This window comes from Engystomops pustulosus, chromosome 1 (genome assembly GCF_040894005.1).
Source record: "Engystomops pustulosus chromosome 1, aEngPut4.maternal, whole genome shotgun sequence".
NCBI lineage: Eukaryota > Metazoa > Chordata > Amphibia > Anura > Leptodactylidae > Engystomops > Engystomops pustulosus.
Window position 1 is genome coordinate 120,535,350 of NC_092411.1, and position 576,716 is coordinate 121,112,065.

Sequence of the window (576,716 nt, forward strand, 5' to 3'; positions counted from 1 at the left end):
GTTCCATTTTGGCAGGTATCCGTTAATCCATGCATTTTTTGGGCAGAAAAAAGTAACAGTGGCTGCAGTACTTTTACTCCGTTTACCCCCATCCCCTCCAAGCCACTTAACAGGAGGATCTGATCCTGCCCTGCCCCATTGTCCCATATGTATTCGGGTCTGCCTGATGCTCTGCAGGGCCTGAATGTAACTAAGCATGCTTTGGTATGATACAATTTTTTAATTATTTTTTTTTTTTAATTTTTGCATTTTATACAAACATTCACTGTACATAGATACGGCTTGCAGGCCATTGGTTACATATAACACAAATGATCCATCCGGTAGGTATCTGACTTGCAGATCTTAAAACAAACAGGTATAATTTCCATAGACACACAGAAAATTCGTACACAGTATTCCTTCTTTGGTCTGGGATCTTCCCAGAGCCCCCTCTGGCCACGTATTTGGCTCGCGGATTTCCTATCTAATCAGTTGGCTCTTCCTACTTCCTTAGCCAAGTCTTCACCCCTAGAGTTGGGCCTACCTATTGCCTTTGCCCTATGTTGAATATATCTGTACTGATCTCCTATGTCTAGACCCCCAGACTCCTCTCTTCCTTTCCACAGCATTGTCTGCTCTTACTTCCTCCGGCTCTCTAAACCAGTAGGCCCCAGTTACCAAGTGTACCCTTAAGCTGTTCCATCAAGTACCGGTATGATACAATTTTAAATGTTCACCCAGCAATAGGACAGTCAGTCTTATGACCAAATATGCTTTTACAGCATGTAATACTGTCAAATGGTTGGCTATAAAACTTTTATTTTGTCGCTTACAAATTGGGATCCTATGTATCTATATACAATGTTTGTGAGTTTAAAAACATAGCTGCTCATTCTCAGTCAATCTGAGTCTCTCAATCCCTATGTATACACTGCTCAAATGAAGGGAACACTTAAACAACACAACATAACTCTGCAACACCCCTGCCAACGTGTAGGCAAGGGGGTAGTTGTGAATATCTGTCTAGTGAGTGTAGAATATTATCCAATCATGTGGCTGTATTGTAAACTGGAGTGTGATTGTAGAGGTGCTACCACCTGACCAGGGGGAGAATAAAAACCCTGGGCATTGGGAGCACAGGCCTCTTGGACCTCATGCTCCTTCTCAGGAGCCTGTGCTTTAGAATCTACCAGCAGTTCAGACCACATGGTCTGAGTGAGGAGACTCCAATCCAGAGCTGCAACTTCAACAGTTTGGACACAGCTTAATCCAAATTCTACCTGTCTGTATCTACTACCAGGCTGGTGCACCTGAGGACCCTCTCCACGACCACTCCGATACCAGAATATGCTGTTAACAATTTAGGCCTGTTGCCTGCGACCTGTTGTTCAATAAAAAGCAATGAGTTAATTTGCACATCGTTGCCTCCATCTGATCCCTGGATGCGGCTCTCTACCACCACGGGCTTCCCCATCCATTACCCACGGATCTATCTTACAGACACTCAGGGGTTGCCCCAGGGAGAACCAGTACATCAACCTCTCCCTCCATATTTCTTGCACACACTACTTGCTGGAGACCTGCCAGGCTGTAGGACAGTCCTCTGGTCCACATACCAAGCACCATGATATCAGCGTGCCCTAGGCCGCAATCGCCAGCCACTCCGGTATTCTGGCCCCCAGGCCCCAAGGAAAGGCTAGGCCCCAGTGGGGATGTTGCAACTCCAAGTAAATCGACCTTCTGTGAAATCACACTGTTCACGTTTGAGGACAACAACCCAACATCAGGACTGCAACCTCTGCCTTTCTGCAAAATGACCTCAAGCAGGCCACAAATGTGCATGTGTCTGCACAAACTGTTAGAAACTGACTCCATGAGGATGGAATGAAGGCCCAATGTCCAAAGATTGGGATTGTGCTCACAGCCCAACACTATGCAGGACGCTTGGCATTTGCCAGAGAACACCAAGATTGGCAAATTAGCCCCTGTCTCACTGTGCTTTTCACAGATGAAAGCAGGTTCACACTGAGCACATGTGACAGATGGCACAGAGTTTGAAGACTCCATGAAGTCTGCAATATCCTTCAAGATTAACGGTTTGGAAGTGGGTCAATAATGGTGTGGGGTGGCATTTCTTTGGTGGGCCGCACGGCACTCCATGTGCTCACCAGAGGTAGCCTGACTGCCATTAGGTAACAAGATGAGATCCTCAGACCCCTTGTGAGATCATATGCTGGTGCGTTTGGCCCTGGGTTCCACCTAATGCAAGACAATGCTAAACCTTGTGCAGTTCCTGCAAGATGAAGTCATAGAAGCTATGGACTGGCCTGCTCGTTCCCCAGACCTTAATCCGATTGAGCACATCTGTAGAGTTGTACCACAGACTGTCCAGGAGTTGGCAGATGCTTTAATCCAAGCCTGGGAGAAGATCCCTCAGGAGACCATCCACAACCTCATCAGGAGCATGTGCAGGCGTTGTAGGGAGGTCACACAGTCACGTGGAGTCTAATTTTGACTTGCTTTAAGGATATTACATCAAAGTTGGATCAGCCTGCAGTGCCTTTTTCCACTTGACTACAAATACAGGCCTCCATTGGTTAATACATTTGATTTCCATGGATGATTTTTTTTGTGATTTTGTTGTCCGCTCATACAACTTTGTACATAACAAAGTATTCAATGAGGATATTTCACTTATTCAGATCTCGGATGTGTCATTTAAGTATTCCCTTTATTTTTTTGAGCAGTGTATATATATATATATATATATATTACAAGAGGGCAATTAATATGTTAATAAATGATAGTTATCTAGACACTTACTTTTATACCACTATCTCCCCTCAAATGACAACAAATCTTATTTCATACAGATTCTCTCTAAACACTGAGTAGACTCTTTTCCTGGTTAAAATATATAGGTGTAGATGAGGTCTAGATCAGCATCCTACAAAAATGTAAGAATGCGTAGAAAACCATACCAACATAATGACAGCATTTGGGAAATGTTGTTTATCAAGTTATTTTGTGGATATAACTATTTGTCTTAAAAGCAGAAATCAGCTTCCCAGGGGCTCATACCTGGGCCCTATATGAAGATCTCCAGGTTAAGAAAAACAAAACTCTATACTCACTTTTGGGTCGGAAGAGGAAAAGATGGACCCTGTGAAGAAGAAGTCAGAGGTGTGTTTTTTCAAGGGGACTCTATACAAACATTTCTGTTAAGGGAGGGGCCCTGCTGTGGACATTTCATTTATGGGGGGGGCCTGCAGTGGACCTTTCATTAAAGGGGGGGGGGAGGGCTCAGAAGTGCACATTTAATTAAAGGGGGTCTCTACAGTGGACATTTAATTAAAGGGGGGCTCTGCTGTGGCTATATCATTAAATGAGGGTCATCTGTGGCCGTTTTTTTTTAAAAGGGGCGCTCTGTTGTGGACATTTTTTTAAAGGGGGGCTCAGCAGTGGACATTTAATGAAAGGGGGGCTCTGATATGGCCATATTATTAAAGGTCGGTCTGCTGTGGACATTTCTTTAAAGGGGGCTCTGTTGTGGACATTTCTTTTAGGGGGGGGTTCTGCAGTGGCCTTTTTTTTTATTAAAGTGGGGCTCTACTGTGGACATTTAATTAAAAGGGGGCTCTGCTGTGGCTATTTCTTTAAAGGGGTGTTCTGTTGTGGACATTTTTAAAAGGGGGGGCTCTGCAGTGTATGTTTCATTAAAGGGGGGCTCTACTGTGGACATTTAATTAAAAGGGGGCTCTGTTGTGGACATTTTTTAAAGGGGGGCTCTGCAGTGAATGTTTCATTAAAGGGGGGCTGTGTTGTGGACATTTCTATAAGGGGAGATTCTGCAGTGGCCGGAGCAATGAGAACTTCTCAGCTGCACTCATCGCTACCCAGCTTCCTGCACCAATAAACACTTCCATCAGCTATTCCTCTAATCTACAGCAGATAGGAGCTTTATTCTTGAGCATGTACATGAACTGTAGCCACATTCATCTCAACTAAAAGGGGGATCAGGGATGCACAAGCCACACCACATGCAGTCTGGCATTGAGACAGGCAGGAGAGCCTGGGGGCTCTGAGCAGCCAGCAAAGTGCAGTGCAATTGAGGAGCATGTTGAGGATAGCTCACTGAGGTGGCCGGTATCCCTACAGTTAACTTTCAAGTGCAATTGTGGAGTAGTTTCTTTGGGCGCCGCTATCACCACATGGCGAGCGACTCCCTCCTTCATTCACCCTCTAGGAGCTAGCCCTGGTTGGCAAGGGTTAAACAGCACTTTATGTACATGCTCCTCTCTGCTATACATTAGAGGAATAGGGCACTAGAGTGTAATGCCTGCATATGTATATCTCAGGATCAGGGCCGGATCATAGGGGGGCTCCTGGGGCGCAAGCCCCGGGGCCCCCACCACTTTGCCTTTAAAGGGGCCCCCACCAAGTGCAGGTGATTCGGGCCGACGCATGGCCGCATCACCCACTATATGTTTTGGTCAGAGGCGTGCGTACCTACCATACCGCAAGTTCCCCAAGCCAACCACTTCGGACTTTTTGAAACAGTGCTGAAGCAGCCAGCACGCAACAGTATGATCGCGGAACTTCCTGGCTGCAGGAGGAGAGCTCCGCAGGGCAGCGCTTCTTGGAGCTGCTGCCAGGTAACTGTTTACTTTCTGGCAGCAGCTGAAAATGAGAGGAGCTGGGATTCTGCAGACTGCAGGGTGGAACTGCAAGGCCTGGCTCTGAAATGACTGTCTCTTCTTCAGTCAAAGTTAACCCCCCTGTCCGGGAGCTGTCGGAGGAGGGGGAGGGGTACATCACGGAGCTAGAAGAGCACATGGTAAGGAGAGCTGTGAGCTCCTGCCTGTGCTTTTATCCCCTACTACCCCCCTGTAGTGGATGCACATGGCTGCCCTGGGTGCTGGGGGTGAAGACTTCTCTTCCAGCACATAGGTGAGTTTATGTATATATTGTACTGTGTGTTTATGTGGATGTATACAGTGCATATATAGAGTGTGCATGGTTTCAGTGTGTATATAGCATATATGTAGTGTGTGCATGGTGTCAGTGTGTGTACCCAGTATATATGTAGTGTGTGCATGGTGTCAGTGTGTGTATACAGTATATATGTAGTGTGTGCATGGTGTCAGTGTGTATACAGTATATATGTAGTGTGTGCATGGTGTCAGTGTGTATACAGTATATATGTAGTGTGTGCATGGTGTCAGATTGTGTACAGTATATATGTAGTGTGTGTATGGTGTCAGTGTGTATACAGTATATATGTAGTGTGTGTATGGTGTCAGTGTGTGTACAGTATATATGTAGTGTGTGCATGGTGTTAGTGTGTATACAGTATATATGTAGTGTGTGCATGGTGTCAGATTGTGTACAGTATATATGTAGTGTGTGCATGGTGTCAGTGTGTATACAGTATATATGTAGTGTGTGCATGGTGTCAGTGTGTGTATACAGTATATATGTAGTGTGTGCATGGTGTCAGATTGTGTACAGTATATATGTAGTGTGTGCATGGTGTCAGTGTGTATACAGTATATATGTAGGAGTGCATGGTGTCAGTGTGTATACAGTATATATGTAGTGTGTGCATGGTGTCAGTGTGTGTATACAGTATATATGTAGTGTGTGCATGGTGTCAGTGTGTGTATACAGTATATATATAGTGTGTGCATGGTGTCAGTGTGTGTATACAGTATATATGTAGTGTGTGCATGGTGTCAGATTGTGTACAGTATATATGTAGTGTGTGCATGGTGTCAGTGTGTATACAGTATATATGTAGGAGTGCATGGTGTCAGAGTGTGTATACAGTATATATGTAGGAGTGCATGGTGTCAGTGTGTGTATACAGTATATATGTAGGAGTGCATGGTGTCAGTGTGTGTATACAGTATATATGTAGGAGTGCATGGTGTCAGAGTGTGTATACAGTATATATGTAGGAGTGCATGGTGTCAGTGTGTGTATACAGTATATATGTAGGAGTGCATGGTGTCAGTGTGTGTATACAGTATATATGTAGGAGTGCATGGTGTCAGTGTGTATACAGTATATATGTAGTGTGTGCATGGTGTCAGATTGTGTACAGTATATATGTAGGAGTGCATGGTGTCAGTGTATACAGTATATATGTAGGAGTGCATGGTGTCAGATTGTGTACAGTATATATGTAGGAGTGCATGGTGTCAGATTGTGTACAGTATATATGTAGTGTGTGCATGGTGTCAGAGTGTGTATACAGTATATATGTAGTGTGTGCATGGTGTCAGTGTGTGTATACAGTATATATGTAGTGTGTGCATGGTGTCAGATTGTGTACAGTATATATGTAGTGTGTGCATGGTGTCAGTGTGTGTATACAGTATATATGTAGTGTGTGCCTGGTGTCAGTGTGTGTATACAGTATATATGTAGTGTGTGCATGGTGTCAGATTGTGTACAGTATATATGTAGTGTGTGCATGGTGTCAGTGTGTGTATACAGTATATATGTAGTGTGTGCATGGTGTCAGTGTGTGTATACAGTATATATGTAGTGTGTGCATGGTGTCAGATTGTGTACAGTATATATGTAGGAGTGCATGGTGTCAGTGTGTATACAGTATATATGTAGTGTGTGTATGGTGTCAGTGTGTGTACAGTATATATGTAGTGTGTGCATGGTGTCAGTGTGTATACAGTATATATGTAGTGTGTGTATGGTGTCAGTGTGTGTACAGTATATATGTAGTGTGTGCATGGTGTCAGTGTGTGTATACAGTATATATGTAGGAGTGCATGGTGTCAGATTGTGTACAGTATATATGTAGTGTGTGTATGGTGTCAGTGTGTATACAGTATATATGTAGTGTGTGCATGGTGTCAGTGTGTATACAGTATATATGTAGTGTGTGTATGGTGTCAGTGTGTGTACAGTATATATGTAGTGTGTGCATGGTGTCAGTGTGTGTATACAGTATATATGTAGGAGTGCATGGTGTCAGATTGTGTACAGTATATATGTAGTGTGTGTATGGTGTCAGTGTGTGTATACAGTATATATGTAGGAGTGCATGGTGTCAGATTGTGTACAGTATATATGTAGGAGTGCATGGTGTTAGTGTGTATACAGTATATATGTAGGAGTGCATGGTGTCAGATTGTGTACAGTATATATGTAGGAGTGCATGGTGTTAGTGTGTATACAGTATATATGTAGGATTGCATGGTGTCAGGGTGTGTATACTGTATATATGTAGTGTGTGCATGGTGTCAGTGTGTGTATACAGTATATATGTAGGAGTGCATGGTGTCAGTGTGTGTATACAGTATATATGTAGGAGTGCATGGTGTCAGTGTGTGCTGTGTAGTGGAAAGCTGTATATATTCATTACGGTGGTCCATATATTACTGGCAACGTATACAAAAATTGTGGGGCGGGCCCCCACCAGTTTGCGCCCAGGGGCCCCCACCACCCTTAATCCAGCCCTGCTCAGGATTGATGGAGTTACAAGGAAAACAGGACTGCGGAGTCAGAGGTTTGGCTTACCGACTCCACAGCCCTGGCCACTGGGGCTCTTCTACGCCAGGTCTGACCTGGTGTAGAATTGCGCCATAGCCTGTGCCACTGCAAAGATAAGCACGGCCCCTCCCTGCCCATTCAGCGTAGAGGGTACAGAAGTTGCAATTTCTAGCAAGCTATTGCTTGTTTTCAGGCATACAAATCATGATAACCCCCCACCCCTCTAATCTATATGGGTTTAGTACAATGCTCAGCTATCTTGGTCAGTACCATACATGTCAATTGGATTTGCACTGTGCATGAAAACTGCCTTTTCCATAGGAACCATGTTATCAGATTCTACCCCATTATAATAATAATACATTTTAATAGAGTTCCATCATATTCAGCAGAACTATACATACATTTACATATACATTAAACTACTCGCATCCTCAGGTAGTGTATGAAATGTCATTTCTAGAATTCTTGAGATGTCTGAGATAAGTCACTTTTAGAGACTGATGGGGGAGCAGACTTGTGATCTATAGGGCATAAGACATAGGAGGGCATTTGCCATGGCTTGTATGTCTTGTTTTGTGGCATACAAGCCATGAAACTGTCACAAATCCAAGAACACGGCCAGGAATTGCGACTTTATGTAACCTCTATGTCAAGTAAACGGGGAGGGGTGCAGAGTGGGCCTGCGCAGTGATCCCCCAGGCCACCAGATTTAATACAGCCGTTGCTAGTTACTGGCGCATGTTAGAACGCAAATCTAGAATACAAGGACATTGCAGATAAAGGTCCAATCCTTGCCTACTTTTTAAATAAAGGGGTTTTCTAGGAATATTATTTTAAATTTAGATTTTTTTTATATATGGCTGGGGGTGTTCAAAAGTAACAAAGACGTTATACATACCTGTCTTGTCTCTCCTCTTAAGCCGCACTGCCACATGTTACTTCTGCATCAAAAGTGACACTCCCCTTGCAGCCTCTAAACTGGAATCATCTCAGACAAAATGGCTCATATTTACTGTGCAAGTAGTTTGCAATGAAAAGTACATGTAAAGTCAGGCAGATAACTGGCGCAGGGGCTTTAGTAAATCTAGCCAATTATGTTTTACAATGTGCTTCATAATATGCATACAATGGTGCACATCCTGAATTTTTTAGCATGCCAGGTCGGGTGGTCAGGCCCACTGACACTGCTGACCCTGTAGCAGCTGTTATGACCGCTGTCCCTGTAGTTATTACCTAATTTATCTTTAAAAAACTATGGTGGGGCAACTATGCACTGGTTCCAAACATTGATGGAGAATAGGTTCCAATGGTCCTTTTATCTGGTGGACCCAAGGAACACCAGTCATCCCTCTACCTGTCTTATTTTGAAACAAATAAACTTATAATAAGTAGCAAAGATCATGTTGAAAGGTCCAATGTTCTGATAAACTATACTGTAGGAAACACTGTGAAAATATAAAAAAATGGTTTACTACAGCATAATTAAAATTACTCCAATACCTGAAGATATCCATAATCGATTTGAAACCTTATGTAGACGTGAGGTCTATTGGAGGTATGGATTAAAAACATTAGCTCTGAATGGGTTAAATAAGATATATGAAACATATGCATGTACTCTGATAATAATATTAATTTGAATATATATACACATTGGTTCTGCTTTCCCAGTTATATCAATAGTGCCCAGATATCTTAGTCCAGAAAAGTGACTGTAGCACGCCGCAACACTCCATTCCATTGGAATGGAATAGGTGTCGTCTAGGCAACCCCAAAACATTAATAACAATGTTTTACTTCATTACGTTTTAAGAGAGTGGTCATATGGTGTGGACCAACTAGGTTTATCCAGGTATTTTACTAGCAGTCTGTTTACCTGTAATGATGTTATGTATAAAAATAAGGTAATACTATATCACTATATTTTGAATATAAGCATTTACATAAAACTCGGGGCAATTCAGGGCAAAACGGAAAAGAATTGCGAAACCCGACGAAAATGTAGCGTTCGGACAGTTAGTAAATGTGCCCCGATGTGTGTAGCTGCCATCACCGCAAATTACCCCACTGAGATGGTGTCTCACCACAACACTGCCCATACTGGATGTGTCACATACTTTACTAGCATACCATGCATCAGCACTTAATACCTCCCCCAGTAGCATTTTAGTTCTACTAAGTGGAACACATTTCTAAATAACCAATTACATAATGGGGCACATTTACTTACCCGGTCCTGTTGCTATCCCCGCTGTGCGCTCTCCGACGATCTTGGACTTGGGAGCGATTCACTAAGATCGTGCGCCCAATATCCTGCATGTGTAGCTTCCCCGCTTCTTCTTCCTGGTGGATGTAAGTGCATTGTCTTGCGACACAATTTAAATGTTAAATCCCGCACTCGTCCCACGATTTTTGTCGCATGGAGGCAGCCGTGATTGCGGCAAAATCCAATTGCGTGCGCAACAATAGCCTTTTAAATGCTGTGCAAATCGGTAATCGTCGGAATATCCGACGTTTGTGTGGTCCACGGACCCTTAGTAAATGAGCCGCATTAGGTTATATTTTAATGACCCAATTTGAATATTAATTCTGCTTATTCCTGGAATTCTCCTTTAATTTATTTTAAAACCAAAGCTTAACCCTTTAAGAACCAGATCTTTTTCTGCTCAGTATGTTGCATTTTTAATGGGATTATCAGATTTGGATACTTATACCTTATTCATCAGTTTTAGAAACTTATCATGAAGGGAGATGTGGGAAAAATAGTCATCCCACCATTGGTTTTGTGCTTTAGCCCCTTAACGACTAATCGTGAAAAGGCTTTATTGACCAGACACTTATAAACTTTTTTGCTGATGCTACCCAAAAAATGTTTGCTTTTTTCACAACATAAAGAGCTATATTATTTTCTTTTTTTTTTTTTTTATAATTATCATAAATACATATACATATTACATTTCATAAATGATAGAAAATTGTGATAGAAAGAAAAAAAGAGCAGGGAAAAAATAATATTTATAGAGTATATTATTTTCAATTTTATGTTTTATTTGTTTTCTATTTTACAAAAGATACATAGAATGCTAAGAAAATATTTTTTGATGTATTCTACTTACATTTTTATTATTTGAATTATATTTTTATTAACACAAAAATAATGATAAAAATGGTTGTGTGAAGCAACGTTCTTTGATTTAGGTCCTCAAGCACACGACCATGTGCTTTGGCTATAAGGTTGGCACTGTTTGTGCCTCACGCATTTCTATTCATGAGGCACCATGTATCAACACAACATGAATGTGCTGACTGCCTGTACCGCAAAAGATAGGGCAGGTCCTATTAATGTTGTTCTTTTTCAATTGTCTGTGTAATGGGATGACTAGATAACCAGGATCATTAGTCTAGTAAACCTGGAGAAATAACAATTACTCCTATTCTCACCGTGGTTCAAAAACTAATTTCACAACACTGGCTAAATGAAAAGAACCCCACTCGATCAGAATAATCTTCAAAATAAACCAGATGGTGATCCTAGAGAATGGAAAAAAATGAATAGGAAAAGAGGGGCATTCTCAGAATCTAAGAAGCTGAAGCCACTGTGTCTTGATTTCTCTGGGCTTGCATCCAGGTTGTTGATACATTATTGTTTAGGGCTCATCTGAAACATATACAGTTGGCGGCCATGACTGCTGAAATTCTGATGGTATATGTCCTTTAAGTATCAGTGGGTTTTGCAACCCCTACGGCTACACTTCTCTCTAAGAAACAGAAGATTTCTTTATAGCATCAACCTAGTATCAATTACCCATCTTCAGTAACCAAGTAACCATACACATTATTTACGAAAAATACATTCCATTTTCCTGCCAAACATTAATCCATGTGCATAGATGTGTTACTTCTCTCGGTTATTTTGATTCCAAGAGGGAAAGAATAAAATATCAGTTTTTCTAGTTTATTTCTGGTTTTGACTTAAAAATGACATCAAACACCTGATCTAAATATGTATATTTGTGATCAGCCTAAGGTCAGGAAGTAAGAGTTCTCCTTACTGAGACTGCCAATTAAGGTTGCCATGGATGCTCCACTAGGGGATTCTGGGAAAATATGCTAAGTTTTCCAGGATGGGATAAGAAAAACCACGACTCTTTTAGCTACTTTGTAAGGCAGCTCCCTTGACATCAAGCATGACCTTCAGGAAGCCTTATGACATGGTACGGGATTTAAACCAAACCAGTATATATATTCCAGAAGGCACATGCTCACAACTGTAGAAAGTGCTGTTTCGACCTGGTTGGGTCTCTTCAGTACAGCATAGGGAACTAGTTTGTCTGAGTGAGACTAGGGTCAGGAAGTATGGACACTGGCAATTAAGGTCTGTCGTGATCAGCCTAAGGGCCTTTGTGATGTACAGAATGGAACGCTGCAAATTACTACCTGGTACGGCCTCATGCAGGTGAACGTATTCTTTGCCTGGGTCGCAATGGCAAGAAGTAAAGCATGCATGTGTGCTCACCATACCATGCCATGCACAATGCACTTCACTTTTTAAAAATGCTTTTATTAGAACTTTACAAATGATCAAAATCAATGATGAAAAAAGGGTAATTACCCTATAACAATTAAAGGTCAAACAAGGGAAGGGCGGAAAGGAAAAGGGGAGGTGAAGTAAGTGGGAGGGGGTATGGGAAGGGTGGGGGTATATCACATGGTGAGTTGATGAAGCAGTACTTTGTATGGAGTATACAAACATATATTACATATATGACATTAATCTAACTCAGGGCTGGAGTTCATACTGCTAAACAATAGCAAAGGGAGGGAAGGATGGAAAGGCAGGGACAGCATATCTAGCAGTGAGAGCATAGACCCCTGAACTCCGGGGTATTGACTACTATCAGTAGGTGAGGTGTTTATAAATAAATGTACTCAAGAAAGGGCAAATGGTTTTAACCTCAAAACTATAGTAAAAAACTTATCATAATCTAGTACCTTGCATGATCTTGCAACTCTAAACACACTTGGGTTTTAGCACATGATTATTTGTTACACAACAAAAAAATGTACTCTGTTCAGCAGGTAATAAAGCAACTTTAGAGTGATGCTCACCTTCACGCTACTGAAAAAGGAATAAAAACAAGCGAATAGAAACTCCCATGTGAAAATGAGAAAATTGGTCACTGCACTTAACTAGTATTAGACTTCCCGGACCCAGAAGACTCTTTAAAAAAAACACAGAAGATAATTAGGGAGAAAAGGCCCAGCACTGGTGATCAGCTGTACTGTTACTATTAATGAGAATTACATGCTCATTATACTGAAGTGGCACCTGGGAGTAAATTTCCTATTATTGCTGCATTGCAAGAGAAGACAGGTTACAAATAGTTAAGTACACTTTATAAATACGGCTTCCTTTAACATTTATGTTATCTAATACAATGACTGTAGAAAGTAGAAAGAGATTTTACAAAAAGCTTCCATTATTTTGTCAACTATGATGTTTAGGGAGGTAAAAAGAAACACAAATTTCTTACTATGGACGTGTTGCTCATAGCTTAATGTAATTGTGAAATCAGATATTATATTTTATGTCATATTGTAATAATTGTTGTTGGTACAGCCAGTTTAAAGGGGTTGCCCACTTTCAGCAAATAATTGATATGGTTTGTGTAAGGAAAAGTTATACAATTTTCCAATATACTTTCTGTATCAATCCCTCATGGTTTTCTAGATCTCTGCTTGTTCTCCTTCTATAGAAAGCTTCTATGTTTACTTCCAGTGGATAGAAATCTGTTCATGTGATGTCATGTGGGTGCATGTGCACAAGCTGTTATTACCACACAACTCCTATTACGTTCTGTGATAATAACGGTTTGTGCACATGAATGTCCATCATATCACATGGACAGATTTCTTTCCACTGGATGTAAATAGAGAAGCTTTGTATAGTGTGACAGCAAGCAGAGATCTAGAAAACCGAAAGGAATTGATACAAAAGTATATTGAAAAATTGTATAACTTTTCCTTACACGCACCATATCAAATATTTGCTGAAATTGAACAACCCCTTTAATAGTGGTTACCAGTGGTAAAGGTTGAAGTGGTTGCAGTTCCATTTGGGTCCATAAACCCAGTGGGACAAAAGCCACTGTACAAACCCATGAAATCCTTTCAACCTTTCTGTAAATTAAGATTTATAACTGGAAATGTGCCCCCTTTAGGAGGTCATTAAATGGGGTTTTCCACTAAAGAAAATTCTCACAATTCAATCCCCTAGTGATGTTAACAAAATAAAGATCATTTTAACCCAGGGTGTGGGCGTGGCATCTCTAAACAGACACACTATAATGCATCTAGTTATGTGGTTATATTATCAGGGTGCAGGTGTATATACACTTTCATCTAGCTTCTGGCACTGTACTAGTATCTGACACATAGAAAGAGATGAGACAGATCAGACATATGCAAGATTAAACAGAAGCTGACAGACTTTTACACTGTCAGCACTGCTATATCTCACAGCTATGTGCCTGCCTCCCCCTTCCCCCGGATCACTTATCTCCTTGTAGTTTGTAGTTTGCAGGTTCTCTCACTGCTCACGATGTCCTGGCAGGATGTAATCAGCGAGTGTCTCTGAGCTCCGTGCAGGGGGCGTGACTACAGACACACAGCAGAGAGCAAAATAAATCTCAGCTCCAGGCTGCCACCAGAAATCCAAGATGACAGCCACTGGCAAATTGTGTACACCAGGACTGGTGGACAGACAGGTTGGACTTATATCTGTGAAATGCTGCATTTTTGTTAATGACAGTAAATTAGAGAATGTGATATTTTGTTATCCTGAGTATATTTAAGAATCTTGTCTTCGTGGTAATACCACGATAACCTTTTAATGTTGGAAGAAGTATAGTGTTGGTTGACTTTGCTTTTTTCCCTCTATAGCTTTATTGAGCTCTAGTGTTTTGGCTTCTAAACCATTACTTGTTTGGTCCGTGTTAACACCACTGGCCCCTGGTTTCAAATCAGCTTTTTTTTAGTCATATAGCGGTGTCTACTTACAGTTGAGCCGCTGTTACCTGCAATGAGATAGGCATTCAACTTTCAGAGAACTAAAATTCTCTATTCATGCTGAAATTAAGTGACATCATTGTGTGGACAGGATTTGGAACAGAAAAAAAGAGCCAGCTGAGGATAGGTGAGTATTTGCCGTTGTTTATGGCTACTTTAGGGTCCTGTGACTATTACTGATCATCCCTTCTATTACTGATCTCTGAGTACTGTACAAGTGACAGCTGAGCTTTGTGAACAGCGTGTTTAAAGCAAATCTACCATTTCCAAGAAGAAAAAAAACTACAGATACTCACCTATCCTCCTCTTCATCTCGATCCCGGCATCTCTAATCTTGACACGCCACGATTACCTTAAAAAAACACTTTCTGGATTTGTTTTCTTATTTTGTCTGTAATAGTTGAGGTCTACCCATGATGTTAATTACAAGCCTCTCTCTTCTTTTTAAGTGGGAGAACTTTCACACTTAGTGACTGAACATATACTTGTTTTCCTCACTGTATGTAATATTATATGCAATACTTGTCATTGTTATTTTTGTATATACTGCTGTTGTATGAAATAGTTGGGATGATGTCTCCAATTGGTATTCACAATTTGTAGTATGTCTTATGCACTGCTCGTGATGTGTGACTAGGGGAATAGAGCTTAGTATCCCGAGCTGGAGAACACACTTGGGGAAAGTCTGCTATGTCTCTCTCCATTTTACATCCTCTCAACTGTAATGGTATATAAGTAAAAGATGGTTAGCGATGAGTAAACCCGAACCACAAACTTTAGAGCCAGTGAAACTTGAAATGGAAAATAGCTCCTCACCTCATTGTGAAACAGAGTGTATGCCAGCTTTTTGGTGTAGAAGCGCTGAAATAATCCCTTTATACCAGTAGGTATAAAATAACCGAGGCCCTATCACTTCACTGGTTTTCTTGCCTTTATAAGTTGAAGTTTCAAAAAGTTTTCTGGTTAAAGCAATACCAGTCTATTGTGGGCTTTTGTCATGGCTTCTATGCAATGAAAATTTTGCAATTCCTTGCTGTTTATTTCCACCTGCACCAAGTAGGTGGGGAGTGGGCTGTGGCAGCACTTTTTCTATAACCTGTACCAGGATCTACGCACAACTTATAGCAGAATTCTATGCCAGGCAAGATCTGGCGTACAGTTTAGTCAAGCTGGAGCCTCTTAGTTTAGTGGGATATTGTGCGCCAGCATTAGGAACATCATAGCTGGTACACAATATGCTCAGTCATAATTCCCTTTGATTAGGTGTTTGGAGTTTTGTCAAGACTAGCGAAGGACAGTGCCAGGATCAACATCAAGAGGAGCAGAGATGAGTATTTCTAGATTTTTTTGTTTTTTTTCAAAAGGTTGAATTTCATAATATGTGCAAGTGGTGCATAGCCTTTATATTTATACAGTATTGGGGTTGGATCCCAAGACTGTTGTACATCAGCAGTACCTACTGTTTACCTAAAAACCTGTTATTATTTTAAGTACTTTCCCTTAAGTACTTTACCTTGTTATTAACCCCAATTTGAAGCCTTCTACCCCTTACCACGTCCATTTTGCAGCCATTTATGGGTGTTAAACTTTGAGTCTCCCTTGATTTCAATGGGGTTTGGATTTGAGGTCAAGTTCGGGGTCAAGTTCAGGTCCACATACCAAATTTCAAGTTTGGCTGCACTCACCGAACCTGAACTTTAACGGATTCGCTCATCTCTAATGATGGTACAATGTCAGAAATCTTGGACTGTTAGTATAGCTTTTGTTCTTTATCTGTAGTTGCCTGGATATATACTAATAAGTTGTTTGGTTATATATTGCCCCCTGTGTGTTTGACAAGTTTCTGAACTCTCTTTATCTTTCCTCTTCATAATATTGGTATTCATGATAGAATATGTATTCATAAACTACTTGTTATAGTAAGCAGCTATTGGTGTTTCCTTGATCTACTAACAAATCAGTACACACTTATGTTTGGTGTTTGAGGATTTCCAAGTTTTGTAAGGGTTAACAATGCTTAGATGATAAATCTTTGTTGAAGGGATATATTCTCACTAATGAAGATGAATAAACCAGGATTTGCTTGGTCTTTGTTGTCTTGCTATTCAGTCTGTGCTATCATTTTTAAATATTTCTCGTTATTAAGTAAAAAAATGTTCTGCAAAAAGAAAAATCTTTTGTGTTTTTCTTATTACAAAAAAATCTTATAATTGCAAGAACACTGTGTACTATGCTTCGTTCGAGAATATTTTTCCAAGAATTTTGCATCTATTAGTGATGAAGGACAGGCAATGCTTAAGGATATTAGCATCTCATTCAGACCTCTCCAAGCTGCTCTTGTCTCGTAGACATTATTCACTGCCTGCTTATGGTCATTAAAATCTACAGCCCTCAATAGCTAAACACATTTTCTTTAGAACATAGCAAAATACACTATATATACAGGCGGACCCCTACTTAAGAACACCCGACTTACAGACGACCCCTAGTTACAAATGGACCTCTGGATTTTACTGAAGTGTACTTTAGTCGTAGGCTACAATAAACAGCTGTAACAGTTATTAAAAGTGTCTGCAATTAAGATTTATTGTTAATCCTGGTTCTTATAACAACCCAACATTTTAAAATCCAGTAGTCATACAGACCCCAAAAATTTTGCCTGGAACTTAAGTTATAAAGTATACAGTTCCAACTTACATACAAATTCAACTTAAGAACAAACCTGCAGAATCTTGTATATAACCCGGGGACCACCTCTATTAGAACATGGTATTGGTTATTTCAAACAGTGAGCACTGTAACTGAAAAAAACTCTGAGTTGGATTTTTTTTGCCAACCATAACATTTTTTCCCAAAAAATAATCAAAAGGTTTTACAATTCTTTATAATGTAGAAATATCAGCAGCACTCCAGAATGAAGTATTAAATCAAAAGTCTTTGTCATCAGAGGTAAGGTGCAACGTTTCGACTTTATAGGTCTTTATCAAACATAGTGTATACTTACAGAGTGGACATATATATATATACGGGTGAGGAGAATTGTGGATGGTGATTAACAGTTACAGACAGGATTAGACATTATGGAGGGCCAATTCCTACAAAGGGGTTATCCCCCTTATATTTTGGCGAAACACAGGGCAAAGGTACTATCAAAGGATAGAAGTAAAATCCTTAACAAGAAACCTTGAAAGGCATCTGAGGATAGGCTTACGTATGTTTCTAGTTTTACTGAATCCAGTCATTCTGTTTCTAATATAATTAGAAAACACTGGTCTATTTTGAAAAATGGACTGAGGCAATCAACCATGTTCCGTAATCCCCCATTTTTCTCATACAGGCGGGTGAGGAATTTCAAAGATGATCTAGTTAGGTCAGACATTGGTCCGTCTAAAAAAGTTTCCCCTGTCTCAACTGTGTCAACTGCAAAATGATTGTTAAAGGCAACACATTCATTGATACACGCACGGGCAAAAATGACTTTATTAGACATTACCTTACATGTAATTCTTCTTATGTGATTTATTTAGACAATCAATAAAATATAAGAGAATTGATCTGCCAGTCTGTAAACATTTTGTGGAAGCAAAACATAAAGAATTCCAACTAAAAGTATGCATAATTGATCATGTCTCACCACACAGACTGGGGGTTGATAGATCTTCCAGTTTACGTAAGAAAGAACTGGAATGGATACCTAGATTAGACACACTGAAGCCAAAGCGACTGAATATTGAATTCAGAACCTGGGATATTGCTTAGAAATGGGTATCTTCCCTTGATGGATGGAATCAAAGAATTATTGGTCTATTATAATATTGTTAAGATAATTAATGTTATATATGATTCAAGCCGATTAATTTTTCCTTTTCCTTTTTTATAGATCTCATTTCACTTCACCACCGAGCACTTTACAATTATTTCACGTTGAAGATACGTTTATCACTATATCACCATAACAGGATCATGTTCTAAATTTATGCCTTTTGGGTATGGGAGTATACAATAAGATTATTGGGGAACTGTGATTACGTATTTTTTTTGTTGCAAATTGGCTCCTTTATAGGACCGTTTTAAGAGTATCTTTCTAATCCTGGATACACACCTGCTGGACTGTTGTCCCGAATGGGTTGCAAAGGGTTGGTCTGAAGCCACATACACAGCTGTTTTATTCTGGCTGTTGTTAAGGTGTTTACACCTATTGTACCTATGGAACCGCACACCTATTTATTTATTGCTATATGTGGTAGAGATTTATTGTCACATACTCGCGATCATCAGTCTATCCTTATCCAATAATGTTATGTATGAGCATGCGCACCCGCTGTCATCATATGATCTCCCTTTACACATCATTCTTTTTGAGTGATAGTCATGTGACCATGGTCATGTGCAGTAAGCAATACAGAACGCCGATGTACCCTGTCTAATTAGATCCCGTGGGTGGTGAGCGATCGATGAATACTGTATATACAGGCGGTCCCCTACTTAAGAACACTCGACTTACATACGACCCCTAGTTACAAACGGACCTCTGGATATTGGTAATTTATTGTACTGTAGTCCTAGGCTACAATGATCAGCTGTAACAATTATCACATGTGTCTGTAATGAAGCTTTAGTGTTAATATTGATTCTTATGACAACTCAACATTTTTAAAATCCAATTGTCACAGAGACCAAAAAAGTTCTGGCTGGGATTACAATGATAAAATATACAGTTCTGACTTACCTACAAATTCAACTTAAGAACAAACCTACAGACCCTATCTCGTATGTAACACAAGGCTGTCTGTACTTGTACTTTTGGACTTTATAGCACTATTATGAAGTAGATTTGTAAATGAATACTTCTTAATATGCATATGAATTCTTAACACTGTATATGAATTGAAGTTGTCACTTCCTTAATACTTTGCATAAATTGTATCACAGTTGTATATACCTTTGCTTGAGAAAGGCTCCAGGCTTTAGGGGCCAAAACGTAGCTTGGCACCTGTTGGAATAAATCAGTACATTTTTTCACATTGAATCTCGGAGTGCTGCCATTATTATCTATTTATACTTTGGAGGAACTTTGGTCCGGGTTCTGGGAAGTGCACCTGAGTGGTATTTATGTCTGTGAGTGCTGCTATAAACTTTTTTGTGTTTATGTACATATATATATATATATATATATATATATATACATTGACAAAGCAAATATTCATCTTTGTAATATTGAAATAGCAAAGAGACAGATTTACATGCGTGTCAGATGATCGCCCAGTCAGCTGATCTATCTGAACAGGATAACAAAGAGTTTTCTATTTTTTAAAATTTTTTAATAAAAGCAGCTTGCTATAACACATCAAACCATAATGGTTCAGAACCATAGTTTAGGACATTATGAAGGACTGAAGAATGGGACTCTAATCAAAATCAAATCACATCATATTGTTAAATACAGGGTAAGGCAGATTTGAGGTCAGGGCTCTTCTTCATCTGTGAAGGGGAGACATTTTATCAACTTTCTGCAGGATAATTTTATGGTACAACTTGTAGAAGATCCCACAAAAGGTGATGCATTGTTGGACCTTGTGATTTCTAACAATGCAGAGATTGTCCAAAATGTCAGTGTCCAGGAAACCCTTGGGAACAGCGATCATAACATAATTATTTTCCTCTTCAACTGTAAAAAGCAAAAACAGGTGGGAAAATTAAAAACATTGAATTTTAAGAGGGCTAATTTCCAGAAATTCAGGGCTTCACTACAGGATATAGACTGGGATCAGATACTGTCACGTGATAATACTAATGTTAAATGGGAGAAATTCAAATCTTTCCTGGGTCATTATACTTCAAAATTTATTCCAATAGGTAACAATTATAGACGGGCTAGATTACACCCCACGTGGCTTACAGCTACGGTTAAATGTTTTTTTAGCTCCATTTATACAATAAAAGAAAGAACTTCTGATGTGGGTGGTGCCAGTGCAGGTCAGGCATCCTGTAATATACTAAACTGGCTGAATGTAGGTATGATCCAATCTAAGCTCAATAAAATCAATGTGTACAAGGCTCCTGGACCAGATGGGTTGCACCCCAGAATTATTAAAGAACTCAGTTCTGTTATTGCTGTACCACTGTCTAAAATCTTCAGGGATTCCGTCTGCTGTGGTGCCAAGTGACTGGTGCAAGGCAAATGTAGTGCCAATATTTAAAAAAGGCTCTGGTACTTCGCCAGGCAATTACAGGCCTGTGTGCTTAACTTCCATTGTGGGGAAAATATTGGAAGGGTTAGTAAAAGACTACATACTGGAGTATGTGACATCAAATAGTACAATAAGTGACAGCCAGCATGGGTTTACTAAGGATAGAAGTTGTCAGACTAATCTGATCTGCTTCTATGAAGAGGTGAGCAGATGCCTGGATGGAGGAGCTGCTGTGGATATTGTGTTCATGGACTCTGCATTTAACACTGTCCCTCATAGACACCTGATGGGTAAAATAAGGTCTATTGGTTTGGCAGGAATCATTTGCAATTGGATTTAAAACTGACTGAAGGATCGTATCCAGAGAGTTGTGATCAGGGGCGTAACTTTAGGAGGTGCAGAGGTTGCGATCGCACCTGGGCCAAGAGGTTTAGGGGGCCCTAATAGTGTCACTTTCCCACATGAGGAGACTATTACTATAAACTATACATTATAGTCGGGGCCTGGCATAGGTTTTGCACTGGGGCCCATCACTTTCTAGTTGTGCCACTGGTTGTGGTCAATGATTCCTACTCAGAATGGTCACCAGTTATAAGTGGTGTACCCCAGGGTTCTGTGTTTGGCCCACTACTATTTATTAATAATATAGAGGTAGGAATTAATAGCACTGTGTCTATTTTCACAGTTGACACCAAGCTGTGTAATGTAATACAGTCTGGCGCTGGGTACAACAGGGACAGCAGAGAGCTTCGAGAAGTGTATAGAAGCCTTTTAACACCTAAATAACATTGATAGTTACGTATTATAGAATTTTTCCCATTAATCTCTTCCTCATCCAATCCCTTCCCTTCATTGGTTGAACTTGATGGACATGTGTCTTTTTTCCACCGTATAAACGATGAGCCTCACTTTTTGCAATGAGTAGGGTACACCCAGTATCACAATGATTAGGGGGGAGGATGACTGAGTTTGACGGAGCACAGACCCTCATGACTGACTTTTAGGTATGAAGAAAATAGTTCAATAACGTTGTGAGACTCAGATGTCAACCATGTATGAAAGGGTGATAAATATTGTGACACCTAGTATACGGGCTATAAGGGAATCACACCCACCCGATAGTCCAGGTAATCTATAAGAGGTATATACAGACCGAGAGATGTACACTCACTGTTAACTCGATTGCCAGCGGCATTAACAAGCCATGTTGGCTTGGATAGTCGCTCCCTGGGATGTCGTTGGGGAGAGGGGATCTGTTGTCATGACAGCCTTGGGTCACACAAAGACCGGAGGCTGTTTTGTTTAACCCAATGTATTACAATATGCGATTTGAACATTGTAATAGATGATGTGGAAAATCCCAATATATTGCCATACTGTAGTATGGCAGTATATGGTAGGATCAATTAGGGTTAGAGTACCTTAAAGGGGTCTGAAAAATAGTAAAAAAAAATGTAATAAAAAAACCCATCAAAATTCAAATCACCCCCCTTTTCCTAGAATTGATATAAATATAAATAAATAGTATTTTTAATAAAAATTACATTAAAAAGTAATAAAAAAGTGGTCCTCCAAATGGTAGCATTGAAAATGCCATCAAAAGTCGCAAACAATGGCACCACACACAGCTCTGTACGCTGAAGTATGAAAAAGTTATTAGCACCAGAATATGGCAAAGTGAAGAATTTTTATCTTGTACAGGAGGTTTTAATTTTTGTAAATGTATGAAAACATTATAAAACCTATACAAATTTGTTATCCCATCCCATGATTGTACCGACCCAAAGAATAAAGCAGACCTGTCATTTGGGGCGCACAGTGAAAGCCGTAAAATCCAAGCCCACAAGAAAATGGGAATTTTCTTCCCGCTTCCAATTACACAGCATGGAATCTTAAATACAGTGACTTTGAAGTACAAATTGGTACACAGAAAACAAGCCCTCACACAGCACTTTACATGGAAAAATAAAAAAAGTGATGGATTTTTGAAGGTGGGGAGCGAAAAAAATTAAAATGCAAAAACAAAAAAGGGTCTGGTTATTAAGAGTTTAGGTGAATTTAGATCTAGGACATTTTAAGGCCACACCACATCATTCCTCAGATTATTCCTAACCATGTTGGATGAGTGATAAGCACTTTTTAAAGTATCATATATGCTTTCTATGTATTGTACTCTGAACATCATTTGCTATAAAATTATTGCGGGAAGTGTCTTTATACAAAACAACCTGTGTTACTAGAGCCAAAACGTGGAATAGGCTATGAAATCGTTTCAAAATGCAATGCATGAATATCTCATGGAGAATCAATACAAATATAAATACATTATGTAAACCACAGGATACATATAAAAGCTCTATTAAATTATCCCACATGGACAAATGCACTCAAGTGTAATAATAGTAATAAATAAGTTGTTTGCTTAGAAAGTGTTCTTACCTTCAAGAAAACAAATGAAAATTCTCAAAAGGTGTGTATTTAATGACAATAAGTTGCAGTAAAATAGTGGAAAAAGGAATGTACCTATGTATTACTTTCTGTGATCATGTCAATAAACAAGTCGAAGGGGGACTTTACCCTTACAGCACTCAAGTCACCAAAAACTTGATCCAAAGAAAGAATGTAAATGATCAGATCAACCAATATCAATCTTTATTAGTGTATGGGTAAAAAATTACAAGTTAGCAAATAATGAACCACAACAAGTTAACAAGTGTATGACCAAATATACTGGAAGTGAATGCCTTAGGGCAGTGATGGCTAACCTATGGAACTGGTGCCAGAGGTGGCACTCAGAGCCCTTTCTGTGGGCACTCAGGCCATCACCAGAGATGACTCCAGGTATATTCCTGCAGTCCCAGACAGCCCAGGACTTGCTGTGCACAGAGCTATTTTAAAGTGACAGCTCTGCCTGGGACTATTTTCTGCTTTATTGGTGTCCTCAGGGGCTGGTATCAATGAAAACTGTGAGGGAGTATAAATCACAAATTAAATTTCTGTGTTGGCACTTTGCGATAAATAAGCGGGTCTTTGTTGTAGTTTGGGCACTCGGTCTCTAAAAGGTTTGCCATCACTCCCTTAGGGTATATATATAAATTCTATATAAAATTGCAATATTACATGTAAATAACGAACATTTCCATCTATATATACCTATATGATTGTTTGGAAAAATGGCAAAAAAAAGGCGATTCTGACATTTGGCTGCTATTTTCCGTTACTTTGTTCACAGCTGGTAATAATCTTTTTTATATTTTATAGAATGGGCATTTTGAGATGTGTGGATACCTAAAGGAGATCTACAATTTCTAGACCCAAACATACCTTTACACAGGGGTTGGTAAGCTGATGCTGAAGGTGGTCTTAATAAGGCACAGATATCTGCAGTTTCGTAAAAAAACAAGATTTGTACACTAGGCATATGACCCATTTGGCATTCCTGGGCCCCTGACACAGGGAGCTTGGTCACTAGTATAACAATGCATGCGCCCTTCCTCGCTCCCAAGAGCCGGAGACGTCACAAGCTCTCAAAAGCACTGGCGCATGCGCACAGTGGGCCTCAAAACTGCCTGAGAGCAGAACTGTTCTAGTTACTCATGGCAAAGAATCAGAGTTCAGCTTTTATTTTATAAACAGTTGTGGGGAAAGAAAAGCTGAACTCTGATTAGTTGCCATGTTCAACTAGAACAGTTCTGCTCTCAGACACTACTGATAAATCTCCCAATGTATCTTCATTTCGCACGCCTGCACTGCAAAGCGGATGGCCGTGTGTGATGAAGATACAGTGCACATGCTTCCAAGAGTTCAGTGACTTCACCGGCTCTCGGGAGCGAGGATGGGAGGGAAGTTTCAAGCATGAAATACAATACTACTATATTGCAGTATATAGTAATTTTACTGCTGATTTTTAATAGCCTGCCACTGGGAAGGTATTAGAGATCACTTTCCATGGCAGGCCTATGAGTCTCTATGAGACTATAGGCTCATAGAGCATGTTAGGTGCATGTTAACTGCCGCGACTGGTGCTAGCCCTGACCGCTGCAGTTACAGGAAGGTATATACAGCCAACACCCATTGTGTATGGAGAGAGCTCAGCCCATAAAAAATAAGCAACCATAAAAAATAAATTAGTTTTCTACAAAAACAAATTTGTGGTATGACTTTTTGTCTAAACAATAGAACATTAGAGAGTTAGAAAATTGAATTTTTTTTCAATTTTTCCCTAAATTGTTGAATTTTTACCCCACAAAAATATAAAAAAGATTATTCATAGACATGAAAACCATAACCGAAAATAGCGCCCCAAGTTCTGAATCGCCTCCTTTTCCCAATTTTTCTATTCTTAAATATAAATTAATACACCAGCAAATACCGCAAAAAATTACACCTTAGTTCTATACACCAAAGTGTGAAAAAGTTATTGGCCTCAGAATTTGAAAATGGAAAATATTTTTTTGTGTAAAAGATTTTAATTTTTAAAAATATATTATAACCTAATAAAACATATATAAATTTGATATCGCTGTGAACAAACCGACCAAAAGAATAAAGGGAAAGTGTCATTTGAAATGGAGGATAAAACCCCTAAAACAGAGCCCACAAGAAAATCCATACCGCACTTGGAATTTCATCCCATCACATAACCATAATATATGGTTCCCTTATTATTTATGTTTTACATGGCCCTTTTTAATTTGCTGAGCCTGACTTTGGTGTTCAGCTCCTGCCTCCCTGACTATGTGATGCTCCTTTAAACAAGCATTAAACGACCATTTTTTCCATGCTGCAACAGGACTTAAATGGATTGACATGCTTTACAAGGCACTTGTTTACTGGTTGGAAACTCCCTGCTGACAAGTTACCTCTGTATATAAATGGTTTTATTTCTGTATATTGCCTCCAAACATCTTATACTGTGTTACCTCTATGACTTTCCGAAACTAGGTTTCCTCATGAATTTCAGTACTGAGCCCCCTAGAATTATACATGCTGATCCCCCTTACTAATTATATACACTGAACCCCTTATAAGTTTTACACACTGAGCCCCCTCATGAATTATATACACTTGGTCCCTCATGAATTGTATACACTGAACCCCTTATGAGTCTTACACAATTAGCCCCCTCATGAATTATATATACTGACCCCCTCATTAATTATACACACTGCTTCCCTCTGAATTTTACATAATGGGCCCCCTCATTATAAAAAAAGCCCCCCATCATTTTATATTGGCCCCCTCAATTATACACACTGCCCCCCATTATTTAGTATATTGGGCCCCCTCATTATTCACACTGCCTCCACATGAATTGTACACAATGGGCTCCTCATTATACACACTTCTACCATATGAATTGTGCACACTGGCCCCCATGAATTTTACAAAGGGCCCCTCATTATACACACTGCCCCGCCATGTATTTTACATAGGATCCTCTCATTATACACACTGCTCCCCCATGAATTTAGCAGTGTCCCATCTCATTATACACACGGCCCACCTCATGAATTTTACACTGGGCTCCCTCATACATACTATAAACATTTACACACTGCAAAGCTCTATAAATTTCACAAAGGGCCTCTTGAACGTTGTTTAAATCATGGCAATGTGAATGCAATGTTAATGTTTATATTTGTTTATATTTCACATGACCAGGCGAAGTTTCTGGCGTGGTGGAGATGAAAAGGGGTGAGTACTCCTCAACCCTTCCACCTTCATAATGAGACCATCATGGCTCAGTCATGGTGACAGTTGTGCTCACCACACTGTGGCTTTGCATAATGCTAGTCAATGGCAGCCACGAGCAGTTTGTGTGGCCAATTAATTTCCGCCCAAAACGGTAGTGTGCACGAGTTGAGAAGTGATTCACTAGTATTTTCCTCCCCTAGTACTTTATATGGGACCTGTATACCCCCATTATAGCCTGCATCATGATGAAGAGGGACTAGGTTATTTTATGCCTCCTGGTATAAAATTTATCCTCAGGGGTCCATATTCAGGCCTGGGTGGGGGTATTCCACTACAGCACAGGCAGCACATACTCACAGCTGCAATAAATCGGGGGATGGGGAGAACCAATGGAGTCTGTAGGTAGGTTTTAAGTGACTTTCGGGGGGTGGGGTGTAACGTCCTGAGAAGCACTTCTACGTCATTAACAAAATGTTAATGTTCTTTTAGCACTAAAATAAATGCAGAACAAAAACCTCTAATAAACATGTGAATGTAATAGCGCTGCATTAATGGTTAATAAAGTTGTAATTTGATGGTAGATTTCCCAAATGATCTGGGGCCTCTGTACCAGAGTGGTCAATACTGAAAATTAATACATATGCATTGGGGCCTGTGCCCCGGATCTTTTTTACGACCCATCAATGCCCCTGTACTGCATTATTCACAGTGTTTTTTAACCCTGTCCTACCTCATCACTTTATTTATAGTCCCAATGTGGAAGCACATTGCTACATTTCATCTGTAGTGTGTTCACCACTGGGTTTATTGCTATTGTATTATAGTGTGATATGTATTAATTCTGTGCTGTGATACCAGAATGACCATTTATTGTTAAATAGTGACTATGTTTATTGTCCTTTTTCTGTATCAATTTCCATATTCTGAGACATCGCTACACACATCATTACAATACTTCCCCTATGGGCAATAACCTCAGGACTATCAAAATGTTTATTATTAGAATACTGTGACATTTATTAATATTTTGTTGTGTGAAGCATTTGGGGGCGATGGATTAAAACTGATGGGAAAAGAAGGAGGCTGCTTTTATATTATAGACCATAAATACACAACATGCACCCAATAAGATCTGGTGGGATTTCTACCAGTCAGACATTTATGATATTACATTCAGATACTACTGTTTGCATCAATAATTTAAACCAAGTGCTTCCTGTTTTCTTTACACACACCCACCACCAGTTGATTATGTAATAAATGTTATTTTTTTCAAGAAAACAATTTCAATTTGCATACATTAAATTTCCTCACTCTTCTATAAAATATTTTAATATATAAAATATTTTTTCTTAAAAGTAACATATCACCAGGGTTGTTATTTTTTAGCTTGTGAAAGGTTCCAGTAGCCTTTGCAATGATGAGTTCAAAAATGTCTTTGTCAGCATTCTGAATGTTTTCAATACTTTGTAGAAGTATATTAGACATTTTTTGGCTCCCTGCCAGCACAGTCCAGTGAGTCACAGGGGAAGGCAGCTCCAATGACCCAAGTCACCCTCTTCTCAATTCAACCTCCTCCACACACATCCCCCTCCCCCTCCCCTGCTCACTCCACCCACCTATGTCAGCTAAAGTCATCATCAGAATAGAGGAGATGGGGAGCTCGGGCTGTTGGAGGTCCCCTCCTTGTGACTCACTGGACAGTGCTAGTATACAGTACTGAAACAATACGGAATGCTGACAAAGGCATTTTTGAAGTCATCATTGCAGAGGCTAATAGAACCTGTCACCAGCTAAAAATGACATTCCTGGTAACAGGTGCCCTTTAATAAATTGAATGACTAGTTTTTATAATTCATTATCTGTGATAAACCAAATGACTAATGATGTTCGGGGTTATATAATCTGTGGGGTTTTGATGTTGCATTCTCTTTAATCACCTTCTTTAGATCCCAGTTTTTATATAGTCTTCTGAACCTACCTCTGATATCATTTTAACAAGTATTTTAAATTTCATTTTGCACATTAGCAGCTTAATGAATATGGGCCGCAATGAATCTATCTGAAGATCCTAATTTGGTCATTTACTAGAAAACAATGGATATCAGCAGGGGTTTAGAAAGATGTTAGTAGCAATTTCTATTTTAAACCCTTAGTTATTGTATAATGAATGTGGATTAACCCCTTAAGGACCAGGCCCTTTTTCGTTTTTGCGTCTTTATTTTTCACACCCCACCTTCAAAAATCTATAACTTTTTTATTTTTCCATGTAGAGAGCTGTGTGATGGCTTGTTTTCTGCGTAACAAATTGCACTTCATAGTGATGGCATTTAATTGTCTATGCCATATACTGGGAAGCTGGAAAAAAATTCTGAATGCAGTGAAAATGGTGAAAAAACGCATTTGCGCCGTTTTCTTGCGGGCGTAGATGTTACGTCTTTCACTGTGCGCTCCAAATGACATGTCTAATTTATTCATTGGGTCAATACGATCACATGGATACCAAATTTGTATAGGTTGTATAATGTTTTCATACATTTACAAAAATTAAAACCTCCTGTACAAAAAAAAAATTCTTCATTTTGCCGTCTTCTTGCGCTAATAACTTTTTCATACTTTGGTGTATGGAGCTGTGGGTGGTGTCATTTTTTGCGACTTTTGATGACGTTTTTAATGCTTTTATATTTAGAATTGTACGACCTTTTGATCACTTTTTATTGATTTTTTTATATTTTTCAAAATGGCAAAAAAATGTCATTTGCGACTTTGGGCACTATTTTCCGTTACGGGGTTAAACGCAGTAAAAAAACATTCTTATATTTTGATAGATCGGGCATTTTCGGACACGCTGATACCTAATGTGTTTATGATTTTTACTGTTTACTTATATTTATATCAGTTCTAGGGAAAGGGGGGGTGATTTGAATTTTTAGGTTTTTTTAATATAATTTTTTATTTTTAATTTTTTTTTATAAAAATGTTTTACTATTTTTCAGACTCCCTAGGGTACTTTAACCCTAGGTTGTCTGATTGATCCTACCATATACTGCCATACTACAGTATGGCAGTATATAGGGATTTTGCACACCATCTATTACAATGTGCAGATCGCACATTGTAATAGATGGCCTAAAACATGATAGCCTCGGATCACTGTGTGATCCGAGGCTGTCATGGCAACGGATCGCCGCTCCCCGATGACGTCACGGGGAGCGGCGATCGGAGCCAAGATGGCGGCGCCCACGCGCCGCCGGCTCGTTAATGCCGCCGGCAGCTTTGCCGGCGGCAATGAAAGGGTTAACACCCGCGATCGGTACAAGCACCGATCGCGGGTGTTAGCGACGGGTGCTTGCTTCATTGTGAAGCAAGCACCCGGCGTGTATGAAGAGGGCTCAGCCCGTGAACCCTCTTCATACTACCCCATGCGCAATAAAACGTACAGGTACGTCTTATTGCGCTATGGGGTTAAAGAGGAATATTGTATAATTTTATGAACTTTTTTTGAAAGAGAAAGATTGTGGGACATTCACAAGATTGATTTAACAATTATCTTCATTGCAATGAGATCTTTCATACATTATTTTTAAAGAGATTTGGCTGTGCCAATTTTTTGTTCTGCTAATTATACTTGTCTTCAAGGGTTTTAATGATAAGGAGCTTTTGTTGAAAAAGATCTACACAAATCAAACATCAGTTTTATATTTTATTTAATGGATTAAAAACAAGGTAATATTGTTCATGATAAACATATAAATGTGCCATTTGCAAACAGCAAAGGAGAGAATTATAGTTTTTTTTTAACTGGTTGATTTCCTTTAAAAGGGAGGGCAAATCATCCTATTGTAATGGGAATTATATCTTCTCAGTCCCCCACTCATTTAATTACCCGGTCCTGTTGTGATCCAGTGGCGCGTTCTCCGACGAGGACTCGGGTCTTCCGGCGAGTCACTAAGGTCGTGCGACCGATGTCCACCAGGTGTCGCTGCTGCGCTGAAGTCTGCCGAGGTCCGCTTGAGTTCACCAACCTATTCCCGGTGCATGTGAGTGATTGATTTTGCGACACAATTAATTTTTTAAATTCCGCTGTTTTTCCGAATCCGTTGGATTTTCCGACAGCCACGCCCCCGTGTGAAAGCCGGTGCCGATGTGCCACAATCCGATCACGTGCGCCAAAATCCCGGGGCAATTCAGCGCAAATCGGAAAAATTCAGGAAACCCAGTGGAAAAACGCGATTCGGACCCTTAGAAAATGTGCCCCAGTGTCTTTACCATGTCTTGAAGTCTTCTCCACTGTTGTCCTGCAGAGGAAACCAAACCTTTAGGTCAGACTGCCAGCATCTATCTTTCTACAAAAGGTATCTGCTCTATCTATCTATCTAAGAATCTATCAATGGGGGTCATTTACTAAGGGCCTGATTCGCGTTTCCCGACGTGTTACCCGAATATTTCCGATTTGCGCCGATTTTCCCTGTATTGCCTCGGGATTTTGGCGCACGCAATCGAATTGTGGCGCATCAGCGCTGGCATGCACACGACGGAAATCGGGGGGTGTGGCCGAACGAAAACCCGACGGATTCGGAAAAACCGCCGCATTTGAAAAAAAAAAGTGTTGCGGGACTCGTGCTTACCTTCACCAGGAATAGGCCGCTGAACTTCAGTGCATTCTGGCGGGCCTCGGCGGACTTCAGCGCAGCAGCGACACCTGGTGGACGTCGGAGGAACTACCTTAGTGGATCCCAGCCGGACCCGAATCCACCGCAGAGAAATCTAAAACTGTTTGCTAGCAGTGGGTGAAAACAGAGAAGTGCACCTAAAAGTAACTGAAACCGTAAATTTATCTATCTATAACAAGGAAATCCAAGGCAGCACAACCTTTATAGATGGGTGCAATATCTGTAGACCCGTGGCAAGGGACTCAATAATATTTGAGGAACAGCAGCAGAACTCCAATGTGGTGTATCAAAGCAGGGTGTTCTTTATTCCAATGGTGCGACGTTTCACTCCACCTTTTTCAAGCATACAAAAGTAGTGACCAGCATTTGCATATCTAAAGCCCAACCCACATGTTTATTGGTCAGTAACAAGATTGTGCAATCAACATAAATATATAATATAATATACAACAAACTTCAGTTATACATGCCTGATTTTTATATAAAGAGAAAAGTGCATGTGCAAAAATATAAAGTGCAGTGCATTTAAAATCGATACATACTGGGGCACATTAACTTACCCGGCCGCTGGAGTTCCCCGAAAGTGCATTGTCCGAAGATCATGCACTCTGCTGCAATTCACTAAGATCGTGCGGCCGATATCCTGCATGTGTCGCTTCCCTGCTCAGGTCTGCCGGAGTTCACCTTTTTCTTCCTGGTGCATGTAAGTGCTTGATATTGCGACACAATTTGAAAGTTAAATCCCGCGCTCAGTCTGAATTAGTCGGATCGTCCAACAGCACATCCCCCGATTTCTGTCACATGAAAGCTGGTGCAGCTACGACAAAATCTGATCGAGTAAGCCACTACCCCCTGTTAAATACCTGTCCCAGCCGCGCAATCCCTGAAATGTCGGAAAATCCGAAGTAAGTGCAATCCGCGGACCCTTAGTAAATAAGCCCCACTATCTCTTGGTTAAGGACTGCCCCATCATCTCAGGATTTCATTCATAGAAAGTACGCAAATTAAATATCGGCTACAAAATAACATACCACATGTGAGATTGCTCCCAGAAATGTAACACTTGTTATTCTCTGAAAATACCGGAAGTGGAAAAACTGGCGCAGAGTGAATAGAGAGATGCCATATTGGAAAAGGGTATGCATAGGTGGCGATGGAAAGTGGAAGAGTAAGTATAATTGGTCTTTTTCCTAGCCGAACGTCGTGTACACACCATACTAGCCTAATCTAGGCTAGTGTGATATACTGGGACCCGGGAACACTGTACATGTACCATGTATATGATGAAAAAGAGACCCTGGATCTCATGAGCAGTGGGGGTTCCAGTATGTTTGAAAAGAATTGGCTACACCTTCCTAGGTTTTATATGATATTCATTTAGTCTTTTTCTGGCTATTCACTGTGAATGTTATCTAAGCATCTTTTAAAATTATCATATTTTAATGATTTTTATTATCACTGTTAATCAGCCAAGGAATATTCATTGTGGCTGAGCCATGGTGTGCAGAAACAAAACCTTCCTTAAATGTCCTTTATTACAATAGATGAGAAAAGAAGCATATTATTCCAAACCATTAATATTGCAAGATGTGATTCAGTCTAAATCATATTGATTATTTCTTCATCACAAACCCCACGTCTTGAAACCCATGAACTTGTGGTTTGGTTTTACGTGCGGATTGCCACATCCTGCTATGAATTAGATTGTATAATCTTGTGGAAACGTGAAGAGTGAAGATGAATTGCTAAAGGTCATATAACATATTGATTTTAAATGGTGTTTACACAGAATTAGAGGCAATTGTGGTTTCCTTTAAATCTTCTAACATTTATCTTATTTTCTTACAATCTATCTAATCGGTCCAGTTTCTTTAGTGCAAGTGGATGGATAACAAAAGTAAATGAATAGAGAGATGTACAAGGTGAGCCATTTTGCATGCATTGCTACTTCCTTGTATATAATATTTTTTTCTTAATATACTTACTACATAGCAATTGCATAGTCTCATTGAATATATTTGACTTTTTTTACACATTCGTGCATTTTTTTTGTTATTGAATTTTATTGTTGCTTTAAAGGTTCAGAAGATAAATGTCTGTGATTCTTGTTTAAGTTTAGTAGCTATGGGAAATCTGTCATTTCAATTATTTAATACTATTTAATTCAGAAGCATTTTACCTCATGTTAATTCAAGATCACAATATCACATTGAAATAACATTGAGCAGAACATATACGGGGTAAAATAAGTATTAAATATGTCACAGAAATTAATATATTTCTGATGGTGCCGGAATGTATGTGGTTTTGTTATTTTATGTTGGGCTCAATTAATAAAAAAATAAAGGTATTGTCACAGGTGCTCGCGCGATCTATGTTGCGGATCGGGGGTACACCCGTGCTCCGCTGGGTGCCTGTCTCCCCCCCTCCGATTTAAAGGGCCAGCGTCCTCCTGATTGGCACTGGCTAATCCGGCTCAGCTTTTATAATCTGGCACCTCCCTTCTTTGGCCAGATCTTCATCATTCTAATGGAACTTTCAAGGTTTCCACACCTCACTTCCCACAGCAGTTCCTGTTGAAGTGATTGCCCATCATCTTTTCCAGATGCTCCAGGGTTGTCTTGTCTTCCAGCTTTTCCAAACGCTTCAGTGTCTCCTGTCTCCAGCATTCCCTTACGCTTCCTGTTGTGCCTTCCAAGGTTCCAGTCCAGCGGTATCTTCAGTCCGTGCCAGCATTACCAGTGTTCCTCCATCTTCCTGCTGTCATGCCAGTCTTGGACTGTTTCCTGCACATCCCTGTACCTTGGCTGCCACCGTGGGCCTTATATCATCTCCTGCGGTGATCCAGGGGGTCCACTCAGACTCCTCCCTCCAGACTCTTCCCATAGAGACTTTCCTCCCGGTACTCCCAGGTACCTTCCTGTTGTCTGTGGGACCCGTTACAGGTATATATCAGCATATATTGGTACGCAATACAGGCAGTCCCTGGGTTACATACGGCAGTCCCTGGGAAACTTTTGTTTTTTTTAAATGTAACCCCAGCCAAATTTTTTTGGTCTCTGTGACAACTGAATTTTTGAAAATGTTGGGTTGTCATAAGAAGCAGGATTAACAATAAAGCTTAATTTCAGCCACATTTGATAACTGTTACAGCTGTTTATTGTAGTCTAAGGATAAAGTACAGTAAATTACCAGCATCCAGAGGTCTGTTTGTAACTAGGGTTCGTCTGTAAATCAGGTGTACTGAAGTTGGGGACCACCTGTAGTTGGAATTAGCAGTATAAATTTATATAGGGAATAATTGATAAAAATATAATAATTTCCCCCTAATGGAGAGCCAGGATTCTGTATCAGGTGTCACGGGTGCCCCTGCGATCCCCATGTCTGATCGCAGGTGCACCCGTGCCCCTCTCCGTGGCACCAGCATATCTCACTTACCTCCCTATGTTCCTGTTTCCATCATGGCTGCTCGATGCATGCATCCAAGCTCCTTAGGACGTGCACTCGCAGATTTGAAGGGCCAGCACACCACTGCTGTTCCCGGTGCCACGTGCTTGTGTTTTGATTTCCTGTTGTGACCCTAGACCTGCATTTAACTTTGCTCCTCCGCTGCCAGCCCTGACCTCTTGCTTCTCCCTGACCTTGCATCATTGCCACCTGCCTTGACCATCTGCCTGTCCCCGACTATGAGGTTGCCTGCTGATTCTGCTCCGATGCTTTATCCAGTCCGGACAGCAATAACAACTCCTTGTGCTCTAGCCGACCTCATATTCTGTGCACAGCTGGCGCACAGAGCAGTCACTACCGTCCGGACATGTTAAAGTAGCGGAGCTTCGGGGGAGTGTCGGAATGGTGAGTAAAGTAAAAAATTATTTTCAGACCGGCCCCACCGACCCCAGACCGGCCCAACAGCAGCCCCAGAGCAACCGGCCCACCGGATTTTCCCCAGTGGGCTCAATAGCCAGTCCGCCCCTGCCCGTGCCCCTCTTATCTGCCCCGGCCCTGCTCCCACGCTCCCGCTCTCGTCTGGACTAGGCCCCGTGAGCGGGCGCGTGCGGCGGTACTGCCACTTTCAGGGCTGCATTTAATCCGGCGGCTCCCATCATTCCCTGCTGGATCAAGCCATTTCCCTGAAGAGAAAACCCTCCTGTGTATCCTGGGTTCCTGGTATCCTGCGTTCCTGTGTTCCTGTCCTGTGTGCCAGTCCATTCCTGTGTTCCTGATCCTGGTCACAGGTGTCGGCTAGTACCATCTCCCGCAGTGGTCCAGAGGGTCCATATACTCATTGCCCTGACAGGTAGCTTTTCACACATGCAAGTCTATTGTAAATAGTGGGGGCCCCCTAAGAAATATTGCCCCTGGGCCCAGTGTTATGCCACTGGTCTGAAATGCTGTAATCGCAGCAAAGGGATATTCTTTGATGAAAGCAAAGTTTGAAGGAGAAAATTATTATTATAGTAAAGTGAAAAAAAATATTTCAAACCTTGTCAAAGTCTGGAGTATATTTCTTATTCAATTTGCAACTAATTTGAAAAATAAAATTATGTAAAACACAAAATTGTCTGGGTGACCCCAAACTTTGAGTGGTAGTGTATATGTGGTGTGTGTATACTGTATGTATGTTTATGCTGTATATATAAGTATATTAACATGTGTTTAATATAAGTATAATTAAAAGTGTGTAATATGTATATTTTTTTAAGGGAGAAGGGGGCCCAATTCAGAATAATTACACCCTTGATGGGTGAATAAAACAGCATCAAACTACATAGGAGTGCTTCAGAGGAGTGTGCTTCTTTTTCAGAGATCATCTATTTTATTCCTGTGAAATGGGTTTGTTGGAGGCTTGCACCAAAACTGGGACTTGATCCATGATACTTAAAGTGCTACTCTACATTTGTACAATCAAATTACTGCATGGATGCAATATTTTACTCCAAGCACACTTAAACGCTGGTGTGTGCTCCCTGAGAAAATAGACTTTTAAATGTATGCAAATGAGCCTCAGGGTCTCCTGACTTCATCACAGAAGCCCCTTTTGGCTCCCTCTTCTGCTAACATTCTTCCTAACTTAAATACATATTCATTTATTCAACAAACATCCCTAATTAATTACAGTAAAGGATAAAGTGCCTCCTTATTATAGTATAGATTTACTGTAAACCGAAAATGTACTTTTATTTAGTATAAAGCAACCCCTATCTATCCAGCACCTCACCAACAATAAATCTATATCCAGTGCCACCTCCGGCATTATTTTATATGCTGGACCCCCTCATGAATGATTTATGTCCCGCTTCAATATCTGAAAGCACTCCCTCATGCAATTATATATATTAAGCCACCACTATTTAATATCTGCAGCACCCCCATTATGTACCACCCCTCAATGTATTCAGCACCTTCAGTATATGTATCTCTTTCAGATCTTGAGAATGTATCAGAGTCCTGTGGACACAGATATAGTTTAAAGCGCTCAGGAGAATCCTGGTCTACCTCAGACTGACCCCAGGTTCCTGAACTGGCTGTTTTTTTAATAACTGGCTCAGAAGAACCAGGGAGAATGGGCTGATCCCTACTTCTGGTGGACGTTTCGAGCCCACATTATAATCAGCTATTATCTAGGTCATTCTAGAAGTATTGCCACTAAGTTCCATTGTTCTTTTTACAGCTGAGCTGCAATACCTGCACAAATCATGGTAATCAACTCCTTTAATTCTCTTTCTCTGAAACTAATTGAGAGCTTCCTTATATTATTGTGTCTGTGCCAGTTTTTTGTCCACGTTTTCATGAAAAAAGTGTCTTTGGTGCTTGCACATGTTTTATTATGTCAGTGCGCCACATCTTGTAACATCTGCATTTTTTCTGACTGTGCACCTAAAGGGTAGTATGTGTTTCGCACCACATTTATTACTGAGATGCGACACAATTCTGTTGCAATATCATGCAACCAAGTGCACCAAGGCAATATAGGTGCAACTGTTTGCACACCCTGAAAACTGACCAGATTAATTAGGAGCATGTGGCCCAATTAAATAATGTGGCGTAACCTGTCATCAGCAATTGGCCTAATAAACCGATAACAGAAAACCGTCAAGCTCCGTAACACCTTCTAGTTTTTGCATCTTTCATGGCCCATGGTGATGGCATCATCTAGAAATCAACCTTGAAGTGAGCTGGTTGAAGTCAAGGAGGAGGAGAGTTTATCACTGAAGTCAAGGTGAGGAGCTCTAAATGCTTCCTCCTTTGTGATTGACATCATGTATCAGACTTCAGGAGATCTGGTCAACTTGACTTCATTGTTAAAATCTCCCCCCCGCTTGACTTTATACAATGACTTTTCATGTCATTTCAATGTAGATTTTCTTGATTATGCCACCATACTGGGTCATGAAAGAAACATGATCTGGAAGCCGTCCAGCTGCTTGACAACGTACTGGTAGTGGATTATTGGGTCAATTAAAGGGGTTGTCCAAGTTCTTAAAAAAAAAACTAAGGGAGGCCGGGAGGGCGCTGCTTAAAAAAATAAAGTCCTACTTCCGGTGCCCTTCGGTATCCAGCGCTGCTGTCGCTCTGGTCCGTGCGCCATGTAAACAAACATGGCCGCCGGAGCAGCGCTGGATTCAGCTTCCGGCCGGCCGTGCCCGGGCACGCCTATCCGTCCCTATTCACAGCATTGTGAATGCGGGCCGGAGCGTTGTCGGGTCCGGCCGGAAGCTGAGTACCGGAGGGCACCGGAAGGTAAGTAGGACTTTATTTTTTTTAAGCAGCGCCCTCCCGGCCTCCCTTAGTTTTTTTTAAGAACTCGGACAACCTCTTTAAAGTTCCCTTTAAACGTCTGCATTGTCTTATTGAAATATCTACCCCTTCCATTATGTATATTTGTGTCTGTAATCCATAGAAGTTTCTCAGGTAGTGCAGCTCATTCAGGATGCCACATCAATGCCAGCTAAGACAAAAGATTAATAGTGTCCAGAGCATGGAGCAGATACCAGGAGACAGGCCAGTACACCAAAAGTTGTGGAGGGGGTTGTAGGAGGGCAACAATGCCTACTGGGACAACTTAATTTTCTGTGTAGTGTACTGAGAAGATGGAAACAAATTCCAAATGTGGTGAAATTGAAAAAAACTGTCTTTGAAACATTGCAGGGGAATGTATTAACCCCTTCCCGCCGGGTCCCGGTGCATGGAGAGGGCTCGCGGGCCGAGCCCTCTCCATAGCCGGTAATTCTTTGCTGCATATTGCAGCAAAGGCTTACCGGTAACACCCGCGATCGGTGCTAGCACCGATCGCGGGTGTTTTCACCTCGATCATCGCCGGCATGCTGCCGGCGGCTTCAAAGAGATGGCGCCGCATGGGCGCCGCCATCTTGTCGTGGATAGCTGTGTTCCGAATACCCGAGGCTACTTCGTTTTAACCCATGCATTACAATGTGCTAATTGCACATTGTAATGCATGGGGAGTAAAATCCACATATACTGCCATACTGTAGTATGGCAGTATATGATAGGATCGATCAGACTACCTAGGGTTAGAGTACCCTAGGGAGTCTGAAAAATAGTAAAAGTAAAAATAAAAAAAAGTTTAAAAAAAAAAAATTTATAATAAAAAAAACTAAAAATTCTAATCACCCCCCTTTCCCTAGAACTGATATAAAAATAAATAAACAGTAAAAACCCTAAACACATTAGGTATCCCCACGTCCAAAAATGCCCGATCTATCAAAATATGATAATGTTTTTTCACTACGTTTAACCCCGTAACGGAAAATACCGTCCAAAGTCGAAAATGGCATTTTTTTGCCATTTTGAAAAATATAAAAAAATTAATAAAAAGTGATCAAAAGGTCGCACAGTCCCAAAATTTATAGTAATGAAAACGCCATCAAAATTCGCAAAAAATGACACTATCCACAACTCCGTACACCAAAGTATGAAAAAGTTATTGGCCCCAGAAGATGGCAAAATAAAAAAAATATATTTTGTACAGGAGGTTTTAATTTTTTTAAATGTATGAAAACATTATAAAACCTATATAAATTTGGTATCCACATGATCGTACCAACCCAAAGAATAAAGTAGACCTGTCATTTGGGACGCAGAGTGAAAGCTGTAAAATCCAAGCCCACAAGAAAACGTCACAAATGTGGTTTTTCACCATTTTCACTGCATTTGGAATTTTTTTCCCGCTTCCCAGTACAAGCCATAGAATATTAAATACCGCCACTATGAATTGCAATTTGTTACGCAGAAAATAAGCCATAACACAGCTCTTTATGTGGAAAAATAAAAAAGTTATAGATTTTTGAAGTTGGTGAGTGAAAAATGGAAGTGAAAAAACTAAAAAAGGCCAAGTCGTTAAGGGGTTAAGACTGACTCTTAGCACGCCAGTGGCTCCAGCCTTTTAGTATACCCGGAGTAGGAGAGCCGAAAAACAGTATCAGCTATATTTCAGTTATAGTACCGTCTGAGGCTATACCCTCCCCTCTCTCAGTCATGCCCACTTTCACAAAATGTGACAAGTAGGGGTACGGAAATGTATTATGGAAATTACTGGCATGTAAAATTTTCCCCATTATTTTTTCTCCTCAGGTCAATATAATCACAAAGATAACATATTTATGTTGCTTTTGCTTTTCCCTTTATCATATTCTAACACTTTTGTATACGTCCATGTAATGCAGTGGTTCTCAACCTTTCTAATGCTGTGACCCCACAATACAGTTCCTCATGTTGCAGTGACCCCAAACCATGTACAAGAATAAAACTGCTATAACACTGCCCCTATACAGGAATATACAGTAACCACTATAATACTGCCCCAATGTACAAGAATATAACTACTATAATAGATGAGCAGGTGAGATCCATCGGCAACAGGCTAAAAAGTAGTAGCTGGTAAAAAAAGACTTTATTCACACATGATTAAAACAGGGATATCACGATACCTGCCACCATGGTATCTCTGTTTTAATCGTGTGTGAATAAAGTCTTTTTTACCAGCCAGTACTTTTATTTCCTGTTGCCGATGGATTCCCCCCCCCCCCCATTCACAGAACAAACCCCTCCAAAATCTGACCCTCCCCCATCCACAAAAAAGAATCCCCACCCCAGATCTTACCTAGGATCACTACAGGTCTAGTCCTCCATCCCTGTGTCCCTCTTCACTGTCAGCAGCCCTTCTGTATGTGATTGAGAAGCCAGACGGTCATGTGAGACTACATCATCACAGGAAATACAGCTGCTATAGCGACCCCTGCAGCAAGACCTTGAATGATGTCCTGCAGCAAATAGTGTATGTAGACTTGTTTTATCACATTTTTTGCCACGATTCATGGCAAAAACACAATAAAATTGTGGATCCAATGGCTTTAAGCGACCCCTGTGATCTGGTCGATCGACCCCCGCCGAGACCCACAGGTTAAAAGCCACTTATGTAAGTTATTAGTTTTTATTGATACCATTTTTAAAAATCAATTTCGATTCAAGCATTTTGATGCTTATTTCTGGTATGGCATTCAAAATATGGGATGAATATCTTTGTATTTTAAAAGATCAGATATTTTCAGACTCTATTGGTTTCTTTTAAATTTTTATAATGTTCACATTTTTTAGGAACTTGAATATTTATAAGTTTGAATGTGCAATAATTACACTTTTTTATAGCATAGACTGTGATGCAATATTAAGTTCGAGGGGAAACATGAAAAGAAAGTAAAAGAAATATAGTAACCATAACCATTAAAAATACAAAAATACCGTATATTCCGGCGTATAAGACGACCTGGTGTATAAGACGACCCCCCTACTTTCCTGTTTAAAATATAGAGTTTAAGATATATTCGCCGTATAAGACTACCCCTTTTCCAACGCATACAAAACACCGGTAAAAATTAAAAAAAAAAAAACAGATTTGAATTTAACATGGTCCTTTTTTTAATTTAAATTCTTATGACATGCAGGTATACAGCAGGAAAACTGTCGCTCATAAACATAAGGCATACAACAACAACATTACCATTACAGCACAGCCCCCAGTAGTATACAGCACAGCCCCCAGTAGTATACAGCACAGCCCCCAGTAGTATACAACACTGCCCCCAGTAGTATACAGCACAGCCCCCAGTAGTATACAGCACAGCCCCCAGTAGTATACAGCACTGCCCCCAGTAGTATACAGCACAGCCCCCAGTAGTATACAGCACAGCCCAGCCCAGCATTAAAAAAAAAATAAACTTACATACTCACCCTCCGGTGGCCCCGATGTGCTGCGCTGCTCCCCCGATGTCCGCGCCGTCTTCTTTCTTCTGCTGGGCGCCGCCATTGATCTTCCCCGGCAGGCGCCTTGTATGACGCGCCACTGCTGACGTCATACTAGGCGCCGCCCTGGGGAAAGACATGGCGGCGCCCAGCAGAAGAAAGAAGACGGCGCGGAAGACTGAAGACGAGCCGCGCAGACATCGGGGCCAGAATCGAGGGTGAGTAGACATCGAGGGTGAGAATGCGCCGCTATCGCTGTGAAAACACCCGCGATCGGTGCTATCGCGGGTGTTACCGGTAAGCCTTTGTCGCAATATGCAGCAAAGACTTACCGGCTATGGAGAGGGCTCAGCCCGTGAGCCCTCTCCATGCACCGGGACCCGACCGCCGCCGTGAATACACGGCGGGCGGTCAGGATTACCGGCGTATAAGACTAAACCAGAAAAAACAGAAGATTTTTCTGTCTTCAAAAGTCGTCTTATACGCCGGTATATACGGTAAATTATCTGCCTTTTACATTTTGTATATTAAAATTCTATCACTTTAGTCTATATATGCTTCTATACTTCTTGCACAAGTCAATTTGTAAAGGAGATGACCCATAGGCTTCATTGTTTCCCTCTATTTTTCCAGCCAAATTTAAACGTTAAAATATAATTTAGGAGATTTTTCTGGTGTAGCTTTCAATTGTGGATAGTTGATTCACAAATATATTTCAGGTAGAAATGGATTTTATTACATTGTCATATTACACCAGCATTTCCACAGGTCTAAGGTTAGCTGCATTTTAAAGAATAGAGAATTTATTATGGCTGATTGCAAATTGAGTGGATTTGATATGTAATGATATTATAGCTCTTCCAGCATAATTGTTATTAGCAGCCTATAAGGATCTTGTGATGTAATGATGTGTAAAAATTGAACCATTAAATGCTTGAATACATTCTGCAGATTACTTACGAGCAAATTATACATTACTATGTGCAGAGATGCAAGTGAATTATTTTTATGGGAACTGACACTATTGACATATAAAATAGTGTAATGTAGAATATGGGACTACTTACCATCATGTGCCATATAAGCCAATATCATGATTGTTTAGGGCAGTGTTAGCAGCCAAGATGGTTTGTAAAAAAATTCCATGCTCCCCTGCAATTCTATTGTAAATCTTTTTGAAATAACTTTTTGAGGTTACATTTTACTGGTTCTGTACATGAATTGGTGCTGTAGCATTCCAGTTTAGAAATTGATATTCTTTGTAATATATAAATATATAAACCCATTACACATATATTTATTTACACGGGTGAACCCAGCCCCTATACTGCTTGAGGCATATTGTCGTTTTCCTAAGGTTGTGCTAAAACTGGTGGTACAGGGGCTGCTTTTACTGGATGAGGTGCCAGGAGAAAAGGAAGTGGAGGAGGAAGAAGAAATTGGAGGCCAGGAGTAATTTCTGGAAATCTTGGGCCCAGGCAAAACTACACTTATACCTAGTGGGCAGTTATGGAGTTGAGGGTTCCTTGCCCATGCTTACTTGTCCACATGTTAATTGTGATGTGCTTCTTGTCCCTAATGCACAAAGGGAAAGAGAAACCCTGCACAACCAATATGTTACTGCTCTATGGGTAATGCCGACACACCATTAATGAATATTAAAGGCAAGTTCTTTGCCTTTATTACACCTTGTCACTGATGGCATTGGGCAGTGCACACCTTATTTTCTCCACAGAACAGGGATGGCCTGTAGAGAAGTAGAGTAGTGTCAGCTATTATGCCACCGCCATAATATCTTTAAATGTCCATCTGCACCAACCTGAATGGTAGAATTTAAAAGGACAACTATTGTGAAATGCTCCTATACAGGACCAGAGCTTATGGGTGACATGGGCCAAACTTCTGCTTTCTCTCCAGTATTTGGGGGGATAGAAAGTCTGCACATCGCAGAAAACCACAGCAGTTGGCAATTGGGTCTCATTATCACTGCAGATCTCCTCTGATGATCTGCTGTCCAGACCCTCATCCTCAACACAAGTTCTTGGGAATTTGACAGCTCTTTGTCTGCAGCTGGAATAGGGGCAGGTGAATATTTCGCAGAATCCCAGCTATGAGAGACATCATAGATAACATTAGTTACTGCTCCTAGACTTGTGGCTGAGGTGGCTTTGCTGTTTTTAAGGGCATGAGTCGAACTTTGTGTGGCCTCTCCGTTCTGACAGTGCTATTGTGGCTTACATTGCAAACCTTGGCATCTACTTGCACCAAAGAAAGTTGTAGCTGACAGTATCGTTGGCCCTACACCATGGCAGCCTATCGGTATTCACAAGTGGTTCCTCAGACCGTCCTGAAAAAGGCAATTATTTTCCAAGTCCCTGCTTGTCTGTGTGATCCTATATCGAGCACCGGCCGCAGTTTAAAAAAGTGGTTTAAAAAAAAATCTGCCGTATTTTTCAGGCATAACCTAAGCCATTTATAGGAGGCACAATAACAGACAAGGCAGTCTTAAACTATCCTGGATTTCTCATATACCAGTGGACTGTGATAAATCTGTCTCAGCCACATTTATCACAGTTTAATGTTAAATGATAAATCTGACATAGTTTAAGGCATACTCGGAGTAATGCATACATTTTTGGGGCAAGTTCTGCTTTATTTATGTACGACTTTTGTTTGTTTCTTCAGTGTAATTCTATATAATGGCACATAAACCTGTTATAATTTGGCACACCACTAACAATAAAAATATGTAATTCAGGAAGGGATTTAGAAGATTACAAACTTCCTTATGCTGGTCTAAATGAGCGCCAAAACATGTTAATATAAATAAATGCAGTGAAGCAGTCTGATTTGGTGCAAAAAAAAACAGTCATGTGGACTGGTAAAACCAAGCTTATTGTGGCACTGGCACTAGATCAGGTGGCGCTGACACTAGATCAGGTGAAACAGGTGCAAAACAAAAAAACATGATAGGTTTTATGTACAGGTTCAGAGGGTTTAGATCGTCGGCACTTTTTCCACATACAAAATTTGCAAACAGAAAATGCACAGAATAAGGTTACCTGTGTAATGCACTACATACACTCACCGGCCACTTTATTAGGTACACCATGCTAGTAACGGGTTGGACCCCCTTTTGCCTTCAAAACTGCCTCAATTCTTCATGGCATAGATTCAACAAGGTGCTGGAAGCATTCCTCAGAGATTTTGGTCCATATTGACAGGATGGCATTACACAGTTGCCACAGATTTGTCAGCTGCACATCCATGATGAGAATCTCCCGTTCCACCACATCCCAAAGATGCTTTATTGGATTGAGATCTGGTGACTGTGGAGGCCATTTGAGTACAGTGAACGCATTGTCATGTTCAGGAAACCAGTCTGAGATGATTCCAGCTTTATGACATGGCGCATTATCCTGCTGAAAGTAGCCATCAGATGTTGGGTACATTGTGGTCATAAAGGGATGGACATGGTCAGCAACAATACTCAGGTAGGCTGTGGCGTTGCAACGATGCTCAATTGGTACCAAGGGGCCCAAAGAGTGCCAAGAAAATATTCCCCACACCATGACACCACCACCACCAGCCTGAACCGTTGATACAAGGCAGGATGGATCCATGCTTTCATGTTGTTGACGCCAAATTCTGACCCTACCATCCGAATGTCACAGCAGAAATCGAGACTCATCAGACCAGGCAACATTTTTCCAATCTTCTGCTGTCCAATTTCGATGAGCTTGTGCAAATTGTAGCCTCAGTTTCCTGTTCTTAGCTGAAAGGAGTGGCACCCGGTGTGGTCTTCTGCTGCTGTAGCCCATCTGCCTCAAAGTTCGACGTACTGTGCGTTCAGAGATGCTCTTCTGCCTACCTTGGTTGTAACAGGTGGCGATTTGAGTAACTGTTGCCTTTCTATCAGCTCGAACCAGTCTGCCCATTCTCCTCTGACCTCTGGCATCAACAAGGCATTTCCACCCACAGAACTGCCGCTCACTGGATGTTTTTTCTTTTTCATACCATTCTCTGTAAACCCTAGAGATGGTTGTGCGTGAAAATCCCAGTAGATAAGCAGTTTCTGAAATACTCAGACCAGCCCTTCTGGCACCAACAACCATGCCACGTTCAAAGGCACTCAAATCACCTTTCTTCCCCATACTAATACTCGGTTTGAACTGCAGGAGATTGTCTTGACCATGTCTACATGCCTAAATGAACTGAGTTGCCGCAATGTGATTGGCTGATTAGAAATTAAGTGCTAACGAGCAGTTGGACAGGTGTACCTAATAAAGTGGCCGGTGAGTGTACATGTCATTATTAAATCCCGTATCTAGTTATCTCTTCCACGCCATCTTTATAATCCTCTGATCGCTTGTTCAAGCTCTTATAAACTTAAGACAGTGCAACACAGATGTAGGCTGCGCATGCTGTCTTACAGCCGGGGCTGCCATCGGAGGATCGGGACCCCGTGGTAAAAACCAAGGGGGAGGGTCCAATCACTTCACAACTCCCTTACACGCCACTGTTGTGTGTTAGAGGCAGGTGTCAGCTGTATTTTACAGCTGTCACCCGCAGCTTCTGGAGCTGGTGCCAGAAGCTTGACGTAATAGTATGCTCAGTGCAGGAAAGGGCCTGCTGCCCGAGATGTACAATTATGTCAAGGTTATAGCCAGTGGGAAATTAAGACTGCTATTCAAAACACCATTAACAAATTCCCCCATAGTGTCTGTTGCTGGATGATAAGTCTGCTGTAGTGTAGGACTGGTTAGTAATACATTTCCCCCTCCTATTACTTGGTGCAGAAAAATTTGTATATTTGTCATAATTTTTCTGGAGCAACTTAGGTCATGCTTTTTTTTTAGCAATGATCATATTCCTTTTACCAAGGACATGCCTTTTTTGGTGCATGATTAACAATAGTCTCTAAAAAGGGGCGCAAATTACGACACAATTGTCATAAACAGATAAATCTGCCATCTTGATGCTCAGGTTTGCAGGGCACTGATATCTTAAAATAATCTTTTGATTTGATTCTAGATGCTGTTTTTTTCAGCTAATTTGAATAAGCTGTCAGGTGTCCCCCTGACAAATCACAGCTATGGCTCGTATCTAGGGCATCAATTTGCAGGAATGGCTTTACAGCCACCTATCCAGCAATACGTCCTGAGCGAGCGGGACTTATCCAAACCTCAAACTTAAAGGGGTCTTGTCACCCATAAAAAAACCCCTAAAGTAAGCAGCTCCTCTCAGATGCAGCATTGTTACACTGCTAGCTTTATTGGAACCCTCCGATAAAGCTAGCAGACAGTGCTGCGAAGTACAATAGGAAGCTGGACCGCGCTCACAGTGGTCCATGATATTCACCCACTCCATAGGTCTGCGGTGACTGCCTCCTATCCCCGCTCAAAGAAGTCCGGCGTTCCTATGTACTTCGTAGAAGTGTTTGCTAGCGTTATCAGAGGGTTCCGATAAAGCTAGCAGTGTAGCACTGCTGCATCTGAGATAGCGCTAGGAGCTGCTTACTTTAGTCCAGTGCTTTTTTTTAATGGGTGACAGGTCCTCTTTAGCCAACAGCTATTTAATATGTATGGAGACACTAATCATAACTGTCTACCGGTAACTATTGATATCAAGGGTTGTAAACCAATAAACTGTTGCTTCTTTACTTTAAAAAGGTAAGGTAAGTTTTGGGCAGGTAAGTTTAAAAAAGAATGCTGTTCTCACCTCCTCCGTCACTCACAGAGTCCTTCACCGCTGTCTTGCTGGCCCGTGCCCCTGTTTGTTTACATGGGCACGGAAGCTCTGATGAGTTCGGCTTCCGGCCAGCCGATTTGGCAGCCCAAGCCCACGGGACAGGTGGGCTTGGCCGGCCACCTTATATATATGTACTGTATATAAATATCTAAAGTATACTATATATATATATATATATATATACTACATATAACTATTTAAAGTGACATTTTTGGGGAGCAGAGAGTTTTGTTTTGGCTTTACAAATTGCATTAAAAAATCTGAGCATGTGTCCTTACCGTTGTAATATTATTGCATTGTCCTGCCCTGTGATATAAGAAAAGATAATCTGTAAAATCACTAATACACTGCATTTAACAAAGCAATACAATTTTAAAATGCATCCAAATATCTGGACATAAGACCCTGCAAATAGATTAGATTGTCATTAACTTTTCTGCCACATTTATTTAGGGGATTCAAAACCATTCAGGTTGGCAGTGTATCCTAAGGCAAACTCTGGATCACCAAAGCCACTCTTCTCAAACTGTCAGTTTTCAGGGATCTAGTTATTCTAAATTGTAAGGTTTCTGCTATAGTACCCCAGGTAGAGAATTCACATTTAAAGAACCAGTGTTATAATAGGGCAATGAACAATGTCACTTTCTATGAGCTTGGATATGGAAGTAAAACCCAAATATTGCATGCACTACGTGCACTGCTATTACATAGTGATGAGTATTACGGTAATCAAGTTTTTAATACATCAAATTCTACAGACCTTATATATTTTTAGAAAGAATCTTTATAATATACTACTAATCTTTTATATGCAGTTTTGTTATGTCATACTTTCGCAAATGGAAATATGTACAGAAGTTGCAACATGCACAGCTCACCCTGGAAAATTTTAAGGCCCTATGCCCAGGGCCGGTTCTAGACAAAGTGGGGCCCTGGGCAAAACTAAAAGTGGGGCCCCAAAATAAAACTATTTTATGACCAGTCACAGTCAGCAAGAGGCTCCTTTAGTATGGTAAAACAAACTGTAATATGGGAGAATTTTATGGGAGATAGATAGATAGATGATAGGGAGATTTATGGGCAGCATGGTGGCTCCGTGATTAGCACTAGAGCCTTGCAGCGCTGGTCAACATCTGCAAAGATTTTGTATGTTCTCTCTGTGTCTGCGTGGGTTTCCTCCGGGTCCTCCGGTTTCCTCCCACACTTCAAAAAATTACTGGTAGGTTGATTAGACTGTGAGGCCCATTGGGGAGGGGGACCGATATTTTCTGAAAGCAGACACTTGCCCCATTTTCAAAATTGCATCAAAGATTTTATAGACATAGGCGCCTTCATGCAATTTTGGTTCAAATTGAAACATTTTATTAAAAATACTTAAAATTTGACTTTGATGGCAAAAAATTTGATCCAAACAGAAAATGTTTACCTTCACATCTCCTAAATGTAATACATGGACATTTGTAGAGTTCACAAATGTGCCCTATTGATATGTTCACATGAATAAATCCACATAATATCACTAAAACTGTAATAACTAGATATCTGCTTTTCAGCTAGACATTTTTAGACAGTCACAACCTGCAAAATATATCAATAAAACAGAATAAAAACCTATAGAATTTTGAAAGCAGACAACCAGGCGATGCATTTGGCAATTAACATTCAAAATTTCCTCTTAAATATGTACAAATCCAGAATACTTATATAAAGAAAATATACTTTCCTAAAACAGTAAGATGAGAGGAGATGATACAGACCCCACATGTGTATAGTCACCAAAATATGCAGCGAAGGGAACTGCAGAAAATTCACACAGATGTATCATTGTCTGTTCCTTACACAATGGTCACCCAAATAAATAATTATATATCCATAAACCCCTCTAATGAGATAATAAAAGTCACTATTAGATGTGTGCCAATGTATTATCCACACAATAACAGATCCCTCTGCGCTTCATAAGAATGAGAGTGAGAACGTCATAACATAGGTGTAAATAATGGAGGATGGTGGGAAATAAAAACTTTATTCCAGGACATGTGTGTGTTTTTGGTGTTACATATAACTTTATGGAAATGTTCTGGTCGCGGTGTAGTCACATTAGGCGAAGAGGATTGAATGTTCATCGTATCAGTCAATTTTCCCAACAAAAAATAACTATCACAAAATAAAAGGGAATAAGAGAGAAGAAGCCACATTTATCACTTTTGTGCGCCTAAGTGTAGTAGTTGCGCCTAAATTCTGGTGCACTGTTTTCCAGAATTATCACAAGCTACAACCATCTGTGATAAGGTAATTTCCTGCCTCTTATTAATCGCTTTACTTTAACACAGTTTAGGCACAATTTTGGCGCAGTTAAGGCGTAATGTTAGATTCAGGCACTTATATGTCATCCTGCTACAAGCTCCTCTCTGCTTCTCCCACAGCCCAGAATGAAGATAACACTCACAGCAGCACCCAGGTGTGTGACACCCTGCACCCAGTGACCTCCTCAGCAGGGGCTTCTCCTGGAGGGGATCCCCCAGTGCTGGTCTCCTGCTGCACCCCTGTAATTCTGCACAGTATCCCCCTCAGATACACTGGTGATACTGTGCAGAATTACATGGGGGACACTTGTCTGTCGTATCTGCAACATTCTGCAAACTTGTGCAAACTTCTCTTCTCTCTTGCTGTGAGCTCAGCGTTTTGCAGAATGTTTTGTAAATAGAAGGCGATGAACTGTAAATAGAGTCTGCAGCTCCTGTCTGCAGAGTATCTAATGACTGTATTATCTGTACTAGTGTCTGCAGAGTATCTCATGTCTGTATGATCTGTTCTGGTGTCTGCAGTGTCTGGATGAGCTTTTCTGCTAGAAATTAGCTGTTCTGCAAAGGGGCTCAGTGCTTTCTTCTCAGTTAACGGCAGCTCCGGGCTGTAGTGTTTTTGCGCCTAAATGAAAAGTTGCAAGTGATGAATATCATTAGCCGCATCAAAACATCTGGATTGCTAGGATAAATGAGGAAAAGCTGGTTATTTTTGCTGCGCAGCTAGCATTTAGCCGCATTTAGTCACAAAAATGGCACAAAAATGGTGCGCCTGAATGAAAAGGCGCAAAAACAACAGAAAAAAACGATTGATACATGTGGCCCAAAGTGTGTTCTTAGATTTGCATAGAGAAGGGTTAAAAACATGAATATTAGTTGATATTATCCCTTCTCAAAATGTAGTACTAGTAACATATAAAGTGAATATTTCCATTATCTGTGAGGTGCAGCAGCTCCTGTGTGCAGCAAATGCTCCCGCAGCCTGATGGCTAAGAATCTGGAGATGGGGGAGACAATTCAGGGGGCTGTATCTCTGGTTCTGTGACTCACAGAACCTCACTTCTTTTTTCCTATGAAAGAAGAGAGTCTCCTCTTTTATATGAATCTAAATTTGTGTTTCTAAAATGTAGAAAAACGGAGATATTAACTGTTAAACTGCCGTCGGAAGTGATATTTATATATAAAAATGGCACCTGATATTCTCACTTTAAACCTGAATATCTCTGGATCCATAGCACCTAGAAACAAAATTCAAGATTCATTTGAAAGAAGAGATTCTCCTTTCTCCCTGGGGGCCCTGGGCAATTGCCACCTTTGCCTACCCATAGCGCCGGCCCTGCCTATGCCACACCCCTTACCCAGTCCTGAAATACTACTATTTACCCCTATGCTAGCTTTAGAAGCAGGAGCTTAACTACACGGGTAACCGCCATTGCAGCTGCTACCGGGTCTGCAATATCAGGGGGCCCAGCCACCTAAAGAATGTAGGATGTGCACCATTATATACATATTATGATGCACATTGTACAGCATTGTTGAGGAGATTTGTTAGAAGTGTCTGAGAGCTGAATGGTTCTAGTTGCCCATAGCAACCAATCAGAGCTCAGCTTTACTTTTCTAAACAGCTGTGGGGAAAACTCTGATTGGTTGCCATGGGCAAATAGAACAGTTCTGCTTTTATAAATATCCCCCTATATGTATATACTGTGTCTGTTTATATAATGTGTATATAATGTATGAGCATGTATATTATGTGTATGCTGTATGTAAGAGTGTATAAATGTGTATATGAGTGCATGAATGTGTGTCTATAAGTGCATATATGCCTGTGTCTAAAAAATTTATAAACATTAGTGTATAAATGTGCGTGGTTGTACAAACCATATATCAAATGTTCTTGTATGTACTCCTTATTATCGGTCCTAGCCCATTACATGTATAAAGAATATCCAGGCACACAAAGTTTAAGTTGAAGTTAATGAACAAAATTTAATTGCAATAAAACTTTATTCATTAACTTCAACTTAAACTTTGTGTGTCTGGATATTCTTTACACATGTGATTCATGTTATTCAGATATTCAGATATATCATTTTTTTAAAGGGTCAATGTAGTTGTTTGCTGTGGGGTCCAACCTCTCCTGGTTACGCCCTTTTAAAGAAGACCTGCCGCCTAATCATTAGTTACCTAGAAAGAAAGATTCAAAATACGGTAGATAACTCCACTAAGTGAAAGACCAACAATGCAACCTTTAATAATTCTATTGACCCAAATAAACATGAACAGATCAAAACATCTGATGCTGCATGTTGGAACAACCAAGAAGGGTTTACTTCTTTGTGTACTGAACAGCTGCAGATAAATTTCCTGTTTCATTGTTCAAGATCTCATCTTGCTGTCTTTTCAGATGTATTGCAAGCATGGCTATACTTTATTTAGCCTCTAGAGTGCAGGAATGACCCACAACACATTGCTTTGTAACGGTGCCAACTATGTATGCCACAGTGCTCAGAGAGCTGAGCTGCCATAATAAATCAGGTCCTTAGTGTGAGTGTTTAAATAGCCAGGAGCATGTTTCAGCGTCACTGTCAGTAATGAGCAGCCTTTACTGTGAGCAGCACAATATCTGTATGTGAAACAGCATGTACATGCAGAGACACTATTAGATCTGTTCTGCACTGTCACAAGGAAATGTAACAACATGAAAGACCATCTATTTCTAAAAACTGAATAGACAGCAAAAACACAGGGTGTGTTAAATTATTTCTATTCATGGGTTCAAAAGAAAAAGGGAAACAGTCTTACAAATAAGGATGGGAGAGCAGTGTCTGCAGGGAAGTATAGTGCTTAGTATTGATGCCTCCATGGACACTGAGGTCCTGGACTGGGATTCCTCTAAATGTTCGAATTAATTGAGATTAAATTGTCTGATATCAGAGAGTAAATGTTATATAATATTGATTTTTAATAGAAGTGTTGCTATCCCTGATGATCTGTATTGACTCCATCACACATACCGAAGTACATGAGTAGACAGTATACAACAGTCTACTCCTAATTTGTCCTTGATCGTGTGAGCACAACTGTCATGCCTGCGCTATTAGCACATCGAAAACACAAAAAATACAAAGACCGATTTTTATTTAGAAAATCCATTTTATTTGATTAACGTCCCAAAAACGTATACACAGTACACCCTCTTTGAATTCTGGTTTCATATATCGTATGCAAAAATCACCTTAAAAATGAGGTATGAGAGTATGTAGGAGCCATATGCTGCTAAACAAATGCCCTTGATTCTTTGATTAACAGCAAGTGTGACAACCTTTATAAATGCAGCCATAACCTCTATTTAGGCCCAACTTACACTTGGCTTTAGTTCTCAAACGACATGGCTGTATACATGTGGTGCATGGCCTGAATAATTTTTTAGAAATGCGCTGAGTGCCATTGTCTTATATTGGACTGCTTGCTACATGTCTTTAAAAATGCATTTATATTTCAGGATTGAAGCACAACGTGTTGTGTCCTTTGATCTTTGCATTCAAATGTCTACCCACCCCATTCTGCTTTAAAATCCAACGAGAAGTCCGCTACTGTTAAAAAGTAAGTTGAAAGGAGGGAATTATGTGGTCAGGCTGGAGCCCACCAAATTGCAGCTACAATCCTGGAAAATAAGTGGAATTTTTCACAAGCTTGCTACTAACAACATGAACAAAAGGTATGACTCCACAGCTTTCCACAGCTTGTATGGTCAAAACTGCAGCTAAAGTCCCTTTTAAGTAAAACTCCCTCCTTGACTTTGTGGGATTTACAGAACTGAACCTAGAATCAGTGAATTGAACTATGTCTGTTCAGTTCAGGGATTCAAAGTTCAGTCCTTTAAAGGGAACGTGTTGCCAGGAATTCTTTGCTGGTGACAAGTTCCAGTAGCCTATTCTATGCTGATTTAAAAAATGTGTTTGTCAGCATTCAGAATCTTTTCAGTACTTTATAATTGTTTATTTTACATGACCTGGCTCTCTGCTAGCAGCATGTGCATGAGAAGACACAGGCACACAAACACAGATTGCTACAGCTGCCTCCCTCTGTGCCTGTATCTCCTCATGCATTCTTCCTCTTCTCCCCACCGTCCCCCTCTCCTGCCTGCTTAGTGTACATGACAGAAAGTTGGGAAGGAGCTGTTTGAGCGTTTAGAAGACTAAAATAGGCAACCACAGGCTGCAGCTGCCCTCTGCCTAGACAGGGAGCCAGGTGATGTAAAATAAACTTATATAAACTACTGAAATGATTCATAATGCTGACAAAGGCATTTTTAAAATCAGTATAGCTTAGGCTATTGGAACCTATCACTAGCTAAAACTTACCTTCCTAGTGACGGGTTCACTTTAAATCCTTCTAGGGTCAGACCAAACTCACTCGTGTCTAAAACCCTATAAAAATTTCTTTATGTCTTGATATGTAAAACCAAGGTTTAACTTTCTTTTTCCCATTACTGTATGGATTACATATTCACACACATCTTTTGACCCGTATAATAAATTGATGCCCCTTCTAAATTTAGAATTTTAGTGGTTTTAACAATATTATGTGTATTATATACTATACCTATCCTAATACATTTAAAGGGATATTCCCATTTCAGCAAATTAATGTTATTGCTTGGATGAAAATAATTATACAATTCTCCAATATGTTTTCTGAAGCAATTCTTCACAGTTTTCTGAATCTCTCCTTGCTGTCATTATAAAGAAAACTTCTATTTTTACTTCTAGTGAACAGAAATCTGTCCATGGTCACACAGGTGTACAACTTGTTAGTCTCACAGAAAGTAATCAGAGCTGTGATTTATAACAAGCTATGCTCCTGTCTTAAACCAAGCAATGTGAAGCGTAATCTCATACACAGAGATAAATATCACAGTAGCCAACACACTTATAAACAATATTAAACCAAAACAGAGAAGAGAAAGCAAGTGTGTAAAGGCTAGAAGGTCAAACTTTATTACAATTCATGAGCAAAAAAGATCCTACATACATGGTTAAAAACATTTAAAAGTGTACAAAAACACATAAACACAACAAGGTGGGTCAGGATAAGGTTAGCGAGACCCACACACGGCCACAGGTCAACACAAAAAATAAGTGGATGCAATACCCTCACAATGATAAGATGCGGCTAAAGCCCTGTAAACTATACCTGATCACTGTCCTGAGAAGATATAAAGATAAGTCAGATCCAAATGCCCAGAATGAGCAAGATAAAAGTATTGCACAAAATCCGGGACAGAACTGAAATGGGTCAGTCAAAAAAAAGCAGTGAAAAACCAGTAACAAGGGTGGTCCCATGGGGTAAGAACAGAATCTCATTTCTTTATTTGTCAACCTGACCCGTGGAGCCATCTTTTTACCTTATGTTGCTGCACAATAGGAGCCCCAGCTGATCTCTACTTGCTACTCCTCACATTAGAGCGCCTTGCTTAAAATGATCTATATGGCTTGTGTGGCTGATGCTCAGGGTACTACTAGCTAGGACCTCTACTTTGTCTCGAACGTACAAAGCTGACCTTTTTTTTAATATGGAGCACCTGTCTAGATGCACACTTCCTAATTCTTCATATGTTTTTTATGTATTTATTTTTTTAGGTCTGATTTAGTATAGGTGTAGTGTATAATTTATATTTTTTTATTATATCATGGTGTGTTCGGTATGTTTTTGCACTTTGTTGACCCCGTATAATCACGTTTCTGTGTTGGATACGTGCGCAGAAATTCACCGTCTTTACCCAGCTGCGATGCTTGCAGATTGGGGCACGCTAGCGCTTTATAATCCTTTCCAATAACTTCTATACTCATTGCACGCATGCGCATATTTTGTCGTTTAATATAGCTTTTTGCACGCGTGCGCATAATCTGTCGCTTGATATAGTCGCATTAGCGCATAATCTAGTACGCAGGCGCATATAATACCAGGCCACACTGTTACCATCGCCGTTAGCGATAGTGATTGATGCGCATGCGCGAGATTTGACTGATCTCGCGATAACTTCGCCATGTTTGGAATTTCACACACAGGTGCTCACATGTAATATATGTCAGCGATTGGAGGCTGGAGATCTCCTTGGGACATATAAGGTAGGCTCCACGGGTCAGAAGGCACTTACCCCTGAGGAAGTCGCAATCTAGCGACGGAACGCGTGGGGTGCCTTCGGCCTCGGGTCTTTTGACCTAGCTCTCCCTCCTCCCACTTGGGTTTGTTTGACTAGCAACTTTGATGATTTAGGCTCTGCTCTGTTCTTACCCCATGGGACCAACCTTGTTACTGGTTTTTCACTGCTTTTTGTTTGACTGACCCATTTCAGTTCTGTCCCGGATTTTGTGCAATACTTTTATCTTGCTCATTCTGGGCATTTGGATCTGACTTATCTTTATATCTTCTCAGGACAGTGATCAGGTATAGTTTACAGGGCTTTAGCCGCATCTTATCATTGTGAGGGTATTGCATCCACTTATTTTTTGTGTTGATCTGTGGCCGTGTGTGGGTCTCACTTACCTTATCTTGACCCACCTTGTTGTGTTTATGTGTTTTTGTACACTTTTAAATGTTTTTAGCCATGTATGTAGGATCTTTTTTGCTCATGAATTGTAATAAAGTTTGACCTTCTAGCCTTTACACACTTGCTTTCTCTTCTCTGTTTTGGTTTAAAGCTATGCTCCCGTGTGAATGTGGTCACATTAATGTCCACTACAAGTAAACGATGAAGCTTTCTATAGAAGGACAGCAAGCAGGGATCTAGAGAAACATGAGGAATTGATACAGAAAGTATATTGGAAAATTGTCTAACTTTTTTATTATTCAAACAAAAATATTTACTTGCTAAAATGGGAATAGCCCTTTAAGTACTTTAAATTATAGAGGTTTTTCCATAATTGACATTTATCCCATATTCTGTGGATAGCGAATAGATGTCTTGTCGTAGAGATCATACTGCTGAGAAAAACATTGCCTCCCATGCCTGATGTCAGCATCATAGGCAGTTAGGGAGAAACTGGGTTATGTTGCAGGCAGTCAGACCCCCGCTACCAGACATTTAGCCTTTATCATGTAAATAGGAATGAGTGTCTTAAAACACTTAGAGTACCCAATGATCATCGGTGTAGATGCGTATTTTACACACCAAAACAAATATGGATTAAATATATACAGTACTTTGATAATATAACATGTATGTCACTATAAAAGTTTAATTCACCGGTACAGTCCCACATACTTTTATATATTCAGTGTGTTTCTCCATGCTCTATGGTTTGACAGAATGATAGATAAGTATGAACTTACTTTAATAACATTTTTGTAGTTAAACAAATTTGACATGTTAGTTGTATTTTGTTTTGCGTACATTCTACCCTTAGTATGAAAGGTAAATTACAGTTTTTAGACCTAAATAATCGTTCTGCTCTCATTCCCTTCTACTCTCTTGCAGTGCTTCTTTTATTCACCAGGGGTCATCAAAGGTCTGATTTTCTTTGTAGATTCAGACAGTAAAATTGAGCCTTGTTTAAATGTTACTGAAGTGAAAGTTCATGTTATTTGTCTTATTGTTACATAAACACATATGAAAAAAATTATGCTATTTCTACATTGCACACACAATAATCTTTCATCTGTAATAGTTGTTATCTGGCCCTATATCAACAGTTAGTTTATGCACTTTCCTAAAAATGGTGTTGAAATAATAAACTAAGGTCTATGGTGAAATAAAAATGTGTTAAAGTGACATTATGTTGTTTGCAAACAACTATTGAAGGGGTTTGCCCAAGAAAGAAAGTTCTCAAATTTTTAATACCTTAGTCACAATAAAGATAATTTGGACCCCAAATTTTGGAATTTGACTCAAATTTATAGAAGTTTTAGCTTCTTTAACACTGTGATAGTCAGTCTAAAAATCCAGAGTGTGGGCGGGGACTCTCTAAGCAGAAACTTAGATTATCAGGGTACAGGGTTTATTTACGCTTCTGAACAGTCTACTAGTATCTGACACATAGAAAAAGTCTACTAGTATCTGACACATAGAAATAGAGATGAAAAATCAGAATCATATAATACACAATAACATTCTAAGATCTGCTGCCTAATCTAATTGGAGGGATAAGAAGGAATAGTCTTGTGAATGGGGTACTGGGAGTGCTCAATTACTTAGTGATTGACAGGCTGGTCATTCCTGATTCTGTAGATGATTTTTGTAGTTATACACCCTATCAGCTTCTGCTGGGTTGTCTGCCCGGTATCTGGTGAATTTCCTACATCTGGGAACTGACTCAACTATTGTGGTCATCTTCCCCGTTAGGCAGATAATGCAGTGTACTTACAAGGTGCAATTGGTCTTTGGGAAGGTGACCCTAAAATAATATTATATTATTTCTTTAGTTAGTGAGAAATACACTACACTATATGCCTGGTTGCAGTTGCCTGTGGAATCATATTATATGGGGGTAACATTCCCTTTTAGTTAATGTAACATCTACTGCATTATATGCTCAATACAGTTGTTCTTTGAACAATATTATATTGGGGTCATCCTCCCCTTTAGTTAGTATAAAATACACTTCATTTTCTGCCTGATTACAGTGAAATTGGTCATGGAAATAGCACCTTCCCCCTTTAGTTAGTGTGAAATACATTGTATTATTTGTCTAGTTGCATTTGCTTGTGGAATATTATTATATTGGAGTCACTTTCTATTTAGGTTGGGTTGAAATACATCATCTACCTAATTACACTTAATTCCTAATTCTGTAATCATAGTATATTGATGTCACCTTCCCCTTTAATTAGTTCCCTAGCAGTCCGGGCCCCTCCACCTCAGCAAGTGAAAGCTGTCCTTCCAACCTTTTATCTTCCTCCTCCTGCTTCTCCCTCTTTGTACAGTCACCAGCAATCAATCACTGAAGCAGAACATAGAGCAGAACCTGAGCCTGTAGTTGACGGCCAATTTGCAAGGGCATAACTATCATGGCCATAGGGGAAGCGACCTGCAGATTGCAGACTAAGGGTCATTCAGAGGGAAAGTACATCAAATGTATGCATGTAAGACACACATGCAATTGATTCTGAGTGTACACACATTCTATGATGTCATCATGTGGTGCCACTGCCGCCTCATTCAGTGTGCATAGGCAGAAAGTATGAATTTGTATCTGCCTTCACTGCTACTCTGCTGAGGGAGGAGAGAGAACGTACTGGAGTGTCGGAGGCAAGTACAGAGTTTTGTTTTTAATATGACAACAGGCTCTGCTGGACATTTATTTAGTGAGAAGAGGTTGCTGCATATTTCATGAATGAGGAGACGCTGCTAAACATTTAATAAGTGAGTGGAGGCTGCTGGACATTTAATCATTGAGGGGAGGCTGCAGCATATTTCCAGAATAAGGAGAGATTGCTGTACATTTCATTACTAAGAAGAAGCCGCTGCACATTTCATTACTGTGGGAGAGCTTTTGAACGTTTCACTACTGAGGGGATGCTGCTGCATATTTCATGCATGAGAAGAGGCTGCTGAACAGTTAAATAGTGAAAGGAGGCTGCTGGACATTTAATTACTGAGTGGAGACTGCTGCAGATTTATTAACTGAGGGGATTCTGTGGACATTTTATAAAGAGGAGGCTGCTGGACATTTCATGAATAGGAGGGCTGCTGCACAAATCATGATGAGGGGAGGCTTCTGCACATTTCATGAATGTCATGAATGAGGGGAGGCTGTTGGACCGCTGGACATTTCATGAATGAGTGGAGACTGTTGGACTGATGGACATTTCATTATAAAGAGTAGGCTGCTGACATTTCATGAATGAGGGGAGGAGTATGGTTCTGTGTGTATATGTCTGTGTAGCATATACCGTATATACTCGTGTATAAGCCGAGTTTTTCAGCACAAAAAATGTGCTGAAAAACCTAATCTCGGCTTATACACGAGTTAATAAAAAAAAAAACATGAGTTAATAAAAAAAAAAAAAAATTAATACTCACCCTCCGGCTCCCGGCCCTCGGCGGCGGCTCCTGGTCCTCGGCGGCAGCTCCCGATCCTCTGCGGCGACTTCTCCCTTCGATCTTCACGTGCCGGCAGTCGCGTCTATGCGACTTGCCGGCGGGCGCATAATATGATGTAGCGGTGTCGCCGCTGACGACGTCATCAGCGGCGACACCGCCGCATCGCACTGTGCGCCCGCCGGCAAGTCGCATGGACGCGACTGCCGGCACGTGAAGATCGAAGAGAGAAGCCGCCACAATGGACCGGGAGCCGCCGCCGAGGACCGGGAGCCGCCGCCCAGGACCAGGAGCCGCCGCCGAGGACCGGGAGCCGCCGCCGAGGACCGGGAGCCGCCACTTCAAATCAAAGGTGAGTATCGTCGGAGGGTGAGTATTAAGTTTATTTTTTTTTATTATACTGAGGGCAGGCTGTATACTTTTTGGGGGCAGGCTGTATACTTTTTGGGGGCAGGCTGTATACTTCATGGGGGCAGGCTGTATACTTCATGGGGGCAGGCTGTATACTTCATTGGGGCAGGCTGTATACTTCATTGGGGCAGGCTGTATACTTCATTGGGGCAGGCTGTATACTTCATTGGGACAGGCTGTATACTTCATTGGGGCAGGCTGTATACTTCATGGGGGCAGGCTGTATACTTCATTGGGGCAGGCTGTATACTTCATTGGGGCAGGCTGTATACTTCATGGGGGCAGGCTGTATACTTCATGGGGGCAGGCTGTATACTTCATGGGGGCAGGCTGTATACTTCATGGGGGCAGGCTGTATACTTCATGGGGGCAGGCTGATTGTATACTACTTGGGACAGGCTGTATACTACACCCTCGGCTTATACTCGAGTCAATAGGTTTTCCCATTTTTTTGTGGTAAAATTAGGGGTCTCGGCTTATACTCGGGTCGGCTTATACTCGAGTATATACGGTATGTGTATTATTGAGAGTAATGGGTGGGGCATGGGTGGCAGCAGGAGGTAGCTTGCACTGGGGCTCACTGGTGTCAAGTTACACCACTGCTACTTGCAGTGCTCCATTTCTTCCCACATCCAAGATGCATTTGACTTCTGGACAGCCTGGACTCAACTGGCCTAGTTTGTACTGTGCAAGCTGTCCTGCCCAGGTAGTAGTGTGGCATCAGAGTGGGTGAGTAGTGCAGTGGGGGCTATTGCTATCCCAAGAAACGCATGTTCCACACTAATTGTGAACACTAAATGACTTGCATTTGTCAAGATAAGTCAAGTCTGGATTCAGCAGGATTTCAACACACCTGTGATCCTGCAGTCTCTTAAAGTTCATACAAGTGCCGATGCCTGGACCTGTGATTATGACCAAAGGCAATATATGTCCTTTATTACCCACTGGGCAAATGTGGTTGAGAAGTAGGGATAACAGTAATCTGGCCAGTTAATGGCAATGCCTCCTGTATGTTCTCACTCTCTCATCCTTTTTTGGCATTCATGTACTCCACTGCATTCTTATCCTGCATTGTGTCCTAAAGCCCCACAATAGGAATCATTGGGAGTGGTCCTCTGACATAACAACAATGTACAGAAATGTAGTGTCACACTATTCTACACCTGGCAAGCAGTCACACAGACGAGTCACTGCACCATGTGCTTCCCAGAGAAATGGAAACCTGGCTGACAACGCAAGATCAAAACTTTGTTGACTTATATCATAAGGAACATTCTGGAGAGAGGTGAGGAATGGAATCAAGGTCACAACAGGAAATCAGGATAATCGCACAAGGCATCAGGAAAGCTTTCTAAGGCTATGAGGCACAAAAATCCGGCAGGGGACACAGGAACGGGCTGGAATTTAAATAAAATGGCCAGCCAGCTCCAATTATTGGCGGGCTGGCCCTTTAAATATTTTGGAAGCCATTGCACATGCACCCCAGGAGGTGGGGACGCGCGTCCTGCACTGCCGGAGTCAGCGCTTGATCGCAGCGAGGTAAGTTAATCAGGGGAACGGAGGAGAGGGGCATGGGTACGCCTGCGCCGCAAAAGATGGGTCGCAGGAGTACCCGTGACACGGGGGTATCTGTAAGGTCACGTTCCTCTGCCATGATGGATGAGGGAGAGATACAAAAAAACAGAGAAGCATGTGTCAAGTAGCAAAAAGCCAAAATTTATTTTTGTTAACAGAATAGACATATCACAAACATCAATAGGGCAAAAGATAAAAACATTTAAAAAGGATGGAAGGCAATGCACCCATTGGACCCCTGAGGAAGCTGTGGTTGGCGGCGGAACGCGTGGAGCGACCTCTCCTGAGCCCTCATCCCCATCCCACATACATCCGGTAATCTATAGGCATGGGTCCATGTGGGTAGTATTTGCCATAAGGGCATTATTATTACTTCTCGGCATAGAAGGATATTTTGCACAAGTTGTGCACATATCTTCACATTTTCTCGTGCCCAGCTTGCTGATTGTGGACACACCACTTCAGTTTATATATACACGCACCCAGCCGTCATATACTTGCACTTTGTAGTCTGTGTTGTGGGATTGGTCTGTGGGTGGCTCAGGTCTGGATGACCTGACAGTATCAGGTGTCATGCTCTAGTTGGCTTTCCATTAATGGGTGCATTGCCTTGTTTTTATCTTTTGCCCTATTGATGTTTGTGATATGTCTATTCTGTTAACAAAAATAAATTTTGGCTTTTTGCTACTTGACACATGCTTCTCTGTTTTTTTGTATAGTTTGTTTTTGCATGTGTGTAGCCCTTCATAGGGTTTTATTATTGTGTTCAGATCCCAAATCTGCTTACATAGGGTGAGGGAGAGATGTCTGCTTTACTGTCAGGAACACAGCTTCCTTTTTATTGGTCTGTATCATATAGCCCTAACATTTGCATGATGGCAGATTTGCAGATTTAAAAAATCGTTCTTGGTCCTAAAGCCCTAAAATTGTTTAGTCCTGAAGGGGTTAAAGTACATTTTGGTAATTTTTTGTAAAAACAATGTTAGACTGTGTTCACACCTTTTACTTTCATAGATTTAACATTGTGTTTATGTAAACCATGTTTCTGTCAATGTAATGTGAATTAATTGTTAGGCTGTGTTAATTTTGTACATTTTGTACTTCGATAGTGGGAAATTCTGGTTGATATATTTAACATTTATTTATGAAAAAAGGTGAATTTGGCAAACATTTTTTAAAAATTTGCTATTTTCAAACTTCAAAATGTTCTATTTTTCAAACTAATATATAGGGGCAGATTTACTTACCCGGTCCATTCGCGATCCAGCGGCGCGTTCTCTGCGCTGGATTCGGGTCTGGCCGGGATTCATTAAGGTAGTTCCTCCTGCTGCGCTGAAAAGCATCGGAACGCGCTGGAGTTCGCCGGGCTGAGTGAAGGTAAGTGCAAGCTCCGCGACAGATTTTTTTTAAAAAATGCAGCGGTTTTTCCGAATCCACTGGGTTTTCATTCGGCCACGCCCCCCAATTTCCGTGCATGCCAGCGCCGATGCGCCAAAATCCGATTGCGGGCGCCAAAATCCCTGGGCAATTCAGGGGAAATCGGCGCAAATCGGAAATATTCGGGTAACACGTCGGGAAAACGCGCCCTTAGTAAATGACCCCCATAGTCTTACTACCCAAATTATTTGCTAACTTACTTTTACCATATCTCAGCTATGTGTTGGCCTCATTTTATAAGTGTCTTTTAAGTATTTTATTATGACAATAGAAAGATCACAAATCGAACAGCATTCTCTAAAATTTTCAAGAAATTTTTAGAATCAATTATTTTAGGGACCATTTCATTTCTATAGGGCTTTTGGAAGTTCTGTTAATAGAAAGCCCCCACATATCACCCCATTCTAGTAACTTTACCCTTCAAACTATTCAAAACAGCAGGTAGGAAGCTTGTTATTCCTTTATGTATTTTACAGAAATTCAAACACAATGAAGGTTTTATTTGGAATTCACTAATATTTATCATTAATACATTTATTTAGCTGCAAAATTTACCCACATTAACTGAATAAAAGTAGAAATGCATCTAGGAATATATTGTGCAGAGTAAGAGGACAGCCCGCATGTGCATGTAACCCACTGTCTGGGCACATGACGGTGCGTGGAAGGGAAGGAGCTATTAAGCTTTTATAGGGAAGAATAGTTTTCAGGTGCCAGGACGTGTTTGTAGAGCCCCTGGTGCCATGTCACACGTGGCATTTTGGTTACGTTTTGAAACAAAATCCAAAGGCTTCACCTGCGATCGCCTGTTTAGTTAACGTGTTGGAAACATAGGTGCTTATTTACTAAGGGTCCGCGTGCACACTTACTTCGGACTTTCTGACGTTTTCAGGTTTTGCATGCTTGTTACAAGTATTTAACATTGATCTGCACTGCCATTGTGTTGCACGCAATCAGATTTTGGCGCAGCTGCGCTGGCTTTCGTGCTACAGAAATTGGGGGGCATGCCGTCGGATGATCCGACTGATTCGGACTGAGCGTGGGATTTAACTTTCAAATTGTGTCGCACGGCAATGCACTTACATGCACCATAAAGAAGGCACTTTTTGTCATGTGGTATAGGGGGCATATTAACCCCTTGCCACTGATAGGCTTTTTCAATTTTACTTTCTGTTTTTCGCTCCCTACTTTCCAAAATCAATAACTTTTTTTTATTTTTTATTTACAAAGCTGTATGAGGACTTATTTTCTGTGTAACAAATTTTACTTCCTAGTGGTGGTATTTTATATTTCATTACTTGTACTGGGAAGTGGAAATACAATACAAAATGCAATAAAATTGACAAGAAAAGCATTTGCCCATTTTCTTCTGGGCTCTGTTTTTACGTCTTTCACTGTACATTCCAATTGGCATCGCTGGTATATTTTTTGGTTTTGTACGATCACAGGGATACCAAATTTGTATAAGTTTTGTTAGATGTGTTAATAGATTTTAACAAAAATTTTAAACTTATGTACCAAATAAATGATTACCTTTACCAAATTCTGACTCCAATAACTTTTTCATACTTAGAAGTACAGAGTTTACTAAGTTGTCATTTTTTCCAGGACGAGCTGATGTCTTCATGGGGACTGTATGACCTTTAGATTATATTTTTATGTGTTGCGAAATGGCAAAAAAGTGTTGATTCAGACATTTGAGTACATTTTTATGTTACAGGGTTCACCGCCGGGAATAACCGTTTTTATATCTTTAGAGTTTGGACATTTTGGGACGCGGTGATACCTAACAATTTTGTGTTCTTTTTACTTTTTTTCCACTTTTTAAAAAAAAATATTTATTGTTTTATATGTGTTAAGGACTTTTGGGACATTTTTATGAATTTTATTTTTCATTTTTATAAATGTTTTATTTATTTATTTATTTTAAACTTTTTTGTATATTCACATTACAATAATAATAAAATTAACAATAATAATAATAACAATTCCTTCATTTACTATCATATGAACTAATGAACTTGTGATCACTAGTTCATACTAATGCACTGCAATAACCATGTATTGCAGTGCACTAGAAGTGTCAGCCTATGCATCTGCATCTCAGTCCAGCCCAGGCAGATTCCGATTGCAGACCCGGTGACCTTCATTAGGTCTTCGGTTGCCCAGCAGTGATGAGGAAGGAGAGGAAGGTACACTGATCCCGCGGTCACAGCATTGAACGCGGGATCGAACGGGTTAACAGTCGCATCGGAACTGAGTTTTTGTCCGGACTGTTAGAGCAGGTTCCCGGCTTTCATATGACAGTCGGGACGCTGCTCTTCCTCTGCAGACCTTAGTTTAGGGCCTAGTTACCAACAGAGAAATCCATATGGGTGGTCACTAAGGGGTTAAACTGCAGTTATGTCTACAGATTGTGTTCACATGTTGCATTTACATTCCTCTAACATTCAGTTAACATTACACCCTAAGACTTTGTTCACACGTTCAGATTTTCAGATGCAGTTTTTGATGTCCAATCCAGGAGTGGGATAAAAATAAGAGGATTGTCGTCAATATATCTTCTCACCTATTAGGATCAAGACCTGCTTTCAAAACTGCAACAGAAAACTTCATTATGTGAAAGTAGTCTAACTGTGTAATCAGAACCGAATTTTTAATAAAATGTAGAAATATAGTCAAAAATATACTGAGGTATAATCTAGCCTTGGCCACTTCAATCTAGGGCAGTGATGGCGAACGTTTTAGAGGCCGAGTGCCCAAACTACAACCGCAAACCTGCTTACATATTGAACAGTGCCAATACGGAAATTTAACCCTGAAAGGTCCTAAACTCATACATTAGGGAATAAGCGCAACTTGTTTAGCATTGTTTGCATACAGAACATGTGGTTTTTGTTTACGATTGGGTGCAGTTCCTCCCCGTTGCGTTTGAATTCTGTTTAGACGCAACATCTAAACGCGGCCTAATATTGCCATTGTGGATAACTAGAAAACCTGCAGTAGTCCTGTGTTATTAAAAAATAAATAGGGAGCTACTAAGTTGAGCAGTCCTGTTTGAGTTTACACAGGACTGCTGCAGGTACTATATAACAAAAGAAAGGTTTCTAGCTGTAGCAGCCCTGTGTAAAATACAGTGCAATAGGATGTTTGTTAGTTACTCACAGGGGTTTCCCCACCATGGGACCCTATATTATACACAAGGTTGATGCAGCTTTCTTGCTTCCTTTCTTACTGCTGTTGTGTTTCCCTCCATGTAAAGCAGACAGTCCTGTGTAACCTATATGTGACAGGATTGCTGTGTTTTACACAGGACTGTCTGCTATGGCTTGGATTGCAGCAGTCTTGTACAGATTGAGTGACTAATGACCAGGGATGTTCAGGAGAGACCAAAAGGCATGGGGATGAGCAGCAGATAAAGCTCACCCGTTCACTTCCTCTGACGTCCAGCTTCATCTCTGTCTGCAGTTCGTTCCTACAACATGTGGGAAGGAATCAGGGGCTGAATGAGCAGACGCTGTGATTGCATCATGCAACAGAGATTCCACCCACACTTAACATTTGACCTGTGGCTGGACGCTGTTCCTTGCTGAAGTTCTTGTGATTGTAAAGCTGGCAGCAGCCAGGTAGAACAAGAGCAGTAGGCTCTGCTAGCTCCATGCTCCAGGATCAGGAGTGGGACACATCGCAATGCTGAAGGTGGCTGGGGCCATTGAGTGCGTGCCGACAGAGAAGGCTCTGCGTGCCCTCCCTGGCACGCGTGCCATAGGTTCGCCACTGCTGATCTAGGGTATAGTTTGGACTGGGGTTATACTACAGGACCTGATACACTGATGTTGCCCCCTCTTCCCCTTCCAATTTTTCTAATTCTTCTGAATGTACTTGCCTAGTCTTTAAGTTATACCACTGTATTTTATTGGGTGAAATTACCTGTTGCATAATATATTTTGGGTAGACTATTAGATAAAGAAGAAACCATCTAAATGAAGAAAAGTAAATGCAAAAAACATCATATGGCTGAGTTCACACTACCGTTTAAACCTCGTTTCCTTGCCTAAAATAAGTTAAAAAAAAAGTTAAGAATAGTGTGAAGTCTATGTGCTAGTTTTCTGTCTGACTTTGTACATTCTTTTCAGTGCAAACTGCTTGCACATGTGTCCGAGACACATTTTTAGCGCATGCGACACAAATTCTGCACAGAAATGGTCTTTTCCGTGCTTAGTCAGACCATACGCCACAATTATCACACAAAGTCTGACAGAAATGCCTGTGCACACTACACAGGCAAATTCCTCTGGAAGTGGATCGACAGGAGGGCCTCTTGCTTGCTGACCTCCACACGAGAAGATGGATGCTGCCGTATTTTGGACAGTCTCCTTTGGTAGTGGCTACGCCCACTGCTTGATGAAGATAAAGAGTGTCAAGAATGGGTGCAACCCCTGTTGGCCAGTCTGGAACTTCTACTGAGACCGCCCATGAGAACAACCTCAAGTGGAAGCATGTGCTGCCTGAACCACGGGAAACTGGCCCAGCGGTGGTCACTATCGGCCCACCTCGTGAAGCCATGGAGCCTGAAATGGCATAGCAGTGCTCCATGGCACTATGTTTGTGGGTGTCAGGTGGTGTGTAATCGTTGGTGCAGAGAGGGGAATGTGGGTGACCCCATCCCAAACCACCTCCAGTCATGCCTCTTGGTTTGGGACAGCCTCCAGTGGTTGGGGACCTGCTCTGTGTGCCGTGACACAGCCAGGTTGTCAATGAGAGTGGTGGGGGAAGCTACCATATACTCCATCCCCTCACCTTGCTGAGGCACTATACACGTACCATATTGAATGCACAGATACAGGACACTAGGAATTATCTGTCTGAATATACATAACACCCTAGATTTAGAGTATCACTGGATAACATACAAACCACCCTTAATCAATTGGAGGAGGATATATTGCAAATAAAAAAAAACAAAGTTCAACAGGGACACAGGACTATAAAAATGCTGAAGTATAAAAATGGAGACAAAAGAAATGCAGCCATCCAAATGTATACTAAAATAACATAATTATAAGATCAAACCAAAAGTTACGTTTTCTTCATTGGAGTTGTATTCGTCAGATGGTATGAAAATTGTTTTAGACAATGAAAACTTTGTGCCTCATTAAGTAATACAAAAACAAATCAGTTCAAAAAACGGGAAAACCAACAACAACAAATAAAAAGGAAAAAAAAGGAAGGGCCAGAAAAGAGCATATAGGTTATAAGAATTTTTAATACCTGACAGGGACAGAAAAATTAAGTGAAAATACAAATTACCAACAATGCTGGAGAGGGAAGTGATGTCACAAATAATTAACAGCCTGGAGTACCGGATATTGCGTCCCTGTGCTCCTGACTGCTGTTTAAACTTTTTTTTTCAGGCAATCTCGGCATGTCAAGATTAAAGAAGACCAGCATCGCGATCAAGGTGCAGAGGCTGTCAGGTGAATATCTGTAGTTTAATTTAGCTTAACTTTAGTGGTAGATTTCCTTCATGATTAAATAATTCAAATAATTGTAATCTCTAAATTTCACTCCCATCATGCCTCAGGATGCACCCGGAGATTTTTTTAAAGGATTTTCTAAGGTACATTTTGTTACCTTCTGCTGATGAATGCAGTTTGCTTGACTTGTGCAGAGTAGTGAATACAGTAAGTTCATACAGTCAATTTCCTTTACTTACATACCAGAGATTATGGACACGTGTATGATCCTGGCAGATGAGACAATTATTTGACTAAAACTAATCTTCAAAGAGCAAATACCAAAATTCTCCATTATATATTTCACTCAAAGGCTTATTAAATTGAAGCATCATATTGGTGCTAATGCATTTACTTACCTTAAGGCAATATGAAGATAAGTCAATATAAGTCAATATCGGAAGAATCTAAGAGATAAAACACATTAAAAAATCATTTTAAGATGACACTAATCACAATAAGAATTTAAATAGTATATAAAGAATATTTAGCCTCAAAGGCTCATCAAAATACATTCTTCACCACTACTTTAATAGAAAGTAAACATTTTCAGGCAAGGTTCCTTAGGCCATTCAGCCAAACTCAATTCTCTCATAGAAATTAATGTTCTCATTTTGTTTTCAAATATAGGGACTTTTTACATCTTGTATTTCATGGACAATCATAAAGCTGCATTTTCAATGCGTTACAATTTTGTACCTTATCGACATGTGATGGAATAGTATGTCTTGGTAGTGTCGGACTGGAGTACCTTGGGCCCACCAGAGGAAAACGTTTTGGGGCCAACCTTCTGGTCATTAGAAAGAATACTAGACTGGTCCTAATTGAAGTGTAAAATATGCAAATAATATTGCATAATATTCAACACATTGGGGCAGATTTGCTTACAAGCGCACTAGATTTCACAGAAAGTGCATTGTCTATAATGCAGCGTGCGGCAATTCACTACGATCGTGCGCCTGAAATCATGAATGTGTCGTTTCCCTGCTCAGGTCTGACATAGTTCACTATCTTTTTTGTGGTGCATCTTTAACATAGGGCATGTGACAGATTTTGAAAGTTAAATACCGTGCTCTGTCTGAATCAGTTGGACTTGCCTGACGGCATGTCCCCTAAAATGGAAGATAGTGCAATTGTGCCACAAAAAAGTGTCACATGTGCCACAATCCCAGAGCACACACTAATTAATTTTGAAAAAATTTGGTGGTCCAGCCAACATCGATGAGTTTTCAAACTTTTATTGCGTCATATAAATTTATCCACAGTGTTAATCCATAGTTCCTACGCGTTTCGAACGGTCTAGCCGTTCTTAATCATGGAATGTCTATCCATGTCTTTGTTTGTCCTTTTATACATTTCCTGGTGGAAACACTTGAAAGGTGGGCGGATTCAAATTAAGATACCGTGCGTCTCCATATGTTACGGGCATCAACAGGAAGATGTAAAAGAGGGCAAAAAACACAAGTATTCGACTATCATAATATACAATACATATAAATAAATGCAACTGAATACAAAAACATTAATTAAAAACATTTATATTAATTTGGGAGAGAAAACCTCTATCGATGCTTCCGGTTTCCAGGGCAAAACTAGCTCCAGACAAATAAGTCATGTGACGGAGTCACGTGATCCGTTTCACGTGAACTGATGATCGGGAATCAGAGTGCGCTAGGTAAGTATAAGAAAAGAATCTAGGAGTTACTAGTTTTGACAATGGCTAGCACATAGATATTCCCAATAAAAGATGAAAGAATATATTTTGATGGGTAACATAATTATTTGAAAAAACTCGAAACTCGAAAAAACTCGAAAAAAACTCTTTTTCGGAGCAGCTGCGTTGCCGTGACCATCCGTGCCCTCTTTTACATCTTCCTGTTGATGCCCGTAATATATGGAGACGCACGGTATCTTAATTTGAATCCACCCACCTTTCAGGTGTTTCCACCAGGAAATGTATAAGGACAAACATAGACATGAATAGACATTCCATGATTAAGAACGGCTAGACCATTCGAAACGCGTAGGAACTATGGATTAACACTGTGGATAAATTTATATGACGCAATAAAAGTTTGAAAACTCATCGATGTTGGCTGGACCACCAAATTTTTTCTAATTTGTATCATGCCTGTGCAAACAAGGCGGGTGCCGTGCCGACCCCGATGTGATCTTGAAGGTGAGCTGGGATACCTTTTCTTTTTCTTACTAATTAAATACCTGTGCAAGCCGTTTTAGCCCCAGAAAAGGTGCACATTCTGGCAAAAGTGTGCAGCACGACCCTTACAAATGAGCCCCATTGGTGTAAATTAACGATAAGCATCTAACAGTAGACAGTTAGACTAGAAAGTCTTATACACAGTATAAGACTAATCTAGTTAGACTACTTTAAACCAACTATAAAGATGTGCAAAGTTAGTTTGTGCCAGAAAATATTCCAGATTTTGGGCAAAAGAGTACTGTCAAATTCAGTACATAACCGTAGCAGCCAAAAATAATACCACAAAATAGTACCAGAACCAAGTTGACTATAAAAATAGAGAACAAGAACCAAGCTCCATACAATATTAGACAATAGTTGACAATATAAATACATTTCCAGAAAAAAAACTTAGTTGGAATAGCACATGATACATCAATGCAAGCCCTAGGCAGGTACCATTGACTTTGTGTATCCAAATGATAGGTCTAAACAGGAATATTATAACCCTGCAGACTTGCATGAGGAAGCAGCCCTGACCAGATGTATATACAGATCTGAGATCAATATGTGTCCGTCTTAGTAAATATTTGTATTCTCCATAAAGCAACAATTCTAGACAATCCTTTCCAGCATATACTGGATTGTGCTTCTATATAGGTAAGAATAAATTGACAAATGGGTGTAACCATCCTGGTACTGGATATAGCTTCTAACATTATCTAATTATAACTGTATGACACCTACTACGAACAGGGAGAATGAAAACACCTGGTTGACAATAAGTCTTTGGCTATATCTTACCCATTGGGTGACAGCAGTTGTCCATTTAGTACCAGGGGAAATTAATTACACAAAGATGCCACAGAATTGTGAGCTCATGAGTAATTCAAACACTTACTGTAAATCTGGTGACTGATGATGTCTATGCAGCATCCCTGCTCCGTCTGGTCCCTACTACGGCGCCCCCATCTTTCATCCAGGGATCATAAAACAGACACTAAGGGGTTGCCCCAGGAATATCCCCAGTATATCAGCCTCTCTTTCATCTAATTTCTCCACCACCCGCTGGAGACCTGCCAGTCTGTGGGACAGCCTTCCGGTCCCCATATCAAGCACTGTAACACTAGTGTTCCTAGGCCTCAACTGCCAGCCACTCCGGTATTCTGTGCCCCGGCTGCCTCCAGGCCCCAAGAGAAAAGGCTAGGCCCAATCTCAATCTCAATGGATGAGTTTTTCTTCTGACCAAGACTTAACTCTGCAGATTTGGAAACGCAAACATTTTTGATTCCTTACTTCATCATCATGTCCTCCAGCTTCTTATCACAAATGAAATATTATTTTCCTGCTCTCCTTCATGTCACAATTATGCAACCATTATAGCCAATAAAGTAAAGGTATTTCAACATTAGCCAACAAAGTAATGGTTCCCCTACAGTAATCAATATAGTAACTGGACCCCCTTAGTATGAAATAATGTAGTACCAGTGAACCTACCCAGTAGACAATATAGTAATAATGCTCCTACTGCAGCCAATATACTGTAGTACCAGGGTTTACACACTAGCCAAAATAGTATCAATGTGCCCACAGTATCTAACAAAGTAATGTAGCCCCCATTGTAGCCTATATAATTTCATGGACCCCACAGTAGGCAATATAGTAATGGTGTTACCACACAAAAGACTACATATTGCTGGTGCCCCACTGTTTCTAATATAGCTATGGTGCCCCAGCAGTAACCAATATACTAATGATGCCACAACAGAGGCCAATAATAGGTCCCCAAAGTAGCCAATATTGTAAACGTCCTCCACCATAGCTAATATAGTAATGGTGCCCAAAAATAGCCAATTTAGTAAAAATAATAATAAACCACCCATGGTGAGCCACATGCACTCAGGGTAGAGACTTAGGTATTCTGTAAACAGGTGTGGGTAAAAGCGATAACTATATCGCAGATACTTGCTCTGAAACAGAGTCCACTCAGGGCAGGGGCCTGACTTTGTTATAAGTGACCCGACACTCACATAACACAAGTTTGACTCTGTGTCATAGCATTGTTAAAGGTGTATACTATGGATAGGGCTCCTCATACAAATCCCATGCCATGATCAAATGGCTTGCACAATCATATTGGCTAGGATTGTTGTCCTCCATGGTGGTCAGTTAAAAAAAATGTTGAAAAAAAATTATAGCCTTTTTAATATTCCTTTTAGGAGTAGCGTAAAGACAAATTTGATGGAACCGTTTGTCTGTTCCCATCATGTAACGCCCCTTTAATCGTGAATATAGTATACAGTAGAAATGTTTTTTTTTTTAATACATTTTATAGCCACAAATCTAGATCTCAGACAGTTCTACTAATCTAGAACAAAGTAAAGAGAAAAATAAATATTATGTTTCTTCTAATACAAAATATTGTTTTATAATATTAACACAAAAATGTAAAGCAGATGTTATAACATGGAATAATATCTGACCATAATGTTCCATATGAATTATCTCTTTCCTGGAACACAGAAATCCACATGTAGAAATTACATTATGTATAAGAAGTGAATGCTGCTGGTAGTTTAACCACATTCTTTCCAGAATAAATATGGAACAATCAAATTGCCCTTTTATATACAAGACATGGGGCATGATAGAAGCACTATATAAGTCTTCTAGCACTACTGTATATCACTAACTGTATATCAATGTTGAGATAATATTATATACTTTATTTTGAATGATATTTTGATGTAAAATAGTAATTGTAGAAGATTTATCAAATAGTTGCAAAGTAAATCATTACACAGAGTGGATGATAAATGTGGCATAGCATAAAAGTGTTAATTCGTACTTTGCACCTCCTATTAATAGGTAGTTTACGGCAGAAAAACATCCATAAAAATTATTGTAAATCTTTGATAAATGGGGTGCAAGGCATTTAAGTTTTTGGAAACAATTTTTTTGTTGTGTGACGTAATTCTATCATAAACTGTTTGGAAAGCTACAAAAAATGCAGTTACATATTTTGACCACTAGGATACAGTACTCTTTAAAGGACATCTGTCATCAGGTCTCTGTAACTAATTCTGTCACTACTACCTGTAGGAGTATAACCCAGCGTCAGCATGGGTTTATGAGAGATCGGTCCTGTCAGACTAATCTGATTGGTTTCTACGAGGAGGTAAGTTCAAGACTGGATCTGGGGGACGCTGTGGATGTTGTATATCTGGACTTTTCAAAGGCATTTGACACCGTGCCACATAAAAGGTTGGTATATAAAATGAGACTGCTGGGAATAGGAGAAAATCTGTGTATTTGGGTAAGTAATTGGCTTAGTGATAGAAAACAGAGGGTCGTCATTAATGGCACATTCTCAGATTGGGTTGACGTTACCAGTGGAGTGCCACAGGGGTCAGTATTGGGGCCATTTCTTTTTAATATTTTTATTAATGACCTTGTAGTGGGTTTACACAGTCAAGTTTCAATATTTGCAGATGATACTAAGCTGTGTAAAGTAATAAATACTGAGGTCGATAGTTTAGCATTACAGAGGGATTTGTGGAAGCTTGAGAAGTGGGCAGAGAAATGGTTGATGAGGTTTAATGTAGATAAATGTAAAGTTATGCACTTGGGCCATGGAAACAAAAAGTATAATTATGTTCTAAACGGTCAAAAACTGGAGCTGAAAAGGACTTGGGGGTATTGGTGGATGGTAAACTTAATTTTAGCGACCAGAGCCAGGCGGCTGCTGCTAAAGCAAATAAAATTATGGGATGTATCAAGAGAGGAATAGATTCTCATGATAAAGACATAGTTTTGCCCTTATACAAATCCCTGGTCAGACCACACATGGAATATTGTGTACAGTTTTGGGCACCAGTGTATAAAAAGGATATAGTAGAGCTGGAACAGGTGCAGAGGAGAGCAACCAGGATTATTAGGGGAATGGGGGGATTAGAATACAATGACAGATTACAAAATTTGGGATTATTCAGTTTTGAAAAAAGACGACTGTGGGGAGACCTCATTACAATGTACAAATACCTGAACGGACAGTACAAGGATCTCTCCAAAGATCTTTTTATATCTAGGCCTGTGACCAGGACAAGGGGGCATCCTCTACGCCTACAGGAGAGGCAAATCTACCATACCCATAGACAAAGGTTCTTTACTGTATGAGCAGTGAGACTATGGAACTCTCTGCCGCAGGAGGTTGTTATGGCGGACTCTATGTACATGTTCAAGAGAGGCCTGGATGCCTTTCTGCAGAGAAAAAATATCACAGGTTATGGTGATAAAACATTTATTTAATTCTTAAAGATTGGACTTGATGGACTTGCGTCTTTTTCCAGCCTTATATACTATGATACTATGATACCTGACATGCTGTGTTTTCCTATACACATGTGAGTACTTGTGTATCTCCTATACACAAGTATCTGACATGTTGTCTCCTCCTATAAACATATGACACAGACATCAGCTTCAAAAGTACCTGACATGCTGTGTTCTCGTCCTATACACATGTGAGAGGCACAGACATCAGCTACACAAGTACTTGCCATGCTGTGTTCTCCTTTTCACATGTGAGAGACACAGACATCAGCTACACAAGTACCTGACATACTGTCTCTTCCTATACACATTTTAGAGACACAGACATCAGCTACAAAAGTACCTGACATGCTGTCTCTTCCTGTACTCATGTGAGAGACACAGACATCATCTACGCAAGTGCCTGACATGCTCTGCTATGGCTGCATCCTGGAGCAGTTGAATACACACACAGGCTGCAGGGGGCGTGGCCACCAGTACCATAAAGCACAGAGAGGAGCCAGCACCAGGAGTGTCACATCATTATACAGGCTGTCAGTCAAGCACTGCTGTTTATACTAATGATTCATTGGACCTCTTTCAGGTAATTTGCATAGAGCTTTAGTAACTGATAGTATTGGTTTCTAATGGCAGTTTATGAAAATATATTTAGTTATGGGGGTTAATTTGCCTGTTCTCTTTAAAGTTTTAACATGCAAATGTTTCTCATGTGCTGTTTGAACCCCTTAACACTCTGCGCCGTAGCTCTATGGCGCAGAGGTACAGGGTGTGTATGAAGAGGGCTCACGGGCTGAGTTCTCTTCATACAAGGGTGGGGGTTGTTGCATATTGCAGCAAACCCCCACCGCTAATAACCGCGGTCGGTGCTTGCACCGATTGCGGCTATTAACCCTTTTGTTGCCGCCGGCAATGTCGCCAGCGGCATTTAAAAGACGTCGGCGCGCGGGCGCCGCCATCTTTATTCCGATCGCCGCGCCGCCAAACGTCATCGGGGGGTGGCGATCGGTTGCCATGGTAGCCTCGGGTCTTCGTTTGGCCTGAGGCTATCTGGCATCTGCAGATTCGCTACAATGAGCCAGTGGCTCATTGTAATTTTTGACCTGCAAAAATGCCATATATTGCAATACAGAAGTATTGCAGTATATGGTAGGAGCGATCTGACCATCTAGGGTTAATGTACCCTAGATGGTCTGGTCTAAGAAATAGTGAAAAAAAAAAAAGAAAAAAAAAGTTAAGAAAAATAAATAAAATAAAATATTAAAAATTCAAATCCTTCCCTCCTTCCCTAACATTCACAAACAAATCTTTCCTCCGCCCTTTAGGACCATTGTAGCTGGTATAGGCTTGATTCACAAAATATTGAGAGAATTGGTACCACGTGAAATTTCAGTTTTTCTTGTTTAATAAATTAGCAAAAATATCTACATTTCTGGTTTTGTTCTGTCAATATGGGGCGCAGAGTGTAAATCGATACGTTTGCTGTTTATTAAATGCTGAGAACATCTGATGTTTGGGTTTGTTGGGTGTGGGACCCCCATCAATCCATTATTGGTGAACTATCCTTAAGTAGGTGAAAACAAGCTGATGTCGAGCTTTATACTGTAATACTATGAGAGAATGGTATAGTAATAATCTATGCCTTTCTTTACTTTACATCTGGCATCATCTGCACAACAATCAATAATATTCATGAATGAACTACTGAAATAAACTGAAAAATAGGATCTATTTGCCATTTCAAAACTGTTTTTGTCCTTTCAGTTTTTTCTAAAACATTGTTTTCTGTGGCCTAACCAGTTGAGCAGAGTACTTTGTGCTCCAGGGCTGTAGTTTACTAGAAAGAAATAAGGTCAAAAGTTAAGTTTTTACATTTGTTAGGATTAGCCAGAAGTCAAGTGGTAAGGCTTTCAGTGCTATTATAGTAATGTGCATATGATAAAAGCTGTAAATTGAGGATTTTCTGTACGTGACAGTATTCATTGCTTATGGCTGTGCTGTCAGTAGTACAAACAAACTCAGATTTCAGACACCAAATACACCTGTAGCTTGAATATTTGCATTCTTCTTGTAGTATACTATCTACAGTATATACATAAATTCTATTTAAACCACCATCAACAGTTTTTTTGGGGTAAAACGTCATTTAAAGGGCATGCACACATTTGCAACCATGCCTTATTAAACTAATATATTGAAATAATAAGCATTTTAGATTATAATCTGGATTGACAATTTTGTGTTATCTTCAAAACTGATCTCTCTCTTTTCGTGATGACAAGCTATAATCCTTGTATAGCCTAGTCTTACTTTTTTTCAATCTGTCCTTTCCCCAAACAGACTAGATTTATTAATCTAGAACTTTCCAGCGCTCTAACGGCTTCCTACTCCTCCCCCAGCTGATTTAGCTTCTGCTGAAAACTCAAGCAAAGCAATGATATAATTGCGCTTCTGGGTCACAGATTGGGTGCTGCTGGGAGAAGGAGCTTACACCCACCTGCTATTAGATACGGCCCTAGACGCTTATCTGTAAAAGCTCCTTGAGATCAAATGGACCAATAACATTCAACATGATAAAAATCTACATATAGATCCAATGTATGTTGTGACAAAAATAGCTAGTATAAAAGCAGGCGAAGGATGCATACAGTGGTTACAGAAAGTATTCAGATCCCTTTAAAATTTTCGCTCTTTGTTTCATTGTAGCCAATTGGTAAAATCTAAAAACTTCTTTTTTTCTTATCGATGTACACTCTGCGCCCCATATTGACAGAACAAAACCAGAAATGTAGATATTTTTGCTAATTTATTAAACAAGAAAAACTGAAATTTCACATGGTACCACTTCTCTCAATATTTTGTGGATCAAGCCTATACCAGCTACAATGGTCCTAAAGGGCGGAGGAAAGATTTGTTTGTGAATGTTAGGGAAGGAGGGGAATATGGAAACAATTGGATATTCTACATATAAATAATCAACAATTTTGCCTGTAATTGCACCAATATTGACCTTTTCCTATATATTTTTTTTTAAACAGGGTTGGAAATAAGATGCAGAATCCCTATTTAAATGTCTGTATGTGTATCTGACAATAGTTCACAATTTTGTTTTTTAAATAAGCCAGTATTGGCTTCTAGCTTCTGTATAATAAGACATAAGATAGGAGCAGAACGGTAACTTGCAGAAGAGTTAAGGTTTTTCATGGCTGGAGAACAGTATCATTGTTAGTAATTGAAAAAGCTTCTTGTTTACATAAAATTGAGTAAAGTCTGTAAAATAAAGTCTGTGGTATTCTTTTTAAGATCTTTCACAGAGCTTTCAAAGAAAGCATTGACTATGATTTTTCAGATAAACTCTGAAATAGCCTTCTCCAAAAATGGAGTTTAACCCCTTAAGGATGCAGCCATTTTTTTATTTAAAGCTCAGCTCTATTTTTTGTAATCTGATACAGTATGCTTTGCTTTATATGGTCATAAATTTTTGAACTTTAACTTACTAAAGTGATTGTTTTTCATCATGTCTTGTGCTTCACATTAGTGGTAAATTTTGGTTGATGTTTTGTGTTTATTTATTTATTTTTTTTAATGGCTAATTTTGAAGATCATTAGTAACTACTTTGGGTTGTAAAACTAACATTTCCCATAGTCAGAATTGACTTTTTTGGGGGTCATTTTTGTTTTTAATGAGTTATGAAATATATGAGTTTAGAAACCCCCCTATATGTCACTCCAATTTCAAGTCTGATCCCCTCAAATTATTAGAAACAGCTTTGAGGATTGTTCATAGTAATTAAAATAAAATGGAGGTAAAATTTGAATGTTCAGATTTTTTCTCCATTATGTTCATTTAGCACTAAAAGATAAAAAGAGAAAACCCATCTTGAAAAATTATTACACAATTTCTCCCGAGTGTGGAGACAACCCACATGTGGGCGCACATTTATTTATTTTATTATTTATTGCATGGATGAAAAATGAGGCACAGAAGGGAAGGAAGGCAATGCATTAGCCAGTTAGTGGTTTTTAGTTGGTTCATGGGCACAGTTTTGCATGTGTTAGAATTTTTCTGCACTTTCCCAGTACATTACCTATCAAAAGGAGCTACTAGAAAGTACAAAGAAAACATCAGTCTTTTTACAACTGAGAAAAAACATAAAATAAAAAATAAAGGAAAATTAAATTGAAAAATAAGAAATGTGAAAAAATCCATTAAAATCTGGTCTGTATGAGTAGCACAATATTAAGTCCTCACGGTAAAAGAAAAAAGTGCAGATATTTTTAACCAAACAGAAAAAAAGTGATAAAAATGTTAGAAAAAAGAATAATCCAAAATTGATTCCAATAAAATTACAGCTCAAACACAGCCCCATAGATGAAAGAATAAAATGTGTCTTAAAATGTGGTGATATAAGAATTTTTTTTAAAACTGTCAGTGTCAGTGTCAATTTCCCTTCCCCAATTAAGGGTTAATAAAATGTAGTCAATAAATTATAAGTACCCCACACTGGTACTATTAAAACAATTAACCTCAACCCACAATAATATTTCATGTCCACTTGACACGGAGTGTATATAGATTATGCTGTATGTTTGATATCTGGTACATGTATTATGTGCAAGCTGTATTTAAAGGGGTATTCTCGTCTGGGCATTCACATTCAGTTTGATAAATCTTCCATATATAAACATTTCTTCAATTAGATGTTATTAAAAATAATGTTACTGTGGGAAGATAATTTCTCATAAATGTAGTCATGTTGTCCCTTAGAAACGAGATGGCTTCCTCGGATACGGCCACGTCTGCTAGAGGGATTGCAGAAATAAACAAAAAGGTTTTGTATATGAAATGTCTGGGAGTTACTGCATATCCCACAGCCGTCCTGTGGTAATGATCGTTGAATCCAGGAGGCCAGGCAGGGCTCAACAGCGCAAGTCTGGCCACCACTGCTAGAGTGTGACGTGGTCGTATCCTAGGAAGCTATCTGGTTTCTGAGGGACAACATAACTACATTTATGAGAAATTATCTTCACACAGGAACATTTTTTTTAATAACATCTAATTGAAGAAATGTTTATACATGGAAGATTAGTGAAACTGAATGTGAGTGCCCAGACGAGAATACCCCTTTAAGAGTGTATAATTGTGTATATAAGTGCATAAGTGTGTGTATATGAGTATAGAACTTTTTTTGTGTGTATATCTTATATAAAGCTGAGTGTATATATGTGTATGTGTGTATGTATGTATGTATGTCTGCTAAAGGAATGTACACCATCGTGTTTAGCACCAAATTTTGCACAGCCACTCCCTGTGACTGAGGGAACGTCATAGACTAGGTTTTGAGTTGAAATTTTCAAAATACACTTCTTAACCACCATATACAGGAGCCATTGGCTCCTGGCTCCTATGACAGTTAGCAACCACAGCTCAGCTTCTATTTTGCTCCATGTCATTATTATGAGCTCTTTGATTGGTTACTATAGGCAATGAGTATAAGGCAGCTCATGTGCATGGTAATATGGATAGAGAGACATACAGATAGAGATACAGATAGATATAAATATTCTTGTTAACCCATTCTATTTTGTTATAGCTAAGAGAAGCAATTTACTATCCCGAGCAATGTCGGGGGCTACAGCTAGTAAGTATATAAAGTCTGTAGATTTGAGGTCTTTGGACGGTCCCATGTTGCCAGATAGGATAGGCCCATGCAAGGCCTCTGCAGACAGAAAGGACACAATGAAGGCGATCTTGGAGTGTTCAGTTGGAAACCTCGACCAATGTAATGCAAAGTGAATCAAGCATTAATTAAGGAATCCTCAACAACCCTTGGGATCACCACTAAAGTGCAGTTGTAGCAGAATCACCATGCCGGCGGATGTTGACGACCACAAGTTCTGCAAGAGTAGGAGTGGGTGTCATCCTTGCAGGTGCAGTTGGAGAGATGGACTCTAGGCAGGCAGAAATAGAGTGCATGTACTGAACCAACACATCCTGACATTCACTCTGACACTTCAGTTCACTTAGTACATCACGTACTACAGGCGTGGTTTGACCAGCGATGTCCATAGCCTGAGTGTACAGTCACGGTGCAAGGGGTGTGAACCCCCTGTGCCCCCAGATCCACCTCCTCAAAGGTCAATATCTTCACAGAGCTCCTGATGGTGGGAATGTCTGGGCCAAGGGGAACACCAGGTGCACCTCCAAGGAAATAGATTCCACAGCTGATCCAGGGAGATTAGCAGACATCAGAATTGATGCCAGGTGGGCACGGAGGAGTAGACCACAGGAATAGCAGTTCAGGACCGGAGGAGTAATGGAATCCAGGAAACAACACAAGTCAGGAAGGGAGGTAGCAGCACCACTTCAGGCAGACACAAGGTACTTTGACTCTCAGGCAGGGAAGAAGAGGGCAAGATCCAATAAATACCTTCTGGAGGACCAGGATTGGCTGCACTGGCCATATCCACGATGTTGTTACATCATACATAGGAAGTGATGCACATCGCAGGTCCCACAGAAACCAGAGTAGAGTAGACTTGACGGAAACTCTGGAATGGACTCTAGGAAACACCACTAACACAGGCAAGAAGTGCAGGACTGGAGTAAGGCTTGGAAAGCACCAGGTTATCCAGTCAGTGCTCCTTCCTGCGCTGCAACCCAACTGGCCGCCGGTCAAGGTGGAGATCACCAGAAGGAGCAGCGCCCATCTGAAGATGACATCTGGACCTAGAGGGCTGAGTAGGGAAGCACCAACACTTTTCACAACCGCCATTACAGTGTGTAGTCTTGCCACATCAGGTCCCAAGTATTTCAGTGACAATGTAAGAAATTCAATGTTATTGCATGTTGTTTCCTTTGATTTGAATGGTTGTTATTGTTGCACTACTCCAGTGTTTTGTTGTTTGGTATATGTATTTTTTATTGCAGTATATTTTTCCTCCAGAGCCTGTTTGGAAATGTTGTCCTTTTCACCTTTTGATTAATTTAACTGCAAATACTTACAGGTGTTAGGTCACCTTTGTACATTGCCTCCTACCACACATCTGTTCTTAGGAGATGCACAAGCCACAAAATGCCAAACCAATTGACATTGACAGTAATTGCAGGTTAGAATTTTTTCACATGAACATGCTTTGATTTATTCTTTGGCCTCTGTGTTCTATTCTATTGGGTTTTGTAAATTAGAAAATAACATTATAATTAAAACATATTGTAAAAGATTCCAGCAAAATAAGAACTATTTGATTACGAACATAAGACTTTAAGACTATAAATGTTTATTAATATTTTTGTATAATTTTTTTGTATAATGTATAATTTTATTTAATTTGAATTAGTAGATAATTTAATGCAGTTTACTTAATATGATAAAGGTTTGTTTCTTACAAGCCAATTTACAATCCATTTTACATTTGGGGTCTGTAATGCATCTATTTCCCCCGTTTCCCTTATTTTTAAATCCTAAATTATATCCTAATTTTGTCTTTTGTTCCTCCACAATACGCCAATAGTCTATGGCAGAGGCAAAGAGTGGATCAGTATTTACAGTCAGATATTTGGTTTTTGCACAGTATAGACAAAAGACTCAACATGTAAATAGCTAAATTTTGGCGTACATTACAACAAACAAAACAGCAGCAATATAATAAATATATAAAAATGCTGCATATGAGGTATCTGCCTCATGGTTCATTGTGAAGATGAAATGAATACCTGGGCATCTACTTCACCTTTCCCTGGCATGTCCCTCTTCATGTTATTTCTATGGAATTCAGTCCTGCCTGCTCACCATTCTGTCTCCAGATGGGCAATTTCTTTTGTAACCTTACCCAAAAGATAAAATAAAGTAAGGTCAAACATATTTAGTCAATAAAATTCTGCATGTATGTAATTATATCTTCTCCACCCCCATATCAAATACTCAAAATACCGAAAGTCATCTGAGAATCTCTTCTGTGAAATAGAGGTCTGCGGATAGTTACTTCTGTCAAGGGAGATTTGCACATCTCTTCTTCACAGAGAGTGTCAAAATACTCTATGATAAGGGGACAACTGCTGCTTCCATTGCATGAGAAATGTAAACTTCACATTGGTTTGAAATGTTAAACAGGCTTGTTTTATATTTATTGTTATGCATTGAATTATTGTCAAATGTCAGCCGAAAGTTTATGGGTTTTATGTATACACCACCCTTTTGATGGCCAGAAGATAAATCGTTGTTCTATTTCTTTCAGCTTTATTTATTAAAGGGCACCTACCACCACAAATCTACCTATAAAGGTAGATTGGGTGGTAGGTGGATCATTGGGACGTGAGGATAGCCCTTTTAAGGGCTAATCCTCACGTCCCCACACTTTTTTGATAACTTTTATTAGATATATATTCAAATTTACTTATGCGGCTACTGGGGCGTGGAGTAGCCGCATCTGAGGTTACACGAGGCGGCTACTCCACGCCCCGGTAGCCTCTTTTCCCCTCCTACTCACCCATCTTCGGCGCGCAGCTCCGCGTAGCTGCGCGCCCTCGTCCGGCGATCCTGCCGTCTGCGCATGCGCAGAATAGCAAGCCCGCGCCTGTTTCGGAGCAGTGACTGCGCAGGCGCGGGCCTGCTCTTCTGCGCATGCGCAGACGGCAGGATCGCCGGACGAGGGCGCACAGCTACGCGGAGCTGCGCGCCGAAGTTGGGTGAGTAGGAGGGGTAAAGTGGCTACCGGGGCGTGGAGTAGCCGCCTCGTGTAACCTCAGATGCGGCTACTCCACGCCCCAGTAGCCGCATAAGTAAATTTGAATATATATCTAATAAAAGTTATCAAAAAAGTGTGGGGACGTGAGGATTAGCCCTTAAAAGGGCTATCCTCACGTCCCATTGATCCACCTACCACCCAATCTACCTTTATAGGTAGATTTGTGGTGGTAGGTTCCCTTTAAGTATTAAAAATGTAAAAAGTTCACCATTGAGTCCTACAGAATCTCCATTGAGACATTTTGGCTTAAATGGGTTAGCTATGTCCTTAATACAATGATTATTGTTGGAAATTTCCCTTCAAAAAAGCTGCTTAGACATAATGGGGCAGATTTATCAAGTGTCTGAAAGTCAGAATAATTCCAGTTGCCCATGGTAACCAATCACAGCTAAGCTTTCGTTTTACCAGTGCTCATGAATATTTTAAAGGGGAGCTGTGATTGGTTGCCATGGGCAACTAGAAATATTCTGACTTTCGGACACTTGATAAATCTGCCCCAATTTGTGCTCAAGATGTGCTCAAGATTTTTCTGGGAGAGTCTATTGTAATTACAGCGGGCTGAGGCATTCACACCCCCACCCGTCTCGTCACACCCAAGGTGACATGCTTGGTGGTAAACCACTAAAACTGGTTGTAATGGGGATTGATACATTCCTTGTCCACCAGAAAATTTTCCTCAATTGGGTTTCTTTTTCTAGCAACTATTTTGTGCTGTCATGATGACAAGGATTAACAATAAAGCTTTACTACAGACATTATAAATGTGGGTCACAATGCATAGTGTGTTTTATATCCATCATATGGATCTCATCATCTCTCATCTTTCTCTTTTTCTGTGTCGGATACTAGTAGAATGTTCAGAAGCTAAATAAAAGTGTAGAAAAATGGTGTACCCTGATAATCTAAGCACAATGTCAGCACACAAACATCAAAATGTGTATTTAAAGAATTGTAAAGAATAGAGGTTAAAAATGAAAAAAATAAAAAAAATCTTTATTGTGTAAACATCATTAGTGGTTTAAAATTTAAGAACTTTATTTCATGGGCAAACCTCTTTAAGCCAAAATCAGTTTGGAAACATGCTACATACCATTGTGCATTAGGATGATCCATTTGTGTCCCAGCTTTAACATCCTGGCTAATATTCTTTCCTCATGATGCCTTTTATTTTGTGAAGTGCACCAGTCACTCTTACAGCAAAACAAGCCCACAACATGATTCTGACATCCCTGTGTTCCACAGTTTCATTGGTGTTCATTAGGCTTGCAAATTTCTTCCTTTTTTTTGTACATTTGCAAACCGTTTTGCAAAACGTTTTTATGCTTCTTTTGGAGTAATGGCTCTTTCCTCGGAGACTGGCCTTAAAGACCATGTCAGTATCTTTACAAGGTCTTTTGCTCTTGTTCTTAAATTGGCATGCACATTTTGGAGTAAAGCACATTCATCTCTGAGACACAGTTCCGTCTACTTCCTGAGTGGTATGATAGCTGGACATACCCATTTTGTTTGTACTTGCATATAAATGTTTGTACGGATGAAGGCAGCATCTTCAGGTTTCTGTAAATTGCAACCAAGGATGAACCAGACTTGTGCAAGTCCACAATTCTCTTCCTGATATCTTGGTTGATTTCTTTAGAATTGACCCCTTAGGCCTGCCACCCAAACTCTCTGTGGCTGCTGTTCATTTTTAACAAAGATTCAGTAAAGAATAAACTATTTTTAATAGCGAGTGCCATATATTTTCTATGACTATCCAGATCTTATCTGTGAATGCCTTATGTTTTTGGGCTGAGCACCTCCAACTTTATCTTTTCCAATACCATCCCACGGTTACAATATTGGGAGTGTATGGAGTGAAAGATTAAGGTATTGCCTTTCCTTTCTATTTTTCTTCTATTTTGTTGTTTCCTTTTCATATAATAAAACTGAAGATATGACACTTTGATACAGTATAAAGTAGTCAGTCTCCACCTCGTAGAACAGTGTAAAATGGTGTGTCCTCAACATAACTATGACTGCAAAAGTGAGTACTCCCCTAGTTGAAAATGGACAAATTGTACCCAAGGTGTCAATATTTTGTGTGACCAGTATTATTTATCAGCACTGCATTCATCAGAGCTTCACAAATTGCTGCTCTTCCACTCTTTGTACTCCTTACCTGGTCAACACGCTGTCTGAAAGCATTAGACAACAGTACATGGTTCCAGTTATCCATGCCCATTCCTATCTTAAGCAAACTGTTTGTAGGCTTTCTTGTAATCATGTTTACAATTTTTTTCATTCTGGGATGACAGCCATGCAGACCAGTTTAAAACAATATTCAGCATATGGTTTGAGCACTGACAGGCTGACCCCACACCCTTTAACCTATTGTTCATTGGAAGCTCTCATATACCTATTGTGAAAAGACAACCTCTAGATATATGATGATCAGCACATACACTTAACTTTGCTGACCATGGAGAGGCCTGTTCTGAGCGTACCTGTTTTGGCCATCTTTATGTAGAGCAACAATTCTTTTTCCAGATGCTTTTTCAATTATTTTGAATTGAATTTTCAATGACCAGTATGAGAGAGCGTGAGAGGGATAACACAAAATTGAGCACCCTTGCTCCCCATTCACATCTGAGACCCATTTACACTAACTGGTCTGTAGAGGGAAAATGGCAAATTGGGCATAATTTTGTTATTTAGGGGTGTACTCACTTTTGTTGTCTGCTGTTTGGACATTTGGTTGAGGCACACCAAATTTACACTGTTATACAAGCAGTTCACTGACTCACAAGTATCATATCTTTAGTGTTGTCCAATGAAAAGATATGATAAAATATTTAATTTTCAAAAATGTTAGGGGTGAACTCAATTTCGTAAGATACTCTAGTTGTATGTTTGGTTATCTAGCCATGCCTATGAAATAAGACATGGTTTTCGTTTCTATTCTACATAGTGAACTTAGCTTTCTTGTAGTATTCTTGATAATGGAACGCTATCTTTTCTGCTTGGCTCTATTTCTGTATTTATGGAATAAGCTTGGTTTTATGTACTTTGATTATGTAGTAAGCTTTCTTTTGGTTCACTACAACACCCATGTGATAAACTAAGTTCTGGTATGTCAACTGCTTTGTTAGTTTATCACATCTACGAAGTAAGCCATAGTTCTAGTATTATTTCTGTGGCCAAAACTTTGCCTGCTACGATACGAAGTTAGGTTTTGTGAAGTGATCTTGGATACGTATAGTAAGCTTTAGTCTTGTACCATACTTAAGTAGTGAGCTTTGTTCTGTATTTAGTAAGTTTTGTTTTGTAAACCCCCATTCAACCTTCAAGGTTTGGTCATCTGCTAAAAAATGAATTTGATAATTTGGAAACGGTATTGCCTCAACAAAGTTATTGTAATGCCATATACACAATATAACCTTGGTATGTAGTTAACAAGATGCAGGCAGTGAAGATGCTCTTGATGTCTGTGATTAGTATGATGAATTGGAACTGCTATATTTCCCTTTATAATGACAACAGGTAATATAACATGTTGTTCATCTGTCTTTTGATCTTCCTTTTAGTTGCTTGCCACATGTTTGCAATTAGTGTGGTTTTAAGCTTCCCTTTTTATGTTTCTTTTTATTGTTTCCCTCCAATGACAATTTTGTTTCTTACATTTGGTGTAACAAGCATGTTACGATAGTGATAACATGTAGAAATTGTTACCTATAGTAGTCAGTGGAAAATGATTCAATTTGACTCTATTTTCCCCTATATATATGGTAGAGGATCTAAAAGTCAGTGTGCTTAGTGAATACTTGTTGAATCTTTTTTATTTTACACAGTGCCTGGCAGACAGATTTGCAACCTCTTATGGTATTCTTTGTCAACCCAACCTACCACAATACATAACATTCCCCTCCTTTCATCTTTTTTTCTTTGGACTGTTGCCCTCCGAGAGGACTATGATGCCAATATAAATGAAAACATAAAAACACAAAAGCTTTCTACTAGAGATGAGTGAACTATTTTCAAAAAGTTTGATTCTATCAGAAATTGTTTGCCACAAAACGTGCATTAAAACGACTTATTTTTAAACACTGGGAGTGTTTGGAGGGGGGGCACTAGACCAACAACTCCTGCACTACTCCTGCATCTCTGGGGGACCAAGCCCAACCAGATACATTGAGAACCTTACAAATCTGTAATGCATGTCCTCATCTGACTTATTTACCCTATGAGTGCTTCTTTTGTTTTTTTTTGCTTTTTCTTCTATACCTGACAGTGGAAAGGTGTTGATAAATTACCATACGGACGTAATAAGACAGTCACACATAGGAGCTAGTTAAATTGCCTGTGGTTTATGTGAGATGAATCACTGCTCACTGGACTGAGAAGGGGTTGAGAGGGAGAATGTGCAGTCTCAGGGACACCTGAAGGCCCATTGATAACAGGAAACCTCAGAGAATTGCAGTGCTTTGGGGTGTAGGGTATCTGAAAGAGAAGTGGAGGTAAAAGTGTCGACTTTGCTCACACATATAGGCATGTACCTGCCACAAGCAGGGAGGCACCAGGATAAACCCACCTCTGCAATATGAAAATAAAAAAACCTGTAAAATATAATAAAAATCTGTTAGTCTGGAGAGAACTTTGCCTCATGTTTCAGATGGCTTGGTTGAGATCTATGCACTCCTGATGCTGGGCTGAAAGTTGCCAGGGCTGTGGACTGAGTATGCCCTGGGATGCCTTTCTTTGTTAACAGTTCAGATGGAAGCATGGGAAGGATGTGGGCCAATCCACACACTATGAAGGCTTGTCACAAGGTGAGAGGAAGCTGAAGCTTGTTTAAGATGCATCTGATCATCTACCATTAGGCAAGATGAAAATCTGCCTGTGTCTCTCCTTGGACCTTACCTATGCAGCTGCTTTGACCTTAAGTTTTAGATCAGGCACCTTTTTTTTTTAAATAATTTAAAAGTCAACATGAGTTTGATTGATTTTAATTTTTTTCAAGGCATAATAAGCAGATCCAGGTCAGAGCTGTAATTTGTCAGTGCTGTACATGCTTTCATCCCTGTACGTGCCATAGATAGATTAACTAGTTTTCTGACACTTTAAGTTTTGAAAAAATAGCCGCATGCTTATTAGCATACCAAGAAAGTATTCTCACGCCACTAAAGTACAAACAGTGCTTTTTGAGAATACCACAGTCATTCAACAATGTACTATGCATGCTACATTTTTATATTATTTACAGTTAGTATCAGACTGGTTCACCTACCATATATAAAAAAAAAACAAGCTGATGTCCACTTAAAAACCTCCAAAGAGTGGGCCCAATTTAAAAACTACACCCCTCAAGGAATGCAGCTCTACTATATTTGGGGGCACAAAAAACTGTTGTTTAACCTTTATTAGCTTTTTTTTTTGGGGGGGGGGGTGCAAAAGAAAAATCTATTACTAAATGTTTACCATTTTTGTGATTTACACACCAAATATCATAGAGGACATGTTACTTATGTACTATGGGTCCGTATGGTTATGTCAATATCCCATTTATATAGCTTTTTCATGTTTGACTTGTTCTACAGAATAGAAACTCATTTAGAGAGAAAACTCCCTTGCATTGCTGTCTACTAGGTGGCGTAACTTTTATTATTTTGTTTGTTGAGCTGTTTGCAGGATGAGTACTTTAAATTAGTACCATGCAGGGGTAAATGTGACATTTTGATCACTTTTTATGGTGTTCTATGTTCGGTTGGATGGCAACATCCTACCACAAAATTTGTGTTCACTACATATGTGATTTATGAGTAAGGGTCCCTGGTTTATGATGCTTGATTTTGGTAGATTTCCTTTAAGGGACAGGCATGTGTTGCTATGGCGGTGCTGCTGCTGGTGATGGAGCTGGTGCTGCCGGGAGAGAACATTGTGCAAACAGATGCTAGGGTGTGCTGCATATATCTGTAAATGTCAATAGGCCACAGGAAGTTGAGGCATTTGTCAATTACATAGTAGACAGTGCCTCAACTTCTATGTGATCTTAGCTACACTCTTTTTAAAGAGCAGAGCATTCCACCGCACCCCTCTTAAAAACAGCAAAGCTGTCTCCGACCAAAGAGTCACTAATGCTATAAGATGACTCTCTAGCTGGTATTCGGTTTCCCCAGTTTTTGACCTATAGTTGCAACCTTCCCAAGAACTTGTTTTGGAGGATAAGGGTGTGGATGGTGCACCCTCAAAACAGATTTATGATGATACCCACTACCAAGGGCTGTGGCTTCCTGTGATGTGCAAATTGAATAGGAGGACAGTGTTTATAGCTCGTCGGTAGAAGATGATGACAAGAGTGATGATGAGGTTCTAGACCCAACATGGAGCAAAGGCAGTCATAGTGTGGATGAAGAGGTGTTGGTCAGGAAGCCTCAGGCACCCAGAAGTATTGGCAGAAGGGTGCCAAAGTGCAGCAGTCAGACCATAGCCACAACATTGCATGCCCCGCACGCCCAGGGATGCAGCACACAAAGGCCGACACTGCCTGCAGCGTGACATTTATTCTGAGCAGAGAAGATGTAAGACGTGTCATTTGTATACTTTACCACCAGTACCAGTACTAAGGCAAGGATTTGTACTGGTACTGGTTTATATGACCTGCTAAGTAAGTATGACCTGTTGGATCATCCTGTACCACATTCCGAGTGACAAGGTCACCTGTCTTAGGGCGGTGCCTTACCCACAGCTTCAAATTCTCAATCGCCAATACTGGCCTACTGGGTTAATTTAGTGGCAACTGGTCATTAGGCAGGCTATGCTTTGCTTTCTGATATTTGGACATTCTGCTTCCACCCAGGGTTGCCGGATATAACTCCTTGACTCTAGTTGCTTCCTTCTCCTACTTCGCCTTCTCCTCTTCTGCCTTTTCATCTAGTCAGCGCAGCACCCACACCACCAGTTTTAACAAAGCCATGGGAAAACAACTAGGCTGAAAATCTGTCAGGGTGAGAAACCACTACTGTTGTGGAGGTGTGGACTGGGCTCCAGAAGCAGACAGATGAGTTGTTGCTGCCGCTGAACCTCAGGTCTAGCAAGGTGGTGTGCACAATGGTTGGAACCTTATATCAACCTTGCATATTTGCTGATCTTGGCGTGTGCACATTTTCGGGATTCACACCCTATTCCTGCTCACCTATTAGCACTAAAGAAGAATTATTAGCTGCACACTCACTGTCTCATATGTAAGGTCCAAACTAGCTGGAGTGTGTGAGCAGCAGTGGGTAATGGTGAAATTCCAACTCCATTACGGGGAGTTGAAGTAGTGACCAGTAGCGCTCAAGTCCCATCCAGGTCAGCATCTGCAAAGAGTTTATATCTCCTGTCCATGTTTCCGTGGATTTCATCTGAGTACTCCCGTTTCCTCCCACACTCCAAAAACATACTGGTAGGTTGATTAGCTTGTGAGCCCCATTGGGGATAGGGACTGATTTGGACTGATTTGTGCTATATAAATAAAGGAACTATTATTATTACTCCTCACTAACTTGCTGGGCCTGCATGAGGGACACTTGTTCAGTGCTGCACTGCTTCCAATATGTTGCCAATATGGTCAGTGCTGAGGATGCCATCGTCAGCGCTACACCCCCTTCTTTTGCCTGCTTGATAAAAAGCTCTTCATGTCATGATTTAGTACGTAATGGTGCCACAAGAGGAAGAAGATGAGGAACTGGTGTCAGGACGGTCCATATATCGTTCATAGGGTTGCTTGCAGGACCAGTGGTTAGGTACTGCGCTGTCCACACAGGGTACAGTTTTAGAGGAGGATGAGGAGGAGGACTTTTTCAAAGAGCAGTGTGACACCCACAGCAGCTCATGGATGTCACTTGAGCATGGCTGGGGAGATGAGGGGGAGGAGAAGACACCTTACACTTAGGACAGCTTGTCTTTGACTCTGGGCAGCTTGGCCCACATGAGCCATTATATGTCCTAGTGACTGCACAATGACATCAGAGTTGCCTGGTTAATTCCCAGTTGTGGCTGGGTGGCCACCCTGCTGGATCCAAAATCGCAAACAGATATTGGAGGACGCACTACTGGTGGAGTTCATATCAGCCATTGAGATGTTAGTGGCAGAATGAGGAGGCGTCCCACTGGCTGTGTAAGCTAGCAGCAGCAGGAGGTGTAGGAGGGAAGGGAGACCTGCTCTGCTCATTATAACAGCAAGTGAAACATCGCTGAGGGGCTTTGGATACCCCCCAGAGCCCCTTAAGCACATTAGTATAATTTTAAAAGTTCAATTTAGAAGAAAGGCCATGGATAACAAATATAAGAAGATTACCACTGTCACTGTGCCTGGATCTATGAGTAAGCATCCTTGATTTGTCATGATTGATTTATTGATTGCATATTTTCTTTAAATTTGAAATTATTAAATTGCACATTCACTTATTTTAAATTGTAACCTCTCGGTCCCTCGGGATTGCTGAACCACAATGGTAGTCAGAGTCAGCCGAGTGGGAAGTGAAACCTCTGTGGGATCCATGGCCGGATCTTACTGTCAGGCTTAAAGGTACTGAAGAATTTGTCAATTTCTAGCTGAATTTCAGACACCACAGACTTTCAAGTAAAAGGGAACCAGTCACCAGGAATGTGAATTTAACTTGGCTCCCTGCTTGCAGCATGTGGTTATTCCCCTTAGGGTAGCGGCTGCCTATGTACCTGTGTCAGTTTCCTCTCCTTCAAACTCACACAACTTCCTGACTCCTCCCCACTTCCTGTCATGTGCATTGAACCATTTCACAGATATAATTCCAATCTGTCTCTATGGTGTACACAATTTTGGTTGCCCCAAGACCTGACCCTGGATCTTCTGAGTTTAGGTTTGGCAAACATCTTGTTTTTTTGTCTGACACTGCTCTGAGCTACTCTCTGCCTCTAGCTCTCCCTTGCATTCCAGGATAAGCTGATACACACACTGACTTTCTGCCAGCAAGCAACACATCTTTATCCAGGGGAGGGGGAGGGAGGTATATAGGTGAGGGAGGGAGGTGTGTTATAAGTGAGATAGCAGAGCTGAGAGTGTCATTGTTATATCCATCTCATGGATCTCATAATCTCATCTCTGATCTGTCTCATCTCTCTTTCTATTTGTCAGATACTAGTACAATGTTCTTAAGCTAAATGAAAGTGTATATAAACCTGGACCCTGATAATTTAACCAGATTGTCACCACTCAGAACTAGAGGAATCATGAAGTGTGTGCTTAGAAAGTCCCCGCCCACAATCCGGAATTTTACACTGACCATCACTGAGTGATAGGAGCTAAAACAACAATAACATTTTAAAGTAAGGGGTTAAAATGATCTTTATTGTGTAAACATCACTAGTGAAATGAAATTGGAAATGTTTTTTTTCATGAGCAAACCCCTTTATGTTAGAAAACTTGGTTGGCAAAATTTTGTTGGCTTCTAAGCTCAATAAAGAGAACTCCTTATATCTTGGTGGTCAGAAATTCATAAGATTAAAACAGCTTAGTGCTAGACCTAGTCTAAATACTAGAAATTTTCTAACACACTTTATTGCCTTCCTAGGCAACAATTAAAAGCTTATCAATGCATTAACTAGGTCCTCTGCTTCCAAACTAGATCAGGCTGTGCAACATTCCATTCAAACTTTATTTATGAGGCATTCTACTCTTGTAATCAAAAACTTTACAAGTACCATAAAAGACCTCAGACCTAAGACTTTCTAGCATCTATCTTTCTTTCCAAACTTGCCCTAAGACCCTGTATGGAGAGGTCACTGAAGAAAAATTGCTTATCATCATGAAGTTATAGTTAGGTGAAGCACCAGGCCCGGAGGCCTGTTTTGATTACCTACCATGGAAGTATTCATTTTGTGTTATGGTTGAAATTAGATTTTGGAAATCCATCCTCACAACCACAACAATGGGGCACATTTACTTACCCTGTCCCTTGGAGTTCCCGAAAGTGCATTGTCTGACGACAATGCACTGTGCCACCATTCACTAAGATTGTGCACCCAATATCCTGCATGTGTTGCTTCCCCGATCAGGTCCGCCGGAGTTCACCTTCTTCTTCCTGGTGCATGTAAGTGCAATGGATGCGGCACAATTTGAATATCAAATCCCTCGCTCAGTCCGAATCAGTCGGAAAGTCCGACGGCCCACCCCACAATTTCTGTTGCATGAAAGCTGGCACCTCTGCGCCAAAATTAGATTGCGTGCGGCACAATCCCCATCTAAATCCTTGTCACATTGACACAAATCCCAAAAATGCCGGGAATTCCAATGGAAATGCAATCCGTGGACCCTTAGTAAATAAGCCCCATTGAGTTTAGAGGCATACCTTAAATTGACATCCACAGTCTTTTACCTTATTTCTATACAAGGTGGTTCTAGCCAGGATTACCTGCTATCGCCTTCCCTTTTCACACTGGCCATAGAGCCCCTGATTATAACAATTTTTAACAACCTGACAATCTAAGGGCATCACATGGGTCAGCAAGAATACAAGCAGCCACACTTGTTTGGCTGGCAGACATAGAGTCGTAGAATGTCAAATTTCAAGTATTTGAATTCTCCTTGATGCCTGTATTCATACAGCCATTAAGTGGCAAACCCACAGTTTTAACTGCATGGTTAAGAGAATGATTTCATTGGAGAAGAAATTGGAGGTCACTTGAAATCATATTCCAACAAAACAAAATATTTTTGGATTCGTTGGCTTACCTCCCCTCAGTACCCTAGATTTTCAGTACATCTAATTATTTAAAGAGCATGATTTGTTATCTTACCAACAGTGATGTGTTATATTACTTTCAGTAAAATATGAAACTATATTTTTAGTTTTTTGATCCTTTTTGCAATTATATATTTGTACTATACAGTTAAACACATTGGGGGTATTTATCATAGGGTTTACTGTCTATGTTTGGCATTGCTTTGGCGCAGTTGTGGTACAAATGAGAAATTCGCTTTTAAGCGCAAAATGACTCCCGTCGCTCACTGTCATAGAAATAATACAAAAAAACACTACCAAATTAATCAAGACCTTAGAGGGACATGTGTGCCAAAAGAAAGAACATTTTGCAACAAACACAAAAAAAACTCAATATTATAAAAAAAAAACAAAAATAAACCCAAATACAACAGCATACATAAACTTGATGAATTCAGATAAAGTAAAAGTGGAATTAAACATAGACAACCAAGTCAAAGACAAATTGGTTTGCAGACAGATCTTGTTGCAGTGAGCTCTGCAGATTTTTGTGGCAGATAACCTTTAAAAAAAGCATCAGAAAAGCGAGTGTGCATTGATCCGAAGTGTGTGCAGTGTCTTAAGTGTGACTTACGTTTAAGGGACTTAAGTTTGAGGGGCTTTAGCAGGTAACTGCTGTATTTTGTGTGACTTTGACTGTAAATTCTTCTTTCTGTGCATATTTCTATTGTAATCCCCATTAGAAGAATGGACTCCATAAGTGGCATTGCTACACAGTGTACATCCTGTGCCATGTATGCTTTCCTTGAACAGCCGTTTGAGGGGGAATACTGCTGTGTGGGATGTGTGAAAATTGCTCATCTGGAAGCCCAGATTCTGGATCTAAATGAGCAAGTTTCATGGCTGCGGGCAATTGACAATATGGAGCGAAGTTTGCTGCTCCTGGAGCACAAACTCTCTGGGGAAGATGGGTGTGGGGAGGGAAGTATGGAGGTGCAGAGTGAGGGGGCAGCTAGTTGGGTAACATGTAGAAGGCGGGGTAGAGGGAAGAGTTGTAGGGAGTCTAGTCCTGATCTGGTGCACCCCAATAAGTTTGCCAGGCTGGCGGATGAGGGGGATATCAGCTCTGGGGTAGCAATGCTGCAGCAAGACGTGGCCTCTAGCAACCAGGGGACTGTCTGCTCCAGTAAGAAGGGTAATGGGAGCACAGGCAATATCAAACAAGTGCTGGTAGTGGGAGATACGATTATTAGGGGAACACACAGGGCAATCTGTCACAAAGACCGTGCATACCGAACAGTGTGTTGTTTGCCGGGTGCTCTGGTTCGGCATGTTGCGGATCGGGTTGGCGGATTACTGGGAGGGGCTGGTGAGGAACCAGCGGTCATGGTCCACATTGGCACTAATGACAAAGTAAGAGGTAGGTGGAAGGTCTTTGAAAATGATTTCAGGGATTTAGGCCATAAGCTCAGGGCAAGGACCTCAAAGGTAGTTTTCTCTGAAATACTGCCTGTACCACGTGCCACACCAGAAAGGCAGTGGGAGATCAGGGAGGTAAATAAGTGGCTCAAAAGTAGGTGTAGGAAGGAGGGTTTTGGGTTCATGGAGAACTGGACTGACTTTTCTGTCGGCTACAGGCTCTACAGTAGGGATGGGTTGCACCTCAATGGGGAGGGTGCAGCTGTTTTGGGGGAAAAATGGCTAGAAGGTTGGAGGAGTGTTTAAACTAGAGACCTGGGGGGAGGGCAACTACACTTGTGAAGGGCAAATAGACAGTGTAGATAGAGAGCTGGGAAGACTCATAGTCCATGGGGGAGGAAGGGGGGCTGGAATGAGATTGGGGAATAAGAACAAAAGGAATACGGACAGGGAAAACCATATAAAGTGTATGTACACAAATGCCAGAAGCCTCACAAACAAAATGGAGGAACTGGAACTCTTGATGTTGGAGCGGAAATATGATATAGTGGGTATCAGCGAGACATGGCTGGACAGTAGCTATGACTGGGCTGTTACTATAGATGCTTATAGTCTTTTTAGAAAGGATCATATAAATAAAAAAGGGGGAGGGGTTTGTTTATATGTGAATTCTTGCCTCAAGCCTGTCTTGGGAGATGACATCAGTAACGCAAATGCAAATGTGGAGTCCCTATGGGTGGAGATAAGGGGAGGGAAAAAGAATAATAAAATATTACTAGGGGTTTGTTATAAGGCTCCAAATATAATGGAGGCAGCAGAAGAAATGCTGATAAGTGAAATGGATGCGGCTTCAAAGCATGGTGAAGTACTTATCATGGGGGACTTCAATTACCCAGATATTGACTGGGGGGCAGAAACCTGCAGGTCCTTCAAAGGTAGCAGGTTCTTGTCAACAACAAAAGACAATTACCGCAACTAGTCCTGGAGCCAACAAGAGGGGGGGCACTGCTGGACCTTATCCTGATAGGGTATCAAAACTACAGGTTGGGGGGAACCTGGAGAATAGTGATCATAATATAATTGATTTTGTATTACGCATTACTAAGAGCGTTAGTGAAGGGGCAACCAACACTCTAAACTTCAGGAGGGCAAATTTTCAGCAACTAAGGGAAGACCTTAAAGGCATAGACTGGGATAATGTTCTCAAAGACAGAAGCCCCCCCAAAAAATGGGACTTTTTCTCATATATTCTGAAAAAGTCCTGTGAGAAACAGATACCTTATGGGAAAAAGCATAAAAGGAACAAGAAAAAGCCTATGTGGCTGACTAGTCTTGTAAGTAAAGCAATAAGCCAGAAAGATAAGGCGTTTAAGGTGCTAAAACGTGAAGGTAGCGATGAGGCATTACAGGATTATAGAGAGAAAAATAAATCATGTAAAAAGCAGATAAAGGCCGCAAAAATAGAGACTGAGAGAAATATTGCCAGGGAGAGCAAAAATAACCCCAAATTGTTTTTCAAGTATATAAATGATAAGAAACTAAAACAGAGAGTGTGGGTCCCCTTAGAAATAACATGGGGGTCATGGTGGAAGGAGATGAGGAAAGGGCCAATCTACTGAATGTCGCCTTTTCAACTGTCTTTACCCAGGAAAATCCCCTGGTGGAAGACACAATGAGGAATAATGTAAATTCTTTTTGGAATGTCAACAGTTTAACCCAGGAAGAGTTACGGCGCCGCCTCGCAACCACTAAGATAGATAAATCACCAGGGCCAGATGGCATACACCCCCAGGTTCTGCATGAATTATGTACAGTGATAGACAGACCGTTATTTTTAATATTTGAAGATTCACTGAGGACTGGTTATGTTCCATAGGACTGGCTCATAGCAAATGTGGTACCAATATAAAAAAAAGGATCAAATAGCGATCCTGGAAACTGCAGACCCGTGAGTCTAACTGCTGTGGTGGGGAAAATATTTGAGGGGTTTGTTAGAGATGCTATCCTGGAGTATCTCACTGTGCACAACCTTATAACCCAGCGTCAGCATGGGTTTATGAGAGATCGGTCCTGTCAGACTAATCTGATTGATTTCTACGAGAAACCAAGTTCAAGTAAGTAAGTTCAAGACTGGATCTGGGAGACGCTGTGGATGTTGTATATCTGGACTTTTCAAAGGCATTTGACACCGTGCCACATAAAAGGTTGGTATATAAAATGAGACTGCTGGGAATAGGAGAAAATCTGTGTATTTGGGGAAATAATTGGCTTAGTGATAGAAAACAGAGGGTGGTCATTAATGGCACATTCTCAGATTGGGTTGCCGTTACCAGTGGAGTGCCACAGGGGTCAGTATTGGGGCCACTTCTTTTTAATATTTTTATTAATGACCTTGTAGTGGGTTTACACAGTCAAGTTTCAATATTTGCAGATGATACTAAGCTGTGTAAAGTAATAAATACTGAGGTCGATAGTTTAGCATTACAGAGGGATTTGTGGAAGCTTGAGGAGTGGGCATAGAAATGGTTGATGAGGTTTAATGTAGATAAATGTAAAGTTATGCACTTGGGCCATGGAAACAAAAAGTATAATTATGTTCTAAACGGTCAATTACTTGGTAAAACTGGAGCTGAAAAGGACTTGGGGGTATTGATGGATGGTAAACTTAATTTTAGTGACCAGAGCCAGGCGGCTGCTGCTAAAGCAAATAAAATTATGGGATGTATCAAGAGAGGAATAGATTCTCATGATAAAGACATAATTTTGCCTTTATACAAATCCCTGGTCAGACCACACATGGAATATTGTGTACAGTTTTGGGCACCAGTGTATAAAAAGGATATAGTAGAGCTGGAACGGGTGCAGAGGAGAGCAACCAGAATTATTAGGGGAATGGAGGGATTAGAATACACTGACATATTGCAACATTTGGGATTATTCAGTTTAGAAAAAAGACGACTGAGGGGAGACCTCATTACAATGTACAAATACCTGAACGGACAGTACAAGGATCTCTCCAAAGATCTTTTTATACCTAGGCCTGTGACCAGGACAAGGGAGCATCCTCTACGCCTAGAGGAGAGGCGATTTTACCATCAACATAGACAAAGGTTCTTTACTGTACGAGCAGTGAGACTATGGAACTCTCTGCCGCAGGAGGTTGTTATGGCGGCCTCTATGTACATGTTCAAGAGAGGCCTGGATGCCTTTCTGGAGAGCAAAAATATCACGGGTTATGGGGATAAAACATTTATTTAATTCTTAAAGGTTGGACTTGATGGACTTGTGTCTTTTTCCAGCTTTATATACTGTAATACTGTGAATGATAACATAAAAAGTGCTGTCATTTAATAGTGTATATGTATCAATAGGCCTACTTAGTCTCATATATAGTAGGATGTTACTAAAAGACATATTCTATAGAAAAAGCACCTGCATCTATACAGAATGTATCTCTTCAAAAAGGCCAACCCCAGGACGGTCACATTCACTGAAATTTATTTTAAAAAGGTAATTTCCTTTATGCAGGCTAAAATGATCCTTCCACATCAAGCTTGGCAACCATTTTTTGGACTTTGCTTTCACTGGTTTCTTCTTGTGAACCATATTCATCATGTTCTTACTTGTGGTATTATATCCAACATGTCGAGAAAATGCAAGTGAATATGTATATTTAAGAAAGAATTGAACTATTTGTGTAGCTTGTTTTACCCCTGCACAATTTAGATCCATGAAATAGCTATATAGTGGTATGATACTATGATACTATGATACTATGAAATTCCCTCCATTGAATATTTTTTTTTAATTTAAAAAATAAATGTAGAAATTCTGCAATTTGCAATAATAAAGAGAGCAATATAAATTGTACAGCAATACAAGCTGCACAGTATATATATATATATATATATATATATATATATATATATATATTTATAAACAGATTCTATAATAACATTTGTTTCTTACTATTGGGCCGTTTACAGTGCTTCCGTTCAGCAATTCTGTCTTATTAGAAAAATATATTTGTTGTTTTTATTACATTCTTTTCTGTCAAGGAGCAGAATATTTTGCATACCTCTATCCACTTAAACAAAACTGAAAGTCAGAAAGAGTTTTCTTGGGGAAAGCCATGATAGACTAAGAAGAATATAATAGGGGGTGCACTCAGTGTACACTCCTGTCAAGCTTTTTTGTAGTAAATTTTGCACAAAGAAATATCTTGCCACATTTCAGAAGTGCTCGTTTCCTTTGGAAAAAAAAAAATCTTGTGTCCCTTTAGTAATCTATCTGAAAACATTTGTGGTAGAAAATACTTATGTTCTGCCATTTTAGCTGACAACTTGAAATGCAACCACTTTAGATGTGAAATGAAATGTAATACAAAATATCACTTTTCTAAAAACATTATTTAATCTAATAATAAAAAGAAGGATTGTTGTCCTAAAAACTTAATATGCACTGACATCTGAAAGCTATTAAGGAAGTCATTTCTGAGCAGGCAGACGTAAGACATTCATAACAATTGGTGAATTCAGATAGATTATGTAAGATAGAGAAAGAACAGATATAGGAGCCATATCCATGTATGAAAACATGATGACATACTGTACATTTCAAGTAATAGGTTGTATTACTTAAACAAATTGCTTAAGGCAAAGTAAAGCTCTTGCCTTGCATTAAGTTTTAATTTCACCCTTAACCTTTCCTGCATCCAAAAGGTTACCAAATAAAAGTACTGTATTTCTAGAAAGGTAACATTTCAGAGGAAAAGGAACAGATGACTTCAGTTGCCTCTCAGTTGTCCATCTATTTTTTACTAAAATAGTGGTAATGTAATAATGTATATGTCACATCTGTGCAGACATCTTCCTTGACCCATACAGGTGACGTTTATCAAGGCTTGTATGCCTGAAAACTGTTGTAAAGAAGTGAAGTAATTGCTAGCAATGTAATAGTTGCTAGCAATGGGCAGCAATTGCGAGTATTTCCCCCCTCACACCATCCCCTTTACATTAAGGTGCAGTGAGCAAAATTTCACAAGTAAAAGTTTGTAGTTTGCCGTAGAAATGTAGGAACCTGGCATAGAAATGTAAATGTGACGCAGCCTGGCCGGCAGATACATCAAGATTGTCCTTGTGAGTTGTCCCGTATCACTTAGGATATGTAGAGGCAGAGCTATTGAGGTGCTGGAGCTTAGGGATCACTGTCCAGTCTTGACTCTCCTCCCTGAATCCAGTTTCCCTATAATACTGTTACAGTATATTAGAGTGGTGAGGTGGCCATAATGTTATGGGTAAGCAGGGTAGGGGGGAGGGTAGACAATATAAGGGTGTCACTTATGGGAGGCATGGACAGCTTCCACTTCCTGTGCTACTTGAGCTTAGTGCACTTCTCTGCTGTGCTCACCCTCCTCCCTCCACACTGACTGACTGCCGGAAGAGCAGAAAGAGGAGAGGCAGCACAGAAATACACACAATTTATGCAGCAGTTTTTGTGGCAGTGAGAGGCTGCTCCCCACCCTGGACTCACTTCTCCACGTTCCTGGAGGTACTCCTGCTAGGCCACGTGCTCCCACTACAAGGGCACATGCGTGCCGACTCTTTAAGACTTAAAGGGCCAGCGTCCTCCTGATTGGCTCTGGCTAATCAGGCTCGCCCTTATAATCCGGCACCTCCCTTCACTCCCTGCCGGATGTTCAGCATCATTCCTGCTAAGTGAAAGCCCTCCTGCATTCCCTGTGTTTCCAGTTTACCCCTGCGTTTCCAGTGATCCTTTGTGTTGCTACCATTCCAGTGACCTGCTGTGCCTTCCAATGTTCCTGTCCTTCTGTGCCTTCCAGGGTTCCTGTCCAGCAGAATCTACAGTGCGTGCCAGCATTACCAGTGTTCCTCTGTGTGCCAGCATTACCAGTATTCCTCCGTGTTTCCTGCCGATCTACCTTGGCTGCCACCACGGACTTCACACTTTGCCACACACAAATTATTGAAAATGTAATGAAAACATATATTTTTAAATAGAACTCATATCAATGCAGAGGTTTACTCACAAAGAGGGATGTAAAATAACAATCAAAGTGAGCAACCTCAACAAAAATTTACACTCCCAAAAATGCTAAAACAAAAACTGTGCAATATTTGGTTACAATCCACAAATGTATTGTATTGTATCAAAATATACATGTGAGGAATTCACATGTGAATATTCACTAAAATATGCAGTGCAAGGAACTTTAAATCCACGGGATGTGGCATACTTTTTGCAGAAAATAGCACTGAGCTCCATACAGATATATTGTTGTATACTCCCTTACATGACAGTGACCCATATAAAAAAAACTATATATCCATAAATCAAGCTAAATAGATAACAATGGTCACTTTTTGATGTGTGTAATCTATGCACCATTGTATTAGCAGCAGAATAACGGAACCTTGCGTGGTTTATAAGAATTTGAGTAAGAACGCCATAAGAAAGGTATAAATAATGGAGGAAAAGTGTGCAATAAAATTTATATTTAGTTAATGTTAATGTAGCCACATTAGGTGAAGAGGAACGAATGTTCACCCTGTTTGACGTAAAACAAATGACCACACAATATATGACAATCAGAGAGCAAGTGCGCTCTCAGATCACTGTTGACTGTTAGAGGTCCTAGTACTGGCAGGGGTCAACTTATTTTTGAATGATTGTTTTAACTTAATGCCCAATATAGACTATGCTAAAACATCTTAGAACATCACGTCTTAAAGAACAATCCCTCCATACTGTAAATGACCTGTAAATTGATTTAGCGTTATTTTATAATGCCCTTAAAACATTTTATGTTGCTGTAGACTTTTATTTGTGCTTACATTTGTCCTGTACTTTGTTCTTCAAGCTTCATCCATTACCAGGCCTGCGGAACAGTGAGAGACAAGGCTGTCAGAACGAACCTACACTTATTCTAAGGTGATAAACATGAAAATGGCCTTTTAGAGCTGCGATTTACTTCTTGTTCATAATTTGAATATTTTGTCCCACACCATGACTCATGCTTTCAGGACTGAATGCTTAATTGTAATCAGAAGGGCATGCAATTGGAGGGGTGACAGCAGTACACATAGGTGAGATGTAATGTGACGGACTCTCCAGCTCTCTCCACAGCACCACCAATGTGACAATGACAGAAAACAAGTTCTCATGTTACTTTGGCTGAATGATGAATTTATCCATGTACTATTCTACTTGTTTGCCATGAAAATGACATGAAATAATTATGAAAATATCATTCTATTATACCTGATTGTTGAATTGAAACTAAAATGGAACTCCCTAAATGTATTATTCTGAATCCAAATGCAATAGAAAATATTAAATCAGAATTAAATCATCTCCATACAATTAATCTATTTAAAATTAATTATTGTTGCTTCAAGTCACATTGATTACATTTGGCTTAGGCAGTAGTTTCATCAATAAGGAAATCATAAAATTGGATGTGATCAGATTGAATTCTTTATACTTACTCAGTGTTAAAACTATTAGGGCTGCATAGATTTTAATAACAACCATACTCAATGCCAATGGGACAGTGTGACAATGATTGGTGGGTACCCTGAGATGAAGGGTCGGACTGGGGCCCACCTGTGCAATTGTATTTCAGGGGCCCATTAATTCTGGCCCATCCATTCTGGAATCAGAGAATTTCTAGGTGATGGTACGAGAGGGAATGAAATAAAGGATAAACGTATCCTTTTCTCCTTCCCTCTCCACTAGGGCACGCCTCTTAGTTTGTTTATAGGGGTCATATTATGTCAGATCATTAATGTAAGGGGTAGTATAAGAGTTACCCCTGGTTTCCCGGGATTACTGCTTGGGCTCTGGTTAGGGATGTAAGTGTTAGCACTCCGCACCAATCTACAAAATGAAAAAATGCTGAAAACCTTTATAAGAACTAATGAAAAAAAAAAAACACACACGCTGGGATCTCCACACCACAAAGACAAGTCATAACAGGCTCTCTGACTCTATAAATATAACAGCACATAAGCTGAGTCTCACACAGAAGGTTAGTCTTATTCTTTCTATACAGTGCCACCTAATCAATAATTTTATACAAAATGTACTTTTATTACCATGCCCTAATTATTTTTATACATATAATCTCCCCCAAATTATTTATATGCATATAACACTCCTTAAATTATGCATTTATACATTGTGACTATTTATTAATTTACATTGTTTTATCACATTATTTCATTTTATCATATAAAGACCCCCCAAATTGTCAGCATAGAGTACCCCAGTAAACCAGCAGCATGTAATCCGCTTTCCTTATAACCACTTGCTGAGTGTTGTTCAAGTGTGGAAAAAAATTCACTTTTAATCCATGTGGTGAAGAACCTCACATAGGGATGCAGGAGCTGCCAAAAGTCGAGCTCAGCACCCCCCTTCATTGTGATTGACGTCTCTACCTTCAAACTGCCCTGCATTTCTGTAGTTTTTAATACTGTCTAGATATCCTGACAATTTACACATGTGCGGCTACATTCACACGAACATGTGCCCGCCATACAGTAGCACAGCGGGCACTCGTCGGCACCTGGGAGAGGAGGAGGGGGTGAGCGCCGCTCAACCCCCCCCCTCTCCACAGAGATGTATGGCCCACGGACATGTCCTATCTTTCTCCTGGCTACGGAACGGTGCCACACACGTTTCGCTGGTAGGTTTATCAAGGGGAATCAAGGGGAGGCTCCCCATGATACAGCTACCAGCGAAACATGTGTCGGGGGTCTCACAGTGTATGCCTAAATATTGCTATGGTAACTATGTCCTATGATTATTGCATTTTGCTCTTATGCTATATCTTGTTATTTCCATTTGGCCTGATTCAATACTGTTCCATACTTATTGGGGCTCATTTACTAAGGGCCCCAGGGACCGCACTTTCATTGGACACCCCTACGATTTCTGTTTTGCGCTGCTGGAACAGAGATTTAAAAGGGGTTTTTGGCGCTCGCAATCAGATTTTGGCACCAGCTTTCATGCTACACAAATCGGGGGCGGGCTGTCGGACAGATTCGGACAAACCGCGGAACTTAAATAAAAATTGTGTAGCAAGCCATGCACTTACATACACCAGGAAGAAAAAGGTGAACTCCGGCGGATCTGATCAGGGAAGTGACACATGCAGGATATCGGGGCGCACAATCTTCATGAATCGCTGCAGACTTCATCCTTGTCGGACAGTCCGTATCAGGGATCGTCTTCATGATGCAACCGTGCGGTGTGAGCTGTGGGCAATGTTGCACTTGGTGTAAAACATGGTGACAGAGTTCCTTTAAGATAACATTACAACAAACTTTATTTCAGTCCAACACTGTACCTGGTCATTATGTGATTTGTGATCTTTATGGGCAGCATGGTGGCTTAGTGGTTAGCATTACAGCCTGCAAAAAAGTTTGTATGTTCTCTCTGTGTTTGCATGGGGTTCCTTTGGGTCTTCCGGTTTCCTTCCACACTTCAAAACATACTGGTAGGTTGATTAGATTGTGATCCCCATTGGGGACATGGACTGATCTGGAAAGCTCTGTGCAGCACTGTGTAATCTGTGTGCTATATAAATAAAGGAATTATTATTTTGAATTACTGTGACATCTGTGTGACTTCCGTCCCTGTACATCAGCATGTGCATTTTCTCTTGTACTGCTATTCACTGGGTGTTTTATTCCCATACTATGACATCAGTTGTTATATGGGAATGGACCACAGGAAACTTATCTTCAGGTGATCTGTGATAATCACAGGGTTCAGTGGACAAGAAGACTTAGGAGGGGAGCTTTGTCCATTACCTACTGTGAGTGGTGCCAAGTGGGAAGCGGCTAAAAGAAGGAAAGTCTACTGGCTAATGGGCCTTGTTCACACTTGCAGGATTATAATAGGAATTAAGAATCCATTCCAGACAGAAAGTTCTTGACAGAATATGAAGACTTCTGCAGCTAAGGTACATGCAAACGTCGCAACAGCAGTAAAAACTACTCAGCAATGTAAAAGCACAAGAATTATGCTAACAATATCACCACATACATCACAATCATAGTAAAAGGACAACACAAAATAAGTCAAATTAAACTCAGAAATGAATGCTGCAAAGAAGAGATAATTGGGTCCCCTGGGTTTATGGACTGCGTATTAGCAGCTTTGCCCTGGCAGATACACCCATGCATTTACTATTTTGTAGCATAAGTGACCCACAGAATTGTACTTAATCTGAAAGTCTGAAGGCTGGAATTATTACAGTAAAGTAATCCAGCAGAAAATGTTTACTCATGTGGCACATAAACTGTACATGGGCTGCTGCTTATCAGACATATCTTGATAAATCATTAACTTCTCATCATGCTGTATGTGTGCAAGTTCCAGTCGCATTGTTTTGTTTCACCTCCTTTCAGAAACTAGAATTGGTTGTTAGCGGATAATACTGCCTTTGTTAGATGCCTGCCGAATGAGGTAAGTTTGTAGGATAGAGGCCAACTTTTTTTAAGCATACCACAGCCAGAGCAGACAGCCCTTTAACCTTTGAAGTTTTATGACACTTTTATAAACTAAAATGGATGTTCAACTTACTTTTTATTGCTTAAACAGAATGTGGTTTATGATTAGTCACTTAAAGAGGACATTTCCTATTGGAAATCAGGAAAAACGTAAATCGTGTGATGTCTACTATGTAAAATTGTGTATTTCCAACACCTATCTTTAACTAGTGAGCAGAATAACGTTGTGTATTATGCTCTTAAAAGTTGCCTGCAGACATCATATATATAGGGTGACATGTCGTGAATTTCACACACTTTCACACACACACTGCTGGGACAGTATGTAGCCAAGGTCCAATGCAGGAGGAGTGAAGCAGTGTTATGCTGACCCAGCCTTAGTGACGATTCATCACCCAATGATGATATTTTTGAAAATAAATACACAAAGATCACAGGCAAGGACAGCCTAGTATTATTTGTATTGTTCCAAATGTAACTGCCAGTTTTTGTAACTGAAGATAATTGCAATTTTCTCTATTTCCAGGTCAAATAAAGGTAAAATGATGAGCACACATAGCTAACTGCTCTTAAGAACCACTATATAGCTATTTCATGGATCTAAATCGTGCAGGGGTAAAACAAGCTACACAAATAGTTCAATTCTTTCTTAAATGTACATCTTCACTTGCATTTTCTCGACATGTTGGATATAATACCACAAGTAAGAACATGATGAATATGGTTCACAAGAAGAAACCAGTGAAAGCAAAGTCCAAAAAATGGTTGCCAAGCTTGATGTGGAAGGATCATTTTAGCCTGCATAAAGGAAATTACCTTTTTAACATAAATTTCAGTGAATGTGACCGTCCTGGGGTTGGCCTTTTTGAAGAGATACATTCTGTATAGATGCAGGTGCTTTTTCTATAGAATATGTCTTTTAGTGACATCCTACTATATATGAGACTAAGTAGGCCTATTGATACATATACACTATTAAATGACAGCACTTTTTATGTTATCAATCACAGTATCACAGTATATAAAGCTGGAAAAAGACACAAGTCCATCAAGTCCAACCTTTAAGAATTAAATAAATGTTTTATCCCCATAACCCGTGATATTTTTGCTCTCCAGAAAGGCATCCAGGCCTCTCTTGAACATGTACATAGAGGCCGCCATAACAACCTCCTGCGGCAGAGCGTTCCATAGTCTCACTGCTCTTACAGTAAAGAACCTTTGTCTATGTTGATGGTAGAATCACCTCTCCTGTAGGCGTAGAGGATGTGCCCTTGTCCTGGTCACAGGCCTAGGTATAGAAGATCTTTGGAGAGATCTGGAACTTACCTCCTGGAACTTACCTCCTCATAGAAGCCAATCAGATTAGTCTGAAAGGACCAATCCCTCATAAACCCAAGCTGATGATGGGTTATAAGGTTATGTTCAGTGAGATTATCCATGAGAGGGGAAACATAATAGACTTGTTTTATATGCATGGGTGTGTTCGATATCTGAATGGGTTGGAGGAGCCCATTTAAGAGACATAATAATGCATCACAACAAGTCACAGTACGTTTAGCTGAATAAAATAATTATCCACCCAACCATACTGGAGCCGTCATAAATTATAATAGTTTGATGAATCAATATCACATCATGAAAATTCTTATAAAGATGAGTCATTGACCATAAGTACCACATGAGAAAATTTCATATTGGTTTGTGAAAGTATTTTTTAAGGACTACAGTTAAAGGTCACAAAAAGGGAGTAAAGAAGCTATTTTAGTCAAAAATTAAAAAAAAATCAGCCTGTCTTGTTTTGTATCTAGGTGTCTAAGAGTAACACAATATGCAGTTTTAGCTTCTGTTACTGTATTTTGAATGTTAGTTGTCTCATACATTGCATAACACATTGTCTCATAGAAGCACCAGAAAAGGTCAGATTCACAAGCGGCAATACAAGTCATGACTGTTGAAAAACCACCAAAATTGTGGAGCTGATATTTCATAAATAAGGCACAAGAGTTGCAGCAAGGGAAAAATAACTTCCGCCAGTTTTCCCTTTGAAAGTCAATAATAAATGCCCCCTACTTTTTGGTAATTGACACAGTTACTGTATTGGTTTTGCTTGACTGCTTGTTGTCATTTATTTTGTGTACTAGTTGTTAGGTGGATATTTTGAGGGGAATTGTAACATCACAAAGCTCAATATCAAGCACTAAATTCACATTCATTCTATTTATTGTCTTCTACATGTAAAAAATAGTTTAGTAATTTGTACAAAATTATTATTACACAAAATCGACAGTGTGAGTGATATCATATTTCTCTCTAGATGCCAAATTGTTCACCCAGATCCCATCTTGTTCACCAAGATTCCATATTGTATACTGTCATCCATCTCATGATTCAGACAACGCCATTTTGTGTAAACTGTTTAGAAATACTTTGTCCTTAAAGTTTTTTCCTTGTCTTTTTCTGCAGCTCCTCTGCTTGAAGGTCATGTTTTGAGGACTGGGAACCTTCACAAGCACATTTAGTGAAAACATTATATTTCCCTCAAGTCTAGTGTTTTTCCAGAAGAAACTATTCATAAAGTTCATTTGGCAAAATAGGAGGTTCTGGCATATTCAAGCTTACCCATTTCAGTATTTTATCACCTTTTCATGCGCTCTGCAAAGCTTTTTCTGCTTTCTATATAGATGACTACCTGCTTGGAATAAAGGGGAATATGAGTGCAGCTTATGACCAGGTGTCTGTGTCATTTTCTGTGCTATCTCAGCACAGGGAACAAAGACCTATTAATTTAGCGATCACCTTAAAGCTTAGGGAAGGTTTTGTTGGAGCCCTGGATAAAAATCTCTGACAACAGCATCTTGTTGTTGGCTAAAGTGGCCACTGTTCTTTGAAGACTGGCTTCTCAGATTATTATTTTGCTTACATGAGAAAATACAGGGCAGATAAGAGAGTGGAAATAAAGATAGAAACCTAAATCTTCGGAGAGGACCAACCTAACCTATACCCATGTATAGCAAGGCAAAAACACAAATATGTTAGGTGAAATCATATATTATAAATAAATCTGCAAAAATTGGAAATAATAAAGGAATAAGTAATACACTCTAAAAGAAAAAATCATACATTCCTAAGCATCAATGTCTGACTTCTACAGGCTGCAGATGGAGAGCGCAGTCTACAGATAAATTTGGCAGCACAGCAGTACAGCAGTATCCTGGATGCACAGAACTCAAATTCAGCATGGACTGTAGATGTGTTTATCAATTGATAGACTCAGCAGCGAACTATGGAATCATCATAAAACAAGAGGTACGGTACCTTAAAACAGAACAACCAACTGTAGCCACCTTTTTTTTGGTACCAAAAGTACACAAATATTTAATCCCCTATGCAGACCCATTGTGGCGGGCATTGGGAGTTTATGTGAGAAGGCCTGTTCCTGCATTGGAACTTACAGCAAGGTTACGCTCAAGAGGATACCCCAAGAAAGTCATATCACCTGCATTTATGCGTGCCAAACACAGCAAAAGAGAAGAAATTCTACATCCAAGGCACAGGGATAGTGACAACAAGGTCAGACTGATCACCATGTACAACAATCAGTGGCAAGATGTACATTTGATTATGACGAAAAATTGGGACATACTACTGAGCGAACCAAGAATATCAAACCATATAACGGCAACACTGACCTTGACAGCAAGAAGGGCATCAAATCTGAAAGATCAATTGAGCCATAGTCATTATATGAAACCGAACACAAAAACCACTGGAGGCCACAGAATAAGGGGCACATACGCATATGGGAATTGCAAAATTTGCTAATACATGAACTCGCAAGATACGTTCAAGGACCCAATTGATTGTAAACTGTATTCCTTGAAACACTATAACAACTGCAAGACTCGAAATGTAGTGTATGGCATTATGTGTTCATGTCCAAAAATCTATATTGGCCAAACATCACAGGAGTTGAGGAAGAGGGGACGGGGACGGGCGGGGGCCTGGTAGGGGGCGGGCCTCCTCCTGGGGCGGGGGGAAGTGACGACAGACGCCAAGCCTCACTGAATTAGATATAAGCCTAGTATTATACGCGATATACGGTATCCCCTGAGGAATCAGTGACGGAACAGCGATGTCCATGTTTACATACTACACTATTTGGTGATTATTTGGTGATCACTGTGCTTTATTTTAGTGAGTGAGGACATTTTACACACATGGGGTGTGTGTTTTTAAATATGTTTTAATGTATATCAATAAATTGTGTTGTTTTATTTGAAGACATTTTTATAGTGGTTTTCTTGACACCAGCCTGGTTACAATTGAAAAGTATCTGATTTCTGGTGTTCACCCATGTATTTGGGACCAAGTAGATGTGTTTACTCTTTCAAGATTTCATTTGGAGGTAGGATGTCGAAGAACTGTTTTTAGTAAGGGAGAATACAGTTCCAATTCAAAGCATTATACAGTGGTCCAACACCTGCATATCTGGTACAGCCTTAATATCCATGCAAAGGATATAGGACAGATTACAGTACAGGAGCTTTTATTGTGCCTTGTAAATATATCCATGGTCAGCCAATACCATACACCTCTCATCACATATTTATCAAAGCAGAAATGTTATTCATTTTTGGGAATATCCATACATATCCCTTTGTAAACAAAGGTGTCCCATGACCAATAATGAACCTCTATTTAACAATAGTGTAAAACCCATTTAGGCTTTTGTAAAAAGAGTTTAATCAGAGAGATAGATTTGCCATAACTTTGATTGACACTTTTTATCTAAAGGCGCATAATGTGTCCTTTACTTCTTCTTATCAATCTTCAAGACAAGATGTTGCTTCCTTACACTTTGAACTATTTTTAAAAGGTTTACAAGGAAGAGTTTTGTATATCTAAAGCAAAACTGTAGTGAACTTGAGCAATTTGTTGTACTTACCAAATGAATGAAAGTATATAATAATGCAGTAACCACTGTTATGTCATTCTTACATCTATCATGTGAGTCATTAAAAATAAAATAGAAAGGATAAATTTGTCTTCTACATGAGACAGCAACTTATAGACTTGCTGGCAGTTATGGTCGCAGAAGAGGTCACTGTTGGTCAGTTGCTTGAAAGGTATGCCAGGCTGTTCAGCAGAAACACACAAATGCATTCTTTGTCACAGTTCAGCAACCTAGCCATCTCTTTTGTTAAATCATTAATGGCACACACTGCCAGGTAAATTTACACAGGCTGTAAATCTATAAATGGCATGGGAAAAGATGTGGTACAATGATTTTCATATCTAACTAAGAAAACACCAGATTAAGTAGCTGAGCTATAGATTTTATCTGAGTCACCCAGAAAGAGTGTATATATCTTCAGCTAGGGAAAACAAGACAGACGTTATATTGTAAGTCCCCTGTTCTGGAACTGCAAGGAGGGGTATCCCCATCTGGGCATTTAAATTAAATTTAATTCATTTGCCATATGTAAACATTTCTTCAATTGGATGTTATTAAAAAAATGTTCCTGTGTGAAGATAATTTCTCATAAATGTAGTTATGTTTTCCCTTAGAAACGAGATGGCTTCCTCGGATACGACCACCTCACATTTTAGCAGCAGTGGCCAGACATGCGCTATTGAGCTCTGCCTGACCCCCTGGCTTCAGCGTTCATTACCACAGGAGGGCTGTTCGACATGCAGGACCTCCTGGACATTTCATATACAAAAACTTTTTGTTTCTTTGTGCAATCCCTCCAGCAGAGGTGGTCGTATCCAGGAGGAGCCTTGTTTCTAAGGGACCATATCACTAAATTTATGAGAAATTATCTTTACCCAGGTAATTTTTTTTAATGACATGTAATTGAAGAAATGTTTATATATGGCAGATTAATGACTCTGGATGTAAATGCCCAGACGAGAATATCCCTTTAATTTTAACTTTGCCCAGGGTAATCCTTTATGGTATATTCTTCATCTTCATGTACCAGACAGTTGGGGAATTTCACTAAGACTGGCAATCTTAAAATCCCCCCCCCCCTCCACCAGTGCTCTGGCACCCAAATCTACTGAAATGCTTACTAGATCGGGACCAAAACTCCACCAGTTTGGACCTGTAGACTAGGTTTTTTATCTGCTGAAGTTTTCTGCTATAGTGCGCCTCGGTTTTCTGGTGGAGGCTATAATACATTTGGCGGGGCAGGCTTTCACGCCCCTGCCTGCTCCAGTTCCTTGATGCGCTCAAAGTGGCGTCAGAGAAGCCAGGAAATTGGCAGTAGGGGGGGGGGATTTATGTGCCTTTTATGCCAAAAAAACCGTTGAGGAGGCTTAATAATATATCCTCCACAATGGATATTTCTGAGGCTTTTCAATCATCTTTTGTGGTCCAGAACCGGACAGAAAACTGATTCCTAGAACCTACATACTTAACCCCTGCAAGACGCAGCCAGTTTGTATGCTAGGGCTTTTACTCTTTTTTTGTAATCTGGCATGTGTTACTTTATATGATAATACATACAGTTTGAACACTAACTTTTTTTTTTATTGATATTTTGCATTTATTTATGAAAGAAACTAGAATTTCCTTAATTTTTAAAGTAATTTGTCATTTCAAAATTTGAAATTATCTGCTTTTGAGACGGATAGTTTTACCACCCAAATTACTTACAAACATTTCCCATATCTTTATGTTTTCATAAATTTTTAAAAGCTCTTTAACCCCTTAAGGACGCAGGGTTTTTTCGCTCATTTCTCGCTCTCCACCTTCAAAAATCCATAACTTTTTCATCAGACCTGTGTGAGAGCTTATTTTGTGTGTAACAAATTTAACTTTCCGGTAAAGTTATTTATTTTATTTTAAGCTGAAAAAAAATTCCAAATGTGAAAAAATTTAAATAAAACGTCACGTTCTTGTGGGCTCAGTTTTTACGACTTTCACTCTTCGCTCCAAATAACACACCTACTTTATTCTTTGGTTTGGTGCGATCGCGTTGATACCAAATTTATATAGGTTTTATTGTGTTTTAATACATTTTCAAAAATTAAACAAATGTGTACAAAAAAGAAATGAAGCTAATAACTTTTTCATACTTTGGCGCACGGAACTGTGTGAGGTGACATTTTTTGTGAAATGAGCCGACGTTTGCATTGCTACCATTTTGAGGTCTGTGCGACATTTTGATAATTTTTTATTCCATTTTTTATGTGATGTAAAAAGGTGTAAAAGTCGCATTTTGGACATTTGGGCGCCATTTCACGTCTCGGAGGTCACCGCCCGCCGTAACAGTTTTTATATTATGATAGATCGGGCATTTTGGGACGCGGAAATACCTAATGTGTGATTTTTACTGTTTATTATGTTTTATATGAGTTCTAGCGAAAGGGGGGTGATTTGAATTTTTACTATTTTATTAATTTTTTTTATTTTTTAACCTTTTTTTTTCTTTTTTTTTTTACTAATTCTTAGACCATCTAGGGTACAGATGGTCAGATCGTTCCTACCATATACTGCAATACTTCTGTATTGCAATATATGGCATTTTTGCAGCTCATTCATTACAATGAGCCACTGGCTCATTGTAACGAATCTGCAGAAGCCATTAAGCCTCGGGTCAAACGAAGACCCGAGGCTACCATGGCAACCGATCGCTGCTCCCCGATGACATTCGGGGGCGCGGCGATCGTAATAAAGTCTTTTAAATGCCGGCGGCGACTTTGCCGGCCGCGATGAAAGGGTTAATAGTTGCGATCGGTGCAAGCACCGACCGCGGTTATTAGCGGTGGGGGTTTGCTGCAATATGCAACAACCTCCACTTCTGTATGAAGAGGACTCAGCCCGTGAGCCCTCTTCATACTTTCCCTGTACCTCTACGCGGTAGAGCTACAGAGCAGAGCGTTAAGGGGTTAATTCTTATATGATGTTAGACTATTGTATGGCAGTATATGGAGATTTTCCTCCTCATTCATTACAATGTGCAAATCGCACTTTGTAATGAATGGGTTAAATCCAGACAGCCTCGGGTCTTTGGAAGACCTGAGGCTGTCATGGCAACCGATTGCCACCCCCTGATGGGGAGCGGCGATCTTCACCAAGATTGTGGCGCCCATGCTAGCACTGGTCATGGGTGTTACTGGTAAGTGTAGGTTAAAGACATCTCAGATGCAGCACAGAAAAATTGTGGCATGGTTAACTTTGCTAGTGGAAAAGGTATAAATTTTGGCGTGGATATGCAAATGCGCCATAAAGCAATATAAGAGGAAAAAAAACAGCCTGGCACAGTGATGGAGACCATTTAGAGAAAGAGTACACAAACTACAACCAAACCCACCAAACCGTGGCAATTTAAGCGGTAACATGTTGCTTCCTAGGTTTCTGTTAGGCGCAAAAGTGTTATGGATCATTTATAATGCATTTGCCCCAGAAAAAACTGATATTTTCGACTATCCCGACCTGTCCATCCTTTTTTGGCGCAAGTGGGCCTATATTTTCCACATAATCTGCCACATTTATGTTGAGTTTGTCAGATTTTTTTAGGAGCAATTTTTGGTGCGGAACAGACCATGAAAAAATGGTCTGAAATCAAAAGAAAAAGGAAAACATGTGCAGCCTATGTAAGATTTTGGCACACATCTTATTTGTGTCGACATTATTATGGCGCCCGACTGTGCATTAATTACTTACAGCCGTTAATAGATTGGGCAATGCTTTCCGTCGTCGGATCTTTAACTGTCTCTTTAACTAACTCAGTATAAAAATATAAAATAAGCATAAATAAGAAGATCTAGGGATCTCTGTCCATCTGTCTTCCTTGCTGCTAGGGGGCGCCTCACTTATGTCATGATTTTATTATATGAACATGACAATCCAGAACGATTTTAATCATAAACTCTGAATTCACAATAATTACAATAATAATTACAATATTTCCAGTTTTATTTATTTAGAATGTGCACAAACCCTTCATTTGTACTTTTCAATAAAAGAACTTCATGAAACAAGACAAAATAACTTACGATTATATGAAACATAACTGTGACAAATCATAAACTTGTACATATTAATAAAAAAATGTTAAAACATTGGATGACTTAATACAATAAAAAATGTGTATAATAAAAAATAAACCAATCATTCAGATATACAGTCTGATAAATGCTATTGAAATCTATATGTGATTACATATAATCATGTACAGACGTTTCAATGATATCATGTAAGACATATTCATATTTTCCTGTCCCAAAGTGCTTGTTATAGACTACATTACATAAGGTAATCTTTTGTATGTACAGTATAGTCTCTTCAATTATCTTGTTCACATACAGTTTGACCCTTTTACTACCAGATGTGCTCTTTGCAATTATCCTGGCCCCTCAGGATCTAATAAGGTGTTATTATTATTTAACATTGAGTCTTCTATATTACAGTTCATCAAAAAAAGTGCTCAGTAAAATGCTACGAGGGGTAAAACACATACAGTATTGATATAAAAGCTTTCTTTAAAGTCTATAGCCTTATATAACCATTTTACATAATATGTTCACATAAATGTACAATTCTCAGCTTCACTCAAGTAAACTCTTATAGTGTGTTAAGGTGCTTTATTCACCCAGGGTCCTGTCCGTGTGAGCCAAAACATTGCCATGGACTAAATGAATAAAGCACCTTAAGTTTTGGCACTGAAATCCTTGGAGTGCTGCAGGTTTTTTTTGCTTCTTATTCCTTTGATGGATTTGTCTAGGTCCTGAGCTGGCACCTGGGTAATTCATGCAATTTGTGCTGCTTTCTCCTTTTTTTCTTATAATCTATGACATGTACAGTATATACAGGATTTAACAAAGAGGTTGGGATGGTGAAATATCTTACAAAATACACATTGGATCAAAAAAATAAAAATAGATTTCAACAAATTATTAAATTATGTCATACCCAGATACCTACCCCTACCCCCTGGAGGTGGCGGCAATTTTTAAAATCTTGAATGGGAACCCCTATTTTTTATTGCAGTGGTTTTCTGTTCTTTTTGGGGTGCTGGTGTAATGTGGGTCCCTGCCTCTCGCACATCATAGAGATGATTAACTTAAGTCTCCTCCCCTCTGAAGATGGGTATTTTTCTTGTTGGCTACAAAGTCTTTAAATATTGAATGCTCTACATTAAGCGCTCTACAAATATTGCATACGTCTAACTTCAGATTTAGGATCTGATGTGTTTTATCAAAATATCCCCTTTTTCAACATTTTTTCACAAATTTAGATTTTTGGCAATACAATGCTGTCACCTAGTTCAAATCAATGTAATTTTTCTTGGGGAATTCAAATCTGCAATAAAAACTAAGGAGTTCACATCTTAAGTTGCCCCCGCACCACCCCCAGGGCGGGTGGGTAGGTGGCAGAGTTGGGTAACATTGGATAGATTTTTAAAAAATATTTGAGTTGTATATTTTTAGTTTTTCGATCCAATTTGTATTTTGCTAGATATTCCACTGTCCTGCCATTTTTGTTGAACCCTGTATATCTTTAGGGAATTTTTGATGCTGTTGTGTAATAAACCACAGCAAAGGGATCAAGTCGTGGCGGCATCTGTTAAAGGCTGCATGTCCCTGTGTGATTACAGTTCTCCTACCCTCTCCCTCCCCTTACCTTTTACTCCCTCATCCCCTCATGCAGATGTGAGCTGAACAGCATGGGGTCAGCTCATGTCTGCATGAGGGAGGGGGATGGAGGGAAAGGGAGAGCTAGAATGAACGTGACACACAGGGACTTGCTGCCTTGCACAAAATCCCCCACAACTTGTTCCTCTTAGCCAAGTTTACGTTTATACATTTTAAAAACTAAATGGAACTAAGAATGTTTTTTATAAGATAAAATTGGTAATTGGTATTAAACAGCCTATGGGAACCTATCATTAGGTCCAAATGTGAAATCCTGATAACAGTATAGGTGCCGCTATTACATGGGACCATTTTAGCATGCATAAAACGTTAGCTATACCAAGACCTCCTGAGATTTTAACGCAGAGGATACAGGTTGCACATGATGTCCAGGTATGGTGACTATAAACAAAAGCAAGAATGTGCAAAAGCCAAGTAAAAGGGACATATCAATTTATTCACACAGAGTGGTAATTATACAGTTAAGGTGTCTAGAGTAATTGTCTGACAAATATTTTTCTAGGATGCACACATGGAATTACCATGAACACATTTAAAATGTGTGACCACTGCTCTATCCACTTCTAGTAATCAGGGGGTGTCCAGTGGTATGACCCTTAGCAGACAAATCTTACTTATGGTAAAACACCTCTAAAGTTTCTATTAAAATCTAAAAATAGTAAAACAATAACACTCATGATCTGTGTAAAAGAGAATAGCTATGGGGTATTTAGTTTCTTAATCGGGTGATCATGTGAAAAAATGAATTTAATTGTGGGTTCTATGACATTATACACTTGATGATTCTTCCAAAATTTCCACCATGTGAACCTCTGCCGTAACTGTACACAATTCATGAATTCAATATAATGATGAGTATGTTTCTACACTCTCTGGGGATGAGGTCAGGAAAGACATTTTTTGAATATAATACCGTATTTTCCGGACTATAAGGCGCACTTAAAAGCCTTGGATTTCCTTGGAAATCCAAAGTGCGCCTTATAGTCCAGTGCGCCCTATGTATGGCACAGGGCAGCGGACCATACTTACATAGGTCCGGAGACCAGAGACAGCAGATCTCCAGCGGGAACTGCAGACCACGCGGCACGAACAACTTCTGCTGCGTGGTCTGCAGTTCCCGCTGGAGATCTGCTGACTCCGGTAGCGGGGACCTATGTGAGTATGGGCCGCTGCCCTCCTCCACCTCCCCCTCACCTTCCCCACTCACCTTCCCCACGTCGCCGCGTCTCGTCGGGTCTCGTCTTCGGGTCGCGTCGCGTCTCTTCTCGTCGGGTCCGCCCCCGGACCTCCGCCACGCCCCCGGACCCTGCGCCTTATAGTCCGATGCGCCTTATATATGGAATTATTACATATATAAGGCGCATCGGACTAATGCGCCTTATATTCCGGTGCGCCTAATGGCCCGGAAAATACAGTAGTTAATCTAAAAAATTATTTTACTGGGTACAAAAAGCCCATTAGACTTCCATCATCACTTTCAAACCTCTTATAAGTATTAAGAAGGTTATCCAAAGTAACCTGCAGGCTCAAGTATTATGCAGAATTACCATTTGTTCAGATTGAGGGGGAATAACAGGAAGTGGTTCTAATTTAAAAGTAATACCTGTTATCTGTACTATATTAGGATCCTCCATCACACATTGGGCCACATTTACTAAAACCCCTGCGCTAGTTTTCTGTTTGTACATTCCTTTATGTGCAAACCCGATGCGACACAAAATTCTGCACTGAAAGGGGGTTCTGGTGTACAGTCGGACCAAAAAATAGTGCATCATGTTTTGTTATTCTTACTGTGAAAAAGACTGAAACAGAATGGGGAACATTTATTAAGAACAGTGCAAACTCCACTGTGTACAGTTTGCCTGTGAAATGTGCAGGATCCGCCAAATTCAGGATTTGTGGTGCCCGTTCTCCAAGAATCTGGTGCTCCCTGTACTGGTCTGAGTGCATCAACTTTCTATTTAAAGGAAATCTACCACCAAGATGAAGGATTGTCAACCAAGCACACTGACATACTGGTGTGTTCCCCCTCTGGCAGGGTCTGCTCTTCTTTTAGCTCCTTATGGCCTTGTTTATATGAAAAATGGGTTTAAAAGGTATTCAAACTTTTAGGACCATAACTTATACATATACAACTTCCATTTAGCATTTAGCAACATTTATAATATTCCATACAGATGTTATAAATCATCTGCTTTATACTGAGTAGAACTATTTTCTCTTAATTAGGAAGCAAAGGTAACTAGGTACAAATAGGAGACTTGTAGTACTTTTTGGAAGTTTGAATAAAATTTTCCCTCAAAGAAGATACCATGGGGCACATGTATCAAATATTTTGCTTGGCTTTTTCTCTTTTGCAACTGTTCATGGCGCAAGTGCACTTTTGTGATCTTTTTACGCATAAGAAAGTCTCCCATCAAAGTTCGCCATTGTTAAGCTTTCTTCATTGTTATCTGTTTTATCACCAGAATCCAGATGTAAAAGATGCAACTTTCTTTTAAAGGTCGCAAATAAGTCGCAAATTCTGGCACAAATCTACTGTTGCCTCCTACCAGGTATAGAAATAAGCTTAGAGTGGATTGCAACTTTTGGAGACATTTTGCTACATTTGTTTTATAAAGTCATAAATTCACTAAAGGTCAATTTCCAGATCTATCAATATGGAAAACCACTAAGAGATACCTGACCAGCAGACAAGACAAAAAAACAAAAAAAAACAAAAGCAGGTGCACAGAGCCAAACTAATGATATGTGTGCCCCCTGTGTTTCTAATATCATATATGCAAATCTTAGTATCGCTCTGGGTTAATACAATAAAAGCATACTGAGCACCATCTTAGAAGTACAAATATTCCTTACATTGATGGAAATATGATAAAATATCATAAATATGATGAATGTAAGGCACGATAAGCATGTATTGGACAAGGTAAACATTTAGAGGGAGGAATTAATTTTTTTTCTTCTTAATATTAGTGCAAAAAAAGTCACACAACTTGTGGTGCACAGGTTTAGGGTGGATTTGCATTATTTATCTAATGAATCTAGCTGCTTAGACTCAAGTTAGTTGTATTGGGCATCTGCAACTTTTGTTTTAGTTGGAAAGAAATGTGCAAAAGCTTGTCTAGTTTCAACAGGTGAACTGCTTTTGTTTGCGCAAAAAAAAAAAAAAATGTGACCAACACACCAGACAAAAATGTACACAAGGAAAAACACATAAGACAAATAAAAACAAAACAGAAACTAGACTGAATTGCTGAATTGCATTACAAAAGATAAATCTCCCCCATATTGTGCAAAAGGGAATTATTTAACCCCTTCCAGAAATGTCACAATTTTGTGTAACTCACATTAAATGTATACAAATAAGTTTGCCAGGATGGGACAAGGAAAACCACACTTTTTTGCTACCTGGCAGGGCAGCACCACCTTACATTGAATGTAGAATTTAAACAGTATTTGTATAAAAACAATACTAGAAAAAAGGAGATTCAGAGTGAACCCTGAGTTATTATCTTTAACAATGAATCACCAAGTAGCATCTAGCTTCAACCCAATTCTGCCATAAATGTGACCTAACCATGAGCTTCTATAAAACCAGTAGCTGGAATGAGAAAATATTTGAATTATATCAGGCATCAGATTTGTTTTTGTTTTGTTTTGTCTTGCCACTTGTCAATAAAGAACTGGGAGATAGTCTCCTCGTTGAGAATAGAATTCCCTCAGCTCCATCTAAGGTGACTAATTTGGCCAAGTACTCTGCTTCATATTTACAAAGGGAAGGTAGGACTTCAAAATATATGTCTGTAGATGGGCCACTCTTTTTTTGTTTGCCTCCTTTTTTCCTTTTTGGAGGTAAGATATATAATTTTTGCCCATCTTGTGTCTTTAAATTCCTTTACAACTAAATCTGTCCGGACCAAAACAATAAATCATCAATTATCTTCTTTGATCTTATAAATACCTAGCCCATGACAAAGTGATTAAGCAATGAAACAAAAATGATTTTATGTATTTGAAATGCACAGTGGGGATTGGAGGGATGCTGTTGAATGGCGTTCAACTACAATTGTGGACCTTTGGAATCCTCTTGAATCCTCTTGAAATTTCTGCTATAAACCACCCAATACTATCCTTGTAGTTGTTGGGCAATGATTCTAGATTATAGCTGGCCAAATCATTTGTATTTACTGGCTAATTCTCAAACACATAAAGCATCTTTTTCTCTTCGATGCTGCATCCATTTGTGATGTGAAGTATGTTTATCATCCTGTTAATAGACTCTACATGGCACTGGTATTGGTTTGGCAGGTATTTTGGTCCTAACAGGCTCCATGTATGGTAAGAGTTACTTTTTTACATGGGTAATATGACTATTGTGTAACTCTGTTTCTCAAATAACATAAATAAATGTTTTTACTCTTCTTTGGTTAATCATAAATACTGTAATTTAAAGAATAATTTATGAAACAATATACTAACAAAATAGTTTCCATTAACACTTCCTGTATAATTGCAATTAGTTTAGGACCTTGATTCGGTTTAGCAGTCAACAATCCTAATTTAAAAGGTTTTGAAGTGAATATATAATACAGAGATAAACTAGAGAGATGTTCTACATATGTTCCCCAGAAGTTAATGAACCTTAAAGGGTTATTCTCATTTCAGCAAATAAATATTATTGTTTGTATAATGAAAAGTTATACGATTTTCCAATATACTTTCTGTATCAATTCCTCATGGTTTCTTGATCTCTGCTTGATGTCCTTCTATATAAACCTCATTGTTTACTTCCAGTGGATAGAAATCTGTCCATTGTCTTGTGATGTCACACAGGTGCATGGCTCGTTATAACACAGAGAGTAATCAGAGCTGTGTGCTATAAAGAGCTGTGCACCTGTGTGACATCACATAACCATGGACAGATTTGCATAGCTTTTTATAAAATGCAACAAGCAGAGATCTATAAAACCACAAAGGATTAAAAAAGAAAATTGATGAGGAAAATTGTGTAACTTTTCATTATACAAACAATAACATTTATTTGCTGAAATTGGGAAATCACATAAGTGCCAATAATAATGTTTACAACTTGAGCACCTTAGATGCACATGTTATTTGTCTAATTTTGAACTAAAAGTTAATTAGCTTCTGATTCTCTCTGCTGCACATCACTGTAGATCCTGACTGTAACCTCTGTGCTGACACTAAACCTGCAGGGAATGTAAGTTTAGAAACATGTAACTGAAGATTATTGCAGGAAAAATAAAGCCAGGTATCTGGAAATGTATTGAACTGCTGTGTAGATTATTTCTTACAGGCTATTACCACCACTATCTTAGCTATTATAAGTGCTGCCACTGTATGTAAAACATTATAAACAATGCTACTTTGCCACATAATTTCAACATAGCCATCTATATTGCACTAGTCTATATCATCTTCTCTGCATTTGTACAACTAGTAATAATACATTTAATTAATAAAATGCAACATGTGAAATTAAAACACAGGTACTGCTGTTACATCAGTGCGATCATGCCATCAGTGCTCCTCTCTGTGTTTAGGTTATAGATGGTTGCTGGTTTTCAGAGCTGTAAAGGAAAGAATAAGTGATGTCCAAGGCAAAAAACATTAAGCCGCCAGGGGGTGCTTGGACATCCATTGGGGTACGTTTCTGAATAAAAACAAAAAACCCTGGGAACATTTCTGCCATATTGACATATATTGATATCTAATCAATTCTTTGTAACTTTTTAGAGCTTTTAGTTGTGCAGATTGTCATTAATTTGGCAATGTCACATTAATATAGGCAATATTATATACATTAAAATACAGAGCGAGATCAGACTGGACCAGAAAAACATTTAGCGATACTTAAGATTTCAGAGAACCTGCCACAAACATACATCTACATGCCTACTATGCACATTTGGCAAACATTTAGTGAACATGGCAGATTTGGCACATATTTAGTGAATTCTTTCATTTCTGTTATAAATCATAAAGTCATTAAGTGAATTACATTTTTTTCATTTTTGAAACTGGGAAATGTATACAGTTTATGCAGTTTTGATAGTTTATATATTTTAAGTTCATAAAATTCAAAATAAAATTTTCCAGTTTCTTTTTTCCCTCTTAAATATAAAACTCACATATTTACATGGAATGATCTGTACAATCCTTTTTAAAAAGTCTTTAGTTTAAGATGGATTATCATTGATGACAACAACATGGAAAAGCTTTGTTCACCCCTCAGTGTAAACAGATGAAAGCTGGCTAGGACAGCGATCAATCGCATTAATCTGCAGAAAACTTGTATCTTCTGAAATATTTCGTTGTGGGTCCCCAAAAAGACCAGCTGATCCATTGGGAAAGTCGTAAACTGAAAGAAAATAGAAACAGTGCAAAATTATAAATATCTCTAATTTTCATATGAACATAATCTACAACAAACATATTTGTTGCAGCTTATTTCTTGCATTTGACTTAGTTTCTTTGTATTCAGTTTAAAAAAAGAGAAAATTGAGCTTGGTTACAGGCAAAGTTTCATGGTGCACATCGGATATGGTTACTCAGTCTCTCCCTCACAAATAAAGAAACATGTTAGCAACTCTTGATGGATTTAATGGACTCCTGAAATAAAAACCTGATGATAATGGATCATGATGACCCCTTACAGTTTGTAAGATGCTGGCGGATTGGACTGTATTGTCAACATTCCAAAAGGAAGCGAAGAGAGAAGAGAGCTGCGGGGAGTGGCATCAATACTGCGAATTAACACATTTGGAATTATATACTTAACAAAAAAGTGTGAAACAACTGAAAATATGTATTATGTTCTAGGTTCTTCAAAGTAGCCACCTTTGCTTTATTGCTTTGCACACTCTTGGCATTCTCTTGATGAGCTTCAAGAGGTAGTGACCAGAAAAGATTTTCACATCACAGGTGTGCCCTGTAAGGTTTAATAAGTGGAATTTCTTGCCTTATAAATGGGTTTGGGATACACAGCTGATAGTCCTACTGAATAGACTGCTAGAATTTGTATTATGGCTAGAATAAAGCAGCAGTAAAGAAAAATGAGTGGCCATTATTAATTTAAGAAATGAAGGTTAGTTAGTCCGAAAAATTGGGAAAACTTTGAAAATGCCCTCAAGTGCAGTTGCAAAAACCATCTAGTGCTACAAAGAAACTGACTCACATGAGGACCGCCCCAGAAAAGGAAGACCAAGAGTATCCTCTGCTGCTGAGGATAAGTTCATCCGAGTCATCAGCCTCAGAAATCACAGGTTAACAGTAGCTCACATTATAGACCAACTCAGTGCCACACAGAGTTCTAGCAGCAAACACATCTCTTCAACAACTGTTAAGAGGAGAATGTGTGCAGCAGCCTTCATGGTAAAATAGCTGCTAGAAAAATACTGCTAAATACAGGCAACAAGCAGGAAAGACTTGTTTGGGCTAAAGAACATAAGGATTGGACATTAGACCAATGGAAATCTGTGCTTTGGTCTGATGAGTCCAAATTTGAGATCATTGGTTCCAACCATCGTGTCTTTGTGTGACACAGAAAAGGTGGACAAATGGACTCTAGATGCCTGGTTCCCACTGTGAAGCATGGAGGAGGAGGTGTGATGGTGTGAGAGGTTTTTGCTGGTGACACTGTTGGGGTTTTAGTCAAAATTGAAGGTATACTGGTATATAGGTACCACAGCATCTTGCAGTGGGATGCTATTCCATCTGGTTTGCGTTTAGTTGGACAATCAATTATTTCTCAATAGGACAATGACCCCAAACACACCTCCAGGTTGTGTAAGGGCTATTTGATCAAGAAGGAGAGTGATGGGGTGCCACGCCAGATTACCTGGCCTCCACAATCACCAGACCTGATGGTTTGAGATGGTTTGGGGTGAGCTGGATCGCAGAGGGCAAAAGGGCTAAGTGCTAAGTATCTCCGGGAACTCCTTCAAGATTGTAGGAAGACTATTTCAGGTGACTACTTCTTGAAGCTCATCAAAAGAATGCAAAGAGTGTGCAAAGCAATAATCCAAACAAAAGGTGGCTACTTTGAAGAACCTAGAATATAAGACAAATGTTCAGTTGTTTCACATTTTTTTGTTAAGTTTATAATTCCAAATGTGTTAATTCATAGCTTTGATGCCTTCAGTGTAAATCTTCAATTTTTATAGTCATGAAAATGCAGAAAACTATTTGAATGAGAAGGTGTGTCCAAACTTTTGGTCTGTACTATATATTATGTCAAAATAGACAAGTACCTTGTTGAGTAGATTTTATTATTTATCACAAACTATTCCTTAGTCATAACTTAGTTTTCCCCTGCTTCGAAACCCAAAACATACAGCAGTATAAAAATAATTCCACGCCCAAGGCGCAATCCTTTTATAGGCTTCTTTCTCAGTTCATATGTCCTGAGTCTGCAACATGTCTTCACTGTACTTTTTTATTATTTTTAATGATTATAAAAAACATAAAAGGATTGCACCACAGAGGTGAATTTATTTTTATAGTTCTGCACACTTAGGTTTGCAAGCGGGTAGCATCGATTTGCATCACCCAAGCCACTCGCTGAAACACACAGGGGTATCCACGAGGCTGCACCAAATTCATGCTATTAAGTGCTTGCGATGCATCACGACCAACAAAGGTGAGCACATTAACTTAATTTTAAATAGACATCTATATCTTAGAGTGCTAAACTATCACATACTATTTTTTCCTATTCATATTTTCCTTCTGGAATTCAGTTGTAACCTGTATTATAGAGTTATATTTACAGTTATTTCAACTTCAGGCTGGAGATTTTAGAAAAATACCAAAGAAAAGAGCTGCCAAAAAATTATATAAAAAGGTATATCCTTTATTAATATTACGTACAAATGGGGTAATCCATTTGTCCCTCTCGTCAGACTGTCCCCGGTCCACCCATCATTATGCCTATGGATAAGTTTGTCTTGAAAATAATTTTTTTGAACCCGTAATACCAGAAGGTACCTCCGGCCTACTTTAATAACTGGCTTCACTCTGTCATTGCCACCTTACCTTTATTCGTCCCATTGTTGGAGTTACTGGATTATTTTTTATAATGGGCATTTGTTGATCGTAGGACATTCAGTAAAAAGGAGGGGGCCATAAGTACTCTGTGGATGTCCCACCCTCCATCTGGGACTAACTGTTTCCCCTATGTAAATTTATTTCTTGATTTCCCCATTGTGGGATATACATGTTTGATTTGCACGGAATGTTAATAAAGGATATACCTTTTTATATAATTTTTTGGCAGCTCTTTTCTTTGGTATTTTTGGTTATTGCGGTTAGGGAGTTGCTTGGCTTTGGCTGAGCCAGAATATGTAGGGGCATATTTGTTTTTTGTTGTGGAGATTTTAGAATGCTGTTTTTGCTGCACGGAGCTTGCTCTACTGAACTGCATTCTGGATGGGTGTTGTTTTTAGAAGGGACTGTACATTAAACCCAAGTATAATATTATTCTAATAGCTGCATTATAGTACTCCAGCTAAGCCAAGCCTGCAAGCACAGTAGGAGACAGCTTTTTTTTTTAACAACACATTTTGCTTGGTTTTGCTCAGTTTTACAGACATTTTAGTTACAATGCAGTTTCTGATATGGCAAATAAGGATACATACAGAATTTTACTCGTAATATCATCAACTTATGTGAGAATAATATGTATATTGAATGGGGATGCCCTGGGGAGGGTACGTCATTATGTTTGTGCTAATATCTGTCTCTACGACCCGCTGCTTGATCCACCGTGGTGAGGACGGTGGTCCTAATTGACCTTCCTTAATGGTTTTGCCAGTTTGATTTTCACAATTGCAGAGCTCCCAATGAGCCTTTTAGACATTGTGTGTTGTACCATTCAGTGAGACGAAATGGAGTAACTAATTCTACTATTTCCGCCCTTGTCATATGTGTTGTAATAAAGGTTTTCCATTTTCGAAAAAATCCTTTTGTCTGCTTTTCTTTATGTCTCAGAGTTTCTAGGCGATCTAGTCTTATAAGGTATTTCATTTGTGATATAACTTCCGTGACAGTAGGCATTGTCTGTTGAATCCAATGATTCATCAGGCACCTTTTCGCTACCAGTAAAAGAGCATGCATGTCAAGTCTTATGGTGTAATCGTCGTCTTGGTCCTCCCCCCTCTTCTACATGTAAGATAAAAAGTAGCGGGTCCATAGGTAAGTTAACTTTCCATTTTACCATAATGTGTTCTTTGATTGATTTCCAGTAGTTTTGTGAGTGGTGACATTGCCACAGGCCATGCCACAAGTCAGTGTTCGGTTCTAGGCACTTCGGGCACACTATCAGTCTGTCCGGTTTGGAGGGTCTGGGTAAGTTAAAACCGTAATAGGCGTGGTGCAAGGTTCTAAAGTAGGTTTCCCTCTATTGCTCGCTCGCTACATACTTTCTGACTTTGGCCCAACCTTTTAAACTTCCCTCGTACACCTCTCTCTCTCTGGGAATTTTCTAGCCCAGCACTTTCCTACCTGCTGTTGTGTCCCCTTGAGCAATTGTCCTTTTATCGTTGTGTACAGGGAGGAAATGGAACGTACACTCCGCGGGGTCCCTAGGAATGATGTGAAGGTGGCTTCTGAGGCTTCCTTCGTCTCGTCAGCTAACATTTCCCTAAGAAAGTGGTGCAATTGGTGGTATGTGAATGTGACACATCCGGTTAGTGAATATTTGTCTGTTAGCTCCTGTTCTTTCAACCATCACGGTTCAATCTCGTGAAGTAGGTCCCCTACTTCCTGAATTCCTCTTTCTTTCCAAGGTCTGTAGAGGACACTTTCTGTGCCGGTGTGAATTATCTATGTCTCCAAAGGGGCATGCGCTTAGAGAGAAGGAAGGGAAAGGAGTATAATTTTCGAAATTCCTTCTATGTTATCAGCGTATCTCTTAGTACTATTGAGGTTTTGGCTATTGCGGGCCATCTATTGCACTTTGTGTGCATGAGTGCTATCAGGTCATGAGGTAGATTGACTGCCCTCTCAAACTTTTCTAATATTAGTTTTTGAGCTTTTATCCGGGGTTTCTTCCCCCTCCAAATGAAGGTCTGAAATGCTTTCATTAATTTATTCACGTCTCTGTGTTTCAGGAGGATGTGGATGGTTTGCAGTGGGTACAGGAGCCTGGGGAATGGGATCATTTTTATTAGGTGACATCTCCCCAGCATTGTGAGGGGGAGTTGTTGCCATCGTGTTAACTCTGCTAAAATCTTTGTTATGAGGGGTGGATAGTTAAGGGAGTAAATTGTGGTTGGTGTTCTGCCCACTCGCACTCCCAGATAAGTGATGTGGGTGTCCACCCACTTGATGTCTGTGTTGGCCAAAGGCCAGGAGACAGCTTTAAATAATAACTAGGAATATTTCAATTGCAGATCGGAACAGGCTGCCACTAAGGATTGGGGAATGCTCAATTCTTTTTGTAGAACAATGCAAATACATATACACAATAATGGAATCTAACTTGTACCTGTAATTCCAGAATGAGATGTAAATGCCCTATGAAATACATCAAAGTCTGTTTTGTTCCCACAGCTATGAGGCACACAGTCTTCAAATGGAGGCACCATGCTGCATGTATTCCCATGCTGCATATTTCTCTGAGGATCATTGTAATGTGGAGGACAAAATGTCTGTAGTTGCCCATAAAATCCTGAAAAAAAACACAAATAAAACAATGAAGCATTACAGTGAGGAAATTTATTTATATTTTCTTCTCAGAGTTAAGGTCATGGACAGATAGGTCATTAGATAGCTGTTGTCTACCTTAATTCTTTTTTTCTTTCAGTTGCTGACAGTGCTATAAAAGCACAAGAGTCCTCAGCAATCCACAATGTTTCTGTACTGATGCATCTTGGATCCATCACACCACTCCATCAATGATGCTTCAACAATCAACATGGCATATGTCAACAAGTGAACACTGCAGCAAACTATTAACTTCAGCAGTAAGCTCATTGGTATAGACATGTCACCAATTCAGTTAGTGTATGGCTGCAGCAGTCACATGATGTGTCTACATATCATCAATGGAGCCAAGTTAATGGACCACTGAGGAACCTGAAAAGGTTTGACACATATGTAGTGAGGAATTGCTGAAGTGAGCATTATGTCATTGGTTATTTTATGCAATTACATTATACGAATTTGCAAAAATGCATGCAGCAAGACAACCTCTTTACTTATGACATTGGATGGAGATAAACCATATATTTAATTAGGGAATAATGCATATGGAATCATTTTTGCATATTAAACGGAACTACAGATGGACTTGTGGGCTTCACTGTAATTTTAGCATACCGAGATGTACAGAGGCTTAGAAGATGCTACATATAATGTTCTAAGAAAGGAAACTCAGGACATGGGCTGCTTTACAGAAGTACAGCATGTACCGGAGGACTTACAGGGGTGTTTGGCTTAAAAATTAAAACCCCGGGGTACAGGTTTTTATACAAAGAAACATGCCTCTGGTGGAATTCTTGAATTATGGGAGCACTTTAAGGAAAACTCATTTATGCCACTAGAAAGGGAGTTGTTCTCTTTTGAGTTCTTATTTAATACAAAAAAATTATTTTGATATTCAGTGAGTCAAGGGGTAAACTAAGGAAAAATGAGACATCATTTTCTTTGAATGTGTCACAAAACATATGTATTATATTAAGTCAGCATTTCTGAGAGAGCCGCAGGACGTAAAATGGTGAGCAAGCATTCATGACTCGGCTCTCCGGTCTAAGAGCTCTGTAATATCAATGCCAAGATGTTTATCACAGTTTCCAAGAATTACTTTATCACATTCTTAGTTTCTCATGATTCGTATTTGTTACATTAAATGTGGACTTTAAATCAACAAGCTTTGAATTCCATAGAATGGGGAAATTAATCATCCGTAAGTATTTGTGCCGAAGCTTCTGAACCCACAATACACTTCTACAACCTGTTGTTTGCCAGCTGTTGATGTACTGCATTCAGTGATCTCATCTCAAATGGGCTTTTTTTCAGAGCAAGCTAACAATTACAAACTCTAAAACATCTTCAGTGACTTTAAATGAATATCATTGACTTATAGTTCAATATCCTAGTTGAGCTTCATCTTTTTTTAGTCAACAGATGTAAAGTGTAGCATCTCTGCAATTTATCTTTACCGATTTAGATTTTTAAATGACTTTTTGTTTTATCAATCAGAAAAACTCATCGTAAATGTGTCTCGTTTCCCAAATTTACTCATCCACAGCTGATTCTTGTGTACAGAGGCACATAGAAAGCATAGGGTGGGGGTACTTAATTTTGTTTGCTGAATGCATGATTTTATTCATATGGCAGATTGTATGTCATATTACAGGTTTTCACATAACCAGTGTCAGCAGATGTTTTCCTTCTTACAATGATTGTAACAATTGTATTAGTTAATATGGGCAAGTAATTAGTAATTAATATCTGTAACCATTGTGTTTTTCTCCTTTTTAACTTTTTATTGACTCTTTTATAATAATTGTTATTATTTATATGTATATGTACGTTGTATCTTACTGTTTTGTATATATGTGTAATTGTGATCATGAATGGAGGTGTTGCTGTTGTCGTTGTGACAAAGTCAATTTCCCCTATGGGGACAATAAATCATTCTATTCTATTCTATTCTATTCTATGATGCATAGACATCACATTCTACGGTATATATGTACAGCACCCAATGTAAATTAAATGCTATTCTGTACATTGCAGCCTTCAATTGGAGCTATACATCTTAAAAATACTGTTGTTGATACCTCTTGTGACCATATTCTTTCAGATATGTAATGCAATTCAAAGTGTTATTGCCTTCTAAGCAACTACAGAATGTTTGCCTTAAGAAAACACTTTACAGAACAGGTTAATGTAATATAAAAAGGCCCCTGCAATGTCTTGTAAAGCCACAAAGTGAATAGTTTACACAAAAGTTCCTGCTTTGATGATTAAAGACCAATCACTCTGTGGTTCGGTACATAATGCTAGCACTGTAATGTCCAGCACCCTGTGATCAAACACCTCTGTTTATCAGGAAATACTCAAATACTACAGTCACTAGTTTGAAAAATTACTTCTACTGGCTTTACAAACGTGAACATAGAACTAAAAAAAATTTTTCTCCTTATTCATTACAATCTGCTATCAGTGTGCTATGAAAGGGTTCAAACGAAATAGCCTTGGGTCTTCAGAAGACCCGAGGCTACCATGGAGGCTGATCGCCGCTCCCCGATGACGTCATGGGGATCGGTGATGAGCGCAGCCACCTTTTTGAGGCTGCCGGCAGCTTTGCCGGCAGCGATCGCTGTGATAACACCCGCGATCGGTGCTAGCACCGATCGCGGGTGTTACCGGTAAGTCTTTGCTGCGATATGCAGCAAAGACTTACCGGCTATGGAGAGGGCTTAGCCCGTGAGCCCTCTCCATGCAGTGGGACCCGACCGCTGCCGTGAATACACGGTGGGCGGTCGTGAACCAGTTAACTCACATGCTGTCCATTTACTTCTGATCCTCCTTGAGATGGAGTTGGAGTCCAGATGTATTTCATTAAACAGATTGGACTTGATTAGCAAAGGCACACACCTGTCTATATAATACCTCACAGCTTACAGTGCATATCAGAGCACATGCAAACTGCCCAAGGAGCTCAGAGACAGAAACCAACATTGAAACATGGTGGTGGCAGCACCAAACTATGAGGTGTGTATGAGCTGTGGGACAACTGGTTGCAATTGAAGGTAAGATGAATGCAGCCAAGTACTGAGATATCCTGGATGAAAACCTCTTCCAGAGTCCTCTGGACCTCAGCCGGAGCTGAAAGCTCACCTTCCAACAAGTCAATGACCTTAAGCACATAGCTAAAATAACAAAGCAGTGGCCTCAGAACAACTCTTTGACCATTCTTGACTGGCCCAACTAGAGCCCTGGCCTAAACCGAACTAAGCATCTACAGAGAGACTTGAAAATGGCTGTCCACCAACTTTCCCCATCCAACCTGAGGGAATTGGCGAGGATCTGCAAAAAAAGAATAGCAGATGATCCCCAAATCCAGGTGTGAAAAACTTGTTGCATCACTCTTGACTGTACTAGGTCAAAATGAGCTTCTTACTCAATAATGAGATGGAGGAAATGGTATAAGTATAAGGCACTGGATAGTACTTATTATTGTATTTCAAATCACTGAGAAGTAAAAATAAAAAAGTAAAAAATAATTAGTATGTGATCATGGCAATTAATAACGTTAGCCACTACTGAATATGACCACTACATGCCGGCATCCACTCCAGAGATGTGGAGATGCTCCTGGTGATACAGCAGATGTTGTCATGGAAGAGCTCCATCTAGAACTGGATCAGGAATTCTGTGAGCATCAGATCATCCATTTGCCAATGAATTCCATTAGAAGGAATTATGGTGAGAAGGACATCTTTCCAACTTGCCTCGGGTTGTACTTAAACGTTCAGGAAGCTGTGACCCGCTTTAGCCAAAGAGTTTGGTTATTGATGTCTATGGGCACTGCAGGGGTATATGTAACTAAACATGATGTGGACCAAGCCTATTTTTGTACCAGTTTTCACGTCTTTTATTTTGAGAAACTTTTATTGAGAAATTGTGCACTGGCATTTGATGGAGGCCATGACCCCCTTAAGCACCTTGATGCATACTTAGGCAGCGCGGCCACCAAGCAAAACAATGCCAGTTCCGTCCTGGTGCAGTTTTGTGTAAAAACTTTCTTTCACTGGTTTTTAAAATGGCATGGGGCAGGAACCCCAAGTGTACGCCCACTTCACATCCACAGGCGGTGGAGAGGTGTATTTGCGATAATAATTGAAAATTCTTGCAGTGCAAAAGAATTTGCAATTATTTCAGTACTTATTTTATTAGTGATTATTTTTATCACTTATAAATCTCCTCCACAGTGTTTATGCCATGTGTAATAATATAGTGTCAACTGTAAAAACAGTAAAAAATATTGAATTATGAGAAAATAAATTAGTTTTTTCTAATAATCATTTCACAAATATTGGGGAAGATGTATCTTCTTAATAACAGGTAGATTTGATTTTCTTTTTAATTTTTTTTTCATTTGCACATTTTTTACGCCTTTTATGAAACTCGTGGTGGACTGGACTGCACGGCTCTGTGCAAAATTCATCCTTGAACTGCACTTGTTGACAGTTGTTGGCTCATGATTTATCAATTTTTTGCACCTAAAAAGTCGCAAATAAAATATGGGAAAACACTCCAGTTCCCTCAGGCGTATGTAACTGGCAAATTTTCAGAAATTGCTAAAAAATGTGCACAAAAAAACCCACACAATTTAACTAAAGGGAAATTGACCATAATCAAATTAAAGACCGGAGGTGCCTAACAACAACAAAACACACACAGGCACAGATACTGTCCCAATACCGTTGTATTTTATAAGGCTATGAAAGATTTATAAAAATATTTGTAAAAGCAATTAATATCTCTCTACAGGATTTGTGTTACATTAATTTATGGCACAATTTGCATCAGGCAAATGGTCTAAGATATTTATACAGTCCAACTTCCAAGTTACAAGGTTAGTCTATGCTTTCTCACTAATTATAGCGGAACTGTATCAAAAGTATTTGATTTGATAGGATCACTACTGCATGTAAACCAAAGTTATATGTAGCTGCGGCTCTGGTTTACTGTTAGAAAGTAATTTATGGCCTGTATTAGTTGCTGAAAAAGTTCTCTTGCTACTTGGTATTGGAGTCCTTTGTAGCCAAGCATATTCTACGGCTTCCAGAGCTTTGATTTACTCTCCCACAGGAAATCTGCAGCTGTATCATACTTAAAGTTGATAGAGCAGTTAGTCTATCTTGGACTCATTTCACAGTTTCCTTTAAAGAATGAACACATACAGATTTCTATTTGATTGTAAGGAGCACAGCCTTCCAGCAGGGAAGTACTTGCGACTTCTTCCTGTTAGCTAAGTACATTGGCTGCAGTAAGTTTCTTTTTATTTCCTGGGTACAGCCAATTTATAGCTAGTTGACAAGCCGTGGTTAAAATATCACCATTTTTTGGCAACATACTATGGTAAAAGTTTAATAGCTACAGTTACAGCTTTATAGCTCACTAATATTATTTCAGAGTACGAGGCAAGTGATCACAGCAGAACACCATTTCACTACAGATTACTGCGCATAGGAAAAGTAATAAAGAAGAATCCACACGCTCAAGAGAGCTGAATGCTGGTGAAACTATATGTGACCTAAGTATTTAAATGGTAAAAGAATAAGATGGTTGTCCTCTGGATGTGTACAATTTTTGCAAAACCTTCTTTGTAATCCATATCATATAGACAAACACTTCAAAATAATTACTGGATTTGACCAAGGATTTGAAGTAAATAATACCACAGTACTAAAATGTGCCTTTTCCCTTGAGGAAGCTGAAAGTGAAACACCTTTAGTGGGGCCGTGGCGATTGTTATCTTTCTTTTTCTCATATTAGTAATATACTTTATCAAAGAAATATGTTCCTGTTTCCCTTTTTGCCCTTGCTATCCCCCTGCTTTAGCAGCTTTCTCTCACATATTCACAATGACAGGTCATAGGGAAGAAACTAATAAGGTTTCTAGTTTCTTAACTCTCACACAGTCACTGGATAAAACAACAACAATATTCTGTTGCTATGAAAAGAGACAATCTTTAGCCTATTGTCCTTATCTGCTGTGCATAGACCTGAGAGATCTTTTAGAAATACTGCTCACTACTGGGGAAAAAAGCAGCAAAAGAGAGAAACATTATTGCTTAATGATTGTATTGCAATGTTTTCTATTGTGACTTGTGTTTTTCATTTCTAAAATAATAAAAAAAAGCTTCAAAGGTTTAGTAACATTTAAAGATGTAAAAGAAAGGATACTGTAGGTACTGTTGTGGTTACAATAGCGGTTCATGTAGTTATTATACATATACTACAGCTTACAGAATATTCTGGTTCACTTTGTGCATCCCTTAATGGCCCATTCTTCTCTGGCTATTTTTAGCAGGGTAACACATGCTAGATAAGAACCAATTATGACAACCTCTTTTTCAACATATTGGTTATCAATATCTTTACTACATTGAACACATACTACTTTCACATCATGTTTTGCTAAAGCCAGGCATTCACTGTAGAATAAGTCCATGTTGGAAGTGTCAATGGAACAACCTTAATGACTTCAAATTGAAAAGCAAATATTACACAGAAAATGTGAAAGCTAAAAATGTGTAAACCTGGAATTTATGCCCTTTTTGTAAAAACAATATTTTTGCACAAACACAGAATATTTAACTTCAAATTAAAGTCACTTAAGTTGCAGAATTTAAAAACTATAAATACATTTCACAGCTCAGATTCATACTTATTCTTTGTAATATATTAGTTAAATATTAAAAGATATCTAGAAATTAAGACCATGTAATCTATAACTACTATCCGTCATCCGTTTGCTATAAAGTGCAGACAGTATGGACATATCCTATCTTTCCCCATAATACGCCACCGTGTACCGTATATCGCTAAGGTTATTTGAGAAGTGCCACCCTCTCCTCTTCTCCCGGGTGCCGTTGTGTGAATGTAGTCTAACTGTATTTTTTTAACAGCTCTTTTTTGTTTAGGAGTCCAGGTGGTCCTTTTCTGACTTAGAGATCTGAACTCTCTGTGTTGCAAATTAGTGCCCATTGGACGTCAAACAAAGAATAGGTATGTACCTCAGGGGCATAACTACAGTGGTGGTAGCCATAGCAGCTGCTATGCAGCCCGCTGTGTCAGGCTGCCCCATCATCCAATCTGACACTCTAAAGAGGGGCGGATGTGCACCATTATGTACATATTATGCTGCACATTGTACAACATAATATGTATTTAACATATAAGTGATACATATATGCTGTATCTGCGTATATGCTTCATGTGTATACAGTGTATGGTGTGTGTATATATGCTGTGCATTTGTATACATCACTGTATGTGTGTGTATATGCTCTATATGTGTTTGCATGAGAGTATTAATGTGTGATTATAACTCGCATGTGTGAGTATACAAATTTGTATATTTTTCAAGAAGGGGGGCCCCGTTCAAAAGCCTGCTATATGGGCCCTGCCTCTCCTAGTTACACCGCTGATATATGTAAAATAAATTAAATACTGGTTAGGGCTACTTAACAAGTAAGTAATTTGTAAAAGTATTTTGCACTAGCTTTTGTTACGCAAACCAGGAATGGTGGATCACAATCAGGTGTAAATCTTTCATTTAACCTGATCTGTGTATACAGTACTCCTGGTTTTGGCTCACAATAGCCGTTGCAAAAACTGATGAACCTGGCTTTTTTCTATATTTTTTTTTTTGCTCCTCCTGCTCTTTAACATGCTGCCTGCACTGTAAGTATACAATGGTGTGGACTTTAAGCACACAAAGCACCAGACATAAAGCTGCAGAGGGTGGTCTGAACCCAGTAAAAGATAAGTTACAAAAAAAATACATACCATGTGTGTGAGGCCAGTGATTGGCTGCTGCAGTGGCCTAACTTTGAAAGGCACATAATATAAAAACAGACAAATAGAAGCTTCAGCAGTTGGGACATGAGTGTCAGCACTAAATAAGAAGGCTTAGGGAAGTTTATTTACTTATTCCACAACACATCCTTATCAGGGTAGGTTTGTGTGTGGGCTAGAGACCCCCTTTAATGGTTAATTTGACTCAACAATCCAAAGGTAATATGGTAGACTAGACTAGCACAACAGCTCAGATATGCATACACACAAAGGTATTTTACTCTATTAAATGTGTTTGTTAAGTAGTCCAATTAGTTTCCTTTCATATATCTGGAAAATGATGACTGTAAATGGCTATTTTATTATGTATAAGTCACATCATGACTGTATAAAAATGATACAATAAAAAGGTAATATTTATGTGTGGCATATATACAACAATACTTGAAATCTGTGTCTATTTTCAGCTCCAGAAAGGACACTCATACTTATACAGGCGTATGAACAGCCGACTTATAGATGACCCCTAGTTCCTAACGGACTCCTGGATGTTGGTAATTTACTGTACTTTAGCCTGTTGTTAGTTATCAATGGTGTCTACAATTAAGCGTTATTGTTAATCCTGGTTTTTACAACAATCCAACATTTTAAAAATTCAGTTGTCACAAAAAATTAAGTTGTTGGGGTTGCAATTATAAAATATACAGTTCCGACTTACATACAATTTCAACTTAAGAACAAACCTACAGAACCTATCTTTTACGTAACCCGGGGACTGCCTGTATTATGAAGGAAGATGAAAGGTATGTGAAATGTGAGAAAATATGTTGTGGGAAATGATTAAATCACAGAAATTCCATAGTACTTGAAAAGTAGTGAGAAATTTCTTAGGGAACATTGTAATAGTGGTTACCAGACAAATGAAATGGCTGTACAATGACAGCAGGGGTATGAGCTAATGCAGTACAACCACAACTGCCTAAATTGTTACAATATTATTTATCTAGAAACTATAGAGATGAATGAGAGTGGGATTTTGAGCTAAAGCAGGAGACATAGGAAATTGCTTTAACATTTCTGCTATTAGTGTCTAAACGAATTAGAAGATAGAACAAAACACTGGTATTCATAAAGAACATAATGCTGGCCTTCCACATTATACAGCTGTCAGTTGAACATAAGGTGATAAGTGTATTATCACTAGAGATCAAACTGGATATCTTTTACCCAGCCCTTTACTAAGTCACTGTCACAGAGGTGAACTAATAGTCTGTTTATCTCTATTGTATAGTTATACGCACGCAACAGTTGTGGGTGCTCAACGCTAGGGATCCTACCCCGAAATGAGAACTAGCAAAAAAGGGAAGCATTCCTTTAAGTAGATGCTGAAGGTTATTTTTATTCAAGTGGAACGGCAAACATAATGTGACGTTTTGGCACATACAGATTTTGTCAATCTGAAAAAGCCAAAATCAATAGTGTGATAATATATACAAATATACAAAGTTGTAGGACCAAAGTAAAGGATCAAGCATAAGAAAAAGAACTGGAGGGATATAATGTCCTCATCATGTGTCATACAATATTTTGCCATAGAGTAATAGACTACATGTATTCATGCACTGATTATTGCACATATAGGTATCATAGTAGACATGAAGTATTTTGGCTTTTTCAAAGACTGTCTGTGCTGAAACTTCACATTATGTTTCCTGTGCCAAACATAAAAATAACCTTCAGCATCTACTTAATGTCTATTTTCTCTGATAGACTACATGCATAAAACACATGCTTTTCATGAACCACAAACAAGGCACCAACATCAGTAGAAGAGCAGTTGAGACAATGGGGCACATTTACTTACCTGGCCGACGGAGTTCACCCAAAGTGCATTGTCCGACGAGAATGCACTGTGCCTCAATTCACAAAGATTGTGCGCCCCATTTCCTGCATCTGTTGCTTCCCCGCTCAGGTCCGCCGGAGTTCACCATCTTCTCCCTGTTTTATGTAAGTGCATTGCTTGCAAAACAATTTGAATATGAAATCCCGCGCTCAGTCTGAATCAGTCGGATCATCTGACGGGCCGCCCCTCGAATTCTGACGCATGAAAGTCGGCACCACTGCGCCAAAGTCCGATCGCATGCGACAAGATCCCCTTCTAAAGAGCTGTCACAGCGGCGCAAATCCCGAAAATTTCCAAAATCCGACGAAAGTGTGTTCTGCGGACCCTTTTTAAATAAGCCGCAATGGCTAGAATAGACTCCTGAAAAGAAGCACTATAGAGTTCAGCAATCTATAGAGTTAATTGTAGCAGGCACCACTTGGGAGCCCTATTATCATGATGAGTTGGAGTTCCATGATGATCAGACCCTAAAAATGTTATATGGATAAGATGTAAACTTGGCAGGACTCATGTTAGTGTGAGTAATATGCAGAAAGACAAATATACAAAGCTAATAATCACACTATCATGCAAAAAAATCACTACCAATCATGTTTGTTATGTAGAAATGTTGCATCAGAAGGTAGGATCTTTACGGTATCTTTTACATTTCTTTAACAAATGAAAAAAGGAAAAACAAAAAATATAAATTAAAAAAACATCTGTATCATGACATGCAGTTATATGATATTGCACTATTGTAGGGCGTCACCATACATAAGGTTTTTTTGTAGACTGCAACCATGGAGATATGTATATAAGTTGTTTGTACAACATGGTAGAATGACCAGTCCTAACCCTGACCATCACATTTGAACTGACATGCTAAGTTCCGTTCCATTGCTTGGAGTTTGGGTCGGCATTCCAACCAGAACATGCATACAGTTTGACTGATCAAACTTGCTTGTGTGAAGCCGGCCTTAGCCACTGCCCACTATCTTTTGGGTAGAGCAGCTCCTCAGAATGCTATTATGCATTTTGCTCTCTCTCTGCAGTGACTGTCGTGCTCTTGCCAAATTCATTTTAAAAAAGATTTTAATAAGGTCAACCTGTCCTGACTGAAAAAGACAAAAGATCTTCTCTTTATTTTAATAATTTCCTATTTCATAAGTAGACATGTAATGATTTCCTATTTCATAAGTAGACATTTATGTTAGTACATTCATGAATTACTTTTTACAATACTAATGAAAATCCTCTCTAATACTCTATAAAGAGCTTTTTTCTAAAGATATCAGATTGCTAAGTACAGTATTTGGAAATGTCAAAAATACAAGTTGTATGTTAACATATTGCATTAGCATATCCTCTTAGGAGAGAATAAATGGACTCTCTATTAATCTATGAAGTAACTACATAGGGCATGGCTCAATACCAATATTAGCAATGTAATGACAATGGGGAAACTTCAGAGAACACAATGTTTTATATAGTGATAAGAAAATCATACAGCACTTTCCTTATTTTTTACTTTTTTCATTACCCTTACATAAAGTTACTTCTAAGGTTTGTGTTGCTTGAATTACCTCCAAGTCCCAGAGTTCCCGACAACTTAAGTTTTCAATTACTGTAACTATTTAAACTCTGCAAAGCTCTAAACCAAAAAATAACCTTTCATTATTTTCTTCTATACATGCTGTCAAACCCTGACATTTAAAATGCAGTTCACGTCTTGCCAACCATGACATTGCCAAGTTTTCACAGTTTTCACAATCCTGCGAACGTAGGCAAGGACATACACATAGAAAACTGACCTGATGAAAAAGCATGCATAAATAATGATGATTATAAAGGTCGCGCTTCAGTGAAGAAGTTTGTTAACAAGATCTTGTTTTTAAAGGGAACCTACCACCACAAATCTACCTATAAAGGCAGATCGGGTGGTAGGTGGATCAATAGGACGTGAGGATAGCCCTTTTAAGTGCTAATCCTCATGTCCCCGCACTTTTTTGGTAACTTTTATTAGACCTTTATGCAAATTTTGTTATGCGGCTACTGGGGCGTGGAGTAGCCCCATCTGAGGTTACATGGTGCGGCTACTCCACGCCCCGGTAGCCTCTTTTCCCCTCCTACTCACTATCTTCGGCGACGATGCGCAGAACAGCAGGCCTGCGCCCGTGCAGCTCCAGCCACAGGGACTGCTGTTCTGTGCATGCGCAGGCGGCAGGATCATCAGAGGGCGCGCAGCTACGAGGAGCTGCGCGCCAAAGATAGTGAGTAGGAGGGGGAAAAGAGGCTACCGGGGCGTGGAGTAGCCGCGCCATGTAACCTCAGATGGGGCTACTCCACGCCCCAGTAGCCGCATAACAAAATTTGCATAAAAGTCTAATAAAAGTTATCAAAAAAGTGCGGGGGCGTGAGGATTAGCCCTTAAAAGGGCTATCCTCACGTCCTATTGATCCACCTACCACCCGATCTACCTTTATAGGTAGATTTTTGGTGGTAGGTTCCCTTTAACTGATATAATAGTTATGAATTCTATAATAGATAGGTAGATAGATTACTAGTCAAATGAAAAGGCAGCACTCCAAAGTACCATCTAAATCACAGGTGTGCTTTATTCCATTGCAACATTCCATTCGGTGATAGGTCCCCATTTTTTACCTCTTTGCAAAAGTTTACAATGGAATAAAGATACACCCTGATTAGTTATCTGTGACCTAGGCCAAGGAATCTAGTGCTCAGGCTTTATGAAGCTATACTGCTCAGGACTCTCTTAAAAAATTATATTTGGGTGTGTACAGGGAACAGGTTCCAGTCCTTGTTCAGGCCAGGACAAGAGCGGTTCAATAAGTACCCGTGTTAGAAATGAAGACAACATTTTTTTCACATTTTTTTCTTATTTTACAACTGCCATTTTTTTAACCCCTCCAAAAAAATATTATTTGTCGAACTCTCCAAAATACACCTCTGTTTCGGCAATGTCTTCTTCGCTTGGGCAAATTTTTTTTCCCTCTAGCCATTTTATCATGTTAGGGAACAAGAAAAAGTCGCATGAAGGCAGATCGGGTGAATACGGGGGGTGCGGCAGCAATTCATAATGCAATTCATGCAGTTTGGTGGGGACAACTCCGGGTGAATGTGCTGGTGCGCTGTGTTGAAACAAGACCATCTTTTTCGCCAAATGCGGCCGGGTCTCCTTCAATTTTTTGTCGAAGCAGTCCAATAACTCACTGTAGTATTGTCCAGTGATCGTTCTTCCTTTTTCTAAAAAAATCCATGAGGATGACGCTGTTCGCATCCCAAAAAATCGTCACCATAACCTTTCCGGTCAATGGGACCGTCTCCGTCTTCTTTGGAGCAGATTTACCGGGAGAAATCCATTGTTTTGATTGTTGCTTAGTTTTTGGTGTGTAATGATGAATCCAGGTTTCATCAACGGTGACAACTCGATGCAAAGACTCCTTCAGATCTCGCTTAAATTGCTCCAAACACTGTTTCGAGGTTAACAGCCGCATCCTCTTATTGTCCACCATGAGCAATCGAGGCACCCATCAGGCTGACAATTTTCATCAACAACTTATCATGTAAAATATTAATTGTTGTTCTGGTCGACACACCTACGGCCTCTGCTACTTCGCGCACTTTCGTTTGTTAATCAGCGGGTATCATGTCATATACTTTTTGAATGATTTCCTCGGTAACCACGTCTGCCGGGTGTCCTGGTCGTTCCTCATCAAAAATGGATGTTCGCTTTTATCTCCTAGCATTTTTTCCCATCCAAAAACAAAAAGGGAATTACTGAACGATACTGCTCTTTTTCCAACTTAGCGGAAATCAAGAAACACGTCTTACTGAAATTGTGCCAAATCCAAACTAACCTATACAATCAGTCTGCAATTTGTATTTCCATCGTTTGAAAGATGGCATCACACGATGATAACACCAACTTCCCTCAGGAACGCTCTCTGTCGTCAAAAACACAGGGACTTACTGAGCTGCCCTCGTAATTGGGTTGCAGATACCACCTACTGAGCCTGACTGTTATGGCAAAAGGTTTTCTTCTCCTTTTCACATGAATTTGGAGAAGATTTTTTTTTATAGGTAACAGGAATGGTATGAAATATTCTTTAAGAATTCCCTCTTTTATATCAAATCTCACACTGAGGGACTACTATTTTAGTGGGGTAAAAGTAGACAAATTCCATTTAAATGTTTAAGGAAAACTTTAAAGGCAATGGATAATTAGAAACTTAACAAGCCTTATAGGCCTATTTGATGCATTTGGCTGCCAAAATAAAAAAAACATTGCAAAACTTGCAATAAGACCGGTGGCCCAGTTATCAAGTAAAAGGTCTAAATAATCTGAATGTTAGGTATTATATCACTGCATTGTAAAGTCAGAAAATTAGCTGCTTTTGGTCTTTATGTCCACCATGTGTATGCCCTAAAGGTGAATTCCGAAGAGCAGAGAAGAGCGAGATGTCTTTAATTCTCTGAACAAGGTGCAGTGAACCTTTCAAAGTTAGACTTGCTGCTGATTATTACATGGAGCTAAATGTGTTGGCAATTATTGGAGAGGAAAAATGAACAGGGATTTATTATCGTCTCATTATATTTTACTTGGTTGATATCACAAAGCATTTTAATCCCTTACTCATATTAGTTGAGATGCTAACAGTGACTTAATAAGATTTATTTATTTACCAGATTTATTTGGAAATAAAAAATGTGTAGTTTGATTTAAAATTCTTAATTGTGCATTTAAAATGGACACTAGTTATACAACAAACTTTTCAGTCAGTAGTAGTAAAACTGTATACTTTGCAATACATCTTACTACAAAAAGGATTCTAAATTTTCAGCTGAATTCCATCTTGCTAGCAAGACTGAGTACTCCAATAATGCCCAAAGAGACTAGGCTTGAATTTATAGCACCTTAGTTACATATAAATATTAGTGTTTTTAGCCAAACACCGAACCAATACAATAATAAATATAAGCCAATAAACATGTACACCATATATCTTTATCTCATCAATATATTAAAAACAGAATTATGAATCTTAAACACAAACGATGGGGCTCACAATCTAATCAACCTACCAGTATGTTTAGGAGTGTGGGAGAAAACTGGAGGACCTGGAGGAAACCCACGCAAACACAGAGAGAACATACAAACTCTGCAGAATTAACTGTATTTATGCACATGTTTGATATGATGTCACTTCCTTATAAAAAGTCTATATGTATCATATTCATTTGGAATTTGAGAAAGGCTCCAGATATGGGAGCTGAAATGTAGCACTTTTGGAATAAAAGAATTCCTTTTTCACAAGAACTTGGAGTGCCACCATTTTTTGATTTTTATGTGTGAAAGGATTTAACAATCCTGAAGGTTGAGCACCCGATTTTTCCTGGTGCAGCTGAATTGTTTTAATTTGTATATATGCAGTTGCCAAAACCATCAAGTGCTACAAAGAAACTGGCTCACATGAGGACCGCCACAGGAAGGGAAGACCAAGAGTATTCTCTGCTGCTGAGGATAAGTTCATCCGAGTCACCAGCCTCAGAAATCGCAGGTTAACAGCTGCTCAGATTAGATACCAGATCACTGCCGCAAAGAGTTCTAGCAGCAGACACATCTCTACAACAACTGGTAAGAGGAGACTGTGTGCTGCAGCCTTCATGGTAAAATAGCTGCTAGGAAACAAGCAGAAGAGACTTGTTTGGGCTAAAGAACACAATAAATGGACATTAGACCAGTAGATATCTGTGCTTTGGTCTGATGAGCCCAAATTTGAAATCTTTGGTTCCAACCAGCGAGAAAAGATGAACGAATGGACTCTACATGCCTGGTTCCAACCATGAAGTATGGAGTAGGAGGTGTGATAGTGTGGCAATGGAATGCTGGTGACATTGTTGGGGATTTATTCAAAATTGAAGGTATACTGAAAAAGCATGGCTACCACAGCACCTTGCAGCTGCATGCTATTCCATCCTGTTGCCATTTAACACCACATGTGACCGCAGCCTTAACATCACATGTGACCGCAGCCTTAACACCACGTGTGACCGCAGCCTCATATGGCATCATCTCCCTGGGGTGTCACTAGATTGCTTAAAAATGCAGGACATGCCCTCAAATTCAAAATTTACAGTAGTGTCCACTCCTGCATATAACCCCCATCACATGGCTCATGTGGATTTGAGACATTTGCAACAAAAAGTCTCAAAAAGAAGCCAAAATGTGCACCTGCCGGATAGGAAAACTAAACATGTATCACAAGTAAAAAGACAGGATCATACATAAAGCGCAAAAAAGAGCTGTCAAATGTCTCAAAAATCCACCCCAGAGAGAAAAAACTATGATACATGTCCCCCAATGTATACAATAGAATAATAATAGTGGTATACATAGCTGCTGCTTTATTATGTTTATTTTATTTTAATTTTTTTTTTCATTTTGGTGCATGATTCCATGCCGCTTTTTTATTAATGAAACTAAAATTTAATTGATGTTATGTTCTAAAATAAAAAAATAAAATAAATGCTTTATGACCTTCATATATGACCTTATTTATGAAAAAAATTGATATTTGGCAAAAATTAGAAAAATACTCGATTTTCAAAATAACACCAAAATAACTTGATAACTAACATTTACTGAATAAATGAAGAATTTATGTTTTTTCGTTCAAAACGCCAAATCATTCTTTTGAGGGTCCTGCTCAGCTTTCAAGCCACTTTGAGAGACATATATAATAGTAAAAAACCATAAATGATCCCATTTTAGAACTACACCTCTCAATGTATGTAAAACAACTTTTATGAAGTATTGTTAATAGAGATGAGCGAACACTAAAATGCTCGGGTACTCGTTATTCGAGACGAACTTTTCCCGATGCTCGAGTGCTCGTCTCGAATAACGAACCCCATTGAAGTCAATGGGAGACTCGAGCATTTTTCAAGGGGACCAAGGCTCTGCACAGGGAAGCTTGGCCAAACACCTGGGAACCTCAGAAAAGGATGGAAACACCACGGAAATGGACAGGAAACAGCAGGGGCAGCATGCATGGATGCCTCTGAGGCTGCATAATCGCACCATTATGCCAAAATTATGGGCAACAGCATGGCCATGACAGAGTGACAGAATGAAGCTAGATAGCATCTAAAACATCCAATAATTGACCCTGACACTATAGGGGACGGCATGCAGAGCCAGCGGCAGCAGGCTAGAGAGTGTCATGGCGACATACCCTAAATGGACTCAGGCTTCAAACCAATGGGTGGCAGAGAGGAACCAAAGGAGGTGAGCAAGAAGCGCTCAAATAATATCGGTACATGATAAAAGTTTGCCAGTATATTTTGTGGATTACACAGCAGGGTGGCGACAAAGTTAACATGGAAGCCATGAAAACAACCCAAAATTCTGCCTGACACAGCTCGTTTGATAAGGGGACCATGTATGGAGGCAGTGAACTAGTAGTAGATTAAAGGTGCTGCAGTTAAAACTATGTTAGTTGGATCTTGGCATGGAGCTGGCGCTCCGCTGCCAGGCGAGCTTTCGCCAATCCAAGCCCCTGTCTCTAGGCTACTCCCCAAACAGCACTTCTAAGAACCTTTTGTATAAGATCAAGTGTAGTAGCGTTCTTATAAGTTTAGGATATGGCGGGTGAGGGGAATGTAAACAGATGCGCAAGAAGCGCTGAAATAATATCCCTAAATGGTAAAAGTTTGCAAGTATATTTTGGGGATTACACAGCAGGGTGGCGACAAAGTTAACAACTTTGATGTGGAATGCCCTGTAATAGCTCTTGGGCGGTGTGCCTTTTATCGCCTAGGCTCAGCAGTTTCAGCACCGCCTGCTGTCGCTTAGCGACGGCACTGCTGCTGTGCCTAGAGCTACCGACTGATGGCGCCATGCCCACGGATGGTAATTCGGAGGAGGAGGAGGTGGAGGAGGGGTGGGAGGAGGTATAGTAGGCCTTTGAGACCTGGACCGAGGTAGGCCCCGCAATTCTCTGCGTCGGCAGTATATGACCAGCCCCAGGGTCAGACTCGGTCCCAGCCTGCACCAAGTTAAGTGTAGTAGCGTTCTTATAAGTTTGGGATATGGCGGGTGAGGGGAATGTAAACAGATGCGCAAGAAGCGCATGATGCGCATGGAGCTGGCGTTCCGCTGCCAGGCGAGCTTTCGCCAATCCAAGCCCCTGTCTCTAGGCTACTCCCCAAACAGCACTTCTAAGAACCTTTTGTATAAGATCAAGTGTAGTAGCGTTCTTATAAGTTTAGGATATGCCGGGTGAGGGGAATGTAAACAGATGCGCAAGAAGCGCTGAAATAATATCCCTAAATGGTAAAAGTTTGCCAGTATATTTTGTGGATAACACAGCAGGGTGGCGACAAAGTTAACAACTTTGATGTGGAATCCATGAAAACAACCCAAATTTCTGCCTGACACACCTCGTTTGATAAAGGGACGATGTATGGAGGCAGCTATATGGACGACTTTTGGAGGTAGCAATGGAGACAACGTGTGGAGGCTGCTATGGAGACAATTTAATTTGGATAGTGCCTGTATGTGGCAGTCCCAAACATTTTTCAAACCAGAGGAGCAGGTAGGTGGCCCTCCAGTAAAATGGGATAGATTGAGTGCCTGTATGTGGCAGTCCCAAAAATGTTTCAAACCAGAGGAGCAGGTAGGTGGCCCTCCAGTAAAATGGAATAGATTGAGTGCCTGTATGTGGCAGTCCCAAAAATTGTTCAAACCAGAGGAGCAGGTAGGTGGCCCTGCAGTAAAATGGAATAGATTGAGTGCCTGTATGTGGCAGTCCCAAAAATTGTTCAAACCAGAGGAGCAGGTAGGTGGCCCTGCAGTAAAATGGAATAGATTGAGTGCCTGTATGTGGCAGTCCCAAAAATGTTTCAAACCAGAGGAGCAGGTAGGTGGCCCTCCAGTAAAATGGAATAGATTGAGTGCCTGTATGTGGCAGTCCCAAAAATTGTTCAAACCAGAGGAGCAGGTAGGTGGCCCTGCAGTAAAATGGAATAGATTGAGTGCCTGTATGTGGCAGTCCCAAAAATTGTTCAAACCAGAGGAGCAGGTAGGTGGCCCTCCAGTAAAATGGAATAGATTGAGTGCCTGTATGTGGCAGTCCCAAAAATTTTTTAAAACAGAGGACCGGGTAGGTGGCCCTCCAGAAAAATGGAATAGATTGAGTGCCTGTATGTGGCACTCACAAAAATTGTTTCAAACAGAGGACCGGGTAGGTGGCCCTCCAGAAAAATTAAATGCATGAAGTACTATAGCAAGAGCCAGTGGGCCCTGTCAAAAAATAGCCATTTTCCTCTGCTTTACTGTACAAAGAGGAGGAGAAGGAGGAAAATGAGGAGGAGGAGGAGGAGTGGATCAATTATTCAGGTTGAGCTTCCTTCACCTGGTGGAGATTGGAAATTCTGAGAAATCCAGCCTTTATTCATTTTAATAAGCGTCAGCCTGTCAGCGCTGTCAGTCGACAGGCGTGTACGCTTATCGGTGATGATGCCACCAGCTGCACTGAAAACCCGCTCGGACAAGACGCTAGCGGCAGGGCAGGCAAGAACCTCCAAGGCGTACAGCGCCAGTTCGTGCCACATGTCCAGCTTTGAAACCCAGTAGTTGTAGGGAGCTGTGTGATCATTTAGGACGATGGTATGGTCAGCTACGTACTCCCTCACCATCTTTCTGTAAAGATCAGCCCTACTCTGCCGAGACTGGGGACAGGTGACAGTGTCTTGCTGGGGTGACATAAAGCTGGCAAAAGCCTTGTAAAGCGTACCCTTGCCAGTGCTGGACAAGCTGCCTGCTCGCCTACTCTCCCTCGCTACTTGTCCCGCAGAACTACGCACTCTGCCGCTAGCGCTGTCAGAAGGGAAATACTGTTTCAGCTTGTGCACCAGGGCCTGCTGGTATTCATGCATTCTCACACTCCTTTCCTCTCCAGGGATGAGAGTGGGAAGATTTTGCTTGTACCGTGGGTCCAGGAGAGTGAACACCCAGTAATCGGTGCTGGAATAAATTCTTTGAACGCGAGGGTCACGGGATAGGCAGCCTAGCATGAAATCTGCCATATGCGCCAGAGTACCAACGCGTAAGAATTCACTCCCCTCACTGGCCTGACTGTCCATTTCCTCCTCCTCCAACTCCTCCAACTCCTCTTCTTCTGCCCATACACGCTGAACAGTGAAGGACTCAACAATGGTCCCCTCTTGTGTCTCGCCAACATTCTCCTCCTCTTCCTCCTCATCCTCCTCCACCTCCACCTCCTCCGATATGCGCTGAGAAACAGACCTCAGGGTGCTTTGGCTATCAACAAGGGAATATTCTTCCCCCGTCTCTTGTGACGAGCGCAAAGCTTCCGACTTCATGCTGACCAGAGAGTTTTTCAACAGGCCAAGCAGCGGGATGGTGAGGCTGATGATGGCGGCATCGCCACTGACCATCTGTGTTGACTCCTCAAAGTTACTCAGCACCTGACAGATATCAGACATCCACGTCCACTCCTCATTGTAGACTTGAGGAAGCTGACTGACCTGACTACCAGTTCTGGTGGAAGTTGACATCTGGCAGTCTACAATCGCTCTGCGCTGCTGGTAAACTCTGGATAACATGGTCAGTGTTGAATTCCACCTCGTGGGCACGTCGCACAACAGTCGGTGAGCGGGCAGTTGGAGGCGGCGCTGCGCTGCCCTGAGAGTGGCAGCATCTGGGCTGGACTTCCTGAAATGCGCACAGATGCGGCGCACCTTCGTGAGCAAATCAGACAGATTGGGGTATGTCTTGAGGAAACGCTGCACTATCAGATTTAACACATGGGCCAGGCATGGCACATGTGTCAGTCTGCCGAGTTGCAGAGCCGCCACCAGGTTACGGCCGTTGTCACACACAACCATTCCCGGCTTGAGGTTCAGTGGTGCCAGCCACAGATCAGTCTGCGCCGTGATGCCCTGTAATAGCTCTTGGGCGGTGTGCCTTTTGTCGCCTAGGCTCAGCAGTTTGAGCACCGCCTGCTGTCGCTTAGCGACGGCACTGCTGCTGTGCCTAGAGCTACCGACTGATGGCGCCGTGCCCACGGATGGTAGTTCGGAGGAGGAGGTGGAGGAGGGGTGGGAGGAGGAGGAGGCATAGTAGGCCTGAAACACCTGGACCGAGGTAGGCCCCGCAATCCTCGGCGTCGGCAGTATATGAGCAGCCCCAGGGTCAGACTCGGTCCCAGCCTCCACCAAGTTAACCCAATGTGCCGTCAGCGATATATAGTGGCCCTGCCCGGCAGCACTCGTCCACGTGTCCGTGGTCAGGTGGACCTTGTCAGAAACGGCGTTGGTCAGGGCACGGATGATGTTGTCTGACACGTGCTGGTGCAGGGCTGGGACGGCACATCGGGAAAAGTAGTGGCGGCTGGGGACCGAATACCGAGGGGCGGCCGCCGCCATGAGGTTGCGAAAGGCCTCGGTCTCTACTAGCCTATAGGGCAGCATCTCCAGGCTAAGCAATCTGGAGATGTGCACATTAAGGGCTTGGGCGTGCGGGTGGGTTGCACTATATTTGCGTTTCCGCTCCAGCGTCTGGGGTATGGAGAGCTGAACGCTGGTGGATGCTGTGGAGGATCGTGGAGGCGACGATGGGGTTTTTGTGCCAGGGTCCTGGGCAGGGGGCTGACTAGCAGCTGACACAGGGGAAGGAGCAGTGGTGTGCACGGCCGGAGGTGAACGGGCTTGTTGCCACTGAGTGGGGTGCTTAGCATTCATATGCCTGCGCATACTGGTGGTAGTTAAGCTAGTAGTGGTGGAACCCCTGCTGAGCCTGGTTTGGCAAATGTTGCACACCACAGTCCGTCGGTCATCCGGTGTTTCCTTAAAGAACCTCCACACTTCTGAAGATCTAGCCCTCGCCGCAAGAGCCCTCACCACGGGAGCTTCACTAGTTGACAGTGGCGCTGATGCACCAGCTCTGGCCCTGCCTCTCCGTCTGGCCCCACCACTGCCTCTTCCAACCTGTTCAGGTCGAGGACTCTCCTCCGTCTCAGAAGCACTGTGTTCACCCGGCCTCTCAACCCAGCTTGGGTCTGTCACCTCATCATCCTCCGATCCCTCAGTCTGCTCCCCCCTCGGACTTCCTGCCCTGACAACAACTTCCCCACTGTCTGACAACCGTGTCTCCTCATCGTCGGACACCTCTTTACACACTTCCACTACGTCAAGAAGGTCATCATCACCCACAGACTGTGACTGGTGGAAAACCTGGGCATCGGAAAATTGCTCAGCAGCAACCGGACAAGTGGTTTGTGACTGTGGGAAGGGTCCAGAAAACAGTTCCTCAGAGTATGCCGGTTCAAATGCCAAATTTTCCTGGGAGGGGGCAGACTGGGGGGGAGGAGGCTGAGGTGCAGGAGCTGGAGGAGTGGGGATTTCGGTGACATGGGTGGACTGCGTGGAAGACTGACTGGTGGTGGACAAATTGCTCGAAGCATTGTCAGCAATCCACGACATCACCTGTTCGCACTGTTCTGGCCTCAACAGTGCTCTACCACGAGTCCCAGTAACTTCAGACATGAACCTAGGGAGTGTAGCTCTGCGGCGTTCCCCTGCTCCCTCATCAGCAGGTGGTGTCTCACCCCGCCCAGGACCACGGCCTCTGACCCCTGCAGTAGTTGGACGCCCACGTCCCCGCCCTCGTCCTCTACCCCTAGCCCTCGGGTTAAACATTTTTAAAATGAGAGTTATAACTTTTTTTTTTTTTTTACTTCTTTTTGTTTTTTTTGGTGTTTTTTTGTGTTTTTTGTTTTTTTTTGTGTTTTTTGTTTTTTTTTGAGTTTTTAAAACCAAACAATCCTATCCTATTGCTATGGCTATTTTCTAGCCAAGTATCAAAGGAAGCACACTACTATGCCAGATGAGATGACACTGAGTTATTGCCTAATAGAAATCCAACCCCTACTGAATTTTGCCACTTCGGCCTTTGCTATGGATATGTGCGCCACTAAGCGCAGAACACAGCGGTCGCAAGTCTCACTACAAATTGCTCAGAATTGGCAAGTACATGCACTGCAGAAACTACAGCCACCAGCAGATCAACCAGAAATCAAATATATAGAACGCTACTGTAGGCTTCAAGAAGCTGTTTGTATTCTCCTATGGCTATTTTCTAGCCAAGTATCAAAGGAAGCACACTACTATGCCAGATGAGATGACACTGAGTTATTGCCTAATAGAAATCCAACCCCTACTGAATTTTCCCACTTCGGCCTTTGCTATGGATATGTGCGCCACTAAGCGCAGAACACAGCGGTCGCAAGTCTCACTACAAATTGCTCAGAATTGGCAAGTACATGCACTGCAGAAACTACAGCCACCAGCAGATCAACCAGAAATCAAATATATAGAACGCTACTGTAGGCTTCAAGAAGCTGTTTGTATTCTCCTATGGCTATTTTCTAGCCAAGTATCAAAGGAAGCACACTACTATGCCAGATGAGATGACACTGAGTTATTGCCTAATAGAAATCCAACCCCTACTGAATTTTCCCACTTCGGCCTTTGCTATGGATATGTGCGCCACTAAGCGCAGAACACAGCGGTCGCAAGTCTCACTACAAATTGCTCAGAATTGGCAAGTACATGCACTGCAGAAACTACAGCCACCAGCAGATCAACCAGAAATCAAATATATAGAACGCTACTGTAGGCTTCAAGAAGCTGTTTGTATTCTCCTATGGCTATTTTCTAGCCAAGTATCAAAGGAAGCACACTACTATGCCAGATGAGATGACACTGAGTTATTGCCTAATAGAAATCCAACCCCTACTGAATTTTCCCACTTCGGCCTTTGCTATGGATATGTGCGCCACTAAGCGCAGAACACAGCGGTCGCAAGTCTCACTACAAATTGCTCAGAATTGGCAAGTACATGCACTGCAGAAACTACAGCCACCAGCAGATCAACCAGAAATCAAATATATAGAACGCTACTGTAGGCTTCAAGAAGCTGTTTGTATTCTCCTATGGCTATTTTCTAGCCAAGTATCAAAGGAAGCACACTACTATGCCAGATGAGATGACACTGAGTTATTGCCTAATAGAAATCCAACCCCTACTGAATTTTGCCACTTCGGCCTTTGCTATGGATATGTGCGCCACTAAGCGCAGAACACAGCGGTCGCAAGTCTCACTACAAATTGCTCAGAATTGGCAAGTACATGCACTGCAGAAACTACAGCCACCAGCAGATCAACCAGAAATCAAATATATAGAACGCTACTGTAGGCTTCAAGAAGCTGTTTGTATTCTCCTATGGCTATTTTCTAGCCAAGTATCAAAGGAAGCACACTACTATGCCAGATGAGATGACACTGAGTTATTGCCTAATAGAAATCCAACCCCTACTGAATTTTCCCACTTCGGCCTGTGCTATGGATATGTGCGCCACTAAGCGCAGAACACAGCGGTCGCAAGTCTCACTACAAATTGCTCAGAATTGGCAAGTACATGCACTGCAGAAACTACAGCCACCAGCAGATCAACCAGAAATCAAATATATAGAACGCTACTGTAGGCTTCAAGAAGCTGTTTGTATTCTCCTATGGCTATTTTCTAGCCAAGTATCAAAGGAAGCACACTACTATGCCAGATGAGATGACACTGAGTTATTGCCTAATAGAAATCCAACCCCTACTGAATTTTCCCACTTCGGCCTTTGCTATGGATATGTGCGCCACTAAGCGCAGAACACAGCGGTCGCAAGTCTCACTACAAATTGCTCAGAATTGGCAAGTACATGCACTGCAGAAACTACAGCCACCAGCAGATCAACCAGAAATCAAATATATAGAACGCTACTGTAGGCTTCAAGAAGCTGTTTGTATTCTCCTATGGCTATTTTCTAGCCAAGTATCAAAGGAAGCACACTACTATGCCAGATGAGATGACACTGAGTTATTGCCTAATAGAAATCCAACCCCTACTGAATTTTCCCACTTCGGCCTTTGCTATGGATATGTGCGCCACTAAGCGCAGAACACAGCGGTCGCAAGTCTCACTACAAATTGCTCAGAATTGGCAAGTACATGCACTGCAGAAACTACAGCCACCAGCAGATCAACCAGAAATCAAATATATAGAACGCTACTGTAGGCTTCAAGAAGCTGTTTGTATTCTCCTATGGCTATTTTCTAGCCAAGTATCAAAGGAAGCACACTACTATGCCAGATGAGATGACACTGAGTTATTGCCTAATAGAAATCCAACCCCTACTGAATTTTCCCACTTCGGCCTTTGCTATGGATATGTGCGCCACTAAGCGCAGAACACAGCGGTCGCAAGTCTCACTACAAATTGCTCAGAATTGGCAAGTACATGCACTGCAGAAACTACAGCCACCAGCAGATCAACCAGAAATCAAATATATAGAACGCTACTGTAGGCTTCAAGAAGCTGTTTGTATTCTCCTATGGCTATTTTCTAGCCAAGTATCAAAGGAAGCACACTACTATGCCAGATGAGATGACACTGAGTTATTGCCTAATAGAAATCCAACCCCTACTGAATTTTCCCACTTCGGCCTTTGCTATGGATATGTGCGCCACTAAGCGCAGAACACAGCGGTCGCAAGTCTCACTACAAATTGCTCAGAATTGGCAAGTACATGCACTGCAGAAACTACAGCCACCAGCAGATCAACCAGAAATCAAATATATAGAACGCTACTGTAGGCTTCAAGAAGCTGTTTGTATTCTCCTATGGCTATTTTCTAGCCAAGTATCAAAGGAAGCACACTACTATGCCAGATGAGATGACACTGAGTTATTGCCTAATAGAAATCCAACCCCTACTGAATTTTGCCACTTCGGCCTTTGCTATGGATATGTGCGCCACTAAGCGCAGAACACAGCGGTCGCAAGTCTCACTACAAATTGCTCAGAATTGGCAAGTACATGCACTGCAGAAACTACAGCCACCAGCAGATCAACCAGAAATCAAATATATAGAACGCTACTGTAGGCTTCAAGAAGCTGTTTGTATTCTCCTATGGCTATTTTCTAGCCAAGTATCAAAGGAAGCACACTACTATGCCAGATGAGATGACACTGAGTTATTGCCTAATAGAAATCCAACCCCTACTGAATTTTGCCACTTCGGCCTTTGCTATGGATATGTGCGCCACTAAGCGCAGAACACAGCGGTCGCAAGTCTCACTACAAATTGCTCAGAATTGGCAAGTACATGCACTGCAGAAACTACAGCCACCAGCAGATCAACCAGAAATCAAATATATAGAACGCTACTGTAGGCTTCAAGAAGCTGTTTGTATTCTCCTATGGCTATTTTCTAGCCAAGTATCAAAGGAAGCACACTACTATGCCAGATGAGATGACACTGAGTTATTGCCTAATAGAAATCCAACCCCTACTGAATTTTCCCACTTCGGTCTTTGCTATGGATATGTGTGCCACTAAGAGCTAAACACAACGGTAGCAAGTCCCCCTGCTAATTCCTCACAAAATGGTAAAAGATGCAAATTAAAATAAAAAAAGTAGAACGTTATTGTAGCCCTAAGAAGGGCTGTTGGGTTCTTTGAGAATCACTCCTGCCTAACAGTAAGCTAATAGAACACCCTAACGCTTTCCCTGACCAGCAGCAGCTCTCTCCCTAGCGGCATCCAGAGACAGAATGATCCGAGCAGCGCGGCCAGCGGCTAGTCTATCCCAGGGTCACCTGATCTGGCCAGCCAACCACTGCTATCGACGTGTAAGGGTACCACGTCATGCTGGGTGGAGTGCAGAGTCTCCTGGCTTGTGATTGGCTCTGTTTCTGGCCGCCAAAAAGCAAAACGGCGGGAGCTGCCATTTTCTCGAGCGGGCGAAGTATTCGTCCGAGTAACGAGCAGTTTCGAGTACCCTAATGCTCGACCGAGCATCAAGCTCGGACGAGCATGTTCGCTCATCTCTAATTGTTAACTCTTTAAATATTTCACAGGGGTTAAAATAAAATGGAGGTTCAGTTTTGAAATTGTAATTTTTTTGCTAAATGAATGTATTTTTCAGAAAATGCACATATTCACAATAGATAAAATACCAAAATGCTGCACAAAGTTTGATACACTTTTTCTCCCAACTATGCCAATACTATATATGTGTAAATGCTGTTTTGTCACATTCCATGGCCTTGAAGGGAAGCTGCACATTTCAGAGCTGATTTGTACTGTCACTTTTTTAAGGCAATCTTTACATTAGTTGGGCAAATTTGCCATATGAAGGCTTATTTTTTATGGGATGAGATGTACTTTATTTACAAATACTTCAAACTCTTTAGTGTGTTATTTTTTTCATGACAAGTTGTTCTTCGGTGGTACCATTTTACCACTTGTATCTTTTTCTGGTCCCTTTTTAGAACATTTTTTGTGAAGGGTTTTGATGAAGAATTTATATTTTTGCTATTTTTACAGTTTTTTTTTACGGCATTCCCTAAGCAGGTCCAATAATGTTTCTGAGTTATTGTTCAGTTAGTCTTACAGATGCAGTGATATAAGAAATGTGGGTTTTTTGGTACATTATTAGATGGGTTTAAGGGACTTTTACTTTATTTAATTATATTTTTAAAAACGTTATTGTTTTAAAACTTTTTTTGACAGGTTGGTGTGATTCTCTGATTGCTTGTTCAAGCTCATATGAAGCTAACAAATGTATGGCACTGTACTATCTAATCCACTGAGAATGCTGCGTATACTTCCATAGAAGAACGCACAGACCCAGGACATTCCCCAAACCCAGGGGCTGCTATCAATGGAACGGTGGACCCCCCATTAGAAGCCCCTTATATGCCGCAGTTAAAGGAATCTCCAGTTGTAAACTGACAAGCATTCTATGTGGTGCTGCCTCCGCTTGTGAGTTGGCACCATAATGTGCACCATAATAGTATGGCCCTGGTCGGGATAAAGGAGTTGTCGACTTTCGGCAAACAATTAATTTTGCTTGTATCATGTAAAGTTATACAATTTGCCAACATCAATTCCTCATGGTTTTCTAGATCTCTGCTTGCTGTCCTTCTATATAAAGCTGTTTACTTCCTGTGGAAAGAAATCTGTCAATTGTCATGTGATGTAACACAGGTGCACAAGTCATTAGCATCACACGGCTCTGATTACTCTCTGTGATATGACGAGCTATGCACCTGTGTGACATCACATGACCATAAAAAACATTTCTATGCACTGGAAGTAATAATGAAGCTTCCTTTAGGGTAACAATCAAAGATCTCAAAATCCATTAGGGATTGATACATAATGTTTATTGGAAAATTGTATAACTTTTCATTTCACAAACAATTTAAATTATTTTCATAAAGCGGACAACCCCTTTATGTTGTGTCAGCTTTTTCTGTGTTTTCTATAGCAAGAACAATTTATTGTATACATGTGAAAACGGAAAAGAGTTGTATCCTATGAGAAAAAATACTGTATACTGCTTTCAAAAGGGGTTATAAATGATCAAAATACATGTCTTCTTTTTCCCAAAATAGCACCACGCCTGCAGTGTACAGCATTGTGCAAAGTTTCATCCCTTTTGTTGAACTACAATACTCAGCACAACCCAGGTATATGTGCGGCAATGTTTTTGGAAGTAAGCAGCTTTTTTCTTTTATGAAATAGATTCCATTCATATGCTGACATGTCTTTATATTTCCCATCTATAAACCATAAGCTGAAGAAAACATATTTCCCAGTTACATACAGTTATACACGTAACATTTTTTTTTCATGGAAAAAATGAAAAATGATATGGGTAATGAAACAACTGTAATTATTAGCATCCATCATTAAGAGGATCTGGCCCTTATTGTATACTCCTCTCCTAGGAATTAAGGTTGGAGAAGTAGAAAAGAATTAACCCTTCTGCCTATCAGAAGTTTAATGGAGCAACACATTTCAGCTACATTATTACAGATTAAATAACCTCATATTAAAACAAAGAATGCATGAGCTACTGTAAACAAGTAACTAGAATGTATAACACGTGAATGTATCATTCATTCTAGTCATCCTAAACAGCGTTGGAATACAAACTGGGTCTTTGGAAATGAAATGGTAAAACATGCATGAGGCCATAAATAATGAGTGGCTGTAATCTGCAGCAGGTCCAACAAATCATGCTAAGTGGGGCCATGACCTTAACACTGAGTTGTCAGGAGAGAAGTCCTACTGCTCGAAAAATGTACACTTTTGCAAGCAAGAACAAACATCACTAGCACATCCATGGGGAAAACGCTGTAACCGATTATAATCAATCTTCCCACAAAGATATCTCTAGTAGTAGGACATGCTAAGCATCCACTACACATATCATCTAGGGCAGGGCTGTCAAACCCAAATGTCAAAGGGAGCACTATACTTGGAGCCACATGTGCTATGGGGCAGAATGACCTATCTGTGTTCACTGGTATGGCACAGGCCGGCATGACATTATCACATGGGTATCTGGCAGAAAATATACCATCTATGAGGAGTCTGAGTGTATGAATTATCCAGTGTCAGACTGGCCCACCAGAGAAACCTTGGAGTCACGCGGGTTGTGTTCAGGCCACGGACATCAGATGCAGTGAAGTGAGCCAGAGATAAGTGTTACCTTCTAATTTTTGTCTACTTAGGGGGCCCTGTACTATATTGGCTACTAGGGAAGCTCTGTTACTATATTGGCTACTATGGGGGCACTGTTACTCTTTTTGCTAATAAGGGGGCACAGCTACTATTGTGGCTACTATGGGGGCCCTGTACTGTATTGGCTACTATCTTGGAACTGTTACTATATTGGCATTTAGGGGGCTCTGTACTATATTGGTTACAAGGAGCCCTGTACTATATTGGTTACTAGGGGACTCAATACTAGACTGAATACTATGGGGCCCTGTATTACATTATCTACTATGAGGTTACTGTTATTATATTGGCTACTGTGGGGGCACTGTTACTATGGCATAATTATCCCCTTATAAAGGAGAGCAGGAAAACTTTTAGTTTGTGATAAGAAGTTGGAGGAGATGATGATGAAGTGAGGAACCTAAAATTTTTGTGTTGCCTAATCTGCAGAGATGAGTGCTCTCCTTTCCTCAGCTTCATGCTGCAGTCACCACCTCCTCGGACCACCCCCTCATGAAAATGACGGACTGCTGTAGGCTTGGTCCGGCAGCGGGACAGCAGGAGTCTGACCCTGATTTAATCTGTGGGTGTTACTGGCTATATATACTATCTATAAGGCGGTACTGGATGTATATATTATCTACCTACTAAGTACCTAGTAAATAACTGCTCTTAGCTAAAACAAAATAGAATATGTCAACAAAAAATATTTTATATGTATCTATCTTTCTCTTACTGTCTCTCTTGCTCTCTCTCTCTCTGACCGTCTCTGTGTGTCTCTTTCTCTGACTGACTGTTTCTGACTGTCTCTGAACATCTCACTCTGTCTCTGTCTATCTCTGACTGTTTCTGACCGTCTCGGTCTCTGACCGTTGCTGCCTTCGACAGTCTTGGTTTACCTCTGACTGTCTCTGTCAGTCTCCGTCTGTCTCTGACTGTTTCCGTCTGTCTCTGACTGTCTCTGTCTCCAGTTTTCTCTGTCTTTGTCTGTCTATGACTGTAAAGGTCTCTGTATTTGCCTCTGACTGTCTCTTTCTCTGACTGTCACTTTGTCTATGTGGAGATTTATCAGAAGTGTCTGAGAACAGAACTGTACTAGTTGCCCATGGTAACCAATCAGAGCTCAAATTTCATATTCCCAATGCAGTTTATAAAATTACAGCTGATCTCTGATTGGGTAACTGGAAGTTTTACCCCCCCATTTCTGCATCCCGTCTATTTGTATCCCTATCCGTATTACCTCACACATAAGCTGTCTCATACTAGCAACCAATCAAAGCTCAGAGCTTACACACAGCAGCCAGCAGAAAATGGCTCCTGTATGTGGGGATTAATAAGTGTATTTTGAAAAGTGTGGGGTGAACATTTCGGCCTAAACCCCATAGATATATACTATCTATGGGGAGGGTAGTGGCAGTATATACCATCTATGGTGGTATCTGGCAGTATATATATATATTATACAACAGGAGGGGACTGGAAGTATATATATCTATGGGGATCCTGGCAGTATATACTATCTATAGTGGGTATTGGCTGTATATACTATCTATGGGTGGTGTTTTCGCAGTAAATACTATGGGGGTTATGTGACATTTTATATACTATCTATAGGGGTTAGACAGATTATATCTATGGGGAGCATATTGGCAGTATATACTATCTATGGAAGGTTTGTGGCATACTATCTATGGGGGGTCTGGCTTTATATACTATCTATGGAGCTAATTTGGCAGTATATATACTATCTATTTGGTCCTGTCTGTGTATACCATACATGGGGATGTCCAGCTGTATATATACTATATATAGGGGGTTACTGACTGCATATACTATGTATGGGTGGTGGTCTGTCACTATATACTATCTATGAGGGGCACTAGCTGTATAAACCATCTATAGGGGGGTGGTCTGGCAGTATATACTATCTATGGGGGTTGGTCTGGCAGTATATACTATCTATGGGTAGTGATCTGGCAATATATACTATCTATAGGTGGTGATCTGGCAGTATATACTACCTATGAGGGTACTGGCTGTCTATAGTATACATGGGTGGTGGTCTTGCAGTATATGTTATCCATGAGGGGCACTGGCTGTATATAATATCTATCTAATGAAGGGTTAGTAGTGTGATCTTACTCTAAACTAAGGGAGTTCAACTAAGCACATATTAAACTATAAAATAAATAACGATTGAGAAAAAGATACACTGGACAAGTGTTCACTTAGTGGTATAAAGAGTGATAATATCTGAAACACAAATAACACCTGCCAACAGTTTGCCCTGTACATTGCACAATCTGTTCTTATTGTAGACTATATGACATTTAGACTTGACTGCTTTTCTGTAAACTCATATATTGGAACAATTGTGAACTTACAGCAGGCAACCATAGATTTCCCATCAGCTCATAAACCCATGCTGAGCACTATGCTCATAATTTATATGTCAGTTGTAAGTTTCTCACTATTGTTGTACAATGAGGAGAATATGACAGATATCCCGGAATAAATTGTAAACTTGTTACGTTATGGATAAAATCCCAGGGACAATGTTTGAAAAAGGCATATGAATTACTTCATGTAAATTAAATAATGTTCTTTTCTGAAAAAGAGAAAAAGTAACTTGTATATTCTATCTTGATAATTAAAGGGAGTGTGTCAACTTGGCCTGCCGAATCACTAACACTTTCTGGGTATTTGCCTTTGAAACAAGTGAAAATATGTGTCTGCCTGTACCTGAGCTTAAATTTGTTAAAGGGAAACTGTTAACATAAATTAACCCAATGTACCTTGTCAAGCAAAATAACTCCTTCAAAGTCATGTTTCTTTTAAGGCATAGTGTGGCTTCATCCAGAAAATCAATTTTGAAGTAATATGTAAATGAGTTACATAAAGTCACGGAGGCAGAGAGTTGAGTAATGAAGTCAAGCTCTCCCTGGAACAGAGCACCATGTGCCTTCAGGAGTTCAAGCTAGTGACATCAATAACAGTGGGTGTTGCAAGACAAGAGAGCTCGAATTTGCCTCCATGACCTTATGCAACAATCGACAAAGTTGATTTTCTATATGACGCCACCACAATAAGCCATAAAAGGAACGTGGATTGAAGGTCTTAATCTACCTGATAAGTTACTGGTTGTGGCTTGTAACAGTTATTTCTGTTGACAGCATCCTTTTAAAGGTTTAAATTTCTTGTAAACCTTATTGAATAAAGTATCACAACTCAACTACTGGTATGCCACATAAAGACACATTGAAGAAACCTATCTAGGGTATAGAGCACTCATGTTCTTCCGGAGAGCGAGCTAGTGACATCAATCATAGTGTGTGTTGTGAGAAATGAGACCTTAAATTTCTACCTCAATGACTTAATGCACCTTTTTTTTTAATATTTACAAGCTGATTTTCTTGATGATGCCACTAAACTGAGCGATAAAAGGAACATGGATTGAAGGTGTTAATCTACCTGATAAGTTACTGGCTATGGCTTATAAGAGTTATCTATGTTGACAGTATCGATTTAAAGATTTTAATTTTTCATGAACCTTATTGAATCAAGCATAACAACTTAACTAATGGTTTTCCACATAAAGCTACATTGAAGACACCCAGCTAGTTACACATTATACACAGAAAAATAAAACAAGATTTTGGAAACTAAAGATCAGGCTAGTTGTTCAGAAATGACGGCGCAATGAGAGAAGGGAAGGAATGGGAGTCCAGTATTCCTTATAGTCACAAATTGTCTAAGAAGCTTTTCCCTCTGCATCAACGTCTTTCAGGTATTCAATGTAGATGTGGGACAGTACCTTAAATCTGGTAAGCGATGTAATAACAAGGTAAGATCATCAGGTTCTCCATGTGTCACTGGCTCTGCGATGTTCACGTGGATCCCATGTTTCCACTATGCCCGCTGCATACCGCAAGTGGAAACATGGGATCCACGTAAACATCGCAGAGCCAGTGACACATGGAGAACCTGATGATCTTACCTTGTTATTACATCGCTAACCAGATTTAAGGTACTGTTCCACATCTACATTGAATACCTGAAAGACATTGATGCAGAGGGAAAAGCTTCTTACACATTATACACACCTCAAGATATCTCCAGAGGGAAGGAAGCATAGATTTCTACCTATTTTACCGTTCATTGCAGCAGACATACTGATAAAATCAATCCAAACAGCGCTAATAAGTGTTTGCTGGACTTTGCCAAGGAAGGGGTATCTTCTGACTCGCTTTCCATCTTGAATTTCTCCCTAACCCATCTCTCTTAACTATAAACAGCAGTTTCAGGGGGCTGTTGACTACACTTGCAGAATTCACAATGCAATTGTGTCTAGTCAAAGGATAAAAAAAACTTTCAGCATTTACATTTCTCATCTATGAACTGCTGCAACTATTAACTGATAAAATGTTTGCATGTATAACATACTCCACGTTATTACACTTGGCCTCACCACAATATATTTTTTTTGTGTTTTGTGCTAAACCATAAGTAGTCTTTATGGACCACCTAAGTAGTTTCATAGTTGCTATTGCTATTCTCATCAACTATCAAAAGGTATAAACTAATGGGTTATTCAGTTTGCATTGTTTTTATCGACAGGAAAACATGTCAAAAATATAGTAGAAATTATATGCATACAGTAGTATATGTTAGTGTTTCTCACCTTGAACATGAAGACTATTTGGTTGAACTGAGGCATTAGCTATTGCAGGATATGTCTTAGAATAAGATGCCCCGGTCTGCTGCACTTGGGGTGGTTGTGGTGTTCTTTTGGACATCATAGTGGAGGGTGCATTAAATCTTCTTGGGCTTATATGATGAGGTGAAAATCTAAAATTAAGCAGAGTGTATATCAGTTTAATGTCAACTAAAAATAAGTCAATATCATATAATTACATCCTTGAACAAAAATACATACATTTACTTTTATTGAAGTTCGATAAATTGTCCAGGGCACTTACCCAGAACTCTTACGGAAGTGCAAGAAGAAAGACACACATGTTGTCTTCTCCAGTCCAGGACCGTCCATCTTACAGTAAAGAGCCTAATCTGAAACTTTGCTAAACAGGCTCTTTACAGTCATTTGGGTGGTCCTGGGCTTGAGAAGACCGTCTGTCACCCCCCATTTTAATATTCGTATTGATTGGTTGGGAAATGGACCAAAAGTCCAGAATTTTTTTTATCTATGCTAGGAAGCAGTAGAGCAATGGCTATTAAAGAGGCCTTTGGAGAAGCTCCAAGAAGGGTGCTTCGGGCAACTTTTTTTGCGACAAAAAAGAAGACATTTATGAAATTGTAAAACATTTTAAACTGCAATATTACTGTTTACGACATGGGGTTCATAATGCAGAAATGGGTTGCATGAAAGGTGTACTTGCATATAGCTGAATTTTAGAAATTCAGCAAATTTACACTTTACAAAGAAGCTAGTTTTTTCAACAGACTGTAAACTAATAAACATTTCCAGGTTACTAAATCTTTCTGCATTATTGAATTTGAGCTTTCAGCTAATCTTATGATGTGCATTGCTTTACAATTTGCGTAAGAAACAGAAACACATGTGTATTAGATTAGAACGTATGCTGTGAAACTTAGTAGAAGAAAGTGATAAGTGGTCAAGTATTTTCTACTCAGTAGACCTAGATATTTTCATCGTAGGCTGGGTTCAATTTTAAATAGGCCCTTTTCTCATCTTCTTCATGTGGAAATCAGTATAACAATGAATAATTAGGGATGCGTAGAGTTGGATTTGACAAAGGTGGTAAAAGGTGCTCTTTAAGGTGGCCATATACATTGTTGTCAAGTGAATCTTAAGATTTCATTGGGGTCAGGTGACTATCCCATGTGAAGTAGTTGTTAAGGCTTCTGGGCACATGTAAAAGAAAAGATTGTAATAGTTTTGTAACTAAAATTGGGCACATATGGCAAGTATTTGCAGGGGATTACTCAATAACAGTTTGCATGGGGCTAACCTGGCACAATCTAGTAGAAGCATAGTGGAAGAGATTGAAAGAAATCATGTTCAGACCCTAGGATCAAAACTTGCAGTGCAAAGTGATCATAACACAAAACATTATGATAAGGGTGGCTTACATTGGTGAACTTTATGAAGTGTGGCCCTAGTCTAAAACAAAACATGACATTTTTTTATCCTTCGATCTCAAAGGTACTACTACCTAGCAATAATTAGATTAGATATACCACTGATACACGATACTCTAATGCAAATTCAAAATGAATATTAATACTATATATATTGTAACCTTGAGGCAAGAGGGTGCTCGTTGCTGCTTTTTAAGTTTGCAGTGACTAAATGGAGAATATTCAGGTTAATATCTGCCCCAAACAACAAGAACTAGGACACAATAGCACTCTGCACACCCAATAAACTTCCATCATTTTTATTACTTCATAGACGCACAACAGACACATTAAAAGGCATATATGCAAGTAAAAAAGATTCTGCCCATGGTCCATGATAAGATCATCTGCCATACAGGAATTCCCCTTCACATGGTAATTTCCCAAGGATCCAATACATACAAGATCAAGTGCATCAAATATATCAATACAGTTGTATGCAACAAAACAAGGGCTACCAATACCTAAATATCATAGAAAAATTGCATGGGAACAAAGTCACCAAATATATAAGGTCCAAGTGATGAGGGGAGACCATACAAACAACACCACGTGGGGTACATATATGGGGTATGGTGTTGTTTGTGGGGTCTGATATATTTGATGCACTTATCCCGTATGTATTGGATCGTTGAGATATTGCTATGTGAAGGGGAACCCCATTATGGCAGATGATTTTATCATAGACCATGGCCACAATGTATTTTAATTACATATATGCATTTTAAGTCTAGATGTAACTTGTGGTATTTTTGATAAAGCTGGTCACTTTAAACTGAGCAGAGTAACACAATGGTTTTCTACTATATTCATACTGTCACTGGCACTTGGGTTGAATAACGAAGGTGAAAGTGTTTAAATATATGAAGAGCGCAGAGTGGAAGCTTCTCCACTGTATAAGAAGATACAGAGGGTTCAAAGTGTGCAAAGAGAAAACATAGTTCTTGTTGTATACTCTTCTTAAATTAATGATCAGGTAAAAATTTTCTTGTTAGAGCATATTTCCTATATTTAACTATTTTAAATTGATGATTTGCAATAATAATTACAAATAAAAATATGATAAAAATAGAACACAATATATAATGGGAAAAGTGTGTGAATGAAATGTATCATACTGGAATAATCTTGTGAAATGTAGTCATACTACATGAGACGTGTGTTTATAATATATATTCGTTTTCAGTCCAAAGTCTTGGGTGGTTTACCACCCGTTAAGTATATTCACATTTGGAACCACACAAATAGAATAATTCAACACACAATTCTGTTTTAGGAGAAAATAATTTAAAAAACTATTCATACCCACATCAGACTATGAGGTGAAGGTGATATAACCTTATGTAGCATTGTATGCTACATATCAAAATCATAATTGAAGCAAGCAGATCAGGAAAAAGTGTATTGACTGGCACACTGTATATCGTGCACCCATTAAAACATGGAAATATATCAATACTCTGAAACATACAGCCCCTTTAGAATTATATTGCATTTTATTCCACTGAAAGGCACTATTTGAATCCATATAAGGCTCTTTGTGTGTTAAGGGAATACCCGTTAGTTGCTGTTGATGGTTTTCATTTTGCTGTTCCAGTTTCAGTTGGACTGCACAATGTATTAAACAAAACCAGAAGGCAGCTGGCAAGCCCATCTCTAAAGTATAAAGCAAGCCAAGTGGAACACTTAATACAAGTTAACTCAGCACTACTTCAGGGCCATTCACTGAACTGAATGTTATGTAAAACTAAAAAGCATAAATAGTTATGAATGATGAAGTATGTGACAAGACGATCATGCCATGGAGCAGATGTACTGCATTCACATCTATCTTTTAAAGCTAACATTCATTGTATTTTCACCCTTAAAGCAATACAAGGCTTTGCAATTCTGTGTAAAGGTCACAGAATAAAGGTGGCTTATTCCCAGTGACAATGCCATTGGGACAAGTTCTGCAAATACATCATATTGCTTTTCGCTCAAAAAATGTTTGCTACCCCTCCGATTAGATGGACAAGTGCTACTGCTACCTCAATGGCCCACATCGCAATTAAGTCCTTTGTAGTGAATGGTGCCAGTGCTTGGTTTTGCAGTTATATAAAAAAAAATAATTGGGGAAGTTGTCAGGCATCATCTCTCATAAATCTGATGTGGATGACTTATCCTAAGGCAGGTCAACAGTATTTTTGCCAAAGGAAATCCATTTAAGAAACTAAACTGTTTCTTCAGAAATGGCTAACTTCCAGTGATAAATTTAAAAACCTTTTTGGATATGTGTAAAGGGTACACAGACAACGGAACAAGAGTCTCTGTGGGAAGAGTGTGTAGATGGTACTAGCTGACACCTAGGACCAGAGTGTAAGTGGCACCTGGTCTTCACCAAAGCCCGCCGCAAAGCGGGATGGTCTTGTTGCGGCAGGGTGCCACCTGGTCATTCCACGGGTGCGACTAGGCCCATGGTGGCAGCAAGGGAAACAGGCGTAGCAGTACACAGTCCGAGCCTGGGATGACAGCAGGAATGCAGCTTGGAAGGATGAGCTGGAACTCACAGCAGGCAAGCATGCAGTAGCTGGCACAGGACCCAGGCGGGCAGAAACGGAGAGGTCCTGGAAGAGAGCTGGTGGCTTGGAGGCATCTGGGAATGCAGGAACACGGGAGCCACCAGGAGCGTCTGGGAACGCTGGAGACAGGATACACGTAGGCGTCTGGAAATGCTGGAGAAACACAGAGGAGTCTGGAAACGCTGGAAGACACACTCCAGGGCGAGGCCAGATCAGCCAGCACCAATCAGGAGGACGCTGCCCCTTCAAGGCTAGGAGAGCTGGCGCGTGCGCCTTAGAAAGCGGGTATGCGCGTGGCCTGGAGCCAGGATGTGGCCTAGTCGGGAAGCAGGAGCACTGGAGAGGTAAGTCCGGGCGTGCTGCGCCACATGGAAGGGCACGGGTGTACCCGAGAGGAGCGCGGCTGTGACAGTACCCCCCCCCTTAGGGCCCCTCTTCTTCTTCCGTCTCCTCCAATTCTTCAAGGTGACGGGACACAGGGACCGACAGCCGTGGAACCTGAAATGGCACTTGGAAGGCCGAAGAAAGGAATGGCTCTGGGAAGCCGGAGACTGGAGAGACTTTTTAAAAAGCCAGAGACTAGAGCGGCTCTGGTAAGCCGGAGGCTGGATTGGCTTCTGGGAAAGCCGGAGACTGGAGCGGCTCTGGAAAGCTGGAGGCTGGAGTGGCTTCTGGGAAAGCCACAGACTCTGGAGTGGCTTCTGGGAAAGCCGAAGGATCTCAGGTGCGGTCGTGACAATATGCAGTCAGGGTCTTCAAGCTTCTTGATTTTCGAACCCATATTCCTGTGTCAGAAGTTTCATTTTGCCAGAAAAGAGCAATTACTTTTCTTCACTAGCTCCCGGTGCCTGTGCCATGCACAAATAAATCTGTACACCTTGTTTCACTGAAAAAGTGCAGTAAAGCTAGGTTGTGCCTGGTGGTACAAGAAAATGATGCCGGTTGAAAGAATCCCTTTAATTCTTACTGACTAACCCATTTCAACCTTCTTAAATGGGTGCTCTATACTGCTTAAAAAATTAATTCAAAGTATGTATGCAAAATGGGGCACATACGAAAGCGACCTACATTAATATAGTCCTTAACACTGCTTACACTATAAGGGTACATTTACATAATTTTCGATCAGATCACAGCCCCCATAGACTTCTGTGTTTCCCGGTGACTGTGCGGTGAGCACACATTGTCTCATCACACACCGAGTTGGGTGGGTGTGGTGCAAAATATAGGCGATGTCCAATATTTTGTCAGATTTGCGGTACGGCCGATCATCTGCCTATGGAGGGAAGAGGGGTGAAGAGCCTCAACCCCTCCTCCTCTCGGGCCCTGTGCTCGCCTAGGATCCTTCCAGCAAGCACCTTGTGGCTTTGTGAATGAGCACTAAGATAGATGGCTAGAAAAAGAAATAAAGCTAAAATAACGTATATATATAAGACAAAGATGGTATAAAAACACTTGCTACACAATCACGTCTTGTGATGGTAATAGCTTTGGCACTTATTCAAACGGTCTTTCCACTGACTGTTAAGAGTGAGGATAAATAATAAGATTGGCAGCTGTTATGCTGCTGTAAGGGAATGGCCTGGTTCTGACCCAAATATGGGTTATAACCAGGAAGACAGTTCAGTACAGAATTAATAATAAATGGATAGTCAGAAAATAGGCAAAGTATTAAGAAATACAAAAGTCAAGACAAATACCAGGCAACTCAAAATAAGACTTCTAGCAATCAAGGATCAAATAGCCTGCAAATCTTTTATGAGATGTCAGATTCCTGGTCCAGTAGATGATTGGATCAGACCTCTGACATTCAGACAGGGCAGAAATGTAAGTGGAGGAAGATTCTGTCAATCTAGCTAAGTTAACTGTTTTCAATGCAGAAAAATCCACAGGGGTATTCATATTATTAAAAGGGTTTTCCCAGGATTAGTGGTGGTCTCAGTAATGGGACCCCCATGGATCATGAGAACAGGGGTCCATCACTGAGACCTCCACTGATCAGCAAGTTAGGCCCTATCGTGGGAAAACCCCTTTAAGGACAGAATGAAACACAGAATCACACTTATCAGTGCCTCCTCGGCTGTACATGGACAAAGGATAGTGCTGAAGCACAAGCACAGATGCGTGGCCACCTTTATTTAAATGCCAGCTCATCACTACCAAGGATATTTATCTATTGTCTACATATGTGTACTTGTATTTTGGAGGCTGTGTGACAAGCAATATACACCACAGGACTTGTTTCCCATACTCATCCATTTGGGAATATGGATCACTGACATGAACAATTTTCTAAACAGAACTTTAGAAAGTAAAGTGCCAACCCCTAAGGGAGACACATTAGTGATCTCCAGCCAAGCCTTGGTTTGTAAGGGAGCCCTTGTTTCTTATAAGGACTTGTGATTAGAGAAGTGTGATTTCATTAAAATTGATTATTTTACTTTTAATATAGGCTTTCTTATCCTGATTACAATTCCATGTCTCACTTAACAGTGATTTGTAGTTTTTTTTTTTTCTGGGTGGATTTCATACATTCCATTCCTGTTTCACAGAGAACATTTGCATTACATGTTCTGCTTCCCTCGGTAAGCTTATGAGTAAGTCTACAAGATGATAATACAACATGGTGTGTTGCCAGACAAGCTTCTCTTACTAGACTTTATCATGATTTATGAATCATGGCTTTGCATTCTGTGCTTACTCACATATGTGACCATAGAACGGTGTTGACTCAGATTTCCTTCAGTTTGGATTTGTCCCTGCCTGGGTCTGAATGTTACAATGAGCACTGCCTCTTTATATAACTTGGTGTCTAAGAAGAAAATAATGTGCCATCTTATTGCAGAAACAAGATAGTTTAAGGAAAATATGAAACAATGCCACACTAGACATATACTTTCTATAAAGGAGGATTATGGTTGAATAGTCTCTGAACTTTGGAATGGAACATATTGTATAGATTAGCTGCACAGAGGCATTTCTCTTGCCATCCTGAATAGCATCCCATGCTGATTCATAATGTGATGATAGATAATGTAAGCCTCCTGTCTTCTTATCTCTGTTTGATGCTTTCATAGAATTTCCTTACCAACCAAGCATCTGGAATAAGCCTGGTCACTCACCAGGACCCCTGTACATACAGTTATTTACATTTTATGCCAGACATGAAGGCTCTTATAGAACATGATACAAAATTTTCCTGAGATAACACTAAATCTTTCTGTGTCTACTCTATATTAAAATCTGATTGCTCAAGTCTTAAATTCGAGGAAGTGGTCTGGTGGACAACTTTGTACAACTTTGTCAACTGGATGTTACAGGCCAGAACTAGGGAAAAAGTACATAACTGGTTTCCAATGTATTCATTTAGAAAAGACAGGTTCAGTTCAGGGTGAGAATTGATTCTGGGATGATTTTTGAGCAATCCCTTAACTTTTTCCAGTGTATAGTCTTGTATGTTGCTGACATTCCTTGAAAAACATAATGTACTCATGTTCAGCCAAGTGGGCACTTTAACAAACTGTGTACTGCCAGTCTTTTTTTTTTTCTTCAAATGATGAAAATTGAGAGAAGAAAAGTATATTTTTTAGGCCATGTTTTATATCTGGAAGCAGCAAATGCTTTTTCTGTCTCATCAAATGATTTTACACTTTGTATTGGTATTAGTAGCTTTATTTATATAAAATAAATAACTGAAGGTGTAATGGGCCTATGAATGTATGGATAAAATGAATCCTTATGCTTACTATAAGCACGTACAGATCTCTGAAAATGACTACATATTACTCAAATGCAAATTTGAACAAGACCTAGTCATATATAATAAAGCATTAACTTTTCACCACCATGTATCTGTAGTAAAGGAAGACTTTGCTATACATTCTGACACAAATCAAGTTTAGTTCCTGGAAGAACTTAGCATCAATCTCTGGCATCACGTGTGAAGATACACAGAAGTCTTGCAGATGCTTGGTACCAGAAACTACAGATGTTCTGGAGAGAACACTGAAAGGTACTGGTGTACTATTCTGCCATGTGAAGCTGACGACTGTCCCTTCACATCTATGACAACTGATTTTCTCTGAGATGCCTGTGATTGAGATGGTAAATGATTTGCCAGCAGTTCCTATCAAAAGATTTCAAAAGACAAACCTCAGTGCACATTCTAATTTACATTCCAAACTTATAAATTGAATAATTGCATATCATAGAGAACTGACATATAAACTCTAATCATTAAATATTCTGAGTGTCTGCAACCACCACAATACGCGATTCATACAGATTGATACATCTACATTCTGAACTCTCTCTAATAGTTGCTGCAGACTGTCATAACTTGATAATGTAAACTACTATACTGTTTACACTACTATAAAAAGTGTCTGCTGGAAACCTGTAAATTTATAAAACTGTACTAATGGCCACACACCCCTATGACCCTCACCCCCCGCTACCAGTCCTCATCCCACTCCACTACCTGTGTGTCTCTAGACACTATGATAATCACTTACTGGTTGGATTTTTTATGATGTGTCAGGACCACTGAGCTGAACCTGTCCGGTGATTTCTGCTGCCCCAGCTTGCATTGAGATAAACAAGGAGAAACTAAACTCTAAGATTAATATAATTTGGAGCACCATAAAACCTGATAGGACTGCTAGAAGAGACATTAAGAGTCTGGCTACCATGTCCACACACAGTGATTGACATCTCTCTCTAATTAATTAGTTCCATGATTGGTGTGTGTACAAATCCCTCCTGAACTCTCTAGTAGTGGTTGGAAGTGGTCATAACCTTACAATGTAACAAGCAAAATTATGGCTAAAAGAGTCTGCTGGGAACCAGTAAAATAATAAAACTGTACTTACATCTCTACACCACCCCTAGTCACTGATCTCCTTCCCTCTTGATGTGTATCTCTTGACAGCACAGGAAACGCATACTGGTTGACCTCCCCAATTTTTTTCTGTACAGGCGGTCCCCTACTTAAGAACACTCGACTTACATACGACCCCTAGTTACAAACGGACCACTGGATATTGGTAATTTATTGTACTTTAGTCCTAGGCTACAATAATCAGCTGTAACAGTTATCACAGGTGTCTGTACTGAAGCTTTATTGTAAATCTTGATTCTTATGACAACACAACATTTTTAAAATCCAATTGTCACAAAGACCAAAAATGTTCTGGCTGGGATTACAATGATAAAATATACAGTTCCAACTTACATACAAATTCAACTTAAGAACAAACCTACAGACCCTATCTTGTATGTAACCCGGGGACTGCCTGTAGTGTCAAAATCTAACCATTGCTTATGTAGCAAATAAGTGTTCAAAATCTCAAAAGATTTCCATATCATCTAAACAGAACTTTTATAAATACAGTAAAAAATGTAGGGGCCTCACAAAAATTATGTACACTTCTCACTAATATAACCATTTCATCACCACACACCTTTTTTTAAGGATCTTCTGTATAACTTTGTCCACAACCTAAGTCTGGATATTATTCAGTTTACACATACAGTATTTATCCTAGAAAGTACTAAGTGACCATGTATTACAAATTTTTATATGGGTAATTTAGTGCCAGTCCCCCAAAACGGACATTGCTTTAACAATCACAGATAAACTACTCTAGACAGTTCCTTATAAATCTCCTTCATTTGGCACTTCAACACTTAGCGCAAGTTGAAACCACAGTACAACATGCAGAAAACTTGTATGTGATTCATTGGAAACATTCTGACATTCTGCTCCATCCTCCAGCAGCCAATACTTCTTGCTGCTTCAGCCCATAAAGGAAATGACCACTTTCAAGCACAATCTCACTTCTTTTATACAAGATTCATTTACTTAGCCTTTTATAACCTAATCACATATTTCACTTTGACATATTATAGTAGTTTCTTAGTGCAAGCCAAGATGGAGAAAAAAAGATTATTCCTTAAATTTGACTTGCTTCTACAAGCTGTATATAAAACACTACTTACTCTTCTTCTCCTCAACCATTCTGCTACATAAAGGGAATTACATTAAGAACAGCAATGTTAAGTGCAGCTCCCAAACTATATGTTTGAGTATTATTATGGATGATGATTATTATCATTATTATATATCAGAACAATTTCAGGTAAAGGGTTTAAGATAAAAGACTGCAGTCTACACTTGGGATTCTCAGCGGGGGATTTTATTCTTATAAAACTGATGACCTATCATATCATGGATATAGAAAACCCCATCCTTTTTGTATTATTAGGGTATATATACTATTTCTGGCAAACTAGCCAGGCAGCTGTGCAGTGGTATAAACTGACACTCTTGTAACAATGTCCCCAATGTACCATGTGGCATTTATAATACTGATGCCTTGAATGTGGCAAATTAAGATTTTGAGGCCTCTCAAGCACCAGGTGCAACTGCAACCGTAGCACTTTTATAGCTATGGCATAGTTATTTTACATTTACATGAAGGCTAGCAAAGGGAGGGCAAACCTTGAAATAGTCTGCTATCTTTTCTAGGTAGTAGTAATGTTTTAGATTGCAGTTGAGGATATTTTAGAGCAGAGACTCTCCAAATGTGGCCACTGATTTGACTGCTTCAAGTGTAAGTATATACTGTAATGTGAAATAGTCGGAATTAGATTTTCTAGAAAATAACTTAATTTTGTAAAAATTGTTCATCGTTCAACATAACTACCAAAATAGTTAGAGTCCTACACAAACATAGCTGACCTAAATCCTATTGTGCATGCACCTCAACAGATGCCATTTTCTTTTATAACATGTTAAATATATCACAGAGGTATCTATTTGAATATACAAACAGATACACCACCATATACAAGAAAATGGCTGAGGTACTGAGGAAGCTACTAGTAACACTGGTGAGGTACTAAGGAAGCTGCTAGTAATAGTGGTGACACCAATTACATTGTTATCAGACTCAGGGCCCATGCATGCACACAAACGTATGGGGGGCATATATACGGCCACAAATTTACGGCCGCACATACATCCCCCATAGCTGTCTATGGCGCCCGGGCTCAGAATGGTGAGCACAACGTGTGCGTGCTGTGGGCAAAAGAAAAGTTTGTAACCAGAGCCGCCATCATGGGGGGGCTAGTGGGACTGTGTGGTCCCCCTTTTGATAGGACATCTAAAGGGGGCATCTGGCAGGACATTTCATTAAAGGGGGCATCTGGCAGGACATGATTAATGGAATAATGCATGGTGCAGGGCCTGCAGGGAGAAATACAATAAAAATGAGTCATGCTCCTTCTTTCAGACTCTGCATCATGCATTGTTTAATGAATTAGCTATTACTGGAGTGCTCCTTCAATGGTTGGGCCCAAGGTACTCCAGACACTGTGAGAGGCATTTATTATTTTTGACTCTAGAACCAATCTATATTTTTCAGTGGGATATAAGTTTGTAGCGCAAGGGATTAATGAACTGGCACACGGACTGAAAGTTTTAGAACTCCCTAGACCAGCTTTTATCTGGGCTATTTTTTACCTTGAAAAAGCGTCAAAATATGTGTTGGAAAAATAGAATCACTAGAAAAAGTAGATTCATAAGCAGGACAAAATTTTGCACCCAAAAATATAACAAATTGAGCGTGTCGGAAAGCACCATTATTATGGTGTCGACACTTCATAAATTCAGGTGCAAGAGGCCCAGAGAGTGTAAAAATACACCGCCAGTTTTCCGTTTGAAAGGCTATAATATTAAAGGCCCCCCTGTGTGTCTGTCAAGTATCATAAACTATGTACATCGTACATTGTCAGGTAAATATTTTAGTGTTTTATAAACACTGTTATACATTAGGCCACTATAAAAATCTTGTTAATTCTGAATAAATCTCTTTGGAGTGCTTGGATTTTAAGTATATGGTTTGGGAGATGGTTAAAACCTTTAATCAGACAAATTTTATAATATTCCCAGAAATCATTTTGCTGCAGGTGCGGTGTCTTAATAGTGTAAGAGTATTTATACGGTGGTTGGGAAGGAGATATTTGCACTTACACTGATAGTATACAGACTTCAAAAACATCTGCCTCAGATCACCTATACTATGGGGCATATTTATCAGGACCTCTGCGCACCGCCAGTGGCGCAGAGGCCCTCAAATAATCGCAAATGCTAGCTTATTGCTAGCTTTTGCGATTATTTACCCCAATCCGCCACCTTCACGCCAGTGGGGCGTGAAGGGGCGTGAAGGGGGCGTGGCCGGACGGGAGTGGGCCAGCCAGGCCGGACGGGAGTGGGCTGGCGCGGGGCGTTACATGAAGAGGGCGTTACATGCATTTTTTTAGGATAAACGCTGCGCTGCTGGCAGCCCGATACATCAAGAGGCAGAAGCCTCTTGATGTATGGGGCTGTGAATTTGCAGCAGCGGGGCTACGAGCACCAGCGTATGATAGATATCTCCCTATATGTAGAGATAAACCAGATTTATCATCAGGCATTAACCTCTGTTATAAATCTGGTGGATAATTTAGATTTGCACTGTTTAAAAAATGAATATATCTAGATAGGGTAGGTAGATATTTCGCTTTGTATTTGAAACTGGATTGCAGTTTGGGAGGGGTTGTAAATTACCAGCTCTTACCGATCAGTGCCTGATTCCATTGGTGTTAATGGAGGTAGCTGGGATGAGGCATTATGCGGACTGGACTGCATGTTGCTACCTGGAGAAGGATGGCTAGTAGACAGAGGCTGGGACTGAGGAACACTTCCAGCAGCTGTTCCACTTCGACTTGAGTGAGTGCTGGAGAACAAGGTAGCTAAAAAAAAAATAAAAGAAATAAAATGAAATAAATGTTTCATTTAGGCAACTTTATATAATAAAAGCTATAGGCTTTCTATGAGACTTAGAGAACACTAGAAAAGCAAACAAGCTTTGTTGGATATGAACAGACTATTACCCCAATATTTGTTGTTGATATTGAAATCTACGAACTGCACTTGCTAGAGTATAGGTGCTAAAAACTTATCTGTGTGCTAAAAAAATATCTGTGTTATTCAAGAATGTGCAACAAGTTTCTGCATAAAGAGAATTTTATTCAGTAGAATAGTTGGATACAGCATATTTTTGACATTTCAGATGGTTTGCCCTTTATCAAAACACAGTGCTGTCTTAATATGAAGGAGACATATGCTGAATGGAGAGCTATGAAACTCGTGCCACCACACACCAGGAGATGCGTTCCTATTATCCCAACATTGATAATTCTGGTTTACCTGAAATTGTAGGCAATATCATAGTCAAGCTTTTTCATTGCTGTGTTAACATTATGCAAACACCACTCTTTACGCTACTGGCGATGTGCAGTCATTTGAACTGGGTTCCCATAAAATTGCAAAGAACATAAAACCTTTAAATCAAGTCTTTGGATATCCATCTATTGATTTTGGTGGTCGGGGGTTATGTAGATTGCCAAACATGCCTGTTCTATTCTGTTTCACATTGAAGTCAGGCTACATGTACATGAGTTTGTCCTCTTCATGGTTCACAAACAAAAGTGTTTTTTTTTTAGACCTGTGTGTCAGTAATATGTTAATGACAATACAAAAAGACTACCTGAGCTGCAAACTTAGGCAGGAATTGGACCTGTTCTAAAATTTATAGCCCAGGCAGAGAAACTTTAACCATGTGTGCAGCACGGGGGGGGGGGGGCAGCACAGTGTCTATGGGGCAGTGAGTAGTACTTCTGCCGTGGAGCGCTGTGGTCCTGGGTTCTAGTCCCACCCAGATCAACATCTGCAAAGAGTTTGTATGTTCTCTCCGTGTTTGCGTGGGTTTCCTCTGGGTATTCTGGTTTTCTCCCACACTCCAAAAAACATACTCGTAGGTTGTTTAGATTGTGAACCCCTTGGGGACAGGGACCAATTTGGGATGCTTTGTGCAGCGCTGCGTAATATGTAGGTGATATATAAATAAAGAATTATTATTATGTGTGTGAGCACATAGGAAGTTATGGGGACGTGTGATAGCTGTTGAATCAACGGCTACCACACATTAAAAAAAACACATACATGTGCATGGCGCCTAAATTGGAGTAATTCTGAAAAAAACCTAAAGAGTTATTTAAACAGACAAACAAGGCACTACTACACTGTTGCAGTAAGCCTTATCTATCTCTATGGGAGTAATGGAAGCAAATAGCCACGAACAGCCATGTCAGACAAAAGTAGAACTACCATCTTAAATAAGCATGGATAAGTGGTTATTGTGTGAACCACTCCTGTATCAGTGGTTGGAAGGACATGCCAAGGACATCCGCATATATGGGTATGATATGGGAGAGATCATCATGTGATGATCAAAAAAAATTTGGACTTTTAAAAAATAAATTGCAGCCAACACGCCATACCACATTATGCTAACAAGCAAAAGCCCTAATTAACACAAAGAAAAAATACTTAAGACAACTAAGACTTAGAGAAAATCCAAAACAGAAACTAAACTGACTGAAAATCTAGAATTAGCAAATATAAACTTGTCCCATTGTCTACATAAAGAGGCAGAAAACCAGTACAAATAAAGCCCTATCCTTAGATGACAAACTGATACAATTGTTTCTAGGAAATGCTCTGTGAGCTACACTAAAACAGCAGCTGAACTACGCAGACCCAAGTATAAGACGAAGTAGCTTATTTTACCAAAATAAACTAAAATAAAATATACTGGGAAACCTACTGTATAAGTATAAACCTAGTGTGAGAAATGCATTGGTCACAACCTCCACCCAGTAATTATCTATTCAGCCTCCTGTCCCCCAGTATATAAGTAACCAGCCCCAGTCCCAGTACATAGGCAGCCTTTGTCCCAGTACATAGTCAGCCCCTGTCCCAGCATATAGTCAGCATCTGCCCCAGTATATAGCCAGTCGCTGCCCGAGTATTTAGCTAGCCCTTGCCCCAGTATATAGCCAGCCCTGACCCAATTTATAGCAAGCTGCCCGTATATAGACAGCCACTAGTATATAGCCAGCCAGCACCTCCTCCTAGTATATAGCCAACCCCCAGTATAAAGCCAGCAAGTCCATTCCCCTAGTATATAACCAGTCCCCAGTATATAGCCAATTCATACCTACAGTAGATAACCAGCCACCAGTACATAGCCAGCCAGCACATTCCCCTATTATATAGCCAGTCCCCAGTATATAGACAGCCAGCACCTGCCCCCAGTATATGGCCAGCCAGCGCCTACCCCCAATATATAGCCCCTAGTGTATAGCCAGCCAGACCCCAGTATATAGCCAGCCAGCAAACCCAAAGTATGCAGTGAGCCCCTCCCCCAGTATATAAAAAAGTAATGCAATACTCACCTTTCCAACGTCCCCCACTGGTCTTCTTCATTCTAGTCCACTGGTAGAAGCAGGTTCATACACACACTATGATTTTAGGTTCTTGCTGAAATTATAGTGTGTGAGCTGCCAGCTACAGGCCCCGCACTGGCCATGCACACACTATGATGTCAGCGGTGGCTGATGTCTTAGTGTGTGTGCAGCTAGTGCACACGGACCTGCCACTGCTGGAAGAAAGAAGAGGACCTTTGGGGGTCCTCAAAAAGGTATACTATAAGCTATATACTTAAATGTATACTATAAGCTTAGTATGTTTTTTTTTTCAGCACACTTTTTGCGCTGAAAAACTAGGCTTATTTTTGAGTATATACCGTAATCTCTGTGGTATGATGCAATGGCCGACATTTATCAGTTGTGGTGTAGGGGCCATGTTTTTGGCACACTAATTGTGTTATAATTTACTCTGGGATGTTAGATTGTGGCAGAAGGGGTTTTTCATTTGGCGCACAACTAAAAAGATTGAGAACTGTCTAGAAATTTATGAAAATGGAATAGAAGTATGTAGACAAATATTGTGCAGCTCTAAGCATGTGCCAAAAATTGTGCCAAAAAACTAGAAGCACAGGTAAAGTGTCAGGATTTCAAAGTTGCATCCAAATTTTGCGCCCCTCCTCTAACAAAAAAAGCTGTGAGTGAAGGAAAATTACAAATATTGTAACGCCAACACTTCGTAAATAAGGTGCAACCGGCAAAGAAAGGCAAAACACAGACAAAAAATTGTTGGAAAGTCAATAATAAATGCCCCCCAATTTAACAGCCCGGAGCATAAGTGGATTAACTCAGAAAGCATTGCATTGACTGAATGCGGATTAGTTGTTACTTTTTGCATTTGTCTGGTTGCCAGTAAAATAAATCTCCATACAATCATGTATCTCTTCAATGAGAAACCATATCCTCTGATCCTCTAAAACATCTATGCCAGCCATACAGTAACTCCACTTTGAACGGATATATTGCAAGCACCCAGAAATCCAGATCCAGATGTATATAGGGAGGTGTTCTGGTTTGGCTGATACAAATCAAGTATGATACTATTTTCATACTATTTCTAGTTGACCATATACTGAAAATGAAGTCTCTGCTCACTGCTGTGACTCTTGTCTGATTGGATCTACTTCTGATTTGAATTAAGAACTAATATGGGATTGCAGCCTTTGAATGTGAGTGTTCTCATTTATTGACAGCAAACACACAAAGGAGGAGGTCATGGGACAGAGCTCTCTCTGTGTATGAAGCAGAGCTGGATGTGTTCCAAGACTGTGAATCTATATGTATTCATAGTCTTGGAACACACCTAGCTCTGCTTCATACACAGAGTAGTAAGGTACAATATCTCCAAGTTCCCTATCAGTCCTGCCATCCCAGTCTGTGATTTTACAAAACTTCCTCTGTCTCTCTTTGCACTTCATGCTGCTCCCTGTCACGGGTGCCCCTACAGGCCATATCCCGGGTTGCAAGTGCACCCATGTACCTCTGTGTGCCCCCAGACAACCTGGTGGTACCACGCTGCAGCAAGTCCAAGCTGTGAAAACCGGGTACCACTAAGACTCTGGTCCCAGGTGTCGGCTTACGTCATTGTCCAAGGTGCCACCGAGGATCCACTACCACTGTTCCTGACACTCCCCCACCTTGTTTTCGGCACTATCAGCTCTGTGCAGATAAGCTATTAACCTTTACTGCACACATACCACAGGCTATACACTTCATGTAACTTGTTTAGTTATGATTTATTTCACTTATTACATGTTCTCTGCTCCTCCATGTGATGGAATCTGCCAGGCCAGTCACCATATACATCCTGTATGTGCACTGTGCAGTGTTCAATGAATTTACTTGTGGAAACTAAATAGATTTCATACTAAATCACTTTGAGAGAGAATACAAGGTATCATTGGATCTGTGGGCAAGCTAACTGGCCTCAGCTTGAGAGACATTAGTTTCCACCCACTTCAACTTTGGTGAAGAAGATTTTTGTCAAACACTTTCAGAACAGAAAATGCTATAACTTTGGAAAGAAAAGGACGAGCAGCACAATGTAGGCATCAAAGGGAAAATCACATATAATAATTTGGTAAAATCACTAGTTAAGTTCTAAATTGTTTATTTTATAGACAGATTTAAATAGAAATTCATGCTATAGGTAACAACACCCAGAATTGCATACTAGACAGAGGTTCCTTCATGCACAAGCCAGATGATCATGATCATGAGTTGCTTCTGATAAATAAAGGAAGAACCTAACTGAAACTGTTTTGCAACAAAGTAAACAGGAATTCAGCAAGCTTTGCATACTGGTATTGTCTAGTGGGTCATTATAAGTTGTGGTTATGCCCCCACCCTTGCATAACAGTAATAGTAGAAGTATCTGGATGCGTAAAATGAAAAGTAACTCATTTTCCCATTGAATAATATAGATTGCAATTTGAATTGCTGTAGAAACCAGGTTTACTTAACTCTTTCTCCGGGGATGTAAACTTTCACATCTGGCTTTGTAGCTTACTCATCCTCATAGATGTGGCCGAGTCTAACTTGGCACTAAAAAGATCAGGCTCCTTTAGAGTTACGACATCAGTTTCTTTGGGAATTACATTTGGAATGCCCCAGCTTGCTAGTGTGTAATGGGGAGTACATTCTTAATAATACGGCTATTCAATTTCCAGGAATTTCTCACAAACATTTATATTTGTAGGTTAAACTGTGTGATCTATGTCAGCTGGATATGTGGTTATTTTAGAGTGATAAAATAGGTCTTTACCTTTAGTTCCTATACATTGGAGGCATGCATACAATGGCCAACACATAAAAGAGTAAAAGGATGTACCTCTAAAAGAAAAGCTCTTAAAACCTCCTTAAAGAATTTTACAGCCTAAAGGTTCAGCATAATATCAAAATGTATCCCCTAAAAACTCTATTTTTTTCTTTTTGATTTAAAATATACACTAAATAGTATCAATATACATATGATGTAATACAAATAGGTTAAACTGCACCCTACTAAAGTACTAAATTAGGCTTCTGAAACAAAAGTATGCAAACAGCACCATAATCCATAAGCAATGAAAAATGGGGTATATGTGACTTTTTGCCTCAATTGTGCAAATATTTTTGCATTTGTACACCACTCACTCGAGATTTAAATAGTGAATGAGAAACATGAACTAAGTGACATTTTTAGGACAAATTTTAAAATGTTCCAAATATTCTCCCAATCTCAATAAAATGTTACCAGATTTAGCAATATATTTGGTGCATCTTAAAGCCCTGCAGGCTCCAGTCGAACTGAATTAAAAATGTTGCATTTCGGGAAATCCCCCCCCCCATTATTTGTATATATTTTTGATATATGTATGTTTCTAAAGATGACAAGTGTACCATATGACATTTGTCTGTGATTTATGCACATTCGAATCTACAAAAGGGAAAGTTTGATGACAAATCCAGCTCCAATATTTACAGTATATCATAAATGCCTTTAATATCCATGGTTCCTCACATCTGCCCATATGCACAAGCCAGAAACCAAAAATTGAGCAAATGGCTATTGGACCTATTCAGATACATTCTGAAAAATAGCTCCTTGTTGAAGCCTGTGAATAATTTTGCGAACCAAAACCTTGACAAGCCTGCTGTATACCATAAAGCTCAGATGCTACCATAATACCTTAGTAGCAGAATAAAATCCTACAGATTAAACCATTCTTTAAATGATTCCCAATGTAGTCATTAGAAAGGAATCTGCAGCAGCCTTAGAAGGCAACAGGGATCTGCATTCTGTAGATTACAAGAGCTGTACTTAGACCCAGCTAAGCTCCCCAACCACAGGTTAATTGGCTAGTCTAATTGCTTCTTCATTGTCTTCTTCTTTTAAATTGATAATGTTACAAATTACGCTCCACAGATGTTTCCAATTTCAGAAAAATCTTAGATACAATAGCAAAGTATTTCTCCGCAGATCAAACAGTTTTACCATTCGCACTTTAAGTGCTACCATATTGAAAAGTTCTGAAACATAATACAAAGCAGAGTATATCAAGAGATGATTACACATGGCTCAGTAGCCCTTGTCTACCACCTCTTGATCTAAGAAGTATGGAGTAAGGGATTTCCACACTGACAACCTCTGTTCATTTGTGAACATGTAGTGACACTAATCTAAAACTGCTGACTGAATACAACATAAGGTAGACTCACTTATACATGATAGCAATAGAATTATCAAATACCAACACTGCTCAACTGATGATCAGGCTTGATCTACTACTGTCCTGTGTTAAAATACAACCACTAAAATAACTGAAGAAGTCTGTAGTAGTGTTTTTAAGTCTTACCATATATACAAGGCTGTATTTGGGATGCAATCTAATCAGGAGCATGACTCTTTGCCCTATTTTATTTTATTCCTGGCCAAATTATTGCCACAGACTGAAGGTATCATAAATTAACCCCTTCACTACCGCACCACATAAATATATGGCATTTTTTACTATGACTGATTGCATAAAGAACGTTTTTATACGTCATGACAGTAGCCAACTTTAAACTGCTATATCTTCTGAACCCTGGCATCTACCAACACAATTCTGGAGTCAAATTGAACAGGAGAATCTTTCCCATATGATAGATTATATATGGAGAAGGAGATATCCACCCGTAAATTTGCACTTAAAAATTTGATATTTATATACAGCTTTTTAGTGCTGATTGTAATGTTAAGTGTGGATCTCCATTCAACATATGAAAGGGGAAACTCTCCCGTTTAATATGAGATCAGAATTTTGTTTCTAGGTGCAAGGGTTCAGGAAATAGGTGTTTGAAGAGTGCCCCCCTCCTAACAGTCAGCAGAAGGCAGAATATAGAAGAATCTGCAGGAAACACTTTCACTTTCACTTTACAGAATTGCAGAAGTAGATGCAACCTCTGCATCTGTAGCTGAACTTGGGAAAGGGTGATGGAATAATACTGTACATATTTATAACATAGTTTGGTAAAAGTTAGTACTTTTTTAAAATCAGAAAAATGGCATAAAAATCTTATTTTTTCACATTTGTAGTCAATTATGGGAAGATTTTAAATAGTTAATTATTAAAACTATTGTAACAAGATAGTCTCACATATCTTGAAAAAAAACAAAGTTACATTTGTTATGATATGTAAAGCATTTACAGAGATATGGTCATTTAAAGAAGTGCACAGCAGAATTTCCAAAACTTCAGTACCAATGATCATCGGTACAGAAGGGATTAAAGGAAAGTCGGCCCAAAAAGACTTCAGGAGTAAAGGCAGTGGAGTATTACAATATAAGGGAAAAAAGAGGGCACAAGGTATCATAATGTATGAGAGAGGTGACGTAGTATGGTCATAGTATAGAAGACTGGAAACCCAAGTGGTAATTCTACTGAAGATTGGGGGTTAGGTTCGTCATAGTTTAGTTTTATCCTTAGTGACAAATATCATTACAACAATGTCATTGTGGAAACAAGCAAATCATGATAACTTGAGTATAAATGGGCTCTTGATAGTGGAGGGTAAAGTTTCAGTGCCTAGGATAGTGTGAAGTGTAAATACGGGTTGTGTATATATAGCAAGGTATATGCTTTACAATACATACATTTCTGTGAGTATATGTAGATTGCATCTTGGACAGGCGAAACTCAAAACCTCACATGTAACCGGAGATCAAAGGATTGGCACATAATATGGTTGTATGAAATACAGTAAAAGAACCCACTGTTAAGACACAGAAGAGTTAAAGAAAATCTACTATAAAAACCAAGCATGATACACCAGGGACACTTACACATGGATCCTGGCACTGTGACTGTTTTAATTATCTTATATTTGTTATCCATGGCCTCTTTCTTTCTAAAACAAACCTTTGAAATGATTCTAATAAGCCTGAAAGGCTACCCTACCCCCTCTGTGATCTGGCTTTGCTGACTGTTACACTGCCCACTGAATCACTATCGCCTGGACCCTCAGCACTTGTGTAGTGAGCAGAAAGTACAAATAAGGTTTCTACTTTGAATTGGGATAGAGGTAAAGGGACATAGGGGGTTATTTATCATTAGTTTTGCTGGGCTTTTTTAGTGTAAAAAAGTCTTTAAAAAGTTGCATTGAGGTTTTCTGGGACTTTTCACTCCTGGCGTAAACGTAGAACTACTGATGCAATGCTGTGCACCACAGTGCAAAGCCAGATCCACGGCATAAAAAGTTTCATAGTTACTCTAGTCCCCAGCTGGTGTATGTGCTGGAACTTTTTATATACTTTGGGACAGCAATTAGAGCAAACTGACATTTATTAGAGAGTCAAAGCTATATTAATGCATCTCATGGGTAGCAGAGCTCCAAAAACAGAGCCTGCCTAATGATAAATAACCCCCATATAGTACAAGTGAACATCCTATGCTATGATGATTTTAGCCTGTTATGATGCTGCTGCGGGGATTCAGATAATGTGAATTAAAATAATATAACTTATTGACATGATTTAGAAATCTGACACTTTTCAAAATCAGCACAGCACAGGCTATTGGAACCTGTCAACAGCTGACCACCGGTGACAGGTTCACTTTAAGGGTTTTGTTTAGACTCAAACCATAGTCTTTTTCCAGTTCCATTCATCACTCAGTAGCACTATTGAGAGTCTATTATTAGAAGTCAGGTAACAGAGATGGACAGAGCACAGTAGCATACACACTGTAGCAATCCATTAATCAAATGCACATTATTGAGCAGGTACAGACATTTGTGAGAAGGTCCCATATAAGGTTTATGGGCATCACATTATCATGCCTCCAAAAATAAAACTCTACATGGTTTAGAAGAGTCACAAAAAATAACCAATAAACAAGCAAGCTGTATATCTCATAGATACCAGATTCACTGTGAATGGTATGTGGCATCAAGATTAAAATGTTAATGTTTGCAGATGGACAGCACAATGATAGCCAACCTGCTGTGAGCTTCAATATAATGTGTCACCAGGTCAGAGCAATAGAAGTTCATTGTCTGGTCATTTCTCTGTTATTAAAGGGTCACAGCTGTTTACATGGCTCACAAGTGTCTTTCAAAACCTGCCTTAAAGATATTACCAATGACTGGCAGCTGCAAACATTGATTAGACATGGCAAATGAACACATCGGAAATTCACACTGATCTAAGAAATGGAAAGTAGAGGTAGCTGCAGCAAATGTGTGATTTGTATGAACCCTAAGGTCAAAGCATGAAATCATTCCTTCTTGTCCTGGAGGGTATGTCAGTACGGACCCAACATCAGAAACAGCAGCATAAAGTTAATAAAAGGTTATAACATTCTCCCTATACTACATTAAAATTTCATTTTAAGCGGAAACATGTAAAAGTGTAACTTTCCTTTAATAAATATATTTGTGCTGGATGCAAAGTTACATTCAAATTTAAAATTTCGAAATGTTCAAATCTGGGATTGGTGCATTTACATGAACATACATGAACCGTATTGGAGAGAAGGAGGCATGACCCCTGCTCTGTCAATTGAAAATAATGGCGCACGGCCGTAAATAGTGAATGCCCTATTTGCAGCTATTGCTTTATATGGAGAAATATGTACGGCGTGTCCGGCGCGTCATGTGAATGTAACATTGATCTTTATTAAATATGCATAACAAAAGGGTGAATATTTACATGAAACCACTATAAAAATTAAGCAAAAGTAAGGTAAGGGCAAAGATCTTAAGCATACCAAACATAGTCCAAGTACAATCTACAGAGGAATAGTGGACACAAGGGGATTGAAGGACGCAGTGGTGGTTGGTTGGATGAAGGAGGAGCACCTTTGTCTACACTGGTTACCTAGGCAGATTATCTGTGTGGTTTCGTAGGTTTGGTGGGGTGGGTCACATTTTTGTAGTTTCTTAATGTGCTGTTTTTATTTAAATTGATTTTAATAGGTTTTGCATGCATGTATTTTGCCTTATTTATCATCTTTTACCATATATTATTCCCTTCATTAATAGCACTTGCTTGACTTTATCATTTAGATTTGTGTCTGTGAACCTGCAAAGGTTAAAGTTGTACTGTGTTGTTGGCAGACATTTACATTACTTAATTTATTTTTCCTGGCCTGCATGTTCAGAACTCAATGAACTTTAGATTTGAAGTATAGTCCCCCTCTCTTCCCTGTAGTTTCGCTCAATACTATATTTTCTATTTCTCATGTATCTCTCAAGCTTCCATGAGCATGCTCTGGGATAAGAAAATATAACTGAGAGCTCTTTTAATGGACATATTACATGCTGAATGGGATGCTGACCTCAATTAAACAAGCAAATGCATGACTGTTTGATCAGCCTACACAACCATGAAGCATCAAACACATTGCTCACCATTTATTAAAGCATTGGTGCCAGTTTTCTGTCTGACTTTGCACTGAAAAGTTCATGCAAACTGCTTGCACGTGTATGTATAAAGTACCTGCGCCAGTTTTGTGTCGCGGCTGCACTGTGACCGACAAGACAAGAAAAAATGTGCACCAAAAGGGTTGTGTTAGTGTTTATGTTGAATCATTTTTATTGACAAAAGACAAAAGTTAAACAATAAACAGTAAACAATAAACAATAAAACCATATATATCCACAGGGAAACATAGTATTGTACATCATATATCATACATGGGGTAAAACATATCCCCATAGTAACATACATAACCCACTTAAGGAGCACCAATTCTAAGGCAGTCGGTAAGGTCTGCGGGACTGCTAAAGAATTAAGTTATGCAAAAACGGTCTAATGCCCCAGTGATCGTATTTCCCAAAGGTGCAGTTCTAGTATGACGTGACATGGTAGGAGCCCAGTACTTCACCCAGTGCATGGGATAGAAGCTCACCTAGTTGCCGTTGGGTAGCTATGTGAGACCAAACAGCACACCTAGTACCAGTTCCGGGCCCGAGGTTCTCCTAACTGGCAAAAATCATGATAACATATGGAACGGGTAACAGACTTAGTGCACACCACATAAGACTACACAGCAGGGGAGGATGGACACACATAGGAAGAGGTAAGTGATCGTAGTGCACAGGAAGGCTCCAGCAGTAGGATGGATATCAGGAGAGATAAGAGGCAAACAGAGAAGGAACTGGGGAAACTGGTTGAAGGGTCTAATCTCCAAAGAGAGTCTCATACTCCCTGGATTCCCTGAACTGTATCAAGGGCTCCCATACCCGCAGAAACTGCTCATCAGTATCTGGTGACACATCGGCTAACTCTTCCATGTGAAAAAGATGGGACATTTCCTTGGCCCATTCTGCTGCCGTAGCACAAACTACCAAGCGCCAGTGGCGAGGTATCACCGCTCGAGCAGCCACCAAGCAAAACCTTAGTATATCCCTTTTTTGAGCTCCAATCTGCCCAGGGAGAACTGACAGTAGGGCAATTTCAGGAGAGGGGTGTATTTGTTTTCCAGATATTTGCCTGTACGTCTGGAATACTTGATCCCTGAAAGTTTCTTGCAGGACCACCACGTGTGTAGCATGTCACCTCCTTTTGTTCCACAGCGCCAGCAAGAATCTGGTATAGAAGTGAAGGCCTTATAGATCACTGCCGGTACCCGGTACCACTTAGATACAACTTTGTAACCCTTCTCCTGGGCTGCGCATGCTGAGGACACCTTATGGGTATACAGAAAAGATCATTGCCAGTCGTCCTGATCTAGTCGTCTCCAGTTCCCTATCCCAGCTCCTGACAAATGTAAGCTCTGAGATATCTGAACCCTGAGAAAGGATAGGGGAGATTTGTGAGATGGCATGTGTCGGTGCCGTACTAGAGTAAAGCATCCCCTCGAACGATGTCAAGGAGTCCGTATATGCCGCATTGGGACCTGCGCTAAGTATGAAAGATCGCAACTGGGAGTGTTCAAATCAGGAGACAGTAACTTGGCTTGCCCAGGACGAAAGTCCACAAGCGATGGTAGGGGGTGACCTTTGAGAATGTCATACATACATGGATCCTCTTGGAGTTTCCACCCCAGGAAAGACAAACTCACCATTCCTGGGGGGAAAGCTGGGTTCCGGAATATCGGTGTAAGTGGGCTGAACTGGCGGGACAAGACACCTTTAAAGATCATCAATCTCCACAGTTTCAGTGCTTCTCTTAAGAGGGTTGCCTGGGGGCGGGGGGGATGGATGTCCAGTCCCGCAGGAATCCACGGCAGGAGCTTAAGAAGGACGGGAGACAAGTCCTGCTCCAACCCCACCCACTGCTTATCAATGGAATGGTGCTTCCAGTCTAGTAGTCATAGGAGGATTGCGGACTGATGGTACATCTTTGGGTCAGGGAGACCTGCTCCCCCCATAGCTTTTGACCTAAACAGAGTTTTCCATGCTATCCTAGGGCGGGTCGTCCCCCAAATAAAATGCAGCATGGAGCTGCGTAGAGTACGGAAGAAGCTTTCCGGGGGGCTTATTGGTACACCCTGGAATATGTATAGGAACCGGGGGAGTACATCTGTGTTAGTGCTTAGTCAGAGTTTGTGCCACATTTATAGCTGTTGTGCACCACAATTCTGTCTGCACAATAATTCTGCAGTATGAACCAAGTGGACCAAAAAAGTGGTGCACACTTCCAGAGCAGTTCAGGGGGTTCCAGATTAGTGAAGATTGTGCGCCAGTTTGATGAATCTGGGGCAGCCTGCACACTACGCAGACAAACTGCAGTTTGATAAATGTGGGCCATTAACATAATCCACATCAGCCTTCAAAGATTATAACACATAAATAACATACTATATATTGGTGAATAGACTTACCGTAATTGTAAATTGCTTTATTTTTTGTATCTCTTGAGAGTATTTTAATTATGGTTGCTATACTATATATACTAAAGAGTTTATTTGTAGATCTTTTGACATTTTCTTTAAAGTGTTACATTTTAACCTGATACTTGCATTAATCATTAGGAATGATAGTGCTGGCAACCATATGTGTTAGTTCTTCAACATTAACTGGGAGAAATAGAATATCTATATCCATAAATGTAACCCCTGAGATAACTACACTAATACTTGTGAAACCTGTAAATTTCGAACAGAAAAATGCTGTGTAGAAATCAGTAACTCAGCAGGGAAGAGTAAAATGACCAATTTATATCATCTTGTTAAATTTACTGCCATGCACATATTTCCAGCTACACATTCAAAGAGGCCATTTTACTAAATGATGTAATTGTAAGACTATTTATAGCTAAAACTAAAGAAAAAACAAGGTACAAACCAAAGGTGGCAGTTCCATTTACATTCAGCAAAATGAATAAATAAGCAAATTATTTGAAATTGTTTAAAATGTGTATAATTTTAAATTATTTGAATTTATGCATGCAGTTCCTATCAATGTCAATGTAGAATTATATCCCTACAAGGTAACAGGATTGCTGTTGCAATTTGAGGGACAAATTACAAATATATGTCCTGCTCATATGATAGCCACACAGGTGTCCAGCACTAATAACTCTCTAATTCTCTAAGAATAGTTATGGTGAGTTCTTCTAGCCAGGGGCATTGCAAGGGTAATAAAAAAATGTACAGAAATGCATGAGGGCTAGTTTTCTGCGTAACAGTATGACAGTATTCATCATTCCATGGTGTGTACTGGCGGGAAAAAATTCCAAATGTGGTGGAATTTGTGGCATTTCTACAGGTTTTCTTGTGTTTTATTACATTTTAAAAAATTAACACATTTTGTAAAAATTCGGTAATGTCTTAATTTTTCCATCTCTTGTCGCTAATAACGTTTTCATACTTCAGTGTATGGAGTATCACTTATTGCATTTTTACAAATTCGTTGATTGCAAAATGGGGAAAAAGTGGCAATACAGAAATTTGGGAGCTTTTTTCTGCTACAGGGTAAAATGGGGAGAATAACCAGTATTATTTTGATGGTAATAACTAACATGTTAATAGTTTTATTTGATAATTTTATATCAGTTCTAAGAGGGGTGATTTTAACTTTTTTTTCAATTTTTACTATTTTTTTTTTACTTTCCAGGGTACTTTAACCCTATGGAGTCTGATTGCTCCTACCATATACTGCCATACTACTGTATAGCAGTGTATGGAAAATGTGTTATAGATCTGTAAAAGTGTGCTGCCACTGGCACACTGTTACAGATCTTCAGCAATGACAGGTCCTGAAGTCTCTAGGTTTCCATGGCAACTGATGGTTGCTGCCTGATGACATCATGGGGCGCGACAAACAAATCCAGCACCGATTACATATTTACAATATGCAGCAAACACCCATGTTGTATGACAGTGCTCAAGCTGTGAGCTGTGAGCTATGGCACAGGTGTATTGACAAAGAGCCAAAACAACAAAGACAAATAAGGTGCAAAAAATAGACTTACAACAGGCGCAAAAAGAGGGCAGAAAAGGGGGAAATTAGATAAATGACCCCTCAAGTCTGTCTAACATACCGTGTTTCCCCGAAAGTAAGACAGTGTCTTACATTCTTTTTACCCCCAAAAGTCCCACTATGTCTTACTTTCGGGGTATGTCTTATATTGGCGGAAAAATTACGATTTTTGTTTTAACCATAAAATTAACATTTATTAACAACCTGAACAGTATGGTATTCACCACAAAACAGTTTTATAAAAGCAAGTGCCAAGAATTACACAGTGTAAGGGGCATTATACAGTGTAAGGGGCATTATACAGTGTAAGGGGCATTATACAGTGTAAGGGCATTATACAGTGTGGGAGGTTATACAGTGTAAGGGGGGGCATTATACAGTGTAAGGGGGGGCATTATACAGTGTAAGGGGGGCATTATACAGTGTAAGGGGGGCATCATACAGTGTGGGAGGTTATACATTGTGAGTAGGGGCATTATACAGTGCAGGGGGGATGGGTGTTTTAACACAAACCATAGAACTGTGCAAGCAAACACACTGTCACACACTACATGCATACATTATACATGTAAATAAACATGCACACAATGTTCACATATAGATCAGGCATCACACCTACATACACACTACACATAAACACATAAACATACATACTTTTCAGTGTCACTGACTGCAGGGCTGAGTAGAGGGTGGTCCAGGCTGACATGTGCTCCCCTGCTCCACTCCCCCTCCAGGTCCGACTGATGTAGCAGAGTTTAGCAGCTACACAGGAGGGGGAGGAGCTGCTCCAGTAACACAGACGGCAGCAGCACACAGCAGGAAGCTTCTCCCGGCTCCATGCTGCAGACTCCACACTGTGCAGCGCTGCCTCCCCTGTCTCCTCTGCCATGTGATCGGAGCCTGCACGGAGTAGCTGAGCTCCGGTCACAGTCTTCTATCGGCCAGGAGCTACAGTAGTGACAAGAAGAGGCTGCAGCACCCGGCTCCCCTCAGCTCTAACTATGTCTTACTTTCGGGGTACGTCTTACATTAGCCTACCCCCCTAAAACACCCACTATGTCTTACTATCGGGGGTGTCTTACTATCGGGGAAACACGGTAGTGGCAAAATTGTGAAACAAAACTAATCACTTGTTAAAAGGAAATACACATTAATTCCTATTAAATCCTTTTAGCCTGTGGTGAAAGAGGCCCCGACATTCACTGCCACTTCCTGTTTCCCTTATATGTCACCTGGTGACTCTGCCCGTTACAGGCAGTCCCGGGGTTACGTACAAGATAGGTTCTGTAGGTTTGTTCTTAAGTTGAATTATATGTAAGTCAGAAATGTATATTTTATAATTGTAGCTCAGGACATATTTTTTTGGTCTCTGTGATAATTATATTTAAAAAATGTTGGGTTGTCATCAGAACCAGAATTAACAATAAATCTTAATTGCAGACCTTGGATTACTGTTATAGCTATTTATTGTAGTCTAAAGTACAGTAAATTACCAGTGGTCGTCTGTAAGTCGGGTGTTCTTAAGTAGATGACCACCTGTACTTTGATTCATCTTTGTAATTATATTGTATTCTTCTTATGCCCTGCTTGAGCAGTTCTGTAATTCTGCTCCTTGTTTTTTGTTCATTTTATATCCCGCTTTTTCTTCCTCATGTTCTTTTTATGTCTGCTTGCTTGTTAAACTAATTTAAAGAGGTTTTCCTACAAAGACAAGTTAGGCCCTATCCACGGGATAGGACCTAACTTGCTGATCAGTGGGAGTCCCAGTGCTGAGACCCCCGCAGATCGCGAAAACGAGGGGTCTGAAAGAGCAGCACATGACCTTTCTGCTCCATTAATCTCTATGGAGCTGGCAGAAATTGCTGAGCGCTACACTCAACGATCTCCATCAGCTCCTTAGAGATTAATGGAGCAGAATGGTCATGTGCGGCTGTCTGCTCCATTACTCTCATGGAGCGAACAACACCTCATTTAGCGATCTGCAGGGGTCTCAGGATAAGACCTAACTTCTCTTCATGGGAAAACCCCTTAAAGGCGCATCATGTGAACACAGCATAAGTGAAATGCATTTTAATACAGGCAGTCCCGGGTTACATACAAGATAGGGTCTGTAGGTTTGTTCTTAAGTTGAATTTGTATGTAAGTCGGAACTGTATATTTTATCATTGTAATCCCAGCCAGAACATTTTTGGTCTCTGTGACAATTGGATTTGAAATATGTTGGGTTGTCATAAGAATCAATATTAACACTAATGTTTCATTACAGACACCTGTGATAATTGTTATAGCTGATTATTGTAGCCTAGGACTAAAGTACAATAAATTACCAATATCCAGAGGTCCGTTTGTAACTAGGGGTCGTATGTAAGTCGAGTGTTCTTAAGTAGGGGACCGCCTGTAATGTGTTTGAAAAGAAGAACACAAGTAATGGTTTTACTTGGACATACTATAAGTTTAGAAGGTTTGAAGTCATAGGGTTCATCCCACAACAAGGTACTAATTTATACAATTGCAAGAAGGTGACTGTCATGACTTTATGTGCATTATTTTTTGCAATTTATTACAAGGAATAAATGATAGAAGACCCTTTTCACCTTGCTTTTTTTATAACTGACTGCAAGATTGATGGGGGTTCAAGCTCTGTGAACAGGCAATAAATATAACTTCTGTCGTTTATATTTGTCCACTCAAGATGACAAACTCGCAACAATCACATGATCATGACGTTTATTATTGATCTTCAATATATCATCAACATATATATGATAAATTACATAATTGTATATGTGTATTTAATTATTTCTATTTATCTATGCTATAAAATAAAGTTTCTTCTAAAACATAGTGAACCTGCTGCTGAGCTGAGTTAAGCTTTAGGATCCCTGCCTGTACCATCAATGAAGTTATTAATGAAAATTAATTGCGACATTAGACACTACTGTACTGTATTTATATATATTTTCTAATATTATCCTAAAGCCTCATACACTTAATTTTTGGCTTCAATTTTAAGTTGTTTTTTTTTTTTTTTTTTTTGCATTTTTGGTTGTAAACCATGACATGCAATACGAACAGTACAGCTTTTTGTGACTTTCTTTCTGGCTTTTTTTCTGTTTTGTAAGAAGTTCAGATTCTACAACATTCCAAAGTTAACACGGCAGGGAGTGCTTCATTTCGGGGTATTTCTGCATGGTCCTCATATCCACACAGGTGTTATTTACCCAATGAGATAGTACTGCGCTTCCCAGTGTTACAATATACCTACTAAATAACTAGAGACTTGCTGTTGTTGGGGGCAATAATCAGCAATACTGCCAAAAGTCAACTAAAATACTAAAAAATGGACAAAACAAATGATAATCCACCTGAATTATTATTTTTCTGACCCCCTAGGGCAGTGGTCCCCAACCTTTTTTTGCCCAGGGACTGGCTATAAACATAAATTTTCAGCAGGGACTGGTGGGTGTTTGGTGCTGTCTTGTTTCATAGCCAAAAATGTATGTTTGCATGCCCCACCATTAATCTCTGGGTGCCCAGCTCATATTGTCCCCTTTCCTGTAGTATGCCCCCTCCCATGTCTCCTTTGTACATCATGCCTTCTTCCCAAGTCCCCTTTTCTTTAGCTTCCCCACCCTCTGCTTTCAATGGCCCCTTTCCCAGCCGAACCCTGTAAAAAAAAAACTTTCTCATTCCCCTGCAGCAGACTTTTCTCTATCTTCACTTCCCTTCTGCATTAATACATGGTTTTATTGTTGGTGGACACAATGTGATAACATTGTGATGCTTGCCATCAATAACGCAGTACATTAGCATTGAAATTAAGTAAAGGAAGAGGAGACTACTCCAAGGGAACAGGGAAGGTGAGTATTGTTTTTTTGTTTGTTTTTACAGAGGTTGGCCGGTGGTTGGGAACACTGCCCTAAGGTACTTTAACCCAAGGTTGTCGGACTGATTCTACCATTTACTGCCATACTACAGTATGGCAGTATATGGGGATTTTGCTCATCATCTATTACAATGCGCAAATCGCATATTGCATTACATGGGCTAAAATGAGACAGCCTCCATTCTTTATATAACTTAAGGCTGTCATGAAGTCACAGGAAGCGACAATCCAAGCCACTATGGTAACAGAGCAGGACAGTCTGTTAGATCATCACTGGGAGCAGAGCCTGAGAGGGAAGAGCTGTTACTGAGAACTGAAGAATCATAGGACTTGTAGTTGTACATAGCGGCCATCTTGGAGATAACTCTGCCTACTTTAGAAAGCCCATAACATTTTGTAAAACATAGAAGAAAACCATTAAAATGCTGTTTTTCTGATCAACGACATTGAGTTTCACTTGTGAAGCCAATGTGAAGTATCCACAATGAGCACTCCACAACGAAAAACCTTATAACAACAGGCATTGGAAAATGCTCCGCCTCTCAGTAAGTCAGATAAGTTTTTCATATTTCAGTATGAAATCCTGACTGTTTTGTTCATTGGAGAAAAAAATCCCATAAATGAAGACTTTCCTATGTCGTAATAACCGTAAAATGTATATACCTCCCATTTGATGCCTAATTGATGAAAAGCTTTAACCACTCATAAACTGTTATTACCAGCTTGTTCATAGCTAACTTGCTCCATTGCTCGCTTTTATGACTTTTAATGCATGTATGAATTCCAGATCTCTCACAAGCACATATTTTCTTCTGTTGGGTGATTTATAGTTTTCCTGCAGGGCAAAATTTCTTAATAAATGAAACCTTTGTGCAGGTTTGTGTCTCTAATTACAAAACAAATATGCAGCACATGGCCTCTGCTAAATGTAAACTGTCCACAGAATATGGCTAACCAAGTGACTGCCCAGAAGCTGCAAAAGAGACTTCTGCTTTTCTGGACTCACTGTGGGTCCCATCTTTACCCTTCATCCATTTCCACTACAATTTCTAAACACATGGTTACAGTTAGTAAAAACTGTTATGTTGGAACTAAGGCTGTCAAATGCTGCTTTCACAATGTAAAACTAGAAACTGGCATTTTTCCTTTTAAATATAACATTCTTATCAACCAATAATAATAATACATCTTTATTCCTTAATACTTTAAAATCATGGGGGACATGTACAAATAAAATATGACATTACAGAGTACAAACATAGCCATATTGAACAATAGGACTGAGGACACTGCTCGCAAGAACCAATATAAATAGAATACACATTAATCATGTACCATATTTATGCAGATAGAGGAAACCATTTTGGACCCCTGCGTTAAGAATGAATGGGAATTGTTTCTTCAATGTGTGAATAAAGAACACTTTGATGTTAAAACCCTTTGTATGATATTATTGTAACCTAGTACTGTCATTCTCAGTTCATTCGAAATTTGTGCATTACGGTAAAAATGAATCTGAAATCTGAAAAAAAATAATATGTTGTCACAATCAAGCTCATAATATTATGACATAAAGGATGATTGTTAACCGAGCTAAGTGGTTTTAACTGGTAGCACTGCATAAAGGAGGTGCTCATGATTATCCACATAAATAAATCAAGGAGTAACAATCCTTGTAGCCTTTTTGTAGGGCTATTTGCCCACAGACACACACCCTCACATATACTTTGTACATACAAATGAACTCTGATCCATGTGTTACATCAACGATTAGGACACATTGGCCTGCCAGTTGGGCAGTTTAAAGGAAATCTACCACCAGGATCAAGGATTGTAGACCAAGCATACTTACATACTGGTGAGTTCATCCTATGGCAGGATTGCTTTTCTTTAAGATTCATAAGAAAAAAAGGATGCAAAAGAGACTGAGGGGCTCCAGGCTTCATAAAAACCTATTGTACCTGGAGCCCCTCAGGCTCATTTGCATAATTTAAAAGCCTTTAGGAAGCTAAAAGGGCATAAGAAGTTAAAAGAAGGCCAGATTCTGCCTGAGGGGCAAACTCCAAAATGAAAGTGAGTTTACAATCCTTGTTCTTGTTGGTAGATTTCCTTTAAATGCACCTTCGTGTACATGGGCTGCAAACATTGTTCTATTTTTTTGTGGACCGTGTGTCATCGCCAGTGACACAAATCCAGGCAGGAATAGGTGATTATGGGTCACACAAAATAAAATGTGCAGGTCACGCAGTGGGTTCAAACATGGGACTGTGGAAATCACCATAGGAAAGCATTGGCCCAAGTGATAACTGTTGAATCAACAATGGACACATTCTGTGTTCATGTGAATGTACTTTAGAAACGATTGGTTAATGAACTATGTATACATAGCCATTTGGCTGACTACTAGCAATGCTGGTATGAGCATATACCTTATTAGCTTGATTTGTTGTTAATTCCTTGCCTGCTTAGTGTTGCAAGTATAATTCATCCTTAACAATCAATAATAAGCAAAGTATGACAGATTACTTGTATACGTACAAGTAGTGATTTACTTCACTTGTAAAACTGGTACTGCAAGAGTGATACATGAAATTCTATCACGTAGCTAGTGTAGGTAACAACAGTTATCACATGCAGTAGGGCTGCATTCACATGAACTTCTGATTTCTCCAGTTCTGTATTACCGTGCTATATGAATCTGTATATACAGACGGTCCCCTACTTAAGGACACCCGACTTACAGACAACCCATAGTTACAGACAGACCCCTCTGCCCACTGTGACCTCTGGTGAAGCTCTCTGGATGCTTTAAAATAGTCCCAGACTGCAATAATCAGCTTAAAATTGTCTGCAATGAAGCTTTATTGATAATTCTTGGTCCTATTACAGCAAAACATTTTGAAACTCCAATTGTCACTGGGGCAAAAAAAAAAATTGTCGGGAACTACAATGATAAAATATACAGTTTCGACTTACATACAAATTCAACTTAAGAACAAACCTACAGTCCCTATCTTGTATGTAACCCGGGGACTGCCTGTATATGTGACAATTTACATCTGTATGTGCAAGTATGTCCCTGTATACGTACCGTATCTGTATAAAATACAGTGGGCTGGCAAATGATGGATGGCTGGCTGACAGAATGCCCCTCCCACAGCAGCATGAGATACACAACCATATGCAGCACGTATCCAACCCATATTTTATACGTTACCATAGACTTCTATGTGACATACGGCTTGATGGTGAACAATATGGCCATGTAAGTGGATAGCCGTTTTGCCCGTTGAAATGAACGGGGCCATTTGCTACCACTTTACACAGCCCTTTTCATAAGTTCGTGTGAGAGCAGCCTAAGGGCTAAGTTTGACCAGCATACCAGGACAGATCAATCTTTTTATGTGGATATAATAATATGGTGCCACACAGGGTTTAAGTAAGGGCTATAGCATGTACAGTTCCTTATGAATACTTCAGGATCAATTTATTTATGTAGTACCGACAGATGTGCAGTCCATCTAGTTTAAGGCCAATACTATAACAAGCCAGTTCATTTATAGGAATATTCTTAGAATATGGGAAGAGGGAATCTAGAAGAACCAATTGCCAAAACAGAAAGAATATACAACCACTCTATGCAAAAGTTCTTCCTTATTGGACCTGAACTCAGAATCTTAGTGCATTGAACTGTATAAAATTATTAGCATATACCTGGAAATACATCATGCGCAGGACCAGGAGACCTTCCTAATGTATTTTCAGAAGGATCCTGAGGTGATGTTGCCGGTTGAAGAGGCTGAATAGTGAGGCAATCACTGAGAATTTCTTGGTCAAGCTCTGTCCTTGATCGCAACTGTAGGACAAGGTAAGGACATATATCACCTGTTAGTTTATATCATTGTAGCAATACCTTAGAAAACACAATATAGTCACATCGGTGTATGTCTGTCAGTAAAAGCTAGCATGAGTCTTGGTAATTAGTAATAATTTATTTTCCATGGTAAAGATGTTTCCAAGTAGTTCTATGAAATCCATATGTTTCCCCTTTACACAGCAAAAGATGCCTGCTTCCGATTACCTACTAAGGCTTACGTTTTACTGCTATCAGCTGTAATGGGTATTCATCATGAAATCAGTTGCACGTGTACTCCAGGAACCAAACATGTTGGGAAAGATTTGCATACTTCATAAAGCAGTCCTGTAGCTCAAGCATTACCAGGCTCATCATATTTGGCTTCAGGCCAAAATAGAAAGCTGGATTTGATGTAAACATACACATACCTAAGAAAGGCATTTAACCATTATTAGAGCCGTAAAGGTGTAGGAGAATGGCTCACAGGTTATCTAATCGTGTGTTACACAGTATTAAGACTAACATTATTTTTCAGCTGTGTCATTGGTGCTTCCAGGAGCCTCCATCACAGCTTCTTTCCTCCATGCAGAACGCATTTGTCCAGAAAACAGAAGCTCAATGGACTATAGTCTTTATAGTCCATTCTGATATATTTGTATCCATCATATGAGAAATCTGTCCCCATGAAAATCTATTTTTTTTCTATTAGACCTCTACAATATATAGAGTATATGTGTACAGTATATTTCTCTACTTTTCCAAGAGAATTTCAGGCATATATGGATGCCAACACCACTTACCATTATTGTCTGCAGGGCAGTGTCTAGGTACTTTACTGTATGGATTATATTTTATGCTTTTTTATATGCTGGGGGAAGTGGGTGGCTTTTGACACCACCCGTTTTCTCCATAGGGTGCACCTGGGTAAATTGCCTGTCCCGACTGGTGGAAGAAACGGCCTGATTGCCTGCACAGACACTTTACAGCAGAGTGTTTTTTTCCAACACTTTGCAATGAATGGGAGTATAGGAAACATTTTTATTTAATTTTTGCAATTTTTTTTTTGGAAAGAAGACTGGAAAAAAGTATTACCTTAACATATCTTATAATAGTGTTTGCCACTTTATGCCACAAATTTTGATATATCTCATGTCTCTTAGGGTAAATTAGGTCTTGTTTAGGGGGATGTTAGAGACTTCCACTGTAACTGGAGTTGCTCTATGTGGAAAAGGAGCAAAAAACACACAAGGTGTCGATTCAGCTCAGTGTCGATTCAGGAGTTGCTCTATAGCCCCTGTAGGGATCTTCCCGGGGGATGGTGGGTTAGGACACAGTTCACAGCAGACGTAGATGTATAAAAGATGAACTTGGCGTTTATTTTTAGCATAAACAGTCCAGCAAACATAAATACAGCAACACCGTGCTTTTAAAAATTTCAAACAAAAGACCTACCCGTCTGGGCGCTTACTAACAGGTTGTCTCACCTATCTGACACTCACAAACGCAGCGTCTTTAGCCTGGATATCGCAGGGTGAGTTTTTAGCTCCCGCAGTGGCTGCCTTCGCAACTTCCTCCAAACCCACATAGGCTGTTTAGTGGCTGAGAGGGGGAGGAGGACCTGTAAGCTTTGGAAAGCTTTTACCTTCACAGGCTGATTAGGAGGAGAGCTCACCTGATCCAAAACCCGAACTGGATCGAGGGGAGGGAGTGGCAAGTCCCACTACCAAACCTACCGGCCACTCCCTGTAAATCCAGTCCCGGCAAGATTAAACAACAACTCAGCAGCATAATACTGCTGAGCAACAGGTCAATCCTGGACTTACCATCTCACACTACGTAGCAACCTAGGTGAGATGTACACCCCCTCGAGCACTTCTCCAGTGAGATGTCTACATATCCCCCCCCTCTTTTTCAGACCGGAGGGCTGAGCATTTTGTCCCCACAGACAATGTACCCTTGACAGTGCATCAGCATTCGCCTGTAATTTCCCTGGTCTGTGTTCCACAGTGAAATTGAAATTTTGTAGGGACAGAAACCATCTAGTCACCCTTGCATTTTTCTCCTTGTTTAGTTTCATCCATGTTAGGGGGGCATGGTCTGTCACTAACTTGAATTTCCTGCCTAGCAAGTAATACTTCAGGGATTCTAGGGCCCACTTCACTGCCAGACATTCACGCTCCACAATAGCATAATTCTTCTCGGCCGGGGTTAACTTCCTACTCAAGTACATCACCGGATGCTCCTCACCATTCACCACCTGTGAGAGAACTGCACCTAACCCTGTGTTAGAGGCATCTGTCTGGACCAGAAATTCTCGCCTGAAATCGGGGGTAACTAGCACAGGTTGTTGGCACAGAGAAGACTTAAGGCTTTGGAAAGCCTTCTCGGCCTCTGGAGTCCACGTCACCATTGCTGACTTTCCGCCCTTTGTCAAGTCAGTTAGCGGGGCTGCAACCGAGGCAAAGTTCGGCACAAACCTACGGTAATAGCCCGTAATACCCAGGAAAGCTCTGACCTGTTTCTTTGACAGGGGTCTAGGCCAATTCTGTATTGCCTCAATTTTATTTAACTGTGGCTTAATCAAACCCCTCCCAATAATGTAACCTAGGTACTTGGCCTCTTCTAGGGCTAGTGCACATTTCTCGGCATTTATGGTCAACCCTGCATCACTTATGGCATTCAACACAACCTGTACCTTACAGAGGTGACTTTCCCAATCGGGACTAAAAATGACCACATCATCGAGGTAGGCAGCTGAATAATCACGATGTGGACGCAGAATTAAGTCCATCAACCTCTGAAAAGTCGCAGGTGCTCCATGTAACCCGAATGGCATCACTACATACTGGAATAACCCCTCAGGGGTGGAGAATGCAGTTTTCTCTTTAGCCTCATCAGTAAGGGGAATCTGCCAGTAGCCCTTTGTGAGATCGAGGGTGGTTATGTACCTGGCATTACCCATCTTCTCAATCAGCTCATCTACCCTGGGCATAGGATAAGCATCGAACTTGGAGATCTCATTCAACCTTCTGAAATCGTTACAGAACCTCCAAGTTCCATTGGGCTTTGGGATTAGCACAATCGGACTGGACCATTCACTCTGTGAAACTTCAATCACTCCTAGGTCAAGCATACGTTTCACCTCAGCCGACACTGCCTCTCTGCGTGCTTCTGGTATCCTATAGGGCTTGAGGTTTACTCTGCTTCTAGGCCCAGTTTCAATGTGATGACGGATGAGGTGTGTACGCCCTGGAAGGTCAGAAAACTTGTCTTTGTTTTTCTGCAAAAACTCCTTAGCCTCCTGTTTCTGTGACCCTGATAGGGTATCACCAACCTTGACCGAAGGGATTGGTTGTGACCAATTCTTACCAGGATTTGTTGCCACCAAGGATTCCCTGTCTTTCCAGGATTTGATCAAGTTTATGTGATAAACTTGGAAAGGCTTCCTTCTACCTGGTTGGTGCACCTTATAGTTTACCTCACTGACCTTTTCAACAATTTCATAGGGACCTTGCCACTTCGCTAGGAATTTACTCTCTATAGTGGGAACTAGTATGAGAACCCTGTCACCTGGGTTAAATGTCCTGATTCTCGCAGAACGGTTGTAAATTCTACTTTGGCTCTCTTGCGCCCTCTGGAGGTGTTCCCTTACTAGGGGCATTACAGTGGCTATACGGTCCTGCATTTGTGCTACATGTTCGATAACACTTTTGAATGGGGTGGACTCACTCTCCCATGTCTCCTTTGCAATATCTAATAGACCCCTAGGGTGACGACCATAGACCAACTCAAAGGGAGAGAACCCTGTGGACGCTTGGGGAACTTCCCTCACAGCAAACATCAGGTAAGGTAACAAGTGATCCCAATCACGACCATCTTTTTCTACCACTTTCTTCAACATATGTTTGAGGGTTTTATTAAACCTCTCCACCAATCCGTCTGTCTGGGGGTGATATACAGAGGTGCGTATAGGTGTGATTTTAAATAGCTTACATAGCTCCTTCATCACCTTGGACATAAAGGGCGTACCTTGGTCCGTCAGGATTTCTTTGGGAATCCCAGTCCTAGAGAACATATAAAACATCTCCCGGGCAATTGTTTTAGATGCAGTGTTTCTTAAGGGCACAGCCTCAGGATAGCGGGTCGCATAGTCTAAGACAACCAAAATGTACTGGTGTCCTCTAGCCGATTTTACAATGGGACCCACTAAATCCATGGCAATACGCTCAAAAGGCACCTCTATAATGGGGAGCGACACCAAAGGACTACGAAAATGAGACACTGGGGCGCTAAGCTGACATGTGGGGCATGACTCGCAGTATTTTTTAATGTCATCATAAATTGCAGGCCAATAAAACCTCTGGAGGACTCTCTCCCGCGTTTTTTCAGTCCCCAAGTGTCCCCCAAGAACATGGTTATGTGCCATGTCAAGCACCTGACGCCGGTACGGCTTAGGGACCAGAAGCTGTTCCACAAGTTCATCATTAATTTTAGTGACTCTATAGAAGAAATCATTAGTCACGGAAAAATGTGGAAATTTATTCTCAGCATCTGGTTCCTGAGGTACCCCATTCAAAACAGTAACCTGCTCTCTCGCATTTTTAAGAGTGGGGTCCTGCATTTGTGCAGTCCCAAAATTAACCCTAGACACCTCTAAGTCTGGTATATTTTGCTCAGTGGGAGGAGCTTCCTCCTCCTCTCCAGCCAGGACCTGTAAAGGAAAAGCATCACTTTCATCCTGCACAGTTTTATCATTTACAGTGGGTAATGCAACATCCTTAGGGGTATTCTCACTCCTTTCGGGGGTTTTTCTTTTCTCCCATAAAGCCCAAAACAACGGAAAGTCTCGTCCCAATATTACATTATGCATGAGGTTTTTAACCACACCCACTTCAAACTGTACGGAGCCTAGTTCAGTCCCGACTTTAGCCAGCACTATAGGGTAAACTTTTGTATCACCATGTATGCAAACCACACTCATGTGTTTTTTTGACCCAAAGTTCCCAGCCACCAGGCTGGCATGCACCAAGGTTACAAGGCTTCCTGAGTCCAGCAACGCCTTAACAGGGAAGTCATTAATGGTAATGTTGCAGACTTGCGGTTCAGTCTCTAGTCCAGGAACTGCAACACAAGATGGTTCCGCAAATAGCGACTGACGCCGGCTAGCGTCACACTCCATTGGCTCAGAGGTAAGGGGGCAATGGGCAGACACGTGTCCCAGCTCATGGCATCTCCAGCACTGGATAGGGCCTGGTCTCCCTGGCAGGGAGTCCTTTTTAGGGCCACTTGGCCACCCGGGTCCAACGCCAGTCTTTTGCCCCTGAGCTACCTCTTGAGCCCTTTTCCCTCGATCAGCACCCCTCCACACTCCCCCAATCGATGGAAGTCTCTTACCAGCTGACGGCACAGACCTGGCACTCCGGGGAGGTGAAGAAGCTGCAGGAACATCACGGAGGTAGTCCTCAGTCGCTTGGAACCTCTCCACAAGGTTGACAAGCTCGTCTGCATTCTTAGGATCACCTTGTCCCACCCAGCGTTGCAGGCCAGCAGGCAGTGCTCGGAGGTAGCGATCCATCACGACCCTCTCTAGGATCTGTGCAGGAGTAGAGGTGTCTGGCTCCAACCACTTTCTTGCCAAGTGGATCAGGTCATACATCTGGGACCTCGCAGATTTGTCCAGACTGTAGTTCCAGTTGCGTACCCTCCGGGCACGGACAGCAGCGGTAACTCCTAGTCGGGCAAGTATCTCTGCTTTTAGCCGAGTATAGTCCTTGACCTCCTGCTCACTGAGGTCATAGTAGGCCTTTTGAGGTTCACCTGTTAAATAGGGCGCAATGACCTCTGCCCACTCAGCAGCTGGTAACTTCTCTCGCTCAGCCACACGCTCAAAGACAGTTAGGTAGGCCTCAACATCGTCCTCAGCAGTCATCTTTTGCAGCGCTCGCTGCACAGCCCGTCTCACATAAAAAGTCTCTGGAGCGGCTGTCACCGCTGGCTGTGGATTAGCCTCTGCAGACGCCTCTTGCTTAGCTATCAGGAGCTCGATGAGTTTTTGTTGTTGAGCCATTGCTTGTTCATGGCGCAGGTTAGCCGCTGTCTGAGCCTGCTGCTGTTGCAAATTCACTTGCATAAACTGCTTCCACATCTCCTCCATGGCGCTTGTCTGTTTTTGGAGTGAAGTAGCAGTCTTCACCCAGGACATAAGCAGCTGTAGCCAAGTTGATACACACCGTTGCCCCTAGCAACCGTTATGCGCGCATCCTCCACCAATTGTAGGGATCTTCCCGGGGGATGGTGGGTTAGGACACAGTTCACAGCAGACGTAGATGTATAAAAGATGAACTTGGCGTTTATTTTTAGCATAAACAGTCCAGCAAACATAAATACAGCAACACCGTGCTTTTAAAAATTTCAAACAAAAGACCTACCCGTCTGGGCGCTTACTAACAGGTTGTCTCACCTATCTGACACTCACAAACGCAGCGTCTTTAGCCTGGATATCGCAGGGTGAGTTTTTAGCTCCCGCAGTGGCTGCCTTCGCAACTTCCTCCAAACCCACATAGGCTGTTTAGTGGCTGAGAGGGGGAGGAGGACCTGTAAGCTTTGGAAAGCTTTTACCTTCACAGGCTGATTAGGAGGAGAGCTCACCTGATCCAAAACCCGAACTGGATCGAGGGGAGGGAGTGGCAAGTCCCACTACCAAACCTACCGGCCACTCCCTGTAAATCCAGTCCCGGCAAGATTAAACAACAACTCAGCAGCATAATACTGCTGAGCAACAGGTCAATCCTGGACTTACCATCTCACACTACGTAGCAACCTAGGTGAGATGTACACCCCCTCGAGCACTTCTCCAGTGAGATGTCTACACCCCATTTACAGGTGGAAATGGTCACAGTAACAGCAGCAGCCTCTTAGTAAAAGAATCCCAGCGACTTCCTCCCCTATTCACTATGCAGTACAGAATTGACAGGCGGAATGGATGGACAGTAAACAAGCAAAGGGTCAAAGAATCCAAAATACAGAAGTCAAGTAAGGCTTATGGCAAGCACAGGTGAAATAGCAGGCAAACGGTATGTAAGATGTCCAAGTCCCGTTGTTATTGTTTGGATATTTTCTCATTTTCGTTTTCAATTGTTAAGGAGGTCACACTGGTTTTGGACGCCATCTTGACTACTGTCCGCCATCTTAGATACAGCGGCCATGTTCCCTGACCATTGTTAAGTTAATGTCATGATTCAAACTTCATTTTATGTAACCTGTTTGCTCGCCTGTCAGCTAATGCCCTTTGACATTTAATGAGAAGCCAGTCTGTCCTTGATTATATTATGATTCCGGAGTCCACGTATCTTCTTCTTAGTATAAACAATATCTGTGTACAAGGTCTGTGAGAACTGAGCACAATTAATTAACTTTTTTCCCAGAATGTGCTGATGTCCAATGGAATCTAAGTGCCTTATCTCCTTTCATACAACACCCAAAATTCTGATTTCTCTGTATTAAAATACAGCTGGGGTTTCTAGAAATAAACAGTGTGATTTGAGTGCATCGGAAGACCGGACTGTGTCTTTCTTTTGTCATCTCGCTGCCGGCAGCTATCTCATCCTCCCTCAAAGGGTTAATTAGGACTCACCTTACAAAAGTCAAGAGGGCTGTTGGGGCCCTGCATAAAAATCCCTATCACTTATAAATCAGGTATTTCATACAATGTGTATTAATTGTACTTTTAATGGATACAATTCTAATTAATTATAATTAACTGTATGAACTAAGATTTTTTCTCTGTATTCACACCCTACACTTGTATTTGGACTTCTTTATGACTCTTTTTCAAAATGGTTATAAAAATAGTAGACGTTTTGCATATGATGGATGGATGAGACCTCAATTGTCTTTACTATATATGTCAGTGCAGACATAAATTAAAATGTTAGATGCAAGAACAGCACAAAATTTACAAAATTTACTATATATTTATTGATTACATTTCATTCTCTGAAAAAATAGATTAAGACTTGTAAGAAACACAAGTATTAATAAATCCCTCAGAACATCCCTCAGTGGATAGGGCAGCAGCAAAACACTAGAGATGGAGCTGAAGATGGAAGTTTTCATGAAGGGAATCAATCCATAATACCCTTCAACCCTTAAGGACCTCACCTTCAAAAATCCATAATTTTTTATCTTTCCATATACAGAGCTGTATGAGGGATTGTTTTCTGCATAACAAATTGTACATCCTAATCATGGTATTTAATATTTAATGTCGAGTACTGGAGAAGAATTCCAAATGCAGTGTAACTGCTGATAAAACATATTTTCTTATGACCTCTGTTTTTATGGCCTTCATTGTGTGCTCTAAATGATACATTCCCTTTATTATTTGTGTTGTTGGCATTTCAGACTTTTGGCCGATGTTTCTCTTGGGCACTGTAAGGCCTCCTAAAGGCAACGGTTTTTTTTTCCTACGGCAACAAAAAGATCTAACCACTAATAACATAACTGAGAGTATTTACCAACATCGGGAATGCTGGTACACCAGACACCAATGAAACTAAAAGCTGAATGCAACATGTACTCTATTCTTCAACAATTCCAGTTTCCGTACTACAGCTTATTCACTCTATCATCGAAAAAATAAATGGGAGGTCACCTTTCTCAGGAAAAATGATTAGTCATTACCGCTTACTTATATTCCAAGTAAAATGCAGGGGATTGCAAAGACAGCTAGACTCAGGAAATAAAGTAAAAGAAACCTGCACACAACCACTTTTGGCGGCCTTAAACTGGATGCACAAACTGTGGCCAGCTCCGAGCTGGCCATAGAGTTACATTATGCATGTCTCACTGCAATGTAACTAAGCCGGGATGAAAGATAGTGCAGGTCCAAAACCTGCCTGTATTGCAGCTCTGCCTCTTGCTCACGCCTCCACTCTTCACTCAGCAGGAAATTTTCCCCGGTTTACAACCCCGCATGCTTACTTTTGTGTGAACATAGCCTCACACATGGCAGTATTAAGCATCAATATCAGGGATGAAACCGGATGTGTATTATCAACCTGAGTGATACAGTTAAAGAAAGAGATTTGCAACTCTCTTTTGTAACCAATGCTAAAATACCAACCATCTACTGCCATGTGGTAGAGGCTATCATTTTGGCTGGCTTTTTTTTTTTAAACAGAAAAATGCTAACATTCCAATTTCTAATGTATTTAACATACCAATTTTACCATTTTTGGTTGAAATGTTATTTATTATTATTGTTATTATTGTCATTTAAGGTCACTTAATGATAGTTTAGGGTGTTAACAGGTACTCATACAGCATAGGGTTAAGAACCAACCATCTTTATCATTTATAAGAAAGTCCCTAAGGCATTGAAGGGATTATAAAGCACATCTGCTACATGGTACTCAGCATAAATCTAGAAATGTACGTTTGTAAAATAGATAATTGAGAGCATCCACAGCTGTATGTTTTTGACATGCCTGGGGTTATATACAGCCTCTTTTTAATACAATGAAGACGTAAAAACACAAACATTATGCTATGTATACATGGATGCTGTCGCTAAGTCTGCCATGTCTAATTATTCTGCAAAATACCATAGTTTAGAGGCTTCATTTATTGGAGCCATATTTACAATTAGATTGTGTCTGCTCTCTAATAAAATGTATTCTAGCCAATGATGACTGTCAGTTTGGATCAGTATGTACTGTAACAAAATATTTTCTATAGAGTTCATTTCTCCAACATACACTTGGCTTCATACTTCATTGTTGCGATTAAGTTACCCATAGGCAATACTGAACAAATTATTTTTGGATATAATTCCAAAGTAGGGAGGGGGGAGGGGGGAGGATAGAAATCTTGGCATACAATGATCTCTCCTTAAGGGACACTTAGTGCATCAAAATAACATTTTGAATAATTGTTTTGCAATGTTTCATTTTTACTAATTCTTTCTCCTACTAAGATATTATATCCAGTAATGACAGAATAATCGTGCAACATTGCATGTTAACACAGTTTCTGTATTCCCTGTGTGTAGCTGAGGAAACATTTTCGATATATGGCACGATAAAGAAAAGCAGTAGTAAATGCCAAAGCTCAATGGAATGATGGGAACCAAAATTGTTTGCCACATTTTAGAATATCACTAATTGAGTAAGGGTAAAACTTTATTTAAAATTTTTGTTATCAATTAAATAACACAGTTTTTCAATCACAGCAGCATTAAAAAAAACATTTCTGGGTTGTATACAATATATTTTGCAACTATAATATTTTTGGATGAAGGAGTGCATATGGCTTTTGGGTCAAAGTCCATGTGACCTTTTTGCCTGCAGATTGTACCTAGACACAAACATGTTGGGCCAATATGAATAAAGCATGGCTCTCCTGTAAAAACAGTGAACAAATTGGCATCTTTGTACTGATATATTGTGTTATCTGATCTTAATATGTACAAAATAACACATTTTCAGTTCATCGAAGAAAAAAAAAAATCCACACAGTTTTTGTTGTGTTGGCATTACAGCAATTCCTCTGCTGATTTCTTGTAATAGAGCATTAGCAGCGGGCATTACCTACACAGATTTACCCTAATGCTTCTGACTAAATGACTACAAAGAAGAGATTCTGAAAACCAAAAAATAACCAAAATATGCTACATACCCTTTTAAACTAAAAACAAACATGGACAACTCAGTAAACTGGATGGCAAACTGAACACCAGTGATGTGTATGATTATATAATGTAGATTCAAATGTTTCTGTTCATATCTAAACAGAAACTAGGCAACTAGTGCTATTTCAGAAAGTGAAACCTAAACTAAAATGATGAAGGGTTAATAACGTATATATACACAAAATAACATTTTAATAAGGAGCATATCATTTTGCAGCTATTTTTAAGACCTATAAATTACTTTGTTTATTCTTCTCAAGATTTTTTTTTAATTCTACCTGCTTTCCAAGCAAGCCAAACATTCAAGCTAAGTTTTTCCACAGCCATCCATTTCACACATAAACTTTTTATTCCTCACTGAGGCAGCTGCCTTGCAATTAATTTGCTTTACCGTTCTCCTAATTTGTAAGTAGCTTACACGGGATGTTTGTGTTTTCCCTACAGCAACCAGACACAAAGAAAACAGGCCTTAGCAAAGCCTCGTTCAGCCTCTGAGCCATTGAATAGCTGTCTTATGTGGCAGATCATTCTTTCATCTTTCTAGCATACTCTCTGAATATGGTAATGGCTGAGTAATGCTGCGGCAATCTGGTAGAAGCCCAAGAGTGAGGCAATTATTCCTATGTTAATGAAATATATTCTTAGTCAGAGGTTGTTTGGAAACAGGGCTTTGCTTTCCAAAAATGACATTTTCCTGCAGGTAAAGCTGACCTGTATGACTGACGTGCTTACAGCATACACATTATCCTGGGGCTTTCATAAATCCCCAGACCACTGCCTCATTAATAGGTAAATAACTCATTCATTGACTAATACTGAGATACAAGGCTACATGCGATTAGCTGTATTTTCCCTGATCACATTAGACACGGGTCACTGCTGAAAAACCTTTTTAGGTTTGTCTTAGAAGCGGCTTATGTTTTATTTTCACATCTTTGCTATTTCCAATTGCAATGAAAAAGTACAAGATTTTGCTCTGAAAAGTGGTTACTTTTTAAAAACATCTATTTGTTAAAAAGTTTCCAATGAAACGTTATAAACTCCTACTCTACCCCCGCCCCCTTCCCTATCATATACAAAAGGTGGTATTTATCTTTATTTTTCTCCCTTTTTTCCTGTCTTTTTTGTGACTTGCTTTGGCGCCTTTCTAGGGACTTTTTGAAATGTGAACTGAAGTCCGCCGGGCATTAGTTTATTGTCAGTCGGACACATTTGTCTACTATTCCAGATGTGCTTCCAAATTACCTTTAAATTTATCTTTTCAGATTGTCTGAAAAAAAATTGGCAAAAAAAAACCTCCAGACGAAACCATACGCAAGGAAAACTTAGAAAATGGAAATTAGTATTTTGCAACATATGTGCGATATTTTTGAGACATTTGTAACAAATGTCGCAAAAAGAGATCTGTAGAAAAAAAAACAATTTAACACAAGAAAAAAAAGAGATTGATAAATTACTAAAGTAACAGATGGAGAAAAGACAAAAACAATCCAAAACAAACGAGATAAGAGAAATGACCTCCAATATCTCATACACTCTATTATGTTATTTTATGTTTCTACTCTCTTCATGAAAAAAATATTTCAACTGCAACAATAGATCCTAAACTGTGGGGACTAGAGATTGCAAAAGGCAACGTTTTGCAACCAAAAGTATGTGGATTATCCGTAATACTATAATACATCCATAATACCTCAAGGATGTAGTGAAAAGACCTTAAACATAACTTGGACAATGAGGATGTGTTATGTAATTGAACTACCATTTACACAGCTATCTTATGTCTATAATAGAATCTCAAGATGTGGAATTTTACAAAGACTGTATGTGAACCTGGGAATGGATCAGCAGTTAACATTAGTGTCAATCATACATAAGAGGTACACTCAGTTTAGTTGGCAGAAACAATGCAAATAAATATTGCTGTGGGTACAATATGAAATAATATTTCTAGTTCAGCTGGCAGGCACAATCTAAGGTAACAATAGTCATAAACCAGCTGGTAGATACATTATAAAGTTAAAATATTTTTAATGGAGACTATCTCCATGAATATCTTCTGCTATCAAACATAATGTCAGTGAAAACATCTTTCACTCTGATTCTCTGAAATTTATTGTGACTTACTGCTTTTCACATGCATCCTAGTGCAGTAGATCGCTTCTATTATCATCGCTAATTTTATTAATCAAGAAGGAAAAATATGCAATGTTTATTAAGGCATATAAGTGGGGCAGTGCTAAGCACTTACAAGAAACCGGACATAAGCATGAAGAAATATGCTCTGTTCTGACCGTCAGAAAATGTGGAAATTGATAGTGCTTTCTAAGAAATAAAAGACATAGGAGTTTTATTTTTTTTATTTGCTGCAAGTGAATATTCACATTTTTTGCTACATGTTGGTGTGCACTCAGTTCACCACAGGAGTACACCAGCCCAACCAGGCATATGCAACAGATATGTATGGGTTGCTCTAAAAATTGTAACTTTGCAAAAGTAAGAGACAGATTTAGCTAAATGAAATTCCTTCTATGAGAATTCTACAGAGCAGAAATGCGTAGCGCATAGTTAATTGAACAAAACTACTACACTATCTATTGATTGTGTCCCCTCTGCACTTGAATCTTACATGGTTCTTGCTATTGCATTGGCTCTTCTCGTCCCTAAGGGATTTCAATTAACAGGTGACTTCGAGCTGCGCAACCTATTCTACAACTCTATTTACACAATGCAGTACTAGGACCCAAGCCCAATACATACAGAACTTCACATTACTCCCAGTGGGAGCCAGAGGAAGCATACGTCATGCAAAAATAAGTCATGAACGTCAGGATTTTTTTTCTTAATAGTGTTTATATAATGGTACTTTATAAGTGGATATTTCAGTCAGCAAAATATCTCCTCACCTAAAACCACTTTAACACAGATACTCTGCAGGATATCTCATCAGCAAATTGCATAATAAACCACTACCAGAATATTGTGACACAGCAAAACAAAAACATTTTCGATTTTTTTTCTTTCATGGCCCAGTGTGGTGGCCTCATCCAGAAAATCAACTCTGAAGTGAGCTGGTTGTATAAAGTCAAGGAGGAGGAGAGTTTAACACACAAGTCAAGGTGGCAAGCTCTGAACGCCTCCTCCTCTGCGACTGAAATTATGTATCGACTTCAGAAGATCAGGTTAGTGATATCTCTGGATGCAGGACCATCAATAACACTGAAGGGGGGTTTCTGTGGAAGAGAGAGCTTGACTTCAGTGTTAAACATCTTAGTTCAAAGCTGATTTTCTAGATGATGCCGCCACTCTGGGTCACGAAAGAAACACGATCTGGAAGGTGTTCAGCTGCTTGGCGACATATTGGTAGTGGTTTATTAGGTCCCTTTATGTTGACAGGTTCTATTTAAAGGTGACTTATTTTCTGATAGGAGCAGTTCATTTCCACATCCGGCTCCACCTAGACCAGATGACTAAGAAAACTTCTTACAGTCATTCATTTCCTCAAAGTTTGCTGGCATGATATCTATAGGTCTTTGCGTTAATAGTATATTTTAACCTCCACAAATTTTTCATACTTCATGCACTTTAAAGTTCCCTCCTGCTACAAAATAATACAATAATAATACTATATATACTATACAAAATATTCTCCTCACACTGTAAAAATTCTCCATTTGTTCCTTCAGTTGTCATGTTCCTTTATAGCCCCCACAGTATTGATTTCTCTTTAGTTCTCCCTTGAGTACTGGTAACTCCTTACAGCATTAGTTTTTCCTCAGTAACTGTACCCCATTTCATTTTAACAACAGTAACAGTACCCTAACAATACTAATGCCTTCATCCCCCTTTAATTGTCATAATTGTCTCTCACACAACTTTGGTCCCCAGATAGTATACTCCCATGGCGTTGTTTTAAATAGAGTAAAGTTATCCCCCTTTTCTGCAGTATTGGTGCCCACTCAGTGAGCCTTCACAGCACTCATGCTGCATTAGTGCCTTCCACAGTATTGCTGCCCACTGCCCACTTATATCAGAGACTACAACCCCGGAAGAAAGTAAACTGAACATATGTTAGTAAGTTGCTTGTAATGAGGAGTTTATTTCAATAGTGTGTACTAATGTTTCCCTTGATAACCCCTTTTTCATTTGGGCAAACCCATTTCTTTCTTATGTTGAACAGTATCTTAACAAGAAATGCACAACCTATCTTGTCCACTCCAATACAGTAAGATTAGGAGGACTTTTTTTTATTGGAAAACAATATTGTACTGAGTTGACATTTATTGGTGCACAATTCCTGGCGCTACACTTTCAGATGTGGTACACCACATCATATAAATTCCTAGGCAAAATAGGATAAAATATAGAGAAGCTTGCTGCTTCTATAAGGAGGGCAACAAAATGTAGCTTTCTTGTAAATGATCACACTAAACCACTAAATGGAGGAAGCCTATTCCTGTAATGTGCGTATAATAAAAGAAATAACATTGTGGTATTAAGACATAGCAAGAACTACAGAATATTTTATTACCCCTCCTTCCCAGTTGAAAGGAAGAATGGGATTTACAATTATTAGTACCATCTGTAACTCTCTGTTACCTGATAAGTTGAGTTTCTTACCATTTGATTCTGTTACTATCTTAGTAAAGAAGAACTTGAAGCAGCACTGTACCTTCAATCCATGAACAATCTCTATTTATGTTATAATTCATTAAGATTTAGGCAGAGAATATTCACACTATGGTTCAAAAAGGTTGATAACAAATTGTGTGATCGAATTCCTTAAAGACGTCAGGCCATTACTAATCTGTTGGTGACAGCACCTTTTTCAATAAGGAGAAAAATTGCAGAACACCCCAGTGCCTGATTTTTATTACATTGTGAGATACGGAAATTAAAGGATTAAAGATAGGATTAAAACAGTCTTCAGAGAAAACATTTTCTAAGCAGAATTGTGTTCGGGGTTACTATGGGCACTGCTAAGCAATGCTCAGCCTGTGGCTGCATACTAATATCTGAAGTCAGCTGGAAATAAAAGAAGAGATAACATCTGATTTGCAGATAATAAGGATATTGGGCCATTTATGTCAAAGCAGAGCTAAAATGTTTCTGAACAACTCCAATCTTCACTCTGGCCACTAAAGCATACACAACAGGCAAACCCATTGTTTTCTGCAGCTCACATGACAGTACATCCAAGTTTTTTTAAACATCAAAAAGAAATGTTGAATAAGAACACTAGCTTTAGGGGGAACAATGACTTGTTTTCCATGCTTTCTTTTTATTTTTACAGTTGCTCTCAATCCCATGATGTCTCGGTATAACATCACATAATTAGCAAGAGAAACCCCTATGTTCCCTGGGAGTGAATGTGATAAATCATTGACATTCTGCATATCATAAGTATACAGACATAGAGACAGCGTTGTGAGTTTATTTTTTATAACTGTGTGACATGAACTTGTCTAATTATTATTACTGATGGGAATTTCTGTCCTTCATTTTGAGAACCTATGGGGTACAATCCATGCAACTATCAGAATAAAGAACGATTTGATGGCTCTACATCCATCTCTCAAGTAAATTCAACTAAAGAGGGAAGCTTAACTTCAAGATATAGCAAGAAAATATACAGGTGACAGGCTGGCCCAAATACTATGATGCACATGGCAAAATCTAGTCATGGCCGGTGAATCCCTTACATAACTATTCTAAGAACACATATGTAAAACAAGCTGCCTCCTAATGTCATTGCTTGCTGTCTTACAAGTTCTACTCAAAACTTTGCTATAAAACGCTAATAACAACAAGAATGTCTCTGAATTTGTAAAAACTTTAGCCATGTCCTGCACACAGTCATATCTTTATACATTCCTTGGGACACATTTACTAAGAACAGTGCAAACATTACCTGTTTATAGTGCAGAGTGCGCCAGATTCAGGATTTCTGGTGCACGTTTTTCATGAATCTAGTGCTCCCTGCACTGACCCTATAGAGCAGTGGTGACGAACCTATGGCACGGGTGCCAGAGGTGGCACTCAGAGCCCTTTCACTCAAGCCATCGCCCCAGAAGTTGACAGAAGTGCATTATCTTTGGAAGTCATCCTGCTAGACCCACCATTCTTCCTGCACAGAGAGACCCTGAAGAGAAGCTACAATAAGAGTCTGAATTTGTCCTCCTTCCTTCAACTGTATTGGTGGCCTCAGGGGGCTGATACATTTGAATGATGTGGAAGAACTGGAGCAATAAGTTGCAGCTTAAAATGCCATGTTGGCACTTAACGGTAATTAAGTGGATTTTGGTTTGCAGTTTGGGCACTCTGTCTCTAAAATGTTCACCATCACTGCTATAGAGTGCACCTCTTTCTTTTTGGTGCATCTTTGACATAGGGTGTGCAACACATTTTTGTCGGACTTTACATGTTAAATGTGGAGCATTGTCCAAATGCACCATTTTAGTGTAAAATTGTGTTGCATGAAGGACTGTGAAGTCTTGATGCAAAACAGTAGCACGTGACACATAACTGGAGCTGTCACTTCTTAAATACTTGTCCAAGAATTTTGCACCTAAAAGAACATGCAAAGTCCAACAGAAAACTGGTGCTACAATGTGCCCCATTGTATCTGTTTATGCACTACATGTAGTGTTAGTACATACTCTCTTCCCATCCTTTTAGCATAACTTTTATGTGTACCACTCAGAATTTCATAAAGAGACATTGTAACCAGAAACTTCCTTATACATTTTACGGTATATCTTTGTTAAGATTTACATCTTAAAATATTATTTCTCCAAAACATTGTAAAATAAATGTCATAGACTGTTTTGAGAACTTTGAGAAAAGATTACATACAGGACATATTAAAAGGGTCCATGACTAACAGGCTGTGACAGCCAAAGGGTTCAATCCTCTCAACACAACAGTCCCCCACGGGTGAAGCTATTTATTTCTCTGTTCCTTTATCACCTTGGAATTTTTATGGCTATTTTTTTAAAGAATTCACATTTTGTTGTGTAAAACCCTTTTGTGACCTTATGCCAATTTTGAAATTTAATTAAAGCCATAAATAATCTTTATTCTATCCTAAAAGGTTTAATGTTTCTTACTTTTTATTATTATTGCCTGGAAATATTTCAAATTCCAAAGCTTGATGTAAGCTAACAACCAGGTATAAGTAAGTTAAATGCGATTAAATAGAACAGCACTGCTCGCTATTAGATACTGCTACTATTTTACCATAGTAAAACATGGGATTGCATAACAATCACCCTTTGAAATTTTCCATTTTATTACCAATGGGTTCAATGATTGCCTTGCACAGGGGTCCTCTATATGCATGGTAGAGCTGGGTACTGTATTTAGGGGATCTTATGGAAGTTTGCACCCCCATGGTGATTATTTCTTATAATCCTGTATTGCAATGTTCCTCTTTTCACAAACAGGATGCAACACTAGTTTCTGCTCCTAACACAGCCTGCATCTCCATGTCTCCCTTCTTCTAAAGCAGCCTGCACCACAAAGTTTCCTTCCAACTCACAAACGCTTGCACCACTATGTCCACCTTCTCGTCATATGTCGAGCACCCCCAGGTCTCCCTCTCCTCAAATAGTTTACACCCCCAGATCCTATTTCTCATTTCACAGCCTGCACTCCAATGTCCCTCTCCTCACACAGATAGCATTCATAGGTCACAGTGAGCACATAGCAATTGTGTTAGGACCTGTGATAATGTCATAACAGGTTCCTGAGACCAAGGAGCACACAGTATTTGGATATAGATGACATCTTCTAGTGGGGCTTCAGCAGAAGTCCTATAAAATGTTGATGTATATGTATTGCATGAATGTTACATAGCAAAAATGTAGTGAAACCGCACAACCCAGTTTGGGTGCTTACCATCGTCCCACCGCTGGCCTTGGCCATTTGTTTCCACAACCTATAATTCTTTGCTTACATAATTTGCTTAATTGTCCCAGACTTGCACATACGGTTTATGTGTATTGTCGCAAAAGAATTTTCTCACAACAGCTGACAAAAAACTTTTATTTCAGCCATATTGTTGTTTTGTTATAGCTGATATCAAGTCCAATATCTATGCCATTTCCATAGGTGGAAATTTATGCCAGGGGATTTAATGCCAGCTTAAACTATGTGACCACAAAACCAGATCACAAACCCTTGATTTATTTTAAAGTGTATTAACATGTTGACAAATGGTTACATAGAGGCTATATAACTAGGTGTAAAAACTTGTAGTTTCTATTATACAAACACATTATGGTAGGACAACTGCAGCAGACTTTGTGCCTGTGTCTCAGTCTCCTCCACAACCCCATCCCCAGGCTTCTCAATGCACATGACAGGAAGAGGGGCCATAGAGAGGGAGCTGGATAGGCTTGAAGCAGAGGAAGAATGCATCAGGGAGACTGAGGAACAGACTGCTGTTGGTTCCGTAACCCTACCCCAGGAGTCACCACATTGTACTGGCAGGACGTCATGTATTGTGAAAAAATGTTTTATAAAGAACAGTCAGTATTTAGAATGCTGACAAAAGCATTTTAAAATCACCATAGCATAGGCTATTAGAACCTGCCACCAGCTGCAAATGACATTCCTGGTTACAGGTACAATGATCAAGCTCCTTTTACCAAAGTGTGTACACTGGTCTAGTAACACGGACTCCCATTGAATGTGATGAACAATCCACTTCAAACAAAACTTAGACCACACGTGCAATCCAAATACTATTCTTTATATAAATCTTGGATGACAAAAAGACAACAATAGCCTATATACATCACCAGTTCCCAGCTCGATATGCATAAGTCCACATAAAGTCCACACTAAGGATTCCTGGCTTCCACTGAGACGCTGAATGCCCGGTGTGTCCTGTGACGTTTCGGAGGGAGTTCCTCCATGTCTGAGGAAGGAGGAAACATCACAGGACACACCGGCGTTCAGCGTCTCAGTGGAAGCCAGGAATCCTTAGTGTGGACTTTATTTGGACTTATGCATATCGAGCCAGAAACTGGTGATGTATATATGCTATTGATTTCTTTTTGTCATCCAAGATTTATATAAAGAAGAGTATTTGGATTGCATGTGTGGTCTAAGTTTTGAGGGTGCTTCAGTGGGACTCCTATAGTTTCATACAAAATAGCACCATATTTGTGTATGAGGTTTAAGTTATTTGTAGATATGCTCTTTTTTTTTTGTTTGTTTGTGGCTTTCCCAAAGATTGTTTTAAACACATCTGTGCAATAAGTCTTCAAGGACATATATAAGATACATTTTTGTCTTCAGTACCTTTTTTCTGGCCTGCTGATCTTTGGAAGAATGAGCTTTTACGTGCTTTCGTAATGAGCTTGGGTCTGTGTAACGCTTACTGCATCCAGGAATTTGACATGCATAGGGTTTCTAGACAAGAAAAAAGCATAAGGGAATATAATCACATTACTTCACTGGTAACTGCACTTTCACATTTGTTATCAATGAACATTCCCAAAGGTACTTACAGGATAGCAATCATTTGCTCAAGGAGGGATTAGCAAAATCAGATACAGCAGATTAGTGGAACTGTCTAACAGCAGTGACTATCCAGAAAACATTGGTAAGGGTTAGAGAAGAATTCTGCTATAGAGACAGAAAAAGTAGAGAAAAAGATTAAGAATTGAAGCAGCGTAGACAGAAAACTGAAGAGAAATAGGTCATAATATCGTTACATAATATATCTTTCTTGAACACACATTATATTGACTGTCACCTCAACAGATTGATTCAATTAACTTTTGCTTAAGTACTCGGTGTATTACGTAATTAGATGTGGCCGTTTATCCAATTTTAACTCATAGTTGTATTCATCAAGATGCAGTATGTCAACATACATGAGTAGCTTAGTAAGGCTTTGTGTAAACTAAAATGATTTTGTGCAGTCCAGAAACATAGCAATGTAAACTGTGTCAGTATACTTAGTCAACTCAAATTTAGTAAAAGTGGATATTGGGAAGTCAAAGCTAAAAGTAAAACTGCATAGACTTATCTAATTACAGAGCTAAGTTAATATTATCTGCTGTATATGGAAAAAGGGAACCTGTCAGGGTGATTTGGGACACTAAAACAGCTTAGTTTTCAAAATCACCTTTTATTTTTTTGTTCTGTTCCCCCAAAAAGAAAGAAAAACTTATATACTCAACTTGTCTAGAGCTTCCGGCACCTCGCAGTGTTGCACTGGGTAGTACACCCCACCTCCACTGCACATGTTCTGTAATGACGGAGTAAGTGTAACGTAATGTTTGCAACCTGGGGAGCACCAAAGATGAGCCTGAATAGGCCCTATTGGACTCCTCTCTAAGTAAGTTTAAAGGTTTGTTTTTTAAAGAGATCTCTTGCAGAGCAAATTAGGACACTAAACCACAAGTCTATAAGGACCTGTCGTAGGTCAAGTGCCTCAAATTGTCCTGAATTAATTTTATTTTCAGCTATGTTGCTTGCTTGCTTTTTCTTTAATCCTTTCCCTGACAGAGGGGCAGCTTTATGGCCATGGACGTATGAGATAAATTCTGGATTCTAGAAGCCATAACTTCTCTGAAAGCAGAGAATCTCCTCTTTCATTTGTGATTTTAGATGCCACGGATTTGGAGATATTCACCCTTAAAGTGACAAGCTTAGGTGCGATTTTATATATAAAAATACTACCAACTGCTCCCACACAGAATCACAATCCTATATTCACATGAAAGAGGAGATTCTCCTCCTTCAGAGGGAACCCCCCCTCCAGCTTTGTAGCAGCAGGCTAGACTGCAGGAGCAGGTGCACACAGGAGCTTCTCATAGCTCACAGATAAAGTAAATACTGACTTTGTCTATTGCTACTTTTTGATAAGGGATAATGCTAATTAATTGTTACTGTTATGTTAATGTTGATTGTTTTATTATGTGACAGGATGAATATTTGATCCTCTTCACCTAATGTGGCTACGTATTAACACCGCGACCCAGAACGTGTCCAAAAAGTTATGTTACACAAAAAAAGCACACACATTACTGAATAAAGATTTAAATCACACCATCCCTCCATTATTTATACCTATGTAAAATTCTTATGAACATCGGAAGGTTCCATTATTGAGCTGATAATACAATTGGTTTATGGATATATATTGTTTTTTTATTTGGGTTATCGTGTAACCCAATTATCGTGTAACCCAATATTATATATATGTTTGTGAAGCAAAGTACAATTTTCCGCAACAATTATTTGGTGCTATCGTTCCTTTTGCTAAATATATTGATGAATATACACATGTGAGGTATGTATGAACTCCTTACTTGTTACTGCTTGGTAGGAAAGTACATTTTCTTTATCTAAATAGCCTGGATTTGAACATATTTTAGTGGAAATTTTTAATTTGCATGTAATGTTTGCATTTTATCACAGTTTGCTACATAGTTGCATAACGGTGATTGTGTTAATTAATTAAAAAGTTATTTTTGTATAAATGGTAGGCTGTGTTTTCTGAAAAATATTTCTGGGAGTGTAAAATGCTTGTTGATGTGTGCTATAGTATATTTAAATCTGTTGACTTTGGCTTATTATGTTCTCTATTTGTAAGTAAACCTGTATAAAAATGTTTTCATTGCATTTTTAATGCATTTTTAAAAATTATTTCGGTGTGCCTGTATCTCCTCATGCATTCCCTCTCTCCTGCACCCCCCCCCCCCTCGATGCACCTGACAAGAAGTGGGGAAGGGGAGAAAGCTTTATGGTTTTGGATGAAAGGAGACTGACACAGGCTGCAGTTGCACCCCATGGGACTCACCAACCACTGCTGGCCAGGAGACAGGTAATACGAATTAAACATTTTATAAACTACTGAATTGATTCAGAATGCTAAAAAAGCCACTTTTAAAATCAGCAAAGCATAGGCTATTGAAATTTGTAACCAGCTAAAAATCACATTCTTGGTGACAGGTTCCCTTTAATGCAATTTTGAAAATGGGAAAAGTGTCTGCTTTCAGAAAATAGATGGTTTGTTGAAGTTCAGTAAAATTCTCTACGGTATGATTTAGGGTTTTTTTGTGCATGTCAAAATTGTGAAAATGGCTATGGCCAATAACGCATAAAAATGTTCAGAACCATCTGGCAGGGCAAGGGTTAATGAAGTACAATACAAAGTTTAATATTACCATGTACACTATTGATTTCAGAACTAAAAAAAGGCTTCAGATAAAGTCACACTTTATATATGAACACATGATCCTTTGTATTTAAATAAATATGGAGAAAACTGTCATATAACTTAGCTTCAGCTAAATCGTTATAATCCTAAATAGTATATTGTGTAATATGGCCATACATGTTTAAGTGTCAAGAAGTTTATGCTGAAAGGCCTTCACATATAAAATGATACCAGCTAATGTAAAATGCATCACACAATGTATAATAATGTAGTGTACAGTACTGCCAGGGTTTCTAGGATATGTCATTTAAATCAAGTTTTGGAAGCCTGAAACTACAAAATAAAGATTCTAAAAAAGCTTAGAGAAATGGCAACTGTGTGGGTGTCTTGCAGAACAAGCATATTATTTTATGTGTCTTTCCTTACAGTATCCAGGTGTGTCCTTTGATGCTTGGCCCGATCGCTGGAATTGCTGAAAGCCTTTTGACAGCCAGGATGCTGGCAAAGGTACGGCTTCTCTCCTGTGTGACTCCGTAAGTGAATCTTTAGATTTTCAAGTCTTGAAAACGCTTTCTTGCACCCTTCAAACTGTAAAGAGAAACAAAATACAGAGGAATGTTCCTTTTTTCTGCTCCCTAAAAGCATTTTTATCTTGTTCTGGAAACTCCAGGGCATGGTTTAACAGTTAATATTTCATCACCCTGATTCCTTGTTACTTGTTATAAAAGGATTGTACCTTTATTGATGTTTGGCATACTTTATAATCTGCACTGCCAGTTTTAATGAAGGCGCAAGCAAACTTCAGTCATTTGCTGTAGGTTTCAAATCATCTGAAGTTTACAATGCAAAAGCAGGAGTAGTAATGTGTATATTAGCAGAAAGTGCATGCTTTTATCAAAGCCATGATTGCAAAGGCAAGGAAAAACTATGGAAAATTTACATCATGTTTTGATATAACTAAATAATGAGCAATATGATGGTTAAAAAAAAAATGTGCTTAAAATTTGCAGATGTCTCACTGCCTCATGACTTGCTTTCCCTGCCAAGATCCACTACTGCTGAATTAGTTGGGTAGAGAATTTTGTGAAGCTTTGGAGCTTAGTTACTATTGGTGGATCCTTTGAAAAGACCAGAATGCTTCTGTAAGCCTCAAATGACTATAACAGTGAATCAGGGAAGAACTTCATTTGCTATTAAAGGTACCCTTTTCAGGCTTGTGGGCGCTTAAAGGCCATGCTTCACTAAGGATTCTGGGAAGGAAATATGTTTTCCAGATAAGGAAGACATTGCTACCTCGTGGTGCAATCCCCTCTACACCACTGTTTCTTCAGCAGATTGATATAGTGAGTGAATGACAGTGCTGTCACTTCTCTGCCATAAACTGACATCCCTATCCTTATGAATACCAGGGGTTACAGAAGAAAGATACTTTCAATTGGATCATTAGGGTTCAGTGTATTTGTCATTAAATCAATTGTAAAAAGTCTGTTTTAAAAATACAGGCTGTGCGGGCGTACCGCCGTGTGCTGGAGAGGAAGAGGAGGTGGCCCCTCCTCCCTCCATAGAAAACAGCGGCGCACGGCCGCACACTCACAGAAAGATAGAGCATGCTCTATCTTATTGCGGGGCGGGCCCGGATTGGTGCCACACGTGTGGCACCGTATCGCCGCCATGGCGCTATTGCTGTCTATGGGCCATGTGAATGTGAATGGCCCACCGACGGACATGTGAATGAACCCTTATGGCAGATGCACAATATAAAAGGCATTTGGTGTTTAAGGCCAGTATCTATATGTTTCAGTCAATATCACACTTTAATCTTAAATTTATCTTTAACCTGGAGATTAAATTATAAGGGGAAATAATATGGTTATCTTTAAAGCTACTATAATTATGGATCTATTAATTTATTTCTATTTATGAGAACATGACACTCTGGCTTGCTTCAGTCCCTTAACAATAATTTGCATAACCAAAAGAAGAAACTGTCTGTATCTATCTGTCACTTGTGTATTTATGAGGATTTCAGAGCCAGAAGGCATTAACAAGTAACATTACAAACATCTGCATTTATTATAAGAGGGCCGTTTAACATTGCAAACTCAAGGCAACCTCTAAAGTACAATGGTTTTGTCATAATATTCTCTATTTTTCAATTTATTTTCAACAAAACAATAAAGTTACATACAATAATTTGTGTTGCAACCTAACATACTTGGTTGCATAATGATCAAAGGACATATATCTTGAACATTACAACTGAGTTAATCAATTAGTCATACATTAGGTAGATCTTCATTAATGTTCAGCTAAGTTTAGGTTATCTGGAATGGGTCCGTCCAGTGACCTGGATCCGTTGTTGTTATCCTTTTTTGTCAGAGTCTCTAATGTTGTCATAATATTCTCTTTACTTAGCAACATGAAGAAGAGAACTATTTTCTCTTTAAAGTGGTATTCCCATTTCAGAAAATTAATGTTATTGTTTGTATTATAGAAAGTTAGACAATTTTCCAATATACTTTCCCTATCAATACTTGACGTTTTTTTAGATCTCTGCTTGCTTTCCTTCTATAGAAAGCTCTATGTTTACTTCCAATGGACATAAATATGACCATGGTCACACAGGTGTGCAGCTCGTTATATCACACAACTCTGATTACTCTCTGTGATATAACGAGTCGTGCACCTGTGTGACCATGGTCAGATTTCTGTTCACTGGAAGTAAATACAGAAGCTTTTTATAGAATAGCAGCAAGCCGGGATCTAAAAAACCACAAGAAATTGATACAGAAAGTACTGTATACTCGAAAATTGTTAAACTTTTTACTATAAAAACATTAATATTAATTTGCTGAAATGGGCAGACCCGTTTAAGTCTGGGGAAACATGGGGTATACCTGTTACTGGTCAGTTACTGCAAAAGCAGCAATATATTTTTCACATAAGGTCTTTTGGTTCAGAAGGAATCATTTGCAGTTGGATTAAAATTTGTCCGAAGGATCATATCCAGAGAGTTGTGGTCAACGATTCCTACTCAGTATGGTCACCAGTTGTAAGTGCTGTACCCCAGGGTTCTGTGCTTGGCCCACTACTATTGAATTTATTTATTAATGATATAGAGGTAGGAATTAATAGCACTGTATCTATTTTCGCAGATGACACCAAGCTGTGTATACTTTCTAAGGAGGATGCTCATACGCTGCTGGGTGACTTAGACAAAATAAGTATTTGGTCATCCACTTGGCAAATGAAGTTCAATGTGGATAAATGTAAGGTTATGCGCCTGGGGGCTAATAATCCACAGGCAACATATGTCCTTGGTGGTTTAAATCTGGGAGTCCCTTGTTGATAAGGACCTGGGTGTACTAGTGGACCATGCATTAAATAACGGTATACAATGTCAATCAGTGGTCTTTAAAGCTGGCAAGTTCTTGTAATGTATAAAAAGTGGTATGGACTCTCGGGATAGTGATGTAATATAACCACTGTACAAGGCATTGGTTTGGCCTCACTTGGGATATGCCACCAGTTCTGGGCACCAATCCATAAAATGGATGCCCTGGGGCCAAAGAGTGTACACAAAAAGAGCCAAAAATGAAAAGCGGTATGTAGGGTTTCAGTTATGAGGAAAGATTAAAACAACTAGATTTATTTAGTTTGGAAAAGAGACAACTTAGAGGGGACATGATTCATTTACATAAATATATGAATGGTCCATACAAAAAATATGGTGGAAAGTTGTTCCAGGTTAAATGAAATCAAAAGGCAAAGTGGGCACTGTCTCCATGTGGAGGAAACAAGGATTAATGACCAGAGGCGACAGGGATTTTTTACTATGAGAAAAAAATTTGAAATTCAAAAATAAAAATGAAGAAAGAGTCCTCTTAGTGTTTAACATGTAGTATGTCAGAGATTTTTGTGGATTTTTGAAATACGGCAGAACATTACAGTAATTCCTGACTACTAATAGTGTTTACTCTTCTCTCCTTACATTGATTGTTCTGTTTCTTATCACTTGTCTCATCAACCATAGCCTTACCGTGTCCATTTGTGTATAAATTGGTTTTCTATTCAGATGTAGTCTTATACCATGCCTGATGAAGAGACCTTAGCAGTCTTGAAAGCTTGCAATTGCCATTATCTTTTTTAGTTAGCCAAAAAAAATGCATTATCAACTAATGACTCTCAATTTTCACCCTTTTAATCACTGGCTAACACTGTACAAAGAATATTTTAGCTTTTCTCCCTGACAGAAATTCACCATTGTGTCCATGTTATATGACCCCATCCCAAAGATGCCCAACAGTGGCATAGAAGAGCTGAACAAGGTGGGGGTCCCTGATGTAGTAAGGGATGCTACTTAGTTAAAGTTTCACATATTGCAAATGACAGTTGCTGAAGACCAAAAGATCCATTAAAAACAACATTCAAAGAGTAAAGTTATTATTCCATGCAGTAGTTTTTTAACATGTTATGTGTTATAAGTTAAACACCTCTACCTCAAATCACATTTCTGCTGCCCAAAAACCCAAGTTTCGCCTCTTCTTTATGGATCCTAAAAAAATGTTTTTGAGTAATTCATTCCGCAGCTATTGGTAAATTGAGAAAGAGCTAATTTACGATGGTCCCCAGAGATATCAACCACTTTTACAGTATAGTTTAATCTCCAACAAAATGAGCTTTATGTTCCAAGATGAACCTGAAGACCATCTAAAATGAACCCATAACATGATTGTAACCATTCATCTCTGGGTCAGAACTAAGCAAAAACTATTTTAGGTCTGTGACTGGTTTCCTAGGCCTGATCATCTGTAAATGGTAAAAGAACATTGCTAATGAATAGCATGCCTCTTATGTATGGTGTGCTTCAATAACATGAATTGTTTATATTGTAATTGAAAAAGGGTTCTTAGACTACATATGGCACGGTCATTTTACCCTGAAATCATATGGAATTTAATTTCACATTACTTATTTACTGACAAGAGCTTGTTCTGAGCACTTACATGAGAAATTATTTTAAGTTCAATGAAAACTATAAATTCAGTTCAATCAAATCTCTAATGGGGTCTGACATACGTTAACTACACATATCCTTTAAATTGCACGGTGTGGATGAACGTACATTATGTTGTAATAACTGATCAATGAATATTTAACCTTACTCATTCTAAATCACAATTGCTGAAATACACACAAAATAGAGGGAAGCATTACATAACCAATGCTAATGAAATCCATAGGTCTAAACCCCTAATAAAAATTACTTTGCTTTTACTACAGTAGGACTATAGTGGACATATATAGCATACAATTGTAACTATAAGAGATATATGCTGTATATATCAGAAAATCCCAATGTACAAGTATATCAGAAGTGCAGACCAAGTATATTGGTCAATCCAAGGATCTGTTCACACTAAAGTCATAGCTTACATTAATAGCTTTATTAATGGATCACAATTAGAGTTATGAGAATTGATTAATTGATCCATAGATTTGATATTAATGTGATCATTTTCAGGCACCAAATCAAATCTTTATCTATGCACCTTGGAATAATCTTGTTTATACGACAATAACTGATGTCTCATGGATCTGTTAAAATTCTATTGATTTCTGTAGACATTTAATGATTATGGTGTCAATTTGCACCACTTCCATTAGGCTTCTGTTAATATAGTTTTAGTGAAAACTGAAAACTAAAAAAAATCTAAATCAGGCCTAACAGAACAGAGACACATAGATTCAGTCACTGAGACTATTGTATCTTCTAATGTTTGTTATCCAATGCCTCCTTCCTTTTACAAATGAACTTTTGGGCTCTGGGGACTGTTGACATAGCTGCCCAATGCTGTAACTTCAATGGCTTTTACAGTGTCTCACCCTTCACCCCTGCTCGCTCTGCACTTCCCCCAACCTCTGACTGCTGTAATCTCACACAGTGGGAGGCCAAAGTGCTCCTGAACAGGGAAGCTGCAGCATGGAGGGGCACTGGTAATGCCTCCCCAGAGCCCTTATAGCATTATTACGCTTGATTTTGATTTAGCGTAGGGTTTTATACCATAGTATCCATTATTCACGAGGTTATATATTAATTTCAAGGACAATTTAAGCAACATCAGTTTGGACCAATTTGATTCAAACTAGTTCAATTTGGCAAATATTTTACAAATCAAATCTTTACTTTCAATCATAATGAGGCTCCGGGGCTCCCAATTTTCAGAATCTGATGTTTTTAATGGCCCAAGTAGTGTTGTACACTGTGCAAATACCACCAACTAGACACAAGCCTAAAATGTAAACTAAAAACTCATCCATAACTATCTTTTTTTCTATAACCACTTTTTTGTGCTGCGGTTACAGTACACAATAACTATTGAGACATATTTCCACATTAAAAAGAACACAAGAGTCCTCTTCAAGGAACTACTATCTGAGCATGAATGACATAAATCTAACAGCTGAATTGGTCAAATTAATGACAATACAGATATAGTTGTCAAAGTACTTCACGGTGTGGTACACATCGGTAAAAGGAAGCATAATATTTAGCAAAAAAAATGATGCCATGGAGAATAAAAAGCACTATATGTATCTGTAAGGGACATATTACAATTTAAAAACTGAAGCATTACAAGATTATTTATAGATCTCAAAAGTAGAACTCGGGAAGGCTATCTACCAGAAAACCCCTTCAGTTTCAACACTAAACTGGACAGAACAGAGAGATAAGGCTTGAGCCTTGCTTTCTCAAACCTAAAGAGTATTTTCATGAAAAATACAATTCATTACATTACATGTATATTTCATATTTTTATAGAACTACTGTTTCTTTAAACACGATATGACCGACACACAATATGATCTGATGGGCATCTTAAGACAATAAGCTACTGATACTTTGGAAAACAGCAACTTACCAATTCCTACCATGAAAGATGCAATGCAAAACCAGACTTGTTTTCTCTTACACTGATCAAAAACTTGAAGACATACCCTTCCACTTAAATGTTCATTCAGTTATTTATGAAGTCCATGTGCTACTATAGAAAGTGTACAATATAGAGTTATTGTTTCTGTTATAATATTGTTTGGCAGAGCATCTTGTTAACAACGCATTGTTTTGATAAAATGGATTTTTATATATTTCTTTGAAAGGGCCCTGCAGATTTCACATTTACTTTTCTTTTTCACGGGTTAATAAACCTAATTAAAGCAATATGATCTGCCCTTTGTAGTCCCAAAATTGGATTAATGTCATGTAAGTGCTGGCTGAAATACAGCTCCAGAATACTGCAGAATATTTTTGGAGGGCACGTAAAAATCATTAAATGTGTTGTGTTGAACTTGAACTTGATACTTAATGGCCTTTACTTAGGGCCACGTAATCCAAATACATAACAATTCTTTATTCATTCTTTTTTGTGTCTTGTATAGAGCCAACATTTTGTATTTAATGTCACAGAGATTGTCTTCACTTGTCCCTTTCACAAAAGGGGATCGCTGCCTAACATCCCCATCTTTGATACACTCTAGGGCCAATTTCATAGGGAGCCAGTTCAGCGGTAGAATAAAGAGAATGCTGGAATACCCTAAAGAATCCCATACAACCCACACTCACAGCATATGTATCTCTTGGTAGGATTACTGTTAGCAAAAAAAGGCCCTGTTTAACAATGGCAATGTCTAAGTGTTACTAAATGGGTTTATCCCAAACTAAACATTTATCATCAATCCCCAGTGATCCTAATTCTTTAACAACCCTTATGACTTAACTTCAACCTTTGTGGCCTTCACAAATCATACAATTAAAGGTTGAGGGTAGTTGCAGCCACACATATGCTTTCTTGCTCCATTTTAGCAGCAGATACGATTAACCCACTCCCAAAGTCCTCTATTTACATAACTGCACATGGTTGTATTGTAAAAGATCTTCAATGTCTTCTTTTCAGTCACTTTAACCCCTCTCAGGACCAAGTTTTTTTGCATTTCCGTTTTTCCCTCCTCTCCACAAGCCATAACTTTTTTTCTTTTGACTACAGGCGGTCCCCTACTTAAGAACACTCGACTTACATACGACCCATAGTTACAAACGGACCTCTCAATATTGGTAATTTATTGTACTTTAGTCCTAGGCTACAATAAACAGTTATCACAGGTGTCTGTAATGAAGATTTAGTGTTAATATTGATTCTTATGACAACCCAACATTTTTAAAATCCAATTGTCACAGAGACCAAAAAAAGTTCTGGCTGGGATTACAATGATAAAATATACAGTTCCGACTTACATACAAATCCAACTTAAGAACAAACCTTCAGACCCTATCTTGTATGTAACCCGGGGACTGCCTGTATTTGATTTGCTTTTCTAGTGCCACCATTTAATATTCTGTGCCATGTCCTGAGAAGCTGGAAAAATTGGTGGAAATGGCAAATAAACAAAGCTGTACCACATCTCCATTATTCTTTGGATAAGTAGGACTGCAATTATACCAAATTTATATAGTTTAGTTAAACAAAAATGTCTTGCATCACCATATTTTGACACCCGTAATTTTTTACTTCAGCGTTTGAAGTTGTGTAAAGTGTTTACAGGATGGGATGCCATTTTTATTGATACTATTTTGAAAACTGAATGACCTTTCTATCACTTTTTATAAAAAATTATATTGGAGGAAAATGTCAAAAAAGTGTTCATTCGAACATTTAGGTGCTTTTTTCCGTTACGGGGTTCATCGTCAGGAATAATTGTTTTCATATTTATAGATCAAAAATTTTGGGATGCAGCAATACCTAATTTGTTTAGAATTTTTGGGTGATTAGAATTTAAAAAAAATATTTTTCCATATTTTTTAAAACTGTTAAAAATGTTCGTTACTATTATTTGACCCCCCTAATGTACCTAAACCCTCAGGGATCTGATCTGCAATACAACTGAATTTCAATATATTGTAGATATACTGCTTCTTTATTACAATCTATCCTATACAAATACTAATGACAGCTATGGGAGCCTCTAGTAGGCTCTCAGCTGTCACAGAAGGCAGTTGCCACCCTATGATGACGTCATGGAAATAACGGTGCCCTGCAGCATCCTGACCATGGCACCTAACAGGTTAACTGGTGCATTTGGTTCCAGCACTGATTGCCGCTGTATTACACAGCTGACACCCCCCACATATGAAGATAGTCTTTGAACAATCTATACTCCCCCAACGTATATATATTAATGATGGGCGGTCATGAAGGGGTTAAGGCATATTAAGCTGTAGGTAAATTGGTCACTTTAAAACCACTGTTTCTCAGGTTAAATCTGCCCCTCTACAGTAACACCAGATGAAAATTGACCATTTCACACAATTAACCCCACAAGTTACTGCATCACAATCCTTTGCTAACTTAAATTAATCCATGTTGAATGGATTCAGTGGTTTTAACCCAAGTATACTTTCATTCTGGCATGTTCCCTCTGAAACAGGATCTGTTCTTCATTTTGCTGCTGGTGGCTTATATTTTGAGAATTTAAAAAAAAAATGCAAATGAGCCTCAGGTGCTCCTGTAAATAACACAGAAACAACTTCTGGCTCCAGCTGACATCACCAGCTCTTTGGCAGGGCAAGGGAGGGAGGAGACAGGCATAAGTGCAGGAGGATGGTGTGAATAATTAGCAGATGAGGGGTATTTTCTTTTTTTTTTTAAAGATACGAGATTATCAGCCAAATGAAGGACGGATCCAGTTTCACTGGGCACATACCAGAGTGGAAGTATGCTTGGGTTACAACTATTTCAAGGATATCTAGCATCAAAATCAAGCATGATTAACCTGGGACACTTACTCATAGTTCCAGGCACTGTGACTCTGGTAATCGTCTTATATTTGTTATCCATGGGCTCCAGCCTACTAGAATCGCCTTTAAACTTATGCAAAAGTTTCATCAAGCTTGATTTTGATGGTACATTTCCTTTAATCTATCTGTTTGATTTCCTTTAAGTCATCCCATAGCGCAAACACATATATAATGAGTGGTTACGCTTAAATAAACAGAACAATTGTAAAACTTCACAGGATATTTCCCTGGGAAACCGTTTGGTTTTCGTCTCAATGAAGATGAATTAATGCTGGAGTCAGCAAACCTAAGTCTGTCTTGTCCTCTTGCCAGTCAGGTGACTATTCTTGGGAACATTGTGAACCTATCAGGCTTTGTGAGTTAATATAATATGTCAGTGTGTGATGTATCTCACAATTCCCCCCAGTGTTCCCAATATGCGATACGATTCATGAATGAGTCACCCACAGCCAAATCTCACCAGATGTTACAGACCTTAGATTTATTCAACAGTTGCCTTTTTTCACTAATAATCCCTGTGAATGCAAAATAAATAACAACCATAATAAAAGAACAGTTGGGGAAAACAGAATGAGAAATACACTGGAATTCAGTCAGTAGGAGTCCGTCCTAGAAACAAATGTGCGGAAAATGTTCCTTTTTCCACAAATAATCCATATGCAAATTTGGTGTGGAATTCAATATGAACTTTCAGGCTCAGTAATTGTTTTCTATTCTGTCGCTACTAAGCTGTCTCAGCTTTTTTCAATTAGATTTTGTTTATTTAAAAAAACACTGTCTGAAGAAAGGATTAGTTCCCTATCTTGCTGAGGAAGAAAATATATGCAATTGGAGTGTTATTATGCTCTAGAGTATGTATTTGTACTTGCCAATTTTACTGTGAAGTGCACAGATGTAAAAATGCAAATGAAATGCATTAATTAGATTTATTTAAAACACTTCTGCGCTCTACTAGGAAATGTACTACAGAATCTATATTTGGCTTTACAGGGACTTGGCTTCATTCCTCTGAGGTTACAGAGAAGTTAAGTCTAATACATTGCAATAACTTTATATTCATGTACAGCATTATATGTATATAACAGTGCACAGAATGAATCTGCAGCTCAGATAAGAAATGTTGGGGAAAAGGGAGGGGACAGGAGAACGACAGGACTAGGGATCTCTCATCTCCAATTCTTGACGTCTACTTTTCCCATGTGGTCAGCAGCTTCTGGTACAGTCGATATGTGTAAGTGTATAAAATTATATATTACTTCATAAATGTGTGTAAGGAAGTCTAAATGTGTGAGTTTATAAATATTCATATTTTCTCAGGGGGTAGGGGAACCCTTTCAGAAGTCTGCAATGGGGCCCTTCCGCTCCGAGTTATGCCGCTGGTCCAGAAAATTCAGCGTTGGCAAGTTTGTTCTTGGAAGAAACTCGCTCATAGACAGTGTGCTTAAGCATGAATGCACAGTTTCTATATTATATGTTGAATAGAGTGCAAAAAATACCCTCCGTCTAATACACTACAAGTCAATGAGATTTTGATATTTTTTCAGACTAAAACTGACATCTTTTGTAGATTTTTTTTGGTTTGTGCCATGTAACATTTCTACTGATGATTGATTACATCTCGATTTTCATTAAATGAATTTCTGAACTTGAAAACCTGGATTCCTAACAAGAATTCCTAAATGAAAAGCCATTCCCCATCATGCAGAATTTCTGCAGTTTTAACTAGGATTTTAAGGCACATTTTTTGTGTGAAGATTCTGACAGCATGTAGGTTCCATTGCAAATTGTCATCTAAATTAGCTCTATGGTAATAAGCAATGAATTTTTTTCTATTTTGGAGGTGGTCACAGGGTGTACTAATTATGCAAATGTTGCTGTCTTTTTCTACAAATGAAGGGGTTTCATGGTAATTTCAGACATGCAGGACTGGTGTATGTATAGTATATTATCTTGTAGTCATTTGTTTCCCCTTTGACGAATAAAGTATTTAAGTTTTTTTTTTGTCAGAAAGCTTAAAAGGGTATTCCCATTACAGCTAATTAATGTTATAGTTTGTATGATGAAATATTATACAATTTTCCAATATCCTTTCTGTATCAATTCCTCAGGGTTTTCCAGATCTCTGCTTGCGGTCCTGCTATAGATTCATTGTTTATTTCCATTAGACAGAAATCTGACCATGGTCACACAGGTGCACGGCTCGTTAGTATCATCATTGCTGCGGGTTATAACGAGCCATGCTCCTGTGTGACCATGATCAGATTCCTGTCCCCTGGAAGTCAAGATAGAAGCTTTCTATAGAATAATAGCAAATAGAGGTCTAGAAAACAGTGAGGAACTGATACAGAAAGTATATTGGAAAATTGTATGATTTTTCATCATACAAACAATAACAATATTTTGCTGAAATGGGAATACCCCTTTTATTGTCATTTCTATAGATCTATTGCAATTTAAAAATTGCAGGGATAAATATTTATAGAAATATAATAAATGGATCTTTGTTAGATCAGTAACAATACTCATAAATAGCATTCCATTTTAAATAACTGGTGTAAAAAACAAGTGTAGGTGCATTTTTTAACATGTACATATACATGAGTACATGACATAACATGTACATGTGTCTGTAGAAGTAATTCCAGAGAGTGCCCTGGCAATCTTTGGGATAGTCAGTTAAAAGAAGAGGATTTGGTAGGTTTAACAAATTGCCTCTTTTATTGAGCCAACCAATTATACTCCATTTTCTATCAAAGTTGCAACAGTTTTATTTCTCTCCTCAGGGTCGTTAAACTTGTCAAAACCAATTTGTCTCCACTACTGTTGACCCTTATTGCTTCTGACAGCAGCACAAGTACCACACTCAACAAGGCCTTGTCTTACAGGGGAACAAATCAGCAGCATTCACAGTCTATTCTGTGTTATGACTGGATGGTATGAAAGAGCACTATGACCACAACAGAGGTGGGACTTTTAGAAGATTATTGACAAAGTTACATCTTACAAAATCCAACCTTCATATGTGAAATATTGAACAAGGATTAACACCATCATTATTTCTTAATACCACAAAAGTTATCATGAAATAAGATGAATTTAGTAGATTGTGAGCTGTTCACAGAAAATTGTTAAAAACAACTTATTTTTCAAACAACATGACAGTAGCTACTGTATAAGTAGTATTTAAAGTGCATCTAACCTTTCTGCAAACTCTGGAGAAATCAGTAGTGGAGTTGGTGTACATGAGGAGTCACATGACTTTAGTCAATAATGTAGTATATTTCACTTTTGTGAAGTTGCGGCTGACTCAGTAGGGCGGAGCTAGGTGGTTTGAGTCACTGCACCCCACCTACATAAAGCTTCAGTAATCTGAGTAAGCTTCAGCAAACCAGCTACCAAGACAGAATATAGTCCACATGTCACAATTAAAAGCAGATTAGAAGGTAGAGAGAGATAGGATGATAAGAGTAAGTGGATAAGGAAGCATTTTGCTCTGATATATTACAAACTTATTGTTTGTAACACAGTTATAGAGAGTGTGATGGAAGGTTAGTGACCATTTAATACAGTATACCTTTGTGCAGTGTTTCTTTTTTCAGGAAAACCCTCAAAAACAGAAAAACACATTTGTGACTGCATTACTTTCTTACACCTTACCATTATGCTCACAGTAGCCAAAAACGCTAAAATATAAGGGACCTGTAAAATTGACAAATGTGATGTTCTTTTACCACAAACAGCAGGACCACTTAACTCCTGCAGAACTGCTATCATGTCTTTTATGCCCCCTCCAAAAAATAAACATCAATAACGGACAGTACTGTCAAACAACTCCCATAGGTTTCATGTATAAGATTTTTCTCACTTAAACATTAGTGCAGTGTAAAAAGAAAAACTGTAACCAATTACATATGCCTCATACATAGATTTCTATATAGGTTTTTAAAGTAAAACTGTTGACAGAACACTGAGGCATTTAATGAAGAAAACAGGTATCGGGAAAACATTAAGCAATGAGTACTTGGAGAAAACACTAAATGTAACTGATCGGCAATTGTTTGATTTTTATCTTAAACTTTATAACACTAGCGTTTAGTCAGATTAACTCTCGTTATTGGAATAACAATCCATACAAGAATAAAAGTAATTCTGCACATATCAAAATATCAATTATTCTATTAATTAACCATTAAATGTCATATGCTACACATAATTTGTTACACATCAACACTCAGACTATAGCAAAAGGAATAGATACAAATGAAAGAATAGAAAAATTAGCCCACAGTTTTCTCACTCTGCCAAGAAATTGATGTTTAATGACTAAATCCATTACCATACCTAAACCTTACACCCAAACACCTGTATTTTATAGGACAGTATACAAAAGGGCATGTGCAAAACCTATCTAATGAAAATATCAGCAGAAGTTCTTTAAATGTATAAAAATGTATTTTTGCGTGAAAACTGTGTACATCAACTACGTATCAAAACATGCTTCTTTAGATAAATCTTTACCTTTAACCCCTTAAGGACACAGCCATTTTACAGCTTAAGGCTCAGTCCCATTTTTTGGATTCTGACATGCGTCGCTTTATATGGTTATAACTTTTGAACACTGTTACTTATCAAAACGATTCTGAGATTGTTTTTTCCCCACATGTTGTACTTCATTTTAGTGGTAAATTTTGGCTGATAAGTTTTGCGTTTATTTACAAAAAAAAAGAAAATATGATGAATTTTCTGAAAAATTTGCCATTTTTGAAATTTGAAATCATTGCGTTTTCAGGCAGATAGATGTACCACCTAAATAAATTGCTGAATAACATTTCCCATTTGTCTACTTTACATTTTCACCATTTTTGAAATGTCTGGATAATTTATTTTGATGTCACGCAGCTTACAAATCGAATATCGCTTTTCTGGATTTTCAGAATTGACTATTTTGGGGATAAATACAGTTTTGAATGAAAATTTACATATTTAGCATCAAAACCCCCCATATAACCAACCCAATTTCAAATCTGCACCCCTCAAGCTATCAGAAACAGATTTTACGAAGATTGTTAACCCCTTGAGATCTTCATAGTAATTACATCAAAATGGAGGCGAAATTTAGAATAGTCAAATTGTGCCGGTTATACGTTCATTTAGCCCTAAAATTTACACATTTCCAAAAGATAAAAATACAAAACCCACCATACAATTTGTTCTACAATTTCTCCCGAGTGCAGAGACCCCCCACATGTGGCCGTGACTTGTTTTATGGGCGCACAGTGAGGCGCAGAAGGGAAGGAGCACCCTGCAGCTGCCAGGATTTTAGTTTCCTCATTGGCCTCTTTTGAAGGCTGTAAAATTTTCGCTTTTGCGCTATTTGGGCCATGTGACGGCATTTTTTTTGCGGGATGAGATGCTTTTTCCAATGTTACCATTTTGGGGTTGGTATCACCTATTGTTGAAAATTTAGGAACTTCTTTTTGAGAGCAGGAGTAGAAAAGCATCAATTCTGTACTGGATTTTTTACTTTTTTTTTTGTGGTGTTCACCGTATAGACTAATAATCATATTATCTTCATTCTATGGGTGGATACGATAACGGGGATACCAGACACGAATATATTTTCTTGCATTTTTGTATTGCCATCTTCCAAGTGGCATAACTTTGTTACGTTTTTGGCTACGGAGCTGGTTGATGGCTTGTTTTTTGCGGGACACGTTGTACTTTGCACCAGTATCATTCTAGAGTACATATGTTTTTTTGATCACTTTTTATAGCATTTTTTGTGGGATTGAATAGGTAAAAATCATAATTTTTGGAGGGTTTATAACAGTTTTTTTTTACGGCGTTCATCGTGCGGGTTCAATAATTACTTATTTTTATTCTACGGGTTGTTACGGACGCGGTGATACTATATATGTGGGGTTTGTGTTATGATTTAGACTTTTTTTTTAGTTATATGTCTCTTTATATGTTTTGGGGCTTTTGGGCATTTTTGGTGATTTATTACTTTATTTTTTTATTGAATAATTTTTTTTTTTACTTTTTCACTTTTTCCACCATGGGAAATGAACAAGCAATCATCTGATTGCTTGTTCATAATAATACCCTGCAATACTTATGTATTGCAGGGCATTATCAGTGTCAGCCTATGCACTTGCATAGGGTGGCACTCTGCCAGTAAGATGACGTCATAGACGCCATCTTACCGGCAGTTCCTGCAGGTAACACTGGGGTCCAGATCGGACCCCAGTGATACCGTAGCAGTGATCGGTGCCCCCCGAAAATGATTCGGGGGGGCCGATCGTGGGGGAAAGACACCCCATATGCATGTTAGATGCCGCGGTCGCGATGACCGCGGCATTTAACGGGTTAATCACCCGCGATCAGAGACAACTCCGATCGCGGGTGTTACACTGGGGTGCCGGCTATCAGTCACAGCCGGCACCCCGTGTTTCCAGATGCCGGTTCGGCTCAAATCTTGAGCTGAACCGGCATCGGCTCAGCGTCCGATATATCGGACGCTGAGCGCTAAGTCACTGAGCTCAGCGTCCGATATATCGGACGCTGAGCGTTAAGGGGTTAATATCGAAATCTGTCATAAAATTTAAAGAGAAACTGTAAAGGTTTTTTGTTTTCCATAAATCAATAGCTCTTGGGATGTAAAGCAACACTGTCTTTTATCTTTGTTACCTAAATACAGCAGTTTCTTTGCTATCCCCCTCAGATTAAGTGCTGCAGTAGCTGCTTCCTCTTCCTGTTCTGATGTCTGTAGTAGTAAACAAATCTACAAATTCTGCAGACTCCTGGGAGGGGCTGCTACAGGTCATGTGACAGAGCTCTCTCTGTGTATGTAGTGTTCCAAGACTGTGGATACTGATGTCTCCTGCACCGAATAGTGAGGTAAAAGATCTCCCCTGTTCCCTATCAGTCCCTCCATCCCAGTTTGTGACTTTCTCTGTCTCTGCACCTCATGCTGCTTCCTACCCCCACTTTGTAATCAACAGTATCAGCTATTAACCCATAGTTCTCACACATCACAAGCATAGACTTCATGTACTAATGATTTCTACCACTTATTACATGTTCCCTGCTCCTCCATGTAACGTGCCCCGCGTTAACTCTTACACTGTTGTTCTTCTATATATATGATTTTACCGAAACCTTTGGTTTCGGGTATGTAGAGCTGTGGGAGCTGCTGATTTTTATACACCAAGCCAATTCCGGATTGGAAATTCCAAGGATCGTTCCCCCGGAGTGGGAATTTATGCATAACACCAAGTTTCTCACAAGGTGAGCACCCTCTATACTACCTTGAAAACTCAAGTACCCGGCTATATTACCCGAGGCGCCGTCCTCTGTTGTTCCCGTTTTTTCTGTTTCTGTAGTTCCTCCATGTGATGGAAGCTTCCAGGCTGGTCACCCTATACATCCTGTATGTGGACTGTGCATGTTCCCTGCTCTTCCATGTGCTGGCAGCTGCCAGGCAATTCACCATATACATTCTATATGTGCACTGTGCAGTGTTCACTGGATTTACTTTCCATTTACTTCCATTTGGGAAACTAAATGGATTTAATGCTAAAACAAGGCATCATGGGATCTGTGGGAAAGCTAACTGGCCTCAGCTTGAGGGCACAGACTGACAGACATTAGTCTCCCCCCCCCCCCCCCACTTCACTTCTGGAGAGAAAGATTTTGTCAAACACTTTCAGAAAAAAAAATGCCATAACTTTGGAATGAAAAGGATGAGCAGCACAAATTAGGCATCGTTCTGTTTGTTTTCCAAGGGGGAATCACAAATAATAATTTGGTGAAATCACTATAACTTTACAGTTACGCTTTAAGTATAAGAAACAAGTAGCAATGGAGAAATTTATTGTAAACTGTTCCACTCAGATCCTATTTCATTTCAGATTATTTCCTATTAGATATGTCAGCTAAATGATAATTTGGTTGCTGTCATGTTCGTGAAAAGTAAATGTCATTATCTTTATTGTCTACTTAATGGGAATAGATAGGGCTATCTAGTGTGAAATAAGCACCAAAACTAACAGGGCAAACAAAGAGCCTCATAAATTTTCTAACTAGGGAATTAACAGCCGATGTCACATATATTTTGCTATAATGCCTTTTAAACAATTCAGACTTTACAGAGACAAAGCACTATTAGGTAGCACACATTGCTTCATAGCTCACATTGTTTATAACCACCAGATAGGGGATCTTGAGTACAATGGAATGAAAAGTTTTATTGTAACAGAGTTCTCAGGTCAATAACAAAAATAAACTTTGCCCTGTCCCCACAAAGTAAAAGGAAAATAAATTTCCTTTTCTTGACTTTAAAGGAATTGTGATTTATATTTGTTCAGGCTTTCAACGTATTCTTTATTTGAAAGAATGTACATGTATGTCATCTAAGGTAAGTATTACTGTATATGTACAAAACATACCCATTAATCCCTGGATTAACAGTAGCACTGATTAATGAAGGAATTGCTGTCCTCATATTATACTGTAGTTTGGGATCCAATCATTTATTATTAAGAACTAAAAAACTGATATGAATGAGGTTGTGTGAGATGGATAAATATTTGTAATGGCTGTAAATTTTAAAAAAATTATACTGAGCTCCACTCCTCCCTGTGGCTCCCAGCGCTCTTAGTCTTAAAGGGGTCTTCCCACAAAGACATGTGCTCAGCACATCAAAATAACACATTCTATAATTTACTGTTATCAACAAAAATACAGCTTTACACAGATATAATTCCAACCTGTCTCTATTAGTCCTGCTGTACACAATTTCAGTTGCCCCTATATCCGACCCTGTAACTTCTTACTTAGGTTCGGCAGCCATGTTGGATTTTTGTGTGAGATCATGCTGCTGAGATTACTGTCTGTAGATCAGAGACACTCACCGATTGCATCCTGTCAGCACATGGTGAGCACAGAGAGAGGCTGCAAACTACAAGCTACAAGGAGATAAGTGATCCAGGGGAAGGGGGTGGCAGGCACATGTCTGTGAGATGTAGCAGAGCTCACAGTGTAACAGTGTAATGGTCTGTCAGCCTCTGTGTAATCTCATGCATCTCATTTCTCATCCGTCTCATCTCTCTCTATGTGTCAGTGTGTTAGTACAATGTCAGAAGCCAGATGAAAGTGTATCTAGACCTGTACCCTGATAATCTAATCACACTGTCACACCACAGAACTAGATGGGTCATAATGTGTCTGCTTAGAGAGTCCCCGCCCACACCCTGGGATTTTACACTGAGCAGCCTAGGGAGTGATAGAAGCTAAAACAGCAACAAAACTGAGTAAATTGTAAAGTAAGGGGTTTAAATGATCTTTATTGTGTTAACATCCCTAGGGGATTGAGATGTGAGAATTTCCTTTCGTGGGAAAGAGGCTGCAGTGGTGATATTGGTGGCCTTTGTTGTGAGAATACTGCCTAAAATGCTAATAAACACTATATTATGCAAGTCACATAAATATAAAAGGCCTAAATGCAATGTTTTGCTAATGATTTTTAATGAAAACCTTTCATAATATGGAATTTTATTGAGGCTCATGGGTCTCTGTAAAGTGATAGCACAGACAATCCGGTGAATCCTTATTCCCACTTTGGCAAATTTATGTTATTGTTTGTTTGATGAAACATGATACAATTTTCCAATATACTTTCTGTATCAATTCCTCACAGTTTTCTAGATCTCTGCTTGCTGTTATTCTATAGGAAGCTTCATAGTTTATTCCCAGTGGACAAAAATCAGACCATGGTCACACAGGTGAATGGCTCATTATATCACAGAGTAATCAGAACTCTGTTATATATATCGAGCCGTGCACCTGTGTGACCATAGTCAGATTTCTGTCCACTGGGAATAAACAATGAAGCTTTCTATAAGATAACAGCAAGCAGAGATCTAGAAAACTGTGAGGAATTGATACAGAAAGTATATTGTAAAATTGTATAACTTTTAATTATTTAAACAATATCCCTTTTATGCAGTTTCATGTATACACCTTGTATACACCTTTTGAGAGAAACCTATTATTTCCTAATTTAATGCCATAATTTTTCTCCATTCAGCCCTTCTATACTATTTCTCAAAACCCTTTATCCAGCACTAACCCCAATATTCTAGGAATTGTTCAAATGCCATCCCAAATCCTCGCATTGTTTAGTACAGTGGGATATGTTTTAGCTTTAGAAGTAAAGATAAAGATATAAAAAAAATATAATTCTAATTTAAAATGTCCTGTGTATATGAAAATCTACTTCAGTAATATTATGTACTTAGTACATTATTTATCACACATACAATATCTATTTGAAACTGGAATTGTACATGCCTGCTTGTTAACCACAAAAGTAAAATAAGGTCACAACAAAGTAGGTTAGTCACGTACTCAGGTCACGCTAAAAAAGTACAAAAAGACTAATCAAAAGACTAATAACAATACAGGGACTTTAAGTACTTGTATGTACGCCATTCCTACTCAAGAAAGAAGGACTTCTAAAAAGTTGGCGTGTTTCCCAATTACGGCCTGTAAGTAAGCAGCATGGATAAGAATTACAAATTAGATCCACTTATATAAAAGAAACTGCTTTGTACTAAAATAACAAAAACAATCATTTATAAAATAATTATATACACATAAATAAATTATACTTCTCATGTTTTTTTATGTTTTTTTAATATGTTATGTTTTTATGTTTTTTTAATATAATTTTTTTTTTACTTTATTTTATTTATTTTTTTTACTATTTTTCAGACTCCCTAGGGTACTTTAACCCTAGGTTGTCTGATTGATCCTACCATACACTGCCATACTACAGAAGCAAATGCCCTACTTATGAAGCAAATGCCCGGTGAGTATGAAGAGGGCTCAGCCCGTGAGCCCTCTTCATACTCCCCCATGCGCAGCAAGACGTAAGGGTACGTCTTATTGCGCTATGGGGTTAAACGGACTATAACATAACATATAAGCAGTCGTGCAGTAAGCCTGTATTGAGAGGGTGGCTAAGCCACACAAGACAGGCGTCTCATTTATTAAACAGATACTGTAAATGGCAACATATTGCAGAAGCCATCATTGAAAGAAGGAGTAGAAATTTAGATTACTACTATAGCTTACCTCCAGGGTCCAGGTGAACAGGTAGAATTGGTACCAGAAGGTCTAATGATAATTCTACCTTGTCCATACCTCCTCGCTCCACCTGAAATCCTCAGGCAGCCTAGTATGTGGGAGGTCCGCGGCTGCCTGGGATTTCAGAGTGAGTCCAATCTGGCAAACTCTGTGCAGGGGCAACACCTGTGACATAGGTTCACCACCCTGGCCCAGAGGTCCGAAAAAACTGTAATGTAAAAAAAGTAAAAGAAGAAAAAAACTATTCAAAAATCACCCCATTTCTTTCCCTAGAATACATACTATTTATAAATATACAAATAAACATGTTAGGTCACCCCACATCCCAAGAAGCCAATCTATTAACATATAAAAATGATTGTGCCATGCACTGAATGCTGTAATGGAAAAAATGTCCAATTGTTTGAATCAATTTTAATTCCCCACCCTAGAGAGACTGAACAAAAATGTGATGAACTTTACAATGGAAAAAAATATCAAATGTCTTTTTATTAGTCTTGTCTTGTCAAAAGGTTGTATGATTCCTCCAAAAGTTAAGGGCAACAGAAAATTGTGATACATAGAATTTTAAGTTTTTTGTAAAGGTATTAAGCCTTCACATTTTTATTGTTACAAAAAATTCCAGAACATTGAAAGGGAAATTTAAAAAAACAAACAATTGCAGTGTCTCACAATTCACCCTTAACCACTTAGCGCTCCGCGCCGTAGCTGTACTGCGCAGCTTCCGACGATTAGCGCTCAGCGCAGTACAGCTACGGCGCAGAGCCGATGCCGGTTCAGCGCTGCATAGCAGCCGAACCGGCATCGTTAGCCGCGGGATTTCAGCGGTGATTTACCGCTGACATCCCCGGCTAACACCCGCGGTCGGAGTGGGCTCCGATCGCGGGTGTTTAACCCGTTAAATGCCGCGGTCAACGCGACCGCGGCATTTAACTTGCCTTCTGGGGGTCTTTACCCCACGATCGGCCCCCCCGCACCGTTTTCGGGGGGGCCGATCGCTGTTTTGGCTCCTCTGGGGTCCGATCGGGACCCCAGAGAAGCCTGGAGGGTTTACCTTTAAGATGGCGTCTGTGACGTCATCTTAAAGGCAAAGTGTCAGCCTATGCATCTGCATAGGCTGGCACTGATAATACCCTGCAATACATTAGTATTGCAGAGTATTATCAAGAACAAGCAATCAGATGATTGCTTGTTCATATCCCATGGTGGATCATGTAAAAAATGTACAAAATAATGTTTTTCAATAAAAAATTACCTTATAAATCACTAAAAATGCCCATAAGCCCCAAAACATATAAAGAGACATATAACGCTCAAAAAAGTCTAAATCATAACACAAACCCCACATATATAGTATCACCGCGTCCGTAACAATCCGTAGAATAAAACTAAATAACTATTGAACCCATATGATGAACGCCGTAAAAAAAAAACGTCAAAAACCCGCCAAAAATTATGATTTTTACCTATTATATCCCACTAAAAATGCAATAAAAAGTGATCAACAAAACATATGTACTCCAGAATGATATTGTTGCAAAGAACAACATGTCCCGCAAAAAACAAGCCATCAACCAGCTCTGTAGCCAAAAACGTAACAATGTTATGCCACTTGGAAGACAGCGATGCAAAAATGATAGATTTTTCCCCACATTAGGGTTTTATTTGGCAAATTTAGTAAAACATAAGAAAAAATATTCATGTCTGGTATCCCCGTAATCGTATCGACCCATAGAATAAAGATAACAGGATTATTAGGCTATACGGTGAACACGAAAAAAAAAAAAGTAAAAAATCCAGTACAGAATTGATGCTTTTCTACTCATGACCTCAAAAAAAAAGTTCCAAAATTTTCAACAATAGGTGATACCAACCCCAAAATGGTAACACTGGAAAAAGCATCTCGTCCCGCAAAAAAAATGCCGTCACATGGCCCAAATAACGGAAAAGCGAACATTTTATAGCCTTCAAAAGGGGGCAACCAGAAAACTAAAATCCTGGCAGCTGCATGGTGCTCCTTCCCTTCTGCGCCTCGCTGTGCCCCCATAACACAAGTAATGTCCACATGTGGGGGGTCGCTGCACTCAGGGGAAATTGTAGAACAAATTTTATGGTGAGTTTTCTCTTTTTATCTTTTGGAAATGTGTAAATTTTAGGGCTAAATGAACGTATAACCGACAAAATTTGACCATTCTAAATTTCACCGCCATTTTGATTCAATTACTATGAAGATCTCAAGGGGTTAACAATTTTTGTAAGTGCTGTTTCTGATAGTTTGTGGGGTGCAGATTTGAAAATGGGTTGGTTATATAGGGGGTTTTGTTGCTAAATATGTAAAATTTGATTTCAAACAGTATTTATCCCCAAAATAGTCAATTCCGAAAATACGGAAAATCGCTATTCGATTTGTAGGCCGCGTGACGTCAAAATAAATTATCCAAACATTTCAAAAATTATGAAAATGAAAAGTAGACAAATGGGAAATGTTATTCTGCAAGTTATTTAGGTGGTAAATCTATCTGCCTGAAAACGCGGTGATTTTGAATTTCGAAAATGGCAAATTTTTCTAAAAATTCATCATTTTTTTCTTTTTTTTGTAAATAAACGCAAAACTTATCAGCCAAAATTTACCACTAAAATGAAGTACAACATGTGGGGAAAAAACAATCTCAGAATCGCTTTGATAAGTAACAGTGTTCAAAAGTTATTACCACAGGAAGAGACACTGGTCAAATTTCAAAAAAAAGTTGCGAGCCTTAACCTGCAAACAGGCTGCGTCCTTAAGGGGTTAACATGGCATGGGTTCCATATTTTACTAGACTAGACTAAAAAGAAATGCCCTGAACCTAGCCTTATTAGGAATTGTCCCTGAACCCTATTATGTTATGTTCAGCATGCTCCTCTATTTATACACAAAGAGTCAGAGATAAAAGAAAGCTTGGAAAACACAAAACCTGCTGTAAGAAAGACATCTTAGTGCAGCTCCTGCATATTATCACATTAGTATTTTTGTGCCCTATGCACAATCATATGTAAATACAGGTCACCACCTGTATCCAGGTATTTGCTGAGCTTTTGTTTCCAGAAGTTACGTATGTGCCACCTCCGATCTGTGCCAATGTGTTCTACTAAGTCTATCCCTTAATGTCTTATATACTTGTATTCCTTATTGGACCTTAGGTTCAGCTGAGAACCAAACAGCTGTGTAGGGAATCAATTTAAGGGACATGTTCTTTTCATTATTCTGTATATGTAGTAAAGATACTTTGCAGATTGTGATACTTCTGTGTACTTATATATCAACTTTATAGGTTTCGCTGCTAGTGGAAACTTCAGCTACCATATAAAGCAATGCCAATATAATGTAGCTGATAGCGTAGTACAATGATTATTTTGCCTTTGGTGCTAAAGAAAACCAATTCTTCTCTGTTGTTGGACAGCATGACAATTTCCAATCACAGCTAACAGTTTTAGGACTGATAATACCCAGTTATTAATGCATTCATACTGTTCTTTTCTATGATAAATTTATGTTACAATGCAAGTTATAAGCAAAGATGAGCAAGAACTGGGATTTTAAGAATGCAAACTTTTATTAAGGCTACACTAATGCTACTGGACATAATTTTGTACAGGCTGAATACAACAGATCTATTGCCCATAATTGTGCTCTGTATGTGTCCTGTTTTTCTCCTGTTTCTCCCCAAAATGCACACAAATACGGTCTATGTGACAACCGTTTGCCCAGCCTATTTATGGCCCATATAAAATACGGACGACTGGAAAATGATGTCTTTGGCTTGATCCAGTCAATTGATTTCTCGTTACCTAGCGACTGATCTAAAATACAGACGGCATGTGGATTACACCTGTATGTCATCAGTATGTTTCACAGCTCCATAGACTACTATGGGAAGATACAGGCCGCAAATAAAAAAAGATACAGGGAACGTGAGGATTAGCCCTTAAAAGCGCTATCCTCATGAACAATAGAGGCACCTACCACCCTATCTACCTTAATAGGTAGATCTGTGGTGGTAGGTTCCCTTTAAATGGGATATTCTCATATCAATATTATGTGACACATTCATATGGAAATATGAATATGAATACCTGATGCACAACCCATATCCCATTTATTTTAAAAACCAGGCTCCCCTGTTTAGGGTACCTGCTTATTCAGCTATTTTTATATGATAGCTGAATTGATATTATAACCAGGATTTAAGGGGTCTGTGCCATCTTTTGTAAACTAGTAATATGTAAATGATATTGTCAGCAATGATTGTATATTGTTAGACCATGCAACGTCATAACCATTTACACTACTTACAGTAGTAATATAATACTTACAGTAGTTATTTCCTACAAGAATAATATTAACGTCTAAGAATAGTTGAGGAAGCAAGTAATTTCCTAAAATAGACCTGCAAGAAAGGCTTTTTCTTTATATGTTTCTTTATATGTTTAAAGCCACTTGAGTATAATGCTTCTTCATGTGTGGCCTTTAAAAACCTTATTCCTTCCTACAGTATGTGAGTATTTCTAGAAGTATGGCTGAGATCCTTACTTAATATAATGACTTCTCTTGATAAATTACTTGCTTGATAAAAAAGCAGTAAAACTCCAGCAACTCGCTATATGTCTGCCAAGAAAGTGAGTCAAAGCCTACATAAAAGCTCTAATCTGAGGTACACACAGTAGCATGATAGGCATGTGCTTATCTGATTGGCATTGTGCTAGCTCTTTATTTGGCATATGTACATTTGGGCTTGTAATAAAAGTTCATTGAAAGAGTTTGTCTCTCCTGAGCTGCACATTTTTTCTACTTCAGTACATACTGTAAGCCTATTACACTGTAGATATCTAAAACTTGCACTAGCTTCTCGAATTCTCATTCAGACTTCCATAAAACAATTGGTATAGTTAATACTGTGTCATACATTATAAAACCTCTGGCTACATTTCTATTTCTATCATATATTAAACATATTACAGTAGCTGATAACTGGGGAGGAGTGTTCAATACTGCTCTAAATAAATAAAATTAAATCTATAAACATAATAAAACAGAACATGTGTTCCAATAGACATAAGTATAATATTTCCAATTCCAAGGGATCTTGTCACCTTGGAAATGCAGTAGGGGATATGACAGAGTAGAGTGGTAGATAGTTTGCAAAAAATATTCAGTAAACTTGCATTTATTTAATTAAGTTAATTTCAAGCTGCCCTGCAGTTCGAGGGTACATCAGTGTCAACCTGTACTATCCGTCTGCATCTGAATGACTGTACGGTAGAATACCCAGGAAGACCCCACTTCTTACACAGAAACATAAAAAAGCCAGGCTGAAGTTTGCCAAAACTTATCTGAGAAAGCCTAAAACATTTTGGGAGAACGTTCTCTGGTCAGATGAGACAAAAGTAGAGCTTTTTGGGAAAGGGCATCAACATAGAGTTTACAGGAAAAAAAGAGGCCTTCAAAGAAAAGAAAATATGTTTTGGCGTTGCTTTGCTGCCTCTGGCACTGGACTGCTTGACTGTGGGACTGGCATTATGAAGTCTGAAGATTACCAACAACCTTTGCAGCATAATGTATTGCCCAGTGTGAGAAAGCTGGGTCTCCCTCAGAGGTCATGGGTCTTCCAGCAGGACAATGACCCAAAACACACTTTAAAAAGCACTAGAAAATGGTTTGAGAGAAAGCACTGGAGAATTCTAAAGTGGCCAGCATTGAGTCCAGACCTGAATTCCATAGCACAACTGTAGAGAGATCTCACAATGGCAGTTTGGAGAAGGCAACCTTCATATCTCAGGGATCTGGAGCAGTTTGCCAAAGAAGAATGGTCTAAAATTCCAGCAGAGCATTATAAGAAACATATCTATGGTTACCGGGAAGCAGTTGTTCGCAGTTATTTTGTCTAATTTGTTTTTTTTTCATTTGGGGTTGGGGTTCAGGTGCGCTCATAGCTCATGTCTGGACCATTGCAGAAGCTCCTATTCTTCTTATGTCACACCTTCCTCTTCATAGATTGTGAGCTCTTATGGGAAGAGCCCACACTCCAATGGTGACCTTTAACCATGTATTTACTCTATAATGTCTTATTTTGTTTGTATATGTACCCCCTGAGCTGTAAAGCGCTATAGAATATGATGGTGCTATAGAAATACACTTTTATGTATTTATTATTTAAGGATAAACATTGCAATAAAAAGCAAATAAAAGTACATTATAATTTACATATTTTGAAATAGTAAATAAAGATAAAAGGAATGAAACAATGCTGATGTAAATTTCTGTTGGTGCAGATAACCATATGATATGCCATGCAATAAATTCCCTCCTGCGGGCAGGTCACAGCCACTTCTATCTACATTTTATCACCACAGCTGTGAATATAAATAAAGCTTACTTTATGTCTTATGGCAGAGTACATGCCTCTGGCTCTGTCAGCAGTATAAAATGCTAAGATAAAAAGTAGACACTAAAAACACACTGTAACCCTAATCTTTTAATAAAGCCCACAACCATACAGCACCCCACTGAATACTTTACACGCACAATCCTCAGCTTGCAAGACATAAAATAAAAAACATTTCCCTTTTATTCTATCTACAAAGCAGTATAAATAATGCTAAACATATGGGGAAATGCATAATTCAGTATCTCGTGGAAAAAGGGAGATGAAATCAGTGAAATGTCCTCATTGAACAATATTAATGTCTGTCTTTTTGTTGTGAAGCTTTGGTGTACTAGAAGATGTCTTTGCCAAGTGACAAATCTTCAGCAAAAAGGTCAACAGTTTCAAATGGGATTTTGTGAAGGTGAAGACATGAGGAAACCTTTTGCAAAAGAAATTGAGAAATATTGGCTTTGATAAGTACTCTGCCACTGTTGTAAACCTGGGATTTCTTTGGAACATCTGCTTCACATTTGCAACTACTTTTGCCTGGTTTCAAAAACAGCATTTAGGGGCCCATTGTAACGCAGCCTACAAATCAAAGCACTGTAAAAGGATCGCAAGAAATGATGAATGGATTTACGGCTACAAACGTGTATTGAGGGGTATTAATCAAAACTTATCAGGTATATATTTCCTAAGAGAACAATATGTGCGTTTTCAAAGACATTCTATCCAAACTACGGATGTTATCAATACAACCTGTATAAGCCCAGAGGGGCCCACGAAACATTTCAAAGAAACATCTTTCAGAGATCTGTAATACTACTCGCAAATGTTTTCATAAAGGATCAAGGTTTTACAATTAGGACTGATTTGGCAAGCTCTGCATAATTTGTATATAAATAAAGAATTATTTATAATTTTTATAATGTAAAGATGACTGTGCATTTTAGACAGATATTAGCTAATGGTAATTTTGCTAATCCAATGGATACCAACATATTTATATATATTTTTGAGCATTAGAATGTATGCTCTGGCTTGTAAAGCACTATGGTATATTTGCTACAAAAATAAAGATTATAATAAATATGAATTTATATAGTGCAGCACTTTACTGCAGATTATGGGAGGGGGGAACATAAAATAAGATAGCTATAAAATAAGACAGTTCATAGTAAAAATATAGTCATTTAAAGAGTTTGTATGTTCTCTCTGTGTTTGCATGGGTTTCCTCCCGGTCCTCCAAAACATACTGGTAGGTTGATTAGATTGTGAGCCCCATGGGTACAGTGACTGATTTGGGAATCTCTGTTTAGTGCTGCGTTATCTGTGTGCGCTATAAAAGTAAAAAGGAATTATTAAAGGAATATGAAGCAATAGGAGTGAGGGCCTTGCTTGCAAGATCTTACTATCTAAGATGAGAAATGGTTGACAAAGGAGGATCATTATTTGTGCAAGTGATTTAAGTAGGTTCAGGTTCTTAGTCTAACATACCTATTACATACATGTTGATATCACAACTAATAATGTCCCTGTGAGTGACTTTCGAATATGTTATAAACCAGGACTTGATTTCACTGCTTGAACCTTTAGATAGACAACCTTTAATAACTTAAAAGGGGGTGGGCATGAATACCACTCCCACACTTCCGTACAGCATTAAACACACCATTATGTGTGTAGCTAAAAGTTAATATTCCACACTGATTTTGGTGCCTATAGAACTGGAGAAATCCCCAAATCAGGGCTTACAGACTATTTCATCCAGTTCAATACATTCAACATCACACACTTTTCAGAAAAATAATATAGATCCCAATGTTAACTGTCACTGGTAACTTTTAGCACTGTCTAAAAAGTGTTAGCATATAGGAAGTCTCATAATTGCTTGTGTAAGTGATCTCATTTGCACTAATGTGTTAAAAGCTTACTACTTACAGATTATTCTGCATTTAGATGAAGGTTAAGCAAGTTCTTAGAGGAATTCCAAACTTCTGATGTCTACTAAATTCTCTGCAAATATGAAGACAAAAGGTGCTCTATTCATTGCACTTTGACCTTGTAATTAAGTAATGGCCGGAAAGAACAAAATCATTAGAGAGGTAGGAATACAGCAAAATATGGTCTGGCCTTATGATGAGATCAGAATCAAAATATTTTACATACATATAACATTTTGCATTGCCCAAGAATATAACTTCAAACGATGAACGATGTTTAGCATAATGCATAAACCTTTGAAGCAATTTTTAGTTAAAAACGAGTATAGGAGATTATAAAAGTACACTTTGTAATGAACTACACTACACCTTTTCCTGCTCTTCCTTCTCATGTAGTGAGCAGTGTTTCTAGAAAGCCTTCTCAAGGCAGATAGATAAGGACAGAAGGCAATAAACAAAGAACTGGGAACAGCGGGAGCACTACCGCAACTCCTTGTAGACCGGCAGATAATGTGTGTCTTCAGAGATGGTGTAAAAATAAAGGGTGGTGCTCAGCATAAAAGGTGCAGGTATCAAAAATGGTACAGAGAAAGACATTTGCGGCACTCACCCATTGGAAGTATTCTTTATTGCAGTTTCACATAAAATCAGTCCGACATAATACAGCCAAAGTGGGGCAGAGGTAGGAGCAAGGGATCAAACAAGGCGACAGCCGTTTCGCGCCGTCGGGCGCTTTCTCTAGCCTGTGGAGGGTGGCGTCCTCACCTGATCCTTAATGCAGCCGGTGAGACGTCACACCTCCTGTAACCTGGCAACCTAGATGCTGTTGTGCATAGCGGAAGTAAATTGATCGAGCGATGCACTAGAGCGCTGTACGGACAGGAAAACACATACAGCATAAAAAACATATAACAGGACGATTTGGACGGTAAACATAATTCTGTTTCTCATAGGTAATATACTACTATATATACATGTATACAGCAAAACTTGGTAAAGCGACTATTGACAGTAACATGATACAAGAGGTTAGATGGACGGAAGAACTAATGAACAGAACGGGCAGGTAAAGTCGCAGGGGGGAAGGGAGAGAGAGAGGGAGATGGGATTATATGTGAAACTGCAATAAAGAATACTTCCAAACGATAAGGACAGAAGCCTAATGATTAAATCTTTCCATAAATACAGCATATTGCACCTTCATATCGAACGAGAATGTCTTTAAACAGTTTAAGTTGATAAAAACATTATCATTTTCCTTTATCTGTCAGATGTAAGTGATGTAGGAGGTGTAGCTGAATTGGATAAACTGCTACAATAGGGAACAGAGTCAGGGGAAGTATAAGGACACCTGAAAATATTTGTTTTATAAAGTATATTACACACCTGGTAGTGCAGCATGTAGTCGAAGAAATATTCACGATCCAGCCAGTATCCGATACACACTGCTTTATTGGGTAAATCACCGATACAAAAAGAGTTGAAAAACGCGTTTCCAGCGGATCAACCGCTCTTAATCATGACTGATGTATATAATACATCAGTTATGGTTAAGAGCGGTTGATCCGCTGGAAACGCGTTTTTCAACTCTTTTTGTATTGGTGATTTACCCAATAAAGCAGTGTGTATCGGATACTGGCTGGATCGTGAATATTTCTTCGACTTTGAAGCTTGATGCCTCAGCAGCGGGGTGATCTGTGCCGTTCTCCATCACACATGGCATTGTGTTTGGAAGGTGAGCTCTACCCTTTCCTTAGATAGTGCAGCATGTAGTGCAGCATGTAGTTTATTTTAATCATCTACACTATTCATTTAGTTTAGTTACACCTTAACCCCTTCCCGCCTATGCCCTTTTTTGTTTTTTGCGTTTTCATTTTTCACACCCCACCTACAAAAATCTATAACATTTTTATTTTTCCATATACAGAACTGTATTATGGCTTATTTTCTAAGTCACAAATTACACTTCAAAATGGTGGTATTTAATATTCCATGCCATGTACTAGGAAGCGAGAAAAAAATGCCAAATCCAGTGAAATTGGTGAAAAAACGCATTTGCTGATGGCACATTGTAATGAAGGAGTTAAAGCAAAAGCAATTCTACAAGTTATAATTTTAAATATAGCTGCCCGAGGCCTAATGGAAAAAGATGGACCCATGTCTATCTTATTAGGTTATTCCGAGAATATGAATGCCTGATACATAAGCCAATAATGCTCCTTGTTTATGGCTCCACACCCTAATCATGGTAAGCCCTGCCCCATAATTAACATTGAACCCACTGCAAGCAACCAGACGTGGCCTGTAAAAAAGGGGCGTGGTCTTGCACCAAAAAGGTCAACCCTAGGTTGTTTGATCGGTCCTAACATATGACAGTATATGGGGATTTTCCTCCTCACTCATTACAATGTGCTGATAGCACATTGTAATGATAGCATTAACACGAGTCAGCCTCGGAGCATGGCAATGGATCGCCGCTTCCCGACGACGTCACAGGGAGTGACGATCCTCGGCAAGGTGGCCCATGCGCCGCCATCTTTTTGAAGCCACCAGCAGCATTGCCAGCGCCGTTCGCAGGTGTTACTGGTAAGTCTTAGCTGCAATATGCAGCAAAGACTTACCGGCTATGGAGAGGGCTCAGCCGGTGATAGTATGGCTCACGTTGGTAAGGGGTTACAGACCTAATGTTAAAAAGCTTGCAGTTTATTTTCTGCAGTGACTCTTCTCCAGCCTTGTGACCTCTTATACTTAATTTGAATACAGAGGTTACAGCTCTTTTCTAATGCAACACTTGTGCATTCTTAGGTTACAAGTAATGGATTTGTGGTCTGCTGTTTGCAGCCGATTTGTCCACTCATACGCCAATGACAGTAGAAAAGACTGCCCAAACCACAAACACTTGCAGGTATAAGACTTGTTCTGAGTATTGTTGTTAGGGCAGCAAGCTCATACACAGGGCTATGGAAACTATGTCCAGGTGTGTAATCCTATTGAAATACACAAGAGCAGTGTGCTATCCATTGAAAAACCGGATAGTACACAGTCCAAAAAAACATTTGTGTGCAGGGTGTCTTACTGATACAAAAAATTCATTTGAAGAGGCTGTTGAAGCTATTCTTGGAGAATGCAGCTCTGGATATGGATTTTTTTTATGGGATTATAAGATGTTTTTAATGCCCCAAAAAAGTCATACTTTTCCTAAGCTAGTTTTATTCCCACACTTCTTAACAAAACATCTAGATCTACCTTCTTATTTAAGTATGTCATTATTAAAAGTTATCATGGACATGGTTTTTCCTATTCATGCAGCACACAATTGTCTAAATTAAAAAGATTTTGTGAGTAAGCCAAGTTCAGTTGAGCAGACAAAGAGAATGGCGGGAACACTAATAGCGCAGAGAAGCTGAATCCAAGGAGATCTTTCAAGCTTCTGAATTTCCTTAAAACCAGAGAAGTGATCTCTACACTGTTTTTAATTCTCAAAAGAACAGTATCTAAGAGCGTGGCCAATGAACAGGACATTGATGTGACTCCTGAAGTAAAACAAATAATGTAGCTCTTACCATTCATCCACAGATGCATTAATATCTGAAATTCATGGAATTATAAAACTACAGTTTTTGAAAAACACCATGAATTGAATCAGTTCTGTCGCTAGGTATATCTGTTACATTATATATTATCTTCTGGATTTATTTCTGTAGAGAGTAGTAACTGTTACTCTAGAGAGAATCAAATGACAATCTCAGTGGAAGCAAGCAATTGCGAAACAAACAATAGGAAATTATCATATGCCAGCACTCATTCGCCGGTGTATGATAGAGGCCACCTCTCCCCCATTCCCAGCAGATACATCTATAGGCTTAGGCCTCTTGATGTATCCATCGGTGGCACTGCTGCCGGGCAAAACGATGCTGGGGCCGATGTTGGGGGCAACCTGGTGTGGTTTGCATAAAATCCTGCGAACAAAAGTTTTCAAGTTTTTAAAAAACTTGGCACAGGGCACAAACTTTCCTCAAAAGAACTGATTCTTAGGCCAGTGAATAGGACATTGAAGTGACTCCAGAAGTATAACAAATAATGTAGACCTAACCATACATTCTCAAATGCACCAATATCTAAAATTCATGTAATTATTTAATAAAAAACTGTTTTTGAAAAACACCATCAGTGTAACATCTATACCCCAGCTAAAACACATTTAATGCACTTAGGGCAGTTAACTGCACATGAGGCAGGATAATTTCTGTTGTTTTTAAGCCATAATTTTGATACAGGATCATTTCTGTTGCGTTTCAGCCATAATTTTGATGTTTGAGGGGCTTTCTACAATGTATTTTTTAACTAATTGCTATGTTATGAAGCATTATGCCCACAAATACCACCCATACCTTTGTTTTCAAAGTCCTGTTGCTCCTTCCATGCCAAAATTTCACTTTAGAACTATGCAATGCGGCTAAAAAACAATGGGCCTCGGGGTTTCGTCTCCACTTCTCACTGGTCCCAAAAGTGACGTACAGAATGTAGTGGGTGGTTTTAGAGCAGCAGGGGGCATTGTTATTGATGTGGAACCAGAGCTCTGTAGCACTATTCTAACATTCCCTAAAGTACTTCAGCCTCATCTAAATATTTCTAAAGAGAAGATTTGGCACAGGAGGAACAGCTAGAAAATTTAATTAAAGGCATGTTTGGTATATGTAACATAGCAGTTAGTTCGAGCAGGTAAATTGCGGTGACAGATTCCCTTTAAACAGTGAGAGGATAGGATCTGTATAAGTTCCATTCAATTTGTTTCCACACCTGTTTTTTCAAGATGTTAACTAATATTTAAAGTTTAGTAATTTTGTAAATGAACACATGCCAATTGATAACAATTGCCTTATTCATGGACATGCATTGCACTACAGTTTAGCACTTGGACCACATCGTTTAAAGTAAGAGTAAACCAGGGACATTGGTCACATGGGTTAAATAAGTACTGTCATTCTATATACCAAGGGCACAGATATGGCTCTGAACATTTTTACATATAACATCTATTGATTGCAAGGGGAATTATTGCGCAGTGGTGGGTTGAGGAACAGTCATTAACATTTTACTGTTAAACATCATCATAACACTTAACAATATTTTATAAAATACAGGTTAAAGGGGTGTTCCCATTTAAACAAATAAATGTTATTGTTTGATGAAAAATTATACAATTTTCCAATATACTTTCTGTGCCAATTCCTCAAAGTTTTCTAGATTTCTGCTTACGTCCTTTTATAGAAACTTCATTGTTTACTTCCAGTGGATAGAAATCAGTCCATGAATGATCTGTGTCACAGGGGTGCATGGCTCTTTATATCCCAGAGTGTGCAAGGTATGATACATCGCTGTCTGCTTGCTTTAATTCTATAGAATGCCAGCAAACAGAGATCTAGAAAACAGTCAGAAATGCTGAGATGGGAAAACGCTTTAAAACACCTTTATTTACTGGTCTGTAGAGAATCAGGTGTTTCCCCAAAGAGATGCCCATAAATTCCGGGTTTTCCAGCAGAGACTAAAAAACATTTGTAAATTATTTTGAATATTATAATAATTTGCAATGTCTATAATAATTTTGCAGTTCTTTAAGGGACCACTGAAATTAATAAATACGATTCACAACCCATCCTGAATAACAATATCCATTACTGCACTTTTGTAGTGGCTTTTTTTGCCATAGCTAATGTATCATACCTTGCACTCCAAGTATGGAACATAGCGGGCCACGCTTCAGGCATACATTTCTATTCCTGGTGTGTGAGTGACATACCAGGAATATTAAAAGGTCAAATTAAATAAGCCTAAGGGTACAGTCACACATGGGGTTTGTGATGCGATGGTTTGAAAGCGTTTTCAGCTGCCTACACTTCCAGCAAAGAAGAAAAAAAACGCCTCCAAACCAGCCAAACGCATGGTAACATGTTTTGGGCCTTTTTGAGGTCACAAGGTTTTTTTAAATAGGACTTCCAAAATGTCATGTCATGTTTAATGTCACAAAATTGATTCCACTACAAGAAATGCTGATTTTTAAACTGCTTAAAATTTATTTCTGGTGAACGATTTATTGTCCATGGCTGCAGTTATAATATATTTATTGTCTGAACTTATATTAATTCTATATATAAATGAACCTAAAATGTCATCAATATAATAAATTTGTTAATGTTTTTTCAGTTTTTAACTATAACATATTTTTCTCATATACAATATATAACATTGTATCCACAAATTTTCTTTGTTTTTCTGCAACAGAACTATAACTTTACATTGACCTTTCAGTGTTAGTTTGAGTTGAGAATCTGTGGCCTGAATTAGTTCTGCCACTAGGTGTATCTGTCACGTTAAATATTCGTGTTGTGTATTTATTTCTGTAGAGTTGTAACAGTTCTATTACAATAGAAAGGATCAGATGACAACCATCATGTGTACAAGCAATTGCCCAATTCACACTATATTTTATAAGCTATTGTGAACTTCTTTAAGCAATTGACTTGCCGTTACTTGATCTACAAAGAGTTTTCTGGCACAGTCAGTGGAAATAACAGAAAATAAAACAAATCAACTTCACGCATGTCCACAATCCTTAGTGTCTCAATTATTGTGTCAGTGTAGCAGACAAAGACCTGGTAGAAGCACAAGATAAAAAAAGCTGGATAATCCATTGAATTAGGCCTGTTGTGGACACTTCCGCCCTGCCTGCTGGTGTTTGTTGTTCTCTGGGTAAAACTATATTTAAAAAGAAGCCTGTTGGCAACCAAAAACCAGCTGGTGGTAGAAATCTGCTCTAATAATAGAAAAGATTTACCCTAACAAAATGTAATGTTTGTACACAGAAAGGGGGTGACTAACGGTGATTGACTGTGCTATCTAACTTTCTTAGATGTGAAAGTGTCCACAATAACCCACCCAATTTCAATTGTGGGTGCCGATGCTTTGTCATGGCAGCTAGGGGGTTAATAAGGTCTCTCAGGTCTGTTGTCCCGGCAGTTGTTGACATCTCCGGCTGGGCCAGAAGTGTTAGTGATGACATGATGGTGACAATTAGTGACCTCAGTGGTAACATGAGGAAGAACACTGATATCACTGTTGAGCTTCACCATTCTCCCTCCTTTGACTGTTAAGACCACTGGTAGTTCAGCAGACACATCCGGGTCAGACAGAGTTGGAAAATAATGGACAGGAGGGTGGCACTGTTGAAATAGCTGGAAAAAGTGATTTTTGTTGCTTCTTGCTTTGCTCCAGCCATCCAGGATTTTTCCAGAATAAATGGAAAACTCCCTAATGGACACAGCCACTTTTGATGTTTTGGTTTTTGAATATATATACATATTTTTTACATTTCAGTCATGTTTGTTCTACTCAGAAAATAAAGATATATGTCTGATGCCTGGGACACTACTGCAAGTAAAACAGTATGACATCAATATCAACTATATAACAATACAGGAAAACTAAATAAATTCTGTTCTCTTTTTACACCACCCAACAGGAAGTGTGAATTGGTGCATAAGTTTGTAGGCAGTTTGTTTTTAAAAGTAAAAAAAAAAATATCTGTCTACTCTGTTATATGCAGTTTCCTCAGCATGTTTATTGCATGTATGGCTGATACAAGTAGCCTAACCTGTTACCAAGGGTTGACACACAGCATAAGTAATGATGCGACTTGCAATACATCACTTTTACAACTGACTATGCCATTCATTAAATTAGAATACATATCACAGTGAATCAAGGCTGCATGACTAGTTTGTGTCTCTAACTTGAAGAGTTCATGAAAAAGCTATGAATAGGATAAATGGTGTAATATGATCTGACTTTTTTGTACAAACTGACAAGTGCAGATGAAAAGCAATCACTTGATCTTGTCTTTTCAACATGACATAAGTCTTCTCTGCAATTAAAACAGACAGGAGTGAAAACCCTGAGGTGTCTTGTTTAGCCAAGTGCTGAAGATTTACTGCTTAGCTCTTCAACTTGAAAAGTTAGAGGCAAAGGAGACTGCAGCAAGAAACTGAAACAAAAATTTGATTTTATGTTCTTTTCAAGTGGTTTTCAAGGTTTTGTTGTAAATGTGGTATGGTAAGAAATTAAGTAACATACATACTGTACTTCAAACTGAATTAATACATACATTGCCATACCTATTGGGTGCAGTGGATCTAGCCATCATTTGTGCAAATATCTAAAAATTATATATATATATATATATATATATATATATATATATTAATATTTATTCAGTATCAGTTTCATGCGTGTTAACTAAGAAATGGCTAAAGGATTGAGGGGGGGGGGGTCAAATACTTAAAGGACATCCATCACCCTGATGAAGTACATTGAAGTACATCCTCTGGTTGGATCTGCTCTTCTTTTAGCTTCTTTTGCCCTGATTAATTTTAAAAAAAGGCTTTTTAAAGCATCAGGGTTTCAAAGGTGTTAATGGAGGCTGGAGCCCCTCAGGCTCATTTGCATAATAATAAAGCCTGTTTTTCTTAAAAACCAATGCATAAGAAGCTTAAAGAAGAGCAGATTTTGCCAGAGGGGGTACACACCAATATGTCAGTGTGCTTGGTTTATAATCCTTCACCCTGGTGGCAGATGTCCTTTAAAGAAAGTCTAGCAGCAGGATGAAGGATTGTAAACCAAGCACACTTACATGCTGGTGTGTGCCTCCTCCGTCAGGACCCGCTCTTCCTTTAGCTTCTTATGACCTTGCTCCATAGATGCTCATTAAGACAGCAGACCCTCATATTAACTTGCATAATTATTAAAGCTTTTTTAAAAAAAACAAGGTTATAAGAAGCTAGAATCCTTCATCCCGCTGGTAGATTTCCTTTAAGTGCTCTTCGCACCCTTATATGAATGGATTGCATATACCATCCTACAGATTTTAAAAACACCATTTAACAGTAACATGTTTATCTAGCAAATAAAGTTTGGCACTGATCAAACCAATATAAGTAGTTCAAAAGATCAGCAACATATATTATTAAAATCTCAACACAATTAAAATACTATACTATAGACTATATAGGGGATGTATCATGAGCTAGTGCGGCAGCACACAAAGTCAAAACAGACCACTGTACATGACAGATATATATATATATATATATATATATATATATATATATAGAGTCTCCAACCTCCTGACATATCTGGTGGGCGACTGGGCAGTTCTACACCAGGACCTGCTTTGCGTAGAATTGCTCAATAACCTGCACCTTACTAACCTGCACCTGACTATGGTCAGGAACACTCTCCACCAGCCCTCTATGACGCTGAGCACAGGCCCATTCAAGTCTCTACACACCAACTTGCCATGGAGATGGCATAGGGGTGGAAACTGAAGCAATTCCTGGCTGTGCTAATGAATAGCGACTATTTCAGGGTTTGTATAATAGAATACTATTATACAAGCTCTGATAAATCTCCATCTATAAGTTTACATAGCTTATTGTACTTTATTAGATTTCACAATATGCTATGTTTTAGGAGTTTTTGATGTATTTATTGCACATTGATGATTTGTTCTTTTCAGAAATATGCTCCTCACTATGATATTGTAAAGGTCATTCATTGATGAATTACTTTAGTATTTATTTAACCACTTTTTAAACAATACACTCCTCATGGAATTTCAAAAATGTATGTAGTCATTTACATAATTACATTTTATTTAAATTTGCGGTCTTTAAGAAAAGGGGGAGGAGAAGAGGTCATCAATTTTCCCTTTTTTATATATTTATATATTATTTTTTCTTTCTGATGCACAGACAAAAGTCTAGATGCCATTGTATTACTTGATTTTGTTATATGAAAAGCTTATTCAGTACATCTCTAATTTTTCCACAACTATACAACATATCAGGTAACTAAGTTTCCTTCTCTAATATCATACCCTTTGAGATCTATAAAGGATATCTATAACATTGGTTCAGTCGAGGTCTATTTTACTTAGATCTCCAGGTTAATATGCACTATAATTGCTTTATGATGTTAATGAGAATCATCTTGGTAGTAATACTAAAATCTTTACTTATAGATGTGCTTTCCAAGGAGAATTACATGAAACTGATACTGTCCAATAATTGTATTCACCTTCTGAATACTGTTTATGTGTCCAACGAGCCATAGTTAATAACCTTTACCTGCAACATAAGTAAGTAATAAAGGGTTTACATTTATGTTCCATTAAAGCAAGACATATGTAGTTTTTTTCTTTCATTATTTTTATGCATTATTCATTACATTCATGTGTCTGACTTTCTTTTAAATTGATTTTTTTTAAATATTTCTGCTAAAATTTAACAGTTGAAATAAAGTTGTATATCAAAGAACAATAACAATTTCAGCCATGAGGCATTGCTATTACATGACTCTACTGGCAATAAACTTCCTTGGTTTGCAGCTGGTCTATTTTGGAAATGAATTACTTGCAACCAGAGCCAAAGTGTACAAGTTAACAGAGGACGCAACCTAGATCAAACACATAGTGAGGATGTTGATTTAACATTTCCCAGTAATTTCTTCATGTGCAACGGACATTGAAAGGTAGTAAAAAATGTAACCACTTTAACAAAGAAAGCTTATAAAAATGTGAATCACTGATAGTACTAGTCACAGAAAAAAGTGAGAACAGTTTTATTGTATTAATAGCTTTCAATAACATTCATTATACCTACTATGCTTTTCTCTTCATGCAAGCTCTTAATCTTGATCTAATAATAATCTGATACAATATGTATAATCATGTTATAAGGTTCCTTTCTTTGAGGGCATTACTTAATTTGTGCTAGGAGAAACAGCCTGGTGGTGACATGGTCATCGAATATCGAATTATTTCCATGTGCATCCTTAAACATCAATGACTCAGAGTAAACAGACACATGTGGGAGCTCTGGGGCAGACTAAATCCAGGTCAGGAAAGCCTCATCTTGATTTTTAGAAAATAAGGTCCCTGTGCCTGTGAAAGCCTGTAAGTGAATTTTAAAAGTGCTGTCCTCTTCAGATTTCCATATGTGTAATATGATAGGAATACTGTGGGAAAAATAATAACATAATAGTAATATAAAGTTAATTTGGCATACAGTATATATTTAAATAATAATAGTAGTATCTTACATACAAAGCATTACAGCCCAAACACTGGACCCTAGTAAATGTGTGAAAGGTATCATGTCTCCCCAGCTTTAAAATAATGAAAGGAGTAATACCGCACAGGGTCCCCCTGCAGTCTGTTCTTCATGGTTCTTCAGGATATGTCAACAAAACCTGTCACTGCTGTATCCATTGATGGTAAGAAAAGGACAGGTTCCTGAGTGCTGCCTGTGCTGCTGTCAGATTATAGCAGGAAGAAGGAGAGGGGAAGTGCAGAGGGATCATGGAGGATGGGAGAGACAGCTGGGGGCTAGAAGGGCTCTGGTGATGCCTCCCAGAGCACTTCCCCTTCATTTACATCAACATGTTTTTTTTTATTCCCACTCTTTTTTAGTGGATGTGTCAAATTACATTGGCCTATTGATGTTAAAGGACATACATGGAAGAAATTCAATATACTGCATGAGAACAATGTCACTACCAAGCAAGTTCTCTTCACATAAATTTAATACTGTTGATTTTACAGGAAAAGAACCCCACAATATGATTTAGATTTTTTTTTAAATAAATGTGCCCTGTATAAGGGCTGTGGATCCTGAACCAGATGAAAACATGTACTTGTTACCCTCAATTCCACAGTTGTCTATTTTTTTCTGCATGTCAATGCTACAAATAAATAAAAAGAGTAGAGTCCATATCTATGTTATGATATGCTGACTGTATTGTTTTTGAGCTGAACTCATAAAACACAAAGTTTATTTTTAAAGGAAACCTGTCATGCACATCTAGTCTGCTAAACAAAAGGTCCTGCCTAATTTCTGTAGTGAGTTGTTCTGTATGATGATATTGAAATAACTCAGAGGCTCCCTTGAATTATAAAATGAGACCCCCCAGTCTGTAGTGTAACCCTGTGACTTAAGTCAGCCGGGTGTGCCTGACCTGTCCTCAGTCAGACAGCAACACCCCCTTCCTCCTCTGTTCTCTTAAAAAACACGCCCAACACGCTTTGCAGCCTGACTCAGAAATACCCAATGCACAAAATTACCATGATGAGTGGGAAACATGCGGGGGCTCAGGAACACTAACACATTTCAATATCATCATGTAGAGCAACTCACTACAGAAAATTAGGTAGGACCTTCAGTTTGGAGGGCTAGATGTGCCTGACAGGTTCATTTTAAGAATCTTTAACACACCAATACAAATTCCTAGATATGTGAAGAAAATTTTACAACCAGTAAAAACCTGTTCTAATTACTAGAATTCAGACTAAGAAGAACTTTTGTGCACATAGTATATTATGAAGACCAGACTTGTGGTCAGTGTCAACTTGCTTAAGCAGCTATTACATGGTTATAAGGCAGATAAACTGCTTCCTCAAGTATGTTGTGAAGAGCTTGTGATAAAGAGAAGGGATGTTTACCAGTGCATCCCAGTATATAGACCAAATATCAATATACTCTGAATTATTCTACTTCATGTTGGTTATTTGAATTATATATAATTTGTGGCTTTCAACCTCCTGTAAAAAAATGAAGTTACTCCATGGAAGCGGATTTACAACTATACTTCAGAATAATGAATTCACAGACAACAGCATGACTTTACTCTTACAATCCCAGCATTGCCTGTAGATTACTCAAATTCAATATTAGCATACAGTTTGTGTCTCAGAGACACTGACTAATCCAGACATTGACTAATACATTACAACAACTGAAAAAGCACATACTTTCATTGATCACAACTCAAAGAGGAGAAATGTGTGACTAACACGTGAACATGGGTAAACACAGAAGACCAGATATTTATCTGATTCAGATGCCACAGCATTATAAAACTAAATTGCTAACAGAAGTATTCCCTTACTCTTACATGAATAGTAAACTGACAAAGAAAAATGATTTCAGGGGTGTAGCCCTTTCACAATAAATTCTTAGCATGGAAAACATAAAATCAGTTTTTCAGGTCCACAATGCCTCCACCACCAACAAAGGAGCAGTTAATAGGAGCATAACCATACCTTTATGGCCACAAACAATCATATTTTCAGAATATGCATATTGCAACTTGTAGGCAGATTGAGTGCCTGTGGTGGACAAGCTGATTTTTCAACAATTTTGGCATTCCATTATCAAATTGTGGAGATATTTGTGTGTTTTAACTCCTATTAAAAGCCCCTAATTTGGAAAGTATTTTAGACCTGTATTTATGAAATACTTGTATTCACCATTAAATATATTCAACATTTTCCTACAATTATGTTTTTCCTCCTGGGTATTATTGTGTTCCTACACATTGTGGGGCTGTCAGAACTTACTTTTTAGAAAACACTTACATCATCCATTTATTTATCTGTTTATTTATACATTGACAACCTTTTTTCAGAGGAGTGTGTTTCTTCACAGCATACACTGTCGTCATGTGTCGTCATCGATCAGTGTTTATTAGATGTAAATGAGGAAAAGAAAAATGTGCAATCTAGCATTGTTGGAGAACAACCATTTACTTAAAGGGATTGTACCAGGTAATTTGTAGATAAAAAACTGATGTCCAGCATTAACCAGTGTGGTATAAAATTTGCATTTATTCCCTTTATTAATAAAAGCTTCTTAAAGTGCAGGCATCAAGGAATAAATATTCATTTGACATGAATATTTATTCCTTGATGTCTGTACCTTAAGAAGTTTTTATTAATAAAGAGAAGAAACGCATATTTTATACCACACTAATTGTTGCTGGACATCAGTTTTTTCACTATAGAAGACTCTAATGGGTCCACAGACTTGTGGAGGGGGTAAGTGGAGAACTGTTTTTCTTTTGGATTTTAAGGTTTCAACTTATCCCCTATTCCCAGTATAGAGGATACGAAGCCCATAGGTGATGGTCTGATTGCTGGGATCTCCACCATCACAACAATGGGACCCTCAGAAATCTGTAGAATGGAGGACCCATTCTTACTAAACAAGTGGTAGGATGAGCATGTGTCTTGCCACTCCATTCCATAGTATGGGAGTCTTAGAAAGTGCAGAGCCCAACTGTTGGCTATCTCAGACACTACCATTCAGTGTTTATGCCAGTGTTAGAGACAGCTAAGGGCTGTACTCTGTAGAATAGAGAGAGAGGGTCAAGCTCAATCCCTCAGTAAGAAAGGGCCCCTGTTCTCCATATCACTGGATGTTCTATTCTTGTGACTAGTGGGGTTCCCAGAAGTTGGGTAGATAAATGTTGGTCAAATAATATCTGACCAAAGAGTGAAAAGTGTTTTACAAATGGCCTGGAACTTGAATTTCTAGTATAATTCTACAATAGTACTATAAATGTTGAACAGAAAGTTTCCCAACAAGAATAATACGGCTTTATTTCATATTAAACTGAAGCCAATGAGACTTCACTTCTTTAATAGAGAGTACTTAATTACATTTCATAGCGGTCCCTCTCTCTGTCGCCAATATTTTTCTGGCTCATAACAACCTATCTTAGTGGAGCCGTCAGGAAATTTGGTAGCTGTAAGAAGCTTATTGAATTTACAAAGGCCAAGTGAGCTCACATTAGAGTAAATGACTAAACCTCCGAGTGATGGAACTGTCAACTGTCTACAGGGATTGGTACAATACTATATGTCTAATTCATAGCCAATATTTGTAAAATACTCCGCTGGAGTTGCTGAGTACTTAAAAACAAGTAAAAGAAACAGTAAATGAGAAAACATTGACACAATTTAAGACGGTGTATAATTATTCCTTGAAGTACAGAATAGTATAGCAGAATGTTTTATTTTGCAGATGTACCAATGCTGACATTGTAAGCCAGAAAAGTTGTGCCTCTTATGCTGAGATAATTAGAGACAAGGAAAACATATAAAGAAGGTCACATTTGTAACTTTTTATACTGTTTATTATTATATAAGTGTTTATTATATAAATTATATCTGAAATATAAAAATTTGATGAAAAGGTATTTTAAGGTTTTTTTTCTCCTTTAGGTATTAAGGTCAAAGAGACACAGAACCTTAGCAAAGACTGGCCTCTAGATCACAGACTGGATGGAGAGATGAGTAAGACCTCATGCACATAGACTTATGAAAACGGCCATATATACGACCGTATATACGTGTAGCATTCATTTTAATGTACCGTACCGTGAGACATAAAAAATATAGAGCATGTCCTATTTTCTCATCTATGTTCGTTCTGTATGCCCCATAGACTTCTTTGAGAACGTATAGAATACTAGTTGCATACGTCCCGCATACAGTTGTGAACCACATTCTGCCATATAAATGTGCAGTATCCAGGGAGACCAGAACCAATAGGAGGTGTATTCTGTCATCCATCCATCATTTGTCAGCCCACCATATTTTATACGGATACGGTACAGATACTGTGCCCCATGTGCTCATGGGGGTGAGAAAGTTCTATATTTACGGCGAAAATATAGCTGTATAAACAAAACAGAAAGAAAACTACGTTGGTGAGTCCTTAGTGTATTACATAATTATTGATTTTAGAGTTAATTGGTTTATAATATTGTTATTATGATATTTACCAATTCAATATAATTTTTTTCTCAGATAAATACTGTAGGCTGGAATGTAGGCTGGACTTAGCCATAGGGGCTCCAGGCTCCATAGATGTTAATTGAGCTTGAAGCCACTCATGCTCATTTGTATACTATTGTAAGGCCCTTTTTTCCATAAAAACAAGGGCATAAGACGCTAAAAGAAGAGCTGATCCTGCCAGAGGGGACACACCAGCACTGCTTGGTTTACAATCCTTCATCCTAGTGGTAGATGTCCTTTAATCATCTGGAGTACATTTCAGGAATTACCTGCACCAAATTTGGCTAACCAGGGTATTTGGCTTAGCAAGAGCAAATGGGGCGATAAGTGGAAAATTCAATTTAATGTGCAATAAATTGTGGCTTTTTTATGCCTTATGCCTTAACCAAAACAGCAAAAAGCAGGAATGACACATGAGACAACAAGTAAACATTACAGCAAGACGTGGCATTGTGTATCTACATTGTGTGATTACTTTGTTTATCCTAGTGAGGGGTCCCAGAATGTGATACAAGGCTTTGTCTTTTTGTTATCTAAGGCCTCTTCTTATGCACTGCCCCCTCAAACCCCGCTCCAAGACTAAATCAGTGGATTCATTTTGTCCAGAATGTTCCGTTAAATTTTCCTAAATTATAAATGTGTCTTTTGCCATCTTAAATGGAACAAACAATTTTACAGATCAAATTGCAATGTGCAAAAGTAATTACTGCCAAACATGTAAAATGATAATATGAATTATAATTTTCGAGGCTGGGAAGTGTTACACAAGGGATTTTAAGAGGATACATAAAGCTTGCTATATAAAATGTGAATGCTTCTGTTTCCTTTGGTGACTCACTAAGTGTCATGTATGCAGAACAGAATGTAATGCACACTTTTTATTTAACAATTATCAACTCTACATGTCATGTACAGAGTATATGAAAATGTTTTGGCTCAAAATATTTATTTAATTTGCCAAGGAGTGAAACTGAGAAAAAGTGGACTACAGACTGTGACCTGCACTTATTCTAATATTCCGTTAGATCAGGGCCAAGAATCCATAGGAGTTTTTGGCTTCAGCTGAGTCAGGACAGTAAAAATGTACCAGCCCTTTACTCCTTTAACCTATTCCATTGTTCAACTAGAAGCATTGTATGGACACTGAAATGAACAAAAGAAGGTTTTATGTTCTAAATTCATCATTATAACAGAAAGTCCCATATAGAAAAGATATCTGACAAATGATAATATGGCTATAATCTATCTGTCTATCTGTATTTCTGTGTCTATATCACATTCCCTGTTTACAATGATGGTCAGAGAGAGTAACCATCTTTAATACCTTACACAGGCTCTTAGGTACATTATATAGCTGGTAAATTAACTATCTTTGTGGCTCATCCTTCCTGCCAGTGATTTTGATTGTTCCTACACTCATTTACTGCTGTTACATCTAATCCCATTCAGGCTTTAGCTCCATCATACTCCATAAAGTGCAGCTGAGTGTGATTTTAGTTTTAGTTTTCATTCTGTCCTCGCTAGTCTGAACACTGTTTTACTCTTTACAGGCTTTCTTAATTGATTTCCACCACACTGGCCAGTCTCTTGTTGATTTTGCTCTGGTCAACAATCTCCTCCATTCACATATCTCCTTTGCTGGTCTACTTTGTCTAGAAGTTCTGGACCAGGACTCTGATATTTTATAAAAGATGTGCCTGCCATTTCATGTGTGCTAGGTATAAGTTTTATTTTGAGCTAGCTTGCATATATCTTGCTTCCCGTATTTCTAATTGTTTGACCCTTTGCCTTTTTTCTGACCATCCATGTTGCCTCACTGCATTTACCTCTTGGTCCTGACCCATATTTGTTGACTACTCTTCTATTACCCACATTTATCTAAAATAGTGCACTAAACACAGTTGGCCAGTGAACGGTGCATGGTGCCCCTGATTCATGAATTTTGGTGCATGTTCTTCATGAATCTGGGGCTCTCTGCACTGCTCTGGAAGTGTGTGCCATTTTGCTTTAGGTGCACTTGGTTCATGCTGCAGAATTGTGGTGCATGTCGGACAGAATTGTGGCACACAGTCTGACAAAGCACTAACACGCCCCTTTTGGTGCACATTTTTTTTTGTCTTTTTGGACTTTGCATTTTAGCACTGGAAAGGAACATTGAGCAGTTTTCAGTAAAACCTTCTAGATCTTTTATTATTTTTATATTGTGTGACATGGCTGTTCAATTCTGATTAATATTGTATACTTTATACTAATATTTGCAAACTATTTTTAGACATTTACATATTTCATGATAAAAGAAGGCAGCTTACTTCTTTGAACTCCAAAACCAGGGACACAATTAGTAACACATAGACATCTGCTAAAGTAAAGATTACCTTAGAAACTTAAATTCTTCTAAGTGAGAAACTTCATTTCAGCATTACTGGCACTGAGCCTTTAGGGTTTGTGGCAGGAAGTGATGAACAAACAGTACAGCTCAGCAAATAAAATCATGTCCGGGCTGTTTGTGACTACCACCAATTTCTGTAGCATTCTTGAATGACAGACAGCCACCTCTTTGTTTAAATAGATTCCTCGTGTTGACACATTTTTTCAATATTTGTGAATCAATGTGTTTTTACCTGATTCCTGGATCTCATTTTCACTTAATCTACTGTATATACTCGTGTATAAGCCAAGTTTTTCAGCACAAAAAATGTGCTGAAAAACGTCCCCTTGGCTTATACACGAGTCTATTACCCCAAAAAAATTACCCACTTAAAAAAATAAACTTAAATACTCACCCTCCGATGTCAGCGTGGCTCACCGATGTCCCCGATGTCAGTGCGTCCCGTCTTCTCTCTTCTTTCTTCTATGATCGACGCGGCCATGTTTTCTTCATGGCCGCGCATACTATGACGTGAGCAGCGGCCGCGTCATAGTATGCGCCTGCTAGAAGAAAACATGGGCGCCGGAAGAGTGAAGAGGAGCCGCGGAGAAGAAAGAAGACGGGACGCGCTGACATCAGGGACATCGGTAAGTCGTGCCGACATCGGGAAGCCGCGCTGACATCGGAGGGTGAGTATTTAAGTTTATTTTTTTAAGGGCCGTGGGGGCAGGCTGTATACTACTAGGGGCAGGCTGTATACTACTAGGGGCTGCTGTATACTACTAGGGGCTGGCTGTATACTACTAGGGGCTTGCTGTATACTACTAGGGGCTTGCTGTATACTACAGGGGGGCTTCTGTATACTACTGGAGGCTGCTGTATACTACAGGGGGGCTGCTGTATACTTCTAGGGGCTGCTGTATACTACTAGGGGCTGCTTTAAACTACTAGGGGCTTGCTGTATACTACATGGGGGCTGCTGTATACTACAGGGGGGCTGCTGTATACTAGGGGCTGCTGTATACTACTAGGGGCTGCTGTATACTACTAGGGGCTTGCTGTATACTACTAGGGGCTTCCTGTATACTACATGGGGCTGCTGTATACTACTAGGGGCTTGCTGTATACTACATGGGGGCTGCTGTATACTACTAGGGGCTTGCTGTATACTACAGGGGGGCTGCTGTATACTACTGGGGGCTGCTGTATACTACTGGGGGCTGCTGTATACTACTAGGGGCTGCTGTATTCTTCTGGGGGCTGACAGGCTGTATACTACTGGGGGCTGGCAGGCTGTATACTACTCGGGGGTTTGACCTCGGCTTATACTCGAGTCAGTAGTTTTTCCCAGTTTTTGGTGGTAAAATTAGGGGTCTCGGCTTATACTCGGGTCGGCTTATACTCGAGTATATACAAGTATATTTGAAATGGCTCTTACCAAATATTAATAATTTTATAAAATAAACATTATCTGTATGTATTTGGAATCCTCCATTGTTCAGTGAGATTTGCTAGTAAATATTATCCCTAAATCAATTGATGTAATTTGTGTTCTTAAACATACATAAATTAAAAAAAACCTTTAAAAACTTTATTAATTTAAATAAATAAAATCTGGCCAATTTGTAGCCAAATATGAACAAAATCAGGCTTTTAGCATACATAGTGAGTGATGGGATGAAAAATGTGCAATCACCCAGCAATCCATTTTACATTTAGGTGTGTAATGCTGGACCATCCATGTATAGTTCTAAGATATTGATAATCTGTAACACCCACTACACAGAGCACCAATATTAAACTGAGCTTGGCACCCACAGGCAAGCTATTGCATTGGCAATATACTACCTAAATTTCCTACAAACATCTGCCAATGTGTTATCAGATGCATAGTATTACATAAGGTAGGATTAAATAAGTAAATAGATACATGGAAAATACACTGTTTTGTTTAGCCTAATGAGCATATAAAGAATAACCAAAGCATCACCATGCGAGCATCCAAAAGAAAAAGGGGAGTGATGTTCCCAGAGGCTCTTTGCAGGTAAATATTAGATATAGATTGCATCACATGACATGGAAATACACTGTAAGGTGTTCCATACCCGTATCCTAATGAACACTGCATAGTGTATACAGGATCTATATAGTGACGAGCCTGGTATTGACGAGCATGCTGCAGTGAAACATTTACATGAAGTGTGCTGTATATCGTGTATAATGCTGTGTGAGCACTAAGGATTAACAGGATCATTTAATCTATGAGTATGTCTCTCTGAAATTGACAGCACAAAAAGATACATGCCGTTGTATTTGGTGCATTTCATCTGTTTTATGTACACCTGCTTTTCATACACCTGCTTTATGTAAATGTTTCTGTACTTTCTGTAATAAATTCTTCAAAACAACAATAACTTAGCATTCCCCTCGAGGCCAGAGAGACAAATAGAACAATAGATATAAAGCTTCTGCGCATGGGTGAAAAACAGAATGTATTTACAATACTAACAATTTCATTCCCCATACACTTCACATTTGCATTTGAAACATTACATTTTAAATGATCATTTAACAAAAACAATTTAAAAACCACACCTAATGTTGAGGTATCTTTAGGACACATCAGTCCTAGTAGTCAAAAATTATCCCATCACCAATTTATCAATTGTCCTTTCTTGGACCACTTTTGGCAGATTGGATAGGCCCTGATCTACTCATCTGGCCATCATTATTCAGTCATTAGCAGTAGCTTGGATCCTTATGCTTTCTAATAATTTCTGCTTCTTTCACAAGAATGTTAAGAACTGTTCATTGACTGATTAACAGTATATTTACACTTAGCAGTGAAAATGAAGAAAGAAACACAATTTTCTGTTTGGTTATTTAATGTAGAGTATAAATTATTTATGACAATTTCTATTGTACCAAAATCTTGACAAAACTGCTTGCAGTTTTCTTTTAATGTTTTTTTTGTTTATCTGCACCCACCTGCCATGTCTGCAAGGCAAAGTTAAAGGGGTATTCCCATTTTGGCAAATGAATGTTATTATCTGTATAAAGAAAAATAATATAATTTTCCAATATACTTTTTGTATCAATTCCTCACGGTTTTCTGCTTGCTGTCCTTCTATAGAAAACATCTATATTTACTTCCAGCGGTCAGAAATCTGACCATGGTCACACATGTGCACAGCTCATTATATCACAGAGTAATCAGAGCTGTGTGCTATAATGAGCCATGCACCTGTGTGACCTGGAAGTAAATATAAAAGCTTTCTATAGAAGGACAGTGTCAGGACTGGGGCTCTGTGGACCCTCTGGACCACTGCGGGAGGTGGTACTAGCCGACCTGGGACCGGAGTCTAAGTAGAACCCGGTGTTCACCAGAGCCCGCCGCAAAGCGGGATAGACTCGCTGCGGCGGGAAACCACCAGGTCGTTCTACAGGTGCGACTAGCCCGCGGTGGCTGCCAAGGTCTGTACCCGGAGAGACTGCAGGAAAATAGCACAGGAAGGCACACCAGAACTCACGTCAGGAATCGTAGGAGCTGGCACAGAGGTATGGAGGACCACAGGAACGGACTGGCACACAGGAACACAGGACCACAGGAACGGACTGGCACGCAGGAACGCAGGACCACAGGAACGGACTGGCACACAGGACCGCAGGACCACAGGAACGGACAGGCACACAGGAACACAGGACCACAGGAACGGACTGGCCAGCGGCCATTATTGGCGCGGACCCTTTAAATCTTAGCGAGCCGGCGTGTGCGCGCCCTAGGAGACGGGGACACGCTCCACGAGCCGCGGGAGCTGCAGAGGACGCCGCTAGAGCCAGGGGAGGTGAGTGAAGCCGGGAACCTGACCCTAGAGCGGCACGGGTGCACCCACGATCTGAGACAGGGATCACGGGAGCACCCATGACAGACAGCAAGCAGAGATCTAGGAGACCGTGAGGAATTGATACAGAAAATATATTAGAAAATTGTATAACTTTTTATTACACAAACTATATAAATTATTTACTGAAATGGGCACACTCTTTGAACAAGAGGGGGTCCAAGCACAGGTAAGTCTTGGAGCCCTACCTAAAATATCATGTATCAGAGACAACTTCATTCCATGACTTTCCCTCTGGATCTGTCTCTAACAACAACCCAATCCTAGCATTCCCCTACCATCTGGTACCTCACTGCTTCTGAGCAGAACATGCAAATGAATTAACAGCAAACTCATCAGCCATAACATCACACCAAAAATGCAAATCTCTGCTTCAAATGCTCCAAATACCATAAAATACCTTTAAACTCTATCTGTGTATGGGAGAACCTGTTTTCCACTGTGCTCTGATCTTTGGGGACCTGCACAAGTGTATGAAGTGTTCTATAAATCTAGCCATAATCGTCTTAATGCTGGCTTATATGCATCTCACGTTGCCACTTTTATTAGCGTTGTTTACTTTACATCTATCAATGTTGCTCTTTCTTCCTTCGACCCCTTGTGGTAGAGACAACCATCAGCTCCTGCCTCTTCTAGCTCCACCCAGCCCTAGGCTGCAATCTTGTTTCAATTAGTTGACAAAATGCTGAACGCAGTTGTATGTTACCAGATATAGAAAAGTTCATCACATCCATTGAATTTCAGGTATTTTTACATGCCTATCTTCTTTTGAAGTAGTTTTGCTTCAGGGTTGAAAGCAATTTGTAAAATGTTATCTAATTTGATATACTGTTAGAAGAAGTGTCAGCAGGTTGACATAATCACAAGCTCAGCCTCCTGTTAACAAATTTCATCTATAAAGGTACAACAGTTTACTTATCACTTAGTACCATTAAAACTGTTACCAGAACTGCTGACTGACAGCACAGAGAATCTGATCAGAAAAATATCTACTTGAAGTACAGTACAGATTGCACCTCTGGTAGATAGTGCCTCTGTGCCTCTCCTTGTGCCTCTGGTAGATGGTGAACTCCATTAGGGCGTACTGCAAGTGAAGAATTAATATCTTTTTCTGCACTGTATATCACTTTATAATATGTTGGTACAGTGTGTTGTTATTTATGTTTTATATGGGTAAATATTACAAAAAAGTATAGTAAATAATCAAAAATGGGTTACCTATCATGTCACTTTGTGCTGATAAAATATGAATAGTTTGAGCAATATACACTTGAGCTATGATTTGAGGGAAAAGGAAACGGAAAAAAAGAAAAATTGTTAAATTTATTATTTCTTAAAATATAATTCAGCTAGTATAGTGTTATTTCAACATAAAATAAAGCTGCAGGCTTCTTGTAAGGAGACCCTTTGTTATATGCAATGGACGGATGCAGTGGGTTGATGCCCAATGGAAAAGTATTCTACTGTGAGATGTCCCCTGTTATACTTAGAGCTCAATACACACTCTGGAAATAGTCCCCGTCAATGGGAGGGGGGACACCAGTAACGTGTACGGTTACTTCACGTAAAATTTCTGTTACCCTGGTGGCTGGCACCATTGGCTTATATGTGGATCGGCTTATGTGAGGAGGTCATTCGGCTCTTGTATGTTGCCCAGCTTATCACCTAATGTAGATCAAACACCATTGTCTCTTCCTCGTCAACCCTAATGTTGACTTATCAGGAGGTATATTGTTAGTATTCCCCACACATGCAGTGAATACTAACAATTTACCTTGGATAAGGCAGGATCACCGCCTCTGTGTTCAGGAATTTTGGCCACCTTTTCAGAGACGCTATTGACCACTCCACTAAGTGGTTATAAGATCTGGTACTCACCGCACCACTCTGCAGAGCTCCAGAGAAGTAGCATCTTTCCGCATCAAGTGGACAATTGTTACCGCTACTGTCTGTCCTCTCCTTCCATCACTACTGCACCTTAGTAACAGCAGTTTCCTGTAAGTTGTCCTTACACAGAACTGGTGTCCCCTACATCCACTGCAACTACTTGCAGACAATGTATGAGGCACCTCACAGCAAACCTGCAGTCACAGTTTTCAGGCTCTGTTTCCCTGTCCCAAACGGCAGTAGGTGTGTGCCCGGACTTCAACTCTATGTACATTCTCCAGATGCCAACAAAGTTGATTACAGCAAAAATTACAGTGACAATGCACAGAAATACTGATGTATGTAACAAAGCCATCAGTTGGGATGTGATGATGTCATCATAAAGACAGGAGAGAGGACCTTCTGTAAAGGAACGGGGAAGATGAGTATATGTGTAACATGGAACTTGAAAAATAGGAGGTGAGGGAGCCACAATATAATGGGGAGGAGCTAGGGGAATATAATATCCATGGGTTAGCTGGGGAAGCAGAGGAGATGCCCACAGCTTCATTTAATGTTAAAATTACACCATACTGAGTGAATCCTATTTTAAGAAATAACAATAAAAGTTATATATTAATACACGTGTCCTCTTTCTTTACAACAAACTCCCTCCTCCCCTTTCTTTTTTCCCCAAATAATACCACAAGTATATAGTGACATAACAGGTGATACACACCCTTAGTAGGACGCGGTCTTCCTAGGCAGTGGAGCACAGTTTTCTTTACTAGGTAAGAATTGGCACTTAATATTGAGTGGGCTATGCACACCTTAGCACCATTTTAGCGACCCTCTCTAGCTGTCTATACACAATATTTGATAGACAGCATCTCACAGGTTTTATGCCATTTTTTTGCCAAGTTCCTCTTAAATTGTATATATGTATTATCTCTACTTTGTCCAGGGTTAGACTGCTTTTGTTGGTCTCTGTATCTTACCATCCATTAATGTACTGTATCCTGTGGACACCCTTACATCGGGACCACTATTTTCTCTCATGGTTTGTAATTTTTATTATCTATTTTGGCATCAATAAATATTACAAGTGTATTGTGATCTTAGTTGCGCCCTCTTTCCGTTCAATTTGAGGGGTAATTTTGTTTTTTGATTCAGTAGCTCTTGGGGCAACAGTTTAGGTGCGGATTATCAAGCAGGGGGTCACATAATGTTAGTAGGTCATGGATTTTATGCATAACAAGTAATATACCACATTGGATTTTCTGGGCCCCCTTCATACCTGTTTCCAGTCATCAGATTAAACCCTTAGTAGGGTGTGTTTCTGAAAAAAACTTAGCCCATGCTAAGTTTGTCTTCTGGTGACAAAAGCAATGCTCTGGGTAAGTAGGGGTGGCTTTCCTTTAATTTTTGTTTTGACCCCAGGATCTCTATCTCAGTTGCAGAAGGTATGAATGAAACCTTAAAAAGTTGAATAGCATGAAAAACTATTTTTTTTGTTTGCTGATAACTAAAGTTCCTACACATATATAAGAATATAGAATTAACCTGTTGAATATATAATTAACATGAATTTAAAGTGTTACCTAACAGTTTTTGTTTCTTTTTCAGAGGTTTTACTTTAGAAAAGCTCCCCCTTTCAAGACCAGATTGTTTCTGTATTTTTTAAGTTTTTTTTTACTACCCTTCTTCCACAAGCCATATCTTTTTGAATTTTCTTTTGACAGAGCAATATAAGTATTTGTTATCTGCTGGACAAATTGTTCAAGGAATAAGAATTGGCAAAAAACGCAGTTGTGCCATTTTCTGATGGGCCCTATTTTTATCTTTCTGCAGTCCAGATAACACATCTGCTTTATTCGTTGGGTTTATATGGAAGATTTATATTGTTTGGCTTTATATTAATAGATTTAAAAAAAATTCTAAAATTTTGCAGTCTTGTGCTGTTTGGTCTTTAGTGAATTTGCAACTTTTTAAAGCAAAAGTTGCAAAATGTCTCCAAAAGTTGCAATCAGTTCCAAGCTAATTTGTAAGCCTGGTCAGGGGCAGCCGTAGATTTATGCCAAAATTTACAACTTTTTTGTGAAATTTAAAAAAATTTGCAACTCTCTTATCTGGATTCAGGTGATAACACAGGGAACACTAAGGCGCAGTGGCTGACATCACAATTGTGCACTGCCAGGTCATGCGCATGGAGCTGTCCTGCAGGTGGCGCCCGTGAAGAAAAAAGAGGAGCTGCCCACGGAGCTGTCACCGACATGAGGCCTGTGTTCACACACATGAAGATAGAAGAGGAGCCGCCCGGGCCATCAGAATGGTGAGTACTCAGTTTTTTTGTTTTTTTAACGGGCAGGCTATACACTACAGGGGGTTGGCAGGTGATATATGCTAAAAGGGGGGGGTGGCTATATACTTCAAGGGGTTGGAAGGTTATATACTAAAGGGGGTTGGTAGGGTATATACTAAAGGGTAGGCAGGCTATATACTACAAGGGGCTGTCAGGCTATATGCTACAGGGGGCAGGCAGGCTATATACTACAGGGGGCTGGCAGGCTATATACTAAAGGGGGCTGGCAATTTACTACAAGGGGCTTGCAGGCTATATACTACAGGGGTCAGGAAGCCTATATACAACAGAGGGCTGGCAGGCTATACACTACAGGGGGATGGCAGGCTATACACTACAGGGGGTTGGCAGGCTATATACTACAGGGGGTTGGCAGGCTATATACAACAGTGGGCTGGCAGGCTATACACTACAGTGGGTTGGCAGGCTATATACAACAGGGGGCTGGCGAGCTATATACTGGGGACGCTGTGACCAATGCACTTCCTACCCTAGGGTTATACTTGAGTCAATATGTTTTCCCAGTTTTTGGTGGTAAAATTAGGTACCTCGGCTTTTATTCGAGTGTATATGGTAGACAGTGGCAAACGTTGATGGGAGATAGTTTTAGGCGCAAAAAAGGCACATATGTGCACATGCATTATGAAAAGTCCCGAAAATTTATGAAAAGGGCAAGTTTGATTCATGTGCCCCTCTGATAGCCAAACATTTTCATACTTTAGTATACAGAGCTGGTAACTGATCTGTACCCTCTGTTGAAATCACATCATCAGCCAAGGTTAAGTGACGCCATTGGGTTTGAAGGGAATTTTGGCCACTGTTTGCTAAAACTGCTATAATGTATTGCACTATATCAAACAAGTGTTTTAGGCAGCTTTTAGACACTTTCATAACTTGAATGAAAAAGGGACATGATTTCACATGTCATGTGACTTACTTTGGGACAAAAGTTAGCTACTTTGCTGTGACATGAATTACACTATACATAATCATACTTATTTGACGCTGTGATAACTCTGGCGCAGTTTAAAAATGTCTAGACTAACATTTAGACAGTATTAGTAAATATGTCCCTTTATGTCTCTTTAAAAATAGTCTCTTAAGAAAAAAGGAGAGAGTTTATGTGGGTAAATGCTGCAATAACCCTGTTTGTCAACATCTCATCCACACTCTGAAAACTCGTCATAAAAAGGCTGCAAATCTTGTGTAAACACTAACAGCAAAAATGTTCTTTAACATCTCAGTACTAGTGAAGATAATTTGTGTGTCATAATACCCTTCAATGGCAATGAAACGCTATGGCTGGCAATCTTTATGTAAACTATAGCGAAAAAACACCTGATAATTAGCCTGTGATTTTGTAAGCTCACACAATGTAAGTAGATCATGGTGACCCAGACAATAACAGAACCATACGTTCTTGCCAACTCCAGCTTAAGGTGTGTAATATGGACATGGAAAAAAGTCACCATAGATAATACTGATAAACACCTTAGTGTACGAATCACTGGGACATTCAATAGCTTGGTTCATACCTAAGTCTTTTATAAACAGATGGTGAAGAACTCATTGTTACACCATGTAACCACTTTTGTTCATAACTGCTATTGAACAAACATGTCAAACAAGTTTCAACAAGTGCAGCTCAATCCCTTGAAAAGAGCTATCAGGTCACAGTGCTGAAATCTTGTCACACCAAATACCTAAAGCCACTGTAAAGAAATCGTTGCATGTAAGTGGCTGGGCAAAGCTGGCTTCTTTAAGAACAAAAGGAGCCTTGTCTTGAAATAAGGTGACGATTCCTAATTGAAATCAATGATTTTTATTGTGTCTCTGATAAGTTTGTTTGCATAGCTGCACACTCAATGAACGGTCATAGACGTTACCAGGAACATTCACCCATAAGTTACACTCCTGTGCCTTGAACTATGGCTGGGCACTTGCACCATGTTTACTCTTCATCATCCTTGGGGGTAGTGTTGAAGGTTTACAACACTAATGAATATATTAAAACAGAGCCAGGCATTTTCATTAGGTTTGAATACATTTGTGGAAATGTACTCAAACTACCCAAGCTGTCATTTTTTCCTTGAGCTCCTGCCAACACATGCCCTAAGCAATGTGTCCAATAAGAAGAAAACTGTTAAAACAATTGTTTTATTCAGTTTACTTATTTACGAACAGATGGGGATTATTAAAATATTATGGCCCGCAAAACAAACCTATAAAAGGAAATTCTTAAGAATTTGAAAAAGAACAAGTTTACAAACTTTTCTCCAAACTAACAAATCTGTTATTTTTGCTCTCAACACATTTTAATAAGCTTTCAATCTATTGCAGTGACATTGTCTAGTGGCTACTTGTGATAGGAAAGCACCCAAATATCATAGCTATGATGAGATAATCACAGAGCTTCTCTCATTTAAAGAAAATATAACAATGTTTTGGATCAAAAGCATTTACTTATTTTGGCACCATGTTATTATGTGGAATCAGCAACTTTTGTAACAATAAAGCATTAAACAGAGACCATAATTCTGTGCATATTATTAAATAAGACAGCAATATATACAGGGGGATTTATTAGGGCTTCTATGCCAGAAAACTGGCAAAGAAACCCTGAAATAAACGCAATTGCTAACACAACACCAGCAATTGTGATAATTTCCCGCTTTACGTGGTGGGGCATGAAGGGAGTGCAACCAGCATGGAAATGGGCCGGCACCGGATGGTTCCGCCGCCCTGCACCTGCACACTTGTTGCAGCAGGTGAACTTTTACAAGTAATAATTTGCCTGCTGCACACATTTCCATACCAGGCAGGACCTGTTGTGCAACCCAGCCCGAAGATGCATCACATGGCAGGAGCATAGACTTGCAGGAGCTATAAAATTCATACAGCCCAGGGTTCATGGTAATCTTAATCCGCCCCCCTGCACAGCACTACAACATATTAGCACAAGCACCTCACAGAGGGAGGGGAAAGAGATAATATTGTGTTTGCTGTCACAGAACCTGCACTTCTTGCAGTTATTACATCAACCATGGACTTCTAAGACACTCTGTTTGGTGTAAAAATACTACCTAATGATACATATGCCCAAATCACCTGAAGAAACATTGTAAAGAAGAGAGGGTGAATTCCTCCAGAAGCATGTGAGGCACTGATGAAGTCATATAAAATATTACTTCTTCTAAATTAGTTATTGCTGGTAAAGGTTCTACAAGCTATTGATTTGCGTGGTGCACCTAGTTTTCTACACATGGCTTTTCCATTTCCACTCCTGTTGTTGTAAATGAATATAAACAATATGTGCAATATGCTATGTTAAGTGGTGATGTTATGTTATTTGAGGCTCCAGTTACCTAATTTTAAAACCTCCTAAGGGTCAGATGTTTTTATTACGGTATGAACTGATAAATAGAGGAGGGTGCACTTACTTTTATAAATCTTATCAGACAGCTAAGGATCATTGCTACGTCCCATGTTGTTTCTGACTGTTGCATAGTCTTGTGGATTTGACATTAGTGGGGTGGTGTATTACTATGTACTCCTATTTGTGATCAAAGGCGTTGCTATAAAATCACCTCCAAGGTGGTAAGCATTTGGCCTTTGGATGTAATATAGATTCAAGGTGGAAAACATATTAATTTAAATATTAAAAGATATAAAAAATATGTAGTTGAAGAGAAGAGTATATAAACTACAACTGTGATAACCTTCACCTTTCAGTGGCTGCAACATGGGCAGTGATTTCAGAATAATCCTAAGTTTAAGTAAATTAAGTTTGAGACTTGAGATTTGGGCAGCTATCCTTCACCCGCGCCATCTCAGTCACATCTGGAGAGGATTTCAGAGCTTTCCATCAGGCTGCTTTTCTGTTTCTAGTATGACTGTCAATCACACACTTTCTTTGGACTTTGTCTTGTCTCTAGTTTTGTCATGTGCTTTCACCGATTCATAGGCCGTAAAGTCTCATGAGATTAGGAGCTGTAAAGCATTTGATACTTACCAGATGTTAAAGCAGGGTAATTTTCACTCCTGATGGACAAGAATTATATTAAAGGGAACTTTATTTATTTGATCATTCCAAGTAGATCAGATGAAAGGCAAAATGTTTGATCTACCTATAGTTTTCTTAAATAAATGTCAGGAGCAACTGCACATATTTTGAAGATTGGACAGGTATTATTAAAACCATTCTTTCTGTGCTTAATCAGAGAACAATTCATGGGGCATTTGGATGAAGACTGAAAACTACACCAGGGTCCAGCATCTAAACACGGGTAAATCTAACTAAGTCAGTAGAACCAACAGATATTTCTACAGTTCATCTGGTGCTATGCTAATGTCATCACAGATGCCCTTTCACATATATCATAGAAATAAAATACATGTGACTTGAAAAGATTTATTAACCCTTCAAGGACTATTTATAAATATATGTTTATTAATTAAAAAAACAAGAAGAAAATGAAATCAAGCTATGTGATACTGTATGAAGGGTGAAGTCATACAAATTCCTAGAAGAATTACTGGACCCACTACATCTTATGAGAAGGGTGGAACTGCTTGGTTGGCCTTTTAAAAGTAATGCATTGACGCTTAGGATATGACATTTCAAAATATCTTTCATTATCACTATAGTGCTGTAGTAAGTGAACAATAGTAAGCACACTTTTATGACTAAGAACATTGGACTTATGCATGAAGATAACTGGGATGAGAAGACGAAGAGGACTGGACTTACAGCATGAGGATGATGACTGGGATGATACTACATTATCATTCTATAAAGTAAACATATGGAGCTAGCAAACATTAGTCCTGAATGTATAAAAGCAATGTCTGCAGTGAGCTAGAAGAGCCCCCAAAGCCGACTGCTCACAGCCTCTTCCATAATGTGAAACTGTTTCACCACCACTCATGATCTTTTTATAGATTTTGCCCAGAAAAACCTTTAGCTTCTTACCAAAACACACTGTACTATAGCGGTACAGTAACAGTAAAGTTGTATGGAGAGGGATCACAAGTATCTGCTGTTAACATCTGCAAGGAAAGGAAACAATGTAGAACAGCCATTTTTGGGTAGCTACATAACTACTGACAATTTCGGAGAAGCAAAGGCACCACTATTTCTATCTCAGCCAACAAAGACTAGGAAGAATTAATTTTAAATAAATTTGAAGTCAGGCTAAGGAACTAAGATGTTCTTCGCAAGGCAGTTTGTAAGCTTATTGGGAATATTGTGGCAGAATAACCAAATTTATTTAATGTAACAGCACAACATTACTTTTGGTAAATAGCTTTAAAAGCACTGCTATATTATAAGACTGACAGACTTGGTCAAACCAAAAAGAAAGTGCATTACACATTTTTCTTTAAAGCTTACAAGCTTAGGTATATTCATTTGAAATATGTGAAATATTTTAATCATAGACTTACCGTGCATTTGTTTGGTTTCTCTCCGGAGTGAACCCGCATGTGAATGAGAAGTTTATATCGAGCATTAAATGGTTTGTATCTTCGGGGACATCCTGCCCAAAAGCAAGCAAAGTCCTCCCCTTTCCTTTGATCTATATGGACCTTTTCTATGTGCCGTACAAGTTCCTCCTGCTGATCATATAAAGCACTGCAGTCAATCCACCTGCAACAATGCTTACCATTAAAATCATCTATTTCTCCATCTTCTTCTAATAAAGGAACTTGTCCTGGAGGTGGGAGTGAAAGCTGGTGGGACTGGTTCAAAAGTTCATGTTGATGCATATGTTGATGTACATGATAAGGTGGTGGCGGACCTTGATGAGCAGGAGGTGCTGTGAGAGGAAGTGATGCCTGTGGCGCTATGTCAATAGTTCCACCAGGATAATCATCCAATCTTTCACTCTTTAAGACCCCAACAGTTTGTCCTTCATTTAGTCCAATGTTGTGTCTAACTGCCATATTGTTCATGGCATCAGCATGCAGATTATTTCGTTCCAACTGCTGCATTCGTTGATATTCACTCAAATTCCCTGGGAGTGACACATTATCATTGATAGCTAAAAGACTTTTTTGGGAGTTTGATCCAGCGCATGTTGGAGGAATACAGCTACCTCTGACTCCTAAAAAATGCCCATAAACTTCTGGTTGAGGTGAGCTGGTTGCCGGTGAAGCTCTTGATCCATTTATATAGGCAACTAATGAGGTTGGTGAGGTGCGAATAATAGTATTAAAGTCAATTCCTATACCATCAGATAAAGGAGACAAGGAAAGAGCTCTTTTCTTTGACCGTGCTGAATGTGACCTTGGAGAAGAATGTCTAGGACTGGGGTAAGGAGAACAGTTATTTTCTAAGCCAAACAAATATGATGGCAATGAGTTTGAGACACTGTTATTTGACATGGAAGTTCCCGGGGCGATACTTAACAGATCTCCAGGTTCACTACTGTTTTGAGATCCATGGTTAGAGGCATGAATTCTATATCCATGGGACCATTCCTGTTTAACACTCATTGTAGAATGACTCTCAGTTAGGCTTAAAGTTGTGGAGGCAAGAGACTCACGTGACATAAGTGATCTGAATGGAGGCAAAATGGGACATAGATTAAACAGATTGACAAAGTGATAAGTTCATTAAGCATTGTTGTAAAACGTAGACTTTCATTTCTAAATATGAGTATTGTTTCAGCTTTGTCAGATGGGAAAGTATGTGTTTCTCATGGATCACAATACATATTAAATTTAAAAAATGCCACAGGGAACAATGTGTACCTACCTATACATCAATTCAATTTTGATAAATTCTACAATTTCTTATAAAAAAATAATTTAGCCATTTTTAGTGAGTTTTTGTTGTTGATATTTGCAAAATTTGAGACTCCAAATGATACAGGATAAAAAGATTTATATACTATCATATGAGATATTTAATGGCAGAACAAAAAACATATTTTTTAAAGCTAAAATAATATTAATAATATAATTTCTGTAACCTGCTGACTGGGCAATGCCAAGGAATTCCATAACCTCCTTTAGAAACTGTGATCTATTTGGATTACTGTAGCTAATATTACCGTATCTATCTCAGAATATTGACTCAAATACTATTATGCTTTTAATCAGATGAATTAGGCAAAAAATAGAAAAGCAACAGCAAGTGACTAGTCTTTTGATTTCACACAGTTTTTCTGAGGAAAGTACCTTAGAGATGTTATGTTACACATGTCAAGGTTTATGTTTAGCTTATTTCTTAATATTAGCATTGTAAATTAATCACAGCAGTTTATGCTCCTCATCTCTTAAGCACTTTTTTAACTTGGTATGTGTGTCACCTGGATTTACTTCCCAGAAACCAGGGACAGGGCGGAACTAAAATACTAAGATCAGTTTAGGTATATGGGATTCAGGCTGGTAAACCTCCCCATCACAAAGACTAAGTTTCAGACAGGACCTGAGCCATGTGGAATAGCCCAAAGCTGGATTACACACAAACGTGTACAACTGGCCTAAGTCTGAGAGTGGTTCAATAATACAATTTGGGCAAAATGAAACTGAGATGGTGGAGTGTAAAGGTTGTTTGCCAAACAGCGTTTGGCTGCAGAAATGATGATGAGACAAATATGTTACCCGTACCGGTCAATCACATTGCAGCTTTCTTTCCATACAGTGCTTTTAAAAAATATAAACTACTGTTTAATTATTTTCCTTGGCCAAGAAAGAGAATTTTTGTAATAGTCAATCTTTATGACTCTTCCCCAAAGGAGGTTATTAATTAATACCACCAACACGATAACATCCCTAATCGCATAGTATATCAGCTCCATGTGATTAATCTTTAAAGAGTATTATGGATGGTTGCACGCACAGGGACACATTGGGGCAGATTTATCAAGCTGTCTGAAAGTCAGAATATTTCTAGTTGCCCATGGCAACCAATCACAGCTCAGCTTTCATTTTACCAGTGCTCATGAATATTTTAAAGGGGAGCTGTGATTGGTTGCCATGGGCAACTAGAAAAATTCTAGTAAGTCTGCCCCATTTACTCCATAGCACAATAGGAAATACCCTAACGTCTTGTTACACATGGGGAAATATGAAGAGGGGAAAAACTCACTGGGCGTTTGCCTCACAATGCAGCAAACGCCCGTCGCTAAAACCCACGATTGTTGCTAGCACCAACTGCAGGCATTAAGATCCATGGCTATCATGTTTTAGGCTATCTATTACAATGTGCGATTTGCATATTACAATAGATGGTGTGCAAATTCCACATATAATGGAAGTATATGGAAGGATCAATCAGACAACCTAGGGTTAAAGTACCCTAGGGAGTCTGAAAAATAGTAAAAAATAAAAATAAAAAAAGTTTAAAAAAATTGTATTAAACAACACCTAAATATTAAAATCGCCCCCCTTTCCCTAGAAGTCATATGAATATAAATAAACAGTAAAAATCATAAACACATTAGGTATAGCCCCGTCCAAAAATGCTCGATTTATTAAAATATAATAACGACTTTTACTGCATTTAACCTCGTAACGGAAAATAGCGTCCAAAGTCGCAAATGGCATTTTTTTGCCATTTTGAAAAATATTAAAAATTCAATAAAAAGTGATCAAAAGGTCATACAGTCCAAAAATAGAAGCATTGAAAACTTCATCAAAAGTCGCAAAAAATGTCTTCACCCACAGCTCGGTACACCAAAGTATGAAAAAGTTATTAGCACCATCACCCCCTTTCCCTAGAAGTCATACACATATAAATAAACAGTAAAAATCATAAACAAATTAGGTATCGCTGCATCCAAAAATGCAGATCTATCAAAATATAATAACGGTTCTTCACTGTGTTTAACCTTGTAACGGAAAATAGCGGCCAAAGTCGTAAATGGATATTTTGAAAAATATAAAAAATTCAATAAAAAGTTCGTACAGTCCTAAAAATAGAAGCATTGAAAATGTCATAAAAAGTTGCAAAACTTTCAACACCCAAAACTCTGTACACCAAAGTATGAAAACGTTATTAGCGCCAGAAGATGGCAAAATGAAGAATTTTTTTTTTTTGTACGGGAGGTTTTAATTTTTGTAAATGTATGAAAACGTTATAAAACATATACAAATTTGGTATCCCTGTGGTCGTACTGACCCAATGAATGAAGTAGACATGTCATTTGGGGCGCACAGTGAAAGCCATAAAATTTCCAGTATATGGCATATTATATTAAATACCACCACTATGAATGCAATTTGTTATGCAGAAGCTCAAACACGGCTCTTTACATGGAAAAATTAAAAAAAGTTATAGATTTTTGAAGGTGTGGAGTGAAAAATAAAGACGCAAAAATGAAAAAGGGCCTGGTTCTTAAGGGGTTAATTAAAGCATTTGAACTTTCTGTCTTTGCACTAGAAAGAATGTGCAAACTGCTTGCACATGTATTTATAAAGTGTCCATGCCACTTTTATGTTGCAGCTGCACTGTACCCAACAAGACAGAAAAAAGGACACCTAAAGGGGCGTGCAAAAGAGCAAAAATGTATATAGTTTCTTTCTGTTAGCTTTCATTATAAACTGTATGTATGTATATATGTATCTTTACATTTTTTTGTGTATGTGTGCTGTTGTTTTGGTGCAGTTGAAGTTTTGTGACTTTCTATGCCTCAAATCAAAATAGACCAGAGCAAAGCCACTTTGGCATAGATCATGTTTGCAACAAATTCATTAATGGAAATCAACAACATGGAGTTAGAGGTTTTAACACAAGCATACTTACACACTGGTGTGTGCCCCCTGAAACAGGATCCCTTTTATTTAACTGCTTATATTAGCAGTTTTCGTGGAAAGCGTACCCCAGAAGCCCATCTGGCTCTATCGGCTGCTAATTATTCATGCCTTCATATGGCGCTTATGCGCCTCCTTCCTTTACCTGCCAGAGGGTTGGTGACAGCCAATATAGACAGATACGGCTGTCTACGGAAGCCAGACAGACTGGAGATATGCGTTGTTTTGTTATGTATAACTGCATCTTGTGGTCTATGCAATGTGTATATATATATCTGTTGTACTTATCATGTATGTATTGGATCCTTGATATATTATTACTATGGGAAGGGGAATCCCTGTACGGCAGATGAGTCTTATCATGGACCATGGCCAGAAGCTTTTTATTTGCATATATTCATTTTAATGTGTTTGTTGTGTGGCTATGAACTAATAAAAGTGATTCATAAGTGATTTAAGGTTATTGTGTGTGCAGAGTGCTATTGTGTCCATGTTCTTGTTTTTTATGTGACTAAATTGTAGAACTACTTTGCACCCCATCTGTGTGCTCACTTTCTTAGATTGAGATATGGCTTCTGCAACATGCACAGGAAGCCCCTGTGGCTCATTTGCATATCTTTAAAAGTCCCTTTTTCATAAAAAATAAGCCATTAACACCTAAATGAAGAATGGATCGTGTTTCAGGGATCCCAAGCCAGTGTGTACTCTTGAGTTAAAACCACTAAATCCATGTGGTTTATTTCTTTTAAACTGGTTCTGGATATATTTAAAAATTTAAAATTATTTGTTTTATGAAACTTTCAATTTAGACACACGATTTGATGCAAAATGACTTCAGAGCTCCCCTTGTTTTACAGTATGTGATGGGACTTTTTATGTATTTTGTGACTTTTGCAGCTGTCAAAGACAACAAAAATAGCATAAGAACACTATGTACAGAATTTAAAGGGCCAATTTGATGGGCAGTGGAGCTCAAAAGACAGTCCCAAAAAGCCGGCTTAAATATAAATTGCTTACATTTTTCTATATATGACTTGCTAAAAATGTTTTTTTATAAATATTTTAAAAATATTTTAAAGATGCAATGACAATAAATGGTATTCAGCTTTTCCATCTGAATCATTAAGGTTTCATTCACCTTAAGTTATACATTAAAGGGGTATTCTCGTCTGGGCATTAGCATTCAGTTTGATAAATCTGCCATTAATAAACATTTCATTAATTAGATGTTATTAAAAAAAATGTTCCTGTGTGAAGATAATTTCTCATACATACGTAGTTATGTGGTCCCTTAGAAACGAGATGGCTTCCTCAGATACGGCCACCTCTGCTGGATGGATTGCACAAATAAACAAAAAGTTTTGTATATGAAATATCCGGGAGTTACTGCAGATCCTACAGCCGTCCTGTGGTAATGATTGCTGAATCTAGGTGGTCAGGCAGAGCTCAATAGCGCATGTCTGCCCACTGCTGCCTAAATGTGATGTGGTCGTAACCGAGGAAGCCATCTCGTTTCTAAGGGACAACATGGCTATGTTTATGAGAAATTATCTTCACACAGGAACATTTTTTTTAATAACATCCAATTGAAGAAATGTTTATATATGGAAGATTCATGAAACTGAATGTGAATGCCCAGACGAGAATACCCCTTTAAGTTATACATTTTATTCTGATAAAAAATAGAAATATTGGTACCAATGTCTCATATTTGTACATCAGTACCAATATAACATACAGTACATACAATACAATAAAAAAAAAAGTATCGAGTTAGAGACCTGGTATCAGATGGAGGTATAGCTAAGTGCTGAAGATTCAGATTCCTCTGTAAGCTTGGACTTATTTGATGGCACGCTGTTGCAGCTTGATTTGCTGGAGGGGATATAGGACCCAATCTCTGGACCATCATGGGACTGCTTGTGACCATAAGATTGTTGCAGCTGCCTTTTGCTTGTGTCTTGTTTTGCTGACCAAATGCAACATTCCCTGTAAATACAGATAACACTTTAAACCTGTGTTTGCCAGATTATTCATGTTGATACAGTATGTGAAAGAGTGTGGACAGAACAGGTATTTACTGGCAATGTCGAGTGTTCACTCCCGGCTCCACAGTATGAAGTATTCACCGCTGTAAATCACCAAGCATTGTACTGACACCAATACAAAGAATTTATATTTTTTGACCCACACAGGAGATTTATAAATTTGAATTTTTTAGGGAACTTGAGAAAGACCCAGGAGTTGATCCAGGGGGTGTGTCATTGTGACCCGGCCCAGAGCTAGAGGGGGAACACATCTGCCAGGCAACAGATTTTGGGTCCACGATAAGGTGGAGAGAATCAATTGTGTGCCTTACATACCATCGATTAAGAGAGTGGCACAGGAAGAGAGACATCTGTGTGCTTTTTCTGGGCACACTCTAGGACACAGGTGGCAGGTATCACATCACCTACGTCATATATGACACAAAGGCACCCAGCACTGCAGGTAGAAGAGGAAGAGGCGAGAGTGCGCTGGAGTTGAGTAATTTGTTTTTTTGTATTTACCAGAGCCCTCCTAAAATCTGCATTAATTAAAAAGGTAGGGACGTGCACTACTGAACTCTGCCTTAATTATTGATTAATTTATAAGTAGCGAGGCTGCTGAGCTCTCCTTTCATTAATAATTGGGTGTCACTAATAATGAATGCAGCTCAACCCCTTATTAATTACCTCTGTATTAATTAATAAGGAGTGGTGGGCTGCTGAACTTTGTATTCATTAATAAGGTGAGACAGGGACACTCATAAACTCTGCATTCATTATTAAGGGGGTCCTCCTGATCTTGCATTTATTAATGAGGGGCCCCCCTAATAATTAATGAAGAGTTCAGTAGCTCTCCCCCCCATTATTCCCCCCCAGCGTTCATAAGTTCCACCTTCATTAATTATTTCAGAGTTTAGGGGGCACCCACAATAAATTTGCTCTCTATACCTTACACAAAAGTATTGTCACCTATGAAGGGTCCATCAGGATAAAGATCAGGACGGACCAGGCCAGCACATAGTTAAAAGGAGCAGCTATGACTGATTTATACAGTGATGTCTATATCTGCCAGATGCTATGCAGTACATCTATTGCCACTATATAGTTACGGGTGGTATAGTCCATGTTGGTATATATTGATGTGTGGTATATTCATTGTTGGTATATTTGTACAGTATTGTACAGGTATGTAGGTATTGTATATAGGGTATATATATGGTGTGTGTGTAGCATAGACATATTATATGTATGTGTAGGGTATATATGGTGTATGTGTGTAATTGTAGCATATAAATTGTCTATGTATGTAGAGTGCAATATGCTTATATACGTCTATAATGCTTACAAAGTGATTATGTGCATATGTCTGTGTAGCATATATGTATATTGTGAAGTATATAATGTGTGGGATTGTTACGGAAGTGAGGATTTAGGTAAATGGGTCCCCAATCCTAAATTTGCACCAGGGCTAGACTGTTTCACCCTGTCCTCCTGCTCCTGCTCGGCATTGCCATTACCTGCAGCACAGGAAGTTTTAGCACACAGTAGAAGGGGAGAAGGGATCCCTACACACTCTAACAACCTGTGAATTTGCAGCATAAGAACCACCCAAGTAGCTTTTCTAGCTCATTTGCACCATTTTAAAAGTTGATTTTAGAAGAAAGGAGGACATGAATAACAAATATAAGAAGATTACCACTGGTCCGTGTTTATTAAAGTGCACCAGTTTTCTGTCTGACATCCCACTGAAAAGAAAGTTCAAACTGCTTGTACATGTATTTATGAAGTGCCAGTACTTTCTGGTCTTAGCAGTCACATACTTTTTTATACTTGACCGATAAAGCCAGGATATCACTACAGTGGTTTAATGAACCACCAAGAGGGACAAGAAAAGCCATGATCGAGAGAGGCAATGTTGGTTTAGGCTACCTGTACTTGAACAAGCAAAAATCAAGAAACCTCTTTAACTTTTTAATGACCAGGCTTCTTTGGGGCTTACTGGACCACAGCTAAATGTCAGCTTGTGGTGTTTTGCATTTTAAATTTAACATTTTCTGTTTCATTGTGTATCCCTATTTTTTTATACTTTAATGGACACAAAGGCCTTTTTAATAGCTAAAAACTGTAGAAAATATCAGTTAATTTTGCAGGAGTTTTTCTAAGGAGATAAGTTTTATGGTAGTTTGTTCTAGTATCTACTCTATCTATGTTGCTATACCACCAAGAACAAACATCATGGTATAGCATTAAATATATCTACCTTCCTTAGCTGCAGGGTTGGACTGGCCCACCCCAACACCTGGAGCTATCCTCATCCATCCTCCACCATCCCCATCGTTGGGCCCCTGAAGAGTTAATAATAGCACTCAATGCCATCTTTCAGAGACTCCCAGAGACTTCCCGGCTCACAACGCACTTTGACCCTGGATGTGCGACGCGCAATGACATCATCACGCAGCCGCGCATCCTGTTCCAGTCCGTCTTAGCTCCTACTGCAGAGAGAAAAGGTGGAGAATGGCAGAAGTTCTACACAGGTAAGTGTTTTTTTTGTTTTACAGCCCAAGGTGGATGGAAGGGATTACATAGAAAAAGAATGGAGTGGTGAACTCTAGATAAAATGAGGTGGGGACATTTTTTTACTGTTACTTCAGACCCACTCGGGTACTTTAACCATTCGGGCGCTACTATTACCTCTATTACCTGTATTGCAGTTTAAATTTTATTGATGGTTTCTAATATCCAACCATCAGCAAGCTATCGGAGATCATTATACATGGCAAGCCTACGAGTCTCTATGAGACTTCTAAATAGGGCTATTGTGTTTGAACCTTAAGATGTAAACAATAACTTTCCGAACTTCCTTCAAATCTACCAAGGTGTGCTTAGATTTTACTTTCTGGCAACAGGGGTAGGATCCCTAGTCGATAGCACCTGTGCAAGATTGATGTGTGACCGTACACAAAATTCCCTGACATAACGTAACCACTGCTGCAAGAGAAGAAGAAAATAATTCATTTCTTATCTTAATGCCTTGAAATTCCCTGACCCCAACTGCCGCAATATAGTAAAACTGTCTATGTAGCAGTAGGGTGGACCCCCAGAATCCATTTCACAGGTGAGCCCTAATACCCCAGTCAAACCCTGCTTAGCTGTAAGTAAATGAGAATTATCCAAGTACAGAATTTCCTAGGCAAAACTAAATGGGGCCACACATTTTACATTTGGCTTCAAACGTATTCATGCACAAACATTTCACACCAAATTCAAAAAGAAATTTACTTTGGGGTTACAAATAAAATGGAACATATTATGTATGGGGGACCTTTATCTTTATTTCTGCTAGTGAAATTGTCTCATTTTTGTGACTTTTCTGCGACTGAGACTTTTCTGCGATTTTTGCTGTCACTTTTCAAGTACACCTTGGTCAGCACCTTGCGTGTGCTTTGGGTATCTTTGTTTTTTTAGATGTTCCGTGCGACTTTTCACTAATGTATCACTTTTTTTGCGACTTTTTAGGTGCAAATCTACATCTGGTCCAGGGCAGGTGCAAAGGAAGGATATTTTTCATTGACCCTATTTTAACATGTAAATTGGAATTATTTCACATGTTTTAAATGTTTAAAATTTTGCACAGTAACCTGTTTTTTGAAAATTCAGAAATTTTTGCATTTACATTATTTTAAATGTATTGTTTACTTCTAAGGGTGAGGTCACACATCGCGTTTTAATTGCATTTTGAAAGAGATGATTTTCCTTATTGCATAAATGTTATCATTTGGGTTTACAAAATGCAATATAAAAGTGATGTTAAAGCATGTGTTAACATCACGTTTACTATGCATTTTGTAAAACTGTACTGTAATTAGGCAAATCACCTCTCCTCAGCTGTTGTAATGTGTTTCAAAATGCAATTAAAATGCAAGATGTGACCGCAGCCTAATATATGGCAACATCTCCCTGGGGTGTGACTAGAGTGCTTAAAAATGCAGGACACAGCCTCAAATTCAAAATTTACCATAGTGTCCACTCCTGCATATAACCCCCTTACATGGCTTGTGTCCATGTGGATTTGAGACATTTGCAACAAAAAGTCTCAAAAAGAAGACAAATTTGTGCCTGCCAAAACTGAACATGTGTCACAAGTAAAAAGACATGATCATACATAAGGCACAAAAAAGAGCTGTCAAAAGTCTCAAAAATTCACCAGAGAAAAAAAACTATGATACATGTGGCCCATATGTGTTTATTGCTGTCCTGTGTACAAATCACAGGGATCTACTAGTTAAAGTCCATTAAGTCACTGTTATGAATTATCTTTATACCCAGACCCAACCAGGTGCACATAGCATCTTCACTGTATGTCTCTCATCCCCCCTGCACCAGGATCTGCAGGTGCACACAGCATTATCCAACACAACATAAATGAATGGTTTTTAGGAACAGTTCCACAGCCCATTGATGTAAGTGGTATGGTTGAGAAGGAGTTAAAGAAGCTAGGCAATACAATGATTATATGAATGGATGTCTCTGCTGAAGATAACCTAGAGGCATCACTGTAAAGAACTAAAATTCTCAACTTCATTTAACAATGCCGAAGAGGAATGCTCCTCAGACCATGCACGTCCACATGGTTGAATGTATGAGAGTTTTTTTCTTTTTCATATTTGGAGGTACATGGTTCTAGATTTGTCTTCCAGATTACATAGCCTGAATACACTGAGTCAGACTGGTTTTCAGATATTTGATTACGAAAGTTGTGTCAACATGTGCCTTTTAGGGACAAGCACCTTAATAGATGACTTTTGACTCAATTTTGAGTCAGACTTACTGTCTATGATTGTATACTTGAAGAAAATCCCTTAATCATTTTTGACATCAAGGCATGAAGTCAACCAACTGGCCCCATATTGCTGTCACATTAGACTTGAATAGATTGAGCACCATCTACTGAAAGGGCTATGTGTCTTTTATACACAAGTAGAAGACAAGTGTCAAAAATGTAAGTGAATGCCTTCCAGATGTCATTCATTTGCCATTTCATGCATACCCTCCACAGTGAACCTGCAAATCTTTCTACAAAGTCTTCCAGAAATATTGTTGACTGTCACCACGGTGAAAAAGGAAGTACTCTAAGGCCATGACCTGGCACGAAAGCCCATGTAAAGTGAAGCCCATGTAAAGCCCATGTAAAGCAGAAATTGTGGACATATTGCAACAATCAACGTACAGTAAGTAATAAACACCTAGCACATTCATCCAATCTTCCGCTTTAACCCTTTTAGAGCGCAGCCACTTTGAGGCTTAAAGTAGTTTTTTCGTAAGAATTTGTACTTATTAGTTATAAATTTTGCTTCATATGTTTTGCATTTATTTAGAAATAAACCCTAAAATTTGCCATTTTCAAAATTCTAAATGATCTTTTCAGACAAATAAATTTACCACCCAAATTAGTTACTAAATTATATTTTGCTTGCTTTATGTTTTCAGAATTTTTTATATTTCTTTACATTTTTAAATTCAGTTTCCCTGATTTGCAAATGGACTTTTTGGGGGATCATTTTTGTTTTTAATGAGCTGTGAAGTATACAGTTTTAGAAAACCAATAGGAATCACTTCATTTTCAAATCTGCACACTTTAAAACTATTAAAAACAGCTTTTATGAAGATTATTAACAAGTTGAGAGCTTCAAAATGGAGTTGAAACTTAGAATTTTCTATTTTTGTTGGCAACACATTCCTCTAGCCCTAAAATGTACACATTCACAAAAGATAAAAGGAGAAAACCCATCTTAAAATTTGTTATGCAATTTATCCTCACCTCACCTCACCTGTATGTGCTCATAGTGAAGAGAAGGAGGACCATAGAGAACCCAGTTTTGCCCTACAGGAAGTAGCAAATTTGGTTGGAAACCCCTGTATATTCATTTAAATGCTGCAGTCACGGTGACCGTAGCAGTTAACAGGTTAGCATCCGTAAATAAGACTTACTCCAACCATGGTTGCTACATTTGGGTGTCAGGTATTAGTTAAAGCTGATGCCGACTCAGCTCTGGTGATGAGCTGAACTGGCATCACCTCAACGCCATACATATATGTCGATGCACATTAACAGTGGCCCCTCAGCATCCCAACATGCACAACACTGCATGCTAAAGATTCTTCACACGTAAACAATATGCTGTGGTGCTTTTTTGCGACATTTATACAATGCATTTTTTATCACCTAGAAACACTTACGGTATTTGATTTTACCATACCCAATTCATGCAGGATTTATAAAAAGAAAATCATGAACATTTTAAAATTGCATAAAAACAACTTAAACATTAATGCTTTGGAAAGTGCAATGTAGACCTTTAAATGTAGCATCTGCCCCAAAAAGTGGAATAAAAAAAAAATTTAAAACACTGAAAAAAAATTACAAAAACACTAGGGATGGATTTCAAGCCCCGTGCTCCAGGTGCAATTGTGGTTTTTAAAATGTTGTAAAATGGAGCAATTGTGAGATTTTTTTACTCACACTTAAATGTTGAAAAATGTACAATTTTTACACCAATGACTTCACATTTGAAAAGGAGCTGGGTAGTGTGAAAAATAAGGAACTTCACAGGACCAAAGTTCTAGACTTGTGCAACATAATGCCAGGAAAATATGTATAAAAGCCAAGGTAACAGGAGCCAGAGGAAACACAGTTACACAAAATGACCTGTAGCTCTGTATGTGCTTGGCATATGGCTTTTACTGCTAGGATTGAATAAAACATTGGACCATTTACAGTTAGGTCCCTTCCATACTTGCGTTTTTTACGGAGATGCATCAAAAACGCATCGCACGCTGAGACACATGCAAGTGCAATGCGTTTTTCACACAGCAATTGCCATAGAAAAGATAGAGCTCAGTCCTGAGTCCTTTCACGCGCATTACCTGCGCATGAAAAACGGAGACACTGAACAAACTCTGACTGAAAACTGATTGAACTCTGATGCAAAATGTGCATTTTTCACTGACCAAACCCTGATATTGGAAAATTGTTTAACTTTTCCTTACACAAACCATATCAATTATTTACTGAAAGTGGACAACCGCTTTTAACACTCCTAGGCCGGGTTTGAAGCAGTTATAAATTCTTTACTGGAAGAGAACAACATAAAGACACAATTTAAATGGAAGCGATTAAATTTCCTTCCAGTTTCTAATGACATGCAAGCACAGTAGGGTCTCTTTCATCAAAAACATAAAAAATAATGCACCAGTTTTCATTTTTCATAGTTTTATACATAACAGAAATGAACAAGGGAAGAAATTAGCGCTTCTATTTACTCAGCTTTTATCATGTACTAACAATTCAAAGGGACAGAATACAGAAAACATCAAAACGACTCAAAACATTTTGTGTTGTGATTTTAAAACCCAAAGTTGTAAAATAAAAACCTTAGCCAATTAGTTTTATGGCTTTTCCTATAATTAGTCATTAATGTTATCTACAGCCCATATCTTGTAGTGCCACAAAGATAACTCAAGGGGTCATTACTCCAAAATAATCTTGTATATGATGCAAACTGATTTTACAATCACAATGTATATGGTTCATATTTCCATAAATAACCATATAACCGGCTTTACGCCCTAATTATTCTCTAACAAGGGATGTAATAGACCATATGGAATCCAATGCTATTAAAGTAATTCACATGCAACAATCATTAGAGCACTGCTAAAGCACAAAGGAGTCTTTGCAATGCAATTTATCATCTGTTATAGCAACTGGGCACCTTTTCCTTTCTATAGCAACTGTGCATATCAAAACAAACAAGATTTTCCAAAACGTAACCGTACTTAGTAATGGATTCTTAGCGTCCAAGGATCATTGCACTTCAGTTAATTTTTATACACCAGTAACAAGTGATTTCTCTGAGCCAGGCAAAAGCTACATCTTCTTTGCACAAGCCATGTGTGAAGGGTTATTGGTGAGACAAAGGATGTGTCTCTAGGTACTTGACATCTGAAACCTATCATATGTTGACGAAAGTAAAGGGTGATTACTGGTATCCAACACTTCAGTTATCATTATCCAGAGAAGTTGAAAAACTAAATAAAATGTAACGGCGATAAAACAGTAAGAAGACAGAACATGCGATACAGCAAAGTTAAACTCAGATATGAGAACATTATAGATGTATCAGCAATGCTGATTTACACCCCATAATCCTTCATTACTTTCCGTCATCCTACCATTTGATCCCGGACGAAATTACTTCCTCACACCCCCCTCTGGGCTCTGTATCACTGATCCCAGGACATATTTTGTTTAGGGACAAAAGCCGATACTTTAGGCAAAAAAAGGATTCTATAATCTATAGAAATAAGGCTTCGGCGCTTCACTTAAGTCACCCTGGCAATTCTGGCACCTCCGATATTTAATTATGCACACCCCATCTTCGTTGTGTTCCTCCTCCTTAGACTGAGAGACTGTGACGTCACTCGGCTCTCAGCACTTCTCGCACATGTGCAGTCAGTGAATCTTGCACAGCCGGTTGTGACACATTGCAGCTGTGTGCTGTGTATTCCCGGCGCGATGTATGCCCGCCGTATTACGGTACGACAGGCATACATCGTGTGCAATTAGCATTAAACTGTATGACTTGAGTCAAATGTTTTGGATATCCTCTCACAAGCTTCTTAAAAAAGTTGATAGAAAATTTTGACAGAACTGGTGTAACTGTGCCATGTTTGCTCGCACCTGCCTTTTCAGCTTTCCTCATAAATTTTCAAAAGGACTGAGATCAGGGCTTTGTGAGGGCCACTCCAAAACATTGATTTTGCTATCCTTAAGCCACTTTGGAACTAGTTTGACACTATTGTTCGGGTCATTGTCCATTTGGAAGAACTATTTGTACCCAAGCTTTAACTTCCTGGCACCTTTAGGTTTCTGGAAATTTCACCCAAGGATGAACCAGAATTGTGCAAGTCCACAATCCTCCTAATTTTGATAATCCTAAAACGGTAAAGGTTTAATCTGATTTTATGACTGATAGTAAGAAGAACATGCTATAACAAAATAGAATGGATTTATAAAAAATATTTTATATCTATCTATTTCTATCTATCTATAGCTCTCTAAATCTATCAATCTATATCTGTCTCTCTATACCTATGTATATCTATTTATCTCTATCTATCTCCATGCATCTATACATCTCTATCTATCTCTAAATTCAAATTCAATTCAAATTAAAAGAAGCTTAATTGGCAGGACCTAATACAAGTTAGCATTGCCAAACCATTTACAAAATATGTGATTGTGGGGGACAGGAAAGGGTGGGGTGCAGGAGGAACATTGGGTGCCCCCTTCTCTCTCAGCCTGTGGCAGGCAGTGACATATTGTGCCGCTATGGCCATTGGTAATTTTCTCTTTCTTCTCTATGGAACTGAAGTCAGGGAGGAAATCTGAGAGTGTCCTGAAGTCAGTGTCCTTCTCTGCTGAATATTTGGAGCAGTGTAACAGGAAGTGAACCTCATCCTCGGTAGCCTCCCGGTTTTGGCACTTTTGGCACAGTTTTCTCTCCCAGCACATTATAGATCTGACTCCTGTCATCAGATCTATGTAACTTAATCTGTCACTACTACCTGTTGGTGCAGCTCACAAGGATTTCATACCAGTCACTATCTACTCAATTCATACATTAATCATGTCAAAATCATATTTTCTTTATCATGTAAATGAGGCTGGGAGTGAGAAAGTGATGTTACGCCTAACCCTCCACACCCTCTGTTTATAATGTGTAGTAAAGCATTGCTGGTGTCTGTGCTTTATCTGCTGAAATGCTGTGTTCTGCTATACAGACATCAGCTACACAAGTGCCTGACATGCTGTGTTCTCCTCCTATACACATGTGTGAGACACAGACATCAGCTACACAAGTGTCTGACATGCTGTGTTCTGCTATTTACATGACTGCATCCTGGAGCAGATGAATACACACCAGGAAGCACATAGAGAAGCCAGCACCAGGAGTGTCACATTTATGACTTGTGCCACAGTTTTCATTTGAGATATTGGGAACTGAATGAGGTGGGGCCAAAAATGCTGGGTTAGCAAAACTCTAACACTCCACTTGAATCATCCCTACGAATAAGTGGCAGTGGTCTTGTGGGAATTCTATTCTATCTACTTCTAAGTAGTTTCTAGGACCCTCATCTCTTGGAAGTGAAGCACTGGTCACAAAATGTATTTACGCATTGATCGTCAATACTGTATGACTTACACTCTGGTTATCCAACATAATCAGTGATGAAAATCCTCTATGTTATGTTTTCTTTGCCAAAACAGGTAGTGCTAAGTAGTGAGAGACTAGGAAGTGCAGAGCATGTATTTATTTTACATTTTTGTTCAGGCTCTTTAACATAAATGTGTTACTAGAAAATATCTATTTTAAACATAGTTTTTAGAAATCTTTACATTTTGAAAATTTTTGTCATTTTTAAATTGTGTGTAAAAAAAGGTTAAAAAATAGATATGTTTCACAATCTTGTTTAAAATAGAAAAGTAAAAAAGAAAATGATAAAGGATACAATTCCTTTAATCAATATTCCTTTAATAAATACTTTGTTTTTATGCATGATACAGATACACCTTGAAAAATGAAAAGTTTTCAGTTGTATACAATATAAAATCCCCTTACCTTGTGACTTTAAATTGTTCTCTCCATGCAAAGTTACAGCACACTACATAAGTTCATAAGTTAATTCACATACCTCACTAAACAAAAATTAGTTTTATGGCTTTTCCTATAATTAGTCATTAATGTTATCTACAGCCCATATCTTGTAGTGCCACAAAGATAACTCAAGGGGTCATTACTCCAAAATAATCTTGTATATGATGCAAACTGATTTTACAATCACAATGTATATGGTTCATATTTCCATAAATAACCATATAACCGGCTTTACGCCCTAATTATTCTCTAACAAGGGATGTAATAGACCATATGGAATCCAATGCTATTAAAGTAATTCACATGCAACAATCATTAGAGCACTGCTAAAGCACAAAGGAGTCTTTGCAATGCAATTTATCATCTGTTATAGCAACTGGGCACCTTTTCCTTTCTATAGCAACTGTGCATATCAAAACAAACAAGATTTTCCAAAACGTAACCGTACTTAGTAATGGATTCTTAGCGTCCAAGGATCATTGCACTTCAGTTAATTTTTATACACCAGTAACAAGTGATTTCTCTGAGCCAGGCAAAAGCTACATCTTCTTTGCACAAGCCATGTGTGAAGGGTTATTGGTGAGACAAAGGATGTGTCTCTAGGTACTTGACATCTGAAACCTATCATATGTTGACGAAAGTAAAGGGTGATTACTGGTATCCAACACTTCAGTTATCATTATCCAGAGAAGTTGAAAAACTAAATAAAATGTAACGGCGATAAAACAGTAAGAAGACAGAACATGCGATACAGCAAAGTTAAACTCAGATATGAGAACATTATAGATGTATCAGCAATGCTGATTTACACCCCATAATCCTTCATTACTTTCCGTCATCCTACCATTTGATCCCGGACGAAATTACTTCCTCACACCCCCCTCTGGGCTCTGTATCACTGATCCCAGGACATATTTTGTTTAGGGACAAAAGCCGATACTTTAGGCAAAAAAAGGATTCTATAATCTATAGAAATAAGGCTTCGGCGCTTCACTTAAGTCACCCTGGCAATTCTGGCACCTCCGATATTTAATTATGCACACCCCATCTTCGTTGTGTTCCTCCTCCTTAGACTGAGAGACTGTGACGTCACTCGGCTCTCAGCACTTCTCGCACATGTGCAGTCAGTGAATCTTGCACAGCCGGTTGTGACACATTGCAGCTGTGTGCTGTGTATTCCCGGCGCGATGTATGCCCGCCGTATTACGGTACGACAGGCATACATCGTGTGCAATTAGCATTAAACTGTATGACTTGAGTCAAATGTTTTGGATATCCTCTCACAAGCTTCTTAAAAAAGTTGATAGAAAATTTTGACAGAACTGGTGTAACTGTGCCATGTTTGCTCGCACCTGCCTTTTCAGCTTTCCTCATAAATTTTCAAAAGGACTGAGATCAGGGCTTTGTGAGGGCCACTCCAAAACATTGATTTTGCTATCCTTAAGCCACTTTGGAACTAGTTTGACACTATTGTTCGGGTCATTGTCCATTTGGAAGAACTATTTGTACCCAAGCTTTAACTTCCTGGCACCTTTAGGTTTCTGGAAATTTCACCCAAGGATGAACCAGAATTGTGCAAGTCCACAATCCTCCTAATTTTGATAATCCTAAAACGGTAAAGGTTTAATCTGATTTTATGACTGATAGTAAGAAGAACATGCTATAACAAAATAGAATGGATTTATAAAAAATATTTTATATCTATCTATTTCTATCTATCTATAGCTCTCTAAATCTATCAATCTATATCTGTCTCTCTATACCTATGTATATCTATTTATCTCTATCTATCTCCATGCATCTATACATCTCTATCTATCTCTAAATTCAAATTCAATTCAAATTAAAAGAAGCTTAATTGGCAGGACCTAATACAAGTTAGCATTGCCAAACCATTTACAAAATATGTGATTGTGGGGGACAGGAAAGGGTGGGGTGCAGGAGGAACATTGGGTGCCCCCTTCTCTCTCAGCCTGTGGCAGGCAGTGACATATTGTGCCGCTATGGCCATTGGTAATTTTCTCTTTCTTCTCTATGGAACTGAAGTCAGGGAGGAAATCTGAGAGTGTCCTGAAGTCAGTGTCCTTCTCTGCTGAATATTTGGAGCAGTGTAACAGGAAGTGAACCTCATCCTCGGTAGCCTCCCGGTTTTGGCACTTTTGGCACAGTTTTCTCTCCCAGCACATTATAGATCTGACTCCTGTCATCAGATCTATGTAACTTAATCTGTCACTACTACCTGTTGGTGCAGCTCACAAGGATTTCATACCAGTCACTATCTACTCAATTCATACATTAATCATGTCAAAATCATATTTTCTTTATCATGTAAATGAGGCTGGGAGTGAGAAAGTGATGTTACGCCTAACCCTCCACACCCTCTGTTTATAATGTGTAGTAAAGCATTGCTGGTGTCTGTGCTTTATCTGCTGAAATGCTGTGTTCTGCTATACAGACATCAGCTACACAAGTGCCTGACATGCTGTGTTCTCCTCCTATACACATGTGTGAGACACAGACATCAGCTACACAAGTGTCTGACATGCTGTGTTCTGCTATTTACATGACTGCATCCTGGAGCAGATGAATACACACCAGGAAGCACATAGAGAAGCCAGCACCAGGAGTGTCACATTTATGACTTGTGCCACAGTTTTCATTTGAGATATTGGGAACTGAATGAGGTGGGGCCAAAAATGCTGGGTTAGCAAAACTCTAACACTCCACTTGAATCATCCCTACGAATAAGTGGCAGTGGTCTTGTGGGAATTCTATTCTATCTACTTCTAAGTAGTTTCTAGGACCCTCATCTCTTGGAAGTGAAGCACTGGTCACAAAATGTATTTACGCATTGATCGTCAATACTGTATGACTTACACTCTGGTTATCCAACATAATCAGTGATGAAAATCCTCTATGTTATGTTTTCTTTGCCAAAACAGGTAGTGCTAAGTAGTGAGAGACTAGGAAGTGCAGAGCATGTATTTATTTTACATTTTTGTTCAGGCTCTTTAACATAAATGTGTTACTAGAAAATATCTATTTTAAACATAGTTTTTAGAAATCTTTACATTTTGAAAATTTTTGTCATTTTTAAATTGTGTGTAAAAAAAGGTTAAAAAATAGATATGTTTCACAATCTTGTTTAAAATAGAAAAGTAAAAAAGAAAATGATAAAGGATACAATTCCTTTAATCAATATTCCTTTAATAAATACTTTGTTTTTATGCATGATACAGATACACCTTGAAAAATGAAAAGTTTTCAGTTGTATACAATATAAAATCCCCTTACCTTGTGACTTTAAATTGTTCTCTCCATGCAAAGTTACAGCACACTACATAAGTTCATAAGTTAATTCACATACCTCACTAAACAAAAATGTCATTGATTTTTAAAATTAATTATTAACTGTTTAAGCAGACAGAAATATTTCATGGCAGTGGGTTACGTGATCCATTTCCTCATTCCAGACTATGTTCCTCTCCTCTGCTAACCCCCAATTTTGGGTTAATACCTAAACCTCTATGATGTATGACATGCAACAATACACTGCTGCAATGTCCCTGTGGAATGTCATGGAAAATGTGTTATAATAGAGGCACAATAGAGTTTCACATACCATTACGTCTACCTGCCTAATGTGGTTTCCCCTTCTACATGAGAAATTTGGAAACAGGGCTACATAGTAATTCCATTATTTAGCAGTAAAACATTTTAGAAAACATACAAGTTGGCTTTCAACTGTGATTTTGGCCATGCAACGCCAACTACGGTAGCCATTTTTGACTGAGAAGTGCAAATGTAGACCTAAATTGCTGTCATCTGTCTGACATGGAGGTCTTTGGTCATGTGAAAACTGTCATTCTCCAGCTACCATGCCTTGATCATTACTCTCATTTGAATCAAAAAGAGCACATGAATTGAGGTTGGGTTCTACATTTTAAAGTTACCATTTCTGCTATAGTGCTGTATCTGCTAAACTGCAACATTTTTCAGTGTAAAATATACCTGACATCTAAAAGAGTAGAAAATCAAAGTAATTTATCCCAAAGATTAAAAAAATATTATAACCAACTACTGCATGGTCATTCAGTAAAGGATTGAGTTATTGAGTTATTTAATACATAATTGTGCTACAATAATGCATATATGTCCATACACAAAACTTATTGGTTTACATAACACCTCAAGCAATTAACCTTTGAAGCAAGCTAACAAAAGCAAAATATGTAGAAGATATAGGATACTGATGACATAGCTATATCAGCTTCTTGTATTACAAAAGAGCTCTGATTACTATTGTACCACAGCCGTTAACTCCATTAAACTACATGCTGGAAATCAGTTGTGCTAAGGTATGTTTCACAAAAGAATGAATTGAATCTCATGTGCTGAGATTTATAGGCATTAAAATATATTTGGCAAAGAACTCATAATTTCAGGTCCAAAATGCCTCCCAAACCAATAATAGTACTATCCAGGGGCATTTCACAGGAGCACATACTATGTTGAGATGTTATGGCAGAGGAGAGCCAGATTAATTGTGTACGTCTGTAGGCAAATCAAGTCCACTGCTTTGTAATGACAAGCATTATATTAATTATATTAAAAATTAAGCAGATGTTTTTGAGTTTTATATGATAATTTATTGAAAAAGTATTTTCTAAGGTTCTGTTCACATCTCCATTTGAACCTATGTTAGAGTGGTCTCCCAAATAATTTATCTGATAGTTGGCTGAAATAAATCCCTCTGTCTAAGCATACAGTAGCATAAGTCCCAATTAAAATATGTACTGATGTTTACACTGCGTCCTACTGCATACATTCAAAATAAGGTATGTTTATATAGTCAGAGGATAGAATCACAGTTCTTCTCTCGCCCGGCTCACTCGCTGCAGTGGGTGGGAAACATGGAGCCCCTGCATCACCATTCTGGATGGCAGATTTACTGCCTTTTATTGTGATGGAAACAGGTTAACACTGGCCTTATTATTAACACTGCATAATCTTTAGATGTTGTATTGTACAATATCACCGACAGAATGTTCTATGTGAGATATCAATCATTTTCTTGCTGGGAGATTACTGTATGCATGTATTGATCTTTAGTATGATTCAGAAAAAGATTTCTAGAGCTAGCCTCACTGTCTGAATGTAAACATTACCATTATTCTGTATAGTCCTCATGGCTTCAGGCTTCTCTGCAGTCACATTTACCTTGGACTTTATATACAGTATAATATGGCAGCTGATAGCTGGTTTAAGCAGCACCATTTTATTTATTAAATTATTTTATTTTGTTCCCTTATAAAGAATGGCTGGACTATTATACAAGCTGTTATACCTCTTGTGTCACCCCCTTCATTCTCATAGTCTGTAAGCTGTTGCGAGCAGGGTTCTCACTCCTATTGTTCCATATGACTGTTTGTACTCTGTAATGTAGTATTTTATTTGTATAGGTCCCCTGTGATTTGTAAATATTATGGCACTCTATAAATAAAAATTATTATTAGTATTATAATAGCAGATGTACAGTAGCAGCAGCTGCCTGAGAACCACAATTTATCTGGCTGGCAGCAAATTTTCTAGGTGAGCGAAGGCTCATATACTTTGACTTGGAATAGTTGAGCATGTTTATGAAAAGGAATTGGCAATGCAATCCAATCTTAAGTTAAAGTGAGTTTCTCACTTCAAAACATAAGGCCTAAGGCCCCTTCCGCACTTGCGTTGCAGATCACGTCAGAGTCTGATCAGGGTGCGATCAGGGTGAAAAACTGACATTTTGCATCAGAGTTCATTCAGTTTTCAGTCAGAGTTTGTTCAGTGTCTCAGTTTTTCACATGTGTTTTCAATGCATTTTCAATGCAACTTCTTGCGCAGGTAACGCGCGTGAAAAGGACTCAGGACTGTCTTCTACCTTTTCTATGGCAATTGATACGTTAAAAATGCATTGGACTTGCATATGTCTCAGAGTGCAATGCGTTTTGATGCGTCTCCATAGACTTGTATGGTGCGTTTTTTCACCCGCGTGACTTGCAAAAGTAGAGCATGCTGAGATTTAAACGCGCGTTTAAAAAAATCAGACACTTAGGCCCCTTCCACACTAGCGAGTGTGATGCGATGAACTCGCATCACACTCGCAACGCAAGCTGCCGGGAACGCACGGCCCGAACGCTGCACCGCGGGAGTGAACTGACATGCTGAGTTCACTCCCGCGGTGCAGCGTTCGGGCCGTGCGTTCCCGGCAGCTTGCGTTGCGAGTGTGATGTGAGTTCATCGCATCACACTCGCTAGTGTGGAAGGGGCCTAAGTGTCTGATTGATTCTAGAATAGGGACCCACAAGTGACCCATACCTTCATATTTATGCTAAAGACATCAAAGACAGCATAACTGTCATGGCATGCACCATAACTACATGGCCTCACTTCTAAAATTATTATTCATGTCATCAACTTCAGAAAGACTAAAAGTGCTGAAGTTACTAGTGTAAACTAATTAAGGATATTTAATACTTGCACTATAGATGGCCCAATTACACTAAATTATAGGGGACATTCACACCAATATACAATGATGTGCAAAATTCTAGAACCCCCCCCTCCCCCAAGAGAAATGTACAAAGCACTGTTTGTTACACCCTTAATTAAGGAATCAATATTTAGGGGTTACTTTATAAGGCACTTTGAATGGCACTATAGGGTCATGTATGTGTATATAAGGCTTCCAAATTGATAAAAATCATTATGAATCGGTATGTAAGCTGGATCTATCCAATATCACAAATCGATCCAGGAAACTACCAGGGGTGATCTGTAAGGCCAAAGTGAATGTAGTTTGTGTATTTTACCATTTTTGTTCTACAGTTCTACAAATTCTGGCTAACATAAAATTATGTTGTGAATGTGTCATGGTTGTATTATCTCCATGTAAATATCCTAGAAAACAGTAGCTGACTTTTTAAAAATACTGAAATATGCCACCAATCTGAAAGCTGGTCCTATATTTGAATAAGGGCTTTTTCTTATTCCGCTCTCATCTAGTCAAGTCACAGGGAAACCAGTCATGGGAAAGCTATACAAACAGTCCCAAATATTTGAAAACTGCATTGTTAACAAAGTTTTACACTTTTCACAAAGAGTAAGGCATTTCTCCTTTCAGCTCCCCTTTCAATAGTTCAAGGCATGCTAATTAATTGGAATTTTCTAGGGCTGTTTCGTTTCTAAGAAAAAAAACACATATGTATCTTCAAGTGTATTACAAAAAGGATAAGAGATTTATATTATACAGAATTACATTGATTTCTACCACTAACAGTTGACCCAAGATCTTTGTGACATTCTAACCAAACATTTTACTAAATGGTAAGCTAACACTCACATAAGATCATCTTAATAATAGATTTTCATATGAAGTGGTATATTTTTATCTATCCATTCATCCATCTACTAAACTGTCACACAGGGCCGGTTCTAGACAAAGTGGGGCCCTGGGCAAAACTAAAAATGGGGCCCCAAAATAAAACTATTTTACGACCAGTCACAGTCAACAAGAGGCTCCTTTAGTATGGTAAAACAAACTGTAATATGGGAGAATTTTATAGGAGATAGATAAATGATAGGGACATTTATGGGCAGAATGGTGGCTCCGTGATTAGCACTACAGCCTTACAGCGCTGGTCAACATCTGCAAAGATTTTGTATGTTCTCTCTGTGTCTGCGTGGGTTTCCTCCGGGTCCTCTGGTTTCTTCCCACACTACAAAAAATTACTGGTAGGTTGATTAGACTGTGAGGCCCATTGGGGAGAGGGACCGATATTTTCTGAAAGCAGACACTTGCCCCATTTTCAAAATTGCATCAAAGATTTTATAGACATAGGCGCCTTCATGCAATTTTGATTCAAATTGAAACATTTTATTAAAAATACTTAAAATTTGACTTTGATTGCAAAAATTTTTATCCAAACAGAAAATGTTTACCTTCATATCTCCTACATGTAATAGATGGACATGTGTAGAGTTCACAAATGTGCCCTATTGATATGTTCACATAAATAAATCCACATAATATCACTAAAACTGTAATAACTAGATATCTGCTTTTCAGCTAGACATTTTTAGACAGTCACAACCTGCAAAATATATCAATAAAACAGAATAAAAAGTAAAGTTTAGGCGCAATGTTAGATTCAGGCACTTACATGTGATCCTGCTACAAGCTCCTCTCTGCTTCTCCCACAGCCCAGAATTAAGATAACACTCACAGCAGCACCCAGGTGTGTGACACCCTGCACCCAGTGACCTCCTCAGCAGGGGCTTCTCCTGGAGGGGATCCCCCAGTGCTGGTCTCCTGCTGCACCCCTGTAATTCTGCACAGTATCCCCCTCAGACACACTGGTGATACTGTGCAGAATTACATGGGGGACACTTGTCAGTACTATGTGCAACATTCTGTAACGTTCTCCTCTGTCTTGCTTTGAGCTGAGGATTCTGCAGAATGTTTTGTAAATGAACATGATGAACTGTAAATAGAGTCTGCAGCTCCTGTCTGCAGAGTATCTCATGTCTGTATGATCTGTTCTAGTGTCAGCAGTGTCTGGATGAGCTTTGCTGCTAGAAATGAGCTCTTCTGCAAAGGGGCTCAGTGCTTTCTTCTCAGTTAACGCCACCTTCAGGATGGAGTGTGTTTGCGCCTAAATGAAAAGTCGCAAGTGATGAATGTCATTAGGCGCAGCAAAACATCTGGATTGCTAGGATAAATGAGGGAAAGCTGGTTATTTTTGCTGCGCAGCTAATTTGGCGTTTAGTCTCAAAAATGGCACAAAAACGGTGCGCCTGAATGAAAAGGCGCAAAAACAACAGAAAAAAACGATTGATACATGTGGCCCAAAGTGTGTTCTTAGATAGTTCTGTATAGAGAAGGGTTAAAAACATGAATATTAGTTGATATTATCCCTCTCAAAATGTAGTAACATATAAAGTGAATATTTCCATTATCTGTGAGGTGCAGAAGCTCCTGTGTGCAGCAAATTCTCCCTGCAGCCTGATGGCTAAGAATCTGGATTGGGGGGTGGGTTCATTTCAGGGGGCTGTATCTCTGGCTCTGTGACACATAGAACCTCACTTCTTTTTTCCTATGAAAGCAGAGAGTCTCCTCTTTTATATATATATATATATATATATCTGTGTTTCTAAAATGTAGGAAAACGGAGATATTAACTGTTAAACTGCCGTTGGGAGTGATTTTTATATATAAAAATGGCACCTGATATTCTCACTTTAAACCTGAATATCTCTGGATCCATAGCACCTAGAAACAAAATTCAAGATTCATTTGAAAGAAGAGATTCTCCCCTTTCTCCCAGGGGCCTTGGGCAATTGCCACCTTTGCCTACCCATAGCGCCGGCCCTGCTGTCACATATTTATTGTCGCAAAACAAGCATATTGAGAAATCTGGGAAACAGAGGTGAACTTTATTCATCTACAAGGAACTTTTTACTACTATTATCTAGGACCCCTCTCAGGGTGCGTCCACACATGGTATAAAGACCTGCATTCAGTTTCGATGCTGCTTTTGGTGTGTACTTTGATTTTGCAGGTTTTTCCTATTTAATAAATGTAACTGTGTGGTCAATAAATGTCTTCCAATTGTTAAATTAAGAAACATGCTGAGTTCAGCTGCTCTGCATTCAGGCTGTTATATCCAGAAAACACACCCTGTAACCTGCTTAGAATGCTTCACTCCATTAGCAAGAAAGACAGTGTGATTCCTAGATTTTCTTCCTGTATCTCAAAATGCTATTTAGTTGTATCCTTTTCTCGATCTCTGTCTTCTCCTCTTACCATTGGGTCTTAGGTCCTCTTCCTTGGTTTGTTTGATGGGGGTCTTAAGTGTCCCCATTGAGCAAACCAGCAGATTTGGTTTTCGGCACCATCTTTATACTTCTGTATGCAAAATCTCCTCTGCCTTACTGCAGAACACATGTCTGTCTGTGGTCTGTACCTAAAATGTAATCTATCTAAAACAGAATTTCCATAACTCTGAGTCAGCAGGCCCGCTGTCTTGGGGTTGTTCTTGACTCTGACTTCTCCTTTTTGCCCCACATATCTAATCACTTTTTACAATACGCCCACTTCTTACAATGGAGACCTCTAAAACCCTGATTGTCGCGCTGATTCACTCTAGTATTGACAATTGTAACTCCTTACTAATTGGTCTTCCATTTACTAAACTCTTTCCTCTACAGTCTATACTTCATGCAGTAGACACTATACGTATGCATTAGCCAGAGATGTAAAACTAAAGTACAAAGAATTGCCTCAGCCTGCAGACTGTACACCTACAGTATAGATGAAGTTTGCTTATAAAAGAGAATGGCTTTAATTAGACCTTGACACGTTTTCTGCATCCATGATACCCCTTCTGTGCATGCTTACCAATGAGCTTTATAAAAGCCTTTGACAATTAAAAACATCACAATTAAAGACTAATTTTGATTGAATCCATAAAGTAATTTCTTAATATAGATTTTTAACAAAAAATACAATAAGGATTGTGACAACACTGACAATAAATCTGCTAACTCTTCCTGTGATCATAGCCTTGGTGCCATTTGCTGACTTGAAGGCTTGTGTACTATGCAGTAAGCCTAAGGCTATCTGTACAATCAGCAGAATGGCTGCATAGTTTGCACAGTGGTAATTCCCCAGTCAATGTGCTGCAGCATTTTTGATGTGGGGTTGGTGCTGAGTTCAAGCTTGAATTGCAAAGGATGAATACCACACCATAACTCTTACAAGGTGTGTGGATGAAATTTCTATAAATCCCATCCACTAGACTGCTAGTATATTATGCTGCGGATTTTCCATGTTTAAATAAAAATGGAAAACTGGCAGAAATCTTACTTTCCCTTTCTGTGCCATTTGCGCCTTATTTATGAGGTGTTGTGCCACAATTTTGGTGGTTTTCCGACGCTCACAACTTGTTTTTTGTGCAAAATAGCTTTGCGCTTGTGAATTTGACACTTTTCTGGTATTTCTATTTTTCCAAGTGGTTCTGTGGCACAATTTTTGGCGCACAAATAGAGCAGCTAAAAGCTCGTTGAGGAAGTTCTTTCTCAACTTCATGAATGTGGAGACAGTTCTTAATTTTTTGGTTTGTGTACCAAATTATTAATCCAATGCGCCACAAACTGAAATCACACTAAAAATTATAGCACACTTCCAGTGCTACCCTGCGCCTAAATTAATCAATGCCCCCCACTATGTGCTGGCATACTTACAAAGGAAAAGATGGCTTGGAGATAGCTATTCTCCCGGATGCATTGATCAATAACCTTACCATTGGCAATCTATATCTGTGTGCTACTACTAATAATTAAAGTCGATACATTGTTTTGATAAACTACATATTTACATTTCAAGAAAATACCAAGACCACAACCATGATCCTCCAGTAGGCAAAATGTCTCATGTATTATTTTTTTGGCAAAGAAATCTGGATCATTCGTTACAGCATTTATTCACAAAAGCGTAAATCGGGCCAAATTTTAATCTAAACAAAACTACAACAAAATAACATCAGGAACACATTCCATATGGCCTCTAAGAATGTTTTCTTAACCCATTCCTTAGGATCTAATAATTTTTGCGCATTATTTATAGAACCAATGTCAATTTTAAAAACTGTTTAAAAATCACATATCAGGACCGCCAAAGAACTTATGCTAAGCTTATCATGGTGGATAATTTTCTCTACTTTACCAAGAGGGTGGGAGGCAGTTTGCATCAGCTCTAGGCGGCTATTCTGATATCATGCAAAGAAATTCAAGCAGAAACTCTTCAAAAACTCACAATTTCAATGAATGCAAGAATTGTGAAGGTGATATCAAAGAAAGGTTCCTATGTTACATTTAACTTGCACTGTTAATATGATTTGAATTGAAATAGCTTTTGGTTTCAGTAATTGTGACCTCCTAATGCTGCAAATTCAACAGATGACCATTTTCAGTTCTTTACAAACTATACAATATTTTGAAACTCTGCTGTGCATAATAATTTGCAATTGTACATTTAGATTATTTTTAAATTTTGTTACCTTTGGGATGTTTGTTCAGTAACATTTGAATTATACTCTAATGGGTGATGACTTGTATTATACTGACTGTAATTTGCATTGAACATTTAGGAAAATTAGAGATAAATATCATTTGCATAATAATTTGGAACGTGGTGGAAAATGGCGGCTGATGACTAGTTCAAGCAGCAGAATGTTTATTAAAATATTTTATTTTGTTCCCTTATAAAGAATGACTGGACCATTATACAAGCTCTTATACCTCTTGTACCACTTCCTCATCCTCATAGACTGTAAGCGAGCCGGACCCAGGGTTCCATATGTTCCATATAACTCTGTAATATAGTATTTTATTTGTATATGTACCCTATGATTTGTAAAGCGCTCTGGAATATGATGGCGCTATATAAATTAACATTATTATTATTTAAAATTTTTGAATTTCAGGCTTCATATCTCACTACAGATTTGAATTTAAAACTACAGTAAAATAGCATCCTCCCGGTCATTGATAGTGGTCTAAATGTCATGAAAATTCCCAAACCCAAACTGTATTCGGTAAATGCCATGATAATTGGAAGACTATGAAAAGAAATCTTTCCATCATTCCAAAGCCAAGAGGCAAAAAATCATATCAACTCGTAAAAAAAATATATATATATATACATATGAAGCACAAATACAATGTCCACTTGTAAAAAAATTCATCACCAACACTATACAAAACACTGCCAAAACTTTACATATTATATTATCAAAATGCACACAATATGGAATTAATTTATAATGACCATTTGAGATCATTTGAAATTTAAATAAGTACTTTTTGTTAGTTGTACCATAAATAAAGCTTAAAATGAAATAAAAATCATTTAACAACTGTGCCTTATATGTCACAAAATAAACTGCACAGATTTTGTAAGGCAGCACACCAAAAACTAAAGTGCCTAACAAGGCACTAACAGACATAACTTTAATTATGTCCATTAGTGCCTTATTAGGCAATTGTTTCTAGGCGTTGGAATGCAATATTATGGGAATAATATAGCAATAAATAGCTTTCCAGTCCCTCCTTTTTGGCAACTGCCTAGTCACAAAGCACATGCTAATGAAAGGTACAATATAACATATCTTTTTTTCTGTAAAACCAATTTTTTATACAAAAACACTTTGGCAGTGTATGTACTATGCTCTGTGGGGACTGGGGGATTGCTAAAAATGGGTCTCCTGGTGACAGGTTCCCTTTAAATAACTGCTCGCACAGGTATTTAAGAAGTGTCTGCACCACAAATGTGTCACATGCAACCTTTTTGTGGCGCAGCTGCAGTAGGCATCAAGTGACACAAATAAGGGGGCATTCCGGTGCTCAGTCGGACCATGCACCAGTTGTAACATGCAAAGTCCCACAGAATTGTGTTGCACACTCCATGTTAAAGGAGCTGCAAAACAAAGTGGTCGGGACAGTGTAATGGGCGCCAGATTCATGAAGAATGTGCGCCAGATTCTGGCACACCCTGCACACTGCACATGCAAACTGCATTTAGTGCTGTTTGCACTGTTATTAGTAATTGTGCCCCACAGTGTCCTTTCAGCCATGTGGTGTACTGTAACCATGTTGTCATTATACTTAATTGTCCGGTAGGGATGCAGGGACCTAAGGCCCCTTTCACAAGACCATATAATTTCTCTAGCCTGAACTTCCGTGCCGTATGAATCAGTATATATGTGACGTTTTTCATCCGTGCATGTATGTTTGCAATGTATCTTTACTGTACCTATATTAAATACAGCCAATTGTTAGCTTTACAGGGCAGGCAATCCGAAGTTTGACAGCTCTTACTATTGCTTTGCCTTTGCTAAAGTATTCTGATACAGGACTGCAGCTACATTTCAGGAACAAATATGTCTCTACTCTGGTAGGCTGCCAAACTGAATCTTTGCCTAGCTTAGCTTGAGTTTACAAGTAAAATTTGGAAAATAAACTAGAGCTACATAGAACTAAGATTAAAAGCTGTAATTCACATTTGATGGATACTTAAGTTAGCTTTTTTTCTAATTGAATGCCAATGTGTTTCATTTTGAATTTGAACAAGCTAAAGAAGGAGGTTCATGCCAAACTATACATAAGAAAATATAGTGATTCTGGTGTTTTGTCAACAGGTGAAGACAGGCTGGATATGCTAACGGTGGATATAGTCACATAGTAGTCAACACTTAGACAACTTAACAGCTATTTAGTGCTAGAACCTAAATAAATGGCATATTCATTAAGGGTGATGTCATATATTCTACAATAACACTAGAGTTTTGTAGCTCAGGTTTTATGAGTGCCTGATCAGTGCATTTCTCTCTCATTAGAACATGTGTGAATTCTGGTATTTAAATAAATGTAAAAAAAAAATAAGCAGCAAATAACGTAAAGCAAAATTCAGAAGTGATCCGCATAACAAGAAGTTATGTAACACATTTACTGGATTTCAAACTTTTATAGATCACCACATAGGGACGCAAACTCTATACCAATTACTGCTGATGATGAGAATAATTCCCACCACTAAGATATGAGAAAGTTGACATTGTAGCCTCTGTGACTACACTGCGCAGCCTCTATATATATATACAGTGTCCCAACACAGACGCTATACATACACTCACTGTGCCCAAACACAGACACTATATATACACTCACGGTGCCCAAACACAGACACTATATATACACTCACTGTGCCCAAACACAGACACTATATATACACTCAATGTGCCCCAACACAGACACTATATATACACTCACTGTGCCCAAACACAGACACTATATATACACTCAATGTGCCCAAACACAGACACTATATATACACTCACGGTGCCCAAACACAGACACTATATATACACTCACTGTGCCCAAACACAGACACTATATATACACTCACGGTGCCCAAACACAGACACTATATATACACTTACTGTGCCCCAACACAGACACTATACATACACTCACTGTGCCCAAACACAGACACTATATATACACTCACGGTGCCCAAACACAGACACTATATATACATTCACTGTGCCCCAACACAGACACTATATATACACTCACTGTGCCCCAACACAGACACTATATATACACTTACTGTGCCCCAACACAGACGCTATACATACACTCACTGTGCCCCAACACAGACGCTATACATACACTCACTGTGCCCCAACACAGATACTATATATACACTCACTGTGCCCCAACACAGACACTATATAAACACTCACTGTGCCCCAACACAGACACTATATATACACTTACTGTGCCCCAACACAGACGCTATACATACACTCACTGTGCCCCAACACAGACGCTATACATACACTCACTGTGCCCCAACACAGATACTATATATACACTCAATGTGCCCCAACACAGACACTATATAAACACTCACTGTGCCCCAACACAGACACTATATATACACTTACTGTGCCCCAACACAGACGCTATACATACACTCACTGTGCCCCAACACAGACGCTATACATACACTCACTGTGCCCCAACACAGATACTATATATACACTCACTGTGCCCCAACACAGACACTATATACACTCACTGTGCCCCAACACAGACACTATATATACACTCACTGTGCCCCAACACAGACTCTATACATACACTCACTGTGCCCCAACACAGACACTATATATATATATTCACTGTGCTCCAACACAGACACTATATATACACTCACTGTGCCCAAACACAGACACTATATATATATTCACTGTGCTCCAACACAGACACTATATATACATTCACTGTGCCCCAACACAGACACTATACATACACTCACTGTGCCCCAACACAGACACTATGGGGCTTATTTACTAAGGGTCCGCGGATCGCATTTCGGTCGGACTTCCCAACGTTTTCGGGGATTGCATGGCTGGGACAGCCATGCATTTATTTAAGTCTTATTTATTTAAGTCTTTTAGAGCAGAACTATTCTAGTTGCCCATGGCAACCAATCAGAGCTCAGCTTAATTTCCCCACAGATGTTTATAAAATTAAAGCTGAGCTCTGATTGGTGTCCATGGGCAACTAGAACAGCTTTACCTCATAAACTTGATGATAAGTCTCCCCCTATATATACATTCACTGTGCCCCGACACAAACACTGTATATATACATTTACTGGACATTTTTCTAAAGGGGGCACTGCTGGACATTTATTTGTACAGGGGATCTCAGCTGGACATCTATTTAAAGGGGGCTCTGCTGAACATGCCTTTAAATAAGGGCTCTGTTGGACATTTCTTTTTAAAGGGGGGCTCTGCTGGACATTTCTTTTTAAAGGGGGGCTCTGCTGGACATTTTACGTCAAATGGGGGCTCTGCTCGACATTGTACTGACAGGGGGATGCTGCTACTGGACGATTTATTAAAGAGTCGTTGCTGAATTTTTCACCCTGGGCTTATACTCGAGTCAATAAGTTTTCCCAGTTTGTGGCAAAAATAGGTACCTCGGCTTACACTCTGGTCGGCTTATACTCGCGTATACACAGTACCTCATCCACACTTCCTCTCCATCCTACTTCTCCCAGCTGTAACTGATGACTCATGCAGGATGAATATGCAATTATCACACTGCAGGGTCACAAAGAGAACTCTGCACAGGAGCTACCAGACTGCCCTGTATAGCGCAGTCATTATCTATAGCACACCAATGCTAGTGCTTCTTGTGCAATATGCCCCCCCCCCCCCAATGGCTCCACATTGATGTCCACCTGTTTGGTGGTAAAAACAGCCATGTATCATAAAAGGCAATACAAAGACAGAGACATTTAAAAATGAGAACAGACAGGAGGTTGCACATGTGGGAAATGATGATTTCTCACACGCTGCACTTCTATTAGGGTTGCAGAGATGGAAAAAGTATGTTTCCTGGAGTGTTGCTTTTAATCATAACTAATCTTTCTTTGCATAAATGAATAGAGCAGACGATAAAAGTAAATTTTGCTATATTTTTTTTATTAAAGAAAGATGTTTTTCTTCCGCACTTCTTCTTTATTTAAGTATTTTGTGTAAATCAACTTTCTGCCCTGTATACAACTGACAGCTAAGGAGCCTGAACTCTTTTTTCACTGGATATTCTAACCAACTCATAGAGCTTAATGATCAAAGAAAATATGCCCTATGTATGCAAAGAGTTAAAGATCCTGTCTTTATTTGTCTCAAGTGGACGGATGGTGGCTTTCAGATACACTGCTCAATGCAGGAGAAAGAAGCAAAACAAATGCACAGTGAAGCTGTTTTACTTAATGAGGTAAATTACAGAGTTTACTATTACCACTTGCAATATTTATTTGTGTGAAATGCAAAAGTCCACTGTGAAACACCTCCTCTGTAAATAATAATGTCGAAGTAAGAAATGGTGTTTAACCTAAACTCCTTCCACAGCAGGGAGTCATCTTGGGGGCCTCTGGTAGTCATAGGCACTGATGCATAGGCACTGATGAGAGTATGCCTGGTAAGTAATCTTTCTTCACAGAACAGCATAGTGTCCTGTAACCTGTTTACATATCATGCACTAATCACTAGGTCTTTTAAGAATTATATTTTTTCCGCAGGGGTGTATTCCTGTAAGAATATATATAGGACCACCAGAGTTTTTGATAAGAATGGTATGTTAGGCTATTGCTCTGTATGCAATTTCAAAATAGACTGGATAAATTATTTTCAGAAATTACTAAAAAAACAACTGTCATAAATAAGCTTTCTGGCAAATTCAGCTTTTAAATATAGGACTCCTGGGATTGCGTCAGGTCTAGTCTTTAGAAACTGATGTACGTTCATGCTGAGAGATGCTGTCAGAAATCACCACTTGTTTTCATATAATGCATTCTCAAAAGTTAAAGTTCAGTATATACCGTATATACTCGTGTATAAGCCGAGTTTTTCAGCACAAAAAATTTGCTGAAAAACGTCCACTCGGCTTATACACGAGTCGATACACACATATATATTAAAAAAAATATTTAATATTTAAAAAATAATAAACTTATATACTCACCCTCCGGTGGCCCCGACGTGCAGCGCTGCTCACTCGATGTCCGTGCGGGTCCTCTTCTGGCTTTCGCGCCCGTCTTCTTTCTTCTCTAACTTCGTGCTGGGCGCCGCCATGTTTTTCTCCCTGGCGGCACCTAGTATGACGTCAGCAGCGGCGCGTCATACTATGCGCCTGCCGTCCGGGGGAGAACAATGGTGGCGTCCAACACGAAGTTAGAGAAGAAAGAAGACAGGCGGGAAAGCCAGAAGAGGACCCGCACGGACATCGGGGGAGCAGCGCTGCACGTCAGGGCCACCGGAGGGTGAGTATATAAGTTTATTTTTTTTTAAATGCTGGGCTGAGCTGTATACTACTGGGGGCAGGCTGTATATTACTGGGGGAAAGCTGTATACTACTGTGGGCAAGCTGTAAACTACTGGGGGCAAGCTGTATGTTACAGGGGGCAGGCTGTATACTTCTGGTTTCTGGGGGCAAGCTGTATACTACTTGGGGCAAGCTGTATACTACTGGGGGCAGGCTGTATACTACTGGGGGCAGGCTGTATACTACTGGGGGCAGGCTGTATACTACTGGGGGCAAGCTGTATACTACTGTGGGCAAGCTGTATACTACTGGGGGCAGGCTGTATACTACTGGGGGCAAGCTGTATACTACTGGGGGCAGGCTGTATACTACTGGGGGCAGGCTGTATACTACTGGGGGCAGGCTGTATACTACTGGGGGCCGGCTGTATACTACTGGGGCAAGCTGTATACTACTGGGGGGCAGGCTGTTTACTGCTGGGGGCAGGCTGTATACTACTGGGGGCAGGCTGTATACTATAGGGGGCTGGCTAGCTACATACTGGGGGGGTCTGTGACCAATACATTTCCCACCCTCGGCTTATACTCGAGTCAATAGGCTTTCCCAGTTTTTGATGGTAAAATTATGGGTTTCGGCTTATACTTGGGTCGGCTTATACTCGAGTATATACTGTATTACCTTTGTCTACTAACAAGACTTTGTCAATCTTAGAAAATCACTACTATATTGAAGCAGTTTTGGCAAATTACATTACTTTGCCCTGTTTATGATATATGTATAGCTTTAAGCAGGAAACAGTTTAGATTGTATTATGCACCCGGTTCCTCTGATTACATTTAAGAACAGCTTTTCTGCATCTGAGCTAAACTCATAGAACTACAGATTATACTTAATGGAGCATGTTCTGCTGTAGAAATGTATAATTGCAGCAGAACAAAATGTTTCTCTCTGATCATATGGTCATTAGAACTGGGGAATGTAAATATAAAGAAATGAAGAGAGGAAGCAACTAATAAAAAAAACATTGGGATATTAGACTGTCTCTATTAGACAAAGCACAACAATATGCGGTATAGTAAAAAAAAGTTGTTAGCTGAACATGCATAAAAGATACAAGGTTAACACAAAAGCAATACCCTGTATAAGCGTATAATATGCAATTGCTTATTAACACCACTGTATAATATAATGACACAGGGATTTTTAATTAGTCATTTTAATTAATCCAATATCCTTATTATTATTTTTATATTACTTGGGTTTACCCTGTGGATTTATTATGTAGCTTTAATTTGTTCAGAATAGCAATGAATACATCGGGGCACATTTACTAATGTCGGTTTCCTGAATATTTCTCTTTTACCCTGAATTGCCCCGGGTTTTTGGCGCACATGATCGGATTGTGGCGCATCGGCCCTGGCTTGCATAACAACAGAAATTGGCGTGGCCACTGGACAACCCAACGGATTCGGACAAACTGCAGAATTTAAAAAAGGAAATGTGTCACAAGATCAAGCACTCGCATGCACCAGGAAGAAGCAGGTGAACTCCGGCAGACCTCGGCGCAGAAGCGACACATGCAGGAACTTGGACGCACGATCTTAGTGAATTGTGTAAGTAAATGTGCCCCATTGTGTATTATCCAAAATCTAAGCACTGTTCTCTCCTATAAATCCATGTAGAAGATAAATAACAATGTGGAAGATGTATTAAGCTTTCTTTGCCAAAATACTGGAGTCACTTGCACCTAAAACACTGTTACCAACAATGCAGAAAGAGAATGTGACAATTTTCCAAACTAAGGCTACATTCACACGACTGTTGGGGGGATGTATTTACGGCCACAAGCTTGCCGGCACATGTGCAACACCGTACTGCTCCATGCCCGGGGAAAAGATAGGACGTGTCCTATTTTACCCTGTATTATGGCACCGTGCACCATGTATCTCTGTGGAGAGGGGCGGGGGGCAAGCAGCACTCACCCTCTCCTCCTCTCCCATGCGCCCGTTAGTGTGAATGTAGCCTAAGCTTGTATTCTGTATTTTTTATCAGTGTTCTTAATTTTCATTGACTGGGAAAAAATGTGTTAGGCTTATTCACAGACAGTATTTTACCAAAATTTAGCATAAAAAATTCCAGCTCAAATACTGGGTCAAAATCCACTGTAAGGATTTCAGCCGTGTCTATCTGGATTCCATCCAGAATACAGGGCATTAAAATGCATGGTAGAAGGACTCTCTCACTGAAATCATTGTAGAGATAATGGTGCGTACTGAAAGTAGGAGCAACAGACCATATATTCTGGACAGAAAGCTCAATAGTAGATTATGACCCAGTATTTGACTTTCAGGACAGGAAGAAATCATGAATTAGCCTGAAGTGTAGTTGATTTTTCCCCAATAAAATCCATGGCCAAGGGATAGAAATTAAATCCCCTTTCACACTTGTGTTGCATGTCAGAGTCTGATCAGGGTGCAATCAGGGTTTGGTCAGTGAAAAACTGACATTTTTCATCAGAGCTCCATCAGTTCAATAAGAGTGTCTCATTTTTTTTCAGAGTTTTCAGTGCGTTTCACATGCTAAGACAATGCTCATGAAAAAGACTGTGGTCTATCTTTTCTGTGGCTATTCATCAGTGAAAAATGCATTGCACTTGCATGTGTCTCAAAGTGCAATGCATTTTTGATGGGTCTCCGTAGACTAGTATGGTGCCCATAACATTTAAAAGTAGAGCAGTGTCAGACTGCAATGCAAGTTCTGCATGTCAAATACACACACAGAACACGTGTGTGAAAAATGCAAGTGTGAAAGGGGCTTAACAGAACACATAAGGCCCATTTCACACAGATCATATCAGAGTCTGATCAGAGTGCAATCAGGGTTTGGTCATTGAAAAACTGACATTTTTGTTTGCCTGCAGAATGTACAGTGACACATGAATCTCTTATGAAGATGTTGTGATTGCCTTTGCCGTTTACTGATTAACACATTAGTAAAACGATCTCCACGCCAGCCTGCGCACTTCTAAAACAAGCTCGTGTTGACAGGAGACAAATGAGTCTCATGGTCTCTGTTCACATTTCTCACATAGCGTAACGCCTGTAACTGCTATGTTTTTAATACATTATACAGAGAAAGGTTTTAGTGAAACAAGCCAACTGACAGACATCACATGAAAACAACCCATTATAGCGCAGTAAGGTCTAAGAAATTAGCCTTTTCCAGTTCTTAAAACACAGTCTACAAGTGGTTCCTTTTTGAAATTATTAATAAACAGCTTAATATTTGTTATACATTTCCAAAGAATGGTGTGAAATGCCATCACACACTCATATTTCTGAGGAACTATAGCATTTTTAATCCAGCACCCCTCTCAAAATAGTCTACAAATTAAAATAGTGTGGCACAAATAACCCAAGAAGGCTAATATTACATATTTTCATTTTTTGTATTTTTATTGTATACAGATTCCAGTGGTAAAGCTGCACAGCTGCAGGGACTTATTGAAAATTAAATCTAAAGTTATTCATCCTCTTAGCAACCAATAAGTGGTATTCCCATTTCAGTAAATTAATGTTATTGTTTTTATGATAAAAAGTTATACAATTTTTCAATATACCTTCTCTATATTGCCCTTCTATAGGAAGCTTCTATCTTTACTTCCTGTGGATAGAAATCTGCCCATGATCACACAGATGTGCGGCTTGTATATAACACAGACAGTAATCATAGTGTTCTTGAGTATAAGGCCCCTTCCACACTAGCGTTGCATTTCACGTCAGGGTGCAATGCGTGAAAAACTGACGTTTTTGGCTGCGTTTTTGTTCCATTTTTCCTTGGTTTTCCTTGGAGTCATTAGCGTTTTTGCGTTTTTTCACGCGCGTGTTGTTCGCGTTTTTTGCGTTTTCGGTGCGTTTTTCACGCGCGTTTTTTAATTCAATGGGACTTTTTCAAAGGGACCATGGTTCGGGAATAAAATGTTTTATTTAATAGAAAAAGAATGTCTTCTGATAAGTTAGCAGATGTATGCAAACATCTACAATCTATTCTTCACTGTTCCGCACGTATATTATCTCCTGACAAGTTAGCAGATGTGAAGAACAGTGAAGAATAGAATAAAAACAGTGAACACAGTGAACACAGGATCATTTAAGTGAAAAACACATTAAAGAACACAGTGAAGAATAGATTATAGATGTTCGGCACATCTACTTACTTGTCGGGAGATACGCGCGGAACGGTGCGAACAAAATAGCATGTGAAGAACAATATATATGTGTGAAGAAGACATTGCAGATGTATGTATCACACATATATATTGTTCTTCACATGCTATTTTGTTCGCACCCGACAAGTAAGCAGATGTGCCGAACATCTGTAATCTATTCTTCACTGTGTTCTTTAATGTGTTTTTCACTTAAATGATCCTGTGTTCACTGTGTTCACTGTTTTTATTCTATTCTTCACTGTTCTTCACTGTGTTTTTTTAATGAAATGCTCGATCTCGAGCAGGGGAATTATTCATGTCACCTAGCAACCCATACATTTAAAACGCATTGCACTCGCATTGCACTTGCAATGCTTGCGAGTGCAATGCATTTTTGATGCGTCTCCATAGACTTGAATGGGGCAGGAAAAACGCGCGTGAAACGCAAAAGTAGAGCATGCTGCGATTTTGACGCGGTCAAAACAAACGCAAGCACGCGCGTGCAAAACAACGCAAATGAGGAAAGACCCATTGGAAACAATGGGACAGAGTGCAATGCAAGTTCTGCGCGTCAAAAGCACGCGCAGAACTCGCGCATGAAAAACGCTAGTGTGGAAGGAGCCTAAGAGAGAGACTTTTAGGTATATTATCTAAAAATTATCTACTGGTGTAGGACACAGTACATTGCAGTACAGATCAGCAGCTATTAAATATAATGAAATACATATTTCAGCAAATATGTCAGGTATATACATCAACTTCATTTATCAGCTGCTGGAGACAATACATATGTATAGTGTATAATACAGTTAGGGTAACATAGTGACTAAAATGTGAACTCATGATATATAGTGGAATCAATGACCTGTGACCTCTATTTATATTATGTCAATGAGTTCAAAGTGACTTGTGCTCAAGTAACTGAACAGTGCTACACAAAGGAAATATGAAGGTAAGATTTAGTCCCTCTACTACACTTTTAATAGGAAGAGGGGAATATGCTATGGTAGTCACATTTAGAAATGCCCTATGAACCTGCAGCATCAAAGAAATGCCATTGGGGAGGAATTGAAGGGCAATCTCAACACAATAGGCAAGTACATGTGTATGGCTTTAATCACAGCAATGTGCAAGTCTGCAAAATTTTAAGCCACTACGAACAATGTAAAAAAGTGACATATATATAGAAGCAACTTATGCACCACCTATAAAAACAAATTTTTACCATTTCCGAAACACAGCCTGAAGACATTGAAAGAGTTAAGTGATATATAACTTTGACAAGCATTCACAATTTCTTTTCCTTGGAACGTACCTTGAAGATCTTTATTTACCAATGCTGGTAAAAGTACAATGCATTAATTTGATCTACAGCGCCGCTAATGAATGCACCTAATGTACACTGTATACAGCCAAGACCTGGAACTAAAGTCAACATTGTTTCCCACCTTTTTGGCTGCTTTGAATGAAAGCTGCTGCTGCTGCTGCATGAGCTGGAGACCTGCCAAGACCATTTAACAAAATCATTTTTTCTGTGCCACGACTTGATGTGTAATATTAATCCCTTCAGGGAGCGAACAATAGATGAGAGACAGCTCAACAGTTGGCTTTACATTTTTCTAAGAAATAAACATGTAGACATACTGTAATGTGATGAATGACGTTCTATATAGCTCAAATATGACTCCTTAATGACTCACTTATTTCCTGAGATAACATTTTAATTTTTTATGTAGTTGTACATTTCCTGAACATGTTCTAGTTTACATACGTGTGTCATGAAGATTCAAAGGTCTAATGGTTTGTGATTTATTAAATCTTGAGGGTGTATTTAAGCAACAGTGCTGAAATTGGATTATTTGCTGATAATTACCAGAGATTTTTATTTAGAATTTCAGCTCCACAAAAATGCTGATAAAAACTGATACAAATTCAGAAGGGTTAATTTACTGCCATAGAAAAGCTAAATGTTCTTGTGGCCATAAGAAATGAACCACACAACCTAAATAGTAGGAGAAAAATTATGTGCTTTTGAGTTTTATCATAACCAAAAATTTTGTGAAAAACGTTATTAATGTTTATCTCTAGAAGGTTATATTGAATAATGATAGGTTAATATCAGTTATGCCTGATGAGGATTCCCTGGACATGGCCGCTAGGGGACACACCACTCCTCCCATTTTTTTAAATAATTATATTGCTCTTAAGAGTACATTGCATTTTTTGGAACATCTACCGTATATGCCGGCGTATAAGACGACTGGGCGTATAAGACGACCCCCAACTTCTGCCCTAAAAATATAGAATTTGGTATATACTCACTGTATAAGACTACCCCTCTCCCAAATGAAAAAAAGTCTGCTTAAAACTTTGCAAAACAAACAAGAGAGCAAGTGCCTGGCGATCATAACTGTAAGCTGCGATATTAATGAAGATCCGACATGTTTCTGTAAGTGCCGCCTGTGACCCCCAGCTCTGTGACGCCGACCGCTGTGACAGGGCGGCTGCATTAGCATACAGCGCGCCGCCCCGTCAGCGCGTACTAAGCCTCTTCTAATGACTGTGAGAGGCGGACTGCAGCGCATGCCCGGCGGTCCCAGGAAGCGGCTCTCTGCGCGTTGACGGGGAAAAAAAAAACCTCACACAGTGCGGCCCCCGTATATCCGGCGTATAAGACGACCCCCCACTGTAGCCATTATTTTAAGGGGTTAAAAAGTAGTCTTATACGCCAGTATATACAGTAATATAGGAACTTGGCATTGTGTCATTTCTGTTTTGTTTTATACTAAAAATGTTTTACTACACTAACAACTGGTTGTCAATGCTGCCAGTGTTAGCTAGTGTAAGGATATGCTCCTTTCAAAAAGAAATGGTTACCACCATTATGGAAGGAATAACGAAGTAGAGGTATGTATACATAGATGTAAAAGAGAGGAAAAAGATCTTGCACATAAATGTACAACTTTAAAAGCCTCTAATTGGTTAAAAACAAAAAGTGACTGAATCTTGTCTAGATTGCGCCCATTGTGGCAAGAACTCGGATCCGACCTGAGAGGGAACTGTCTTCTTTTGTTTCCTCTAATCAGGACTTGTGTTAGACCAATAGGACATGAAGCTAGGGAATAACAGAGGTGATAGACACAAAAGTCTTTTAAGAAGGGAAGCATGGTGGATTATCAAAACAGGAGCCTTAGGAGCTCTGGGATTAAATGACAAAAATGATATGGGCGTTTTTTTTTATTTTTAAAACCCCTATCACGTTCTCAGTAATGTATTGTGGATATAGTGGTGAGAACAAAAAGGATAATGCCAGCTCACCTGCCCCCTTTTCGGTGTCGGAATCGGCACGGGCCACCCTTCTGCTGGGGCACAACAATGTCGAAGAAATGAAGAATTTACAGTCCAGCCAGGCTCCAAAGGCTCCAAGGATTTTATTTAGTGCATATACAAAACTTCAGTGATCCACTCAGATAGACAGTAGTGCCTACGCGTTTCGGACAGTGTCCCTGTCCTTAGTCATGGCTTTCTTCGACATTGTGGATATAGTCCCTTATTCCTCATTAATCCTTCCTTCCCCTTTGAAGTTTATCTTTGGGTTCATACACAAATAGCGGTACATTATTCAAAAGTCAGAGTCGTAACTCCTCCCAATGTAGTGACAAACCCCTAGCTTCATGTCCTATTGGTCTAAAGATTATGTGTGAAATACACTCCCACACAAGTCCTGATTGGAGGAAACGTAAGAAGACAGTTCCATCTCACATCCGAGTTCTTCAGTTTAGGGGTCATTTTATAATGAAGAATACCCTTTTGAGAAATATTTAAACATATATTTTGATCACTATTTAATTAGCGTTTTATGTATTTATAAATTTTTGTTTATTTTTATATTTGTTTTATGGACACATTTTACTTTACTTTTTTATTTTTATTATTGTTTACATTTCTTTAACGTCATTATTTGTCTCCCTTGGGGCTTCATTTGTTAGACTGTCTATATTATATTCTCTATACTAATGTATGGCAGTATAAGGCAATTTCACTCTCTATCTTTCAACACTTGCCATTAGTTTCAATATCAATAGTATGAAATGATCAGCAGTACCTCTCCCGCTGGCAGGTAGAACCTTCAGATATTTACATGGTGGACCCGTAACTCTGTTTTATGTTTCAGTGAAAGTGAAATTAAGCTATCAGAGATCATATCCTTAAAAACCTGTCTGCTATGGTGTCTGATAGAGATTTTTATCTAGGGCTTAAATCGCCCTTATCAGTTGTAAAGTTGACTGTCAAATTAACTCTTTCATGGCTGCCCGGTACCAGGACGAGAGAACAAACCTAAGACACATCAGTCTCTTAGTGTATGTAGAATCGCCCCCCAGTTTATTAGTGCGCAGTGGCATATATCAAAGACAGAAAAATCTGCATTGGTGGGCGTGACAAGGTGATAGAATACTGCAATGCTATTGGCCATAATGAATTTTACTGGGACATTCTCTGAAGACATTCTATCAAAGGGTTAATGAAGTGCAAACTATTCCCTGTTCTCAGAGGCCTTGTTTCTCAGACTAATTGGCCTTGTGCTAGCTCTGTTAAGTCATAACATGGCCTTCAAGCAGAGACTAGCGAGAACACAGTGAATTCTAAACACTTTCACACTGTATGAAGTTTGAATAGTGACATTAGCTGTCCGTTTGATTTTCAAAATGGCTTCTGTTTGGTTCTCTTGGTCCAAGATGGCCGCTGTAGAGGAATATATCGTTAACAGTGTCCAATTAGCTACTGAATGTGGGATTCCAGCTCACAGTTTACCTTAGAAAAATTAATTAATGTTTCAAAGGCTGCATCTCATTGGCACATCAGCGTTGTAGAAAAGTGGCTTGGTTAGGTGAGAGACCGTAGATGGAGGTCAAGGAATGAACTGATCTCCTTTAGGAGAATATGACATTAAAGGCCAACTTTTCTGGTGTATTGAGACTTGACCTGACTTGCATCTATCGCCTATTATCTAGTCAAACAGTTCCTTACACTATGCTGAAGAGATGCAAATAAATTGAAAAGGTTGTCCACAATCCTGGTTTGGCTATTATCCAACATTATTTCATTAGGATACCTGAAAGTCATTCTTGATGTAAAGGAGGCTGCCTAACAACGTAGCATTGGGCAAAGTTTTTCTTATCCTATCTTGGAAAATGTATTTACATATTTCCTTCTCTGTATGTGTCTTTGTGGTACAGTCAAGGCTGTTGCATCATCAGCAATGCAGAACCCACAGACCTCTGGTAAGATCCAGAAGGCATGCAGTTCTGAGAAAGTCACTGCGTAGAGTAAGTCACTGCTAAGTGTAAAAGGTTATGGAAGAGTTAATGGATAAGAATATAAGACTCTATACCAGTAGAAGTTGAGTTTGGCATTAGGTAGGATGTTCATAATACAGTAAAACTGATCCCTCTGTTAGATTTCTTCTGTAACAACATTAAACATTTAGAATTCTGAAAAGGTACGCTGCCTTCTTCTACTCAAAGGATTGCGTTGCTCTCCGGAGCCGAACAAGAAAAATGAGCAACTAATATGCAGATAGAAAGAAAGAGAAGTTGCATGAATATGACTGTTCGTAACTTGGGGTTGTTCGCAGGAAAACATAAGTTGTGGACTGCCTGTATAACACACTAAGGGAAGGTTCAGACCTATACAAGGCTATTTAAATTTTTCAGCCGGCATATAATAATGTAATAGTGGATTGTGATATTGTGGAAAAATGCAGCTACATTTCTTCCATAACAAAATGTACTTTGGCTTGCAACCAACTGGAAAAGTAGATGTAATAGGGCACTCGGCAATGACAGAGAAGGTGAAGACAAATGGGAACGGGAATCAAGTGGAGCATATACTCTTAAGTTGTAGTAGATGGTGAGGGAGCTGGACAATGGACTCTCACCTGATATACGTGTGATAGGTACTTGATATTGCACTTAACTAGATATAAAGTTATATCAATATGTAGATGCTACTCACACATTTCATCTCCCAAAGTTGTGCGTGGTTTTAGGGGGTCACGTAGCACTAGTATATTGGAAAGACACTAGATGGGGAGTCTTGTCGCTGCATCAAGGAAGTAAGGTTTAAAGGACATATTATTTTACTTGGCACAATGGATTTCACATTAATGGCATACAAGATGCCTGACAAAGGCTCAGGACTTGAGACAGAGGATCTTCACTCCTGAGCATGCACATAACATGCAGCCACATTCATCTCAACTAAAAGGGGGATCAGGGGTGCACAAGCCACACCGACAGGCCATACGCAGCCTGGAAAGCCATGAGTTGCACTCCACACCCTGCTGACAGTCAGAGCCCAATGAGCACACCGTAAGTTATGTGCTCAAAGCAGGGCACCCGCAGAAGAGGACCCAGGAGTGATGAGTACTTGTCAGCTGTACTATACTGCTCCAGGGGCCACTGTTCCTTGTGCAGTCTGCTCTAGGTTCTGATGCCGCTGAATATAACCAGCACAGTACACTGAGCAGAGTGGCACATGAAGTAGAGAAAAAGCTGCTGTGTAGTGCAGGGAGGAAAATAAGGAAAGGAGACTATTTTTTTGTCTGCACTGGGGTCTCCAGTATTATGTTTTATGCACTAGGGATCTCTAGTATTGGCTTCTATGGAGTCTCTAGTATTAATGTCTGTTCTGGGGGTCTTCAGTATCAGTATTTGTCTGCTTTGGGGGGGTCTCCAGTATTGTGAGTCTGCTATGGGGGTCTCCAGTATTTGTCTTCTCTGCGGGTCTCTAGTATTTGCCTTCTCTGCGGTTCTCCAGTATTAGTAGTTTTATACTCTAGTGGTTTCCAGTGTTAAAAGCCCTCTATGTGGTCTCTAATACCTCTGGAGTCTGCCCTATTTTTGTCTGCTCTGAATGCAGTATTTGGTTTCTTGGTTGATATTTATTGCTGTACCGTGGCATTTATCATTTCTTGGGTGAAACTTTGCTGTATTTTGATTGTTGGTGCATCTAGGGTACTGGTTACTGCTGAAGCCCCTTAAAGTTGAGCAGTATGACAGCATGGACCTTGGACTAATAAATTATGCTTCTGAATTTTTAATAATGTATTATTTGTTTGTACAGTCAAAGTCAGTCCATTTTATCACATTCTGACTACACCAAAATTGTCACCGACAACAACTCCGACTCCACAGCCCTGCTCATAGATCCAGGCACTGTGTCTGTAGTAATGTAACTCATTTTATGATGGTTAAAATTTAAAGGATGCTTTATTTATTTAAGTATCTTCACAAGTTTCCAGAACTATTTGTAAGTAAAGTTAATTAGAATTTTTGTTGTATTATATCATTTAATTTGTTGACCTCAGTTGTATCTGTTCTAAGTTCACTGTTAATACTAGGTGGAGAGTGGAGGATCATAATCTCAAAAAGCTGCATCTAACTAACGGTTACCAGGCAACAAGCATTTAAGGGCATTGTACCATTAAGAATCTTGAAACCCAACATAAAGTGGAAATATTTTCTTGTAAGCAAGTGCACAGATTGATTATTAATTAGTTAATATATACTTGGTATAAATGCCTTGTGGTCACACAAGCAGTTTCCTCATGCTTGAGCAAATGAAGTATGAGGGTCACCATAGCAACTGGCCTGTGTTTACGGTGAAGGGCCTTTGTCTCTGGATAACGGAGCCATGATGTCATTTGTCTAATTATATGTTGTTCTGTCAACAATCTCTACACGCTAAAAAGAATAATAATAACACTAAAAACACCATAAAAGTAGAACATTGTCAATATTGGATGCAAACCAAAACCAAAAGGCATGCTTTCCATTTGTAAGGAATTAACATGGAAAACAATTAAACACAAATTAAAACAATGAAACGCACATTTCTTTGGTTTAGAGCTTGGTTTACAAACATATTGTTCTTGTTTGTAACCATCTTTTATTTGCCTGTTATTAAGTAAAACATTCCCGGCAAGTAATAAGGAGAGAAGCAGCAGCCATTTTCATTTCTTTCCATTATATGTCATGCCTTTTTTCCTACCCTTTGCTTCCAAAACTGGTCACTAATTCTGAGGGATGAGGTTCCAAACTTCCTATATAGAAGTGTTGTAGAGGAGAAAGATGAGATGATAACTAAGGTAGAAACTTGGAAAATATCATCAGATACAGTCCTGCTTCTTATTTTATTTGCGTGTATTTGTGTGTGTAGAATAAAAAATAGAGATGTCTTTTTCACTATTCGTTGTGGAAAGAAAGTATCAGAGAAGCTGTTCTCCACCTATCAGACAACTGATAATTTAAAGGAAGAGACAGTAAGGTGTCTTTTTCCCATAAGAGTAATAGACAGGCCAGTGACATTTGGGCCCATTGGCTTCAAGCAAGCAGAAAATCTTATGGGGACACTGTAAAAAGTAAAATATGGAGTTGGAGGAATGAAGTAACCATTCTCATTACTACTGCATATTTACTGTTGCTCTTACTCCCTATGTCGGAGATGAATCATATGCTGAAAACTGCCGTAGAAGCACTGATAAATCTCCACCTACGTGTTGCTCTTGCGGAGGACTTATCAACTTCTGAGTTTGGTGAAATAGCAGTAGCACATCTGTTGTATATGGCCTCGTAAGTGATTAAACATTTGCTTGCTGAAAAGTGCCCCACCAGACCGGAAACTAGTATCAAAATAAATTGGTTGGTGAACATTCATTATTTTTTTGGCCCCATTTTAGCAGTGATTTGAACTGTGATGTTACATTGTGGCCCACGGGCTTAAAGGGGTATTCCGGGAATATGAACGTCTGACACAAAAACCCTTGATGATATAAGTAAATGAATACAACAATACTCAATATCATTAGTCACAAAACGGAGCTAAAATAATATGATTTTATGATTTACAAAATGTATGGCCTCTCTAAAGTAGGTGGAGTTATCACTAAGATGGCCGCCACTGGAAACTACAAGTTCCATGATCCTTTAGTTCTCAGTAACTCCTCCTACCACTTATGCTCTGCTAACAGTGATGATGTAACAGGTTTTCTTGCTCTGTTACCATAGTAATGATGTGTAACTGCCAACACCACAACACTGATCATACTGGATGCACTGCAACCAACCGACTACAGCCAAACATAGTGGTGATCACATGACCCTGCCCAGGCAGGTACAGGACATGTGATGTGGACATGTGACCAGCGGCCATCTTCTTTTCTGCGACGGACCGCGCGGAGGAAATTAACGGACTGATTAAAGGGCCGGTAGCATTTTAATTCTTCATTACAGTCTATGTCACCAGCATTTTCTGCTAAGGGGAGCAAAATTTTAAATAACAACTAATTACACATTAGCTTATATTTTGAGTGCCCACTTGTATATGAATTATGCTGATTCCTGGAATACCCCTTTAATGTATTTAGCACACTGTAGGAAGAATAAATGAGCGTCATAAATGTGAAACCACATTCATGAAAAAGGTTTAGAAGTTGGTGGGCCTGGCTTTTGTTGGTTTAATTATGCATCAAAAAGTGTTGGGAAGCTAGAACTGCAGGAAAAGAGTTGAAATTTAAAGGCTGTGCCCAAATTTTGGTACCCATGTTAGAAAAGAAGCTAAATTGTGGTGCCTACATTTAATAAATATGGCACGCCAGGGTGCAGAAACGCAAAAAACTGGCAAAAAATCTAACAAATGCTCCCCTAAGATCCTTTAGATTAGAGCAGTATTATTACCAGCTTGTACTATTATTAGTTGGGGACAGGGCTTTGAGGATGGATGTCACCGGTAATTTTTTCTCTCACAAATGGACGGAATTCTTCAGGATGGGGAAAAGCAGGCTTTGTATTGTTTTGTTCTACATTGTTTTTTTTTTTTTTTTCGTTTAAATGTAAGATGTTCACATCAAAAACACACCTTTGTATGTTCAGTGTATCAGAAACGTTGCCTCCAGCAAGTGTTTGAATTATCTGCTCCCTCAGTATGACATTCATATGTTTGATAAGAATCGGACAAATATAGAAGAATCACCCCCAGAAGAAGGCAACGCTGAAACATGGGTTGGGGTCAGCTTTTACTGAAGGAAAATATTAAAATTTCTAATAATGTATATTGTATCACTTTGTGTATCACTTTAAAGAGGACCTGTCACCCATAAATTGGGCACAAATTATTAAAGTAAGTAGCTCCTAGTGCTGAAACAAACGCCACAGTGTTGGAATAGTAGCGTTACTGGAAACCTCTGGTAACAATTTCTAACACTGTGGCGGAGTACAATGTAAACGCTGGTCTGCTCGCAAAGCGGTCTGATGTATTCATAAGGGGGCGGTCCGGTATATAGTTTCCTTTGTATCTAGGACCATTAGCACTCGCTGGAGCAGTTGCAAACCATTTTGGGCATTTGTAGATACGCATATAACTTACATTGCTTTCTCTGGACATATTTAACTATAGGTTCTTCCCATTTTCCTGTGTAACTGTTGTTTTGCTAAATTCCTCATCCTTTTAATATTTTTTATTGAGTATAAAAAAAATATTATTTTTGTTTTAAATTTTGTTTTTTTACCTTTTTTGAGGTAGTATTTTTACAATTCATCTGGTTCTTTTGATCTACAACCCTTTAATACATTTCCTCATGTTGTGGTGATCCCTAAACATAAAATTATTTTCCTTGCTACTTCATAACTGTTATTTTTCAATTGTTAAGATTTGTAATTGTAGTCACAATGATCCCCCCCCCAGTAGCCAGTAGTCACGGTGATGCCCACAGAAATCACATTGCCTGCCTACAGTAGCCACAGAAATTCCACCAGTGATGCCTCTTGTACCCAGCAGTCATATGGATGCCCCCAGTTGCCAGCAGTCACATGGATGCCTCGAGTAGCCAATAGTCACAGCAATGCCAACAGTAGCCAGCAGTCACAAGAATGCCCCAAGTACTCATAGGAATTTTTCCAGTGGCCACAGGAAAACCCCAAGTAGCCATTAGTAATAGTGATGCCACAAAGCAGCCAGTAGTGACAGGAATGCCCCCAGCAGCCAGAAGTCACCAGCATGACCCCATTAGCCTGTAGTGAAAGGAATGCTCCCAACAGTTAGCAGTTAAAAGTACTTACTTGCCCCCACTCCCATTCGTTCTCCGTAGCCTCTCCGTTTTCCTGTGGCTCTACACTCTCCTGTGAAAGGACGCTGGTAGTGAGTTGTGTAATTAAACTGCAGGTGTCTGGGAGACTGCACACATGGGTGTTACTGTGCGGTGCCACTTTCAATAGATGATCATTGTCTCAGTCCCTCATAAAATATATTTCCAATGCTCTTAGATGACCAATGTAAAACGTTTGTTCGACCCCCAAAGGGGTCGTGACTCACAGATTCAGAACCACTGTGCTACAGGATGTGTTTTTCTGTTGTCTAAATAATTTATTATTGTCCAAGAACTGCTTTCTATTACACATAATACATTGTGTGTGGCATTTTGAGATATTGGGGCTTATTTACAACTTCCCGCAGGCGTATTTCCATCGGGTTTTCCACCACTATCGGGGAACGCTGGGACAGGAATTTGTGTCGCACATGATCGGATTTTGTCGCTTCAGTGCCGGCTTTCATACGTCAGAAATGGGGGGGGGGGCGAGCTGTCAGGCGATCCGACTGATTCGGACAGAGCACAGGATTTAACTTTAAAATTGTATAGCAAGCCAAGCACTTACATGCACCGAGAAGAAGATGGTGAACTCCGGCGGACCTGAGCGGGGAGCAACACATGCAGCATATTGGGCGCATTATGTAAGTGAATCGCACAGTGCATTCTCGGCGGATACTCCAGATCGGGGAACACACAGGACCGGGTAAATGTAAATGTGCCCCATTTTGTCTAAAGAAATAAAGTGTCCTCCCCATTTCAAACTCTTTTTGTAAAAATGAGTGACCTTAACTTTCCAAAATTTCCCAAACTCTCTTCTGGTGGGATTATCTTGGAAAAGAAACATGCATTGGCTGCTTGTCTTATTTCCTAAGGCATTTTAACATTTCTAGCTTTTGGTGTTGTATTAGATAAAAAGAACAAAACAATCTGGGCTACATCAAATCCTGATGTCTGAATGTTTCTTAAGAGCTGAAATTGGTTTATTATGTGATGTTCATTGTTTATGGCATGGATATTCAAGCTATGCAAACTTTTGAGGTCTAACTTATTTTAGCAATTTTTTCTAGTACTTTTTAAAGCATACCTATCATTTTCCTGTAGAATATGCAGACCTTGCAAAATGGCATCTGCCCCACTTTCTAGCATCCTAAAGTTCCATTACTTTGCCTAAGGCTCTCTGTAAATGTTCAGAAAGCCTTAGTCACGAAAACTACATCTAAAGTAAAACAGTAAAAAGGAAGGAAAACTGCAGCATAACATCTTCCTCTGCATCTGCATGATATTAAATAGGGGAATGCTCGGCAAGGGAGAAAAGTCTGACATGGTGAGCGCCACTTACCTTACACCAGCAATACCCACCAACAACATTTATAGAAAATAACGAGAAAATGCTCAATTACAGACATCTTTAAAGAGAACCCGTCACCACATTTTCACAAACAACTAGTGAAAGGTTCCTATTTGCAAACTGTACACCATGCATATATCTGATCACATGAAATCATAGCAGCTTCCGTGGACTTCTACTCCTACTTCTACTCACTTAGTATGATGGACTCAGGTGGCTTACATATAAGTTTACCAACCGATTTCTGTAACATTGCAGCCATGGAAAGGAAGGATTTAGGGGTAAGGACGATGCTTTATAATCATAGTTTTTAATGAAGTTTTTATTTTGAGTGGGTTAATTTGCATTCTTTAAAGGTATGTTCAAAATATGCAGTTTATATGAAACTTTTTAGTTTTACTAAAACTAATATACATCTTCATAACCCCTTCATGCTCTGTGCCGTACATGTATGGTGCAGGGTGCGGGGGCTGTAGGAAGAGGGATCATGGGCTGAGCCCTCTTTATACAGAGGCGAGGTTTGCTGCATATTTACAGCAAAAACTCACAGTTAATACTCCTAGTCAGTGCGAGCACCAGTTGCGGGAATAAGCCCTGCCGATGCCTTTAAAAGACAGCCGTGCGTTGGTGCTGCCATCTTTGTTCCGATAATCGCTTCCCGGAAATGTCAACAAGGAGCGGCGATGAGATGCCATAACTGTCTCAGGTCTTCTTCAGACCCGAGACTGCATGGCATATGCAGTTTCGTTACAATGTGCCAATGGCTCATTGTAATAAATACTGTGTAAAAATGCCATATATTGCAATAAAGTAGCATATAAAATAGTTTTAAAAAAAAGTAAAAAAAAAATGTAAAAAACCTTAAAATTCTAATCACCCCACTTTCCCTACACTCATATAAAATCACAAACACATTAGATATCATCGTGTTCCAAAATACCCGATCTAACCAAATTTTAAAAAATGTTATTCCCAGTGGTGAACCCTGTAATTGAAAATAGTGCCCAAATGTCTGAAACGCTACCATTTTACATTGCATAAAAACTGTAATAAAAAGTGATCATAAGATTGTACAATCCTCCAAATGGTAGCAATGAAAACATCACAAAAAATGACAGCTCACACAGCTCTGTACACCATAGTATAAAAAAGTTACTAGTGTCAGAAGATAGCGAAAATGTATTTATTTTTTTCATACACATTAATTTTTGAAAATGTATTAAAACACAATAAAACCTATATAAATTTGGTATCTGAATCAAAGAATAAAGCATAGTTGTTATTTGGAGCGCACAGTGAAACTTGTAAAAACTGTGCCCACAAGAATGAGACGCAAACGTACATTTGGAATTTTTTGGAATAAATAATGACACTGAAAAGTAAAATTGGTTTTGTAGATAATAAGCCCTGACACAGCTCTGTACACAGAAAAATTAAAAAGTTAGGTGAAGGGCGAGAAATGAGCAAAAAAACCCTCCATCCATAAGGAGTTTAAGAGTTTGGGCTTCACAGAGCTGCTTCCCTTAGTACTAGTTTCATATTAATTGTATGACTGGCAGTGAATAGTACATGTAAATTAAAGATACCTTGTATTGTAGCAGAGGATAAAAAACTAAATAAAAAATATCATGAAGCACAAAAGCACCAACATTAAAATCAAAGCTGACTCAACACCTATGTGTACTAATCCGTAAAATGCAACACAACACTAAAGAAAAGCTGCAAAACACTTCACACCAATAATGACTACTAACCTTTTACACAGTTTGCTGGAAAGGGAGAGCCAAATTCCTGTTGCTTTGGCTTGGCTGAAGATGAAGACTGTAGGTTAGGTGGTTGTGGCACTTGAAATATAGGTTTCCCATTTGTTACAACTTGTCTCCTAGGACTTAAAGCAGGCAAATGGATTGTGCTCTCGCTGCTCTGTGGTGCTACTCCACCTCCCATAGGCATCTTCAAATAAAGCCCATTGGCAGGACTGGGTGTGGCACTGTTAGAAGATGGACATGGAGTACCTGTATGTACTCTAATTGGTGGAATCTGCTGTCCACTAATCATTCCAGGTCCCTGTGGGGTGCCAGTAGCCCTATGGTTCATATTGCATGTCCTACCATTCATGGTGCCTGATTTCTGGATTTAATTTTGATCATCTAAGAGAGACTTCAAGGTCATTGCAGTGATCCTCATTAGAATTCAGTATTAAAGTATACCTAGAGAGAAAAAAAGACACAGAACATATTAACATACCAACCAATTAAGTAAAAAACAATGGAATGTCATTTTACATTGGGGGAGAATTATTATGCCTTCTCCACTAGTTTTCTAATGGAGAAGGCATAAAAATCTCCCAATCCCTGAGAGTATTCCAATTTTTTTCTGCCCTGCATACCACTTTGGGTGGGACAGGGAGAGGGACATCTGGGGGGAAGGTGGGGCATATTGGCAAACCGGCAGTGACTATAGCAAAAACATCAGGGGGAATTTTATGACTGGTGTTTTTAAAATGCCAATCTTCATAAATTCCCCCAATTGAGTATAGTATTGGTGAATAATTGTTTAAGATAGCATAGCGCATAGACCTTTTATCATATTTTATCTGAATAAAATGTTGTAATGCAATACTTTCCTTGAAATATCCTCAGCTATTCTAGAATATCTACATCATGTAGGTCTGACCAATGGTCAGAAGAAATGTAATTTCTGTCCCTATTTTGAAATAATGGAGCAGATTTATCAATCAGAATTCTGTTGTAATTTGCACACAAAAATGTCTGCCACATTTATTAAGGTATTACACAGTGTTTACGCACTTTTACAGATAGTACTATAAAGGAATCATAGGGTTTTGCACCAAAAAGTCTGTGCAACAAAAATAATGCTAATGTGACACAATTTTGGGGCAGCTTTATGATGGAAATGAAGCCAACTAATGGGAGGTGCAGAGTACGAATTTTCCACATTTATCAGCCAGCATAGATACCCTATATTTATAATAGTGCCCCTAATTTATACCCCTGAAGATGTTAAATTAGGTGGTGAAATATGCTGGGGGAAGGCTAATTAACCAGCATTGAAAATAGATAGGTAGTAAGAAACTACTAGTAATATTGTAGTTAGTTAAAGCTAGTCTGGTGTAATTTATGTAGAGCTAATCTACAATTGAAATTAGAATTAATTAGCAGCACACTACACAGGGGTGTACATAGCAGGTGTAAGTCCTAACCTATTCCCAGCTTATAATTTTAAATCACTATTGGGAAAATGAACTATGACCATTTTAATAATTTATAACAAAAGTTGAGTCTTGGTGAGAGGGTTAAATTAGCCCTTTTGGGCACATGGCTAATAACTGAAACATTAACTCCATGACATGCAGGTCGATATATCTCACTTTATGTTTAATCTAGCATCAGACAAAGCGATAAACCTGGTTTGTGGAGAAACTAATTCCCTAGAGGTTTTTTTTCTTTTCACCTTGCACAGGTTGAGTAAAGTTGGAGGATGGGTTCAGTTTCCGTTCTTTTGTGGTGATTACTTTTTGTAATATGAACTGAGTTAAATAAGGGTCCACGGACAGTGATTCTGTGGGGTTTCCCCTAATATTTCTGTTTTGCGCCGGATTGTGGCGCATCGGTGCCGGCTTCCACGCGACAGAAATTAGGGGTGTGGCCGCCGGACAACCCAACGAATTTGGAAAAACCGAGGAATTTAAAAAACTAAATGTGTCGCAAGATCAAGCACTCACATGCAGAAAGAAGAAGGTGAACTCCGGCGGACCTCGGCGCAGAAGCAACACCAGCAGGAAATTGGACGCACGACCTTAGTGAATCGTGCAGGACCCGAATCCTCGACGGACAACGCATCGCGGGACCGCAACAGGACCGGGTAAGTAAATGTGCCCCAGTGTGTGCGTGCGAATAGGGCATATAGATCTGCCTCTGCCTGCTGTAAGGAGATAAGTAGGTTTTTTAGTTATTTTAAGCTCTTTGGCCGTGGGCCTGGACTAGGTGTCTTGGGCCTTGGCCCCACGGTTCGGGACCACTGTGTTACACAAGATATTGCAATAAAAAAACTGCTAAACATAACTGTGGAACTTATTCTTCTATGTAGCATTTTGTTAAAATTGATTTGAAAATTCAGTAAATTTGCACAGAACATATTGCTAAAGGATTTAAATTTATATAGCTGCAACTGCATGAATACAATAAATTTATTACAGTATATAAATACCCATTCAAAACGGAAGCTTTTTCATTAAGCAAGGAATGTAGGACTTCTGGAAAAACATGCCATGCATAGCTTTCCTTCAAAGGCCAAATGCACTTTTCTCAAAATGACAAATTCCCTTCTAATCACAACACCGCATCTCTTATTCTTCGGTTTTACCTATGCTAGGTAAGCTATTAAAAGGGATGTGTTAGCAGAAAATGTCTGATCTTTTAACCAAGTGTTTTTGTTAAACTTACTTTATAGGAATTTTATAGTATTATTTGAAAAAAAACATGTAACTATTTATATTTAATAAAAACAGTACTATAATAATAATAAACCAAGGTTGCCAACGTTTGTATGGAATTTCTATGCCGCGGTTATCTCATTTGCATTGCAGACAGGATAATAATAGGAGATAACACCGTTATCCACAGTCTTTCTCTGCACAAAACATATCTCCATAGGAGACCTCAAACAATTGCTGTCTAAATGCTGTTACTTGAGTTCAGGCAAGATGGCAGCACTATTATCATCATAAGAAAATAAATCAGAAAAAAATAAGAAAAAAGAAATCAGAAAATAATCTCCAATCAAAAACAAAAATAGATCGTAATATATTTAATAATATATTATTAAATATATCTTGCCTGAACTAATGATCAGAATATGGTGTATGTCCTACTTTCTTACTCTAGGCGCTGTAGATATGTAAACTATTACAGCTATTCCGCAATAGGAGAAAAAACAGGTGATCCTCGTTTGTAAATAATATATATTATCAGGTGCATGACTGATGGGTCGCTTTAATCAATAGTCTGCCATAAAACAAAGTAAGTAGCTCAATAAAAAAAATTCTACCACATTATAGGCAATGTAAGCAAATGTTATCGAAGAGTCTTAGTCATGAATCTTTCAACAAGCCTTACATAAGTCTTCTATAGTCACTAAAGCCACCCATACACACGAGCTGTTAAACATGTTACTTCACTCTCTATTCCCTCATACACACACAGCTAGAATGAAAAGTCCATATGTAGTTACAGTCATAGTGACTTATCTCCAAAGAACAAAAGCATCGTGGAGTGCAAAAATATGAAATACGTATCCTAATTTGCAAATCCAGATTACACTTTAGGAATTAGTCCAGGGTCTCCTTATACTAGCAGTATAGCAATTCACACCTTCAAGATTAAGTAGATCCTCCCCATAGGATAAAAGGAAGGTCCGTTAGTATGAGAAGGGGGTATTTTGCTTAGTCAGTTCCTGCCAAAAGTAAAACATTGAAGGTGGAAACAAAAACCCCCACTTACAGGATAGAATTGCAAATTTCAGGATAATATCTCTCCAAGAACTCCAATAGATCCCGATTTTAGGGGTAACACCCAGAAGTTTGTTATAGGGTGGTAGAGAAAAGCATCCCCAACTGATTTGAGGCAGGTGCAGCATTGTAACAATTTTCTGTGGAGAGTAAGGGAACTTCTCACAAGGGACTTCTTTTCCACTAAAGACAGATTTTAAAAGCCCAAGACACCTGCACTGCAAAAATGCCTCTCTGCCTTGTATTTGCATTACAATATAATTGTGTGTTATAACTTACCTTGCATCCTGACAAAATCCTGGGGTGGTCACAGGGGCTGGGCTTTGGTTTGGATGCATTTCAAAAAACAACATGTGGCTGCAGGCTGCCTCCATCTTTGTGCTCCTGTACAGCTTGTCCCTCCCCCACTCATGTCATCTCACCAGGCTGTGACCTCTGAGACTGAGCAGTAGGTGGAGCTGTACAGGAGCACAAAGGTGGGGGCTAAGCTTTGAGGAGTGAGTACCACAGACAAGACACATGTCTTTTTTTGAAATGCATCCAAACCAGAGTCCAGCCCCTGTGACTACCCCAGGATTTTGTCAGGTTGCAAGAGTAAGTTATAACACACAATTATATTGTAATGCAAATGCTTAGAAAAGGTAGAAAGGCAGATTTGCACTGCAGGTGTGATGGGCTTCTGCAACCTGTCCTTAGTGAAAAAGAGGTCCCTGGTGACAGCTTCACTTTAATAACAATCCACTTACAAAATGTACCTCATTGGGGAGCAGGTTAGCTCACATTAGCACATGAACATCCCCCATTCATGAGCATGTCATCAGAACATACCCCTCTGATGACATCACCAGTTTGCCAACCCTCATGGCCTAGATAAGTCTTCTATCTCAGCAGTCAAGGTTATTCCTTTTATCCTTTTTATTATATAACTATATTTTATATAACTATATATTTTATTATATAACTATGATGTTTATGTATTGTTTGTTTTTTTCTTGGTGTCTAGCAATTTTTCTATTTTTTACCTGACAAGTGTATTTTTATGCATGCACTACAATCATCTATTAAATATTTAAAAATTATTATTAAAAATTATATTAAAAATCTATTTGTAGCCTTAAAAGAACCTTACACTACCGGTATTATTGTTAAGTAATCTTATAGCTAATAGGCCTATCTGTATTTTGAGTTTTAAAATTATTGTGGGATTTATGTCTAAGTTATGTACAAGTAGTATAGATGGTTGCAGGTATGCGTGGGTTTCAGTGCTAGGAAAGAAGAATTTAACATATAGGTGCCACATTTATCAAGCTTTCTGGAAGTCAGAATATTTCTAGTTGCCCATGGCAACCAATTACAGCTCAGCTTTCATTTTACCAGTTCTCATGAATATTTTAAAGGGGAGCTGTAATTGGTTGCCATGGGCAACTAGAAATATTCTGACTTTCAGACAGCTTCATAAATCTGCCCCATAGAGGTCATCTTGAATAGGTGGGTGAGGTTTTGTGTACTAAATTGTGAGGTTTTCTACCCCACACATTGCACTCAGAGTCGGGACATATTGTTAGAAGCTTTGCAACCTCTGGCCAGCCTCAGCTACACCTAACTATCCTGCTGGATTGTAATTGATCCTGCTGGATTGGATGTGTGGAGTATGCAAAGTTGTGAAAAGTTTTTCTAATATAAACTCAGAGGGACACATTTACTGAAGCCCCTGCTTCAGTTTCCTTTTAGACTTTACATGTTCTTTTATGTGCAAACTGCTTTCACATACAGTATATTTAAGAAGTGTCTGTGCCACATATGTGTTGCACGCGACTCATTTGTGTTGCAGCTGCACTATACCCGCAACAAACAATTCTGCACTAAAAAAGCCGCTTGTCAGACAATGCAACACATTTCTCATGTAGAGTCCGACAGAAGTGTGTCGCACACCCTATGTTAAAGGTGCACCAAAAAAAGTTGGTGCACTCTGTAGGAGCAGTGCAGGGAGTGCCAGATTCAGGCATAATGGGCGCCACAAAAGATGAATCTGGCGCACCCTGCACACTTCACAGGCAAACAGCACATAGTGCTGTTTGCACTGTTTTTGATAAATGTGGGCCAGAGTTTTTATACACATTAAATGCATGTATGTGGATGCATGTATGTAATACATTGCATGTAAGTAGAGTTGTGTGTGTATGTATCTGTTATGAGAATATATTTGTACATACATGAGTATATACATGTACATATACTACTATATATGTACAATTGTCTGCAGCTGGCCTTAAAGGGAACCTGTCGATTTTGGACACAAAACCAACTACAGATCCTTATGGACCTGGGGTTTAGTGATCTGAGTTGCTCTATATGACAGCGGTCTGTGAAAGCCATAAAAAAGGTTTATACTTACTTAGTGCAGGGAGAGTGTAGAGAGAGGATAACGCTTTGTCCAAATGGCACTGAAAAGATTGTGCAATTTGGCTAATACAGTAGTGGTTCATGAATACATTAGAAGTATAGTGCATAGGTATTTATAGTATTTTATACACATTTCAACATGACCACCATAAACAGGACACTTACTTAACATTTGGTCTTTTGTGTAAGGATTCTTTTATCAATTGTTCTGCTCCCACAATAGAACAGTATAACTGAAACTTCCTTCTTTGATGTGAAATTTGTGCATTTTTCAGCGGCTAGCGTCTCCATATTTTTCTATGGTTTTATGCCCATGTCTGTGGATTGCACAGCCCCGCACTTCTACCAACTGCCAGAACTAAAAATTTTAGAGCATGTAATATTCCTTTTTGGAGTTTGTAGCTCAGTCAATTCCTTTCTACTGTCATGGGCATGTATGCAGATCTCACATTCTGATGACACACACAGGCCACAAACAAGGGACCATGGAACTGTTGTTTTTTTGCCTGTTTCATGCACACGTACAGTACATGTTCATGAAGCATAAGGCTGTCTGTTCAGTATGTCAAATATGTTTTTCACATGCACTGAGCACATACACTATACTGAGTTATGAAATTATGAAATATGAAATTTTCTGCTTCATAGGAAGTATTATATCTTGCTAAGTATCAAATGATTAACAGTGAATGGTGGGCCTTTCGAATCTTTTTCTCTGGTGGGCCCAAGATACCCCTGTCCCATACACATTAGAAAGTAGTCCTTACACAATCAGGTTGTGGTCTGGATGCCTTAATGTTGCATATATCAATATGAAAACTGCGTATAAGAATATATAAAACTGCAAATAAGAATATATCTTTTTTACATACAAGTGACTTTGCTCCTCTTATACAGATAAAATGAGTTTCCTTATTTTACAATTGAGCTGACACAAAAATTATCCTTCAAAAAAACACGTTTTAAACTCCTTAAGACAAGTAAGAATTGAGGCATAAAGGAGTTAAATGAAATTTAACATTTTACTGATTGAGTGAATAGTGATTCACTAGTGATAGTGAATGATGATTGATATACATAAGTGGGTCTTTAAACATACAGAAGAAAATCTATCCAAATCAAAAGAAATGTTTGTTTTAAGTACTACAGTTTGCATGATATATTTTCGACATAATCTAAACATTTCTCTATAGACGCAGTGCCACAAGTAATAATAGTAATGTTTCTAAACTGAACAGGTTTTCTTTTACATCATATCTTTAAAGAGATACCAATGAAACATAAATAAAGCAACATTATTATATTTCACCACCACTTTCCATAATTTCTGCCTTTTTCATAATTCATTTCTGTTTTCATACTGCATTAAAATGTATGTTAAAATACACATCCCTTTAATCATTTCCTTATTCCTACTCCTCACTACTGTTCTCTATTGTCATATAAAGGTTCAATCAGTGGCTATTTTATTTGATACCTAGCTAGACAGCCCCCTGACCACCCTTCCTTTACTATTCCAATATGGTGTGGATAAATGAGAGGATGTTGATCCCCTGCTCATCTTAAGGGTTTCTACATTTAACCCTTAACCTTAATTTTTGAACTATAGGACCAATACTTTTGCAGATTACAGTTTATTGAAAGCTGTCCTAACTGCTCTGTTAATTTTTCCATGGATGAGTTTTTGTAATAAAAATGGATTGTCCGAGGTGGTACACTAAAACACATAAAATGGCATATAAATCACAATTTAATTTATGTAGATATTTATTATTATGTAGGCATTTATGAAAACATAAATATTGCTATGCTTCTTCAAAACTGATGCACTAAATCCTTCCTAACACTAAACTATGGCAGCTGTATGAAACAATTATTGCCAGATTATAACCCAAAAAAGCCTCACCTTTTAATAAACATGACTTCATCTATTCCAACAAACCATGTCAATTAATGCTGTGTATGTTGAAGCTGAACATCTGGCATTAAGGTGTGTTGAGAGCCTAAATAAACCTCAGAAATCTCAGCAAACAGTTCTTTATAAAATGCCAACTTTATCATTCCCATTTATTTGGCTCTAAGTGCTGAGAGAACCGCCAAGTGTCACTTAGTACAGCTATATTGAGCACTCATAAAGCAAGCTGAAAGCTATAGAGCTGTGATTCCCTACCTTATTACAACCAGCAACCCATGAAAAATATTCTTACTCCTGAAGAAGGCCTAATGGCATTCCTGTCTCCAAAGGTATCGGACAATCAAAAGCACTCTTAAATTAACACACTGGGGCACATGAGGTGAGTTGTCCAACGAGGATGAAGTCCGGCGCGATTCACTAAGATCGGTCGCCCGATATCCTGCATGAGTTGCTTCCCTGACGAGGTCCCCCGGAGTTCACCTTCTTCTTCCCGGTGTATATAAGTGCATGTCTTGCCATACAATTTTAATTTTAAATCCTGCGCTTAGTCCGAATCAGTTGGGTTGTCCGACAGCCACGCCCCCGTTTGTGTTGGACGAAAGTCGACGCGATTGCGCCAAAATCCGATCATGGGTTTATATACCTTTGTTATATCTTTACACCTTTAAAAAGAAACATTTTAAAACATGACAAAAAATGTATTTCCCTGTAACGTTAATTTCTGACCATCATAACTTATTCTATTTCAGTGTATGTACACTGATTGAGTTCAGGTCTGGAGACTAAATTCATTATTAAAAATCATACAATGTAATTTTCTGGATGATTTTTAGATTCTGTCTCTCACAGTCCAAGTGTACCTACAATAAAAAAAACTCTCCGCTCTTTGTAGGTGGTAAAACTCGCAAAATCAACCTGGGATCAAATGCTTATTACCCCCACTGTAGTAATATAGTTGTATATATTATAATATAGCTGCAACTGGTTAAAAAGCTTCTCTGTAAATGTGTTTCTCAAGAGCTGCAGGCCAGGAGGAAAGAGGAAGCATGAGTGCTAACCTCTCCCCTCTCCATAGGAATCTGAGCAGCCACACTGCAAATCAGGCCAGGAATAGGACCTGTTCCATCTTTTGCGTCAATGCCGCCCAGCTCGGACACAGTGCGGTAAGACACAATGGGGGGAGATTTATCTTTTCTCTCTCTATTTTCCCTGACAGTATAGTTCCTTTTTTGTCTTATTTCGTAGTCTGTTACTGTGCCTGTTAGTCTGTTTTTGCTGCCTGTCTGTGTGGAGGATGCAACTTTTTGTTAAAACGTCGAATATTTTTATGCAAAAGAGCTGCAAAGTTGGTTGTCCTGCTTCTTACCGCTAGATTCCTTAGATAAATAAAGTGAATCCATCCAAAAGCTGGGTACCACGAGTTGTGGTGCTTATATAAAAAAGTTGCAGAGAAATGTGCAACGACTGCTCAAAAATTGGAGCAGAAATAAAAAAGAATCACCCCCAATGTGCTGACTGCACCGCATCTGGATTCCGTTGACTATCATGGTGGACAAAAATTATGAAGCCAGATAATGGCATATCACACAGCTGTGTGCATATAGCCTGATATATATTTTTTTAAAGCTTAATGGCAATATTGAGGATACTATTGATGGACTTTACATCATGGTTTTTACAACACAGCCAGGGATGGCATATTACTAGAGTATGTGAGCCCTTGCTAACTAAAGGTTGATTATATGGGGATAATTATGCCAGTTTGTTATTTGACAGAAACATTTGGCATTCATTCAGTATATTGTGCAGAAAACACCAACTTTAAGTGAAGCTGTACACTACCAGAACTACAATCTAGTGCTGCATTTAGAAATATTAAGAAATAGTATGTCATAATTGACATAGTGTTGATAAATCCCACAAATTACACAAAAGAATGGTACAATTCTATCAGTATATTAAGGTAAAGCATATTGCTTTACCTTACAGGCAGTCCCCGGGTTATGTACAAGATAGGTTTTTTAGGTTTGTTCCTAAGTTGAATTTGTATGCAAGTCGAAACTGTATATTTTATATTTGTAACCACAGCCAAAAATCTTTTGGTCTCTGTGGCAATTGGATTTTTAAAAATGTTTGATTGTCATAAGAATCAGGATTAACAATAAAGCCTAATTTTAGACACCTTTGATAGCTGTTACAGCTGTTTATTGTAGTCTAAGGCTAAAGTACAGCAAATTACCAACATCCAGTGGTCCGTTTCTAACTAGGGGTCGTCTGTAAATCAGGTGTTTTTAAGTAGGGGACAGTCTGTATGTATTCCATGGATTTTTATTTATAAAGCAAAATGCTACATTTTTGTTATACTGTATTATTTTCATATTAACAAATAATTATTCTAAATTACTTCAGTAACTCCAGCCAATTTTTAGTATAATTATTTTATTTCACTTTTGAGTATAACTAAAACTAGCAGATCTATTACTAAAATCCTTATAGACTCTCAATTGATGATAAAAATACATATTTTGCTTTGTCAAAAAAACTTTTTCTATTGTCAGAACAGATCTGCTAAAGAAGAGCACAACAAGCAGATGATATTATCTTTCTGACAGTTTTTTATAAGACCCACCGACGCAAAATCTCTGGATATCAAGGTGTTTTCCAACACCTCACGTTGCCTTATGTTATTTAATCTGGATTAGATTTACCACATTTTTTTCTGTCAAACTAAAATCAGTACAATGATTAACCATCATAATTGCTTTTTTCTTTTCTTTTTTTTGGCCAAATGCATGTTTTATTTTTGTTTATCTAGATAAAACATAAGCTAGGTTTTATAGGAAAAAAAGTGCTTATGTTTTGTATCTTTTGACATGAGTGAAATCTGTTTACATAAATTAAAGAGTTGTATAAGGAAAAATAAACAGTTAAAGATGTCCATTAGAAGACACAAGCAGCTGGTATTTGAGCTATGTTGTATGTTTGTGAAAACGTCGTCTTCTCTGTTTGTTTGATTTTTAGCAGAATGCATATTGAAGTCACATAATTAAAGATAATTCACTTCATTTGAGACAATTGTTTGTTTTTTCAAAAAAAGAAAAAAAGATTTTATCAATAGTGAAGACAAGGATAAACCAGTTCCAGGTTTTTAGCCCATGGCTTCATGTTATAAAGGTATAAAATAAAACTAAAATTGAGCATTTTCTGACAGGCTATTATACAAACATTGACTTCCTGGGTAGGCACACACGTATTGTACTTACCCTTGTAGGTTCCTGGCAGGAAAGTCGGGTCAGATGATCTGCCAACTGCAGGACTCAAGTCTTCCTGTTACTCCTCATGTTTGCTAATTAATTTCTGTATGAAAACCTCCTCTGTGATAACCAATAATCATAGTTATCAGAGAGGGCCCCTCCAACCACTGATCGATGGGCCCCATTTGGCTTGGTAAGTAAAGCCAGGAAAATACATTATGGCTGCACTCTATATGCTTGGGGTCTGGTGCATGCACACTGAAGCCAGGGTGAAATAAATCAGCTGCACTGAACCAACACACAGACCTGGGAAAAAATAAGTGTATAAATGTGACCCTGGACAGCAACAGTATAAGGCAATTAAGGAAATTTTGACTCCAGTCCAGACCTTTAGTGTCCCAAATGACCATGACAGGTTCCCTGTAATTGTCATGTAGGTGCTACTGGGCTGTCAGGCAAAAAAAATAATAAATTAGTTTGCTTGACAGCCCATTACAGGGTACAGGAGGCAATGATAAGAACTCCCCTACACTCATCGGCCTGTGTATTATTCTGATCTTATTTTAATTGTTCCAATACATTGGATTGCAATGGATTAAATGACAAAAAGCTCCACAAAGTTTGATACCCAATTTTTCCCGAGTACACTGATAACTCATATGTGGTGGTAAAACTGGTGTACGGTGCACGGCCATGCATGGTATGGACGGAGCAACATCAAGAGCAGATTTACATTGACAAATTGTACAGTCTATATATATATATATATTTTTTTAACGTCAACATATAGGGGCTTATGTTTTGCAACATGAGATGCACTTTTCCGTTACATAATTTTGGGGCATCTATAGCTAATTGAAAAACATTTTATTAACTATTTGTAGGTGGAGAAAATGAAAATCATTAATTTTTGGTAAAATGTTTTTCTTTTGGTTATTTTTATTCTAGGGGTCATCACTATTACGAAAATACCTATTTTATATGGATATTTTAAATTATTTCCCAATTTTCCTGAATAAAAACTAATTCGGAGAAAATGTTGTTAATTTTAGTATCACCGTATCATAACTTTTTTTTATTTTTTGGCTGACAAATCTGGTAAAGGGCTTATTTTTGTGAGAAGAATTGTTCTTTTTAATGGTCTTATTTTGGAGCAAGCAACATTTTTTAACACACTTTTCTGAGCATTTTTAAAGAGTATTGATTAAAAATGTACTTTTTTTCAGAATTTTTTTTTTTACAGGGTTCACTGTGCGGGTCCAGTAATGATTTTGTTTTATTATACAGATTGTCACGGACACATTCATACCAAATATGTGGGGGTTTTGTGTATTTTATTCAATTTTACTGAATAAAAACTTATTTGGAGACAATCTTTTACATTTTAGCATGACCATCTTTTCAGATGAATAACTTTTTTATTTTGTGTCTGAATTGTGTAGCACACCCTATGTTAAAGGTGCATAAAAAAGTGGTGTAGTCTGTCGGGGCAGTCGAGAGCCAGATTCATGCAGAACGTGCGCCAGAAATCTTCTGCACTGGCACCCTCTAGCACGCCAAAATCCAATGCTCTTCAAATTTCTCTTCTGATTTGATTTTCAGTTCGCTTTGTGTACATTTTATCTTCCATCTATTCCATTTTTTACACCCAATAAAACACCTAACAGATGATATAAAGACGTTAGAAAATGTCACATCAGGAAAGTACCTCCAAAAGCATTGGACTTAGGGAAAGTTCCAGCAATGCGTGCAGGGACAAATAGTCTCTGAATGTAAAACCTTTTACAGCACTTTAATTAAAAAGGCATGTTCAAAACCACATTTTATCTAATGTTGGCTTGTGTTATTTTATTTATGTAACATTCTAGTTAATCCAATAAAGAGGTCATACAAATGTTATATAAACAAAAAAAAAATCTGAGAGTTTAAAAGTTGTAAAGGCACAATTTTATCATCTGAAATTGTAGGTGCCAAGTGCCAATACAAAAGCAGGACACAGTGGGAACTATCTGATTCTCCCAGTCTAGGTAGGCAATTGTTTTCAATGCCGATGACATAATATAACTTATAGTTAAGTTTAGGGCTTGCTTTCATCAATGTGTAAATAAATGACAAAAGACCAAGATTAGTGGTTTATGTTAACACAGAATGATTTTTCTTAGCGGTACTGGAGTTTGATAAAAATCCTTTGTGGTTATTCAAACATGCTTCCAGTTGCTTGCTTTTATTTTTGACCAACTAGAAAAATGAAATGTAATTTCAATAAACAACACACACAGTGATGTATCAGAAGAAAAAAACAAAAGGCCAGGCTGTCTCTGCTGTTTTTCAAACATTTTTAAACAACACAACTTCTGCTAAAAATAATGCAGATCCTCAGGTGAACACATTGCCATTTTTAAAGGGGTTGTCCGCAAATTAACTTGTTCAGGACCAGGGTAATTTGCACCTTCAGAACCTGAAACAATTTTACGTTTTCTGCACGTGTTCTTTTAACAGCTGAACCTTTTCTGGGGGCTAGCATAAAGTTTTTTGAGGTTTTTTTCTAATAAAATTATAGAATTTTTAAGTAATTATTTTGGTTAAAATTTTTACTTTTGGCTTAAGAAAAGCTTTAGCTGATAAAATAAAAAAAGACAATTTAGGTCTATAGCTTTAAGTGTTACAGACAATATAATAGTTTTTGCCACTTTATGCCAGTAATTTTCATATATCACATGTCTATTACAGGGTGACGTTATTGACCGGAGGTGGGTACACATTTTTGGAGAATATTTTTTCTTTTTTACTTTTTAGTTTCTGACCATCAAAGGGAAGAATAGACCTTTGGGGCCTTTTTTTGTTCTTTTTTTTCCTTTTACTTTTCTACTGCAACTGGAGTTGCACTATAGCCCCAGATACAGATGAAGAGGGTCGCAGTAATAGAGACATTTGTCACTTTCTGTGCTGTGCTGGGTCTAGACAGACTCAGCATTAGCCTCTTAGTATTGGTATCCCAGCATTCACTTGTTTAACCATGTGGTCAAGGGACATGCTGCCTCCATTTTCAATTGAGTGATGTATATGAGAAACTTAGAAAACAGATGAGGTAAGATGCAGAGATTTAATACAGATCGAGCAATGAGCTTCTGCTTATACTGAATAGGGTATTGCAAAATGCTACACTATTCTGTCTGTATTAGGCTACATTCACACTGCCATATGGAGGACGTATATACAGCCGTCATATATACGGCATATATACATCGCTCCATAGACGGCAATGGGTGCACGGCGCCATACGAAAGTGGTACAGTGCCACACACGGTCGCCACCAGTCTGTTCTGTAGCCGGGAGAAAGATAGGACATGTCCTATCTTTCCCCAGAATACGGCACTGTGCCCCATGTGTCTCTATGGAGACGGCGGAGGTGAGTGGTGCTCATCTCCTCCTCCTCTCCCCGGCGCCACCGTGTGCCGCCGTGTTACGGAAAAGCCACTCAAGAAAACAGCATTTTTTATATCTAGTTGCAGATGCATTTAAAATCGTTGATGAAAATCTGCATCTGAACATTCTTCAGTGATTCCACTACAGTACCTGTTTTCGCAGATTTACGCAGGCTTGGTCAAAGTATGTTCCACAAAGAAAGGGGGAGCCTTGGGCCCCTTACATAAATATATCCTAGATGTGGCAAGATTATTCTAGGTATAACTTTCTTTTCATTTATGTGGCATCAATTTTGAATATTTGCATTTAAATTAATACATTGGCCCACATTTATCAAAAACAGTGCAAACTAGAGCCAGATTCATAAATTGTGGTGAATGTTCTTCTTGAATCTGATGCACCCTGCAGTGCCCTGAAAGAGTGCACCAACTTAAACATAGGGCGTGCAACATAATCGGGTATGGAGCAGCACACTTTATAGATACAAGTGCAAGCAGTTTGCACAGAAAAGAAAGTGCAAAGTCAGACCAAAAAAACTTGTCCAGGGGCTTTAATGAATGTGGGTACTTTTTTATCAAGAATTTTCAGTTATGTTTTAAATACTAAAAATAAAAAAATAAATACCTACAAATACCTATAACCAAGTGTACGCTACTATTACAACCCATGCAAATAAATGGATCAAAACATGATATCAATCCAAAAGTCTACATTTTATTATATAAAAATTTACAAAGTTTTCACAAGCACCTAAAACCCCCCATTAAAAAAGTAAACAGAAAATGTTAAAGGCGCACCAAAAAAAAGTTGGTGAACTCTGTCGGGCCAGGGCAGGGAAGCGACAGATTCATGATTTCCGGCGCATGTTCTTAACCCCTAGGGGACACAGCCTATTTTGGCCTTAAGGACGCAGCCCCATTCTTCAAATCTGACCTGTGTCACTATAAGTGGTTATAGTTTTGGAACGCTATGAGATATCCAGGGGATTTTGAGATTGTTTTCTCGTGACACATTGTACTTCAAATTAGTTTAAAAATTTGGATGATATCTTTTGTGCTTAGTTATGAAAAAAAACTAAATTTGGCAAAAATTTGGAAAAATTCTTTATTTTCAACGTTCTAAATTCTCTACTTTTGATGCAGATAGTCATAGCTCCCAAATAAATTCATAACTTACATTTCCCAAATGTCTGCTTTATGTTGGCATGGTTTTTTAAGATTCCACATATTTTACTAGAATGTTATGAGGCTCAGAATTTAGGTATCATTTTTCAAATTTTTTGTAAAATCACCAAAACCTGTATTTAGATGGACCTGCTCAACTTCTAATTGACACTGAGAGGCCTAAATAATAGTGGGACTCGTAAAATACCCCATTGTGGAAACTACACACCTCAACGTATGAAAAACCACTTTTAAGAAGTTTGTTAACGCTTTACGTGTTTTATAGGGGTTAAAACAAAATGGAGGTGCAGTCTGCAAATTGTAATATTTTTTCACAATACACTCATTTTGGGTGGAAAATTAAACATTTACAATGGATTAAATGAATAAAGGCTCCACAAAGTTTGTTACCCAATTTCTCCCGAGTACACGGATCCCCCATATGTGCTGGTAACCAGCTGTATGGGCGCACGGCCGGGCATAGAAGGGAAGGAGGCACCATCCAGAGCAGATTTGCTATGTCACATTGTACAGGCTATAATTTTTTTCTTTTTTTAATGTGGACCTATAGGGGCTTATTTCTTTTGCCACATGAGATGCACTTTTCTGGTACGTAATTTGGGGGAATCTATAGGCTAATTGGTGAGATTTTATTAACTCTTTGTTGGTGCAGGAAATGAAAATCATCACTTTTCAGGAAGATTTTTATGGGGGGTATTTTTTGGCTGTTTACCATACCATAAAAATAGTATATTATTTTTATTCTATGGGTCGCCACGATTACAAAAAGACCTCATTTATATAGATTTTTTATTTTTTTCCCATTTTTAGTGCATAAAAAGTAATTTGGCAAAAATGTTGTTACTTTTAGCATCACCGTCTTTCATATGCATAACTTTTTTATTTTTCGCCTCACAAATCTGTTTAAGGGCTTATTTTTTGCGAGAAGGATTGTTCTTTTTAGTGGTCTTATTTTAGAGTGCATAACATTTTTTAAATCCCTTTTTAGAGCATTTTTATAGGGTATTAATTGAAAATTATCTTTTTTCTGGAGCTTTTTTTTGTTTTGTTTTTTACGGGGTTAACTTTGCGGATCTAATAACGATTCTGTTTTATTATGCAGATTGTTACGGATGCAGCGATACCAAATATGTGGGGGTTTTGTGTATTTTATTCAATTGTACTGAATAAAAACCAATTTGGAGAAAATCTTGTTCATTTTAGCATCATCATCTTTTCATATGCATAACTTTTTTATTTTTCGGCTGACAAATCTAGTTAGGGGCTTATTTTTTGCGAGAAGAGTTGTTCTTTTTAGTGGGCTTATTTTGGAGTGCATAACATTTTTTAAATTACTTTTTAGAGCATTTTTTTATAGGGTATTAATTAAAAATTATCTTTTTTCGGAACGTTTTTGCATTTTCTTTTCTACGGCGTGTACCGTGCGGGTCCAGTAACGATTCTGTTTTATTATACAGATTGTTACGGATGCAGCAATACCAAATATGCGGGGTTTTTTGTGTTTTTGTGTTTTTTATACTTTATTAAGTGTTTTTATGGGAAAGTGACATTTTAGGGGCTTATATTTTTATGTATTTATTTTTTATTTATTATAATGTTTAGTGTTCAGTGTTTTTGCATTTTTTTTACTTATACATACTTGAACTTGAACCAGTGATGCTCTGATCACTGGTTTAAGTTCAATACACTGCTCTACAATACTATTTTATTGTAGAGCAGTGTAAACTGTCTGAGCAAGCTTGCGCATGCTCAGACAGTTTACAGTCAGACCCGGAAGGGGTCTGACTGCCATGGAAACCGGGCAACTCCGGGGCACATGCCAGTCCTCGGAGCTGCCCAGAAGTGGATCGGATCCCCCGGTAAGCGGCATGGGGGATCCGATCCACAGCGCAAACACCCTTATACGCCGCGGTCATGTTTGACCGCGGCGTGTAAGGGGTTAACACCCGCGATCGGAGCCGGCTCTGATCGCGGGTGTTAGCGCAGGCTGTCAGCTGTACTAGACAGCTGACAGCCGATTCTTCTGGTACCGGCTCCGTTCGTGAGCCGGTGCCAGAAGCAGGACGTTATAGAACGTCCCCGTGCGCTAAGCATCTAGCCCCGGGGACGTACTATAACGTCCTGGTGCGCCTAGGGGTTAATGAATCTGGCGCACCCAGCATTGTACACAGACAGAGCACTTTTAGTGCAGTTTCCCAAGTAAATGTGCCCAATTGTTCTTAGTGGATCTTTCTGGTTGTTCTTCAGTGACGGCTAATGAATCTTTTGGTTATATTTAAATTCTTAAAGGACTAATTAGGATTTTTACATGGCAATAGTTAATTACAGGTATTTCCATCCTCAGACCGTACAGACATTATCTGTATAATAATTAGCAGAAACTACTCAATCCTTTTTTTAATGATAACATCAAAATTAGTTCCGCAAACAAAGGCACACTGATAGAACAATGCACAGGCACAATGCCATGCGCTATTAAGATATAGTAAAACTATTTATTTATTCAGTATTTAAGTGTTTTATATAAATGCTTTCCTGTGGAGAATTTGTAGTTGTTAGTCACACATACAATATCTGATGCTCATCCTGTATGAAATATATAAAAGCACCCATTTCATCATCAAACCTAATGATACAGGCAGTCCCCAGGTTCTTGAATAGAATATCAAGTGGCATTTCCTATTTTAACTACGGTATTCCAGACTAAACATTTCAGTTTAAAACATATTTAAACAGAGTCTAAAATTGTGGGCACCATAAAGGATGGTTCGCAGATTTAAATGCAGTCATATTGTTTATTACAATAAAATAAAAAAAATGTTAAATAAGGATTATCACATATAAAATATAATCTAACAGCTACATTATATACACTCACCGTCCACTTTATTAGGTACACCTGTCCAACTGCTCGTTAACACTGAATTTCTAATCAGCCAATCACATGGCGGCAACTCAGTGCATTTAGGCATGTAGACATGGTCAAGACAATCTCCTGCAGTTCAAACCGAGCATCAGTATGGGGAAGAAAGGTGATTTGAGTGCCTTTGAACGTGGCATGGTTGTTGGTGCCAGAAGGGCTGGTCTGAGTATTTCAGAAACTGCTGATCTACTGGGATTTTCACGCACAACCATCTCTAGGGTTTACAGAGAATGGTCCGAAAAAGAAAAAAACATCCAGTGAGCGGTAGTTCTGTGGGCGAAAATGCCTTGTTGATGCCAGAGGTCAGAGGAGAATGGGCAGACTGGTTCGAGCTGATAGAAAGGCAACAGTGACTCAAATCGCCACCCGTTACAACCAAGGTAGGCAGAAGAGCATCTCTGAACGCACAGTACGTCGAACTTTGAGGCAGATGGGCTACAGCAGCAGAAGACCATACCGGGTGCCACTCCTTTCAGCTAAGAACAGGAAACTGAGGCTACAATTTGCACAAGCTCATCGAAATTGGACAGTAGAAGATTGGAAAAACATTGCCTAGTCTGATGAGTCTCGATTTCTGCTGCGACATTCGGATGGTAGGGTCAGAATTTGGCGTCAACAACATGAAAGCATTGATGCATCCTGCCTTGTATCAACGGTTCAGGCTGGTGGTGGTGGTGTCATGGTGTGGGGAATATTTTCTTGGCACTCTTTGGGCCCCTTGGTACCAATTGAGCATCGTTGCAACGCCACAGCCTACCTGAGTATTGTTGCTGACCATGTCCATCCCTTTATGACCACAATGTACCCAACATCTGATGGCTACTTTCAGCAGGATAATAGGCCATGTCATAAAGCTGGAATCATCTCAGACTGGTTTCTTGAACATGACAATGAGTTCACTGTACTCAAATGGCCTCCACAGTCACCAGATCTCAATCCAATAGAGCATCTTTGGGATGTGGTGGAACGGGAGATTCGCATCATGGATGTGCAGCTTACAAATCTGTGGCAACTGTGTGATGCCATCATGTCAATATGGACCAAAATCTCTGAGGAATGCTTCCAGCACCTTGTTGAATCTATGCCACGAAGAATTGATGCAGTTCTGAAGGCAAAAGGGGTCCAACCCGTTACTAGCATGGTGTACCTAATAAAGTGGCCGGTGAGTGTATATAGATATATATATATATATATTCTTCTTAATATAATGTATGTATAAACTAGTTCATGAATTTCTCCCAAAAAATGTATTTAGGAAAATAATGTATCTCTAGATAATATAACTTATAACTTTATATAATATATAAAATCATTGTTACCATGTATTTCGTTATAGTTAAAAAATATAAACTTTTAGCTAGATCTAAATACATGGTAATGATGATTGTATTGAATTCCCTGAACCAATATCAGATTGATATTGGGGCGAATTTATTAATTTGTGGCACAAGGTCTGTTTTCAGGTGTTTGACTTTAGTACTGTTGCAATGTGATTTTACATTGTGGCCTATGGCCTTATCTACAATCATACAATCAAAGCATGGATATATCAGAGGCACTTACTCATAGATCCAGTCTCTGTGAGTGTGGTAATCTTCTTATATTTGTTATCCAAGGCCTCCTTCCATCCAAAATATACTTTTAAATTTATGCTAATGAGTATAAGGGCTACTGGTGCAGTTCCCAGAACCCCTCCTTGCTGCTGATTCACAGGCTGTAAGACTATCTTACCCACCCCTCCGCTCCTGCTCGCCACTCCCCTTCTCCTCTGCCTGATCTAATCTCACTGGTGAACAGGAAGCCCTGAAAATACTGGCACAAGGCAAATAATAAATGCCCCACAATGTTTGGATCTATGAGTGTTTAATCCACGCTTGATTTTGATGGAAGATTTCCTCTAATGTGTTTGGTATACCCTAATAAAAAAAAATGGGCATCAGAAATGACACTCCACAATTATGAAGATTTTTAGAAGTTGATAAACGTGCTTTTTGCTGGTCTAAATTTGCGCCAAAAATAGGTGTTTGGAAACTAGAAGTACGGGAGAAGTGTTGGAAACAAAAGTTGCTTTTCAACTGAGAGACAAAATTAAAAAGGGCTTAAGGATTTAGTGTCACTAACAAAACAGGTGCAATTTTGGAATAGACGCAAAATAAAAAACCTGGGACTGCCAACAAAAAACAGATACAGAAACATTAATAAATTCCCCTGTTGAATCCAAAAGCAAGCATGTAAGGAGATTGATATTTATACAGTGACTTTTATTTTTTAAACACAACTCAAAACTTTATTTACACAGTAGACATGCCTGAATATTCTACGCACGTCAAAGATACTTAATAATTAGGGAAAAAGAATAAAGGTATTCTGGGACAATAAAAGGACTAGATGATAGACTCTATTATTGTATGGACAGAGTTTTAGAACTGTAAAGTGTATCTATAATATTGAAAGAAATGCATAAATCAATAGTGCAGATTATAAACATTAGCTATTTGCTTTATTAAAGAAATATGTTCCTGTGCCCTTCTTTTTCCCCTGCCATTCTCCCTCATTTAAGTTTGTGGAAATCAGATTTCTGTCCTGTTTTCCAGGGACAACTTAGAGAAAAATAAAGTGTCTACAGACTTAACTCTTTGCAGACTATCACTGGATAGTCTATTCAGACAGCTCATACATCAAGGGATATATTCTCTAGGTATGGTAAGAGTTAATCATTAGCTTCCTTATATGTCTGAAGTGGACGGACCTCAGAAGGCTTTCGCATACACTGCTCATTGCAGGAAGAAAAGTAGAAACAGGGCACAGAGAAGGTTCTTTACTTAATAAAGTATATTACAAAGTTGACTGTCATCTTCTGCTCTATTTGTTTGTGAAATAAAAATACAGTTTCAAAGATTTACTTACACTTTAAGCATTTAGTCAAACAGCAGGCCCAATAACTGCCCCACTGGAGCTATACTGATTCTCTCTGTGATGTGGAAATCTTCAACAAGCCCTCCTAAAAAACTCCCATTTCATTTCTAATAGTGATCAGGTAAATGGTGGCAATAAAAAGGAAACTTAGGGAATGTTTTATTCCAACTTTATTCCAAACTGATCTGAGTCTTGAAATAATACAAGCTCTCATGTGTGGATATAAAGTCAGTTTCTCATTTTTTTGTAATTGATGTCAATATAAGACACATTATAGCCAAATAGAACTGACAGCGTATAATAACAGCATACACATTTTTATGTATATGAGATTATAATCCAGGTAAGCATTGCCTCGATTGCTGTAAAACCATAGAATAGTGTAAAAAATGGATTTCTTGGACGTTTAAGCCTGTTGATCTTTTTTAGTGGGCATTTGTGGGGGCTATGGGGAAGGGAAATATCTAGCATATTAGGATATAGATAGTCGAAATCCATTATTGTTTCTATTGGTTTTACTCCAATTTCAACTACTGAATCAACTATATAAGTCAGTGAAGATGTTTTCTAATAACAGTAATTAGAAATATTTATTTATATAGCCTCAAGATATACAGATGAGGAGGTATATATACAGACAAAAGATATTACAAAGTAATAAAATGGTTAGACGGAAAAATAGGCATGAGGGCCTTACAATCTCTACCTTATATATGAGGTTACACAGAAATATCTGTGCTATTGGCCACTGCAGTATGCATGAGGGCTGCACATGGAAGATTGACACAGGAGCTTTGGTAATGGTCCATTCCCTAAGGCCAATTTCATGTAAATTTTACTGTCAGGTAGAATTTCCCCCTCTCTCCATAAACAAAAGTGCTTGTGTTATGTGGCTCAGTTATTTATAGAAGCAAAGGAATACATAGCAATGATAGCAGCGAGAAGAAAAGCTGTGTTCCTGTCAAATCCAATAAAAATACTTCTGTGAAGATTGCATGTCAGCCCCAGGAATGACAAGACAAATGGCACGACATACATATTTCTACCAAGATGCCAGCACTGAGCGCCCAGACAATAATATAGCTATTCCTACAGCTTTGCGCAGACTGTCAGTTACATGAGTAACTGAGACGTAAAGTGACCACAATTACTTTAGCCTGCAATCCCTCTGAGAGTAGGGATTCATGCTTTCCAAACCACGCTGGAAATAGTTCAGAAAGCCCATGTCATTTCTGGGACTGCAGAACAAGTACAGCACAAAGACTCCTGCAAAACCAGCCATCTGGCACCAATAACAACTTGGTCAAATTTTCATGGCTTGCTGACAAAAAAATACATCTTGTGGATTGGTTTCTGAAGTAATTAAACTGTGGTGCACACACAATACCCCGAGTTTACCCTGGTGGATCACATCCTATCAGTCTTTGGCACAATCTTGGAACGGTTTATTTCATTTGACGCTTAGGTATGTGATAAGTTAAGATAGGAAGACATGTTCTATAATATTAAGTTTATAAGGTAAATGTATAGGTATTTATAGATATGAAATGGGAGAAAGATGATTACTAATAACATTGTTATATATGTTAATCTATACTGGATAAATTTAGATACAGTGGACAGAAATGCAAGTATAAAAGTAGATAGGGAGATATATAGATAAGAAGATAGATAGATAGATAGATAGATAGATAGATAGATAGATAGATAGATAGATAGATAGATAAGATAGTCGTCCATGGAGCAGACAGCACTCGAGTGAAAATTTCTTGATATATGAAATGGAAAATATGTATATTTATATCAATATCATTGGACACATTGAAGACCACTCTGATAGATGTTACAACAGACAACATAATCAGATAGATAGATAGATAGATAGATAGATAGATAGAACATAAAGTTCAAGCAGCACTATATAGCAAAATGATAATCAGTAGTGAGTGCACACTATCAAGGGCTGGGCAATGGGTCCTGCAATAATAGAATAAAAATGTATAAAAGCAGCACTTTAAGAATGGAAGAGAAATCAATTGGATTTATTCCATACTAACTGCTATGGAATAAATCCACTTGAATTCACTGCTATCTGGACTCTTGGAGTGCTGTTATTATATACAGGCAGTCCCCGGGTTACATACGTAGGTTCTGTACGTTTGTTCTTAAGTTGAATTTGTATGTAAGTCGGAACTGTATATTTTATCATTGTAACCCCAGCCAAATTTTTTTTGTCGCTTTGACAATTGGATTTTAAAAATGTTGAATTGTCATCAGAACCAGGATAAACAATAAAGCTTCATTGCAGACACCTATGATTACTGTTTATTGTAGCCTGGAACTTAAGTACAGTAGATTACCAACATCCAGAGGTTCGTTTGTGACTAGGGGTTGTCTGTAAGTCGGATGTTCTTAAGTAGGGGACCGCATGTATTTTTATTCTAGATAAGATAAGATATATAGAAGATGCGTCACTTGAACAGGTACAAATGTCTTACATATATGAGACATATAAATATGCACCATCTGAAGAGAATTAATTAATAGGAATAATAGGTAGCTTACAGTGTCCTAAAAACATTGATCATTTTTCAATTATTTAGTAATAAGTACTGTTTTAGACTGTAGTAATATTTTTCTTTATAAATACTTGTATGGACTTCAAGCTCTACAAAATGCATATGCATTCTCATTTCCTAGAAGTTACTAAGACGCTTACGCTTTTTATTATTTTTTCTGTTGCTGTCCCTTATAAAAGGTAAAATACTTTATATTTAGGACACTGTAGTATAGGAAGCCTGATTGCAATCTGCACAAGTGATGGGAGTACTTGTAGTATTTGTAGTTCTACTATAATTAATGATAATGGCAACCAAAATAAACACAGGAATACAAGAAAAACTGTAATGTACTTGATTAAACGCATCACAGAAGGTAGAGAAATGTATTTAGTTCAGGAATTATTGTCCAGTAAGAACATAATTTGGCACAATTAAAAAACTATTTCAATAATATATAGTTTTTTTTTTCAATTTTGGCTAATACATAATTACTACTATTCATTTATTGTTAAACATTTAAACTTTTGTAAAAAGCAGGTAATATGTAAAATAAAGTGTTAGAGTAGCAAAATACATAACATATAATATGATATTCCCATTGGCAACAGAAAAATCACATTATGGTAGGTGTAAAGATTACTGCCCCACTTCTCCGCACTGAATAAAAATATATATCCAGTGTCAAAGTTGTCCCTAACATTTTGCAGGATGTTCTAACATTTTGGTAGATGTCCACAGGGGAATCTACACTTACATTTACAGTGTATATATATTTTCTTTCCTTGCTTGGAGACTCTTTTATAAAAGTGTCTGTTGTACATTTAAAGCTGTGAGAGATATCATTCTACCTTATACCACATATACATAGGTGTTTTCATTTGTGATGTCTCCCCATACCAGAGACCTGCCAATATACAAAACTATATGCCCACTCACACAGGAGATATTTTCTCCTATAGAAAAATGTTCTGGAGTTTATACCAACTATAGATATATATGGTAATATACACCATTCAAATGAATGTATAGGATAGGGAAAAATACAAGCAGTGCATCTATACATCATTTATGCTACCAAATAACATAAATATACTTCTTATACACATATAGTATATATAGATAGATACCGATAGATATAGAGATGTATAAAAGCATACATGAAACTAATATGGGAAGGCATAAAACTGACACATGGCTATATATATATATATATATATATATATATATATATATATATATATATATACAGATAAGCCATGCGTACATGTATAGTGCCTCCATAGTAGTTGTATACAGTGTGCACTCTTAGTTACACTAGAAAAGTTGAGAGTGTAGCGGCAGTCACTCACCAAGCAAGGAGGATTTCTAGGACAAGATCCAAAGTGCATTTTCCTCAGAAGAATCCGATGACAGGTAACATAGGAGCAGCACTGACTATCCGTCCAGCTGCCCCCCACCCCAGCACTTGTCAGTGCCCCCGATAGCAGGGCTGACTAGATACAGGCTGCAGGAAGGTGTGTGCTCCAGAGCGCCCCCTGCTCCACTCAGCCCGTCCATGCAGTAACGGGCGGCATGGTGAGGGTCCCGCCACCTCTCCCAGGTTCTGGCCGTGACAGGACAAGCTATGGGAGCGCTGTGGTTAGAGCTGTGCTGCCGCTTAGCTCAGGCCAGTGAAGCCAATGAGATTAGGGATAGAGAGCCGGGTTGTGAGCAGGGGAGATGGGCGGGGGAAGGTGAATGTCAGGTCCCCCTGTCAGGGAGGAGGGGGAAGCAGCCCAGGTCACACTCCTTACAGGACACTGTCTCCATCAACTTATTCACTACTTCTCCTCAGTGCTGAGGGGTTTTATTCACAAACTTTCTGCTTTCTGGATGGTGCATAGGAGTTATGTAACACGGCTATAAATGACAAGGTACAGGGAGACAGGGTCTCTCCTCACCCACTCAATGTAGTTGTGTATGCAGCAATTGCCCAAAAATTAGTACTGTATGGTCAAGTCTGTGCAGAGACTCTCTTAGGACCTAAATAATGTGTGTAACTTTGGGGAACCTGATTATTATATGATTATACTAAAATCTTGCTCTGATTTTCACAATGTTATCCTAATTTCTAAATTGAACGCGACAAGAATACATTTGAAATCGGTATAAACTTAAAAAAAAAGAGTAACAGAAAGGGTTACATGACTTTCAGGAACAGATTTCACACTGCAGACATACAGGAAGGTGCAAAGCTCTAAAAATTTTGTTAAAGGGATTGACCTAAACCATAACACATTCACTGGGCTCGACCACTCCGACCAAATGATATGTCTGCAGAATGGATCAGCAGATTGTGTCCATGTGCTACTTCTTGGATAAAGCACAGTACAGAACAGGATAGAAAGCCTGCACTCCACTCATTCTATTCACATGGGGAATGGGCTGACCCCAATTCTTATGTGGCTGTGGGTCACAGCTGTCAGATCCTTGTTCTTATATGTCTGTGGGTCACAGTGGGCAGGCCACCAGCAACTAGGCACTTACCCCCTATCCTAAATCTGGTATCTTATGTGGGGGGAGGGACACTTCTTACTTATTCACATAACTGGTGTTTTAGCACACGTCAAGGCTCCTTATGTGTTTCTGTGGCATCCACAGTACCATTCCATTTACATAAGGCACTTGCAGACCCCTGTTACTGTGATGATTGTGGTCGCCAGCAGACAAAATCTCATCTCCCATTCTAAAGCAGGCATTAAAGTATGCAGATGTCCACTTTTTACTGACCTGTACAATTAACAGGTCTTTCAGTCAAATGGTTTTGGGGCACAACAAGCAAACATAAAAATTTGCTGCACATCAAATCAAATATGGCTGGTTCTGGGTGGTTTGGGGTATTTAAACCAGAGGCATATATGTTTTCAAAAGGTTAAAATATCTGGATACACTTATCCTATACTATCAATACAGAGATAGAGGTGTCACTGATCAAATTCCCACAAGACCAGGCTAAGTAAAATTAGTCCTGGTGTGAATAAGGGCATGAATATGGCCAGATGGTCACTCAGAAAGTATTAAGTGATGTATTAAAAGGTTTAAAACAAATTTGTTTCACTGATCGCACACATCACACAAACGATAATGCTGCATCAGATAGAGCTTTTCAGCATTATACTTTCTCCTGGGAATCCTGGTCATGAGCAAACTCCTCTCTAGAAGTCGTCACTTTTCAGGAGTACAAAGACAAACTTCCTATTGACTCATTCACTGCCATGGATGGCTCAGTGGTACATCTGTGAGGACTGACTCCTCATGACTAATAAAGGAGAAAGATTTGTTTCATTCACTTCCTTCTGGTAATACCGAGCACAGAACAATTATCAGCCTTTGTATTCATGAAGTTCCAAAATGTCTTAAACTTAGATGTGGGCAGGACACGTTAGTTTCTATTGAAAATTACACATTGCTATCATAGACAAATTGAAAAGTCTTCCCCATTGTGCTATCATGTCTTGTATGTTCATTGTTGATTCATTACAGCTACAGATTACAGATACATACTGCTGCAGACCAAAAACGACAATTCTGAAAGAATCCACTGGACACATACTTTATGCTTGCTGATTTCATTAGCAGATCCCATCCTCTCTAGATTATTGGGACACCCATTTATAAGCTTTTGCATATCCATACAAAGCAGTAATTTGCTACGCTTATATAGGGCAGTATATGAAGCTATCTAAATGGCTAGCCTCGTAACAAGAATTTTACCACCCTAAGTAACAATGCCTGCTGATCAAGGGTACAAGTCCTCCCCATATAAACTAAAATTAGCTGCCAGTGATTTAACGTAATTACAGTTATTTTTTTATATGCAGATTAGTTTTCTGACTCATGTTTTCTGGCTTTGACTCTTCTTGCTCCTAGGATGCCAGCAATTTGAGCATTGCAGAACTTTGGCATTCTAGCTGTTAATTTGCTGAGGTAACCTGGAGAAATTTCACCCATGCTTCCAGAAGCTCCTCCCACAAGTTGGATTGGCTTGATGGGCACTTTTTGTGTACCTTACGGTCAAGCTGCAACAACAGCCCAATGTGGTTGAGATCTGGTGACTGGGCTGCTTCTTCCCTAAATAGTTTATGCATAATTTGGAGGTATGTTTTGGGTCATTGTCATGTTGTAAGATTACATTGGCTCCAATCAACTGCTGTCCATAAGGTATGGCATGGCATTGCAAAATAGAGTCACAGTCCTTCTTAATTCCAAATCCCTTTGATCTTGTACAAATATTCCACTTTACCTGTACCAAAGCAACTCCAGACCATCACATTCCCTTCACTATTCTTGACAGATGGCGTCAGGCATCTTCTAGCATCTTTTCAGTTGTTCCGCGTCTCACAAATACTCTTCTGTGTGATCCAAACAAATCTTAGACTTGTCTGTCCATAACACTTTTTTTCAATCTTCCTCTGTCCAATGTCTGTGTTCTTTTGCCTATATTAATTTTTTCCTTTATTAGTCAGTCTCAGATATGGCTTTTTCTTTGCCACTGTGCACAGAAGGTCTGCATCCTGGAGAGGTTTAACTGGCATTTGGCGGGTACTATTTAATGAAGCTGCCAGTTGAGGAACTGTGAGGTATCAGTTTTTCCAAACTAGAAACTCTTATGTACTTGTCTTGTTGCTTAGTTGTGCAGCGTGGGCCTCCCACATCTTTTTTATCCTGCTTAGATCCTATTCTGCTCTCCTCTGAAGGGAGTTGTACACACCATGCATGGAATTGCCTTCATTTGTAAGAATAGACTGTCGAGTTTCACATTAAAGTTCTTTTTTCCTGGCCATTGTAAGAGTTTCATAGAATAAACAAATGTGATGCTCCAGATTCTCAACTAGCTCAAAGGAAGTTCAGTTTTATAGCTTCTCTAATCAGCCAAACTATTTTCAGCTGTGCTAGCAAACTTGAACAACGGTTTTCAATGGTTTTCTAAACATCCATTAGCTTTCTTACACAGTAAGCAAACACAATGTACCAGTATATAAATGGAGTGATGATCGTTGGTAATGGGCCTATACACCTATGAAGATATTGGATTAAAAGCCAGCAGCTAGAATAGTCACTTACTACATTAGCAATGTATAGAGTGTATTTATGATTCATTTAATGTTAGCTTCAGTGAAAGAAAAGGAAATTTCTAAGTGAAAGAAAAGGACATTTCTAAGTGACCTGAAATCACAGCAGATTCCATGGAGGATTGAGTGGAGAAGAAATCCATGGAGGCTGCTATGATATCATGTCATCAGATACATACATGGGGCGCATAAGGAGACATAAGGCAAAAGGAGGAGCAGATGGGAGGAGCCAGCTGAGAAAGACATGCCCCTTTGATTCCAAGTAATATAAAATTGATTTATGGGGATATAAAGGAAACAATTTTTAGCTAAAAGAAGGGTTTCCGTCAGTTAATAGGGCTCTATAGGAAATTGTCATTAGCTGTATTTGTGTAAATGTGGTTCCCTTTTATCCCTTCTGACACAGTTTTTGATGTCCAAACTAGGAGTAGAGTAAAAAAAAAAGAGGCGGAGTAGCACCTCTATCCATACTCTATCCATGTTTACCTATCATGTTCCATACCTGCTTTTGGCTTCAACCGCTGCATCTGTAAAACTGAGAGTGTGAATGCACACTAACTTGCTGTATGCATACCAGATCTTCCATGCAGGTTCTCTCTAATCAGTACAAGGTTGTTTAATGGTCATAACCTTTTTATTTGTTGGGTTACCAAAAAATATTGCATAGTTTTCACTTTTTAAGTAAACATTAATAAGAGTGAAAAAAGTGATTCAGTGTATATTACTTAAATTTTATTCTAAAATTACAGACAACATAACAATAGATCCCATATACTGTTATGGTTATGATGATATAATATGTATACTCCACAAACAAACAGGGCTGCTATGTCAATATTAAGTGTGGGTGGAATTTCATTGTCTTTATTTGGATGCTATTTTATATTTTTTAGTTATCTTATAATAATAAACTTTATTTGTTAATTTCAAAAATGCCTTTGTCAGCAATATGAATAAATCCAGCACTTTTTAATTGATTATATTACATTACCTAACTCCTGCCAGCAGTGTGTTGTGAATCCTGAGGGTCAGTTCAAATGGCGGGAGTCATCTTCTGCTCAATCCCTCCTCCTCACTCATGGCCCTCTCTCTGTTTCCCTCATCCTCTTCCCTGAACCCTGAGTGAGGAGGAGGGATTGAGGAGATAAGTTTAAATGTATTTTCCAGAAGGAACAAATTCCCAACACTTGACAGCGCTATGTGGTTGCGTCTCTTTAGTACAGTGTAGGGGACGGGCTTATCTGACCAAGCCTTATTTCCATATAACTCCTACTCCTTATTTTCAGAGGAGGCCTTATATTTCTCAGCTTGAACAAAATTCTACTAGGTCTTATTTCCGGGCGATGTCTTATTTTGGGGGAAACAGGGTAACACCCTTCCTTTCTTAGGAAATCAAATGAAACTATATACTAATGACGATCATTTTTCTATAGAATAAAATTAGTATTTGTAGTCTTTAGATTTTGTTGCTGTCCAGGTAACTCTTGTTTTTGTATATCTTGGTGCAGCCAAAGGGATCAACAAGGATAGATGCGATCTTGAGATTTTCAATCTCGCTTAGCTTTCTTTATGAGAGTCTTTGCTATTTTTACTGAAGCTTCTGCTTTCCCATTTAAAAGACTGTGATATGGGGATGAATCGTTTGTTCAAATTACCACTCTCTAGAAAATCTTACAGACTCAAAGATCCCATGCCTTCTACATTGTGCTTTTACCATTCTATGATGGTTTTTGAGGTTCTGTCAGCAAAAAATCAAGATTTCGGAATAATAATCAACAATTATTAAATAAGAAAGAAGTCCATGCTTGTTCCATGGCAGTTGGCAGTGTGGGGGTCATCAGTGGTTCCTTTGTTTGTCTGTTTGTTTGTACTGTATACTTGTTGCAAGTAAGAGTTTCATATTGTTTCTATTATCTCAGTACCCATGCGTGGCCAGGAAATAAAATCCTTGGCTTTGAGAAGGCATATTTCAATTCCTAGAATTGAAGTGCCTAGAATGAGTCCTTGCTATTATTTCTTTTAAGGTATGATGACTTTGTGCCTTTTTTACAGAATTTCAGTTTGTAGGTTAATTTTATCCCTAAAGCCCCAGTAGTCTGTTATGCACATGGCAACTTTTTCTTTCTGGTGAGGCCATCCTGTAAGAACAAATATTTTATTGCTTGCTAAACATTTCCAGTGTATCTCTGGTTTTGTTGCAGATGCATATCAGAATATAAAATATTCAGTAAAGTTTATTTGCTCCACTTCTCTGGAAAATGCACCTTCTGCTTACATAGAGAATTATCTGGAGTATCCTTATCCACTATTTTGTGAGATAATGCTGCTCTTGACAAGAAGTCTGCAATTTACATTTCAGATCCATTTTGTAGATCACATCTAAGTTGTATTTATGTAACTGTAGAGGGATTTTTTTTATAAATGGTCTCTCTATCTTAATGATTCTTTTTCCATGTAAATATTGATTACACTTCTGACATGCATACAAAATGCCAAGACATTCTTTTTCAATCTGAGAATTTGTTTGCCCTGTTGCAGCCAGTGTGTGATGCAAATCTGACTGCCTGACCTTCTTGCAAAAGAGATACTCCAAGTCCCTTCACATTGCACAAATCTTTATTAACATTTTAGTATCTCAAACAGAAGGTTTAGAAAGAATACTTTTTATTTGATTGAGGGCTTTATCATACCAGCATTTCCAAGTCCAGACATGGGGGGGGGGGGGTTGGGCATAACTCAAATGGGTGTGGAGGGGTATGATTGGGCTTTCTCCTGGCACAGGTTATAATGCAATTCTACGTCAGAAGTACCTGCTGTGGAATTGTCCAGCCTTAGGATATATCTGGCACAGTTGTTGTGGTGAAGTTTACATCAAGTGCAGGGGCATCATGTGCCAGCACGTAATAAACTCTGGCTGTCATTCTGCATCGAGGTTCACAAACATTTGAAAACATGTGGTAAGAATTTTGAAAGGTAATTTACAAACTCTAGCAGTCTATGAACAGCTTGTATATGGTCATGCTTTGGAACCTATAGAATTGCAACAACCTTGTCCACCACTGGCAGTAGGCCTTAAAGGGAACCTATCACCACGAATCTACCTATAAAGGTAGATCGGGTGGTAGATGGATCAATAGGACGTGAAGTATTTGTAAAGTCCATCCTCATATGGTCAAAAAAAAATAAAGATTGTATAGCAATTAAAATGTGACAAATCTGCTCTGAATTGCACAACTTCCCTTTGATGCCCTGATGTCTGCCCATACAGCGGGTTACCACCAGATATAGGGTATTGGCATACTCTGGAGATATTGGGTATTAAACTTTGTGGAACATTTTGGTATTTTATCCATTGTGAATATGTACATTTTTGAAAAATATATTCATTTAGCCAAAAAAAGACAATTTCAAAATTGAAACTCAACTTTTTTTTTAAACCTCTGTGAAACACTTAAAGGATTAACAAACTTCATAAAAGTTGGTTTACATATGTTGAGGGGTGTAATTTCAATAACGTGGTAGTTTATTCTGCTATTATTTAGGCCTTTCAAAGTCACTTAAAATGTGAACAGGTCCCTCAAAAATATGATTTTTTTTTTAATGAAAATGTGACATATTACAACTAAATTTCTGAACCTCATAAGATCCTACAAAATTGAGACATTTAAAAAACATCCCAGCACAAAGTAAACATCAGTCGGTAAATGTTTACAGTTTACAAGTTATTTTGGTGTAACGAATAAGTGTAGTAAAAGTAGAAAATATTTAATATTGCAAATTGAGAATTTATCCAAATTTTCACCAAATATCAATTTTATCATAAATTTAGGTAAAACATTTCAGCCAAATTTTTCCACTAACATGACGTAAAATGTGTAATGAGAATACAATATCAAAATCACCTGGATATGTCAGTGTTTCAACTTTATAACCACTTATACAGTAGTGGCACATGTCAGGTTTGAAAAAATTGCAAGCATCCCTATAGTCAAACTGGCTGTAACTTTTTTCAAGTTTTTCTCCTAATGCTAAGCTACAAACCTCTTAGATGAATAAGCCTATTAGATGAATAATTGTGAATATTGATTTAGAGCTGCTTCTCTCTATCTGTGTAGCCATGTATATTTTAGAATGTGTTTTCTACATGCATATTGAGTTTTATACCTTGACTTCATTATTGTGCAGTATTTTTAGTTTATACATGTATGTTGTATAACTTGCAACTTCTGACTCACTTTTGCTTTCTTACATTGCTTGCATTTGTATTTCTGTAAGTTCATGGCTTCTACACATGTTGATAGCTCTCTGCAGGTTTTGGTCAGGTAGCCTGAGCATCCTTTTTCTAGCATTAATGTCTCTTGATCCCAAACTATTCTGATAAGTTGATCATGTAATATTTCAAACTTCCATGGCACTACAAACTGCCTCATTTTTTTCACATACTGATCTATAGACTCGAATGGAACTTGATTTGTGTTTTTAAAAATGTACCTCTCATATATGATGTTAGGTGCTGCGATGCATCCCGAACTTTCTGAATATCCTACTTACCAGTGTCTAAGAGTATGCGGTGCTGAGTGACATGTAAGTAGACTTTCTCCATCACTGAGCTTTATGTCGCTTTCCTTACCTTAGTACCTTAATGTCGCTTTCCTTATCTAGTTATGGTGCCACCTTATAACAACTCCCACTGTGATTTGAAAAATGTCAAGTTAGCAGCCAGGTCTCCATTACACTTCACAGGAGATTGAATGGGAAAGTTGCAGCTATTTTCTGTCCTACTGTGTGCCTCTTGTGAACAAATTTTAGGAGACACAATTTTTTGTTGTATATTTGTGTGATATAAGAGCTTTAGTGACTACTAAAACTTCTGACATGTTTCCTGAACCCATATTGGGTATTTCAACAATAACTTTATTGAGATACATATAACATAACAAGGTTAAGAACTGTCAATGTAGCCTGTAGATGTCAGTAACCATGTCAAGACATATATGGCTCCTAACAGAATGGCTTGTAGTGTGATTTTTTTGCTCCTCACCTTTCAAAAACCATAACTTTTCTTTTCAGTAAACTGACCTGTATGAGAAAGAAAAAATTAAAGGGGTTGACCACTTTACTTCAAGTTTATTGTATTAATAGTACTTCACCGCTTTCTTGAAAGGTACATGCTTTTTACCTCATCAGCAAGTCATTCCTGTCCATAAGATGGCCATAAGAAGGTCATGTGATCCTAAACATGCTGAATGTTGAAAAAAGGTTGCCAACCACTTTAACTTACTATCCCATGCAATGTACTGCAAAGCTGGAGAAAAATTCCAAATGTCGTAGAATTAAGCACATTTTTTCTTTGGGCTTTGCTTTTATGGCTCTTACTTTGTGGTCCTAATTAGAGATGAGCGAACATGCTCGTCCGAGCTTGATGCTCGGTCGAGCATTAGGGTACTCGAAACTGCTCGTTGCTCGGACGAATACTTCGCCCGCTCGAGAAAATGGCAGCTCCCGCCGTTTTGCTTTTTGGCGGCCAGAAACAGAGCCAATCACAAGCCAGGAGACTCTGCACTCCACCCAGCATGACGTGGTACCCTTACACGTCGATAGCAGTGGTTGGCTGGCCAGATCAGGTGACCCTGGGATAGACTAGCCGCTGCCCGCGCTGCTCGGATCATTCTCTGTCTGGATGCCGCTAGGGAGAGAGCTGCTGCTGCTCAGGGAAAGCGTTAGGGTGTTCTATTAGCTTACTGTTAGGCAGGAGTGATTCTCAAAGAACCCAACAGCCCTTCTTAGGGCTACAATAACGTTCTACTTTTTTTATTTTAATTTGCATCTAGTACCATTTTGTGAGGAATTAGCAGGGGGACTTGCTACCGTTGTGTTTAGCTCTTAGTGGCACACATATCCATAGCAAAGACCGAAGTGGGAAAATTTAGTAGGGGTTGGATTTCAATTAGGCACTAACTCAGTGTCATCTCATCTGGCATAGTAGTGTGCTTTGATACTTGGCTAGAAAATAGCCATAGGAGAATACAAAGAGCTTACTTACGCATACAGTAGCGTTCTATATATTTGATTTCTGGTTGATCTGCTGGTGGCTGTACTTTCTGCAGTGCATGTACTAGCCAATTCTGAGCAATTTGTAGTGAGACTTGCGACCGCTGTGTTCTGCGCTTAGTGACGCACATATCCATAGCAAAGACCGAAGTGGGAAAATTTAGTAGGGGTTGGATTTCAATTAGGCACTAACTCAGTGTCATCTCATCTGGCATAGTAGTGTGCTTTGATACTTGGCTAGAAAATAGCCATAGGAGAATACAAAGAGCTTACTTACGCATACAGTAGCGTTCTATATATTTGATTTCTGGTTGATCTGCTGGTGGCTGTACTTTCTGCAGTGCATGTACTAGCCAATTCTGAGCAATTTGTAGTGAGACTTGCGACCGCTGTGTTCTGCGCTTAGTGACGCACATATCCATAGCAAAGACCGAAGTGGGAAAATTTAGTAGGGGTTGGATTTCAATTAGGCACTAACTCAGTGTCATCTCATCTGGCATAGTAGTGTGCTTTGATACTTGGCTAGAAAATAGCCATAGGAGAATACAAAGAGCTTACTTACGCATACAGTAGCGTTCTATATATTTGATTTCTGGTTGATCTGCTGGTGGCTGTACTTTCTGCAGTGCATGTACTAGCCAATTCTGAGCAATTTGTAGTGAGACTTGCGACCGCTGTGTTCTGCGCTTAGTGACGCACATATCCATAGCAAAGACCGAAGTGGGAAAATTTAGTAGGGGTTGGATTTCAATTAGGCACTAACTCAGTGTCATCTCATCTGGCATAGTAGTGTGCTTTGAAACTTGGCTAGAAAATAGCCATAGGAGAATACAAAGAGCTTACTTACGCATACAGTAGCGTTCTATATATTTGATTTCTGGTTGATCTGCTGGTGGCTGTACTTTCTGCAGTGCATGTACTAGCCAATTCTGAGCAATTTGTAGTGAGACTTGCGACCGCTGTGTTCTGCGCTTAGTGACGCACATATCCATAGCAAAGACCGAAGTGGGAAAATTTAGTAGGGGTTGGATTTCAATTAGGCACTAACTCAGTGTCATCTCATCTGGCATAGTAGTGTGCTTTGATACTTGGCTAGAAAATAGCCATAGGAGAATACAAAGAGCTTACTTACGCATACAGTAGCGTTCTATATATTTGATTTCTGGTTGATCTGCTGGTGGCTGTACTTTCTGCAGTGCATGTACTAGCCAATTCTGAGCAATTTGTAGTGAGACTTGCGACCGCTGTGTTCTGCGCTTAGTGACGCACATATCCATAGCAAAGACCGAAGTGGGAAAATTTAGTAGGGGTTGGATTTCAATTAGGCACTAACTCAGTGTCATCTCATCTGGCATAGTAGTGTGCTTTGATACTTGGCTAGAAAATAGCCATAGGAGAATACAAAGAGCTTACTTACGCATACAGTAGCGTTCTATATATTTGATTTCTGGTTGATCTGCTGGTGGCTGTACTTTCTGCAGTGCATGTACTAGCCAATTCTGAGCAATTTGTAGTGAGACTTGCGACCGCTGTGTTCTGCGCTTAGTGACGCACATATCCATAGCAAAGACCGAAGTGGGAAAATTTAGTAGGGGTTGGATTTCAATTAGGCACTAACTCAGTGTCATCTCATCTGGCATAGTAGTGTGCTTTGATACTTGGCTAGAAAATAGCCATAGGAGAATACAAAGAGCTTACTTACGCATACAGTAGCGTTCTATATATTTGATTTCTGGTTGATCTGCTGGTGGCTGTACTTTCTGCAGTGCATGTACTAGCCAATTCTGAGCAATTTGTAGTGAGACTTGCGACCGCTGTGTTCTGCGCTTAGTGACGCACATATCCATAGCAAAGACCGAAGTGGGAAAATTTAGTAGGGGTTGGATTTCAATTAGGCACTAACTCAGTGTCATCTCATCTGGCATAGTAGTGTGCTTTGATACTTGGCTAGAAAATAGCCATAGGAGAATACAAAGAGCTTACTTACGCATACAGTAGCGTTCTATATATTTGATTTCTGGTTGATCTGCTGGTGGCTGTACTTTCTGCAGTGCATGTACTAGCCAATTCTGAGCAATTTGTAGTGAGACTTGCGACCGCTGTGTTCTGCGCTTAGTGACGCACATATCCATAGCAAAGACCGAAGTGGGAAAATTTAGTAGGGGTTGGATTTCAATTAGGCACTAACTCAGTGTCATCTCATCTGGCATAGTAGTGTGCTTTGATACTTGGCTAGAAAATAGCCATAGGAGAATACAAAGAGCTTACTTACGCATACAGTAGCGTTCTATATATTTGATTTCTGGTTGATCTGCTGGTGGCTGTACTTTCTGCAGTGCATGTACTAGCCAATTCTGAGCAATTTGTAGTGAGACTTGCGACCGCTGTGTTCTGCGCTTAGTGACGCACATATCCATAGCAAAGACCGAAGTGGGAAAATTTAGTAGGGGTTGGATTTCAATTAGGCACTAACTCAGTGTCATCTCATCTGGCATAGTAGTGTGCTTTGATACTTGGCTAGAAAATAGCCATAGGAGAATACAAAGAGCTTACTTACGCATACAGTAGCGTTCTATATATTTGATTTCTGGTTGATCTGCTGGTGGCTGTACTTTCTGCAGTGCATGTACTAGCCAATTCTGAGCAATTTGTAGTGAGACTTGCGACCGCTGTGTTCTGCGCTTAGTGACGCACATATCCATAGCAAAGACCGAAGTGGGAAAATTTAGTAGGGGTTGGATTTCAATTAGGCACTAACTCAGTGTCATCTCATCTGGCATAGTAGTGTGCTTTGATACTTGGCTAGAAAATAGCCATAGGAGAATACAAAGAGCTTACTTACGCATACAGTAGCGTTCTATATATTTGATTTCTGGTTGATCTGCTGGTGGCTGTACTTTCTGCAGTGCATGTACTAGCCAATTCTGAGCAATTTGTAGTGAGACTTGCGACCGCTGTGTTCTGCGCTTAGTGACGCACATATCCATAGCAAAGACCGAAGTGGGAAAATTTAGTAGGGGTTGGATTTCAATTAGGCACTAACTCAGTGTCATCTCATCTGGCATAGTAGTGTGCTTTGATACTTGGCTAGAAAATAGCCATAGGAGAATACAAAGAGCTTACTTACGCATACAGTAGCGTTCTATATATTTGATTTCTGGTTGATCTGCTGGTGGCTGTACTTTCTGCAGTGCATGTACTAGCCAATTCTGAGCAATTTGTAGTGAGACTTGCGACCGCTGTGTTCTGCGCTTAGTGACGCACATATCCATAGCAAAGACCGAAGTGGGAAAATTTAGTAGGGGTTGGATTTCAATTAGGCACTAACTCAGTGTCATCTCATCTGGCATAGTAGTGTGCTTTGATACTTGGCTAGAAAATAGCCATAGGAGAATACAAAGAGCTTACTTACGCATACAGTAGCGTTCTATATATTTGATTTCTGGTTGATCTGCTGGTGGCTGTACTTTCTGCAGTGCATGTACTAGCCAATTCTGAGCAATTTGTAGTGAGACTTGCGACCGCTGTGTTCTGCGCTTAGTGACGCACATATCCATAGCAAAGACCGAAGTGGGAAAATTTAGTAGGGGTTGGATTTCAATTAGGCACTAACTCAGTGTCATCTCATCTGGCATAGTAGTGTGCTTTGATACTTGGCTAGAAAATAGCCATAGGAGAATACAAAGAGCTTACTTACGCATACAGTAGCGTTCTATATATTTGATTTCTGGTTGATCTGCTGGTGGCTGTACTTTCTGCAGTGCATGTACTAGCCAATTCTGAGCAATTTGTAGTGAGACTTGCGACCGCTGTGTTCTGCGCTTAGTGACGCACATATCCATAGCAAAGACCGAAGTGGGAAAATTTAGTAGGGGTTGGATTTCAATTAGGCACTAACTCAGTGTCATCTCATCTGGCATAGTAGTGTGCTTTGATACTTGGCTAGAAAATAGCCATAGGAGAATACAAAGAGCTTACTTACGCATACAGTAGCGTTCTATATATTTGATTTCTGGTTGATCTGCTGGTGGCTGTACTTTCTGCAGTGCATGTACTAGCCAATTCTGAGCAATTTGTAGTGAGACTTGCGACCGCTGTGTTCTGCGCTTAGTGACGCACATATCCATAGCAAAGACCGAAGTGGGAAAATTTAGTAGGGGTTGGATTTCAATTAGGCACTAACTCAGTGTCATCTCATCTGGCATAGTAGTGTGCTTTGATACTTGGCTAGAAAATAGCCATAGGAGAATACAAAGAGCTTACTTACGCATACAGTAGCGTTCTATATATTTGATTTCTGGTTGATCTGCTGGTGGCTGTACTTTCTGCAGTGCATGTACTAGCCAATTCTGAGCAATTTGTAGTGAGACTTGCGACCGCTGTGTTCTGCGCTTAGTGACGCACATATCCATAGCAAAGACCGAAGTGGGAAAATTTAGTAGGGGTTGGATTTCAATTAGGCACTAACTCAGTGTCATCTCATCTGGCATAGTAGTGTGCTTTGATACTTGGCTAGAAAATAGCCATAGGAGAATACAAAGAGCTTACTTACGCATACAGTAGCGTTCTATATATTTGATTTCTGGTTGATCTGCTGGTGGCTGTACTTTCTGCAGTGCATGTACTAGCCAATTCTGAGCAATTTGTAGTGAGACTTGCGACCGCTGTGTTCTGCGCTTAGTGACGCACATATCCATAGCAAAGACCGAAGTGGGAAAATTTAGTAGGGGTTGGATTTCAATTAGGCACTAACTCAGTGTCATCTCATCTGGCATAGTAGTGTGCTTTGATACTTGGCTAGAAAATAGCCATAGGAGAATACAAAGAGCTTACTTACGCATACAGTAGCGTTCTATATATTTGATTTCTGGTTGATCTGCTGGTGGCTGTACTTTCTGCAGTGCATGTACTAGCCAATTCTGAGCAATTTGTAGTGAGACTTGCGACCGCTGTGTTCTGCGCTTAGTGACGCACATATCCATAGCAAAGACCGAAGTGGGAAAATTTAGTAGGGGTTGGATTTCAATTAGGCACTAACTCAGTGTCATCTCATCTGGCATAGTAGTGTGCTTTGATACTTGGCTAGAAAATAGCCATAGGAGAATACAAAGAGCTTACTTACGCATACAGTAGCGTTCTATATATTTGATTTCTGGTTGATCTGCTGGTGGCTGTACTTTCTGCAGTGCATGTACTAGCCAATTCTGAGCAATTTGTAGTGAGACTTGCGACCGCTGTGTTCTGCGCTTAGTGACGCACATATCCATAGCAAAGACCGAAGTGGGAAAATTTAGTAGGGGTTGGATTTCAATTAGGCACTAACTCAGTGTCATCTCATCTGGCATAGTAGTGTGCTTTGATACTTGGCTAGAAAATAGCCATAGGAGAATACAAAGAGCTTACTTACGCATACAGTAGCGTTCTATATATTTGATTTCTGGTTGATCTGCTGGTGGCTGTACTTTCTGCAGTGCATGTACTAGCCAATTCTGAGCAATTTGTAGTGAGACTTGCGACCGCTGTGTTCTGCGCTTAGTGACGCACATATCCATAGCAAAGACCGAAGTGGGAAAATTTAGTAGGGGTTGGATTTCAATTAGGCACTAACTCAGTGTCATCTCATCTGGCATAGTAGTGTGCTTTGATACTTGGCTAGAAAATAGCCATAGGAGAATACAAAGAGCTTACTTACGCCTACAGTAGCGTTCTATATATTTGATTTCTGGTTGATCTGCTGGTGGCTGTACTTTCTGCAGTGCATGTACTAGCCAATTCTGAGCAATTTGTAGTGAGACTTGCGACCGCTGTGTTCTGCGCTTAGTGACGCACATATCCATAGCATAGACCGAAGTGGGAAAATTTAGTAGGGGTTGGATTTCAATTAGGCACTAACTCAGTGTCATCTCATCTGGCATAGTAGTGTGCTTTGATACTTGGCTAGAAAATAGCCATAGGAGAATACAAAGAGCTTACTTACGCCTACAGTAGCGTTCTATATATTTGATTTCTGGTTGATCTGCTGGTGGCTGTACTTTCTGCAGTGCATGTACTAGCCAATTCTGAGCAATTTGTAGTGAGACTTGCGACCGCTGTGTTCTGCGCTTAGTGACGCACATATCCATAGCAAAGACCGAAGTGGGAAAATTTAGTAGGGGTTGGATTTCAATTAGGCACTAACTCAGTGTCATCTCATCTGGAATAGTAGTGTGCTTTGATACTTGGCTAGAAAATAGCCATAGCAATAGGATAGCATTGTTTGGTTTTAAAAACTCAAAAAAAAACAAAAAACACAAAAAAAACAAAAAACACAAAAAAAAACAAAAAAAAGTTAAAAAAAAAATAAAGTTATAACTCTCATTTTAAAAATGTTTAACCCGAGGGCTAGGGGTAGAGGACGAGGGCGGGGACGTGGGCGTCCAACTACTGCAGGGGTCAGAGGCCGTGGTCCTGGGCGGGGTGAGACACCACCTGCTGATGAGGGAGCAGGGGAACGCCGCAGAGCTACACTCCCTAGGTTCATGTCTGAAGTTACTGGGACTCGTGGTAGAGCACTGTTGAGGCCAGAACAGTGCGAACAGGTGATGTCGTGGATTGCTGACAATGCTTCGAGCAATTTGTCCACCACCAGTCAGTCTTCCACGCAGTCCACCCATGTCACCGAAATCGCCACTCCTCCAGCTCCTGCACCTCAGCCTCCTCCCCCCCAGTCTGCCCCCTCCCAGGAAAATTTGGCATTTGAACCGGCATACTCTGAGGAACTGTTTTCTGGACCCTTCCCACAGTCACAAACCACTTGTCCGGTTGCTGCTGAGCAATTTTCCGATGCCCAGGTTTTCCACCAGTCACAGTCTGTGGGTGATGATGACCTTCTTGACGTAGTGGAAGTGTGTAAAGAGGTGTCCGACGATGAGGAGACACGGTTGTCAGACAGTGGGGAAGTTGTTGTCAGGGCAGGAAGTCCGAGGGGGGAGCAGACTGAGGGATCGGAGGATGATGAGGTGACAGACCCAAGCTGGGTTGAGAGGCCGGGTGAACACAGTGCTTCTGAGACGGAGGAGAGTCCTCGACCAGAACAGGTTGGAAGAGGCAGTGGTGGGGCCAGACGGAGAGGCAGGGCCAGAGCTGGTGCATCAGCGCCAAATGTGTCAACTAGTGAAGCTCCCGTGGCGAGGGCTCTTGCGGCGAGGGCTAGATCTTCAGAAGTCTGGAGGTTCTTTAAGGAAACACCGGATGACCGACGGACTGTGGTGTGCAACATTTGCCAAACCAGGCTCAGCAGGGGTTCCACCACTACTAGCTTAACTACCACCAGTATGCGCAGGCATATGAATGCTAAACACCCCACTCAGTGGCAACAAGCCCGTTCACCTCCGGCCGTGCACACCACTGCTCCTTCCCCTGTGTCAGCTGCTAGTCAGCCCCCTGCCCAGGACCCTGGCACAAAAACCCCATCGTCGCCTCCACGATCCTCCACAGCATCCACCAGCGTTCAGCTCTCCATACCCCAGACGCTGGAGCGGAAACGCAAATATAGTGCAACCCACCCGCACGCCCAAGCCCTTAATGTGCACATCTCCAGATTGCTTAGCCTGGAGATGCTGCCCTATAGGCTAGTAGAGACCGAGGCCTTTCGCAACCTCATGGCGGCGGCCGCCCCTCGGTATTCGGTCCCCAGCCGCCACTACTTTTCCCGATGTGCCGTCCCAGCCCTGCACCAGCACGTGTCAGACAACATCATCCGTGCCCTGACCAACGCCGTTTCTGACAAGGTCCACCTGACCACGGACACGTGGACGAGTGCTGCCGGGCAGGGCCACTATATATCGCTGACGGCACATTGGGTTAACTTGGTGGAGGCTGGGACCGAGTCTGACCCTGGGGCTGCTCATATACTGCCGACGCCGAGGATTGCGGGGCCTACCTCGGTCCAGGTGTTTCAGGCCTACTATGCCTCCTCCTCCTCCCACCCCTCCTCCTCCGAACTACCATCCGTGGGCACGGCGCCATCAGTCGGTAGCTCTAGGCACAGCAGCAGTGCCGTCGCTAAGCGACAGCAGGCGGTGCTCAAACTGCTGAGCCTAGGCGACAAAAGGCACACCGCCCAAGAGCTATTACAGGGCATCACGGCGCAGACTGATCTGTGGCTGGCACCGCTGAACCTCAAGCCGGGAATGGTTGTGTGTGACAACGGCCGTAACCTGGTGGCGGCTCTGCAACTCGGCAGACTGACACATGTGCCATGCCTGGCCCATGTGTTAAATCTGATAGTTCAGCGTTTCCTCAAGACATACCCCAATCTGTCTGATTTGCTCACGAAGGTGCGCCGCATCTGTGCGCATTTCAGGAAGTCCAGCCCAGATGCTGCCACTCTCAGGGCAGCGCAGCGCCGCCTCCAACTGCCCGCTCACCGACTGTTGTGCGACGTGCCCACGAGGTGGAATTCAACACTGACCATGTTATCCAGAGTTTACCAGCAGCGCAGAGCGATTGTAGACTGCCAGATGTCAACTTCCACCAGAACTGGTAGTCAGGTCAGTCAGCTTCCTCAAGTCTACAATGAGGAGTGGACGTGGATGTCTGATATCTGTCAGGTGCTGAGTAACTTTGAGGAGTCAACACAGATGGTCAGTGGCGATGCCGCCATCATCAGCCTCACCATCCCGCTGCTTGGCCTGTTGAAAAACTCTCTGGTCAGCATGAAGTCGGAAGCTTTGCGCTCGTCACAAGAGACAGGGGAAGAATATTCCCTTGTTGATAGCCAAAGCACCCTCAGGTCTGTTTCTCAGCGCATATCGGAGGAGGTGGAGGTGGAGGAGGATGAGGAGGAAGAGGAGGAGAATGTTGGCGAGACACAAGAGGGGACCATTGTTGAGTCCTTTACTGTTCAGCGTGTATGGGCAGAAGAAGAGGAGTTGGAGGAGTTGGAGGAGGAGGAAATGGACAGTCAGGCCAGTGAGGGGAGTGAATTCTTACGCGTTGGTACTCTGGCGCATATGGCAGATTTCATGCTAGGCTGCCTATCCCGTGACCCTCGCGTTCAAAGAATTTATTCCAGCACCGATTACTGGGTGTTCACTCTCCTGGACCCACGGTACAAGCAAAATCTTTCCACTCTCATCCCTGCAGAGGAAAGGAGTGTGAGAATGCATGAATACCAGCAGGCCCTGGTGCACAAGCTGAAACAGTATTTCCCTTCTGACAGCGCTAGCGGCAGAGTGCGTAGTTCTGTGGGACAAGTAGCGAGGGAGAGTAGGCGAGCAGGCAGCTTGTCCAGCACTGGCAAGGGTACGCTTTACAAGGCTTTTGCCAGCTTTATGTCACCCCAGCAAGACACTGTCACCTGTCCCCAGTCTCGGCAGAGTAGGGCTGATCTTTACAGAAAGATGGTGAGGGAGTACGTAGCTGACCATACCATCGTCCTAAATGATCACACAGCTCCCTACAACTACTGGGTTTCAAAGCTGGACATGTGGCACGAACTGGCGCTGTACGCCTTGGAGGTTCTTGCCTGCCCTGCCGCTAGCGTCTTGTCCGAGCGGGTTTTCAGTGCAGCTGGTGGCATCATCACCGATAAGCGTACACGCCTGTCGACTGACAGCGCTGACAGGCTGACGCTTATTAAAATGAATAAAGGCTGGATTTCTCAGAATTTCCAATCTCCACCAGGTGAAGGAAGCTCAACCTGAATAATTGATCCACTCCTCCTCCTCCTCCTCATTTTCCTCCTTCTCCTCCTCTTTGTACAGTAAAGCAGAGGAAAATGGCTATTTTTTGACAGGGCCCACTGGCTCTTGCTATAGTACTTCATGCATTTAATTTTTCTGGAGGGCCACCTACCCGGTCCTCTGTTTGAAACAATTTTTGTGAGTGCCACATACAGGCACTCAATCTATTCCATTTTACTGCAGGGCCACCTACCTGCTCCTCTGGTTTGAAACATTTTTGGGACTGCCACATACAGGCACTCAATCTATTCCATTTTACTGGAGGGCCACCTACCTGCTCCTCTGGTTTGAAAAATTTTTGGGACTGCCACATACAGGCACTCAATCTATTCCATTTTACTGCAGGGCCACCTACCTGCTCCTCTGGTTTGAAACATTTTTGGGACTGCCACATACAGGCACTCAATCTATTCCATTTTACTGGAGGGCCACCTACCTGCTCCTCTGGTTTGAAAAATTTTTGGGACTGCCACATACAGGCACTCAATCTATTCCATTTTACTGCAGGGCCACCTACCTGCTCCTCTGGTTTGAAACATTTTTGGGACTGCCACATACAGGCACTCAATCTATTCCATTTTACTGGAGGGCCACCTACCTGCTCCTCTGGTTTGAAAAATTTTTGGGACTGCCACATACAGGCACTCAATCTATTCCATTTTACTGCAGGGCCACCTACCTGCTCCTCTGGTTTGAAACATTTTTGGGACTGCCACATACAGGCACTCAATCTATTCCATTTTACTGGAGGGCCACCTACCTGCTCCTCTGGTTTGAAAAATTTTTGGGACTGCCACATACAGGCACTCAATCTATTCCATTTTACTGCAGGGCCACCTACCTGCTCCTCTGGTTTGAAACATTTTTGGGACTGCCACATACAGGCACTCAATCTATTCCATTTTACTGGAGGGCCACCTACCTGCTCCTCTGGTTTGAAAAATTTTTGGGACTGCCACATACAGGCACTCAATCTATTCCATTTTACTGCAGGGCCACCTACCTGCTCCTCTGGTTTGAAACATTTTTGGGACTGCCACATACAGGCACTCAATCTATTCCATTTTACTGCAGGGCCACCTACCTGCTCCTCTGGTTTGAAAAATGTTTGGGACTGCCACATACAGGCACTATCCAAATTAAATTGTCTCCATAGCAGCCTCCACACGTTGTCTCCATTGCTACCTCCAAAAGTCGTCCATATAGTTGCCTCCATACATCGTCCCTTTATCAAACGAGGTGTGTCAGGCAGAAATTTGGGTTGTTTTCATGGATTCCACATCAAAGTTGTTAACTTTGTCGCCACCCTGCTGTGTTATCCACAAAATATACTGGCAAACTTTTACCATTTAGGGATATTATTTCAGCGCTTCTTGCGCATCTGTTTACATTCCCCTCACCCGGCATATCCTAAACTTATAAGAACGCTACTACACTTGATCTTATACAAAAGGTTCTTAGAAGTGCTGTTTGGGGAGTAGCCTAGAGACAGGGGCTTGAATTGGCGAAAGCTCGCCTGGCAGCGGAGCGCCCGCTCCATGCGCATCATGCGCTTCTTGCGCATCTGTTTACATTCCCCTCACCCGCCATATCCCAAACTTATAAGAACGCTACTACACTTAACTTGGTGCAGGCTGGGACCGAGTCTGACCCTGGGGCTGGTCATATACTGCCGACGCAGAGAATTGCGGGGCCTACCTCGGTCCAGGTCTCAAAGGCCTACTATACCTCCTCCCACCCCTCCTCCACCTCCTCCTCCTCCGAATTACCATCCGTGGGCATGGCGCCATCAGTCGGTAGCTCTAGGCACAGCAGCAGTGCCGTCGCTAAGCGACAGCAGGCGGTGCTGAAACTGCTGAGCCTAGGCGATAAAAGGCACACCGCCCAAGAGCTATTACAGGGCATTCCACATCAAAGTTGTTAACTTTGTCGCCACCCTGCTGTGTAATCCCCAAAATATACTTGCAAACTTTTACCATTTAGGGATATTATTTCAGCGCTTCTTGCGCATCTGTTTACATTCCCCTCACCCGCCATATCCTAAACTTATAAGAACGCTACTACACTTGATCTTATACAAAAGGTTCTTAGAAGTGCTGTTTGGGGAGTAGCCTAGAGACAGGGGCTTGGATTGGCAAAAGCTCGCCTGGCTGCAGAGCGCAAGCTCCATCCCAAGATCCAACTAACATAGTTGCAGCACCTTTAATCTACTACTAGTTCACTGCCTCCATAATAATAATAATAATAATCTTTATTTATATAGCGTCATCATATTCTGTAGCGCTTTACAAATCATAGGAAACAAATACAAATGTAATGTAACAGAGCACAACATTTGTATGGAACAACAGGAGTGAGGTCCCTGCTCGCCAGAGCTTACGGTTTATGAAGATGATGGGGTAACACGAGGTAAAAGAATATTTAATGGTCAAGCCATTCTTCTTAGGGAATAGAAAAAAATATAATAAATGGAATTGCTGTCGCTTGAACCACTCAGCCGTCATCTTATATACCAGGTCCAGGGTGAATGGGACTGCAGAGAAGTCTGGTGCCTGTTGGTTGCTGGATAACAGATGGGAGGACGACACAGGACGGGTTAGTAGAAGAGTTAAAACTTCATGCAGTTAATGAGTGTTATAGGCTTGCCTAAAGAAATGGGTTTTAAGAGCACGTTTGAAACTTTGGAGGTTAGGTATTAGTCTGATAGTCCGGGGCAGAGCATTCCATAGAATTGGTGCAGCTCTAGAGAAGTCTTGGAGACGCGAGTGGGAGGTCCGCACTAGGGTAGAGGTTAATCTAAGATCACTGGCGGATCTAAGAGCACGGGTTGGGCGATAGACTGAGATAAGAGAGGAGAGGTAGGGGGGTGCAGCATTATACAGAGCTTTATGGATGAGGGTTATTATTATTTTAAACTGTATTCGAAAGGAGACTGGCAGCCAGTGCAGCGACTGGCATGAACTGTAAGCATACATGGTCCCCTTATCAAACGAGCTGTGTCAGGCAGAATTTTGGGTTGTTTTCATGGCTTCCATGTTAACTTTGTCGCCACCCTGCTGTGTAATCCACAAAATATACTGGCAAACTTTTATCATGTACCGATATTATTTGAGCGCTTCTTGCTCACCTCCTTTGGTTCCTCTCTGACACCCATTGGTTTGAAGCCTGAGTCCAATTAGGGTATGTCGCCATGCCACTCTCTAGCCTGCTGCCGCTGCCTCTGCCTCTGCATGCCGTCCCCTATAGTGTCAGGGTCAATTATTGGATGTTTTAGATGCTATCTAGCTTCATTCTGTCACTCTGTCATGGCCATGCTGTTGCCCATAATTTTGGCATAATGGTGCGATTAAGCAGCCTCAGAGGCATCCATGCATGCTGCCCCTGCTGTTTCCTGTCCATTTCCGTGGTGTTTCCATCCTTTTCTGAGGTTCCCAGGTGTTTGGCCAAGCTTCCCTGTGCAGAGCCTTGGTCCCCTTGAAAAATGCTCGAGTCTCCCATTGACTTCAATGGGGTTCGTTATTCGAGACGAGCACTCGAGCATCGGGAAAAGTTCGTCTCGAATAACGAGTACCCGAGCATTTTAGTGTTCGCTCATCTCTAGTCCTAATCTGTTATTCTGTTTCATCATGGAGTTGCCACATTCATATCGGTTTTGTTATGTTAAGAAATTTTTGATCTTAGGAAAATAACTAAAAATATTTCTCTGTATAATCATACAGCTCTAACTTTATATTATTATTAGAGATGAGCGAACATGCTCGTCCGAGCTTGATGCTCGGTCGAGCATTAGGGTACTCGAAACTGCTCGTTACTCGGACGAATACTTCGCCCGCTCGAGAAAATGGCAGCTCCCGCCGTTTTGCTTTTTGGCGGCCAGAAACAGAGCCAATCACAAGCCAGGAGACTCTGCACTCCACCCAGCATGACGTGGTACCCTTACACGTCGATAGCAGTGGTTGGCTGGCCAGATCAGGTGACCCTGGGATAGACTAGCCGCTGGCCGCGCTGCTCGGATCATTCTGTCTCTGGATGCCGCTAGGGAGAGAGCTGCTGCTGGTCAGGGAAAGCGTTAGGGTGTTCTATTAGCTTACTGTTAGGCAGGAGTGATTCTCAAAGAACCCAACAGCCCTTATTAGGGCTACAATAACGTTCTACTTTTTTTATTTTAATTTGCATCTTTTACCATTTTGTGAGGAATTAGCAGGGGGACTTGCTACCGTTGTGTTTAGCTCTTAGTGGCACACATATCCATAGCAAAGACCGAAGTGGGAAAATTCAGTAGGGGTTGGATTTCTATTAGGCAATAACTCAGTGTCATCTCATCTGGCATAGTAGTGTGCTTCCTTTGATACTTGGCTAGAAAATAGCCATAGGAGAATACAAACAGCTTCTTGAAGCCTACAGTAGCGTTCTATATATTTGATTTCTGGTTGATCTGCTGGTGGCTGTAGTTTCTGCAGTGCATGTACTTGCCAATTCTGAGCAATTTGTAGTGAGACTTGCGACCGCTGTGTTCTGCGCTTAGTGGCGCACATATCCATAGCAAAGGCCGAAGTGGGAAAATTCAGTAGGGGTTGGATTTCTATTAGGCAATAACTCAGTGTCATCTCATCTGGCATAGTAGTGTGCTTCCTTTGATACTTGGCTAGAAAATAGCCATAGGAGAATACAAACAGCTTCTTGAAGCCTACAGTAGCGTTCTATATATTTGATTTCTGGTTGATCTGCTGGTGGCTGTAGTTTTTGCAGTGCATGTACTTGCCAATTCTGAGCAATTTGTAGTGAGACTTGCGACCGCTGTGTTCTGCGCTTAGTGGCGCACATATCCATAGCAAAGGCCGAAGTGGCAAAATTCAGTAGGGGTTGGATTTCTATTAGGCAATAACTCAGTGTCATCTCATCTGGCATAGTAGTGTGCTTCCTTTGATACTTGGCTAGAAAATAGCCATAGGAGAATACAAACAGCTTCTTGAAGCCTACAGTAGCGTTCTATATATTTGATTTCTGGTTGATCTGCTGGTGGCTGTAGTTTCTGCAGTGCATGTACTTGCCAATTCTGAGCAATTTGTAGTGAGACTTGCGACCGCTGTGTTCTGCGCTTAGTGGCGCACATATCCATAGCAAAGGCCGAAGTGGCAAAATTCAGTAGGGGTTGGATTTCTATTAGGCAATAACTCAGTGTCATCTCATCTGGCATAGTAGTGTGCTTCCTTTGATACTTGGCTAGAAAATAGCCATAGGAGAATACAAACAGCTTCTTGAAGCCTACAGTAGCGTTCTATATATTTGATTTCTGGTTGATCTGCTGGTGGCTGTAGTTTCTGCAGTGCATGTACTTGCCAATTCTGAGCAATTTGTAGTGAGACTTGCGACCGCTGTGTTCTGCGCTTAGTGGCGCACATATCCATAGCAAAGGCCGAAGTGGGAAAATTCAGTAGGGGTTGGATTTCTATTAGGCAATAACTCAGTGTCATCTCATCTGGCATAGTAGTGTGCTTCCTTTGATACTTGGCTAGAAAATAGCCATAGGAGAATACAAACAGCTTCTTGAAGCCTACAGTAGCGTTCTATATATTTGATTTCTGGTTGATCTGCTGGTGGCTGTAGTTTCTGCAGTGCATGTACTTGCCAATTCTGAGCAATTTGTAGTGAGACTTGCGACCGCTGTGTTCTGCGCTTAGTGGCGCACATATCCATAGCAAAGGCCGAAGTGGCAAAATTCAGTAGGGGTTGGATTTCTATTAGGCAATAACTCAGTGTCATCTCATCTGGCATAGTAGTGTGCTTCCTTTGATACTTGGCTAGAAAATAGCCATAGGAGAATACAAACAGCTTCTTGAAGCCTACAGTAGCGTTCTATATATTTGATTTCTGGTTGATCTGCTGGTGGCTGTAGTTTCTGCAGTGCATGTACTTGCCAATTCTGAGCAATTTGTAGTGAGACTTGCGACCGCTGTGTTCTGCGCTTAGTGGCGCACATATCCATAGCAAAGGCCGAAGTGGGAAAATTCAGTAGGGGTTGGATTTCTATTAGGCAATAACTCAGTGTCATCTCATCTGGCATAGTAGTGTGCTTCCTTTGATACTTGGCTAGAAAATAGCCATAGGAGAATACAAACAGCTTCTTGAAGCCTACAGTAGCGTTCTATATATTTGATTTCTGGTTGATCTGCTGGTGGCTGTAGTTTCTGCAGTGCATGTACTTGCCAATTCTGAGCAATTTGTAGTGAGACTTGCGACCGCTGTGTTCTGCGCTTAGTGGCGCACATATCCATAGCAAAGGCCGAAGTGGGAAAATTCAGTAGGGGTTGGATTTCTATTAGGCAATAACTCAGTGTCATCTCATCTGGCATAGTAGTGTGCTTCCTTTGATACTTGGCTAGAAAATAGCCATAGGAGAATACAAACAGCTTCTTGAAGCCTACAGTAGCGTTCTATATATTTGATTTCTGGTTGATCTGCTGGTGGCTGTAGTTTCTGCAGTGCATGTACTTGCCAATTCTGAGCAATTTGTAGTGAGACTTGCGACCGCTGTGTTCTGCGCTTAGTGGCGCACATATCCATAGCAAAGGCCGAAGTGGCAAAATTCAGTAGGGGTTGGATTTCTATTAGGCAATAACTCAGTGTCATCTCATCTGGCATAGTAGTGTGCTTCCTTTGATACTTGGCTAGAAAATAGCCATAGGAGAATACAAACAGCTTCTTGAAGCCTACAGTAGCGTTCTATATATTTGATTTCTGGTTGATCTGCTGGTGGCTGTAGTTTCTGCAGTGCATGTACTTGCCAATTCTGAGCAATTTGTAGTGAGACTTGCGACCGCTGTGTTCTGCGCTTAGTGGCGCACATATCCATAGCAAAGGCCGAAGTGGGAAAATTCAGTAGGGGTTGGATTTCTATTAGGCAATAACTCAGTGTCATCTCATCTGGCATAGTAGTGTGCTTCCTTTGATACTTGGCTAGAAAATAGCCATAGCAATAGGATAGGATTGTTTGGTTTTAAAAACTCAAAAAAAAACAAAAAACACAAAAAAAAAAAAAACACAAAAAAACACCAAAAAAAAGAAAAAGAAGTAAAAAAAAAAAAAAGTTATAACTCTCATTTTAAAAATGTTTAACCCGAGGGCTAGGGGTAGAGGACGAGGGCGGGGACGTGGGCGTCCAACTACTGCAGGGGTCAGAGGCCGTGGTCCTGGGCGGGGTGAGACACCACCTGCTGATGAGGGAGCAGGGGAACGCCGCAGAGCTACACTCCCTAGGTTCATGTCTGAAGTTACTGGGACTCGTGGTAGAGCACTGTTGAGGCCAGAACAGTGCGAACAGGTGATGTCGTGGATTGCTGACAATGCTTCGAGCAATTTGTCCACCACCAGTCAGTCTTCCACGCAGTCCACCCATGTCACCGAAATCCCCACTCCTCCAGCTCCTGCACCTCAGCCTCCTCCCCCCCAGTCTGCCCCCTCCCAGGAAAATTTGGCATTTGAACCGGCATACTCTGAGGAACTGTTTTCTGGACCCTTCCCACAGTCACAAACCACTTGTCCGGTTGCTGCTGAGCAATTTTCCGATGCCCAGGTTTTCCACCAGTCACAGTCTGTGGGTGATGATGACCTTCTTGACGTAGTGGAAGTGTGTAAAGAGGTGTCCGACGATGAGGAGACACGGTTGTCAGACAGTGGGGAAGTTGTTGTCAGGGCAGGAAGTCCGAGGGGGGAGCAGACTGAGGGATCGGAGGATGATGAGGTGACAGACCCAAGCTGGGTTGAGAGGCCGGGTGAACACAGTGCTTCTGAGACGGAGGAGAGTCCTCGACCTGAACAGGTTGGAAGAGGCAGTGGTGGGGCCAGACGGAGAGGCAGGGCCAGAGCTGGTGCATCAGCGCCACTGTCAACTAGTGAAGCTCCCGTGGTGAGGGCTCTTGCGGCGAGGGCTAGATCTTCAGAAGTGTGGAGGTTCTTTAAGGAAACACCGGATGACCGACGGACTGTGGTGTGCAACATTTGCCAAACCAGGCTCAGCAGGGGTTCCACCACTACTAGCTTAACTACCACCAGTATGCGCAGGCATATGAATGCTAAGCACCCCACTCAGTGGCAACAAGCCCGTTCACCTCCGGCCGTGCACACCACTGCTCCTTCCCCTGTGTCAGCTGCTAGTCAGCCCCCTGCCCAGGACCCTGGCACAAAAACCCCATCGTCGCCTCCACGATCCTCCACAGCATCCACCAGCGTTCAGCTCTCCATACCCCAGACGCTGGAGCGGAAACGCAAATATAGTGCAACCCACCCGCACGCCCAAGCCCTTAATGTGCACATCTCCAGATTGCTTAGCCTGGAGATGCTGCCCTATAGGCTAGTAGAGACCGAGGCCTTTCGCAACCTCATGGCGGCGGCCGCCCCTCGGTATTCGGTCCCCAGCCGCCACTACTTTTCCCGATGTGCCGTCCCAGCCCTGCACCAGCACGTGTCAGACAACATCATCCGTGCCCTGACCAACGCCGTTTCTGACAAGGTCCACCTGACCACGGACACGTGGACGAGTGCTGCCGGGCAGGGCCACTATATATCGCTGACGGCACATTGGGTTAACTTGGTGGAGGCTGGGACCGAGTCTGACCCTGGGGCTGCTCATATACTGCCGACGCCGAGGATTGCGGGGCCTACCTCGGTCCAGGTGTTTCAGGCCTACTATGCCTCCTCCTCCTCCCACCCCTCCTCCACCTCCTCCTCCGAACTACCATCCGTGGGCACGGCGCCATCAGTCGGTAGCTCTAGGCACAGCAGCAGTGCCGTCGCTAAGCGACAGCAGGCGGTGCTCAAACTGCTGAGCCTAGGCGACAAAAGGCACACCGCCCAAGAGCTATTACAGGGCATCACGGCGCAGACTGATCTGTGGCTGGCACCGCTGAACCTCAAGCCGGGAATGGTTGTGTGTGACAACGGCCGTAACCTGGTGGCGGCTCTGCAACTCGGCAGACTGACACATGTGCCATGCCTGGCCCATGTGTTAAATCTGATAGTGCAGCGTTTCCTCAAGACATACCCCAATCTGTCTGATTTGCTCACGAAGGTGCGCCGCATCTGTGCGCATTTCAGGAAGTCCAGCCCAGATGCTGCCACTCTCAGGGCAGCGCAGCGCCGCCTCCAACTGCCCGCTCACCGACTGTTGTGCGACGTGCCCACGAGGTGGAATTCAACACTGACCATGTTATCCAGAGTTTACCAGCAGCGCAGAGCGATTGTAGACTGCCAGATGTCAACTTCCACCAGAACTGGTAGTCAGGTCAGTCAGCTTCCTCAAGTCTACAATGAGGAGTGGACGTGGATGTCTGATATCTGTCAGGTGCTGAGTAACTTTGAGGAGTCAACACAGATGGTCAGTGGCGATGCCGCCATCATCAGCCTCACCATCCCGCTGCTTGGCCTGTTGAAAAACTCTCTGGTCAGCATGAAGTCGGAAGCTTTGCGCTCGTCACAAGAGACGGGGGAAGAATATTCCCTTGTTGATAGCCAAAGCACCCTGAGGTCTGTTTCTCAGCGCATATCGGAGGAGGTGGAGGTGGAGGAGGATGAGGAGGAAGAGGAGGAGAATGTTGGCGAGACACAAGAGGGGACCATTGTTGAGTCCTTCACTGTTCAGCGTGTATGGGCAGAAGAAGAGGAGTTGGAGGAGTTGGAGGAGGAGGAAATGGACAGTCAGGCCAGTGAGGGGAGTGAATTCTTACGCGTTGGTACTCTGGCGCATATGGCAGATTTCATGCTAGGCTGCCTATCCCGTGACCCTCGCGTTCAAAGAATTTATTCCAGCACCGATTACTGGGTGTTCACTCTCCTGGACCCACGGTACAAGCAAAATCTTCCCACTCTCATCCCTGGAGAGGAAAGGAGTGTGAGAATGCATGAATACCAGCAGGCCCTGGTGCACAAGCTGAAACAGTATTTCCCTTCTGACAGCGCTAGCGGCAGAGTGCGTAGTTCTGCGGGACAAGTAGCGAGGGAGAGTAGGCGAGCAGGCAGCTTGTCCAGCACTGGCAAGGGTACGCTTTACAAGGCTTTTGCCAGCTTTATGTCACCCCAGCAAGACACTGTCACCTGTCCCCAGTCTCGGCAGAGTAGGGCTGATCTTTACAGAAAGATGGTGAGGGAGTACGTAGCTGACCATACCATCGTCCTAAATGATCACACAGCTCCCTACAACTACTGGGTTTCAAAGCTGGACATGTGGCACGAACTGGCGCTGTACGCCTTGGAGGTTCTTGCCTGCCCTGCCGCTAGCGTCTTGTCCGAGCGGGTTTTCAGTGCAGCTGGTGGCATCATCACCGATAAGCGTACACGCCTGTCGACTGACAGCGCTGACAGGCTGACGCTTATTAAAATGAATAAAGGCTGGATTTCTCAGAATTTCCAATCTCCACCAGGTGAAGGAAGCTCAACCTGAATAATTGATCCACTCCTCCTCCTCCTCCTCATTTTCCTCCTTCTCCTCCTCTTTGTACAGTAAAGCAGAGGAAAATGGCTATTTTTTGACAGGGCCCACTGGCTCTTGCTATAGTACTTCATGCATTTAATTTTTCTGGAGGGCCACCTACCCGGTCCTCTGTTTGAAACATTTTTTGTGAGTGCCACATACAGGCACTCAATCTATTCCATTTTTCTGGAGGGCCACCTACCCGGTCCTCTGTTTTAAAAATTTTTTGGGACTGCCACATACAGGCACTCAATCTATTCCATTTTACTGGAGGGCCACCTACCTGCTCCTCTGGTTTGAACAATTTTTGGGACTGCCACATACAGGCACTCAATCTATTCCATTTTACTGCAGGGCCACCTACCTGCTCCTCTGGTTTGAACAATTTTTGGGACTGCCACATACAGGCACTCAATCTATTCCATTTTACTGGAGGGCCACCTACCTGCTCCTCTGGTTTGAAACATTTTTGGGACTGCCACATACAGGCACTCAATCTATTCCATTTTACTGCAGGGCCACCTACCTGCTCCTCTGGTTTGAACAATTTTTGGGACTGCCACATACAGGCACTCAATCTATTCCATTTTACTGCAGGGCCACCTACCTGCTCCTCTGGTTTGAACAATTTTTGGGACTGCCACATACAGGCACTCAATCTATTCCATTTTACTGGAGGGCCACCTACCTGCTCCTCTGGTTTGAAACATTTTTGGGACTGCCACATACAGGCACTCAATCTATCCCATTTTACTGGAGGGCCACCTACCTGCTCCTCTGGTTTGAAAAATGTTTGGGACTGCCACATACAGGCACTATCCAAATTAAATTGTCTCCATAGCAGCCTCCACACGTTGTCTCCATTGCTACCTCCAAAAGTCGTCCATATAGCTGCCTCCATACATCGTCCCTTTATCAAACGAGGTGTGTCAGGCAGAAATTTGGGTTGTTTTCATGGATTCCACATCAAAGTTGTTAACTTTGTCGCCACCCTGCTGTGTTATCCACAAAATATACTGGCAAACTTTTACCATTTAGGGATATTATTTCAGCGCTTCTTGCGCATCTGTTTACATTCCCCTCACCCGGCATATCCTAAACTTATAAGAACGCTACTACACTTGATCTTATACAAAAGGTTCTTAGAAGTGCTGTTTGGGGAGTAGCCTAGAGACAGGGGCTTGGATTGGCGAAAGCTCGCCTGGCAGCGGAACGCCAGCTCCATGCGCATCATGCGCTTCTTGCGCATCTGTTTACATTCCCCTCACCCGCCATATCCCAAACTTATAAGAACGCTACTACACTTAACTTGGTGCAGGCTGGGACCGAGTCTGACCCTGGGGCTGGTCATATACTGCCGACGCAGAGAATTGCGGGGCCTACCTCGGTCCAGGTCTCAAAGGCCTACTATACCTCCTCCCACCCCTCCTCCACCTCCTCCTCCTCCGAATTACCATCCGTGGGCATGGCGCCATCAGTCGGTAGCTCTAGGCACAGCAGCAGTGCCGTCGCTAAGCGACAGCAGGCGGTGCTGAAACTGCTGAGCCTAGGCGATAAAAGGCACACCGCCCAAGAGCTATTACAGGGCATTCCACATCAAAGTTGTTAACTTTGTCGCCACCCTGCTGTGTAATCCCCAAAATATACTTGCAAACTTTTACCATTTAGGGATATTATTTCAGCGCTTCTTGCGCATCTGTTTACATTCCCCTCACCCGCCATATCCTAAACTTATAAGAACGCTACTACACTTGATCTTATACAAAAGGTTCTTAGAAGTGCTGTTTGGGGAGTAGCCTATAGACAGGGGCTTGGATTGGCGAAAGCTCGCCTGGCAGCGGAGCGCCAGCTCCATGGCAAGATCCAACTAACATAGTTTTAACTGCAGCACCTTTAATCTACTACTAGTTCACTGCCTCCATACATGGTCCCCTTATCAAACGAGCTGTGTCAGGCAGAATTTTGGGTTGTTTTCATGGCTTCCATGTTAACTTTGTCGCCACCCTGCTGTGTAATCCACAAAATATACTGGCAAACTTTTATCATGTACCGATATTATTTGAGCGCTTCTTGCTCACCTCCTTTGGTTCCTCTCTGCCACCCATTGGTTTGAAGCCTGAGTCCATTTAGGGTATGTCGCCATGCCACTCTCTAGCCTGCTGCCGCTGCCTCTGCCTCTGCATGCCGTCCCCTATAGTGTCAGGGTCAATTATTGGATGTTTTACATGCTATCTAGCTTCATTCTGTCACTCTGTCATGGCCATGCTGTTGCCCATAATTTTGGCATAATGGTGCGATTAAGCAGCCTCAGAGGCATCCATGCATGCTGCCCCTGCTGTTTCCTGTCCATTTCCGTGGTGTTTCCATCCTTTTCTGAGGTTCCCAGGTGTTTGGCCAAGCTTCCCTGTGCAGAGCCTTGGTCCCCTTGAAAAATGCTCGAGTCTCCCATTGACTTCAATGGGGTTCGTTATTCGAGACGAGCACTCGAGCATCGGGAAAAGTTCGTCTCGAATAACGAGTACCCGAGCATTTTAGTGTTCGCTCATCTCTAATTATTATGTATGGAGTTGTGTGAAGAGACATTTTTTGGTGGACCAGCTGACAATTTCCTTGATTCTAGTTTGGCAGTGTGAGCATATAAAAAAACATCTGTAAAAAAACATAACATAGAATATTTTTTCAGTAGACAGTAAGGCCACATGCACAGAAACTTCCCACTCACATGTCGATGACAAAAAAAAAAACTTAGATAAGAATAGGACCTGTTCTATAGCTTGCAGCCTGGGCAGTTGGCTAATTCACAGAGCTGTGGAATAAGAAGAAATAAGCGGGTATGTCTGTTAACCACTGAAACCATGGCTAGCACATGGCCAAAACAATGACTGTGATTAACAGTTTCTGTAATTTTTTGTTACTTTTATGTGAGTCTCCAGCAAAATTGCTTGAATTGAAGTTTTTTCATCTATTGAAAATCTCTTCTTTCATGTAGTAGCAATCCTTTTATTTCAGTCGCTTTCCAAACAGAATGAATGTATGTATAAATGCATGTTAACCTGGGCCACATCTTCAATACAACTGCTCTCTAACTTAACCAGAACAATTCATAATATTACAGGACCAATGGGATCATAAATTTGTACATGAATTTATTCTCTCTTCTTGTAGACATATTTACATCCCTTTAAACAGAATTCCTGGTATGAACACATTTTAACACCACACTAAATTTTAACTGTAAAACTTGCTTTCAGATTATTGTCATAACAAAGGCTTTTTGTGAATCAAACGGGTTTGCATAATACAGAAATACATTGAGGGTGAGTTATTTTGTAAGTTAATTTAATGAAGTACTGTCTTTATAATCTTTTGTTCCTGAAGTAAGAGAGACCATTTTTAGTATTTTACAAGAACAAACTGGTAATTGGGATTATTATAAATGATAACATTACAATAGAAAGTAATATTTTCTAGAATAAATCATAGAGAAACATATCTGTGGGAGAAAGGTTTTTGAAGACTGGTGCATTATAATCCCTCTGCCAACACATGACACGCTGGATGAACACAGAAGTTCCACCTTCTTAGTAAATCAGGTAGATCACTTGTCGCGCCAAGCCTATGAAGTTATTATCTCACGGGATTGAAATAGAAGACCAAGCCCGTGAAATACTCATCATAACAGCACAACTTCATAATAGGGAGCAAAGTATTATCACTTGATTTTTTTTTAGAATTAATGTAATCTCCATTGCTCAACATTGGTTTTTTAGTAAGGGATACACCCTACTAGGTGTTTTACAAAATTACCAAAGTATATAAACATACCGTAATACCTTTACTTTACAAAAAACGTTATGATCATAATTAGAGAACAGCAAAGACTGTAGCACAAACAATTATCATGTATAACTTTCTGAGTGTTACAACAGTCACCAATCAGTAGGAAGTGTAAAGACTTTGCTTTAAATAACTTTCAGCACTTCTATGGCCTCAGGACATCATTAAACTCTCACGCTCTGGTGTGATTTAGTCCACTCTTCTTCCATTCTTTTACACAGTTCACTGTTTGTCACCAAGGATTTTCCAGAGCTTCTCTATTGGGTTTATCTTAGGGCTGGCCATTTCATTGGTTCAATGGTTGCTGTTTCAAGGAACTTCTTTACCTATTTTGCTGCAGGGTTCATTGTCCAGCATAAAAATTGCTGGCTGATTGAGTGATAAACGCAAGGAAGGAGCCATGTGTTGTTGAAAAAGGTTCTGATACACACTTGCATTTATTCTGTCATGTAACTGTATGAGAGGTCCAACTCCTGGGGCAGAAAACATTCCTCATACCGTAACACTGCCTCCACCACCTTTCACTGACTTCTTTACGCACTTTGGGTTCAATTTTTCCCCAGTTTGTCCACTAAAATAATTGCTCCCATGAGAGACAAATATATTAAACTTGCTTTCATCACTAAGATGAACTGTGGACCCTCCTCCTCTGTCCATTCTCCTCAGCAAAGGTAGGTCTAACCTTTTGTTTCTTTCTGCTAATGAGAGGTTTTCTCACTACAGAGTGGGCTTTCGGTCCAGATACTCTTCAACGTAAAGCCACTGTATGACAAGGCAGATCCTTACCCTGTTCAATGCTTAAACAATGAGAAATTCCAGCAGCAATTTTGAAAAGATTGCCCTTGTAGATTCTCTGCATTATCCTGTCCTCTCTTGCATTTGTCCTTCAAGGGCAGCCATCTTGGGGTACTTGAATGAGTTTGTGATGTTGTAGAGATGCCATATTCTAGAAATCAAGACTTTGAATGACTCTTGCTATGGCTGATAAGGTCATAACAATAATCTTGACATTTAGAGTATAGTGTGTTATTTTTGTTTTTGATCTTAAATGTACATTCTATTGAAGTTTCTGGCACAATAGCATGTAGACTGTCAAAATTATGGAAAACGTAAAGGGCTAAAAGATCAGACTAAAATGTTTTTCCTTTAAATATTTTTTAAAAAAATGCAGTCACTCACATCCAAGGAACCTGCAGCAAGGTTCCATTTAAACAGAATGCTTTGGTGAATTGAGGATGTGCGTTTAAAGCAACTTAGAGATCACGTGGTCTGTGGACTGTTACTGTCCTGGGAGCATTATTTAAAATCTCTTATTTGCTGCACAATTTAATTAAGCATCAGGCTTAACCAATGAGGAGTAATAGTGATGTTTCAGACTACCTCAAATGCCCTGTAGTCATCACTACCAAGATCTAGTCAGAAATCATGACCTAAAAAAAAGGAAGTAATAAAAACCCTGAATGGTTCCTTTCCATGGCTGCAATGTTGAAAAATCTGTTTGTAAACGTATATATAAAACTCACCTGATGTCCAATGAAACTAAGTCCAATTAGGCCCTTCATATTCAATGGTTACTGCATTGCCCTACCTCCTTGTTCCTGATTGGCAGGTCTCAGTGCTACGATAAACTGCTGTATGTAACATTAAGAGAGAGCTCTTTTACATCATTGGGCCCCTAAAGTCATGATGTCATCTAAGATCCGGTTACATTTGCAATGTTTAACGAATGTATGTATCTGATCACATGTAATCACATCATGCCTCCATGGATTTCTACTCCTTCCCATCCTCCATGGAGGCATGTTGGGATTTCATGTGATCAGATACATACATGCAATAGAGATTGAAGATGTAACAGGACCTTAGATCACATCACCCTAGTCATATGACATGAAGTGCTTAATACATAGAGGAGGCATGAGACATGGAAAGGAGTAGATGGAAGGGCTGGCTGAGCAGGATATGCACCCTCTGATGCAAGGGAATATAACATGAGGTTGATTTATGGGGGTGTATGGGAAACAATTTTTTGTTAAAAGAAGAGTGTGTAATTAATAAGGCTGTATGGGAACCTGTCACTAGCTATGAAAAGTTGGAGACAGGTTCCCTTTAACCCATTTCTGACAGGCCTTAAAAGGCTTCAAAAGGCTTCAATGGCCTGGCACGACCAGGTCTAAGGGCCATTACATATTTTTTTTTTTTTTGCAGTACCTTAAATAATCTAAATGAAATAATTTTTGTCACGTTATTAAATGTCACTAAAAATAGATTTAGGGAGTCGATTCATGGAACAGCTGTTTTTATCTGAATATTCACATACCTATACTTTTACTTTTAAAAATCTAATGCTTTTTCACAGACAGGTATTTTCTATCAGATGAAATAGTGTTTCATTTTTGCTATTATGTTTCATGAAACTTTTATGATTGGTCTTCTTAGGTGCCTTATAATTGATCATATGTAGAGATGAGCGAGCACTAAAATGCTCGGGTACTCGTTATTCGAGACAAACTTTTCCCGATGCTCGAGTGCTCGTCTCGAATAACGAGCTCCATTGAAGTCAATGGGAGACTCGAGCATTTTTCAAGGGGACCAAGGCTCTGCACAGGGAAGCTTGGCCAAACACCTGGGAACCTCAGAAAAGGATGGAAACACCACGGAAATGGACAGGAAACAGCAGGGGCAGCATGCATGGATGCCTCTGAGGCTGCTTAATCGCACCATTATGCCAAAATTATGGGCAACAGCATGGCCATGACAGAGTGACAGAATGAAGCTAGATAGCATCTAAAACATCCAATAATTGACCCTGACACTATAGGGGACTTCATGCAGAGGCAGCGGCAGCAGCGGCAGGCTAGAGAGTGGCATGGCGACATACCCTAAATGGACTCAGGCTTCAAACCAATGGGTGGCAGAGAGGAACCAAAGGAGGTGAGCAAGAAGCGCTCAAATAATATCGGTACATGATAAAAGTTTGCCAGTATATTTTGTGGATTACACAGCAGGGTGGCGACAAAGTTAACATGGAAGCCATGAAAACAACCCAAAATTCTGCCTGACACAGCTCGTTTGATAAGGGGACCATGTATGGAGGCAGTGAACTAGTAGTAGATTAAAGGTGCTGCAGTTAAAACTATGTTAGTTGGATCTTGGCATGGAGCTGGCGCTCCGCTGCCAGGCGAGCTTTCGCCAATCCAAGCCCCTGTCTCTAGGCTACTCCCCAAACAGCACTTCTAAGAACCTTTTGTATAAGATCAAGTGTAATAGCGTTATTATAAGTTTAGGATATGGCGGGTGAGGGGAATGGAAACAGATGCGCAAGAAGTGCTGAAATAATATTGGTAAATGATAAAAGTTTGCCAGTATATTTTGTGGATTACACAGCAGGGTGGCGACAAAGTTAACAAGTTTGTTGTGGAAGCCATGAAAACAACCCAAAATTCTGCCTGACACAGCTCGTTTGATAAAGGGACGATGTATGGAGGCAGCTATATGGACGACTTTTGGAGGTAGCAATGGAGACAACGTGTGGAGGCTGCTATGGAGACAATTTAATTTGGATAGTGCCTGTATGTGGCAGTCCAAAAAAGTTTTCAAACCAGAGGAGCAGGTAGGTGGCCCTCCAGAAAAATGGAATAGATTGAGTGCCTGTATGTGGCATTCCAAAAAAGTTTTCAAACCAGAGGAGCAGGTAGGTGGCCCTCCAGAAAAATGGAATAGATTGAGTGCCTGTATGTGGCAGTCCAAAAAAGTTTTCAAACCAGAGGAGCAGGTAGGTGGCCCTCCAGAAAAATGGAATAGATTGAGTGCCTGTATGTGGCAGTCCAAAAAAGTTTTCAAACCAGAGGAGCAGGTAGGTGGCCATCCAGAAAAATGGAATAGATTGAGTGCCTGTATGTGGCAGTCCAAAAAAGTTTTCAAACCAGAGGAGCAGGTAGGTGGCCCTCCAGAAAAATGGAATAGATTGAGTGCCTGTATGTGGCAGTCCAAAAAAGTTTTCAAACCAGAGGAGCAGGTAGGTGGCCCTCCAGAAAAATGGAATAGATTGAGTGCCTGTATGTGGCAGTCCAAAAAAGTTTTCAAACCAGAGGAGCAGGTAGGTGGCCCTCCAGAAAAATTGAATGGATTGAGTGCCTGTATGTGGCACTCCCAAAAATTGTTTAAAACAGAGGACCGGGTCGGTGGCCCTCCAGAAAAATTAAATGCATAAAGTACTATAGCTAGAGCCAGTGGGCCCTGTCAAAAAATAGCCAGTTTCCTCTGCTTTACTGTACAAAGAGGAAGAGAAGGAGGAAAATGAGGAGGAGGAGGAGTGGATAAATTATTCAGGTTGAGCTTCCTTCACCTGGTGGAGATTGGAAATTATGAGAAATCCAGGCTTTATTCATCTTAATAAGCGTCAGCCTGTCAGCGCTGTCAGTCGACAGGCGTGTACGCTTATCGGTGATGATGCCACCAGCTGCACTGAAAACCCGCTCGGACAAGACGCTAGCGGCAGGGCAGGCAAGAACCTCCAAGGCGTACAGCGCCAGTTCGTGCCACATGTCCAGCTTTGAAACCCAGTAGTTGTAGGGAGCTGTGTGATCATTTAGGACGATGGTATGGTCAGCTACGTACTCCCTCACCATCTTTCTGTAAAGATCAGCCCTACTCTGCCGAGACTGGGGACAGGTGACAGTGTCTTGCTGGGGTGACATAAAGCTGGCAAAAGCCTTGTAAAGCGTACCCTTGCCAGTGCTGGACAAGCTGCCTGCTCGCCTACTCTCCCTCGCTACTTGTCCCGCAGAACTACGCACTCTGCCGCTAGCGCTGTCAGAAGGGAAATACTGTTTCAGCTTGTGCACCAGGGCCTGCTGGTATTCATGCATTCTCACACTCCTTTCCTCTCCAGGGATGAGAGTGGAAAGATTTTGCTTGTACCGTGGGTCCAGGAGAGTGAACACCCAGTAATCGGTGCTGGAATAAATTCTTTGAACGCGAGGGTCACGGGATAGGCAGCCTAGCATGAAATCTGCCATATGCGCCAGAGTACCAACGCGTAAGAATTCACTCCCCTCACTGGCCTGACTGTCCATTTCCGCCTCCTCCAACTCCTCCAACTCCTCTTCTTCTGCCCATACACGCTGAACAGTGAAGGACTCAACAATGGTCCCCTCTTGTGTCTCGCCAACATTCTCCTCCTCTTCCTCCTCATCCTCCTCCACCTCCACCTCCTCCGATATGCGCTGAGAAACAGACCTAAGGGTGCTTTGGCTATCAACAAGGGAATCTTCTTCCCCCGTCTCTTGTGTCGAGCGCAAAGCTTCCGACTTCATGCTGATCAGAGATTTTTTCAACAGGCCAAGCAGCGGGATGGTGAGGCTGATGATGGCGGCATCGCCACTGACCATCTGTGTTGACTCCTCAAAGTTTTTCAGCACCTGACAGATATCAGACATCCACGTCCACTCCTCATTGTAGACTTGAGGAAGCTGACTGACCTGACTACCAGTTCTGGTGGAAGTTGACATCTGGCAGTCTACAATCGCTCGGCGCTGCTGGTAAACTCTGGATAACATGGTCAGTGTTGAATTCCACCTCGTGGGCACGTCGCACAACAGTCGGTGAGCGGGCAGTTGGAGGCGGCGCTGCGCTGCCCTGAGAGTGGCAGCATCTGTGCTGGACTTCCTGATTGGGGTATGTCTTGAGGAAACGCTGAACTATCAGATTTAACACATGGGCCAGGCATGGCACATGTGTCAGTCTGCCGAGTTGCAGAGCCGCCACCAGGTTACGGCCGTTGTCACACACAACCATGCCTGGCTTCAGGTTCAGCGGTGCCAGCCACAGATCAGTCTGCGCCGTGATGCCCTGTAATAGTTCTTGGGCGGTGTGCCTTTTATCGCCTAGGCTCAGCAGTTTGAGCACCGCCTGCTGTCGCTTAGCGACGGCACTGCTGCTGTGCCTAGTGCTACCGACTGATGGCGCCATGCCCACGGATGGTAGTTCGGAGGAGGAGGTGGAGGAGGGGTGGGAGGAGGAGGAGGCATAGTAGGCCTGAAACACCTGGACCGAGGTAGGCCCCGCAATCCTTGGCGTCGGCAGTATATGACCAGCCGCAGGGATAGACTCGGTCCCAGCCTCCACCAAGTTAACCCAATGTGCCGTCAGCGATATATAGTGGCCCTGCCCGGCAGCACTCGTCCACGTGTCCGTGGTCAGGTGGACCTTGTCAGAAACGGCGTTGGTCAGGGCACGGATGATGTTGTCTGACACGTGCTGGTGCAGGGCTGGGACGGCACATCGGGAAAAGTAGTGGCGGCTGGGGACCGAATACCGAGAGGCGGCCGCCGCCATGAGGTTGCGAAAGGCCTCGGTCTCTACTAGCCTGTAGGGCAGCATCTCCAGGCTGAGCAATCTGGAGATGTGGACATTAAGGGCTTGGGCATGCGGGTGGGTTGCACTATATTTGCGTTTCCGCTCCAGCGTCTGGGGTATGGAGAGCTGAACGCTGGTGGATGCTGTGGAGGATCGTGGAGGCGACGATGGGGTTTTTGTGGCAGGGTCCTGGGCAGGGGGCTGACTATCAGCTGACACAGGGGAAGGAGCAGTGGTGTGCACGGCCGGAGGTGAACGGGCTTGTTGCCACTGAGTGGGGTGTTTAGCATTCATATGCCTGCGCATACTGGTGGTAGTTAAGCTATTAGTGGTGGAACCCCTGCTGATCCTGGTTTGGCAAATGTTGCACACCACAGTCCGTCGGTCATCCGGTGTTTCCTTAAAGAACCTCCAGACTTCTGAAAATCTAGCCCTCGCCGCAGGAGCCCTCGCCACGGGAGCTTCACTAGTTGACACATTTGGCGCTGATGCACCAGGTCTGGCCCTGCCTCTCCGTCTGGCCCCACCACTGCCTCTTCCAACCTGTTCTGGTCGAGGACTCTCCTCCGTCTCAGAAGCACTGTGTTCACCCGGCCTATCAACCCAGCTTGGGTCTGTCACCTCATCATCCTCCGATCCCTCAGTCTGGTCCCCCCTCGGACTTCCTGCCCTGACAACAACTTCCCCACTGTCTGACAACCGTGTCTCCTCATCGTCGGACACCTCTTTACACACTTCTTCCACTACGTCAAGAAGGTCATCATCACCCACAGACTACGACTGGTGGAAAACCTGGGCATCGGAAAATTGCTCAGCAGCACCCGGACAAGTGGTTTGTGACTGTGGGAAGGGTCCAGAAAACAGTTCCTCAGAGTATGCCGGTTCAAATGCCAAATTTTCCTGGGAGGGGGCAGACTGGGGGGGAGGAGGCTGAGGTGCAGGAGCTGGAGGAGTGCCGATTTCGGTGACATGGGTGGACTGCGTGGAAGACTGACTGGTGGACAAATTGCTCGAAGCATTGTCGGCAATCCACGACATCACCTGTTCGCACTGTTCTGGCCTCAACAGTGCTCTACCACGAGTCCCAGTAACTTCAGACATGAACCTAGGGAGTGTAGCTCTGCGGCGTTCCCCTGCTCCCTCATCAGCAGGTGGTGTCTCACCCCGCCCAGGACCACGGCCTCTGATTCCTGCAGTAGTTGGACGCCCACGTCCCCGCCCTCGTCCTCTACCCCTAGCCCTCGGGTTAAACATTTTGAAAATGAAAGTTATAACTTTAATTTTTTTTTAACTTTTTTTTGTGTTTTTTTGTGTTTTTTTTTTTTTTTTTGTGTTTTTTAGTTTTTAAAACCAAACAATGCTATCCTGTTGCTATGGCTATTTTCTAGCCAAGTATGAAAGCACACTGCTATGCCAGATGAGATGACGCTGAGTTATGAAAAAATAAACGTAAAATAAAAAGGAAATGGCAGACTGTGCCTAATTGAAATCCAACCCCTAATAAATTTTCCCACTTCGGTCTTTGCGATGGATATGTGCGTCACTAAGCGCTAAACACAGCGGTCGCAAGTCTCACTCCAAATTCCTGACAATTGGCTAGTATATGCACTGCAGCAAGGACAGCCACCAGCAGATCAACCAGAAATAAAATATATATAACGCTATTGTAGGCGTAAGTAAGCCGTTTGGATTCTCCTTTGGCTATTTTCTAGCCAAGTATGAAAGCACACTGATGAGATGACGCTGAGTTATGAAAAAATAAACGTAAAATAAAAAGGAAATGGCAGACTGTGCCTAATTGAAATCCAACCCCTAATAAATTTTCCCACTTCGGTCTTTGCGATGGATATGTGCGTCACTAAGCGCAAAACACAGCGGTCGCAAGTCTCACTACAAATTGCTCACAATTTGCTAGTAGATGCACTGCAGCAAGGGCAGCCACCAGCAGATCAACCAGAAATCAAATATATATAACGCTACTGTAGGCGTAAGTAAGCCGTTTGGATTCTCCTATGGCTATTTTCTAGCCAAGTATGAAAGCACACTGCTATGCCAGATGAGATGACGCTGAGTTATTAAAAAAATAAACGTAAAATAAAAAAGGAAATGGCAGACTGTGCCTAATTGAAATCCAACCCCTAATAAATTTTCCCACTTCGGTCTTTGCGATGGATATGTGCGTCACTAAGCGCAAAACACAGCGGTCGCAACTCTCACTACAAATTGCTCACAATTTGCTAGTAGATGCACTGCAGCAAGGACAGCCACCAGCAGATCAACCAGAAATCAAATATATATAACGCTACTGTAGGCGTAAGTAAGCCGTTTGGATTCTCCTATGGCTATTTTCTAGCCAAGTATGAAAGCACACTGCTATGCCAGATGAGATGACGCTGAGTTATTAAAAAAATAAACGTAAAATAAAAAAGGAAATGGCAGACTGTGCCTAATTGAAATCCAACCCCTAATAAATTTTCCCACTTCGGTCTTTGCGATGGATATGTGCGTCACTAAGCGCAAAACACAGCGGTCGCAACTCTCACTACAAATTGCTCACAATTTGCTAGTAGATGCACTGCAGCAAGGACAGCCACCAGCAGATCAACCAGAAATCAAATATATATAACGCTACTGTAGGCGTAAGTAAGCCGTTTGGATTCTCCTATGGCTATTTTCTAGCCAAGTATGAAAGCACACTGCTATGCCAGATGAGATGACGCTGAGTTATTAAAAAAATAAACGTAAAATAAAAAAGGAAATGGCAGACTGTGCCTAATTGAAATCCAACCCCTAATAAATTTTCCCACTTCGGTCTTTGCGATGGATATGTGCGTCACTAAGCGCTAAACACAGCGGTCGCAAGTTTCACTCCAAATTCCTGACAATTGGCTAGTATATGCACTGCAGCAAGGACAGCCACCAGCAGATCAACCAGAAATAAAATATATATAACGCTATTGTAGGCGTAAGTAAGCCGTTTGGATTCTCCTTTGGCTATTTTCTAGCCAAGTATGAAAGCACACTGATGAGATGACGCTGAGTTATGAAAAAATAAACGTAAAATAAAAAGGAAATGGCAGACTGTGCCTAATTGAAATCCAACCCCTAATAAATTTTCCCACTTCGGTCTTTGCGATGGATATGTGCGTCACTAAGCGCAAAACACAGCGGTCGCAAGTCTCACTACAAATTGCTCACAATTTGCTAGTAGATGCACTGCAGCAAGGGCAGCCACCAGCAGATCAACCAGAAATCAAATATATATAACGCTACTGTAGGCGTAAGTAAGCCGTTTGGATTCTCCTATGGCTATTTTCTAGCCAAGTATGAAAGCACACTGCTATGCCAGATGAGATGACGCTGAGTTATTAAAAAAATAAACGTAAAATAAAAAAGGAAATGGCAGACTGTGCCTAATTGAAATCCAACCCCTAATAAATTTTCCCACTTCGGTCTTTGCGATGGATATGTGCGTCACTAAGCGCAAAACACAGCGGTCGCAACTCTCACTACAAATTGCTCACAATTTGCTAGTAGATGCACTGCAGCAAGGACAGCCACCAGCAGATCAACCAGAAATCAAATATATATAACGCTACTGTAGGCGTAAGTAAGCCGTTTGGATTCTCCTATGGCTATTTTCTAGCCAAGTATGAAAGCACACTGCTATGCCAGATGAGATGACGCTGAGTTATTAAAAAAATAAACGTAAAATAAAAAAGGAAATGGCAGACTGTGCCTAATTGAAATCCAACCCCTAATAAATTTTCCCACTTCGGTCTTTGCGATGGATATGTGCGTCACTAAGCGCAAAACACAGCGGTCGCAACTCTCACTACAAATTGCTCACAATTTGCTAGTAGATGCACTGCAGCAAGGACAGCCACCAGCAGATCAACCAGAAATCAAATATATATAACGCTACTGTAGGCGTAAGTAAGCCGTTTGGATTCTCCTATGGCTATTTTCTAGCCACGTATGAAAGCACACTGATGAGACGCTGAGTTATGAAAAAATAAACGTAAAATAAAAAGTAAATGGCAGACTGTGCCTAATTGAAATCAAACCCCTAATAAATTTTCCCACTTTGGTGTTTGAGGTGGATATGTGTGTCACTAAGAGCTAAACACAACGGTAGCAAGTCCCCCTGCAAATTCCTCACAATATGGTACTAGCTGCACTACTAGTGCCAGCAAGCCCAGCCACAAGCAAACAAAAAAAAAAAAGTATAACGTTATTGTAGCCCTAAGAAGGGCTGTTGGGTTCTTGTTGAATCACTCCTGCCTAACACTATTCTAATAGAACACCCTAACGCTTTCCCTGACCAGCAGCAGCTCTCTCCCTAGCGGCATCCAGACACAGAATGATCCGAGCAGCGCGGGCAGCGGCTAGTCTATCCCAGGGTCACCTGATCTGGCCAGCCAACCACTGCTTTCGACGTGTAAGGGTACCACGTCATGCTGGGTGGAGTGCAGAGTCTGCTTGCTTGTGATTGGCTCTGTTTCTGGCCGCCAAAAAGCAAAACGGCGGGAGCTGCCATTTTCTCGAGCGGGCGAAGTATTCGTCCGAGCAACGAGCAGTTTCGAGTACGCTAATGCTCGAACGAGCATCAAGCTCGGACGAGTATGTTCGCTCATCTCTAATCATATGCCATCTTTCTCAGAACAGGATTGTTACTTAAATTTCTTGTATCTAGGGAGCATAAAAAGCTTATACATGTGTCATCTACAGATCTTGCAGCCATACTTTGAAAACCACTTACAGCTAAGTTCACATCTACCGGTAATTTAAAACTTTTTGGTTTTGCTAAAAGTAGCTCCAAGTGTATTACTTATAGGGTGTGAACTTTACCCCCTAATGATCCAGTGAAATGATTTCCCAATTGTAACTATTTACAGTACCTTTACGTCCATCACATCGTAAAACTCTAGAACCCTTAGAGTGCAATTTATTTGATGAATTATTATGAGAAATGTTTGCTGAGATGCAGGAATCAAATTTTTGATCTCCTCAATGATCTATGCAACAGTGTTTGGTGTTTCCAATGGCAAACTGTGATGCTAAATAGGGCAACTTGTTCCAAGAGCTGAGGATAATGTTTTCTGAGACAGTGGAGATCACTTATCCCGGGTGTTTTAGAATTTTGAGTTATGTTCCCACAATCAGTTTTAATATTTCTATAATTGAACTGTCCAGGTTCAACAATAATTAGCATATTAAAATTGCACAATTGTACAAAAATAACTTTAATTTGAATTTCAAAATAGACAAAACTAAACATCCTTTATGTAACAGAAATTTGAGCTTATGACTTGTGAAATTGTTACTTCTTATACACACGGCAACGTGTGTGTGAGCTTCTGTTGTTATTATATACACAGTATTATATATCCGAATGGATGGGTAGCTACTAGCCCGCCAGATCATCCCGCGCATTATGCAGTTTCACACAGCCTTCCAGTCTGTGTTCAAATAAGGCCTTCTCCTAATTTTTGTCTGAGAGGAACAAAAGGGAGTGTGAACAGCAGCAAGACTGACCTAGAGGACGTGCAACAAATAAGAAGGAGGAGGATGAAGGCGTCTCTTGTGTGGTTAATGATATATTGCTCCTCTTTTGTAAAGAAGAGTTACACAAAGACTTTACCAAGATGGATATTTATTAATTAGTCTTCAGTACTGTACTGTACTAAATGGAATAATATAACTCTTATGTGATGCACTATAGATAGTAATACAAAAGCTGACATAGTAAACATGTTAATCTTGGATTGTTCGTTATATTCTGTATCAAACAGAAATATCTGAAGATAATTCACTGGACTGTTTGGTGACGTAGTGGGTATTCCAAAGTTTTCATTACTGACCCACAGGCACTCCATATGTCACTACATGAAGCAATAATTCAAAGGGCCATTAATGTAGAATCCTATTTAACAGGACATTCTTGAAAACACTTTCCAAAGAATATGTGAAGCTGAAGCCAATAATACGTTGGGGTACATCTGCAAAGCTAAATATGAAAGAATTCTGTCTTAATTTGCAACACGGGTTGTACAACATTTATTGTATGTTTTAACCATTTTTTAACCCAGCATGTTAAATATCATTATACACAAATATTCAATGAAAACCCTACAATGAAGTTCATCTCTTTTTGAAGAGATTTTACCCGTGTTCTATGTGAGAGCCCTTTGGGGGCAATCAGGCTTTTTATCCAGAATTTCCTGTCTGTCCGCTTAACAGTTGTAATGTGTCTCTGTAGGAATGTTTGTGAGGAAACTGCTGTCTTCGATCATAAATTTGGTTGTATGAACCTATGTAGTATAGCACCACTTTCTTTACTCACATTCTGCCTCACTTTTCCATGGTATATTAAATACCACCTGTGATGCCCATTACCACTGATATCTTTAGATAAGTCTAAAATCCAGTTACTATTACATAAAGGTACTATTACAGTAACTTGTCTAGCTGCAGTTTTCGATCAAAGTTTTCTAAAGTTTAAAACAAAAAAGAAGCAAGTTTTATATTGAACTTTATTCAAGTACTTTTTATTCTCTTCTAGATTTCAATGTTTTTCCTTATTAACTATTGCAGAACCAAGGTATCACTGAAACAAATCCAGTTTTTTTTTTTAAAGTTATTTTAATTTTAGAAAATACATGAAACAATAATAGTGAAAACCCTGCTAGCTAGCACCCAATCTATATGGAAATAGGTCAAGGGAATTAGACCTCTTAAGGAGATTGCCTTTGCAGGCCGCATTTGGAAGCATATAGCATAGTAAAGGAACAAATTAAAAATATAACCATCGTCACCAGCTAATGAGTTAAAAATATTCCATTAATTTATTTACAACAACATGTTAAGAACAAGAAAAAATTGTGGTCACTGTAGAAAAAAGGTGACATCTTTCAGACCTATAAGCAGCAGTCAGTACTCATACCTAATATGAAATGGCGAGAACGCTGGAATAAGAACAAAAGAGACCATGGGGCACATTTACATACCCATCCATGTCACGATCCCTGATCCGGAATGTCCGCTGATCATGCATTGTGCCGCAATTCACAAACATTGTGAGCCCGATATCCTGCATGTGTCGCTTCCCCGCTCAGGTCCGCTGGAGTTCACCTTCGTCTTCCTGGTGTATGTAAGTGCATTGTCTTGCGCACTTTTTTAACCGGTTAAGGACCGGGCCCCTTTCCTGTTTTTTCATGTCCATTTTTTACTCCCCACCTTCAAAAATCTATAACTTTTTTATTTTTACAGGTACAGAGCTGTGTGACAGCTTTTTTTCGCTGTAACAAATTGCACTTCCTAGTGATGGTATTAAATATTCTATGCCATGTACTTGGAAGCGGTAAAAAAAATTCCATATGCAGTGAAAATGGTGAAGAAATGCATTTGCGCCATTTTCTTGTGAGTTTGGATATTACGGCTTTCACTGAGCGCCCCAAATGACATGCCTAATTTATTCTTTCGGTTGCTACGATTACGGGGATACCAAATTTGTATAGGTTTTATAATGTTTTCATACATTTACAAAAAATAAAACCTCCTGTACAAAAATAATTTTTTTGATTTTGCCATCTTCTGGCGGTAATAACTTTTTTATACTTTGTTCTATGAAACTGTGGGTGGTGTCATTTTTTGCAACATTTGATCATATTTTCAATGATAGCATTTTTAGGACTGTATGACCTTTTGATCACTTTTTATAGATTTTTTTAAATATTTTTCAAAATGGCAAAAAAGTGCCATTTTCGACTTTGGGTGCTATTTTCCGTTGCGGGGTTAAACGTATTGAAAAACCATTAATATATTTTGATAGATCGGGCATTTTTGGACGCGTCGATACCTAATTTGTTTATGATTTTTACTGTTTATTTATATTTATGTCAGTTCTAGGGAAAGGGGGGTGATTATAATTTTTAGGTTTTTTTTATTATAATTTTTTTTTTTTACTTTTTTTTTTTTTACTATTTTTTAGACTCCCTAGGGTGCTATCAGCACTTTGTAATGAAGCGGTTAAAACGAAATAGCCTCGGGTCTAAGGAAGACCCAAGGCTACCATGGAGACGAATCGCCGCTCCCCGATGACGTCATGGGGAACGACGATCCTTGGCAAGATGGCGGCGCCCATGCTAGCAACGATCACGGGTGTTACCGGTAAGCCTTTGCTGCAATATGAATACACGGCGGGCGGTTGTGAACCAGTTAAAGTTAAATCCCGCGCTTAATCCGAATCAGTTGAATCGCATGATGGCCATCCCCGGATTTCTGTTGCATGAAAGCCAGCTCGATTGCGCCGAAATCCAATCATGTGCGACACAATCCCCTTTTAAATGTGGCGCAAATCGGAAAACGTCGGAATATCCAACGTTTGTGTGGTCCGCGGACCCTTCCTAAATAATCCCCAATGGGTCAGATTTATGAAAAGTGTCATAAGGTAGGACAGTGTAGAGTCAGACTAATCTTATGTTGCACAATATTCTTATAAATGTCTTTTGCTGGGTGATAAATCTGGTGCAATATAAGACTGTCTAGTCATACTTTGCAGGCTGTATACTACTGGGGGCTGGCGGGCTGTATACTACAGAGGGCTGGCAGGCTATATACAACAGAGGGCTTTCAGGCTATATATTACAGGGGGCTGGCTGGCTGTATACTACTGGGGGCTGGCTGGCTCTTTACTACAGGAGGCTTGCTGGCTATATGCTGGGGAGGCTGTAACCAATGTCCCCCATAGCGTGTATTTATGTTGTGTGTGTGTATATAGCTGTATGTAGGGTGAATGTGCTGAAATATCCTCATTAACATTGATTCACTCATATCATTGTTCAAGAACTGTTCATTTTTTTTCTAATCAGAGGAAATTTATGTAAAGTGCGACTGCTATGAGAACTGTCCAGTGACTGTCCACGGGTGTTATCCCTTTAGCTGCCATGAGACTTTGTTGGACACCAGGACGTGTCATTGCTGCAGATCTGTAACAGTGTGCCAGTGACACACTTTTACAGATCTACAGCAAATTCTCCAAATACTACAATACAGTACAGTAGTATTACAGTATATGATAGGCGCAATCAGACTCCCTAGTGTTAAAATACCCTTGGGGGGGGGGGGTGTTTAAAAAAATTTGTTATCGCAAATTTGTTATCCATGCAATATGCACCGACAGTATTGAATAAGGATTTTTTTATCGTGGCAAGTACCAGCGTGGTTTTGGAAGTGCCGCAGGTCTGTTACTTTTTCCTATACTTTGGATTGTCTAAGTCAAGGATTCTGACAGCTTGCACCACCACAAGGACTAATTGAAGGAGGACAAATCCTGGGTGATTGGGTGAGTGAACCTATTTTTTTTTTATATCAGTAGTTTGATGTTTAGGCGCAAAACTGGCACAAAAACAACAGAAAAGATGAGTGATACATCTGGCCCAATATATAAAAATATTAGCTGATAAATTATCAAATGATAATTAAAGTGAGTTATACCTGATATTCTATCTAGAAAAAATTCTGGGGTGTACATGGTGTTTAAACACACTATTTTTCTGCACACAGTAAGTTTGACTTTTATTATGCGACATTCCCAAGACAGATGTTTTCATTTTTGAAATTTGCGAAAGACATCATGGCTGGAAGCCTTCGCTGTGGACAATGTATTTTTGTTTTTATAAAGTCAGATGAATAAAAATAAAATAATTTGTATTTCAAGAAAATTAACAAAAGCATCTGGAAAGATAATACTGTAGAACACAAAATAAACTAAATATTTCAATTAACCGTACATTCAGATATAGAAAAACGCAGTGAAACATTTGGAAATTATATGAGATAAATCTTTCCTGACTTCTCTAATGGCGACCAGATTTCCCCTTGATCAACTCTTTTCATATCTTTTAACATATTCATCATTTCTTTTGGGATTGACATGTTTCTCAAGATACAGAGTGTCATAATTCCACATGTTGTTGGCCTCTGCTTCTGGCAAAATACCATACTTTAATCTTAAGGTTACCAATAACCAAAATTAGTTTTTGTTTGATCAGAATACTTGACATTGTTTTGCTGACATTTTTAAATCTATCATGCCAAGGATATTGGTACAAAACTAGAGACAGATCTCTCTTACTTGACTTACAGTAACTGCTTTTAGATAGTTAGTTTGATGACAAGTTAACTTTAAAAACATTGATTAAATGCCACCCTCATATCATTCTGGCTTTTATTCACACTTGTGACTTCTTTTATATTAAATCATGTTCCGCCATTTTTGCAATAAAACTTTAAATTTAATGTCCTAGTAAATTTCTGTTGCATTTTTTTTTTCCTGAAGACAAATGCTGCCAGGTTAACCTGAACTTATGTTAATGTTATTAATCTTCTTTTTCCACTATCAATCAGACAGCATTAGTGCATCTTTAATTATCAGCATAAGTTTAAAGCCCGTTGCACATGTATGAATACAGTCAGAGAAACTTGCTTTGTGTAAGTGAGAGTAGTGGTGCGGCCGTGTGTACTGATCATGCATGCGTTGTGTCGATATGAGACACACCACAGGTCCCAGAATATTCTGGTAAACAGTGAGACTATATAGGATCAGCTGGTCCATCTCTGCACACTTAAGGAGATTGTATATTGTTTGGGAATCTATTGTTATATGGAAACAGTAACAAGTTTGGACGATTACATTTAATGCTGATTTGAATGCGCTACCATTTTTTTAAATTTTTACTACGCTGCAAGCCAGAGTATTCTGGGAGCTGTGGCGTGTCTCATATTGATACAACGCATGCATGATCAGTATACACGGCTGCACCAAAACTCTCACTTACCGCAAACATACACTCCGGGACGCCGAAGTAACAGTGAAAGCGGCTGCAGACGCTATGAGGTTTTAAATGCTGGAAGATAAAATGAGTACACTAACTTATAATTGACGATCGCGGGGCAGCCGCACTTGTTTATATTGGTCCAGTAATATTGTGGGACAGTGTTTGGACGTTTTTTGTACATTTTCACAGCAATGTTGCTCACTATGCACAATTTTTTTGGAAAACTCATGCCCCATAGGACACAGCATACAAAAGGTCCTTTTTAGAGTTTAACGGGTCGTTAAACAAAAGCAAGATCACTAGTTCGTCTACACTTAATTGTATTTATGTTGCAACTCAGTAATGTGTTTTTGTAACAATGGGACTTATTTATTAAGGGTTCGTGGATCGCACTTTCCTTGGACTGTTCCCAGCTTTACAGATTTGCGCAGCTTTGACAGGTATTTAACAGGTGTCTGTGCTGGGATTGTGTTGCACCCCATCATTTTCTGGCGCAGCCATGCCGGCTTTCATGCGACAGAAATCGGAGGGGTGCCGGACGATCCGACTGATTCGGACTGAGTGCGGGACTGAAGATTCAAATTGTATCACAAGACAATGCACTTGCATGCTACAAGAAGAAGAAGGTGAACTCCGGCGGACCTGAGCGGGGAAGCGACAAATGCACGAAATGCACCCCGTGAGCTCTTTACATAACCCCCTGCAGCACCTCTAGGCTAGTATCTGATAGAAAGAGAGATGATGAGATCCATAAGTTGCATATAACACACAATGACATTCTCAGTTTTGATATCTCAGCCATAACATACAATGTCAACTCTGCTGTGCCTCCCTCCCCTGTATAAAGACCTGATCTGCCTGTAGCTTGTAGATTTACTCTCCTCCCGCTGCTGTTAGCTGTCAGAAAGTCTGTGTGGGTGTGTGTGAGCTTGTCTTGAAATGCAAAGGGAGGAGCCGATTCAGAGAGGAGCTCACTGCAAGATCAGACAGGAGATCAATCTGCCATGCCTTAACATAGACTTCTGATTTACGGTCGGAGCCTGGGGCAACCAGAATTGCATTAGGGGGGGTTAATTTATCCTATCTCTGTTTGTTTTGGCTACTATTTGCCTGTCTTTTTTCCATCTGCTTCTTTGGTATTTTATCAATCTTACTTTTTCATTGTGTTAAATTGTATTTTTTTCAGATCTCTTTTAGAGACGTTTGCAGCGCAAAATGTCTCAAAAAAGACAGAAAAAAATACAGGAAGAAAAATAAAGATAAGTGACCCTTTGTGTGTTTTAATAATCAAGTTGATTTGTTGATGATGTACATGAGTTTGGTAGGTTAGTAGTTATTACTGTGTGAACATTTTTTCACATTTATTAATGAGAAAAAAACTATATATGTATGTCTGTATGAGGCAGATGGGCTACAGCAGCAGAAGTCCACACCGGGTGCCACTCCTTTCAGCTAAGAACAGGAAACTGAGGCTACAATATGCACAAGCTCATCGAAATTGGACAGTAGAAGATTGGAAAAACGTTGCCTGGTCTGATGAGTCTCGATTTCTGCTGCAACATTCGGATGGTAGGGTCAGAATTTGGCGTCAACAACATGAAAGCATGGATCCATCCTGCCTTGTATCAACGGTTCAGGCTGGTGGTGGTGGTGTCATGGTGTGGGGAATATTTTCTTGGCACTCTTTGGGCCCCTTGGTAATTGAGCATCGTTGCAAAGCCACAGCTTACCTGAGTATTGTTGCTGACCATTTCCATCCCTTTATGACCACAATGTAACCAACATCTGATGGCTACTTTCAGCAGGATAATGCGCCATGTCATAAAGCTGGAATCATCTCAGACTGGTTTCTTGAACATGACAATGAGTTCACTGTACTCAAATGGCCTCCACAGTTACCAGATCTCAATCCAATAGAGCAGTGATGGCTAACCTATGGCACTGGTGCCAGCGGTGGCACTCAGAGCCCTTTCTGTGGGCACTCAGGCCATCACCAGAGATGACTCCAGGTATGTTCCTGCAGTCCCAGACAGCCGAGGACTTGCTGTGCACAGAGCTATTTTAATGTGACAGCTGTACCTGGGACTATTTTCTGCCATATTGGTGTCCTCAGGGTGCTGGTATCAATGAAAACTGTGACAGAGAAGGGAGTATAAATCACAAATTAAATTTTTGTGTTGGCACTTTGCGAAAAATAAGTAGGTCTTTGTTGTAGTTTGGGCACTCGGCCTCTAAAAGGTTCGCCATCACTGCAATAGAGCATCTTTGGGATGTGGTGGAACGGGAGATTCGCATCATGGATGTGCAGCCGACAAATCTGCGGCAACTGTGTGATGCCATCATGTCAATATGGACTAAAATCTCTGAGGAATGCTTCCAACACCTTGTTGAATCTATGCCACGAAGAATTGAGGCAGTTCTGAAGGCAAAAGGGGGTCCAAGCCGTTACTAGCATGGTGTACCTAATAAAGTGGCCGGTGAGTGTATATATATATATATATATATATACATATTGTGAGACACTGAAGGGGTTAACTGTGGATGGGCGGTATGTTTCCCCTAGGTTTTGCTACTATGCAAGGCCTTAGTGCTGAGGTTGTGTTGTCCAGCACCTTGGACACAGGTGGTGGGAACAGCCAATCAGGCTAATAAAGCCGCTCAGCAGTGCTCAGAATGTTGTCTCTCTCTGGAAGGAGGCTGGAGAGCACACAGCACTGACCTCTGTGCCTGGAGCAGCCAAGTGATTTTCTTAGTGGTGAGTCAGAGAACCATTGTTTAGTTAGTACCCTGACGGGTAGGATATTATTTTGTTTTGATGCCTGAATGTGAAGGCTGTTTTATTTTGATTCCTGCTGAAATAAACACAGGCTAGACCTGGTTTGGACTGTACTTTGGTGTCACTGTCGTGAACTGCATCACAGCACCCCGCTACCACGGTCTCCACTGGGCCAAATCTCCCACATATGGTGCTTCGGATTGCGGGCAGTTCAAAAAAGACACACACCTGAAAGGCTGGCTACATCCTGCAACATTGCATGGCCTGGGTGAAAGCAGCAGGCAAAGTGCAGGATAAAGCCAAGATGGAGGACTTTATTAAATACCTGCAAGAGGAGGCCAGGGCTAATCGACAGCTGCAGCAAGCCATGCTCCAGCAGCAGGAGGAGAGGTCCCGCCAGCAGCTGGAAGAGTCCCAGGCTAATCGACAGCTGCAGCAAGCCATGCTCCAGCAGCAGGAGGAGAGGTCCCGCCAGCAGCAAGCCATGCTTCAGCAACAACAGGAAGAGTCCCGAGCCATGTTCCAGCTGATGATGGAAAAATTTTCTGGCTTTATGGCAGCACCACAAGCGACGACTACTGAGGGGTCCCATACTGGTCTGCAAGGGTACCCGGTTGTCCAGCGTTCCGCACGGGCTGCAGTACAAAAGGCCTTACAAAAAATGGCGACGACTGACGACGTGGAGGCATATCTCACTGTGTTCGAGCGAGTAGCTGAGCGAGAGGAGTTACCGGCTGAGCAGTGGGCAGATGTCCTGGCACCGTTCCTGACCGGCGAGTCGCAGAAGGCTTACTACGACCTGAGTGAAGCGGAGGCCCGTAAGTACCCCCAGCTAAAGGCGGAGATTCTGGCTCGTCTTGGGGTCACCGTTCAAGTTCGCTCCAGCCGGGTCCACCAGTGGGCTTACTCAGAAAAATTACCCCCACGCTCCCAAATGCATGACCTGATCCATCTTGTCCGGAAGTGGCTACAACCAGAGGACTGCACCCCAGCACAGATGGTAGAGAGAGTGGTCCTCGACAAGTTCACCCGTTCTCTGCCCTCTCGGCTCCAGCGGTGGGTTGGACAGGCCGGTCCCACAAAAGCTGAGGAGCTCGTGTCCCTAGTAGAGAGGTATTGGGCTACTGGGGACCTTCTACTTACCTCTCCCACACGAAGCAGTGCCAGTGACAGGGTCACCAAACCATCTGGTAAGACTGCTACTGCGGAAAAGGGGAGACATGTCAGGTTGGGAGGGGGTTCATTGGGGGGCGTGGATTCCCAGAAACCCAGTGAGGCTCGTGACAGAGGTCATAGCCGTATCCAGTGCTGGCGATGCCATGAAATGGGCCATATTGCTGCCAACTGGCCACTGTCAGTGGAGCCAATGGACTGCAACCAGACCCGGCGAGTGTCACTGTTTGCCCGGCCGGTTCTGGCAGCCGAGTCGATCACGGATGTAGAACCCCAAGTGTGTATGGTCACAATCGGGGGTCACACAGTGGAAGCCTTGCTAGACTCAGGGAGTCTGGTCACCCTGGTGCGGGGAACTTTGGTTGATCCTGGACTATACAGTGGGCGGAAAGTGGGAGTGTTGTGTATACATGGGGACACTCGCGAATATCCCACTGCTGTCATCAACCTACATACCCCTTGTGGTACTATTACCCATGAAGTGGGGGTGGTGGGGACCCTGTTTCATGAGGCTATTATCGGCAGAGACTTACCGGTGTTTTGGGACCTCTGGAGACGAAGACCCACCGCAGGTGCTGGTGCAGATAATGGACATCACGTGTGTCCGGCCTTGGCCCCTGAACCCTTTGAGGCTAATGTACCCACACCAGCAGTAGGGGTGACCCCATGTGATGAATTCTCTCCCCTAGAGGTCCTAGCTGGTGAGGTCGAGGGCCACGAGGAGGTGGCCGACATGCCGGACCTTGAGATTTCCCGTGAAAATTTTGGGGCTGCACAGCTACAGGACCCTACCTTGTTTAAAGCACGGGAGAATGTTAAGGTGATAAATGGGGTACTCCAAATACCAGGGGCTGACAAAATATACCCCCGAATGGTGATTGTTGGGGAACTGTTGTACAGGGTCGACCAGATACGGGGTGAGGAGGTTGAGCAACTTGCAGTTGCTGGTGCTAGAGTTGGCACACAAACATGTGCTGGGAGGGCACTTAGGTGCTGAGAAGACCCGAGAGAGGATCCTGAAGAGATTTTTCTGGCCCGGGGTGTGGGAGGAGGTAAACCGGCATTGTAGCTCCTGCCCTGAGTGTCAACTTACTGCCCCGGTGTCCCACTTCAGGAGTCCTTTGGTCCCGCTACCAATCATAGAGGTGCCATTTGAACGGATTGCCATGGATCTGGTTGGCCCCATAGTCAAATCCTCAAGGGGGCACCAATACATCCTGGTTATCCTGGACTACGCTACGCGGTATCCTGAGGCGATTCCATTAAGGAACACCTCCTCCAAAAATATTGCTAGGGAGCTGTTCCAGGTGTTCTCACGCACAGGCCTCCCTAAGGAAATCTTGACTGACCAGGGTACCCCATTCATGTCTAGGGTAATGAAGGAGATGTGTAAGTTACTGCAGGTAAAACAGCTCCGCACCTCTGTGTATCATCCTCAGACAGATGGCCTGGTCGAGAGGTGTAATAAGACCTTGAAGGGGATGCTAAAGAGGGTGGTCAGCAAAGATGGGAAGGACTGGGATTGTTTGTTGCCCTATTTGATGTTTGCCATACGTGAAGTTCCCCAGTCCTCCACGGGTTTCTCACCCTTTGAGCTGTTATATGGACGTTCCCCACGTGGGCTGTTGGATGTAGCTAAGGAGACCTGGGAACAGGAGAGGACCCCCCACCCTAGTGTGATAGAACACATCTCCCTTATGCAGGACCGCATAGCGGCGGTAATGCCCCTTGTAAAGGAGCACATGACAAGGGCACAAGAGGCCCAGTCTAGGGTCTACAATAGGTCAGCCAGACTCAGGACCTTTAACCCAGACGACAGAGTGCTAGTTCTGGTGCCCACCGTTGAGAGCAAGTTCTTGGCAAAATGGCAAGGACCATATGAGGTCATGGAGAAAGTGGGGGAGGTAACCTACAAGGTATCTCAGCCGGGGAGGAGGAAACCCGAACAGATATACCACGTGAACCTCCTAAAGCCATGGAGGGAAAGAGAGTCCCTGATGGCCGTGGGAGTAGAAAAAGCGTCTGTCCCCAAGAAGGTGACACCGGAGGTAGGTGTACCCGATGCCAAGGTGCCTGAAGTACGGATCTCGGAGTCCCTCTCCAGGGCCCAGATTCAGGAAGCGAAGGAGTTTGTGCTCCGAAATGTGGATGTGTTCTCTAAGTTACCGGGACGTACTTCAGTCATCAAGCATGACATCATAACCGAACCCCACATCAGGGTACACCAAAAACCCTACCGGGTCCCCGAAGCGCGCCGGCTTGCCATATCCGAAGAAGTCAGGCAGATGTTAGACCTGGGGGTTATTGAGGAGTCTAAAAGTGACTGGTCGAGTCCTATTGTGTTGATTCCCAAACCTGATGGTTCCCTACGGTTCTGCAATGATTTTAGGAAGTTGAACGAGGTGTCCAAATTTGATTCTTATCCCATGCCCAGGGTTGACGAGTTGATAGAACGACTTGGACAGGCTAGGTTCTTCTCCACCCTTGACCTGACGAAAGGGTATTGGCAGGTACCCCTTACTGACAGGGCCAAAGAGAAGACCGCTTTTGTTACTCCTGATGGGCTTTTTCAGTACGTGGTACTTCCCTTTGGGCTACATGGGGCTCCCGCCACATTCCAGAGGTTAATGGATCTCGTGCTAAAACCTCACCGGAGATATGCCTCGGCCTACCTGGATGACATCATAGTTTATAGTACCGATTGGGAGAGTCACCTGGCCAAGGTGCAAGCAGTGGTAGACTCCCTGAGGGCAGCAGGGTTGACGGCGAACCCCCAAAAATGTGCACCGGGTCTGGAAGAGGCCCGTTACCTGGGGTACCGTATTGGGCGAGGTGTCATCAAACCCCAAGTAAATAAAGTGGAGGCGATACAGCAGTGGCCACGACCTATGAGCAAAAAGCAAGTGAGGGCTTTCCTAGGCATAGTGGGCTATTATCGCCGATTTATTCCCGATTTTGCTACCATAGCGGCACCCCTGACTGACCTGACCAAGGGTAGCAGGGCGGTGATGGTAAAGTGGAGTGAAGAGGCTGAGGGGGCGTTTCAGCGACTTAAGACGGTTTTGTGCGAGGGACCGGTACTGATCACCCCTAACTTCACCAAGACCTTTGTTGTGCAGACTGACGCTTCTGACGTGGGCTTAGGGGCTGTCCTGTCCCAAGTAGTGGAGGGTGAGGAACATCCCGTGACATTCCTGAGCCGCAAGCTCACACCCCCTGAGAAGAACTATAGCATCGTTGAGAGGGAGTGCTTGGCGATCAAATGGGCTCTGGAGTCCCTGAGGTATTACTTGATAGGGCGACAGTTTACACTAGTGACCGATCACTCTCCCCTCACCTGGATGAGTCAGGCCAAAGAGAGGAACGCCAGGGTCACAAGGTGGTTCCTAATGCTGCAGAATTTCAAGTTCACGGTGGAACATCGAGCAGGAAAGCTGCATGGGAATGCCGATGCCCTGTCTCGTACCCACTGTCTGATGGCCAAAAGTGTTCGCCCCCACAGGGTCAAACAGAGGGGGAGGGTATGTGAGACACTGAAGGGGTTAACTGTGGATGGGCGGTATGTTTCCCCTAGGTTTTGCTACTATGCAAGGCCTTAGTGCTGAGGTTGTGTTGTCCAGCACCTTGGACACAGGTGGTGGGAACAGCCAATCAGGCTAATAAAGCCGCTCAGCAGTGCTCAGAATGTTGTCTCTCTCTGGAAGGAGGCTGGAGAGCACACAGCACTGACCTCTGTGCCTGGAGCAGCCAAGTGATTTTCTTAGTGGTGAGTCAGAGAACCATTGTTTAGTTAGTACCCTGACGGGTAGGATATTATTTTGTTTTGATGCCTGAATGTGAAGGCTGTTTTATTTTGATTCCTGCTGAAATAAACACAGGCTAGACCTGGTTTGGACTGTACTTTGGTGTCACTGTCGTGAACTGCATCACAGCACCCCGCTACCACGGTCTCCACTGGGCCAAATCTCCCACAATATATATATATATACATATATATATATACCGGTATATATATCGTGTTTTTCACATTAATAAATTACAACCAATTGCACCTTTTTGTGTTTTTTCTCTTTTATCCCTTATTTTTTGCATTTGTGAATTTTTCACGAATTTTTTCATGCATTCTCTGGTGCTCTTATTTTCCTGCTTTGGTTCAAATTAATCTATGAACTGCACCTGGTGGCAGATGTTGGTGAATGATTTAGCACTGCCTCAATCCTAAAAAAATCGCAAAAGAATCACAAATATACTCCAACAGTCCCCAACAGGAGCAGGAAAATGTTTTCTATAGGTTTTGCAAAAAAAGAGCATAATTTAGCTAAAGGAAATCAGCCCAAGCAGGGGTGAATTGCAAAAAAAAAATGCAGGTGCAAAGCTACATCATAAGCTCTTGTTGACGTTGATGATTGTGGTATAGACGTTGTTCCTCTTTGCTTGCAAATGTGCATTTCATGCATTATTTTTTTATATTTTTTGTTTGAAAGTTGCATCAATGCAGAAAGTGCTGCTGGAATATTTATTGTTCTATATCAGGTATTAACAACACAAGATATTTGACCTACCTACTATTTGACCAACAGACAGAACTTGGCTTCATGCTGTACTTCAATTTATGAAGTAACAGATATCACTATGACGAAACATTTTGCATGTAACCAAAGTGGTTAGTAATCAGCGTGCAGAAAGTATGGACAGCTTGTTTTCATACTGTAGCTGTCCTTGGCACACAAAGGTGAAATATTCAAACACTTGAAAACATTTTACTTTTAGATGATAAAAGTGAAAATGTAAAAGCAGAGGGAAAGTATTTATCCTTCATGGACTCCAGTTAATATGACATATGAGGCATATGTGTTGACACAGAAAAGGTCCTACAGTGAAGCATATTCTAGAGTAGAAGTTGTTGAAATTTAATCCTTTTGAGAGCACATGGCTTGATAACAAGCAGATGACCGCTGCCGAGACAAATTCTGTACAGGAAGTTCTGCATATTCAGATGGATAGAAAAAGTTGCACTGATTTAGTCTTTAGTCTTTATCCACCGAAATAATGTAATGCAATAATTAGAAGTAAATAATGAATGACAGTTAGTAGAGATCTAAAAAAATGATCATAATAATCTTTATTTATATAGCGCCATCATATTCCATAGTGCTTTACAAATCATAGGGGACACATACAAATATAATATTACATTACAGAGTACAAACATTCATATGGAACAATAGGAGTGAGGGTCCTGCTCACAAGAGCTTATGAGGATAAAGGGGTTGACACAAGAGGTTAAAGAGACACCAGCGTGCACGCGATGGAAATTGGGGCGTGGCCATAAGAAAACCCGACGGATTCTGAAAACCCGCTGCATTTTTAAAAAAAAGTGTCGCTTTACACGCACTTACCTGCACCCAGCGTAGGACGGTGAACTTCAGTGCACTCCGACAGAATTCAGCAGCGACACCTAGTGGACATTGGGGGAACTACCTTAGTGAATCGCCGGAAGACCCGAATCCTCCATACAGGACCGGGTAAGTAAATCTGCCCCATTGTACTTCGGAAGGAATAAACTCTGATGACCTTTGGAAAAAATATAAATATATTAAAAATGATATCGGCACAAATGAAGATTTTTGCTGCACAAACCAGCACAAATGTAGCACAAACATTTGACACCAGTTTTGTTTGATTCGGTTAATGTGGGGGGACTGCCTGACCTCTTGACGTTTATAAAATATATCTTGAAAACAAAAGCAGCACAAACAAAATTTGAGCAGCACAAACCAGCACAAATGTAGCCCAATTGATTGGCACCAGTTTTGTTTGATTTGGGAAAAGTGGGGGGGCTGGTTGACCTCTAATGACCTCGGAGCACAAATGTTTGACAATAATTTATATTTGAACAAGATGGCGGGCAAACTTCACTCACTCAGGTCTGTGGAACTTATCAGAAGTACAGAAAGCTCTTTAGGCTCACAGAACCATCCAGAGCACTTTCAGGAACTGCAGACCTAAAACATAAATTCACTTTCTTTGTCCTGCTGCAACTAACAACATACACAAAGTTATGATTACAAAGCTGGTCTAAGCAGGTGAGTTCCCCCTGTCACCCACTGGCTGTCCAGAGGCCTGCCCTAATAGATATAGGATATCCACGGAGGATATAATATACTGCTCTTCATAATCAGTGCATTATAAAAGAGATCAAATGCTCTCATGTTAGTGTCCCTTTGTGTGACAATGTAATGTAAAAAATGTTTTTAAAAAAGCATATTTATTAAAATATGTTGCAAAAAACACTAACTCACACAAAAATCACCCACGTCTTTAAAAAATAAAGGAAAATCACACATATTTTGTACCTCCACACCCGTACCAACCAACCCAGGCTACAAAACTATAACAGTATTTATCCCCCCAAAATACATTTCTAATATATCCATCACACAAAAAATTATATTAATTGCGATAAAAAAAAATCTTTGTGAACACTAATTGTGTACAAATAAGGTCTACAGGTCTTTTTGCAAAAAACAGGCCCTCACATCACTCGTCACGTTGACGAAGAAAAAAGATATGGCACTGGAAAGTGGCGATGCATAAAGTTGTTTTATCCAAAACTATTTACAAAGGAAAGCCAATTTTCAAAAAGAAAGACCCTATACATTTGATATTGTTATATGTGTATTGACCAGAAGAAAAAAGTTTTTATGTTATTTGGGTTTGATTATCGAGGCAGAAAAATGTTTATTAGCAAAAACAGATTTGTTTTCTTTTTTAAACATACTGCACCGAAAGGGTTCGTAAAAGTTTACTTTTTACTTTAATTTTTCAACCGAATTCATTCGACCGTATACAACTAGAGGGACAGAAAAATAAAAAAGTTATAGTTTGTAGAAGGAATTGACAAACAAAATGCCCTAGGTATTAACATGGAAAATAGGTGAGGAGATAAGGGGTTAAAACAGGGTGGCATATGTTAGGGAGCTGAAACTCTTTATCCAATAATGTATAACTATAACTTGAATATGTTTCAGTTAATAGGTAAATAAACAAAATTTGTTGTTTGTTTGTCAGTGTCCAAATATTGATGCACTTAATGATATATGTACTGATTGTTGATACAAATATTTGAATGCTCCTTCTCTCCTAATTTGAGTTTCTTTCTGCTGAATTCTGGTTTCTTTAAATCCCTGATATTAAAACAGTCCTTATCAAAATGTTTCAGTATGTCGATTTTCAGCATCAATAGGACATTCTGTTTACCAAGTCAGTAAGTTTTCTTGTATGACTGAATTTACTCCTGCTTTTCTACATTGCAGCTTAGAATACATTCTCATAGTCACTGCACCGCACTGTTTGTACAGTGATATCCAGTTATTACGCTGCCATAGCAACATTATTGTTTGTCTGGATTAAGTCCCAAGGTTACCTAGGTGAATTCAGAGTGTCTATCAAAAAAAGATTTTCCAAACATGAGGCCTGTACCATGGTATTTCATCCATATAGAGAAACATAATAAAGTCATAGGAATAATGCTTACTGTATATACCAGCCATACCCACTGTGACTTTATTCTTCTGAAGATCAAATAAACACAGACAAACAGGATTTCTGCACAACTTCAGATGCACTTCCTGGTTTGGAATGTACTCCCTGGCAACCACTTTATCTACTCTATATGCACAAATCATTTTAATGTATCAGTGCTTTTATTTTTGAAGAGAACCCATCATCAAGAACAGCCACAATAAACCTTACTAACTCCTCCTACTGTGCCTAAAAGTGCAGCCCGTGCATCCCAACCTAAACCGTCCACCAGTAAAATCCATCTCTGAATGTTTCTCACCTGTGTTGACCATGCCCACAACTCATTGGCCCCGCCCACATCATGGGGTGCGTGAAATGGTGTGGTGACCCACAGTTTACTACACTGTGCTCACTGCTTAATACACCATGCGGTGACAAGAGACAGCATTCTGGCGAGGAGAGAAAGAGGACTTCCTGTCTGCTGAGGCCAGGATTTGTAGTGACACAGAGCTGTCAGTCAAAGAAAGGAGGTTCACTGTCAGCATAGGAGAAATCATGCCTCCTGGGGAAGACTTTTAACCCTTTACCAGCAGGTATCACTGGCTTGAGGGGTAAAATTCTGGTAACAGATTAACCAAAAATCTATTTAGCTATGTCTTATTTCACTTGCAATTTAAGTGAACCTGTCACCCATTTTGGGGTCACCTTTCCACCAGTATGTCCTTAGTATGTCCCAGTTGTGGCCCAATTTTTTCCAGGAGAGTGAAGCTGAAGCCATGGATAGTACACCTTATATCACTGCCCATTTACTGTACATTGAAACCCTGATAAGCCTCACCCAGAGACTGCACAACTTGGTTTACATTTTTGGATTTTTACTTACAAACCTGTGTAGGGAATTTACCATGTCTAATACATCCACAGATGAATTGAAATGATTAGAAGATGTGTCTTTGAATCTGACAGTGTTGTGTAATGTGGAATCACTTTACCCATGTATCAAACACCCATTGGGCCTCAGTGGATTTGAATTTAACTTGTAATAAAGAAATCTTGATCCAGGACCTTCTTTTGAGACAGTTGAATTTTGTTTTGGGACATAATTTTTTACTTTTTAGGTACAGATATTGTTTGCAGATGAGGGGAACAACAATGGGGGCCTCTCATATGCTAATCTGTTCTTTAGGAACATCGAGAGGTCCAATATGCCATGGCTGTATCTGAGGGCCATGTACTAACTTGGATGCAATTTATAGATCACTTGTTATGTTTGTGGCAGGGTACCAACATTAGGAGATTTTTTAGAACTTTCGAATTTGAAGACCCAAATAGATGTCTTATACCAGTGATGGCGAACCATTTTTGGTGACACGCGGCCTCCCAGCGGCCCCTGTGTAATGTGCTGCCCCTGTGTTAATGTCCTGTCCCTGTGTTTCTGCCCCCTGCTTACCTGTCCGGCGGCGCGTTGGTCCGCCCACCCTCTGCAACTCCTCCGGCTCCTCCAGGCTGCAGTGCGTGCTGCTCGTCACGTGAATGAGGCGACCTGACGTCAGGTCACGTGGGTCACATGACCCGAGGTGCACGGTGCAGCCTGCAGGAGCCGAGCCGCCATTATCGTCAGACCTGCCAGTAAAGCTACAGGGAAGAAGACATCACTGGGTAAGTATATAAGTTTATTATTATATTATATTTAAAGGGAGGCGGTTAGGGGTATTTTAGTAGTAAAAGTAGGCGTCTAGGGGTATTTTAGTAGTAAAGTGAGGCGGCTAGGGGTATTTTAGTAGTAAAGGGTGGTGGCTAGGGGTATTTTAGTAGTAAAGGAAGGCGGCTAGGGGTATTTTAGTAGTAAAGGGAGGCCACTAGGGTTTTTTTAGTAGTAAAGGGAGGCTGCTAGGGGTATTTTAGTAGTAAAGGGAGGCCTCTAGGAGTATTTTAGTAGTAAAGGGAGGCCGCTAGGGGTATTTTATTAGGGAAGGAAGGCTGCTGCTGGACATGTTATTAATAAGGGGAGGCCACTGCTGGACATGTTATTAATAAGGGGAGGATGCTGCTGGACATGTTATTAATAAGGGGAGGCCGCTGCTTGACTTGTTATTAATAATGGGAGGCCGCTGCTGGACATGTTATTAATAAGGAGAGGCCGCTACTGGACATGTTATTAATAAGGGGAGGCCGCTGCTGGACATGTTCTTAATAAGGGGAGGCCACTGCTGGACATGTTATTAATAAGGGGAGGCCGCTGCTGGACATATTATTAATAATGGGAGGCCGCTGCTGGACATGTTATTAATAAGGGGAGGCCGCTGCTGGACATGTTATTACAAAATTAGGCTTTTTTCTAAAGGTGACACAGCACCCGAGTTATGCTCGGTTTTTTGGCGAATTTTGACACACCAAGCTCAAAAGCTTGCCCATCACTGTCTTATACACATGATCAGCAAGAGACGCATGGCATTTCTGGATACTGAATGAGTGAGTAAAGACATTTAAACACTACTATTTTTCGCACAGAAACATCAGTAAGCACATTATTACATGTATCTTTCTTTCTTTCATCCAACCAACCAACCAACCCACACTATTTGTACTATTCCTATATGACAATTCTTGCAGGCTCACAGAATTTGCATTACGGAATAGTAAGATTCATTACACCTTACAATTCACAATGAAGAAGAATGGAGGGTATTGTGGTTTTGGCAGATATTATTCACTGATCCTGATTTACAAAAATATTTATTCTCTAAATAAATCATTAGGTGATTTTTTTTTGGTTAGGAGTCATTATTCTCCATAGTACCCTAAAAATTATATTTTGGCTCTAGTGGACCAGAGTGGGGCTTATATGTATGTAGACATTGCTCAATATATGTATTGGTGATAAAGACAGATACATTTTAAAGGGTTTGTCCTAAAAAAAGTAATACGTAGCCGGAATGAGGCTGCTTAAAAAAATAAACATTTACTTACCTCCATAGTCAGTGGCCTATCAGAAACCAAACTCAGCGCACTCAGGGGCACGGCTGGGAGAGACCGCGGAGGTAAGTACTAGTTTATTCTTTTAAGCAACCTCATCCTGGCCGCATATTACTTTTTTTTAGGAATCAGACAACCCCTTTAAGATTCTGCTGAGCATTGAACTTTGCATTTTATAATTTGCAGTACAATTGGCATGATTAACCTGTTGAGGTGCCTTAGCGGGTTAAAAATACATGGCATGACAAAAAGGGAACTAAAAGTCAGGACATAAAAGTCAGAACATATCAAGGAAAAATTGATGCTACTGATATTGAAAAGATTACAAACTCCAGACGCTTCCAAAACACTTCTCACATAACCAATGGGACAATTTACGCATATTTGGAATAGACAAAGCTGTGATTGATTTCTAAAAAATAGGAGAGAACAGACACCAAATGGATTCTCAAATTGCAGTTCTTTTTGTATAGAGATGTGGTGGGAATGGCCCAGTCAGGCGTAGAATTAGATACTGCATATTGGAGATATTGGAAAAGTGTGGATAGTGATTGTTAATTATAGTGAGATATTGGGTGCAAGGGGTCTACATGTATGTGTTCTATTTTATGGAATGATTTATAGATTGAGGTACTTGTATATAGCACTTGTATATGGATATTTTTGTCAATTTAGTATTATCTCACTGTGAGACCGTGGGCAGTTATTTATCATACGCCGATGCTCATGTAAACTGTATGCAGGCTTTCATTGGTCTTGCACTGAGGACAGGCTTCCATCGGCATACTTTGCTATAAAACCCCAACTAGTGGAGAGCTGCAGTGATAGTTGACTTTGTGGAACTTTCTTCCATCTCCCTACTGCATCTCTGGAGCTCAGCCACAGTAATTTTGGGGGTTCTTCTTTACATTTCTCACTAAGGCTCTTCTAACCCGCAATTGCTGAGTTTGGCTGGATGGCAAGAAAGAGGTTGTCTCAAACGACTTCCATTTAAGGATTTAAGGATTATGGACAAAACTGTACACTTAGGAACTTTAAGGGCTGCAGAATTTTTTTTGTAACCTCGAAACAAGTATAGGGCCTAACTTGCTGATCGATTAGGGTCTCTGTGATGGATCCCCATCAGCTCCATAGAGATGAATGGGGGAGCCTGGCTACTCGAAGCCAACCTCTTTGCTCACCTCGGAGAGCGACAATGGGTCAACAAGGGGTACATTGGACTCCACCAATATAGTGATCTGTAGGGGTTTCTATTCTGTGCGTGTTGCTATCCTGTGAATAGGGTCTAACTTTTTTCATGGGAAACCCCATTAAGTAAAATTTGTATGTAACTAGGAACAGCTATATTTTGTAAGTGCAATGGCAAAAATATCTTTTATTTGTTCTTGTGACAATTGGGTTGTCATGGGAATAAGGATTAACAATAAATCCTTTGATTAAGACCAGTAAATTACCAACATCCAGATAGCTTCACCAGAGGTCACAGTGAGCAGAGATTTTAGAATAGGGACAACAAAGACAAGTATCAAAGAGCAGAAATAATGCACACGATTATATAATGTTACAAAGATATCACAAAAATGTACAACAATAACCTTTTCAGTAGTATTATTAAAATAACTGCCATACCAGGTGAATCATTTACACCATGATATTATAATTAGGACTAATGCAAAACAAAGCCTATGCATTTTTGCAGCACGATACATCAAGAGGTTTATGCCTCTTGATGTATCGGGCAGAGTGCTGCGCAGTGTTTATTAAATAAATAATCGCATAAATAATAATAATATAATATTAATAATAAATAATAATAATTAAACGTAGCCGGCAACTTTTCACATGTGAACAAGCACCGGCAGCAGCGAGTGCACTGGCGCAGGACAGTAATGCCCTGTGATGGCCCACTCCCAGCCACCACGCCCTCCGCTCAGCTAGCCGTGCCCCCCCCTTCATGCCCCACTGGCGTGAAGGTGGTGGATTGGGGCAAATAATCGCAAGTGCTAGCAATAAACTGATGTGGCGCAGAGGCCCTGATAAATATAACCCTTTGAGTCTTTGAAGCCCATGGACTTCCACATCCCCACAATGGGGCAAATTTACTTACCTTGTCCTTGCGCGATCCCCAATTCGGGAGGTCTGATGAAGATGAAGTCTGGCGCGATTCACGAAGCTCGTGCGCACGAGTTCCTGCATCCGTCGCTTCCCCGCCGAGGTCCGCCAGAGTTCACCTTCTTCTTCCCGGTGCTTGTAAGTGCGTGTCTTGCGACACAATTCTAAATGTTAAATCCCACGCATAGTCCGAATCCGTTGGGTCGTCTGATGGCCCGCTCCCCAATTTGTGTCACGTGCAAGCTGATGCCGATGCGCCAAAATCTGAACGCATGTGCCAAAATCCCCTGTTAACTGCGGCGCAAAACGGTAATGGCCGGGAAACCCAAAGAAAATGCGCTCCGCGGACCATTAGTAAATGAGCCCCAATGACTTTTGTGAAAGAATTAAACCATGGAATAAACTGTCAGTTTTCTTATGTTTATTTTTAATTTACATGCAGATTTGAAATTTCATTTTTATTACAGTTCATGTTTTTTTCTTTTATCATCAAATATTAAAATTTATAGGAAAAATATTGTTGACAGCTGTTGAAAACACCCATGTAGTACAGGGCTATACACGAGGCTTATAAACTGTTCTTCATCTGTTTGTTGATTCCAGCTTTGGCAAGTTGAAATCTGCATGTTTATTTTGTGTTGTTATAATCCACAGCTCTAGTCTTGCCAGCATGTAAACGCACATTTATAAAAGAATTATATTCTTCAGTATTTATGCGGGTATAACTGGTGTGTGACCAAACAAGACAAATAGAACACAAAGCGATCACTGTATTGCTGTATCTTTTTTGATTGCTATATAATTTATATTATGTTCAAACATTTGGGAAATCTTGATAGATTGGAAAATGTCTGATGATGTGACATACTCTTTACTCTAAACACAAATTTTTGTTAAAAGTATTGCTCATAAATGTAAAATATAACTGGTTGAATATCTTATCCGAGTTATTTAAGCTTTTGTTCACAACTATATTCATGTAATTGTGTTCCAATTTTCTGTTCTATTAAATTAGCAAAAAAACTTAAATCCTGATGAAGGTTGAGATGATGGAAACAAATGGGTCCTGACTATAATAAGGTTTGTTGGGTTTCCTTTAGGAAGTCCTGCATTTTGGTAGATAAAAAAATCATGCATACACATTTGCAAGGGCATAACCTCGAGAGTCTGGGCTGCATTACAGACTTCTGAATGGGATCACCCTTAAATATAAATAATACATACCGTATATACTCAAGTATAAGCCGACCCAAGGATAAGTCAAGGCCCCTAATTTTACCACCAAAAACTGGGAAAACCTATGGACTGACCCAGCCAAGGGTGGGAATTGCATTGGTCACAGCCTCTCCCCAGTAGTATATAGCCAGCCCCTAGTAGTATATAGTCAGCCAGCCCCCTGTAGTATATAGACAGCCCCCTTTAAATTATAGCCAGCCAGCCCCTTGTAGTATATAGCAAACCCCATTTAATATACAGCCAGCCAGCCCTCTTTAGTATACAGCCAGCCCCCTGTGGTATATAGCCAGCCAGCCCTTTTTAGTATATAGCCAGCCAGTCTCCTTTATTATACAGCTAGCCAGCCCCCTGTAGTGTATAGCCAACCAGCCCCCTGTGGTATATAGCCAGCCAGCCCTTTTTAGTATATAGCCAGCCAGTCCCCTTTAGTATACAGCTAGCCAGCCCCCTGTAGTGTATAGCCAACCAGCCCCCTTTAGTATATAGGCAGCCAGCCCCCTGTAGTATATAGCCAGCCCCCTGTAGTATACAGTCAGCCCCCTTTAGTATACAGCCAGCCCCCTTTAGTATATAGCCAGCCCCCTGTGGTATATAGCCAAGCAACCCCTTTAGGTATACAGCCAGCTCCCTTTAAGTATACAGCCACCCCCCTTTAGTATTTTGCCAGCCAGCCCCCTTAATTATACAGCCAGTCAGCACCCTTTAGTACAGGGGTCAGGAATGTTTTTCTCACCATCTGACATGAAATTGTGTGACTTTTTATGTTTAAGCTACTTACTACATTCTTTAAAAAGTAAGGTGACTTGTTCTGTATTGTTCATTATTTTCTATAACCTGGTTCAGGAAAGACGAGTATGTGTGAGTAATATTCACTTGATAATTATTGTTAATATTTTGCTGAGCTATCATCCCAATAAAATATTTGAGAGATATATTTGCACTCTGGCACAATGTTTGTGAATGTACCTGTGAGTTTTTGTTCTTCAGGATTTCATAATAGTAGAGATAAGCCCGGCTATTTACCGTTGTGTGCTAGAGGTGGTGGCTATATAGAAACACAATACTCTCATAACACTCAACTTCGATATTTACAAATGACATATCATTCCGTTAAGTGCTTTTAATAGAGATAAAGCCTATTGATAGTATTAATTAATCAAATAAACTAAGGATACTTGCACACCCAACTGAATGGAGCAGCTAGCATCATGGAGATATCAAACAAATTATTCAACAAAAAATGAACAGTTTTCTCTATGCAAATAAAAACCACAGATGGACAGTTAAACAATGTGGGATCCAGCCTGTTTGGTCCTTAAAGGGGTATTCCCACAAAAACAAGATTGTTAAATGTACTCAGGATAACAAAATAACACATTCTCTAATTCACTGTTATTAACAAAAATACAGCATTTCACAGATATAATTCCAACATGTCTCTATCAGTCCTGGGGATTCATTTATATTTTATTGCACAACTTTTTAAATGCGCACAGAATGTGTTTATCGTCAGTAAGACACATTTATCTTCTATTCCAGATGTTCTAAATGTCACAAATTACATTTATTTTTTCAAATTGTCTAAAATTTGCTACATTTTTTGGTGCAAAAACTCTAGATGAAACCATAGTTAAGGAAAATTTAGAAAATTAAAAGAAGTGACTTGAGACATTTGTGTGACATTTTTAAGACATTTCTGAATCACATAGAGCAAAGAGATGCATATAACGACCAAAGTATAGACAAAAATCTTTATTCAATAAACAAAACACACATCAAATACAAAAACACTTAAAAACGTAAACAAGGGTCCCAAGAGCCACTCACCTACACTCTGCCTACAGAAGTATGAATGCTAAATCCACAATGAAGTAATATGTATCACCAGCCATGTAAAACAAGTATTGCACAAACCCCAGAAATACAATGTCAAATGAATACAACTTTGCAACAAAGGGAAAGAAAATAATAATAATCAAAATAGTCCACTAAGTAAAGGCAAGAGGATATTCCTGAATCAAAAAAATTAATAGAAACAAAGAAGAGGGGCAAACCATGCTGCATGTAAAAGCTGCATTAAAAAGTAGCACATTGCGAGTGGTGGAAGGCAGAGTGGGGGGGAGGCAGACCCCATGCGTTTCGTCACCAATGTATAATGTAATTTTCCAGTAACCAAAACCCTGTGCAAATGGACTGTAGCCAGAACAGAAGCCCTAAGAGTTTGCTTCCACCTAACTTATTGGAGTGTCTTTAGAGTAGAAGAGATTAATGAGTGGGCTGACAGTGTGTCATACAATCTCAAATTTTGCCTTGATCAGGTAATCCCTGAGGAACAAATCAAGTGCTTCTAGAACAACAAGCCATGGGTATCCAAAGATCTGAAGGCAGTACTAAACAGGAAAAAGGAAACCTTTAGGAAAAAGGACAAGGTGGCCTTGAAATCTAGAAACCAATAATGTAAAGGGGGTGTGCATAGAACACAAGAAAATAACGGGGCTAGACAAAAAAACTGAGCTAGACATAAGCAAGCAGCTGATAGATGACATGAACCTCTTTTTCAATCGGTTGTCAGAAGGGCCCCAGGACAAAGCAAGAACTGAAGTAAGAGCTTGCAGAACTAAACAGACATCAAGTAAACTCAAACGCGTAGTATCAAAAGTGAGCAAAGGGGAGGTACTAGACAAACTGAGGGCCTTCAAAGTTAACAAAGCTAGTGGACCAGACTAGATATGTCCATACATACTCAAAACTTGTGCCATGGAGCTCTGTAATGTGCTGGCGGATCTATTCAATGTTAGCTTAAGGCAGGTACAAGTACCAGTGGCCTGTAAAACCTTATGCATCAGACCATTGACCAAAATAAAAAAAAACGACTAGCCCAAACGACTACAGGCCGAGTGCTCTGACATCACACATAATGAAGTCCTGATTAAGCAACTAAAAGGGAATGTCAAGGGACGCCTGGACCTGCTCCAGTTTGCCTACAATGACGGGATAGACGTGGACGATGCAGTGCTGTTTCTGCTTCACAGGACATACTCTCACGTAGAGCACAGAGAAACCTCAGTCAGAATTATGTACTTTGGTTAAAGTTTTACTCTATTCTATTCATATAAGTGGTAGATTTTGGTTTAAATTTTTTGCAGTTATGTAAAAATAAATGGAAAATTTTAAAAAATTTTGAAAAATTTGCTATTTTCTGATTTCTAAATCTTATGCTGATCGTAGAGTTAATCTAACTACCCAAATTGGTTACAAACTAACCATAACCATATGTCTGATTTATGTTGACATAATTTTTTATATTGAGATTATTTAAGGTGTACAATTCTCAAAATTTGAAAGGAGATTTCAGATTCAATTATTTTTTAGGATAATTCATTTTTATTGGGGTTTTAATATTTCTATTTATTAGAAACTCAACACTTAACATCACATTTTTAAAACAGCACCACTCAAACTCTTCAAAACAGCTGTTGGTAAGTTGTTTGCCTTTAAGCACACCTCACAAGAATTAAAATAAAATGGTTCTATTTGGAATGTTTGCATTTTGACAATAAAATGATTATTTATCTCTTAAATTGACATGTTCATGGATAAAATGAGAAAAAACATCTCAGATTTTGTTGTGCAGTTTCCATTGAGTAGGGCATATGAATGCAGAGTACTATAGGAGCCTATAGGATTGCACAGAATGGAAGGAGAGCCATAAAGCTTTTGAAGGACAAATTGTGATGACGTTGTTTTCTGGTGCCATTATGCATTTGAAAAGTTTCTAAGTTGAACAGTGCCCCTCCCCCACAAATGATCTTATTTTGGAGCCTACACCACTCAGAGAATTTATCAAGGGTTATCAAGGCTTTGGCCCCTGAATTTTTATTTTTAGAAGGGGTAATGGAGAAAAACACTTCATGCCCAGTTTCTGTAGAATGCAGTAATATCCCACACATGGTCATAAACTGCTCTATGGGCTCAGAAAGGAAATGGGTGTGGGGGCACACACCCCCTTGAGGAAGCGACGGCGAAACGCGCGTCGGGGTGCTGTGGTGGTGGTCTGGGGCTAATCTGATCTGAGGCACAGGTATATTACTTTGACATTGTGTCTGACTTGATATTGAGTTTATATTTTCTGTGCCCGGTATAGCCCTTATTTTCATACTTATGGATTGATGTTGTATACTATTATGACGTGGTACTTTCTACTATGGTTATTAGACTGGCCACCACCATGCTGTTTGTTTTTGTGGTTTTAATGTGTATGTTTTTAATGTCCAATTTTTGATTGTCTATATGAATTAATAAAGGTGTATATTTTGAATTAATTTTTGGTACTTGTAGTATGACGTGTGATCTCATATGTTTTCTGTTGGTATTTATGATCCAATAAGGCCCTAAAAAGGAAAAAGGTCACTTTTACCCATAATTTTTTATAGCCACAAGGGATAAGAAATGTAAATACCCCCAAAAATGTGTAACACTATGGGGGGGATTTACTAAATGTGGCGCAAGCACGTCTATCGGCATCGGAGATCAGTCTCCACAAAGCACAGGCCGATGTATTTAAGTGGGGCAAGGCTGTTAGTAATTAATGGGTAGACAGAACTGAACAGTCTGGCGCCATAAAAATGCCATCAAAATACACATAAATGTGAAGGATAATGTGGAAACGTTAGGCCACGCCCACTTGCACAAAAAAAGACGGAGGTGTCGGAAATATCTGTTCATTCTGGCGCAAACTCATTATAAATGAACCGCAACAGTTCTGTGCCTAAAAAACATTAAAATCCTGGCATTTTTTGGCGCAGATGCAATAATACATGTGCCCTTATGTCTCCCGAGTGTAGAAGTACCCCACACGTGCATATAAAATGTTGTATGGGCACACAGTAGAAGGAAAGAGGGATGTTTGTCTTTTAGAAGCCAAATCTGTCAGAAATCCTTCACATGTGTCAGGATGCATTTGGAGCGCCCTAGTGGTATAAAACAGAGGAAAACCTGAAAGATTACCCTAATGGGTGGCCTTGGAGAATTTAGCAAGGGTTAATATGTGGTGTAGTCTAATACAAGAGGTGAAATGAGCATTTTGAACATACAGGTGGTTTCCAAATGATGTGCAATGGATGCCCAAGATGAAAAATTGCTAATATTTCTGGAAAGTTCAGTGCCCATTATGTGACGCCCCTTATGTGGTGCCCATTATGTGACACCCAGTTTGTGCCACTGTGAAATGTCAGTTCTCTGATTAGGGAACCATGTTTCCTGATATGAGAAAGACCCAACGTGTGTTCCTAAACGCTAGCAAGAAAATACAACAGGGCTCCAGAATGATAAAGCAAGATAGATAAAGAAAGATAAGAACGAATAATAAGAAAGAACTTGGAGAATTACAAAGGATCGGTAACAAATCCAGAGACTTGGCGGGGAAATAGGAAACCTAAATAAAAAAATAAAACCAACAAGTGACCCTAGTTTGCAAACTACATCCTGCAATGAACTAATCGAGGGGCATACAAATAATTCTTTTCCGGCCCAAATCCCACCGACGAAGGAATTGGTTAAAAATAGAGATGAGCGAGCACTACAATGCTCCAGTGCTCGTTATTCGAGGCAAACTTTTCCAGATGCTCGAGTGCTTGTCTCGAATAACGAGCCCCATGAAGACACCAGACATGGCCCTTCCACTTATGATTGTTGCTGTCCTAGACAACCACAATTTTTGCCGTATGTTGCTCTCATTCACCCCAGTGATGCCCATTTTGTCTGATATTGCTGATATCGGCTGGTCTGGATCAACCTCTCTGGTCCACGGGGTAGGATGGATGGCCGTCAGGAACAGCCACCATCTTGCCTCGATCACTGTGTCTGAACCGTGTTGGCAAGTCACTTCCAGCTGCACCACTCTATTACAGCGCGCGTCGTGAAAGGCTTTATAAGCTATACAATCTTTATTTATTTTTTTGGCACTTTGAACAAATAAGGGCTTATTTTTTGTGAGACGAAACACACTTTTAAAAAACTTCATTTTAGTGGGTTTTAGCATATTAATGTGATTTTATTAACTCTTTAATGTGTGGAGAAAAATAAAATCAATTCATGTTTCAGATTTTTAGCATTTTTTGGGGAGGAGTTCACTGTAGCATAAAAATAATCTTATCTTTATTATGTGGATCACTACGATTACGGTGATACCTCATTTATATAGTTTTACTTATATTTGTTCAGTTTTACTGAAGAAAAGCCAGAATAGAAAAAATTGCATTTGTTTTAGTATCGCCATTATGTAGCAGAATAACTTTAGTATTTTTTGGTTGACGGAGCTGGTTTTAGGCTTATCTTGTGCGTGACAAGTTGTCCTTTTCAGAGGTACCATTTTGGTGCTTGTACCTTATTAGAACATATTTTGTAAAGCGAATTGATAAAAAATATACATTTTTGGCAAGTTTTTCGGGGTTTATTTCTACAGCGCTCACTGAGCAGGTCCAATTATGATTATGATTTATTGTACAGATTGTTATGGACTTGGCGATACCAAATAGGTGGGTTTTTTGTGATTTGGTGTTTTTTGTACTTTATTACTTGTGTATAGGGAATTGGGGAGTTTGGGGGACTTTCACTTTCTTTTATTATTTAATTTTAATATTTTTACTGACATGTTGGCTTAAACAAGAGATCTTCTGAACAATAGAACAAGCATGTCAACTATAACACACACATCAATTCATGTCTAGAAGTGTATGCAGCTGTGTCCAAATCTTAACACACCTGCTTTCAAACCAGCCAAACACATGATAACATGTAAAACCACATGCATTCGAGACACATGCGTTTCTTGGATGCATTTAAAAACACAGCGAAAAACGCTATATATGAACCCACCAGAAATGGTAGGGTAATCAATATTTATCAAGGGAAAGAGCTATGCAATAAAATCAAAGTATCATACATTACCCTGTACATGTTCATCACTATGAGATAGATAAACATAAATTGCTCTTACACTGTACTTCACTTTTATAAAATATGCCAAATAATGTTAAATGTGTATGACATGCCATACCTGTAACAGATGCAATCAAGCTTTCCTATTGATAGATAACTTCTATAATGAATATATGCACAGTTTCATACACTACAACATTATGAAATACACTCACCAGCCACTTTATTAGGTACACCTGTCCAACTGCTCGTTAACACTTAATTTCTAATCAGCCAATCACATGGCGGCAATTCAGTGCATTTAGGCATGTAGGCATGGTCAAGACAATCTCCTGAAGTTCAAACCGAGCATCAGTATGGGGAAGAAAGGTGATTTGAGGCTTTTGAACGTGGCATGGTTGTTGGTGCCAGAAGGGCTGGTCTGAGTATTTCAGAAATTGCTGATCTACTGGGATTTTCACGCACAACCATCTCTAGGGTTTACAGAGAATGGTTCGAAAAAGAAAAAACATCCATTGAGAGGCAGTTCTGTGGGCGGAAATATCTTGTTGATGCCAGAGGTCAGAGGAGAATGGGCAGACTGGTTCGAGTATATAGAAAGACAACAGTGACTCAAATCGCCACCCGTTACAACCAAGGTAGGCAGAAGAGCATCTCTGAACGCACAGTACATCGAACTTTGAGGCAGATGGGCTACAGCAGCAGAAGACCACACGGGGTGCCAATCCTTTCAGCTAAGAACAGGAAACTGAGGCTACAATTTGCACAAGCTCATTGAAATTGGACAGTAGAAGATTGGAAAAACATTGCCTGGTCTGATGAGTCCCGATTTCTGCTGCGACATTCGGATGGTAGGGTCAGAATTTGGCATCAACAACATGAAAGCATGGATCCATCCTGCCTTGTATCAACGGTTCAGGCTGCTGGTGGTGGTGCCATGGTGTGGGGAATATTTTCTTGGCACTCTTTGGGCCCCTTGGTACCAATTGAGCATCGTTGCAATGCCACAGCCTACCTGAGTATTGTTGCTGACCATGTCCATCCCTTTATGACCACAATGTACCCAATATTTGATGGCTACTTTCAGCAGGATAATGCACCATGTCATAAAGCTGGAATCATCTTAGACTGGTTTCTTGAACATGACAATGAGTTCACTGTACTCAAATGGCCTCCACAGTCACCAGATCTCAATCCAATAGAGCATCTTTGGGATGTGGTGGAACGGGAGATTCGCATCATGGATGTGCAGCCGACAAATCTGCGGCAACTGTGTGATGCCATCATGTCAATATGGACCAAAATCTCTGAGGAATGCTTCCAGCACCTTATTGAATCTATGCCACGAAGAATTGAGGCAGTTCTGAATGCAAAAGGGGGTCCAACCCGTTACTAGCATGGTGTACCTAATAAAGTGGCCGGTGAGTGTATGTATCTCATTATACTGCACTGCCAAAAAAATGTTGTACATGTATGACAGGCTGTACCAGTCATTCAAGCTTCTTCCATGATGCAATAAAATAAAGTGATGCTATGGTTAATATCCATGTTCAGTACTGCAATAAGGAAGTAAAATGAATATAATTTGCATATTTAATGAATCTGAGTTTATATTTTCTCAGTATACAGTGTATAATAGGTATAAATATGTATGAACATATAAATAATAAATGTAAGTTCATATTTTATAAATATCCAGCACTTACTCATGTGGAATATAACTCCACATTATTAACCAATAGATACATCTCAACACTTTGGATGTCCAATGAGGGACACGTATGGCTTCTTTCCCTCCATATCATTTTCTTTTTAATTACAGGCTACCAAAATGACAGGTTATAATAATTTATTAATATATTAATTGTAAATATTTTATTATTTCTAAAAAGGGAATTATTTACATTAAGGATTTTGGTTAATACATAAACCAGCCATTTATACCACATATTATACCAGCTGTAAAGCAATGCATATTAATACAAAACATACGTAGTAAATAATTGATATAATATTTCACTAAAGTTAAATCGTTGAAGAGTTTGCAAAACAGTCAACCTGTGTGTTGTAGCTAAGCAACAGAATGGCTTAAAAATATATTCTATTTCAGGGGAAAGTATGACACCTACTGGGAACAGGCTAGATTTACAGAACCTTTTTCTATAAACCTACAAATGCAACACACTTTTTGTCATAAAATCTAGACAATACAGTGTTATACACCAGGTTTAGCAGTTTCTCATGCTGGATAAAAAATCTGACATAAGTTTAGAGTTGCATTAACACTTTGCATTTGCATTACAAACCCAATGTAAGTGGGTGAGGCTGAGCCCGATTACATATGTGTTTTCATTGAAACACATGCGATTGGTAACGAGCACCACATTTTTTACATGTACACAATTCAAAACATTGGGTGCTTGTTACCGATTGCGTGCATTTCAATGGAGGTTTCTAAACACATTGGGACACATTTACTAAGGGTCCGTGGACCGTGATTCTGTCGGGTTTTCCCGAATTTTTCCTTTTTGCGCCAAATTGCCCCGGGTTTTTGGCGCACGCGATCGGATTGTGATGCATTGGTGCCGGCTTTCATGCAACAATAATCAGGGCGGGGGGTTGTGGTTGTCAGACAACCTGACTGATTCAGACAAACCGCAGAATTTAAAATACAAATGTGCCCAATGGGGCACATTTACTTACCCGTCTGGAGGAGTTCACCGAAAGTGCATTGTCCGCATAGAATGCACTGTGCTGCGATTCACTAAGATCGTGCGCCCGATATCCTGCATGTGTCGCTTCCCCACTCAGGTCCAACGGAGTTAACCTTCTTCTTCATGGTGTATGTAAATGCTTGATCTTGTGACATAATTTGAATGTTAAATCCTGCACTCAGTCTGAAAAAGTCGGATCGCCTGACATCGCGTCTGATCACGTGTGACACAATCCCCTTTATATACCTGTGAAAACATCGGAAAATCCAACGAAAATGCGGCCGCGGCCCCTTAGTATATATATGCATCAGTGTGTTAATGCAATCCTTAAGGCCCCTTTTCACACTTGCGTTTTTCACGTGTTCTGCTCATGCTTTTCAAGTGCAGAACTTGAATTGCACTCTGACCCATTGCAATCAACAGCCTTTTTCAGACTTGCTTTTTTTTTCACGCTTACACACGCATTATTTTTAACACACGTTTAAATCTCAGCATGCTGTACTTTTGCAAGCCACGTGTGTGAAAAACGCACCATACAAGTCTATGGAGCTTCATCAAATTGCACATGGCACTCTGAGACACATGCAAGTGCAATGCGTTTTTCACTGATCAATAGGCATAGAAAGGATAGACCACAGTCCTGAGTCTTTTTCACACGCGTTATGTGCACATGAAAAACGCATACTCTGACTGAAAATTGATTGAACTCTGATGCAAAATGTCAGTTTTTCACTGTCCAAACACTGATTGCTTTATGATTAGACTCGTGATCTGCAACGCAAGTGTGAAAGAGGCCTAAGACTGTCTAGATTGCAAATCTTATTGGCTCACGGTGTTGTCAGACGATAGAATTTTGATTCCGCTTTGAAACAGAATCACAAGCATGTCTTGTTAAGAAGCGTAAACAGTAGTGGATTATAATATAGGTGTTTTGGGCAGTAACCTGGGGCCGAATCCTTCTAAGGAGGCCCATGGCCAACCGAATAACCAACCAAATTTTATACTATGAAGGACACCTTTGAAGGTCCTCCAAATGTCCTGAAACTGAAGATTGAAAAAAGGCAAATAGGACGCATCCTCAAGGCTTGATTCTAGTACCATAAATACGGAGTGAATATCAAAGAGAATTTCGTATGAAAGCGACCACACACCCCTCATCGTGTTGGAGCCTCTTGATGTATCTGGCAGGCGCATGGCGCGGCTGGCGAGCAGATCCGACCTGGCATAGTTTATACAGCAAACGAAAGTGTCTGTTAATACAAAATAGAATGTTAAAGAGAACCTGTCAGGCAAAATAACCCCCCTAAACTAAATATATTTTCATAAACTGCCATTAGAAAGCATTGCCTCTGTCCCTTCATTGTCCCTCTACATGCCTGTACAGTTAAGCAATGAGGTCCTAAAGCTGTATGCAAATGACCTGTGAAATGTCCAATGAGTCATTAGCATATTGAACTGTCCAGCTTATTCATGAGTAGGAGGTACAGCCACACTCCCAGTGCATGACTGACAGTCTGTATAATGATGTGAGGCTGTATAATGATGTGCCTCCTGGTGCTGGCGGCCACTCCCCCTGCAGCCTGTGTGTGCATGTGTGTGTGTGTATAGGAGAGATACAACAGCTCCAGGCAGCCAAGTTATAGCAGAACATGTCAGGTACTTGTGTGCAGGGCCGGCGCTATGGGTAGGCAAAGTGGGCAATTGTCAGGGGCCCCTGAAAGAGGGGAATATCTTTCAAATGAATCTTGAATTTTGTTTCTAGGTGCCATGGATCCAGAGATACAGGTTTAAGGTGAAAATATCAGGTGCAATTTTTTTATATATAAAAATCGCTCCTGACGGCAGTTTAACAGTTAATATCTCCATTTTCCTGACACTTAGAAACAGAAAACACAAAGAGGAGACTATCTTCTTTAATAGGAAAAAAAAAGTGAGGTTCTATGTGTCACAGTGCCAGATACAGCCCCTGAAAGTGTAGCCCCCTCCAGATTCTTAGCCATGAGGCTGCTGGGAGAATTTGCTGCACACAGAAGCTGCTGCACCTCACAGATAATGGAAATATTCACTTTATATGTTACTACAATCTGATAAGGAATAATATCAACTAATATTCATGTTTTTAACCCTTTTCTTTGCAGAACTATCTAAGAACACTCTTATTGCCTTTTATTTCGTGATTTTTTTTTTTTTTTTGTGAAAATTGACTGATACAATGAACATTCCATCCTCTTCGCCTAAAGTGGCTACACGTTAACACCGCGACCCAGAACATGTCCATAAAGTTATATGTAACACCAAAAACACACACATGTTCTGGAATAAAGTTTTATTTCACACCATCCTCCATTATTTACACCTATGTTATGATGTTCTCACTCAAATTCTTATGAAGCGTGGAGGGTTCTGTTGTGCGGATAATACAATGGCGCACATCTAAACGTGACTTTTATTATCTCATTAACTTGGTTTATGGATATACAGTTATTTCTTTGGGTTACCATTGTGTAAGGGAACATACAATGATAGATCTGTGTGACGCTGTCACAGTTTGGTGTCCCCTGTGGATTTAACATTCTCTTTGCTGCATATTTGATGAATATACACATGTGGGGTCTGTATGATCTACTCACATCTTGCTGTTTTAGGAAAGTATATTTTCTTTATATAAGTATCAGGATTTGTACATATTTTAGAGGAAATTTTGAATGTTAATTGCCAAATGCATCGCCTGGTTGTCTGATTTCTAAATTATATAGGTTTTTTGGCGCCTTTACTCTTTAATCTGTTTTATTACTATATTTTGCAGGCTGTGACTGTCTTAAAATTTCTAGCTCAAAGCAGATATCTAGTTATTTCAGTTTAAGAGATATTATTTGGATTCATTTATGTGAACATATCAATATGGGACATTTGTTAACTGTACACTTGTTAATCTATTACATTTAGGAGATGTAAAGGTAAATATTTTCTGTTTGGAGAACATTATTTGCCATCAAAGTCAAATTGAGTATTTTTTTTAATAAAATGTTTCAGTTTGAATCAAAATTGCATGAAGTCGCCTATGTCTATAAACTCTTAATACAATTTTGAAAATGGGGCAAGTGTCTGCTGTCAGAAAATATGTGGTTTGTTGGTTTTTCTTAAATTCTTTTTGTAATTTTTGATTTTTATTTTTAAAAGTTGCTCTGGTCAATAACGCATCAAAATATCCAGAAATGCCGGGTGGTGAAAGTGTTAATACCCCCTTGTTGAATTCCTGGGTGGAGATGCTTATCTATCTGTCTAGTTATCTATCTCATTTAATCTGACCATTTATATATCTCGCCTTTTCACTATCTATTTATTAACCGATCTTCTATTTCTCTTCTACTGTATTTATCTCTCATATCTATCTACTGTATATATCATCTACTTTATAGTTCTGCATCTAGAAATCTCTAGATTTCATATTTATCTTCCATCATAATAATTATAATTAAGAATTCTTTATTTATATAGCGCGTACAGATTACGTAGTGCTGCACAGAACTTGCCAAATCAGTCTCTGTACCCATGGGGCTCACAATCTAATCAACCTACCAGTAATTTTTTGGAGTGTGGGAGGAAACCGGAAGACCCGGAGGAAACCCACACAAACACAACATACAAACTCTTGGCAGATGCTGACCAGCACTGCAAGGCTGTAGTGCTAACCACTGAGTCACCGTGCTGCCCATCAATCTCCCTATATCCTATAAAATTCTCCCATATTACAGTTTGTTTTACCATACTAAAGGGAGACTCTTACTGACTGTGACTGGCCATAAAATAGTTTTATTTTGGGGCCCCCTTTTTTAGTTTTGCCAGGGCCCCACTTTTTCTAGAACCGGCCCTGCTTTTGTAGCTGATGTCTGTGTCTCACACATATGTATTAGGAGGATGCAGCATGTCAGCAGATTCAGCACACACACTAGTAATGCTTTACTATACATTACACACAGACATGAGCAGGGGGAGGAGAGGTGAGGGGGAACAGGGGTGACATCACTACCTCTGACCATGGGACCAGCCTCATTTACATAATAAAGAAATTATGATTTTACAATAATTAATGTATGAAATGACTAGATAAAGGCTGGGATGGGATCCATGTGAGCTGCTCCAACAGGTAGTAGTGACAGGACAAGTGACACAGACCTGATGACAGGTGTCCTTTAAACACCAAAATGGAAACGAGTGTGGATTCTCCCTGCTGATATCTACTCTGTTTTCTGGCTTTCTCTTGCAGTCCAATTTAGCACTGTACTGCCTTCTTGTTTTGACTTGTTCTCTGGTTTGTTGCATTTTCAATAGCCAGCAGTAGAAAACAGCACTAGCTCTGTGTAATGAGAAAAATTGTCCAATAATACATACTCTCACCCTGGGTTGGACATCACTGGCTAGCACTTTATACAGGGGCGTCGCTAGGTCAAAAGATCCGGGGCCCATGCCCCGGATCTTTTGGCCCGTGCCCCGAATGTCCCGGTGTCCGGGCAAATTATCTCAGCACTGTAGTGGAAAACAGAGCCGCCGGCTCCGTTCTCCACTACAGGGAGCAGGAGACGCGATCTCACAGCGTCTCCTGCTTCAAGCAGCTCACGAAAGCTGCCGGGAGCAGGAGACGCCGGGTGATGACGTCACCGCGCGAGAAGACAGATGGAAGTGAGAGAGAAGACTTGGGTGAGTATGTTTGTTTTTTTAATGATACAGTGGAGGGGGAGAGAGCACATTGAGGAGACTGTGGCGACCATTACAGGGGGCTAAGAGGACCTGGGAAGGGGGGCTGTGGGATACATTACTTTACATTACATTTACACTTTACATTATAAGCTTTGGGCATTACAGGGGGCTTTGAGGACATAGGGAGGAAGCTGTGGGGACATTAATCATGGCTGGGGACATTAAAGGGGGGCTATGAGGACATGGGGGACTTAGGAGGACATTATTTGTGGCTGGGGGGAACTTCTTAGAGGGGGCTATTGGTGACATTACAGGGGGCTGCGGGAAACATAACAAGAGGCTGCGGGGGACATTGCAGGGGGCTGCGGGGGACATTGCAGGGGGCTGCGGGGGACATTGCAGGGGGCTGCGGGGGACATTGCAGGGGGCTGAGGGGGACATTGCAGGGGGCTGAGGGGAACATTACAGGGGGCTGTGGGGGACATTACAAGGGGCTCCGGGGGACATTGCAAGGGGCTTCGAGGAACATTGCAGGGGGCCTCAAGGAACATTGCTGGTTGTTGCGAGGAACATTGCTGGTTGTTGCGAGGAACATTGCTGGTTGTTGCGGGGGACCTTACAGTAGTCTGCAGAGAACCTTTCAGGTGGCTGCGGGCAACCTTACAGGAGGCTGTGGGGGACATTATAGGAGGCTTTGGGGGCGTTTCAGGGGGCTTTGGGGGACATTAAATGGGGCCTTACAGTGGGCTGTGGGGGACATTACAGAGGGCTATTAGGACAGCTGTGGGGGACCTTATTTGTGGCCGGGGGCTTTACCTTACAGGGGGCTGAGGGGGACATTACTGGTGGCAATAGCATTGTCCGGCATGGTGAGGACACTTTTGTGTCACTGTGCCATCGCTGGAAAACAAATCTTTCCAGTAACAAAGGCCTGGCTGCACGGCTTCTTATGGACAGGGAAGGAGTGAGGAGCACTTGTCCCCCCCCCAGCAGTCCTGGCCCTGGCAAAGCATATATGTGTGTGCGAAAGGGGCGTTATAGTAAAGGAAAGAAAGTGTTAGGGGTAGCAGCAGGATAACACTGTTTGGGGACCAAGATGTCTGTGTGGTGAACTTCACAGGGAAGACGTGGCTGAAGAGGAGACATGGTGATGCCTGGCCTAATGGAGAAGATAGAGAGAAAGGACACGTCACCTTGTGATGAAAAAGGTAGGGATTTCTTCAGTGTTTTCTGTAGCTGTATATGTTAGGTACAGTTGTTATTGGCACAACTACATGTGAAGTAGGTTATGTACATGAGTGAATACTACAAAAAATTCGGTACATATGCATTGGGGCCCGTGCCCCGGATCTTCTGTGACCCTGACTTTATACATATGCAAACATGAATTTTATGCATTTTCTTAATGGAAAGGTAATAACCAGGACCGAGATGAGGAGTAAGTAAGAGTAGGCAATTGACTAGGGCGCTATCCCCTGCCTTCTATCCTGTGGCAGGCTGTCAATAGTAATTAGTGTTCTGCTCATCTTTAAGACACAAATACTGCTGGTTACTAGATGCGGGCAGCAAGAGGTTGCCACTGCCTGTGACCTCTGCTTAAACAAGGTGGTAACGTTTCCTGAGTAATAGAGAGTGATAAAGAGGACAACAAGATTACACTGCTGCCAGCACCCTGGAAGAGAAGAGTGCAGGAGTAAGGAGGAGGCTGCAGGGAGTGCAGATAAAAGAGTACCGATTGTTTTTGTGCTGTGCAAAGAGTAAGCCCCTTGCTTCGCCTTTAACGGCATTCCAAGGAGCAAAAAGTCGGACCGAGCCCTCATTGTCTTTAACCTCCCCAAGTACATTTAAAAATTCCAGTTTATTTTCATGTATTTTGTGTGTAAATATCATATTCAAATTATTTTCATTACAGTCAGTCCACGGGTTACATACAAGATAGAGTCCATAGGTTTGTTCTTAAATTGAATTTGTATGTATGTTGAAACTGTATATTTTATAATTGTAAATCCAGACAAAAATTTTTTTTTTGCCCCAGTGACAATCGAGTTTCAAAATTTTTTGCTGTAATTGGACCAAGGATTATCAATAAAGCTTTAGTACAGACACCTTACAGATGATCATCGCAGCCTGGGACTAATGTAAAGCATCCAGAGAGCTGCACCAGAGGTCACAGTGGGAAGGGGGGTCCGTCTTTAACTAGGGGTTGTCTGCAAGTCGGGTGTCCTTAAATAGAGGTCCAACTGTATTTTGGTAAATTGCCATGTCTCTAAACAGTTCCTCCGTTCTGGATCAAATCATAAAAACTTTGTCCTATATTCTCATATATATAATCTAAGCGGCATATATATTTAGGTCTAAAATCTTTTATACAAAAAAGAAACAAAAATGTATAAAAATAAAAACAAGAGAATAATATAAGAGAATAATATGTAGAAGTGACTTATGCAAAAACTGCTTAAATTTTAGCAGTAGGTGTTTATAACTATGTGATTGTTAATGCTGGTCATAACAACTGTATATGTTATAATGTTTTGGCCATCATGTTGCATATGTAAAAAGATTCCCTAGTGGTCTTGTTATACAAAAGTTATAGATTTTTAAAAGTGGGGAGCGAAAAATAAACAAAAAAAGACTGGGACGCGAAGAGGTTAACTATGGCTCAGCAATTGATTCATTTATTTAAAATATTTGATTAGTTTGCCATTAAAGTGGCTTACCATTTTGTTTCTGCACATACTGTCTGCTAGCTTACAAAAATGAGATTTATTTTTTTAACTGTATTGTCAAGCCCTAAAATAAATCCTTACTAAACTACCAATAGCACATAGCAGGGACAAGAAAGCAAGTAACAAGAGTGGAGATTCGGTTATATGGAAAGATCAAATGTCTTGTAACTATTCTAACAGTATATGATGGGTGCTCTGACAAAATAGTACGAAGCAGTAAAGCAATGTGATAAGTTTGGGACACTACTGAGAAGTCTCTTGGATTTCAAAATTTCAACATTTAACTATGCTGATAGATAATTCATATTAACTTTTCAGTAGTTATGTATTCAAAAATTAAGAAATCGTCTTAATCCCTGCAGCTACTCTAAGCATTCACATGATGGTGCTCCAAAACCACAGGATTGCATATTCTCATTGTCAACTCAGATATTAGGAGGCACTAGGCAACAGGATTTTAATATTTCTAATATTGTCCTATTTGTTACATTATTATCTTTTTACTCACTATGAAACATTCAAAAAATGAATAGAAAAATAGAATTGAGGCAAATGCCTTCTGACAAAACTTTACTGATTCAATTTATAATAATTATTTATGATTACAATTTAAAATATTGTAAAAAATTAATAGGAAAAAAAACAGGATACACATTTAAATTTATGGCGTTTGCTCCCTTATTATTTGGTTTCATAGACAAAGCTAAATGATTTACAGTTTCCTTAAATGAAACTGCCCAGTGGTGAACTGATTTCTGTGTGTACCGCTTATGAAATCCCAAGCAATAACCTGTCATGTATAGCCATGTTGTTGATATAAATGGCTATTTATGTACTATGTGGACATTCAGATCCAAGAAATGTAACATTTATGCTTTAGCAGTTTAAATAAATTTCTGCTATTTTGATACATGGAGAAGCTAGATCAACCAGAACAACTGTCCAAAGAATGAATTTCTAACTGCCAAAATGCCAGGAAATTAGCCATTTGCAATCACAATATATTATCCTTTTTATGTCATATTGTCACCATAAACAATGAAGTAGCCTTTCAAACAGTGCTTTTTATATTTCCTAAAACTTAGAGTCCCTTCATATGCAATCATGATTAGTGATTGCGAAATTCGTAGAGATTTTGGTGGATACAGCCCCTATAAGCCCTGAAGCCAAACAGACGCTGGTGTTCAAGCTTCATTTTTGGCAAAAATACAGCAACTGGTTGATTGACTGAGCAGCCCCTTAGCAACCACAAGCGTGTCCTCTGTGGACATGTCTGTAATTGTCCAGGCAGGACATGTAACTCGGCTGTATTAGAGTCACATGTCAAGGCGCCATTACAAACAGGAGACAGAGCTAGGGAGAGGTTACTGAATTGTCAGTCAAACAGGTAGGTGGATATCTGAAAGAATACTGCTGATTACAGAAGGCAGAAGGAGGGGGTAAATGCAGAGGGAGCAGGGCAGGAGGGTGAAACAGTGTAACAGTCTGGAAAGACAGACAACGGAGAGTCTGGTTTTCCCCAGAGCACTTCTGGATTATTACCTGCATTTTAAAAGTCGATTTTATTAGGAAGGAGGCAATGGATAACAAATATAAGATGATTAACACAGTCACACAGTAATTACATATTGCATTACAAAAACAGCAGAAGCTATTCAGTACCGCACTGTGTTAACAGACCTTGAATGCTCAGGACTCCATGTTGTTTCAGAAACTGTCCGAGAGTGAGTAGGCGGCTAATATATATATATATACAGTATATATATATATATATATATATATATATTATATAGCCCAAGCGCTTCTCAGCTTCCCTGGATTTTAATATATGCAAGCCTCCTCCTGCTGCTGGCCGGGGAATTGAGGTCAGAGGGCGGGTTTGTGGAGAGAGTGAGCTCTCTCCTAGTTTCCCATCTGCCAATTCCAAGAAGGAGATAAAGCTAGGGAGAGGTTGCTGCTCTTAATAGGGTCAGTCAGAAAGGCAGGAACTTCTCAAAAACCTAATTATTTGCTGTATGATGACTCCCCTAGCCAGGATTCTGTGGCCTATCTTCCTGCCTCTGCCCCAGGAGCAGAGATAGAGTTCAAGGGTTTTATTGGAGGATGGGGGTGTAGACAATGGACTACCAGATGATGTTCTAGACCTAACGTGGGTGGAAAGCAGTGATTATTTTGTGATTTATTCTCACAGAGTACAGAAGGCAGAACACATGTAATTTGCATGCTATGCCACTAGTTCCTAAAGTGTGGCCAAAACCAAAAACAATCTGAGCACCTCATATATGACCAGCAACCTGCAGAGTATGAGCTAAGTTGCATTGGCTGAGACACAAACAAAATTGGAAGAAAATGGAAAATGAAAATTTTTTAAAAAAAGCATGGAAACACCTAAGGCTCCCCCTGCTGCTTCAGTAGGCCCAGCCTTTTCCACTGCAGATGGAGGATATGACCACCATCACAATCACCAGGCCTGTCCACATTATCTGTTCATTTTTCCATCCCAAATAATGCATATAAAGTGTGAGTTTGGCCTATTGCGTGCAGAAGCCCTGCTCCTGAATAAGAGTTTATCCAAATAGCTGGCCTTTGAAATGCTCCCAGGAAAGCTTTAAAGTTCTGATGGGCGTGGCTGTTCCACAGTATGAAGTTCCCAGCCACCACTACTTTTCCTGGCAGGCAGTCCCCACCCTGCACCAACAGGTTGTGGACTGCGCAATGCTATTATAACCACAGTGCACTACTATTCTGCTTCTCCTCTCCTGCTTCCCATCCAGTCACCACAGCGCCCACACCACCACTTTGGCAAAGCCATGGAGAAACTGCAGTAAAAGCAAAAAAAGTATATAATACAGCTCACCCTGATTGTATCAATGTTGAAGAGATGTCACAGAAATCAGCACAGATATCCACCAACCTTTGGAGTGCAAATTCGCGTAGCCTGCTAGAACTGCAGGTAAAAATCTTTATTAATCCAAAGTAACGAGGGACCACGGCACTTCCTTAAAACAATGCAATTCTTTATTTCTTCATGTTAAAACATCAAGGAATTAGGTAGGAGTCAAGCTTACACATTTCGAGCTCTTAGTCATGGCATAAACTCTGAAGTAACAATGTAAAATATTTAACACATACAATAACCAATCCCTATGTGGGGGGTGTGTACTGCCAGAATGATGATTCGCCACAGGGGAAACACTTCATGCATAGCGCGTCACTGGACCCAGCAGACATACTTTCATAAACAGGTGATTTCCACATATATAATAACATTGTTTGATGCAAGTGCAACATCCCCCACCGGGGCCTAGCCCTTGAGGTGAGGCCTGGAGTCAGCCGGGACCCGCGGTACCGGAGTGGCTGGCGGTTGCGGCCTAAGCGCGCTATTGTCACGGTGCTTGGTACGGGGGAACCGGAGGGCTGTCCTACAGCCTGGCAGGTCTCCAGCAGGGTGGTGTTGGCAAGAAAAGATGAGGGAGAGGCTGCTATAGCGGATCTCCCTGGGGCAACCCCTTAATGTCCCGAGTGTGAGTCTCTGGGTGATGGACAGGGTGCCGGTGATGAAGGCAGCCGTATTAGCAGGGACCAGACGGAGACAGAAGTTGAAGAAAACAACTTACAGTTCTTTATTTGAACCGCAGGAACCGCAGCAAACGTGCCTTTAACAGGTAGGTAGGATGCCGAGATGTGAGTTGGAGGGAGCCTCAGGAGATAGTTCACCAGCCTGGATGTAGAGGGCAGGCTGGGAGGCAGCTGTGTCCTGGTAGGAAGCTTCAGCTTGTCCTGTAGGGCTTCAGGTATCACCTTTAAAGGTAAGATGATACCCCTTTTCCTCACTACACTAACTCTAGTCTAATGCTCCACTCTTCAGAGGCAGGGGCTAGGCTCTTCCTGCTCTGGTATGGGCTAGACAGAGATTACTCACTCACTCACTGATTCTCCTAGGATTCCACACTAGAATAATCATCTAATGTCCTGATCTGAGCTGAGCTCAGACTAAACTGTTCTCCAGAACATTCCTGGCCAGAGGTCTTATTACCTTCCTTTGGTCAGGTGGTGGCTGCTCCTCCAATCACATCTCAGCTTACAGAGCACAGGATGTAACACAAATCATTGGATAACAGCATCTTGCATTATACAAAATACTTAACCTCTGCCTTGCCAGGCAGGATTCACCACTGCAATATCCCTATGTCCTATCAGAACCATGTTGGGATTACATGCAGGTGGGACGTATTCGCAAACCCTACCTCGCCATTGCATCGGCGAGGGTGTTGCATACCCCGGGGGCAATTGAAAGAGCCGCCCTCGGCTCGACTACAGATGTTTTGAGGGGGCAGAGGTGGCTAAGGGCACTTCTGGGAAGTGCAGGCTATGTGAGGTGTAGGGACAAACCGCCCATGGTCCTGGAGACAGGCACCTGGGTTGGTGTCGGACTAAGACAAAGATGAGGGAGAGGCTGCTATAGCGGATCTCCCTGGGGCAACCCCTTAATGTCCCGAGTGTGAGTCTCTGGGTGATGGACAGGGTGCCGGTGATGAAGGCAGCCGTATTAGCAGGGACCAGACGGAGACAGAAGTTGAAGAAAACAACTTACAGTTCTTTATTTGAACCGCAGGAACCGCAGCAAACGTGCCTTTAACAGGTAGGTAGGATGCCGAGATGTGAGTTGGAGGGAGCCTCAGGAGATAGTTCACCAGCCTGGATGTAGAGGGCAGGCTGGGAGGCAGCTGTGTCCTGGTAGGAAGCTTCAGCTTGTCCTGTAGGGCTTCAGGTATCACCTTTAAAGGTAAGATGATACCCCTTTTCCTCACTACACTAACTCTAGTCTAATGCTCCACTCTTCAGAGGCAGGGGCTAGGCTCTTCCTGCTCTGGTATGGGCTAGACAGAGATTACTCACTCACTCACTGATTCTCCTAGGATTCCACACTAGAATAATCATCTAATGTCCTGATCTGAGCTGAGCTCAGACTAAACTGTTCTCCAGAACATTCCTGGCCAGAGGTCTTATTACCTTCCTTTGGTCAGGTGGTGGCTGCTCCTCCAATCACATCTCAGCTTACAGAGCACAGGATGTAACACAAATCATTGGATAACAGCATCTTGCATTATACAAAATACTTAACCTCTGCCTTGCCAGGCAGGATTCACCACTGCAATATCCCTATGTCCTATCAGAACCATGTTGGGATTACATGCAGGTGGGACGTATTCGCAAACCCTACCTCGCCATTGCATCGGCGAGGGTGTTGCACAAGTTTGCCTACAAACAAAAAAAAAAAAAATTAAAAAAAAAAAAATATATATATATATATATATATATATATATATATATAACTCACCGGCCACTTTATTAGGTACACCTGCCAAACTGCTCGTTAACACTTAATTTCTAGCCAATCACCAATCTAGCCAATCACATGGCGGCAACTCAGTGCATTTAGGCATGTAGACATGGTCAAGACAATCTCCTGTAGTTCAAACCGAGCATCAGTATGGGGAAGAAAGAGATTTGAGTGCCTTTGAACGTGGCATGGTTGTTGGTGCCAGAAGGGCTGGTCTGAGTATTTCAGAAACTGCTGATCTACTGGGATTTTCACGCACAACCATCTCTAGGGTTTACAGAGAATGGTCCGAAAAAGAAAAAACATCCAGTGAGCCGCAGTTCCGTGGGCGGAAATGCCTTGTTGATGCCAGAGGTCAGAGGAGAATGGGCAGACTGGTTCGAGCTGATAGAAAGGCAACAGTGACTCAAATCGCCACCCGTTACAACCAAGGTAGGCAGAAGAGCATCTCTGAACGCACAGTACGTCGAACTTTGAGGCAGATGGGCTACAGCAGCAGAAGACCACACCGGGTGCCACTCCTTTCAGCTAAGAACGGGAAACTGAGGCTACAATTTGCACAAGCTCATCGAAATTGGACAGTAGAAGATTGGAAAAACGTTGCCTGGTCTGATGAGTCTCAATTTCTGCTGCGACATTCGGATGGTAGGGTCAGAATTTGGCGTCAACAACATGAAAGCATGGATCCATCCTGCCTTGTATCAACGGTTCAGGCTGGTGGTGGTGGTGTCATGGTGTGGGGAATATTTTCTTGGCACTCTTTGGACCCCTTGGTACGAATTGAGCATCGTTGCAATGCCACAACCTACCTGAATATTGTTGCTGACCATGTCCATCCCTTTATGACCACAATGTACCCACAATGACGGCTACTTTCAGCAGGATAAAGCGCCATGTCATAAAGCTGGAATCATCTCTGACTGGTTTCTTGAACATGACAATGAGTTCTCTGTACTCAAATGGCCTCCACAGTCACCAGATCTCAATCCAATAGAGCATCTTTGGGATGTGGTGGAACTGTAGATTCGGATCATGGATGTGCAGCCATCATGTCAATATGGACCAAAATCTCTGAGTAATGCTTCCAGCACCTTGTTGAATATATGCCACGAAGAATTGAGGCAGTTCTGAAGGCAAAAGGGGGTCCAACCCGTTACTAGCATGGTGTACCTAATAAAGTGGCCGGTGAGTGTATATATATATATATATATATATATATATATATACACATATAATCAGTCCCTTGTAAATGTTGACAACATATAGATATAAGCCAATAACAAAAGGGAATAATATCTGTGATAACAGTTTTAGTCTGAATTGTGTTCTAATGTTCTAATCTTGAAACCAGCTTTTCAAAATTGATGTTTTTTGGGGGAAAATTCGTAAGTCAGAAGAAAAGACTGCAAAAGGCATGTTATTATATATTTGCAACATCCCTGCCAATGCGCAAGGCAGAGGGGTAGTTACAAATAAGCCCCTTGTACCATTCAGTACAAATAGAGGTAATTGTGCAGCGGTAGACAATGCCTGGACAGGCAAGGGTTAATACTGTTTGATGTTTATCATCCAATGATGTTCCATCTTTGTAACTGGACTGTGATTGGAGAGTGAGATCACCTGACCGGGTTTTAACAAAACCCTTAGTCAGGGGAGGAGTTAGAGGTCTAGAGTTCCAGAAACTTCTTAGAACACAGGTCTTGGAACTTAGCTCCTTATCTACACTGAGTGATTAGAGGCAGCGTGTGCCTCACACCTTTAGTGAGCTCACACAGAACCAAGACAAAGCTGAAGCTTCCAGCATTGGACACAGCTACATCCCAGCCTGCATCTGCAACCAGGCTGGTGACCAAACTCCTGAGGTTCACTCACCAAGATCACTCCCAGTAATCTGCCTCTGTACAGAATCGTTTGGCCTGTTGCTGCTGTTGGTTTGAATAAAGAACTGTAAGTTATTTTTGCACAACGTTACCTCTGTCTGGTCCCTGCTACGGCTGTATCACCATCAAGGGTGCCCCATCTATCATCCAGGGACTCATACTACAGACACTAAGGGGTGCCCCAGGGAGAACCAGTACATCAGCCTCTCCCTCATCTAATTTCTTGCACACACCACCCACTGGAGACCTGCCAGGCTGTGGGACAGCCCTCCGGTCCCCATAACAAGCACCGTGACACTAGCGTGCCTAGGTCGCAACCGCCAGCCACTCCGGTATCCTAGTCCCCGGCTGCCTCCAGGCCCCAAGAGAAAAGGCTAGGCCCTGGTGGGGGATGTTGCATATTCATATTTTTTTGTTTTGAACTAGTGATATACAAATATAAATCAGTCTGTATTAATGTAATTGGATTGATTTCCTCAACATAAAATGTCTGTATCCCTTAAGTATTTGGAAAGAAAGAATTTCTCTATCTCCGAATACAAAAAAGCATGAACTGGAGAGAAAAAGATAATTTAATAGAAAAAGGAAATATCGGATCTCAGATTGAGACCTGACGGGTGCCTGGTTCCCAATCTAAAGATCCAATATTTTCTCTTTTGAGAAGGGATCTGTATCTATCACCTCCCCTGCCTGTTCAAAAAGTTTTTTCTAAACCATAGAAGGTAGATTTCTCTTTAAAATATTTACAATTTAGGAATAATCTGAACTAAACTGTGTAGAAAAAGTGACTTTAGATTTATTAAAGTTGTTCCGGGTTTTATTTTAATTAACCATTCTAAGCAATGAAGTACGATTTTTAGTAAGGGCAATATTTAAACCTCTGTTAATGGACCACATACTTTCGTAATGCAAATCTGTTCTTTAAATCCATGGATTGATTATGAAAATCTTTTATGTCAGAGCATGCTCTTTTCAGTCTAGTGAATTCAGCTACAGGGATAGCCTTTAAAGTGTGGTTCGGGTGGTTGCTGGTTGCATTGAGTATCGTGTTCCCTGATATAGATTTTCTAAAAAGAGTGGTTATCACTTTTTTGGACAACCTCTTAGAGAAATATCTAGAAAAGAAACTTCTCTATTGTCAACATTGTATGTAAAAGGTAAGTTCATATTGTTCTCATTCAGGTAGGACACAAAGCCTGGTACAGATGACACCCTCCCCCCCGACCAAACGATCAGTATATCATCAATGTACCACCCCTACCAGGCAATGCTCCCCCGAAGAGATTGCTGTCTGAATAGACAAACTCCTCTTCCCACCAGGCCATGAAGAGGTTTGCCAATGAGGGTAAAAAATTTGCCCCCATTGGTGCACCTCTGACCTGCAGATAAAACTATCCGCAGGCAATCTCGTAGTCGGGGGCAGGCAGGAGGTCAGTACGGGCAGCAAGGTTTCAGAGTTGGGATGTAGAAATAGGTCAAGGCAGGCAGCTGAGGAGTGTAATCAGGAACCGAACCTGGGTCACAACGGGAAGTAACAATAACAGCGCAGGGCATCAGACAAAGCTTTCTCGAAGACACTAGGCATGAAGATCTGGCAGGGCGTGATGGGAGAGGCAGGTTTAAATAGCCTTCTGGGAAATGGCCAGCGCCAATTAACAGTGTGCTGGCCCTTTAAATTTCCTGGAGCCGGCGCACACGCACCCTAGGAGACAGGGACACATGGCCGAGGAGTAGCCCCCCCCTTTGGCCTCCCCCTATTCTTGGGCTGGAGAAATCTCTGCAGGAGATAACAGTCCAGGATATTGTCCTCGGGCTCCCAAGATCTCTCCTCCGGCCTGAACCCCTTCCAGTCAACCAAGAAAAACCGCTTACCCCCCCCCACCCCCCACTCTCTTCATGCCAAGGATCTCCTTTACCTCATAGATGTCAGTGGAGTCAGACACAGGAGCAGGATACGGTACCTTCCAGGAGAAGCGATTCAGGGTGACAGGCTTAAGCAGGGAGACATGGAAGGAGTTCGGGATGCACATGGTGGGAGGAAGACTCAGCTTGTAGGACCCCGGATTGATGCGACTCAGCACTTCGAAAGGACCCAGGAATTATGGACCAAGCTTGTACCCAGGAATCTTCAGCTGGATGTACCTGGAAGACAACCAGACCTTGTCACCAGGAGAGAAGAAAGGAGGGGGCCTGCATCTTTTGTCAGCCTGGAGCTTGGCTTCGGCAGAAGCCTGTGACAAGGAAAGGCGAGTCTGCTCTCAGACGGACTTCAGATCTCGTACCAACTTCTCAACAGCAGGGATGTCCGAGGGCACAGGCAAAGGAAAAGGAGGGCATGGATGCAGTCCATAATTGATAAAAAATGGAGCAGAGCCTGCAGACAACAAATCCAAGGAGTTATAAGAAAACATGGCAACAGAGTGGACCAGTCATCAAGGCAGGGGGAAACAAAATGACGAAGATAGCAACCCAGAGTCTGGTTCACTCTCTCCACCTGACCATTAGACTGTGGGTGATAGGTAGAGTAAAAGTCCAATTTTACCTGGAGCTGGTTACAGAGGGATCGCCAGAACGTAGGCACAAATTGAATCAGAGACGATGTGTTGAGGAGATGTGGTGCAGACGGAACACGCGGAAGGGGAACTAAATGGGAAATCTTCGAAAACCGGTCCGTCACCACCCAGATGGCGGTATTGCCAGAGGAAGGTTAAAGGTCCGTGACAAAGTCCATTGCCACGTGCGACCACCGGCAACTGGATTTCGGTAACGGAAGCAAAAGAAGAGCCGGTTTCAGGCATGATTGCTTATTACGGGCTCAGGAAGTGAAGGATCCCACAAAGTCCCAAACATCTTTGACCAAGTCAGGCCACCAGTAGTAGCGGGAGATGAGGGCCACGGAGCATTGCACCCCATATGCCCAGCCAGGAGCGAAGAATGTCCCCGAAAGAAAATCCTCTTCCGCAGTGCAGGTCGGACATACGTCTTGCCGGGGGGAAACTGCCGAAGATCCACAGGAGCGTCAACAACCAATTTTTCCAGCGAGATAATACGCTGAGGAACTGGCTCTTCTCCAATGACATCGGAGGCACGGGAAAGGGCTTTGAAGCGTGAGAAGAAAAGAGACCAATGGGCTTGCCTGGGATTAAGACATTGGGCTGACCGGAGATACAAGAGATTTTTTTTACGCCGACTAGATGGCTCCATCTCTCCAAAGATATAGCCATTCTTCCAGGGCAAGTTTGATGGCAAAAGTTCTCTATAACCAATTGAGTAAATTCTCTCTGCAGGAGACAAAGTTCTAGAAAAGAAACCACACATGAGTGTTTGACCCTTAGGCCCTTTCTGGCTGAGCACTGCCCCTGCACACACGGAGGATGCATCCACCTCTAGATGAAATGTCTTCTCTGTGTCAGGTTAGTGAGAACAGGAGCCATGGCGCACTTTAACTTTGAAAAGGCCTCTTCAGCTGGCGAAGGCCAGAGCCGTGGATTAGCACCCTTTTTGGTAAGCGCCACGATGGGAGACACCAGAGTAGAGAAATGTGGGATAAACTGCCAGTAATAGCTTGCGAAGCCTAGGAACCTTTGGATGGCTCGTAAACCTTCTGGACGCGGCTACTGCAACACTGCAGACAGTTTAGCAGGATCCATCTGGAGACCTTTGTCGGAGATTATGTAGCCGAGGAAATGAAGACTCCATTGGTGAAACAGACACCTCTCGAGCTTGGCGAAGAGACGATTAGCCCGTAGGCGGCCAAGAACTTGCCATAGGTGAGACTGGTGGGTCTCAAGGTCTGGAGAGAACACCAAGATGTCATCTAGGTAGACCACGACACACGTTTACAGCAGATCTCTAAAGATGTCATTAACGAACTCCTGAAAGACAGCTGGAGCATTACACAGTCCAAATGGCATCACTTGAAATGTCCATCTTGGGTGTTAAATGCTGTCTTCCATTCATCCCCTATGCCGATCCGAGTGAGATTGTAGGCCCCATGAAGGTTCAGCTTGGAGAAAATCTTGGAGCCGTGCAGACAGTCAAAAAGCTCTGTGATCAACGGAAGAGGGTAGCAATTCTTAAACATGATCTTGTTAAGTCCGCATTAATCAATGCAGGGATGCAGAGAGCTGTCCTTCTTGGTCACAATAAAGAACCCTGCACTGGCTGGAGAGGAGGACTTATGTATAAACCCTCTCTGTAGGTTCTCTTTAATATACTCCGACATGGCAGCAGTCTTGGGTACGGGGTACACCCGAACCCAGGGAGGAGAGGTACTCGGCAACAGATCAATCCCTGGATTTTAATATATGCAAGCCTCCTCCTGCTGCTGGCCGGGGAATTACAATCCGGCCAGTGAGGTCAGAGGGCGGGTTTGTGGAGAGAGTGAGCTCTCTCCTAGTTTCCCATCTGCCAATTCCAAGAAGGAGATACAGCTAGGGAGAGGTTGCTGCTCTTAATAGGGTCAGTCAGAAAGGCAGGAACTTCTCAAAAACCTAATTATTTGCTGTATGATGACTCCCCTAGCCAGGATTCTGTGGCCTATCTTCCTGCCTCTGCCCCAGGAGCAGAGATAGAGTTCAAGGGTTTTATTGGAGGATGGGGGTGTAGACAATGGACTACCAGATGATGTTCTAGACCTAACGTGGGTGGAAAGCAGTGATTATTCTGTGATTTATTCTCACAGAGTACAGAAGGCAGAACACATGTAATTTGCATGCTATGCCACTAGTTCCTAAAGTGTGGCCAAAACCAAAAACAATCTGAGCACCTCATATATGACCAGCAACCTGCAGAGTATGAGCTAAGTTGCATTGGCTGAGACACAAACAAAATTGGAAGAAAATGGAAAATGAAAATTTTTTTAAAAAAGCATGGAAACACCTAAGGCTCCCCCTGCTGCTTCAGTAGGCCCAGCCTTTTCCACTGCAGATGGAGGATATGACCACCATCACAATCACCAGGCCTGTCCACATTATCTGTTCATTTTTCCATCCCAAATAATGCATATAAAGTGTGAGTTTGGCCTATTGCGTGCAGAAGCCCTGCTCCTGAATAAGAGTTTATCCAAATAGCTGGCCTTTGAAATGCTCCCAGGAAAGCTTTAAAGTTCTGATGGGCGTGGCTGTTCCACAGTATGAAGTTCCCAGCCACCACTACTTTTCCTGGCAGGCAGTCCCCACCCTGCACCAACAGGTTGTGGACTGCGCAATGCTATTATAACCACAGTGCACTACTATTCTGCTTCTCCTCTCCTGCTTCCCATCCAGTCACCACAGCGCCCACACCACCACTTTGGCAAAGCCATGGAGAAACGGCAGTAAAAGCAAAAAAAGTATATAATACAGCTCACCCTGATTGTATCAATGTTGAAGAGATGTCACAGAAATCAGCACAGATATCCACCAACCTTTGGAGTGCAAATTCGCGTAGCCTGCTAGAACTGCAGGTAAAAATCTTTATTAATCCAAAGTAACGAGGGACCACGGCACTTCCTTAAAACAATGCAATTCTTTATTTCTTCATGTTAAAACATCAAGGAATTAGGTAGGAGTCAAGCTTACACATTTCGAGCTCTTAGTCATGGCATAAACTCTGAAGTAACAATGTAAAATATTTAACACATACAATAACCAATCCCTATGTGGGGGGTGTGTACTGCCAGAATGATGATTCGCCACAGGGGAAACACTTCATGCATAGCGCGTCACTGGACCCAGCAGACATACTTTCATAAACAGGTGATTTCCACATATATAATAACATTGTTTGATGCAAGTTTGCCTACAAACAAAAAAAAAAAAAAACAAAAAAAATATATATATATATATATATATATATATATATATATATATATATATATATATATATAACTCACCGGCCACTTTATTAGGTACACCTGCCAAACTGCTCGTTAACACTTAATTTCTAGCCAATCACCAATCTAGCCAATCACATGGTGGCAACTCAGTGCATTTAGGCATGTAGACATGGTCAAGACAATCTCCTGTAGTTCAAACCGAGCATCAGTATGGGGAAGAAAGAGATTTGAGTGCCTTTGAACGTGGCATGGTTGTTGGTGCCAGAAGGGCTGGTCTGAGTATTTCAGAAACTGCTGATCTACTGGGATTTTCACGCACAACCATCTCTAGGGTTTACAGAGAATGGTCCGAAAAAGAAAAAACATCCAGTGAGCCGCAGTTCCGTGGGCGGAAATGCCTTGTTGATGCCAGAGGTCAGAGGAGAATGGGCAGACTGGTTCGAGCTGATAGAAAGGCAACAGTGACTCAAATCACCACCCGTTACAACCAAGGTAGGCAGAAGAGCATCTCTGAACGCACAGTACGTCGAACTTTGAGGCAGATGGGCTACAGCAGCAGAAGACCACACCGGGTGCCACTCCTTTCAGCTAAGAACGGGAAACTGAGGCTACAATTTGCACAAGCTCATCGAAATTGGACAGTAGAAGATTGGAAAAACGTTGCCTGGTCTGATGAGTCTCAATTTCTGCTGCGACATTCGGATGGTAGGGTCAGAATTTGGCGTCAACAACATGAAAGTATGGATCCATCCTGCCTTGTATCAACGGTTCAGGCTGGTGGTGGTGGTGTCATGGTGTGGGGAATATTTTCTTGGCACTCTTTGGACCCCTTGGTACGAATTGAGCATCGTTGCAATGCCACAACCTACCTGAATATTGTTGCTGACCATGTCCATCCCTTTATGACCACAATGTACCCACAATGACGGCTACTTTCAGCAGGATAAAGCGCCATGTCATAAAGCTGGAATCATCTCTGACTGGTTTCTTGAACATGACAATGAGTTCTCTGTACTCAAATGGCCTCCACAGTCACCAGATCTCAATCCAATAGAGCATCTTTGGGATGTGGTGGAACTGTAGATTCGGATCATGGATGTGCAGCCATCATGTCAATATGGACCAAAATCTCTGAGTAATGCTTCCAGCACCTTGTTGAATATATGCCACGAAGAATTGAGGCAGTTCTGAAGGCAAAAGGGGGTCCAACCCGTTACTAGCATGGTGTACCTAATAAAGTGGCCGGTGAGTGTATATATATATATATATATATATATATATATATATATATATATATTTATATTGTGGGGATTTGGCCCAGTAGAGACCGTGGTAGCGGGGTGCTGGGATGCAGTTCAAGACAGGGACACCAGGGTACAGTCCAAACAGGTCTCGCCTGCGTTTATTGCAGCAAAATAAAACCAGCCTTTACATTCAGGTATTTGAATAAACAAAAGAAAACCTACCCGTCAGGGTGCTAACTATACACAATAGTCCACTAGCTCACACTAAACAAAAGATCGCGTGGCTGCTCCAGACCCACAGGTCAGAGCTGTGTCCTCTCAGCCTCCTTCCACAGAGAGACAACCCACTCAACTCTGCTGAGTCATTTTATCCAGGCTAATTAGGCTGTTCCCATCACCTGTGTCCAAGGTGCTGGACAAACCCACCTCAGCACTAAGGCCTTGCATAGAAGCAAAACCTAGGGGAAACATACCGCCCATCCACAGTTAACCCCTTCAGTGTCTCACATACCCTCCCCCTCTGTTTGACCCTGTGGGGACGAACACTTTTGGCCATCAGACAGTGGGTACGGGACAGGGCATCGGCATTCCCATGCAATTTTCCTGCTCGATGTTCCACCGTGAATTTAAAATTCTGGAGCATTAGGAACCACCTTGTGACCCTGGCGTTCCTCTCCTTGGCCTGACTCATCCAGGTTAGGGGAGAGTGATCAGTCACTAGTGTAAACTGCCGCCCTACCAAATAATACCTCAGGGATTCCAGAGCCCATTTTATCGCCAAGCACTCCCTCTCAACTATACTATAGTTCTTCTCAGGAGGTGTGAGCTTGCGGCTCAGGAATGTCACGGGATGTTCCTCACCCTCCACTACTTGGGACAGGACAGCCCCCAAGCCCACGTCAGAAGCGTCAGTCTGCACAATAAAGGTCTTGGTGAAGTTAGGGGTGATCAGTATCGGTCCCTCACACAAAACCGTCTTAAGTCGCTGAAACGCCCCCTCAGCCTCTTCACTCCACTTTACCATCACCGCCCTGCTACCCTTAGTCAGGTCAGTCAGAGGTGCCGCTATTGTCGCAAAATCGGGGATAAATCGGCGATAATAGCCCACTATGCCCAGAAAAGCCCTCACTTGCTTCTTGCTCAAAGGTCGTGGCCACTGCTGGATCGCCTCTACTTTATTTACTTGGGGTTTGATGACCCCTCGCCCAATACGGTACCCCAGGTAACGGGCCTCTTCCAGACCCAGTGCACACTTTTGGGGGTTCGCTGTCAGCCCTGCTGCCCTCAGGGAGTCTACCACTGCTTGTACTTTGGCTAGATGACTCTCCCAGTCGTTACTATAGACTATAATGTCATCTAAGTAGGCCGAGGCATAACTCCGGTGAGGTTTTAGCACGAGATCCATTAACCTCTGGAATGTGGCGGGAGCCCCATGTAGCCCAAAGGGGAGTACCACGTACTGAAAAAGCCCATCAGGGGTAACAATAGCGGTCTTCTCTTTAGCCCTGTCAGTCAGGGGTACCTGCCAATACCCTTTCGTCAGGTCAAGGGTGGAGAAGAACCTAGCCTGTCCAAGTCGTTCTATCAACTCGTCAACCCTGGGCATGGGATAGGAATCAAATTTGGACACCTCGTTCAACTTCCTAAAATCATTGCAGAACCGTAGGGAACCATCAGGTTTGGGAATCAACACAATAGGACTCGACCAGTCACTTTTAGACTCCTCGATAACCCCCAGGTCTAACATCTGCCTGACTTCTTCGGCTATGGCAAGCCGGCGCGCTTCAGGGACCCGGTAAGGTTTTTGGTGTACCCGGATGTGGGGTTCGGTTATGATGTCATGCTTGATGACTGAAGTACGTCCCGGTAACTTAGAGAACACATCCATATTTCGGAGCACAAACTCCTTCGCTTCCTGAATCTGGGCCCTGGAGAGGGACTCCGAGATCCGTACTTCAGGCACCTTGGCATCGGGTACACCTACCTCCGGTGTCCCCTTCTTGGAGACAGATGCCTTCTCTACTCCCATGGCCATCAGGGACTCTCTTTCCCTCCATGGCTTTAGGAGGTTCACGTGGTATATCTGTTCGGGTTTCCTCCTCCCCGGCTGAGATACCCTGTAGGTTACCTTCCCCACTCTCTCCATGACCTCATATGGCCCTTGCCATTTGGCCAAGAACTTGCTCTCCACGGTGGGCACCAGAACTAGCACTCTGTCGCCTGGGTTAAAGGTCCTGAGTCTGGCTGACCTATTGTAGACCCTAGACTGGGCCTCTTGTGCCCTTGTCATGTGTTCCTTTACAAGGGGCATTACCGCCGCTATGCGGTCCTGCATAAGGGAGACGTGTTCTATCACACTACGGTGGGGGGTCCTCTCCTGCTCCCAGGTCTCCTTGGCTACATCCAAAAGCCCACGTGGGGAACGGCCATATAACAGCTCAAAGGGTGAGAAACCCGTGGAGGACTGGGGAACTTCACGTATGGCAAACATCAAATAGGGCAACAAACAATCCCAGTCCTTCCCATCTTTGCTGACCACCCTCTTAAGCATCCCCTTCAAGGTCTTATTAAACCTCTCGACCAGGCCATCTGTCTGAGGATGATACACAGAGGTGCGGAGCTGTTTTACCTGTAGTAACTTGCACATCTCCTTCATTACCCTAGACATGAATGGGGTGCCCTGGTCAGTCAAGATTTCCTTGGGGAGGCCTGTGCGTGAGAACACCTGGAACAGCTCCCTAGCAATATTTTTGGAGGAGGTGTTCCTTAATGGAATCGCCTCGGGATACCGCGTAGCGTAGTCCAGGATAACTAGGATGTATTGGTGCCCCCTGGAGGATTTGACTATGGGGCCAACCAGATCCATTGCAATCCGTTCAAAGGGCACTTCTATGATCGGTAGCGGGACCAAAGGACTCCTGAAGTGGGAGACCGGGGCAGTAAGTTGGCACTCAGGGCAGGAGCTACAATACCGGTTTACCTCCTCCCATACCCCGGGCCAGAAAAATCGCTGCAGGATCCTCTCTCGGGTCTTCTCAGCACCTAAGTGCCCTCCCAGCACATGTTTGTGTGCCAACTCTAGCACCAGCCTACGGTGAGATTGGGGTACTACAAGTTGCTCAACCTCCTCACCCCGTATCTGGTCGACCCTGTACAACAGTTCCCCAATAATCACCATTCGGGGGTATATTTTATCAGCCCCTGGTATTTGGAGTACCCCATTTATCACCTTGACATTCTCCCGTGCTTTAACCAAGGTAGGGTCCTGTAGCTGTGCAGCCCCAAAATTGTCACGGGAAATCTCAAGGTCCAGCATGTCGGCCACCACGAGAAGTCTCTGCCGATAATAGCCTCATGAAAAAGGGTCCCCACCACCCCCACTTCATGGGTAACAGTACCACAAGGGGTATGTAGGTTGATGACAGCAGTGGGATATTCGCGAGTGTCCCCATGTATACACAACACTCCCACTCTCCGCCCACTGTATAGTCCAGGATCAACCAAAGTTCCCCGCACCAGGGTGACCAGACTCCCTGAGTCTAGCAAGGCTTCCACTGTGTGACCACCGATTGTGACCATGCATACTTGGGGTTCTGTACCCGTGACTGACTCTGCCGCCAGAACTGGCCGGGCAAACAGTGACACTCACCGGGTCTGGTTGCAGTCCATTGGCTCCACTGACAGTGGACAGTTGGCAGCAATATGGCCCATTTCATGGCACCGCCAGCACTGGATACGGCCATGACCTCTGTCACGAGCCTCACTGGGTTTCTGGGTATCCACGCCCCCCAATGAACCCCCTCCCAACCTGACATGTCTCCCCTTTTCCGCAGTAGCAGTCTTACCAGCTGGTTTGGTGACCCTGTCACTGGCACTGCTTCGTGTGGGAGAGGTAAGTAGAAGGTCCTCTGTAGCCCGATACCTCTCTACAAGGGACACAAGCTCCTCAGCTTTTGTGGGACCGGCCTGTCCAACCCACCGCTGGAGCCGAGAGGGCAGAGAACGGGTGAACTTGTCGAGGACCACTCTCTCTACCATCTGTGCTGGGGTGCAGTCCTCTGGTTGTAGCCACTTCCGGACAAGATGGATCAGGTCATGCATTTGGGAGCGTGGGGGTAATTTTTCTGAGTAAGCCCACTGGTGGACCCGGCTGGAGCGAACTTGAACGGTGACCCCAAGACGAGCCAGAATCTCCGCCTTTAGCTGGGGGTACTTACGGGCCTCCGTTTCACTCAGGTCGTAGTAAGCCTTCTGCGACTCGCCGGTCAGGAACGGTGCCAGGACATCTGCCCACTGCTCAGCCGGTAACTCCTCTCGCTCAGCTACTCGCTCGAACACAGTGAGATACGCCTCCACGTCGTCGGTCGTCGCCATTTTTTGTAAGGCCTTTTGTACTGCAGCCCGTGCGGAATGCTGGACAACCGGGTACCCTTGCAGACCAGTATGGGACCCCTCAGTAGTCGTCGCTTGCGGTGCTGCCATCATGCCAGAAAACTTCTCCATCATCAGCTGGAACATGGCTCGGGATTCTTCCTGCTGCTGGCGGGACCTCTCCTCCTGCAGCTGGAACATGGCTTGCTGCTGACGGGACCTCTCCTCCTGCTGCTGGAGCATGGCTTGCTGCAGCTGCCGATTAGCCTGGGACTCTTCCTGCTGCTGCTGCCGATTAGCTCTGGCCTCCTCTTGCAGGTATTTAATAAAGTCCTCCATCTTGGCTGTATCCTGCAATTTGCCTGATGCTTTCAGCCAGGCCATGCAATGTTGCAGGATGTATCAAGCCTTCCAGGTGTATGTCTTTTTGAACTGCCCGCAATCCGAAGCACCATATGTGGGGATTTGGCCCAGTAGAGACCGTGGTAGCGGGGTGCTGGGATGCAGTTCAAGACAGGGACACCAGGGTACAGTCCAAACAGGTCTCGCCTGCGTTTATTGCAGCAAAATAAAACCAGCCTTTACATTCAGGTATTTGAATAAACAAAAGAAAACCTACCCGTCAGGGTGCTAACTATACACAATAGTCCACTAGCTCACACTAAACAAAAGATCGCGTGGCTGCTCCAGACCCACAGGTCAGAGCTGTGTCCTCTCAGCCTCCTTCCACAGAGAGACAACCCACTCAACTCTGCTGAGTCATTTTATCCAGGCTAATTAGGCTGTTCCCATCACCTGTGTCCAAGGTGCTGGACAAACCCACCTCAGCACTAAGGCCTTGCATAGAAGCAAAACCTAGGGGAAACATACCGCCCATCCACAGTTAACCCCTTCAGTGTCTCACAATATATATATATATACATATAATCAGTCCCTTGTAAATGTTGACAACATATAGATATAAGCCAATAACAAAAGGGAATAATATCTGTGATAACAGTTTTAGTCTGAATTGTGTTCTAATGTTCTAATCTTGAAACCAGCTTTTCAAAATTGATGTTTTTTGGGGGAAAATTCGTAAGTCAGAAGAAAAGACTGCAAAAGGCATGTTATTATATATTTGCAACATCCCTGCCAATGCGCAAGGCAGAGGGGTAGTTACAAATAAGCCCCTTGTACCATTCAGTACAAATAGAGGTAATTGTGCAGCGGTAGACAATGCCTGGACAGGCAAGGGTTAATACTGTTTGATGTTTATCATCCAATGATGTTCCATCTTTGTAACTGGACTGTGATTGGAGAGTGAGATCACCTGACCGGGTTTTAACAAAACCCTTAGTCAGGGGAGGAGTTAGAGGTCTAGAGTTCCAGAAACTTCTTAGAACACAGGTCTTGGAACTTAGCTCCTTATCTACACTGAGTGATTAGAGGCAGCGTGTGCCTCACACCTTTAGTGAGCTCACACAGAACCAAGACAAAGCTGAAGCTTCCAGCATTGGACACAGCTACATCCCAGCCTGCATCTGCAACCAGGCTGGTGACCAAACTCCTGAGGTTCACTCACCAAGATCACTCCCAGTAATCTGCCTCTGTACAGAATCGTTTGGCCTGTTGCTGCTGTTGGTTTGAATAAAGAACTGTAAGTTATTTTTGCACAACGTTACCTCTGTCTGGTCCCTGCTACGGCTGTATCACCATCAAGGGTGCCCCATCTATCATCCAGGGACTCATACTACAGACACTAAGGGGTGCCCCAGGGAGAACCAGTACATCAGCCTCTCCCTCATCTAATTTCTTGCACACACCACCCACTGGAGACCTGCCAGGCTGTGGGACAGCCCTCCGGTCCCCATAACAAGCACCGTGACACTAGCGTGCCTAGGTCGCAACCGCCAGCCACTCCGGTATCCTAGTCCCCGGCTGCCTCCAGGCCCCAAGAGAAAAGGCTAGGCCCTGGTGGGGGATGTTGCATATTCATATTTTTTTGTTTTGAACTAGTGATATACAAATATAAATCAGTCTGTATTAATGTAATTGGATTGATTTCCTCAACATAAAATGTCTGTATCCCTTAAGTATTTGGAAAGAAAGAATTTCTCTATCTCCGAATACAAAAAAGCATGAACTGGAGAGAAAAAGATAATTTAATAGAAAAAGGAAATATCGGATCTCAGATTGAGACCTGACGGGTGCCTGGTTCCCAATCTAAAGATCCAATATTTTCTCTTTTGAGAAGGGATCTGTATCTATCACCTCCCCTGCCTGTTCAAAAAGTTTTTTCTAAACCATAGAAGGTAGATTTCTCTTTAAAATATTTACAATTTAGGAATAATCTGAACTAAACTGTGTAGAAAAAGTGACTTTAGATTTATTAAAGTTGTTCCGGGTTTTATTTTAATTAACCATTCTAAGCAATGAAGTACGATTTTTAGTAAGGGCAATATTTAAACCTCTGTTAATGGACCACATACTTACGTAATGCAAATCTGTTCTTTAAATCCATGGATTGATTATGAAAATTTTTTATGTCAGAGCATGCTCTTTTCAGTCTAGTGAATTCAGCTACAGGGATAGCCTTTAAAGTGTGGTTCGGGTGGTTGCTGGTTGCATTGAGTATCGTGTTCCCTGATATAGATTTTCTAAAAAGAGTGGTTATCACTTTTTTGGACAACCTCTTAGAGAAATATCTAGAAAAGAAACTTCTCTATTGTCAACATTGTATGTAAAAGGTAAGTTCATATTGTTCTCATTCAGGTAGGACACAAAGCCTGGTACAGATGACACCCTCCCCCCCGACCAAACGATCAGTATATCATCAATGTACCACCCCTACCAGGCAATGCTCCCCCGAAGAGATTGCTGTCTGAATAGACAAACTCCTCTTCCCACCAGGCCATGAAGAGGTTTGCCAATGAGGGTAAAAAATTTGCCCCCATTGGTGCTCCTCTGACCTGCAGATAAAACTATCCGCAGGCAATCTCGTAGTCGGGGGCAGGCAGGAGGTCAGTACGGGCAGCAAGGTTTCAGAGTTGGGATGTAGAAATAGGTCAAGGCAGGCAGCTGAGGAGTGTAATCAGGAACCGAACCTGGGTCACAACGGGAAGTAACAATAACAGCGCAGGGCATCAGACAAAGCTTTCTCGAAGACACTAGGCATGAAGATCTGGCAGGGCGTGATGGGAGAGGCAGGTTTAAATAGCCTTCTGGGAAATGGCCAGCGCCAATTAACAGTGTGCTGGCCCTTTAAATTTCCTGGAGCCGGCGCACACGCACCCTAGGAGACAGGGACACATGGCCGAGGAGTAGCCCCCCCCCTTTGACCTCCCCCTATTCTTGGGCTGGAGAAATCTCTGCAGGAGATAACAGTCCAGGATATTGTCCTCGGGCTCCCAAGATCTCTCCTCCGGCCTGAACCCCTTCCAGTCAACCAAGAAAAACCGCTTACCCCCCCCACCCCCCACTCTCTTCATGCCAAGGATCTCCTTTACCTCATAGATGTCAGTGGAGTCAGACACAGGAGCAGGATACGGTACCTTTCAGGAGAAGCGATTCAGGGTGACAGGCTTAAGCAGGGAGACATGGAAGGAGTTCGGGATGCACATGGTGGGAGGAAGACTCAGCTTGTAGGACCCCGGATTGATGCGACTCAGCACTTCGAAAGGACCCAGGAATTATGGACCAAGCTTGTACCCAGGAATCTTCAGCTGGATGTACCTGGAAGACAACCAGACCTTGTCACCAGGAGAGAAGAAAGGAGGGGGCCTGCATCTTTTGTCAGCCTGGAGCTTGGCTTCGGCAGAAGCCTGTGACAAGGAAAGGCGAGTCTGCTCTCAGACGGACTTCAGATCTCGTACCAACTTCTCAACAGCAGGGATGTCCGAGGGCACAGGCAAAGGAAAAGGAGGGCATGGATGCAGTCCATAATTGATAAAAAATGGAGCAGAGCCTGCAGACAACAAATCCAAGGAGTTATAAGAAAACATGGCAACAGAGTGGACCAGTCATCAAGGCAGGGGGAAACAAAATGACGAAGATAGCAACCCAGAGTCTGGTTCACTCTCTCCACCTGACCATTAGACTGTGGGTGATAGGTAGAGTAAAAGTCCAATTTTACCTGGAGCTGGTTACAGAGGGATCGCCAGAACGTAGGCACAAATTGAATCAGAGACGATGTGTTGAGGAGATGTGGTGCAGACGGAACACGCGGAAGGGGAACTAAATGGGAAATCTTCGAAAACCGGTCCGTCACCACCCAGATGGCGGTATTGCCAGAGGAAGGTTAAAGGTCCGTGACAAAGTCCATTGCCACGTGCGACCACCGGCAACTGGATTTCGGTAACGGAAGCAAAAGAAGAGCCGGTTTCAGGCATGATTGCTTATTACGGGCTCAGGAAGTGAAGGATCCCACAAAGTCCCAAACATCTTTGACCAAGTCAGGCCACCAGTAGTAGCGGGAGATGAGGGCCACGGAGCATTGCACCCCATATGCCCAGCCAGGAGCGAAGAATGTCCCCGAAAGAAAATCCTCTTCCGCAGTGCAGGTCGGACATACGTCTTGCCGGGGGGAAACTGCCGAAGATCCACAGGAGCGTCAACAACCAATTTTTCCAGTGAGATAATACGCTGAGGAACTGGCTCTTCTCCAATGACATCGGAGGCACGGGAAAGGGCTTTGAAGCGTGAGAAGAAAAGAGACCAATGGGCTTGCCTGGGATTAAGACATTGGGCTGACCGGAGATACAAGAGATTTTTTTTACGCCGACCAGATGGCTCTATCTCTCCAAAGATATAGCCATTCTTCCAGGGCAAGTTTGATGGCAAAAGTTCTCTATAACCAATTGAGTAAATTCTCTCTGCAGGAGACAAAGTTCTAGAAAAGAAACCACACATGAGTGTTTGACCCTTAGGCCCTTTCTGGCTGAGCACTGCCCCTGCACACACGGAGGATGCATCCACCTCTAGATGAAATGTCTTCTCTGTGTCAGGTTAGTGAGAACAGGAGCCATGGCGCACTTTAACTTTGAAAAGGCCTTTTCAGCTGGCGAAGGCCAGAGCCGTGGATTAGCACCCTTTTTGGTAAGCGCCACGATAGGAGACACCAGAGTAGAGAAATGTGGGATAAACTGCCAGTAATAGCTTGCGAAGCCTAGGAACCTTTGGATGGCTCGTAAACCTTCTGGACGCGGCTACTGCAACACTGCAGACAGTTTAGCAGGATCCATCTGGAGACCTTTGTCGGAGATTATGTAGCCGAGGAAATGAAGACTCCATTGGTGAAACAGACACCTCTCGAGCTTGGCGAAGAGACGATTAGCCCGTAGGCGGCCAAGAACTTGCCATAGGTGAGACTGGTGGGTCTCAAGGTCTGGAGAGAACACCAAGATGTCATCTAGGTAGACCACGACACACGTTTACAGCAGATCTCTAAAGATGTCATTAACGAACTCCTGAAAGACAGCTGGAGCATTACACAGTCCAAATGGCATCACTTGAAATGTCCATCTTGGGTGTTAAATGCTGTCTTCCATTCATCCCCTATGCCGATCCGAGTGAGATTGTAGGCCCCATGAAGGTTCAGCTTGGAGAAAATCTTGGAGCCGTGCAGACAGTCAAAAAGCTCTGTGATCAACGGAAGAGGGTAGCAATTCTTAAACATGATCTTGTTAAGTCCGCATTAATCAATGCAGGGATGCAGAGAGCTGTCCTTCTTGGTCACAATAAAGAACCCTGCACTGGCTGGAGAGGAGGACTTATGTATAAACCCTCTCTGTAGGTTCTCTTTAATATACTCCGACATGGCAGCAGTCTTGGGTACGGGGTACACCCGAACCCAGGGAGGAGAGGTACTCGGCAACAGATCAATAGGGCAGTCGTAGGGACGATGTGGAGGCAATGTCTCTATCTGCTTCTTAAAAAACACATCGGCAAGGTCCTGGTAACATGTAGGAGGCCCCCTAAAGGCTTAGGAGTCACAGAGAAGGCCAAGACGGGCACTGGCTGAGATGCCACCATGCAGCGGGACTGACACTCTGGACCCCAATGAAGAATTTCCCCCGTCATCCTGTTGAGAACAGGTGCATGAAGCTGCAGCCATGGAAGACCCAGAAGGAGGAACAAGGTAGACCGGGGCAGAGCACCGACTTTCCGGGAAATTGGCTCAGTGCTGTTCCTTGACCAGATCAGAGAGGATTTGTCCGCTGACCGAGGAGATGACCAGAGGCTTCTCGAGAAGGACCACAGGGAGGTGTTGCCGGGAGACCAGGGCGGCATCCACAAAGTTCCCCACACAACCGGAGTCCAAGAAAGCAGAGACCTGGATCTCGGTGCAGGTGCCAACGCTGAAGATCACAGGAATAGTCAGGCATGGAGATGCTTTACTTACACTTACGGACGCTTCTCCCAAGAACCCTAGGTGTTGGCATTTTCTGGACGTTGAAGATGGACAGGACAAGTCTCGATGAAGTGCTCTGGGCTGGCACAATGCAGGCAGAGGTTCCCAAGACATCATCTGGAACGCTCCTGGAGGGAGAGTCGGCTTCTGTCCACCTGCATAGGTTCCTGAGCAGACTATACAGGCGGAGACTGGAGCCGCTTTTGGAAGGCAGGTGCCAAGCAAGGAAAATGTCTTACCCGGGCTTGTGGGTGCTCGAAACATAATTCCTCAGCGTGCTTCTTAAAACGCACATCTATCCAAGTGGCCGGTGTGATGAGACCACTCAGAGTAGATGGCAGGTCCCAAGCAGCCAAAGTGTCTTTGACCTGAGCTGAGCGTCCTTTTTTAAAGGTTGCAGACAGGGCTCCATCGTTCCAGGAGAGTGCCAAGGCCAGTGTACAGAACTAAACAGCATATTCTGGTCGTTCCACAGGTGCGACTAGCCCGCGGTGGCAGCCGAGGTCGAGGTACCTTAGCAGAAGATAGTCTCATGGTCACGTTCAGGCTCAGGGCAGACGGCAGAGATGTAAGGTCAAGTCCAATCTGGGTTCAGCAACGGGAGGACCAGGCAGATGGGAAGGGGAACACAGGAACGGACAGGAACACACAGAAGCACAGGAACAGGAATGCAGGAACACGAGAACAGGAACGCAGGAGCACAAGAACAGGAACATGGGACACAGGAACACAGGCACACAGGAACGCATGAACTCAGGAGCAGGAACACACAGAAACACTGGAATCTCACAGGGGAGCTTTTTCTATGGCGTAGGCACAAAGATCCGGCAGGGTTTGCAGGAAGAGGCAGGCTTAAGTAGAATTATGGAACAAAAGGGCCCTGCTCACAGGAGCTTACCTTCTATGTGGATGAGGAGACACAAGAGCTTGTTTAATGGTCCAGCCATTCTTAGGGAATAGAATAAAATAAATTGATATAATAATATAGATGCTGCTGCTTGAATCATTCATCAGGTGCCATATTATGAACAAAGTCCAAGGTCAATAGGACTGCAGCCTGTAGCTTGGTATCTGGTGCTTGATGGGAAACAAACTTCAGAAGGACACAGGATGGGTTAAAAAACATAGTTGACATTTCATGCAGTTAGCGAGTGTGATAGGCTTGCCTAAAGAGATGGGTTTTAAGAACAAGTTTGGAGGTTCGGTATTAGTCAGATAAGTCTGGGGTAGGGCATTCCATTGTGCCCATACCTCTGACACAGTAAATTATCACTAAGAATGTTATGACCTGAATGACTGTGTGCTAAAATTTAGTCTGTTTTATGTTTGTGAGCAGTATTGTGTGTCTATGTGTACTGGTTTCTAGGAGTTGGTATCCCATAGATAAATAATTTACAAAGGGGAAAGAGGTATGGCATAATTGTAAAAAAAAAAAAAAAGCAAAATACAATTTTGTTCCCCCTTTCCATTTACATAAAGTTGAAAAATTTGTGGATAAGGCAGTAGTTGTAGTGTAAAAGGTAAAGATAGGAGTAGAAAGGGCCCAGCACTGGGGCAGAAATGTAAAGTGGAAGTGCTTGCCGAGAACAGCAGAAGCAAAGATGCAAAGCCTGTTACGCAGAGTTGGACTGCCTGGACATTAAAATAGTTTTTTGTATCTGTGTGTTATCTGGGGAATAGATAACACACAGACAAATGCATTTGTATGTCCACAGCAGTCACTTGCCCAAGCCATCAAACTCAAAGCAGGTCTACTTGTCAGTGTCATTGCTGTCATTGCCTGTGGCACAATCAAGCTACAATAAAGGTTTATATCATGTGTTAGAAAGCATTAAAGGCTGGCTTATCCGAAAAAATGTCCAGAATTTGCCATTATTGAAAGTTTGCTCTTTGATACAAGCCTGGAAAATCCCATTTGTGATATGCCAAGCCTGGCTATAGTTCTTTCAGGCCAGTTAATGGCGCTAGAATGCTGTCTGATCTGATCTGTAAGGAAATTGTTTGGGTCTGTGCCCTGTATGCAGTTAAAGAAGCTATGGTAGTCTGCTGCAATCTCACCCTGTGCCCACAACCATTACAACATTGCATTCATTTTAAGGAAATGTGTCACCAATTTTTATTTTGGCTTTTATTTATTATTTATTTTTGTTGCCTCATTGGGTTAACCAGTGGAATCATGCTCTGTTTAGCTAGGGCAGTGGTGGCGAACCTATGGCACTGGTGCCAGAGGTGGCACTCAGAGCCCTTTCTGTGGGCACCCGGGCCATGACCAAGCACACCAGACAGGGCCTAAAGAATCTTCCTCTAATTCCAAACAACTTAAAAGATTCAGCTTTCAGTCATATTTTGATACTTACTTGGCTACTTGTGACTGTAGGAAGAGGGAGAATGAGTAGACAGGGCTGAATTATCTTTGGAGGACCTCCTGATGGCCCCACGATTCTCTGTGTACAGAGGGACACTGGAAAGAAGCTAAAATGATGCAAAATTTCCATCTTTCTACTGTGTTTATGTCCTCAGGAGGCAAATATAAAGTTGTTGAACAGGGAGCAATAAGTTAAGGCTTTAATTTTTGGTTGGCACCTCGCGATAAATAAGGGGGATTTTGGGTTCAGTTTGGGCACTCGGCCGCTTAAAGGTTCGCCATCACTGAGCTAGGGGGTTAAATAAGCTATGACATCATCTGTTGTCAGTATTGGATGTTATAAAGATGTTTTCTATAGAACTGTTATCATCTATGATAAAACTATCTTTCTCATCGGTGATCCGTGATATTTCATGTAAGTTGCCTGATAGCCAGCATTTCTATACCTTTGCTTTACACCAGGTTCTTCATGAACCAAACATACCTTGAGAATGCTGTAGCTACACTGATGCAGGCACATATCTTGTTTAATCATTCAGGACCTTGGGAAAGCTGGGTTACTTCATCCTTGGTAAACACATTGCTTTAAGCTTTCTGAACAGTCCAGACAGGACTAATCAACCTGAGCAAGATCAATCGTACACAGCAGCTGGAGGATGGTGCAGCGTTTGATTACTTCTGCCTGTCAGGCTCAGCACAGTGATTACATCATTCTCTTGAGCATTGCATAACTAATGTCAGAGGATAAGCACCAGAGCCAGGAACAGAAGTGAAAGAGCTTCATTATCATAATTTTATAATTGTTTTATTCGGCAAAACCACTCATCTCAGGATTAAACAAGATATGTTTCTGCTTCAGTATAGCTACCGCATTCTCAAGGTATATTCGTTTCATAAGGCATGAAATCAAATGGTACATTTTTCTTTAAGGGCTAATTAGTATAAGTCATGTGGCTCAAGCATCTTAACCAATGGTTGCCGTTATAGTAAAATTATCTTTGATACGCACTTACAGAAAGTACTCATTATAGCTGTTGGTTAATCATTCATTCAGCTATCAGTTACAAGATTTCCTGGTGACCTATTCATGGATATGTATTTTTTTCAACACTAAGATGTCAATCTTTGTTCCTTCTACATCTGCAGATAGGGGAAAGTTAATTGTTACATTTTAGCAATGCATTAATAATTTTCCTTAATATGTAACAGTTATCTTCTGAGCTATACTGTGAAAGCAAACAGATCAGAATGATGTAGTTTCTTTCTACTGCTGAGCACGGGTCAATGAACTATACAGTAACATAACTGTAATAAAATGAAATGCTAACTGAGGTCAGTAAAACATAAATCTTAGTACTCGTGTAATAATGCCCTGCAATAGATTGCAATTTACTAGTGACATATCTATTATTTCTGAAGGACAATTATGTTTCCTAGTTCCTAGTTTCTTCTATATATAGCTGTGAAGCAGAACATTGTGGGTCAATTTCATTGGAAATGTTTCAAACTCAGTTCTCTACAAAAGCTGACATCTTCTCCATGTGTATTCAGTAGCATGAGTTTTGAGTACGTTTATGACCTTGAATTGTTTTCTATTCTGACAAAGGAAGTGTTCTTAGCTTGATTATGACTGCCCACTATCTTTTGATGATAGTTCGTAGGGTTCTAAATCTGCAGTTTAGGTTTTCATCATCACTGTAGTTTACATTGCATTGCAGACTGCCCCCACAACGCAACAACCAGTTGCAAATGATGATCCCAAAAGGCAACCTTAAATGCGGGAATTGAAACTTTTGCAAAAATTTAATAAGAGCTAAACATTTTGTAGTTTGGGGAATACCCGTAAATGTGAAAAATGTATCACTTGTAAACCAGTTGGTGGTTTATCTAGTCGTTTGTCCCTGAGGTTCCCTTTATATAGGCAAATGATTAGATGCATGTTTGTCAGATTTAGGTAATATTGTAGATTTGTCTAAAAAGGGGAAGGGGCACATTAACCAAGCGTAAAAGGTCCACCACAGAAATGTATCAGTTTTCAGTTTTATAGGACAAGAACAGGACCAACTCTAATATGTAAAAGGGCGAGATAGACACAAATTACGTATGAGAAAAGAAGCAAAATGGAGGCAATAAAAGAGCAGGCAATGGGCCTTCTTGAGCTCCATGATAAGAATGTAATAAGGGTATTGTTTAAAATATTTAAAGGATGCAAGACACGTTGCCATGTTTTCATAACTCCTGTCGGTCATGAGTAAAGGACCAGAAGCAGGACCCGTCGCCAGAGTTACACGAGCAGATCCTTCTTGAGCTCCATGATAAGAATGTAATAAGGGTGCTGTTTAAAATATTTAAAGGATGCAAGACACATTGCCATGTTTTCATAACTCCTGTGGGTCATGAGTAAAGGACCAGAATCAGGACCCGTCGTCAGAGTTACACGAGCAGATCCTGAACAGATGTTCTCCGTGTAACCTCTCTATAGCTCGGCTCTCTGTGCATGGGGGACCCTATTGCAGAGATCGATCCCACTCCAAAGAACGAGTCCAGCAGCTCCCTTCTCATTGCAGGGGAAGCAAATTGCACCATGAGCATGGTCTGAGCGTCAGGAGGCCTCTATATCACCCACGGTATATTGGGCTGGCCGAGGGAAGGAGGTGACAGTCACCACAGAGATCCAAGAGCGGAAGAAGAATGAAAAGAAGAAGTTAAGAAGAGACAATCTAGACTTAGCAGGTATATTAATACTGTCTGTAGATATCAGGCAATCTTGTGTAAGCTCTGGTACCTGCTATCTACAGGTGTCCAGCGCTGGAACCAGTTGGATGTGAGTATAGCACATATGTATGTGCCTGTATCTTCATGTGTGTTTATAAATACATTTTATGTATATATGTGTCTGTGCATGTAAATATATATATATACAGTATTTGTGTGTATGTAGATATATGTATGTGTATAATGTGTGTATATATGTGTATATATCTTTACATATATATATGGACCTGCTGAGCTCCAACTTCCAACTTCTCCAGAGGGCGATGACTATCATTGATCATTATACCAAGTTTGTGGTGGCAGTGTCAGTCAGAGACCTGTCCTCTAGAACCACTGCGGCGGCCCAGTGGAAAAGCTTCATCCTACCCTAAGGCTGCCTGGATAAGATCCTTACTGTCCAAGGGACAGCATTCGAGTCCCAAGTGGATACACTCCCGAACATTAGCTAATAGGGAGTGTATCTGGTGGAGCATTGAGTGGTGTTGTCATACAGATACAGCAATGCAGGTAGGAGCTTTGGCCAGGCACCAGAGCAAGAATCTAAGCATGAATCAGGGCCTGCTAAAAAGGAGAACTCTGAATCCGATTACCTATGACCAAATGTATCAGATCGTGATCTCTAGGAGGGATGCCAAGATAGCGCTGGATATGCACCACGACCAATCTGGACACTCAGAAGACTAAGGCTATCCTCCAGAAGTTGGGAACATGAAACCCAACATCGAAGCCTGGTAAATTAAGCATAGGAACTTCCTATAGAAGGACAGCAGGCAGAGATCTAGAAAATTCTGATGATACAGAAAGTATATTAGACAATTGTATAACTTTTCATTACACAAACAATATCAATTATTTTCTGAAAGTGGACAACCCCTTTAATACTTGTGCATATGCATGATGAGGTATCATAATATCATGGTGAATAAGGCTGGAAAAAGACGCAAGTCCATAAAGTCCAACCTTAAATAATTAAATAATTAAACAAATGTTTTTTTTCCCATAACTCGTGATATTTTTGCTCTCCAAAAAGCCATCCAGGTGCCTATTGAACATGTACACAGAGTTCACCATAACAACCTCTTGCGGCAGAGAGTTCCATAATCTCACTGCTCTTATAGTAAAGAATCCCTGTCTACGTAGAATCGCCTCTACTCTTTGGAGAGATTCTTGAACTGCCCATTCAGGTATTTGTACATTGTAATCATGTCTCCCATCAGTCATCTTTTTTCTAAACTGAATAATCCCAAATTTTTGTAATCTGTATTCTAGTCCCCCCATTCCCCTAATAATTTTGGTTGCTCTCCTCCACACCCATTCCAGTTCTACTATGTCCTTTTTATACACTGGCAGTGGGCGCCAGATTCATGAAGAACGTCTTTTTCCCATATGGTATGTGTTTCTCACAGGCCTTTTTTTGAATATTTGTGAAAATGTCCCATATTTTTGTGTGCTTTTGTATTTGAGAACATTGGGGCACATTTATGCTTCATGAATCTAGCACCCTCAGCACTGCCCCAACAGAGTGCCAACCTTTTTTGGTGCACCTTTAACATAGGGTGTGCAACACAATTCTTTTGGACTTTGAATGTTAAATCTTTTTTAATACAAGTACACGCAGTTTGCATTAGAAAGAACGTGCAAGTCCGACAGAAAATTGTTGCATTGCCCTCAGTAAATGTTTCCCATTGTCCCAGTTTATGTCTATAAGGTCTTACCTAAGCTGCTGAAAATTTGCCCTATTGAAGTCTACAGTGTTCTATAGTACTAAAGTTTAATATAAAATAAATGATATTGTGGTCACTATTTCCCAGGTTCCCACCAACTTGTAATGCTGGGGATGAATATTTAGCAGAATTGTGTGGAGGAATTGATGTATATACTCAATCAAAAGTTACCTCCAGCCCCACTGCCTGTCTACAGAGTGTTACAGAGCATAATGGGGCAGATTTACTTACTCGGTCCATTCGCGATCCAGTGGCGCGTTCTCTGCGGTGGATTCGGGTCTTCCGGCGATTCACTAAGGCAGTTCCAGGTGTCGCTGCTGCGCTGAAGTCTGCCGAGGTCCGCCGGTGTGCGCGATCCTATACTTGGTGAAGGTAAGCGCGTGTCCAGTGACACTTTTTTTTATGCAGCGGTTTCTCCGAATCCGTCGGGTTTTCATTCGGCCACGCCCCCGATTTCCGTCTGGTGCATGTCGGCGCCGGTGCGCCATAATCCGATCACGTGCACCGAAATCCCGGGGCAGTATAGGGAAAATCGGCGCAAAACGGAAAAATTTGTGTAACTCGCCGGTAAAACGCGATTCGGGCCCTTAGTAAATGACGCCCAATGAGTTCAAAGAATTATTCTACTGCCTGTGAGGTCAATCAAAAAATGTGAAAGAAGAGTGCTACAGGAGTTAAGAATTGTGCAACAAACCGGTAAGAGCCCCTCATCACGTCAAAGAGGAACAGTTGACCCAAGTTACTAAAACAAATCAATAGACGATGACCAGCCCACTGCACCGTATTGAGAGTCTTTTAATTAAGGCAGAGTCAAGATGACACAAGCCATGTGAGGGGGTTATATACAGGAGCGGACACTACTGTTAATTTGGGATTTAACATGTTTCATTTTTAATGCATTTTGAAACTAATTACAACAGCTGAGGAGAGGTGAAAACACATAGTAAACGCAATGTTAACACATGCATTAACGCAGCGTTTATATTGCGTTTTGTAAACACAACTGTTAACAGTAATGAAATAAGGCAAATCACCTCTCCTCAGCTGTTGTAACTAGTTTTAAAATGCATTAAAAATGCAATTAAACCGCTACATGCGACCTTGCCCTTAGAAGTAACCAATTTTTTAAAAATGCAAAAATTTAAGAATTTTGACGAAAGAGGTTACTGTGCAAAATGTTAAACAGTTAAAGCATGTGAAATAATTCCAAATTACATGTTAAAATCGGGTCCATAAAAAAAAATAAAAATTCCTTTGCACCTGCACTGGACCAGGTGCAGATTTGCACCTAAAAAGTCGCAAAAAGGGTGAAAATCGCACGGAACATCTGGAAAGTTAAGATACATGAGGCACACTGCAAAAGGTGCAGACCGAGGTGCACTTGAAGAGTGCCAACAAAAGTCGCAAAAACAGTCGCAAAAACGAGAAAAGTCGCAAAAAAAAGACTATTTGCCTAGCTGAAACTATGAAACATCTGCCCCAATGTGTTCAAAAGGAAGTTAGTTGAGGTCCACAGACACCCAGAGAAGATTTTGACTGACCAGGACTCCACATTTGAGTCACAAGTGGTCAAAGAAATCTGCACATTGTTTCATTGCAGCCAACTGGTAAGATTAAAAAAGTTTTTTTGCTCATTAATGTACACTATGAACCCCATCTCGACAGAAAAAAACTGAAATGTAGATATTTTTGCAAATTTATTAAAAGAGAAAAACTGAAATATCACATTGTCAAAAGTAATTAAACCCACATATTTAACCCCTTAGTGCTCCGTGGCGGATATATCCGTCACTGAGCTGATGCCGGGTCGGCTCTGGATCGGAGCCGAACCGACATCGGGAAACACGGCGTAACTAATAGCCGGCACCCCAGTGTAACCTGCCTTTGGGGGGTCTTTCCCCCACGATCGGCTCCCCCGAGCCGTATTCGGGGGGGGGGGGGCGATCGTTGCTATGGAAGTGCTGGGGTCCGATCTAGGCCCCAGCATTGCCTGCAGGCACTGCTAGTAAGATGGCGTCGATGACGTCATCTTACAGGCAGAGTGTCAGCCTATGCATGTGCACAGGCTGACACTTCTTATACTCTGCAATACATCAGTATTGCAGAGTATTAGCATGAACAAGCAATCAGAAGATTTCTTGTTCATGTTGTATGGTGGAACAAGTAAAAAAGTTAAAAAAAAAGTTTTTCACTAAAAAATAAAGTAATAAATAAATAAAAATGCCCATAAGCCCCATAACATATAAAGAGACATATAACACAAAAAAAGTCAAAATCGTAACACAAACCCCACATATATAGTATCACCGCATAGTATCAATAAAAAGTGATCAAAAAAACAAATGTACTTCAGAATGATACAGTTGAAAAGTATAACATGTCCCGCAAAAAACAAGCCATCAACCAGCTCTGTAGTGCAATGCAAAAATGATATATTTTTTTCGCACATTACAGTTTTATTTGACAAATTTAGTAAAACGTAAGAAAAAATATTCTTGTTTGGTATCCCTGTAATCCTGGCTGCTGCAGGTCCCTCCTTCCCTTCTGCGCCTCACTGTGCGCCCATAAAACAAGTAACGGCCACATGTGAGGGGTTTCTGTACTCGGGAGAAACGACAGGACAAATTGTATGGTGAGTTTTGTATTTTTATCTTTTGGAAATGTGTACATTTTAGGGCTAAAAGAACGTATAACCGACAAAATTTGACCATTCTAAATTTCACCTTCATTTTGATTCAATTACTATGAAGATCTCAAGGGGTTAACAATCTTCCTAAAAGCTATCAAGCTGATAGTTTGATGGGTGCAGATTTGAAAATGGGTTGGTTATATAGGGGATTTTGATGTTAAATATGGAAAATTTCATTCAAAACAGTATTTATCCGCAAAAGATTAAATTCTGAAAATACGGAAAATCGCTATTTGATTTGTAAGCTGCGCAACATCAAAATAAATTATCCAGACATTTCAAAAATTATGAAAATGTAAAGTAGATATATGGGAAATGATATTCAGCAACTTATTTAGGTGCTAAACCCTATATACCTGAAAATGTAATGATTTTGAATTTCAAAAAAGTGAAATTTTTCAAAAAATTCATCATTTTTTCTTTTTTTGGAAAAAAAATGCAAAACTTATCAGCCAACATTTACCACTAAAATGAAGTACAACATGTGGGGAAAAAACAATCTCACTATTACTTTGATAAGTAACAGTGTTCAAAAGTTATAACCATATAAAGCGATGCAAGTCAGAATCCAAAAAATGGGGCTGAGCCTTAAGCTGTAAAATGGCTGCTTCCTTAAGGGGTTAACTCAAATTCTGTCCATTTCCTTCTGATCCTCTTTGAGATGGTTCTACTCCTTCATTGGAGTCCAGCTGTGTTTAAATAAAGGGGTTTTCACAGGAAACAAGTTAGGTCCTATCCACAGAAGACCCCCACAGTTCTTGAGAATGTGGGGTCTGATTTGGCTCCGTCGGACCTCTGGTCGCTCCAGGAGATGAGCAGAGCAGGCGGCCACGCATGTCCATTCTGCTCCATTAATCATTCTGCTCCATTCATTTCTATGACCATTCTGCTCCATGGCAGATATGTCTGTTCTACTCCATTTATCTCTAAGGAGCTGTATGAAATTCCCAAGCGCCTGCTTAGGCAATATCCGTCAGCTCCATAGTGATGAATGCAGAAGTACAGCTTTCTGTTCGGCGCTCCGCTCTGCACGATGGGTCTGTCCGAAGTACCTCGGACCCCATCAGACCCCCGCTTTCATGACCGGTGGGCGTCTCATCACTGAGACCCCCACCAATCAGCAAGTTATGCCCTATCCTGTGGATAATTTGTTTATTGGGAAAACCCCTTGGACCTATTTGGCAAGCTCTGTGTAGCACTGCGTAATGTGTGTGCGCTATATAAATAAAGGAATTATTATTACAGGCAGTCTCTGGCCTACATACAAGACAGGTTCTGTAGATTTGTTCTTAAGTTGAATTTGTATGTAAGTTTGAACTGTATATTTTATAATTGTAACCCCAGCTGAATTTTTTTGTCTCTGTGACAATTGGATTTTAAAAATTTTGGATTGTCATAAGAACCAGGATTAACAATAAAACTTAATTGCAGATACCTTTGATAAATTTAATAGCTGTTTTTTGTAAAATATAGTAAATTACCAACATCAAGAGCTGTGTTTGTAACAAGGGTTCATCTGTAAGTTGGGTGTCTTTAAATAGGGGACCGCCTGTATTGTTATTATTATTAAACTTATTGGACTTGATAAGGAAAGGCACACACCTGTCTATATAAGACCTCACAGCTTACAGTAAAAATCAGAGCACATGAGAATCAGGAGATCTAAGAAACTGCCCAAAGAGCTCAGAGACAGAATTGTAGCAAGGCACAGATTTGGCCAAGGTTGCAAAAGGCTTTCTACAGCACTCAAGGTTCCTAAGAGCACAGTGACCTCCATAATCTTTAAATGGAAGAAGTTTGGGACAACCACAACTCTTCCTCAACTTGGCAGTGCAGCCCAACTAAGCAATTGTGGTACAAGAGACTTGGTGAGAGACGTAAAGAAGAACCCCAAAATCACTGTGGCTGAGCTTCCAAGGTGCAGTAGGGAGATGGGAGAAACTTCCACAAAGTCAACTACAGTATTACTGCAGCCCTCCACCAGTCAGGGCCACCAGTCAGAGTGTGCCGACGGAAGCCATATGAAAGCTGCATACAGTTTGCAAATAAACACATGAAGGACTCCTAGTCTATGAGAAATAAAATTTTCTTGTCTGATGAGACAAAGATTTAATTATTTGGTGTTAATTCTATCTTTAACATGGGGCGCACAACACATTCTGCATGTTAAATCTGTAGTGCAGGACTGGAACGCCGCCTTCAGTGCAGAAATTTGTGTCGCATGAAGAATAATAGTGCAGCAGCACCACAAAAGGGTCGTGTGTGACACAAATGTGGCGCAGACCCTTCTTAAATACTTGTGCAAGCAGGTTGCACCTAAAGGAACGGTGCAAAGTCTGACAGGAAACTGGTGCATAGCCCTTAGTAAATGTGCCCCCATGTGTATCACTGCAGACTTTCCAAGCTCCTCACTCATTACTAGATTCTAGCTACAGCAATGGATACACTCACTCACCACATTTTGTACTATGCTGTACTGTACCTATAAACTACAGGTAAAAGATATGTTTTATTACAGTATTGTGACCTACTTTCTCTGTAACCCTCTGAGAATGAGAACAAGGATGAAAGTGTCACTAATGTGAGGAGGAAATGATAATTGGTCGCTATTAGGTAAACAGATGAGTAACAATGGCCACTTATCTGAGGGCTAGGGAGGTGCACTAAGCCGGGAGGAAGGAGGCTCTGGCAGGTTCATGTAACACATGTGAGGCAGTGCCCACAGGTACTCGTCATTATCACTGCAGCCTCCTCACACGGGGACAGCCCTTCCCAGCAGCAGCAGCAACAGCAGACTCCTCCGTGCTCCAGTCACTCAGGCTGCCTCCTCACAGGGACCGCACTAAGCAGCTCTGCAGGGTCACATCTCTACCAGACATGGGGAAGAAGAAAGGCTGCGACTGCAAGAGGCTCTTAAAGAACAACTGGCTGCTCATCAGCACCGTGGTGGCCGTAGTGCTAGGTCAGTGTGCCGCATCCATCTGTGTAATGTGCATAGCAATAGGCTGTATTGCTAGGTCTATGGCGGAGGAGTGGGATTTAGCAATCATTAGTCATGGTCGCCCAGTACCCTGCACCTGCTATCTGATTCCTGCACTGGCAGAACGTGTTGGAGAATGTTAATAGGGCTGCAGAGGAGTAATCCCATGGAAACCACAGCACTGTCTAGGGTCACCTATTCAGGGCCTATGGAGACTGTGGTCTTCTCACTGACAGCAGCTACATCACTGGCTTGTCATGTCAGGTACTAGACACATATGAGCAGATATTTCACAGCTAAATGTGAGGGATGTGGTAGAAGCTTTACAAAACGGTTGATACTGTACATATAATGTACCAAATGCATTGACAGAATGTAAGAGATAGATAAAGACTAGTAGGTATGTAATTAGATCAATAAATGGGATGTAGGAGATGGAGAGTAGTAGATTGGTAATTTATTGATCAGTAGATATGTAAATAGATCAATAGATAATATGTAGGAGATGAATAGTAGTATATTGGTAATTTATTGATCAGTAGATATGTAAATAGTTCAATAGATGGGATGTAGGAGATGGATAGTAGTAGATTGGTAATTTATTGATCAGTCGATGGATAGATAAAATGTAGAAGCTAGACAGCAAGAGCTGAGGTATTTAAAATGAATTTTATATGATTACAATTACAATTATAATGTAAAGAACAAATGTGAATTCCCCAGTGTGCCCCCATCAGATAATTGTCTCATGACTATGGGCCTTTCTATTGCTAAGTTTTGAAGAATATAGTCTTCCAACTGCCTAGCATACATGGCTTCAGTGTTTACTTATAATACTGTTTTTAAAATACATGCAAATGTATATCTGATAATCATCACTGTAAGACTGCAACCTGACACTTTATAGGCAGACAGTAGAATACTCTGCCTCCTTGTTAAAATGGAAAACAACAGCTATAATTATTTTTTTTTCAACAGTGTAACTGTATTTGGGGGAGTTTCATATAATATTCCATATAACAAAAAAATAACCTCTGCTAAGACTTCATGACTGTATAATTCCAAGAATAACATGAATATGTTAGGTGTGTGCAACTGGTCCTGGCATTTAAATATCTATTACCCGCCAGGACAAAGGGATGCCAATAAAAGTCATTAGAAGCATAGAGCATACTGATATATACCTTTTACATCTAAATCTAATATTTACTAAATTACATAGCCTTTTGTGTTGTCTTTTTGTGTCAAATTATATGTTTGTGATGCTGATTTCCTTGCAGTTTATGAGGGGCTGATTCTCAAGCCAGCTGATATATCCAACAGGACAGTGAAAGTGATTAAAGGGAAACTCTCACATGACTGCAAGCAGAAAAAATATGAAGCCCCAAACCCACAGTTCAATGGCTTGTACAATGGGGAGCCTTAGTTTACCTCGAATTGTTACTCTACACTTCTACTTAAAAATACAATAAGTGGTACTTATTCTTGCAAAAATTTTAAGAGTTATATTTTGCCTGAGATGAGTCAAGTTTGGAAGACGCAGTGAGGTTTCAGATGCCCTTATCTTCGGTCCAATGGTACCTATAAACATGTTTTTTGGTGTCATTTGAAACTCTTTTTTCACATAAGGTTTTGGTTCTGGGATCTACAGAACAAGAAATACAAGCAGTTAAAGAAATAGGCAGGAACTGGATCTATATCTACAGCTTGTATTTCCGACTATGACTTTAAATATTTGTTTCTCAGGTTCTGTAGCTCATAAAACTGCAAGCCTGATTCAATCTGAAAGATGAGATTCTTATCAACACCAGATATTATTTGACACTTAAATCATGTTTAGATGTTACAGAACCAACAGAGACAATGTCCCTTTAAAGTACATCTTGCATCAGATAGCCGAATCGTAGGTGATTATTACTTACCTTCCCTTTCCATCCCTAAGTGTAGCAAGCTTCTTTTCATATAACTTTCATGGCTGCGATTCAGAGAAAAATAAGTTTATAATCTATGTAAATTAGCCTTTGGTGCTTCGCAGAGCTCCTCCAGGCCGCGGTGCAGTATAACTTTTCACACCCCGGGGCGGCTGGCATGGCCCCGAGAGCGTTCTGAGAGCCAGTGACATCACCCTTTCTCTTTTCAAATCTTGCGCTGGACCGCAAGCCGGGGGCACAAGGAATGTTATTCTCGCGAATGCCCAGTGCAATGCCCTGTGCTGCCGGCTTGATGCCCAGTGTGAGATTTGGAAAGAGAACTGGGGACGTCACCGGTTCTCAGAACGCTCTCTGGACCGTGCCTACTGTCCGCGGGGCATGAATAAATTGTACTAGAAGGGAGCCTGGAGGAGCTCTGCAAAGCACCACAGGCTAATTTGCATAGGTTATAAACTTATTTTTCTCAGAATTGCAGCCATGAAAAGTTATAGGAAAAGAAGCTTGCTACACTTATGGATGGAATGGGGTGGTAAGTAATAATCATCTACCATCAAGTTATCTGATGTTAGATGTACTTTAAAGGGACATTGACAGGCTAAATTGAATATGCTGTAAACTTATTTTTCTCAGAAACATGGCCAGGAAAAGTTATAGGAAAAGAAGCTTACTACATGCGGGGATGGGACGGGGAAATGAGTAACTATCATCTACCATCAGGTTAGATGTCACTTGAGCATGGAAACTGTGATGGGTAGTCTCATTCACAGTACCCCTGCTCCATACTTTAAGGAATAAATATGGCTATGTGAATTGTACCTCATGTATAACAAATTGGCTGTGTTTGAATTTGCCCCATCAAAAAGTGTGTGTCATCTGTGTGTGTATCTGATAATGTACTTAGAAGAGGTAATGGCCAGAGGGCAAGACCAAAACGAAAGGGAAGGCAGCTGAAATCTATGCCAGATTCTGGTGTAGAATTCAGCAATCATTTATCTCAGGCCTAAGTGGTGATAAATATGGTGAAGAATGGGGGTCCACTCAATCTAGATCCCTTTCCCCCAAAGTGGCAGAATAAGAAGTTGCAAACATCTCGTCCAAAAATAGCTCCCACCTTAGGAAAGTTTGGGAACCACTGTTCTCGCTCAACAAAAATGACCATTTAGCTAGAATCATACTAACTAATTGTGCATACTTCAGAGCGTGGGTAAACAATTTTTTTATGGCAAGCCCGATATATGAGCAATATAAATGTACTGGAAGAAATATTATTTGTTTGTACTAACCTGTAACATTGTTTCAGAATATCCTTGGAGATAGCTTTGTATTGTATAATCCATTAGCTTCAGGGCTCAGGCTTCCTTTACACAATAAGCTTTTGATTAGGTTTTTGATACAAGCTGTAACTGAGTATGGATCATAAATAAAGAGTGTGTATTAAGGACAGCTTTTTTAAATACATTTCTGCCTGAAGTCCCAAACAGCTTCAAAGCTCGAAGTAAAACAACAGAGAAACCTTATGGGTATGTTTACACTGCAACATTGACACAGATTTTCAACTTGAAGATCATCAAATTAGTGTCAAATACTGCATCACAATCCACTGTTTTTAGGGGCTCTGGGTCTCAATTAACAGCTATGGAGCCTGGAGCCCCTCTGGATGATTTGCATAATTTTTCAAGCATTTTTTGTAATTATGAGATATATTTCCTTTAAATATTGATGCAGAGAGATCTGCTGAACTGAACTGAACTCAAAATCAAAGAAATTATGGCTTAAAACTGAAATGGAACCCTGTCTTTTCGGGCTGCTTTTCACAAATGCATGCACTAGCATGAGTAAATAGCTGATGTCTAATAGCAGCTTTAAGCCATAGCCACATTTTTACAACTGTGTTTTTCATGTGTCTATAATGCATATAAAATTATTTTTATATCCTAAAATCTGCTGCCCGTCTTATCCATCTGTTTCCTCATGTCTCCTCTGTCTCTCTCCACTGGTTACCCATTGCACACTGAATTCAATTTAAATTACTAACCATGACTACCAAAGCCATCCACTACAAGATAGGGTCTGTAGGTTTGTTCTTAAGTTGAATTTGTATGTAATTTGGAACCATATACTTTATCATTGTAACTCCAGACAAATTTTTTTGGTCTCTGTGACAATTGGATTTTAAAAATGTTGGGATGTCATCAGAACCAGGATTAACAACAAAACTTCATTACAGATGCCTTTAATAACTGTTACAGATGTTTATTGTAGTCTAGGGCCAAAGTACAGAAAATTACCAAATACCAGAGGTCCGTTTGTAACTAGGGGTCGTCTGTAAGTCGGGTGTTCTTAAGTAGGGGAACGCCTGTATATCTCTGAACTCATCAGACAGTACCACCCCACACATAATCACAGAAATTTCAGTTTTACTCTATTACTATCCGTAACCTGAAAACCCACCTTTTTAGATTTGCTTACAACTCACATTAACTGCACTGCTCTGTTACCTCACCTCATGTCTCCATTTGCCCCCCCCCCCATATAGATTGTGAGCTCTCACGACAGGGTCCTCCTTCCACTTGTCTCCTGATCACTGTAGTTTTGTATTTTGTACTTGCATTTGTTTTTTGAACCCCTTCTGATTATACGGCACCAGGGAATTAATGGTGCTCTAGAAATAAATAAAAATAATAATAGTGTATGCTATGTTTTAAACAATTATCTGTCCAGCTTCTCTTATGTTGGTTAGTGAACATTTACATCTCTGCATCTGCAGAATTAGGTTAAATTGGTTACAGACATTGGTCATCACACATAAACTGTACCAACTGCTCTGCTAATTTGACTATAGCTTTTAATGAGGAACAAACCAAGGTCAGTTGTATACATGGATCTTTGATCCACTTCTCCAGAGGTGCGAGTTTATGGGGCACAGATGGTGGCCCAGAACCTTAAAGGTGTATTCCCACAAAGGCAAGAGGGTGAGTTACCTTGTGTGGGCCTAATGGGAACTGATAGGCCACACTTAAGGATCCTTTCTGCGCTTGTGATGCTGAATAGTTTCCCCAGGCAAAAGACCCTGGGCCTCAGGGATGCTCTGATTGGAGAAGTTCTGGCTTCTCATGTGGAAGTCATAGGGTCAGACTTCTGGTCTCATTGGTTCCGGGTGAATCCTTGCTATGGTCCCAACCCGAGATATTTATATCTCTGGGCCAGAGGATGCTAGAACCTAGTTATCTGTTGCAAAAAAAAGTGGAAGGAGGCCTCTTAAACAGTTGGTGCCAGGCCGACTGCAAAACTCCTTTGCACCTAAACCTCCTGTGGGGTGACACTTCTAGCTTTAACTCAATTAGGCTATTTGAGATGAGGCTGGAGAAAGTGAGGGATTCTGCTAACAATGAGAGATGTATAAGGCCTTATTTATCACAATCTCCATAAGGTGTTCATTCATTGTTAAAAGAGAGCAGTACTATTAACAATATATTACAGTTAGTACAGAACTTCCATTGGCACCCGGTAGTTTCAGGTTATGCCTGTGTTCTTCCCTCTCTAAAATATTTTTCCTTTCTGCTTGGTAAATATTGTATAGTTTTAGGCATTGCACAACAGATATAGCAAAATGTGAGTTTTTATTACATAAGTACCTATTTATGCCTAATTGTGAGTAACTGAAAACTTTCAGTAGTGACAACAAGTTAGTCATCTAATATTCACCAATGCGATTTTGAAAAAATACTCCACCCTCATCCTTTATTAAGAAAGCATACCTGGAAAATATTTACATATTTCTTTCATATCTGCGTCACTCTTTTGTACTTCACACCCAAAGCTTCTAGAGTGTAATGTAAGGCTTTCCCAACACCCAAGAGAGCTTTCCGAAAAACAAGGAAGCATCTTATCATTATAATGATACTGTAGTCACAGTACCATAATAAATAGTATAAAATGGTAGGAAAAGATCATCAAGTCCAACCTTGATGACTCCCTGGATCAACAGAAACTACTTACAATATGTTTTATTTCTATAAGATGTGATATTATTACGTTTTGGAAAGCCACCTTGGCCACTCTTAAACATGTCTCACTGCTCTTACAGTAAAGAACCTTTGTCTATGACAATGGTAGAGCTGCCTCTCCTCTATGCATCGAGAATTGGAAAACAAAAGGACAACAAAGAGGACGGCGCCTCACGTGATATCGTCGGGGTAGTTGTGTCATATAAGTATTGAAAGGTGCTCACCTGATGGGCACTTGTACAAGTGCAATAAGAAAACCAAAATGGGGGATGATATCCACCCCTTTTGCGGGTCTACGATAATGGTTACTCCAGCAGCTCCCACTTTCTCCAATGACCGGTATCCAGAGGAAACCGTAATTGTGTATATATGGAAGAAGCAAAAGGTTTTGTAGCTATGTGCGGGTGCGCTATTAACCAAATTTGAAGATGAAAGATAATAAGTAGATACAGGCTGAGAATGAGAATAATTATGTGTATTTTTATTACAGCAGTAAGAAAGTCCAATGATAACGCGTTTCGGGATAAAATCCCTTCGTCAGACCATAAAGGGAGTAGGGGACCGGCAAGGCATAAATGCTGCTGATTCCTATGCATCCTCTATGCATAGAGGATGGTCCTTTGTCCTGACCACAGGCCCAGGTATAATGATCTTTCAAAACATCTCTGTACTCGGATATTTATACATTGTTATGAGGTCGCCCCTCTGTTCTTGGCCAATTGTTTCCTTATTTTACACTGGTCTCCAAAACTGTACAATATTCCATGTATGGTCTGACTAGTAATGGCCAAACTATGTCCTTATTTTTAGCATCAATGTCTCTCTTGATACAACCCATAATTTTATTTGCTTTAGCAGCAGACACCTGGAACTTATCACTAAAATTAAGTTTACAATCCACCAATACCCCACGTTCTATTCTTTGTCTCCTTCCTTCCTCCTTTCTCCTACTTTACATTTATCTACATTAATCCTAAATAGCCATTTGTCAGCCCAGGTCTCCAGTTTTCACAAATCAATCTGTAATTATTATATTATCCTCCTTCGTATTAATTATTTTATAGAGCTTAGTATCATCTGTAAATATTGAAACTGTACTGTATAAATCCTCTATGAAGTTATTAATAAATATATTTAAAAAGCAGTGGTGACCCCAATACTGATGCTTGTGGCCCTCTGTTTTCTGTCAGTATACCATTTGTTAACCCAAATACACACATTTTCCTCTAGTCCTAGCAGTCTCAATTTTGTACCAACCTTTTATGAGGCATTGTACAAAATTCATGGAAAAGTCCAGATATACATCATCTAGAACTTAATTCCTCATAGAAGCCGTAAGTAGCTTGATAGCTATGTATTATGCTTTATCTTGCATAAGCATTTTTGAAGCTAAAATGGGCTCTCTGATGTAATGTAGAAGTAGCACTTTTTCTCTGAGCAAGCAGAGGTGCTTATAACATTCTAAAGATTTTAGGGGACTTGCCATGCTAAACACAACCCATTTAAGTATGACACATCTCCATTTATGATGTGATATACCCATTTTTATGATGTAGGCACTTAACAAGCTGGAAGGCCTGTTTTATCCATCGGACGGTTTGGTTGACAGCCCCGGCGCAACTCGCTGGAAGAATTAGGGGACGCCAGCAGCCTCCCTCTGAGAAGGAGAGGCCTTCAGTGTGCCAGCTACCTATATACTGGCGAAGATAGGAGAGGCTTTAGTGTGCTGGCTACCAATATACCAGGGGAAGGGGCTTATGTGTGTTAGCTATCTATATAGTCATGTGGAGGAAGGCAGTGTGCTGGCTGCCAATATATTGGAGCATGAGGGGGCTTCAGTGTGCTGACTTTCTATATACTGTTGGGGGGCTGGAGTGTTCTGGCTACCTATTTACTAAGGGGTGAGGGGACTCCAGTGTGCTGGCTACCTATATACTGGAGGGCAGGGGGTTTCAGTTTTCTGGCTACCTATATACTGCAGGGGAGGCTTCAGTGTGCTGGCTACCTATGTACTGAGGTGATGAGGGTAGCTTCAGTGTTATGCTACCTATATATTGGGGAGGATGGGGGGGGCTCAGTGTGCTGGCTACCTATATACTGGGGAGGCTGCAGTGTACTGGATACCTGACACACGTGATAGTGACATGAAAAATATAAGGGAAAAGGGGGCTATGATTTTTTTTAGAATAAAAAACCTACCTCATTGAGACCTTGTGGGGTAACAGTGTTCAAAAGGTAAATCCATTTTGTTTCTTTTTGTGCCAACACCCTTCTCCAATTGCCACCCCTGATGTAGGTTTTTTATTCTAGTTTGAGCATGCTTTTAGTATTTTTTATTTTTTTTTTTATGTTTTTGGACTCCATTGTCTTTCACATACTTTTTTCTTATTTTTCAGAATATTTTGGACCATCTTCTTTGTATACATTAGGATTGGATCTTTGCCTTCCCCAGGGTTCCCCTCAAGCGGCTCCACCATAGCCCCTTTTTCCCTTATATTTTTCATGTCACTACCACGTGTGTGTCACTGGGTTGCACTTCACTGTGTGTTCACATTATTTAATTAATTTTTATATTGGTATTTTTCCAGTGTTGTTATTTACTAGGTGTGAATAGTACTTATTACTTGTCTTTGTGTCACATTCCCGTAATTATGTGTTCCATTGATATCTGCATATTTGTCCATGCACTTTATACTACTTGTATTATATTCTTCATGCATATAATCTGTATTGTACTTCTTCCATGATATTGCACTTTATACTTTTTGTATCATACGTAATTTAGCACTTTATTTAATTTGCATTGTAATTTTGTAATTTTATGTCTTTTTATACATTCCGTCGGTGGCACATTTTGCTTATGCATAGTTTTGTATTTTTTACCCACACTTGGTACAATTTTCAAATAATCAGCCGATTGGAAACTGTAGGGACAATGTGGCAATTAGAAATTTAATTTTATTATATTTCCGGCCCGCTTGCTGGTATTTGGCACTTTATACTTATTCTGCATTTTCATTATTAATTGTGGGCTGTCGGTCCGGTCCATTTTTATTCTTCTGCACATGCTTCTATACTTACTCTGCGCTGTTCGCCACGGGCCGGCTTACTTCCTTTCCTCTGTGCGTGCGCTCACTCGTTGCAGCGAGACCATATTCTTGCGATACTTGGAGTTCCCGCACATGCGCACTGGGCAGCCGCGCCGCACTGGACGCCCGGCCGCTTGGACTGTGTGTGCCCCTACCTCCCGGTATAGGTACTTTTGCTATTCACGCATTTATACATTTCAGGTGTGTACAGCTAGTTCTGTTGGTCCGTTTCTCTGTTAAATATGTTGGAGTCTTTCCTTCCTACACTCCCCTTGATAAAGCGCTCATAGCGAAACACGTGTTGGGCATTTCTCCATATGTGGCTTGTCTTGGTATGGTATTTATTTTTCATTTCCTTTCAGTCATTTTTTCTATATGGTCTGGCTGTGTGCCTTTTCAGCCCTACAGTTTAATGAATATAGGCTTAGGGCAATGCTTTATGACTGTTTCTACCTACCAATGTGCTTAGAAATAGCTATTTATTGTACCACACATGGCTTTTAACCCATTGTAGTCCATCCATTGTTTGCCTTTACTGCTCATTGTATGTATATTACTAATAAAGATTGTACTTTATATACATTTATTAGTTGTGAGTGTTATATCACTGTTGCTCAAACTGTTGGTCTTACCTATATACTAGGAAGGAGGGGCCTTCATTGTGCCAGCCATCTATATACTTGCAAAGAAAGGAGAGGCTTTAGTGTGCTGGCTACCAATATACCGGGGAGGAGGGGCTTGAGTGTGTTATCCATCTATATAGTCATGTGGAGGGAGACAGTGTGCTGGCTGCCAATATATTGGGGCATGAGGGGCATCAGTGTGCTGACTTTCTATATACTGTTTGGGGACTGCAGTGTGCTGGCTACCTATATACTAGAGGGGAAGGGGTTTCAGTTTGCTGGCTACCTATATACTGCAGGGGAGGCTTCAGTGTGCTGGCTACCTATATACTGAGGTGATGAGGGGAGCTTCAGTGTGATGCTACCTATATACTGTGGAGAATGCGGGGCGCTTCAGTGTGCTGGCTACCTATATACTGGGGAGGCTGCAGTGTACTGGATACCTATATACTAGGGAAAAGAGGGGCTGTAGTGTGCTGGCTAACTATATACTAGGGAAAGAGGGGCTGTAGTGTGCCGGCTACTTATTTACTGGGGGAAAGGAGGTGCTTCTGTGCACTGGCTACATTTATATTGGAGGGGGCTTCATTGTGCTGGCTAGCTGCCAATATTGGGGGAGGCTGCAATGTTCTGGTTAACTATATACAAAGGGGACTGCAGTGTGCTGTATAACTCTGTCCTGAGGGGGGGGGGGGTAGTTGCAGTGTGTTGATGTGGGGGGATTTGTTTTTAAACTGCCATTGTGAATATTCTCTGTTTGGATTCTTTCATTTTCCCCCTCTGGGTACCAGCGCAGTGCTTCCGTCCTGCAGGGATTAGTATTATAAATCATGTGATTACTGATATTTATGCAGATGCATGATCCACTTTTATCAGCTGATATCATAATTTTGTTAATAAAGTTAACTGTTAGGAACTACAGAGAATTGAGAGGAGACAGGGAAAATAATGTTAAAGTTTTATCTACATGAAGACTGAAAGGTTGAGTCTAAGGGGCATATTTATCAGGGCCTCTGTGCCATGTTATTGCTAGCACTTGCGATTATTTGCCCCAGTCCGCTACCTTGATGCCAGTGGGACATGAAGGGCGCGCCGCCTGGGAGTGGGCCAGCGCGGGGCGTTTCTGTCCTCATGCTTCTGCTGCCGACTTTTCACATATAAAAAGTAGCCGGCTGCGTTTATTTCTACGCCAGGCAGCCTCTTGAAGCACCCTGAAGCCTCTTGGTTTATCGTGCTGCGAAAATGCAGTTGCGGGGTGCACGAGCGCCAGCGTATGATAAATATCCCCCTAAGACTTTAAGTAGTAATAGTTAATATTTTCTTCTCAAAAATCTACTAGTCATCCATGGAGAATGACAACAGAATATCAGTGGCCATATGACTGTTGCTTTAGTCTATACAATTATGACTTTATAATGTTATCATAGGGTTGTTCCATTTTTCCTACATAGGATTGACGATAAAAAAAGGTATGCGTGCAACATGTTCACTACATGTCTCTAAATGTAAGAACCAGGTCATGTGGTAAAATAAGTATTTGTTTTTGTGTACATTGGTTCTGTAAGAAGAATGTAAATTAGTAGGGATGTGAGCACCCCTGATGAGTCTCTTTAGGAAACTGAATCTTTTAGGTAACATTTCTAAGTATAGCTAATGTATGTGGGAGAAAATTGCAGAAATTCAGATGAGAAAGAAGCCAGATTTATAATATACTTCCAGTGGACCGCATCAAGTTCCCAAATCTTTTAGCATATATTTAACCAAGGTTGTGTCTAAATTTCTTTTTGAGGAATCAAAAAGGTACAGCCTTTTCAATATTAGCATTGCATAGATTTTATTATTAGGGATTAGTAGAAAGAGAACTCTATTGTTGACACTGTGTGGAAGTACACTGCCATTTGAATTTGACAATTCAGAGTAAATAAACATCTGATTGGTGTGTACGAATTGTCTGTGTAAACCAGTTCTGCCATTGTGCTGTATTTTCGTAACATTAAGGTTGCTCAATTTGGAAACGTAATTTCAGATTTATTTCCTGGGCATTTTGCCAAAAGGGATTGTTTCTTGCCAAAGATGTCATATAGGTTTTTAAAGTTGGGCTCAACTTATGCGTACAGTCAGCAATTAAATATTTTACCATGCTAACACCATCCTTTCCTTATCAGCCTTATTGCCAATGTTTTTTTTAAACTGGGAAAACAGTTCACATGTAATTGCTGTTTATTTTACCTATAAATGTATCTCTATGTATCATTGTTAGTTGCCTAGTTATATTATAGGGAACCTGTCAGGACACTAACCCCCCCACCCAGCCAGTAAACAGTACCTTCCTCTGTAATTTGTATGTCCCCTGGATGTATTGTTAGCATATTTCTAGTCTGCAGAATGAGTGAAAAATCATTTTTATTCTTTTGTAAGATGTAGAGGTGGGGCAACTGACCAGGCAGTCAGGCAACCCCGTCTCCTGACTGCTGTTTGCTCTGCTCACTCCCTGCATCTGACGTCGCAATCCTGCTTCCTTTTTGCAACATCATTCTCATAGACTATAGATCAATACTGTGATATACTGTATCTGAAACTACATATATACAGTTGCATGGGTGAGGGAACATTAGTCAAAGCTGAAAGGGCATGCTTGGGGATCTAACTGCATCAGGCATACTCCTATGTGACTCTTGGTAAATTTGGATGGAATGAGGCACATTTCATGACTAACAACCCACATAGACATCTTTCTAAATAAATTGCTAGCATGAGTTACCGGATGGTGGTATTTAGCAGTGCAAAAACTTTATTACTATGCTCTATGAGAGAAGTATAGCAGTTATATACTATTTTCCTGAAATACAGTATATGATTCCCATTGTAAGCATAGATTTATTTCTAATGTTTTGCAATTCACTAAACATACTGCTTTGTAAGTTCCCATTGCTGATATCAAGAGAAATAAGTTACCACAACTCATTTTCAACACCCATAACTTCTACATAGTTTATATTTGTATAGAAAGTATAATGTTGAGTAGATGCACCAATGTGGAAGTTTTCTTCTATTAAGTGACAAGTAATTACTGTTCTGAGTAAAATGCCTCATAGTCATGCTACAGTGGCTCAAATCCCTTGCAGAATGAGTAAATAAGATGGAATTTTCAGAAAGTAGTTTTATGTCCAAAGGTTGATACATGCAGATCAATATATATGTCCTGCTGAGAGAAGTTTAGCAGTTGAATGACAAACATTAACACAAACACATCACCTCTTAACACCTACTGAGGTAAATTTTAACTTGACTATCTCTGCCCCTGAAAGTTAGCGAAACTTACAAAAACAATGCAGAAAATCAGCTGTTACACTTAACCAATACATATATATTCTACATACTGGAAACTGCTCAAATAAATAGCACTAATAATATTCTCTAAATCTAAAAGCCCTATCAACCCCTTACACAGAGGAGATTAGGAAAAATTGAGGGATTCATTGGCTCAGAACATCACATGCACAGTGTATGTAATATAATAACTTTCTGTGTGATGGGACCAGAAGCACTGGAGTGTAGAAAATCAGTGCTGGGACAAAGAAAACCTCCATAGTGGTAAGTATGTTTATCATGTGCTATTTCGTCAGGGTTTGCAGGAGAATGAATCCCTCTTTAATGAATATAGATACACAGATATGTATAGTATAGAACAGAGCTACATGTATTATCTTTGACCGAACACCAAGTTCACATTAGTGTTACATATTTCTTTTTTTTAAGAGTGGAACAACACAAATCAAATACTAATGGTTTACGGAACTTTCTTCTTAACAGCAGTTACAAAAGACTTGCTTCCATTTACCATCTGTATTTAATTTCTGTTACGGACAAAAATAGCAGAAATTTGGAATACTGATGTGAACTTGGCTTTAAGCATTGAAATATTTACAGTGCACAGACATTTATTCCCCTTTTTAGTGTGAAATGTGGGATTATTTTAATTGACTCATTATGCTATGTAAAATTAATGTTATATTGAATAATATTTATAGATTGCCAGCATGTAACAGTATCACCCAAAAGAAAGGGATGCTAAGAAATATAGTACTTTGATACTCAGTTTAAAAGACTGAGAAGAATTAATGATTACCCTATGTTGCATTGATAGCGTAAGGCCCCTTCCACACTTGCGTTGCAGATCACATCACAGTTTGATCAGGGTGCGATCAGGGTTTGGTCAGTGAAAAATGCATATTTCGCATCAGAGTGCAATCAGTTTTCAGTCAGAGTTTGTTCAGTGTCTCAGTTTTTCACACGCATTTTCATTGCAATTTCATTGCGTTTTTCATGCGCAGATAAGGTGTGTGAAAAGGACTCAGGACTGAGCTCTATCTTTTCTATGGCAATTGATGCGTGAAAAACGCATTGCACTTGCATTGCACTTGCCTGTGTCTCAGAGTGCAATGCGTTTTTGATGCATCTCCATAGACTTGTATGGTGCATTTTTCACGCGCGTGACTTGCAAAAGTAGAACATGTCGAGATTTAAACGCGCGTTAAAAAAATGTGCGTGTTTGCGTGACAAAAAAATGCAAGTCTGAAAAAACCCATTGGTTACAATGGTTCAGAGTGCAATGCAAGTTCTGCACGTCAAAAGCACGCGCAGAAAACGCGCGTGAAAAACGCAAGTGTGAAAGGGGCCTTAGAGTATGCATAGTTTGATACAACTAACACATTTATTTAACGATGCTGTTTATAATACACAAGATGTTAAATAGCCCTAAACCTTTGAGAAGATGGCAGCAGGCAGATGTTGTGTTGTTTGTTTACCAATGCACCTCTTTATAGTAGCAAATATGGACAAGGTACCTAATTAGAAATAATTACAAATATGTTTTATATTACAAATTTATTTCAAAGCTGTCTTTAGTTATATATTACAATGTCATAAGGGAATTTTTTAATAAATAGCAGAGTTGGGATTTCTTTAATGTGCCTCATTAAATAAACAGTATTAAAGAAACGTTGTTCTGCTGAACATAATTAACATGTACAGCCACATGCGTGTAACTGTATCTTCAGATGAGCAGGTACTCTCATATCTGGACAGGCATAGACAATGAACTGTAGGCTGTTGTTGTAACGGTCGCAGTCGGTGTTAACACTGATCACAACCGTGTGAAACAAAAAATTCTGACAGCTGCATTTAAATATTTTAGAGAAGGAAGTGGCTCTCTCTCTCTTACTGTCTGCACCACCATACTGCAATCAGGGGGTTCAGATAGTTGCTATGCAGCCAGGGCCTTGCAGAGGTCCTTAGATATGCCTTGAATTAATTCCTATTAGAATGTTCACAGAAAAAATGTATGATCATGGGATGGGGACAATGAGAAATGAAAAGAAATACTTGTTCCTAAAGATTAAAAATAAGCTTGTCCTGAAGGGATCAGAGTACATCGACAAAGTCCAATAAATGGTTATATATGCACATTAAAACAGAATGCCTGTCAGCAGTATTTGCCCTAATAAACCATTCTAAGTTTGTTTTAAATCAGCGAAAACCTCCCAGTAGCTGGTCCTTGTAGGGACCTGAGTTGTGGTATTATCCAGAAAATTTACTTTCAATCCAGCTGTAAATTGAATTGTAATGGGATAAGATGTCCTGCATGACAAAAGCTATTGGTTGGTGAAAAAATTTATATGAAGGATGCTTTAAACATAAACACCAGATTTTGACCCCATCTTCTGAAAAGATATGACGTGCATATAGCAGTTGTTCAATTTGTCAAAAAAAATCTAGATCATGTTTTTTTTTCATGGCCCAGTGTTGTGGTATGAATCCAGAAAATCAACTTTCAACTTTCTATATGAATATATGTTTCATTCACTATGAACTGAACTTCCTAAAGGCAGAAATCACAGGCATCCTGCAACACCTTCATAAGGGAATTTGCTTTAATTATTACCTATAATTACACATTACTTATGTGTTCCAGAGTTACTTTGTACCACAAGTGAAGAGTAGACAGTTACCAACCATGGAGCATCTCCATTGCTGTTTTGCCAAGCATATTGTTAACTTTAAATTAACAAAAGCTTATCAGATGTTACATAGTAAGGCCAAAGCAGCATATAACAGAAAGAAATGACGAGAAGTATTCAAGCACTAATTACTTGTTGATTTCTGTTTGCACTATGTTTGAGAATACTTTTCATTTCAGCTTAGTATCTGGAATTAAAAAAAGTAAGATAGGGGGACTCCACCTGTTTTTTCTTACCCCCCCCCCCCTATCAAAGTTGATAAAAACTCATTACTGGAACTCAAAAGGGAAATAATCACAACACATGTAATAAAACATTATAAAAAATATTTAAGAAATCCATTACTTACTGCCATTCAATTAATAGGTTCAACCATTTCGCTACTACAACAATCAAACTTTTTTATATACACAAAACACCTGAATTAATAAAAACAGTTTTATATCAAATTCATATTTGTTACTAAACACCTAACAAATGCTGGGTTTTGGATAAACAACAAAAGACATCCACCATTTGCATGGTTTATATATGCACAATTGCGTAAAAAAGTTATGATCTAGAAGTCAGTTAACATGAATGAATTGTGTTAATTGGGACATAAAATATCGGACAGCTCATCTTCCCACCAGCATCTTAACTAGTAGCAATGTTGGTACTCAGGCCATAGACAATAATAAAAGAAAGGTTACTCACTGAGGACTATGCGTGAGTTTTTTTAGAAATGCTTTTTTCAGGGAGTGGAAGTATGTAAATAATTTTTAGTAGCATGTACAATAAAGGGTCAAGGTTATTATCTATTGAGGTGTAATCCTGTTTGTCACTCAGGAGAAATATCTTCAAAACTTTTAACATTTTGAACATAAAAAGTTGATTTAAAAATGAATTATTGTTTGGTAATGCAATGTTGTTTGTGTCTGTTGTTTTGCTTTAGTATAGGTGAATATTCACATGCTGTGTGTACACCATCATGTGGTGGACACTGCCACTTAACAAAAACCCATGCATTTTTAAAGAGGGTTTCTGTCATGGAGTCCATCAAAAAAAAAGTTTTGTACTGTGTTAGCCAGTTGAAGAAATTCCTTTTGTTTTTGATAGGTCAAGTAAATTAATCTTCTTGAGATTGTGATACCTTTTAATGGGTAGCTGAAATATAACATGTTACAAGCACACTTTCGTGACAGCTATGGTCCCTTCATCAAGTATAGTATGAGAGTCTTTCTGAAGTGACACAGACCTCAAGAAAACCTCACCACATACTCTGCAAAGATGCCCGCCTAAAGACAATGGGGCAGATTTATCAAGCTGTCTGAAAGTCAAAATATTTCTAGTCTCCCATGGCAACCAATCACAATCAAGCTTTATACAGCTTGATGTCTCAACTTTGTTATTGCTATTGTCCTTTTGTTTACATTTTGTTAGCATTACTTCTCTGTTCATGGTGTGTAAGATCTTTGTCACTTCAGAAAGACTGTCATACCATGCCTGATGAAGGGACCTAAGCTGTCCCGAAAGCTTGCTTGTAACATCCTATATTTCAGTTAGACATTAAAAGGTATCACAGTTTCAAGAAGGTTATTTTATTTGACCTATCAAAAGCAACAAGAACAGACAAAATGGTACAGCAAGTTACACTGCTTTGTTTATGACAGAATCTACAGTGGAGGCTTCCAAGAAATCCTCTAAGGCAGGCAAAAACCTAAACCTTTATAGTCTTTTTGTGGCAGGTGTTTAAATGAATTATTATTGATTAATAAATAAGGTATTATAAAAGTCTTTATTTGGAAACAGTTAATTTTGTTATATTCTATAATATTCAGGTATCGTGATATTTAGCACTAATTTATAGACGTGTCAATTGGAAAGAAGATTATTCCTCACACAGTCACACAGACTGTTACTACATGTGTGACACCAATTGTTTTAGCAGTCACCAATCTTGTGAATATACACAGCAGGTTAACAAGTCAACTGCAGGGGTTGTATTGACAATAAACACAACTTCCTGCAAAGCCATTCCAAATGAATGGGGCACTTACACAATCTATTGGCTGACCTGCAGCAATGCGATGTAGGATGTGTATGACGCAGCTCTAATATCGCCCGTTGCCCACAGGGGAGGGGTGTTGACTATCCTCTGACAGCCATTGATTCAGCAGGCTTGATATAGCCGAGGGGTTGGACGGAGACTCAGAGGGAGGCTTGGCCGTTCCTATTGAATCTGATTGGCTACATTCCACTCATCAGGGAATGCATTGGATCTCCATATCAATAGATAGAGCTAGCTGCAGTTAGAGTTATGAGGGTGAGCCATATGTTTATAATAGGTGTTTGTGTCCAAGTACACTTAGCATCCTCTGATTAGGCCACCCACTCTATTACCTATATTGGCAGCACTGCAGCTTCCCAGGTTATTAAAGGGTTGTGTATGCTTGAGATCTATCAGCTATACGACACTCTGTACGAAAAATCATTTCTTCATTATAGTGGAGAGACAATATGTTTTAGCTATGTTCTTAGCTATGTTATGACTAAAAACCCTATATTTTAATACACATCCAATAAAGGTTATGTTTTAACCCGATACAAACCTTTTAGTATCCTGTACAGTTAATAAATACACACATATTCCTAGCCTATTTATCACCTCAGCACATTATATTATTTGCTGCACTTGCATTAATCTAAGTAAAGTCACTTTTCACTGGATCATTCTGTTCCATCCCTGTTCTTCACTATCTCATTGCACATAATTGATATTTTCAAGTAACATTAAACCAAACCAATACATTACACCCAAAATGAGTATTGACATGAGCAGTCCAGTATTTTACATTTCTGGGCCCTACTCACTTACCTACTACAGGTATACTGTTATGTAACTGCAACCAGATGGATGTTTAATGTTAGCAAGGGGTTCTTTTTGTAATATTATGTGTGTCCCCAGAGATAAGCAATAACAGTAATACTGTTATCTGAGTGAAGCTTTCCTCCTCTATCTCTGAAGATTACAGAGCCTTTGATTTTTTTTTTATGCCAGTTAATTATTGTGTGTGCAGATTATACCTGCACTTATTATTTGACATAAAGAAAATGCAGGTCTGATATTACCGTAACTATGTAGAGTACTGAACTATAAGCAAGTTGCAGACTTATATAAGAGTCGATAATAAACTGTCAATTTTTGTAGATTTTCCTTAAGGATGAAGGAGGTGCACAGATTAAAATATCCAAATTAAAGTATCACCTATAGCACCTATGCCCAAGCACAGGCACACTGGAGTGTTGAATGAACACAACATAAATATTATAGGGGAGATAATCACATGGGCAAACTCCTGGAGTCCTTAACCAAGCCCTGGAGAACTACCAAGCCCATCTTTCACCTATGAGACCCATCGTCAGGTCAACTAGTTACAAGCCCCAATGAGATAGCATGTCTGATACATGATTACTTTGAGAATCCTTATCAAGCTACGCCCACTGATACTTCCAGTGTTGAGTCTTGACTCTCTCTCTCTTTACCAGGAGTGACTGAGGAACAGAGGGTGGTACTGGAGGCCCCCCTTACTGAGGAGGAAGTCAAGGCTGCTATTTCAGGATCACGGTCAGAAAAGGCGCCAGGGCCAGACGGCCTGTCAACAAAGTATTAAAAAATACTAGTCCCCGAAGTAATCCCGCTACTCACTGAGCTATTCAACCTGACATATCGTGATGGCATCATGGCAGACAAGTTCACAGAGGTCAGGACTATACTCCTATTGAAACCCAATAAAGACCCTGACTCTCCTAAATCCTACCATCCTAGAACTTTACTCAATAACGATTATAAACTCAATACATCCATTGTAGAGTCTCGCCTGCAATCTATTCGACCTCATATATTTCACCCAACCAGGCAGGATTTAGAAAGGGGCGCCACGCATCCAAAAACATTCGACACGTTGTAGCAGCCACGATAGCGGGACTAGAAAATTAAGGCCAGGTCTCAATGCTGTTAGTGCTTGATACGGAGAAGGCCTTTGATACAGTCTCCTGGCCTTTCTTACAAGCAACATTGGGCGAAAGGAACTTTGGTAGACCCTTCCAAAATTGAATCAACTTGTTATACACAGGATCCAACACTATGATCACGATAAATAAAAGGAACACTCCACAGAGATATATATATATATATATTTAGAGTGACCAGACAGGGCTGTCCAACATCCCCTCTTCTCTTCAATATCTCTCTTGACCCCCTGCTCTACCACTTACACACTACCTCCAGTTTTCAGGGAATACAACTGGGAACCAGAGAGATCCGAGTCTCTGCTTTTGCAGATGATCTATTACTGGTAGTGTCTGACCCTAAGACATGTTTACAACCGGTACTAGAGGACATATCTAGGATAGTCCGACTGTCAGGCTACTCTTTAAATTTGGACTAAACAGAGGCCCTATTATTAAGAGGCCCGGCTAGGCCCCTCTGGACAAGGAACTTCCCCTTTTAGTGGCAAACCACTTCCCTCACATACCTAGGCGTAAAAATTACTAAACAACCCACCAAGCTGTACAACACGAACATAGCCCCCTACATACAAAACCTGGAACAGACAATCTCCAAATGGCAACATCACTCCCTCTCTTTCATAGATAGAGCCAATCTACTTAAGATGGTGGAGTTCCCTAAGCTGTTATATCTTTTAAAGTCTCTGCCCCTGACTTTAACACCCAAAGACCTAAATAAAATTAATTAACTCTACCGGAAATTCATCTGGGGGGACGTCGCCCAAGGATAGCGTTTCACATGCTCCAACAACCCAAGCTTAATGGGGGCCTCAACTTCCCTAATATTAGGGCATGCAATCTAGCGGCTACTATAAGGGTGATTAGGGACTGGCTGCACAGCACCTCCATCTACACAGACATCTCCATAGATTAATATTTTTCAGCAGGGGTGGGTCTGACTAATTTGTTACATACCACATATGACCGCCTTACCACACAGACAAGATATAACCCCTTGTTAATGTCCACTTGGTGTGCGTGGTCAAGGGTGAGAAGACATTTCAACCTTTATCCCTTGTACTCTCCGCATCTGTCATTTATCCGCAAACCTAACTTTCAACATGGTCACCCACACCGCTATTTCTATACAAGGTTTAGGGCTGGAATTCGCATGGTGGTGCAGCTGCTAAATGATACTGAAAAAACAAATCCTATCAATTACAGAACTACAGGAGAAATTCCCTAACCTGCATATTACGTTTTTCCTATACATCAGGCTTCACACTATGCTGAGAGGGTGTTAGTAAACTTGAAAGATAACGACTGGAACCCCAGCTGCAGAGCTTGGTTTAATAGGACAATGGCCAATACAAACAAATCTCCCTAAATTATGACCTCCTTCACCCCCCCCCCCAGCTGGACTATGAGATCTCGTCTGCTCCCTTGACTAAGGGAGACAATACCTTATGGATTTTGACCTTTAAGCTGGAAAAGGATCCGGCTAACGGCTAAAGAGAACTGGAATTGACATTCTGAATTCAATGGAACATTATGACCTGATAGAACTTCTCCCTTCCTCTTTTTTCCATACATCTTCCTTTCCCTTCCCCTTTCTCATGTGGGTCCCAGACCCAATGTTTGTATTGTTGACCCTATTTTGTGGTCTTGTTATCCTATAAAATTGGAAAAACTCAATAAATATAGTTTCAAAAAAATAATATTAAAGTGAAGGTCCCCTAAACACCACCATTTCCTATACACATCTAAGTAGAAAAAACAAAAAAAAAAGTTCAGTCAATGTCATAAAAAAAAATTGACAAAAATGTTAATTTTACAACACATCCCTTAACTAAAAAGTGATCAAAATGGTACCACTGAAAAGACCTACTCATCATGCAAAAAAAGGGCCCTCAACCAGCACATGGAGTGTGCCCGTATAACAGGTTACCTCCAGATTTGGGCTATTGTAATAGTCAAACTTTGTGGATCATATTAGTATTTTATCCACTGAAAATGTGTACATTTTTTGAAAAATACATTCATTTAGCTCACCATTTAGTGATGAGCATGTCTGTCAGACTGATGGAGCAATTTCAGCAATTTCCGTCAGCTCCATAGAGATTAATGGAGCAGAACGGTCATGCGCGGCCGTCTGTGAAGAGGGGTCCGACGGAGGTACATGGGACCCCATCAGACCCCTCGTTTTTGTGGTCTGTGGGGGTCTCAGTGATGATCAGCAAGTTAGGCCCTATCCTGTGGAACTTTTGTTCATGGGAAAACCCCTTTAAACTTCTAAGCCTCATAACATCCTACAAAATTGAGAGGATGCATTAAAAACATGTACTGCAGACATTCAGTAAGTATTAGTTTTCAAGTAATTCTGGTGTTATAACTATGTGTCAGAAAATTTTACCAAATTCTTGCCTTTTTTCATAAATAAACTCAAAACACACTACCCAAATTTTTCAATTAACATCAAGTGCAATATGTCACACGAAAATAGTCTCAAAATCACCTGGATATGTTAAAGTGCTCCAAAGTTATAACCACTTATAAAATGGTACCACTAATGGAACCCTGCAGAACCAAGTCAGTACTATGTTAAGCTAACACACTACCAATGCATGACCACAAAGATCTACGTCACCAATGCATGATTTGAAAAAAAAGGTCCATGTCAGGAAGGTGCATAATGGCCTGGTCATTAAGGGGTTAAAGAAACAAATAAAATCGGTGGAATTGTTCAGATGCACGACAAAGGTGATTTTAAAATCAACAAGCCAGAGACTACTGGAACCTATCATCATGTAAAAATGACCTTCTTGATGACGGGTTCCCTTAAGCTAAATTTATACCTATAAAGAGATATACAGACATAAAACTCTGCTGCCAATAAGATTATTATTTTACGTATTAGTTCATTTATCTGGAATATTGTTTCGATATATCATGATTTGCAATAAGTACATTCCTTGTATAAACTATATATTTCATAAAGCACAACTGTAAAGTATAAAAACTTATGCCTAACTCTGCACTAAGCAACAATAAGCAGTTCTCTCATTTACTCTAGTTAGCTATCTGCAGGTGTTTAGTAGCTAGCAAAGGTTTTTCCTTGCCACGACCTCGAACCCCCCCCCCCCCTCCCAAAAAAAAAAAAGGCTAATCTCCTCTTGCCATGCTGTCTGGGACCATGGGAAACTATATAGGACATCAGGAGGCTTGTTGGGTGTCAGAAACTTTACAGTTATGCTTTAATTCTTTTAAACTTCATATTACATTAATATTTTACTCCATGTTTAGACCTTTTTTTCTCTTTTTTTAAGGTATTGGCCTTGGACTTGTGGTTCGTGAATATGGCAAGCTTTCTAACTTGGATAAGTTTTACTTTGCATTCCCTGGAGAGATTCTAATGCGAATGCTAAAGCTCATCATTTTACCATTGATTGTGTCCAGCATGATCACAGGTACCTTATATTTCATTTTTTCTTTCTCATTCATTCAAAAAATATTTCATTAATGCTGAATGTGTATATTAATTGTAATGGAAAGTTTGTAATTATTATTCTTTTAAGCTGAATAGGTAAATGATTATTCCTTGCTTTAACTAAAAAAGTAGAATTTATAAAAATACTGAGGGAGATTTATCAGTGCTTCTCTACCAGTTTTCTTGTGACTACACCACCTCCACGCCATGTGGGCATGGACGGGACGTGAAGGAGCACTGCTGGCGGCAGAGTGGGCCAGCACAGAGCGTTGCTTTCCTATGACTGCGCACTCTCTTCACCGCTGAATATTCGTTGATAACATTTGTTTCTGTCCACTTTACTTGATCTCATATGCTTTCATCTTATTATTTTAGGCCATTTTTAACTTTTTTTTGTATACCTTTAATAACCAAACATAGTTAGTTGAGTCAATATTCTCATACACAAGAATCAAAATGTATGACAGTTATATTAGAGCACATGTAATAATCATATATTGTTATTTACTTAGGTGTTGCTGCTCTGGATTCCAGTGTATCCGGGAAAATTGGTCTGCGTGCTATTGTGTATTATTTTTGCACTACAGTCATAGCCGTTGTTCTTGGTAACTATTTAGAATTTATGGTTTTGTGTATTGTATATATATATTAAAAAGTCACAAAAATTTCATTCCTAGCCATCTTCCCGTACCAGGCATAGGAAATACTTTGAAGCTGTTTCCTTTTTTTTGGAGACTTTTACAAATTAAAAACCATGGGGGAGATTTATTTTTTTTTCTTTCTAGTTTTCCTGACTAGTCTAGTTCCTTTTCTTTTAATTCTTAATCTAATTTGTCTTAGGTGGATTTTCCTTGTGTTAAATTGGGTGTGTTCCTGTAAGTCTTCCATTTCTACCTAGTGTGGAGGACAAGAAAAAATATGTTAAAAGCAAACTGTTAAAAATGTGTGACTTTTTTGCACCAACACGTGAAAGAAAAGATACATCTCCCCTAATTAGTAATTATGTTACCTACTGCAGTTCTGTTATTACTTCTTGTATTATTTTACAGCATTCTTAGCATTTTTAAATCTTCTAAATAGCCCCTTAACTCCTTAACCACCATCATATTGGTATTCTCTGGTGGTCTTATGGAACACCTTGCAACAGTATCACGTCAGAGGATGTTTCATGTCCTGCTGGTGCTTCCACAGCCCAGCACTAAACATTGACCGCTGTGTCTAAGTGGAAAAAAGGGTGGCACTCGGCAACCCAATGTCCAGTGAAGGATCTCAGGATTGCCTGTGTCAAGTATCTATTAGGCCAGGCCGAAGTCTCAATCTCATGTTAGTGTCCTCTTGTGGGATAAAGTGATATAAAAAAAAAGGTTTAAAAAATGTTTACATATAAAGTCTATAAAGTGATATAAAAAAGTTGCAAAAAAACACTAGTCATACAAAAATTATCTGCACATTTAAAAAGAAATTTAAATCACACACATTTTGTACCTCCACTCCCATACCAACACAGGCTAAGAAACTATAATAGTAGTTATCCCATGCAAAACAAAACACTTTTTAAAAAATGAAGGAAAAACAATGCCCAAATTGACATTTGCTAATCATCCATCACCCAAAAAATTATATTTATTTTAATAAAAAAACTTTATTAACCCCTTGACCCACAGTAAAAAGTTATTGTGTTATTTAGGTTAGATGATATAGGCAGAAAATATTTATTAGAAGAAAAATATCAGGGTTTTAAATATACTGCTTGGAAAGGGTTAATAAAAGTTCACCAGTAAAACGTATGAAACCCAAAATTGTGCTACTCAAAACTATATTTCATCATGAAAAAAAACAGAACGCATACAGCTATACTGACAGAAAAATAGAAAGGTATAGCTTGTAATAGTAATCAATAATATTGATGAAAGAAAAACAGTAAAATGGCCAGTTCCATCACTCCCAGTTTCAGACAATTGTCCTAACGTTCATGTTGTTCCACAAAATTATTGTGCAATTATCGTAGATTGAGAATAAAGAATCTTCATTCATTTATTGTAATGATAAGTTGTGAATTGTGTCTACAATTTGCAGAATATACAAAAAAGTATAAAACTGAGGAATAAAACTGATCCTTCACAGATAACTACAGTTTCTGATATACTTCTAGTCTTGTACACTAATAAGTGATTGACGCAAAACTTTGGAAATCTGTTTGCAATACAGAAAATACAGATGTTATGAACACAAATAGCTGGACTAAGAAAACTTCTTCTTTAACTGCAGGAATTGTTTTAGTTGTGACAATCAAACCCGGAATATCTCAAAGTGCAGATGACATAGACAGAACAGGCAGTACACCAGAAGTCACTACTGTTGATGCTCTGCTCGACCTGTTACGGTAAGACAATAGTGTACATGTTCATAAGTAATTGTCACAAAAACATATATTTAACTTCTTTAATGTTGTCCTAAAATATAGCTCATATGCCAGTCTGACATACAAAAGGTGAAATGTAATTGAAATTAAGATTGTCATATTATAATTGTCATTTAAATAGTCTGATATATTTTGGTAGTAGTGAAGACTTGTACAGAGTCTTGTATAGAGAGCAGAAGAAGAGTAAAGGCTAACTGAGTATATTTAATGGTGAGCTTTTGAGAATTATTTTCACAGCATTTTATACACACTAGGAAGTGATCAACAAAGCATATTAAAAAAAACTTTAAAACAACAGAATGACATATACACAGAAGAAGAGTGAAGAAATCAGACGATACCTTTTTGAGGATAACTGAGTATATTTGATGGTGAGGTTTTCGAGAATACTAGTTCTCTTTGTTAGACATGATGTTATGCATCAAACAGAAAATTTTATAGCATTTTATAGCATCACAGCATTTTATACACGCTAGACAGTGAACATCAAAGAATATTAAAAAAAAACTTTAACACAACAGATTTATAAATACAGTGACATCTTATTTACGACAGGATGGCAATAAACAGACTGAAAACCTGTACCTCAATCACAGGAGGTACATAAGATCAAGGGGACTATTCCTGCAGGTCTTCTTATGTGGTCTACCTTATGATGTGTCAACAGTGTCCAACCACAGGACTTTATATTGGGGAAAAATGCCAGAGACTCCATCAGCGCATGAACTTGCACCAATCTGATATTAAAATTGAAAGTAAATAATCTCCCAGTATCTGCACATTTCTCCAGATAGCACTACACAGATAATTATTTTAATGGGACATTTCAAAGAACAAAGGGAGAGGAAAGAAATCATATAATCCTGCCGCCTTTGGGAAATTCTGACCATAATTTGATCTTTCTTAAACCACGATATCGCCCGGTCCTAAAAAGACTCCCTCCTAAGGAAATAGGGGTACGCAAATGGTCAGGGGCGGTGGAAGAGGAATTGCAATGCTGCTTTGCAACCACGGACTGGGAGTTGTTATGTGGTGAAGCTCAGGGCGATGTAAACCTGGGTGTTAATTTGGTCACTGACTATATCAGATTCTGCGTAGACAGTATAGTGCCAGAAAAAAGGGTCAAAATATTTGCTAATAATAAACCTTGGATGACTGGAGAACTTAAGAAATTGTTGGGGTTGAAGAGGCGAGCTTTTTTGTCTGGGGATGAGGTCTCCTATAGAAGCCTATTAAAGGATGTGAAAAATAAAATCCGGGAGTGCAAAGCTGCATATAAAAAGAGATTAGAAAATAAGCTGTCTGAGCAAAAAACAAAGGAGGTCTGGAAGGGTCTAAAATTAATTACTGGTATACCAACGCGAACTGAAGGGGCAGAAGGGGATAGAGAGAAGGCCAACGAATTGAATAACTTCTTCAATCGGTTTGATGCTATGAGTAATTCCATAGTGTCGGGAAGTAATGTAAGGGATGGTGTAAATCTAGATGTGGTGGGGGAACACTATGTGGGAGGAAAACAGGAGATGATGCCGCCGATTAAAGTTGAGGAAGTGGTACTAGAATTAGGACGAATAAAATCTAGTAAAGCTGGAGGCCCAGACATGTTGGATAATAGGGTCCTGAAATCGTGCTGTAGGGAGTTGGGGGAGGTTTTTACACATTTATTTAATATGAGCCTACAATGTGGAATAGTGCCAACTTTATGGAAAACTTCAGTTATAGTTCCTGTGAATAAAGTCCCTCGACCGAAAACATTAAATGATTACAGACCAATAGCGCTGACCCCGGTAGTCATGAAAATCTTAGAAAGACTGGTTATGCGGCATTTATCCAGTGTAGTGAAGGATTTTGTAGACCCACTACAATTTGCATATCGGTGTGGGCTGGGAGTAGATGATGCATTAATTAATCTGTTACATAGAGTATGTGCTCATCTAGAATCCCCCAAAACAGAGGTACGTTTGACTTTTTTTGACTTCAGCAGTGCATTTAACACGATTATTCCAGCATTGCTAGAATCTAAGCTTCAGGTTATGCAGATTGAACCGATCATGATTAAATGGTTGATGGCTTATCTGCGCTGCAGACCACAGAGGGTTAGGTTGGGTGACACATGGTCTGATGAGGTGGTGTGTAGTACGGGGGCCCCCCAGGGTACTGTCTTAGCTCCCTTCTTGTTTATTTTGTACACCTCTGATTTTAGGAAAAATGATCCGGCCTGTTTTCTTCAGAAATACTCGGATGATTCAGTAATGGTGGGCTGTATCACAGAGGGGGACGACAGTGACTACCGAGAATCAGTGAATACATTTACAGAATGGTGTAGCTCAAATGGTCTCGTGTTAAACGTGAATAAGACGAAAGAATTGGTTATAGATTTTTCGAGGAAAAGGGGTGTTATGCCGAAACCGCTCACTATAGCAGGGACAGAAGTGGAGCAGGTTGGGAGCTATAAATACTTGGGCGTAATCATTGATAATAAATTAAGCTGGCATGAGCATATTGACAAGGTCTCTAGACGCGCTAATAGTAATCTATTCTTTTTACGCAGACTAAGGGCATTTGACATCCCAAGGACTATGATGGTCGGTTTTTATAATACGGTTATGGTCAGTGCATTTGCATTTGCCCTAGTGGCTTGGGGCAACTGTATTTCTAGTAGGGATTGTCAAAAGATGCATAAAATAATTAAGAAAGCCTCCTCGATAGTAGGTCTGCAATTTGACAGATGGGAGGAACTTGTACAGTGCGGGATATTAAGGAAATTGGAAAAAATTAGAAATAATAGTGCCCATCCAATGTATGGCGTGCTGCAAGCACAGCTTAGTGGTTTCAGCTCCCGTTTTATTCTCTTGCGTTGCAGGTCGGAGAGATTTAAAAAGACGTTTATACCGGCCGCTCTCGAGCTATCAAATAACTCAATTAGGGGTAAACTAGGAATGTTTTAAAAGTGCGCCTACTGGAAATAGGTATTATTTTGCTATTTTTATAATCTATTTACGTAACTATGTATTGCATAGTCGGTGGAATCTATTTATATCTATGTGTATTAGTGTTTTTATTCTGTTTTATGATATATGTGTTCCTATGTGACCATGTTTTTATGTGAGTATATATATGTGATGTCTTGTCAATTTTATGTACTGCGGAGGTGACACTTTAAGTTCCCGTTTGGGATAATAAAGTATTATTATTATTATTATTATTATTATTATTATATAAATTAATGCAGAGATTGAACACCTTACAAAGTGGTCTTAACATTCATGCCAGCTTCATGACCCCCTATCTCTGACCTGGAGGCCACAAGCATATAAGAACCAGGGCTCTCTGTCATCTGTCATAAATAAGATGTCCCTGTATTTATCAATCTGTTGTGTTAAAGTTTTTTAAATATCCTTTGATGATCACTGCTTAGCATGTATAAAATGCTGTGAATTTTCTGTTTCATGCATATAACATCATGTCTGACGAAGAGAACTAGTATTCTCAAAATATCTCCATCAAATATACTTAGTTAGCTTCAGAAAGGTATCACCTGATTTCTTCACTCTACTGCTTTCTATGACTAACATGGTACAAATCTACAATACTGACATACACACAGACATCTTATTTACAGGATGGTAATAAAAAGACTAAAAACTTGTGAGGCATGACAAAAGAGCTCTGTCTGTTATCTACTTGTGGCCTCCAGGTCAATGATATGCGGTAATGAAGCTGGCATGGATATCAAGACCACTTTGCAAGTGTTAAATATCTGCATTAATTTATACTCCTATTCTTTCCTTTCCCTCTGTGTTTTGAAATGCCCCATTAAAACCGTAATCCGCCATTAGTACCAGACATATCTGGAGCACATTCGTGGATTTTGGTCCACAGTATTCCGTGTCACTGAGGAAGCAGCAGATCCCAAAATTCTCAAAATTCCCTACAAGAAATCTCTAACCATACACCTCCTACAAATCGTCATTCTAAGAAAATGGAAATACAATTCCCCAGCCACAATTAGTGAGTGGCTTGTGGAAGTAGCCCCTACTTATACAGACTTATTTTTCCAATACCTGTTTTTATTGTCAGAAGTTTATGGGCTCCCCGGGCTACCACACCTTGCAGGACTTATGGTCTTTGTGATTTGGTTAGTGTTGTCACCTGTTCTCTATTCCCCCTGCAAATCCTCCCAGCATCATTCGCCCCACCTCCCCACTTTAACCCCTCTTTTTTTTACTCTGTATCTTCTTTCTTTCTCCTTTAATGTGCCTAGTTAATAACCTGTTCTACTCACTACTTTGCCTTTGCAGTCTCTGTTGTTTCTATACTTATGTCTAATTATGCTCGATTGTTACATTATGTGCGCCTTCAAAGGCAATTATATTGTTGTTACATTGTATTATGCCTATGTCCCATTATTTTCAAGGAAATCGCTTCGATCTTGAAGCAACAATTGCTTTTCTAACATTATTGGTGTTTTCCTCCTTGTACTTTTTGTACAGGTGGTTACATCTTTCTGATAGTTACCCCTTCCTCCACAGATGGATAGCTGTCTCTTTATTTTAGAAGGGCATAGAACAAAATAGTGCTTAGTTACTTGAGATGGGTATACTATAAGTGTAGCCTATATTTGTCCACATTTAATAAAATCACTGTGCTATTTGGTTTAGAGACTTAACTTCTCTGTCAAATCAAAAAGCATCGTTTTACATGACATGACTGCTTAAACCCAAAACAAGCTAGTGGAGCCAGACAGAAGAGGAGATACATGTTTCTCGCAACAGTTGTCCAGAAATGTTTATAAAAAATAAACTACTCTAAAAAAATAAACTACTCATACTCACTCTTCTCCATGCTCCTAAACAAATTTGATTGTATATTATAGCTTCTTCCTAGTATTAAATATTAAAGTAATTCTAATAAATTTAAATGTGTGTAATAATTTATTGAGTCAACACTTGTTCGTGTTATTGTAGGCAATGTCCAACTTAAATTACCCTTATTCTGAAAAAAGGTATATGGTGCCATAAATTCTGGGTACTGTTACTGTACAATAGCAACAAAAGTTATGACCAACTAGGAAGTGCTAGTGATAATAGTTGATGAATTATAGAGTTGTAGTGACTGTCATGTGTTGTCATGTGATATTGACCATATACCGGTAAATCTTATGTAAAAATGCCTCAAATCACAGCAGTGCTAGATAATAGAGACTTTATAGTTGCTTTCCATTTCGACCTAAGAGGGCAGATTCTGAAAAATGTTTTTGAAGTGCATGCAACATGATTGTTTAAAAGTACTGTACAAAGGAAAGTTCCAAGTTAAGGGAGGACACAGAAGGACATGGATATGTCAGGGCTGGATCAGTAAGTCGATGGCAGAGAGACAAGTAGAAGAATAGGCTTCAGGTAGAGATGTAGACATGGTAGATAATCACTGAAGTCCTGTAATAAAGTAAGGGTATTTTAAATGCAGAAGTATATAATATCAGCATATAGATGGTACTGAAAACCAAATCTGAAAATGGTTAGATAAATGGGGTCATTATAGAGGTTAAAGAGAAGAGGACCTATGACAGTGCTCCGAGGAACCCTGGCAGCAAGAGGAAGAACAGAGAGATTTAGAAAAGGATACACTGAAAAGAGATAGAAATAAAACTAAGAGAGCTATGTTCTTAGAGCAATGGAGTGAAGCATCCTGAGGAGGAGCTGGTGGTCCACAGTTTCAAATTAGCGCAATGATGCCATTTTGCATCAGAAGGTGGAATTTTCTGTACTAAATTGCGAGTCTCTCTTGCATAAATGCCCCCCAATATGTGACCTAATAGTGGGGGTTTATCAAACAGGCCACAATGGATGTAGCTGCAAGGTTAGCACTATCATTCTGTGAAGCATGGATCCAGTATATTGCACTTCAAGTGGACTTTCCAGAAGGCACATTTAAAGGGACCACAGGGGGTGAGTGGGTTAAGGAGTTTACTGAATAGTAGTATTAAACAGGATTTTTTGTGTAGTGGAGAACATTAACAGAAATGAACAGAAGGTGGACCAGGATTAGGAGCAAGGGCGTAACTACAGGGGCGTCAGGGGGCCCAGCCACCCAATCTGCTACACTAAAGAATGGAGGATGTGCACCAATATACACATATTATATTGCACAGTATGTATATAACAGTGCACATCTTCCACAATACCAGAGGCATAACTACAGGGGTAGCAGCCATAGCAGCTCTTTACAGAAGAGCAAGATGGGTTAGGATGGTTTAATAAGGTATAGAGTAGATGAGAAGAGTTGAAAGGCAATGGAAGGCCTGATGAGGGGAAAGATGGATTGTCCACTTACTTTGGCTCTTATCACCTGCAGCAAGACAAAAGTTCTCTTAGGTGAGATTACATACTCAAGCAAGAGGTAGGCCACAGGATCAGGGTCTCCTTCTAGCAGGTGAAAGTACATTGCAATTTCACAGATACAGACTGTAGAGATGACAGTTACAGAGAAATGAAGATCTTGTATATTTTATAATTGTAGCCCCAGTCTTTGTGACAACTGGATTTCAAAAATGTTGGGTTGTAATAAGAATCAGGATTAATAATAAAGCTTCATTGCAAACACCTTTAATAACTATTACAGCTCTTTATTGTAATCTACAGTAATTTACCAACATCCAGAGGTCCGTTTCTAACTAGGGGTTGTCTGTAAGTCATGTGTTCTTAAGTAGGGGACAGTCTGTAATTGTAATGTTATTTGTGTTGTTTATTATGTGAAACAGTCTTCATGCCTTGACTGGAGTAATGATGCAAAAAACTGTTTGCCAATGGGATTAATAAAGTTTTATTATTCTAATACTGAAAGATGGGCTGTAAATCTAGCATGTGTCATTATTGGCCAGCACGGATGTACAGAAGTTCTTGAGAATGTATTGTGTTTTTTTTTTATTTTGATGGGAGTGCTATTTTATACACATAACTAACTCTTGCTTTTTCTCAGTATGGTACATTTAAGGAGTGTTATTAGTTGTTAATAGCAAACTGAGTTTTTGATAAGTGAATGGAATGTGAGAAGCCTGTACTATTGGTTGTCATGTTTTATAAAATAATTAGTTTTGAACCTGCCTTAGATGCTGAACATTTGAATACAACACACATGAGAGTTGCAAAAGATTGACAAATTGGTATTAGCACTTAGATATTTTTCATGCGTTTAGAATTTTTTTTCTACTTATTTAATGAATTTGTGGGAGTTTCCAGACAAGCACTTGGTTATAACCTTTGAAAACAATGCCCGCTCTAAAACTTCTGCAGTGTATTATTGAATTAATTTTACTTAAGAACATGTCTTGTTTTTGTATCGAAATATACTGTAATGAGAATCTTTTCTGTGTGAGCGTTGTGACGTGAAACTCTCTGTCATACAAAGTTGTTATAGCTAATCATCAAAAGATTCTATAATGGTGCTATAACTTCTAGTTTTTTATCCAACTTAAATAAGGTAACAAATTGAAAAAGTGTGGATATATACTAGATGTGTATGTATTAAAATTCCATTGTATTTTTAAAGGTCATTTTTATTTAAACTTTGATTTTCCCCTTAGAAATATGTTCCCAGAAAATCTTGTTCAGGCATGTTTCCAGCAGGTAAGATAACACCTTTCATTATTTATTTACATATAGAATTCAGTCTTGTCCAATAATCTTTTATTAACTCTAGACGATAACTTATTATTTTAAAGGTTTTTAATACCATATCACATTAGGTTATAACCTTACATAAGACACATCATTGCCTAAAGAATGTTGGCAAACATAATGTTTTTAAAGGATTTAACTATTGGAGATTAAGCAGAGCTACAGGATGATGTTTTAAAATATTAGTCTGCAGAATATGATGCAAAGTGAATCAGATATAGAATCTTGTTATGGAAATTAACTAAATTAATAAGCAGAATGATACCTCCCACATCAGTTCTTTTAAAGATCCTTGAAATTATGGGCAAATTAGTTCAAGAGGTAAGTATATAGAGGCTTAGAGCTCAGCAATATGGACTCTAGTTGGTGATTTCCTGGGATATGGTAAAATCAATCAGGGCAGTGTTGGCGAAGCTTTTGGAGACAGAGTGCCCAAGCTACAACCAAAACCTACTAATATGTCGCAAAGTGCCAGCATGACAATTTCAGCAGTAACTTATTGATCCCTGCTGTATCACAGGTTGTAATTTTATTGGCGTCCTAAATTTACCAATACAATAGAAAGATGATGGAGAAAGCTCCAATGACAATCCATCTCTATCTACAAATTCTCACTTCTAGCACTGAGTAAGGCGCGTCCTGGGCTGTATTGACCACAGGAGGTGGCCTATATGGCAAACTCTATGTTGGAGAGATGGCCTGGGTGCCCACAGAAAGGGCTCTAAGTGCCACTTCTGGCACCTGTGCCATAGGTTCGCCACCACTGGCTTAGGCTGTGTTCCGTGGCAGAGAGCTTGACTTAAGTTGGGTGAAATGTTTATAAATTGTGCACAGATTCTAGTTTAATACTAAAATGTCACATTTCCTTCTAAAATCAAACATGACCGGAGGATGTAAAAATGCCAGCAGGGAGATTCCCTGTTTGATCAGCACCCCCCAAAGTATTTTTGGGGGTGCCGATCGTTGCCGACCCCATGGCTGTCCATAGTAAAGGCCTGTAAGGTGCTGTCACAGACAGGATCTTACAGGCACTGCGTCAGCCTATGCAGATGTAAAGACTCACAATTCTAATATTCTGCAACACATTAGTATTGCAGGGTATTATAATGAACAAGCAATCAAATGATTTCTTGTTCATGTCTCACACAAAAAAAGTTAATAAATTGTCATCAATAGGACATAGCCACCCCAAAATCATTCAGTCAGTACACTTAATAAGAGGATCACTGCTTCAGTTCTTTTAGGGGACTTCGCACAATACACTGAATACACAACCGTGCGCAACCAGGCTACATAAGTGTGGGTAGAATGCAAATAAGTTTTCCAAGGTGTTAAATGGAAAACAATACCTCCTTTTGCTACCTTGAAAGGCAGCCCCCTTAACATCAAGTATGACTTACAAGAAGTCTAAAAATATGATGTGGGATTAAGCCAAACCAGTATATCTATTCCATAAGGAACAGACTCCCAACTGTAGACAGCACTGTTTCGACCTGATTGGGTCTCCTCAGTACAGCGTAGGGAACTGATTTGGCTATGTGAGAGGCTATTGACTAGGGACAGACAGTAGGTGTTCTCCTTAAGGAGACAATGCCAATTAAGGCCACCTTAAAGGCATGTGGAGACTTAAAGCCATAATGCTCCACTAGGGAATTCTGGGAAGAATGCAAATAAGTTTTCCAAGGTGTTAAATGGAAAACAATACCTCCTTTTGCTACCTTGAAAGGCAGCCCCCTTAACATCAAGTATGACTTACAAGAAGTCTAAAAATATGATGTGGGATTAAGCCAAACCAGTATATCTATTCCATAAGGAACAGACTCCCAACTGTAGACAGCACTGTTTCGACCTGATTGGGTCTCCTCAGTACAGCGTAGGGAACTGATTTGGCTATGTGAGAGGCTATTGACTAGGGACAGACAGTAGGTGTTCTCCTTAAGGAGACAATGCCAATTAAGGCCACCTTAAAGGCATGTGGAGACTTAAAGCCATAATGCTCCACTAGGGAATTCTGGGAAGAATGCAAATAAGTTTTCCAAGGTGTTAAATGGAAAACAATACCTCCTTTTGCTACCTTGAAAGGCAGCCCCCTTAACATCAAGTATGACTTACAAGAAGTCTAAAAATATGATGTGGGATTAAGCCAAACCAGTATATCTATTCCATAAGGAACAGACTCCCAACTGTAGACAGCACTGTTTCGACCTGATTGAGACCCAATCAGGTCGAAACAGTGCTGTCTACAGTTGGGAGTCTGTTCCTTATGGAATAGATATACTGGTTTGGCTTAATCCCACATCATATTTTTAGACTTCTTGTAAGTCATACTTGATGTTAAGGGGGCTGCCTTTCAAGGTAGCAAAAGGAGGTATTGTTTTCCATTTAACACCTTGGAAAACTTATTTGCATTCTTCCCAGAATTCCCTAGTGGAGCATTATGGCTTTAAGTCTCCACATGCCTTTAAGGTGGCCTTAATTGGCATTGTCTCCTTAAGGAGAACACCTACTGTCTGTCCCTAGTCAATAGCCTCTCACATAGCCAAATCAGTTCCCTACGCTGTACTGAGGAGACCCAATCAGGTCGAAACAGTGCTGTCTACAGTTGGGAGTCTGTTCCTTATGGAATAGATATACTGGTTTGGCTTAATCCCACATCATATTTTTAGACTTCTTGTAAGTCATACTTGATGTTAAGGGGGCTGCCTTTCAAGGTAGCAAAAGGAGGTATTGTTTTCCATTTAACACCTTGGAAAACTTATTTGCATTCTTCCCAGAATTCCCTAGTGGAGCATTATGGCTTTAAGTCTCCACATGCCTTTAAGGTGGCCTTAATTGGCATTGTCTCCTTAAGGAGAACACCTACTGTCTGTCCCTAGTCAATAGCCTCTCACATAGCCAAATCAGTTCCCTACGCTGTACTGAGGAGACCCAATCAGGTCGAAACAGTGCTGTCTACAGTTGGGAGTCTGTTCCTTATGGAATAGATATACTGGTTTGGCTTAATCCCACATCATATTTTTAGACTTCTTGTAAGTCATACTTGATGTTAAGGGGGCTGCCTTTCAAGGTAGCAAAAGGAGGTATTGTTTTCCATTTAACACCTTGGAAAACTTATTTGCATTCTTCCCAGAATTCCCTAGTGGAGCATTATGGCTTTAAGTCTCCACATGCCTTTAAGGTGGCCTTAATTGGCATTGTCTCCTTAAGGAGAACACCTACTGTCTGTCCCTAAGTGTGGGTAGAAAAGGGATGTTGTGAGCCTAAGACAGTAAAACGCAACATTTTCTATTACAGTACAAGACCAAACGTGAAGAGCTTAAACCTTCTAAGGACCCTGACAAGAACAGCACCATTGATAAGAATAGTACTTTCGATCTTTTTTCAACAGATCAGGAGGTAATATGTGATTCCTTTCAATATGCATTGGGTTAATGCTATGGATGTGTAGCTGATTTGATTAAAATAGGATCCTAAATGTTCTTATTTCATTTGCTGTACCTGGAATAATATTCATTTATATATCTTTGAAATAAGTAAAAGGTATTTTTCCCATGCTTGTAAAAAGGTACAATAAAGAAAATGTTGTAAACAGCTATATAAATGCTGTAATCTAATAATGCTTTCAGAAATACTTTTTATAGTGTATATTTATCAATGAACAAAATGCAAGTGAATGCACAAAATAAATCTTTGAAAACCAACTACAGATGTTTTAGGCTGGATAGTGTTTAGGCCATATGGTCCCTTCCCATACTCCTTGTTTTTTTTACACTGAAGATAGTTCTTAATCATATTGGCAGTATGTTTATTTTTGTCCTCCCACAACTTTGATTTACAAAAACCAAGTACAAGGTAATATATGCATTGCATCCTAATGAAATATGTGCAGTGCCTCCAAATGAAATATAAAATATATGCAATGCCACTTCTAAATAATATATACACTCTTCACATACAAATTATACGAGGGCGGTTCAATAAGTACCCCTGTTAGAAATAATTTTATTTTTCAAAAATAATAGGATTTGTTGAACTTTCCAAAATAAGCCTCTGTCTCGGCGATTACTTCCTAGTTTGAGCTAAAATTTTTTCCCACAAGCCATTTCGCCATGTTAGGGAACAAAAAAAAGTCGCAGGGAGCCAGATCGAGTGAATACGGGGTTGCAGCAGCAATTTATAACACAATTCATGCAGTTTGGCGGCGACAACTCCAGATGAATGTGCTGGTGCGTTATCGTGTTGAAACAGCACCTTCTTTTTCGCCAAATGCGGCCACTAACTTGTAAAATATTAATTGCCGATCCAGTCGACACACCTTTGGCCTCTGCTACTTCGCGCACTTTCGTTCGTCGATCAACGAGTATCATTTCGTAGACTTTTTGAATGATTTCCTCGGTAACCACGTCTGCCGGGCGTCCTAGTTGCTCCTCATCAAAAACGGATGTTTGCCCACGTTTAAATTCGTTGAACCAATATACAATTGTGGTCATAGATGGCGAAGTGTCCCCATAAACAGCATTCAACTTTGCTTTTATCTCGTCTCATTTTTTCCCATCCCATTTTCCCATTACCGAACAATATTGCTCTTTTTCCATCTCAGCGGTAATCACAAAACACCTCTTACTCAAATGGCTGCCAAATCCAAATTAACCTATCTATCAGTCTATCTATTTGTTTTGCCGTCGTTTGATAGATGGCAGCACACGATGATAACACCAACTTCCCTCAGAAATGCCCTCTGTCGTCAAACACGGGTACTTATTGAACCACCCTCGTGTGTATATATATATATATATATATATACATATATATATTCACCCCAAAATTATATACCGTATATTGCGGCGTATAAGACGACTTTTGAAGACAGAAAAATCTTCTGTCTTCTCTGGGGTCGTCTTATACGCCGGTAATCCCGACCGCCCGCCGTGTATTCACGGCGGCGGTCGGGTCCCGGTGCATGGAGAGGGCTCACGGGCTGAGGGCATATTGCAGCAAAGGCTTACCGGTAACACCCGCGATCGGTGCTAGCACCGATCGCGGGTGTTTTCACAGCGATGGCTGCCGGCAGCCTCAAAAAGCTGCCGGCAGCCTCAAAAAGACATCGGGGCGCATACTCACCCTCCGTTGGCCCCGATGTCTGTGCGGCTCGTCATCAGTCTTCCGTGCCGTCTTCTTTCTTCTGCTGGGCGCCGCCATGTTTTTCCCAGCAGTGGCGCGTCATACTAGGTGCCTGCCGGGGAAGATCAATGGCGGCGCCCAGCAGAAGAAAGAAGACGGCGCGGAACACTGAAGACGAGCCACGCGGACATCGGGGGAGCAGCGCAGCAAATCGGGGCCACTGGAGGGTGAGTATATAAGTTTATTTTTTTTTTAATGCTGGGCTGGGCTGTATACTACTGGGGGCTGGGCTGTATACTACTGGGGGCAGTGCTGTATACTACTGGGGGCTGTGCTGTATACTACTTGGGGCTGTGCTGTATACTACTGGGGGCTGTGCTGTATACTACTGGGGGCTGTGCTGTAATGGTAATGTTGTTGTTGTATGCCTTATGTTTATGAGCGACAGTTTTCCTGCTATATACCTGTATGTCATAATAATTTAAATTAAAAAAAGGACCATGTTAAATTCAAATCTGTTTTTTTTTAAATTTTTACCGGTGTTTTGTATGCGTTGGAAAAGGGGTAGTCTTATACGGCGAATATATCTTAAACTCTATATTTTAAACAGGAAAGTAGGGGGGTCGTCTTATACACCAGGTCGTCTTATACGCCGGAATATACGGTACATAAATTATAACAAATATACATGCAGCGCCTCCACATATACTGTACATGCAGTGCCCACAAATTATAAATATATGCTGTGCCTCTAAGGCATTAGCTCCCATCCTCATCTGAAACTTATTTTATTCACCAGGCCTTGCAGTGACATCATCACGCTACCTACGTCATACAACAAGCACCTACACAGAGCCCTACATTGGTACTCTCTGAGTCATTTATATTTGTGCCGGTATTTCATTGGGTATGGGGAAACATTCATTTTGGTATTTGTTGCTCAATCTGTCCTGCACTCTTTTAAGATAGGATTGTTTTTTCCCTTACAGAACAAAACTAAGGAATACAAAATTGTTGGCCTTTACTCTGATGGAGTCAATGTCTTAGGTCTCATTGTCTTCTGTCTCGTCTTTGGAGTTGTCATTGGAAAAATGGGTGAAAAGGGACAAGTTTTGGTGGATTTTTTTAATGCACTAAATGATGCAACAATGCAAATAGTCCAAATTATAATGTGGTAAGTGATAAAAATAGATCTTAATGGAAAAACAAAACATTCACATCTAACTATTTTTTTACTATTGTATTATTTATTGCATATGTATATGGCATTTTTCCATAATTTTTCTTTATGCAATTTCTCTCCTATACTGTAGTGTCAATTTAGTAGCTGGAGATTTAGAGATTAAAACCCATATGCATAAAAAAGTTCATTCTCATCTATTTATCATATTTAAAAGCATGGAATAAATATATATAGTAGTACTAAGCAGCTTAGCAGTGATAAATAAAATAAAATTATAAAACTCACTTAGTCACCAGCAGCACAGCTTCTTTGGGGGAGATTTATCAGCCCCACCATGCCTGCCTGGCATTAGTTTTGCGTAAAAACCTTCAAACAGTTAGGCTACATTCACACGAACGTCGCGCGGCTGGCAGCCGTTCGCTGCAATGGAGAGGAGGAGTGGTGACCCCTCTCCTTAGTGATCCACGGCACCGCAACACAGGGAAACATAGGACATTTCCTATCTTTTCCCCATGTACGGAGTGGTACGGCGCCTCACATATGCTGCACCATATCGCTCCATGCTGCCATTGCCGTCTATGAGGGACGTATACTTGCGGCCGTATATGGCCCCCCTCAGACCTCGTGGTCGCGTGTCAGAAATGACTAGCCATATTTATTAAGGAGTAATGTAATTTACAGACAACTATGACATGATTCCTTTACCATTGTAGATTGGATATTTTGTTACTATTTTCATGTCAATAGCACCCTTAGAAATATCTTTACTTAGGATATTAGTAAAGTGTTCAATACTTACTTGAACTGTACTGAGAAGTCCACTCTCACTGAAATAGTCTTTTTAATGTAGTTAGGAAGGTCATCCCAAAGAGGTTTCACTCTACACACTTCACAGCTAAGCTGATGAACAGAACATCAACAGTGAGCTAATAGAAGATTATGGTTAATAGCTTCATATTTTTTCTACAAATCCCTGAATCTTTCTATCTTTCATAATTTACGCCAAATTGTTACAAAAAGTATACAATTTTTTTTTTTTTAAATAACACATGTATCTATTTCATCCATTTTAGGTACATGCCCATTGGCATCTTGTTTTTAATTGCAGGGAAGATTATTGAAGTTAATGACTGGGAGATTTTCCGCAAGCTCGGTCTTTATATGGCAACAGTGCTCAGTGGGTATGTTTATTTATACTTTAGAAAAAATAATAATTTATATAAGCCTAGAATACAGAATACAAAATTCTTATTTTGCCCATAAATTATATTTTGACACCTACTTTGCTCCAATTTTTGCTTTTCAGAAAAATGTGGATTTTAGTGTCAGGGTGACCGATTTCATGATAATATTATTGTTCTTACAGACTCGCCATCCATTCTATTATAGTTTTGCCACTTATATATCTAATAATAGTACGAAAGAATCCTTTCCGTTTTGCAATGGGTATGGCACAGGCCCTTCTTACAGCTCTTATGATATCATCAAGGTAAGACATAACTTAATTTAATCAAATACATTGGTCAATTATCTTTAGTCAGGGCATTTGTGTGTCTTTTTTTGCTTTTTCAAGGATTTGGACTTGTTTCTTTTATCTTAGAGGTTGATATCACTGTTTTGCACCCCCTTCAATAGGCATAAAAGTGTGGAAGAACTTTGTAAAGTTGATTGAACCTGAAACTGTCTTTGTTGTCTAGAGCAGCCCATCATTGCATAGTTTTTATAATGGTTTTGCAGAATTAGAGCTGACAATAAAGACAGCTTTCATTCATAGTAATACTATCTAGTTTACTGACAACTTATATCATTTAGAAATGTGACCTTAATGTGTCATTAATTAAATAACAGATAATGGAATTAGTACAAGATTGTTGAAAACAAAATACAACCATTGGGGGTTCGTCTTTTCATGCCTGACATTGTTGACCACCATGATAAATCCCAGTTGTAAGTCTACCTATACACAAACTTGTGCAATGACATGCCACAAACAATGGACCTGTGGTTTGCGGCTTGTGTTTCATCAGCATGTTCTGCCTACGCACCGATATCAACAAAAAAGGCTACTCACAGCCATGTGTACAAGCCAATTAAAATAAAGGCTAGCACATGACCAAAGACAACACATGTAGTGTTAAAAAAGAAATCTTTTAAAGAAACCTGGCACATCATTGAGCCTCTACAAAGCAACAAAAGTGCTTTGTGAGGGTTAAAAAGCTCAACAATGGCATATAAAGACTTTGTTTATGTAAATTAGCCAAAGTGCTTTGGGGCATTACCAGAGCCCTTCTAGGCTCTGACTTCATGTCCCCCAGAGTGCCTCTATGAAAGGGAAAATGCACAATGGAAAGTTATAAGAAAAGATTTCCAAAATTATTATAAGAAACATGAGTATTTATTGAAACAGACAGGTCAGTTGCTTTTGATGAACTTCGGTTCATCATATTTTAGAAGCGTGCAATGTTTTAAGTTATTTTTTCAAGGTGTTTTCTTATACTTGTGAGCAATATTTCCTAGTATATTGCATTTAGTGACCCTAGTCATTTGAAAACACTTGCAATAAAGTTTATAGCATGTTGCCTGCACATTTTGTACAGTGCCTTGACTCATGATTAATGTCTTGGATGGCTCTAGGTAATTGCACTTACATATTTACAGACTCTAATGCAATCATATTTGAAACTATGTCTAACTGAATGCTACTTCATTATTGCATATGATGTGTATAGAATAACTTTTTTGGGGGGAGTGAGAAATTAATATACCTTTGACCTTTAGCAACAAGGCAAAAGATAAATACTAATGTACCCTTTGGCTGTGTACAGGCAGTCCCCGGGTTACATACAAGATAGGGTCTGTAGGTTTGTTCTTAAGTTGAGTTTGTATGTAAGTCGGAACTGTATATTTTATCATTGTAATCCCAGACAGAAGCTTTTTGGTCTCTGTGACAATAGGATTTTAAAAATGTTGGGTTGTCATAAGAATCAATATTAACACTAAAGCTTCATTGTAGACACCAGTGATAACTGTTACAGCTGATTATTGTAGCCTAGGACTAAAGTACAAGAAATTACCAATATCCAGAGGTCCGTTTGTAACTTTGGGTCGTATGTAAGTCGAGTGTTCTTAAGTAGGGGACCGCCTGTATTGACTGTATTTCTACTATTGCAGAAATGCTTTCATCAAAAATTACATAATTTACAATGTGACTTTTTTTCTGAATTTGGTGCATTTTTGGCTGCTGCTGATTTCCAGGAAAATATTCTGCAGATTTCATACTGCAGAACATATGCAGCACTTCTGGTGTATTATCTAACTAACTTGATTTTCACATTTTAACCTATTTACCACAAACTGAATTCTGGTTGTCAATATAAGCATATTTATTTTAACATAATGTGTTAATTATTTATAGCTCAGCCACTTTACCGGTAACTTTCCGCTGTGCTGAGGAAAAGAACAGAGTGGATAAACGGATAACAAGATTTGTTCTACCAGTGGGAGCCACTATCAATATGGATGGCACCGCTCTCTATGAGGCAGTGGCAGCAGTTTTCATTGCACAGCTGAATGACATGAACCTGGATGTTGGCCAGATTGTGACCATTAGGTATGTAAATTCAGTCATGGTAACCAAAATATTCAATATAGGAAGTTTTTATATTGTCTGTATTTGTTCAAACCCTTTATCATTAGTCTTTCTTGTAACAATAATAACATTCATCTTACAAAAATTTCAGTTTTCTAGGACATTTTCATGTATGTTACGGTATTTCCCACCTACCAGTAAAAGTGTTTGTAGAAGCTGAGAACTTTACATTTTATCTTTTTTATCTCCATGCAGTGCTTTACCCTACAGTGACCCACTTCTTGTAGAATTAAAATTAGCTTATTTTTTTTCTTGTTATTTATAGTTTACAGGATGGTTATCACTATAGAAACAGTTCTAAGGAAAGGGGGGGGGGGTGATTTGAAGTTTTGAATTTTTTTGAAAGTGTTATTTATTTTTCATTACTTTTTTTTACTACTTATAGGTTTGGTTGTTAAACCATATACTTTAATACAACGGTATTGCAGTATATCAAGCTTTTTCTATGGATATAGACCTGCCTAATGACTCATTGAGACTCCAGGCTGCCATGGGAACAGATCGCCAAAACCCGATTACGTCACGGGAAGCGACAATCCCATGCGAGATGGCAATGCGGCCGGTACTTACTTGCCACTGGTAGCTTTGCCGGCAGCAGTTAAAAGGTTAACAACTGTGATCGGTGCCAGTACCAATAACCTGTGTGAGCAGTTGGCAGCCTATGACGCTTCTTCATACATTGTACAGGTGCATCTTAATGTGTTAAGGGGTTAAAATGCATTGCTTAAGCATGTGGATGAGATAAACATGTGTTTTGGCTTCTTAACAATTATAATTGAAAAAATGTGTAGAGTAGAAAAAAGAGAGTTGGCACTCACCCTTGAGGACTTCAAAACATCATTTTCTTTATTTATTATCCTTAAAATACATACATGCGAACAGGGAGAGGGAGGATCGCAAGTAGCTTGAAAAGGTGAGAGGAACGAGTCGTTTTGCGCTGTCTTAGCGCTTCATCTTGCCTGAGGAAGGATGAATGGCATTTTGTTCAGGCAAGACGAAGCACTAAGACAGCACGAAATGACTCATCCCATCAGCCTTTCAAGCGACTTGCAATCCTTCCTCTCCCATGTATGTATTTTAGGGATAATAAATAAAGAAAATGCAGTTTTAAAGTCCTCAAAGGTGAATGCCAACTCTCTTTTTTCTACTCTACATGTTTGATAAGAAGACTGCATCTCTGTTGTTTTACTCTTAAAAATGTACCTGCCAATGTATGTTCACACAGAATTTCTGCACTATAATCCAAATGAAAGACACCCTTACTAAGTTCCCAATTTTTTCAGTGGGAGTCAGTGATGGAAAAAAAAAATTCAGTATACTGAAGTCTCCTGCTCTATCTTAGTGCTGTTCAGCCAGAAGATAGGGAGTCCTACCATTATATTTCTCTATGATACAAAGACTCCCATTCTTTGCAATGTGTTCAGTCCATGGGATCGATCCAACATACAGATCCGGTACCACTGGCTGCCCAAAAGTCTCGGGCCAATTGTACTTTGTACTGACAACATTTCTTTGTGTATTTCCTACATAAAAGCACATCGGATGTAATACCCTTCTTAACCCCTCTTTTCCTTTGCACTAGAAATCAGTGTTTGAACATTTTCTAAAATACTGAACAAATATAATTAATGTAGTTTACAGTTAAGTATCTCTCGCAAGTGCATTAGTTAACATCTATTACACTTTTTATAGTGTGACAGCAACAGCAGCCAGCGTGGGAGCTGCCGGGGTACCTCAGGCTGGCCTGGTTACCATGGTTATCGTTCTGAGCGCAGTGGGGCTTCCAGCTGAGGATGTCACTCTTATCATCGCTGTTGACTGGCTTCTGTAAGTATTTAACACTGCATGGAATAATATGTCACAAAATTCCTATATGTTTTGTGCTGGGATCAGGTTACACTTCTTTAAATCTTAATTATAAATCTTAGATTGCAACAGAACTTGAACATAGACAAAGTAGATAAATCATATGGAAATTCATCTGGAAGAACAGAGGGAAAACATTCCGGTTCCCTTGGAAACTAGGCATATAATTTCTGACTTGTAAAAAATTACATAATATGGTAGATGAAATATGTGAAGAAGATATTTCTTGAGTTAATTGTTAAATGTTACCTCCTTGACCTGCGTCTTGCAGGTGGTATATTACCACAGTTTATAGCCCTGCTTATCATAAAAATAAAGTCACTGTTAATTGCACACTATATAATTACTAAGATAAAGAAAAAAGATCACAGGAGTATCATCATGACCCTTAAAATGTTTTTATTTTTAAGAGGACAGGAGATGCAATTTATACAAGAGTGTCTGTGAATCCATGTGTAATCTCAGTAGAATAAAGGAGCTGTATATAAATGATACACTTAAAGTCAAAACAGATATTTTTTTTTTCATCTTCTCATGTTAAAGGGGTTCTCAGACATTTGAAAAACCTGGAGGCTGTTATTTTATATAAAAATAGAAAGCAGCAGCTATTCTCCAATCTCTGATCAGAAGTGATGACATCATGTACCTTGTGCAGGTGACAGCTCACCCAATCATTGGATTTGTTTAGGAAGTTTATGGAGATATAAGAAATAGAATGCAAAATTAATATTTAATAGAAGTGCTTTTTAATATTGAAAGCTGAAATGTCAGATAATGAATGAAACAGTTGTTGTATACATTTTGATTTTCGTCTTATCTTCTGATATTTATTAGAATAGTGCAACGTATAACACAAATTTCTTTTGGTTGATAATGTTTTCTTCCTTGAAAGAATTGTCACATTGTTTTCTTGTAACAGCACACAGCAGTATCCAGTATCACACAGCATATTTAACCAAACATTTTTGTATCTGTAGGGATCGATTTAGGACCATGGTAAATGTTCTGGGTGATGCATTTGGAACTGGGATAGTAGAGAAGCTCTCCAAGAAAGAATTAGAACAAATGGATATCACATCCGAAGTCAACATTGCCAACCCTTTCGCCATTGAGCCAACTGTATTGAAAAATGAAGATGATGGTGAGGTGAAAAAGTCGTATGTGAATGGAGGATTTGCTGTAGATAAATCTGATAACATTTCCTTCACTCAGACATCGCAGTTCTGAATAAGACAGGGGATCTGCGCACACATGGACTTCATGGAACATTGATTGTAAATCAAAGACATCAATTTTGCTCTTTAATATTTGAACTCATTTTTTTTTTACTCTTGCCAGCAGGTAAAATGGAAAAGAGAGTTATTAAATACCTGTTGTACCTGGATTGTGAAACATCTATGTCAGCAGTGTAAATCTTTTGCATTAGCTCTTGAAGCACAGCCTCTCATGTCCTTATAATGTCATGTGTTTTCTACATTTGGAGTAACTACTACCAGGGGGAAATGCAAGTTGCCTTAGATATCTTTTATTCTGAGAACAGACATGTTGGAATAATCCAGGAGCCACCCATGAACGAGGATGTGTGCGTGTATCTTCCTGCAGTTATATGATGGCCACTTATTTGCTATATTCACAGACCCCCTTATAAACTGTAAAGGTTTATCATTCATTTTTTTGCCAATCTTCTTCTGAAAAATAGCTTAGCACAGACAGTGACAAAAAGTGCCATCGCTGTATGCTGACATTTTTTACATTATAGCTTTTCATACAAGGTCTTATTTATATCTTGTGGTCCTTTATACAAAAATGCCTTGATAATTGTCACACACAGCAGCAAAGATTAAAAAGCATTTCCTTTTTTATGTCTTCCAGCTGATTTATATGAGCAGGTAGGATTTTTGCTTGTCTACTTGCAGGGATCATGCAATAATAGAGGATTTATCATACATAGTTATGCATGAATTGAAGAAACCCAATGTAGAGCATGCCATCTGGGTATCCAGGAGGACTGGAGATGTACTCCACCTATACAAATTGGGGTTCTCATTACAATCCAGAGTGCCATAACATCTATGTCTACACAGAAAGTCACCACCACTAAACTCTATTGTTCAATATAATAAGACTTGAAGTGAAACAAATTAGGTGTAATAAATGATTCATCACATTTGCTGATTATAGTTAGCAGACATACTGTGAAACACGCATGTGAACTATTAAAAGTATTTACTTCAATATATGTCTATTGGGAAACATATTAATCTGTATATCTGCACTTTAACATAAAAATAATATCAAGGCCAGCTCTGAAGGATCTAAAGGATTGTTCCTCTGGTTATGTATTGATTTATATTGATAATTATTTCTTAAGAAAATGAGCAATTGTTGTAATTATATAGCTGGTCTATAATTCTTTCTTTGAGTTTTTTAACAGAGGAAGTCTTTTACGTAACAGAGCTGAGCAGTATTTGACATTTGAGTGGGTGGAATAATTCAGTATTAGTGGGTTGTACTCTACTTTGTCTTAGCATGGTAGACAAGCCATTGAATTGTATTGCCAAATGAAGCTAAAATCATTTGTAATAAAACACCATTGGCAAGGTTTCTGCCACACTAAACATAGTTCTGTAGTTCGTGTTGTCATTCTGCATATTTGCTGCTTTTAACACAAATTGCAGTGAAAGGTGAAGTTTTGCCACAGTAATTGCAGCAAATAGGGCACATTAATATATTGCAATAGGGCATACATAAAGTATTTTTCCATACCCAGAATGGCGACATAAAGGTAGTGAAAGTATTTGGTCCCAGTGCTACTCCTAACCCTTTACATCCACTACTGATTTTAACCGTGAAACTGCATAAAAATCTAACCAGGACCTGTAAGAACACCCTTATTTATATGCTATTGTCACTGGATTAATGTGATGTTTTTGTAGTCTACATGGGTAGCAAAAAGAAGTTTACACATTTGAAAGGTGTCAATTGTAACTCAGTTTTGTTGAGTTGCATTAACATCACTGTGAAATTAACTGTGGCAGGGAGGAGAATTTAAGTCTAAAATGCAAATTATTCACCAATTTTTCACTTAGTATCCAACACTGAAAAGAAAAATCAATGGTACAGAGGGTAAATGCTCATAGTCTGACTCGTGTGAACTAGGAATGTATGGCTTTAATACTGCTAGAAAAGAAATATTTATATTAAATATGTAGCTTATTCCATGAGGAAAATATATTATCCATAAAACAACATTTAATCATTTAATTCATTATCAACCATTTTCTTATTTTCAGAATTCTGTAATGAATGTCTCCTGAGTTTTTTGAGCAACAAATCATTTTCATTTTACTGTTCACAAAGACATTTGACAGTAATATTAGGACTAAAGCATTATATCCAGTATAAGATATTTATGACCCACCCCATTAGTCTACTGACTTGGTTTACATATATTTCGGAAACCTCTTCAGTGGTTAACCCCTTCCTGACGGGTCCCAGTGCATGGAGAGGGCTTACGGGCCGTGCCCTCTCCATAGCCGGTAAATCTTTGCAGTAAAGGCTTACCAGTGCTTTCACGACGATCGTTGCCGGCAGCTTCAAAAAGATGGCGGCGCATGGTGTCACGGGGAGCGGTGAAAGTAAAAGCAAAATAGTAAAAGTAAAAATTAAAAAAAGTTTAAAAAAAATGATAATTAAAAAAACCTAAAAATTCAAATCACCCCCCTTTCCCTTGAACTGATATAAATATTAATAAACAGTAAAAATCATAAACACATTAGCTATTGCTGCATCCGAAAATGCCCGATCTATCAAAATATAACTACGCTTTGTCACTGCGTTTAACCCCGTAACAGAAAATAGCGTCCAAAGTTGAAAATTGCATTTTGTTTGCCATTTTCAAAAATATAAAAAGAATAATAAAAAGTGATCAAAAGGTTGCACAGTCCTAAAAATTATAGCAATGAAAACGCCATCAAAAGTCGCAAAAAATGACACCAACCACAGCTCCGTACACCAAAGTATGAAAAAGTTATTGGCGCCAGAAGATGGCAAAATCCCCCAAAAAATTTTGTACAGGTTTTAATTTTTTAAATTTATGAAACCATTATAAAACCTATACAAATTTGGTATCCACGTAATCGTAGAAACCCAAAGAATAAAGTAGACATGTCATTTGGTGCGCACAGTGAAAGCTGTAAAATCTAAACCCACAAGAAAACGTTGCAAATGTGTTTTTTCGCCATTTTCACTGCATTTGGATTTTTTTTTCCTGCTTCACAGTACAGGGCATGGAATATTAAATACTGTCACTACGAAGTGCAATTTTTTACGCAGAAAATGAGGAATCACAGAGTTCTTTATGTGGAAAAATAAAAAAGTTATAGATTTTTGATTTATATAATGCCTGAATTGATATGGATACCTTGTTGTAATGTGAGCAGCCCGGCCACTTTTAATTGAAAGTGCAGAATTGAAGGTGATGACATTTTTTTGTTTTAAAGGGAACCTACCACCACAATTCTACCTCTAAAGGTAGCATGAGCAGTAGCTCCGGCTTCGGAGCAGTGGCCGCGCAGCCGCGGGGTGGCCGTGCGCATGTGCAGTACGCCGGCTTCCCGGACAAGGGCACGCAGCTAGAAGGAGCTGCACAACAAATATGTCAGGGTATCAGGAGAAAAGAGGCTACTGGGGCATGTAGCAGCTGTGACGTGTAGTCTCATGTCCGGCTACTCAAGAAAATTTACATATTAGGGTATTAAAGTTTTAAAAAGATAGCGGGGATGTAAGGATTAGCTTTAAAAAGGGCCATCCTCACGTCCCATACATCCACCTACCACCCGTTCTGCCTTTATTGGTAGAATCGTGGTGGTAGGTTCCCTTTAAGGTCATCTCTGCTGACAATTAATATTGTCCATGGTGACCTCTACACAAATGCTGGCCTTGGTAGTGACGTATTGGCAGACCTGTGAAACATTGTTATGTTTATTTCAGACTAATTCTAACTTTTTAGTGGAGTTGGACAACCCCTTTCATGCTTCCTTGTGTTCAGATAAACAATCCAGCTATGTAATGGGAATCTGTCATCCCCTTCTACCCCTTAAGCCTGCCAACAGTACCTTGTGATATCTAATGCATGTCTCATGGAGGTCTACATGCCAGCACTTGTTAAAAATCATCATTTATTCTCATGTAAAATGCAGTCAAGGGGGTAGGGTTACTCATCCAGGCAGTCAGGCAGCCTCACCTCTTGACCGTTTTTAATTACAATATAGTATTAAATTATTGAATGTACTAAACAAAATTGGAAATGTTTCCCTATTCATATAATATAATGGAAATAAATCATATATTTATTAAATTGAGTTTACATGACTTATATTTCAATCTTTTCAGTATTGTGACTCCCTAATGACCAAATTAAGGACTGATCTGGCAAGCTCTGTGTAATCTGTGAGCGCTATATAAATAAAGGAATTATTATTATTAATTATTAACATTTTGGCAGCTTTATTTTTTATTATAGCTGTTAAACAACAATTAAAATACAACTGTAAAGTATAAAACTTTTGCCTAACTCTGCACTAAGCAAAAATAAGCAATTTTAATTTACTATAATTAGCTATCTGCAGGTGTTTAGCTGCTAGCAGAGGTTTTGCCTTGCCCCCCAGGCTAATCTCCATTCGCCATGCTTTCTGGTTGCCATGGGAAACCGTATACTACAGCTAGAGACAACAGGAGGCTTGTTAAGATGGTCTGTAGGGCCTGTAGTGATGTCACAAGCATGTGACTCATCACATGCTTCAGATCGGCCAATTACAAACATGCTCTCCTCTTCTGGCTTCAGTGGAGTGAGCTGATGTCAAAACCAGAAAGTGCCCACCCACATGAGAATTAGCAGAATCTGAATCTCAGGCTAGGAAGAAGCCAGCAGAATGATACAGGTGTCATTGGAATTGGTATTAAAGACATTCTCCAGCTGTGCTAACACAATTTTTTATCAGTAACTTTACAGTTAAGTTTTAAATATTTTATAGAGCACAAAAATGTGTCCATATAGTTCTGCCAGTGTTTCTTTTCTGCAGTCCCCCAATCAGCCTCTTATCAAAGTACTTTGATTATCTAGCTATCATTAGGATGTCACAATAGGTTGCCTTATTCACTAAATGAAAGCATTTTGCTATATTGACTATTTCAAGTTTTAATACTAATTTAAAAATGTAACCATGCATTGAGATGACTGGATACTAAAGTATAGCAACTGTTTGGTCTCAGGCCTTTAAGTCATGTGCCAAATATATTTAAGTTTACAATTTTGAGTAAATGATGTATGTACATTCAATATGTCAAACTGTATCTTTAAATTGTACATGTGTAAAATAAAAAGCCATCTAAATCTGCAGGCTTTAAAGTACTGTTATATGCAACAGAAGATAATAAAATGTGTGCAGTTGAATAAAGGAATCATTGACTTTTGCTTTACATTCGGATTGGTTCCTGAATCTGATGGTAATTAGATAATTATGTGTCAGAGTTTTTATTGGGTTTGCATGCTAACAAGGCATAGTGACAGATATGTTATCAGTTCCTCTTGATGATAACCCCAGATTAGTTGCATCATTAAATCTTTATCTACTGTCAGGTTGGAAGAACTGGAATCTGGGACAAAAATGAAAACATCATTATCGACATCATAGGAATAAATCTAAAACTCCTGTCACATTATCTGACTTTTCTTAGGAACAAAAAGTTAAAGTGCCAATCACATAGCCACTTTTGCCAATTTGATGTCAAACAGATATCGGCAGAGGTAACAGGTCATTTTGAAGATAAGCAACACTTGAGAAAGTAATGAGCTGCAGTTTTTAGCAATTGAATATAACAGGCTGTCATTAAGCATAGAACATGGTAAATGCAATATAAATACATAATATAAATTAATATAAATACAAATGCAATATAAATGGAAAATAAATTGTCTCAATGGAAAAGGGAAAACTGTGCCTCTGGAATCCCCAAGTTGATTTATAGGAAATCAACCATTAGAATCAAGCATGGATACACCAGGGACACTTACTAATAGATATCCTGCTCCTTCAGCACTTCCCCCTCCATCTGCCTGATGTAATCTGACACAGTGGGAGTAAAATATGCAAATACGCTTTCCAAGGTGGAAAATGGCACACAAAGCCTCCTTTTAAGTGAGCCCCCTTAACACCAAGCATGACTTACAAGAAGCCTAATAACATGATATGGGATTCCTAACTGTAGACAGCACTGTTTCGATCTGGTTGGGTCTCTTCTTTGCATATTTCCCAGGATCCCATAGTGGAGCATCAATGGCTTTAAGCTTCCACATGCCTATAATGTAGCCTTAATTGGAAAACTACCCACGAGGAGAACTTTTACGTCCTGACCACAGTGGGAGAGAGGAAGTGTTTCTTCACAGTGTAACTGACTGTGATGCTGCTGTATAGAGAGGCTCTCGTAATGGCAACCAGAGCCCTTCTGGCTCATTAGCATAATTTAAACAGCGTGAAGTAAAAAAGGCGAGAAGGGGAGACCAAAGAGCGTAGTATTATTCAAGAAAATCAGGTATAATCTAGGTAAGGCAATAGGATATAGGCTCACCAGGTTATTCCAGGCACAACTCTAGTGGGAAGCATTAGAGAATACCATAAGGTTCTGCCAGTAGACAGGATCGTCAGAGCACAGTTGCCATACCAGACTGGATCAGGTATATATAATTACAGGGAGATTATATGGCACAGACAGGTATTCAAGGGGATTAAGAGTTTTCTTTATACAGAACTGTTTATTAATGTCTCGGTAAGACAACACATTTCAGAATCTTATGAGATTCCTTTTTCAAGTGGGAAGAGACTATAAAAAATATATATACACACACACATAAAATAGATGAATGGATAAATTAATGAATAAACAAATAAATAAATACACAGAAAAACAAAACCTATAGGTGAAACCAGTTGGCACAGAATCAGGTGACTTGTTATAAAAGGGGGTAAAAAAATACTAATCATTCAGAATAAATATAAATATATAAAAAAAATATTATATACGGTATATATACATTCTTACTTAATAATATAAAATAATTAAAAATTACATGTGTAAATGATAAAACAGTTTCTACTCCACTCACATGGAGTATGCTACAGCGCCTAACACAACCCCTGATAGCTTCGGGAAGGCACCATTACCACGCAAGCTTCAAGTAAGAACTGAACCTTATTTTTCAACATCAACAGTCACAAATGTTCCTATATTTGACATACAATGGGGGTCATTTACTAAGGGCCCGATTCGCGTTTTCCCGACGTGTTACCCGAATATTTCCGATTTGCGCCGCTTGTACATGAATTGCCCCGGGTTTTTGGCGCACGCGATCGGATTGTGGCGCATCGGGGCCGGCATGCGCGCGACAGAAATTGGGGGGCGTGGCCGAACGATAACCCGACGTATTCGGAAAAACCGCCGCATTTAAAAACCGAAAAAGTGTCGCTTGGGGAGCGCTCACCTTCACCTTCTATGGGATGGTGCATTCCGGGGCGTTAAGATTATTTTCGGCGCTGCAGCGCCACCTGGTGGACGGCGGAGGAACTACCATCTTAAATCCCAGCCGGACCCGAATCCTGTGCAGAGAACGCGCCGCTGGATCGCGAATGGGCCGGGTAAGTAAATGTGCCCCAATGTGTCTATGAAGGGGAGTCACTGGAATAGTGGATGGGGAATAAAGAATAACTTTTTTTTGATACTGATTAAAATATCCCCAACGTGTAAACATATGTTGCTTGTGAGAGCATTACATTAGATTCAAAAAATGCTCACAAAAACTGAGTTGTCTAGTGAGTTTACTTCACCTGTATATGTACCAACACAGCAAACTTGTGATTATATTATCAGCTCACTGAATCTGAGGATTGGTAAGATGCTTTAAAGTTATCCAGAAGCACACTATATTGTATTGCCAATAGGGATTGGAATTGATTCCTATGGTCCTGTGCACACTGAAAACCCCTACCTAGAAACTCAGTCCTAATGTGCTACAGACAGATGAAAGATTATCTTGTATCACATCTTAACCTTAACATTGAGATGAGAAGATACGAGATAATCTTTTAAACTCATTGGACAACTCAGTTTTTGAAAGCATTTTTTGAATCTCCCTGTAATCTCATAATTCAAACAGTAGGTTTTAGAAGGAAGGAGGCCATGAATAACAATTAAATTTTAAGATTACCACAGTCATTGGGGATTATTTACTAAGGGTTGCGTATCGCAACAGTCGGACTGTTCACAGTTTTTGGGATTTGCATGGCTTTGACAGATATTTAACAGGTGTCAGTGCTGGGATTGTGTTACATGTGATCGGATTTTGGCGAAGCTGTGCTGGCTTCTATTCAACAGAAATTGGGGGGGGGGCATGCCGTTGGGTGATCGGACTGATTCGTAATGAGCAAGGGATTTAACTTTCAAATTGTGTCGCAAGACAATGCACTTAAATCAGACCTGAGCGAGGAAGTGACACATTCATGATATCTGGCGCACAATATTAACGGCACAGTGCATTATACATGGACAATGCACTTTCTGTCAACTCCACTGATCACGTAAGAAAATGTGCCCCATTGTGTCTGGCTCTATGAATAAGTGTCCCTGGTTTATCATGCGTGATTTTGAAAGTAAAATTCCTTTAATGAGCTGTTCACCTATAAAGGTTGTCTGAAAAGGCAGTCTCCAAAAGCAGATGTTTTCTTTCTTCTTGACCTAGGCATAGAAAAAAAAAATATCAATGAACAGTGTCCAACAATATAGACCATAAACACTTCAATATTCACAGGTATATGTTAATCTTCTTAGTATCATACAGTGGTTTCATCATCATATATGGATAATACAGCTTGCAAAACTTACTTCATAGTGAGTGCAAGCATAATGAGTACATATCAATCGCTCCATTGGCGTAATGCAAAGTTCAGCAATACATGCACTCACTTTATTTAGACCTCAAGCAGCCACTCCTCAGACCGCTTAGCAGAACGGTTTAAGCCACATGAAGCCACGGTGTAAGCCACGTGACGTTTCGGGTTACACGTCCCCTTCCGCATTGGTGTCTGATGCTTAATTGCTTTCCACATGGCATTGTAACTGTGCCTTGTGGGGAAGACTAAATTCCTGCGCCTAACAGTTTTGTTGCAGATTTGGTTCAAACAAAGCACATGTAACAGCTGCAAAAAGTAAGTTCCATGGCACTCTCTGCAACTCCTTAAATCAAAAGCATGGTCTAATGGATTTAAACGGCGTTTTACCATGAAGACAAGATTCTTAAAAAAACTTAGGATAAAAAAAATCACACATTCTCTAATTCACTGTTATTAACAAAAATACAGCATTTCACAGACATAATTCCAACCTGTCTTTATCAGTCATGGTGTTTACAATTTTGGATGTCCTTGGATCCTACTGTAAATCTTCTGACTATGGTCAGATTCTTCTCAGGAATAGCTTCTCTTTTCTGCACTCAGTATTGCTCTCTGCCTCCTACCCCTCCCACCTGCATTATGAGACTTCCTGAAAGCAAGTAGCATTGTGCAAAGTTTATTCTGCAAGCTACAGACAAGATAAGGTTTTTTATAGCATAGCTAACTGTGTGTGTTATCAGTGGGTTAACAGAGCTTCATTGGGGTTTATTTACTAAGGGTCCTGTTGCCACATTTTTGTCGGATTTCCCAACTTTTCGGGGATCACTCTTGGGATTATGTCACAAGCGGTTGGATTGTGTCGCAATCGTGCCAGCTTTCATGCGACACAAATCGGGGGACGGGCTGTCGGACTGTCAGATACTAGTAGAATGTTCAGAAGCTAAATAAAAGTGTAGATAAACCCTGTACTCTGATAATCTAAGCGCATTGTCAGCACACAGCATCTCATAGCACAGATGGTTCATGAAGTGTCTACTTAGAGAGCCCTCATCCACACTCTGGAATTTTACAATGGCCATCACTGTGTTATAGGAGCTAAAACAGCCATAAAACTGAGTAAAACTGTAACTTAAGGGGGTTTTAAATGATCTTCATTGTGTAAACATCACTGAGGATTAAAATTTGAAAAGTTTCCTTCATGGGCAAAATACGTCAGCAGCGGCCGCGTCATAGTATGCGCCTGCTAGAAGAAAACATGGGCGCCGGAAGAGTGAAGAGGAGCCGCGGAGAAGAAAGAAGACGGGACGCGCTGACATCGGGGACATCGGTAAGTCGCGCCGACATCGGGAAGCCGAGCTGACATCGGAGGGTGAGTATTTAAGTTTATTTTTTTAAGGGCCGTGGGGGCAGGCTGTATACTACTAGGGGCAGGCTGTATACTACTAGGGGCAGGCTGTATACTACTAGGGGCAGGCTGTATACTACTAGGGGCTGGCTGTATACTACATGGGGGCTGGCTGTATACTACAGGGGGGCTGCTGTATACTACTGGGGGCTGCTGTATACTACTAGGGGCTGGCTGTATACTACATGGGGGCTGATGTATACTACAGGGGGGCTGCTGTATACTACTGGGGGCTGCTGTATACTACTGGGGGCTGCTGTATACTACAGGGGGGCTGCTGTATACTACTGGGGGCTGCTGTATACTACTGGGGGCTGCTGTATACTACATGGGGGCTGCTGTATACTACTAGGGGCTGCTGTATACTACTAGGGGCTTGCTGTATACTACTAGGGGCTTGCTGTATACTACATGGGGCTTGCTGTATACTACATGGGGCTGCTGTATACTACTAGGGGCTTGCTGTATACTACATGGGGGCTGCTGTATACTACTAGGGGCTTGCTGTATACTACAGGGGGGCTGCTGTATACTACTAGGGGCTGCTGTATTCTTCTGGGGGCTGGTAGGCTGTATACTACTGGGGGGGTTTGACCAATGCATTTCCCACCCTCGGCTTATACTCGAGTCAGTAGTTTTTCCCAGTTTTTGGTGGTAAAATTAGGGGTCTCGGCTTATACTCGGGTCGGCTTATACTCGAGTATATACGGTAAATAAAATAAGACATTACAAAGTAATAACATTGTCATATGAAACATTAGGAGTGAGTGCCCTGCTCGCAAGAGCTTACACTCTTTGAGGAAATATGGGTGACAGAAGAGGTATAAGAGCTTATAAGAGCAGTCATTCTTTATAATTTTTTGTATAATAGGTGGGGCTCTACTTAATCTGTGTACAATTTGGTGTCCTAAACACGACGCAATGTCCTACGGCACGGATTAAGGTAAATGGATGTGTATCAAACGAGTTTGCACTCGAAAGGGGTACAAGAAAAAGGTGCCCCTTATCCCCATGCCTATTTGCTATAGCTATAGAGCCCTTAGCTGCCGTCATTAGGGCATCTGCTGAGGCGGTCTCATACTTAAGAACACCCGATGTACAGATGAATATTAAGAATGGGACTAGGCAGGGATGCCCCTTTCCCCTACATTGTTCATACTAGTTATGGAAATGGTAATTTAGAAAAAAGGATCCCTTCCTTTAATTAAAGGGTTCCAAGTGAGAGACTTTACAGATGATTTGCTGATTATAACCACTGACCCATTCGTCTCCCTCCCAATTGTTACTAACCTCTTCACTGAATTTGGAGAAATCTCTAACTTCATGGTGAACTTATGGTATGGTTAACGACCCAAAATAAAAAACATAAAAATTTTCCTAAAAATTGATGATTTTCATTTCCTCCACCAACAGAGAGTTAATAAAATCTCAAAGTGCATCTCGTGTGGCAAAAGAAGTAAGCCCCTATAGGTCCACATTAAAAAAAGAAAAAAATTATAGCCTGTACAATGTGACATAGCAAATCTGATCTGGATGGCACCTCCTTCACTTCTATGCCCGCCCGTGCGCTCATACAGCAGGTTACCACCACATATAGGGTATCGGTGTACTCGGGAGGAATTGGGTATCAAACTTTGTGGAGCCTTTTTTCATTAAATCCATTGTAAATGTTTAATTTTCCACCCAAAATGAGTGTATTGTGAAAAAATATTACAATTTGCAGACTGCACCTCCATTTTGTTTTAACCCCTATAAAACACCTAAAGGGTTAACAAACTTCTTAAAAGTGGTTTTTCATACGTTGAGGGGTGTAGTTTCCATAATAGGGTAATTTATTAATCTCGCTATTATTTAGGTCTCTCACAGTCAATTAGAAGTTGAGCAGGTCCATCTAAATACAGGTTTTGGTGATTTTACAAAAAATGTAAAAAATGATACTTAAATTCTCAGCCTCATAACATTCTAGTAAAATATGTGAAATCTTAAAAAACCATCCAAAATAAAGCAGACATTTGGGAAATGTAAGTTATGTATTTATTTGGGTGCTATGACTATCTGCATCAAAAGTAAAGAATTGTTACTAACCTCTTCACTTAATTTGGAGAAATCTCTAACTTCAAGGTGAACTTCACCAAATCAGAAATCCTGAATATAACTCTCCCTGAACACGAAGTCTGGAACTTAAAAAAGGACCATATAAATGGCCAACACATAGTAATAGATATCTGGGCATCCAACTCTCTCTGGATGTGGGCAGCGCGAGCTTAACTTTGTACCTTTACTCTCCCAACTTAAGTCACAGCTAGACCACTTGAAAGTCCCCTATATGTCCTAGTGGGGTAGAAAAAAACCTGTTGAAAACATGCATCCTGCCCAAGCTACTGTTACTGTACCAAACGGTACCCGCAAGGCTCCCGAGGTCCTTTTTTGAGAAGGTCTGTAAGGTGTTCTCAAGCTTCCTTTGGCAGGGAAAGAGAACCTGTTTACCCCGAAAACTACTTGCATAGCGCCCAAGTCGGATACTCAGACGTGCATGGCTATTTTCTGGCCACACAGGTCGCTAGATTGCTGGAACTCTGGAAGCGACCATATACAAATCCCTGAAAAACTATACAATGTCTGATTTTGACAAAATAGGTTATGGGGATTTAAACCAGCCCAGTGTCTTAAGTATACTAGAAAAATTTCAGCGGAAGACCCAGGGTGATGACTGGCTTGCATCCCTAACAAATAGGAGACCCCTACATAAACACCTTCCTAAATCCACCAATGGGAGCAGTAGCTGCAGACTAGCTTTACAGAGGATGAGGCAGTGGCCCTTGTGAGGAACCCTAACGGCTTCTCTAGATGTATCAGGGTGAAAGAGAACCACTACAAAATAGTAATGAAATGGTACAAAACATCATCTTGGCTGCATAAAATTAACCAACACATCCCTATAGCACCATCTGAAGATGCAGTTTAGACACAGGAGACATGACACATATATGGTGGTCATGCCCTCTAATAGCCAAATTTTTGGATTCGGTGCTAGAGGGCTCATGGGCTCCATACAAGGTGGGTGTTTGCTGCATTTTAACACTCACAGTGGGTGCTGGATATGGGTGCCGCTATCTTGGATACGATCGCCGCCCCCCTGTGACATCATCAGGGAGCGGCGATTGGCTACCATGACAGCCTCGGGTCTTACGGTTTTAACCCAAACATTACAGTGTACGATTTGTACATTGTAATAAATGATGAGGAAAATCCCCATATACTATGGCAGTAATGTTAGGATCAATCACACAACTTAGGGTTAAAGTACTCTAGGGGGTCTGAAAAATAGTGAAAATAAAAAAAGGTTAAAATATATATATATATATTAACAAAACCTAGAAATTCAAATCACCCCCTTTTCCCTAGAACTGATATAAATATAAATAGTAAAAATAATAAACATGTTAGTTATCACCGAGTCCCAAAATGCCCGCTCTATCAAAATATACTAACGGTTTTTCCCGGCATTTAACGTTGCAATGGAAAATAGAGCCCAAAGTCAAAAATACCACTTTTCTTGCCATTTTGAAAAATATAAAAAATTCTATGAAAAGTGATCAAAAGACTGTACTGTGCTAAAAATGGTAGCAATGAAAATTTCATCAAAAGTTGCAAAAGATTACACCACCCACAGATCTGTACAACGAAATCTGGAAAATCTATTAGTGCTAGATTATGGAAAAATTAAGAATTTTATTTTGTACAGGAGGTTTTATTTTTGTAAATGTATGAAAACATTATAAAACCTATACAAATTTGATATCCTCGTGATTGCACAGACCCAAAGAATGAAGTAGACATGTCTTATGGAGAGCATAGTGAAAGTCGTAAAATCCAAGCCCACAAGAATATGGCGCAAATGCGTTTTTTACCATTTTCACAGCATTTGGATTTTTTTCCTGCTTCCCAGTACATGGCATGGAATATTAAATACCGTCGCTATGAAGAGAAATTTGTTACACAGAAAACAAGCCCTCATACATCTCTTTACATGAAAAAAATTAAAAGGTTATAGATTTTCAAAGGTGGGAGATAAAATGGAAACGCGAAAGCAAAAAAGGGCCTCGACAGGAAGGGGTTAATGCCAGTTGTAACGGTGTGTATACAGAGTTTAAGTTAATAGTTTATATTGATGCAAAGATAAAGAGATACTATAGATTAGTAATATAATATGAGGTAATATTAAATGATAAAATTATGAGTAGCAAGGAATAATATCCTGGGATAAAAGCTGCTGTATCAACTATTAGTTATATTGAAATTCTTCTATTTGATGTGTTAAAACTAATATCTAGTGTGCACATATCTTTAGACTCTCTAGTATTATACACGCTAAGCGGTAAGTTGAATACTTTCAGCTTTACAGTACTAGTACAATGGATTGGTATTCTGTAGAGATGAGCGAGCACTAAAATGCTCGGGTACTCGTTATTCGAGACGAACTTTTCCCGATGCTCGAGTGCTCGTCTCGAATAACGAGCCCCATTGAAGTCAATGGGAGACTCGAGCATTTTTCAAGGGGACCAAGGCTCTGCACAGGGAAGCTTGGCCAAACACCTGGGAACCTCAGAAAAGGATGGAAACACCACGGAAATGGACAGGAAACAGCAGGGGCAGCATGCATGGATGCCTCTGAGGCTGCTTAATCACACCATTATGCCAAAATTATGGGCAACAGCATGGCCATGACAGAGTGACAGAATGAAGCTAGATAGCATCTAAAACATCCAATAATTGACCCTGACACTATAGGGGACGGCATGCAGAGGCAGCGGCAGCAGCGGCAGGCTAGAGAGTGGCATGGCGACATACCCATACCCTCAGGCTTCAAACCAATGGGTGGCAGAGAGGAACCAAAGGAGGTGAGCAAGAAGCGCTCAAATAATATCGGTACATGATAAAAGTTTGCCAGTATATTTTGTGGATTACACAGCAGGGTGGCGACAAAGTTAACATGGAAGCCATGAAAACAACCCAAAATTCTGCCTGACACAGCTCGTTTGATAAGGGGACCATGTATGGAGGCAGTGAACTAGTAGTAGATTAAAGGTGCTGCAGTTAAAACTATGTTAGTTGGATCTTGGCATGGAGCTGGCGCTCCGCTGCCAGGCGAGCTTTCGCCAATCCAAGCCCCTGTCTCTAGGCTACTCCCCAAACAGCACTTCTAAGAACCTTTTGTATAAGATCAAGTGTAGTAGCGTTCTTATAAGTTTAGGATATGGCGGGTGAGGGGAATGTAAACAGATGCGCAAGAAGCGCTGAAATAATATTGGTAAATGATAAAAGTTTGCCAGTATATTTTGTGGATTACACAGCAGGGTGGCGACAAAGTTAACAAGTTTGTTGTGGAAGCCATGAAAACAACCCAAAATTCTGCCTGACACAGCTCGTTTGATAAGGGGACCATGTATGGAGGCAGTGAACTAGTAGTAGATTAAAGGTGCTGCAGTTAAAACTATATTAGTTGGATCTTGGCATGGAGCTGGCGCTCCGCTGCCAGGCGAGCTTTCGCCAATCCAAGCCCCTGTCTCTAGGCTACTCCCCAAACAGCACTTCTAAGAACCTTTTGTATAAGATCAAGTGTAGTAGCGTTCTTATAAGTTTAGGATATGGCGGGTGAGGGGAATGTAAACAGATGCGCAAGAAGCGCTGAAATAATATTGGTAAATGATAAAAGTTTGCCAGTATATTTTGTGGATTACACAGCAGGGTGGCGACAAAGTTAACAAGTTTGATGTGGAATGCCCTGTAATAGCTCTTGGGCGGTGTGCCTTTTATCGCCTAGGCTCAGCAGTTTGAGCACCGCCTGCTGTCGCTTAGCGACGGCACTGCTGCTGTGCCTAGATCTACCGACTGATGGCGCCATGGCCACGGATGGTGATTCGGAGGAGGAGGAGGTGGAGGAGGGGTGGGAGGAGGAGGAGGTATAGTAGGCCTTTGAGACCTGGACCGAGGTAGGCCCCGCAATCCTCTGCGTCGGCAGTATATGACCAGCCCCAGGGTCAGACTCGGTCCCAGCCTGCACCAAGTTAAGTGTAGTAGCGTTCTTATAAGTTTGGGATATGGCGGGTGAGGGGAATGTAAACAGATGCGCAAGAAGCGCTGAAATAATATCCCTAAATGGTAAAAGTTTGCCAGTATATTTTGTGGATAACACAGCAGGGTGGCGACAAAGTTAACAACTTTGATGTGGAATCCATGAAAACAACCCAAATTTCTGCCTGACACACCTCGTTTGATAAGGGGACGATGTATGGAGGCAGCTATATGGACGACTTTTGGAGGTAGCAATGGAGACAACGTGTGGAGGCTGCTATGGAGACAATTTAATTTGGATAGTGCCTGTATGTGGCAGTCCAAAAAAGTTTTCAAACCAGAGGAGCAGGTAGGTGGCCCTCCAGAAAAATGGAATAGATTGAGTGCCTGTATGTGGCAGTCCAAAAAAGTTTTCAAACCAGAGGAGCAGGTAGGTGGCCCTCCAGAAAAATGAAATAGATTGAGTGCCTGTATGTGGCAGTCCAAAAAAGTTTTCAAACCAGAGGAGCAGGTAGGTGGCCCTCCAGAAAAATGGAATAGATTGAGTGCCTGTATGTGGCAGTCCAAAAAAGTTTTCAAACCAGAGGAGCAGGTAGGTGGCCCTCCAGAAAAATGAAATAGATTGAGTGCCTGTATGTGGCAGTCCAAAAAAGTTTTCAAACCAGAGGAGCAGGTAGGTGGCCCTCCAGAAAAATTGAATAGATTGAGTGCCTGTATGTGGCAGTCCCAAAAATTGTTTAAAACAGAGGACCGGGTAGGTGGCCCTCCAGAAAAATTAAATGCATAAAGTACTATAGCTAGAGCCAGTGGGCCCTGTCAAAAAATAGCCAGTTTCCTCTGCTTTAGTGTACAAAGAGGAGGAGAAGGAGGAAAATGAGGAGGAGGAGGAGTGCATAAATTATTCAGGTTGAGCTTCCTTCACCTGGTGGAGATTGGAAATTATGAGAAATCCAGGCTTTATTCATCTTAATAAGCGTCAGCCTGTCAGCGCTGTCAGTCGACAGGCGTGTACGCTTATCGGTGATGATGCCACCAGCTGCACTGAAAACCCGCGCGGACAACACGCTAGCGGCAGGGCAGGCAAGAACCTCCAAGGCGTACAGCACCAGTTCGTGCCACATGTCCAGCTTTGAAACCCAGTAGTTGTAGGGAGCTGTGTGATCATTTAGGACGATGGTATGGTCAGCTACGTACTGCCGCTTCACCATCTTTCTGTAAAGATCAGCCCTACTCTGCCGAGACTGGGGACAGGTGACAGTGTCTTGCTGGGGTGACGTAAAGCTGGCAAAAGCCTTGTAAAGCGTACCCTTGCCAGTGCTGGACAAGCTGCCTGCTCGCCTACTCTCCCTCGCTACTTGTCCCGCAGAACTACGCACTCTGCCGCTAGCGCTGTCAGAAGGGAAATAGTGTTTCAGCTTGTGCACCAGGGCCTGCTGGTATTCATGCATTCTCACACTCCTTTCCTCTCCAGGGATGAGAGTGGAAAGATTTTGCTTGTACCGTGGGTCCAGGAGAGTGAATACCCAGTAATCGGTGCTGGAATAAATTCTTTGAACGCGAGGGTCACGGGATAGGCAGCCTAGCATGAAATCTGCCATATGCGCCAGAGTACCAAAGCAAAAGAATTCACTCCCCTCACTGGCCTGACTGTCCATTTCCTCCTCCTCCAACTCCTCCAACTCCTCTTCTTCTGCCCATACACGCTGAACAGTGAAGGTCTGAGCAATGCTCCCCTCTTGTGTCTCGCCAACATTCTCCTCCTCTTCCTCCTCATCCTCCTCCACCTCCACCTCCTCCGATATGCGCTGAGAAACAGACCTAAGGGTGCTTTGGCTATCAACAAGGGAATCTTCTTCCCCCGTCTCTTGTGACGAGCGCAAAGCTTCCGACTTCATGCTGATCAGAGAGTTTTTCAACAGGCCAAGCAGCGGGATGGTGAGGCTGATGATGGCGGCATCGCCACTGACCATCTGTGTTGACTCCTCGAAGTTACTCAGCACCTGACAGATATCAGACATCCATGTCCACTCCTCATTGTAGACTTGAGGAAGCTGACTGACCTGACTACCAGTTCTGGTGGAAGTTGACATCTGGCAGTCTACAATCGCTCTGCGCTGCTGGTAAACTCTGGATAACATGGTTAATGTTGAATTCCACCTCGTGGGCACGTCGCACAACAGTCGGTGAGCGGGCAGTTGGAGGCGGCGCTGCGCTGCCCTGAGAGTGGCAGCATCTGTGCTGGACTTCCTGAAATGCGCACAGATGCGGCGCACCTTCGTGAGCAAATCAGACAGATTGGGGTATGTCTTGAGGAAACGCTGAACTATGAGATTTAACACATGGGCCAGGCATGGCACATGTGTCAGTCTGCCGAGTTGCAGAGCCGCCACCAGGTTACGGCCGTTGTCACACACAACCATGCCTGGCTTCAGGTTCAGCGGTGCCAGCCACAGATCAGTCTGCGCCGTGATGCCCTGTAATAGTTCTTGGGCGGTGTGCCTTTTATCGCCTAGGCTCAGCAGTTTGAGCACCGCCTGCTGTCGCCTAGCGACGGCACTGCTGCTGTGCCTAGAGCTAGCGACTGATGGCGCCATGCCCACGGATGGTAGTTCGGAGGAGGAGGTGGAGGAGGGGTGGGAGGAGGAGGAGGCATAGTAGGCCTGAAAGACCTGGACCGAGGTAGGCCCCGCAATCCTCGGCGTCGGCAGTATATGACCAGCCGCAGAGTCAGACTCGGTCCCAGCCTCCACCAAGTTAACCCAATGTGCCGTCAGCGATATATAGTGGCCCTGCCCGGCAGCACTCGTCCACGTGTCCGTGGTCAGGTGGACCTTGTCAGAAACGGCGTTGGTCAGGGCACGTGCTGGTGCAGGGCTGGGACGGCACATCGGGAAAAGTAGTGGCGGCAGGGGACCGAATACCGAGGGGCGGCCGCCGCCATGAGGTTGCGAAAGGCCTCGGTCTCTACTAGCCTATAGGGCAGCATCTCCAGGCTAAGCAATCTGGAGATGTGGACATTAAGGGCTTGGGCGTGCGGGTGGGTTGCACTATATTTGCGTTTCCGCTCCAGCGTCTGGGGTATGGAGAGCTGAATGCTGGTGGATGCTGTGGAGGATCGTGGAGGCGACGATGGGGTTTTTGTGCCAGGGTCCTGGGCAGGGGGCTGACTATCAGCTGACACAGGGGAAGGAGCAGTGGTGTGCACGGCCGGAGGTGAACGGGCTTGGTGCCACTGAGTGGGGTGTTTAGCATTCATATGCCTGCGCATACTGGTGGTAGTTAAGCTAGTAGTGGTGGAACCCCTGCTGATCCTGGTTTGGCAAAGGTTGCACACCACAGTCCGTCGGTCATCCGGTGTTTCCTTAAAGAACCTCCAGACTTCTGAAAATCTAGCCCTCGCCGCGGGAGCCCTCGCCACGGGAGCTTCACTACGTGACACATTTGGCGCTGATGCACCTGCTCTGGCCCTGCCTCTCCGTCTGGCCCCACCACTGCCTCTTCCAACCTGTTCTGGTCGAGGACTCTCCTCCGTCTCAGAAGCACTGTGTTCACCGGGCCTCTCAACCCAGCTTGGGTCTGTCACCTCATCATCCTCCGATCCCTCAGTCTGCTCCCCCCTCGGACTTCCTGCCCTGACAACAACTTCACCACTGTCTGACAACCGTGTCTCCTCATCGTCGGACACCTCTTTACACACTTCTTCCACTACGTCAAGAAGGTCATCATCACCCACAGACTGCGACTGGTGGAAAACCTGGGCATCGGAAAATTGCTCAGCAGCAACCGGACAAGTAGTTTGTAACTGTGGGAAAGGTCCAGAAAACAGTTCCTCAGAGTATGCCGGTTCAAATGCCAAATTTTCCTGGGAGGGGGCAGACTGGGGGGGAGGAGGCTGAGGTGCAGGAGCTGGAGGAGTGCCGATTTCGGTGACATGGGTGGACTGCGTGGAAGACTGACTGGTGGACAAATTGCTCGAAGCATTGTCGGCAATCCACGACATCACCTGTTCGCACTGTTCTGGCCTCAACAGTGCTCTACCACGAGTCCCAGTAACTTCAGACATGAACCTAGGGAGTGTAGCTCTGCGGCGTTCCCCAGCTCCCTCATTAGCAGGTGGTGTCTCACCCCGCCCAGGACCACGGCCTCTGACCCCTGCAGTAGTTGGACGCCCACGTCCCCGCCCTCGTCCTCTACCCCTAGCCCTCGGGTTAAACATTTTGAAAATGAAAGTTATAACTTGAATTTTTTTTTTACTTTTTTTTGTGTTTTTTTGTGTTTTTTTTTTTTTTGTGTTTTTTAGTTTTTAAAACCAAACGATGCTATCATATTGCTATGGCTATTTTCTAGCCAAGTATGAAAGCACACTGCTATGCCAGATGAGATGACGCTGAGTTATGAAAAAATAAACGTAAAATAAAAAGTAAATGGCAGACTGTGCCTAATTGAAATCAAACCCCTAATAAATTTTCCCACTTTGGTGTTTGAGGTGGATATGTGTGTCACTAAGAGCTAAACACAACGGTAGCAAGTCCCCCTGCAAATTCCTCACAATATGGTACTAGCTGCAAATAAAAAAAAAAAAAAGTATAACGTTATTGTAGCCCTAAGAAGGGCTGTTGGGTTCTTGTAGAATCACTCCTGCCTAACAGTAAGCTAATAGAACACCCTAACGCTTTCCCTGACCAGCAGCAGCAGCTCTCTCCCTAGCGGCATCCAGACACAGAATGATCCGAGCAGCGCGGGCAGCGGCTAGTCTATCCCAGGGTCACCTGATCTGGCCAGCCAACCACTGCTATCGACTTGTAAGGGTACCACGTCATGCTGGGTGGAGTGCAGAGTCTCCTGGCTTGTGATTGGCTCTGTTTCTGGCCGCCAAAAAGCCAAACGGCGGGAGCTGCCATTTTCTCGAGCGGGCGAAGTATTCGTCCGAGCAACGAGCAGTTTCGAGTACGCTAATGCTCGAACGAGCATCAAGCTCGGACGAGTATGTTCGCTCATCTCTAGTATTCTGTATTTGTTTTCTTTCCCCGTTCTGGGACGTTGCAATTACCTGTTTAAAATTGAATTTGTGATTCTACAAATATTTATGTGGCGTGGAACATTCGATGATTTGTATAATATGATGATTTTGTGACAAATGAAGTAGTTATTTATAAGGATATATGTACAATGCGAGATTTGTTGCCTTACGTTTTTTGCATTGTATTGTCAGATAATGTCAAGCGCTGGATCGTTTGTATATTACATTTGCCTCAAGTCCAAGAGTGATCTTTAGCACAGGCTTATCGATAATGGCTTGGTGAGCAGGTCCAATTGTTCCTATGCATCTTCATCATCATAGAATGTAAGCTCTTGCCCTCAGTCTTGCCCTCACTCCTATTGTTACATGTGACTGTTTTTTCTCTGTCATCCATTATTTTATTTATAATTAGTAAAGTGCTGCAGAATATTATGTGCTATATAAATAAAGATTATTATTATTAATTATTATTATTATTATTATTTCACAATAACTAAATTAAAATCCTTGAACTGGAGACAGCCAGCTCCAACTTCCACATTTGATATTAAAACTTATGTCAAGCATATACATTCTACGGAATGCCCTACTTGGTAATATAATATCCTGTGTCATTTCTCATTATTACATATAATTTAGAGGGAACCTGCCAAGCACATCTGCCCCCCCAAACCAAAGGTCCTGCATCATTTTGTTAGTGAGCTGCTCTGGCTGATATGGAAATGAGTCAGCTGCTCCTGTGAACTATAAATTTAACCCCCAGTCTGCAGTGTAATCTTGTGAATTAAGTCAGAGGAAAGGGGTGTTTCAGCCTGACTCAGGACAGGTCAGGAACACCCGGCTGACATTACAATGCAGAGTGGAAGGGTGCGGGGGGTCATTTTTATAATTCACAGGAGTCGCTGACACATTTCAATATGATCATTCAGAGCAACTCACTGTAGGAAATGAGGTAGGACCTTTGGTGTGGAGAACTAGATGTGCCTGACAGGTTTCCTTTAATTTGTACACATCTGTGGCCTGTTTTATTTCCAGTGTGGATTAAATGGATTGTTATTGGCATCTGGGAAGAATTTTATGTCAATAGATCCTTCAGAAATACATTTACTTTGTACATGTTCACTGTATGTATATTTAGTTCAGGATAAGTTTATAACTTATTTGGGGCACAATATTTATTTTAGCTCATTATAGCTTATTATAGCTTTGTGTTTTTTCTAATAGTTAGAGGGACTTTATATATAATAATTAATTAATGGGGATCTGCATTTATAGTACTGAAAAAAGGGGACAATATTAAGCATAAAATGTTAGATAAGCCAAATTTAAAACATTAAAACTGGATAAACACACACAGAGAAATATAGATATATAAACATGAGGAAATAAACAAAGCATACAAAGTACATATTACCAACCAAGAAAGACAATCCCCAACAAGTGTTTTGCGTCTTTGGACCTTCGTCAGGGGTCAAACTCCTGGTTGGGGTTACGTGTTCAGATTTTTCCCGCTGTTGTGGATTGGTGTTGCCAAATGGCAGAATAATGTGAGAGTAATTTTTTAAGGCATACATTTTTACATTAAAGATGTAATATCTTTGGAAGCTTCTTACAGGTTTGCTGGCAGCATCTGAGTTAATAGAGATGCGCCTGTGAATGCATTTGAAGGTGCACCTGAAACACACTGCTTTTCATGGAAAAGTCTAAAGAAATCAATCCAGAGAAATGTAGACTTGCACAAGACTGGTTTATCCTTGGGTGCAATTTCCAGATACCTTTAAAGTGTTTTGTTCATCTGTACAAACAATTATACACAAGTACAAACAAGATGGGAATGTCCAGTTACCATACTGCTCAGGAAGGAGATGGGTTCTATGTCCTAGAGATGAAAGTGTTTTGGTCCAAAATATGCCTATTAATCGAAGAACAAAAGTAAAAGATTGTGTGAATGTGCTTGCTAAAGCTGGCAAGAGTGTGTCATTATCTACAAGTACTGAAGCGACAAGGGCTGAAAAGCTACCAGGAAGAAGCCATTACTCTAAAAGAAAGATATAAAAACTAGATTAATGTTTGCAAATACACACAGAAACAACAACCTTAATTTTTGAGGACATGTCCTGTGGTCTGACGAAAACAAAATTGAACAGTTTTGTCATAGTAACCATCGTTACGTTTGGAGGAGAAAGGGTGAAGCTTGCAAGCCTGAGAACACAATCTAAACTATAAAACATGGGGTGGCATCATGTTGTGGGGTTGTTTTGGTTCAGGAGGAACTAATGCACTTCACAAAATAGGTTTGTACAACATGAAAGAGGACTGGCACTCCTATAACATAATATTCATGTATGGCGAGACACATAGAAATTGATCCAATTATATATACAAAAACATTTGCCATTTAGCAAAAACAATTAATCTTTATTTTATTTTATCATAAATACATAATATATAAATATATCAACATTAGACAGAAAAAAAGATAAAAACAATTAATCCAAGGTAAAGAATATACCCCAAAATAATCAAAAAGGGAGACTGGGGCACCTAAAATGTTCAGAGTCCCCCTACACAACCACTTCAAAACCACACCACATATAAGTGATGGATAATGAACAGGCCAAAATACCTAAAGTAATCAATAACTATGCATAAACTCACCAATAAATTTCTGCAAATATGATACAATGATATAAAATGCTGAAAAATTTACATATCATGTCAGCCCCCGGTAGTATATAGACTGCCAGCCCCTGTAGTATATAGCCTGCCAGCTCCCTGTAGTATATAGCCTGCCAGCCCCTGTAGTATATAGCCTGCCAGCCCCCTTTAGTATATAGCCTGCCAGCCCCCTGTAGTGTATATCCTGCCAGCCCCCTGTAGTGTAAAGCCTGCCAGCCCCCTGTAGTGTAAAGCCGGTCAGCCCCCTGTAGTGTAAAGCCTGTCAGCCCCCTGTAGTATATAGCCTGCCCCTATAGTAAATAGTGTGGCAGCCCCTTGTAGTATATAGCCTGCCCCCCTTTAGTATATAGACAGCCAGCCCACTGCAGTGTATAGCCTGCCCGCATGGGAGAAGACTCCAGGTCCGCAACAGCTCCGTTGGCAGCGCACAACATGATGATAGAAGAGGACCCGCCCCAGGCATCGGAATGGTGAGTACTCCATTTATTTTTTATAGACCCGAGTATAAGCCAAGTGTGACATTTTCTGCACAAAAATTGTGCTGAAAAACTCAGCTCATACTCAAGTATATATGGTACTTCTGAAAAAATGCATCCATTTGATTGCCAACATCCTGCTACTTATTGATAAGCTATTGTCATCACTGAATTGTTAGATAGTAAATGTTATCAGATACCATGACATATTATCTAAGTTGATTATTTATACAACTGTACTGGACTCTGACCTGCAATAATACTTGCAATAAAATCTATTGTGTTATACTGAAGATATCTAACATTTGATACATAATTTTATTTTCATTCAATGAAAAACATTTGAATAAATTGCAGAAATAAATGCAATGTAACCTTTCCAATTGTTTCACCTTTATGAAAATTAGTCAGTCAATCAGGGTGGGTCTATTTTTTACTTTTGCACAGGGTCTTCTTTTCTACACTGACCCATTGCCTAATAACTGACAACCTTTATAAGAAGACAAAAAATATTGCTGTAGCAGGCAGAGCCACATTAGTGTGACAAGAGGCTAATTTTCATATGCAAAAAACAAAATTTTATCTGAAAATACAAATTTGTGGTAAAAAGAAAGATGTAACTGGAAAACCTATAAATGACCCTACCCTACATAATGCTGTAATTATTTTTAGGGTGATTTGGCACCCTTTCATTGTGTATTTAAAACAATACATAGCTACCTTGACATTCTTAGTCCTTTCAATGCCAGAAAACTGCCACTGAATTGTAGCTGTCTGTTCTTGTCCAATATATTGTTTGATAAAGAATACATTATCTCATTTTACTACCAACAGCAGGTGAAGGCAACATATAGTTAAATAATATACAGCCAATACCAAATGGATTGAACACACAGAACATGTGCTGATTTTTCTATTGTGTGATATAGTTTTCACTGGTATTGGATCACAATGACTAAGGAAATAACTGAAGTACAAATTGATTGTTCTCCTCTAGCTTAGCATATTTCTCATATTTGTGGAGCTTGATTCTAATGTTAATGAGTCCTGTATTGGTAAAGTATATGTATATTCTGCTCCACGATTACAGCTACATAGCAGTACTGTATTTGGTAATTGAGCAATGCTTTCAATGCAGTCCTAAAATCTATACATATCTAAGGAGATGACAATAAGATGGCTCAAATTTTTGGAATTGTTCCATTTCTCCATTAATAAAAATTAAAATAATGCATCTGTTAACCTATAAAACAGCCATTAAAACAAGGTCTGGCTATTTTCCATTAAGTATGTATCTGATAAAGTGAGTAACTGTCATGAGGGGACACAGACAAAAAACGACACAAGAGTATGTGGGTACAGGCACAGGATTGGGGTATAGGCTCAGGATCAGGGTACTGGCTCCAAAACATTATACAGAGTACAGGCTCAGGGTACAAGATATGGAACAGGGTACACGGAGTAGGCTCAGATTAAAGAGAACCCGTCATGCAAAATAACCCCCCTAAACTAAATATATTTTCACAAACTGCCATTGGAGAGCATTGCCTCTACCCCTTCATTGTCCCTCTACATGCCTGTAAACCTAAGCAATGAGGTCCTAAAGCTGTATGCAAATGACCTGTGAAATGTCCAATGAAGCATTAGCATATTCAAGCTGTCCACTCTATTCATGAGTGGGAGGTACAGCCACACCCCCAGTGCACGACTGACAGCCTGTATAATGATGTGAGGCTGTATAATGATGTGCTTCCTGGTGCTGGTGGCCACGCCCCCTGCAGCCTGTGTGTGCATGTGTGTGAGTATAGGAGAGATACAGCAGCTCCAGACAGCCATGTTACAGCAGAACATGTCAGATTCATGTGTAGCTGATGTCTGTGTCTCTCACCTGTATATTAGGAGGATGCAGCATGTCAGCAGATGCAGCACACACACTAGCCATGCTTTACTATACATTACACACAGACATGAGCAGGGGGAGGAGAGGGGAGGGGGAACAGGGGTGACATCACTGCCTCTGACCATGTGACCAGCCTCATTTACATGATAAAGAATAGATGATTTTACAATGAATAATGTATGAAATAACTAGATAAAGGCTGGGATGGGATCCTTGTGAGCTGCACCAACAGGTAGAGGTGACAGGACTAGTGGAAGAGACCTGATGACAGGTGTCCTTTAAGGTTTAGGTTAAGTTAAGGTTTCTAGATCACGCAGGATACAAGGTTTGGGGGTTCTGAATTATATTGAGGGTTTGCAGTTCCGTATCAGGCAAGATACAAAGATAAGGGTGCTGGATTAGGCTGGAGTTCAGAGTTCCGGATTACGAAGATTACAGGCAGGCCAGATCAGGCAGGTTACAGAGTACCCAACCAAGTAGGATACAGGGTCAGGTACAGGTTCAAAGTTCCTGGGCTGGGGTTTAGTGTTCTTGGGACCAGTCATTTATCCAGTTCCTGGATGCCACCCCAAGCAGATGACAAGCTAGGCCCTGAATTGCTCAACCCACAGCTAGGCTAGCACTGAGCTCCAGAATGAACCACCCAGATCTCCAGTGATACTTCAAGGCAGCTGAGGATGTGGATCACAAGCTCAAATAAATACAACAAGAACCCATTTAAAGAGTTGTGATAGCAACAAGTTGAGTGAATATTATTAACCAATGTGGCACAACATTTGAAGCTTACATTATTATGAGACTACACAGACTCAACAGGAATCCAGAATGTTTTTTTTTTACATTAAGGAAAGCCGACCTTGAAACTTTCACAATGACAAATATATGTTAGCAAAGTTATCAGCATTAGCAATTTCTCCAAATTTGTTACAGAAGACAAGCCAGGATCCTAGAACCTTAACCTGACAAATGATATCTATTTCTTTCAGTGACAAAGCTATTCAGGCTCAGTAATCCATGACAAAGTCATTCGACTGAACATAAATATCATAAGACGTATTGTATCTATCTACAGATGCAAGGTCTTCGCTTATGTCATAAGAAATACTTTCACCTTTATCATTATGCAAAGTATCCAGTTTCATATGTAATGTTGTAACAAGTGAAAATGTGGTCAGGGCAATACACCCGTATATATATATATATATATATTGCTCTCAGTGATCACTACACACACAAGTTCACCCGGCGGATGTAATACATTTGGCTGCTGGACCCTAGTATGTTATTTGTAGTTATAAATAAAGGAAGGTATAAAGGGTGAACACTTCTTACAGTATGTTGATGGTTCTACATTTAACATAGGGGATATTATAGCATCTGTCACAGGTTTTTAGATTACATTTTGTCACATGAAATTGTTGCATTGGGATTTTTTTGGAACTTTTTACAATGTACTCCATTTCGATATAGACCCTTCCACTGCAAAAGTTAACAATGTGGTGGATTGTGTAAGACTATTCCACATTTAATTGTTGCAAATTTATGAGCAAATCCACAACTTTTGCATCACATCATATTACCTGCTTGACATGAAGCTTAACTACTCAGATGATAAAACTATTATTAAAAAAGATTACACATACAGTTCGTAAAATCCAAACAATAAAAACATATTCCTATAAACAGATTTCCTGACTGCTTCACCTTGTCACCAGGGACCTCATTTTCACTAAAGACAGATTGTAAAAGCCCATGATACCTGCAGTGCAAACATGCCTCTCTGCCTTTTTTAAGCATTTGCATTACAATATAATTGTGTCTTATATCTCACTTTTGCATCCTAACAAAATCCTGGGGTAGTCACAGAGGCTGGGCTTTGGTTTGGATGCATTTCAAAAAACAACATGTGACTTGTCTAAGCTGCAGACAGCCTCCATCTTTGTGCTCCTGTACAGCATGTCCCTCCCCCACTGATATCAGGCTGACCAGGCTGTGACCTCTGAGAAGGAGCAGTGGGAAGAGCTATATAGGAACACAAAGGTGGGGGCTAAGCTCTGAAAAGTGAGTAACACAGGCAAGGCACATGTTGTTTTTTGAAATGCATCCAAACCAGAGTCCAGCCCTTGTGACTACCCCAGGATTTTGTCAGGGAGCAAGAGTATGTTATAACACACAATTATATAATAATGCAAATGCTTAGAAAAGGCAGAAAGGCAGATTTGCACTGCAGGTGTAATAAGCTTCTGCAACCTGTCTTTAGTGAAAATGAAGTCCCTGATGACAGGTTCCCTTTAAGATAAGTTATCTACCTACAGCTAAGGTGACAGGGAAGTTTTGTATTGTTGTGGGCGGATTCATTATCTAATGAGCTAACCATAAGCAGTACTCCAGAAAGCCTACATTACCATGTTATGGAAATTATAGTCAAGGTTATACAAAGATAATTTTCTATACAAATAATAATTTTCTATACAAGCCAGGTTTACTTGACCTCAAAAATATTCCATTAATTTCCAAGCAGTCCAATATCTTATAACTCATATTCTTATACGAAGAGACAAATGTATTATATCCAGGGCCCCCTAATGCACAGCCCTGGTATGAACGAGAATACATATATATCTTAGTATCAAATGATACTACTTATATATTTGTTACTTGCTTGACAAGAGGCTTAAATGCTCAGATGATAAGACAATTATTGGTAAAGATTACACATACAGTTCTCAATCGTGAAATCCATATCATAAAAACATTTCCGCTAAACAGACTTCCCGATTGTTTGACCTTTTACCAGAGTTCATTAAATAACTGTAAGATAAGTTACCTATAGCTAAGGTGACAGGAAAGTCATGTCAGACAACACAAAACAAAACAGAAACATTTTTACCTCCTCCATGTGTGCCATGGGTGACAAGTAAGCATGTATAATAAAATTATTATTCCACAAAGATTACTAACTGGTTAGGGGTGCCTGTGGCTTCACATGATTTAGGGACCCTTTCTCAATTTCTGACCTGGTGGTCTGCCTCCATCCACCTCTGTTAATCATCTGTTGTGTACTACTGGCAGAGCCAGAAATACATCCATGCATCCAAAGAAGTAGAGCCACATAGAAGTGAATGAGACCCTGCCTGTAATACAGTCAGACATCCGGTTTCAATTATAGTGCATAACAGTTGATTGGAGGGGTAACTAAGAGTTTTGCAACCCCCACTGATCAACTACTAATAACTTATCCTATATCTAGGTCATCAGTGTAATAGGATATACCGATAAACACAATCTCTAAATTGAATAACTATCAATAAAAGTCACAAAGTAGATGAAATAGCTTGGTTTGAAACACATGTTGCCGTGCTACACAGTGCAAGGGGTGTTTTTTTCTGTGGCGATGGCATGTGGTGGGTAATTGTTATATATGATTGGTAGCCCGTGCCCCCTTGCCTGATGGAATTTCAGGACCATTTCGACCCCATGAACATGAACGAATATGGCGGCCATATGCTAGCCCTATGAACAGCAGCTAGCATACGCCATAGAAGTGCCATGGTACGTTGAACACAAACATGTAACCGTACTGTGCCACAGCCAGAAAATAGATATAGGATGCTCTATCTTTTGCAGGAAATATGGCAGAGTTGCACATCTCCATATGGAGAGGGGAGGGGTGAAGAGCCATATGCTACGCCCAGGTCCTGCCCAGACATAGAATACAGGTGCATGAAGTCTTCTTTGTTAATTATTCACCTGTAAATTGCATTTCTGTTGAATGTGATCTTTGCTTAAGCATATGCCAATAATTTGTTTATCCTTACCTATGTATGATTTTATGTTAGTATATACATATTTTTATGACTATTTATGAATTTTGGTACCACCCACTTGGTATATATGGTTGACGGATAATCATATAAATTGTGACACTATAAATTGTGTCCCTCTCTGGCCACTGTATTTACATGTTGTTTTAATGTTATTATTAAATGTCTGTTTATTCTGGATAGTGAAATTAAAATACGCACGTGGACAAAATTGTTAGGAACCCATTGTATAATGAAGGAAAACACCCACAATAGTCTCAGAAATAACTTGACTCTGACAAAAGTAAAAATAAAAATGAACAAATGAAAGGCAGACTTTGCTTTACAACCATGCTTCAACTCATGGAACAGGCCTGGACAGAGATGATGGTACCCTGAAAATAATGTGAGTAAAGGGACATGTTAAAGTAAAGTGTGTCCACTATTTATGGACCAGGAAAGAATTGCCTTGGGAGCTTCTGGGAGAATGCCCTATGGACAGATGAGACTAAAATCAAACTTTTTGGAAAGATACATCAGCTCTTTGTTCATAGACGGAAAAATAAAGCACATTTTGAAAAGAACAATGGGGGATAGTTATTAAGCTGCCCATGGCAACCAATTACAGCTCCCCTTTGAAATATTCATGGGCACTGTTAAAATGAAAGCTGAGCTGTAATTGGTTGCCATGGGCAACTAAGTTCATTCTTAAACTTAGACATATTGATAAATCTCCCCCCATGTCTCTACTTACTGTGAAACATAGAGGAGGCTCTGCTATGCTCTGGGACTGCTTTGCTACATCTGGCGCAGGGTGCCTTGAATTTGTGCAGGGTACAATGAAATCTCAAGACTACTAAGGGATTCTAAAGGGAAATGTGCTTCCCAGTGTCAGAAAGCTTAGTCTCAGTAGCTGGTCATGGGTCTTGAAACTGGATAATGACCCAAAACACACAGCTAAAAACATTGGACTATTCTGAAGTGGCCTTCTATAAACCTAAATCCTATTGAGGCACCCTCAAAACCTCAGATGCTGGTCCAGATATCTCCTCTCTTCTAGCCAGAATTCCAGAGTGTCAGCCATATCATCTGTCTTCTCTTCCCGTTTTCTAAAACTTAACATAGACAAAATAAAACACGTAAGGGGTCATTTACTAAGGGCCCAAATTGCTCTTTTTCATCGGGTTTCCCGAAAATGACCGGTTTACGCCGAATTGTCCCGGGTTTTTGGCGCACGCAATCGGATTGTGGCGCATTGGTGCCGGCATGCATACGACGGAAATCGGGGGCGTGGCCGTCGGAAAACCCCACAGATTTGGAAAAACCGCGGTATTTAAAAAAAAATGTGTCGCTTGAAGACTCGAATCCTTGATGGAGAACGCGCAACAGGCCTGGGTAAGTAAATGTGCCCAATAATCCCTTCCACCAGACTTAACCGTCACAATTCAGGGCCCCACGTGCTCCCCAATCCCAAACGTTTGCTTCCTTGGAGTCATCTTTGACTCTGCGTTATCCTTTAAGCCTCACATTTAGGCCCTTCCTACTACCTGCCACCTCAAGAACATCATCTCAAGAACATCTCTTGCATTCCGACCCTTCTTCAGTCCAGAGTCTGCAACCCAGCCAATCCATCTGTCTGCTCACTACTCCTCTGCCTCTCCTCTCTGCCAGTCTCTTCACTGGTTAACTATTGCACAGCAAATTGAATTTAAAATGCTAACCATGACTTACAAAGCCATCCACAACCTGTCCCCTCCATGTACCTCTGAACACATCAGCCAATACTGTCCCACACATAATTCTGACAGGACCTTCAGCTCTCTACCAAAATGTGTCAAACTGTCTCCCACTTTCCAAACCTTCAACCGTAATAAAAAAACAACATCAACACACAATAACAGTACTGCTCTGCTCCCCTCCCAAATATATTGTGAGCCCTTATGGGTAGGGTCCTCCTTCCACTTGTCTTTTGATCACTGTAGTTTTGTATTTGTACTTGCATTTGTTCTTGTCTTAATGAAAGTTACAGAAATTATTTCATGAGTTTTATTTTTTCTGTTGAAGCATTGTTGAAAAGTAATGTCTTTCTTTAATTTTTTCATTTTCATAGAAATTTAATTCATTTTTACTTTTGTCAGATTCAAGTTATTTCTGTGACCATTGTGGGTTTTTCTTTCATTAAATGAGAGGCACCAACAATTTTGTCCACGTGTGTATGTATTTGTGACTTGGCCATCATAGGTCTTAAATCATGTACATTTTATGACTCTTGATTTAGAGATTTAAGTTTATAGGTATACTATTAATAAATGGATCTTTCTCTAAGGTGCTAAAACTTTAGCTATAAATTCTATGGTTGTTTATTCAACAGTGTTATTTGTTTATTCAACAGTGTTATAAGAACTTGAAAATTATTTCTGGTTAAAGTACCTGTGGTATTCAGAGGTTAAATTCTACTTTCTAACTTTATAGGTATAAATGTCTATTTGTCACTCTCCTCTATGTCATTCCTTAATTACTTCCTGTGCAAAAAAAGATACACTGAAGAGTAACATTAACTTCCTAACTGTCTCTTAGCATCCCTTCCCTGCTCTAATATTACTTACTCACCATGAAACAGTAATGGCCAACAGTATGATATGCCAAGCACCTCTATTCTTGAGGGCCGATTCATGGACTAGTGAGCTAACCATCAGCAGTAGTGCCTACCATGTTAAGGAAATTGTAGTCAGGGTGGTACATCGATAACTTTCTATATAATCCAGGTTTATTTGACATTAAAAACTCCCATTAATTACCAAACAATCTAACTTATATTCTCATTTGCAGGGGCAAATCTACAGTATTATATACAGGAACCCCTAATGCACAGTTTAGGTCCGAACTGAGTGAAGAATCATTGGGGGGATTTAAATTTGTGGCGCAAGGGATAAATGATTTGGCACACAGACAAAAAGGTTAAGGACTGTCTCCCTATTCATGAAGGTGAAATAGAACTCTATGGGGCACATTTACTTACCCGGTCCAGTCGCGATCCAGCGGCGGGTTCTCCGACGCTGATTCGGGTTCTGCCGGGATTCATTAAGATCCGTGCGCCGATATTCACCAGGTGTCGCTGCTGCGCCGAGGTCCGCCGAAGTTCACCTGCTTTTATCTGGTGTATGTGAGTGCTTGATCTTGCGACACAAATGGCTTTTTAAATTCTGCGGTTTTTCCGAATCCTTCGGGTTGTCCGGGGGGCCACGCCCCCCAATTTCTGTCGCGCGAAAGTCGGTGCGACTGCGCCAAAAATCGATCGCGTGCGCCACAATTCCATGAAATACAGCGCAAAGCGGAAATATTCGGGAAAAACCCGACGGATTCGCGGCTGCGGACCCTTAGTAAATGTGCCCCTATAAGTCTGAGCCACAAATTGAGCCAAAAAATGAGTCAGAAAGTTAAAAGCGCCAGTAGTCGCAAGTCGTGAGTGTCTGAAAAGCACCAATATTGTCACCCCAACACTTTTTAAATAAGACGCAATAGGCACAGCAAGAGGAAAAAAATTCTGCCAATTTTCAGTTTGAAAGTCAATAATAAATGCCCCCATTGTTTCCTGTTCTGCCATAGCTTTGTGTCATGTGGATTTCACTACAGTTTGTAGAATGCGGGGAGGATGTAGGTAAGTATTGTGCTTTTCCCTGGTTCCATAACAATTTCTTATCCGTGTGAATCAGTGAATCATCACTGGCGTGATTTTTTTTTTTCGGGATGTTATCTTTTAATTTAATGCTGTGTTTGAAGTAAATGAATGCTGCATAGAAAACCCCTAAAGAGCTAGCAAGTGTCCATATATTAGTAATTCTAGAGAGCAGCGTGAAAATGGCAGCACTTTTTATTAAATGTAGATTTAGATAAATATATAGAGACTAGAGATGAGCGAACATACTCGTCCGAGCTTGATGCTCGTTCGAGCATTAGCGTACTCGAAACTGCTCGTTGCTCGGACGAATACTTCGCCCGCTCGAGAAAATGGCAGCTCCCGCCGTTTTGCTTTTTGGCGGCCAGAAACAGAGCCAATCACAAGCCAGGCGACTCTGCACTCCACCCAGCATGACGTGGTACCCTTACACGTCGATAGCAGTGGTTGGCTGGCCAGATCAGGTGACCCTGGGATAGACTAGCCGCTGCCCGCGCTGCTCGGATCATTCTGTGTCTGGATCCCGCTAGGGAGAGAGCTGCTGCTGGTCAGGGAAAGCGTTAGGGTGTTCTATTAGAATAGTGTTAGGCAGGAGTGATTCAACAAGAACCCAACAGCCCTTCTTAGGGCTACAATAACGTTATACTTTTTTTTTTTTGTTTGCTTGTGGCTGGGCTTGCTGGCACTAGTAGTGCAGCTAGTACCATATTGTGAGGAATTTGCAGGGGGACTTGCTACCGTTGTGTTTAGCTCTTAGTGACACACATATCCACCGCAAACACCAAAGTGGGAAAATTTATTAGGGGTTTGATTTCAATTAGGCACAGTCTGCCATTTCCTTTTTATTTTACGTTTATTTTTTCATAACTCAGCGTCATCTCATCAGTGTGCTTTCATACTTGGCTAGAAAATAGCCAAAGGAGAATCCAAACGGCTTACTTACGCCTACAATAGCGTTATATATATTTTATTTCTGGTTGATCTGCTGGTGGCTGTCCTTGCTGCAGTGCATATACTAGCCAATTTTCAGGAATTTGGAGTGAGACTTGCGACCGCTGTGTTTAGCGCTTAGTGACGCACATATCCATCGCAAAGACCGAAGTGGGAAAATTTATTAGGGGTTGGATTTCAATTAGGCACAGTCTGCCAGTTTCTTTTTATTTTACGTTTATTTTTTCATAACTCAGCGTCATCTCATCAGTGTGCTTTCATACTTGGCTAGAAAATAGCCAAAGGAGAATCCAAACGGCTTAATTACGCCTACAAAAGCGTTATATATATTTTATTTCTGGTTGATCTGCTGGTGGCTGTCCTTGCTGCAGTGCATCTACTAGCCAATTGTCAGGAATTTGGAGTGAGACTTGCGACCGCTGTGTTTAGCGCTTAGTGACGCACATATCCATCGCAAAGACCGAAGTGGGAAAATTTATTAGGGGTTGGATTTCAATTAGGCACAGTCTGCCAGTTTCTTTTTATTTTACGTTTATTTTTTCATAACTCAGCGTCATCTCATCGGTGTGCTTTCATACTTGGCTAGAAAATAGCCAAAGGAGAATCCAAACGGCTTACTTACGCCTACAATAGCGTTATATATATTTTATTTCTGGTTGATCTGCTGGTGGCTGTCCTTGCTGCAGTGCATCTACTAGCCAATTGTCAGGAATTTGGAGTGAGACTTGCGACCGCTGTGTTTAGCGCTTAGTGACGCACATATCCATCGCAAAGACCGAAGTGGGAAAATTTATTAGGGGTTGGATTTCAATTAGGCACAGTCTGGCAGTTTCTTTTTATTTTACGTTTATTTTTTCATAACTCAGCGTCATCTCATCAGTGTGCTTTCATACTTGGCTAGAAAATAGCCAAAGGAGAATCCAAACGGCTTACTTACGCCTACAATAGCGTTATATATATTTTATTTCTGGTTGATCTGCTGGTGGCTGTCCTTGCTGCAGTGCATCTACTAGCCAATTGTCAGGAATTTGGAGTGAGACTTGCGACCGCTGTGTTTAGCGCTTAGTGACGCACATATCCATCGCAAAGACCAAAGTGGGAAAATTTATTAGGGGTTGGATTTCAATTAGGCACAGTCTGCCATTTCCTTTTTATTTTACGTTTATTTTTTCATAACTCAGCGTCATCTCATCAGTGTGCTTTCATACTTGGCTAGAAAATAGCCAAAGGAGAATCCAAACGGCTTACTTACGCCTACAATAGCGTTATATATATTTTATTTCTGGTTGATCTGCTGGTGGCTGTCCTTGCTGCAGTGCATCTACTAGCCAATTGTCAGGAATTTGGAGTGAGACTTGCGACCGCTGTGTTTAGCGCTTAGTGACGCACATATCCATCGCAAAGACCAAAGTGGGAAAATTTATTAGGGGTTGGATTTCAATTAGGCACAGTCTGCCATTTCCTTTTTATTTTACGTTTATTTTTTCATAACTCAGCGTCATCTCATCTGGCATAGCAGTGTGCTTTCATACTTGGCTAGAAAATAGCCATAGCAATAGGATAGCATTGTTTGGTTTTAAAAACTAAAAAAACACAAAAAAAAACTAAAAAACACAAAAAAACACAAAAAAAAGTAAAAAAAAAATTAAAGTTATAACTTTCATTTTCAAAATGTTTAACCCGAGGGCTAGGGGTAGAGGACGAGGGCGGGGACGTGGGCGTCCAACTACTGCAGGGGTCAGAGGCCGTGGTCCTGGGCGGGGTGAGACACCACCTGCTGATGAGGGAGCAGGGGAACGCCGCAGAGCTACACTCCCTAGGTTCATGTCTCAAGTTACTGGGACTCGTGGTAGAGCACTGTTGAGGCCAGAACAGTGCGAACAGGTGATGTCGTGGATTGCCGACAATGCTTCGAGCAATTTGTCCACCAGTCAGTCTTCCACGCAGTCCACCCATGTCACCGAAATCGGCACTCCTCCAGCTCCTGCACCTCAGCCTCCTCCCCCCCAGTCTGCCCCCTCCCAGGAAAATTTGGCATTTGAACTGGCATACTCTGAGGAACTGTTTTCTGGACCCTTCCCACAGTCACAAACCACTTGTCCGGTTGCTGCTGAGCAATTTTCCGATGCCCAGGTTTTCCACCAGTCGCAGTCTGTGGGTGATGATGACCTTCTTGACGTAGTGGAAGAAGTGTGTAAAGAGGTGTCCGACGATGAGGAGACACGGTTGTCAGACAGTGGTGAAGTTGTTGTCAGGGCAGGAAGTCCGAGGGGGGAGCAGACTGAGGGATCGGAGGATGATGAGGTGACAGACCCAAGCTGGGTTGAGAGGCCGGGTGAACACAGTGCTTCTGAGACGGAGGAGAGTCCTCGACCAGAACAGGTTGGAAGAGGCAGTGGTGGGGCCAGACGGAGAGGCAGGGCCAGAGCAGGTGCATCAGCGCCAAATGTGTCACGTAGTGAAGCTCCCGTGGCGAGGGCTCCCGCGGCGAGGGCTAGATTTTCAGAAGTCTGGAGGTTCTTTAAGGAAACACCGGATGACCGACGGACTGTGGTGTGCAACCTTTGCCAAACCAGGATCAGCAGGGGTTCCACCACTACTAGCTTAACTACCACCAGTATGCGCAGGCATATGAATGCTAAACACCCCACTCAGTGGCACCAAGCCCGTTCACCTCCGGCCGTGCACACCACTGCTCCTTCCCCTGTGTCAGCTGATAGTCAGCCCCCTGCCCAGGACCCTGGCACAAAAACCCCATCGTCGCCTCCACGATCCTCCACAGCATCCACCAGCGTTCAGCTCTCTATACCCCAGACGCTGGAGCGGAAACGTAAATATAGTGCAACCCACCCGCACGCCCAAGCCCTTAATGTCCACATCTCCAGATTGCTTAGCCTGGAGATGCTGCCCTATAGGCTAGTAGAGACCGAGGCCTTTCGCAACCTCATGGCGGCGGCCGCCCCTCGGTATTCGGTCCCCAGCCGCCACTACTTTTCCCGATGTGCCGTCCCAGCCCTGCACCAGCACGTGTCAGACAACATCATCCGTGCCCTGACCAACGCCGTTTCTGACAAGGTCCACCTGACCACGGACACGTGGACGAGTGCTGCCGGGCAGGGCCACTATATATCGCTGACGGCACATTGGGTTAACTTGGTGGAGGCTGGGACCGAGTCTGACCCTGCGGCTGGTCATATACTGCCGACGCCGAGGATTGCGGGGCCTACCTCGGTCCAGGTCTTTCAGGCCTACTATGCCTCCTCCTCCTCCCACCCCTCCTCCACCTCCTCCTCCGAACTACCATTCGTGGGCATGCCGCCATCAGTCGGTAGCTCTAGGCACAGCAGCAGTGCCGTCGCTAGGCGACAGCAGGCGGTGCTCAAACTGCTGAGCCTAGGCGATAAAAGGCACACCGCCCAAGAGCTATTACAGGGCATCACGGTGCAGACTGATCTGTGGCTGGCACCGCTGAACCTGAAGCCAGGCATGGTTGTGTGTGACAACGGCCGTAACCTGGTGGCGGCTCTGCAACTCGGCAGACTGACACATGTGCCATGCCTGGCCCATGTGTTAAATCTGATAGTTCAGCGTTTCCTCAAGACATACCCCAATCTGTCTGATTTGCTCACGAAGGTGCGCCGCATCTGTGCGCATTTCAGGAAGTCCAGCACAGATGCTGTCACTCTCAGGGCAGCGCAGCGCCGCCTCCAACTGCCCGCTCACCGACTGTTGTGCGACGTGCCCACGAGGTGGAATTCAACATTAACCATGTTATCCAGAGTTTACCAGCAGCGCAGAGCGATTGTAGACTGCCAGATGTCAACTTCCACCAGAACTGGTAGTCAGGTCAGTCAGCTTCCTCAAGTCTACAATGAGGAGTGGACGTGGATGTCTGATATCTGTCAGGTGCTGAGTAACTTTGAGGAGTCAATACAGATGGTCAGTGGCGATGCCGCCATCATCAGCCTCACCATCCCGCTGCTTGGCCCGTTGAAAAACTCTCTGATCAGCATGAAGTCGGAAGCTTTGCGCTCGTCACAAGAGACGGGGGAAGAAGATTCCCTTGTTGATATCCAAAGCACCCTTAGGTCTGTTTCTCAGCGCATATCGGAGGAGGTGGAGGTGGAGGAGGATGAGGAGGAAGAGGAGGAGAATGTTGGTGAGACACAAGAGGGGACCATTGTTGAGTCCTTCACTGTTCAGCGTGTATGGGCAGAAGAAGAGGAGTTGGAGGAGTTGGAGGAGGAGGAAATGGACAGTCAGGCCAGTGAGGGGAGTGAATTCTTACGTGTTGGTACTCTGGCGCATATGGCAGATTTCATGCTAGGCTGCCTATCCCGTGACCCTCGCGTTCAAAGATTTTATTCCAGCACCGATTACTGGGTATTCACTCTCCTGGACCCACGGTACAAGCAAAATCTTTCCACTCTCATCCCTGGAGAGGAAAGGAGTGTGAGAATGCATGAATACCAGCAGGCCCTGGTGCACAAGCTGAAACACTATTTCCCTTCTGACAGCGCTAGCGGCAGAGTGCGTAGTTCTGCGGGACAAGTAGCGAGGGAGAGTAGGCGAGCAGGCAGCTTGTCCAGAACTGGCAAGGGTACGCTTTACAAGGCTTTTGCCAGCTTTATGTCACCCCAGCAAGACACTGTCACCTGTCCCCAGTCTCGGCAGAGTAGGGCTGATCTTTACAGAAAGATGGTGAGGGAGTACTTAGCTGACCATACCATCGTCCTAAATGATCACACAGCTCCCTACAACTACTGGGTTTCAAAGCTGGACATGTGGCACGAACTGGCGCTGTACGCCTTGGAGGTTCTTGCCTGCCCTGCCGCTAGCGTGTTGTCCGAGCGGGTTTTCAGTGCAGCTGGTGGCATCATCACCGATAAGCGTACACGCCTGTCGACTGACAGCGCTGACAGGCTGACGCTTATTAAGATGAATAAAGCCTGGATTTCTCATAATTTCCAATCTCCACCAGGTGAAGGAAGCTCAACCTGAATAATTTATGCACTCCTCTTCCTCCTCATTTTCCTCCTTCTCCTCCTCTTTGTACACTAAAGCAGAGGAAACTGGCTATTTTTTGACAGGGCCCACTGGCTCTAGCTATAGTACTTTATGCATTTAATTTTTCTGGAGGGCCACCTACCCGGTCCTCTGTTTTAAACAATTTTTGGGAGTGCCACATACAGGCACTCAATCTATTCAATTTTTCTGGAGGGCCACCTACCTGCTCCTCTGGTTTGAAAACTTTTTTGGACTGCCACATACAGGCACTCAATCTATTTCATTTTTCTGGAGGGCCACCTACCTGCTCCTCTGGTTTGAAAACTTTTTAGGACTGCCACATACAGGCACTCAATCTATTCCATTTTTCTGGAGGGCCACCTACCTGCTCCTCTGGTTTGAAAACTTTTTTGGACTGCCACATACAGGCACTCAATCTATTCCATTTTACTGGAGGGCCACCTACCTGCTCCTCTGGTTTGAAAAGTTTTTTGGACTGCCACATACAGGCACTCAATCTATTCAATTTTTCTGGAGGGCCACCTACCTGCTCCTCTGGTTTGAAAAGTTTTTTGGACTGCCACATACAGGCACTCAATCTATTCAATTTTTCTGGAGGGCCACCTACCTGCTCCTCTGGTTTGAAAACTTTTTTGGACTGCCACATACAGGCACTCAATCTATTTCATTTTTCTGGAGGGCCACCTACCTGCTCCTCTGGTTTGAAAACTTTTTTGGACTGCCACATACAGGCACTCAATCTATTTCATTTTTCTGGAGGGCCTCCTGCCTGCTCCTCTGGTTTGAAAACTTTTTTGGACTGCCACATACAGGCACTATCCAAATTAAATTGTCTCCATAGCAGCCTCCACACGTTGTCTCCATTGCTACCTCCAAAAGTCGTCCATATAGCTGCCTCCATACATCGTCCCCTTATCAAACGAGGTGTGTCAGGCAGAAATTTGGGTTGTTTTCATGGATTCCACATCAAAGTTGTTAACTTTGTCGCCACCCTGCTGTGTTATCCACAAAATATACTGGCAAACTTTTATCATTTACCAATATTATTTCAGCGCTTCTTGCGCATCTGTTTACATTCCCCTCACCCGCCATATCCTAAACTTATAAGAACGCTACTACACTTGATCTTATACAAAAGGTTCTTAGAAGTGCTGTTTGGGGAGTAGCCTAGAGACAGGGGCTTGGATTGGCGAAAGCTCGCCTGGCAGCGGAGCGCCAGCTCCATGCGCATCATGCGCTTCTTGCGCATCTGTTTACATTCCCCTCACCCGCCATATCCCAAACTTATAAGAACGCTACTACACTTAACTTGGTGCAGGCTGGGACCGAGTCTGACCCTGGGGCTGGTCATATACTGCCGACGCAGAGAATTGCGGGGCCTACCTCGGTCCAGGTCTCAAAGGCCTAGTATACCTCCTCCTCCTCCCACCCCTCCTCCACCTCCTCCTCCTCCGAATTACCATCTGTGGCCATGGCGCCATCAGTCGGTAGCTCTAGGCACAGCAGCAGTGCCGTCGCTAAGCGACAGCAGGCGGTGCTCAAACTGCTGAGCCTAGGCGATAAAAGGCACACCGCCCAAGAGCTATTACAGGGCATTCCACATCAAACTTGTTAACTTTGTCGCCACCCTGCTGTGTAATCCACAAAATATACTGGCAAACTTTTATCATTTACCGATATTATTTCAGCGCTTCTTGCGCATCTGTTTACATTCCCCTCACCCGCCATATCCCAAACTTATAAGAACGCTACTACACTTGATCTTATACAAAAGGTTCTTAGAAGTGCTGTTTGGGGAGTAGCCTAGAGACAGGGGCTTGGATTGGCGAAAGCTCACCTGGCAGCGGAGCGCCAGCTCCATGCGCATCATGCGCTTCTTGCGCATCTGTTTACATTCCCCTCACCCGCCATATCCCAAACTTATAAGAACGCTACTACACTTGATCTTATACAAAAGGTTCTTAGAAGTGCTGTTTGGGGAGTAGCCTAGAGACAGGGGCTTGGATTGGCGAAAGCTCGCCTGGCAGCGGAGCGCCAGCTCCATGCCAAGATCCAACTAATATAGTTTTAACTGCAGCACCTTTAATCCACTACTAGTTCACTGCCTCCATACATGGTCCCCTTATCAAACGAGCTGTGTCAGGCAGAATTTTGGGTTGTTTTCATGGCTTCCATGTTAACTTTGTCGCCACCCTGCTGTGTAATCCACAAAATATACTGGCAAACTTTTATCATGTACCGATATTATTTGAGCGCTTCTTGCTCACCTCCTTTGGTTCCTCTCTGCCACCCATTGGTTTGAAGCCTGAGTCCATTTAGGGTATGTCGCCATGCCACTCTCTAGCCTGCCGCTGCTGCCGCTGCCTCTGCATGCCGTCCCCTATAGTGTCAGGGTCAATTATTGGATGTTTTACATGCTATCTAGCTTCATTCTGTCACTCTGTCATGGCCATGCTGTTGCCCATAATTTTGGCATAATGGTGCGATTAAGCAGCCTCAGAGGCATCCATGCATGCTGCCCCTGCTGTTTCCTGTCCATTTCCGTGGTGTTTCCATCCTTTTCTGAGGTTCCCAGGTGTTTGGCCAAGCTTCCCTGTGCAGAGCCTTGGTCCCCTTGAAAAATGCTCGAGTCTCCCATTGACTTCAATGGGGCTCGTTATTCGAGACGAGCACTCGAGCATCGGGAAAAGTTCGTCTCGAATAACGAGTACCCGAGCATTTTAGTGCTCGCTCATCTCTAATAGAGACTAGAGATGAGCGAACATACTCGTCCGAGCTTGATGCTCGTTCGAGCATTAGCATACTCGAAACTGCTTGTTGCTCGGACAAGTATTTTGCCAGCTCGAGAAAATGGCATCTCCCGCCGTTGTGATTTTTGGCGGCCATAAACAGAGCCAATCACAAGCCAGGAGACTCTGCACTCCACCCAGCATGACGTGGTACCCTTACACGTCGATAGCAGTTGGCTGGCCTGATCAGGTGACCCTGGAATAGACTAGCCCCTGCCTGCGCTGCTCGCATCATTCTCTGTCTGGATGCCGCTAGGGAGAGAGCTGCTACTGGTCAGGGAAAGCGTTAGGGTGTTCTATTACAATAGTGTTAGGCAGGAGTGATTCCACAAGAACCCAACAGCCCTTCTTAGGGCTACAATAACGTTATATTTAACTTTTTTTTGGTTTGCTTGTGGCTGGGCTTGCTGTCACTAGTAGTGCAGCTAGTACCATATTGTGAGTAATTTGCAGGGAGACTTGCGACCATTGTGTTTAGCTCTTAGTGACACACATATCCACCTCAAACACCGAAGTGGGACAATTTATTAGGGGTTTGATTTGAATTAGGCACAGTCTGCTGATTTTTTTTTTTTTTTACGTTTATTTCTTTTTATAACTCAAAGTAATCTGGCAAAGCAGTGTGCTTTCAGTGCAGGCTAGAAAATAGCCATAGGAGAACCCCAACGGCTTAGTTAGGCCTACACTAGCGTTATATTTTGCTTTTTTTTGGTTTGCTTGTGGCTGGACTTGCTGCCACTAGTAGTGCAGCTAGTACCATATTGTGAGGAATTTGCTGGGAGACTTGCGACCGTTGTGTTTAGCTATTAGTGACACACATATCCACCTCAAACACTGAAGTGGGAAAATTTATTAGGGGTTTGATTTGAATTAGGCACAGTCTTCTGATTTATTTTTTTTTACGTTTGTTTCTTTTTATAACTCAAAGTCATCAGGCACAGCACAAAATCCAGTTGTGTGCTGTCAGTGTAGGTTAGAAACTAGCCATAGCAATAGGATAGCATCGTTTTGTTTAAAAAAAAAAAAAACACAACTTAAAGTTTACACTTTAATTTTGAAAATGTTTAAACCGAGGGCTAGGGGTAGAGGACGATGGCGTGGACGTGGGCATCCAACTACTGCAGGGGTCAGAGGCTGTGGTCCTGGGCAGGGTGAGACACCACCTGCTGATGAGGGAGCAGGGGAACGCCGCAGAGCTACACTCCCTAGGTTCATCATGTCTCAAGTTACTGGGACTCGTGGTAAAGCACTGTTGAGGCCAGAACAGTGCGAAGAGGTGATGTCATGGATTGCGGACAATGCTTCTAGCCATTTGTCCACCAGTCAGTCTTCCACGCAGTCCACCCATGTCACCGAAATCAGCACTCCTCCAGCTCCTCTGCCTCAGCCTCCTTTCCCCCAGTCTGCCCCCTCCCAGCAAAATTTTGCATTTGAACCGGCATACTCTGAGGAACTGTTTTCTGGACCCTTCCCACAGTCACAAACCACTTGTCCGGTTGATGCTGAGCTATTTTCCGATGCCCAGGTTTTCCACTGGTCGCAGTCTGTGGGTGATGATGACATTATTGACGTAGTGGAAGAAGTGTGTAAAGAGGTGTCGGACGATGAGCAGACACGGTTGTCAGACAGTGGTGAAGTTGTTGTCAGGGCAGGAAGTCCGAGGGGGGAGCAGACTGAGGGATAGGAGGATGATGAGGTGACAGACCCAAGCTGGGTTGATAGGCCTGGTGAACACAGTGCTTCTGAGACTGAGGCGAGTCCTATACCAGAACAGGTTGGAAGAGGGAGTGGTAGGGCCAGACGGAGAGGCAGGGCCAGAGCTGGTGCATCAGCGCCAAATGTTTCACGTAGTCAAGCTCCCGTGGCGAGGGCTAGATTTTCAGAAGTCTGGAGGTTCTTTAAAGAAACACCGGATGACCGACAGACTGCGGTGTGCAACCTGTGCCAAACCAGGATCAGCAGGGGTTCCACCACTACTAGCTTAACTACCACCAGTATGCGCAGGCATATGAATGCTAAACACCCCACTCAATGGCACCAAGCCCGTTCACCTCCGGCCGGGCACACCACTGCTCCTTCCCCTGTGTCATCTGCTAGTCAAAGAGAAAAGAAAAAAACAACAACGAAGGAGGACGGCGCCTCGCGTGATAACGTAGAGACAGGTAAACCGAATGTGGTGAGAAAAATGGGTGCTCACCTGGTGACCACTTGGGTACAAGCGGTAATAAATATCCAATATGGGGGAGGATCCTTAATGGTACGGAGGTTTTGATCTTAGGTTAAAAAAGAGCGCTGAGAGGGAACTCAGTCGGTCAGCTCCCGACTGACCGACTGAGTTCCCTCTCAGCGCTCTTTTTCTGAGTTCCCACTCAGTGGTCCCATTTCTGGTCTGACGAAGGGGTCTCCCCGAAACGCGTTACTGGATATCACTGCTACCAATAAAATTTGTCGTAACCATTACACTTGGAGAGATCTTTATTCAGTTACAAGCGCACTTTCCAGGCCC

The 576,716-nt window shown here is 40.4% G+C and overlaps 2 protein-coding genes across 2 annotated transcripts; one reads left to right on the forward strand and one right to left on the reverse strand.

The window, feature by feature from the left end:
* Positions 1-118,247: 118,247 nt before the first annotated feature.
* On the reverse strand, positions 118,248-362,216 carry GLIS3 (GLIS family zinc finger 3). Its single transcript, XM_072151809.1, has 11 exons — positions 361,905-362,216; positions 336,198-336,653; positions 288,338-288,545; positions 282,243-283,356; positions 221,684-221,845; positions 218,386-218,496; positions 198,245-198,386; positions 175,503-175,677; positions 162,843-163,009; positions 128,557-128,739; positions 118,248-123,429 (listed from the first exon to the last, which is right to left on the reverse strand). Exons 2-11 carry the CDS (start codon positions 336,559-336,561, stop codon positions 123,293-123,295), a joined length of 2,763 nt encoding a protein of 920 aa, XP_072007910.1. The 5' UTR covers positions 336,562-336,653; positions 361,905-362,216; the 3' UTR covers positions 118,248-123,292.
* A 122,940-nt stretch (positions 362,217-485,156) lies between these two features.
* On the forward strand, positions 485,157-536,944 carry SLC1A1 (solute carrier family 1 member 1). The gene is made up of 12 exons (XM_072151823.1): positions 485,157-485,382; positions 508,387-508,527; positions 509,060-509,152; positions 510,816-510,930; positions 518,552-518,594; positions 521,940-522,041; positions 524,756-524,940; positions 526,023-526,130; positions 526,316-526,438; positions 528,365-528,559; positions 530,291-530,425; positions 531,442-536,944. The coding sequence occupies exons 1-12, from the start codon at positions 485,298-485,300 to the stop codon at positions 531,689-531,691; spliced, it is 1,575 nt and encodes a 524-aa protein (XP_072007924.1). The 5' UTR covers positions 485,157-485,297; the 3' UTR covers positions 531,692-536,944.
* The last annotated feature ends 39,772 nt before the right edge of the window (positions 536,945-576,716 follow it).

Coding starts and splice junctions, on each gene's coding strand:
- SLC1A1 (XM_072151823.1), top strand. CDS start 485,298: ATGGGGAAGAAGAAAGGCTGCGACTGCAAGAGGCTCTTAAAGAACAAC. Junction 524,941..526,022: donor ATAGTCCAAATTATAATGTG/GTAAGTGATAAA, acceptor CATCCATTTTAG/GTACATGCCCATTGGCATCT. Junction 530,426..531,441: donor ATCGCTGTTGACTGGCTTCT/GTAAGTATTTAA, acceptor TTGTATCTGTAG/GGATCGATTTAGGACCATGG.
- GLIS3 (XM_072151809.1), bottom strand. CDS start 336,561: ATGAATGGTAGGACATGCAATATGAACCATAGGGCTACTGGCACCCCA. Junction 288,546..336,197: donor TCCAGCAAACTGTGTAAAAG/GTTAGTAGTCAT, acceptor CTGTATTTACAG/GGAATGTTGCATTTGGTCAG. Junction 221,846..282,242: donor AGAAACCAAACAAATGCACG/GTAAGTCTATGA, acceptor TTCTCTTTACAG/TTTGAAGGGTGCAAGAAAGC.